This window comes from Dermacentor silvarum, chromosome 3, assembly GCF_013339745.2.
Source record: "Dermacentor silvarum isolate Dsil-2018 chromosome 3, BIME_Dsil_1.4, whole genome shotgun sequence".
Classification (NCBI taxonomy): Eukaryota; Metazoa; Arthropoda; class Arachnida; order Ixodida; family Ixodidae; genus Dermacentor; species Dermacentor silvarum.
This window is the reverse complement of record NC_051156.1, coordinates 31137590-31714305: the sequence shown is the minus strand read 5'-3', so window position 1 is coordinate 31714305 and position 576716 is coordinate 31137590. Positions and strand designations below refer to the sequence as shown.

At 49.2% G+C, this 576716-nt stretch overlaps 2 protein-coding genes, 1 long non-coding RNA gene and 1 other non-coding gene across 5 annotated transcripts; 2 read left to right on the top strand and 2 right to left on the bottom strand.

The window, feature by feature from the left end:
* Nucleotides 1-15540: 15540 nt before the first annotated feature.
* LOC125943750 (uncharacterized) lies at nt 15541-18614 on the bottom strand. 2 transcript variants are annotated; one of them, XM_049663257.1, is made up of 6 exons: nt 18419-18614; nt 17822-18026; nt 17367-17751; nt 17152-17285; nt 16943-17007; nt 15541-16881 (listed from the first exon to the last, which is right to left on the bottom strand). In XM_049663257.1, exons 1-6 carry the CDS (start codon nt 18449-18451, stop codon nt 16486-16488), a joined length of 1218 nt encoding a protein of 405 aa, XP_049519214.1. In that variant the 5' UTR covers nt 18452-18614; the 3' UTR covers nt 15541-16485. The 2 variants fall into 2 exon arrangements, with proteins under 2 accessions (XP_049519214.1, XP_049519213.1); XM_049663256.1 differs by having other exon boundaries at nt 17152-17751.
* Nucleotides 18615-33825: 15211 nt separating this feature from the next.
* Trnas-gga (transfer RNA serine (anticodon GGA)) lies at nt 33826-33900 on the top strand. The gene has a single exon. It is a non-coding gene; the product is annotated as a tRNA-Ser (tRNA).
* A 71822-nt stretch (nt 33901-105722) lies between these two features.
* On the top strand, nt 105723-565302 carry LOC125944206 (uncharacterized). The gene is made up of 4 exons (XM_049664526.1): nt 105723-105886; nt 105987-106194; nt 559410-560282; nt 565147-565302. The coding sequence occupies exons 1-4, from the start codon at nt 105723-105725 to the stop codon at nt 565300-565302; spliced, it is 1401 nt and encodes a 466-aa protein (XP_049520483.1).
* Nucleotides 453967-455277, bottom strand: LOC125943749 (uncharacterized). Its single transcript, XR_007465871.1, has 2 exons — nt 455110-455277; nt 453967-454100 (listed from the first exon to the last, which is right to left on the bottom strand). It is a non-coding gene; the product is annotated as an uncharacterized LOC125943749 (long non-coding RNA).
* Nucleotides 565303-576716: the final 11414 nt, after the last annotated feature.

Sequence of the window (576716 nt, the reverse complement as noted above, 5' to 3'; positions counted from 1 at the left end):
CGTTTCGGATATCGCGCGCTTTCTACGAGCGTCAAAGAATAAATCTTTATCGTGAAAACAATGTTATGTCAGCCCACATGCTTACTCCTGTGAAATTTCACGGGCCCAGTTCGCATCGTATCGAGATTCAAACGCGTTTTGTCTGTGCACATTTCGTGAAGCGGCTCGGGGTGTTAGGGGCTAGTGGGAACTTCGAAATAATTTTGATCACTTCGGGTTCTTTAACGCGCACTGACGTCATACGGCACACGGGCGCCTTGCATTACGCCTTCCTGAAAATGCGACCGTCGTCCTCGAGATCGGTAATCACTCTATGCGTGCCGTAGGACCTGTAAACGGCAGACATTACCTGATAACGTTTCGACGTATTTACAAACCAGTTTTTTTTCTGCGCTTGCAGCAGTAGCACACCCAGGATCTCTGCCAGAGGGGGGGGGGGGGGGGTGACAGTTTGCCTTAGCTTGCCAACACCTTCTAAACAGCGCTAATTTCAATGTCTTCACGGGAAATTGTCCAAAAATGCGCTTTTTGCGCAAGTTTGCGAGTGTGCAGACGATTGCGCGTCTTACATCTTAGTTGCAGTACTCACAGGCGCAAGGAGAGAAAAGGGGTTAAACAAAAGGGGGGGGGGGGTGTGACTTGGCCTCAGGGAGGGGGTTACAACCCCCCCCCCCCCCCCCGTCGGTGCGCCATTGGCTTGCAGACATGTAGCATGCCATTTTTAACGCTCATATAAGCAATTTCCCATGATTGCAGACAGTGAAGCAATAGATCTTGGTATGAAATCATTTATTTACAAGTGAGGCAAAAAAAATTGGGACACTTTACAACACACAAGCTTTCAGTGTTTTCCGTTTCTTCGCACTTCCCTGCTGATTCACACCTTTAAGCAAAAAGTGAATCCTTGTGAGGCAATTAAAACATATAACTGATGCTGTCAGGGCGGCTTAATGGTCTCGGCAACCAATTTTTGGCATATTGTCACGTACGAGTTTGTACCGCTGTGGACAAAATGACGTTGGTTGGGGAAGAAGAGGCTGAAGTGTCTCGGAGCTCGGTAGATGGTGTCACCCTGGCCACAGAGCTACAACCCTCTGTATATATTGTAAATACATATATTTTCTCCCCGTTACATTTTGGTGGAGGTGCGGGGTAATCTCGCCACAAGCCGGCCCTGGATCTTCGCAGCGGGCGTCACATCGGTTCCGCTGTTATGGCTACTGACACTGCCTCCGACGCTGACGCTGCCTCCGCCGCTCAGACACCGGCGGAAGTGGTACTAACCCAGCTACGTCACCCGGGAATCTTCACTGGCACTGGCAAGGTCGACGTCGAAGACTGGCTGACGTCGTATGAGCGCGTCGGTAAGCACAACAAGTGGAATGAAACACATTTGCTGGCCAACCTGATCTTTTACTTGGGAGGAACCGCGAAGGTATGGTTCGAGACGCATGAAACCGAAATTACAAGCTGGGACTCCTGCAAGGAAAAGCTACGCGATCTTTTCGGAAGGCCTGTGGGACGTCAAATGGAGGCCAAGCAAGAGCTAGCGTCTCGTGTCCAGACACCAACCGAATCATACGTCGCGTATATTCAAGACGTTCTGGCTCTTAGTCGTAAAGCGGACGCGGACATGCTAGAGGCCGATAGGGTTGGACACATCTTGAAGGGCATCGCAGACGATGCGTTCAACCTCCTGCTTTGCAGGAACTGCTCAACGGTTGAATCCATCATAAAGGAATGCCGGAATTTTGAGCAAGCGAAGAGCAAACGCATCGTACAACGCTTCGACCGACTTCCCAATACGGCTGCCACTTCCTCCTGCAACGACTCTCCGGCATCACATCCGCCTGCCACGCCAAGCTTGACACAGGTCATCCGCCGCGAACTTGAGGCTATGGCTCCAAGTTCTCACTGTCCCCATACGCACGACAACATGACCATCTCGCTCATTCAAGCTGTTGTCCGCCAAGAAATTGCCAACATGGACATCCAGTCTGCCGTCCGCCCACGTCCCACCCTACCACTCCTGTCATTGCCTCTGCTGCACCTCGCCAGTCGTTCCCGAGTCGATATCGGAACCCATCTGAGTGGGGAACACCGGATGACAGGCCGATTTGCTTTGCTTGCTCCCGGGTCGGCCACATCTCCCGCCACTGCCGTAGTAGCCGCTGGTCCTCCTCGCCTCGACCATACGCTGATCGCCGCTTCAACCGAGACCCTCGGTCTCTGTCGCCCCTTTCTGAACCATACCACGCAGGCCTTCCCTGTCAGGGACACACAACTAGCCGCTCGCCCTCGCCGCAACGCCGTCAGTCCCGCTCGCCTACACCTCGACGCCCCTCGTCCCCGTCCTACGCGGGCCGCTTCTCGGGAAACTAAGCAATGCAGCCCCCGGCGGTGAGGCTGCGTTGACGACTCGGACTGCAAAACCTCTGCTGACGCCTGCTGCTCGACCGAACCTTGTTGAAATTTTTGTTGATGATGTACCCGTTCAAGCCCTCATCGATACTGGCGCTCAGGTGTCGGTTATGCGATCAGATCTTCGTAGCCGTCTCCGTAAAGTCCTGACACCTGCCGAGTCGCCTGCCGTCCGAGTGGCTAATGGCAGTACAACAGCCGTGATGGGAATGTGCGCCGCCCGTGTTACCATTGCCGGTCGTCCTGTGTTAGTCCTGTTCACTGTACTGGCCGAGTGTCCCCACGAAGTGATTCTTGGAATCGACTTCCTGACTGCTCATTCAGCACTTATTGACTGTGCAACCGGCACCCTTCGCCTTGAACTGCCCCATTACTTTGCCGACCCGACCATAGACCACAAGTCCCGACTTCGTTCTGCTGAATTTGTTCGCCTGCAACCTGATGCTGCGACCTACGTCCTCATGTCGCCTTCTCCTCCACTTCGAGATGGTCCTTACGTGGTGTCCCCACTTTGCGACATTCTCCTGGCACGCCAAATCGCACTACCCAGCTCCATTGTCACTTTTTTTAACAATCGAGCGTGGCTTCCCCTTCTGAACTTTGGTTCGTGTCTGCCAGTGCTTCCTGAGGGTGTATCTCTCGCTTTGCTGTCCCCTTTGGAAGAGTGTGGAGTAGCTGCTCTTACGCCCGAACCACGCTTCGAAACTGCTGCAGCTTCCGACCGTCCTACTTCAAGCAACGACAAGTTTACGCGCATGATAGCTACTGACCTACGGCCTGCTTACGCCGACGCCCTTCGCCGTATTCTGATGTCCTATGAAGACATCTTTGATTTTGGAAATCGCCCGCTAGGTCGCACCCGTGTCGTCACCCATCCCATCCTCACTGGTGACGCTCCTCCTATACACCGGAGGCCCTACCGTGTGTCAGCAGCTGAACGCCAGGTGATCCAAACGGAGTTGGACAAAATGCTCTCCAAAGATATTATCGAGCCTTCCTGCAGTCCGTGGGCGTCACCTGTCGTTTTGGTTAAAAAGAAGGACAATACCTGGAGATTTTGTATCGCTTACCGTCACCTGAATAAGATTACGAAAAAGGACGTGTATCCGCTTCCGCGTATTGATGACGCGCTGGACTGCTTACACGGTGCCAGTTATTTTTCATCGATTGATTTGCGCTCCGGCTACTGGCAAATCGCAGTGGATGAACGAGATCGCGAAAAGACCGCCTTCGTCACCCCAGATGGTCTCTACCAATTTAAAGTGATGCCTTTTTGACTGTGTAATGCCCCTGCTACCTTCGAGCGCATGATGGACTCTCTTCTGCGCGGATTCAAATGGACCACATGCCTCTGCTACCTTGATGACGTCATAGTTTTTTCACCGACGTTTGAGAGCCACCTTCACCGACTCTCAGCTATCCTTGATGTTTTTAGACGTGCCGGCCTACAACTCAATTCTGCAAAATGCCATTTCGGCCGCCGCCAAATACGAGTACTTGGTCACTTGGTTGACGCTTCTGGCGTCCAGCCTGATCCTGACAAAGTTCGTGCCGTTGGGGAGTTTCCCCTTCCGCGTTCTGCTACCGATGTCCGCAGTTTTCTAGGGCTGTGTTCCTATTTTCGGCGATTTATCCAGAACTTTGCCGAAATCGCTCGTCCTCTCACAGACCTTCTGAAAAAGGACACCACTTTTCGTTGGGGACCCGACCAGGCTGAAGCATTTTCAACGCTTATTAGTCGCCTTACCAATCCACCCGTGTTGGGTCATTTTGATCCGCATGCTTACACCGAAGTTCGCACTGATGCAAGCGGCCATGGCATTGGCGCTATCTTGTCCCAACGACAGCGGGACACTAATCGCGTGATCGCGTATGCTAGCCGTCTTCTTTCTGCACCAGAGTGAAACTACTCGATAACAGAACGTGAATGCTTGGCCCTTGTTTGGTCCATTGCTAAGTTCCGCCCTTACCTGTTCGGTCGACATTTCACCGTCGTGACAGATCATCATGCCTTATGTTGGCTATCCTCACTCAGAGACCCGACAGGCCGTCTTGGCCGCTGGGCTTTACGCCTGCAAGAGTACACGTTTTCCGTGTCCTACATATCTGGGCGGTTACATAAGGACGCCGACTGCCTCTCCCGCTACCCTGTCGACCCACCGGATGGCATCGAAACCGATACAGATACCTGCGTTTTGTCGATCTCCGACTTCTCACGCATCGCCGACGAGCAGCGTCGTGACCCATATTCGCGATCCATCATCGAACGCATTACCTCGGAGCAACAGGACGCTTCTCTCCGTATGTTTGTTCTCCAGCACGGGACCTTATATCGACGCATTATGATTCCTCATGGTGCTGAATTGCTCCTCGTCGTTCCCCAGCATCTGCGCTCGACAATTCTCTCGCAGTTACACGATGCGCCTACCGCTGGTCATTTGGGTGTCTCCCGTACATATGACCGTGTGCGCAGACGATTTTTATGGCCTGGGCTATATCGCTCTGTTCGAAGCTACGTCGCTGCCTGCGAACTTTGCCAACGCCGCAAGAAGCCTCCATTGTCTCCCGCTGGCCACCTTCAGCCTATAGATATCCCCAGTGAGCCATTTTTCCGCGTCGGCCTGGACCTCCTTGGCCCATTCCCTACCTCATCCTCGGGCAACAAGTGGGTGGCTGTTGCGACGGACTATACCACGCGTTATGCCGTAACGCGGGCCCTCCCTACAAGCTGCGCAACTGATGTGGCTGATTTTCTCCTCCATGAAGTCATCCTGCATCATGGTGCCCCACGTCAGCTACTCACCGATAGAGGCCCCTGTTTTCTTTCTAAGGTTGTCGACGACCTTCTTCGTTCTTGCTCAACGTCCCACCAGTTCACGACGGCTTACCACCCACAGACAAACGGACTTACCGAGCGTCTCAACCGTACACTTACGGACATGCTCTCCATGTACGTGAGTGATGATCACCGGGATTGGGACTGCACCTTACCTTTCGTGACGTTTGCATACAATTCGTCGCGTCACGATATTACTGGTTATTCCCCATTCTATCTACTATATGGCCGTCACCCTCTCCTGCCTCTTGACTCACTGCTCCCTTCTGACGCCACCACTACCACGTTCTATGCTCACGACGCCATTGTTCGCGCGGCCGCAGCACGTCGTATTGCCCGTGACCGTCTTCTGGCATCTCAGACTATCCAGAAGCACCGTTACGACAGTAATCGTCGGGACGCTCATTTCAGCCCTGGGTCCCTTGTTCTGCTTTGGGTACCCTCCCGTCGCGTCGGCCTTTGCGAAAAACTGCTGCCACGATACGTCGGGCCATACCGAGTTCTTCGCCAAGTCACCAGCCTCACATGTGAGATCTCACCTGTGAATTCAAAGTCTTCTCCCACCCCAGGAACTGATATCGTGCACGTTTCGCGACTAAAGCCCTATAACTCGCACGCTGATTCGACACCCTAAGAAGCATCGAGACGATGCTTCTGCCGCCGGGGGGTTCATGTCACGTACGAGTTTGTACCGCTGTGGACAAAATGACGTTGGTTGGGGAAGAAGAGGCTGAAGTGTCTCGGAGCTCGGTAGATGGTGTCACCCTGGCCACAGAGCTACAACCCTCTGTATATATTGTAAATACATATATTTTCTCCCCGTAACAATATCACTAATTGACTGCAAAATCTCGGTCACAGCTTTGTCATGCAAGCGTGTTACACTGAATGCACCAGTGAGCTTGTTTTCAAGGGCATTGACCAGCTTATCGAACGATTCCGAGGGTTATAAAAGACCCGCAAGGTCCCACTTTTTGGATGCCTCTGATGGAAGTTCTCTGGGGATGTTGCCTTTATCGCTAATACATGCTGCTTTGTCGGCCCTTGGGATCGCTCGAGCCCATTTGGCAAACGCTTGTTTGCAGGCAGGGGCACGGAAGAGAGATACTTTTTCTGAGGTTTTCCTGTACCCAGTATCACATCCAGGCACAAAGCACCAACGCTCCCGTCTTCTTTTTCGCTGACGACTGCCTCTCGCCCTCGAATGACGGAATGTTGCGAGGAACACTCCAAAACAGGTGACGAGACCAAACTGACAGCGGAGGCACGGCGTGGCTTTACCGCGTCGTGAGCGGCAGCGCCACATTCCCCCTGGTGGCATCGGTGCGCAAGGGAGTCACCCGCGCCCGAAGGAAAGCGCCGCCGGTATTCACGCCTCCCCTTTAGAGTGTACAACTTTAGAAGACAGCGGCATTTGCCCCTCAAAGGCGGATGGACACGAGCCGGCACCACTAGGCGCGCACTTCAGGTGACGTCATGAGCCGGACGGCCGGTGTCCCCGCCGACGGAGAACATGCCTAACATGGCCGCCCTCGCTTCGAACTGGGCCGAGTCGCGTCAGCTCTGTGCGTCTCCCTTCGTCAGAGTGAATTCGAATTGTTTGTGGTGGTCTGTCATGCCGGAAATATTATTGTGAGCTTACAATGCACAATTTCTGCCGCGTGCGTTTGTTCTGAGCCGTGAGCCGGCGAAGAAAGATTGCAGCGAACATCGGTGGCGCTGCGCTGCGCTTCGTGTGGAAACAAGATCCCGCGGCGACATACCGCTGCAAACAAACATCGTACGTGTTTGTTCCGTGGTGTTTTGTTTTGCTCCTAAGTGAAGTTACGACGAGGAGAGTTCGCCATAGTCTGGTACCTACTGTGAGCGGCGCGTGTGTTTGTGTACTGTGCCCTTGCGTTTCTCGTCGGACGTGGTGAAGTGATGGAACAAAACCATTATCAGGATAAATGAGAAAAGCGTGCGCGGATGAAACCAACCTGCGAGTTTCTCAACAGAAAAGATTTGTGAAAGCAACCTCCAACGCAAAGATTCGTTGCTGCCAGCTCAGCGTGCAAACGACCAATCGTTGGCAGCAGTGTGATAAGATAGCCGAGCGTCTAGCGGCGTCGTTCGAGTGTTGTGTAGCACCGTCGATTGATTGCTTTCCACCAATGCTAACAATCAGTGACTAACACGCGCTGCTTGAGCGAATGTCATTGGATTGTTAACGGTCAGGCGTTTGGAAGCAGTGTTTGTTTCCTTAACGTCAGCCTGAATGCTAATTTAAAATTTCTTGTGTGTTTGTGTATATTTGTTATTTTGCCCTTTTTTGTATTTTATATCTTAGTTTTCGCGCTCGCGTTTGTGTTCATGTGTGTGAATATGTGAGTTCTTCCGTGCGTGTGTGTATTTGTTCCTATTTCTATCCTTTTATTTTTGCGTTTGTTCTTGTAAGCATTCTGCAGCCACGACTTTCGACAATTCCATTAACTCGTCTCATTCAAAGCACCAAGTCCTGTGAATAGCAGGGCTGGTCTCTTCGATGTCATTAAAGCTATTCTCTCTTGTCTACCTTGCCTCCTCAGTCTGCTACCTTGCTTTGTTTTCTCCTACTATTCTGACCTTGCTTCTTGTGCTGTTGCTGCAACGTGATTAACCAACTTGCACCAAAGAAAGTTCTATCAGCTGTGACAACAGAAACATTGACAGATGCAAAATGTTAAAAGCATCACGTGGCTTAATTTGCATAGTTACTTCGTCTCTTTCCCCTGTTAATGTGTTTATGCATCAGTGCATACGGTAGCTTACCAGAAGTGCACATGAAAAGGTGCCATATTGTGAAACAGCACCTTGCTATGTTGTTGCATTCAGTCTTAATAAACAGATGGTTTTGCTGCCCGTCACATCTAGTGGTACACATATATAACATTGTGGAGTGGGGTATCATTTCCTGTCATGACGCTTTCATCATTACAAATGCAGTTTTCTAGTGAATGGAGTCCAGCAAAGCAGTGCTGTGAGAGCTTTTGCAACTTTCACCATTTATTACTTCCCCAATATCACTGTCTGAATCTGTCCGTCCCTTTGCCTACGGCTTGTAATGAACAAAGTGACTCACTAAAACACGTTCAACTTTACTGAGCATTTTTCCGGTACGTAAATATGACAAAAAATGCTGGCAAAGTTAATCACGTTAATAATTGTGCTTGCATTCACATTACTTGCTCGAGTCAGATTAATAAATTGAAAATTGGCTATGACAACACTTCAATTTTCAGTGCAGACTGCTAATATCCGCACGCTTTATGGCTCCATAAAGCGTGCTCCGACTAATTTCACTACGGGGCGCGTCAAACTCGACGGTGGCTGCCTCAATGAGCAGTTTGGGCCTCACTAAGCTAATGATGTGTTATATTTGTTCTCTTTATCGCATTACTTGTGTGAGCCAGATAACAAAATAAAGAATACAACCACATGAATGTGCTTTGGCATTCAAGCTGCTGACAGTGGCTGTCAGTTTCGTGTTGTCTGCTACTATTTCACCACCACTCGCTATGACATGACTGTGATTTGCAGTGCAGACTGCTACCAGAACCATAAAGCGTGCTCTGACTACTGCTATTTCACTATGGGGCGCGTCAAACTCGACGGTGGCTGCCCGAATGAGCATTTTGAGCCCGCCATCGATAATCAGGGTTAAGAATGGTGTTTCAATTCAGATATGCCAGCATTTAAATGTGTTTCTATGCCACTTCTTAAATCGAGCACAATGTGTGCAGGGCGTTGCTTATCAGAATTGAGCTCCTATTATAAGGAATATGCCATAAATGGAACTGCTTATTTATTTGAGAGGTCACGGAATGGATGGTTGGCTGTTGCGAACCCACCAGCAAAATTTTGGTAGCCCTAATAAGGGCTGGTCTTTTGTTAATAAGAAGCGTTTATGCTTCGTCGAGTGGCACAATGCCAGACAGCTCGCAGTCGGAGTCGCTTTCTTCAGTGTCATCTTCACCCAGCTGGATGATGATGGGTTGAATGTGCTCACTCCCAGACGTGTCAAGTCTGAACTCTGCCTCCAAGTTCATCACATGCTGAATACTCTTCCTCCAGTCTTCCGCGGTTACCTGCTTGATTTTCTCCCTCAAGATGACGTCGACCGTGGACAGCTTGAAATCTCTGTTGTCCGCAGCGATGCCATTTTTGACCTTGGCCCACACATGCTCAATGGTATTAAATTCGCAGTGGTACGGCTGGAGCCTGAGTACAATGCAACCGGCCCTTACAGCTGTGTTGTCTACGATATAGCTCAGAAAGCGTGACTTTAGAGATGCCACCAGCTCAAGCAGCTGCTTCTTTATCATCCTTTCACCGTAGGTGATGTTCTTGCTTGTGAGCCACTCCTGTATCTTTTCCTTCTTCCAGGCTGTCGTCGGCAATTTCTCTTCTCGCCGGCTATGGTAAGGTGCATTGTCTAAAACAATGACGCTACCAGCTGGCAACTTCTGCAGAACGTCATTGAACCAGCCTCAAAGCGATTTCCGTCCATTTCCTCGTGGTAGTCGCCTGTCTTTTGGCCTCGGAATATATCCAAGCAGCCGTCGACGAAACCATCCTCGCTGCCGATGTGCGTCACGATCAGGCGCTGACCTTTCCCAGAAGGTTGTTTTAGACCCGTCGTCAGGCCATTTGCTCGAGCGAACAGGCGTCCGCGCTTCTGCACCACGGTGTCTGTCCACACGATCGACCGAGTGTGTCCCGCCGTCACCCATGTCTCGTCCAGGTAGAAGATCTTTCGGCCTTCCGCCCGGTAGCGCTCCACGTCACGGAGGTAGCGATTCCGCCAATCGGTGATGTCATCCCGGTCGATAAGCAGCGAGTTGCGGCTTCTCTTTTCGTGCTTGAAGCCGATCTCGGCAAGCAGGCTACACACAGTACACCGCCTTAGTGATGGTAGTTCCATACGCTCCGAGAACTCGGTAGTTACCTTCTCGACCGTCGGTATCTGGTTGCGGCGAAAGAAATCGTGCACACATGATAGCGCGCACAACGTGAAGCTGTCAAACTTCGCGCTGCGTCTCCTCTTCTCCGCATTGCGTGGGCGCTTTCGCGAGGGCGTCGTCAGTTTGCCACCCGAAAAATGCGAAGCTTTAACTTCCTGCCTCACCCTGAACACAGTCCTTTCGCTTACACCAAGCATGTCGGCGACAAACTTGCTCGTGTCCTCCACGCTGCTTTCAGGCTGCCTGTTACGCCAAAACGTGCAGCAGTGGAAGATCATGTTGCGTGAATTGCTGTTCAGGATGTGGCCGCTCTTGTTCTTGCCGAGGCTCTTTGGTGGTGTGGTCATCGAGGCGACACAAGGCTCGTTCGGTAACAAAGGATCGCGTTCCGGTGTCACCTCGCTGGGCTCCATGGCGGAAAACTGGCACGGAATGCCGCGCGCGATCGTTCGCGAACTCACGAGATCGCAGGTTCGCAACCGCGAAAAAAAAAGAAAAAAATATTAATTAAAAATAAGCCCAACACATTAAAAAATAAGGTTATGGAAACACAGAAAAAGTATATATGAATCTTATGCTATTAAGCCAGCGACTGCTACGCCCGGTGCCGTCGGTCTTGCTCCGTACCAGACGACGCACTGCGTTGTAGAAGGCACGGAGTTATTTTTTGCTCGCGATCCGGCATGTCCTGTAGCATTTCCATCATGATAGTTTTACCAAACCACTGGTCAAGATACATAAATCTTATTTATGCCGACAAATACGCGTTTTAGAAGCAGTCACAATTTTTTGAGCGGGACTATTTCTTGAGTCGCGGAGGAATTGGCTGCTGCGCTTCGGTCAACTGGGCGGGGCCTCCTCCTGTCTTCTAAAGTTGTACCCGACTATAGTAGCGCGTACTAGACAATGGTCGAGTGGGCCGAACGGCGCTCTGCCACTGAGGCGCTGCGTGTGGAAAAATAGTGCGAGGGCGCTGCGAGCGAACTGGATTGGGGCGGAGACGCGCTCCGCGGCATATTCAACGTACTTTCGCTGCGGGCGCCGAGGCCGATTGCGCATAGTACGCTCTTAAAATAGCACTTTATTTCAACTGTAAATTTATGTTTACACCATTTTGCCAAACATATATATATTTGAGGCATAGATTATACAACGCGACGTCTTCAATTTTGCTGTCGTTGTCAAGCGCGTCGTCTGCTAGCGAGCGTGCGTTCGCTACGCGGACGCTGGCGGACGCCCAGTTTTTCTCGCAGAACCTCTGTGCAGTACATTTTTTTAATGGTTTAGTTGCTTCGGCGCGCCCATGACTCTTGACGGCCGGTGCCAAATGTAGTTTTAGCCAGGTGAACTGCTGTTTTTACCACTGTCTTCTAAAAGTAAATGGTATCTCCGCACCATGAAGGTTACGCAAGAAAATTTTATTATTGGTATCGTGTCATTTTACACGCGATTCTTCTTGGTGGATATTGATCAGGGACAATGATCGAAGAAAACAACATTAGAGTGAAATAAACCAGGTTTATAACTGCGTGGCGCCAAGAATGTCCAATGTATTTCTAGGTAATTAAATCAAAAGGTACATAGACATGTATATTACGATATATATATATGTAAGGGGAAAAATTGCACATATTATAAATGCAATAATTTAAAAAGTGAGAACTCCCGACCGGAAGGAGCGCACGTGTTTGCAGTAACAAACACAGTTATTAGTGAATACTGGAAATAAAACTCTCATTCATTCGCAGCAATAATATTCATAGCAGGCAAAACCATCTTTATATATATATATATATATATATATATATATATATATATATATATAGAACTGAACGGCTGCGTTCACTTAGCCGGTGCACTATCATAACGACCATAATGAAACAAAGGATCGGCATGCCTCACATACACGCAGAGATATGTGCAGATCTGTTGCGTTCGTTAAAGAAGTACGTACCACATGGGGCACCCAGTTTTAATGGGCAGCAAACATGGTGAGACTGTCAAAAAAAGTTTCTAGTACATATTCTAGTACACTCTAGTACTAGACAATGGTCTAGTACACTTAGAGTGTACTAGAATAAGGTCGAGTGGGACGAGCGGCTGGGGCGGCGCATGCTCTGCAGTGAGGCGCCCGATGTGGAAATATACTGTGGCGGCGCTGCGATCGAAGTGGATTGGGCCGCATCAAGGTCGCGCCGTTGGAAACTGCTGGCGATACAGCTCGGCAGAGTCATTCGTACTACTTCGCGCGCTGATATTTGCGTTCAGACCGCTCAAATGGTGAAGCTCTCGAGTGAAGCCGACGGGAGCGGACGAGTCGAGTTGAGGTGCCGTTTCAGCGCAGCAGGAGCAGCGTGCCAAAGAGATAAGATTTCTTATTTTATAGTTCCTCTTTGTTTTGTTTTTTTGTAGGAGGGTTAGCCTAACCAAGCAATCTTTATAAATTATTTTCATGCTTTTTCACTTTCTTTGTCTTCTCGCTTAGGTAAAAGTAGGTAACAAATTGTTTTTTTTTTGGTCACATCCACGCCTTGATAGTAAGAGATGATGGTTGGTACTCCGGGAAACCCACGCGTGCGTTGTTCTGAGTGCGAGCGTTCCTACGCGCTGGAAGAAACGCGGTTTAAGTCTGCACGCGAAGCGAATGGTGCCGATTTTATCTGTAGGATGTGTGTGCTAGGGTCGCGGCTAGACCGTCTCGAGCAAGAGAAAGATAAGCTAGCTAAGCGGGTTGGAAAGCTTGAAAAGGAACTTAAAAGTGAACAGAAACAGAGGGAGGAGGTAGAAGAAAAGCTAGTTAACGTAGAGATGCTGCTGAGGGCCACCATTCAGCAAAGCAATGGTGAACCCATCGAGGCGAGCACAGTGAATGGAGCTGGCTCCGATGCGAGTGCAGAGACAGCCGAACCCGGAACCGTCAGTGATAGTCACGAGGGGGATACCACTGACGCAGCCGCGGAAGAGAACAACGGCAAGGGCAAGGATAAGACAGGAGGGGAGGCCATTGTGACCTCGGGGGCAGCTTTCGGCGGTGAGGGGAAAGAAAAGCGTCGAGTAGTCTTTGTTGGGGATTCCAACATGCGTAGAGTAGAACCGGCGATAACAGAGAGGGTAGGTGCAGGCGAACGAGTCCAGGTTAGCGCGCTTCTGGGAAAGCCGATTAGAGAGGTGATAGCGCAGGCCAAGGAAGGCATGTGGGACACAATGGAGGAGAGACACCTAGTGGTGACAATGGGCGGAGTGATTGATGTACTGCACGGACGAGCAGCAGGGATCACAAAGCAAATAGCCAAAGGGGTCACCGACCTGCGGAATGTTTCAAAGGAAGTACAAATCGCGGTGTGCACGGTGCCAGAGGTTGAAAGGCAGGGCTATGAAATTGAAAGGGCAATTCTTGCAGTAAACAGGAAAATTTGGACTCTAGCTAAAGCAATGAATTTTACGGTCATTGATATCAACCGAGAAGTGCACCGAGCAGGCCCCGAAGGCGCTTTTATGGTTGACGGGATACATTTTAGCGAAAGGGTAGCAACACCGGTCGGACGTCGATTCGCAGCGCGAGCTGTAGCTTTTTTAGGCGGGCCCCAGGCAATCAGGAAGCAGGATTAAGTATTGAACGTAGCGAAACACCAGTAAAGGGAGAATTAGACGACCAGGAGTGAGGAAAAGACGCAGAAAGGATAAGAATAGAGAAGGTAAAATTTGCTACATTAACGTGCAGGGTGGTCGCAAGCAGGAAAAATGGCTGGAAATTCAAACGCAGCTGAATGATGAAGCGATTAGCGTGTACGCCTTGACCGAAACGCATCTACGAGATTTGGAGCAGCCGCCTGTTATTGACAATTTTGTATGGGAAGGGTGCAACAGAATGACCGGGTCAAGGAAAGGCGGAGGCGTACTAATTAGGCGAGGTCTGAAGTGGCAAAGGGTAAACGAGACATGTAAAGAGCATTTCTGGATTAGTGGCACATGGCAAGGTAAAAAGACGTGGCTGGGAGTAGCTTACGTTTGGACAGGTAGTGATAGCAGAGAAAAAAATAAGGAATTGGTTGATTGCATTAGAATCGATATTAATGAGTTCAGTAAATCGGGCCAGGTGATATTACTGGAAGATATGAACGCACACATGGACGATTTAGACGGATATAGGCCTCGTGCGCTGCTGTTTCAAATCAGACATGCAGCGCCACTGCGGCGGCGGCTGGCGAAATGTCCCTGTTCCCTCCGCACAGCCGCGCCTGGCCGCAGTAGGTGGACGATGGCAACTCGCAGCGCAAGCGGTTGTACGCGGCGAAAACAGTCGACTTCTATCTACTGTTGCGTGTGCGGATGTCGTAATAGCTACAAGAACACGGCCGGGAAGCTGCCGAAGGTGCAATTTTATCATTTTCCTTGGAAATCGTACGAGGCTGATCGGCGACAACGTTGGATCGCTGCCGTTCGGCGCGACCGGTAGCAAAAGCGTCCCGTCTTCGCATGGTTTCTATCGCTCGCTCTCAAGGTAATATTAACACATTGTTGGTTGCCTTGTTCTCTTTTATTTTTAGCCCGAATGGAGATTTGTGGCAACCAGTGCAACGCACGACTGTCATCTGCAGTGCTCACTTTGTCGGTAACAAAGCTGGAATGGTGTTATTTGTATACTAAGTCAGCACGTGATGTGATGAATGGTAAATAAAAATACATTTTAAAAATATACGACTTTCTGCGGTTCATTTCAAATTTACACACATGTTGGTACCTGCACGTGAGCTCAAAGTGGAAGCTTCTCAAAAGCCATGTCCATCACTGCAAATTAAAAAAGAATGTCGTGCATTCTTCAAGGAACAGTAATTGTACGACAGACGTATCGACACTAAACTGTGAAACTAAACTAAATATCTAGCACAATGTTACTGCTGAAGAGTGTTGATAATCCAGAGCATGAATGAAATGCATGTTTCTGTAGAAGTTTTTATTGTAAAGTATCACAATACCCACATTATTGTGGAGGCACAATGCAGAAACTCGTGTATGGAGATTTAGATGAACATTGAAACACAATACAAATGAAAGTCAGGGCCACCACTCGTACCCAGCTGTCAGACGTTTCTAAATATGTTTAAAGACAAAAATATTGCACCAGAAAAAAACATTTAATGTACTAGCACAGACATCTCCAACACGCAGTCAATTATATACCGGTCTGTTGTAAGCACACAGAAGCATTTGTTTGAAAGTATTGCAGCAAATCACAAGAATATTGCAAATACACTACTGTGTTTTTACTACTAAAGCACGGCTTTTTACTACCATGCACGGCTGGCACTAGCCGTGCATGGTTACACAAGAAAGCTACAAAGGCATACTGACAAAATGTACTATTCCCTAGTGGACTTAGCAAAAGTATAAAGTAAGAGATCAGGATCAGGGGTATGTGTTCTACCAGGACACACAAAAATGCAAACAAATGCTGTGAATCGGTGACTAGACTACTATTTATTTACAGAAGCTCGTGCACGCTGCGATGTCAGTACTGCCAAGAGTCATTGTCGCCTTTCGGCCGGGAGCCCTCAAGCATCAGTGAGGAATACCTTGTTAAATCGAAAAGATGTTGATTCACATCATGCTGGCTGCGGGAATCACTACAGCGTGTCAAAACGCGGCTTAAAAGTATCTTGCTTTCCCTAGACCACTTAATAGGGGAAACATTGTTCACCTCATTTGTCAAATGCAGTATCAGTCTCAATAGGACACCCCATGGGGATTACTTGACAGAGCTGATCGTTATCAGTGGCGGCGACAATGCAACAATGCCGAAGCCGTCAGTACGCAAGGTGAGAAATCCCTGCACCTGGACACGAAAAGGTGCTGAGCATGTCATTCTTGTTAGTCACCTTCTCTGGCTCTCTTCGCACCAGCCATCTGGCCACTTGGCTTAGTCACCAAGTTTATCAACTTTCCCGCGGATTATTCAGAAGGAACCATGCACGGTGTTGCCGGTTTGTCTTCAGCTCCAAACATAATAGGTCCGATCATAGCAGACAATGTTAAAGATCCTGAGCTGGTCGCAATTATCCCGAGCCATCCACTATGGCGTCTCTTATTCTCACAGCCCGAGTCACTTTGGGACGTTAAACACCATAAACCAACAGAGTACCATTTACAGTTACTGGCACACAAAGTTCTGAAACATTTCAAAGCACTAGAGCAATATCACTGGTGCATCACATTGTACATAAAAGAAGCAAAAAAATGAGAATGCTTTCAAGTGTGCTTAACTATCTCACTTAAGAAATGTTTAAAATAAAAGGTCTCAAGTTTGGGCACATATTCTGCGAGGAATGCTTCATCGCGCTGTACACATACAGTGATGCTTTGCTGTGATGAATAAATATAAAGAAACGCTTCTCCGATACCTAAAATGTACAGCATAATCATCATCTGAGAATAATACTGATGCGTCTTCTTCAGACGAAGTTGGCCATTCACATAGTGTATGTATGGCACGAAGCTTTCTTCGTGTTCATGGTCGATAAGTTTCTTATCCTTTAAAGAAAATGGGCACTTTATCTCGACCAGATACATTCTGCCATCTGAATCCAGAATGCCATCTGGGCTGCAGCATAGCCAGGGTTGCTCCGGGTGGATGAAAAGGCCAACCTGCAAATGAAAGAGTAGCATAAGTTTCAAGCTCTCTTTCAAAGTATGCATGCATCTTTACTTCATGGATGACAGCGCCAAGTGCTGTGGACAGCTCTGCTCTGGCTTCAGTTTCCATTTGTTTTCCTGCACAAAGTATCAGTAAAAGGTGACTCCACAATCAGCACTAGTAAATGTTTGTCATGCTATGCGTTAAATATACGTGAACTTCTTTCATACGATTTAGCAAAGTTCCTAGATTATCTAGCCTATTTCTGAATTCTAGCTTACCATAAGAAGTTGCAGCAGATGAGAAGAACTTTGGCCTCACGAGGGAACTTGCCAGAGTTTCATAGTTGTTGAGCCTGGTTTTGATGCGGTGTGCACTGCTGCTTGTTATCCGCAGACGGCGTTCTGTGTGCCATCTGTGATTAGATATGCTCATCAATAAGAGGAAACACAAGAAACACAAGTGGATACAATAATAATATAATATGACAACAAACCTTGTCACTGATGCTTGCCGCCTTGTTGCTAAAGCAATTTCAACAACCTCATCCATGCTTTTGCTTACCACACTCTGATAAAAGCATTTCTTCTTTCCTGAGAGCGTGGACAACATGTCACACTTTGTGAGCCTCAGAGGTAATGTGGTTGAAACTTCAAAGTTATGGTGAAGCTGCCGCACATTATTAAATATGTTTTTTACAAGGTCGCTGTGCGACTCGTCAACTTGCTTGGCAGCAACGGCGACAACAGCATCAGGTGCCTCAATCGCACAACTCTCTTCAAAATTGATGACATGCCTCAACGCGCAGTTCACGTCGGGAAACTGGCTGTGCACCACTGTCGGGCTGAGGGGCCTCAGGATTGGCTTTATGATGGGACGACCTAAACGAAAAACACAGTTGTACATGCTCAGAAAAATGATTTCCCAAAGTGTAAACAGACGCTAACTTACTCGGGAATAGTTCACTGATGGACTTCTTTGTGTCAAGCGTTGGGCGGGTCGATGGCTTCTGCCAAGCACACGGCAGGTCAGTACACGACGTGTGTTGGTGGTTGTTGACATACAGGGCCAGCGCCGCGCCGTGCTTCCACCAGCCTCGACATCCAGCCTTGCAGGTGCAATAAGCTTGCACAATTTTTCTTTCGTGCGCTGATAACTAGTGGAAGAAAAATACACAGCCGGTTTATGCCCGCACAGAAGTAAGTGTTTTCAGAAAATCCACACAACAGAACCAGCCTGCTCGAGTGCGCAAGCCTAGAACTGCGCAGTAGAAAAAAAATCCGAGAATGGTTTCATATAGAACCTAATCGGCCATCGCGTACAAGCTAATGCGCTCATTTAAAGCACTAACGTCGCTAGAAATCCATGAGACGGGCACTTCGTGCGGTCTCTGTCTTTTTATTGCTGCTAATATGTCTATCCTACTTCCCCCACTTTCTAACTATCCCCACTTTCTGCTAATGCGCGCCAGTCATGGGACAAGCGACGCGCCATGCTGGCGATAGCCTAGTAATTTCTGTAGCATGCCAAGAAAAAAAGTTTACTCACCTCTAAACGCACTTCGTACTCCACGCTCTTCATTTGTGCGACGCATTTTCCTAAGATTTCCGACGGACCGACGGCACTGTCGAGTTCTTCTCTCACGCAGTAAACGTGATTAGCGGCGTCCAAGTCGCCACCGCGAAGCAAACTACTTCGTTTGAAGTATTCCTGAACGTTTGATATTCGTCTGTAGCCGCAAAACAGCACGCGAGGCTCGTTTTGCGTTGTCATTTTAACCCACCGACGTTCACCGCACACAACTTCGAGCTACGAGCCGGGGAGGGCGAACCTGGGAACAGGGACAAAATGCGCGATGTGGCCGCATTGGCGCTGCGCACTTGGGGAGCGGTGGCGCCACCAACTGAGCGCACGAGGAGTATACTGATTACAACGGCTCTCTAGTGCTGGATCTGTGTGATGAACAGAACCTTCTAGTAGTTAACAGGGAGAATAAGTGTCATGGACAGGTAACGTGGCAATGCGGAAACAGGCAGTCATGTATCGACTACGCCTTAGTCTCAGAAATGGTCTACGAACAACTAGACCAAATGATAATAGACGAAAATGGAAAAAATAGCCTGGGAAGCGATCATAGACGTTTAGCATTAAATTTTTGGCGAGATACTAGCGCAGAACATGAACCAATAGCCTCAGAATTTTTAAAAATGAATGGCGAGCAAATAACAGAGATCGCAAACAACATAGAGAAGAAAATTGAGGATTTTCCTACAGCAGTCTGGGAATATAAGGAACTGGTGGACGTTATGCAGCATGAAATAAGGCGGACACGGCAAAACAATTGTTGGATTGGAAAGGAGAAACCACGTAAGTGGTGGAACAAGGAAATAAAAAAAGCTATAGAAGGGCGTAAAGAGGCATCTAGGGCTCATCGAGAAGCCAAAAAGTTGGGATTACAAGAAGAAGAGGTGCTCCTTAGATGGAATACATACCGAGAAAAGAAAAGGGTTGCGAGTGAGCTCGTGCAAGAGAAAATTAAATGCGCAAGTGAACGTTGGGTGCATAACATTCACAAAAGAGACAATAGCGCTCCAAAAAGATCCTGGAACCATATAAAAGCACTCGGAGCTCCAACTAAAAACTCGCAAACGGCTATAAGGGATGAAGACGGTAACATCTACGAAGGAGATGATGCGATGCGGTACATCACAGACGTTATTAGGGATAACTTCGGCACGAGAAAAAGCGCAGTTCAGACAACAGATCCAGCAACAGCAGAGAGGCCAGAGAGATCAAAATTTAGCATAGAAAGCTTTTATTGGAAAAAGGCAGCAGAAAATGTCCCTAACAACACGGCAGCAGGACCCGATGAAATCCCAATACAGCTAATCAAAAACCTCGGTCCAAAAAGCAAGGCACTGCTGACTAATGCCATAGAGCAAGTGATTAGAACAAAGAAAATTCCCGTTGGATGGCGTGAAAGCAAGATGAATCTCATCTACAAAGGCAAAGGAGATAAGGATAAGACGAGCTCGTACAGGCCAGTTACAGTAACGTCGGTGATATATAGAATGGCAATGCAAGCCATAAAATTAGAACTGTCGAAGTGGGTGGAGAAAAACAATGTATTGGGGGAACTACAGAATGGGTTCAGGCAAGGCAGACGCTTAGAAGACAATATGTTTGTACTAACTCAGTGCATAGAGATTTCAGTAGCTCAGAAAAGACCTTTATGGATAGCATTTCTAGATATTAAAGGAGCTTATGACAACGTAGACAGGGAATTGTTGTGGGATATTCTTCAATACGAAGGCATAGATGACGATTTCGTGGAGCTGCTGAGGGAGATATATAGAGACAACCAAGTACAAGTGGTATGGGAAGGTAGAAAAGGAAATGAAATGGTGGGAATTCACCAAGGATTGAAGCAAGGATGCCCTCTGTCACCATTGTTGTTCACGCTTTACGTCAAGGGTATAGAAAGACGACTGGAAAACAGCGAATTAGGTTTTGATTTATCCTACATGCGTAATGGACAAATGGTGCAACAGAAGGTCCCCGGACTGATGTACGCAGACGACATTGTGCTACTAGCGGACAATAAAAAAGATTTACAGACACTTGCGAATATCTGTGGGAATGCAGCGACAAATTTAGGCCTTAAGTTTAGCACAGAGAAATCAGGAATTATGATCTTTAATGAACACACGAGTAACTTCGTGGCGTCAATTCAACAGCAAGTAATACCCATAGTGAAGCAATATAAGTACCTCGGCGTCCACATAAACGAAGGAAAGAATTACTCAAACAACCACCAAGATAATCTGAAAATAAAGGGGAAGCGGAATGCAGCAATAATGAAACACAGAGCACTGTGGGGCCACAATAAGTATGAGGTGGTGCGTGGAATCTGGAAAGGAGTAATGGTGCCAGCGCTAACATTCGCAAATGCCATTATATGCTTAAAATCGGATATATTGGCGGGTTTGGAAGTTAACCAAAGATCAGTAGGCCGGTTGGCTTTGGGAGCCCACGGTAATACCTCAAATGAGGCAGTGCAGGGTGACATGGGCTGGGCCTCTTTTGAAGTCAGAGAAGCACAGAGCAAAATTAGTTTTGAAGAAAGGCTCAGGAACATGGATGAAAATAAATGGGCGGCTAAAGTGCACACGTATCTCTACATGAAAAGCGTAGACACAGAATTGAGGAAAAGGTCAAGGAAGTTGGCAACCAAGTACAGGATAATCGAAACTGCAAATAGACAACCAGGAGTCATCAGAAAGAAAGTGAGAGAAATAGAGACCGTGAATTGGATGCAAAGAATGGAAACAAAAAGGACAATGGAGATTTACAAGAATGAGAAGAAAGAAATTAGAAGGGAAAATCTGTACGATAACACAAAGGGCAGTGCCTTGCTATTTGAGGCTCGAGCCGGTTGCCTAAGGACGAAAACATATCGGAACAAATATTCGGAACTAGATGAGACATGTTTATGCTGCAGTAAAGATCCAGAGACCACTCAGCACATCCTGATGGAATGGGACGGGATCCACCCAGCGAGAACCGTAGGTAACGTGCAACTCCCAGAAGCGCTTGGTTTCAAAGTGGAAGGAAACATAAACAGATCAGCCGTAGAGATCAGCAAGAGACGATTGGAGTACTGGTGGAAAAAAAGCAGGGAAAAGATGGATATGACCTGATCTCTTAAAATGATAGGCAGCGGCACAAGTTAAATTAAAAAAAGAAAAATAATAATAAGAGGTATACAAAAATGATAGATAAAGAACATGTATAGTATACCTGATTAAATCAAGCAGGCTAGGTGACTATTTGTCGCCGCCCCGTTTCAAAGGGGATGCCAATAAATCATCATCATCATCATTGGGCCGCATCAAGGTCGCGCCGTTGGAAACTGCTGGTGATACAGCTCGGCAGAGTCATTCGTACTACTTCGCGCGCTGATATTTGCGTTCAGACCGCTCAAATGGTGTTTATAATTGCATATGACATGTATTTATGCATTAAGAATTCCTTGCTTTCTATTCTTTATTTTATTTTTTAATGCCGCTCGGTGATGCGCGTGCATTGCGGCCGCAGTGTCGGCTTTCATTCTACTGTGTTATTGTACGCTTCCCTTTGGAGAACAAGTATTTTTCTCGTTCTTCAAACAGCATGTATCTCTCGTGTGTATTGCTGCGCATATAGTTTTCCATCAGTAGGTCTTGTGAAACGCAGACGGAGAAACACATGCAACGTTCCTGCTTGCCGCTTCAAACAAGTATGCAGCATATCTGCCCCATCCGGCGCGTTTAAGATTTACGGGAAGCATTGTTATACATGAAAAAAGTAAACTGCAGCGCAACAATATTCCATTCAAATTTCCGCCTTCCTCGCGTAACAGAATGCGGAGTAATTGGTACGGGGTCATTTATTGCGGTAGGACCTCGAGCGCCGAAAACAGTTTTAGTTAGTCATTCTATATGCTCATCTTTGGCCGTATAAGCCGTACGTGGAATTTTTTTCTCCTGTCAATACTTCAAAAAAGAAAAAAAAAAGAAGGAAAGAAAAAAAAGCTAGCGCGGTAGCCTAATTAGTGGCTATATAGTGGATACGGCGTCAGGCTGCTAAACTCCATTGAACTCGCGGGTTCAATCCAGGTCGCGGAATTCGACGGGAGCGAAATGGAAAAACACTCGTGTACTTCTATTTAGGTGCGCGTTAAAGAAGACCAGGTGGTGAAAACTAAACCTCATAATCATATCGTGGTTTTGCCACGTAGACCCAAGAATTTATTTAAATTAAAAAAGAGAGAGAAAAGCATGTGGCTGCGCTCTTTGGCTTTTTTCTAGGGGTGTAAACAAAATAGTTGTTAATTATTCTCGAGTGTGATTTCCGAGAAAAACATGTTACGCTTATCCTATATTTCATACATAAATGTAATGCCGTTCCTAAATGTATGACTGCTCAACTCAGCAGCTTGTATATTATAAACGTCTACTTTCAGTTATCCGGTGCACTATATCATAACGACCATAATGAAACAATTAAAGGAACGGCATACCTCACGTACATGTAGAGATATGTGCAGGTCTGTTGCGTTCGTTGAAGTGTGGTACCACATGGGGCACCGAGTTTTAATGGGTTGCAAACATGTTGAGACTGTCAACAAATGTTTTCCTTGCCTGAAACAAGTTAGCAGATTTACAGGCTGCCCCCAAACGTGGGCGTTTATATTGAATGACAGCTAGGAACTTGTTAAGCAGGACTTATTAACACCCGCGCGTTAATTCTCTCAGGAACTGCGCCTCTGCGCAACAGCCACGACTCCCCGCGGCAGCACAATCATTCGGAATAACAGTCCTCACTTGCATTGGTGCACTCACCTTTGAGACTTCAATGGGGCTGTTATGCCTTACATTCGAACGGAAACGACTATTCGGCGTCATACAGTATATCAAGAACACTTGCGTATATATATATATATATATATATATATATATATATATATATATAAAGATGGTTTTGCGTGCTATGGATTTTATTGCTGCGAAAGAGAGTTTCATGTGCAGTATTAATCCCTAATAAGTGTGTTTGCAAACACGTGCGCTTATTCCGGTCGGGAGTTCTCACATTTTCAATTAGTGTATTTAGCATATTTGTTCTTTTTTCCCTTACACATATATCGTGAATATACAAGTCTATGTCTTTGATTTAATTGTCTTTGATTTAATTGCCTAGAAATACATTCGCCATTCTTCGCGCCAAGCAGTTAATAAACCTGGTTTATTTCACTCTAATATTGTTTTCTTCGATCATTGTCCCTGATCAATATCCACCAACAATAAGTGCGCGTAAAGTGACACGATATCAATAATAAGATGTTCTTACGTAGCTTCATGTTGCAGAGATGCCAGTTACTTTTAGAAGACCGTGGTAAAAACAGCAGTTCACTTGGCTAAAACTACATTTTGTACCGGCCGTCAAGAGTCATGGACGCACCAAAGCAACTAAAACATTAAAGTAAATGTACTGCACAGACGTTCTGCGAGAAAAACCGGGCGTCCGCCAGTGCCCGTGTAGTGAACGCGCGCTCGCTAGCAGACGACGCGCTTGACAACGACAGCAAAATTGAAGACGTCGCATTGTATAATCCATGTCTCAAATATATATGTCTGGCAAAATGGTGTAAACATAATTTTGCAGTTGAAATAAAGCACTATTTTAAGAGCGTACTATGCGCAATCGGCCTCGGCGCCCGCAGCGAAAGTACGTTGAATATGCCGCGGAACACGTCTCCGCCTCAATCCAGTTCGCTCGCAGCGCCCTCGCATAATTTTTCCACACGCAGCGCCTCAGCGGGAGAGCGCCGTTTGGCCCATTCGACCATTGTCTAGTACACTCTAGTACACTCTACTCCCCTTCTAGCCACTAGAGTGTACTAGACAATGGTCGAGTGGGCCGAACGGCGCTCTGGCGCTGAGGCGCCGCGTGTGGAAAAATAGTGCGAGGGCGCTGCGAGCGAACTGGATTGGGGCGGAGACGCACTCCGCGGCATATTCAATGTACTTTCGCTGCGGGCGCCGAGGCCGATTGCGCATAGTACGCTCTTAAAATAGTGCTTTATTTCAACTGTAAATGTATGTTTACACCATTTTGCCAAACATATATATTTGAGGCACGGATTATACAACGCGACGTCTTCAATTTTGCTGTCATTGTCAAGCGCGTCGTCTGCTAGCGAGCGCGCGTTCGCTACGCGGACGCTGGCGGACGCCCAGTTTTTCTCGCAGAACCTCTGTGCAGTGCATCTTTAATGGTTTAGTTGCTTCGGTGCGCCCATGACTCTTGACGGCCGGTTCCAAATGTAGTTTTAGCCAGGTGAACTGCTGTTTTTACCACTGTCCTCTAAAGCTAACTGGTATCTCCGCACCATAAAGGCTACGTAAGAAAATTTTATTATTGATATCTTCTCATTTTACACGCGCTTCTTGTTGGTGGATATTGATGAGGGACAATGATTGAAGAAAACGATATTAGAGTGAAATAAACCAGGTTTATTAACTGCGTGGCGCGAAGAAGGATCAATGCATTTCTAGGTAATTAAATCAAAGGGTACATAGACATATATATTTACGATATAGGGGGAAAATAAAAAAAATTATAAATGCAATAATTGAAAAAGTGAGAACTCCCGGCCGGGAATAAGCGGACGTGTTTGCAGTAACAAACACACTTATTAGTGAATACTGGAAGTAAAACTCTCATGGGGGGGGGGGGGGGGGGCGTAGAAATAATATTCATAACAGGCAAAACCATCTTATATATATATATATATATATATGTGTGTGTGTGTGTGTGTGTGTGTGTGTGTGTGTGTGTATGCAAGTGTTATTGGTATACTGTACGACGCCGAATAGTCATTTCCGTTCGAATGTAACGCATGCCCGCACTATAGACATCTCAAAGGTGAGTGACTGCATGCAAGTGAGGACTGTTATTCAGAATGATTTTGCTGCCGGAGAGTCGTGGCTGTTGCGCAGAGGCGCAGTGCCTGAGAGAATTAACGGACGGGAGATCCAGTCTCACCTTGTTTGCAGCCCATTAAAACTGAGTGCCCCATGTGGTACCACACTTATCTTCTTCAACGAACGCAACAGATCTGCACATACTCTACCTGTATGTGAGACATGCCGTTCCTTTGTTTCATTATGGTCGTTATGATAGTGCACCGGATAACGGAACGCAGCCGTTTATAATATACAAGCTGCAGAGTTGAGCGGTCATGCATTTGGTAACGGCATTACATTTACGCATGAAATATAGTTTGAGCGTAACATGTTTTTCTGGGAAATCAGGCTCGAGAATAATTTATGTTGTTTACACCCCCAGAAATAAGCTGAAGAACGCAGCCACCTGCTTTTTCCTTTTTTTTTTCATATCGTGGTTTTACGTGGCGAAACCACGATATGATTATGAGGCACCCGGTTTAGTTTTTGCCACCTGAGGTTCTTCAACGCGCACCTAAATAGTCTTTTCCAGACACGAGTCTTTTTTCCATTTCGTTCCCATTGAATTCCGCGACCTGGATTCAGCCCGCGAGCTCCCGAATTAGCAGCGCAACGCCGTATCCACGATGTAGACACTAATTAGGCTACAGCGCAGGCTGTCTTTCTTTTTTCTTTTTTTAAGTATCGACTGGCAAAAAATTCTACGTACGGCTTACGGCCAAAGATTAGCATATAGAATGGCTAACCAAAACCATTTTCGGCGCGCGAGGTCCGACTGCAATAAATTTATGACCACGTATTACTCCGCATTCTGTTACGCGAGAAAGGCGGAAACTTGATTGGAATGTTGCACTGCAGTTTACTTTTTTTTAAATCTATACCAATGATTCCCGTAAATCTAAGTACAAGGCGCCGGATGGGGCAGATATGCTTTACTTGTTTGAAGCGGCAAGCAGGAAGGTTACTTATGTTGCTTCGTCTGCGTTTCGTCAGATCTACTGATAGAAATCTATAAGCGCAACAATACGCACGGGAGATACATGCTGCTTGAAGAACGAGAAAAATATTTTTTCTCCACAGGGAGCCGTACAATAATATAGTAGAATGAAAGCCGACAATGCGGCCGCAATGCACGTGCAATCACCGAGCCGCATTAGAAAATAATAAAAAATAAATAAAGAAGAGAAAGGAAAGGAATTTATTCTTAAGGCATAAATACATGTCACATTGGTCCCATTTGGTCGGTCTGAACGCAAATACCAGCGCGCAAAGTAGTACGAATGACCCTGCCGAGCAGTATCGCCAGCAGTTTCCAATGGCGCGACCTTGATGCGGCCCAATCCACTTCGACCGCAGCGCCGCCCCAGTATTTTTCCACGTCGGGCGCCTCACCGCAAAGCATGCGCCGCCCCAGCCGCTCGTCCCACTCGACCATATTCTAGTACACTCTACTAGCCACCCTACCGCCACCACAGAACACGGAGGAAAAACAACAGCGCCGCCTGCATACTTGTGAGACTTTGTGGCCTCTGTGATGCCAAAAATATTAACCGGTACACTCACAGGCTAAAACTTTGTGCCCGGTTGCACCTAACTACGTATAGATATTGCGACACAAGATAACATAGAATAATCTACATTTTACGCTATAGTTTAGCGCAGAAAGCAAGTCTATCACGTATTTTTACCTTTGAATTGCTTCCGCCGTCTGCAGCCAGCAAAAGTATGGCCTTGAAGATCAGCTAACGTTATCCTTATCAAGCCGTCATTTTGGCGTGATTTGAACGGTTTGGGCTGTCTCGAAGCCAATCCATGAGGTTTCGCGATGCTGCCTACTTTTCCTATGCCATTACTTCGTTTTAAATAACTTTCTCATGTCGTCAAACATGAATTGCAGCCTCAGGAATTGTTGACACGATATCGGAGGTACACATGTGCTGTGTGCGATGTTTCCGTGCGCGTTGTGACTGTTTCAGTCGGAAAGAATCAAATACACGAGAGTTGATAGCTTGTGTGGCGCAGGTTACACCCGTATCGTCCGCATTTCTTTTCGTGTCGGTGTGTTCAATGTGAGCGGGTTGCGCTCCTGTCGTCCGTGCCTTCTGTGTTTATCGAGCAGCTCGTGAAGATTCCTCCTAAAAAACAAACCTCTGCAGCATGCATGTGTCCTATGTGGTCTGTGGCAGAAACGTGCGGTGGTGTACGATGTGTTTGCAGCCGTATTGGTGGCTTATAGTCATTCGCTCTAGTGCCGTTTCTAGATGTAAGCCATACGTGAACTGAAAAAAAAATCCCTGTTTTTCATATAGACAAGTAGATATGATCTGTGTGCATCCACTGTGCAGTGTGGATGTGTTCGTCATTTTTATGCAGCTGGTATCATGGGGCTTGTGCCTATTCATGATGGCCCTTGCTTAATGTTTCCACTTTTAGGGGCATGTGGCGTGCAAGCAGTCACAAAGTCTTGTGCATTTGGTGTGGAAGAAGGGAATACTTTTATGCGTAACTTTGTCCACTATAGGTGAACCGTTGCAACAATTAGCATTTTTTCCATGTGAATGCTTCTGCCATTTGATATAATTTGTAGCAGATCTTATCTGTGGAGAAGCATAATAAACATAATTTAACATGGTGTTTCTTAGAAGATAATAATTACTGCATAACCACTATACATCTCCATACCTCACTGTATGATAAAGATGAATGTTCAGTTGAAAATGAAAATATCTTATAATTGTATGAACGCACACATGCGAAATGCTACGGCAGCCTGGCATCACATTAATGTCAATATTGGTGACATCCGGCAACCTTCTGGAACGTGCTGTTTTGTAACGTTGCTTCACTGATAGCATTTACACGTTAAATTGATGTTTACATGCAACGTTGACACAACATGGGTGTCGGGATGTTGCTGTGGCATTTATTTGTGACATCACTTGAAGGTACAGCTGGCAATGTACATTCAACGTTGAGGTTGGCTGTTTAACGTTGCCTGACATTTGTTGCAATCAGGCAACGTTTACACAATGTTCTGTGTTACTTGGGGTACATGCCTGTGCCGAGTGGAGCGCAACGGGACCTAGCGTACCAGATGCAAGGATGGAGCGGCTCAATGTGTCTCCATACGTCACACGCCGGAAATCGCTCGCCGCGGGTGGAGCTGTTGCCGATATAGGGAGACTGCGCCTCAACGCGCTAGCGTATGTCTTCAATTTCCCTCGCCCGGGGTGTTCTTTCTGGGCGAGGTTGAGGTACTCCGAGTACACGTCAACTTTCCCTTGTCGTCCACACACCTGAGCCAGCGCCGTCATCTTTAGACCCACCTCTTCGTCACGTCATTGAGATGTAAGTCGCCCAGGCACTACCAGCGCCCCTCCGGCGTTACCTGTCACTACGCCCCTAACTTACGCTGCCGTTCTTGCCAGACCACATGCCCCAACACTTTCTGGCGCCTACCGGGCCGCCGGGTCGTTCTACACGTCGCCGCCACCCTCACGCACGGTGCCGCATCCATTTTCGCCCACCGGACCATCTATTGTGAACCCGTGGTGTACCTTTGATAACCGGCCCATATGCTTCGTATGTGGTCTTGTGGGCCATATAGCCCGCCACTGTCACCGTCGCAGCTTCCGCTCTCAAAACGGTGTGGCTTCACCAACCTATAAATAAGCTCAGCATTCACCACGAGTTTCTTCTCCTGTCGCCGACCCGTTTTCTACACGCCGCCCGTATGACTCACGCCGGTCGTCTTTTCCCCGACGCCGATCAATCTCCCCAATGCTTCGCAGACCTAGCCCACACGAGAGGAAAGCTAACAGCCGCAGTTCCCGAGGCAAGAACTGCGCCGTCATCGAACTCTCCAAGACCTCATTTTTACCCGCCTAACGAAATTGATTTATTCGTATAAGGTATCATCGTACGTGCACTTATCGACACAGGAGCTGTTGTTTCTATAATTAGCGAAAAATTGTGCCGCGATCTGAGAAAAGTGACCAACCCGCTTACCGATGTTTCCCTGCGTACGGCGACCTCACATCACGTCAAGCCTACCGCTCAGTTCACAGCCCGTGTCATTATTCAAAATGTTATGTATGCCGTTAAGTTTGTAGTCCTGCCCCGATCATCCTACGACGTAATCCTAGATTGTGATTTTCTATCTACTCATGAAACCCTCGTGGACTGCACTCGTGCCGAACCCACATTGACGACGCCGTGCCCTGACATCGACGACCACACTCCCCCTAAAGTGTTTGCCGCGGCTGATGCCCACATCGCCCCATTGTCCGTCGTTATGGTGCCTGTGTTTTCGCCTGCCGCCACCAACTCACCTGTTTTGTTTTCGCCAACTGCTGCTCCTGCTCGTCGCCCAAACTTCCTCCTCCTGTGGGCTGTCATCAACATCTGCAATGGTTCTGCGGCTATCTACGTGTGCAATGTATCTGCATGGCCGTCACTTCTACGCGGCGACTGTCTGGGGAGCTTCGAGACTTTTGACTGCCTTTTCGAGGATGCAATGTTTGGAGATCAGGCATCACTACCGATTTGTGTTATCGCTCCTGCCGCTGGCACCGATGATCCTGTTGACATATTCTTAAATGCCGTCGATTCCGCCCTCACACTTTCGCAGCACAAGGAGATCGTGGAACTCCTGCAGCGTTTTCGAGCCTCCTTCGACCACAACCAGTCTTCCTTAGGTCGAACCTCAGCAGTTGTTCATCGCATCGATACCGGTCAACAAGAACCATTGTCCCAGCGCCCATACGGTGTGTCGACTGCAGAACGCCGTGTCATCAATGAACAGGTAGACGATATGCTGAAACGTCGAATAATCCAGCCCTCCAGCAGTCCCTGGGCCTTTCCAGTTGTGCTGGTGAAGAAAAAGGACGGATCCATCAGGTTCTGCGTGGATTACCGACGTCTTAATCGAATAACGCGCAAGGATGTGTACCTTCTACAACGCATCGACGATACGCTGGACAGCCTACATACAGGGAGCAGAATTCCTCTCGTCCTTAGATCTGCGCTTGGGATACTGGCAGGTACCGACGGCGGAGGCCGATCGCGAAAAAACGGCTTTTGTGACGCCCGATGGCCTGTATGAGTTCACAGTCATGCCCTTCGGCCTCTGCAAAGCGCCTGCTACTTTCGAGCGCATGATGGACACGATCCTTCGAGGCCTCAAGTGGCATATTTTCCTTTGTTATTTAGAGAACATTGTGGTCTTTCCCCCCGATTTTGCGTCCCATCTAACTTGCCTCGAACAAGTGCTCACTTGCCTCTCAGCCGCAGGACTACAACTGAACTTGAAGAAATGCCGCTTCGCCGCTCGAAAGCTTACGATTCTATGGCATGTTGTTTCGAAGGAAGGTATTTTCCCCGACCCTGCCAAAGTTACAGCCGTTTCAGAGTTTCCCAAACCACGTACCATGAAAGATCTCCGCAGCTTTATCGGCCTATGTTCTTACTTCCGCCGCTTTATTCACAATTTTGCTATGATCATCAACCCTTTAACCAAGCTCCTCGCTTGCAGTAATGAATGACCTTTCGGTATGGTCTCTTGCTTGCGACGACGCTTTCAACGAATTGCGCCGTCTCCTTACGTCGCCTCCTATACTGCGACACTTCGACCCCTCTGCACCCATTGAGATCCACACGGACGCCAGCGGTGTCGGGTTAGGTGCTATTATTGCTCAACGGAAAGATGGGTTTGAAGAGTACGTCGTTGCCTATGCAAGCCGAACTCTTACCAAAGCCGAAGGCAACTATTCTGTCACTGAAAAAGAATGTCTTGCCATAATTTGGGCCATACAGAAATTTCGTCCTTACGTGTACGGGCGCCCATTTGACGTAGTGACCGACCACCGTGCCCTGTGCTGGTTGTCGTCACTGAAAGATCCAAGTGGTCGCCTCGCTCGATGGGCATTGCGCCTCCAAGAATACGACATCCGCGTCTTGTATCGCTCTGGTCGGAAACATTCGGATGCAGACGCCCTCTCCCGTTCGCCCCTGCCTCCCGATCCTATCAGCTTGACAAATACTACCTGTGATACCACCGCTCTTGCCATCTCTGACATGCCATCTAAGCAGTGCAAGGACCCGTGGGTGGCTTCCATTCTAGAGTTTCAGTCTGGCCGGATTTCTGCTCCCATTTCTCGGACGTTGCGTCTGCGGGCTGAGCACTTCACCACTCGGGAAGACGTGCTGTACCGCCGGAATTACACCCCCGGCTGCCGTAAGTGGCTCCTCGTCATTCCCCGCCATCTGCGCTCCGAAATCTGCTACACTTTCCACGATGACCCACAATGTGGTCACGCAGGTTTCCTGAAGACGTATTTACGTATTAGGCATCGGTACTACTGGCGTGGCATGTACCGTTATGTTCGACAGTATGTTCGATCATGTTCCACGTGACAGCGACGCAAGGCTCCTCCTCAACACGCCGCCGTCACCTTATTACATCTGCCATGCCCCGCCCGACCATTTGACCACGTCGGCATCGACATTTACGGTCCCCTTCCCAGTACACCACACGGTAACCGTTGGATAATCGTTGCCGTAGATCACCTCACACGGTATGCCGAAACTTCACCTCTCCCGTCGTCCACAGCAAAAGACGTTGCCACTTTCATTCTTGACAATCTCGTACTTCGTCATGGAGCTCCTCGAGAGTTGCTGAGTGACCGTGGTCGTGTGTTCCTCTCCGACGTCATCGCAGCATGGCTTCGTGAATGCCGCGTCGTTCACCGCACCACCAGTGCCTATTATCCACAGACAAACGGGATGACAGATCGTTTTAACCGAACCCTGGGCGACATGCTCGCTATGTACGTTTCGTCAGAACAATCCAATTGGGACCGAGTGCTACCTTTTGTTACGTTCGCTTACAACACCGCCGTTCAAAGCACAACTGGATTGTTCCCTTTCTTTCTCCTTCACGGACGCGAACGTTTTTGCACCATGGACACTATTCTTTTATACCGGCCAGAGGCCTCAGAATCCACAACTCTATCTCAAGCAGCTGCATAAGCTGAAGAATGCCGCCAACTTGCACGTTCATTCACATCACAAGACCAGTGGCGCCAGAAGCAACACCACGATGCATCCGCTACGACTACGTGCTATTCTCCGGGCTCGCTAGTCTGGCTGCGTGTCCCGTCCACTACACCTGACCTTTCAACGAAGCTGGTCTCCAAGTACCAGGGTCCATATCGTCTACTTAACCAAACATCTCCGGTGAACTACCTCATCGAGCCGTTAGAACCGTCTTCTGACCATCGTCGTCGCGGCCAAGAAATTGTCCACGTGTCCCGACTCAAGCAGTGCTACGATCCCCCTGTGTTTTCTTGCCCCTAGGTCGCCAAGATGGCTTCTTATTCCGCGGGGGGTAATTGTACTAAAGGCGAATGACCGCGCTTCGATGTCTGCGAAAAGACGACGACGATGAGTAGTGGTTGTTGTTGACGCTCTATCTCGCGCTCGCCAGTAACCAGACCTGCCTTTCGAATAGCCTTCTACAATGCCACGTCCAGGCTTGCTTGAAGACCAACATCCCCATTTTAATATATATATATATATATATATATATATATATATATATATATTGTAAAGGCGTTTATTGCAGGCAAGTGTTAGGGCCGACCATTGGATCAGTACAGTGAACCGCGAGCGCGAGCGGCGTAGTCCGAGCGATGCGCTGGAGAGACTGACCCACTAGACAGCGCTGGTAAGGATGCCCCCTGTATCGTCCCTCGTCATCACTACAATTACCCCGGGGACGAAAAAGGGAGCCGTCCGGCGACCTAATAATTCGTCACTGTTAGTGGATCATAATACGGCTTGAGGCGCTCGATGTTCACAATGTCGCGTCCGGGACGGCGCATGTCCGAAGATGGTTCAACGGGCTCAATCACAATGTCGCGTCCGCGGCGGCGCATGTCCGAAGATGGTTCAACGGGCTCAATCACATAGTTGATGGGTGATGCACGCTCGACGATGCGGTAGGGACCTTCATACTTGGGCATTGACTTGGAAGACACACCAGGTGCAGCGGAAGGAACTGAGAGCCACACAAGCGCTCCCGGAAGAAAGGTGGGCGCGGAGGTGGTGTCACCGCGAGTGTTCTTCTGACGCGCTTGGTCATTGGAGGTAAAGGCCCGGGCGAGGTCGCGGCACTCTTCGGCATGTCTCACCGTGTCAGAAATGGGTGCACATTCAGATGCGTTGGGCCGGTATGGTAGCATTGTGTCGATGGTGTGTGATGGGTGCCGGCCGTACAATAAGAAATATGGCGAAACACCAGTAGTGCTCTGCGTAGCGGTATTGTGCGCGTAGGTGACGAAGGGCAAAAAAAACGTCCTAGCGGATTTACGCTGAACTATTACATCATACACTTGCCTTTGCTTCGAGTTGTCGACAAATTCGACTTCGCCCTGCCATCTGCTAGCCGCCTGGTTAGCTCAGATGGTAGAGCGGCTGCCCCGGAAAGGCGGTGGTCCCGGGTTCGAGTCCCGGACCAGGACAAATTTTTCTTCAACTGCGAGGCTTTCTTTCGAGGAACCCGGTTGGGTTTCCATTGTAGCAATTGCTACATTTGGGTGGAAGTCTCAGTTTCCCTTAATTACTTATCTCCACCTAGCGGATTTCCGCTGAACTATTACATCAAACACTTGCCTTTGCTTCGAGTTGTCGACAAATTCGACTTTGCCCTGCCATCTGCTAGCCGCCTGGTTAGCTGAGATGGTAGAGCTGCTGCCCCGGAAAGGCGGTGGTCCCGGGTTCGAGTCCCGGACCAGGACGACTTTTTCTTCAACTGCGAGGCTTTCTTTCGAAGAACCCGGTTGGGTTTCCATTGTAGCAATGGGTTTCCATTGTAGCAATTGCTACATTTGGGTGGAAGTCTCAGTTTCCTTTAATTATCTCCACCTAGCGGATTTCCAGTGAACTATTACATCAAACACTTGCCTTTGCTTCGAGTTGTCGACAAATTCGACTTCGCCCTGCCATCTGCTAGCCGCCTGGTTAGCTCAGATGGTAGAGCGGCTGCCCCGGAAAGGCGGTGGTCCCGAGTTCTACTCCCGGACCAGGACAAATTTTTCTTCAACTGCGAGGCTTTCTTTCGAGGAACCCGGTTGGGTTTCCATTGTAGCAATTGCTACATTTGGGTGGAAGTCTCAGTTTCCCTTAATTACTTATCTCCACCTAGCGGATTTCCGCTGAACTATTACATAAAACACTTGCCTAAATTTGCTTTGAGTTGTCGACAAATTCGACTTCGCCCTGCCATCTGCTAGCCGCCTGGTTAGCTCAGATGGTAGAGCGGCTGCCCCGGAAAGGCGGTGGTCCTGGGTTCGAGTCCCGGACCAGAACGAATTGTTCTTCAACTGCGAGGCTTTCTTTCGAGGAACCCGGTTGGGTTTCTATTGTAGGAATTGCTACATTTGGGTGGAAGTCTCAGTTTCCCTTAATTACACACTGGAGCGTGTCTTCTACCCGTGCTTTCCTTCTTTCATGTCGGCGACACGATTGCCCGACTCTATTTTGTTGCTCTCCCTTTCTGAGCATAGCCATGTTAGTACAGTGTACTGTGAAAAGCCCATACTCCCAGGCTCATCCCACGCCCGAGGTTTGGGTGTCTAACGATGTGGCCTGGTGTGTGTTAAAGTACACCAAAGATCAAAGCCACTGGCTCGGACAATGGCGCAGAGAGGGAGGGGGCAGGTAGGGGGCATTCCGCGCACGCACACATGCACAACCGCGCTGCCGGCTGAAACATAGCCTTCGAGATTTCTTTCTACTCGATCAGAGCCACCTCTGGAGCGTTGATTAAGGCGCCACTTATAGCCCAAACAAAGCCAAGTCGCAGATTTTCAGTAGCCCAAATATAGCCACGTAGCCAACTCGTCCAAGTCGACGCAAAAATTTTTTTTGTAGCCCAATTTGGCTATATATAGCCAAGCCTGGCAACACTGACACGTGCTCGAACACGGGATTGTGCGGCCTTCCTGAATCCCTCACGCATCTCCTCTGCACATGGTGCCAAAGGCGTCGACTGGAGACTGGTGGCCGTGCGCAGACTACCGTATGCTCAACTGTTACGGACCGTTACCCATTTCCGTGCATTGCAGATTCCTCTGTGCCCCTGCATGGAACAACGATATTATACGAGATCGACCTGGTGAAGGCGCACCATAAAATTCCTGCGGAACCAGCGGATATTTCCAAGACGGCGATCATTACGCCATTTGGATAGGATAGGAATAAACTTTATTTGTCCAACGGTTACTCTTAGAGTACGTGCGCGTGCTCTTCTGCCTCCGCAATGCTGCACAAATTTTTCAACGCTTCATCGACACAGTGACAAGAGGATTGTCTTCCTGTTTCGCATACATCGACGACTTGCCACGACGCAGAACACCACATCCAACATTTGGTCCACCTTTTTCATCTCCTCGCCGAATACAGCCTTATCTACAATAGGGCGAATTCGACGTGCCCGAGTTGGACTTGGGCAGTGTGTGGTGTTTCAGTGCGTGTTGTAGCTGTGTTAGTCGGAAATCTACGAGGGTTCTTCGCTTGTTTGGCGCAGGTTACACCCGTGTTTTCCGTACCTTGCTTTCGTGTCAGTGCGTTTAATGTGCGTGGGTTGCGCTCCTGATGTCCGTGCCTTCTGTGTTTATCGTGCGGCCTACGAAGATTCCTCGAAAAAAAAAAAGACACATCCCTCTGCAGCGTGCATGCCAGAAATGTGAGGCGGTGTACGATGCGTTTGCAGCCAAGTGCTGCAGTGCATTCCAGCGAATAGACGCTGCCGCTTACGTGCAGTTTTCTTTAGTGTTTCCTCATAATATATGCGATTTACCTGTATCTGCGATAGAACCCACAATGCGTTTTCCATGACGTTACATTGCGATTGTGTAACTTTGTGTCTTGTTAGCCTTCTTCATTGAGTGTCCTTTTAAAGATATTCTTGCTTGATAGTGAAAATGTCTGTAATTACATTGAAATAATCCGGCTTTTTATTCCTTGAATATTGGCGTGAGCGGTATTTTTACGAGAACTTAGCAATCCAGCTCTGTACATCGAAAGCAGAATATCTAAACATTTACAGTACCGGAATCTTATTATGGTGTGTCAACATTCCAGCATGTTCTCGGTGCTGAGGGGCTTGCACCATGTTAAAGGAAAATGTAATTGTCTACTCATCTGAAGTGTATATCATTTCTTCATATCATTTGTTCCAAGTACACAATTTTCATAGGTACACTGCTGTCTTTTCGAGTTAAAAAGACTTTGAGATATTATTCAACAGTATGTATTCCAATGTTTCCACATAAATTCAGGAGTATTATATGTTGCGCCATGATAGTTACTGCGTACAAGTATTTATATGAGTACACGCAATCTGATTCCTCCGTCGCCTGTAGTTTGTAACTATTTCAGGCGGCACTGAACGAATATGCTTCCACACAGTCTTGTTAGTTTGGAAATAGGCTTTGCCACCAAATTATTGTGTATGTGGGATGTTTATATGCATTTGTCTGGACAATGGTACAGAACATGACATGAGCAGCAATCTGCTCGCTAGAAAATCAGCTCCTGTGTCACACTACTGCTAAAATGACAGATTTAATGAGCGAACGTGTGTGTGGTTGTCTGAGTTACTCATTTGCCAAGCCCAGTGCTTGTGTTTAGTAAACATAAGCCCTATCTTCCCTTCGCATAGCGGAATTCTTATCTGGTTCTCGCATAATGTTTAGTATAATAGAACGTAAATAAAAGCAAGAATTATGAAGCACAACTGTTAGATGCGAGTACTGGCTTTCAGAACATCACTCGAAATTGATTTTATCGAAGCTAGAAGCAGAATTCGTCATAACCGCTTTGTTTCATCTGTGAAGTGTAGGAATGGTACGCACTCGTTACGCTGATGTATTTTGAAAGTACTTGTTCTACAAGGCTTCATATCAGCCAACCACGTGGAAGCGAGTCGCAGGATAAAACAAGCATGATGTACACCGAGTTGTTTATCTGCCATTATTTAACTATTTTCCTTGCGCCTAGGAAAACATTAACCATCGAAGTTACCGCTCTTGTAAAAGTTGAATTGTAGGGGATTTAAGCAGCAAAACTTAATTGTAAATTGACGCACCCTGGAAATATATACATCTATATGTTTTATTTATTTATTTATTTATTTATTTATTTATTTATTTATTTATTTATTTATTTATTTATTACATACTGCAGGCCCCAGTAAGGGCCCAAGCATAAGGGACTTAGATAGCATACAAAATGATAGATACAAAAATACCACAATGTATCATCATTTCATGAAGCAGCTTTGTCGTGTATCCCGCAGTTTTGCAAGCAAATGCGTAACTTCGTGCTCAACGAAACTTTCGTGTAAATGTAGACAATGTCATAATTCAGCTCATGTTTTCTGTCATAAGTTGAAGGCACAGCTCTCATGCAATGCTTTTCACTGTAATGGTTCCCATCTTTGAAATCTTCAGCTTGGCACTTTCTCTTCCTGTCGCCACGTTGAATCGTCGAAGCTTTTCCATGCTCTGGTTACCTCTTGGCAATTTCCTTTACTCCGCAGCTTCATCACAACTGCTAGACCTATATCCACTTAACACCATTTCACTGAATATGTCTCTTTCTCGTCACCGCACCGAAACATTTAAATAGCGTTTTTTTTTTCAAACTATAGAACTGTGGAATACGTTACCCGGTCACGTTCGCTCTTTGTCACCTGCTGAACTGCTCTTGTACATTTTAACCACTCTTGCATTGCATCTTGTTTTCTTTTTGTTTTCGCTTTTTTCCTTTGCTAAATTTGTGCTCTGTTCTCCCCATTCCTGCAATAGCTCTTTGGGGCTCCAATATGTTGAAATAAATAAAATAAACAAATTTCAATCTGATGGCTGTGCTAATTTAAAATCAGCCAATTTAGCATAAAAAATTCGGTGCCCTTCCACTATGTCAAGATGGAAGACCAGTGACGCTGTTGGTTTTGTTTAATTATATTGAATTTCGTTTAATTCGGTGATTATGGTAAATGGTTCAAAAGACACACACATAACTTCATTGCGCCGCCACGCACCATATGCTTTATGTGCGAGTGACTGATAGGCGCTTTACCGTCCGCCAGATTCTGGTCATTTGTTCGTTAATAATCTGCGAATCAGTATTACTAAGGCAACTGAGCTATGTCCTACTGATAGCATCTGTCTCATCGGAGATTTTAATTACCCTTTAATTAACTAGGCTCAACTATCATCAGCTTGTAATATTTCAACAAAATTCTGTAACTTGACGGTTGATTACAACCTGTCTCATGTCATGATGATGATGATGTGTGGTGTTTTATGGCGCAAGGGCCAGTTATGGCCAAAGAGCGCCATGCCAGTGTTTGTGAGTGTGCAGTGGAGCGATGAATTCTGAGAAGTAGATGAAGTGTGGCTGTAAAGGGGCCTAAAATAATCGCTGTAAAATGCGTAAAATATACATGCACTAAAATCATGGCAATGACTAATGAGGTGTACTATGAAATGAAGAATGCACTGACAAAGAATGACACGATATTTAAAATATTTAAGATGTAGTAGTTGGAAAGAAGCACAACTGCCTAAACAGAGCCCTTGAATCACAAGGGCCTGGAGGCATGTGCTTATACAAAACTACCATCACAGCGGCATCCTCTGGAGAGAGGATGCGCTATGAATTTGTTGGGCTTACAACATGCAGTACCACGTCATTTAAGAAAGCGAGGACTGCTTTAGTGCTAAACAGTGGTTCCTCACCAAGAAACATACTGGGATGCAGAGGGACATGATAGCGGTAAGCTAAAGGGAAATGTTTTTTTCTATCTGCTTCGGCATCCCGACACTCAAGGAGAACGTGGAGGACGGTTAGCCTCTTACCACATCTACCACAGGTTGGTGGTTCATCCCTGGTTAACAAAAAAACTATGGGTGCCAAATGTATGACCTATTCTGAGACGACAGAATAGGACATCAGTTCGTCGTGTTTTCGTTATGGGGGGCCAGAAACCTAACTGTGGCTTAATCAAGTGAAGCTTATTATTTGTTTGTGCATCCCACAGACGTTGCCAATGGCTTCGCAATTTCTTACGGAAGAAATGTTTCAAATCTGTTGCAGAAACAGCAGCTGTAGGATTAGTAGCGTGCGATGTTATTGACGTAGCCATTCGGTCAGCTAGCACATTACCCTCAATTCTTCTATGGCCAGGCACCCAGCATATAATGATATGCTGGTTAGATACATATGCGCTACACAGTACGGAATAGAGCTCAATGAGTGTAGGATTTTTCTGTTTACAGGGTGACTTTAAAGCGTTTACGACACTTAGAGAGTCAGTAAATATGATTGATTTTTGAAGTTTAGATTTCCTTATATGCCTCACAGCTGACAATAAAGCATAGGCCTCAGCCGTAAAGATACTTGCTTCCGGGTGGAGTACACCGGATTCCGAGAAGGATGGGCCGACGGCTGCATACGACACCCCGTCACGTGACTTAGAAGCGTCTGTATAAAACTCTGTGCATGTGTACTTGGACTGGAGTTCAAGGAAATGCATTTTGATATGTGCCTCTGGTGCGTGCTTAGTGACCTCCACGAATGATGTGTCACACTCTATGAGCTGCCACTGCCACGGCGGTAACAGTTTCGCTGGAGCCATAAGACAGTGTTCAAGCAGCGGAACACCCATTTCCTCACTAAGATTCCGCACACGCAAAGAGAACGGTTTTCTCGATGCCGGTCGATTTTGAAAGAGTGTGGCAGTGGTCATGTCGTTTATGGTTGAATAAGAGGGATGTTCAATGTTCGCGTGTACTCTAAGAAAATATGTAAAACTATTGTATGAACGCTGCAGATGAAGTGACCACTGATTCGACTCTACGTAGAGGCTGTGGATCGGACTTGTTCGGAAAGCACCGGTCGCGAGGCGGATGCCCAGATGGTGAACGGGGTCTAGAATTTTTAATGCACTTGGCGTTGCGGAGTTATAAATTATAGCCCCGTAATCAAGGCGTGATCGGACAAGACTGTTGTACAAGTTCAGTAGGCATTTTCGGTCACTACCCCATGTTGCGCGCGACAAAATTTTTAAAAGGTTCATCGTCTTCAGACACCTTGCCTTCAAATATTTAAGGTGGGGGATAAAGGTGAGCTTTGAGTCTAGAATTATTCCCAGGAATTTATGTTCACTGCTCACGGATAGTTCCTCTTGATTAATCGTGAGATTTGGCACTGGTGTCATGCCTCTTTTGTTTGAGAAAAGTATGCACGTACTTTTCTTTGCATTTATTTTAAATCCATTTACATCAGCCCATTTAGACAGTTTGTTTAATCCAAGCTGTACCTGCCGTTCGCAGATAGCAATGTTGCATGATTTGAAACCTATCTGTACATCATCGACATACACAGAATAAAACATGCTGCGTGGAATAACTGCATACAGGGAGTTCATTTTTACAATAAAGAGCGTGCAACTAAGCACACCCCCTTGTGGCACGCCAGCCTCCTGGGTGAATGTTCTAGATAAAACATTGCCCACTCTTACGCGAAACGTCCGGTTAGACAAGTAGCTTTCGACTGTGTTTAACATATTTCCACGGACCCCCATCGCGGAAAGATCTCGCAGAATCCCGAAGCGCCATGTCGTGTCGTACGCTTTCTCTAGATCTAGAAAGACCGAAAGTAAAAACTGTTTATGTATAAACGCATCTCTGATGTTTGCCTCGATGCGAACAAGGTGGTCTATTGTTGACCTACCTTCTCGGAAGCCACACTGGGAGGGGTCTAGTATTTTGTCATTTTCTAGGAAACAGATTAGGCGCCGGTTTATCATTTTTTCATACAACTTGCACAGGCAGCTTGTTAGCGCTATTGGCCTGTAGCTGCTAGCTAAAGACGGGTCCTTGCCTTGTTTAAGAATAGGGATGACTATGGCTTCTTGCCTCAAGGGAGGAATATATCCAGCCGCCCACATGGCATTAAAGAGAGAGAGGAGTGTTGTCAGTGTTTCGGGGTGTAAGTACCTAATCATTTCGTAGATGATACGGTCGCCACCTGGCGCTGAGTTGTTGCAACAAGCGAGAGATGCTTTAAGCTCGGCTAAGCTGAATGGTCGGTTGTAAGCCTCATTTGATGAACCTTTGCGATTAAGGGGCTGCCGCTCTTCGCGTTCTTTGAACTTCAGGAAAGATTGTGTATAGTGCGATTCACTCGATACATATTCGAAGTGTTTGCCTAGAGTATCCGCCTGGTCTTCCAGGCTATCACCTTGGCTATTTACTAAGGGTAGGGGATGTGACTCCCGACCTATTAATTTATTCACCCTATTCCAGACTTTCGTTTCATCTGTATACGAGTTTATGCTGGAGATGTACTTTTCCAAGCTCTCTCTTTTAGCACGTCTGCGCGTTCTCCTGCCCTGCGATTTTGCTTGTTTAAAATTAATCAAGTTTTCGGCTGTTGGGGAGTTGCGAAACAATCCCCAGGCCTTGTTTTGCTTTTTACGTGCTTTTTGGCATTCCTCGTTCCACCAAGGCAGGCGACGCTTATTAGCTAGTCCATTAGTTTGTTGTATGCACCTTTCTGCAGCGTCAGTGATAAAACGTGTTATATACGCCACAGCATCGTCTATGTTAAGAGACGCAATGTCATCCCGGCCTAAATATGTTATTTCTTTAAAAAGTTGCCAGTTAGCAGAGTTAACCTTCCATCGGGGAACATGTGGCGAGCAACCATCTTGTTTTGTTAAGCTTAGTATAATTGGAAAGTGGTCGCTCCCAAAGGGGTTCTTCAGAACGGACCACTGCAGGTACGGAATTAGTGTACTCGACACGATACTCAAATCTATGGAGGAGTATGAATTATGCGCCACGCTGTAGTACGTTGGCTCTTTCTTATTAAGTAAACATGCTCCCGAGGAAAAAAGGAAGTTTTCAATTAGGCGACTTCTTCCATCACAACGCGTGTCTCCCCACAAGGTGTTATGTGCATTGAAATCTCCGAGAACTATGTATGGCTCCGGAAGCTCATTTATGTAGTTTTGAAATTCCGTTTTATTAAGTGGATAGCTGGGAGGGATGTATATGGAACTAATAGTGATTAGCTTGTCAAACAACACCCCTCGGACAGCAACTGCCTCTAGGGGCGTACGAAGTTTTAATTCCCGGCAGGCAATACCTCTATCGACTACAATAGCCACACCACCGGAAGACACGACTGTGTCATCGCGGTCTTTACGAAAAATGGCGTATTGCAGGAGAAAGTTTGATTGTGTAGGTTTAAGGTGTGTCTCTTGAACACACAGCACCTTAGGATTAAACCTGTGTAGGATTTCTTTGACGTCATCGAGGTTGTGTAGGAGTCCTCTGACGTTCCATTGTATTATTTGTGTATTCATGTTGGAAGTGTTTTTTGTGCTGTGTGTTTAAAAAAGAGACTAATTTAACTTACAGAGCCCTTGTCGGGCCCTGTGATGCGGGCTTTTTCTTTTTTGGAGCGGTCGAGAGATTCTCGCCGCTCCTTTGGCGCTGGCTGCGCCGTCTGGCTGGAAGATGTGTCCATTGGCTCTTGCGGAGCGCTGGACACCCGCTCTTGAGAGCGGTTTGTTCGCGGTGAAGGCCTCTTCTCGAGGGACAAGGCCTTGGAGGCCACTAGCCCGGAGGTTGATGGCCCCTTCTGCTGGGGTTGCGGAGCAGCGCTAGCTGCAGCCGCCGAGGGGGCGGATGGCGTCGCTGGCAGCTCACTGTGTGTGAGCCGGACAGCCGCCGGAAGCCGCTGTGGCGCTGCCCCCTGACGCGCCACTTCGGCAAGGCTGGTTTTTGGGAGGTGCAATACCCGTCTGCGTGCCTCCTTGAAAGTTATGTTTTCTTTTACCTTAATTGTCACTATTTCCTTTTCTTTTTTCCAGGATGGGCACGACCGCGAGTATGCGGCGTGCTCCCCATCACAGTTCACACAGTGGAGAGAGTTTTCGCATGATTCAGAGAGATGCTCAGTGGCACTACATTTAGCACATGTCAGTCGGCCTCGGCAGTTCTGAGAGCTGTGGCCGAATCTTTGGCACTTGAAGCATCGGAGTGGGTTTGGCACGTATGGCCTGACACGTAGTTTGACGTATCCGGCCTCAATGGTCTCGGGTAGAACACTTGAACCAAACGTAAGAATTATGTGTTTTGTCTGAATCTCCTTAGCATCGCGCCTCATCTTGATTCGTTTTACAGCCAAAACTTTTTGTTCCTTAAATCCTTCCAGAAGTTCATCTTCAGTGAGCTCCAACATGTCGTCATCAGAAATAACACCGCGGGAGGTGTTCATGGTGCGGTGCGGGGTCACAGTCACAGGAAAATTTCCAAACGTCACTAGATTCTGTAGTTTATCATGTTGTTTCTTATCGCGGAGTTCCAGAAGGAGATCACCGCTGGCCAACTTCGTCGCCTTGTAACCTGGTCCTATAGTCTCTGTCAGAGTCTTTGCAACAATAAAGGGTGAGATCACTCTCACGGACTTGTCAGTTTTCTCACTATGTACCACGTGGTATCGTGGAAAGTTCTCAATTTGTCGGCCAAAAAATTGGAATATTTCTTCGGTGCGCCCCCGTTTCGGGCGGCGATCAGCAAGTGCAGGAAATGAGCTATCCATATATGTGGGATGAGTTTCGGCGGTGGCGCCAGCCACCCACCATGGAGCCCAACAAGGGGACGCTGCAGAGTCTGTAAGGGACAGGTCCTGCAAACGCCAACTGTACGCCACCACTATAACCAAATACATATACCCAAGGCAGGATATAATGCACAAGGTTAACCCTTGCTGCCCGCGAAATCGGAAGTGAAAGGAAAATGAAGAGAGGACAGGAAAGAGTGAAAGTAAGAAAGACGAAGGTTGGAGGGAGAGAGAGACAGGAAAAGGCAACTACCGATTTCCCCCGGGTGGGTCAGTCCGGGGGTGCCGTCTACGTGAAGCCGAGGCCAAAGAGGTGTGTTGCCTCCGCCAGGGGGCCATAAAGGTCCAAACTCCCGGCTTCGGCTCAACCTCCAGGATCCCCTTTTCCCCGGACACGGCTAAGCGGCGCACGGTTAAGCGCGGGAGGGTCCAACCCCCATGTGCTCGGGTCCATGGTGTCGCAACACACCAAACGCCTGCTTACGCAGACGCCCCTGCGGGGGGTGTCTCAAATCTCAAGTCATTAACCAACCCCCCCCCCCCCCCCCGTGAGACCAACATATTAGACATAAGACAACAGCGCCAGAAACAATAAAAGAGGTAACACACTTGGATGGATTTAGTGATCATGATTCATTTCAGCTAAATTTAGACATTCCAGTTCCGTTTATGGGCTATGTGACGAAGAAAGTTTACCATTACAATAAAGCTAATTTCACAGCTATCAACACAGCACTTGAAACCTTTATTTACCATGGTTAACTACCTTCTTTTACCCACCTTCATTTAACAGCCCAGGCATTGAAGGAAACTGGACACTCTTTAGAGATAGGGTTTCATCTTTGGTCAGCCAGTGTGTCCCTCTAATCACAATAACTAATAGGAAGCTTAAGCAACTAAGGAACTAAAAAAAGCAGTTGTACCAGACTGCCAAGCGTGCGGGTACCCGTTCAGCTTGGGATAGATACAATGTCTGTCTAAAATCCTATTGCTCTGCCTTATCCGCCGCGAAAGATCAATATTTTGCACCTGATCTTCCATCACTTATGGAAACTAATCCTAAAAAGCTTTGGAAGCAAATATGCCCTGATCGTGACACTAGTTCCATTTCCCTGTAAAGTAACACACTCCCATCCCAGACAATGAGTGCCCCGCAATATTCAACACCTTCTGCTCATCTGCGTTCACTTCAGAAGTTGACTCTAATCTTCTTCAAGTTCCCGATCTTGATTACCACTACATGAAACCCATTGAAATTACTGAAGAAGGCATCATGTGTCTCAAAAATAACCTTAAAGTATCTGCTTCAGTCGGTATTGATTGCACTAATTCTAAAATGTTAAAAAATACCATTTCAGTGTCTATTAAGTTGTTATTTCACATTTTTCAGCAATACTTAACTACTGGAATACTACTCTCTGACTGGAAGATAGCTAAAGTAAAACCCATATTTAAAACTGGAAACAAAACCTCAGTTGAAAATTACGTCGAATATCTCTCACGTGCGTTTGCTGCAAAATGCTTGAACATATAATCGCATCTAATGTTTTAGTCATCTTCAGCACAATAGCTTTTTTTATGCTAATCAACACGTGTTTAGAAAGAATCAACCCTGCGAAACACAGTTATTCGAACTAACGACTGACTTGCATTTTAATATGAAAGATAACCTGCAAACTGATTATATATTTCTTGACTTCGCCAAAGCCTTTGATCACGTCGCTCACTGCCGCACGATTTCAAAATGATCATCACTCCGTCTAGACTCCTTAACTTTATCATGGCTTCATAACTTCCTTCGCATCGCCAACAGTTCATACTTGTTAATAATCTGTCCTCTAATCTTTCCCCAGTTACCTCCGGTGTGCCGCAGGGCAGCATTGGTCGGTCCATTATTATTTCTTATTTATATTGTTACGTGTGGTAAGACACACACGAAAGAAGCTATTTACAACATATTTACACTGGAACCAAAACCGCCAGGCCGACACCTTGCTCGCGCCAAAAGCCCAGACACACTTCGTCGTCTTTCTCGCGGCGGCTCGTCTCTTTAGCATCTCTAGATGGTATCGTAATACTACCCCCCCCCCCCCCCCCGGCGGCGAAGGCACCGTCACGGTGCTGTTAAATATCCAAGGCGCTTGGAGAGGTGTAGGGTTTGAGTCGGGCGACGTGGACAATATCACTGGTTGTCCCAGCGCAGGACGTAGTGGGCGTGGCTAGAACGATTTCATATGTGATATCGGTCACTTGGCGGAGCACGCGATATGGGCCTGTGTAACAGGAGAGCAGTTTTTCACAAAGGCCCACTTTACGCGATGGTGACCAAAGCAACACGAGGGTGCCGGGCGCAAAACGCACATCACGGTGACGGAGGTCGTAGCGTTGCTTCTGTTTGTCTTGGGACACTTCCAGACGAGCACGCGCAAGTTTACGAGCATGGTCAGCACGGGCGATTGCATCACGGGCATAATCGCTAGTTGAAGCCGTGGTGGACGGAAGCACAGTGTCTAGTGGTAGCATCGGTTCTCGGCCATACAAGAGATAAAACGGGGAAAATCCGGCAGTTTCATGACGGGAAGAGTTGTACGCAAAGGTAACGTAAGGTAGAGCCAGGTCCCAGTCACGGTGGTCGGCTGAAACGTATTTGGATAGCATGTCTGTAAGGGTGCGGTTCAAACGTTTAGTGAGGCCGTTCGTTTGTGGGTGGTAGGAGGTGGTAATTTTGTGCTGTATTGAGCAGGCACGCATGATGTCGTCAATGACTTTGGACAAAAACGTACGGCCACGGTCGGTGAGCATATGACGCGGAGCACCATGCATCAAAATGATATCGTGCAGGAGGAAGTCCGCAACATCAGTAGCGCAACTGGTCGGAAGAGCGCGTGTTATGGCGTAGCGGGTCACGTAGTCCGCAGCGACGGCAACCCATTTGTTTCCTGATGTAGATTCCGGAAATGGGCCGAGAAGGTCTAAGCCGACACGATGGAAGGGTTCGGCAGGGATGTCGAGCGGCTGCAGGTAACCAGCGGGGAGCCGGGAAGGCTTCTTGCGCCGTTGGCAAAGATCACAAGCGGCGACGTAACGCCGTACGGAACGTGCAAGGCCCGGCCAGAAAAAACGGCGACGTACTCGGTCATATAGGTTCGAGATACGCCAAGGTGTCCTGCCATTGGAGCGTCGTGAAGCTCTTCTAGAACGGTTGAGCGGAGGTGTTTCGGTACTACAAGTAGTAACTCAGAGCCGTCCGGATGAAGGTTACGACGGTATAGAGTACCGTCGCGGAACACGAAGAGGCGTAGAGTAGCATCGGCCGGAGCGTGTTCAAAACGGTCGATGAGTGCTCTGATGTAGGCATCACGACGTTGCTCGTTGGCGAAATTACGGAGCTTGGATACTGAGAAAACGCAAGCAGCAGCACTGTTAATATTAGAGCAGTCAGAGTCGTCAACAGGGTAACGCGACAAGTTGTCAGCGTCTTGGTGCAGGCGGCCAGACTTGTACACCACGGAATATGAGAACTCTTGTAGCCTCAAAGCCCATCGACCAAGCCGGCCTGTAGGATCTTTTAGCGATGAGAGCCAGCAGAGGGCATGATGGTCAGTGACTACGCAGAAAGGACGACCGTAAAGGTAAGGCCGGAACTTCGCAACTGCCCAGACTACAGCAAGGCATTCCCTTTCCGTAATGGAATAGTTGCGCTCCGATGGTGATAGGAGGCGGCTTGCGTAAGCAATAACGCGATCCTGGCCACGCTGACGCTGGGCTAAGACGGCACCTACGCCATGACCGCTGGCATCTGTACGCAATTCTGTAGGGGCATCAGGGTCGAAGTGGGCGAGAATGGGTGGTGAGGTGAGAAGAGTGACGAGACGAGAGAAGGCGGTGGCTTCTGAAGTACCCCACGAAAATTGTACGCCTTTCTTCAACAGATTAGTGAGGGGTCTAGCAATTGCCGCAAATTCTTGAACAACATGACGAAAGTACGAGCATAGCCCAACAAAACTGCGAACGTCTGCGGCTGTCTTCGGAACCGGGAAGTCTCGGACAGCAAGAGTTTTGTCGGGATCAGGCTGTACTCCGGAAGCGTCGACGAGATGGCCCAGAACCGTAATTTGGCGGCGGCCAAAACGACATTTGGACGAGTTCAGTTGCAGCTTCGCCTTTCGAAATACATCGAGTATAGTTGTTAGACGCTCAAGGTGAGTGTCGAACGTTGGCGAGAAGACGATGACGTCGTCGAGGTAACAAAGACACGTGGACCATTTAGAACCCTGGAGCAAGGAGTCCATCATACGCTCAAATGTGGCAGGAGCATTGCATAATCCAAACGGCATTACTTTAAATTGGTATAGGCCATCAGGTGTTATGAACGCGGTTTTTTCTCTGTCCATATCGTCAACAGCAATCTGCCAGTATCCAGAGCGAAGATCAATAGAAGAGAAATAGCTGGAACCATGGAGGCAGTCAAGGGCGTGGTCGATACGTGGGAGCGGGTAGACGTCCTTCTTAGTAATTTTGTTCAAATGACGGTAGTCTACACAGAAGCGCCACGTGCCGTCCTTCTTCTTAACCAACACCACAGGTGACGCCCAAGGACTCGAAGAAGGCTCAATGATGTCTTTGTCTAGCATTTTGTTTACTTCATTTTGAATTACTCGGCGTTCCGACGCAGAAACTCGATACGGTCGTCGGTGAATAGGCGTAGCATCGCCAGTAGGAATCCGATGCTTGACCGCGAGTGTCTGGCCTAAAGGGCAATCGTTAAAGTCGAAAATATCTCGGTACGACGATAACACTTGGCAAAGGTATTCAGCCTGCGTAGAGGACATGTCTGCCGCAACCATTTTCTTTATGTTGGGATCGGCGCTCGAGGCTGGCGCGAGGGGCCCGCCATGTTCGGAAGAACCATCGGCTGATAAAGCTGCCACTTGATGGTCGGCGAGACAATCAACGTTGGCAAGGCAAATACCTTGCGGGAGAATTCGCTTTGCCAATCCAAAGTTAAAGATAGGCATGCGAGTGCAGTTATCAGTAATAGTAAGAATACTGTGCGGCACGGTGACGTCATACTGCAGAGGAATGTCGGGCAGAGGAATGACGAGGTACTCGCCATCAGGAACAGGTGGGGAAGACATCAGTTCAATATAGGCTAATGACTTTGGTGGCAGGCGAATAAAGCCGGTGGGGCGTAAGCGGCACTGGGGTACATCAGGAGGTTCTGCGAGAAGCGGCAACTTAAGGCGAAGGGTACTGGCAGAGCAGTCAATAAGAGCAGAATGCGCAGAGAGAAAATCGAGGCCGAGAATCAGGTCGTGGGGGCAATGAGCAAGCACGGTGAAGAGGACAGGAGTGTGGCGGCCGGCGATGCTGACACGTGCCGTACACATGCCGACGATAGGGACAGTACCTCCATCAGCAACGCGGACGACACGTGCCGACGCTGGGGTGAGGAGCTTTCTGAGTCGTCGTCGGAAGGCAGCACTCATAATAGAAATATGGGCTCCTGTATCGATCAGCGCAGTGACAGGATATCCGTCAACGTCACCGTCAAGAAGGTTTTGATTCGTAGGCAACGTGAGCAGAGGATTTGAGGGCAGGGTCGACAACGCAGCTTCACCTCCAGAAGCTGCAGTGGTTAGTTTTCCGGCTGGATCCGGGAGGTGATGGGCGGCGAAGAAAAGCGGCGGGGTTGGGGCGAACGAGACTGATGGCGCCGAGGTGAGGGCGAGCGGCTGTAGCGAAGGTTCGGAGATGGGGCGTCAGCGGCAGCGGGTTCGTGGCGGGTAGCATAGGGAACAGTTGGTCGAAAGGTACGGGAATACGCGTCGGCGTACGTCCGAGTAGGTGGTGGCCATCGGTTGCGGCAGTGACGAGCGACGTGGCCGATGCGACAGCAGTGGAAGCAGATCGGCTTGTCATCAGGGGTACGCCATTCGGACGGGTTGCGGTCTGGAGCAGAAAAGGACGGGCGGGGACGAGGAGGGCCGCTAGAGAACTGATAAACGCTGGGTTGAGCCGTTGAACACACGGAGTTCAAACCCATGTGCTCAAATTCCTGCATGATGACGGCCTGAATCATGGCAATCGTGGTTGCAGGCGGATCGGGAGGCGTCGCGGAGAAGGCTCGCGAACTGGTGGCCTCGAGCTCGCGGCGAACAATACGGGTTACGTCGTCACAGGTGGTCGTCTGACGCAGTCGGCCTTCACATGTCGACGTAGCAGCAGTGTTTGGTAGCCGCGTGATATGGTGTGTGATACGGCGGCTCTTAGCCTGTTCAAGACGACGGCATTCTTTTATAATGGCGTCGATAGTCGACACGTTGCCGAAAACAAGCAAATTGAAAGCGTCGTCGGCGATGCCCTTTAGCACATGTGCCACTTTATCTGCTTCAGACATGGTGTCGTCAGTTTTGCGGCATAGAGACAAAACGTCGAGGATGTATGAAACGTAGGGCTCAGTAGATGTCTGAACACGAGACGCAAGAGCCTTTCTCGCGGCAACCTTGCGCCCAATGGGGTCGCCGAACAGTTCCCGTAGCTTGTCTTTAAAAATGTCCCAACTGGTTAACTCATCTTCATGCGTTTGGTGCCACACGCGTGGGGTGCCGCCGAGGTAAAAGATGGCGTTGGCGAGCATAATCGTTGGGTCCCACCTGTTATTAGCACTGGCGTATTCATATAGTTTGATCCATTCGTCAACGTCCTGTCCCTCCAGGCCAGAAAAAACACCAGGGTCGCGATGTTGGGCAACCGTGACGATTGGAGCAGGCGGACGAGCCAAAGCCGTTGCAGATGCGGTCTCGTCACCGGGAGGCATGGTGACAAGCTCGATGTACCGACCACTTCGGAGTACCGTGGCGAGGACGGGGATCTCAGCACCTCCACCAGAATGTTACGTGTGGAAAGACACACACGAAAGAAGCTATTTACAATATATTTACACTGGAACCAAAACCGCCATGCCGACACCTTGCTCGCGCCAAAAGCCCAGACACACTTCATCGTCTTTCTCACGGCGGCTCGTCTCTTTAGCATCTCTAGATGGTACCGTAATAATATAAATGATTTACATAATAACATTTATTCCTGTATGCGAATTTTCGCTGATTGTATCATCTACCGCCCCATTAAATCTGCTAATGACCACCTGGCACTTCAGTCCGATCTTCATCTTATGAAAGAGGGGTGCAAAACATGGTCGATGACCCTTAACGTATTGAAATGTAAAGTCATCTCATTCAGCCGCAAACATAACAATTCTATCTATACATACCATATTGAAGACGACTTACTGTCTCACGTCTCCCATTACAAATATCTAGGTGCTAACCTTTCAACAGACTTTTGATGGTCATTTCATATCACATTCAAATGCGCCGTCACCTCTAAGTCTTTAGGGTACCTACGCCGTAACCTCAGAAATTCCCCTGCTAATATTCGCAAAACAGCCTACTATTTTATTCAACTAGTGGAATGCCTGTCAGCCAGGCCTTCGATTCTGTAACAATATCATCATCATCATCGGCCTATTTTTGTGTCCACTGCAGGACGAAGGCATCTCCCTGCAATCTCCAATTACCCCTGTCTTGCACTAACTGATTCCAATTTTCACCTGCAAATTTCCTGATTTCATCACCCATCTAGTTTTCTGCCATCCTCGAATGCGCTTCCCTTCTCTTGGCATCCATTCTGTAGCAATAATTGTTCACCGGTTATCTACCCTATGCTTTACATAAATATTCAGTAAAAATATACTCCTGTTTATTGTGACTCGTCGTCATCACTGACTCTGCACGCCACAGATGTATACTTACGTGGTGAAAGATTGTCTATGTTCGTAGTCATGGCACAATCTCCATAGAAATAGAAATGGAGCGCCGCGACTGTCGGTTTGTGGCATCTCTTGAGCTTTCTTGCTTGCTGTCGCTGCTCAACGAGCTCAGAAATTGTGTTGAGGTGTGAGTGCTCTTGTAGCATTGGTAGAGGTGTCAGATGAGGGAGGGTCGTAGTTGCTCTCATGGCACTTCAGTTGCTAACCTCAAGTTTTCCTCACTGTTAAGCAGTCAGTCACAGGAACTGCGCTTTATATATGATGCGAGGATGCAGGACGGAGTGCACGAGCCAACGCGCCACCTCAGTACTGAGCCCCACCACTGTGTGGCGCATTCTGCGAATAAGGTGAACTGCTTCTGCTGATGTTTTGCTTATCTTGATCCACTTCACGCTAGACCCCGACTGGTAAAATTCCAGGCAACGAACCCCAGCCTTCAGGATCAGGATCCGCGAGGAACCAATTTTGAGATGGAAGTCACTATCGGAAATCGACTTTCTGCCCGGTTTGTTGGCAACGTGTACAAAGCAAGATTTCTTTGGAGCCCAGCGTACTGCACGTACACGTGTAAAAACACATCAAGACCTTTCTCCGGTTGTTTACATTGTATCTCAAGGTATCGGTGAGTGGAACACAGTGTGACGTCGTCGGAATAAATAAGAAATTTTGTAGTGTCAACGTCCTGTAGTTTATACGCTAGAGGCATGAATACAATACTGAATAATAGCGGAACCTTGTGGTACCCCACGGTCTGATGTATTAAAAAACCGAATTCCTGGTCGTATACACGTTAGAAGATTTTCGGTGGGTTAAAGACGAGTGTACTAACTTCTTCAGTCGGTGTCTGTAGGTAAGTCAGTCAGTGTCTGTAGATAATGAACTCTCATCGATTTTGCCTATCAGTTGTGGTGTCCCACAAGGGAGCGTATTGGGACCCCTTCTGTTCAGTGCGTACATAATTGATATTGTAAGTATGGATACTTCCATTGATTTTGTAATATACGCCGATAATAGCACTCTAATTCTTTCAGGCCCTAACCTTAACGATTTAATGATGAAATGTAATGACCTACTAATTAATTTGTCTAGTTGGTCAAGGATGAATAAGTTAGAAATAAATCCTACAATGTCCAAGGCTATATTATTTTGCGCAACAAACAAACCGATAATATCGAACTGCAAGTTTCACTTTGAAGATCAAAAAATCGAAATAGTTGAAGTGCACAAAAGTCTTGGAGTATATTTTTCGTGTTATTTAAAATGGGATGCCCACATTGACCTTGTCTGCAAGAAACTTTCTTCCGTCTGCGGGGCTCTGTCGCAATGTTGTGAAATGGAAATTACAAGTTTATTACGCACTTCCTTCCCCCCCCCCCTCATTAACTACTTCAGTTTAGTATGGGCCACAATGACCGAAACAAACATAAATAAGATTCTCGTATTGCAAATAAAAATTGTTGAAATAATCGCTAATGTTCATCATACGAGTACCTCCAAATATGTTTTTGACGCACATAACATTGTCCGCGTCAACCATTTGTATAACTTTGGGTTGTTACAAAAAATTAATTGTACAACTGCATCCATTGCCTACTTTTATACTGCTCTGGCATCTTTGGCCATGCGTCATGTTAACATACAATCAAGAACTATTAATACATTAAATATACCAAATTTTCGCACTAATTAGAAATTCAAATGTATTATAACCTGCCCCATGTTCTAAACACGTATAAACATACAATAGGATATAACAAAGCGGAGCTGCGGAAATATTTTGTTGAAATGTGATTTTATGTCTTCGCTTTTAGATTGCGTATGTTTGCTTGGTTATTACTATTGTAGTGAAGAAGAAGAACAGGGAGCAAGCAGTAGTGGGGCGCTCTCATAGATGTAGGGCGCGAGCGCAGATCTCGAGCTCTTGGCGTTGAGACCGTTGCTCTCTGGCGACTGAACTGGTTTTTTTGCCTGCCGCTTGCCGTCAGTAAATCTCCTTATCAAAGTGGTGGAGGCGCTGGGTACCCCCTTCAAACCTGGAACTCCGAAGCCGGACGTTGCCCACCACTGCTCCGAAAATGCCTGATGACGCCACCCAGCAAGACGCGGCCCAAGCTCCATCGGTCATCGTGTCAAGCGCGCTGCGTCAGCGCGATCCCGCTTTCTTTAGCGGCACCGATGACTATGACGTAGAAGATTGGCTAACGTCGTTTGAAAGGGTGAGCGCGCACAACAAGTGGGACGACGCTACAAAACTGCGCAGCGTCCTGTTCTACCTAACACACGTCGCAAACCTCTGGTTTCGTAACCATGAGTCAGACTTCGCCAATTGGACGGCTTTCAAGACGAGCTTCGCGGAAGTGTTCGGTCGCCCCGCAGTGCGCAAGCTTCGCGCTGAACAGCGTCTACGCGGACGTGCGCAGCAGCAGGGCGAGAACTTCACGAGCTATATTGAAGACGTCATTGACTTGTGCAAGCGCGTGAATCCTTCTATGATTGAGCAAGACAGGATAAAGCACATCATGAAAGGCATAGACGACGACGCCTTTCAGATGTTGCTGGCCAAGGACCCACGCACCGTGTCTGAACTCGTGACCTTGTGCCAGAGCTTCGACGAACTACGTAAGCAGCGCGTCCTAGCTCGGCGGCAGACGTCAACAGACGATTCCCTCGCTGCGTTGACCATCGACGGCGACCACACGGCGCTCCTGTCACAGATTAAGGAGCTTGTGCGTGAGGAAGTTGCTCGACAGCTTTCATTTTTTCCGACCACGCAAGTGCCTACGCCTAGGCTGACTCCAACCATCCGACAAGTGATACAGGAGCAGGTCACCGAGGCTTTGCCGTCTGCCTTTCAGCCGACTGGTGTCACCGCGCCGCTATCATTTGTGGTGCCGTCTGCTGCTCCTCCGGCTCCTGTTGCCGCGCCTCTGACGTACGCGGATGCCGTCATGAAGCCACGTCCTCAACCAGTACTAGCCCCTCAACCACCAATTCGACCACCAGCGACGGTGCTTTTCGGGGCGCAGCCACAGTACGCAAATCCTTGGCGCACTGCAGACAACCGCCCGATCTGCTATGCTTGCGGAATTCCGGGTCATGTTGCGCGATTCTGTCGCCGACGCTTCGCGGCGACCACGAATACGCCGAGATATCCAGACTACTCCTTCCGACCTCCCTATCGCATGCAGCCAGAACGAGAGCCTGAAACATGCGCCCGTGATCACCAGCCCACTTCCGATACCCAACCTTTTGCTGCTCGTCGGTCCCCCTCACCGCGCCGCCGTTCTCTTTCGCCTATGCGTCGTCGGTACAACACTGGTGAGGCGGAAAACTGACTACCGCAGCTTCTGAGGCACGAGCTGCGCCGTCGTCAACCTGTCTAAGTCCTCGCTTGTCCCCCGCCAATGTTATTGAAGTGTTTGTTGACGGTGTACGAACTCTTGCGCTTGTGGACACCGGCGCCGCTATTTCTGTAATGAGCCATACGTTTTGCCGTTCTATCCGTAAAGTGACGACGCCACCTTCAGGATTTTCTCTCCGTACTGCGAGCGCACAATATATTCAACCCGTTGCAGCATGTACGGCCAGGGTGCTCATACAAGACGTGATCTACAGTGTTGAGTTCCTTGTGCTGGCCTCGTGTTCCCATGACCTGATCCTCGGGTGGGATTTTTTGTCCCGTAACCACGCTGTTATCGACTGCGCTCGTGCTCAGGTAGAGTTCGCTGTGTTTCCCGAGACGCCTTCCACCCATGTGGCCGGTCCTGGGGATAGAAAGCTTGTCGTCACCACCGATATTGACCTGCCACCTCAGAGTGCCGTCATTGTTCCCGTTTCCTGTGCCGCCCTTTCCGACGCCACCGTTCTGTTCACGCCATCTGACTTGTTTCGTCGCCGCCACAATACGTCACTGCCTTTTGCCATCCTCGCGCTTCATCAGGAGAATACCGGACTACTTGTTTGCAACCCCAATTCAGGCCCTCTGACTTTGCACCGAAATGAAACGCTTGGCCACGTTCAGCCTGTAGACGCTGCTGTTATTGTACCCCTTGACCCCTCTGTGCCTGAGACTCAGCATCCGCTGAACGCCCTGACCCCTCACCTTGCATCCGACGCCGTGCTCTCGGAATCTTTTCACCGTTCCATCGACAGCGACCTCGATCCGGCTGCACGGACGCAGCTTCTTGCCCTTCTACACGAGTTCCGCACTTCGTTTGACTTACCGCAAGCGTCCCTAGGCCGAACTAATGCGGTTGTTCACACGATTGACACTGGGCCTCACGCTCCTTTGCGACAGCGCCCCTACCGTGTGTCACCTGCGGAACGTCGTGTCATTACGGAGCAGGTTGACGACATGCTTCAGCGCGGAGTCATTACGCCTTCTTGCAGCCCCTGGTCCTCTCCTGTTGTACTGGTCAAAAAGAAAGATGGCTCTATTAGATTCTGTGTGGACTACCGACGCCTCAACAAGATTACTCGCAAAGACGTCTATCCTCTTCCTCGAATAGACGACGCCCTCGATTGCCTTCAAGGTGCCGAATTTTTTTCTTCCCTCGACTTGCGATCGGGATATTGGCAGGTCCCTATGGCGGCGTGTGATCGTCCGAAGACGGCGTTCGTCACACCGGATGGCCTGTATGAATTTACCGTGATGCCTTTCGGACTTTGTAATGCCCCCGCAACATTCGAACGGATGATGGACGGCATTTTACGCGGTCTGAAATGGAAGATATGTCTCTGCTATCTGGATGACGTCGTCGTGTTCTCTCCCGATTTCGCTACACATCTCTCTCGTTTACGCACAATTCTCCGCTGCCTTACAAACGCACGCCTTCAACTCAACCTGAAGAAATGTCACTTTGGGGCTCGCCGGCTAACCATCCTCGGCCACGTCGTCTCCAAAGATGGCATTCTCCCTGACCCGGAAAAACTACGTGCTGTTGCCGAGTTTCCGAAGCCTTCTACCCTCAAAGAACTTCGAAGCTTTGTCGGCTTGGCCTCCTATTTTCGTCGCTTCGTCCGAAATTTCGCCTCCATCATCGCACCGCTTACGAAGCTCCTCGCCGGCCCCAGCGACCTTTCCCACTGGACACCGGCCTGTGACGACGCATTTGCGACACTGCGCCGCCTACTTACTTCGCCCCCCGTGCTACGCCATTATGACCCTGCTGCGCCAACCGAAATACATACTGACGCCAGTGGTATCGGTCTTGGTGCAGTTCTCGCGCAACGCAAGCCCGGCTTCCCTGAGTATGTTGTGGCCTATGCAAGCCGCGCCCTCACCAAGGCGGAAGCGAATTATTCGGTCACCGAAAAAGAGTGCCTCGCGATTGTATGGGCGTTAGGAAAATTCCGCCCCTATTTGTACGGCAGGCCTTTCGACGTTGTAACCGACCATCATGCCCTCTGCTGGCTGGCTTCCCTCAAAGATCCCTCTGGTCGTCTCGGTCGATGGGCTCTTCGTATTCAAGAATTTGACATTCACGTCGTTTACCGATCTGGGCGCAAGCATTCTGACGCGGATGCGCTCTCTCGTTCACCCGTCAAATCCGAAGCAGGGCCTCCTTCAGCGGTAGACTTTTCCCTGGACGCTCTGACCATCACCGACATGCCTTCGGAACAGCGCAAGGACCCATGGATCGCGTCCCTCTTGAAATTTCTCTGCGCCTCTTCACCCGCTAGCCAACCCCGTGCCCTTCGTCGACAAGCCAAGCATTTCGCAATACGCGATTCACTTTTGTACCGCCGCAACTACCTGGAGGACGGACGTAAATGGCTGCTGGTCATACCCAAGCACTTACGAGCCGATGTGTGTGCATACTTCCATGCAGATCCGCAACATGCCCATGCTGGCGGGCTGAAAACGTATCAACGGCTCCGCCAATGCTACTACTGGCGTGGGATGTACACATTTGTCCGTAAATATATACGGTCTTGTTCCGCATGTCAACAACGAAAGACGTTTAACCATACACCCGGTCAGCTGCAGCCTTTACCATGTCCTGCCCGCCCTTTTGAACGCATTGGAATCGACCTTTATGGACCGCTTCCATGCTCTGTTGCTGGCAATCGCTGGATAATTGTCGCGGTGGACCATCTGACGCGATACGCAGAAACCGCTCCACTCCCTGCGGCTGGTGCTCGTGACGTCGCTTCCTTCATATTGCGCCATTTCATACTCCGTCATGGAGCCCCACGGGAACTGCTGAGCGACAAAGGCCGTGTGTTTTTGTCCAACGTGATACAAGAGCTGCTCCGTTCTTGTCGTATTCTTCATCGCACATCAACTGCCTACCATCCTCAGACGAATGGGCTCACGGAACGTTTCAACCGCACGCTCGGTGACATGCTGTCGATGTACATTGATTCTGATCATTCCAATTGGGACGTCGTTCTCCCCTTCGTGACTTATGCGTATAATACCGCGACGCAGTCTACGACGGGCTTTTCACCATTCTTTCTTTTATATGGCCGTGAACCATCCTCCACGCTTGACACAATTTTACCGTACCGCCCGGACGCCTCCGAATTCAGTGCAATTTCTGACGTCGCCCAGCATGCCGAGGAGTGTCGTCAGCTGGCCCGCTCGTTCACGTCCGACAGCCAAGCCCTCCAGAAAGATCGCCGCGACACCGATGAGCATGTGCTGAGTTTTGCCGTTGGATCCCTCGTCTGGCTCCGCATACCTTTCAACTCTCCTGGCCTCACCCCCAAGTTTGCTGCCAAGTACCACGGGCCATACCGCGTCATCGAGCGCAGGTCTCCCGTCACTTATGTCATTGAGCCGGTCAACCCCTCCTCGGACAAGCGCCGTCTCGGTCGCGACACGGTCCACGTCAGCCGCCTCAAGCCGCATCACGACCCTCTCATCCTTGCGTCCCCTTGAGTCGCCAGGATGGCTCCCCTTCGCCGCCGGGGTTATTGTAGTGAAGAAGAAGAACAGGGAGCAAGCAGTAGTGGGGCGCTCTCATAGATGTAGGGCGCGAGCGCAGATCTCGAGCTCTTGGCGTTGAGACCGTTGCTCTCTGGCGACTGAACTGGTTTTTTGCCTGCCGCTTGCCGTCAGTAAATCTCCTTATCACTATTATTATTTCTGAACATATGTGGGACCGTCGAAGATTGCGAAGAGCGTCGTCGAAGATTGTAGTGCCGGCTGTCGGTCCTCTGCTGGTTCTTGATGCGCAGGCGGGCGAGCTGTCGACCTTCTTCGGCACGCTGCAAATAAGTGGCAACGTCGAGATTTTCTTCGTCAGCGACGTCCGGTAGCATGGCGTCAAGCGTCGTTGCCGGGTTCCTTCCGTAGACCAGGTTGAACGGCGCCATGTGCGTCGTTTCTTGCACGGCCGTGTTGTATGCGAAGGTCACGTACGGAAGGATGGCATCCCACGTCTTGTGTTCGACGTCGACGTACATTGCCAGCATGTCGGCGATGGTCTTATTTAGGCGCTCGGTGAGGCCATTCGTCTGCGGGTGGTAGGCGGTGGTGCGGCGATGGCTTGTCTGGCTGTACCGCAGGATGGCTTGAGTTAGTTCTGCCGTAAAGGCCGTGCCTGTGTCGGTGATCAGGACTTCCGGGGCACCGTGACGCAGGAGGATGTTCTCAACGAAGAATCGGGCTACCTCGGCGGCACTGCCTTTGGGCAAGGCTTTTGTTTCGGCGTAGCGGGTGAGGTAGTCCGTAGCGACGACGATCCATTTATTCCCGGACGTCGACGTCGGAAAAGGCCCCAGTAAGTCCATCGCGATCTGCTGGAACGGTCGGCGAGGTGGCTCGATTGGCTGTAGAAGTCCGGCTGGCCTTGTCGGCGGTGTTTTGCGTCGCTGACAGTCTCGGCATGTCCTTACGTAATGGGCGACGTCGGCAGAGAGGCGAGGCTAGTAGTATTTTTCTTGTATCCTCGCGAGAGTGCGGGAGAAAAACCGAAGTGTCCAGCCGTTGGGTCGTCATGGAGAGCTTGCAGGACCTCTGGACGCAATGCTGAGGGTACCACGAGGAGGTAGTTGGCTCGGAGAGGCGAGAAGTTCTTCTTCAGAAGAATGTCGTTGAAGTTCTTCTTCAGAAGAATGTCGTTCTTCAGAAGAAAAACGACGCCAATCCTCGCCTGAACACCTTCGGCACAATGACGGTCTTGCCTTCCAGGTAGTCTACAAGGCTCCTTAGTTCCGGGTCGGCTCGCTGTTGTTCGGCGAATTCATCGGCACTGATGGGTCCCAAGAAAGTGTCGTCATCCTGGTCGTCACGTGGCGGCGGTTCGACGGGGGCGCGAGACAAACAATCGGCGTCAGAGTGCTTTCGCCCGGACTTGTAAACGACGGTGATGTCGAATGCTTGAAGTCTCAGGCTCCATCGTGCGAGGCGACCTCAAGAATCCTTCAAGTTAGCTAGCCAACACAAGGCGTCGTGGTCGCTCACAACTTTAAAGGGCCTGCCATAGAGGTATACGGGCGAAACTTTGATGTAGCCCAGATGATGGCGAGGCACTCCTTTTCTGTTGTGGAATAATTTGCTTCCGCCTTCGATAGCGACCGGCTAGCGTAACTTACAACCCTTTCTAGTCCGTCAGTCCTCTGCACAAGCACGGCGCCAAGTCCTACGCTGCTTGAGTCGGTGTGGACTTCGGTATCAGCGTTCTCGTCGAAATGCGCAAGTATTGGCGGCGATGGCAGGCGTCGCTTCAGTTCTTCGAATGCTTCGACTTGCGGCGTCTCCCACTTGAACTCGACGTCGGCCTTCGTGAGGTACGTCAGTGGCTCAGCGATGCGTGAAAAATTCTTGACGAAGCGCCTGTAATAGGCGCACAGTCCAAGAAATCTACGCACTGCCTTCTTGTCAGCGGGCGGAGGAAAGTTGGAGATGGCCGCAGTTTTCTGAGGGTCGGGGCGCACTCCAGACTTGTTGATGACGTGGCCCGAAAACAAGAGCTCCTCATATGCGAAGCGGTACTTTTGGGGCTTTAACGTGAGTCCGGAGGTTTTGATTGCTTGAAGAACTCTTTCAAGGCGCCGCAGGTGTTCTTCGAAGCTTGAGGCAAACACAAGGACGTCGTCCAAATAGACGAGGCAAGTCTGCCACTTCAAGCCAGCCAGTACTGTATCCATGTCGCGTTGGAAAGTCGCAGGTGCCGAGCAAAGACCAAACGGCATGACCTTGAATTCGAACAGTCTGTCTTGTGTTATAAAGGCAGCCTTCGTCCGGTCCTTCTCGTCGACTTCGATTTGCCAGCAGCGGGTTTTGAGGTCCATCGACGAAACATACTTTGCGTTGTAGAGTCGATCCAAGGCGTCGTCAATACGTGGGAGGGGGTATACGTCCTTCTTCGTGATCTTGTTGAGGCGACGATAATCGACGCAGAAACGTAGGGTTCCATCCTTCTTCTTCACTAACACCACGGGGGACGCCCACGGACTCTTGGACGGCTGGACGATGTCGTCGCGTAGCATTTCGTGGACTTGTTGCCTTATGGCCTCGCGTTCGCGCGCCGAAACTCGGTACGGGCTCAGACGGAGTGGGCGGACATTTTCGTCGGTTATGATGCGGTGCTTTGCGACAGGGGTTTGTGGAACTTTTGACTACGACGAGAAGCAGTCCTTGTATTGCTGGAGCAGAGCTTTTAGCTGTTCTTTCTTATGCCTGGGAAGGTTTTGGTTGACGTCGAAAGTTAGTTCAGATACTATAGTCGTCGTTGCAGGTGCACTGGATTCCGTGAAGGCGAAAGCACTGCTGGTTTGTACTATTTCGTCGATGTAGGCGACCGTGGTGCCTTTGTTAATGTGCTTGTACTCGGGGCTGAAATTCATGAGCATCACCCTTGTTTTCCCTGCACGTAGCTCAGCTATGCCTCTAGCGACGCAAATTTCACGATCGAGCAGTAAGTGATGATCGCCCTCGATGACGCCCTCCATGTCTGCAGGCACTTCGGTACCGACGGATATCATTACGCTGGAGCGAGGCGGAACAGTGACTTGTTCTTCAAGCACATTCAAGGCATGGTAACTTATGCTTTTATCCGGTGGTATCGCGTTGTGCGTTGAAAGCGTTATCGACTTGGACCTTAAGTCGATGCCTGCACCGTGTTGATTTAGAAAGTCCATGCCTAGGATGACATCCCTGGAGCAGTGCTGCAGGATTACGAAGCTCGCCGGGTAAGTGCGGCTGTTTACCGTGACTCGCGCTGTGCAGATTCCAGTCGGCGTTATTAGGTGGCCTCCCGCTGTCCGGATATCGGGTCCTTGCCAGGCTGTTTTCATCTTCTTCAACTTGGCGGCAAGCGGGCCACCGAAGACGGAATAGTCAGCTCCAGTGTCGACGAGAGCGGTGACGTTATGACCATCGATTAGCACGTCTAAGTCGGTAGACCATCGTCTGGCGTTGCGGTTAAGTCGTGGCGTCGGATCACGGCAGTGAGAGAGAGAGAGAGTAAACATTTTATTGCAAAAATAAAAGGTAGTAAGAGTGTGGGAGGGACCCCTAGTCCGGGGTCCCTAGAACGATCTCAGCGACAGCACGGGCCCGTTGAACTAGGGCCCGGCGGACCTCGGGAGGCCCGTCGCGGAGGGCATCCTCCCACAGCTCTTTGATGCGGAAGGGGTGCAAGATGACTGGCAGGGGAGGGAATAATTTTGCGGTGCACTCCACGTTACATGGAACGCCGTGGGGGAGCTTCTACAGCCCGGGCAAGAGTCTGCGTAGCGGTCAGGGTAAAATTTATGTAGGGAGAGGAGATTGGGAAACGTGTTTGTTTGGAGTTGGCGGAGCGCCACCTCTTCCTCTCGCGAGAATGACAGCGGCGGCGGACCCATGGTGTGTCTAGCTCGTGTATAGTATTTTAATACGTCTCTGTATGTGAGTGGGGAGCCCGCCTGATCTGGACTCCGATCCTCGTCATGCCGGGCAGCTCGGAGGGTAATTTCTCGAGCGACCGCGTGTGCGCGGTCATTACCCGGCAGTGAGGCATGGCCAGGAGTCCAGAGCAAGTGGATGCGCTGTGGGGCAGATGTGTCTGTGTTTGGGGACTGGTGTAGGATGTGGAGAGCTGCCTTGGAGATGCCGCGTCCCGTCAAAAAGGCGCGGCATGCCTGCTGGGAATCGGTTAGGATATACACCTCCCCAGGAATCTGGAGAGCGTGTCGCACAGCAAGCGCTACTCCAAGGACTTCTCCGTGTCCAGGTGTAGAATTCCGTAAAGAGGCGGCCGTAATAAACGTTTCAGCGCCATCCAGCACTACCTCGGAATACCCGTTGTGGCACCGAGCAGCATCCGTGTATAGGGTATTTGTCTCAGGGATGTCACCGAGCATGCGCACCAGGTACCGTACACGGGCGCGCCGGCGTCCCGCGTCATGCTCAGGATGCATGTTTCGTGGTAGTGGGTGCACCTTTAAGGCTGTACGGACCCAAGTCGGAATATTGATGGTGTTGTCTTCATCATAATTGTGCAAAACTGGATGTCCCAATCTCGAGAGCAAGTGCCGCCCAGTGGGTGTGAGCAAAAGACGTTGTCTTTGACTGGCCCACTGAGCTTCCAATAACTCACTGAGAGTGTTATGCGTCCCTAGGGCTAGCAGACGTTTCGTGGCGGTGTAGTGTGGGAGGCCGTGGGCGAGCTTGGTCGCCTTTCGCAGCATTGTGTCGACCCGTGTCTGCTCCGACTGCGTAAGTCTGTGGAAGGGAAGGTGGTAAGTAATGCGACTGATCACACAGGCCTCCACCAGGCGCAGTAGGTCCCGTTCCCGTAGACCTGAGCGCCTGTTGGAGACCCGCCGAATCATGGCCAAAGTCTGTTCGGTCTGCCGGGACAAGAGAGATATAGTGTAGTTCGCCTTCCCATTCGCCTGAACGTGTAGTCCAAGAATTCGAGCACGGTCTACCTGGGGGACAGGAACGCCATCCACGTGCACCGTGATTTCGGGTGGAGGGGTAATGCTACGTGCGCGGATGAGAACAAGCTCGGACTTTTGTGGGGCACAGGACAAGCTGCCCTGTCGTGCGTAAGCGGTGACGATGTCGACGGCCTGCTGCAGTCGATCCTGAATGGTCCCGTCTGACCCTCGCGTCGTCCAAATCGTGATGTCGTCTGCGTAAATCGCATGTGCAACATGGGGGATCTGGTCGAGCTGCTGAGGTAGTCTTGCGAGGGCGATGTTAAATAGAGTGGGGGACAGAACTGATCCCTGAGGGGTGCCGCGACCTGTGAGGCGAATCGTATCTGTCCGATGTGGTCCTATTCCAATGGTGGCTGTTCGGTCCCGCAGAAAAGAGCGAATGTAGTTATACATGCGGCTGCCGCAATGTGATTCTGCGAGATTTCGAAGAATCAAATCGTGTGCCACGTTATCAAATGCTCCTTTTAGATCAAGGGCGAGGATGGCCCTCGTCTGGGCACGGGACGGAGGGCCGATAACCTCTTCCTTGAGCTGTAGAAGCACGTCCTGCGTGGAGAGATGTGCCCGGAATCCGAACTGTGAGTGGGAGAAGAATGACTGTCGTTCGAGAAAAGGTTGCAGTCGCCGCAAAAGCACGTGCTCCATTAACTTTCCGATGCATGAAGTAAGGGATATTGGCCGTAAATTTGCTATGTCTACGGGCTTTCCTGGTTTGGGTATTAGCGAAATGTCAGCATGACGCCATGCCTGTGGGAGCGTGCCCTGACGCCAGTGATCATTGAATAGCTTTGTCAGATGATGGAGGTCTGAATCACTGAGGTTACGAAGGGTGGAAAATCTGATACGATCTGCGCCTGGGGCCGTGTTTCGACAGAGATCTTGAAGTACCACGCGAACCTCATCGATTGTAATGTCCGCGTCGAGTTCCTCATTAGATTGTTCTGCGTGCGGGTAATTCAGATACTGTGGAGGTGTGCCGGTAGGGATGAATCGTTTTTCTAGCTCTTTGAGAAGAGCAGCCGGATCGTCTCGGTACTTATGTATTAAGCTGAGTAGGCGATGAAATGTTTGCGTCCTTGCATTGGAGGGATCTATGAGTGCGCGAAGTATCGACCATGTTTTCGCGGTGCCTAGGGTGCCTGAAAGACGCTCGCAAACACCTCGCCAGTTGTTTCGGACGAGTGTCTCAGCATATTCTTGTGCCTCCTGCGAAATTTGGGCGATACGCCGGCGAAGCTTGCGATTGAGGCGTTGGCGTTTCCAACGCCGCGTGAGCCCCCTACGTGCCTCCCACAGATGCAGTAGGTGCGGGTCCACGTCCGGGGTCGCAGTTGTGGTAACCAGTGTGCGCGTACACGCATCTAGGTCAGAAGAAAGGGACTCGATCCATTGCTCGTATCCTAGACCTTCAGGAGGATTCTGTCGGCGCTCCCTGAGCCGCGTCCAATCCGTGATGCGCACTTTCCGCTCGGGACAGTGTGCACTCTGCAGTGGTAGGGTAGTGGCCACGATATAATGGTCACTGCCTAGATGTTCATCGAGAGGACCATGCGCAATCACTGGTCCTGTATTTTTGGAAAAAGTAAGGTCTGGGCACGTGTCACGTGTGACGCTGTTACCCAAACGTGTTGGGTGCCCTGGGTCTGTATGTAAGGTGTATCTCAAGTTACATATGTCATCCCAGAGTCCAGTTCCTTTGGCTTCAGATTTGCGGTACCCCTAAACTGTATGCGGAGCGTTAAAGTCACCGCACACGAGAAGGGTGCGCCCAAGGCGTCCGAATTCTATTAGAAGACGATGAAACGAGTGTGTGCGTGAGCGGGGAGAACTGTACACGTTAAGTATGAAGAGACTGCAACTGTTCTTGCCCTGTGTAATGATTTCAAGAATTTGGTGTGGGATATCGATGTTTATAGTGTGGGAGTTGCACGTTAAGTGTTTTGATACTAGGGCTCCCACGAGTGGAGAGGTACCCGTAAAAGTGGTGAAGCCGGATAGGGAAGGGGAGCAGTTTGGTTCCTGTAGGAGGATAATATCAGGAGGATGTGTGGACATAGCAGCGTACTGTTGCAGGGATGCCCTTTTCCGACGGTATCCTCTGCAGTTCCACTGCCAGACCACGAGCTGCTGCTTGCTAAGGGTCGCCATCATCCTCGAGAGAGGAAGCCGCCGGGCGATCTTCTTGCACCTGTAAGGGGTGGCTGGGGACGCGCGGATTTGGAATCCGCAGGGGTGCGCTTATAGAATCCAAACGGGAGACTAACTCTGCGAATAGGGCGTGTGTCCGCTCTTCTGATGCGTGTATGACGCTTATGATCTCCTGCCGGAGCGCTAGAGACTCCTGCCGCGCGCTCTCTATAGCTGCCTGTATTCTGGCGTTTGTGCGCTCTATTGCAGCTTCCAGCTGCGCATGCATGTGAGCGTGGCGCGCTTCCATGTCACGGCGTAGCCGCGCGATTTCGGGGAAAGGATCACTGTGGGTGTTCGGTAGGGGAGTAGAGGGGGACATGTTGTGGGGTGAAGGTTGGGGGGGAGCGAGCTGTGGGGGATCCCGCGGGCAACTTACCTCCCGAGGTGCCGCCTTGGCATTGGTGTTCTCCGGGGCCTGGGCCTGCTGACGGTCCGGGGTAGCTGCTGAAGTTGCCAGCTTGTTTAGTAGTGCCTTCTTGTAGGGCTGCGGGGATGCCTGAGACGCCGGGGTAGTCTGACGCTTCACCTGGTTGCGGGCAGAGGACGACTGGGAGCGTGATCGGGAACGGGATTTGGAGTTTACCCGATCCTTGGGGCGGGATCTGGACGGCGTCTTCGAACGAGACCGGCCAGCTTTCTTGAATGATGTTCCAGAAGCAGGGGTTGTCGCTGATGGAGGATCCACCTTGGTGGAGGCCTTCAGTTGTCGCTGTTCATCTTCGATGGCTTTTTTCACCCAGGCTCTGTTGAAGGGTTGTCGCTGGCGTTGCGGGCACTTCGGTTCAGTTGTAGGATGGTCCCCTCCACATGATTTGCACCGGGGAGAGCATGGGTGTGATGGGATGGGATTCTCGATGCCGCACTGTTCGCAAATAGTGACGTCTGGTGTGGGGCAGTGGTCGGCTCGGTGTCCCAATTTGAGGCACGTTTTGCAGACTGGCTGGCGGGGACGGTGTGGGTAGCAGCGGAGCTCTGCCCCAAGAAATCGGACGAAGCGTGGCACATGTAGGCCCTCGAAGGTGACCAGTGCAATATTCGTCTGACCCATCATTCGAGCCTGTAGTATCTGGATTCCAGATGCTTGCATCTCTTCTACCAGCATATGTGAGGGGGTGCCTGGTTCCAGTCACGGAACGATACCCTTGCACGAATCATCAGGGGCGGCTAGATATGCAGACACCGGGTAGGTGCGTTGGCAGATCGACAGTTCCTGGATATTCAGCAGGGCGTCTGCGACGTGCGATGATGGGGTGCTTACTATTGTCAGGTTTTGTTCTGGCCGGGTCCTTAGGATGAGGTCTCTCCGGTCATTTGGGCTCACTCCGGCCGCTGTCCAAAGCGCGGTGGCCAACGTTGGTCTGGGCCATTTATCCAATCTCAGGCCTCCGAGAGGCCGGAGGATAACTTTTTCATCTCGGAGGGGAAGAGGAGGCAGGCGCTTTGGCCCGCTCTGCTTGGGCTCGGCGGAAGGGTGTTCAGAGGCGTTCTGACGGAGCGACGCCGTTTCGTGGGCTGCAGCGTTGCGGGCGCGTCGCTTGTTGCGGACCACCTTCCAACAGGCTCCGTTGTAGGCTTCGTCTTCTGTGGTGTCCGTGTCGATGGCTAAAGGTGTGGTATCCTCGTCCATGTCCTCCCCCGGTGGCGAGTCATTCGTTTGTTCTGTGATGGGAACGCTGGCAGCGTCGCGGTCGCTCAATGCTCCGATAGTTGCTGGCTTGTCGTCGGTTGTGAGCGTCTCTTCGGCGTTGCTAAGCATTGTTGGCACCGTTTGCTCGTTAGCGCACTCCGAAACAGTGCATAATAGCGGTAATGATGTTAGACGCTGCCTTGCTGCAGGGCCGTGGTTGGCAATGTCGTCAGTAAGAGCGCGAGGTGGAGCGGTGCCCACCGTGAGCGACATGCATCGATGCAGCCGTGCCTAAGTTGGGCAGACGCCTGTTCCGTTAGGCTTATTGGGGCGTTCCCCGCGTCGAAGTCTTCAAGGCTCGTGAGATGATGGAAAATGGACTCACAGTGACCCCAGAGGTATCGGGTAGCTCCGGTCAACTAGGTGAGTCGTATGGTGTAGATGAATCGGGCACCGGAGTCGATGAAAATCCAAAACACAGATCCGAAAGAGGAGCCCCATGCGAAAACACGTCCGCACACCGTGGCCTCCTAGCGGGAAATCCTCCTAGCGGGAAATCCTCACGGCAGTGTCGGCTTGCTCCGCTGCTGCTACGTCGCGTCGGCAGGTCTTCTTTCGGCAGCGAAGTGTTGTCGTCAAGGCTCTTGTCAGGCGGCGTGCTGATAATTCGTCGTGATGATTCGTGAATCTTCGTCGGCGGCGGAGGATCTTCGGACTTGCGTCGTACAGCAACCGCACCTCCATCGGTTGCTGCCTTTAGTTTCCCGGATAGGGGCTCACGGACCGGCCCCGGGCTGGGCCAGTGTATGGTCGGCGCTGCGGCGACAGGTAACGTCCTGGTGACGGCGAGCGTGAGGGTCGTCGTGGTTGCCACTGGGCTCCGGCGAGGTAGTCAGCGATGTCGCGTGGTCGCTTGCCAAGCTGTGGACGCGGCGCGTTGACGGCGAACCCTCGTACGCTCATCTCGCGGTATGGGCATCGGCGGTATACATGGCCGGCTTCCCCGCAGTGATAGCAGAGCGGGCGGTGGTCGGGGGCGCGCCAAATGTCTGTCTTCCTTTGGTAGCTGCGCTGGGCGACGGGCGGGCGTGCTGGCGGCGGCGGCGGTGGACGGAACTGCGGGGTTACGGGGCACTGGCGCGAGCACGGAGGGGGGCCTTGACGACGGGCGACGGCGACGTAGGTCATCACTTCCGGCTGGGGTTGCGGTGATTCGGGAAGTCCTAGCGATTGCTGGATTTCCTCCCGCACGATATCGGCGATGGAAGCAACTTGAGGATGCGACGACGGCAGCAACTTCTGCTGCTCTTCGCGTACTATCGCCCTTATGGTCTCTCGCAGGTCGTCGGAAGAGAGTCCTTGGACTTCGGCGTACTGTGGCGTCGAACGGCGATTGTATTGCCGGTTGCGCATGTCCAGTGCTTTCTCGATCGTGGTAGCCTCCGAGAGAAAGTCTTGGACTGTCGTTGGTGGATTCCGCACAAGTTCGGCGAATATCTTCTGCTTAACTCCCCGCATGAGCACGCGAACTTTCTTGTCTTCTGGCATAGCGGGGTCGGCGTGCCGGAATAATCGAGTCATTTCTTCAGTGTACATAATGATGCTCTCATTCGGGAGCTGTACACGGTTTTCCAGCAATGATGATGATGTATGGTGTTTAATGGCGCAAGGGCCAGGTATGGCCAAAGAGCGCCAGGCAAGTGTGTTCATGAGTTGACAATGGAGCAATGAATTGCGAAAGGTAGATGTGTCGTGGCTGTAAAAGGGCCTAAAAACAATCGCTGTAAAATGCGTAAAATATATATGTAACAAAATCATGGCAATGGCTAATGAGGTGCACTATGAACACGAAAGAACAAATTGCAAGATAATGAAGATAAACGAAAATTTATCACTGATAAACTTTTCAAATGGCACTACTGCCTTGACAGACCCTTTGAAACGCAAGGGCCTGGAGGCGCGTGCTATGCAAAACTACTACCGCGGCGACATCCTCTGGAGAGAGGATGCGCTACAAAACTATTGGGCAAATAACATGCAATACTACATCGCTCAGAAAATCCAGGACAGCTTTAGTGCTAAAGAGAGGTTTGTCGCCCAGAAACATAGTGGGATGGAGTGGAAGACAGTACCGGTACGCTAGGGGAAAGTGCCTTTTTCTCTCTGTTTCGGCTTCCCTGCACTCCACGAGGACGTGGAGAACGGTAAGCCTCTCTCCACATCTACCACAGGTTGGCGAGTCATTTCCAGTTAAGAAGAAATTGTGGGTGTCGTATGTATGTCCTATTCTCAGACGAGAGAATAGGACATTTGTTCTTCGTATTTTCGTAACGGGATGCCAGGTACCTATTTGTGGCTTAACTAAGTGGAGCTTATTGTTCGTTTCGGCATCCCACAAACGCTGCCAGTGGCTTCGAAGTTTCTTTCTCAAGTAGGGCTTGAGATCGCTGGCAGGGATAGAAGCGGTAGGGTTAAGGGCTCGCGATGTAGTTGATGTGGCCATTTGATCAGCCAGAACATTCCCCTCGATGCCTCTATGGCCAGGCACCCAGCATATAATAATATGCTGGTTAGACATGTATGCCTTGCACAGAGCAGAATACAGTTCAATAAGTACAGGGTTTGTGTGTCTATGTGGAGTCATGATGGCTTTTACGACGCTTAGGGAGTCTGTAAATGTTATTGATCTTTTGAGTTTCGATTTGCCTATACTTTTCACAGCCGATAAAAGTGCATAGGCCTCAGCCGTAAAAATGCTTGTTTCCGGGTGCAGTACATCGGACTCGGAGAACGATGGGCGCAGTGAGCACCATGCGCGGCAACCACCACAACATCTGATCGCCAGAGTGCACTCATGACACATAATCCAAAAAACCATATTAAGCGCTGTACAAGCTTAAGGAAGGCACACTAATGCAATGCGAACCCAGTGACTGTATGAAAAAAGCTTCCGATAATTCTCGGGCGGTGGTATCACGGCTCTTTTTCAAAATCGTAGTGTCATGGAACATAGCTTTGCACCTGCATATTTTGCAATGTTGAGCTAAATGGGAACCTGTGCCTGTCGGTATAGATCGCTCGTGTTCTCTAAGGCGCTCGTTAACACAGCGGCCTGACTGCCCTACGTACACTTTGCCACATGACAACGGAATCTTATATACTACACCGACGTTACAATCTACAATCTTCTCGTGGTTCTTTTCACAAACTGGTTTCTTACTTGTTTTTGAAATACGGCTGCACAACAATGACAATTTCTGAGGAGCAGAAAACACTACTGGGACATTGTGTCTAGTGGCGACATTCTTTAGATTGTGAGCCACTCTATGGCAATACGGCACAACTTCAGGCCTCTTCTTTTGAGTAACACAGTTGCTTTTGTGACGCTTCCCTTTCAGTCTCTGAAGCAATACCTCAGAGACCGAGGTCACCATCACACCTGGGTAGCCCGCCGCCTTCAGCCTATTTAAATGTGCGATGAAACTCTGGTTCGCAGTGTGATGACACGATTTCTTCAACGAAGATTCTAGACACATCAAAGCAATGGCGCGTTTGACAATTTCTCTCGAATTCTCGAATTTTATATAAGTGCAACTTTTATCTGGTTCGAAAATAAGCTATATATTCAAAGAAATGGTGTTTGTATTGGTTCATGTGTGGCACCTGCTCTGTGTAATATTTTTTTATCGTTTGTTGACCGCGCTCTTAAGAGTGCTTTAGACAATGACTTGGTTCAAATTTTTAGATATGTTGACGATTTTCTTGTTGTGATAAAACAGACTAACAACGAATGCTCCGTTACGGTAGCCGATATTTTAACTCTGTTCACTGACAATGGCAAAGGTCTGACTTTCACACATGAGCTATCTAGGGACGGTAAACTTCAGTTTTTAGATTTGCAGCTATCCTTACAAGCAGATCACGCGTGTTGGATGTACTCGCCACGTGCACGTAAGGAACTTTTGCCTTATGCGTCTGCGCACTCAAGATTGTCAAACGCGCCATTGCTTTGATGTGTCTAGAATCTTCGTTGAAGAAATCGTGTCATCACACTGCGAACCAGAGTTTCATCGCACAGTTAAATAGGCTGAAGGCGGCGGGCTACCCAGGTGTGATGGTGACCTCGGTCTCTGAGGTATTGCTTCAGAGACTGAAAGGGAAGCGTCACAAAAGCAACTGTGTTACTCAAAAGAAGAGGCCTGAAGTTGTGCCGTATTGCCATAGAGTGGCTCACAATCTAAAGAATGTCGCCACTAGACACAATGTCCCAGTAGTGTTTTCTGCTCCTCAGAAATTGTCATTGTTGTGCAGCCGTATTTCAAAAACAAGTAAGAAACTAGTTTGTGAAAAGAACCACGAGAAGATTGTAGATTGTAGCGTCGGTGTAGTATATAAGATTCCGTTGTCATGTGGCATAGTGTACGTAGGGCAGTCAGGCCGCTGTGTTAACGAGCGCCTTAGAGAACACGAGCGATCACACGACAGGCACAGGTTCCCATTTAGCTCAACATTGCAAAATATGCAGGTGCAAAGCTATGTTCCATGACACTACGATTTTGAAAAAGAGCCGTGATACCACCGCCCAAGAATTATCGGAAGCTTTTTTCATACAGTCACTGGGTTCGCAGTGCATTAGTGTGCCTTCCTTAAGCTTGTACAGCGCTGAATATGGTTTTTTGGATTATGTGTAATGAGTGCACTCTGGCGATCAGATGTTGTTGTGGTTGCCGCGCATGGTGCTCACTGCGCATGTTCTTCTTGTTTCTGCTCTATATAAAGGAGGGATACAATAAAATGATGTCAGTTGAGAGTAGCGCCTTGTCCTGTCGTCTTTCACGTGTGCGTTGTTTTTGCGCTAAACAAGTAATTATGAGTGCAGGAGGTGTACTTGAACTGGATTTCTAGAAAATGCATCCGTATATGTGCCTCTGGAGCATCTTTTGTGACTTCTACAAACGAAGTATCGCACTCTATGAGTTGCCAATGCCACGGTGGCGCTGGCTTTGCTGGGGCCATCAGTGTATTTTCAAGTAGTGGGATGTCCATTTCTTCACTAATTTTTCTTACACGTAGTGAAAAGGGTTCTCTTGCTCTCGGCCGGTTATTAAAGAGTGTGGAACTGGTCATATCATTTACGGTTGAGAAGAACGGGTGTTCCGAGTTTGAATTTATTTTCAGGAAATAGGTGAGGCTTAAGGATGAACGTTGCATATCAAGCGACCACATGTCCGCCTCTACATACAGGCTTGCCACAGGACTTGTCCTGAAGGCACCAGTGGCTAGGCGTATGCCTAGATGGCGTACAGGATCCAGCATCCTTAGGGCGCTTGGCGTAGCGGAATGGTACGCTATGGCACCGTAATCTAATCTTGTGAGTATGAGGCTCTTGTACAAATTTAAAAGACACTGTGTGTCACTACCCCAAGTGCTGCGTGACAACACTTTTAGAATATTCATTGTTTTCATACACTTTTTTCTTAGATACCGTATGTGTGCCACAAATGTAAGCTTCGTATCTAGAATCATACCTAAAAATTTATGTTCTGTTTTTACGTGCACGCGTTGTCCCTGCAACTCAATGTCAGGATCGGGGTGCAGACCCCTCTTTCTGGAGAACAGGACGAAGGTGGTCTTTTGTGGGTTAAAGCTAAATCCATTCTCGTCTGCCCACTTAGACACCTTGTTCAGACCAAGCTGAATCTGCCGCTCACAGACTGCGAGATTGCACGAGGCGAAACCTATCTGTACATCATCGACGTATGCAGAATAAAACATGTTTCTTGGGATATACAGACGCAAAGAACTCATTTTTACGATAAAGAGAGTGCAACTGAGCACCCAACCCTGTGGCACTCCAGTTTCCTGCACAAAAGGTCTTGATACAGCATTTCCCACACGAACACGGAAAGTGCGATTAGATAAATAACTTTCTATGACATTTAACATGTTACCACGTATACCAACGTGCGAGAGGTCTCTAAGCATTCCAAACCACCACGTGGTATCGTAGGCTTTTTTTATATCAAGGAATACAGAGAGAAAGAACTGTTTATGGACGAAAGCTTCACGAATTTGCGTCTCAATACGTATCAAATGGTCGCCGGTCGATCGACCTTCTCGAAACCCGCATTGGTACGGGTCAAGCAATTTGTTTGATTCGAGAAAATGTATTAGTCGGCGGTTAATCATTTTTTCGAACAGTTTGCAGAGGCAGCTTAATTTGTTAGTGCTATAGGGCGGTAACTCGAAGCAGACGATGGGTCCTTGCCCTGCTTCAGTATAGGAAAGACAATGGCCTCTTTCCAGGCAGAGGGGATCTTGCCGGAGGTCCATATAGCATTGTATAGGGAGAGGAGAGTTTTCTTTGTTTCATGAGGAAGGTGTTTCAGCATTCGATAAGCTATGCGGTCAGAGCCTGGCGCAGACTTATTGCAACAACTAAGTGATGCATACAGCTCAGCAATGCAGAATGGCTGGTTGTATGCCTCGTTTCCCGTACCTTTTCTTTCTAGTTTATGTTTTTCTATTGTCGCCTTGTGCCTTTTAAATGTTTGGGAATAATGAGATGAGCTGGCCACATGTTCAAAATGTGCTCCCAGGCAGTTAGCTTGGTCTTCCAGACTGTGGCCTTGTGCGTTTACCAACGGGAGTGAATGGGTTTGTAGCCCTTTTATCCTTATTAACTTTCTTCCAGACTCTGCCCTCGTCTGTATATGAGTTTATGCCTGATAAAAACTTTTTCCAACTCTCTCTCCTGGCGTGTCGGCGTGTTCTTCTGCCCTCCGATTTAATTTTCTTAAAATTAACAAGATTTTCCGCAGTTGTGGAGTCGCGTAGCAACTCCCACGCTTTGTCCTGTTTCCTACGAGCGTTCCGACATTCCTCCTTCCACCATGGGACACGGCGTTTCCAGGTCGCACCATTCATTTCTGGTATACATTCAGTAGCGGCATTGATTATGAAAGATGCAAGATACTCAACCGCAGCATCAATTCCCAGCAAAGATATGTCAGGCCACGAGATACCACTTGTAAGACTTTTGAATTTCTCCCCAATCTGCCATATCCAACTTCCAGCGGGGTGCCTGTGGTAGAGGTTCGTTTTGTAGTGGTGATCTCAGCAGTATCGGGAAGTGGTCACTCCCGTAAGAATTTTTTATAACTTCCCATTTAAGTTCAGCAAATATAGACGGGGAAGCTACACTGAGATCAATGGAAGAAAAAGTTTTGTTTGCGAGATTGTAGTAGGTGGGTTCCTTCTTATTCAGGAGACACGCACCAGAGGAGAAAAGAAATAGTTCAATTAGGCGTCCTCGCGCATCGATACGTGTGTCGCCCCACAAGCTTCTGTGTGCATTGAAATCGCCAAGAACGAGGTAGGGTTCTGGTAATTCATCTATAAATGACTGAAATTCATGCTTGTGTAAAGAATGGTGTGGGGGTATGTAGAGTGAGCAAATGGTTATGAGCTTACCCAGAAGTACAGCACGAACGGCCACCGCCTCAAGTGCCGTTTTGAGTGGAAGTGGCTGACAGGCTACACTTCTGTCGAGTATGATGGCCACACCACCAGATGATGCGGCAGAATCCTCGCGATCTCTTCGGAAAACGATATTCTGACGTAGGAAGTTTGTGTTTCTGGAGTTTAGGTGCGTTTGTTGAACACACAGCACCTTTGGATTAAATTTATTGATGAGTTCTTGGATGTCGTCTAGGTTGTAGATTAGTCCCCTAACATTCCACTGCATTATTGTGTTAATGTTGGAGAAAAATAAAAGGTGCTGTGTGTCTCAAAAGGGAGGAGAGTGACTACTTTACAGGGCCTTTGTTAGGCCCTGTAATTGGTGTTTTGTCTTTTTTGGAGCGGTAGAGAGAACCTCGCCGCTCCTTCGACGCTACCTGCGCCGTTTGGCTTGGACTGGTGTCCATAGCCTCTTGCGAGGCACTGGACACCCGCTCCAGAGAGCGATGTGTGCGTCGCGTAGACTTCATCTCGAGCGACGAAGTCTTTGTCCCCACTGGGCCGGAGGTCGAAAGGACCCCTGTGGCCTCTGCGGTGCCCTGGCTGCTGCCGGAGCTTGTAGATGCCACTGGTGTGGAGACTTTGAGAGATGGCAGGGCAGCGTAGGCTGCTCCCACCGTAGGGGCAGATGGCGTTGACCTCGGCACGCTAGGCGTGGTCCGGGCTGCCGCCAGAAGCCGTTGTGGTGCCACCGCTCGTTGCACCACTTCGGCGAAGGATGTTTTCAGTGAGAATAATGATGAGATCCGTTGTCGAGCTTCACGGAATGTTATATTCTCCTTAACTTTTACTGTAATTATTTCCTTTTCTTTCTTCCAGGCTGGGCAAGCTCTGGAGTATGCAGGGTGACTGCCGTCGCAGTTCGCACAATGTAGCTCATCATTATTGCAGTCGTCAGCAGAGTGAGCGGGTTGTGCCGCACTTTGCGCAAATAAGCTGCCCTCTGCAGCTCTGGGATGCGTGACCAAATCTCTGACATTTGAAGCAACGTCGCGGGTTTGGAATATAAGCTCGAACATGAAGTTTTACATAGCCGGTTTCAAGAGTCTCAGGTAAAGTAGTTGAGTTGAAAGTGAATATTAAGTGCTTTGTTGGGATTTCGATGTCATTCCGCCTGATTTTGATGCGCTGCACGTGGATTACGCCTTGGTCCTTCCATCCATCCAGGAGTTCTTCTTCATTCAATGTCATTAAGTCTTCCTCTGATACCACGCCTCTCACTGTGTTCATAGTTCGATGTGCGCTCACAGAAACAGGCATGTTACCAAAAGCTACGGGGTGTGCGAGTTTGTTGTGTTGTTCCTTGTCTTTTAGTTCGAGGAGCAAATCACCACTTGACATCTTTGTTACCTTATAACCAGCTCCAATGATCTCTTTTAGGCACTTGGCCACAAGAAATGGGGAAATTGCTCTAGCTTTCGTAGATGACTGCTCACAGTGAAGGACGTGGAATTTGGGGAAAGTTTCTTTGTTTTTGGGTCACCATAGCGAGGTTGCGTCGGTGCGTACCCTTTTCGAGGCACGATCGGTAGAAAAGGGGTTGGAGGATCCCATGGAAATAAGTGATTTATTCGGCAACGGCGTCTGCCACCCACCACGGAGCCCAACAAGGGGACGTGGCAGAACATATAAACAAGTCTGCACAGCGCCAGCAGTATGCCGTTAATATAACCCAATATGGTATACCCAAGGTAGGACAACCACACCAGGTTAACCCTTGCCGCCAGGAAAAGTGGCAGTGAATAGAAAAGATGAGAAGACAGGAAAGATGAAAAGCGGGAGAAAAGACGAAGATTGGAGAGGAAGACAGGAAAAGACGACTGCCGATTTCCCCCGGGTGGGTCAGTCCGGGGATGCCGTCTATGTGAAGCAGAGGCCGAAGAGGTGTGTTGCCTCCGCCGGGGGGCCATAATGGTCCGAACACCCAGCATCGGCTCAGCCTCCAGGATCCCCCTTTCCCCAGACACGGCTAAGCCGCGCGCAGCTACACGCATGAGGGTCCAACCCTCATGTGCTCGGGTCCGTGGTGTCGCAACACACCAAACGCCTGCTTACGCAGACGCCCCTGCGGGGGGTTTTACAGCAAGGCTGCAGCTCTTTCTTTACGGACTACGCTAGTGAAGGTGTCCAGGAATGCGGCTCGGAAGAGGTCCCAGGTTGTTAGTGCACGCTTCCTATTCTCCAACCAGGTTCTGGCGCCGTCTTCAAGCGAGAAGTAAACATGGCGCAGCTTGTCGTTGCGGTCCCACTTTTTGAACGTAGCGACCAGGTCGTATGCCTCCAGCCAGCTTTCGGGGTCTTCACATGGCGAACCGCGGAAAGTCGGCGGCTCCCTGGGTTGTTGCATTACGATTGCAGATGTCGGCGCAGAGGCTGTCATGGTAGCTGCTGCCGAGATCCTGACTTTTGTCCTCTTGGTCTTCTCGGGAAGAAGTCCATACTCCGGGGGTTGGTTTTGTAGCCTGAGGCTAGCTCGATGCTCCGGGATAACGTTGGTACTCTCTTCGGGGTTCGGGCTTGGATCACGGCTTTTCGGGGGCGTCCGCTGCATGGACAGAAAAGCATCTCCACCAGATGTCACGTAGTAGTGACGCTGAAGTAAACAGTCGTAAAACTGTGCATGACGAAACTGATTCTTTATTGGGCAAACCTGTGCCCACAAAAGCAAGCTACACTCAAAGCACAACGAAAGCGGCGAACACAGTCGGCGGTCGTCGAAAGTCTGACCAGCGGCGAAACGTGTCGGCTTATATACCTGAGTCATCGAAGGTTCCAGATTAATCTCTGATGCCCGCGGGTCTTCCACAAAGTTCTAGACAATTCGCGTTGGTCATACAATCAGATAACATAAGGGTCGGTGAAAACAGGCAACGGAAAGAAGCATCGATAAAGTTCTAGAAACTTCCGAGACAGGCGCGTCCTGCGCCGAGCGATACCGTTTAACATTTGTTAGCCGGTAGAAAGCGGCCGCCGGTGAAAGATAAACATGTATACGTGTCAATATATATACCCTTAACCTGAAGCGGTAAGCCTTGCGTAGAACATAGAGCGTCTCGTAGAATGGTATCATGATTTACATTATCGTACGCCGTAGCCAACACAATGCCCACCAAATCACTGTTTAGGTGAGACGTGCAGGACTTGATCTGGCAGTATAGCTAGGCTATCTTCCGTATGCAAGTATGACCTGACTCCGATCTGAGCTGGATGGTATTTATGGTTGCGTTCTAGCCACCAAAAAAGACGAGTAGCCAGCATTTGCTAAAACAATTAGCAGATTGTTCGTGTCAAAGAAATTGGCCGGAAAGCTTCTCAAAGCTTGTTGACGCCTTTCCGTCTTGCGGGTAACATAGGAGATTTTTGTGCTTTGTCATGTGACTCTCGCCAGGCCGCCGTCATCACGCCATGGTCGCCATACATTGGTCGTAGTCAAACTGCTGCCGTTGTGATCACTCATTCCATCGTCCTGCTTCGTCATTTGTCTGCCGTCGTGACGTCTTCCTCCAGTCATCATCGTCACGTTGTCATCGTCTGCGACGTAGTCCCATTGTCCTCATATTGTTGTCATACCATGGTCGACATTGACTCGTAGTTATACAGTCGATGTCATGCATTCGTTGCCTCGTCGTGGTCACGTGGTGGTCGTCATCACTATACCTTCCTCATCCGATTCCCGACGCCGTCGTCGCACTGTCGTCGTCGCACATGCCGCGTGGTTATCAGCGCGTCATTTTACCATCATAACTTGAGAAACATGATCCCATTTTTGTCATGCCATGGTCATCATACGGTCCATCAACGTCATTCTATCGTAATTAGGCTGTCACCATTTAATTGGGATTGTGCAGCCATTCTCATCGTCAGCCTTTCACGCAACCGTTGCCATACTGGCGTCGTTATTCCGTCCTGGTCATGCCATCGTCGTCATACACACGTCGTCATCTCCATTGGCCGTCATCGACAATTCATCTTTGTCGTACCATCGACATCATTTGCTCTTCGTAATTTCATCGTTGGTCATCAGTGTGTCCTCGTCATACAGTCACTGTCGTGGCGTCATGCTCATGGGCAAAGTGGGCTGAAAGCGAAAGCTGTGTGTGTGGCTTAAAGCCGACCACTAGTGATTTTAAATAAACGTCAGCAGTGACTTTAGCAATACGATATGTCGCAACATACCTTGAATGCTAATCGCATTGCCATCGACAGTCATCGTAACACTTCCGTAATTTTGAGTATGAGATGGGCAATGGGGGGCGAAGGCAAGCGACGTGCAAAAATGACAAATTAGTGCTAGGCTTTGCTTTTTTTTGCCAGCGTCATTGACAACGCGAAAGGATTGTAGCAATAATACGATGAGTTTACACTAAGAGGCGAGCGCACAAGGCTAGCAGTCATGGCTTGTGAGAATTTTAGAGTGCAGCTCTTAAGTGCCCGTGCCTGCGTTGAGCGTCGGCGTCTTTCGGCGTTGTCCCTCGGCTTAACCGAGCGAACGAGCAGAGTGAAGGATGAAAGAGCGAACGGCGGAGCGCAACGAGAGAGAGAGAGATTATTGTTGGAAAGGGTGAAAAATTGGGTTAAAGTGCAGCGCGATAACTGTCTCTCAATAGAGGACACCTCAACCGCGCTGCACAGGGGGATAGGGAGTGAAAGGAAAGAGAAGGGAAAGAGGTCGCAGGTGCAGGAGCGGAAGCAGCAGCATCATCTAAGGCGCCGCAGGCGCGTGGGCTTCACGTCGGACACTGTCGGAAATGAGAACAGGTCGTAAGAAAAAAAATAAAATAAAAAATAAAAAAAGTAACAACAACAACAACAATAAAAACAATAACAACAACAACAAACAAACAGAGGAAGGGCGTAGCCGCCAAGAGACACCCGCCAGACCCCAACGCCAACACAGCACCCCGGGCGGCCCCGAAAGAGCCGCCGGGAGCCCACACGGGAGGCCTACAGGCGGTCGACCAAACCCACGTCGTCGGCGAAGTTCAGCAGTGCGCGGAAGAGTTTGCCGTGGCTCGATGTGCAGCCCGAGGGGTGCAAGACGTCCTCCACCGTCAAGTAGGGGAGGTTCTGCGCGCGGTAAACGCGGGCAAGGGTAGCGCGCGTCGTCGACGAAGCACTGCACTCGCACATCAGATGTTGCAGCGTCTCGACAGCACCGCAGTCCTGGCAGAGGGGCGAGGAGGCTCCGCGGAGGCGGTGCTTGCGCTCGGCGGGCCAGACGGAACCGGTCCGGAGTGCGAGGAGGAAGGCTCGCTCTCTCCTCGTGAAGCCGGATTCCGGAAGCAGGCGTGGCGGGCGACCGCGCGCGACGCGGCTGTCAGGGTGGCGCAGCGCGAGCTCCCGTTTGAAATGAAGCCGCGCCACGTCGAACGAGTTGACTCGCGTCGACAGCGGGGATAGGGGATCGTGGGCGCGCCTTGCCAGGTCATTAGCTGCCTCGTTCCCGGCGACACCGACGTGCGACGGTATCCACTAGAGGCACAGGTGTGCAGCCACACAGGCACAGACGTGCGACGGTATGCAGCCTGCAGGCAACGCGCTGTGCCAGTGGCGGCGGACGCTCGTCGAGCAGCAGCTGGCGCAAAGCGGACCTCGAGTCGCAAAGAATCGCCACTCGGTTTAGGAACGGCGACTCTTCGAGGATGTCGGCCGCCAGATGTAGTCCCACAAGCTCCGCTGCGGTGGAGGAAGCTCGGTAGGACAGGCGGCACTGTCTCGCGACATCGAGGTGCGGCACAACGCAGGCGGCGGCCGCGGAACCATCCTGGCGGACAGAACCGTCAGTGTACAGGTGTGCCCTCCCCACCAGGTCGTCGTGTATCCGTGCAGCAGCCTCCTGCACCACAGCGCAACGAGGCGTGCGGTGCTTGGAGCGGACGCCCGGCAGGTCGAGGCACACTCGCAACGGCACACGCTGGTTTGGTGGCGGCCAGGCAGCAGGGGAGGCCGGGGCGTCGACCACCAGGCTGTCGAAGAGCTCGAAGAGCATCCCCACACGCGACTTGGGCAGCTCGCGCAGGTATGACAGCATGGGGCCGGCACCGGGGGCACGGGAGAGGCGCTCCAAGTGACCAAGGGCGCGAAGATCGGCAGTGAGGGAGACGGGCCAGGCGCCGGTTTCCGCGAGCGTCTCCGCGACACGGGAAGCACTGGGCAGGCCGTGGCACATACGAAGCAGTCGTCGGTGGTCGCCGTCGATGCGTCGCCACAGATGCGGTCGCAGGTTGCACAGTGGGAGCGCGTACAGGACCCTGGACAGCGCCACTGCACCGTACATGCCCACCGCGAACGAGGGGGGGGGGGCAGCCGTCACCACGCGCGAGGAGCGCGCACACCGCGCCCTCAACTTGGCGCATGGCCGCGCGAAGCCGCTTCACGGCGGGGAGCCATGTCAGGCGATGGTCGATGGTGAGCCCGAGATAGCGCACCGTCAGCCGCCAGGGAAGAGGAACACCGTCGACGACCACGCAGCCAGTGTGGCGCCGGGCAGCAGCGCGTGGGTGGACCATGATGGCCTCCGACTTTGCCGCCGACAAGCGCAGGCCAATAGCCCGCAGGAAGTCGCCGACCGCATCCGCCACCGCCTGGAGCTGCAGACGCATCTGTGCCATCGTTGCCGGTGGGCCACGGACGAAGAGCGCCACGTCGTCCGCGTAGACCACGGTACGCACAGGGAGGTGCCCACTGCTGCGCACGCACTCGCTGATGGGCGCGAGTGCAAGGTTGAACAGAAAGGAGCTCAACACACTCCCCTGAGGCACACCACAAGTCACTGAACGGGGCGAGCTGGTCGCACGCCCAACCCGAAAAACGGACGACCTGTCTGTTAGGAAGGCCCGCACGTACGCCAGGAGCCGGCCCCCCACACCAAGAGCACGCACAGCCGAGATGATGGTGTCGTGGAGCAGGGAGTCGAACGCGCTCTGGACGTCTAAGAGCAGCAGGAACGCGGCGTGGCCGTCGCGACTTGCCTGCTCCAGCGTGCCCACAACGGCGGCAAGGCAGTCGGCCGTGGAGCGGTGCGTGCGGAACCCACACTGTTCAGGCGAAAAAACACCCCGGATGTCCGCTATCCATTGGAGCCTCGACAGGGCCATCGCCTCCATCGTCTTGCCAGGGACTGACGTTAGAGAGACGGGCCTGTATGAGCTAAGGCTGCGGGGCGGCTTGCCACTCTTCAGTACTGGCACCACGAGCGCGGAGCGCCAGGACTCCGGGAGGCACCCGCTGCGCAGGACACCATTGAATGCGTCGAGCAGGAAGTGTCGCTGATCTTCGTGCAGGTTGCGCAGCATTTGGTGGGTGACTCCGTCCTGCCCGGGCGCACTGCGGCGCCGCCCGCGGCACAGCACGCGCTGCAGCTCGTGAAAGGTGAAGTCTTCCTCGCACAGACTTGTGATTGCCTGCGCGTGGGTTGACTGATCTCCACCCCGCACGAACACAGCCACGTAGAGCGCCCGCAGCGCGACCGCAGGCACACCAAGGAAGGGAGCGGTGGCGGCAGCAGCAAAGGCGTCCGCCAGCTGTTCGGCGAGCACGAGCTCGCTGATGCCCTGCGCCACAGCGATGGCGAGCACAGGGAACCGTGGTGTCCTGGGGTTCAGAAGCGCATTGAGGACGCGCCAGCCGCGGTGTTGGTTGCGGGGTCTCGCGAGCGACGAGCAGAGGCCCGCCCAGCTACGTCGGCGCAGCTGCCTCGCGTGTCGCCTGCACACCGCGTCAAGTCGGTTGTATGTAGTCCAGTCCGCGGCGGCACCGGAGCGGACCGCGCGTCGCTGAGCACGTCGGCGAGCCGCGCGGACGTTCAGCAACTTGATGTCGGGGCAGGGCGTGCCGGCGAGTACGATCACGCGTGTCGTGGCACGGCCCGCGCACTCCGCGATGTGCGCGAAGTAATCACTGCAGTGCGACGGTCTCGCACACATCTCGCGGAAGAGCGGCCACCGCACGACAGCGTACACGCGCGTGGCGCCGCGACTTGGCTTGGTGGGGCGCAGGGTGATCGGGTAGTGATCCGATCCGGCGTTGTCCGGAGCACGCTGCCAGGAGTAAGAGCAGCGCTCCGAGACAAGTGCCAGGTTGATCACTGTGGCGACTCCGTCCCGCCGCACGAACGTCGCTTCCCCACTGTTGAGGACGGTGAGGCCCGCAGCCGCAACGGCAGACGACAAGTCCCCTCCTCGCGCATTGCTCCTAGCACTGCCCCAGTCGCGGTGGTGAGCGTTGAAATCGCCGCACACGACGGTGTCGGGCGAGAGCAGCGCAGTGAGGCGCACAACGAACGAGTAGTCGGCGCGACGGGCACCCGCGCGAACGTAAACACTGGCCACCGAGGTGTTCGTGCCGCGCACGCGCACAGTGACGGCCACGCACTCGATCATCCCGGAGCACAGGTGGTCCGTGGGGACCCGCGCTACCCGCGCATAAGGAAGGGCGGCTCGCACGTAGACGGCAACGCGGGGACGGCCAGGCGGATGCGCGTCAACAGAGCACGGCGCAGCGTCACACTCAGGCATGGCACAGTCCGACGCACTGCTGTAACCGATGTAGCCCGGCAGCGAGACCTCTTCTGCACGCGCGTACGTTTCCTGTAAAGCGAGAATATCGTAGTCGTGCAGAGGAAGGTGCTCTGCGAGCTCAGCGTGTCGGCGGCGCCGGGAGTTGCAGTTCCACTGCAATATGCGCGGCCGAGAACGAGAGATGAAAGGCGGCGAAGAGAGCGCGAGGAGGGAGGAGGGCACAGCCGAACCATGAGGCGGAAAGCGAAGGAGGTGTGGCGAAAGCGTGAGGCTCTGCGGCGACGATTGCTACGAGATGGCGCTAGAGTAGCATTCCCCAATGGGATGCGTTGATTGCGCCTGGAAACAAAACGCTGCGTGAGCGGATGTCTCTTGTGAATCGCGCCTGCGCTGCCCCTTGCAATCCCCCGATTAGCGAGGCAGTCGCGCCACTCCGTTTGCAGCTTGGCGAACAAGACAGATTGTCAGCGCAAGCCAATATATCGCGAAATGAAAACACGTATAGAGCTGCGCTCAAATTTGGCATTACGGAGTATCGTAATCGTCGGTGATATTTTTTTAAGCGAAGCTTTCTTATGCCTTCAACGTTTCCACTTCTGCTGCTGCTGCTGTCGATGTCTTACACGACACGTCGGGAGGCGGTTCATAGCATGCATATATACAAGGCAGGAGCATGGCAGAAAAGAAAGGCGACGCGAGGAACTAGTTCGGACCTTTCCATCGCGTCGCATATGCACAATGGCCGCTGGAGCTCCCTGGCCGTGACCACAATCCCCTCTTGACAGATGTAATTATCCGTCTCCCCCGCAAAAAATGCGGAACGTTGGGCTGGTTGGTTATTCATGAATATAGGTGCAGCGAGAGGTAGACAGGACGCACAGAAGAAGACAAAGATGGCAATGCCGTGTGTGTCTTCTGTGCGTCCTGTCTGCTTTGCGCTGTGCTTGTAACCCGCAAAAGCATCCCAGAAAGTGCAGCGATTACCTTTCTACTACCATCCAGACGGGACATAGAATAGTGGGGAGCAGGTAGGGAGAGAATGGGTAGAGCTGAAGCAGTCAGGAAACGAGTGAATGGCAGCCTTGCCGCTCTTCGCTGTCAGTTCCCTTACACGGGGGAAAGGTAAAAGGCGACGTGAGAAGGCGAAGAAATGCTACTACTAGACACGACAGCGGTTGCGGACAAACTGTATAAATTTAAGCTCAAGGTGCATTTCTGCTATTTTTGAAAAGGAACCACCATGCAAATTTGTCAAGCGGACACCTGACGCAGGGCGTGCAGATGCAAAGCTGCATTAGCTTTGTCATTCTACACTTGATTGTCGAAATAAAGCACCCTAGCTTCAAAGCGACATTACGGAAGTGGTCGCACGTCCAATAAACACTCTGTGCCTGGTGCGGTAGCTTTGCGGCTATGGCATTGCTCGAGGATGCGGATTCGATCCCGAGAGCGGCGGGCGCAGTTCGACCACGTGAATGATGATGAGTGGGCGAAGCACCGGGGGATCAATCGGGTAAACCAGAGCTACGGACGGGAGAGAAAGGGAGCGTGCGTCGGGAACGAACGCTCTTGTGCACCGCAGCCCCCCTAGCTACGGACGAGAGAGAGAGAGAGCGCGTCGGATGGATGGGTGGATAGAAACTTTTATTGAGCGATGGTAAGATTCGCGGTGAGTCTTCGAAGATCGGAGGCTCTTGGTCTCGTGGTGGGGGGGGGGGGGGGGCCCTCAGTCCAGGGCTCCGCTCGCCGTCGCCGCCCTGCGTGCCCTGTCAATCAGGCTAAGCTGATCGTCCAAGGCCTCACTGGCCAACAGCGACTCCCACCGCTCCGCGCTCGGGTGTTGGGGGGTAAGGCAGTAATTGCACGACACGCCCATGTAATGTGGAATAGAGTGGCTTTCTCGGAACACCACGGGCAGCGTGAAGGGTATGCCGTGGGGTGGATTTTGCTGAGGAGGTGGAGGTTGGGGTAGGTACCTGCCTGGATAAGTCTCCAGCTGGTAGCCTCCTCTTTGGTGAGTGAGCGATGGGGGGAGAGTATTTTCTTCGGGTACCCTTATAATAATTTAGAATGGACGAATAGTCACACGGTACTGGAACGGGTGCCTCAGGGGCAGGGTGATCGGGTCCTCGGCTTGTATACCCTCGAGCCCCGCGTGGCCAGGTGTCCATATGATCTTATGCCTGATCGGAGGTGTTCGAATGTGCAGCTGTTCGCCAGCGTCATGTGCCCTTAGGAGGATATTGAGTGCAGGTTGAGAAATGCGTCCTTTCAGGTAATTGCGGCAGGCGGCCTGGGAGTCCGTGAGAACGTGAAATGACCGTCCTAGCTTGTTTCTCTGAGCGATGGCAAGTGCGATGGCAACTTCTTCAGCCTCCGTGATGTTCTGGCAGTGGAGGGAGGCACTGGCTAGCTCCCTGTGGTGGTGGTCGAGGACGACCACTACTGCTCGAGTGCGTCGGGAACGAGAGAAAAAGAGAGCGTGCGTCGGGAATGAACGCCCTTGTGCACCGTAGCGCCCATAGCTACGGACGAGAGAGAGAGCGCCGGGAACGAGAGAAAAAGAGAGCGTGCGTCGGGAATGAACGCCCTTGTGCACCGTAGCGCCCATAGCTACGGACGAGAGAGAGAGAGAGCGCCGGGAACGAGAGAAAAAGAGAGCGTGCGTCGGGAATGAACGCCCTTGTGCACCGTAGCGCCCATAGCTACGGACGAGAGAGAGAGAGAGCGCGCCGGGAACGAGAGAAAAAGAGAGCGTGCGTCGGGAATGAACGCCCTTGTGCACCGTAGCGCCCATAGCTACGGACGAGAGAGAGAGAGAGCGCGCCGGGAACGAGAGAAAAAGAGAGCGTGCGTCGGGAATGAACGCCCTTGTGCACCGTAGCGCCCATAGCTACGGACGAGAGAGAGAGAGAGCGCGCCGGGAACGAGAGAGAAAGAGAGCGTGCGTCGGGAATGAACGCCCTTGTGCACCGTAGCGCCCATAGCTACGGACGAGAGAGAGAGAGAGCGCCGGGAACGAGAGAAAAAGAGAGCGTGCGTCGGGAATGAACGCCCTTGTGCACCGTAGCGCCCATAGCTACGGACGAGAGAGAGAGAGAGCGCGCCGGGAACGAGAGAAAAAGAGAGCGTGCGTCGGGAATGAACGCCCTTGTGCACCGTAGCGCCCATAGCTACGGACGAGAGAGAGAGAGAGAGAGAGCCGGGAACGAGAGAAAAAGAGAGCATGCGTCGGGAATGAACGCCCTTGTGCACCGTAGCACCCATAGCTACGGACGAGAGAGAGAGAGAGAGCGCCGGGAACGAGAGAAAAAGAGAGCGTGCGTCGGGAATGAACGCCCTTGTGCACCGTAGCGCCCATAGCTACGGACGAGAGAGAGAGAGAGAGAGAGAGAGCCGGGAACGAGAGAAAAAGAGAGCATGCGTCGGGAATGAACGCCCTTGTGCACCGTAGCACCCATAGCTACGGACGAGAGAGAGAGAGAGAGCGCCGGGAACGAGAGAAAAAGAGAGCGTGCGTCGGGAATGAACGCCCTTGTGCACCGTAGCACCCATAGCTACGGACGAGAGAGAGAGAGAGAGCGCCGGGAACGAGAGAAAAAGAGAGCGTGCGTCGGGAATGAACGCCCTTGTGCACGGTAGCGCCCATAGCTACGGACGAGAGAGAGAGAGAGAGAGAGAGAGCCGGGAACGAGAGAAAAAGAGAGCATGCGTCGGGAATGAACGCCCTTGTGCACCGTAGCACCCATAGCTACGGACGAGAGAGAGAGAGAGAGAGCGCCGGGAACGAGAGAAAAAGAGAGCGTGCGTCGGGAATGAACGCCCTTGTGCACCGTAGCGCCCATAGCTACGGACGAGAGAGAGAGAGAGAGAGAGAGCCGGGAACGAGAGAAAAAGAGAGCATGCGTCGGGAATGAACGCCCTTGTGCACCGTAGCACCCATAGCTACGGACGAGAGAGAGAGAGAGAGCGCCGGGAACGAGAGAAAAAGAGAGCGTGCGTCGGGAATGAACGCCCTTGTGCACCGTAGCACCCATAGCTACGGACGAGAGAGAGAGAGAGAGCGCCGGGAACGAGAGAAAAAGAGAGCGTGCGTCGGGAATGAACGCCCTTGTGCACGGTGCGCCCATAGCTACGGACGAGAGAGAGAGCGCCGGGAACGAGAGAAAAAGAGCGTGCGTCGGGAATGAACGCCCTTGTGCACCGTAGCGCCCATAGCTACGGACGAGAGAGAGAGAGAGAGAGCGCCGGGAACGAGAGAAAAAGAGAGCGTGCGTCGGGAATGAACGCCCTTGTGCACCGTAGCGCCCATAGCTACGGACGAGAGACAGAGAGAGAGAGCGCCGGGAACGAGAGAAAAAGAGAGCGTGCGTCGGGAATGAACGCTCTTGTGCACCGTAGCGCCCATAGCTACGGACGAGAGACAGAGAGAGAGAGCGCCGGGAACGAGAGAAAAAGAGAGCGTGCGTCGGGAATGAACGCCCTTGTGCACCGTAGCGCCCATAGCTACGGACGAGAGACAGAGAGAGAGAGCGCCGGGAACGAGAGAAAAAGAGAGCGTGCGTCGGGAATGAACGCCCTTGTGCACCGTAGCGCCCATAGCTACGGACGAGAGACAGAGAGAGAGAGCGCCGGGAACGAGAGAAAAAGAGAGCGTGCGTCGGGAATGAACGCTCTTGTGCACCGTTGCGCCCATAGCTACGGACGAGAGACAGAGAGAGAGAGCGCCGGGAACGAGAGAAAAAGAGAGCGTGCGTCGGGAATGAACGCTCTTGTGCACCGTAGCGCCCATAGCTACGGACGAGAGACAGAGAGAGAGAGCGCCGGGAACGAGAGAAAAAGAGAGCGTGCGTCGGGAATGAACGCCCTTGTGCACCGTAGCGCCCATAGCTACGGACGAGAGACAGAGAGAGAGAGCGCCGGGAACGAGAGAAAAAGAGAGCGTGCGTCGGGAATGAACGCTCTTGTGCACCGTAGCGCCCATAGCTACGGACGAGAGACAGAGAGAGAGAGCGCCGGGAACGAGAGAAAAAGAGAGCGTGCGTCGGGAATGAACGCTCTTGTGCACCGTAGCGCCCATAGCTACGGACGAGAGACAGAGAGAGAGAGCGCCGGGAACGAGAGAAAAATGTGGTTGATCCCTCTTATATAGGAATCGGTATAGAACACGAAAGTGAAACGTATTTTTCGAAGAAACACCCCGTATAGTGTAGCGTTATAATGATAACTGTGCATACGATCGTTTGTAAGTGCAACGAAATCATATTCTTTCGATTACGCTTTGCACCTCAACCAACGCTCCGCAGAACGAAACGGGCTGGGACAGCCCATTGGCGTCTGTCGCACACGCGCGCGTTGGCTAGAGACGCCGCTCGGCATAGCACGGTCCGTACGGCTATCGCCGTCTGGTGGCCGCCGGCGGAAGGCATCATTCTCCGTGCCACCGGAAAGCCCGCGGTCGGCACACTAGTAAGTATATTCTAGGCACTATAGTCGTAGCGCTGAGACCACCGAAGCGTTCACTGTCGGTGCGCGTTAGTGTCATAATGCAGTACTTCTCTTTTCTGCTCGTAGGCGGCGGCACCGCCCCGAGCAAGAGCGCGGGTACACGGAGGAGTGTTAGATATATAAGGCGCGTCTGTGTAGCTCTCTGCAAATGCGTTTGTGGCGCAATGGGTTAAACGCTCGGCGATCTATCGTCGCGGACCGAGAGGTCGTGGGTTCGATTTCCAAATTTTGCATGTTTGTGGAACTTTTTCTTCTGGTTTCTTCCTTTGTATTATGTTCTATGACGTATTTCCGTGACGGAAATACGTCAGTGAAGTCTTGGTGGACCCCGGCATAAAACACTTTCGTGTTAAAAGAGAGCGTGCGTCGGGAATGAACGCCCTTGTGCACCGTAGCACCCATAGCTACGGACGAGAGAGAGAGAGAGAGAGCGCCGGGAACGAGAGAAAAAGAGAGCGTGCGTCGGGAATGAACGCCCTTGTGCACCGTAGCGCCCATAGCTACGGACGAGAGACAGAGAGAGAGAGCGCCGGGAACGAGAGAAAAAGAGAGCGTGCGTCGGGAATGAACGCCCTTGTGCACCGTAGCGCCCATAGCTACGGACGAGAGACAGAGAGAGAGAGCGCCGGGAACGAGAGAAAAAGAGAGCGTGCGTCGGGAATGAACGCCCTTGTGCACCGTAGCACCCATAGCTACGGACGAGAGAGAGAGAGAGAGCGCCGGGAACGAGAGAAAAAGAGAGCGTGCGTCGGGAATGAACGCCCTTGTGCACCGTAGCGCCCATAGCTACGGACGAGAGACAGAGAGAGAGAGCGCCGGGAACGAGAGAAAAAGAGAGCGTGCGTCGGGAATGAACGCCCTTGTGCACCGTAGCGCCCATAGCTACGGACGAGAGACAGAGAGAGAGAGCGCCGGGAACGAGAGAAAAAGAGAGCGTGCGTCGGGAATGAACGCTCTTGTGCACCGTAGCACCCATAGCTACGGACGAGAGAGAGAGAGAGAGCGCCGGGAACGAGAGAAAAAGAGAGCGTGCGTCGGGAATGAACGCCCTTGTGCACCGTAGCACCCATAGCTACGGACGAGAGAGAGAGAGAGAGCGCCGGGAACGAGAGAAAAAGAGAGCGTGCGTCGGGAATGAACGCTCTTGTGCACCGTAGCGCCCATAGCTACGGACGAGAGAGAGAGAGAGAGCGCCGGGAACGAGAGAGAAAGAGAGCGTGCGTCGGGAATGAACGCCCTTGTGCACCGTAGCGCCCATAGCTACGGACGAGAGAGAGAGAGAGAGCGCCGGGAACGAGAGAAAAAGAGAGCGTGCGTCGGGAATGAACGCCCTTGTGCACCGTAGCACCCATAGCTACGGACGAGAGAGAGAGAGAGAGCGCCGGGAACGAGAGAAAAAGAGAGCGTGCGTCGGGAATGAACGCCCTTGTGCACCGTAGCGCCCATAGCTACGGACGAGAGAGAGAGAGAGCGCCGGGAACGAGAGAAAAAGAGAGCGTGCGTCGGGAATGAACGCCCTTGTGCACCGTAGCACCCATAGCTACGGACGAGAGAGAGAGAGAGAGCGCCGGGAACGAGAGAAAAAGAGAGCGTGCGTCGGGAATGAACGCCCTTGTGCACCGTAGCGCCCATAGCTACGGACGAGAGACAGAGAGAGAGAGCGCCGGGAACGAGAGAAAAAGAGAGCGTGCGTCGGGAATGAACGCCCTTGTGCACCGTAGCGCCCATAGCTACGGACGAGAGACAGAGAGAGAGAGCGCCGGGAACGAGAGAAAAAGAGAGCGTGCGTCGGGAATGAACGCTCTTGTGCACCGTAGCGCCCATAGCTACGGACGAGAGACAGAGAGAGAGAGCGCCGGGAACGAGAGAAAAAGAGAGCGTGCGTCGGGAATGAACGCCCTTGTGCACCGTAGCGCCCATAGCTACGGACGAGAGACAGAGAGAGAGAGCGCCGGGAACGAGAGAAAAGAGAGCGTGCGTCGGGAATGAACGCCCTTGTGCACCGTAGCGCCCATAGCTACGGACGAGAGACAGAGAGAGAGAGCGCCGGGAACGAGAGAAAAAGAGAGCGTGCGTCGGGAATGAACGCCCTTGTGCACCGTAGCGCCCATAGCTACGGACGAGAGACAGAGAGAGAGAGCGCCGGGAACGAGAGAAAAAGAGAGCGTGCGTCGGGAATGAACGCTCTTGTGCACCGTAGCGCCCATAGCTACGGACGAGACAGAGAGAGAGAGCGCCGGGAACGAGAGAAAAAGAGAGCGTGTGTCGGGAATGAACGCCCTTGTGCACCGTAGCGCCCCTAGCTACGGACGAGAGAGAGAGAGAGAGAGAGCGCGTCAGGAACGAGAGAGAAAGAGAAAGAGAGCACAGCTGCGCCTCTAGCGGGAGCGGCGAGTATTAGCGTGGTTACAACGCCGCGACGGCGGACAAGGCTCTACCCAAAGGAGCTTCGCCCCTAAAACGCTCATGCACCCCAGGGAGTAAATATTAATCTTCAGTCTGCCACTACGGCAGGCCTCATAATCCCATTGTCGGCTTGGCACGTACATAATTCAAATAAATTTGAACAGATCTGCCACGATGCGATGTGAGGCAATGACAATGCTGACCATCTCGAATGTTATGAACAATGTCGAACAACAACGCCTTAAGGAAAGACGCTTCGCAGTGGGTTCTGTGTACTACGCTGACAAACAGCAGGGGTGTACGCAAGGTAACGCCTAATATAAGCCCGCCACTCTCGTATTGGACTAAATGCTTTGGAAATTAAGCATTCGCCGTCAACATCAATAATTATCGTTAATCAATGCAAACGGCACCGAAAGCTTCGCTTACAGGGATTACCACCGTCTGTAGGATCCATATGACTTTTTTAGTGCTGTACTTTTTGAAGTCCTCAGTGGCTTCGAGATACAGAATTGAGTGAGGGGTATCAGAAAAGGTGAAAGTAACTCGTTACATAAAAGTTATCAGTATGAGATCGAATGTTAAACAATTGCCGTAGAAGCCACATTTTACTCATTCACGGTTAGGCCGCAGTAACTAAACTATGTAATGCGCATGAAAAGAGTAGTACTTGTGATAAATACCCAAAACGTTGAACCGTGGCCTGCTCATTGGTATGCAGACACCACGCACTGTACGATGCATGGACAGTAGGCAAACAGCCTTCTTACTTTATCTCTAAAAGTCGCAGGATCAACAAGGGATGAGCAACATTAGTGATAGAATGGTGTGGCAATATAGCCCGCATATATCGCACTTCACATAAAAAGGCATGCGCTATAAATATACGTAAATATATTCGGAGGCCCTGCGTGGTAGGGGACGATTTTCTCGGCCGCGGACGCCGCCGCCGGATTTTCTGCGACACGGGGACCTTAACGCCATTTCGTTAAACATCTTGGTTTATTGCGCAAAAAAATCTAAGACCGCACGTCGATATTTCGAAGTATTGCGTGACGGATATGCTTGATAATGTTGGACTGAAACGTTTGTGCACTCGCTTCGACGTGATTGCTTTTCTTAAGAACGATGTGCGACGTTTTGATTGCATCATTGTGGAAGAATGAAGTGCGATTATAGCTGTGCGCATATAGTCTGCTTTGGATAGACACGCTGTCGCCGCAGTAAAACTTCTTGCTGGGCTACTTGGTTTGTTGTCGTTGAGGCAAGATACCGCGCAACACGTCCGCACAACGACGTCTACACAAAATAACATCGACATCCACATGTTCGTTGCGTAATAAAAAAATAGCAACTAGCAACCATATTATTTGTATGATTTGTGAGCATCAGTCACATTGAACGCGCTCACAGGATAGGGCGATACAGCGCACTAAAGCCACGACGAACTTTAGTTGCTTTTTCGTCCTACAAAACTAAACAGAAGGTTCAAGGCCGGAAGAAACAAGCTACGCTATGAGTGAAGACTACTCCACACAGATTCGCTTAGAAAGAAGGCATCTAATTTCATTCGCCAAAAAGCAAAACGCACCCCTTTAAGCTTCGGTTTAGCCGTTTGAATATTGGAAACAGCACCTACATCCTTGATGACTAGGCAAAAGAGGTGGTACAGTGTAATTCATAGCAAACCCTCGAAGCTGACGGTTCTGCGCATGTCAAACAAGGTTTGCAGCTTATAATTATCAACTGCCGCAGTATAAAAAATAAAGCAGATGAGTTCGCGCTCGTAATTTCACTGCATTGTCCGGACATTATCATTGGTACTGAATCCTGGCTGGATGACACAGTTTCAAATACTGAAGTGTTCCCAATAGGCTACATGGTTTATCGCTCGGACAGGAACAGAAACGGAGGGGGCGTATTCATACTTGTTTCAGGTAACTTGCAAAGCTGGCCGATCGATCTTTGCAACATAGACTGCGAGCTTGTTATGTGTAAGGTTGCTTCACAAACTGGTAGGACATTACAATAGCCTCGTTCTACAGACCCCCAGGAAATGACAGTGCAGCTATATCTAGCCTGTCTGAAGCACTGGCGTCAGTTTCTTATGACGTAGTTCTGCTGGGGGGTGACTGCAACCTACCAGACGTGTCCTGGGGCCGTGGCCGGCCGACCAACTTATCAAACTCATCGTTACATTCTGCCTTGTTGCACCTCACAAGTAGCTTCAACCTTACTCAGTGCGACGAGTCTCCAACCAGAGTCACTGCTCTGTCATCCAACAACCTCGATCTCCTCTTCACAAATGAAGCTTATCTGGTGTCTCCGCCTATCTGTGTTCCCGGTATCAGCGACCAAGCTGTCGTTTTAACCAGCGTTTTTTATCCACACGAAAATAGAGTTCGGCTTACTCCAAAACTGATTTACTTTTACGATCAGGGAAACTACCAGTCAATGAACAGTGAATTAACTAATTTTCTTCCAGCTTTCACAGAGGTTTGCGCAGAAAAAGATGTTAACACTGCTTGGAGCGTACTGAACGATAAAATACTTGCACTAATTTCGGAGCACATACCGTCAACATTTCTAACTGCCAAATGTCGGAAAGATAAACCATGCATCACCCCCGAAATCCGTCAACTCTTTAGAAGAACGCGCCGTCTTTTTCAGAACCTCAGAAAAATCAAAATGCCAGTTCCTTCAGAAAAATTATTTTCTGTCCAGCAAATTTGTAAAGCGAAAATTAGTGAAGCGAACCGTAATTTTTTCAGTACTTTAGATGCAAAGATTCGAAACAATGACAAAATCATATGGAAGCTTGCCAAAAAAAAACAGGAAAGAGAAAATTGGTATACAATGCATGACGTCTGACAATGGCACGATAACAAATGATGAATTGATGGCCACTGCTTTCAACGACTATTTCAGGTCCGCATTTTCTGCTAATTCCGCAATGAACAATATTACGTTACCGGCATGCGGCTCAGTTCTTTAGGAAATGCCCGATATGACTTTATCAATTCATGGTATTATTAAAATCCTTACCAGCCTAGACACAAACAAAGCGACAGGTCCTGACGGCATACCCAATCGCGTGCTGAATGTGCTAACTCTCTTAGTAATCTTCTTTTCACAATGTATATGACGTCACTATCTCAAGGAATCATGCCGGACGAACGAAATTTGCTCATGGGTTCCTGTCCACAAGAAAGGACCAAAAAATAACTTGGAAAAATACCACCCAATTTCCCTCCTATGTGGCGCTTCGAAAATTATGGACCACATCGTATACAGTAACCTGATAAGGTACCTGAATTCGCAAAACTTTTTTATGCAGAACAGCATGGTTTTCGCGCCGGATTTTCTTGTTACACACAGTTACAAGTTGACTGCTTGTTTTCAGATTTAAAAAAAGCATTTGATCGGGTACGACATGATTGTGTAATACACAAACTTCAGCATTTAAAAATTCCCGCTGACCTAATGAACTGGTTAAAAAACTACTTCGTAAATCGCAGACAGATAACAGTGGTAAATGGATGTTGCTCATTAGCTGTTCCAGTCACGTCCGGAGTACCGCAGGGGTCTGCTCTGGGCCCGTTATTATTTCTTATTTTTATTAACGGTATTGCTAAAAACATCCAGTGAAACCTAAGATTGTACGCAGATGACTGCGTTGTTTACTGCTCGATAAACAATCCAAGTGACATCAAAATTCTTCACCAGGACTTTAATAAAATTTCGAACTGGTGTGCTACTTGGTGCATGACCCTAAATGAATCAAAATGCAACAACGTGTGCTTTTCTAGGAAACAAACTGACGTTTCCCATTCTTACAGAGTGAACAATTCAACCATTCCGAGCGTAACAGGGGCCAAGTACCTCGGCGTTCCCTTCTGAAGCGATCTTACTTGGCAGGATCACATTGCTGAGATTGCCGCAAAAGGGAATAACACAATAATGTTCTTGGCTCGAAATTTTCACCCCTGTCCTCTGGCAACTAAGAAGTTATTATACACGACATACGTAAGGCCTATTCTTGAGTATGCGTGCACGATATGGGACCCTTATCAGGACAACCTTAAATACATTCTTGAGTGCGTGCAAAACCGAGCGGCACGCTTTATCACTGGGAACAATCGCAGATGTAGTAGCGTCACAGAAATGAAAATACGCCTAGAGGTTTCGACGCTAGCCGAACGCCGGCGTTGCTTGCGTCTCAAGTTTTTTCATAAGATCTTTTACAACAATACTGACATTAATAAATCAAAATACATGCTTAACCCACATCACCGTGAACACACATTAAAAGTAAGGCCAATGAAGTCAAGAACGAACTAGTTAAAATATTCTTTTTTCCCCAAAACTATCAATGAATGGAACGCTCTGCCTGAGGACACCGTTTCTAAAACATCAAATTCAGCCTTTTACAGTGAACTGCTTGGCATGTCATCAAATCGTGTGTTTTGATGTTATATTTTTTTCTCGCATTTGCTAGCCTACTATATATATATTTATGACAGTGAATATGTGCGTATGTGTGTTTATATATTTATATGTGCACATGTTGTGTATCTGTGTAGTCCTTTTCTTTCTTTTAACACGAAAGTGTTTTATGCCGGGGTCCACCAAGACTTCACTGACGTATTTCCGTCACGGAAATACGTCATAGAACATAATACAAAGGAAGAAACCAGAAGAAAAAGTTCCACAAACATGCAAAATTTGGAAATCGAACCCACGACCTCTCGGTCCGCGACGATAGATCGCCGAGCGTTTAACCCATTGCGCCACAAACGCATTTGCAGAGAGCTACACAGACGCGCCTTATATATCTAACACTCCTCCGTGTACCCGCGCTCTTGCTCGGGGCGGTGCCGCCGCCTACGAGCAGAAAAGAGAAGTACTGCATTATGACACTAACGCGCACCGACAGTGAACGCTTCGGTGGTCTCAGCGCTACGACTATAGTGCCTAGAATATACTTACTAGTGTGCCGACCGCGGGCTTTCCGGTGGCACGGAGAATGATGCCTTCCGCCGGCGGCCACCAGACGGCGATAGCCGTACGGACCGTGCTATGCCGAGCGGCGTCTCTAGCCAACGCGCGCGTGTGCGACAGACGCCAATGGGCTGTCCCAGCCCGTTTCGTTCTGCGGAGCGTTGGTTGAGGTGCAAAGCGTAATCGAAAGAATATGATTTCGTTGCACTTACAAACGATCGTATGCACAGTTATCATTATAACGCTACACTATACGGGGTGTTTCTTCGAAAAATACGTTTCACTTTCGTGTTCTATACCGATTCCTATATAAGAGGGATCAACCACATTTTTTTTTTCTTTTTATTTGTTTTGGAGATAGTTATGCTGCCTTACTGTATTATTCGTCACCGTGTTCTTGTTGTTATGTAACCTTAATTACCACTGTTTTGCATTTGTATTATTCCCCACCCTCACCTGTAATGCTCTCTCAGCGAATGTGGGAATGTATAATAAATAAATAAATAAATAAATAAATAACTACATTCAATATATTGACACTCCAGGCGCATTTCTGCCATCGTAATCGCCGTCGCCGCGCGCCTTATGCTGTATGCGCGAGTGAAAGCGTGCGAGGGTGAGCCTGCGATGACGGCTCACTGTCGCGTACGCAAGGGAGGAAAGTGGGGAGGAAGTGTGCCGTCTTCTGTCGTGCGCAGGGCTCCGGGGGAGGGGAGGGAGGGTGGCGCGTTCTATTCAAGCGTAAGGCGCGACCGACCACCCGGGCCGCCCTATCAGCCACCTGGGACTGGAACGGAATCCGCCGTGCGCTGTGTTTTCGCGGCTTACTTTGCGTTGATGCGAGAGCCAGCACGAAAGCGAATTCGCTCGGTGCCACACTACCTCACTCCAGCATTTTGACAGCGAGTTTCCGCGGTCATCGAGCGAGATGTGTTCATGTTTGCTTGTGCGCGCGTGGTACCATGCTTGCTTATTTAGTTAGTATGCCTATGTTTAAAAGTTTACACGGCGGATGAAACTACTTGCCTTACTTCGTATGCATGTCTACTAATTTGCCATCGGAATCGATGCTTCGCCTTTCGGGTGAAACAGCGACTTTTTTGTGCTAAAAACAAGCAAAGATCGCCGTTCTGCTGCGTGCTACAGGCGAGCGGTTTATTCTGCGTTCTCCTTACCTCGCGTGTCATCTTCACGGGATATATGTCCAGCGTCTCGAAGAGGCTGTAGTTGGTACACTTGGTGTCGTACGGGTGTGGCAGCTTCTTCACACCACGCTGTTGAGGAGGAAAAAAGCAGGCGTTCTTTATTAGAATTTAGGCATCGCAGTCTCGCTGAGGTACAGAGAGGCTTTTATTCCTAGAATTCCACCATAATATGGCCGCCTCTTCTTGGCTCTGTGTAAAATTTTGTGTAAACTCGATAAATGAGAAACACATGTGTCAAATACGAGCCTGTCGCTCAGACATTACAATCTCTCTCACACCGATCCGGAATGCTGGAAATAAAGATACAATATTCAAAATTATTATGTTGTTGTACAAGATACATTCCTATATATGTGCTGGTATAAATGTCTGAAAACAGTTTTTACAGTTAACACAATTTCTCCAGCAGCCTCACTCAAAATCGTGTACAATGGCACTGTGACAGTTTTTTTTCTTTTTATTGCCAGAGCAATTATATGAACACTCGAAGCGCATTTCTGCCGTCTCTACCGTCGTCGGCGTGATGTTCCGTATAAAGTCCAAGCGCGATAACATCGTCGCCGCGCGACATATGCTGTATGTGTGAGTGAAAGCTTGCGAGGGTCAGCCGGTGATCGCGGCTCAATTTCGTGCGCGCGAGAACAGGCGGCGCGTAAGCGCGCCCCCTTCGGTCGCTTGCGAGGCACGAGGGGGCGGTGAAGGAGGGTTGAGGTGAAGGAGGGCAGGGGGGAGTTCTACGCCGGCGGCTGCTGCTCACTGCGCGGCCGCACGGGCGCCGTACACTGCGCGACGTGCACAACGTGCGCGCCCGCTCAGGCCTCATCTTCAAAGCGATCTGCGATGTGGACAAAGTGCCGGTAGCTTCGTATGCGCACTGCTTTCAACGTTTAGTTCGCGTGGAAGCGAGAAACAGAACCAGTGTCAATTCGCTCGATGCTGCTACCGCGCTCCCCGACTGCAGCGTTTTGACAGAGAGCTTCTGCGGTCATCCAGCGAGATGTGTCCATGTTTACCTGTGCGCGCGGGACACCGTGCTTGTTAATTTAGTTAGTAAGGAATGTTTGCAAGTTTATACGACCGATAAAACTAATATCCATACTTTGCGTAGTTGTCCACTAATTTGCTATCACAATCGATGCTTCGCCTTTCGGATAAAACCGCAAATTTTTTAATATTTTTTCTCTCACTTATTCATGTCAATATATGTAATAGACGACGCGGCCGCTATATGGATCCTTAATTGCTTTCTTTAAAAAACGTTACCTTTGAATTGCGAGTAAATCCGAGGGCGTAGTCGGCCTTCATGTCCGATATGAGAGAAGGCTGTACAGGAATTAATGCCTCTTGCGGACATAGCCAATAAAACGGAAGAGAGCCTCGCAACGAATTCATAATGGTAGGCTGTAGAAAGCTTGTGTTTAATAGCACATGATTAAAGTAAGTCGTTGATGACTTCGGCAAGAATGTATCGTGCGCGATCGGTGAGAAGTTGACGAGGTGCGCCGTGGTGTAAAATGACGTCGCGAAGCAAGCAGTCAGCGACGTCGGTAGCGCAACTGGTGGGAATGGCTCTTGTAATGGCATAGCGGGTGGTATAGTTCGTAGCGACGGCAATCCACGTATTTCGGTCATTTGATATAGGGAATGGTCCAAGAAGATCAACGCCAACCCCCAAAAAAGTAGGGATATCTAGATTCTAGAGGCTGCACCAGACTAGTAGGATGTACAGCTGGTCGTTTTGGGCGTTGACACGACTCACAGGCGGCGACATAGCCTCGGGCGAAGCGGTTGAGGCGGGGCCAGAAAAATCATCGCCGAATTCGGTCATAGGTCCGAGAGACGCCAAGGTGTCGGGCGGTGGGAACGTCGTGCAGTTGACGAGGTGCGCCGTGGTGTAAAATGACGTCGCGAAGCAAGAAATCAGCGACGTCGGTAGCGCAACTGGTGGGAAAGGCTCTTGTAATGGCATAGCGGGTGGTATAGTCCGTAGCGACGGCAGTACAGTCTGTTGAAGATGAGACAGAATGACCATTAGCAGCTCGGGTCCGTCTGGGTGCATGTTGTGGCGATACGGGGTGTCATTGTGAAGCACGATCATTTGAAGGGATGGGTTAGACGGGTCAGAGCAGGCGTTCGATAAGCTGCCGTAACGATTCATCGCGTCGTTGTTTAGCCTCAATGTCTTTGAAGGTGGAAAGCGAGAGAACGCAGATCGGTGCGGCATCCACTAAAACGCTCGGTGCATCGACGGGGTGACGAGACAGGCAGTCAGCGTCCTGATGTAAACGACCCGACTTGTAGACCATAGTGTATGTGTATTCCTGAAGGCGTAGGGCCCAACGACCGAGGCAACCGGTACGATGCTTGAGGGAGGAAAGCCAGCAAAGGGCGTGTTGATCGGTTGTAAATGTAAATGGTCAACCATATATGTAGGGTTGGAACTTGACCACAGCCAAAATGAGGGCCAGACACTCCCGCTCGGTAGTTGAGTAATTGCGCTCGGATGGGGGATAGGAGGTGGCTGGCGTAAGCGATAACACGGTGGTGCCCACATTGGCGTTGGGGTAAAATTGCACCGAGGCAGTAGACACTGGCGTCAGTGCGAATTTCTCTCGGAGCGGAGGCGTCAAAATGGGCGAGAACAGGAAGTGTGGTGAGTAGCGTGATGAGGAGCGACAAAGAAGTTGCTTGTTCAGAGCTCCAGCAGAAAGGAACATCTTTCTTGAGGTCAGTCAGGGACGGGCAACATGCGCGAAAGTTTTCACAAACCGGCCGAAGTAAGAGCAAAGACCGATGAAGCTGCGAACATCTTTAGCAGAGGTTGGTACAGGGATATTCTGCACTGCACAAACTTTAGCGTGGTCGGGGCGAATGCCTAAAGAATCAACGAGATGTCTGAGCATGGTTATTTGGCGGTGACCGATGTCGCAATTGGATGAGTTGAGCTGCAGGCCAGCGGTGCGAAAAACAGAAAGAACAGATGAAAGTCGTTCAAGATGGGTCACAAAAGTTGGAGAGAATATGATGACGTCATCCAAACAGCACAAACAGATGGACCATTTGAAGCCACGCAAGAGCATGTCCATCATACGTTCAACGGTCGCTGGGGCATTGCACAAGACGAAAGACATTACCTTAAACTGACAGAGGCCGTCAGGTGTGACGAATGCGTTCTTCTCACGGTCCATTTCATCCACGGCAATTTCCCAATATCCGGAGCGAAGGTCTATTGACGAAAAATAAGTGCCACCTTGTAGACAATCCAGAGCATCGTCAATCCATGGAACTGGGTAGACATATTTCTTGGTGATCTGGTAATGATGACGATAGTCCACGCAGAATCGCCAGCTGTAGTCCTTCTTTTTGACGAAAACAACAGGGGAGGGCCACGGGCTAGAAGAGTGTTCAATAATTCCTTTGGCAAGCATTTTGTCAACGTCGCTCTGGATAACTTGTCACTGAGAGGGCGACACCCGGTATGGGTGTCGGCGAACAGGTGCCACATCGCCGGTATTTATACGATGATTCACAACCGTAGTTTGACTCAGAGTGATGCTTCAGGGCGAAAATGTTGACGTAGGACTCGAGATGGTAACTGAGCTCTGCAGCGGGTTGGGGTGCGAGGCCCGGCACAATCATCTTTGCAATCTCATCGGGCGGGGCAGATGCAGAAGGCGCAGAACGAGCACTGGTCGAAGATGGCGCAACAGATAGAGCAGAAATATGGCACTCGCGGGACGGTGGCAACGTGGCAAGCGACATCTCTCGAGGAAGTACTTGAGGGGACTGGCCGAAATTTAGGATGGGAAGACATGTCTGATTGGTCTGCAATCCATCTGCTCCTCCACCCGCCCTGACTTCGCTTCGTCTGCTGCCTCTGTCCCTGTTCATCGGAACCAGTGCGGTCCTTACCCGAGCTATCGCAACCCGGCAGAATGGCGCACAAATGATGATCAACCCATCTGCTTCTATTGTGGACGTGTGGGCCACATCTCTCGCCATTGCCAAAGTTCCTGGCCAGCCCTCTCTCGACCAAGATTTCCCGCCTACCGCCGCTCCCCACTGAATCCTCGCCCGCCTGCACCTTCCACTGAGTTAGAAGATGCACCTGACAACGCTCGAACCACAACGATCACCACACAGTCGCCGCTCCCGTTCACCCAAGCTGCTTTGGACAGTATGACCACCGGATAGGACAGGCTGGGATAGGATGACCGTCGGTGGCGTCGACGGGGCTTGGATGCAGACTCCCCTTCAAATGACATGGCGGCCAGGTTACGTCCACTGCGGAGTTCCGTCTTACAGAAGTGACTACCCCGCACGTCCACCAATGGTGTTATGGGAAGGAAGAAGCTTACTAGTATTTACAGATGGCTGTGTAGAGAAGCGAAAACCAAAATCTTCGTCGTCTCCCAAGCCACCAACCATGTCCTCTTCTTTCCACATTACAGACTGTGGCAATATACGAGTATACGCTGAGGTATTTATATTGCTTGACTATGGGTATGACTTGCTTCTGAATCAAAACCACGTAATTATCGCCTCTGCATTAAAGATCATAATTTCGGATTTTCTGCGCCACACTTCAGGCCTAGGTTTCTTGCTGCGTTGCCACAGATATTCGCAAGTGTCTGTAAATGTCTGGTATTTTCTGCTGGTAGCACTATGTCGTCAGCATACATCAGTCCAGGGACCTTCTGTTGCACCATTTGTCCATTCCTCATGCAGGATAAATCGAACCGTAATTCGCTGTTTTCCAGTCGTCTTTCTATGCCCCTAACATATAGCGTTAACAACAATGCAGACAGAGGACATCCTTGGTTCAGTCCTTGATGAATTTGCACCACTTCATTACCTTATCGACCTTCCCATACAACTTGTACTCAGTTTTCTCTATACATCTCCCTCAGCAGCTCCATGAAATCATCTTCGCGCTTAAGAATATCCCATAAGAGTTCCTTGTCCACGTTCTCATAGGCTGCATTATTATCTATAAATGCTATTGATAAAGGTCCATTCTGAACAGAAATCTTTATGCACTGAGTTAGTACAAACATATCCTCTAAGCGTCTGTCTGGCCTGAACCTATTTTGCAGTTCCCCCAGTACGTAATTTTTCTCTACCCACTTTTACAGTTTTAATGTTATGGCTTGCATTGCCATTCTATGTATCACCGAGTTTGCGGTAACTGGCCTGTATGATTTGGTTTTATCCTTATCACCTTTGCCTTTGTAGATGAGGTTTATCTTGCTTTCGTTCCATACAACCGGAATTTTCTTCGTTCTTATAACTTGATCTATATGTCATTAGTCGGCAGTGCCTTGTTCTTTGTACCGAGGTTTTTGATTAGCTGTATTGGCATTCCATCGGATCCTGTTGCGGTGTTATTAGGGAGATTTTATTCTGCTTTTTTCCAATAAAAGCTTCCTAACCAAAATTTTGATCTCTCAGGCATCTCAGTTGTTCCTGGATCTGTTGTCTGAACTACGCTTTCTTTCGTGCCGAAGTTATAGATATTAACGTTTGTGATGTACCGCAGCGCGTCGTTTCCTTCGTAGATGTTACCGTCTTCTTCCCTTATTATCCTTTTGTGAACATTTAGTGGGAGCTCCGAGTGCTCTTATATGGTTCCAGAATCTTTCTGGGGTTCCTTTGCCTCTTTTGCGAATGGCATGCACCCAACGTTCACTTGTGCATTTAATTTTTTTTGATCGTTCAAGAGCCATTCTTTTCTTTTATCGGTATTGCTTCCATCTAAGGTGCACCTCTTCGTCCTGCAATCCCAACTTTATGGCTTCCCGATCATTCCTAAACGCTTGCTTACGCTCTTCTATAGCTTTCTTGCTCCATTTCGTTGTTCAGCCACTTACGTGCTTTTCTCTTTTTAATCCAACAATTTTTTGGCGTGTCTGTCTTATTTCCTGCTTCATAACGTCTACCAATTCATTATACTCCCAGACTGCTGTAATGAAAGTATGCATTTTGTTCTCCATGTTTTTTGCGAACTAATATTTGCTCTTCATTCATTTTTAGAAATTCCGATGCTATTGGTTCGTGTTTTGCGCTAACATATCTCCTATACATTAATGTTAAACATCTATAATAGCTACCCGGGCTATTTATTTCAATGTTCGTCTATTATCATTTGGTCTAGTTGCTCGTAGACCCTTTCTCAGACTAAGGCGTAGTCGATGCATGACTTCCTGTTTCCGCATTGCCATGTGACCTGTCCATGACACTTATTCTTCCTGTTAACTATTATAAGGTTCTCTTCATCACACACATCCAGCACTAGATAGCCATTGTAATCAGTATATCTGTCTAAATCCACCATGTGCGCGTTCATATCTCCCACTAATAACACCTTGCCTGATTTCTTGAACTCATTAACATCGCTTCTAATGCAATCAATCAATTCTTTATGTCACAGCGAAGCTGTTAAGGGCCCAGTCTTCGATGGTCGCGTCCGGCAATAGAAAAAGAAATTACACCATCATCCCGTAGGGGAACCCTGAGTAGTATGCGAAGCAGCCATGGGGTCGACTCAAGTTCCCATTAGTTTTCAGATCGGCCTGTCGCCGCTGCCGTTTCGTGGCAGCGGCTCGAGCCCTCTTCTCCGCGGCGCTGTCCACGGCGCTGACACTGGCGTTGACGCTGGCGCTGTCCGTGGCACTCATCGCGGCGTTGCGGGAGGAGAATGAGAGGACGAAGTGAATGATGATGAGTGGGCGAAGCACCTGGGGATCATTCGGGCAAAACGCCGGAAGCGGAACCGGAAGTGGAACCAGAAGTGGAACCGGAACCGGAACCGGAAGTGGACGCCGCTTGGCGGAGGGAGGGAGGGAGTGACATAGCCCTAAGCATAAGATGCTTCGCATCTAAAACTCTCATTGGCCGTATGCTGTATGCGCGAGTGAAAGTGCGCGAGGGCGAGGGATGCGCGCTTTCACGGGGAGCGAACGCGCGGGGAGAGCAAACGCGACTTCCCAGTGAAAGGGGGGCGGTGAGCGAGGAGGGCATCAAGGCACCCTAGGCAGTGCGTGTGCGTGCCCGCTCTCCCACTGCAGCGCATGTGCGCAGCCCTGCCGGCCTCTGCCGCCTGTGCCGCTGACTCTCTCTGGGCTCTCGCCCGCCTCTCCTCTAACACTGTCGACAATGGCGTTTAGCCGTCACGTAACCAGCGTTTTGACAGCGGTTGTGTGCGGTCACACAAACAACGCGCACAACTGTTGTCGATGGTGGCGGCGGCTTGCCCGCGTTCGCACTGAACACGCGCGGCGTTGGTTGGAGAACGCGCCAACCTTTGCCGTACACCCTATGGCGGTGTACCGTAGCGATCATAAGGCCATGATCCCTGTGGTCACTAAATAAATGAAAACCACCGGATCATATATGTTTCTCAATATTTAATGGTTGATATCTTAATAGTCATAATTGGAAATACATAATTCCCACTATAGTATAGCTTTGCTGGTCTTCCATCTCCACCCCAGTGGAAGGGCTGACTTTTTTAGGTGCGAGAGCATCTTATGCTCGGGACAGTGTCCGTTCTGCGGCGTCCGCACCGATACTGCTCATGCGCAACTCTCCCTCATTCTCCTCTCCTACGCAGTTGTGCGCTCTCCTCCTCCCCTCTCCCCCTCTCCGCCACAGGTGCGCCGCAGCAAATCATTGTATATAAGTCTCTCTCTCCATCTCTCTCTAAGGGTACGCCGGTAGGCGGCGCAAGTGTCGCGGCGCAGTATAAAGCGCGCGTTCACTGTGCTTCCGTCATTCTCTCTCTCTCTCTGTGCAGCAATGTGCGAAACGCCATGGACAACGTCATCGTCGGCGCTAGTTGGAGCGGCAGCGCCACCGCCGTGGAGCAGAGGAAGGCTCGGGAAGCCGAACGTAAACGTCAGCGGCGGCAAGCAGACCCCGAACTTCGGGCCAGGGACGCATTCACCATGGCGCTTCTAAATACCCGGTCCCTCAACGCCCACGACAGGGACATCGAACGGTACCCGGTCATAACCAAAGCGGATGTGCTCTGCCCCACGGAAACATGGAGCGCCGCACGGCCGACCATCAACGGCTACTACGTGATCGTGTGTACCGAGGAGGCACAACGGCAAGTCGGTGGTGTCGCCGTATACGTTCAGCGCATGTGCACGATATGAAACGTTTGCTGGGCCTCCCCTGACCACGCTCACCGCTGGAGGCTTCAATAGACGCTTTTCTGCCCTGAACTTCACCGAAGTACCACCGGACTACCTCTGCTGCGGCCTTTTTTCGAGTATTGCCATGGGTCCAACGGCAGCCACATCGTCAACGTCAGCGAATGCTCTGTGTCACGCCCCCATCTTTCTTTTCGTCATTGGGCAAGGTGGCACCGTCAGCATGCGGCCACAGCTAAATCCGCTCCTGTTTGTACTGCAGGTTGGTGAATATCCTTCTTATTCTAAATACAAAACGTGTTATAGGTGCCTGGAGGTGCTGCCTTGCCCAAGTGCTCTTTGTGCGTGCATTGCGGACTGTTTCGATAGCTTATGTATGCTTGTGCTATTACTCAGCGGTGACGTGGAATGGAATCCTGGCCCTGACGATCAACTTCTCAATATGCTCATTAGTGGCCAAAAAGAAATTCTCGAAAAGATAGGCGCAGTATCTGTCAAGCTTGACGACTACATTGCCCGAACAGACTCACTTCTGAATTCCCTTGAAAGCGAACTGAAGCGTCTTTTGTCATATAGTGTGCAATTTGACCACTGTGAAAAGGCGGTTAAGCAAATGTCCCAAGATTTTGCAGCGGTACACTGTAAAATTGACGGCCTGGAAAATCGCAGCCGGCGAAATAATCTAGTTATCTATGGGCAGAAGGAAACAGATGAAGAAACGCCAGCGTCGCTAAGAAAGCAGGTGATCGATGATGTGTCCTCTAGTAAGATGGGCGTGAAGGTAGCTTGCGTAGAAAGAATTCATCGATTTGGCACTAAAAGCAAACCGGTAAACGACCAGTTATCTTACGGCTATATGATTATAATGTAAAAAACGAACTTTTAAAACATGCGCATAAACTAAAAGACACCGGCCTGTCTCTCAATAATGATTATTCTCATGAAGTACGCTTAAAAAGAAAGCATCTATGGGAATACGCCAAAGCGAAAAGGGAACAAGGCGGGCACTCTGTTAAGCTTATTCATTGATGGTGCAACGTTTACATGGAACTCTGAAGCACATGAGATAGTGCGATACAAGCGAAAGTGACGCAATCGCATTGTGAAGCAGCCACGTAATCTTGTCCTTTTGGTAACCAACTGCCGAAGTGTAAAAAATAAGGTCGGTGAACTAGAAGTCTTGATAAACAGCGTAGAGGCTGATATTGTTATTGGCACTGAATCTTGGCTTGAGCCTACAGTAGCTGACCACGACGTCTTTCCCAGCGATTTCACCGCATATCGCAAGGACAGATCCTCGCATGGCTGTGGTGTTTTCGTGCTCGTAAAGGCATCGCTTCACAGTTGCGCGCTTCGCGTTGACCAGAACCCTACAGAGCCCGTTTGGTGTCGAATTACACGAAGCGATGGCATCAATTTTGTTGTAGGGGCCTTCTATCGCCCGCCTGCTTCTGACCCTAACATAATAAACCAGCTGCGTAAAATTGTATGTACATTTTCTCATGAGTGCTATGTACATTTTCTGTATATACATATGTACATTTTCTCATATTAGGTGGTGATTTTAACCTTCCTGGTGTCACGTGGAATAATGGTCATTGTGCGTTGAACTCTAATATTGGAGCCCATGGTCAATTGAAAACATTGTCAGATTCTCTTGGTTTTTATCAGCATGTTTCTCAGCCAACAAGGGGCCCCAATCTTCTTGACTTGTTGTTTTGCAATGTTCCGGATTTTTTGTTAAACGTGAGTGTTATTCCTGGTATAAGTGACCATGACGTTGTTGTTGCTAGGTTGGCTATTGCTTCTCCGCCCCCCCAAATTAGTGAGTCCCGCACAATTAACCTTTACCATAAGGCAAACTACCCTGAAATTTCAAAACAGTTGGACGACCACGATTTATCGTTCGAGTGTTTTACTTGATTCCCTAAATACTAATGAGCTATGGTTGATCTTTAAGAATCGTATACTCTCACTCACCCAAAGTTATGCCCCTAGTGTTCGAAGCAACAAATTAAAGCGAAAGGGAAAGCCATGGATCAATGGCGACCTAATTCGACTGATCCGACGACGCAAGAGAGCGTACTCAGAACATTTCAAAAGAAAAACGTCTTTCTCTCTAAACAAATTAAGGAATCTGAGGGCACTGTATAAAACTAAATTAGCGGAGTGTAAAGACCGTTATTTTGAAAGCTTAGCCACTGATTTCAAAAATAATAATAAGAAGAAGTTTTGGAAGTTCTTTAAGAGGTGCAGTAGGGAGTGTTCGGGCCTTCCAGATTTAAAGCATAATGGTAGGATAATTACCGATGACGTAGAAAAAGCTCCTGTATTGAATGATTTCTTCAAATCTGTATTCACTGCGGAGCCTCCGGCTTCGCTTCAATCATCGTCAGCGAAATACGCAGCAATGGAGCCTATATTGATTTCCATGGAAGGCATAATAAAGCTTCTTGACAACATCGAAGAATGTAAAGCTACAGGACCGGATGGTATATCTCCTAGAATTTTGAAAAACTGCTCTCGAGAGATAGCTAAATACGTTTTTGTAATTTTCAACAAGTCTCTCAGTGAAGGCCATCTACCTGACGACTTAAAGCTAGCGTACGTAGTACCAATTTTTTAAAAAGGTAGCAAAGCAGACGTGTGTAATTACGACCTATATCTCTCACCTCACTGTGTTGTAAGTATTTGGAACACATTATTTATACGGCCTTAATTAAGCACATTACGTCAATAGAATTTCTAAATACTCAACAGCATGGATTTTGAAAAGGTTTTTCTTGCACAACTTAGCTACTCGAATTTTACCGCGATATAGCCTCCAGTCTCGATTGTAGAGGACAGATTGATTGTTTATTTTTAGATTTTCAGAAGGCCTTTGACACTGTCTCGCATCAGTTATTAATACAGAAACTTGTGTACATAAATATTGATAACTCTGTTAAAAATGGATAATGGACTACTTAACATCACGGAAACAGCAAGTTGTTCTGAATGGTAAATGTTCTATGTGTGTTGATGTAACATCTGGGGTTCCACAGGGTTCCCTGCTCGGACCTCTGCTCTTCCTTATTTTTATTGATGATATTTCTAATGAAATCAAGTCAACTGTACGTCTGTTCGCTGATGATTGTGCACTGTACTGTAATCTGGACAGTGGGGCGGACTGCATACAGCTGCAGGAAGATCTCAATCGTATCAAAATGTGGTGCAGTTTAAACAAAATGAATTTAAACATTAATAAATGCGTGCATGTCAGCTTCACAAAAAATCAATAAACTGCGGTATCGCTACTATTTAGGTAATCAAGTTGTTCACCAGGAATCTTCGTATAAGTATCTCGGAGTGACTTTATCTGAGGATGGATCATGGGCCGAGCCCATTGACTGCATTGTACGCAAGGCTGGAGCTTCACTTGGTTTCCTTCGAAGGAATCTCAAGCACGTGGGAAGTCACGTCAAAGAGGCTGCATACAAAGCCTACATAAGGCCATTACTTGAGTACGCCTGCCCTGTGTGGGATCCGTCCCATTCTGTACAAATTAAAGCGTTGGAACGCATACAGTCTAGTGCTGCAAGGTATGTCCTGGGGCGGTACAATCGGTTTGATAGTGCAACGGAATTAAAAAGAAATCTAGGATGGACTCCTCTAAGCGAACGCCGCAAAAATCTTAGCCTCAAGCTTTTTTTACGCTATATATAATAATCAAACTGGAATCAAGGCCTCGTCATATCTGCGTCCTCCATATTACTTGTCCACCCGAAGAGACCATGTGTTCAAGGTTCGGGAGTATGCCCCCAGGACTAACCTTTTTAAGTTTTCTTTCTTTCCGAGGACCATATCGGAGTGGAATTTGTTACCGGCTGAGGTTTTGAGCCAAAACTCTCTCGATTTGTTTTATTCTGTATTATGCCCCTCGCAATAGTGCCAATGGCGCTGCGAGTTTTGTTTGAATAAAGAATAAAGAACGCAGTCACACTGCAAACGCAAAGGACCTAAACCTACCGGTCACCACTCAAAGGCACAACGGAGAGCACTCGTCCGTCCGACTATCCTTCCACGGTGACAACAACATCGTCATCATGACGCTGTATCTCAAACCCAGCATCTCAAGAGAAAGCGTCGAACTTTACCTCGCAAGGAGCATGGTCGAGTACACCAAGACCTACAGACACGCGCCCTTCATACTCGCAGGGGACTTCAACGTAGACATACTGACAACCGATTGGCTGGTGCAGCACATGAAGGACGTATACTCTTTGCGATGCATTTCCCAAGATCACAAGCAACCCACTACCATCAGGGGAACGTGCATAGACATCGTCTTCGCAAATTTCAAACTCGACCCTCTACAGCAAGACCCATTGACGCTACACTTCACCGACCACAAAGCCATCGTCTTCAAGATACCGCGCGCACCGACGCTAGGAATCACGTACGATCTCTAAATAAAGACGCAACAACCCCGTACAAAGGTGTCCTCTCTTCTCAATGCATTCTCTCACTCTAACTTTCATTGGGTTGTGTTGCCAAGTGAAACGAAACGGAAACTCGATATGCACCCCCCGCGATGCCTTCGCCTCTCATCATGGTTGCCCGTAGGGTGAGATGATGTGATTTTTTGATCTCTACTATCACTCCCTGTCCATAGGTAAGTTGCTCCGAGCTACGTATTTTTGCCTTGCCATGTGCCGCTAATCCATAAATGCTCTTTACATGTCTCTTTTACCCTTTGTAACTTCATCATCATTATCAGTCTATATTTTTTATGTCCACTACAGGACGAAGGCCTCTCCCTGCGATCTTCAATTACCCCTGTCTGGCGCTAGTGTTTTCCAACTTGCGCCTGCAAATTTTCGAACTTCATCACCCCATCTGGTTTTCTGCCGGCCTCGACTGCGCTTGCCTTCTCTTGGTATCCATTTGCCACTGCAGACCTCGCCTAATTACTATGCCTACGCCTCCACCTTTCCTTGACCCGACCATTTTGTTGCTCCCTTCCCATACAAAATTGTCAATAACATGCGGCTGCTCCAAATCTCGTAGATGCGTTTCGGTCAAGGCGTACAGGCTAATGGCTTCGTTATTCAGCTGCGTTTGAGTTTCCAGCCATCTTTATGGTTTGCAATCACCCTGAATGTTTATGTAACAAATAATGCGCCAGAAGTAAGCATTGCGTTCACACGAACCGACACGAATTCCCTGCTTGCAGAAATCAGTACGAAATGCAGAAAATCAGTACGAAGATGTGCAATTTAACTGCCTGCACAGCGGCAACAAACATTCTGCACCCAAAACTAAAGAAGGGTATTGCTTCGGTTCAAAGAAAGACGTAAAAGCAGGTAGCTAAAGAGGAAAGAAAATGACAAACGAAAGCCACAGATGATGCAGCAAGTTGAACTACCCAAAATCCTAGTGTGTTTTTGGGGAATCGCCGCGTTGGCCTGGCTTTTATTGAGCAAGGACAGTCAAAATTGGTTATTGATGTCCTCGTAATTTTCGTATTCACGTGATAATTTTGATCATGATGCTAACTGTTACAATAAACGGCGAAAATTTCTGCGGTTTAATGAACAGTCATACGTTTTCCCAATTACGAGCTTATGGACGTGAAGGAGCATATATTTTTACCGGCATTGACTTTTGCTGCTTCGCTATCTAAATGACGAACTTCACTCGGCGGGGAAGTTTAGCGTAGCGGTCAATAACTTCGGACACGTTGATGCCGACATCTCTGTGGGCTTATAGAAGCGCCATGCATTCCTCAGACATTGTAGTGCGCAAGTAGTTGTTTAGTAATCTTCTGTTTGAAAATCTCTCTGAGCTGGCAGTTCTCACTGGAAGGGTGACTAGAATCTGCCGTAGTTTGTACACATTTACATATAACCTGCAGTCGCAATTCCTGTGCTGAAACCTAAAAACAGTTCTTCGATGTCGTTGGCATCCTTGATTAGGTACCTTGCATAAACAGTAAGCTGTTCGATTCCTGCAATATCCGTCGTTTCGTCAGCAAGTACGGAAAAACAGCCTGTAGCGTTTATTTTTTGCATCTAAGCTTTCTTTGATAATTGCACCACAAATTTCTATAATTTGGTTTTGTACATCTTAGCTTAAATGCGAGGCATTATTTACTGGGGCAACTTTCGAAATTGTTCTTCAGATATGTATCTCCACAATCAGCTCGCATGCGGAGAAGCGCATTGAAAATACCAGTATTTTCTGCGGGGCCCTTGCTTAAATCTATAGGACCATTGTCCATATGGACACGGAGAGCCAGACCTTGCCGCCCGCAAAAAAGAACTGTCTTAATAAATGCCGTTAACTTTCTTTTGTTTTCTCTTAATTTACTCTGCCTGCCCGGGTCCAGCTGATCGATCACATTGGGCGTGCTTCCTGAAAATGTTTGGAGAAAATTATCAGCTGCCAGCTGACAGTCACGGTGATATTTAGTATTTTCGTGTGTGTGGAAGATTGCGAGCGCTTGCTTCCATTTCTGGAACGGCTTGGACATGAGGACGCGCATGTTGGCCCAAGTTTATAAGAACATTAAACCCATAAAGTTCCAGAATTGAAAATCTAAAGAACGTCTTTGGAAATGTCAATGCACCTTTCGCGTCAAAAGTTTATGAGAACTTTATACCACTAAAGTTTTGGAATTGAAATCCATGCGCTCCTTAGATTCCGCGGCCGCTGCGAGATGCCGTCACGCACCCGCTTGCTATCGAAAAGCCCTTGAAACTTTGTGCTCGGATGGGGCTCCTTGCGTCACGTGACTCCAGGTGCTTGGGCGTTTCCACGAAATCCAGCCCGAGTTCGCAATGTTCGCTCCGAAATGTCGTTTCGAGCATGAAAAAGAAATGGTAGACCAAATCCAGAATGATTCCCGGCGCCGGTGGGTGTTTCAGTTGACGGTGCATGGCAGCACGAAAAAATTTCTGGAGGGGCTGAAGTCCCAGCAGCCTCCCCCCCCTCCCCCTGGCTATGCCACTGAATATGACTATGTAATTGTCTCCATTGTAAATTAACGTGGAATGCCTATTCCTCATTTATGCGGTGGAGTTTGTCGAATTTGAACGGGAAATTTGAAATGCAAATAAAATAATATTGTGTTTAATGAACATTATTCGCTTCCATTATCAATACTTTCTAATGACTTTCGAGAAAACTTGAAAAAGCACCTTTTTCCCATGAATGTTATGTATGTTTACGTAGTTTTCTGGAGAGACAGATATATAACGACGAAGACAAAGCGATAATAGCGTGCGAACACACCAACTCACTTCAGATTTTAAGTACAGACACTCTAGTTGCTTTGATTACGGTGACGAGGAGGATACCTGCTGAAAGGTGACGGTATAATATCCGCTAGGCTGCAGGTTGAGGGCGTGCTTTTGTCCAGCGCTGCTTGTGTCCACGTGGTGGAGGCCCAGGTTCAACTCGTACGGGTCCATCTCGACCACTGACTCTTGGATCCACGTCACGAGGAGGTTGAGCTCTGAGTGAAAAAAAGGGGTCAATGGAAACAAAAATGCTTAACCTTGCACTCGGCCGCGCAACGCCTGAAACAGCTAAGCTGGGCAATCATAGCCCAGCATTTTCTGGAAGTGCGCGTGAACTTTCTATCTTATTACTCATGATGATGATAATTTCTTTTCGCGCGCCTCGGATTTACCGCCATCACTGCGCGTTGCATAGCGCAGCTTGCAGCACCGACACTGCGTTCCAATGCCGACAACGCGTTCCAGCAGACCCGCTCCGTGAATGCATCTCGAAAATCTCTCGCTCTCATAGCGCGCAAAACCCCTTACCCTCGCAGAGCACGAGCGTGGGAACGCGCCAGCTGTGGACGAAGACGACGACGCTCGAACGCAATCATATGGTTCGCATAAATGCATGTTCTGCAAGCGTAGCTGTATAGCGTAGTGCATTCTGCTTCTGGTCACCGACGCGTGCGGACGCAGGACAGCTGGCTCCTCATGAGCTGCGACAACGGCCGACGCTGGCCGCCGATCTTCGTTCTCCTACGTGCCCAAGGACTACAGGATCATTCTGCCACCCATGCCCACCGGAGAACGACTGAAGACTATGGTTGTTCTACATTGCGACATAGCAGGACGCCCGTACAAAATAGAGGACTTTAGTCAGCCTATGAGGAACGCTGGCATTATTGATCAGGTTGGTGGCCAGATATATCACGTCTGGCTAGTGGATTTCCGCATTGATGAAGCGAAAAAAATTTGTCGCAGGTTCACCCGAAAGGCGAAGCACCAATTGCGATAGCAAATTAGTAGAGAACTATACGGAGTAAGGATAGTAGTTTTATCAGCTGTATAAACTTTGACATGCAGCAGCACAAGCAACGCGGAACTGTTTTCGACGCCGTCGGCGTTTTGCCCGCGTTCGCACCGAACGCGCGCGGCGTTTTTATATAAATACGTATTTTATATAAATACGTATATAAATACGTATTTGGTGCCGCAGATAAACGTCACCTCCCCTCCCTCCCTCCCTCCGGTCCCCCCACAGCCTTTCGCGCGACGAAAGAAGTTGCGCTTGCTCTCTATATATGGAAGGGAGGAAAGAGACGCTTAATTCTGCAGCCCTTCAGGGAGCACGGCGCAGAACGCGCGTTTGCTCCCCGACGTGCGTTCGCTCCCCGTGAAAGCGCGCGTCCCTCGCGCCCTTTCACTCGCACATACAGCGTCGGGAGCGCGGCGACACGATTTCATCGCCGTTGACGTCATACGGAACCTCACGGCGACGACGACGGCGACGCCGACGGCAGAAATCTGCTTTGGAGTGTCCATATAATTGCTATCGCAATAAAAGAAGTTGCTAGAAACCAAGCCTTTTCTTGTCAAAGGTAGGACCTGTGTCGCAATTGACCCACACAGGCAGCAAGTGCGGCTGAAAGTGCATTGGTGCGCGTTCAACGTGAGCAATGACGCAGTGAGATGGGCTTTTGCAGAGTACAAGCACGTGAAGGAGGTCACTGGCGACAAGTAGAAGACAGGCGCCTTCGAGAACACCGACTCAACAACGCGTGTTGTGCGGCTTAATCTCCATTGCGGGGTAAGCCTTGAACGCATCCCACACCAAATGCGCATCAGAAACGGAACAGCACTCGTCTTTTTGCCAGGCCGTGCGGCCATCTGTATGCGCTGTCGTGCTACAGGACACATCCGCCGTGGCTGTAAAGTGCCCAGATGCAACAAGTGCCGTGCTTATGGCCGCGAATGTGCAAGATCCTATACTGGAGCCGCTTTTCGAATAATGGCAGAAAGCAGCGAGTTGATAATGGACGAAGCGGAACAGGCTGCTGCGAACGCGGCCTCATACGCTGAGACAAGAGGAGACGCAGCTAATGTGAGTGGCGCTAAAGAAGGTAGCCAGAGGTAGTCAGCGCCTCTGTCTGCTTCAACCGAGGAGGCACCCGCAATATCAGCAAGTACGGCGACAGACGCGAAGGAGAAAGAAGGTGACCGTGCGCAGACGTGAGCTAGTGTTTCCGCTGCTTCAATGGGAACATCGATGGCAGAAGCTGAAGAGCCGGCCGACGTGTGGAGGTTGACGACGCAGCGTCGATGGATCAGGAGAGCACGCCATCTAAGCGCCGCCACGGCGGCGCAACCAGCGTTCCTCGGGAGCAGCGACTCCGTCAGCCGGAGCTCGTCGTCGCTTCCCCGCGACGACATTGAGAAGTCGTAATCACCACGCGGCATGTTGCCTGTAGGTGAGCACCATACTGTTTCTCTGGCTACAATAACAAAACTAAAAATGGCTACCTTTGAAAAGCACATGCTTGTAGCGACATTAAACATCAGAGAGCTGGCCTTGAGGCAAAATCAGCTTTGCAGGTTAATTACTGAAAAAGATTTGGACGTTGTAGCAGTTCAATAAACTACAATCGCAAGTCAAGGAAAGACGGATAGTATGGTGCGCCTTTTTACTAGTAGGTACGATGTATGTGTGTGTCACGCAGTGGGAAAGTTGGCGGGGTGTGTGCTGATGACACGTAGGATATTGGGTGCAGTTGTAGAGAAAGTGGTGTCATGTAATTTAGGCCATTTCATCGTTTATGACAGTACATTATTTGAACGCAATTGGCGCATAATACGCGTTTATGCATATACAAATGCAGAACAGAGAAAAGAAACGTTTGAAACTCTCAGTAACTACTGTGTTACAGATCGGTTTGTAATTGTCATTGGTGACTTCAATTGCGTATGCATGGTAATCGACAAAACCACTCGACCCCTTATAGGGATGTCAGTGTTGTTTCCTTAAATAATATCATCCGTCAGCATTGCTTGGAAGACGTCGGTGATCGTTGTGGGTTTGGGAATGATATTCCCTTTACCCATTTTTAAGGTCAAAGCCACGCGCGGTTGGACCGCGCCTATTTATCTGCAGAATTACTACCGTTGATCGGAGAATATCGTGTTCAACCGGTATCTTTTAGAGATCACTGCCTCGTAACATTTCGTGTCGGGAAAAGAAAAAATTAAACGTGCAGATTTGTTTGGGAAAATTGGAAACTGAACGATAAGCTTTTAAAAGACGACGTTTTTACAAGCTATGTCACAAACGCAATCGCGAAATTTGACAAAGCGTATTATAAAAAGGTTGGGGAACACTGGGAGCAGTTTAAGCAAGAAGAGAAAATAAAGACCATTGAACGGTCAGGTGCCATAAAGCACTAGCAAGAAAGTGTAGAAAATGTGCTCCGAGCCAACCTAAGCACGTTTATTTCACAAGAGTGCAGACAGCCAGGAACGTTTGAAGACATAAGTACCATAAAGAAAAAATTTGAAATTATAGATAGGGAGAAGTACGAAGGCGCCGTAGTCAGAGCTCGGTACGAGCGCTTGATATGTGGGGAGCTTCCTACCAAGCGCGGACTAGGATTGGAAAAACGTCGCGCGCGCCTAAACGAAATAGCGAAATTAGAGTGGAAAATGCTGTTCTTAGAGATAAGGAAGGCATCCAAAGAGCGTTTTATGAATACTACATTGGATTATATTCTTACATTGAAGTCGACGTAGACACCTTTAAAAATAATTTTCTTACTCTAATGCCGCGAGTAACTGATGAGACAAAAGAAAATTTGAAAATGCCGATCTCACTGGAAGAGGTTAAGAAAGCTATTAATGATCTCAATACTGGGAAGTCCCCAAGCCCAGATGGGCTTACAGCATCGTTGTATAAGGTTCTAACGGGAAAAGTAGGTGCAATCTTAGTGTCACTCTTTAACGAGGCTTTCGATATGTCGGTACTTCCGCCATCATTTCTTACGTAAAACACTGTCCTTCTACCACTTACAAACTACAAAATATTCATGAAAATTCTTGCTAAGAGGCTGCAACCTGTAGTACAAGACTTATTCGGCGAACATCAAACTTGTGGCATAAAAGGTTGGTACGCCAGGGACGCCCTCTGTCGCCATTGCTTTTTTTCCATGCACATTGAATCCTTTTGTTTGAGCATTATCAATAGCACTACCATACGAGGACTTCGTCTCCATGCACCGATAGTACGTCTGCTTGCATATGCAGACGACATAGCACTATTTTGTGCTGATCATGAAAGCATCAATAATGCTCTAAAAGTTGTCAGATTTCTGTGGGGTTAGTCGCAGCGCAATCAACTGGGCAAAGTGCTTGGGATTTTGGAACGGATACTAGCCAACGACCCCAAACATTTTCTGCAATATCAGGCGCGATACGACTCGAGCATCCTATTTGGGAGAGCTGTTAGAAAATTACAGACAGTGAGCCTTTGTGGCGGCACGAAGTTGTCGAAGTGCGCGAAATGGCTGACAACCTAAAGTGTTTTTACTGGTAAATTTTTGCGAGAGCAACGATGTGTAATTTGTTTTTAATAGGCAAACTTCGGCATAGAATGCAAGTAATTCATTGTTCACGCGTGAATGTGCAAAAGTTGCATAGAGTTCTCGCCGTTTTCATTTGGGGATCTACGTGGGAGCGCATACGCCGAACCAAGCTGTGTCGTCGTGTGGGCTACGGCGGATTGAGTTTGTCGCACCTCTACATAAGACAACTAGTTAACCGATTCATGTTTTTTCGCGACCCCTTTTGTGGACTGTTTGTCAAGTTAGACTGGGAAGAGAGAGAGAATGAACTTTAATGAAAAGGATGGCTCAGTGGCCTAAGCAGGGTAAAGGTCAATGGCGGGGTTCACAAGGAAAAAAAAACAAACTACACATTCATAACCTGCCAGTCAAGCGGGCCTCGCGCACAAACTCGCATAAGGAGTTGATAGTTCGTCGGGCATCGGCCTGAGGGGGTGGCGTGGTCCATGCCTCCAGTGAGGTAATGCCGCTTCCCTTGTGTTTGTCTCTTACTGTCGCGAGACCGGGACAGCCCCACAATAGATGCGTGACTGTCGGTCGAGCACCGATGTCGTACGTACTGCACGTCACTGGTGTTGACATCATGTTCGCCTCTTCCTCCTCCTCGTTGTCCAAACGTTGCCTCTGATGATCTTGAAGCGGCGTACGCGCGCCACTTAGCCAGGACGTCTTCAGTGAGTGCTGCGCCTGCCCTGGCCTTATCCACCAGGATGTGCGCGCCCCGAGGAAGCCCCTCGGGCAAAGGGTGCGCATTGTGCGGTACCTTGGCCTTCAGCTCCTGTTTAGGTTGCACTTTAAGTCACACGCGCTCCTCCTCCGTGTCCAGACGCACAGGAATGAGAGGGACTGAACCCAGGGGAGATGAGCGGGAAGATAACAGCTCGCTTGCTGCACTGTGGGCCGCACCATTGCCGATGCTGCCCGAGTGCCCCGGGACCCAGTTCACTCGCACACCCATGCCGTAGTCTCGATGAAGTGATGCGCCTGCGAGCTTAATATCATGCGCCCACGTGCCTACCCTGGGCGTCGCCGTGAGCGCCTTTAGCGCAACTAAAGAGTCGGTGAATATCGAACTCTTTGCCACTGTGATCGTCCGTAATATTTCCCGCCTTTTCCTTCAGCTTCTCTATGGCAGACGTCCTGATTCATCATCTTTCTGCTCAACACTAACGACTATCAGCGCCGCTCTGGATGTAGTAGGATCCCAGGCCACATCTGTGAAAATGGCATATTCTTTCAAGTCAGACCGTTTTGCAAGTTTGGATCGATAAGCGCCGTGGTACTCTTTCGTCTGCCGGCGTGTGACAGGCTTCGTGACTCAAACCTGCACGTCATCCCAAGGAGCAACAGCCGGAAGCACTTCCACCTTGTTTGACAAGCGTTCTCCCTCTAAGAGCTGCTGTCCAGAGCGTGTGTAACGTTGACGGCGGTCATGGCCCTCCTTGCGTTCTATAATAATGTCCCTGAGGGGAGGAAGTCCCGCATACCGGTGCAGGTCTTCCACTCGCGCGTGGCGGGGAAGACCCGTAATCACTCTAAATCACTCCCGGTGCATCCTTTCGAGCTTGTTGTATTGCGCTTTAGTGAGGTCAAAGCATGCCGCACCGTAACAAGCCCTCGACGTAAACACTGCCGACGTCAAAGTCCGAGCGGTATTGGTGCCAGCTCCTCCGCGCTTCTGCGATATGCGTTTCACCAAGTGCAGCAGTTTCTTCCACGTAGGTTCTAGTTATTTGAGCCAGGTAGCCGCCCCTCCATCCTCGTGAATTGGAATGCCGAGTATCTTGACGTGGCGTTGCGGACCTCTCTCAAGCTTCTGGCCAGCTAGGTACAGCCCGACTTTTTCCTTTTCGTGCGCCTTGCCAATGGGGAGGATGTACTTTGTTTTTTTTTTCCGGAGACAGCTGTATGCCTGGTCCTTTCGAGTAATCCCTCAATGTGTCGAGCGTATGCTGCATTGCATTGGTGGCTATTTCTGTTGTCTTGAGAGGGCCGCCAGGTTCCGTCCACAGTGTCACGTCGTCCGCATAAATGCTGAAAAGGACGCCGTGAAACTGTCGTAGACGCACATCCAGTCCTCGTATGGCTAGATTAAACAGCGTAGGCGATAAAATTGCGCCCTGAGGAACACCTACAACACCTACATTGTTCGTGAATGTCCTTGGAAATGTGTTGTTACTACGGATCTCGAATGACCGATGCTCTAGGAACGATTTCACAATGTTTACAATTCGTATTCCAGGGCGCGCTTCTTCGAGCGCCGAGATTACGGCTTCGTGTGTGACACTGTCGAATGCCTTCCCTAGGTCCGCGGCAACCAGGATGCCGGGAACCTTCTGCCTACCCCGCCGCTTCCTGGTGCATTGACGGAGCATAAAGAGGCTGTCTTGAGTGCAAAGACCTGGTCTGAATCCAGTCTGACTTGGTCAAAGTATGGTTCGTTGTGACTTTCCTCGAGATGGTAGGTACTATAGGCATTCGAGAAACTTGCCAAGTATTGATGTCAATGAAACAGGCCGCAAATTGCTGGCATCGTTTGCAGGTTAGCCTGGTTTCGGAATAGGACTCACCACCGAGCGCTTACACTCTGCGGAAATTTCACCTGATAACCAAACTTTGTTTATCTCTTCCTTTAACTGCTCTTTTCCGTGTTCGCTGACGTTCCGCAACAACTGCCAGGTAATACGGTCCTTGCCCTGTGCGCTCTTGGCGTTGACAGAGTCAAGAGCCATGATGAGTTCTTGCATAGTGAAAGCCGATTCGATATCTGCGTCCGACGTGGGAACCATGCGTTGGTAAATTTTAGCATCAGGTGGTAGGTCTGGCTGAGGGAAGAAAGTGTGCGCCGCCTTCGCTTCGAACTGGGAGGGTGAACAGCCAGTAGCCGGCATTACATTCCTGGCGGTATTGCACTTCTTTCTCTTTCCAGACATTGCCCTTGAAAGTGTACCACAGCTTCCGTGTCCCAGTCCGTTCGTCAAACGAGGCGCAGTGGTCACACCATCGTTCTAGGTCAAGTTCCTTAGCAAAACGACGCGCTTGCGCTGTCTTGTTACGAACCTTGAGCAAGTCGACGTGTTGCTTCCCATTCTAGATGTATACCTGATGCAACACGGCTCGCGTGTCCCACAGATGGAGGAGATGCTTGTCAGGTGTTTGAAGATGCTAGTCCACTTCAATATTTCTAGCGGCTTCCCGAGCTGCACTTGAAAGCTTCTCTAGAAACGGTGGGTTCTTGTCGCAGGCCTCAAAACAGGAACGGAACACGTCCCAGTTTACGGCTGACGTCATTCTTTTCTTCTGTCCGGTGGCCTTCGCCTCGACTTCAATCGAGATTAGGTAGTGATCGCTGCCCATTGGGTCAACGCCACACCTCCAGTCATTAACAAGTCCCGGTGTCGTCTAAGTCAAGTCAGGCATGCTGTCACGCTGCCCCGAGTGGAGTGCGTGACGAGTGGGGTAGTCCAGGTCGTTCGCCAAGATAACGCCGGCTGCTTCAACTCCTTCAAGGAGTATACATCCCCCTTTCTGAATTCCTGTCCTATCCCCAGCATTGAAGTCTCCTCCAAACAATAGTCGATACTTAGGGTAAATGTTTCGCAGTTCACGCAACCATGCGAACTTAGCTTTCTTTGCATCACCTTTCTTGTAGCAATTGGTTTCTGGGGGAAGGTACGCGGACACAAGTAATGTTTGACGACCTCTCAATTTACATCGCACCACCACCATCTCTTGGATCTTGCTACAATAGTTAGCTGGGTCGAGATTTGCGTGCGGCACAACCCTGCGCACAGCCACCTGTGCTTCAACTTGCTCTTCTCTCTGTTGGTCGCACTTTTTCTTTCCAGTGTGCGCATGTAATATGTTGGGTTAAAAATGCCCTTCGGAGCCCCGGATGCCAGGAGTGGTGCCCCTCGTGTCTTGCAACAGAAGCACCGCCGGCCTGCCCACATGTTCAAAAAGGGCATTGAGTTTGGCGGCGCATTGGTTGAGCGAGCGGCAATTCCACTGCAAAACATCCTGGGACTGTTTAGGCACTGCACTGCGGCCGCTGCTGTTTGGTGAGCTCTCCATGCTGAGACAGAATGGCCATGATTTGATCCTGCTCTGTCTGCAGGGTTGCATAAACTGTTGCATAATATCCTGCTGTGGCTGTTGCATTTCACGCCATTGCTTTAAAACTTGTTGTGTCAGTAAAACTTGCGCCTGTGCCTGAGCTTGTTGTTGCATTAGCTGGGCTATGGTATCGTTCAGAAATTGCGTGATCCACTCGGGAGCGTGGTATGACTGCGGTACGACTTCCACTGATCCTCCTGTTCCTTCTTTTCACGGCTCTTGGGGTGGGTTCTTGAGCTTTCCCCCGTTCTTTGGGTGCGGCCGTGTATTTTTAGGAGGCGGGGCAGAGCCTCTTCGTGGTGATAGAGATTGTCGTCTCTTCGCTTGGTCAATAAGTATTCTCTCCTCTTTCCACTCTGCTAGGCGATGCTGGAGTACTAGCTTTTGCTCGTTTCGCTCCTTCAGTTGTTGGTGAAATCATGTCCGAGCCGTGTCTAAGGATCGCTGGATTTCCGACAGCTGCTTCTGGAGACGAGACAATGTATTCTCAAAATCGCGGGTGCTGACTTCGGTTTCCATGTCAATCTGCTCCAGATCCTTTGCGATGTCTTCTCCATACCGCGGACTGAAACGAGACGTTTTCTTCGAAGTCTTCTGAGCACCCGAGGTTATCGAAGCGTTGGACATCGGAGAAGACTGCGATGTTGAAAAATGAGCACCAGAATCCGGGGGTTTGCTTGGTGGTCTTGATTTCGAGCATGCCTTTTGTTGCTTACGACTTATACTCCTGCCTTTAATAAGTCCTTTGATTGACTATACGACTTGACATTCTTGCCTGTTTGTATGGAACTGCGGGACTGGTGTCCCTGTGCAGCATTGGCGTGTTTGGCAAAAAGCTTGCGCTGTGGGCACGAAGCGTCTGTAGCCATGTGGCCGTCCTTCTCGCAGTTGCGGCAGTATTTCTTGTCCGTCTGGGCACACGACTCAGGGAGTTCCTCATGCTGGGAACCACATCGAGGGCACACTGCATTCTCCGCAGGGCACACATCTTGCTTATGGCCCAACCCATGGCACCGGAAACACACCACGGATCGAGGCTCGTAGGGGATGACATTCTTGAGAAAATCCCAGTATTTCACGTATCCAGGGGGGCGGGATGATGCGAAGCTTATAATCTACACTGACCCGCTCTTTCCCGTAGGGCGATCCAGGAGCATCTGCACATTCTCACTGTCAAGTGCTTCAGCCAGCGTCTCCGATGTCTCATCAGGCGTTCAGCCATATATAACACCACGTGACATGTCCTCGCTCGGGACCTGGTGCACAGACACTGGGAGAGGTGGAGCCGACGTAATTTCCAGGGTATTCAGCTTTAGTAAATCTTATGCTTGTCTTTCGTCGCATGTCTGGACTGTGAGGGTGTTAGATGTGCCGTTGAACCGCCGCAGTTGATGTTTACCCAACCTCTTGTGGTGCGATGGCGCGCACTGCCAAACTTTGTAGTCGCGTCGGAAAGTATGCCGGGAGGCCTCGGTAGATACCTAAAAGACGTCTACCTGTCATGTATTTTCCTGCAGGCTTGTTTTTCAATGGACTACCTTTGGAGTGTGTCGCGGAAAAAACTATACAAAGATGTTTGTGACATTGTCTTACCAGTTCCTCTGTATAGATCACAATATTGTGCCGGAGCATGGGCAAACGTCCTTAAACGAGTTAAAAGCATGAGTGTACCAGGAGGAGTTAAATTTTTTTCTTCAAATTCTATACAAATACCTTAGATGTGGAGACTTATTTGGAAGAAAAGGGATTTTTTGTACCTTGGGGGACTCACTGTTTCATTTGTCGGAAGCCAGAAACGATCGAGCATGTATTCCTAGATTTTTGGGAAGCATTTTTCTTTTGGGATATCTTACAACGCTCTCTCAATATAGACCTAGCTGTGGACTCTTTCGGTATACGATTTTTGTCAGTTTGAAATGAGGATGATATTCCATTGGACCTCATTATGCTCTTGGGCCTCCACAGCATTTGGCGATCTAGGATGGCATTTCGGAACGCTAACATAGGCGCGAAGTTAATAAGGCTATATTTCAAGGAAAGCATCAATAGAATTATATCTGTGTACCATTTCCAAACCCCAGAGCCTGAATGGCTCCCAAGAGTTGAAGCATTGTTAAATATGCCTGAATATTAACGGGATCGCGCAAAGCCAGTTCCGAGAGACTGTTTCCTCGAATGTATCTTTTTGTGTAATATTCCTGTTCAATGTGGCATAAAGAAAAAAAAAAGGCTGTATAGCGTAGTGATTAAGACGCTCGCCTTGGAATGTTGGGTACGCGGGTTCGAATCCCGCCTTAGCAAAAGAAGTTTATTTTCTTTCATTTCTTCACAGCTTCTTGATATGAACCACAAATTACGGCTGGCTTGAACAGCTTCGCTGTTAAAAATATAAGTAAAAGCTTCGCGGCAGCAGAGCTCGCTCGTTTGCAATAGCTGTCTCTGAAGTGGCATGTTTGGAAAGGGCGCTGAAAACATTCTATTGACTACACCTGGCGTAATCACATAGACGCATTATATTTATCGTGGCGGCATCGGCACAAGTTGACAACGGAATACGCAACGGGTGCTAGCTGATTCTTGTTTTCGCATTGGCTTCCGTAGCACCAAGCTTTTTTCGCATCATAACGAGAAGTTTAAGTATTACGCAGCCCTGCAGTTGAGGTCTTACAGAGAAGCGCCACTTATCGGTGTGTCTTGATTTGACCCGAATTCCTCCTAATTGAGCAATTTTGATTACTTGCAAGCATGCAGCGAAGGACGATATTGTCACCTGTAGTAGTGGGAATAGGGCAAGCGCAGCGGCGCAAGAAGAACGAAGTGCGCGTGCTAACCGCCCCGCTCGATGGTTAGCTCTCGCCGCCATTTTCTCCAGAGCCCAGCTGCTCATAAATAAACGTCGTTAGCCCCCTTTGAAGGCGCGTGGCAAAGTGGTGGAGGTGCTGGGTACTTCTCACTCATGCCGCAGACTCCTCCTGGGACCGGAAGCACCAGCCCTGTGTTAGTCGTTACTCCCGTCCATCGGACCAGCCGCAGGACCTGGGGACTGCCTCCTGAAGATACTGAAGACACCGCAGTGCTTCAGACTACCCCAACCGGTATGGAACGTTCAGTGACGAATCGGTATACGCTTCGAAATCCACTGGTGCCGAAGTCGTTCCATGGCGACGTCTTCGAAGACGTCGAAGACTGGATGGCCGACTTCGAGCGCGTGGCCGAATGCAACGAATGGGATGACGCGACTAAACGTAGGAATGTCTACTTTTGCCTGGAGGACGGCGCGCGTACATGGTTTCAAAACCGTGAGGAGCAACTGACGTCGTGGCGCGACTTCCGTCGTCAGCTACTAGACACCTACGCCAGTCCCGATCGCCGCGAACGAGCCGAACGAGCAATCCAGGCCCGAGTCCAGCTTCCCAACGAAAGCGTTACTGCGTTCGTCGAAGATATGACGCGCCTCTTCAGACGAGCAGACCCTGGAATGACCGAGGACAAGAAGCTGCGTCACCTGATGCGAGGGGTGAAGGAGCAACTCTTCGCTGGGCTGGTGCGCAATCCTCCCAAGACTGTCGCCGAATTTTTAGCCGAGGCTGTAAGTATGGAAAAGATGCTTCAGCATCGCTCGAACTTTTATGATCGGCAAGTGAAGCGCGAGTACTGACATTTTGACGGCCATTGGAAACAATAATGACAACCTTCGCGAACTCATCCGCACCGTTGTGCGCGAAGAACTAATGAAGGTTTATGGCACGCCACAAGCCACGGTGAGCTCCATTGCGAGTGTTGTAAAAGATGAAGTCAACCAAGCACTCCGGTCCAACTTTCCTTTTGCTAACACCGCGCCTGTACCTTCTGTACACCACCGTGCGACCTACGCAGAAGTGTTGAGACAGCCTGCTTCGTCCCCGCCGCTGTTTGTCCAGGCCGCTCATCCGGTTGCACTTCCACCAGCCCCACCGGTGTCGTACATCGAGGAACGACGCACGCCTCCACCGTTTCACCATGCCGCTCCTCCGATTGTGCTTCCGCAGGAGCAACCAGTACATTACGCCGACGATCGACGCATGTCCCCTCGGAAGTCAGATGTTTGGCGCACTCCGGATCGCCGTCCTCTGTGCTTCCACTGTGGTGAGGCAGATCATTTGTACCGCCAGTGCCCATACCGACGCCTTGGGTTGCGGGGCTTTTCCGCCTACTCGCCACCACCCCGACTGGGCCAACGACCTCGGGACATTGAAGATTATCTCGCTCAGCAACGCATGCCACCGCCTACCGGGCGGCAGTCGCGCTCGCCGTCGCCAAGGCGATTTTCACCATCGCCTCAGCGGTATTCGAGCAGACGGTCGCCAAGTCCCCGCCGGGAAAACTAACTCCAGCGACCTTTGGGGGCGAGGCCGCTGGCAGTCGACGCGCTGAAGACCTCCGATCGACGCGAGTAACGAAGGTTACCGGACCGACATCAACTGCAGCTGAACGGAATGACCGGCTTTCGCTCGACATACCTGTGGTGATTGACGGTTATGCGGTTAGCGCTTTAGTGGATACCGGAGCGGACTATTCTATATTAAGCGGGAAGACGGCGACGTTGCTGAAGAAAGTAATTACACCTTGGCATGGTTCGCAGATTCGTACGGCTGGTGGTCACGTCGTTACTCCACTGGGAACCTGCACGGCAAGAGTTCGGATTCGAGGATCGACATTCGTGGCGAGTTGCCTTGTCTTACGAGAATGCTCCCGCGACGTCATTCTCGGAGTTGACTTCCTGCAGGAATACGGCGCTGTTATTGACTTACGGGGAGGTGTAGTCACGTTCTCAGCCGACCAAGCAATCGACACAAACGCCGACAAACGACGTGACGACGCGCTACGTGTTTCCGCCGAAAGTGTTACGCTTCCTCCACGAGCCAGTGTTCTAGTCGAAGTGATGTGCGGTGGATTGCGCGAAGGTGGAGTGGTCGCAGAAAGTAACTTAGCGTATCTACTGACGCAAGGTGTTTGTGCGGCCAGAAGTGTGCTACAGCTTCGTGATGGCCGATCTAAGTTGCTAGTCACCAACTTTAGTAACGAGCATCGCCACCTTTTCCGCGGTACTTCCATAGCGTTTGCCGAAGAAATAGAACACGTTGCTGAATGTTTTGCCCCTGAACCAGTGAGGATGGCTGACAAGGCACTGGGCAACGTCGACATTAATTCAGAGTTGTCTCAAGACAAACAGGCAGCACTGCACGCGCTCTTGCTCGAATTCAGGGCATGCTTCGCAAGCTCGTCTAAGGTGCGCCAGACTTCAGTTACAAGGCACAGGATCATCACATGCGACGACGCACGCCCGATACGCCAGCAGCCCTACCGCGTGTCGGCAAAGGAACGCGAAGCGATTCGTACGCAAGTACAAGAGATGCTTGAAGACGGCGTGATCGAACCTTCCAACAGCTCATGGTCGTCTCCGGTCGTTCTTGTCAAAAAGAAAGACGGAACGCTACGCTTTTGCGTCGACTACCGGAAGCTCAACAACGTAACTAAAAAGGACGTGTACCCACTGCCACGTATCGACGACTCGTTAGATCGACTGCGGCGTGCCCAGTACTTTTCGTCACTCGACTTGAAAAGTGGATACTGGCAGATCGAGGTAGACGAACGAGACCGCGAGAAGGTATATTTGCTTCTGAAACCTCTATGAGACCTGAGGTGACGTAGAGGCATATTGCTGCTCTAAGAAGGACAATGAACCTTTTCAGGAATGCGCAGGCACCTACAGCAGCGGCCGCAGCGTCCGGCTTTCTGACTTCCCACACTGCCTTCCGGCCGCCGCTGACGGTGCCTGCGAATTCCTGGAAAGGTCCATGGCAAGGAAGTGTTTCTTTACTTTTGGAGGACCGTCTTGTGAGGCTGCATATGTATATATGTCTGGGCCGCATATTGTCTAGACTACATACGTACTATCGACCAAAAAAGTTTACAGACCGAGGGATCTGAAAAAAAGCTGAATTTCTCCGCAGCCTCAAAACACAGCCTGGTATTTCCATCCTCTACTGGTATTGCGAACAACATTGTGATGTACAGTTTTACTGGCTACTTTTAAAGGCAGCTCGGATATTTAGCGTTTTATGAGATCCCGTGGTCTGTAAACGGTCGACAGTACTGCCGTCAGCACGCTTAACACGAACGCTCCGCAGCGTGGCCTGGACTGACGCCAGCGCCGCGAAGTGTTGTGCGCTGTTATCTCGGTATGGATGTGGCGGCTGACGATAGCTGGAGCGCAGCTCAATTTGACTGATCAACTTGTCTTTCGCTTCACTAGAAAAAAGAAGTGAACTTGCCCGATGCAGATGTTCGTTCTAGGTTCTGGATGTGTACTCGTAACTGTGGTGCGAATATAACTACGTATCGGCCTTTTTCAAGGACCGTACGGCCACCTTGCAATTCGGCGACATTACCAGCACTGAAATTCAGCTAGCTGCACGCGGCACGCCTCAAGGGGTGGTCCTCTCGCCATTTCTGTTCAATTGCACTATGAGAGAACTCACAGACAAACTCAACCGCGTACCACATATTAGGCATGCGATATATGCCGATGATGTGACCATCTGGACTAGGTCTGGCTCCAGAGTAGATGTCATAAAATCACTCCAAAGAGCTACTGACGTTGTGCAAGCTCGTGACAAATGCAACGGATTAGAATGCTCATCGGTAAAGTCAGAGCTATTTATCGGCGATAAGATACCTCAAGCAGTCAGACACTTTCAAAATTACAGTCCACAATTCTATCGTCCAAGTGGTCTCCACCATAAGTGTGCTCGGGCTGCTGCCACTGGACAACCTAGTGAATCAAGAAATGATTAACGACCATCACTCGTCAGGTGACGGGGCTACTAAGAAGAGTGACTGGAAGAAAATTCGGCCTGAAGGAGGAGGATGCCAACAGACTGGTTCAAGCCTTCTTCATTTGTAGAACATGCCCATTCTTCAGAAAGACCGACCTAAACAAAATCAACCGCATGATAAGGTCAGTCTACATAGCTACTCTCGGGATACCGAGCTGGGCCAGCAATGGCCGCTTATGGCAGCTCGGAGTCCATAACACAGCAGAAGAGATCATCGAACGGCAGAGAGCGTCGCAGCTATGGCGCCTCCCCTGCACTCAGCAAGGAAAACAGGTCCTTAAAGACATGAACCTACAGCCGGTGCAGGGCCTGACCCAGAGACTCAGAATCCCCAATCACATCAGGGGTAAAATAAAAATCCCCCCTACCTAAATATATGGGAAGCCGCAAGAGGAAAAACACGCGCGTCCTCACTACTGAAAGGACTGCATGACAAACCTGCAGCCTACGTTGACGCTACTCACGAGGGAGACCAGACATACGCTATAGCTGTGGCTGACGTCCTCGGCCGACCGCTTCAGTCAATGAATATTCTAGCAAATTCAATCACGGAAGCCGAGGAAGCGACGATTGATTTAGGAAGGACCATCGAGGGAACTACGTTCGTCGTATTGGACTCAATGTCCGCCATTAGAAGTTATATGTGTGGATCTGTCAGCCCAACAGCCCAAAATATTGCTACATGCATATTGCGTGTTTCTTCAGGACGATGCGCGCGGGCGCCTAGACGAAGAAGACGAACTGCTCTGGGCTCTCGAGCTATCGGCTGATCTGGCCAGAGCTGCAGCTATCTTTTTAAAATATACTTGTAAATATTCTCAAGTACTTAATCCTTCGTTCGCGTAACATTTTTGTGGAGCGTCCCGTTCCCCGTCCTGGTCACGAAGCTCCGCAGCGGCTGCACCGTCCAGCTTTCCACCATGGCTCCCGGTGACGACACCTCGTCTGCTGCTACTACTGCAACTCCAACCACAACGTACGTCACGGTTGCCACTCCCCGCGATCCTGGCATATTCTTCGGCCAAGATAATGTCGACGTTGATGACTGGCTAAGCATGTATGGGCTTGTTAGCCGCAACAACCACTGGGACCCTACAATAATGCTAGCGAATGTCCTATTCTACTTGGGCGGAACACCTCGTGTCTGGTTCGGACACACGAGGAGATCTCTAGCTGGGACGCTTTCAAGGAGAAGCTCCGCGACCTCTTTGGAAATCCGACCGGTCGGCAGCAGGCTGCAAGAAAAGAGCTTGCTACCCGAGTACAGTCTTCCACAGAATCGTACGTCTCGTACATACAAGACGTGCTAGCTCTTCGCCGGAAAGTCGACGAGAACATGGTCGAAGTTGACAAGGTTGGCCACGTTCTCAAAAGGATCGCGGACGATGCGTTCAACTTGTTGATCTTCAACAATGTGTCCACCATCGACGTCATTGCCAACAAATGCCGCCGCGTCATTCTAGAAATCTCCCGGCACCTTAACACTGCTGCACGCCGTCCTGCGTCGCCCTTACCGCTTCACCCCCCTCCAATCAGACCTTCCCGCGTATTTTTCGCCGCGAGCTCGAGGCTGCCAGTCCTGCCACGTTCCATCCTCGCTCACTTCACCCCACCATTGACCAACCAGCCCCAGCTATCTCCCTCATTCAGGAGGTTGTGCGGCAAGAATTTGCCAACCTCGGTTTTCCTGCTGCCTGCTCCGTCTCCCGACCTGACGCCCGACTGGTGCCGACAGCTGCGCCTCGCTGCGATCTGTATTCCCCTCCCAGATACCGCAACTCTACAGAGGGGAGAACTCCGGACAACAAGCCCATTTGCTTTCGTTGCCACCGCATTAGCCACGTCGCTCGCCGCTGCCGCACCTCCTGGACATCGCCGTATTCAAGCTACTTCTCCCCGTCTCCTCGCCCATATGCCAACCCTCGCCGCTAATCGCCTCGCCGTATGCCTTCTACCTCTCACGTATCCGTCGATGACAGTCGTCCCACTCGCTCGCCGTCACCTCAGCGCCATTGGTCCCAGTCGCCCCAGCCACGCCGCTATTCGTCGCCGACCAATTATGGACCCTCCCGGAGGGAAAACTAGACCATGCAGCTCCTGGGGGTAGTGCTGCATTATTTTCGGCGTGTCAAAACCCTCCATTGACGCTCCCAACGCACCAGAACTTACTTGATGTCCACGTCGACGGTGTCCCTTTGACGGTGTTAATAGATACTGGAGCCCAGGTGTCCATAATGAGTAATAACCTCCGTCGTCGACTGAATAGGTTCACACGCCTGCTACTAGCCGAGCCGTACGCGTCGCCGATGGCAGCACTGTTGCCGTCACTGGAATGTGTACTTCCCAGATAAGTATCGCCGACCGCCACTTTCCAGTATTTTTACAGAGCTGACCAGTTGTCCCCGTGACCTAATCCTTGGACTAGACTTTCTTACGGCGCTTTCAGATTCGATCGACTGTTCTACCGGTACCCTTTGCCTCGAACTTCCTCTACTCGCGCATATTCGTGCTGAACAGCCGAACAACTTTAGTACGACCGCCTTCGTCCGCCTGCCGCCTAAAACCTTGACTTTCGTCGATTTGCTTTCATCTTTCCCTGTGCCCGATGGTGATTACGTCGCTTCACCTGTTCCTGATGTCCTTTCGATGCGCGATATCACTGTGCCCCACTCCGTCGTAACCGTCGCCGGTAACCGGACATGCCTCCCCGTCGTCAATTTTGGCCCAACAAAGCAAGTTCTACCCCAAGGCATATCGGTTGCAACGCTGCGTGCTGTAGGAGGTGACCACGTCACGGCGTTTTCAGTGGACGGCTGCTCCGATTCTTCATTTCCGCAGGATGCTATTTGCCTTGACGCAACCTTTAGTCCCATGATTGCTGCGAGCCTATTGCCTGAACAAGCAGCAGCTCTGTGTCGCCTTTTGGTTTCTTATCAAGACATCTTCGACCTCAACAATCGACAGCTGGGCTAGACTTCAATTTTTAAGCATGACATAAATACTGGTGATGCCAGTCCTATTCATCGTCGGCCATATCGAGTTTCTGTTTCAGAGCGTAAAGTTATTTAAGATGAAGTGCACAAGATGCTTGCCGAAGGCATTGTTGAACCCTCGTCGAGCCCTTTGGCGTCACCCGTTGTGCTTGTTGAAAAAAAAGATGACACGTGGCGCTTCTGCGTCGATTATCGTCATCTAAACCGAATTACCTAAAAAAGACGTCTACCCCTCGCCTCGCATTGACGACGCCCTCGATCTGGTTATTAGCAAATTTCTGTGGATGAAAGGGACCGAGAGAAGACCGCGTTTGTCACCCCTGATGATCTATATCAATTCAAAGTTATGTCATTCGGTCTATGCAACACCCCAGCCACATTCGAGCGCACGATGGACTCTGCTTCAGGGGTTCAAATGGTCAACATGTCTTTGCTGCCTAGACGACGTTCTCGTTCTCGCCTACGTTTGAGACACACCTTGAGCGCTTATCAGCTGTTCTTCACGTCTTCCGCAAGGCTCGACTCCAACTAAATTCCTCGAAGTGTCACTTCAGTCGTCGGCAGATTACAGTGCTGGGCCACCTCGTCGACGCTTCCGGTATTCAACCAGAGCCGGAGAAAATTCGTGCTGTCACGTTTTTTTCTGTACCTCAGTCTGTCAAAGACGTACAAAATTTTGTAGGACTCTGCTCCTACTTCCGACGGTTCGTTCAAGACTTCGCAGCGATTGCCCGACCACTTCTGAAGAAGGACGTGCCGTTTACGTGGGGTCCCGCTCAAACTACCGCGTTTGCCCACCTGACCAACATTTTCACCACGCCGCCTTTTCTGGCCCACTTTGAACCGTCCTCCCCTACAGAGGTCCGTACGGATGTCAGTGGTCATGGTATCGGAGCCGTCTTAGCCCAACGCCAACAGGGACGCGATCGTGTTATCACCTACGCTAGCCGCCTCCTCACAGCAGCGGAGCGCAACTATTCGATTACAGACCGTGAATGCCTGGCTCTCATCTGGGCGGTTTCTAAATTCCGCCCGTACTTGTATGGCATGCATTTCTCTGTAATCACGGACCACCACGCGCTCTGCTGGCTTTCCTCCCTCAAGGATCCTACCGGCCGGCTTGGTCGCTGGGCTCTGCGGCTACAAGAATATTCCTATGCGGTAGTCTACAAGTATGGCCGCCTACATCAAGATGCAGACTGCTTATCACGCTATCCAGTGGACGAACCACCCGCCGACCCTGACACCGATGCCGACGCTTGCGTTCTCTCGGTTTCTCAGCTGCCTCAAGTGGCCGACGAGCAACGCCGTGATGCCACCTTGCGCGCCATCATTGATCGTTTGGAATCTTCGCCTTCTGATTCGTCCCTTCATTTGTTTGTTCTCCGAGATGGTGTATTATACCGCCACAACGTCCGCTCCAACGGTCCTGCCCTGCTCCTCGTAATTCCTCGGCACCTCCGGTCAGCTATTCTCCATGAACTTCACGACTTACCAACGGCTGGTCACCTCGGCGTCTCCCGCACCTACGACCGGATTCGCCGACGCTTCTTTTGGCCAGGCCTTGCCCGCTCCGTCCGGAAATACGTTGTGACGTGTGATAAATGCCAGCGCCGAAAAACACCATCGACGCTCCCTGCCGGGTGCCTTCAACCGCTAGACATTCCTTTGGAGCCGTTCTTTTGCGTTGGCTTGGACTTACTTGGCTCTTTCCCTTTATCAACGTCTGGCAACAAGTGGGTCGCTGTGGCGACAGATTACGCCACGCGCTACGCCATCACCAGAGTGCTTCCAACAAGCTGCGCCACAGATGTCGCCGATTTTCTTTTACGCGACGTGATTCTGCAGCATGGAGCTCCACGCCACCTGCTCACTGACCATGGTCGGACTTTCCTTTCTAAAGTCATCGCCGACATCCTGCAGTCCTGCTCAACCAGGCACAAGCTGACTACGTCTTACCATCCACAGGCGAATGGTCTCACGGAACGGCTCAATCGAACCCTGACAGACACGCTTGCAAAGCATGCAAGCAAGTCTGACCATACTGATTGGGACATTGTCCTACCGTATGTCACATTTGCATATACCTCTTCGCGCCACAGCACTGCCGGCTATTCCTCGTTCTTTCTATTGTTTGGCCGAGAACCCACATTGCCACTGGACACATCCCTTCCATCCGCCGCAGCAGAGACCAGCGAATATGCACTTGACGTCATCAACAGGGCATCCCAAGCTCGCGAAATTGCCCGCGCTCGCCTCCTGACCTAACAAGAGAACCAACGGCGTTTGTACGATCGACATCACAGAGACGTTCACTTTTCGCCTGGATCCCTGGTACTCCTATGGTCACCGACTAGTCACGTTGGCCTGTCTAAAAAATTCCTGTCTCGGTGCACAGGCCCATATCGAGTGCTGCGTGCCATGACTCCAGTTACGTATGAAATCACCTCATTCAGTACCAGTGCCTCGTCTGCCCCGCCTTCCACTGACGTTGTGCATGTAGCACGCCTAAAACCGTATTACCCTCCTGTTCCCAACGATATTTAGACGCACCGGGACGGTGCTGCTGCCGCCGGGGATTATGCTACATGCCTATTGCGTGTTTCTTCTGGACGATGCTTCTGGACGATTTCTTCTCTAGATATCGGCTGATCTGGCGAGTGCTACAGCTATCTTTTGTAAATATACTTGTATATAGTCTCCAGTACTTAATCCTTCGTTCGCGTAACAATATACTACAACTCATCTGGATGCCTGCCCACCCGGGAAATCCGGGAAACGAAGCGACCCACCTTGCTGCCCGAGCCACAACCAACCGGGTGGTGGGCCAGCCTCATGTACCGGACTCCCAAAGGGCAGCTTTAAGCTACGGTGATCGGCTGAACATCTACAGAGAAGAACGTCGACTATATCTGCCACCACACGACTCTCTTACGCGTGCGCAGGCCACAACTCTCAGGCGGGCGCAAACCCATAGCATTTTTAGCACAGGCGCTTAGCTGCCATCATCAAAGATGATAATGTATCGAAATGCACATATTGTGGCCTGGCAGAGGCGAGCCAGGACCACATTCTATGGGGATGCCCCAGCAATCCGCCCCCTAGAGAGCTCACGAAGCAAGCTCTCTCACCGGAGGTGTGGGAATCGACACTGCGATCGACAGACCTTGTCATTCAAACGGCTGGCAGAGTGGTCGGCTAGAGTGGCGGCTCCCTGGGCCCCCACCTAGTCCCCCTGTCCAGCCTGGACTCCATTTCCCCGCTCTATATACAATAAAGTGTATTTTCCCCCTTCCTACTTGTCTTTCGCTCGTGGCTGCGGTCCCACGCGCGCCCAGAAAACACTTTACGGTTTGCTTATCTCGGCAGAGTGAGCTGTCGCACGCCATTTCGCATTGCCGAGATAAGCAGATCGCAACGTGCTTCCTGGGCGCGCGTGAGACTGCAGCCACTTGCGAAACGTAGCAAAATGGACCTGACAATTGAGCGCACTCTGCCCTCCGGTCAGACACAAGCGAAAGACAAGTCGACCAGTCAAATTTAAAGTTCTTATATAGGAAAAGCACCGCAATCCTTTGATCAACGCCGCTTCTCTCTCTCTCCTGTATCTCCGATTAGACGATGATAGCACGCGCTTTCACTTCTTTATATTTTTTCCCATCTCAGAGCCATGTTGAAAGTCAGTCTGTGCAGCTGCAGTCGCCGGCGGCGGCGCGCGCCCGGCGTGAAAGCTTCAACGTGGACTTTCTAGGGGCGCCACCGGCGACTTGCTTTCGCAAACAAAAAGTAAAGAAAAAAAAACAAGCGCTTTAGGAGAGGCTGCGGCGGGGGAAAGAGTAGATGGCGGTACTTTTTCTGTATAGGGACTGTAGTCAAATACAGTCAAACCGAGCAGCGCTCCAGCTATCGTCAGCCGCCGCAAACATAGCGTGATAACAGCGCACAACACTTCGCAGTGCTGGCGTCAGTTCAAGTCACGGTGTAAGATTTAGGTGTTGGCGCTGCGCGCGCGCGAGCGTCCAGAATATGTTCGGCAGCGCGCGGGCGCACCGAGTAGTTCTGCTGCGAGCCGATAGATGGCGCCGCGGTCAGCGGTCCCAGTTTAGCAGCGCCGCGGTTTGACATTACTCTGCTTCCGCTTAATTTTCGTTCCTAGTGGAGTGAGTAAAGCTGAAATCTCGAAGGAAATCCGTTATTCCTGATTAAAGGATAAGTATACCAGGCTTAATGGTTCGTTAACGTGGAGGTTCCTTGTGCAGGGCGTGAATGACTTGAACACGGATCGATCGGGCAGCACTCAATGCCCACTCAAGTTACCCTCGCGCGCACAATTTGTTTCGTCCGGTCTAGCCGTTCATCCAAACATAAAAAAATAAAAGCGTTAGCCCAGGTGCCACCCCTCGATCAGAAGAAAATAGTGACTGCACCGGAAAATTTTGTATTTCATGCTTACTGCTGCTTCCATTCACACTCAGAAAACCGTTCAATCATCGTTGCGCGAATTCAATGTGGCCGCGATATAAATTAAGAAATGAAACGGCGCAAGCTTGCGATATGCAATGCACTAGAGCAAAGTGGCTGTTCATGCCTAGAACTTAAGATGAGAATGCGCATCAGCTATGTAAAAACTCTTTCAAACGGGAATTTATTAGGCGGGACGAAGGCAGGCGTCTCATCTTGGATTACAGCATGACTATAATACAGTTTACTGATGAAAACCTGAGCAAATGCCTTTTTTATTCCAATTCCACTTAACATAGACCGTGTATATTATTCATTTGGCTTTCATTCATTGAGGACTGAGTGGCTCTTGCAAGATCTAAACAAAGGTGACTTTCTTTTTTTTTCTTAAATTGCATATGAGAATCTGCCAATGTAACCATGTATGACGATGCATGCTATGGGCTGTTTACAAATATACTTACACCCACCACACAACAATCCCATAGACCTTTTATTTTTTTACACAATACGAAAAAAATTGTGCATGAAGCAGCTCGATAATTTTAATAGGGGATAACCATCCCAGAAGCTTGCGGTCTCATACACTCCGCACAATGAAAAAATGTTGAATAAAAACATAAAAGCGTGTAATGTAGGCCGCGGGTGCATTGTAAAAAAAGTTCAATAGCCAGGATGGAACAAACTTGAAGATCAGGCACACATCCGCAGAGAAAACAGAACTATTATGCAGCGTGCACAACGCTTTAAAAATATGCAAATGACACGTAGCTGGACAGAACCATAGTAAAGTTGTTGGCCTCCCTTGGATATACTCAGATTATTTTTTACATTCAGCCTAATTACCTAATTAGTCTTAATTAATCAACTTTTCAAATATTATAATCAGATCAACAGGCGTATATGAGAAAATTGCAGAGCAACATGAAAGACTCCCGGTACAGCTTTCCGTTGCTCAGTGCTACGACAGTGCTACGTGGATGTGTTTTTCCGAGCGTGAAAGAAGCCCACGAATACACGCAAAGTGCCTCGAGCGGCCAGTCGCGCGGCAATTTTGCCTGTATTCGCGGGTTTGTTTCACGCTCGGAAAACACTTTTATGCATCATGTATTGAGCAACAGAAAGCTGTATCAAGAGTTTCCATGTTGCTGTATAATTCTCTCATTCACACTTTTTATCCAATTGTAGCATTAGGAAAGTTCATTCATCAATTATGAAAATAATTATGTAATGAGGCGGAATGCTAAATATATATAATCTGAGTATCTCGAATCGACGGCAGACAACATTACCTTGGTTCTGTCTAGCTACGTGACATTTGCGTATATTAAAATCTTTGCGCATGATAGTTAAGCCACCCAGTAAATATATATATATTGTAATGAAGAGAATGACTCACGGAGGCTCCCGCGCTCGGACTGCGGGCGCGGGCAAAAGAGAGGAAGACGAAGCAGAAGTAAACCAGGCGTTCTGGTGGAAGGCCGATTGTCTGTGCTTCCATTCATTACAATGGCGCAGTCTACAATGAACCTGCCTTAAGGTGTTCCAGCCTTCAGTTTTCCTCGCACGGTGCTTCGGCGTGCCGGGTCCCTCCTTCCCAGGAACGCCGTTCACGCTTTCCCCGGTATGGAGCCCGCCACCCTACCGTCGCAGTTACCCACTGCACCGTCCGGGCACGGCGTCCAAGCCTCCTCGGCGGCTCTCGGACAGGGATGTGCTGATGCCCTCGTCCACGCCATCGCCGAGCTGACACAACAGCTCCAGGCTATGACGACCGCGTTCGCGTCCGTCGGCGGTTGCATCCTGCCGGGGAACGCCGTCCACGCTTCCCTGCCGCCGGCGTTCGTGGAAATACCAACGTTTCGCGGCTTTCCAGACGACGTCACCCTTTGGCTCCGCAACATCAATGCCTTGGGTGATCGTCATGCCTGGCCCGACCACACAAGATGGCTGGTTGCAGCACAACGACTATGCGGTGCCGCCAAGGCATGGGAAAGCTATGAAGGCATCAAGCAGCTTTCCTGGTCTGCATGGAGCGCAGCTCTGATAGCTGCTTTCGGCCCGCTTCCCTATGCCGGCGGTGAGTCCGATCAGCACAGTTCTGCGCACGGCGCTCCGGAGAGCTACCGCTTCGATCTTGCGGCCGGTGTGCCCAGCAACGCCTCAACAGGGAGAGCCGCAGGCTGCCCCGCCGTATGTGCCGGCTCACCGGCTGTGGTCGTCGGCTCTACCGAAGACGGTGGGACAGCGCTTCGGGCCCTCCGTCTTGGACCTGCCCTGCCTGGGAACGCCGTCCACGCTTCCCTTGGCGAAAATAACATGCCCGGCACTTCTTCGACTCCTCAGCCACCAAGGTATGCCGTCGATGCCTCCTTGGTGGTAGAACTGGCTGCCACGACTACCACAACGACCACACTATCCGTGGACACCGGCCCTGGTACCTCGGGCAGCTGGACAAGCAGCCTGGCGGAGATGAGGCAACGCGATTTTCAGCAGCCAGCGGGAATAGCCCGGCAAACCACTGCTCTTGCTGTGACTCACCGCCAGGTGGCCTCCGAGCTTACGCATTCCAGAAGAGTCGTTCAAACCATAACACCTGTTGGCGGAAGCGAAGTTCGAGTTCACGAGCGACGGCCGTCTACGCCTCTGAACATCGCGGGTCCGTCGAGCTGCGATGATGGGGAGCTGCCGGTCCGCAACCGTGATCTGTCTATGGATTGCGCAGACGATAAACTTCTGGACCCGCCGGAGCCACACCTCGGGATTTCGCAGCAACCGTTGGCTGAACGTGCGACCATTCGCTACGCACTGAGTGAGGTCTCACTAAAGGAAGCCCAGGCGGCTGGCATCGCTGAGACCGTAATTATCAAAGACCTCATCGTGCCGCCTAAATGTCCCCATCATACGAACAAGATACCACAGACTAAAGCGCAGAAACAGCTGTTCCCTGGTTCAAGCGCGGAAAATATCGCGGGCTCTGACCAGGCATCGCTTTGGACTCCGACTTCGGACATAGATGACTCAGCAGCAGTCGGCATATTGTGGAGCTGCGCCGATTCAAGTGCATTGGCGAGCCTTGACCCGTCACCGGCAACGTCGCGAAGAGGCACACGATGGTTGAGCACAGCATTTCGCTGTGTGCATGGCGCATCAGTGCGGCCAGCCACTGTGCACTGTGCCGTGCTTTGCCAAGTGCGACCTGAGCGCAACACTCAGTGCCGACCCCCAGAAAAGCTGGTTGCGCACAGGACGGCCCTAACGATGACGACTCCCATTCCCAAGCCATGTCGATTATAGATGTGCATCACCAGCACGCTCTCCCAATCACGTGAGCTATCTGCGGCAGCGTGGCCGAGTGTAATGAAGAGAATGATTCACGGAGGCTCCCGCGCTCGGACTGCGGGCGCGGGCAAAAGAGAGGAAGACGAAGCAAAAGTAAACCAGGCGTTCTGGTGGAAGGCCGATTGTCTGTGCTTCCATTCATTACAATATATATATATATATATATATATATATATGCTGGGTGGCTTGGAAATTATATGGGAATTATGGAAATTTTGCTGCACGTACAATATATACATATTGTACATGCAGCAAAATTTCCATATACTGCTGTGGCACACAGGAGGTTCTCTCTTTCGCAGCGGCTTTCGAGGTTTATTTGACTGTGTGAGGTTCTTTGGACAGCTCGGAAATACGATGGGAACCCTTTTATCGAGATCCGCCTAATATGCCGTCGATATCGTATCCTCTGAAAAATGGTTGACGCAGACATGGTCGGTAGGCATTAGAGTTCGGTCTGCCCTCAGATTTGCACGGCGCCACTGCTCTAGATGACCGCTGTCGGACGGCGCTTTGAACAAAGGTACATGCTCCGCCCAAGTGCGGTATCCAGAATTGCAGTTCGCAACGAAGCACTTTCTAGCCATTTCAAACACCCCTCAGAAGGCCGCTGCCACCTTCGTCGAGGGCCCGTGGCGACAGTACCCAAGCACAAGCTCATGAACCGCACGCGAACAAAAAGCGTGCCTTCGAAGCAGCGCGGCCGCACATGCAAGCAGGAAGACGAAGCAGCGACAGCACGCGCCTTGCCGCCGAGGCTCGGACTGCATTCCGCAGCGCCCTCTACGACGTCGCCGACCGAGCTGTAACCGAGTCGAAGATAATCTGGACGCGAGCGGGCGGCGCTTTCGCGCGCGTTGTGGGGAGAGTGTCAGCACCTCTCTTGCTTATTCTTACACCGTGGTCCAAGTCGGTCCGGGTAACGCTTCGGAGCGTTCGTGTTAAGCACGCTGACGGCGGTACATATGTAGCCCAGACAGCTAGGTCATCTGCATTTTCTTTTGTATCTGTTGTTGGAATCAGGCGCCACTTGAGCCCTCAAAATTGTAGTGGCATGGACGGAGATTCGAACCAAAAATCTGTACTCCAGGACTCTGGCACTCGACTTGTATTAGGAGCGATCAACATGGCGCGGTCTACTGTCAGTGCCCGAGTGACGTGGAAAATTAAATCAAGTGCAGAGCATCAGCTTTGGCGGTGCCGGGCGCTATCTTTTTTCTTTCTGAAGTGCCTTAAGCTGCCATCGTAGGCACGTGCGAACAATCCATGTTGGTCGCCTTAAACATACGGTGGATCCATAACGACAACACTCTTCCGCAACCTCATTCCGCGAATAACCGCACTACCTGAAGGTAGTGACCTTCAGGTAGTGCGAATATAGTGGCTAAAAATAGAGGCAGCTTCACACTAGTGGTGCAAACATTGGGGAAATAGCGAAGCTGGTGACCCCACCTAGCTTTATCTCGATTCGGCCAAGTTTTTGTGAGGTTATGCTTCGAGACTCGGCCACACTTTGCGCAAGATCACCCCGAAATCATCGACAGCCCAAGGAGCAACTAACACTCGGTCATTAAAGTATCTGGACGTTTCTGGACGCTCAAACGCTTTTGCTCGGTTACGCGGGCTCGTAACTCCGGATCTTCTGCGAATCGCCGACGTTTCGCCGCCGCGGTGGTGGCGCGATACTCGGGATCGCACCGAAGTCGTCTAACTCGCTCTCGAGTAGCAGCGCGGCGGCTTTCGCGCCGCGCTTCCTCTTCTTCGGGAGTGACGCTCTTCGGCTGCCCCATCTACGCGGCGATTTGCTCGGCGCGAGACGGCGGGGCTTTTGTGTCGCCACGACGGTGACGCGGAACTATATATCTCATGGGTCGACGCAGTGACGTCACGGCTTAGCTCCGCACCTACGCAGCCGCGGCAACCACTCCGTACGGCGCGGTGACGTCACGGCTGACGCAGCTGTCGCGAGGCTCGGCGCGGTCGGCGCAGCTGGGGCGAAGCGTTGCTAGGCGACGCATGGTTAGCCAGCGCCCGGTTAGCCATCGCCAGGCAGATATTTCGCGGCGCACACTCGACGGACCATCCTCGAGCTTAAACAGCTTCGCTAGTTCACAGGGCTATGTGCCATTGGGTTTGGACCCTTTCTGCACTACCACCATGATCGGGCCACATTTCGGCGTTACACCTGATGGCAAACGGCCAGGTTACACAGCTTCGCTGTTAAAATTTCGGCAGAACTCATGTGACGATAACTGTCAATGGTAATGCGATTAGCGTTCGATCAATGTAGCGACAGACCGTGTTTCCGAAGTCAAGTTTCTGTAATATTATTTGAATTGTCAATCTGAGAATCACGGTGCTTTGGCTACATAATCCAGTATTCTTTCACGTCGCTATGGCACTCGCTTGCCATGGTCGCCCATGGCGGCATGACGCCGACGCACTGACGACTACGGAAAGAATGACGTTGACGGAAAGACAAAAGCGGTATGACGACAATGGCATGACCATTCTTAACTGATGACGATGGTATAACGACGACGCCGACATGAGGGTGACGACGTTTGTATGACGACAGTGCCGAAATCACTATTGAATGATGATAGGATCATTACCATAGAATGACAAGCAAGACATGACGTCGATGGATTGAGGAAGGCAGTATGGCCCTATACGGACCGTTTCCTATGATGGAAACTACAAATTCTGGTACGACTCCTGTCAGCATTGGTTGAGTGTTTATACGGGTAAAAGGATATCGCTCATATCTTACAAACAAAAACCCGCTGGTCAGCTGTATTAAGAACAAGCGACTCAATCCCAAGCTCCCTTCCCTGAACTTACGGAAAAGATTAGTCCTCGATGTTCGTTCGTACTTGGAATTTCAGACAAATGTTGCAAAAATGTATGAAATCGCTGGATATTGGTTGTTGTGCAATACAGCAGTTGGAGGACACACCATATTTTAGCTGCAAAGAAAGCGTTACATATAGTGGCTCGCGAAGATATTGATAAATCCCGCCCTGTCCAGCCTAAATTCTTGTTGGAATCCGTTCTTTGCGCCCAAAAGTGCGTATTTCTCTGTACCTATCTAGCGGCACACCTAGGTATGTGTTGGGTACTGTGCTCCACTGCATGTTCTCAAAATCTGTTGGCAGCTGATGCCATACACCATACCGTAATTCCTAACTTTTGTCCCTGCTCAACAGGCTACCATGTTGGTGACAGAAACACTGGGGGATCTTCAGGGCTTCTGTCACGCTTTTACTGTCAGTGCACGTGATTTCAACATCATCCGCGTAGGCCAGGACTCGTACGTCACAGGACTGCAGCCTAAAGCTTTCTAATCTATCACTCTTAATTATTTTTCTACATAGGGACTCTAAAAATTGGAGGACGCTTAAGCTTCGCCTTCAAGAGTGGATCGCGATAGCGTTATGGGGACCCGTTCGCATCGCATTTTTTAGTCGGTTTCACTGCAACACCGGACGTTGGAAAGCCAGATTACAAAGACCAAGTTTGCACCGATCCCTTAAAGTCGTATTCACTTTTAAACAGAAATGAACTGCTGGGAAGACGTTTTTCAAGGGGCAATATAAGTCGTCATAGATTAAAATGTGAAGGCCCTAGGACTTTTTTGTTATTTTATTTTTGTTTTTGTTTTGTTGTTAAACGCAAAGACTAAATCGCAGACTGCGGAAGAAAGTAGCCGCACTAAACAGGGAAATTGAAGCGCACTTGATCGAGCTTTGCAAGCAACAGTGGAACGAGGTGTGCGCGTCGGTAGACGGACAAATGAGAGCCGGAGGCAAATAGAACCTCCTAAAGAAACTGTTAGACGACAGGCAATCCACAGGCAATCAGATATTGACAATCGATAGAATATTACACAAGCAAAAGGAGCAGGGCAAAACGGAGAGCGAGCTCCTAAAGAAGCTGGCAGAGACGTATCTGCCACTGGGCCCGTCGGGCGACGGCGACTATCGACAATACGCCGGCGCAGAGGTCGAAGAACTCGACGCGCCCTTCACGGAATCGGAAATTTGGGATGCCTTACAAGACCCCAACGGACGCTCGGCGACGGGCCCGGACGGGGTCACGAACAAACTGTTGAGAAACCTAGAAGGAAAGTCGGTCGAGAAGCTCACCGAAGAAATCAACAGAGCTTGGGAAACGGGAAGAGTACCCGAGGTCTGCAAATAGGCCTCGGTCATTCTAATACCAAAACCCGGTAGACACTTGCGCCGGAGAACGTGCGGCCGATATTGCTAACCTCGTGCGTGGGCAAGACGACGGAACATGCCATAATAACCGAGTATCGCGGTACATAGAGAAAGAGGGCTTGTTCCCACACAACATGGTGGGCTTCACACCGGGCCTCTCGACACAGGACGTAATGCAACTACTCGTGAAGCATATAAACGACGGTATGACCAGAGACACCAGTGGCATACTGGCTCTCGACCTAACGAAAGCGTGCGACACGGTCAAACACAGATTTCTACTGGAAACGAGCTCGGTGATGGGGCTCGGCCGAAAATTCCACTCTTACACAAGCTCCTTCCTCAGAGACAGGAAGGTCACGATCGAAATAGGACAGGTCACGTCCGATTGGTACACGCTGGTCACGAAGGGCACCCCCACAAGGGGGGGGGGGTGCTTTCCCCACTATTATTCAATCTAGCAATGAAAGGGCTTCCGGACCAGCTGACGAGAGTGACCAACGTCAATCACGCCCTGTACGCAGACGACATTACGGTGGGGTGCACGGGAGAGTACAACGCAGATGTCGAGAGGGCTCTCCAAGAGGCGCTGGGGACAACGGAAGAATACCTGAAGGAAACGGGACTCCGCCTGTCACCCAGCAAATCGGAGCTGTTGCGGTACAGGCCCTCGAAACAGGGCATGAGGAGTTTGACGCCGATCGATCAAATCCCGATCAAATTACACACCAGTGACGGTCAGCCGATCCCCAGTGTGGACACTATAAGAATCATGGGGCTGCTAACTGAGGCTAAAGGTGGTAACACGCAAGCGGTCATGAAACTCACGTCCAAAACGGAGAACATGCTACGGCTGATCCTCCGGGTGACCAACCGCAGGGGAGGGCTCAGCGAGAGCAATCTCAGAGTTTACCGCGCCTTCCTTATGAGTCAGGTAAATTACGTAGCCTCGGCGCTAAAATGGACCAAGAGAGACGTGGCCAAGATGGAGACACTGATGCGCAAGAGCATCAAAGGGTGCTAGGTCTTCCGGTCACTACAAGAACAGAGCGGCTCGATTGGTTAGGGGTCCATAAATCGCTAGCAGAAATCATCGAAGTACAGACCAAGCCACAGGTCGTGCGGCTGTCGACCACCAGAGCCGGCAGACGCATCCTAGAAGAAGCAGGTATAAATGCAGAGGCAGAGTGCAACGCACGCAAGGTCGCGCTCAGCGCGGCGATCAGGGGCACTTTCACGGTAGAACCGCTTCCGAGGAACGTCCACCCGCAATTCAACGAGGGGCACCGAAAGGCGAGGGCCCGAGCACTGCTTAAATCGACCGCCAACTGCTCAGGACTGGCGACATTTGTAGACGCGGCCCAGTACGGGCGCAGCGACCGGTACGTGGCCGTCTCGATATGCTGGGATGGGACGATCATTACCGCGGCATCGATCACGGGGGTAACGTCCGAAGTGGTCGAACAGGTGGCAATAGCCATGGCAATGAGGGACGCCGAACGTCCTTACGTGTACACAGATTCGCGGTCGGTGGCCAGAGCATTCACCTCGGGTTCGATATCGCGGGAAGCGGCGGCCGTCCTCGGCAACGAGGGAGCCGCGGATCATCCCATCGTCAAATGGTTTGCGGCCCACATGGAGCCGACGCGCGCGAGGACTCACGCACTGCGGCGAGCGAAGTGGCGGGGAGGGAGGTGAGCACCGAGACCCGCTGCTCACCTTCAATGAAATAACAACACACTATCAGCTGTCGAGGAGGGCCTTCCCGCTCGGCCGCGCTAAAGTCAATAGACCACAGTCATCGATATTCAGAATACTTCAGACAGGGTCGTTCCCCTCGAGAGGCAGGCTGAGCCTTTGTTCACCAGAGGTGGAGCCGCAATGTCCGGATTGTGGCAAATGGTACTGCTCGCTAGCGCACATGCTCTGGCAATGCTCCGCGTTAAGCGGCATGGTGCTTAGTAAAGAAGAAGACTGGGAGGACAGCCTGCGAAGCGACGACCACCAGACCCATCTCCGGGCCGTCCAGAAGGCTCATGAAAGAGCGGAAGCTCACGGGCTTCCCGTCCCAACGTGGGTGCGGCCCGCGACCCCTGCCCACCACTAAACCAAGAGTGGGTGGGGAGGGGTTCCTCAGGACTCAATAAAGTTATTTCCTCCTCCTTGCTATTGCCCCGACGCGCGTGCGTGTCCAAAAACTACCCGAACCCGCCGCTGTTCGTAGGGTAGAAAATGCCGGAAAAGAGAATTTAGGTTGTGTTTGAGTTTCCTCGTAACAGAATTATGTTTTCTCGCACAATCCGATACCACCATGTCTGTAGCTTGTGGTTAAGTCGTTCTTTACCATTTTTCTGACGGATTTCACTGTAAGAAATTAAATTTTTGTTCACTAAAACCTTACACCACATGGAGGGCCTGCGTGGTTGGGGTGTTTCGGGATGAGTTTCTCCTTCGCTAACATCTTGCGTAACGCGGAGGGCCTGCGCGGTCGTGGTGGCTGGGGATGATATTTTCCGTTATCGCGTCAAAGCGTTACAGTCAACTAAAAAATATCCGGATTGGAACAGGCGTCTTTGGAGCAGCCGCGTATATCACGGCACCTGACAACACATCCAAAGGTGTTATAAGGGGAATCCCGGACTACGATGCACCAGAAGACATAGAGGAAAGTCTTGTAAATCGAAGAAATCCGACAATTCTCCATGCGAGACGCATGGGCCGAACGGACTCTGTAGTGATAGTGTTCGAAGGCACTTACGTGCCGCACTACGTGTACTATAGAAGCGTGGAATACCGCTGTATGTTGTACCGAAAGAAACACGATGATGATGATGATTAGTGGGGTTTATTGGCGCAAGGGCCAGATGTGGCCAGAGAGCGCCAAGGCGATGATAATGGCGTGTCATTGGTACATGAATAGGTAATTAAGAGGCGTGGATGAGGGTGGCTGTAAAGGGGCCTAAAAATAGTCGCTGTAAAGATCGTAAAATCTACATGTAATAAGGTTATGACAATGATCAATGACGTTTACTATGAAAATAAAGAATGCATTGAAAAAGGGTGATAAGATATTGAAGTGATTTCACATGTAGTAATTGAGAAAAGCACTACTGCCTAAACAGAGCCCTTGAACCACAAGGGCCTAGAGGCAGGTGCTATACTGAACTACTGTCACAGCGGCATCCTCTGGAGAGAGGATGCGCTACGAATTTATTGGGCTTATGACATGTAGGACAACATCGTTCAAGAATGCGAGGACTGCTTTAGTTGTAAAAAGTGGTTCTTTACCGAGAAACATGGAGGGATGGAGCGGGACACAATAGCTGTATGCAAGAGGGAAATGTTTTCTTCTCTCTGTTTCGGCTTCCCGACACTCCAGGAGGACATGAAGGACGGTCAGCCTCTCACCACATCGACCACATGTTGGAGGCTCGTTACCAGTCAACAAAAAATTGTGAGTACCATATGTGTGTCCTATTCTGAGACGGCAGAATAGGACATCAGTTCGTCGTGTTTTAGTTGTACAGGGCCAGAAGCCTAACTGTGGCTAAATCAGGTGGAGTTTATTATTTGTTTCACTCTCCCACATGCGTTGCCAGTGGTTTCGCAGTTCCGATCGCAAAAAAGGCTTGCGATCTGTGGCAGGAATAGCAGCGGGAAGATTAATTGGTTGAGATGTAATTGATGTGGCCACTTTGTCTGCCAGTTCATTACCCTCAATGCCTCTATGGCCAGGAACCCAGAATATTGTCACATGTCTACCAGATGAATAAATATTGCACAGGCATGTGTAGAGCTCGATAAAAACAGGATTTTTGTGTATTCTTACAGACATTGGTGCCTTTACGACACTTAAGGAGTCCGTGAATATTATTGCAGTCTGTTGTTTTAATTTCTTAATGTGTTTAACCGCAGACAGCACTGCATAGGCTTCTGCAGTAAAGATGCTTGTATAAGGGTTCAATACGTCCGATTCAGAGAAAGAGGGGCCAATTGCCGCGTAAGATACGCCAGCGTGCGACTTTGATGCGTCGGTGTAGAATTCAGTACAGGAATACTTGGATTGGAGTTCACGGAAATGCATTTGAATTTCGAGGTCTGCTGCGTACTTTGTAACTTTTACAAAAGATAAATCGCACTGTATCGGCTGCCACTCCCAGGGAGGTGGCAGTTTAGCTGGAGGCATTATGCGATGTTCGAGGAGTGGGACATCCATTTCAACGCTAAGCTCCCTCACACGCATAGAAAAAGGCTGTCTCACAGAGGGTCGATTATGAAAAAGTGTAGCACACGTCAAATCGTTAATGGTCTTAAAACACGGATGTTCGTGATTAGAGTGTACTTTGAGGAAATATGTGAAACTGGTGTATGATCTCTGCAGATGGAGTGACCATTCATTCGATTCTACATATAAGCTTTCTATAGGGCTTGTTCTGAAAGCACCGGTGGCCAGGCGGATACCTAGATGGTGAACGGGATCTAGCATGTTTAGTGCGCTTGGGGAGGCAGAGTGATATACTACAGCCCCATAATCTAGGCGTGAATGAATCAGACTCTTATAAAGGTTCAATATACACTTCCTGTCGCTGCCCCATGTTGTGTGAGATATAATTTTCATTAGGTTCATTGTTTTTAGGCATTTGGTTTTGAGATATTTCATTTGCGGAATGAAAGTTAGCTTAGAGTCAAGTATGATGCCTAAAAACTTGTGGTCTTTGTTCACAGGTATTTGCTGTCCACACAGTTCTACACAAGGATCTGGGATCAGGCCTCTCTTTCTTGTGAAAAGAACACAAGAACTTTTGTGGGGATTAACTTTGAACCCATTTTCGTCTGCCCACTTAGACACTTTGTTCAACCCCTGCTGTACCTGTCTCTCGCACACGGCCAGGTTACAGGACTTGAAGCCCATTTGTATATCGTCCACGTAGACAGAATAAAAAATAGCCGGTGGTAATGAGGCACGAAGTGTGTTCATCTTCACGATAAACAGTGTGCAGCTGAGCACGCCTCCCTGGGGTACACCAGTTTCCTGTATAAATAGACGCGACAGTGCATTATCTATTTTAACCCGGAATGTGCGGTTGTGTAGGTAGCTTTCAATAATAATTAACATATTACCGCGGATGCCCATTGCCGATAGATCGCGTAGGATTCCGTAACGCCAGGTCGTATCGTATGCCTTTTCCATATCGAGAAACACGGATAGGAAGTATTGTTTATGAATGAAGGCATCACGAATGTTTGCCTCCATGCGCACGAGATGGTCGGTTGTAGACCGTCCTTCTCTGAAGCCGCACTGATATGGATCAAGGATTTTGTTTTACTCAGGGAAGTGTAAAAGGCGACGATTTATCATTTTTTCAAAGAGTTTGCAGATACAACTTGTGAGGGCTATTGGGCGGTAACTTGTTACTAATTTGGGGTCTTTACCTTGTTTCAGAATCGGAACGACAAGGGATTCTTTCCATGCAGTAGGTAGGTACCCGGCAGCCCATATAGCATTGAAAAGTGCGAGTAGCGTTATTTGGGTATCACTGTGAATGTGTTTGATCATGTCGTACATGATCCTGTCGGGTCCAGGTGCAGAGCTCCGACATGCAGTCAAGGAGGCTCTAAATTCGGCGATGTTAAAAGGCATGTTATAGAGTTCGTTCTGTCTGCATTTGCGGTCAATAGCCTTGCGTTCTGCGATTTGTTTGTGCTTTAGGAATGCCTCGGAATAATTATTTGAACTAGACACGCGCTCGAAGTCTTCGCCAATAGCGTCAGCTTGGTCTTCCAAGCTGTTCGCTTCGTCGTTCACTAGCGGCAACGGATGGATTTCTTTTCCCTTTAGCCTCATTAGCCTGTCCCATACTTTTGCCTCTTGAGTATACAAGTTGATACCTGAGAGAAACCTTTCCCAACTTGCCCTCTTAGCCTGTCTTCGCGTCCTTCTTCCCTGGGATTTAACATGTTTAAATTCTATGAGGTTTTCAGCTGTAGGACATTCACGTAGTTTGCCCCAAGCTTTATTTTGTCTCCTTCGTGCCTGTCTACAATCGTTATTCCACCAGGGGACCCGTCTTTTAAATGAAGTGCCACATGTTTGCGGGATGAACTTCTCAGCGGCGTCAATGATAAAAGCAGTAAAATATGATATGGCATGATCTATAGTAAAATTATTTATAAAAATCTCGTGATAAGTGCGTGGATTCCCTAAAGCATTCCCAGTCAGCTGAGGCCAGTTTCCAGCGAGGGACATGGGGAAGAGAGTCATGTTCGGTTACTAAGTTTAGGGTTACTGGGAAATGATCAATTCCGAATGGGTTTTTAATTGCATGCCATTCTAAGTCAGGGAAAAGTGAGGCAGAGCCAATTGACAGGTCTATTGATGAATATGAACTATGATGGATATTGTAATAGGTTGGTTCCTTCTTATTGAAGAGGCACGCACCGGAGTTAACAAGGAAGTTGTCAATGAGTCGACCTCTCGCGTCGCATCGTGAATCTCCCCAAAGGGTATGATGAGCATTAAAATCACCAGTGATAATGTATGGTTCTGGGAGCTGGTCGATGAGGCTGTAAAATTCCGTTTTACTGAGCTGATGGTTGGGTGGTATGTAAATGGAGCAGATCGTTATAAGCTTGTTGAATAAAATTGCTCGCACAGATACACAGCCTCGAGAGGCGTGTGAAGGGCAAACTGTTGGCAAGCAACAGACTTATTTACAACTATGGTAACACCTCCGGACAAGGCAGAAGCGTTGTCACGATCTTTACGGAAAATGGCATATTTCTTGAGAAAGTTGGACTGTGTAGGTTTTAAGTGTGTTTCTTGGACACACAGCACCTTCGGATTAAATTTATGTATGAGTTCTGTGATGTCGTCGAGGTTACGAAGTAGTCCTCTGACGTTCCACTGTAGTATCTGTGTGGCCATGTTGCAGACGATGTTTGTGCTGTGTGTCTCGTGTAAAAACACTAACTTAACTTACAGAGCCCTTGTCGGGCCCTGTGATGCGGGCTTTTTCTTTTTTGGAGCGGTCGAGAGATTCTCGCCGCTCCTTTGGCGCTGGCTGCGCCGTCTGGCTGGAAGATGTGTCCATCGGCTCTTGCGGAGCGCTGGACACCCGCTCTTGAGAGCGGTTTGTTCGCAGTGAAGGCCTCGTCTCGAGAGACAAGACCTTGGAGGCCACCAGCCCGGAGGTGGATGGCCCCTTCTGCTGGGGTGGCGGAGCAGCGCTAGCTGCAGTCGCCAAGGGGGCAGATGGCTTCACCGCCGCCTCACTACGCATGGGCCGGACAGCAGCCGGAAGCCGCTGCGACGCTGCCCCCTGACGCGTCACATCGGCAAAGCTGGTTTTAGACAGGTAGGTAACCCGCCTTCGTGCCTCTTTGAAAGTCATGTTTTCTTTTACCTTAATTGTCACTATTGCCTTTTCTTTTTTCCAGGATGGGCACGACCGCGAGTATGCGGCGTGCAACAGTGCAACGCGAGTATGCGGCGTGCCTCCGCATCACAGTTAACACAATGTAGAGAACTTTCGCAAGACTCAGAGGAGTGTTCATGAGCACTGCATTTCGCACAAGTTTGGCAGCCTCAGCAGTTCTGCGAACTATGGCCGAACCGCTGGCATTTGAAACATCGTAGGGGATTTGGCACGTATGGCCTAACACGAAGCTTGATGTACCTGTACCCGGCCTCGATGGACTCGGGCAGGACACTTGAGTTGAAAGTAAGTATTAGATGCTTGGTCAGGAGTTCTTTGCCATCTCGCCTCATTTTAATCCGTTTAACATTGATGACATTCTGATCACTGAAACCCTCAAGGAGTTCAGCCTCACTCAGCTGCAACAGGTCATCATCTCAGACAACGCCACGGCTGGTATTCATAGTACGGTGCGGGGTTACTGTTAATTGGGCATCTCCAAATGACACTAGATTGGGCAGTTTCTCGTATTGTTTGAGATCACGGAGTTCCAAGAGGAGATCCCCGCTTGCCATCCTAGATGCTTTGTAGCCTGGTCCAAAAATATCAGTCAAAGTCTTTGAGACAAGGAAAGGTGAAATTGTACGTACTGATCTGTCTGACTTTTCAGAGTGAATGACATGAAATCTGGGGAAATTCTGTGTTTGGCGTCCAAAAAACTGGAATACATCTTCAGTGCGCCCTCTTTTCAGACGGCGATATGGGAGTAGGGGGAATTGTTCAGCCATAGGTATAGAATTTTTCGGCAACGACGCCAGCTACCCACCATGGAGCCCAACGAGGGGACGCTGCAGGACCTGGAAAAGAGAGGTCCTCCAAAACGCCAGCTGTACGCCTCTACTATAACCAAATACGTATAACCAAGGGTGGTTATAACACACAAGGTTAACCCTCGCCACCAGGAATGTTGGAAGTAAAAGGAAGAGAAAAGAAGACAGGAAAGATTAAAGGTGAGCGAGAAAGACGAAGATTGAAGAGAAGGACAGGAAAAGGCGACTGCCGATTTCCCCCGTGTGGGTCAGTCCGGGGGTGCCGTCTACGTGAAGCAGAGGCCGAAGAGGTGTGTTGCTTCCGCCGGGGGGCCACAAAGGTACGAACACCCGGCATCGGCTCAACCCCCAGGATCCCCTTTTCCACGGCTAAGCCGCGCACGGCTACACGCGGGAGGGTCCAACTTTTGTGTGCTCGAGTCCGTGGTGTCGCAAACCACCAAACGCCTGCTGACGCAGACGCCCCTGCGGGGGAAAGAAACATGAGCTGTGCACTACATGCGGTCGCCTAGGACACCGAGCGGACGTCTGCCCGGCACCCAATACCAAGCACTGTAGAGGCTGCAGAATGCCGAATCCCACCGAGGACCACCAATGTGATCCAAGATGCTCTTTGTGCGGAAAGGGGCACCTTACAGGGGACAAACAGTGCCGCGAGTGGTTCAAAACACCGTACCTACTGAAAAAAAGGTACTGGGAGCTGGGAGCGTCTGCAGCACGAACAACAAGGGACCAAGCAACCGAGGGACGACTCCACACGCACCAAACCGGACCACCAAGGGAACCGCTCAAGCCATGAAACCCTCCGTACAAGATAAGACAACGCGACGCCGACGAGAGAAATTAGAAGGAGAAGCCGTTCCAGCTCCTTCCCAAGACTTCCCCATCCGGAGGGGAACACAAAGGACCTCGCCAGTCACGGTTTCCATCAAGAACCCGGTCCCGGTCCCCATCGAGGACGAGGAGACAGGCGTCACCACAAAAGGCGACCAGCAGCACCAGAGGAACGCCAGCAGACGAAGGTGTAAAGGTGAGCTGGGCAGACACGGTCTCCTCTGCTCCGAGGCACAGGAATAGATCCGCTCTAGAAAAAGAAATCTATGATATTAGGAAAGCACTCGAGGGGGTCATTCGTGAAAACGCGGCACAGAGAGAGGAAATCCGGCGCCTCCGCATAGAAAATAAGGAACTTCGTCAAAACAAAGGGCAAGACGCCAATCCCCCGACAACTTTGGGAGGAGAACCAGCAAAATGCAAAACAGGTGCACCTCCAGCAAAGAGGAAAAATACTGAGGAATCTAGCACAGATGATATAACTGCGAGAATTGAAAAGATCGAGAGCATGATAACCAAACTGGCCGAAACCGTACAAAAACAGTATGTAGGCATACAAGTACCACTAGAAAAAATTCAGCAGATTATTGAAGGAATCGATTCTCGGGTTACAATGCTTGAGAACATGCAAAAAAGTGGACGCTCGACGGGAATAGGACCGATAAAAATCCACAAACCCTACGATAGGCCTGCGGGGACCGACGTCACTAGAGCCGCCGGGGAACTAGTTCCCAGTAAACATGGCGTCACGTAATCATTACAAAATTTGGCAGTGGAACTGCAGGGGGTACCGTCGGAAACGGAGTAACCTTCAGTGGTTCATAAATAACAAGGAGGCGCCAGACATCATTGCTCTGCAGGAAACGGGAGGACCAGCCAAACTGTCCGGATATAAAACGTATGGTACGTCAAGCGAGAAAACGCCCGTCTCAACTCTAGTAAACAGAAAATTAGCGGTATTAACGCACGATACAGGGGTTTTAAACGTGTACCACGTCCTGATCGGTATAATCCCTAAACGACAACATCAGGGAAGTTTATTCGTACTAAATGTTTATAGTATGCAGCCCTAGAAGCAACGAGATGAGGTTTGGAAGGTTAGTTACACAAACACTAACTATAGCTAATCGTCAGGCAGTGGTAATAGTCGGAGACTTTAATGCTCCACACCAGTGCTGGGGGAACAAAAACGACACCGCTAAAGGCAGGAATCTATGGCTTGAGGCGCAAAGAGCCCACCTTACCTTAGTAACGGACCCACAAACACCCACCAGAATAGGCAATAGCGTCAGCATCGATACTACGCCAGATCTAACATTTATCAAAAACATGCCTGATGCCCATTGGACAAACACCCAGGAAAATCTTGGGCGTGACCATTACATTCTTGAGACAGTAATAAAGGCCGGCCCCCCGCAAAGGAAAGGAAAATCCCTCACTATGGTAGAATGGAACCTTTTCCGACAAATACGGGCGGAGGAAACAAACTGGGATGGCGAAACAATTGAGGATTTTGAGGTCTGGACACAGAAACTCCTCGATAGTTAAAGAGAGCCACAAAGAATATGCCAGACGAGGCTGGGCTAGAACAAGCAGATGCAAAATTGCTACACTTATGGGAAGCACGGAACAGCATAGCAACACGATGGAAATGGAAACGGCTCAATAGAAATTTTAGGCGGAAAATGGCCGAACTAGACAGGGAAATCGAGAAACACACAAATAGATTGACGCGGCAAAACTGGGAAGCTACGTGTAACAGAATGCAGAGAGAAGTAAACTCGGCAAAAACATGGAATATCTTACGGCACTTGATTCACCCTGAAAATGGCAAAATTGCACAAAGGCACAACATCAATAAGCTAACCCACCATACTGCAGGTACAGAAACAGAATTACTGCAACAAGTCCAATGACTATACATAGGCGACCTAGCGCAGACTCCCTTACCGCACTATACTGGAGAGGAAAACCTTGAATTGGACATGCCTATTACGGAAGCAGAAGTTAGACAGGCGCTGCAGGACCTGCGCCCGAAATCCGCCCCGGGTCCCGATGATATCAGCAACAAAATGCTATGGAATCTCGATGATCCCTCTATAAAGGCGATGAACGACTGCTGGGAGAAGGGGGCTATGCCTCAACTGTGGAAAACAGTGCATATAGTCATGATCCCTAAACAAGGAAAAATGCTGAAGTTAGAAAATCTAAGACCAATATCATTAACATCGTGTGCGGGAAAATTTATGGAACACGTGATACTCACGCGTCTAGTAAGATACATGGACGACAATAACCTCTTACCGCACACGATGATAGGCTTTCGATGTAAATTTTCCACACAACATATCATGCTTCAAATCCAACACCAAATTATAGACACAGTCTCAAAAACAAGAGACAACAAAGCCATATTAGGCCTAGATCTTGCAAAAGCTTTTGACAACATTACACATGAAGCTATTTTAGGAAACCTCCAAGGATTAGGAGTTGGGAAACGGGCCTACGAATACATTAGAGACTTCCTATTAAACAGAAAGGCCCGAATTATGATCGGAGACATACATTCGAACGATATAAGACTAGGGAGCCGAGGAACACCACAGGGATCGGTTCTCTCGCCACTACTCTTCAACGTGGCCATGATCGGCCTCCCGGAGAAGTTGAACACAGTGGAAGGGCTACATCATAGTTTATACGCTGATGATATCACGCTGTGGGTCACAGGGGGCAGCGACGGATACATCGAGGCTACCCTCCAAGAAGCAATACGCAGCGTAGAGAAATATGGTGGCAGTAGGGGCCTTCAGTGCTCACCACAGAAGTCGCAACTCTTGATTTACCACCCACAAAGAAGCAGCCGTAAAGACAACAGCATATCCCAAATACGACAAAGCGCGGGGGGCCAACAAATACCAGCAGTTGACAGTATTCGGATACTAGGCATGCGGATACAAGCAAACAGGCGAAATAATGAAACGATAAAGGCCTTGGAAAGAGGGACGCAACAAACAATGCGCCTGATCGCAAGAATTGCAAACCGACACAGCGGAATGAAGGAAGCCAACCTAATTAAGTTAGTACAGGCTTTTGCAATTAGCCGAATAGTATATGTGACTCCTTATCTGAACCTCCTCATGGCAGAAAAAGCAAAAATTGAAGCCTTGATAAGGAAAGTAGATAAACAAGCGCTTGGAATACCAGTCAGTACACCTACGGAAAGACTACTTGCCTTAGGTGTACACAATACCCTAGATGAATTAATAGAAGCGCACAAAACAGCCCAATACGAGAGACTAGCTCAGACTGCTACGGGCCGGTTGATTGCCTACATATAGGCTATGCAACGCAACAGGGAATAAAGATGGATATACCGCGAGAAATACACGGAAGGATAAAGGCTGTACCGATTCCCAGAATAGTGCACCCGGAGAACGACGCGGGAAGGCGTGTGGAGAAGGCAAAGGCCCTCAGAAATAAATACGAAAACATCAAGGACGTGGTCTACGTAGATGCCGCGAAATATCCAAATGAGCAAAAAATTACTGATAAAGAAGGCAAGATGACAGCTGGCGGCTCACTACGAACGCACAGCGTAGAAACGGCAGAGGAATCAGCCATCGCATTGGCGATAGCTTCCTCGTCGGCCAGACACATAATTAGTGACTCAAAAGCAGCAGTGCGAAATTTCTTAAGAGGGCAGTATCGCCGGAGGCGATTAAGATTTTAACCAATTTGAAAGACTACAGACACATACAAATTATCTGGACACCTGCGCATGCCTCCCTCCCTGGGAACGAGGCGGCTCACACATTGGCTCGAGAACTCACTAACCGAGCCAGAGAGCAGCCTCACCCAGAGATGAGAGACGAGCGCATGGTTAGTTACAACGAAATCACCAAATATTATAGATTGGCGAGGGTTCGGTATCCCCCCGCCCACCCAACACTCGGTCAGCCGCAGACGGTGGCCTGGCGCCTCCTTCAAACCAACACCTATCCGACTACCGTGGCCTACAGCCGGTATTATCCAGATAAATATGAGGATAAATGTCGGTTATGTGAAGGACGGGCGGATCTGAGACACATCCTGTGGGCTTGCCCTCAGGTGACTCGACAAGGCCGCAAAATAGTTAATGAGGAGCAGTGGGAGGCCGTACTACTCAGTTCTGACCCGGAAGTACAACTCTGGGCCGTCCAGCTGGCTGAAGACGCCGCCAGGGCCCAAGCGCTTCTGGCCGCCGTTTAGGCGGGGGCCTAGTCCCCAAACCGCTGGACCCAATAAAGTTATTTCTCTCTCTCCGTTATCGCGTAAAAAACAAACCAAACAGCAATGGTGACATAGGACATTCCTGCCGACTGAAAGTCAATGAGCTGTATAAGTTCTCCATTCACAACCAGACTTGCACACTTTTGTTGCGCCATTCGAACTCCTCCGCATAATATACAGCCCAAGCCAACACGTTCCAATATTCTAAAAAGAATGTCATGACTCCGCATGTCAAATGCCTTTGAAAAATCTACTTGTATCACCACTGCTTTTTCTAACTGAGCGTCACACATTTCCTGAGTGCTCTTTGGCACGTGAATATTTGTACAGATGTTTCGGCCTTTGATATCGCAAATCTGATGGAGACCTAGTATATATGCAACGACACCTTGCTACCTAGCAGCCAAACCTAAGTCTCTTGTAGTTCACATTTGTTAACGTTATCAGCCTGTTGTCTTTTACTGAGCGAAGCTGAGCTTCGTCAGTAGACACCGGAATCAGAACCGTGGGTGCTCGTGCGAACGAGAGTGGTAATCGCCCTCTTTGGAAAGCTTCAGCAAATACACGCTGCGGGATCAATGCGAATTGCGGCTTAAATGCCGTTAAACCACCAAGACCATGTGATTTTCCGTTATTAAGGTGTCTTAGCCCTCTCCACTTATTTGACGTCGATTTCTTTTTCTAATGAGATGGTGTGTTCGCTGTCTAAATGTGGCGCTTGAATTAATACATCTCTGTGAAAGTTTGGATCCCAAAGGTTTCCATATGCAAACAGATTTATGTAGCAATCTACAAAGAATGCTTAATTGCATCTAGGTCTCGAGCCATGGTGCCTGTATATACTATCTCAGCTATTTCGGTGCCTCGTGCATAAGTTTTCTCGTCTGAGAGGGCACGTTTTGTTGGCGTCTCACCTAAAAAAATTTTCTTAGATCAAGCAGGAACCCCACGAAACACATAACCTCCTAAAAACATCTTGAAACAGCTACAAACGGCTATAGACGTCTTGGTCTATACGACAAGACTGCAAAAACAATTTCTTCTAAACATAGCCTAAGTGCCTGAAATATACTAGTATATGTTCTATCTGCGTTAACAATTAACTACTAGTGTTAGCAGAGTCTATTTTGTTAAACGCAGTCTTAATGTCGAACTCAAGAACTTTTTTAGATGTTTTTTCTAAAAGTGCATAAAATGCAAACGGAATGTTAAGTTTACGGTTACCGTCGGCCTTAACGAACAAAAGACGCCACAGATAAACGAACTTATAAGAAGCAACATTACAAGCTTGCTTCATTGCTGAATAATTCCACACCGGAACTTCAACAATCAAAGGGGTATTATCGTTTTCAACCCAGCGCGTACAAACGCCTGGCAACCATTATTCCATGCTCGCGCAGCATGCAGGGGCTAACAGCAGGAGCGAAACGCCGGTGTCAAAGTGATCGCATCACGGTGGCTGTGATCGCAGCGGTGTCACAGAGCAGCCACGGCGGTGCGATCACTTTGGCGGTAGTCCAGTAGACAGGCTCTGAATTTATCAGCCATCCCATTCCGTGCTGGCCACACTGGGAGACAGGAAGTTTGAAAAAACGGTTGTTAGCGTACGCAATGTTTCGTTCGTGCGTTTGTACATTGTGCTAGTTGTGTGCCGTTCTAAGCTGTTCAATACATTTATTTGATATCAGCTGGACTCATTTGGCTGTGCCGCCACTGTTTGCCATGTTTTTTGCATCAGTGCTTTGTGACATCGGCTGTATTGTGTATTTTCGCCGATGGCTGACTACCACAATGGCGGGATCTGCGTTCGCCGCCTTCTTTCTCGATGCGCCTTTGTACGTCGGACGTTTGGATAGCACTTTTTCCGGGAAGTGAAACACTTTCAACATTGTTTTTCGTCAATAATGTCCGAAATTTTTGTAGGCGTTAACAGCGACAATTATTGATGGTTGGGCTTTTCTGCCTTGCTGGTTTCTGTCAGATTTATTTTTATACGAGGATTCTGCTTGTTTATAATCTTTATGGTTAACGATGCATGAAACAACCGAAGGGAGTGCGTTCAGAGAGGACACGCTGCTCATAATCCTGAGCCAGACTGTACTCGCCCTATCGTGTGTCCTTTTGTTGTTGCATGGGTAGGTAACAGCTTTGCATGCGCGTGCGCGCATGTCTCACTATACAGCTTGTAGCGTTCCCACCGCAATGCTTACTTGTTTTATACAATGTCATATGCAATCAGCTGCTGATGTAAAATTGCACTGGTGTTTCATTATAAATAAGCTACAAAACTTGTAGCCTAGTACGTGCTTCGCTGGGAGTTCAATCACGACTGCTTGTCGTTTATTAATGGATAACTGTGGTCCACCTCATTTGTAATTGCATATCTGTCTTTCAGCTGACCTGATGCTCTCTCATTTTGTTCTTTTCTCTGTATGCTTCTGGACAATGGCTGGACAAGCTGGTATATGGCTGGTAGATGGCTGGACAATGTCTCTTGGTGCTAAATGGATGGCGTGACCTCATCATTATGATCAGTGTAAGCCAATGTACTTAAGCGTCTCTGATCCTCCCAGTGCTTTGTTTGTGGAGAAAGACCAGGGAGCACTTCACGGTAAAATATCTAGCATTTAGAAAACGGGCATTTTTTAAAATTTTTTTGCAGTGTTCCTAATCAGCTGCCACTATCATTCTCAGTATATCAGCACCAGTGTACACAGTTTACTTCTACTACTACTTAGTTTCCCTAAGTCTTCCGAAACTGTAGGTAGTGAATATTATGTAAGAACTCACAAATGAACTCTGCTGTGTCATTATTCACCAGTATTTCATACATGAGTAAAATTTGCTATAACAGTGTACGTTGCCAACGCCTTGCTTCCCCAATCCGCAAATGTGTTCAAGTCATTATGTGATGAGTTCTTTGTTCTAAAAGGCTTACTGTGTGATTTAGTTTCTTTACAGGAACTTACTGTACAGCATCAGCAAGGAGTCTAATTTCACATCTTTGTGTGTGCTGCAGGATATATGCTTTGCTGCCTGGATTGATAAAACATGGGCCGAGTCTTCCATACAAGAACGAACTTCAATTTGGTTCTGCCATCATCAGCATTTGGCTGGTGCCTGCCGAATGAATCATCGCAGGTATAGTTGCGCAGACTATTATTTAACCTTATCCTGAGGGGATCGCCCAGTGATATGTGGTGGCGCATGTGTCTGAGATTGTGTTGCCACTTGTGCGTGTAGAACAGGCATGACGCTGCAGGTTGCAGCAGTGTGCAGAGCTGCTTTTCAAAAATTTGTCATAACTATAATTTTACCTGTGCTGTTTTTTGTCATCTCTTTCAATAATACCAATCAGAGGTGTTATCAGAATTTAGCAACTTATTTTTCTTGACCCTCTGAGTAGCCTGTCACGTTTCACCTTTCGCTAGTGGACCATTACTTGAATACAGTTTTTTTTGTGTGTAGTGGCTTATGAACTACAAGTCAATGCAGACGCTCATGACTACCTGACGCTATAGATGCACTGATTAACTTGCAACCTCTACAAATCACTTTGAACTTTCTGGCGCAACCAGTATGTTAACACTTCTAATACCCCTGTCAAGCGGGCAAGTGCACTTACAGGGAGTGCACTTCGGGACCTTGAGTGACACTTTAGGCTACGCGGTTCTAAACGGGAAAACAGAGTGCACTCGCAGGAAAAAAAATGGCGACAGTCTACGAGCGCGTTTTGTGAAAACGTAGACTAAAAAGAAAAGTACTTCTAAAAAATTATTGTATTACGTTGTATTATTAATTAAAACAAACTTAATCTATGTTTTTTCAACAAAAAACGAAAATATTTTTTTATTTAAGAGTGTGGCGAGTCAATTCCGGCCAAGAAAAATGCCTAGCCAATCCAGAACGACATAGCGGCGTGCGACGAGGCGGCATTTGATCCTGCTCGAACAGAATATGAACGCGTCTTAGGCTATTATTTGTGTGCAAGAGCTGTTCAACCACTAAAACGAACTTCCGTGTCCTTTTTTTATGCATTACATTTCATACCATTGACGCCGCTGGCGACGAGGCTACGCACTCAGCCAGCAAAGTGCGTTCCGTGAACGCACTTCGACCGGAGTACACTCTGCAGCGAGTGACACTCCACTTGCGACGTTTAGATTGGGCAAAGTGCACTTAAACCGAGTGACACTCTCCGTAAGTGCATTTAACTTGCCCGCTTGACAGGGGTATAAGACAGGGGGCAATGTTCTCGTTTGGTCACGTAATGAGATACTTTCAATTTTGTATGAGGCATCATCCAAGGGGAGGCGCATTGGTGTGAGGTATTGCCATAATTAGGGTCTGATAAAAATATATCCACAAAAGTGATTGACCCAACCGCAGAAGCATTGCATTGCGATACTTAATCACCAGTCCTTTGTGTGCTACCTGCTTAACGTGTACTATGGCATGTTTAAGTATTTAAAAAAGGGGACGGCTAGACAGTGCAAAATGCCAAAATTGCTTTTGGTTTAATCAAAAATGTGATTCACCTTTTTAATCAAGATAGCCGATCATTTACCTTCACAATGGTTGAGTGTCTTAAACATTATATTTTGTAGAAAGGCTCTCAGACTTGTTTGACAAGTTTATAAGTGCCTTTTGGCCACGAAACGCAATATGTTAATTTGAAGGCACTTCTCTGTCTGCATCTGCTCTGCATTTCAATAAATATGTGCCAGGAAACATAATAGTAATTTTAAGCATTATCACATATATACCTTAAGAGCCCAGTACTTTAAGACAAAGGAGGGTTTAAATTTATTTTTAAGGTTAGTCGAATTTGTTGCTTGGCACATATTGCTAATTGAAGTTCCAATTTGCGCATTTTCATTTCCTCTTTCGTTTTTTTTCCTCGTCTGTGCAGGTTTTGCTAGCCTGTGTCTACAGAACCTTCACGCATGCCCGGCGACAGAAAGCATTTGTAGGCAGCCAGTGCTCTTCTACAAAGACTGGCCTGCTCTGGCTGCGGCAGCAATCATCTTCAAGATCTATGCATGGCCACCCTGCTGTTTGTCACTCTTGTTAATTACACATTCTGCATCTTGTCTCATTTATAAGGTAATAAAGTTTTAATGGTGTGAAGTAAATATCTTGCAGCATTTTAGCCCGCAATCATGTTCTCTGCACTGAACTGCATGAAAAAGCTCATCGTATACACTGTGTGTAAAAAAGCGTTAAGCTCGCACTCGGCCGCGCAAGGCTTGAAACAGCTAAGCTGGGTGATCGTAGGGGCATATTATGGCTGATGCTAAGTTGTAACTTGGCTGATGCTAGGTAGGCTGTTGCTAGGTTGTAACTTGCATGTTGCTTCGCGAAGCACGGCCTCTTCATCGGGAGTACGAACTATCTCTGGGCGTCCCATGGCTTCTACTGATCGAGCGCCGCCACGCACACGCTTACATAGCTGTTGCCTCAAGGCTGCAGTGCATGCGTAAATCCATTGGCTATCACGGTGCGTGCGCAGATCTCGGCAGGGTGGCGGAAACCGGTTGCGCGCAGTGTCTCCGAGCTGCGGCAGAGCTGCTACAATTTCTTTTTCTCTCTATGTCGCTCTCATTTTCTCTTTCCCTCTCCTGAGCATTGCGCGCGCCACGCGCATGCTCTCCTTTCCTCTCCTTAACCTCCCATGTCAAGGCAACATGGGCACGGCAAAGAGAGGAGGCGAGGAACACGCCGCTCCACGAGGTGGTTGCTAGGCAACGCAGTTACCTCATAGCTCGACGATGTTTTGCGGCAGCAGGCGGTACTTTTAAATGCCAAGCATTTCTCGGCGAACATTTGCTACTTTGACAGTATCTATCTATCTAGCCACCTACGGCTTTGACCTCTCATGGTCGTTTCGTTAACTTCGTATGTACCAAAATTGGCACACCATGGCAAGAGTATATGATGAACATAAATGATATGTCATGACATGATTGTCATGACCTGCGTGTCATGTAGGTCATGAAACAGCCTCCTACGCCTTGGTGCTCTCATGCTCGTTTCGTTAACTTGTTAGGTACCAAAATTGCTATAGTATGACAGGAGTGTATGACTAACATAAATTATATGTAATGACATAAATGTCATGACATATATGTCATGTAGGTCATGACAATGACCCAGCGAAATATATTAACACTCGAAAACGGCTGAAATGGGTTGTGACATGGGCACAAAGTGAAGGAAACACTCAATGATGCTGGTAGAAATCATTGTCATGAGCATGACTCAGCAAAAATGACAATGACTAAGCGAAAAAAGATTAACACTCAAAAGCCACTGAAATGGGTTCTGACGTTGGCTACTAAGTGAAGGAAGCACTACAGGATGCTGATAGAATTCATTGTGATGAGAATGACTCAGCAAAAATGACAACTCAGCGAAAAAAGATTAACACTCAAAAACCAGTGGGATGGGTTCTGACGTGGACACAAAGGGAAGGAAACACTCAATAGTGATGATAGAAATCATAGTCATGAGCATGACTAAGTAAAAATGTCAATGACTCAGCGAAAAGAGATTAACACTGAAAAGCCGCCGAAATGGGTTCTGCGGTGAGTGCTAAATGAAGGAAACCCTAAAGAATGATGACAGAAGTCATAGTCAGGAGCATGACTCAGCAAAAATGACCATGAATGAGCGAAAAACTATAGCGCCCAAAAACCACTGAAATGGGTTCGGACATGGTTACCAAGGGAAGGAAACACTAAAGGATGCTGGTAGAAATCATAGTCATGAGCATGACCCAGCAAAATGACAATGACTTAGCGAAGAAAGATTAACACTCAAAAACCACTGGAGTTAGTTCGGACGTGGGCTCTAAGTGAAGGAAACACTAAGATCATAGTTATGAGCATGACTCAGCAAAAATGACAATGACTATGCGAAAAAAATATTAACACACAAAACCACTGGAATGGGCTCGGATGGGGTACTAGGTGAAGGAAAAGGCTATTGTTGTTGGTCGAAGTAATAGTCATGACCGTGACTGAGGAAAAATGGCTGTCTCAGCAAAAAAATATTAACACTCAAAAGCCGCTGAAATGGGTTCGGACGTCGGTACTAGTGAAGGAAGCACTAAAGGATGCTAGTAGAAATCATAGTCACGAGTAGGACGAAAGTTTTCGCCCTAAGGTCCCTAAGGTGTAGCTAAAGGGACTCCTGAAGATTCATGACATGAATGTCATGACATGCGTGTCACGTAGGTCATGAAAGAGCCGCCTACGTCTTGGTGCTCTCATGGTCGTTTCATTAACTTGGTAGGCCCCCACACACTGCTTCGCATAACATCGATTCCCACAGCGCGTGGATCTGCTGGTATTTTTACGGTTATCTCGAACCGCTTCTCTGTTAAAAATAACAACATATTCTAATTTAGCTTCAGTTCTGGTAACATGCAATATGCAAGAAATTCACTAATGGATGGTATGCTGAAGAACTGGCCATTATTTCAGCGTGATGCTTTGCAAGCATATTGCCACGTGTACTTGGTTATCTTTCACCGGTGACAGCTCTTCACCGGCTAACAAATGTTATCGTTATCGCTCGGCGCAGGACGCGCCTGTATCGGAAGTTTCTATAACGTTATCGATGCTTCTTTCCGTAGCCTCGTTTCACCGACGCTTATGTTATTTGATTGTATGACCGACGCGAATTGTCTAGAACTTTCTGGAAGACCCACGGGCATAAGGGATTAATCTGGAACCTTCGATGACTCAGGTATAAAAGCCGACGCGTTTCGCCGCTGATCAGATTTTCGACGACCGCCGACTGTGTTCGCCGCTTTCGTTGGGCTTTGAGTGTAGCTTGCTTTTGTGGGCACAGGTTCGCCCAATAAAGAATAAGTTTCGTCATACACAGTTTTACGACTGTTTTCTTAAGCGTCACTACGACGTGACATCTGGTGGAGGTGCTTTTGTGTTCATGCAGCGGACGCCCCCGCAAAGCCGCGACCCAAGCCCGAAACCGGAGAACGAGACCAACGTCGCCAAAGACCAGCGAGCTAGCCGTAGGCAGCAAGGTCTTTTGCCAGAATACGGACTTCTTCCTGAGAAGACTACAGCGATCAAGGCCAAGTCAACGACCCCAATGGCAGCCGCAGCGTCCCCCATCCTGCTGCAGCAACCTCGGGAGCCACCGACCTTCCGTGGATCATCAGCTGAAGACCCTGAAACATGGCTGGAGACGTACGAGAGGACCACGACATTCAACAAATGGAGCGACGATGACAAGCTGGTCCATGTCTATTCTTCGTTGGATGACGCTGCTCGGACATGGTTTGAGAACAGAGAGACCACCCAGGTGACTTGAGACCTATTTCGCGAGAACTTTGTGAGGACCTTCACGAGTGTCGTACGAAAATAAAGGGCTGAAGTTCTCCTGGAAAGCAGAGTTCAATTGCCGAACGAGAGCATCGCGATCTTCACGGAGGAGATGACTCGCCTCTTCCGCCACGCCGACCCCGACATGTCTGAAGAAAAAAAAGTCAGGTTGTTGATGCGGGGCGTCAAAGAGCATCTATTCACCGGATTGATGCGCAACCCGCCTAAGACTGTGGCAGAATTTGTTTCGGAGGCGACAACGATCGAGAAGACGCTTGAAATGCGAGCCAGGCAATACAACCGCCGTGCGCTGACAAACTACGCCGAAGCTCAAGCACGAGACGATCAGAGCGGTTGTACGGGAAGAACTACAGAAATTATTCCCAAGGTCGCAGCCTCAGGTGACTTCAATCGCTGACATAGTTAAAGAAGAGGTTCAGCGATCACTGGAAGTGCCAGAAGTTCCGGCATCGCCTCAACCACAGCCGCAAGCGATGACCTACGCCGCCGTCGCCCGTCGTCAAGGCCCCCCTCCGCGCTTGCGCCAGGGCCCCGTAACGCCGTAGTTCCGTCGTCCACCGCCGCCGCCGCCAGCACGCCCGCGCGTCGCCCAGCGCAGCTACCAGCGGAAGACGGACATTTGGCGCGCCCCCGACCACCACCCGCTCTGCTATCACTGCGGTGAAGCCGGCCATGTCTACCGCCGATGCCCATACCGTCAGATGGGCCTACGAGGGTTCGCCGTCAACGCGCCACGTCCACAGCTTGGCGAGCGACCATGCGACATCGCTGACTACCTCGCCGGAGCCCAGTGGCAACCACGACGACCCTCACGCTCGCCGTCACCAGGACGTTACCTGTCGCCGCAGCGCCGACCATACACTCGCCCAGCGCGGTGCCGGTCCGAGAGCCTCTATCGGGAAACGAAGATCCTCCGCCGCCACCGACGACGACGACTCACGCATCATCACAACGAGGCACCAGCACACCGCCTAGCAAGAGCCTTGACGACAAGACTTCGCCGCCGAAAGAAGACCTACCGACGCGACGTAGCAGCAGCGAAGGAAGCCGACGTAGCCGTGATCCGACGCCACGACTTAACCGCAACGCCAGACGACGGTCTACCGACTTAGACGTGGTAATCGATGGTCATAGCGTCACAGCTCTCGTCGACACTGGAGCTGACTATTCTGTCTTCAGTGGCCCGTTCGCCGCCAAGTTGAAGAAGGTGAGGACGGCCTGGTAAGGACCCGATATCCGGACAGCGGCAGTCCACCTGATAACGCCGGCTGGAATCTGCACAGCGCGAGTCACGGTTAACAATCACACTTACCCGGCGAGCTTCGTAATCATGCAGCACTGCTCCAGGGACGTCATCCTAGGCATGGACTTTCTAAAGCAACATGGTGCAGTCATCGATTTAAGGTCCAAGTCGATAACGCTTTCAACGCACAACGCGATACCACCGGATACAGACATCAGTTACCATGCCTTGAATGCGCTAGAAGAACAAGTCACCGTTCCGCCTCGCTCCAGTGTAATGATTTCCGTCGGTGCCGAAATGCCTGCAGATATGGAGGGCGTCATCGAGGGCGATCATCACTAACTGCTCGATCGTGAAATTTGCGTTGCTAGAGGCATAGCTGAGCTACGTGAAGGGAAAGCAAGAGTGATGCTCACGAACTTCAGCGACGAATACAAGCACATTAACAAAGGCACAACGGTCGCTTACATCGACGAAATAGTACAAGCCAGCAGTGCTTTTGCCTTCACGGATTCTAGTGCGCCTGCAACGAAGACTGTAGTACTTGAACCAACTTTCGACGTCAATCAGAACCTTCCATGGCATAAGAAAGAACATCTAAAAGCTCTGCTCCTGCAATACAAGGACTGCTTCTCGTCGTCGTCAAAAGTTCGACAAACCCCTGTCGCCAAGCACCGCATCATAACCGACGAAAATGTCAGCCCACTGCGTCAGAGCCCGTACCGAATTTCGGCGCGCGAACGTGAGGCCATAAGGCAACAAGTCGACTAAATGCTACGCGACGGCATCATCCAGCCGTCCAAAAGTCCGTGGGCGTCCCCCGTGGTGTTAGTGAAGAAGAAGGATGGAACCATACGTTTCTGCGTCGATTATCGTCGCCTCAACAAGTTCACGAAGAAAGACGTATACCCCCTCCCACGGATTGACGACGCCTTGGATCGACTCTACAACGCAAAGTATTTTTCGTCGATGGACCTCAAAACCGGCTACTGGCAAATTGAAGTCGACGAGAGAGACCGGGAGAAGACTGCCTTTATAACACCAGACGGACTGTTCGAGTTCAAGGTCATGCCGTTTGGTCTTTGTTCGGCACCTGCGACTTTCCAACGGGTCATGGATACAGTACTGGCAGGCTTGAAGTGGCAGACTTGCGTCGTCTATTTGGACGACGTGGTTGTGTTTGCCTCAAGCTACGAGGAACACCTCCGGCGCCTTGAAACAGTTCTTCAAGCTATCAAGACCTCTGGACTCACGTTGAAGCCAGAAAAGTGCCGCTTCGCATACGAGGAGCTCTTGTTTTTGGGCCATGTCATCAACAAGTCTGGAGTGTGCCCTGACGCACAGAAAACGGCGGCCATCACTGACTTTCCTCCGCCCGCCGACAAGAAGGCAGTGCGTAGATTTCTTGGCCTGTGCGCCTATTACAGGCGCTTCGTCAATGATTTTTCACGGATCGCCGAGCCACTGACGTACCTCGTGAAGGCCGACGTCGAGTTCAAGTGGGAGACGCCGCAAATTGAAGCATTTGAAGAACTGAAGCGACGCCTGCAATCCCCGCCTTTTCTTGCGCATTTCGACGAAAACGCCGATACCGAAGTCCACACCGACGCAATCAGCGTGGGACTCGGCGCCGTGCTTGTGCAGAGGACTGAAGGACTAGAAAGGGTTGTAAGTTACGCTAGCCGGTCGCTATCGAAGGCGGAATCAAATTATTCCACAACAGAAAAGGAGTGCCTCGCCATCATCTGGGCTACATCAAAGTTTCGGCCCTACCCCTATGGCAGGCCCTTCAAAGTTGTCAGCGACCACCACGCCTTGTGTTGGCTAGCTAACTTGAAAGATCCTTCAGGTCGCCTCGCACGATGGAGTCTGAGACTTCAAGCATTCAACATCAACGTCGTCTACAAGTCCGGCTGAAAGCACTCTGACGCCGACTGCTTGTCTCGCGCCCCCGTCGAACCGCCGCCACAGGGCGACCAGGATGACACTTTCTTGGGACCCATCAGTGCCGACGAATTCGCCGAACAGCAGCGAGCCGACCCGGAACTAAGGAGCCTTGTAGACTACCTGGAAGGCAAGACCGTCACTGTGCCGAAGGTGTTCAGGCGAGGATTGGCGTTGTTTTTCTTGCGAAACGCCATTCTCCTAAAGAAGAACTTTTCGCCTCTCCGAGCCAACTACCTCCTCGTGGTACCCTCAGCATTGCGTCCAGAGGTTCTGCAAGCTCTCCATGATGACGCAACGGCTGGACACCTCGGTTTTTCCTACACACTCGCGAGGATACAAGAGAAATACTACTGGCCTCGCCTCTCTGCCGACGTCGCCCATTACGTAAGGACATGCCGAGACTGTCAGCGACGCAAAACACCGCCGACAAGGCCAGCCGGACTTCTACAGCCGATCGATTCCACCAGATCGGGATGGACTTACTGGGGCCTTTTCCGACGTCGACGTCCGGGAATAAATGGATCGTCGTAGCTACGGACTACCTCACCCGCTACGCCGAAACAAAAGCCTTGGCCAAAGGCAGTGCCGCCGAGCTAGCCCGATTCTTCGTTGAGAACATTCTCCTGCGTCACGGGGCTCCAGAAGTCCTCATCACCGACAGAGGCACGGCCTTTACGGCAGAACTATCTCAAGCCATCCTGCGATACAGCCAGACAAGCCATCGCCGGACCACCGCCTACCACCCGCAGACGAATGGCCTCACCGAGCGCCTAAATAAGACCATCGCCGACATGCTGGCAATGTACGTCGACGTCGAACACAAGACGTGGGATGCCATCCTTCCGTACGTGACCTTCGCATACAACACGGCCGTGCAAGAAACGATGCACATGGCGCCGTTCAACCTGGTCTACGGAAGGAACCCGGCAACGACGCTTGACGCCATGCTACCGGACGTCACCGATGACGAAAATCTAGACGTTGCCACCTATTTGCAGCGTGCCGAACAAGGTCGACAGCTCGCCCGCCTGCGCATCAAGAACCAGCCGAGGACCGACAGCCGACACTACAATCTTCGACGACGCTACGTCGAGTCCGGCGACCATGTTTGGGTCTGGACTCCGATACGCCGCTAGGACTTAGCGAGAAACTGTTACGACGCTGTTTCGGACCCTACAAGATTATCCGACGGATTGGCGCACTGGACTATGAGTTCGTGCCAGACGGCATTTCGCAGTCACAGCGGCGCCGCGAACGACGCAAAGTCTTCCACGTGGTGCGTCTTAAGCCTTTCTACGCCTGCTGACGAACTTAGGTACTTCGTTGCTTTGTTATTTTTATTGTCTTTATTACGCGTGGTTTATGTTTTCAGATTCGTGTTCGTTAGTAGCATCGGGACGATGTTTTTTTAATGGGAGGATATTGCCATGTTTACTTGTTTATCTTTCACCGGTGACAGCTCTTCAACGGCTAACAAATGTTATCGCGCCTGTATCGGAAGTTTCTATAACGTTATCGATGCTTCTTTACGTTGCCTCTTTTCACCGACGCTTATGTTATCTGATTGAATGACCGACGCGAATTGTCTAGAACTTTCTGGAAGACCCGCGGGCATCAGGCATTAATCTGGAACCTTCGATGACTCAGGTATAAAAGCCGACGCGTTTCGCCGCTGATCAGATTTTCGACGACCGCCGACTGCGTTCGCCGCTTTCGTTGGCCTTTGAGTGTAGCTTGCTTTTGTGGGCACAGGTTCGCCCAATAAAGAATCAGTTTCGTCATACACAGTTTTACGACTGTTTTCTTAAGCGTCACTACTACGTGACATCTGGTGGAGGTGCTTTTGTGTCCATGCAGCGGACGCCCCCGCAATGCCGCGACCCAAGCCCGAAACCGGAGGAGGAGACCAACGTCGCCAAGGACCAGCGAGCTAGCCGTAGGCAGCAAGGTCTTTTGCCAGAATACGGACTTCTTCCCGAGAAGGCCACAGCGATCAAGGCCAAGTCAACGACCCCAATGGCAGCCACATCGTCCCCCATCCTGCTGCAGCAACCTCGGGAGCCACCGACCTTCCGTGGATCATCAGCTGAAGACCCTGAAACATGGCTGGAGACGTACGAGAGGACCGCGACATTCAACAAATAGAGCGACGATGACAAGCTGCGCCATGTCTATTTTTCGTTGGATGACGCTGCTGGTTTTTTTACGGTTATCTAGAACCGCTTCTGTTTTAAAAATAACAGCATATTCTAATTTAGCTTCAGTTCTGGTAACATGTAATATGCAAGAAATTCACTAATGGATGGTATGCTGAAGAACTGGCCATTATTTCAGCGTGATGCTGTGCAAGCGTATTGCGATATAACAAAAGGCACGCACAAAGTAAGTTACAATTCACTTTTAAATGAGGCACGCACATCAGAAGAAACTATTATAAGGAACCGTTTATTCCCGCCGAGCTCGAGCTACGACGAAGAAGAACAAGCTGGGCGGCTGATGATGATAAATACAGATGATGAATTTGTACAAGTGATGATGGTGTGTAGAGATGAAGAAGAGTCAGTCATGTTTAGCGCTCACACTAATTCCCTCCCGCGGTGGAAGCGGCCGCCTGGTCGCGCGGCATTATGAAAAAATCCGGCGATAAAATCCGGTTTTCAGCGCGATACATGCACAATTTCAGTACCACGGCAACGGTGGTCGGAAGAAATTCTAAGGGGCGAGACCGGTAATTAACCGGAGATGTCTGGTCAATGACAGTGTAGGGTCCAATAAAACGACTGGCGAATTTTTCGCACAAACCGCGAACGCACACAGGAGTACATAGAAGAACTTCACCAGGGGAAAAAGTGAAAACACGATAAGTCGAGTCGTAGCGATGCTTCCGAACATCCTGAGTGATGTCGCTGTTAATTCGGGAGAGGGGGAAAGGAGGGCACGTTCCACTCCGTGCGCGCCGGCCTGCCGCTGTATATTGAAAGCCTTTTGCAGTGGGGACAAAGTTGTCATAGCGCTGTGTTTATGCGGCTTAGTTCGCGTTGATTCAAGCGGCAGACGAGAGTGAATTCACTCGCTGCTGCGTCGCGCTTACTCACTCCAGCGTTTTTACAGCGAGTTTCCGCGGTCACCGAGTGAGATGCGTTTGCTTGTGCGCGCGTGAACCCATGCCTGCTAATTTAGTTGCCATGCCGTTTATACGGCCAATAAAACTACTATCCTTACTTCGTATTCCACTAATTTGCTATCGCAATCAATGCTTCTCCTTTCGGGCGAAACTGCGACATTTTACAGCGGATCAGTTGATGATCGCTATAATGATCATTCCGCCTCAGCAGCTTCACCGAGCTGGGGAAGAGACAGCTGAAAGGGAGTCAAAGCAGAGTATAAAAATAACATCGCGCAGCATAGCGGATGCGAGGTGGAGAGGAGGAGTGAGGCAGGTGGTAGTGGAACGCGTAGAGCTGCTGCCGACGCTAACCGCGTTTCCCCGCGTTCGTACCGAACGCGCCCGGTGTCGGTGACTGCAGCCGACGGCTCGGCAGGTTTCGCCCAGAGATATGGACACGCGTCACTTCCGAAAGACTGAAGCGAGAGCTAGGGAAGCTGAAACCAAGCGTCACAGAAGAAAATATCCCGAGCTTAGATTGAGGAAAGCCGAGAGTTCTCGTAAACGAAGAAATTACGATCTGCAAGCTCGTGAACGTGGCCGGTTGAATTCATCGCGATACTGTGCAGAACATCTCGGAGAAATCCTGAGCGCCAGGAAACAAAGGAGACTGGAACATCCTTGGTTGCGGGTGCTCAGGAACTTTCGCAACATGCAACGACTTGGGACTAACGGTGCTAATGGGCACTCGCTTCGGCGGTCCTCTTTCTCATAGTCGAAAAAGAAATCACGCGTGGCTCTGCTATCGCAAACACCAGAGACCAGCGGAGATGGGGGAAGCCCAGCGAAAGTTGGACTAAGTGTGTGGTTTGCGACTATTTTACGGGGCTTACGCCGGCTCCGCTGGTTTCTTGTATTTGCGAAGCAGAGGCACGCATAATTTCTTTCCTTCCTTTATGACTTCGCGTCCCGCAACACAGACAGATAAGCAGTCAACGAGTTGATAAGGTTAAGTAGTGATGAGGGGTTATATGGACCTCATCATGCTCTATAATGGTTCGATACTAGATGTTAGCGAGATCTTACGAAACTAGATATTAGCGCACCTTATCGAGACAGCCACGCGGATCGATAAGGTGCAAAAAAACGATAAGGGCTTATAATGGCCGCAGCAATTCTGATAAGGTTGATAAGAACCGATAAGAGTTGAAAAGGTAGGATTAAGTCCAATAAGGTTGAAACGAACCGATAAGGATCGGATGTAGTCTGATAAGGTTGACAACTACCCATAAGGGTTGATAAGTGTTTGTACTGGTCGGATCAAAATTGATAAGATTGGTAAAGACACCGGGCTGCGTGGAGATGAGCGTGTGGCACAATGCTTACCCATACTTAGACAACTCCAGTGGAGTTTCTGTTTTAGGGGCGAAGCACCTTAGGGCTGAGCCTTGTCCCTGCCTCGTCGTCCGTAGCTCTGGTTTGCAAGGAGCGCTAGGGGCGCTGCGGTGCACAAGGGCTATATATGCGCTTGTTCCCGACGCGCACTCTCTTTCTCTCTTCAGCCATGGATGATAATGGTCGCTTCTGATAACGGCGCGTCTGCTATGGATGAAAAGGCGAGAGTGGCGGCTCAACTGCAAGCGGAGTCGAGGGCTCGCAAAGCTGCCGCAGCACGGCGACGCAGACAACAAGCGGACCCAGAGTCTAGGGCGCGGGAAGCTGCAGCAAAACGGCAACGCCGCCAAGCGGACCCGGAGCTGAGGGCTCGCGAAACTCGCGCTTGAACTGAGCATCGGCGCCGCCAACCTCATGTAGAGAACACTTCTGGCGTTTTCCCGCCGCCTCTGGGTCCGCTGGCCGGCGTCGCCGTGCTGCTGCAGTGATCACAACGCAGTCTTAATGAAGGGAAAACGAAGTCCGCACCTCAATACCATATACGACCAATAAAACAACATTGTATACTCTACACATATGTTGTCACTCATTTGCATGTTCGAGTGGGCAAGGTACGGGGGATTGACGGTTACCCGAATGATCCCCCGGTGCTTCGCCCACTCATCAGCATTCACTTCGTGGATATGCGGTGATTTTTCTCGGTTGCTTTTGCCCCTCTTCTTTGTTTTCGCTTGTTTTGCCAGTCCCTTTGACACAGCGAAAATATTTTCGCCACTTAGATGTGATAACGGCAAATGACAGCAAGCAGCGTGTCTCACTGCCGCTCGACAGCCAGAACTAATTCATTGTCAGGTTACACGTATAAGTGTGTTTATTGTGCTGTTTCTACAATAAACTTCCTTTCACTGCTTTTACACATGTTTAGTAGCGCATGCTATGACAGCGCAATAAACTAAAACGCACCTTTTATTCCAATGCGGTCGAATGCATGTGGAAGTCCTGCAGCAGTGAAGACACACTGCTTCCTGTCATCGCACCTTCTCAGATGTAAGTGGCGAGAAGGCTTTCCCGAGAAGGCAGGATATTCACGTATGCTTCCCGTACTCATTGGTTATGCATTGCCTCGATGACTGCTGGTATCACTACTGAAGCCTTTTCAAATGCCTTTTCAAAGTCTCCTTCTCAGTGTGCGAAGACTATTCCGTTCAAACCCACATTGCCAGAAGAAAATTGCTTGAATTTCCGGAGCCAAGGAATGTTCCTTTCAAGAACATCGGTCTACTCCGACGGCTGCTGCGTATGGCGTGACCACGCGCACCCTATCTTGAAAGTGAACTGCGATGTTTTTTCGGCGCTTAGTTTGCGTTGAAGCGAGAAGCAGCACAAAGGTCAATTCGCTAGCTGCTGCTACCACCCTTGATTGATTGATTATTGTGGTTTATTGGCGCAAGGGCCAGATGTGGCCAAAGAGCGCCAAGACGATGGTAATGGCTTGTTAGTGGTAGATGAATAGGGAATTATATGAACATTAGATGTGGCATGGCTGTAAAGGGGCCTAAAATCAGTCGCTGTAAAGTGCGTAAAATCTATAAGTAATAAGATTATGGCAAACAGTGATTATGTGTACTATGGACATGAACAATGCATTGCGAAAGAATGATACGGGTTACAAAAAATTAAAGATACAAGAATTGGCCAGAAGCTCAAGCGCACAAACAGAGCCCTTGAAACACAAGGGCCTGGAGGGATGTGCAATTAAAAAAAACTATCACAGCAACATCCTCTGGAGAGAGGATGCGCTATGAACTTATTGGGCTAATAACATGTAGCACAACATCTTTCAAGAATGCGAGGACTGCATTGGTGTTAAAAAGCGGTTCTTTGCCAGAAACATAGCGTGATGCAGATGGACACAATAGCGATATGCGAGAGGAAAATGTTTCTTTCTTTCTCTTTCGGCTTCCCGACACTCTAAGAGGACGTGGAGGACGGTGAGCCTGTCGCCACATCTACCACATGTTGGAGGATCATTTCCAATCAATAGAAAATTGTGAGTACCATATGCGTGTCCTATTCTGAGACGACAGAATAGGACATCAGTTCGTCGTGTTTTAGTTGTACAGGGCCAGAAACCTAACTGTGGCTTAATCCAGTGGAGCTTATTAGTTGTTTCAGCGTCCCACAGGCGCTGCCAGTGGCCTCGCAGTTTCCTTCGCAAAAAAGGCTTCAGATCTGTGGAGGAAATAGCAGCGGCAGGATTAATAGCTTGCGATGTAGTTGATGTGGCCAACTGGTCTGCTAGCACATTGCCCTCGATGCCTCTATGGCCAGGCACCCAGCATATTATTACATGTCTACGAGATTGGTAAATGTTACACAAGAGTGAGTAAAGCTCGATAACAACAGGATTATTATGCTTTTGAAAGATGTTAGCACTTTTACAAGACTCAACGAGTCTGTGAATATTATTGCCTTTTGTAGTTTCAATTTCTCTATATGCTTCACCGCAGGCAGTACTGCATAGGCTTCTGCGGTGAAAATGCTTGTTAGGGGGTTCAATCCGTCAGATTTAGAAAAAGAGGGGCCAACCGCGGCGTATAATACGCCAGCATGGGACTTGGATGCGTCGGTATAGAATTCCGAGCACGAGTACTTCGATTGAAGTTCGCGGAAATGCATTGCAATTTCGAGCTCGGGAGCGTGCTTTGTGACCTCTACATAGGATAGATTACATTCTATCACATGCCACTCCCAGGGTGGTGACAGCTTAGCTGGAGGCATTAGGCGATGTTCTAGAAGTGGGACATCCATCTCTTCGCTAAGTTCTCTTACACGCAGTGAGAAAGGCCGCCTCATAGAGGGTCGATTATAGAAAAGATTGAACACTTCAAATCATTAAGGGTTGTAGAACAAGGATGTTCCCGATCGGAGTGCACTTTGAGAAAATATGTGAAGCTGATGTATGTTCTCTGGAGGTGGAGTGACCACTCATTCGATTCTACGTATAAACTTTCGATGGAGCTTGTTCTGAATGCGCCAGTGGCCAGGCGGATACCTAGATGGTGGACAGGATCTAGCATTTTTAGCGCGCTAGGGGCGGCAGAGTGATATACTACGGCACCATAGTCCAATTGTGACCGAATGAGGCTCTTGTGAAGATTCATTAAACACTTGCTGTCGGTGCCCCAGGATGTGTGAGATAAAATTTACAGTAAGTTCATTGTTCTTAGGCATTTCGCCTTGAGATGTTTTAAGTGGTTAATGAAAGTAAGCTTACAGTCAAGTATGATGCCTAAAAATTTCTGTTCTTTGTTTATAGGTATTTGTTGTCCATACAGTTCGATAGTGGAATCTGCAACGAGACCTTTCTTCCTGGTGAAAAGAACACAAGAACTTTTGTGGGGGTTTACTTTGAACCCATTTTCGTCTGCCCACTTTGACACTTTGTTCAACCCCTGCTGTACCTGTCTCTCGCACACTGCGAGGTTGCAGGACTTGAAGCCTATTTGTATATCGTCCACATAGATGGAATAAAAAATTGCGGGTGGTAACGAAGCACGAAGCGTGTTCATTTTAACGATAAAGAGTGTGCAGCTGAGCACGCCTCCCTGGGGTACACCAGTTTCCTGCACAAAAGGTCGTTATAGAACATTGCCAACTCAAACATGGAATGTGCGATTCAGCAGATAACTTTCAATCATATTTAACATATTACCACGTATACCAAAGTGGGAGAGGTCTCTCAGTATTCCAAACCGCCATGTGGTGTCATAGGCCTTTTGCATGTCTAGGAATACAGACAGAAAGAACTGTTTCTGAACAAAAGCTTCGCGTATCTGCGCCTCGATACGTATCAAATGGTCAGTGGTGGATCGACCCTCGCGAAAGCCGCACTGGTATGGGTCAAGCAGTTTGTTTGATTCTAGGAAATGTAATAGGCGACGGTCTATCATTTTTTCGATGACTTTGCAGAGACAGCTTGTTAGCGCTATCGACCGATAACTCGATACAGACGATGGATCCTTCCCCTGCTTCAGGATAGGTATCACTATGGCCTCTTTCCAGGCAGAGGGTATCTCGCCGGAAGTCCATATAGAGTTATACAGACAGACAAGGGTTTTCTTCGTTTCAGAGGGCGGGTTCTTCAGCATTTCATATAAAATGCGGTCAGGGCCTGGGGCAGATTGGTTGCAACAGGCAGGTGATGCCTGAAGCTCTGCTAAAGAGAAAGGCAAGTTATAAGGCTCGTTCCCAGTGCTCTTTCGGTCTAGTTTTTGTTTTTCTATTGCTGCTTTGTATTTTGTAAATTCTGGAGAATAGTTCGGTGAACTGGACACATGTTCAAAATGTGCACCCAGGTGGTTCGCTTGGTCTTCCAAGCTGTCGCCCTGTGTGTTTACCAAAGGGAGTGAATATGTTTGTCGTCCTCTCACCTTGTTAACCCTGTTCCGTACTTTGGCCTCATCTGTATACGAGTGTATACCTGATAAAAACTTCTGCCAACTCTCTCTCCTGGGCTGTCGGCGCGTTCTCCTGCCTTGTGACTTTATCTTCTTAACATTGATAAGATTCTCCGCAGTAGGAGAATCGCGTAGCAACCCCCACGCTTTGTTCTGTTTCCTACGAACGTTCCTACATTCGTCGTTCCACCATGGGACACGGCGTTTGCATGCCGCACCACTTATTTCAGATATGCATTTAGAAGCGGCATCAGTTATGAAGGATGTAAATTATTTTACAGCAGCATCAGTTCCTAACGAAGACATGTTGGCCCAGGAGATGCAACTAGTAAGATTTCGAAATTTCTCGAAATCGGCTGTGTCAATCTTCCATCGAGGGGCTTGTGGTGACGGCTCAGTTTTGGTTGTTCGCAGTAGTATTGGGAAGTGATCGCTCCCGTACGAATTTTTTGTAACTTCCCATTTAAGTTCAGATAATAGAGACGGGAAAGCTATGCTAAGATCAATAGAAGAAAAGGTTCTGTTTGCGAGACAGTAAAATGTAGGTTCCTTCTTGTTCAGGAGACACGCGCCAGAGGAGAAAAGAAATTGTTCAACAAGACGACCTCGCGCATCGATACGAGAGTCGCCCCACAGACTGCTGTGCGCATTGAAATCGCCAAGAACAAGATAGGGTTCTGGCAATTTATCTATAAAGGACTGAAATTCATGTTTATGTAAGTGGTAATGGGAGGGTATGCAAAGTGAGCAGATGGTGATGAGTTTGTTTGGAAGAACAAGTCGAACTGCCACTGCTTCAAGGGGCGTTTGTAGCTGCAAACGTTGACATGCTATGCTTTTGTGAATTACAATGGCAACACCGCCTGATGATGCGAGAGCATCATCGCGATCTTTACGAAACGTAACATACTGTCGGAGAAAATTTGTATGTTTCGATTTTAAGTGCGTTTCCTGTACACACAGCACTTTTGGATTGTGTTGGTAAAGAAGTTCTTGGACATCGTCGAGGTTCCGAAGAAGGCCTCTGACGTTCCATTGAATGATTTCTGTATCCACAATGAAAGTAAATTGGTGCTGTGTGTACTAAAAAAGGAAATGTTGCTTTAGATTACAGAGCCCTTTCCAGGCCCCCTAACTCGGGATTTGTCCTTTCTGAAGAGGTCGAGGGAGCCTCGCCGCTCCTTAGGCGCTTGGTGCGCCGTCGGGATGGGTGTAGTGTCCATTGCCTTTTGTGAGGCGCCGGACACGCGCTCTTGCGAGCGACATGTTTCGCGAGAAAGTCTCGCCGCGAAGGAGGAGACATTTGCGCCCACCAGCCCGGAGGTCGATGGGGCTGCCTTTGGGCCTGAGCTGTGCCGGCTGTTGCCAACGCTAGCAGTGGCCGGTGAGGGTGAGGCAGCCTTGACTGCACCCACTGTGTGAGCTGCTGGCGGGCCTGCGGGTTTACTACGCGTAGCGCAGGCTGCCACCGAGGACTGTGGCGGTGCCGGCAACCCTGAGGTAACCGGACCTGTTTGCTGGTTGGGTGGAGTGGACTTAGCTCCTTCCGCCCTGGGGGCAGGAGCCACAAGCGACAGCTCGCTGCGCGCGGGCTGGGCAGGTGGCAGTAGCCACTGCGACGCTGCCCCTTGACGCGCCGCCTCAGCGTATGTGGTCGTGTGGAATGGTGAGCACCTTTTGCGTGCTTCCCTGAACGATATGTTTTCACGGACTTTCAGTGTTAGAATTTCTTTCATTTTTTCTAGCTTGGACAAGACCGGGAGTAGGCTGGATGGTCACCATCGCAATTTACGCAGTGAGGTGTAGCCTCGCAATTGTCTGAGGCTTGGCCTTGTACTCCACACTTGGCACAGGTGAGTCGACCACGGCAGCTCGGTGAGCCATGGCCGAATCTTTGGCATTGGTAGCATCGCCTAGGATTTGGTATGTATGGTCTTACTGCTATCTTTGTGTAGCCTGTTTCGATGCTTTGTGGCAAGACGCTTAATTCAAAGGTAAGTATCAGGTGTTTCGTGCGAATTTCTTTGTTGTCCCGTCTCATAACAATGCGGTGCACATTCCTGACATTCTGCTCCTTCCATCCTTCCAACAACTCGGTTTCAGATAGGTTGATGAGGTCTGCTTCGGATACTACCCCGCGTACTGTGTTCATGGAACGATGCGGTGAAACAGTAACTGGGACATCATCAAAAGTCACAAGCTTGCCGAGTCTGTTGTGTTGCTCCTTATCACGTAGCTCAAGCAGAAGGTCCCCGCTTGGCATTTTGGTGACTTTGTAGCCAGGGCCTAGCGTGTTGGTCAAGGTTTTCGCAACTACAAATGGGGATATGGTTCTCGCTAGTCTTTCAGTTCTCTCACTATGTACTACTTGATATCGGGGGAAGATGTCTTTAGGCCGGGTGAAGAAATTCAAAAACTCATCGGTGCGTCCCCTCTTCTGAGGGAGACGATCAAGAAGTCGAGGAAAAGCGGGCGTTCCCATAACAATGTAGTGTTGTTCGGCAGCAATGGCAGCCACCCACCACGGAGTCCAACAAGGGGACGCTACAGCACTTCACGTGTAAGGCTGCAGGCGCCAGCCATACAATGCAGCTATAACCTTATATAAAAACCCAAGAGAGGGCACCTACACAAGGTTAACCCAAGCCGCCTATGGAAATTAAGGAAGTAACAGAAGAGAATAGATGACAGGACAGTGAAGACAGTAAAATAGAGCAGAGAAAGATCGGAGAGGGGGACAGGAAAAGGCGACTGCCGATTTCCCCCGGGTGGGTCAGTCCGGGGGTGCCGTCTACGTGAAGCGGAGGCCAAAGAGGCGTGTTGCCTCCGCCGAGGGGCCATAAAGGTCCGAACACCCGGCATCGGCTCAACCCCCAGGATCCTCTTTTCCCCGGACACGGCTAAGCCGCGCACGCTACACGCGGGAGGGGCCAACCCCCATGTGCTCGGGTCCGTGGTGTCGCAACACACCAAACGCCTGCTGACGCAGACGCCCCTGCGGGGCTACCACCCTTCCTCACTCCAGGGTTCTGACAGCCAGTTTCTGCGGTCATCGAGTGAGATGTGTTCATATTTGCTTGTGTGCGCGTGACACCATGCTTGTTAGTTTATTTAGCGAGTTTATACGGCCGATAAAATTACTATCCTTACTACTTATAGCTGTCTACTAATTTGCTATCGCAATCGATGCTTCGCCTTCTGGGCGAAAGTGCGACTTTTTATCCTTTTTCCGGGGACCGAATTTCACCCGCTAAAAATTAAAGTTATTACTCAGTGCAAGAAGCGCCTGCATGATTTGGAACTAACTCTAATGTTATCATTGATTCCATCTGTTGTGTATGTTCTCGACGAACCTGGTGTTATCAAATTGTATGCGCAACGCGAACAGTGTGGTACTTTCTGGAACCAACAACGATTACGCTGGATCCTTCGACGAGTCATGTACTATACCCGCCGACCTGTGCTTGCCGCTGTCGTGCTTGAGTGTTAGTTGCTTTGTGGGCACAAGTTCGCCCGATAAAGAGTTAGTTTCGTGACTCGCAGTTGTGCCGCCGTCTCAGTGTCACTAGAACGGTACAATATATTTGTGTCATTAGGACTGCTCAAGCGCATCCTCCAACGCGCGCGTGACACCATGCTTGTTAGTTTAGTTAGTGCGTTTATACAGCCGATAAAACTACAATCCCTACTACTTATAGCTGTCTATTAATGTGCTATCGCAATCGATGCTTCGCCTTTTCGGCGAAACTTTGACTTTTATCCTTTTTCCGGGGACCGAATTTCACCCGCGAAAAAATTAAAGTTAGTACTCAGTGCAAGAAGCGCCTGTATGATTTGGAACTAACTCTAATGTTATCATTGATTCCATCTGTTGTGTATGTTCTCGCCGAACCTGGTGTAATCAAATTGTATGCGCAACGCGAATAGTGTGGTATTTTTTGGAAGCAACAGCGATTACGCTGCATCCTTCGACGAGTCATGTACTATACCCGCCGACCACCGCCTGTGCTTGCCGCTGTCGTGCTTGAGTGTTATACCCGTGTCACACGGGCGTTTCGAAGGCCTTCCAACCGATAGTCAGTTGACTCAAAGGTCAATTTCGAACTGCTTCACGAGCGGTTTCCAAGGCCGTCGAGTCAATAGCCTATCGAGTCAACGGAGCACTCCACAACTCTATCGAAATCTCGATGGCCTTTGAGCTACGGAAGCGGAAACAGCGCGAACATGCCCTCTCGTTCACAGTGTGCTCGTACTCATGGTTAGAAAGAACAAATCGAACCAAAGTGCTCTAAAAACACTATATATGAGTGTTATTAATTATTCAATAAAGTATTTTTACCACTTGACATGTGCAAACTGTACATACTCTCGACAACAGCGACGTGCTTGTGTTCATTCATTTCTCCCTGTTGTCTAGTACACTCTCCCTCTACTCAATGTGCTGCCGGCTGCCGTCATATCGCCGCCATTTCGCCGTATAAACAAACATAAAATAAATTATAATGCTTTTTAAGTGGTTTTAATGTTGTTTAACTTTTGGTGACATGAAAACGAAAATAAAGATCCGCAGCGCCACACAATTTTGCGAGAAACGCCTGAACCACTCAACGGCCTTTCAAATGTGCCGTGTAGCAGCGCGACAACTCCTTTGAGTCGATAGAGTTGTGGCGTTTCGAAGGCCGTTGACTGGAAGGCCTTCCAAATATGCCCGTGTGACACAGGTATTAGTTGTTTTGTGGGCCCAAGTTCGCCAGATAAAGAGTTAGTTTCGTGACTCGCAGTTGTGCCGCCGTCTCAGTGTCACTAGAACGGTACAATATATTTGCGTCATTAGGACTGCTCAAGCGCATCCTCCAACACGCGCGTGACACCATGCTTGTTAGTTTAGTTAGTGAGTTTGATGATGATATGTGATGTTTAGTGGCGCAAGGGCCAGGTCTGGCCAAAGAGCGCCATGCAAATGATTATGAATATTTAATTGAACAGTGAAGTGGAAAGGATTGAACACGGCTGTATATGGGCCTAAAAGCAGAGTCGCTGTACAGTGCGTAAAACATAAATGTATTAAAATTATGGCAATGGCTTTAAAGTGTCCTGTGAGACGTAAAACACGCTTTAAGAGGATGATTTTCTAAAATTTGTAAGTGCCAGTGGCACTGCTGCCTCATCAAGAACCTTGTGTGCAAGGCTTTGGAGGCACGTGCCATACAAATGGTAGTATCGCAGCAGTAGCCTCTGTTGAGAGGTCATGCTACGAATTTATCGGGCGTAGAACTTGTAGTGAATCAACATCATGTAAATAGTTTAAAAGCGATTTGCTGTTGAAAAATGAGTCCACATGAAGGAACATTGCTGGATGAAGAGGAACGTTCGCTTTGTAAGCTAGAGGAAAGTGCTTTTTTCTTTCAGCTTCTGATTCGCGGCACTCTATCAGGACATGTAGGACGGTCAGCGTCTCTCCACATTTAGCGCAGATGGGAGGTTCAGCACCAGACAGCAAGTAAGAGTGGGTCCCGTAGGTATGGCCTATCCTAAGTCGACAAAGAATTACTTCAGTTCGCCGCATTTTTGTTGTTGGTCGCCAATTACCCAACTGAGGTTTAATTAAATGCAGCTTATTCGACGTTTCAGTGTCCCACATTTGCTGCCAGTATGTCCTAATTTTTCTGCGGAGAAAAGGCTTCAAGTCTGTCACAGGTACAGATATGAAAGTGTGGCTAGCTTTCGCTGTAAGAGATGTGGCCATCTGGTCTGCCAGCATGTTCCCTTCGATGCCTCTGTGGCCTGGCACCCAGCAGATCACAATAAGCTGGTTAGATAAGTACGCAGTGCACAGAATTGAGTAAAGCTCGTTGAGTACAGGGTTATTGTGTTTGCGGAGTGACATTAAGGACTTTACTACACTCAAGGAGTCGGTGAATATGATGGCATTGGGTAGATTGGTTTTCCTGATGCATTTAACAGCCGACAGTACTGAGTAAGCCTCCGCGGAAAAGATGCTTGTTTCCGGGTTCCAGATAGTCAGATTCTGAGAAAAACGGACCAACGGCTGCATAAGACACGCCAGCATGGGACTTCGATGCGTCAGTATGAAATTCCGGGTATGAGTACTTTAGCTGCAGTTCGAGGAAGTGCATTCGAATGTGTGCCTCTGGAGCGTGCTTTGTAACATGAAGAAACGACGTATCACATTTAATGAGCTGCCCCTGCCATGGTGGTAAGAGCTTTGCTGAGGCTTTTAGAAGAGGTTCTAAAAGTGGGACACCCATTTCATCACTGAGCTTCCTCACACGCAGTGAGAAGGGCTCCTTTGCTGTAGGTCGGTTACGAAACAGTATGGTGCAAGTCATATCATTTATGGTAGCGTAACACGGATGTTCAGGGTTTGCGTGTACCTTCAGAAAATATGCAAAGCTAGAGTATGACCTCTGCAAGGTAAGTGATCACTCGTTTGATTCTGCGTATAGGCTTTGTATAGGACTTGTCCTGAAAGCACCCGTGGCCAGGCGGATACCTAAATGATGAATCGGATCGAGCATCTTCAACGCGCAGGGTGCGGCAGAATGGTATACAACGGCACCATAGTCTAAGCGTGTACGCACAAGACTTTTGTACAGGTCCAATAGGCACTTCCTGTCGCTATCCCATGTGGTGTGGGACAGAAGCTTAAGGAGGTTCATTGTTTTCATGCATTTCGTCCTGAGGTATTTGATGTGGGGTATAAACGTTAGTTTTGAGTCCAAGATGATTCCTAAGAATTTATGTTCACTGCTGACAGTGAGTTCATCTCCATTAATAAAAATACTAGGGATTGGCGTTGCGCCTCTCTTCTTGGAGAAAAGCATGCAAGTACTTTTCTGCGTGTTCACTTTAAACCCATTTTCATCCGCCCATCTACATAACTTGTTTAAGCCAAGCTGGACCTGGCGTTCGCAGATAGCAAGATTGCAGGATTTAAAACCTATCTGCACATCGTCGACGTATACAGAGTAAAACATGGTGCGTGGAATGACTGTGTGAAGTGAATTCATTTTTACGACAAAGAGCGTGCAACTAAGCACGCCTCCCTGTGGCACACCGGTCTCTTGGGTGAATGTTCTAGACAAACTGTTGTCCACTCTTACACGAAACGTGCGGTCAGAGAGATAGCTTTCGATTGTGTTCAACATGTTGCCACGGACACCCATTGAAGAAAGGTCGCGAAGGATACCAAAACGCCATGTCGTATCGTATGCCTTCTCTAGGTCAAGAAATACTGAAAGAAGGAATTGTTTATGTATAAAGGCATCCCTGATGTTGGCCTCGATGCGAACGAGGTGGTCTGTTGTCGATATACCTTCTCGGAAACCACACTGGAAGGGGTCTAGAATTTTGTTATTTTCCAGGAAACAGATTAGGCGTCGGTTTATCATTTTTTCTAAGAGCTTGCACAGACAGCTTGTTAGAGCTATTGGTCTATAACTGCTGGCTAGAGAGGGATCCTTGCCTTGTTTAAGTATGGGGATAACAATAGCTTCTTTCCAAGCAGATGGAATGTATCCAGCTGCCCACATAGCATTGAAAAGGGATAGAAGTATATTTAGTGTTTCCGAGTGTAAGTGTTTGATCATTTCATAGATGATGCGATCACTACCTGGCGCCGAGTTGTGGCAACAACTCAAAGATGCGTGAAGTTCAGCTAAACTGAATGGGCGATTGTACGCTTCATTTCTTCCACATTTGCGTTCAATGTGTTGTCGCTCTGCGTGTTCTTTGAATCGCAGGAAAGTGTGTGTGTAGTTTGATGCACTCGAGATTTGTTCAAAGTGCTCACCTAGAAAGTCTGCCTGATTTTCCAGGCTGTCTCCTTGGGTATTTACTAGGGGTAGAGGGTGAGACTGTCGGCCTTTTAGTTTATTTACTCGGTTCCAGACGTTTCTCTCATCAGTATACGAAGTAATGCTGGATACATACCTCTCCCAACTATCTCTCTTAGCTCGTCGACGCGTTCTTCTGCCCTGCGACTTTGCTTGTTTAAAATTAATGAGATTTTCGGCTGTTGGGCAGTCACGTAGCAGCCCCCAAGCTTTGTTTTGTTTTTTCCTTTCCTTTTGACATTCGGCATTCCCCCACGGAATGCGGCGTTTACTAGACAGTCCAATCGTTTGTTGAATGCATTTTGTGGCAGCGTGTATTATAAAACTAGTTAAGTAAGCCACATCATTGTCGATATTGGTACGAGAAATGTCCCTGTCTAAACGTGTCAGTTCTTTGAATAGTTCCCAGTTCGCAGAGTCAACCTTCCACCGAGAAACATATGGGGCGCATTCATCCTGTGTTGTATAATTTAGAACTATCGGAAAGTGGTCACTTCCATAAGGGTTCTTAATAATGCGCCATTCGAGGTACGGCCGGAGAGTACTGGATACTATGCTTAAGTCAATTGAGGAGTAGGTGTTGTGTGCAATGCTATAGTACGTCGGCTCCTTCTTATTGAGCAAGCATGCACCAGATGAATACAGGAAGTTTTCGATTAAGCGCCCTCTTCCATCGCAACGGGAGTCTCCCCATAGAGTGTGATGCGCATTTAGATCTCCGGCAACAATGTATGGCTCAGGAAGTTCATCTATGTAATTTTGAAATTCGGTTTTCTGAAGTTGATAGGTAGGTGGTATGTATACAGAGCTGATTGTAATTAGCTTGTTGAACAACACCGCTTGCACAGCAACTGCCTGTAGGGGCGTACGAAGTTTTAGTTCTCGACAGGCAACACCTCTATCAACTATAATAGCCGTACCGCCGGATGACACGACTGCATCATCACGATCTTTGCGAAAAATAGAATATTGTGGAAGAAAATTTGTTTGCGTATGTTTGAGGTGTGTTTCCTGAACACGCAGCACCCTGGGACTGTATTTGTGAATGAGTTCTTTAACGTCATCAAGATTGTGAATAAGGCCCCTGATGTTCCATTGAACTATTTGCGTCCCCATATTGAAAAGGAGATTGGTGCTGTGTGTTTAGGTGTGAGATAACTTAGATTACAGAGCCCTTCTCAGGCCCCGTAATGCGCAGTTTCTCATTTTTGGAGCGGTCGAGAGATCCCCGCCGCTCCATAGGCGCTGGATGCGCCGCTTGGCTGGAGGTTGTGTCCATCGCCTCTCCTGAGGCGCTGGGCATCCGCTCTTGTGAGCGGTGTGTTCGTCTTGAGGGTCTCGCCTCAAGAGGTGGGACCCTAGAGGCCACCAGCCCGGAGGTCGATGGCCCCTTCTGGGATGGCGGAGCAGTGCTAGCTGCAGCCGCCGAGGGGGCAGATGGCTTCACCGCCGGCTCACTACGCGCGGGCCGGACAGCAGCCGGAAGCCGCTGCGACGCTGCCCCCTGACGCGTCACATCGGCAAAGCTGGTTTTTGGCAGGTAGGACACCTGCCTTCGTGCCTCTTTAAATGAAATATTTTGTTTAACTTTAATCGTGGCAATTTCTTTTTCTTTTTTCCAGGATGGGCAGGACCGCGAGTATGCGGCATGCTCTCCTTCACAGTTTACACAATGTGGAGTATTATTGCACGACTCAGATGTGTGTTCAGAAGCACTGCATTTGGCACAAGTAGTTCGACCTCGACAGCTCTGGGAGCTATGGCCAAACCTCTGGCATTTGAAACATCGCAGGGGATTAGGGATATACGGCCTAACTCTGAGCTTTACGTAGCCTGCCTCGATAGTCTCGGGCAGTACACTTGAGCCGAAGGTTAGAATGAGATGCTTGGTCAGAATTTCTTTTCCGTCATGCCTCATCTTGATTCTTCTGACATTGATGACATTTTGGTCACTCCATCTCTCTAATAGTTCTGTCTCACTTAGCTCCATCAAATCACCATCCGAAACAACACCACGACTGGTGTTCGTAGTGCGGTGTGGGGTCACAGCGACAGGAAAGTCTCCAATTGATACGAGAGTCTGCAGTTTCTCATGTTGTTTGATATCTCGGAGTTCAAGAAGAAGGTCGCCGCTAGCCAATTTCGTAGCTTTGTAGCCGGCCCCTATTGTCTTTGTCAGGCATTTTGAAACCAGAAAAGGTGAGATCGTTCTCACCGCCTTTTCGGGTTTTTCACAATGGATTACGTGGAATCGAGGGAAATTTTCACTTTGCCGGCCAAAAAAATTGAATACGTCTTCGGTGCGCCCCCGCTTAAGGGGGCGATCGGGTAATGCGGGGAAAGAAAAAGCTATAAAAAACAATAATTTTTAGGCAGGAACGCCAGCCACCCACCATGGAGCCCAACAAGGGGACGATGTAGGACCTGCAAACACAAGTCCCACAAACGTCAGCTGTACGTACCCGCTATAACCAAATACGTATAACCAAGGGTGGTTATAACACACAAGGTTAACCCTCGCCGCCAGGAAAGCTGGAAGTAAATGGAAAAGAAAAGAAGACAGGATAGATTGAGAGTGAGAGAGAAAGACGAAGATTGAAGAGGAGGACAGGAAAAGGCGACTACCGATTTCCCCCGGATGGGTCAGCCCGGGGGTGCCGTCTACGTGAAGCAGAGGCCAAAGGAGTGTGTTGCCTCTGCCGAGGGGCCATGAAGGTCCAAACACCCGGCTTCGGCTCAACTCCCAGGATCCCCTTTTCCCCGGACACGGCTAAGCCACGCACGGCGACACGCGGGAGGGTCCAACCCCCATGTGCTCGGGTCCGTGGTGTCGCAACACACCAAACGCCTGCTGACGCAGACGCCCCTGCGGGGAGTTAGTGAGTTTATACAGCCGATAAAACTACAATCCTTACTACTTATAGCTGTCTACTAATTAGCTGTCGCAATCGATGCTTCGCCTTTTCGGCGAAACTGCGACTTTTATCCTTTTTCCGGGGACCGAATTTCACCCGCTAAAAAATTAAAGTTATTACTCAGTGCAAGAAGCACCTGCATGATTTAGAACTAACTCTAATGTTATCATTGATTAAATATGTTGTGTATGTTCTCGACGAACCTGGTGTAATCAAATTGTATGCGCAACGCGAATAGTGTGGTACTTTCTGGAACGCTGGATCCTTCGACTAGTCATGTACTATGGGCACCGTTCACTGTTCAGATGGCGCTACGACATTTCATGTTTCGCCCCAGTATTGCCGACGCCAGCCGCTAGAGAGGCGATGAAAATCATACGCCATTCCGAACGACAACGGCTTCCTTATCGTCGCTCGTTTGAGAGGTATGCCCTGCGTTTTGACGATATAAAGCTCACAATTGTTCCCGCCGCTCATATCGATTGAGAACGCGTCATATGCAGAGCATGCGCACTTTGATACTTTCACAACTCGGACAGTCTTCTTTCGTGATAAGCGATCGAAAGTATCACGGCGATTGTGTACAGCGTCTCTCTAGTTTTGCTGGTTTTGACACTGGCCGTCCCAAAGCTTCACTTGTAGTGGCGCAAACTGCAATGTACGGTGCCTATACCCGCCGACCTGTGCTTGCCGCTGTCATGCTTGAGTGTTAGTTGCTTTGTGGGCACAAGTTCACCCGATAAAGAGTTCGTTTCGTGACTCGCAGTTGTGCCGCCGTCTCAGTATCACTAGAACGCTACAATGCGTCATTAGGACTGGTCGAGCGCATCCTCCAACACGCGCGTGACACCATGGTTGTTAGTTTAGTTAGTGAGTTTATACGGCCGATATAGAGTTTATTTATAGGGTTGCTTGCATTTCAATATTCTCGAAAAGTAGAATGCGCATCTGTGGTCTGGTACACGGAATACGCTTACATTATTCATAAGATACCAGGTGTTAATTTTTTTAAGTTTTACGCAATGTGTAGATATCGCGTTCGGCAGGTAGCATAATTCTTATCATTGAGCTTGCTTATTCGATGAGGCGGACATTAGTAGCACGAGAAATCGAAACACGTACATATTCAAGAATTTACCAAAATTTGACTAATAAATATCTTAGTTATTTGCTTTACGACACATAATGTAGTAGCCTGTGAGCTGGTCAGGCGTATCCATTTCGAATGAATTTCCAGAATGACACCACTTTGGAGATATGTTCCATCAAACTCGCCGTATAAATGCACTGTTGTTCCACTCACTTTATTACCAAAATGCTGTTTTATACATTGAAGCACAAAAGTATATGAACGCCCATGTATTTTGTCCCACGCTTTGGGAAATAATATCTCGAAAGTGGTGTCATCCTGGAAATTCACTTCAAGTGGATGCGTCTTGCAAAATTACTGGCTGCAATTTGTACATTGCAATGAGTGTCCAATAGATTGTACAATGTGTGTCACAATGTGTGTCACAATGTGTCACAATGTGTCACAATAGATTGTACAGTTCATCAGTCAATTTTTGGCAATTAGTTGAATGTGTGTTTCGATTTCTCGTGCTACTAATGTCCGTCTCATCGAATAACCCAGCTGAACGATAAGAATGATGCTACCTGCCGCAGGCGATTTTTAAAAATTCCGTAAAACTTAAAACCCTGTAGAATCATCGCAAAACCGTGCTGTACTCTGACACTTTACTAATGTCGGTGCTCTTAGAACAAGCGTCGCAGTACTTTGTAAGATTCGTGTCGCTGCAGTATTGTGTCCTTGTACTCCTTCACAAGAACTCTGCTTGACGATTTCTTCCAGAAACACCGCTTTTCCACTCCGAGATCGCTCTTATAAAACAAAACGCGTAAGCTACTGTGGGAGGCGGTGCGAGGAGGCCACAGTTTATACAGGCCGGCCAGCCATGGTGCAGCTACCACGGCCACTGAGGTCGCATGCATTCACCGCATATACGCATGCATTTTAGCCGTTTTCTTCTTCACCAGCCCTGGAGGCGGTAGTCGCGCCGCTGCAGTAGAAAACATCTCACTTGACCATGTCACATACCATATTAAATTATATGTGACATATCACATTGAATGATATAATAAAACATCGCCACTCAGTCTGAGGTTACACGATTCCAAGCTCTAATAGGCTCGTAGAACGAAGACTAATAAATGTTTTACAGTTCATCTTCAAATTTTACTTGACGTCATGCCAACGCATGTAAACTATTGTGTTCATGTGTACAGTAAGTTCACTGTGATTTAGCACTTATCTGTAATAAATGTTTACATGTACATCAATTGTGTTATATGCCATGTTTCATTGTCTAAGTTTGCTATCTCTATGGCTGACAGTAAGTACTTTTTTTACTCACTAGTGCTGTTTAAGTTAGTCGTTTTACTAATACAGTAACCAATGTGTTTGTCTCTATAATGCGCAAATGTATCTCGGAAGCGTAATTATATTGTTAGTATTTCATTTGCACATTGTTCCTGAAATCTTGTAATTTCTTGCTAATGTTGTCACAAGTAACATTTTTCAGGCTTGATGGTGAGGTTTGCCTTGCGTACTGCGGTAAGGACACTTCGTAGCCGGGCGAGATGTTCATCGAACGTGCTGGAAAACAACACAACGTCGTCTAGGTACACTAGACACGTCTGCCACTTTAGTCAAACGAGTACAGTGTCCATCATTCGTTGAAACGTAGCAGGAGCGGAACAGAGACCGAAAGGCAGGACTTTAAATTCGTATAGCCCGTCGGGAGTCACGAAAGCGGTTTTTTCACGGTCACGCTCGTCCACTTCGATTCGCTAGTACCCTGACTTTAGGTCTAACGAAGTAAAGAACTGAGCATGACGCAGACGGTCCAAAGCGTCATCGATCCGTGGCAAGGGTAAACGTCGCCTTTGGTGACTGACTCGGTTAAGCCGTCTGTAGTCAACGCAAATGCGGAGTGTGTTGTATTTTCTTTTTACTGGTACGACAGGCGATGCCCACGGACTTGTCAACGGCTGGATGACGTCATCAATTAGCATTTCTTGAACCCTTTATTGACGAGTGTTGCCTACCGGCAACATACCAGAAAAAAAAATTTCTTGCGAGTTTCATCGACGACCAACTGATAATACGTGGTTTTTATTGGCGCAAGGGCCAGATAGGCCAAAGAGCGCCATGACAAATGGTGATGGTTTCTCAATGTGGTATATACACACGCTATACCGGCCAACCAGTGTCCCGGAGTACTAAATGAAGTCTTCGCAAAACATTTTTCGTTACCCAGCAATTCCACCCCGCCACACCTACGACCATATGACCATGATATAATGTTCCCTCTCATTATCAGCTATGAAGGTGTCGCAAGCATCATTAGGTCCCTAAAACCGTCCTCTGCGCCGGTTTGTGATCAGATTAATGTGAAGTTCCTACAAAGAACAGTTTGCTACACATCAATCATCCTAACTAATATTTTCCAGCAACCTTCCCGACCCTCCGAGTGGAAGGTCGGGAAGGTAATTCCAATCCATAAATCAGGCAATAAACATTTTCCACTAACTTACAGACCAATTTCGCTCACAAGTATACCTTGCAAGATACTAGAGCATATCTTGGCTTCTCACCTAGCTACGTTCTTGAATCACATTCATTTTTCGCACCATCGCAGCATGGATTTCGCAAATCATACTCGTGTGAAACTCAATTAATACTTTTTGTACACAAACTAAGCACCATTCTTGACAATAGGTCCTTGGCTGACTGCATTTTTCTTGACTTTTCGAAAGCCTTTGACAAAGTGTGTCACAAACTGCTCATTTATAAATTACGACTGCTTAACCTCGATCCCTGCATTTTAATCTGGATTGAAAGTTTTCTTGCTAACTGTTCCCAGTTTGTTTCAGCTAACGGCGCGAATTCTGAAGAATGCACAGTCCATTATGGTGTACCGTAGGGCTCAGTCCTCGGCCCTCTTCTTTTCCTCATTTATATTAACTATTTACCATCTTGCATTTCCTCATCCGTTATTTGTTTGCCGATGACTGCGTAATTTCCCGAGAAATAACAGGTCCAAATGAAGCCGCTCTTCTACAAGCTGACATTAACGCCGTCTTTGAGTGGTGTAACACCTGGCTTATGGAACTAAACACTAAAAAATGCAAATTCATGAGAGTGTCTAGAAAGATTACTAGTTTACCTATTTATCACCTAAATAATGTACTACTCGACAGCGTATCTTCATATAAGTACCTCGGAGTTCACATCAGTAGCAATCTAACATGGGATACTCACATCTCTCATGTCTGCAACGCTAATCGCATGCTCGGATATCTTCGTCGTAACTTTGCAAAGTCGCCTTCGTCTCTCAAATTATTGCTATATAAAACACTCATTCGTCCTAAGTTAGAATATGCCGCTTCGGTTTGGGATCCGCATCATAATAATTTGGTACATTCGCTAGAAATGGTGCAAAATAATTCGGTCCGTTTTATACTCTCTAATTACAATCAAATCTCGAGCATCACGGTAATGAAAGCTAACCTTAAACTACCTACGCTTGCTTCTCGGCGTGCGATGCTTCGCTTAAGCCTTTTTCACGCACTGTATCATCATCCTTACCTGCGCGATTTACTAATACTTCCTCCCCATTAAGTTTCGCACCGTCTGGGTCATGCTCTTAAAGTTGGCATTCCGTTGTGTAAAACAGAATCATTCCTACAGTCATACATACCACGCACATCAAATGATTGGAATTTCCTTCCCAAATTGGTAGTAACAATCTCAGATCATGAAAAATTTGTGACTTCATTAACGAATGCATTGTAACATTTTGTTGTATTTGCCTCTTTATAAAAATTATTGTATAATTAGAAACACTGGACTGCTTCTTTCTATTTATTGTATTTATAGTATTTTTGTAACATGTATTCTGCCTCTTCATAACTATTATCGTATAACAAGAAACATTTTGCTGCTTCTTGTAGTTAAAATTTTGTTGTTCTGTATTTTATACCACTCCCCTCTGTCTGTTGACCCTGAAAGTATCATAAATAAATAAATAAATAAATGAGTTATAAATGGTTGATGTAACGTGACTGTAAAAAGGCCTAAAAGCAAGTCGCTGTAAATTGCGTAAAATATATTGGTAATGAAATGACAAGGACTAACGATTAGAGTTATGACTATAAAAATTCCGTTAGGAATTACTGATATAATAAAACGTATACAATAGCACTAGTACCTCAATAGCTTCCTTGAAATCAAGGGCTGAGAGGCACGTGCTGTACAAACTTTTGCACTGCAGCTGCAGCCTGCAAGACGAAGATGCGCTACAGATATCCTGGCCAGATGATTTGTAAAGTGGTTACATCTGCTAAAAACTTCAAGACTGTATTAAAATCAAAAAGCGGCTCATGGTTAAGAAATAATGCTGGGCGAAGAGGGATGTGCTCACGATATGCGGGAAAAAAGTAGTTTTTACGCTGGGCTTCTATTTCAGGGCAATGGACAAGAACATGGAGGACTGTAAGAATGTCGCCACACCTATCACATTTTGGAGGATCACTTCCAGAAAGGAGGTACGAGTGTGTGCCATAGGTATGACCTATTCTTAACCGGCAAAGAAGCACTTCCTTGTGTCGTTTTTTCGGACATCCATTTCCCTATTCTTGGTTTGATCATATGTAGCTTTTTTGACACTTCGTTGTCCCACTGCCTTTGTCAACCTCTCCGCAACTGATGGCGCAAGAAAGGATTTAGGTCTGTGGGAGGGACAGCTATGTTTGTGTCTGTATATTAAAAACTAATGACGTGGCACTTATCGATGACCAACTGTGGGCTACCCAGCAGGCCTACGAAGCGGCGAAAAGGCAAGACCTCGACGTCCCATCGTGGGAGGCCTAGGCCCCGCTAACTAAACTGCTGGTTTTCAATAAAGTTCACTCTCTCTCTCTCTTGCGAGTTGAGTACGAAGTTTCCGGCTAAATGTTTTTGGCCAACTCTGAATGACAGGCAGCAAGCGTCACTTGTTGGTTTAGAGCAGAAACATGAACGAGGAAGAAGTTTCGCACGTGATTTACTGTCTATTGAAAGCAAGGTCAGTGGAGACAGGCCGATGCAAGATATCCAGCTACAGTGGTGTCACACATGTGATGTAAAGCAAATGAAATGTATATATATGGTTCACAAAAATGAGAGCTGTCTATACAAATTAAAAGCGAAGCCTTAGGTGTCTTGGGGTGACGTCCACTTCCAGTTTCCTTCCTGGGGTTTCTTCCCTACTGCTGAAAACAATTCCGCAAAATATTCGTTCTTTTTGTTGATTATGCTTATTCTTGATGTGCTTTGCAGATTTAGATAGAAAATAAATATTTTTTCTGGGTTTTTATGTCTCGTCATTAAGGAGTCTTTATAGTCATTAAGGGTTTTTATATGTCTCGTCATTATGGAGAGGGTGACGAGACATTTTATATGTCTGGTCACCCTCTCCATAGATGACACGCGGTACGGGTGCTGACGAACAGGCCACGCTGACTCCTCTGTAACTATCCAGTGCTGCGTAGCGGAGGTGCGCTGGACTTTAGATTTCGTGGGAAAACGGCCAGATAATTCTGTCACTAGGCCCAGCAGCTGATCCTTCTGTACATCTGCTAAGTCAGCAATAATGTGGACGCGGGTACTCAGGCTGGCATCAGTTGTTGCATCCGGTGAAGTCACTTGTCACGTGCCGACGTCGGAGAAGTCAGCAATGTCGTTCAGGAACGCTAGAGCTGGAACTTGAGGGACGTGCTGATACTCATGGTTGAAGTTTGTCAACAAAATTTCCGAGCACTTATGTATTCAAACAAGGCCACGGGCGATGCAGATGTGTCTTTCGAGCAGCAGCGGGATATTTGCCTCGAAAAAACCCTCTTAGTCGTTGAATGCGTCGCAGGTTACGAGGGTGAATACGCTACACATTGGCGGCACCGTGATGTTCTCGTCAAAAATCCTCAAGGCGTTGACATATTTGTCGTCAGTGCTGCTCCCTGCTAAGGACTGCGCCGTCGAGAACGTTACCCGCGACTTTTGTAAGTTAATCACGGCTCCATTAGCCTGCACAAAATCCATTCCCAGAATTAGGTCCCTCGAACAGCTTGGGTGGATAACGAAATCTCCGAGGTACGTAAACCCACGAATGCTCACTCGCGCTGTGCATCTTCCTAGCGGGGTTATCAGATAGCCTCATGCAGTGCGAATCTGCGACCCAGTCCACTCGGTAGAAACTTTCTTCAGCTTGCAGGCAAGGTCCATGCTCATAACTGGGGTGCCCGCTCCAGTGTCGATTAAAGCCATTATTTCCTCGCCGTCTACTGTGACGGGAATGTTCGACGTTACTACCTCTCGTACGGTGTTTGACTGCGTTTGTACGTCTGCGTCGTTCTGTTTTAGTTGTTGTCGTCGTAGTGAAGGATCTTGCTTACAGTCGACGTCAGTGGCCTCACCTCCGGAGGTCGCTGAACTCAGTTTTCCCCACCGGCCGGGCTAGGCGAGCGGCGTCTGAGAGCGCCGCGAGAGAAGGCTTGGCTTGGTGATGGTGACCTGTAACGAGCAGGATACAACGAACGGGGCTAGTGCCATCGCTGATCAACATTGCGACGATTCGCGACGAAACTTTCCGGCAGCCGCTCACCAGGCCGTAGACGAGGTGCACTCAGCGGGAATCCACGGAGCCCCGCTTGACGGTAAGGACACATTATGTAGATGTGCGCCCGGCTTCGTCACAATGAAAACAAAGGGGCTTGTAGTCTGTGGTCCGCCAGACGTCCCTCTACCTAGTCCTTGCTTCGGTGATGTGCGGTGGGCTGCGAGGCCTCAAGCTTACGTCCATTTGTTGAGCGGGGTGTACCATGCTGTACGCACGTGAGAGTAGTGGATGGCCTACTGTTTCAGCGTCGCTCATTTCAGCACGCGGTTCCTGCTGTGGTGCCTCGTATTGTCCAGCAACAAGGACGGCCTGTCGGACCTCGGCGCGCACCATTTCCGCAGTGGGAAGTTGTCCCACAGGGGCAGCGGTCGTCTGCATCTCCTGCAGTGCCTCCTTGATGACAGTCGTGAGGTGTTCTCGCAAGGCGCCGATGTCGTTACCTTGGGTAACGGCAGAGAGCTCCCTTGAAATCCCGGCATCGCGGTTGTATTGTCTGGCCCGCTATTGAAGCGCCTTTTCCGTGGTTGTGGCTTCGTCATGGACTTTGCAAGTGTCGTCGGCGGATTTCGAATGAGGCCAGCAAATTTTTCCTCTTTGACGCCGCGCATCAGGTGGCACACCTTCTTTGTTTCTGTCATAGAAGGGTCCGCACGTCTGGAGAGCCGATACATGTCTTCTATGTACGCCGTCACTCGCTCATTCGGGCCTTGAATTCTCGCCTCTATTGCTAACTCCGCCCTCTCCTTCCTACCCGCCCTGGCGAAGGAATTGAGGAACTGTCGACAAAATTCTTCCCATGATGTCAGTGTCGCCTCGTGGTTCTCAAACCATATTTTTTGCGGAATCTACAAGATCGAAGTACACGTAGCGTAGCTTACGCTCGTAGGTCCAGTAGTTGAGGTTGGCGAGCCGGTCAAAATGGTCTAGCCAGTCATCGGCGACATCTGAAGCACTTCCGTGAAACGGATTGGGCATCCGGGTGTGATTGACAACCACGTTCGATGCTGCAGTAGCGGCAGGAGGTGGTTGGTTCGTCATTCTAGTTCGTTCGGGTAGCAGACCGTGCTGTGGCTGGAGTCCCTGAAGACATCAGCAGGTACGTACGTGCACAGGGTAAGGTCGGCCGAACTACTCACAGGGCTTAGGTCTGGGGTACGCTCTGGCGATCTCAACATCGACCGTACCCAGCACCTCCACCATAAATGGCACCCAGCTAGTAGAGCTAAAACAGTTGACCAGCGACAGAGTGACAAAGAAAATCACCACATATCCACAAAGTAAATGATGATGAGCGGGCGAAGCATCGGGGGATCATTCTGGTAACCGTGAATCCCCCGTATATATATATATATATATATATTGTACATGTGTACAGTATATCGAGCGCTTATGCACCGCTTCCTTGTGCACCGAAGCGCCTCTAGCGGTCTCCATGCAAACCAGAGCTACGGACAACGGACGACGAGAGACCAGGCTTGGCCCTAAGGTGCTTCGCCCCTACAAAACGTCTGCCTTTTGCAATGGCTGTTCCTCGGAGAGCGCGGGAGACGTGGGTGCGGCGCGGGTCGGAGCAGACGCATACTCCGCACGCCCCTTCTTCCGAGAATCGCTGTGTGCGCCAGTTTTGGACTACGACCATGGACGACCAACGTGTGCCCCGCGCCAGTGCCGGAGAACGAACGGTGCCCAGGCAGCACATAACATGGGGCCAACTAGGGCCGATGATGGTTTTCAGCCGGCACTGGCTGGGCCGCGAAGGCCCGCCGTTGCCTCCGTAATGCCAGTGCTGGCAAAGCCACTGTAACAGACATCCAGCGCTGGCCCTGCTTTGCCGGTGAATGCCCGTTAATGGCTAGGCCGGGCGTCGCAACTGGCTATCCCGGGCCTGCTTTGCCGTGAGAGTGCCGTCATTGGCTGTACATCTTTAAACATTGGTTAACAACGTCCGTTCAAAGCTATAGGCATAGCCACATTGTTTAGCAGTTCTGATAGACCTGTAAATATTGGCCTGTCAAACAGAACGGCATTTCAATATTACTTTTCACTCAGCATTCGCTGGCCAATCCCGATATAATAAAGGTTATAAAGCCCGCAATATTTATTTGAATTTTTCACCGCTCACGCGAACTGCAACGAGATCACTCTGGTATTTTTTTTTGTTTCTTACTAAATTTCTGCATATTTTTTTCGTTTTATTACAAAGGCTGTTAACTTTCGTGTAATTGTATTTATTGTGTTGAATCATTCGATCGGACATTGTTAACAAGTGGCACAAGGGCACTCCATTAGAATGCGTCAATGCGCGCTTGCCGTGTGCATCCTCGATAGGCGTAATAACAAATTCAAGGGGATATATAATTAAAAAGCATGTGCGCTTACATCTACGTCGTTTAAGTAGTGTTGCGGGTAGTGAATTTCAAAATACTGCATAACTTTATGGTGCAATCATCTGTACCACTTTCCAGTAATGCCGTCGCTAGCTCAACTTCTGTAGCGGCTGTAAATTTTATTGCCAGTAGAATACAAGGCATTTTGGATGACTGCTCCCTATATTATTTTTCTGCATCGAACTGTGCAGTAGTGTCTCCTGTGGCCAGCTTCATTACAATATTAGGTGCCTTTCCCGGAAAACTCTGTCGTGCGTGTTTTTTTTTTTTTTTGATGCCAGATGATTTTTTCAGACCAACTGGCACAGTAGGCGTAAATTCCTCCCCGCAGAAAGAACCGAGGACAAAAAAAAATGACGCCATATTGAAGAAAAGGTTTCTACTGGGCTATTGGTACATATTTCTAAAACAAAAAACAGCCAATAGAAAAGACAAGAATGTGAGACAAGCCCAACGCTAACTTACAATGAAATGCTTATTTTGCATGACGCCAAATATATCTACACTGAAGAGAAAGGGGAAGGCGGAGAACAGAGACAATCGCCACAATAGATATATGGGGGTGGGAGGGGGGGGAGTGAAAAGAAAGGTTTGGTCAGACGGACCAAGACGTCTATACAAGGCGCTCTCCGTTGGAAGGGAACAGAAAATAAAGAAAAATAAAAAAAAGAACCGGAATGTTCGTGACCCGCCGCGCCATTCCGAACCGTGACGGATGGCTGAAAGAGTTAAAGTTACCGACCTAGGACTGAGAATGAAGAACGAGGCTAAGATTAAGGAGAATACAGGAAAATAGAATGGGAAAAAAAAGAAAATGAACGCTACAGGATAAAAATTACGCGTAAGCAATAAAAGACAACCTTTCTTATACACGTATAAAATTAATACTGGCACCGTCGCAGAAGCCACAGAGTACAAATATTTGGGATTGACGATCTCCAACAAACTCACATGGTCCTCCCACATCGAAAACATCTGTACAGCAGCTACTCGCAAACTTGGCCTACTTAGGCACAGACTGAAAAACGCGCCCCCCGATGCAAAGCTTCTCGCCTACAAAACTTACGTTTTGCCTAAAGTTGAATACGCGAGCGTAATTTGGGATCCCCACTACAAAAAAGATAAGCAAAGGCTTGAGATGGTACAGAGGCGAGCAGTACGCTTCATATTTAACAAATATAAGAGAACAGATTCACCATCATCTTTAATGCTGGCAAATAAGATTCCAACCTTAGAGCAGCGCAGGAAAATATCAAGACTTAAATTTTTATTCTTGCTTTATCACAACAGACTTAATGTGAATGCGCGTGCATTTATTCAGCCATTTTTGTCACGTACATCGAGAAATCGACATTCACATAATCTACTTTCTTATCAAACGCGCACTAATCTTTTTAAGTACTCTTTTTTTCCACGAACCATTTCTGATTGGAATTCGCTGCCTGAAAATATTGTTTCTTTAGAATCTGCAAGTGCATTTGAAAGTGCGCTACTTACTGATTTAGAAATGCAGTAAACCACTGAATGTTCATGTGACTTTTTTTTTTTTTCGCTTTCACTTTTGCATTTCGTCGTTTTTCTCACTACGTGCTTTATTGATGCAGTCCTACTTCATAATTTGCAAATACTGTATTTACGCACCCGACGTATTCCGGGAAGAGTTCTTTTTTTGTTTACTTTTATTCTTATAGTATGCGTCACTTACTATGAACTGTGTTATTTTGTTATCTTGACAGGCTGCGCTGTTCTACTTCTAGATATGCGTAAGATTGCTTTGTTTCCCTTTTCTGTGAGCTTGAGTGCCTTACGGCTCCATCTGTGCTTGTGAATTTGAAACTGTATATTTTCCCACCTGCATGGTCCTTCGTGACCGCAGTATACTGTAAATAAATAAAATGTAAGCTACTGAATAAAATGAATTTCTGATTAAAAAGTGGAACAAGCATAAAGAAAAGAAAATACTACAATATGTATACGTTTTTTCAAGTAGGTGAACTCTTTTTGTAAGAGCAACACAGATTTGAATAATTTTTTTGCTGACGTTTGCATCTTATATCAGCTAATCAATAAACCTATCGTTGTTTTGACTTTGCAAGGAGGCATACATAAGCTTCCTTATTCCTTATTAAATTCAGGCTCCCACTTACACCCTCAACGATCACACCTCTGGTAGCTTCTTCCTCTTGTAGATAAATATTTCGGTATACACATCACACACATTTTTGGAATATGCATGTTGAGTTTTCAATATACCAATGCCAACCGCATGTTTGGTTTCTTGCTACAAAAATTTCTTCATGCATGGGAAGCTTTTATTTTATAAATCTATGGTGGGGTCAATCTTCGAGTACACCAGTTCTGTCTCGCAAGCTCTCGAAAGTGTCCAAAACCTTGCCGTCCTTGTTTTGTTACATACAATTACTCACGTGTAGCCAGTGCGTCTTCTACAAAATCATCGCTTGGTTTACCTTGTCGCCGTATGAGATCTCGCTTGTGTTTGTTTATTACGATTTATTTTACTACTCCCGCTGCAGGACATATTTTTCTACCTCCCACCTACGTTTCTTCTCGCAGCGGCCACGTTTGAAGCTTTCTTGTTTATGAAAAGAAAAAAAAACTGCCCGCTTTTTTTATGTAAAGCCTTCGGGCTTTGACACTATACTAACATAATTAAGTAAATTAGTATGGCGAACTTGAACGAGATCCTTGTACTCGCTTTTTGGGCTTCGCTTATATGTTTTGCGCCGCGTAAGGTATTGTCGCGAGGTTTCTTAGACACGGCTGCCGCTCCTATGTGTCTATTCATTTTTTTCCGAAGGGGGAGGTTGTATTATTTAACTAGAAGCAAGAAATCCATCGGGGCATGTTAGCAAGTGATGCTGTGCGCCGGACTACCCCTTTGCGCACACGTTGTCTTGCTCTACCGTTCTTCTGGGATAATGAGCACAAAAAGGAAATAACGATGAAAACATTCATTGATCACTTTGAGTTGTTCTACAGATTCATTTGTCATGTTTTACATTTAAGCTATAATATATAATAAAATCAGCTCAAGTGCTACTGCTCCTTCAGCCGCAGCAGCTTTTGGAAAAAGAAAAAAAAAGAAATAAATAAAAGAATAAAAAAACGTGCGCGTGTCGTTCTTCACTACTATCAGGCGAAGTGACGTCAAAACACCAAGAATGCGTTTCACTCTCACCACGTTTTCCCTGCGTTCCCTCACTTTGCAGTGTCGAAGGTATGCACGGTCTATAATGCGCACAGCCGAGCCTGCGTTGCTAATCAGAACCGGATGGGCGCACAAAGAAGCGTGAATAATGCCCTGTCAAATTTGTTGCTCCCTGCGCGGACCTCGCCCGCTTCCAAAAAAACGTGGTGACTCTCGGTGTCTCGGAAGACGAGGGACCCGTACACATTCTGCTTCTGCCTGTGAGCTGTCGTAGCCCACATTTCGTGCACCATGTTTTGCTTGCGAAGCATGCATCAACTTGTCCAGCAACGTGTTCAGTACCAGCGGCTTGACCTTCGCCACTACAAGCTTGGTATGAACAACTAGCCAAACGTTGGAAAACTGCATTTACTGCGAGATAAACTCAATTATCGCAAGGTAAGTACAATTGTCTTATTTTTATTTTCAAGTATAGTGTTTCAACTAAGTGCATTGCCTAATACGTGTATTTTCTTTTTTTTTACAGAGATAATGTACCGCCACTTTTTACTACGTACATAGACGGTGCTGCACTGCTTCAGCATCAGCTGAAACGCACTGTCTGTTTGAAAACACGCAGCACGGCACATTTGGGCTGGTACACTCAAGACCAAAGTTGGATTGTCGTAATTCCTTACTCAGGAAGTACATTCTGCGAGCTGACTGGTGTTCAGAACTTCCTGCAAAATTATAGTCTGTTGTATTGTAGCTTGCTTAGGTGTTTATCACGAAACAATGCACCCTTTCTTTGCTACCTCTGTTCTAAAAGCTTACGCATTGCCAAAGGCTAAGTACAGCTACCCACAAGCACTTACGAGAAGTCTTGTGAGGAAGGCATAATTCATCATAATTGGCTATATAGAACACAAGTCGCATATTTTGATGCAGCGGTATTTCCTACCTAATTTTTGCGTATTTATGCTTCTTTTTTCAGCTTCAACAACTTGTTTGAACGGAGGAATCATGTCTGTGGGAGGTTGCCTTCAATATAATGAACGCCATCATGGGCTATGCAGTTCCAACTGTCGTACAGCCTGCATGGGAAGCAAGAGACTGTTTAACATGCGGCTATGCAGAGTGGGAACAGGTGATACGCATTTAATTTCTCAGTTTTGTGCCTCTTGCTTATATTATGCACTGAAGGCAGTGTTGGGATAATATAGGTATATGTATTCTTTGCAGATGGTGCCCGAGAGACGCAGAGATCGACATCAATCAAGCGCAAGACTTCATAAGAATGTGGCTGCCAGGCGCCGTCGACTGTGCTAATAGCAGAAGGCGGCATTACGCCGAAGCGGCTCAACCCCCCGTAGCGTCATAAACAAAGCTTTCGTAGGTGGCCCACAGGATTGGGGATACGAGCGACAATCTGTATCAACCTATTTTAAGACCAATAAAGAAATTGTGTATATTATTTGGTGATTTTATAGTAGATCATGGCATGTTGCATCGAGCTACCGTGCAATATTTGCGTAACTTAAAATCGTAGGAAATAAGGGCATCGCCCCCATACATCACAATCTGCCAGTATGGCCATGCCAGTGGGTAATGCGGGACTATAAATTGACTAAAAGCGGCAGAGCCGGCTATTGACCAATACCGGCGCTGCCAGTAGGCAAGGTGGGACACTAGAATGGCAATGAACGGCAGAGCCGGCTATCTGCCTGTATTGGCGCTGTCACGCAATGGCCGAAATAGGCCCTTTAGTGGCATGGCCACGCTGGGCCATTCTTGACGCGGGTAGCGCTGCCGGTTTCGGGCCTATATTTGTGCCGGTGTTTGCCGTGATATTGCCGTGCTGGGGCCAGCCTGGGTGTGCGCTATGCGGCAAAACTGGAGTGGACGCGTCGCAACCACACGAGTGCCACCCGAGATGTGCTCTGTGGTGGCCTGCACGTAGGCGGCTCTCGCGACTGCCCGCGTAGATATCGCCAACCAGCCCCCTCCAAGCCCGCAAGCCTACCGGCCGGCAGAACACGCGGACACAGCCGGACACCGCCTCGCAACCACAACGGACAGAGAGGCATCGACAGCGTGGTCGGCAAAGAAAGCCGCGACAGATGGACTTCCCGTTCCCGACCCGGGAATCGGGTGGGCTCCCCATCCAGATCACGGTCACGGTCCAGGGGGCGCCAGTCACGGTCACGGTCCAAGGGGCGCCGGCCAGCTGAGCAGCTCAGCCGGCAGGACCAAGACGACATCCGCGCAACCGGCCCTCAAGTTAACGGGACCTCAGGTGAGCTGGGCCACAGGCAGCACATTACATGGGGCCAACTAGGGCCGATGGTGGTTTTCAGCTGGCACTGGCTGGGCCGCGAAGGCCCGCCGTTGCCTCCGTAATGCCAATGCTGGCAAAGCCACTTTAGCAGACATGCAGCGCTGGCCCTGCCTTGCCGGTGAATGCCCGTTAATGGCTAGGCCTGGCGACGCAACTGGCTATCCCGGGACTGCTTTGCCGTTAGAGTGCCGTCATTGGTTGTACATCTCTAAACATTGGTTAATAACGTCCGTTCAAAGATATAGGCACAGCCACATTGTTTAGCAGTTTTGATAGACCCGTAAATATTGGCCCCTCAAACAGAACACCATTTAAATATTATTTTTCACGCAGCCTTCGCTGGCCATTCCCGATTATATATGTTTACAGCACGCAATATTTATTTGAATTTTTCACCGCTCACGCCAACTGCAACAAGATAATTCTGGTATTAATTTTTTTGTTTCTTACTAAATTATTTTGTATGTTCTGAATATTTTTTTCGTTTTATTACAAAGGCTGTTAACTTTCGCGTAATTGTATTTATTTTGTTCAATAATTCGATAGGAGATTGTTTACAAGTGGCACTCCATTATAACGCAGCAATGCGCGCTTGCAGTGTGCATCCTCGATAGGCATGTGCGCTTACAAAAGGCATGTGCGCTTACATGTGCGTCGTTTATGTAGCAGGTAGTGAATTCCAAAATAATGCATAAATTTATGGTGCAATCATCTGTACCACTTGCCAGTAATGCCGTTGCTAGCTTAACTTCTATAGCGGCTGTAAATTTTATTGCTAGTACAATACAAGTCTTTTTGGATGACTGCTCCCTAGATTATTTTAACACGAAAGTGTTTTATGCCGGGGTCCACCAAGACTTCACCGACGTATTTCCGTCACGGAAATACGTCATAGAACATAATACAAAGAAAGAAACCAGAAGAAAAAGTTCCACAAACATGCAGAATTTCGAAATCGAACCCACGACCTCTCGGTCCGCGACGATAGATCGCCGAGCGTTTAACCCATCGCGCCACAAACGCATTTGCAGAGAGCTACACAGACGCGCCTTATATATCTAACACTCCTCCGTGTACCCGCGCTCTTGCTCGGGGCGGTGCCGCCGCCTACGAGCAGAAAAGAGAAGTACTGCATTATGACACTAACGCGCACCGACAGTGAACGCTTCGGTTGTCTCAGCACTACGACGCCTCGATGCCAGCATTCGAAGGGACGCTGGCATCAAGAAGCACTACCAACGCCACCTAGGTGGCGTTGGTAGTGGCGTTCACCGTACTCAGCACAGCGGAGCGTGGCCTCCGCAATTAGCTCTGAAAATGTTTCTGAAGTTGATCGCGGAGGCTGCAATTACGACGCGCTGTACGCGCTGATTTGACTCGGTGACGATTCAGTTACGTGCTTTGTCTTGCGCGTTGTATTAGTGTGTCAGTTACGTGCTTCGTCTTTCGCGTTGTGCTAGCGTGTGCAGCGTAGTGCAGCTTCCATATGCACGACGGTTGCTCATGGTCATCGACGTTGGTAGTCGTGATGGAGGAGACGTGCCACCAGGCGTCAGCGTGGGTGCATCAACGCCTAAGCGCGCTTTAGCCACAAAACACCAATAGACATTATATATCAATGTGCAATAAACATTACACTACTTCTGTGAAGACACGTTTCAATTTCGTGTTCTATACCGATTCCTATATAAGAGGGATCAACCACATTTTTTCTACATAAAGAGCATATCGAACCGTGTAGTAGTGTCTCCTGCGGTCCGCTTCATTATAATCTTAGGTGCCTTTCCCGGAAAGCTCTGTCGTGCGTGTTTTCTTTTTTAGGGGTGAAGCTCCTTATGGCGGCACCCGTTCCGTCCCCGTCGTAGTAGTAGTAGTAGTGTGTAACCAGTCTGAGAAAAATGAGAAAAAAATTCCGAAGTTGTGTCCGGAGCGCGGAATCGAACCAGGGACCCCTCGCTTCCGAGCGCGCGGCGTTAGCCCACTACGCCACAAAGCTTTTTTTTCTTTATTGCCGAAATAACACGTTACAGGGAAAAAACGTGGCAGCCAGACTTTGGTTACCGCGGCATTAAAATCTTTTCATACAAGCCAACACATCAAATACAGGGATCCAGTCTGGTGGATCGGCTAGAGCACGATACACATCTCGCACACGCACAACACTTTCGATAAAATGTTCGCGAACAGGGCGTACATTTTCATCAGCATGCTGATATTCCATTCTCGTTTTCCACAAGGCGTGGAGTCCTAGGACCATGATCAAATCGTACGGAATATCCTCGGATACGTCTACCGGCAAGAAACGAATGCCATATGGGTCAAGGGGTAATTGTTTCTTTAATGTGCGCTGAAGCACATCCCAGTGAAAGATTGGGTCCCAACAATCTAGAAATGCGTGCTCGATCGTTTCTGGTTTCCTGCATAAGGAGCAGTCAGTAGTCCAGGGTACAAAGATGCCTTTATCTTTAAGCAAGGTTTTAACAGCTAGTGTGTTCGTGTGCAACTGAAAGAAGAAGGTTTTAACTGATGGTTGTATAGGCATTTTCTTTACTCGTTTGAGCACATCCTGTCCTGGGGCTCCGCTATGTGGGATACGGTACAAGGGCTCTGGGAGCATGTTTTCCACTAGGTCCTTATATAGTTTTTCCTTCCTAACATTAAATAAATACTCTAAAGAAAATCGTGCGTTCAGCAACCTGAACTAGAGAACCACTTCGCGTAGGTACCCGGTTACAGAACCGTTAATCATTTCACGCGACGACACTATAAGTTCCGGGAGTAGTCGCCGCAGCCTCATTTGCATGACAGTACGGAGGAACTGGTGATTTTGATCCCGTAAATACACAAATCGTGAGACAACCTGTCTCAAAAACAAATGAACAAGACCAAGCCCTCCTTTCTTAACAGGGCGAAACAAATTCGTTCGGCTAGTCCGCTCCCAGGTGGATGCCCAAATAAAAACAGCAAAAACACGGTGGCGTTTTTGTATGCTAATTCGGGATGCACATAACACATTCATCACATACCAGATTTTCGAAATGAGAAAAATGTTGCAGACAGTAGCCCGTGAAAAAATAGACAATTGCCTGCCTTGCCACGCAGTAGACTTTTCTTTCGCGCATTGCGCCTGGTCAGATCAGTACGCTTCTGGCTCACGATAAGATTCAAGTGGCACGCCTAGGTAACGCGTTGGAGTTGTCGACCAACGTAAGCGAGAGAAGTGCTCTGGCGTGACATTCCAGTCGCCATGCCAAAACCCGTAACTCTTATCCCAGTTTATTTGGGCACCGGTGCAGTCACAAAATTCACAAACGATATTAGTGGCTTGTTTGATGCTCTCACTGTCCGAGCAGAATACGGCAACATCATCTGCGTAAGCCAACATCTTGACGTGTGCTGTCTGCAGCCTGAAGCCCGTAATAGCTTCACTGTGGTCAATGGCCAAACAGAGCGGTTCGAGATAAAGTGCGAACAGCAAAGGTGACAAAGGGCATCCTTGCCTCACTGAGGAGCGAACGTTCACGCTCTCCGTAAGGTCACCGTTGACTATAATACGCGTGGTGCAGTCCGTGTACGCCATTCTTACGCCTTCTAGTATTACATGGCGAACATTTGAGTGTTCTAGAATGCCGAATAAAACCTTGTGCGAGACACGGTCAAAAGCTTTTGCCAGGTCGAGCTGCATCATTGCCACGCGTTCGCCTAAAACATCACAACATTCAAGCACACTTCGTGCTACGTGTATGTTTGTCGCTATGCTGCGGCCTTTAATACCACAAGCCTGATGTGGCCCTACCAGTTTTGTAATAACCCCCTGGAGTCTTCTGGCTAATACCTTCATAAATATTTTATAGTCAACGTTAGTGAGGCTGATCGGACGATAAGAACCCACAGAGAGACGTTTTTCCGGGTCATCACTTTTGGGTATCAGCACAACGTGTGATCTTCTGAAAGACAGCGGAACTCGCTTGCTGTCATAAGCTTCAGCGAAAACATTAAGCAACAAGGGAGCGACCCTACCTTTAAAGGCTTTGTAGAAGGCGGCCCCAAGGCCATCGGGCCCGGGCGCTTTTCCCGGCGTCAAGTCGCAGATTGCATCCTCGACTTCCCGTAGAGTAATCTGCTCTTCCAAACGTGCTTTAACGTCATCGTCCAGCTTCGGCATAAACAGTAAAAATCTCTCCCGGAATCCTTCCATAATGTTCCTTTGTTGTCCAAGCAGCGCAGTAAAATGATCAGCTATCACGCGCATGATCACCTTCCTATCCGACGTCATATCGTTGCCACTAGCTATTTGACTGATTTCTTTCTGGCACGCATATCTCCACTACGCCACGAAGCGGACATGGACAAACGCACCACAATGGCTATAAATACCCAACATTAACGAAAGGCCGCGTTTCTAGCGCGTTTCTAACGCGTTTGTGCTAGCGCGTTACGGCCCGTGTAAGAAGCTGGTGTAAGACGCTGTGGCCTCTCCACCTTACCTTCAACGCGTTTCGAACGCGCTGCCCAAAGCGGTGGCAAGTCAAGTTCAAGTCGAGGAGCGTTAATGAATACGGGGGGTATACTCTCTCAGCAGTCTTGTGATGGCGTCGGCAAACGCGGTGCACGTTCCGGCATGTGTAAATGGCTGCGTAAGACGCTGTGGCCGCTCCCCCTTACTAGAGAGTACTGCACGTTTCTAACGCGTTTGTGCTAGCGGGAGATCCGATGATTCCCTCCGGAGCTTCGCCCACTCATCATCATTCACCTCGTGGATCTGCTGTCATTTTTTTTTATGCCAGATGATTTTTTCTCACTAATGGGCACAGTAGGCATAAATTCCTCCCCGCAGAAAGAATCGGGGAAAAAAAGAAGTGGTGGCATGTTGAAGAAGAGGTTAATGCTGGGCTATTGTTGCATATTTCTAAAACAAAAAAAAAACAGCAAATAGAAGGGACAAGAATGTGAGACAAGGCCAACGCTAACTTACAATGAAATGCTTATGTTCCACAACGCCAAATATATCTGCACTGAAGAGAAGGGGTAAGGTGGAGAACAGAGACAACGCCACAACAGATAGAAGGGGTGGGAGGGGGAGGGGAGTGAAGAGGAAAGGTTTGGTCAGACTACTAAGACGACTATACACAAGGCGCTCTCCGTTGGAAGGGAACAGAAAATGAAGAAAAATAAAAAAGAACAGGAATGTTCGTGGCCCGCCGCACCATTCCGAACCTTGACGGATGGCTGAAAGAGTTGAAGTTACCGACCTACTAATGAGAACGAAGAGCGAGGCTAAGGTTAAGGAGAATACAGGAAAATAGAATGGGAAAACAAAGAAAATGAACGCTACTGGATAAAATGTAAGCTACTGAATAAAATTAATTCTTGATTAAAAAGTGAAACAAGCATAAAGAATGAATAATTAAATGAACTTTTAATTCCCTTTTTTAAGAAAGGGGCGGGGCCGGAGGCGAGAGAGGGAGGCCTGTGTGCCCCAGTCTCAGCACCTTCTGCTGCCAGACGTCCGCCTACCAGTCGTGGTAGGCCTCTGCTACTTCCTCAGCCCACCTCAGGACTCGGTCCTGCAGGGTGAGATAGGAGCTGCGCAGGGCAGTCTCCAACAGCTCCTCGCTACTAATTAATGGTTTGAGGTTGCGGGGGGGATATTTGATTGGGCATTTCCACATGATATGGGAGATATCTGCTGTCTGGACAGGGCAGAAGCGACACCGGGGTGTCGGGTATGTGTCGGGAAAGAATAAGTGCAAAGTGCGTGGGGTAAGAAAAGTGCGAGTTTGTAGTTGGCGCCACAATATTTCTCTCTGCCATGTGCTCGACACAGAGAAAGGTGGATACGTTAGGCGTTGGTGTTTGTAATACGTGCAAATTTCATGGAATCTGATGAGTGCGTCTTTATTGGTATGTTGTTGGGAGTCATTGGGTTCTAAGGTAAGGCCCACATTTTCGTCCACTCGGTCCGTGAATCCTCGAGCAGCGGCATAAGCCATTTCGTTGCCTGGTAGTCCTTGATGTGCTGGAGTCCAGATGAGAGCAATGTAATTTTTCGGCGGTTGAGCGGCTAGTAGAGAGTGCGCGAGGTTTGTAATGTAGCCGCTACTGAAGTTGCGGATAGCAGTCTTTGAGTCAATGATGACATCGCAATCAGGTAGCCCCGATGCGAGTGCAATGGCGGCCTCTTCTGCGTCGCCTGCTGAGTTGGTCTTGACTGATGCTGAACGAACAGTGTTGCCCTGCTTGTCTACGACAGCTAGAACATAACGATGTTTAGTGTTATAGGCTGCGGTGTCCACATAGTAGACTCCTTCCGCCTGTCCATAGCTGCGTTGTAGTGCCTTGGCTCGAAGTTTCCGGCGTTCAATGTGAAATTCGGGGTGCATGTTTCTGGGTAGGGGTTGGATGTGGTATTTACCGTGTATGTTCCGAGGAAGTTGATGTCGCTTGTCCTCGTTGAGTGGTGGAGCGTAGTGAAGTTCTCTCAGGATGTCACGCCCAGCTTCAGTGGTGGAGAGTCTGTGATATTGCGATGATAGATGTGCTTTGATTAATTCTTCAAGGTTATTAATTGTGGCTGTGGCCATCACCCTTTGTGTGGATGCTCTAATCGGTACACCAAGAGCGACTTTGTGTATCTTGCGGATCAAGCAGCTTACAGTATCCGCTTCCTTCCTAGAGAGTGAGAGATATGGTAATGCGAAGGTGATTTTGCTTAGCACAAAAGCTTGGATGAGCTGAATCAGTTCCTTCTCTCAAAGCCCACCGTGTTTATTGGAGATCCTTCCTATGAGGCGTAGCGTGTTATCTACTGTTGTTTGTAATGCTTGCAGGGTACGCTGATTTGCTCGGTTGCCTTGAAGGTGAAGTCCTAGCACCCTTATCCTGTCTATCTGGGGTATGGAGTGCCCTTCAACCGTGAGTTCGATATTCAGGGGCGATGTCCTGAAGCGTCTCGTGGGGGGCAGAAGGAGAAGCTCTGATTTGGTGGGGGAGCACCTAAGATTCAAGTCGTGACCTACTCCTTCGATCTGGTCAATGGCTGCTTGGAGGGTGTCTTGGATGTGCCCGTGCGAACCTCCGGTCATCCACAGCGTAATATCGTCCGCGTACACTGTGAATCTGAGGTCGGGAATCTTCTTGAGAGCGAAAGCTAATGATCGCATAGCCAAATTGTAGAGGAGAGGGGAGAGTACTGCCCCTTGGGGCGTACCAGTGCTTCCTAAACGTATTTGACTTGATTGTTCGCTGCCTAATTGGAGCGTTGCAGTGCGCTTCGTGAGGAAGCTGCATATATAGGGGTAGATTCACTCTCCACAGTTTATACGGTTAAGTTCGCGTAGAATGGCCAAGTGGGACACATTATTGAAGGCTCCCTTGAGGTCGAGGCCGAGCAACGCTTTTGTGTCACGTGCGTCGCTCGGTTCAACAATGTCTTGTTTGAGCCTTAGCATGACATCCTGGTAAGAAAGAGACTTGCGAAATCCAGTCATTTCAGATGGGAACAAGCGATTATCTTCGATGTATTTGGAGAGGCGTAGGTGGATTACGTGATCCAAGATCTTCCCTATGCATGAGGTGAGAGCGATGGGACAGAAGTTATCAATCTGAATTGACTTATGCGGCTTGGGAATGATGATCACCTTGGCTGCTTTCCATTGCTGGGGTATCTCGCCCTCTTCGAGACACTGGTTGCAATACTCGGTGAGTTTGCGTATGGATTGGTCATCGAGGTTGCGAAGCGTCTTATTTGTCACAGAGTCTGGACCTGGTGCCGTGGTGGTTCGCACATGGTTGAGGGCATGTCGAACCTCCGCTTCTGTGATGGGGCTCCAAAGTTCCTCATTGGGTTCACCAGTATAGTCGGGCATGGGGATTTGCGTAGGAGGGGGAATATGTTTGGAAGCCAAGTTACTGAACATTGTCGGCAGGTGCGCTGCATGTTCATGTAGCAGTTCATTGATCTGGTGGCTATTATGCGTCCTAGACGTGGTGGGGTCGAGCAGGTGCCGGAGCAATTGCCAGGTCTCTTTAGTGCTAAGATGACCATGCGCTCCTTCGCAAACCTGAGTCCATTGCTGTGCCGCCAATTTGATAGCGTATTGTTCAATCTGAGAGTCCAATTTGGCGATTCTGATTCGGAGTTTGTGATTGTAACGGGCTGTTAGCCATTTCCTGAGTAAGGCTTGCTTCGCTTCCCACATGTGTAGGAGCTTCGAATCAATTGTTGCCAAGGGTGTATCTAACGGGAGAGTGGTGGCATGGGCCTGTACATCTGCTTGTAAAGTGTTCGCCCATTGCTCTATGACGGTAATGTCTTCTTCATTGGTGTTAGAGCGAGATTTTCTGAATTCCGTCGAATTGGTAAGCCTGAGTGGTTTCATGACCAGTGGTCGGTGCTTGAAATTTACGCGGAGTTCTAGGATGTAATGGTTACTTCCCAAGTTGTTTTGGAGGTTTTGCCACGTCGCCTGAGTGATGCGGTGAGTTAGGGTGAAGTCGGGGGATGTATTCCTACTGACGCTATTTCCTAGCCGGGTAGAAAGAGCGAAGTCATTGTGGATGGTGAAACCTTCATTCTGTATGTGCTGCCACAGAGTTCTTCCCTTAGGGGTAGATGCAGAGTGGCCCCACATTTGAAGGGGGACATTGAAGTCGCCCATTACGACTAGCGGCTGTTTATTGGCGTTAGCTTTGGCCTGAGCAAGCATATGCTCAAAGCGGTGTTGTCGAGCATTGGGAGGACTGTAAACATTCAACACGTATAGGGTGGGTTGTTTGAGGCGTTGAGGTAGAATTTCTATGAAATCGTGGGGGATTTCAGTACTGCTGAATTTCTCCCATTTAACCGAAAGGTGCCGTCTTACGAGTATGGCAGTGTTGGGCTTGACTATGTGAGGGTCTTAAAACGTATTGTATCCTGGTAGAGTTACATTCCCGTGTGTTTCCTGCAAGGCTCATATCAGGTAGCTCATTAAGATTCTGCAGAAATAGTGTTAGACTGGCGCGCTTGTTGCGGAACCCCTGCAGTTCCACTGCCAGATCACCAGGCTACGTGCTGGCTTCATTATTATTGTCGCTCTTGTGAAGGATGGGAGCTTGTGACGTCGTGGAGGGTCTTCCCCAGCTTTCGATTAGCTCTTGGAATCTGCAGAACTGTGCAGATGCCTCACAAATAAAGGTATCAAGCTTGCTTTGTAGCCGATTTTCAAGGGCAAGAACTTTGTTTTCCAGGGTGGTCATGCGCTCACTGAGAACAAATATGGCGTTTTCAACGGAGTTGTCGGTGTCTGTTATTTCGGAATTCTTCCTTTTTGCCGGTGGGGGCTGCATGTGTGGTGAAGGTGGCCTTGGAGTTGCTGCTTCAGTATTAGCAGTGGGTGCAACAGTGTCCGTTTGTTCTGTCGGAGGGTTTATGGGTGTGGGTGCAACTATATCCATGTGTCCTCTCGGAGGGCGTGTCAGTGTGGGCGCAAGCTTTTGTGGCAGTGGGTTGGAGGTAGCGGCAGGAGTTTCATTGATTTCGATGGGGGGGAGGGGGGGGGGCGGAGCATTGCCTTGAGTTGTTTGATTTCGGCTTTGAGCATTTCGTTTGATTAAGCAAGTATTTGATGAGAGAGCTATCAGCATCTAGTGAGTAGCTGCTATTGTGGGAGACTACCCCTGCCCAGCTCACCTTTGTATGGTTGATGGGCGGTCTCTCCTCGTTGCATGGAGTCAGCGGAGGCCAAGGTTGCTTCGATGATAGGACCAGGGGCGCTGTTGCAGAGTTCTTGCGGCCAGAGCTGCTCTGCAGCTTCTCTTGTCCCGGGTGTTGGTTGGAGGCCTGTATATTGTTCCTGGCCAGAAGTGTCAGTTTAGTGTCTGGTGGTGCGGGGGGCGGTGTCCGTGGTTTGTAACGATGTCTGCACTCTGATGAACCAGTCTCATGTGTTCCGTTCCAGATGATGCAAATAGGGGTGCAGCTGTGGTCCTCAGGAGGATCTGGCCTGCCGCATTTTGGGCAGAGACGTATTGTCACATTAGGGCAGACACCTTGACAATGGCCAAACTGCCGGCACTTAGCACACGCCTCAACTTTTTGCCGATATGGTCGGCAGCGGAGGTCTGTGCGGAGGTAATCAATGTAGAAGGGGACCTTTGAGCCTTCGAAAGTGACCAGGATGGAGTCCGTGGAGCCTATTCTTCGAGCAGCTAGGATCTTCATTGTTGGATTGGAGTCTCGAAGTTTAACCAACACGTTCCCCTCTACCAGGGAGGCCGGCAGCTTGATGACGCCCCTACACGAATTTTCGGGGTCTGCCACGTGCGTGGAGACCTCGTAGCTCTTTCCATGATGGTGAGGGTGGCGATCATAAGTAGCGATCAGCTTTGTCCATGCAAGGGGTGCTTATGATGATTGTGTTGTTAATCTCGTTGGCCCGGAGCCGATCTAGCGATGTTGCCGCCGCGGAGAGGCCTGTGGACTTGATGACGATGTCACGGAGAGAGACTGGATGTATATTAGCGCAGTTGACACCACCATGTACACGCAGAATGATTTTGTATTCAGCGGCAGGGAGTGGAGGAGGACGAGGCTAAACGTGGCTTACTGGCGGTCGAGTTTTGAGGGTGCTTGGCGAAGTGGGTGAAGGCCTCTTGGTGTCGGAGTAAACAAATTTCTCACGCCAATCGAGGATCTCTTCTGGAGTCATGTCGACAGCATCGATGGCGTCGTCTTGGCTGATGTCTGTTGCAGCTGCTACCGCCGACGCACACTGCAGGCTCTGCGCGGCAGGGGCGCGGGGGTGCGGATGTCGCGAAGAATCGGCGATTAATTTTAGAAGCTAAAGAAAAAACTAAGCATAAAGCAAAAACACAAAAAACTACTAAAGTATATGTACATTTTTCAAGTAGGTGAACTCTTTTTGTGAGAGCAACACAGACATGAAAAAATTGTTCGCGGACGTTTGCATCTTATATCAGCTAATCAATAAACATATCGTTGTATTGACTTTGCAAAGAGGCATACATAAGCTACCTTATTCCTTAATAAATTCACATTCCCACTTACACCCTCAACGACACACCTCTGGTACTTCTTCCTCTTGTAGATATCTCGGGATACACATCACACGCAACATTTTTGGAATATGTATGTTGAGTTTTCAATTTACCAATGCCAACCACATGTTTGATTTTTTGCTCCGACATTTTCTTCATGGGAAGCTTTTATTTTATAAATCCATGGTGGGGTCAATCTTCGAGTGCACCAATTCTGTCTGGAATCCAGCAACTCCTATACCTTATCGCAAGCTCTCGAAAGTGTCCAAAACCTTGCTGTCCGTGTTTTGATACATACAATTACTCACGTGTAGCCAGTGCGTCTTCTATAAAATCATCGATTGGTTTACCTTGTCGCCGTAGGCGATCTCGCTTGAGTTTGTTTATTAGGATTTATTTTATTACTCCCGCTTTTTTTCTACCTCACACCTACGTTTCTTCTCGCAGCGGCCACGTTTGAAGCTTTCTTGCTTATGAAAAAAGAAAAAAACTGCCCGCTTTTTTTATGTAATGCCTTCGGGCTTTGAAAGTATACTAACATAATTAAGGAAATTAATATGACGAACTTGAACTTATATTTTATGCGCCGCGTAAGGTATTGTCGCGAGGTTTTTTAGATACGGCTGTCACTGCTTTGTGTCTTTTTTTTCCGAAGAGGGAGGTTGTATTATTTGACTAGAAGCAAGAAATGCATGGGGCATGTTATCAAGTGATGTTGTTTGCCAGACTACCCCCTTCCGCACGCGTTGTTTTGCTCCATCGTTCTCCTGGGATAAGCAGCGCAAGTAAAATAATAAAAAAAACTTTAATTCATCATTTTGAGTTGTTCTACAGCGCATTTGTCATGTTTTACATTTCAGCTATAATATATAATAAAATCAGCACAAGTGCTACTGCTCGTTCAGCCACAGCAGCTTCTGCAAAAATAAATAAAAGAATAAAAAAACGTGCGCGTCTCGTTCTTCACTTCACTTCACTTCACTTTATTTCCTTAAAGACCCCTCTAGGGGGTATTACATAAGGGGTGGGTTTACAATATAGCCACATGACGTCACTTACAAATAAAGTCAGTTACATCATTCAAAAACGTTGATGGACAAGCGATTGCTGCTATTTGGTGGGAAAGGCCGTTCCATTCTGATGCTGCGCGCGGAAAAAATGAAGATGAAAATGCAACGGTGCGGGCACGTGGGCGTGACACTTGAAGTTCATGGACGACACGAAGAGATATGCGGGCAGGGGGTGCGATGTAAGGTGGATGGCCTAGAGAACTGTAGAAGAATTTGTGGAACAAAGACAGCGTGGCAGAAGCAGCACTATCAGGCGAAGTGACGTCAAAACACCAAGAATGCGTTTCACTCTCACCACGTTTTCCTTGCGTCCCCTCACTTTGCAGTGTCGAAGGTATGCACGGTCTATTATGCGCACAGCCGAGCCTGCGCTACTACTTAGAACCGGATGGGTGCACAAAGAAGCGTGAATGATGCCCTGTTAAATTTGTTGCTCCCTGCGTGGACCTTGCCCGCTGCCAAAAAAACGTGGGGACTCTCGGTCTCTCGGAGGACGAGGGACCCGTACACATTCTGCTTCCGCCTGTGAGCTGCCGTTGCCCGCATTGCTTGTACCATGTTTTGCTTGCGAAGCATGCATCAACTTGACCAGCAGCGTGTTCAGTACCAGTGGCTTCACTTTCGCCACTACAAACTTGGTTCCACACTACTATCGGGTGAAACATAAACATCTAGCCAAACGTCGGAAAACTGCATTTACTGCGAAATAAACTCGTTTATCGCAAGTTAAGTACAACTGTCTTATTTTTATTTTCAAGTATAGTGTTTCAACTAAGTGCATTGCCTAATACGTGTATTTTCTTTTTTTTTACAGAGATAATGTACGGCCACTTTTTACTATGTACGTAGACGGTGCTGCACCGCTTCAGCGTCAGCTGAAACGCACTGTCTGAAAACGCAACACGGCACATTTCGGCTGGTACACTCAAGAAGAACAAAGTTGGATTGTAGAAGACCAAAGTTGGAAGACCAAAGTTGGAATGTACCTCCTTACTCAGGAAGTACATCCTGCCAGATGACTGGTGTTCAGAACTTCCTGCAAAACTATAATCTGTTGTGTTGTAGCTTGCTTAGGTGTTCATCATGAAATAATCCACCCTTTCTTTGCTACCTCTGTTCTAAAAGCTTACGCATTGCCAAAGGCTAAGTACAGCTACCCACAAGCACTTACGAGAAGTCTTGTGATGAAGGCATAATTCATCATAATTGGCTAGTTAGAACAAAAATCGCATATTTTGATGCAGCGGAATGTCCTACCTAATTTCTGCGTATTTCTGCTTCTTGTTTTTTTTCAGCTTCAACAACTTGTTTGAATGGAGGAATCATGTCTGTGGGAGGTTGTCTTCAATATAATAATGAACGCCATCATGCGCCATGCAGTTCAACTGCCGTACAGCCTGCATGGGAAGGAAATTAAGAGACTGTTTAACATGCGGCTATGCAGAGTGGGAACAGGTGATACGCATTTCATTTCTCAGTTTTGTGCCTCTTGCTTATATTATGCTTTGCTGGCAGTGTTGGGATAATATAGGTATATGCATTGTATGCAGATGGGGCCTGAGAGACGCAGGGATCGACATCAATCAAGCGCAAGACTTCATAAGAATGTGACTGCCAGGCGCCGTCGACTGTGCTAATAGCAGAAGGCGGCGTTACGCCGAAGCGGCTCAACCTGTGCAGCATCTTCCAAGTGCCCCTTTTGCGAGCCCAGCCCCCGTAGCGTCATAAACAAAGCTTTCGTGTGTGGCCCGCAGGATTGGGGATACGAGCGACAATCTGTATCAACCTATATTAAGACCAATAAAGAAATTATGTATCATTATTTGGTGATTTTATAGTAGATCACGGCATGTTGCATCGAGCTACCGTGCAACATTTGTGCCATTTAAAATCGTAGGAAATAACGGCATCGCCCACATACATCACAATATGGCCATGCCAGTGGGTAATGCAGGGCAATAAATTTACTAAAAGTGGCAGAGCCGGCTATTGACCAATACCGGCGCTGCCAGTAGGCAAGGTGGGACACTAGAATGGCAATGAACGGCAGAGCCGGCTATCTGCCTGTATTGGCGCTGCCACACGATGGCCGATATAGGCCCTTTAATGCCATGGCCACACTGGGCCATTCCTGACGCGGGTAGCGCTGCTGGTTTCGGGCGTATATTTGTGCCGGTGTCTGCCGTGATATTGCCGTGCTGGGGCCAGCCTGGTTGTGCTGCCTGGGGCATCAGTGGTCGCCTCCCCTCGTACTCAAACTAGCTCTCGCAATACCGAATCGCCGATATCGCACAGCTTCAAAACACTATTGAGCAGCAAAATCGAACGCTAGCCCAATTGCACCAGCTAGTCTCACAACAGCAGCAGAAAATTTCCTGCCTTCGACAGGCATCAATACAAGGAAATAAGCGTCCCCAGACAACCCATACAGCAGCTACTTCAGCAGACTGCGAGATGTCCCAGGCATCTTCGGAGACTCCAGGAGCGCACTCATATCACCCAACGCCGTAACTTCCTGACCACGCCGACACAGGCCTCAATAGTCGACATCGTGGACAAGGCCTTGGAGCAGAAATTGAGCGCCTTTACGGCAACCATAACCCAAACGATGGAGCAATCCATCATCAAGCACTTCAGCGCGCTCGAAGAACGCAACGCAAAAAAAACTGTAAACACTGCCAATGCCATATATCATTCAGATGCAATCAATCATAGCCAAACACAATAGGCAAGTAACTACTCTACGAAGGCAAGCATTGCAAGGGTGTCAAGCTCCTCTCGGGACGACGTGACATGCCAGATGCAGCTCTATCCATGAATCCAGACAGCGAAGACGCCTCCATCACGTCACGTGATGGCTAGTCGCGATCCGTAATTTACAGTAATTCAGTGGAGCTGTGGCAGTTTTTGCCGTAAAGCAGCATCACTGCATCAGTATATTCAAACGCTAGAATCGATACCAGAAGCTAGAGCTCTACAAGATGTCGGGCAACAGGCCGCAAACTATCCTCGTACACGGCTTACGCTAGTGCCGATAGTGTATCGGCAGTCACGTTTGTCAATAATAAATATGCAGCTCTACAGCATGACCTCGACCTCAGGCCCGCTGCCTTACAATATGTATTCGTGCAATTTCTGCCTCTCAAAAAAATGCCATCAATCAATATACGTCCTAAATATATACTACCGGCCTGCGGACCGACACCATACGTTTACGGAGGTCATCCGCAAGGTCAAATCCATGGCAGCACGAGCTTCTTTGATAGTAGTAGGCGACTTACACGCCAAACATGCGGATTGAAGACGTTAAAGGGCGCAAATTACGTACCCTAATGACGCTCGAAGAGCTCACACTACTCACTGACGCGGACCATCCCACGCGGCTTGACAACAGCGTATCGCGAGACACATGCCCGGATCTCACCATGACTCTAAATGCTCCGCAACAAAAACGGCTAAACTCCGAGGAAGCGCTGGGCAGCGATCATTACATCACCCATACCACCGTAACATATGGTCGGCATAAAGTCCGCAATAAATCAACACAGCTGGTTGACTGGCAAGCCTTTCGCAAAACGGAAAACTTACGTTTCACCAGCCGCCCAATTCCTATGACGAATTGGCACGAACCCTTATAAAACTCAAGCAGGAAGTGACCATGACAATCTCAACTAACCCGGAAACACCAGCAGTTGATCAGCATCTGCTCCATCTCTGGGACGCAAGACATCAACTGACCAGACGATGGAAGCCGCCAGAAGCTCAACCGCAAGCTCAGACTGCGCATCGCGGAGGTCACGGCACAAGCGGAGGAATATGCCACGAAACTCGCAAAAGAAAATTGGTTCGCCAAGTATAACGCACTTACGGGCGCATAACACACTAAATGAGCCTGGCACCTACTCAGGTATCTAATAGACCCGGAACAATCACGAGGAGCCGCCCGTCGAAATCTTCAGCGAGCAATCCATGCTAATGCAGGGGACACGGCTCAACTCTTTCGAGATCTGGAGGACAACTACATCAATACCTCCGTGAGCGCTGACCACATTTTTGCATACAACGGAACCGCAAACCCGGAAATGGTCTGTGACTTCACGACTGCAGAGATCAGAGTAGCAATTGACAGGATGCGTTGAAGAACAGCTCCAGGTCCAGACCAAATTACTACCACTCTTACAGCCAACTTAAGTGACGACATGCTCGAGCTCTTTACGGGCCAAATTAATAAGTATTGGCAAGAAGGTATGCTCCCGCAGCAATGGAAATCTGCTGAAATTGTCTTTATTCCCAAACCCGGAAAGTTCATCAATGTTGACAACCTTCGTCCCATCTCACTCACCTCCTGTGCAGGCAAGGTCATGGAAAACCACTTCAAATCAGGATCACTGAATACATGGAAGCTAACGACCTCTTCCCACATACAATGTTTAGCTTTGGAGCGCATTTATCGGCACAAGACGTTCTATTCCAACTCAACTACGACATAATCGATCGCCCCAGCAGAGCCACGCCACAGGAGCGCGCTATTCTGGCGATTGACTTTGAGGGAGCCTTTGCCCAGCACTGAGCCATCCAGACCAACTTGGCTAGAATCGGAATCGGACAGCGTACATACGACTACGTGTGCGACTTCCTGCACAACCGTCACCTGACCATACGAGCTAGCGACTCCAAATCTGCCCCCATCATAATGGGGCACTCTGGAACATCGCAAGGGGCAGTAATCTCGTCACTGCTGTTTAATATAGCACTGCTGGACCTGCCTAGAGCACTGAATGAGATACCCAGAATCAAGCCCGCTCTATACGCAGATGATATTACTATATCAACCAACACCGGCAGCATGGGACAGATGGAAGATGCACTCCAACGGGCAGCGGATACCGTAGAGCGCGTCGGCCGCGCTTGCGGACTTCAATGCTCCCCTACGAAATCAGAACTACTGGTATTTAGAAAGCATGGCAACCAAATTCCGTTGAATACGCGCTCCATCAATCCCCGGTAAAGGAAGTGGACACTATCTGCGTCCTGGGAGCATACATTAGTAATAAGGGCAACAACAACGCAGCAATACAAAAGGTCCACACTACTTGCACCAATATCTCCCGAATGATATCCAGAATTGCCAATCGACGCCGTGACGATAAAGAAGCGGACATACTGCGTCTCGTACAGGCCTTTGTGATCAGTCGTGTCACTTACAGCTTCCTGTACCTGCGCATTCTCAAAAAGGACGAACTCAAACTTGACCGCCTACTGTGCCTCACATTTCGGAAAGCCCTCACTCTACCACCATGGGCCATGAATGACAGGCTCCTTGAAATGGCATCTATAATACAGCATCAGAGCTCTTCCAAGCTCATTACATGAACCAAGTCATTCGGCTCGCGCCCACCAAAGCAGGTCGCGCCACTATAGAAGTCATCATCATCATCATCAGCAGCCTATATATTTTATGTCCACTGCAGGACGAAGGCCTCTCCCTGCGATCTCCAATTACCCCTGTCTTGCGCTAGCGCAATCCTACTTGCGCCGGCAAATTTCCTAACTTCATCATCCCATCTGGTTTTCTGCCGACCTCGACTGCGCTTCCCTTCTCTTGGTATCCATTCTGTAACCCTAATGGTCCACGGGTTATCCATCCTAGGCATTACATGGCCTGCCCAGCTCCATTTCTTCCGCTTAATGTCAACTAGAATATCGGCAATCCCCGTTTGTTCTCTGATCCACACCGCTCTCTTCCTGTCTCGTAACGTTAGTCCTAAGATTTTTCATTCCATCGCTCTTTGTGTGGTCCTTAACTTGTTCTCGAGCTTCTTTGTTAACCTCCAAGTTGCTGCCCCATATGTTAGCACAGGTAGAATGCAATAATTGTACACTTTTCTTTTCAACGACAGTGGTAAGCTCCAAGCGAGGATTTGGTAATGCCTGCCGTATGCACTCCAACCCAATTTTATTCTTCTGTAAATTTCTTTCTCGTGATCAGAGTCCCCTATGAGTAATTGACCTAGATAAACGTACTCCTTTACAGACTCTACAGGCTGACTGGCGATCCTGAATTCTTGTTCCCTTGCCAGGCTATTGAACATTATCTTTGTCTTCTGCATATTCATCTTAAACCCAATTCTTACACTTTCTCGATTAAGGTCCTCAATCATTTGTTGTAATTCGTCTCCATTATTGCTGAATAGGACAATGTCATCTGCAAACCAAAGGTTGCTGAGATATTCACCGTTGATCCTCACTCCTAAGCCTTCCCAGTCTAAGAGCTTGAATACTTCTTCTAAGCATGCAGTGAGTAGCATTGGAGAGATTGTGTCTCCTTGCCTGAACCCTTTCTTGATGGGTAACTTTCTACTTCTCTTGTGGAGAACCAAGGTAGCTGTGGAATCCTTGTAGATGTTTGCTAAGATATTCACGTATGCCTCCTGTACTCCTTGATTCCGCAATGCCTCTATGACTGCTGGTATCTCTACTGAATCAAATGCCTTTTCATAATCTATGAAAGCCATGTAGAGAGGTTGATTGTACTCCGAAGATTTCTCGATTACCTGATTTATGACATGGATATGATCCATCGTAGAATATCCCTTCCTGAAGCCAGCCTGTTCTCTTGGTTGGCTGAAGTGAAGTGTTGCCCTGATTCTATTTGAAATTATCTTGGTGAATATTTTATACAATACTGAAAGCAAACTAATGGGTCTATAATTCTTCAGTTCTTTAATGTATCCCTTCTTATGGATTAGAATAATGTTGGCGTTCTTCCAGCTCTCTGGTACACATGAAGTTGTGAGGCATTGCGTATAAAGGGCCGCAAGCTTTTCAAGCATGATATCTCCTCCATCTTTGATTAAATCTACTGTTATTCCATCTTCTCCAGCAGCTTTTCCCCTGGTCATGTCTTTCAAGGCCCTTCTAACTTCAGCGTTAGTTATAGAAGGAGCCTCTGTATCCGGTTCATCACTATTTTGAATGAAAGTAGCTTGGCTGTTTTGGGTACTGTACAGATCAGTATAGAATTCTTCCGCTGCTTTTACTATGTAATCGAAATTGCTGATGATATAGAAGTACTGGGCATCAATCCACCCACGAAGGCCGCCAGCAAGCGATCACTACCACCAGAATGGCCGAAGGATATTACTCGCCCATTGCCACGTAATATGCGCCCCGTCCACCACGAAAACAGGAGAGCTGCCAGAGCCAAAGCCTACGACAAGTATTCGGATCAAACAGGCGCCTTCTTTGTAGATGCTGCCGGACCCCTGCACAACCACTCCACGGCAACCGTTGTACACAGGGGACAGGTGGTAGACTGCATCTCGGCCGCCGGAATAGACATCATAGCCATGGAAGAGGCCGGTATAGGAAGAGGCAGGTATGCGTAATCCAAGAGCCACCTTTGTCTTCACGGATTCCCAGGCGGCGTATCGCAACTTCGCAAGAGGTGAAGTCGGCCCCCTCGCACACTCAATACTGCAACAGGCTGCGGCCAATCATCAAAAGAGTCATTGGAAATACCTGCTGTGGGTACCAGGGCACGCGGGAGTTGGAGGCAATGAGATTGCTCATGCCTCCAGCCGAGAAGTTTTACGCCGGGACTCCACCGATTCCTCTACAGTACAACTTCTCGCTGACCAGGACGATCCCCAGCCCCTCCTTTCATATTCTGAGATCCTACAGCACCTCCGGCTGAGTAGACGCACTTTACCCCAGCCTGACCCTAAATTAGATAAGGCAACACAGATAGCATGGAGACGCTTACAAACATTGTCCTTTCCAAATCCTTATGTATTATCGAAGATACATCCTACGACGCACAATCCGCAATGCAAACTCTGTACCCAGACGGCCACTGTATAGTATCCGCACGTGTGCGCGCGCTTCTGCATGCGCGCAAGTTATTATTGATGAAAGCCAAACCAACACCCATGTCTTTATCAACGAACGCACCCTCTTTTCCCTCTCCCTGCAGTAGTATATCAACCGCATTCAATAAACAACGTTGTTCACTCTTCCATTGCTGTCCCGGCGTTTCACCTCGGCACGTAGATGCCGATACATGGTGTCAGGAGTGGCGACCGTTAGGCTACGAGCGGCGAAGTGCGTCAGCGATGGACCGCATCAAGCCCCCAGAGCCGCTACGCTTGGCCGGAGATAGTGGAAGAAACTGGAAGTCTTTCAAACCATGGTTCGAGTTATTTCTAAAAGCAACAAGCCCTGAGAAGCCAAGATCTGAAGGAGTAAAGACCGCAATCCTGCTGAGCGTCGCTGGCGAAGAAGCAATAGAGGTATACAACAACTTCTCGTTTGCTGAAGAAGCGGAAATGCATGACTACAAGACAGTAGTCGCGAAGTTGTTGTTGTTGTTGTTGCCTCAAAACATGGCTCGTAGTTGGAGGAGTATTGCATCGAGAAAGAGAACGAAGTGCACGAGAGTTATGTCTTCAGAACGCGTCTCCAAGGTGAGGCTGAGCCATTCGAGCAATTCCTCCGAGAAGTCAAGAAACAGGCTGCGCATTGCAACTTCGGCCTCTTTAAGGACGACATGGTTCATGATGAAATCGTATTTGGGACGAATTCGTCGCGGCTGCGGGAGAAAATGTTGAGGGAAAAAGGGCTCAACCTGGAAAAAGCCATTAGTATGTGCAAGGCTGCAGAGACAGCAGCTCCTCAGAACGACGTATGGAAGAAAACGAAGGGAGAGCACGAAGTAGACGCAGTAACGTCGAGAATCAGTACTACATCGACGCGGGAAGCCGAGACCACGGCTCGTCAGAACGAAGCATGCAACAAGATAAGGAAGAACCAGAAGTAAGCGCGGTAACAAGACCCGCCTCCACAATTCTGATGCAACCCGCGAAGTGTTACCGATGTGGCTGATCTCATGCTCCAAGACGTTGTGCGGCGTATGACAAAACTTGCCACCACTGCAATAGGCCTAATCACTTTGCCTCATGTTGCAGTAAGAGAGCTGACACTAGGAGGATACACCAAGTGGATGATGAATTTGAGGTCCTAGACGTCATGGTAAACAGTGTCGGCCACGATCGCGATTGGCTGGTGATTGCCAGCGTAGGAGGCCAGGATGTGTCATTCAAGGTTGACACCGGGGCCCAAGCAAATCTGATACCATTGTCTCTGTATCGCAAACTAAGCGTTGGGGCTCATGAACCCAGTGGAGCAGTCATGCGTTCCTACGGTAGAATCATCATCAAGCAATGTGGAACCGTTTCAGCCCCGGTGGCGATAAATGGAAGCAAGGACACGGTTCGATTCTTCGTGGTCAGGAAGGATCACCAGGCCATCCTCCGCTTAGAAGCCATTGAGTGCTTTGGCCTAATTCAACGCAACATCACAAGCGTAACCGCAAGCCCTTCTAGAGACGTTACCCATCAGTTCCATCAGCTGTTTTGCGGAATTGGTAGCCTCCAGCGGAAATACAGAATCGTGTTTCGTCATAGTGCCCTACCGGTCGTTCAACCGGCGCGAAGAGTGCCCTTCTCCCTTTAGCAGCCGCTACGCGCCGAGTTGACAAGGATGGAACAAGAAGGCATCATCAAGAAAGTCAGCTGCCCCACAGACTGGGTGAGTCCCTTAGTTATTGTTAGAAAGAAAAATGGGAGGTTAAGAATTTGTCTTGATCCAAGAAAAATCAGTGAGAACATAAAAAGAGAGCACTGTCAGATGCAACGACGCGAGGACATCGAAGCAGAACTGGCAGGTGCAAAATTCTTTTCTCGCCTAGACGCTAACGCCGGATTCTATCAAATTCCTCTGGACGAGGAATCGTCAATGTTATGCACATTTTCCACACCGTTTGGTCGATACTGTTTCCTTCGGCTACCCTTCGGCATAGCATGCGCCAGTGAGGTATTCCAGAAAGCGCTGAACGAAATATTTGATGATCTCCCAGGTGTCCGCGTGTATGTTGACGATGTGCTTGTATGGGGAGCAACAAAAGAAGAGCATGACCAGCGCCTGCGAGACACACTGAAAGCAGCCGAGTTTGCGGGACTAACATTCAACCCTGCGAAGTGCATGTTCGCCGTACAAGAGATTAAGTTTCTAGGCGACATAATCAGCAGTAAGGGCATCAAGCCCGATCCGTCACAACTTGCCAACGTATTCGACTTACCAGCACCACAAAACAAGCAAGCTGTACAGAGGATGCTCGGTGTTCTTAACTATTTTTCCAAGTATGTCCCCAGCCTGACGCAGCGAACTGCGCTTTCGCGCTCGCTTTTGAAACACGATGTGCACTTTGAATGGACGCCCGCACACGAAAATGAATGGCGTGACGTATGCAAGTCATTGAGCACAGCCCCCTTGTTGGAAATCTTTGACCGAAACAGAGCCACGAAGGTTAGAGCGGATGCATTGCAAGACGGCATGGGTTCAGCTTTATTGCAGCTACATGATGGTTGGAGGCCAGTAGCCTATGCTTCAAAAGCCTTGACAGCGTCCGAGCAGCGGTACTCTCAAATACCGCTGCTCGGACGTGTGCTCGTGTGCTTCGCTCGCATTAGTGTTCGGCTGCGAAAGATTTCACCATTTCGTTTATGGTCGTTCAATGACACTCGAAAGCGATCATCGTCCTTTTATCGAAATAGCAAAAAAAGGCGATATCAGAAATGCCCCCACGTGTGCAGCGATTCTTCCTTAGGCTGGTACGTTACGACTACGTACTCACTTTTGTTCCTGGTCAACAGTTGAACCTGGCGGACATGCTGTCGAGATACCCTGGTCCTGGAGACGGCACTCCAGTGGACACTACCGACGTCGACCTTCATGCTGTCAGCATGGTCATCATCACTCGTTTCTGAGAGGATGTCTGGACGCCTGGCACGTGAGACGGCGTCTGATCCATATCTAAAATTAGTGTTGCAAAAGATTACGCAAGGAGAAACTGTGGAAGGGTCATTAGCTTCAATGAAGTCGGAGTTGTCAGTGGTCAACAGCATACTTCTCAAGGGAATGAAGGTGGTAATTCCCGCAAAAATGCGAGCAGAAATGCTAAAAAGAATTCATGAAGGGCATCTTGGCGTGGGAAAATGTAAGGCAAGAGCGAGATAGTTGGTCTACTGGCCTAGCATCAACTCCGATATTGAATCTCTTGTACAAAAGTGCACTGTCTGTCAGCGACGTGCCTACAGTCAACCAGCCGAGCCACTCATGCTGAGGAAGACGCCTGCAAAAGTGTGGTACCGCGTTGGAGCTCATATAATTGAGTATGGCGGGAAGCTCTACCTGTGTGTTTGTGACGCCACGTCTAATTTTCCAGATGTGGACAAGCTTCGTGACCGATGCACTCCGTGCCACGTTTGCAAGATATGGCATCCCGTTGCAATTATGCGCCGATAACGGGCCGCAGTTTGCCAGTCATGAGTTTGCCCAGTTTGCCGCACGTTACGACTTCGAGCATGTGACTTCAAGTCCGCGATATCCGTGCTCAAACGGATTAGCGGAGAAAGGTCTACATGTTGCGAAAAGGATCCTTAAAAAGACCACAGAAGGCAACGAGGATTTCTGGCTAGGTCTGTTAAATTATAGAGCAAGCCCTTTGGAAGACGGACGATCTCCAGGCGAGTTGCTCCCGGGAAGACATTTACGCACCCTGCTCCCCGACTTCACGCATCATCCGGCCATTCAAGTGAAGAAACACAGCCAGACTATTCGAAACCATCGACCACTGCCGCCCCTCGAACGTGACGATGTCGTGCGTGTGAGTGGAAAAGCACGGTCCTCGAAAGCCACCGTAATTGCGCCGGCAGGTCCACGGTCCTTCTTCGTTCGAACAGAGAACAAGACAATACGGCGAAATAGACGCCATCTTCTCGCAACAAAGAAAAACCCGAGTCGAGAGGTCTCGTTCAGCGACACTGACGACGAATCAGACGACAAGAAAGTTTCCTCGACGACGTCATCAGAAGCCGGTCGCACAGACGGAGCAACAGAACAAAGCCCGCCTCCCGTGGCACTTAGGTCCCAGCGACAGCCAAGACCACCCCAGCGGCTAGCGTATGACGCATGGCTTCAGAACGGCGCAACAAGACGAAACATCACACGAACACAAGCACCGCGTGGTGTCGCACGCACCAACTCGCCCAATTGTCAGTGGGAATGACGCTAACTTCAAACAAATAAGCACGCGGTGAACCAGCTTCTATCAACATTCTTTGAGGAAGGAAGATGTATCGTATCCGCACGTGTGTGCGCGCTTCTGCATGCGTGCAAGTTATCATTGATGAAACTTGAAACCCATGTCTTTATCAACGAACACACCCTCTTTTCCCTCTCCCTGCAGTAGTATATTAACCACATTCAATAAACAACGTTGTTCACTCTTCTATTGCTGTCCCGGCGTTTCACTTCGGCACGTAGATGCCTATACAGCCACGTTATACCACATGGTCTGGGCGTGCCAACAGAATCCGAAAATATCGGCCAAGCATAATCCGACGATAGTCGAGTGGGAGGCGACCCTGTCCAGCTCGGACCCAGATCAGCAACAAGCCCTGGTCAATCGAGCCCGGACGGCGGCAAAAGCCATGGTCTTCCGGACTAGGAGGTCCGACCACAAAACGACTATTAATTTTTCACTAATAAATGTTTTCTTCTCTCTTTCTCTCGGAGAGCGCGCGCGCAACCACGAACTTCGTCGTTCGCGCCTCAAGGGGCCAGTGTCATCACGTGCCAACATATTTCGCATCAATAAATGTTTTCTGTTCACGCTATTCTTGCAATCTAATGCTACTGATTCTGTATCTGTGCATCTCAGTGATAAGTTTTACCAGGTCTCCCCCCTCCTCTATTTTATACGCCGATTTGATGAAAGGAAGGAAGGAAAATAAGAGGTGAAAGGCAGATAGGTTAACCAGGTTAAGTGTTCGGTTGGCTACTCTGCACAGGGAAATGGGGTAAGGGCAGAAAATAATGGAAAACAAGAGAAGATTAAGAGGAGTGCCGTATAGAATATATACGGCAATTTTCGTTCACGGGACGCCAACGCCGGCTACAGCGCCAACGCCGACAGCGGGTTCTCTGCGACACAGGGCCATTAACGCTGTCGCGGTAAAATGGGGTGGAGTGCATACGGCAGGCATTACCAAATCCTCGCTTGGAGCTTACCACTGTCGTTGAAAAGAAAAGTGTACAATCATTACATTCATCCAGTGCTAACATATGGAGCAGAAACTTAGAGGTTAACAAAGAAGCTCGAGAACAAGTGAAAGACCGCACAAAAAGCGATGGAGCGAAAAATGTTGGGTTTAACGAAAGGGACAGAAAGAGAGTGCTGTGGATCATAGAACAAACGGGGTTAGCCGATATTCTAGTTAACATTAACAGAAATAAAAAAGAACTGGGCAGGTCATTTAATGCGTAGGATAGATAACTGGTGGAGCATTAGGATAACATAATGGGTGCCAAGTGAAGGGAATAGCAGTCGAAGACGGCAGAAAATTAGGTGGGTAGATTAAATTAGGAAATTTGCAGGTGGAAGTTGGAAGTCAGCTCGCGCAAGACAGGTAATTGGCGATCGCAGAGAGAGGCCGTCGTATTGCAATGGATATAAGAATAGTCTGACGATGATGATGGTCACGAAGTAAATGATAATCAGAATAAGGCTTATTAGACTAAATTGACACGTGGCACGTGTCTTTCACCGGTGACCACTTTTCACCGGTTAACAAATGATAAAGTTATCCCTCAGCGCAGGACGCGCCTGCATGTATCGGAAGTCACTAAAACGATGCTTCTATTCGTTGTCTGTTGTCAACGACGCTTATGTAATCTGATTGTATGAGTGACGCGAATACTTTCTGGAATACATGGGGGTACCAGGGATTACTCTGCAATCTTCTATGACTCATGCATAAAAGCCGACGTGTTTCGCCACTGATCAGATTCCGACGATCACCGAATGTGTTCGCCACAGTGGCGCACCGATGGGGGGGGGGGGATTTGGGGGTTGGAACCCCCCCCCCCCCCTTTGAAGCCACTTAACCCCCGTTTTTGTTTAACCCCTTTTCTTTCCTTACGTATTTGAGTACTGCAATTAAGATGTAAGACGCGCAATCGTCTGCACACTCGCAAAAGCGCATTTTTTGACTATTTCCAATGAAGAAATCCAAATTAGTGCAGTTTAGAAGGTATTGGCAAACTGTCAACCCCCCCTGGCAGAGATCCTGGGTGCGCTACTGATTCGCCACTATCGTTCTGCTTCGAGTGCAACTTGCTTTTGTGGGCACAGGTTCGCCCAATAAAAAGTCCGTTGCGTCATTCACCGTCACTATTACGTGACATCTGGTGGAGGTGCTAGTGCGTTCATGCACTAAACGCCCCCGAAAAACAGCGATCCAATCCCGAAACGAGAGAACAACATCAGCGTCGCCAAGGGCCAGCGAGCTGGCCGTAGGCAGCAAGGACTTCTTCCCGAGAAGACCACGGCGATCAAGGCCAAGTGAACGACCCAATCGCAGTCCCAGCGTCCCCCATTGTGATGCAACAACCCAGGGAGCCGCTGACTTTCCGTGGTTCGCCATGTGAAGACCCCGAAAGTTGGCTGCAGGAATATTACCGGGTCGCTACGTTCAACAGGTGGGACTGCGAGGAAAAACTGCGTCATGCCTATACTTCTCTCTTGAAGACGGCACCAGAACCTGGTTTAAGAACACAGAGCCTACATTAACAACATGGGGCCTCTTCCGAGCCGTATTCCTGGACACCTTCACGAGCGTAGTCCGTAAAGAAAGAGCTGTAGCCTTGCTGGAGAACCGTGTACAGCTCCTGAATGAGAGTATCGGTATGTACAGCTCGGTCTACTCTTAGAGGGAACACGCGAGCGCATGGTCAGCGGTCCGCGGAGCGCTAACTGATGGCGAGATTTCCAAACACGGAGCATGCGCATAGATTCATTCGGGCGGTGCGTGCCCTGCGTCGTCTGCTACTTCTCCGCCCCAGCGCTAGCAAGCGCTGGCCCATCATGCTTTCTTTCTTTTTTTTTCGTACTGTGAAGCACTGATACCAACCCTGCCTCACGCTTGTTGACTAGGCGGACACTACATGGTTGGATGGGCAAACTTGGTATGCTCGCTGCATCGGGCTTCAATTGTTTTGTCTCTTATGAAAAGTGGCCAGTTGCTGCGAACAGTACGTGAAAAGCATACGACTAGCTTATCGGTTAGCATTGACTGAAGGTTGCGCAAGTGACAGGCTTCGTTATCACTTTTGCAGAATTCCACAGTTAGGTGTTGCTGCACAACCATTATACGGGTAAATTTTCTCAACTGTGAGCAGCGCTTGGCCCTATTTCCCTTGCACACGCGTGCCTTTTTATGCGTTTTACAGAACACGTACTTGTGCCAACACACGACCAGCTTTGCATCCTTTTGAAGTCGGGTGACTAGTTTTGTCCCCATACACCCTATGTCGCAAAAATATGAATACATTGTCTCCTCCACATTTACTTTCATGTGTTGTTCGAAGCACACCTTACGTCATTGCGCACACGTGTGGGTGTAACAGAATAATTTTCATAAAACTGCATGTCCAACCGATATCACAAATATCCTAACTATGGAGGTTCTGTGGACGTTGCTTCAACGAACAAGAACCGAGTCGAGTTAAAACTCGCGAGAGACTGCAGCGACAAACAAAACTTTCTTTTTTTTTCTGCTTGCTGATTACCCTATGAGCAGCAGGCAGAGTGGCGGCTAGATAAATCCCACCGCGGAAAAGACGGATGCTTCTCCGCCCCTGCGCTTGTCGAGCGCAGGGGCGAAGAAGTAGCAGACGAAGCGGGGCACGGGCCGGCCTTACGACTCTATGCGCATGCGCCGCGTTTACAAATCTTGCCGCCAGCTAGCACCGCGCGGGCCGCCGGCCATACGCCGGCCAAGCGCTCGCGTGTTCCCTCTAAGAGTGGACCGAATTGTACACCGAGGAAATTACTCGATTGTTCCGGCACACCGACGCCGCTATGCCCGAAGACAAGAAATTTCGCTTGTTCATGCAGGGAGTTAAGCAGGAGTTATTCGGCGGACGGATACGAAATCCACCAACGACAGTCCTCGGAGCTACGACGATCGAGAAAACACTGGACATGCGCAACTGGCAATACAATCGTCGTTCGACGGCACACTACGCTGAAGTCCAAGGACTCTCTTCCGACGACCTGCGAGAGACCATAAGGGCGATCGTGCGTGAAGACCTGCAACACCTACTATACCATCGTCGCAGCTTCAAGTTGCTTCCACTGCCGATATTGAGCGGGAGGAAATCCAGCAATCGCTGGAATCCCGAACCACTACAGCCTCAGCCGGAAGCAATTAGCTACGCCGCTGCTGCACGCCAAGCTATCGCCCCTCTACGCCAGCGCCAGACCCATACGCCGCTGCGATTCCTTCGCCAGCCACCACCGCGGCCGCCGAGGCCATCGCGCCCACCAGTCGGACAGCACTTCGGCCCAAGAAATACCACGTTCGGCGCACCCCCCATCACCACCCACTCTGCCACCACTGTGGAGAAGTCGGCCACACCTACCGCCAAAACCAGTATCGCACGATGGGACTACGGGGATTCGCCGTCAACGCGCCGCATCCAGTGCAAGGTGAACGCGACCGCGCGACATCGCCGACTACCTCTCCGGAGCACAGTGCCAATCACGACGACCCTCAGGCTGGCCGTCACAAGGCCGTTACATCTCGCCGCATCGCCGTCAGTACACCGGTCCGACCCCGGGGCAGATCTCAAAGCCCTTCACCGGAAACTAAAAGCAGAAACCGATGGAGGTGCGGTAGCTGTACGACACAATGCCGAAGATCCTCCGCCGCCGACGACGACAACAACGATTCGCGAATTATCATGACGAGATATCAGCACGCCGCCTGGCAACAGCCTCGACAACATTTCGCCGCCGAAAGAAGACCTTCCGACGCGACGTAGCAGCAGCGGAGCAAGCCGCCACAGCCGTGATCCGACGCCACGACTTAATCGCAACGCTAGACGACGGTCTACCAACCTAGACGTGCTATTCGATGGCCATAACGTCACTGCTCTCGTCGACTCTGGAGCCGACTATTCCGTCTTCAGTGGCGCGTTCGCTGCCAAGTTGAAGAAGGTGAAGGCGGCCTGGCAAGGACCCGATATCAGGAAAGCGGGAGGCCACCTAATAACGCCGGCTGGAATCTGCACCGCGCGAGTCACGGTTAACAACCGCACTTACCAGGCGAGCTTCATAATCCTGCAGCACTGCTCCAGGGATGTCATCCTAGGCATGAACTTTCTAAACCAAGAAGGTGCAGTCATCGACTTAAAGTCCAAGTCGATAACGCTTTCAACGCACAAAGTGATACCACTGGATACAAACATCAGTTACCATGCCTTGAATTTGCTTGAAGAACAACTCCCCGTACCACCTCGCTCCAGCGTAATGATTTCCGTCGGTACCGAATTGCCTGCAGACATGGAGGGCATCATCGAGGGCCATCATCACTTACTGCTCGATCGTGAAGTTTGCGTTGCTAGAGGCATAGCTGAGCTACGTGAAGGGAAAGCAAGAGTGATGCTGACAAAATTCAGCCACGAATGCAAGCACATTAACAAAGGCACCACGGTCGCCTACATCAATGAAACAAGCCAGCAGTGCATTCGCCTTCACGGATTCTAGCGCAGCTGCAACAACGACTGTATTACCTGAACCAGCTTTCGACGTCAATCAGAACCTTCCCAGGCATAATAAAGAACAGCTAAAAGCCCTGCTCCTGCAATACAAGGAGTGCTTTTCTTCATCGTCAAAAAGTCAACAAACCCCCGCCGCCAGCAACGCATCATAACCGACGAATAAGTCCGCCCACTCTATCAGAGCCCACACCGAGTTTCGGCACGCCTCCGCGAGGCCATAAGGCAACAATTTGTCGAAATGGTACGCGACAACATCATCCAGCCGTCCAAGAGTCCGTGGTCGACCCCCGTGGTGTTGGTGAAGAAGGATGGAACCCTACGTTTCTGCTTCGATTATCGTCGCCTCAACAAAATCACGAAGGACATATACCTTCTCCCACGGATAGACGACGCCTTGGATAGTCTACAACGCAAAGTATTTTTTGTCGATGGACCTCAAAACCGGCGACTGGCAAATCGAAGTTGACGAGACTGCCTTTATAAAACACCAGACAGACTGTTCGAGTTCAAGGTCATGCCGTTTGGTCTTTGCTCAGCACCGGCGACTTTCCAACGCGTCATGGATACAGTAGTGGCAGGCTTGAAGTTTCAGACTTGCCTCGTCTACTTTAACGACGTCGTTGTGTTTGCCTCAAGCTTCGAAGAACACCTCCGGCGCCTTGAAACAGTTCTTCAAGCAATCAAGACCTCCGGACTCACGTTGAAGCCAGAACAGTGCGGCTTCGCGTACGAGGAGCTCTTGCTTGTGGGCCACGTCATCAACAAGTCCTGAGGGTGCCCTGACCCACAGACAACAGTGGCCATCGCTGATTTTCCTACGCCCGCCGACAAGAAGGCAGTGCGTAGATTTCTTGGAATGTGCACCTAATACAGGTGCTTCGCCAAGGACTTTTCATGGATCGCCGAGCCACTGACGTAGCTCACGAAGGCCGACGTCGAGTTCAAGCGGGAGACGCCGCAAGTCGAAGCATTTGAAGAACTGGGCGACGCCTGCAATCGCCGCCAATACTTGCGCATACTTGCAAGCAGCGCAGGACTCGGCGCCGTGCTTGTGCAGAGGACTGATGGACTAGAAAGGGCTGCAAGTTACGCTAGCCGGTCGCTGTCGAAGGCGGTAGCAAATTATTCCACAACAAAAAAGGAGTGCCTCGCCATCATCTGGGTTATATCAAAGTTTCGCCCCTGCCTTTGTGGCAGGCCCTTCAAAGTTGTCAGCGACCACCACGCCGTGTGTTGGCTAGCTAACATGAAGGATCCTTCAGGTCACCTTGCACGATGGAGTCTGAGACTTCAGGCATTCGACATCACTGTCGTTTACAAGTCCGGGCGAAAGCACTCTGAGGCCGACTGCTTGTCTCGCGCCCCCGTCGAATAGGACGACCAGGATGACGACACTTTCCTGGGACCCATCAGTGCCGACGAATTCGCCGAACAACAACGAGCCGACCCGGAACAAAGGAGCGTTGTACACTACCTGGAAGGCAAGACCGTCGTTGTGCTGAAGGTTATTAAGAGAAAATTATTAAGTTCTGTTCTGAAAAGTTACAGCTTACACTAACAGGTACACAGTTTGAACGGGTTCACAGGTTGGGTAGACATGATAAAGAAAAGTGTCGACCGATCATTGCCAAACTGACCCTTTTTAAAGATAAGGAGCAAATCTTGTCACGTGCACGTAACCTGAAGGGAACAGCGTTTTCAATACGCGAGGATTTTTCATTAGCAACGCGACAGATTCGCAGGAAGCTAATAGAATTCGCAAAAACTCAAAATGAGCCATTTAAGCTTCTAGTAGACAAGCTGCGCATCGAAAACGTAAGCTACGTCTACGATGCCATCACTAAGACCGTTGTACGTTCACGCAGATAGCTAGAAGTAAACACACGAACATCTAGCCAGCAAAAGCTGCATCAGCCTTGCACTCCTCTATCACTAACAGTATCATTCACTAATATTAGAAGTATCCTTTCCAAACGTGACATGGTCTCATCTTACATCGATGATAGCCTTTCTGATATTCTTGTCTTCACCGAGACGTGGCTGAACGCTGACATCAATGACAGCGAAATTTTTTCTTGTGCCAACAGCTACAACATCTATCGATGTGATCGTATAGACAGAAGGGGTGGTGGTGTTCTTCTGGCCATTAAAAGATCCATCACGTCATACGCCATCACTTTAAATTCTAAGATTGAAATTGTCTGGGTAGGTTGCACAATTCATTCCCGAAAAGTGTTGCTCGGCAGCTGTTATCGGGCTCCTGATTGTCATCATTCCTTCTTAGATGAGTTGCGCAGCAGCATTAGTGCTGCCATTGAAGTCTGCCAGGCTCGCACTGTGTATCTCTTCGGCGATTTTAATCTACCCTTTATTGACTGGGAGGAGCTGTCGTCTTCTTGTAAACACTCAGCTGACTTCATTAACTTAACTTTAGACTTTAATTTTGCTCAGGTTATTACTCACCCAACACGCGGTTCGAATACGCTAGACCTCATTCTGACAACTGCACCTGAAACAATTAACCACATAGACTATTTGAATGGATTTAGTGACCACAAATTGCTACAAGTAGCTCTTGCTATCCAGCCGCCATTTGCAGGAACTGAATCTAAGAAAATTAGGGATTATAATAAAGCCAACTACCATGCCATTAACACGGAACTTACTTCCTTTTCTGACAACGTGTTACTACCTTCTTTTTACAGTCGCTCAGTAGAAGAAAACTGGGTTCTTTTCAAAAATAAGATTTCGGCACTAATAGGAAAACACGTGCCTTTGATAACGATTACTAACGATAAAACGAATCCATGGTTCAACAAGTCTCTGCGCAGACTGAGAAACAGAAAGAAGCGGCTCTATAGGTCAGCGAAAAATTCAGGTTCACAGTCTTCTTGGGAAACGTATGAGGAATGCCTAAAAACATATTGCCACGAAATTGCAACTGCCAAAAATAAATACTATTCCCAGGACTTACCATCACTCCTTAAATCTAATCCGAAGAAGTTCTGGAAAGTAATAAGCCCTGATTACGACGATAACTTCATTTCCTTGCATGATGAAAATAACACTCCTTTTGCCGACACTGATTGTCCATATGTCTTTAACTCATTCTTTTCATCTGTCTTTACTAGTGAAAACGACCATCTTCCCGAAATTCTCGAACGAGATTACTCATACATGGCACCCATCGATATCACAATTGAAGGCATTTCTAAAATCATACAAAATCTGAAAATGTCTTCGTCTTCTGGTATTGACGATATAAATTCTAAAATTTTAAAGAACACTATATCTGCCTCTAGTAAAATCCTATTCCACATTTTTCGGCAGTCACTAAATACGGGATTGTTGCCTACTGACTGGAAGATAGCGAAAGTAGTGCCAGTCCATAAAAGTGGGAATAAAAGTTCACCTGGGAATTATCGCCCCATTTCCTTAACATGCATCTCTTGTAAGATGCTTGAGCATATCTTAGCTTCTAACATTTACACTCATTTAGAATCTAACAAATTCTTCTTTTCTAACCAGCATGGGTTTCGAAAGGGTCTTTCTTGTCAGACTCAACTTTTCGAATTTACTACCGACTTGCATTCTAACATGAATAGTAATCTACAGACAGACTGCATATTCCTTGACTTTGCAAAGGCCTTCGATCGTGTTGCTCACTGCCGCTTGATTTTAAAACTATCATCGCTAAAACTAGATTCGCTTACGCTAACATGGCTCCGTAACTTCCTAACGAACCGGCAGCAATTTACTATCGCAAACAATTACTCTTCATCACTTTGTTATGTTTCCTCTGGTGTTCCGCAAGGAAGTGTTCTCGGCCCCTTACTTTTCCTCATCTACATTAATGACCTGCCGGACAATTTATCATCTTGTATGCGCATATTCGCTGATGACAGCATTATTTACCGTCCCATCCGCAGCAGTACTGATCATCTTGCCCTTCAACAAGACCTAGAGCGTATTGGTGAGTGGTGCAATACCTGGCAGATGACATTAAACGTTTCCAAGTGCAAACTAATCACTTTTAGTCGAAAACATCATAACTTTAGTGGCCTATACAAAATTGGTAACAGCATTGTGGAACGCGCTCAGCATTATAAGTACCTAGGCATAAACCTAACTCCTAATCTTTCCTGGTCCACACATATCACTTCTATCTGTGCTAACGCATCAAAATCATTAGGTTTTCTACGCCGTAATTTATACAATTCTCCTTCCGATGTACGTAAACTCGCGTATCTTGCTTTAATCCGTCCGCAACTCGAGTTCGCCCCCTCCATTTGGTCACCGCACCAAAAATACCTAATTAACAAGTTAGAATCTATCCAGAACAGAGCCAGTCGATTCATTACGCGTAATTACAGCTGCCCATCTAGCATAACACAGATTAAACAAGGCCTTGCACTCGAGCCACTAAAAATTCGCCGTGACATTTCCCTTTTATCACTTTTCCACAAACTCATCCACACCAGCATGATGCCATCTGTTCACCTTAATCTAGCTCATCGAACTTCACGCCGACTAAATAACAACTTTAGCTTATCACGCATGTACGGTGAAACCGACGCTTTCAACCTTTCGGCCCTTCCACGAGCGATTCGTTTGTGGAATGACCTACCAGATGATCTCGCATCAGAGCGGGATCACGCAAAGTTCTTAAGCAACCTAAAAAAATATTTATGCACCGAAATTTGATGTATGGCGTTTTCGCGTTCACCCGTGCCTACAATGCTGTTACCGGTATGCTTTTTTTTTTTGCTTTTATAGTTTTGACGATGCTTTTTTCACCTGTTTTTATTTTATCGTCTGTGTACAGTTATTTGCGTAATACTTTTTCGGCAGTTATCATATCTTGTTAAACTGTTGGTGTTTAAATAGTTGCTTTATATTATCTTTTGTGTAACGCCTTCAGACACTACACTTTGCTGTTTTAGTATATTTTGCGTTTCTCTGTTCGTGTGTTCACTTACATTTGTAATAATCAATATTTCTCCTATGTGTATTTCTCTATTATGTACATGCTGTATTGCCCCCCTTACACAATGTCCCACGAGGGCGCTGTAAGGTACTCATAAATAAATAAAAAATAAAAAGGTGTTCAGGCGAGGATTGACGTCGTTTTTCCTGCAAAACGACATTCTCCTAAAGAACTTCTCACTACTCCGAGCCAACTACCTCCTCGTGGTACCCTCAGCATTGCATCCAGACGTTTTGCAAGCTATCCATGACAACCGAACGGCTGGGCACCTCGGTTTTTACCGCACGCTGCGAGCATACAAGAAAAATACTACTGGCCTCGCCTCACTGCCGACGTCGCCCATTACGTAAAGACATGCTGAGACTGTCAGCGACGCAACACACCGCCGACAAGGCCAGCCGGACTTCTACAGCCGATCGAACCACGTCGCCGACCGTTCCTGCGGATCGGGATGGACTTACTGGGGCCTTTTCCGACGTCGACGTCCGGGAATAAATGGATCGTCGTAGCTACGCAGTACCGCACCCGCTACGCCGAAACAAAAGCTTTGCCCAAAGGCCGTGCCGTCGAGGTAGCCAGATTCTTCGTTGAGAACATCCTCCGTCTCGCTTCCCCAGAAGTCCTCATCACCAGGTACGGCCTTTACGGCTGATCTAACTCAAGCCATCCTGCGATACAGCCAGACAAGCCATCGCCAGACCACCGCCTACCACCCGCAGACGAAAGGGCTCACCGAGTGCCTAAATAAGACCATCGCCGACCTCGAAGTCGAGCACAAGACGTACGATACCATCCTTCAGTACGTGATCTTCGGATACAACACGGCCGTGCAAGAAACGACGTACATGGCGCCGTTCAACCTGGTCTACGGAAGGAACCCGGCAACGACGCTTGACGCCATACTACCTGGCGTCACCGACGAAGAAAATCTCGACGTTGGCACCTACTTGCAACGCGCGTAAGGTCGACAGCTCGGCCACCTGCCCATCAGGAACCAGCAGAGGACCGATAGCCGACAGTGCAATCTTTGACGACGCTACGTCGAGTACCAGCCCGGCGACCTTGTTTGGGTCTGGACTCCGATAGGCCGACGAGGACTTAGCGAGAAACTGTTACGACGCCATTTCGGACCCTATAAGATCATCCGACGTATCGGTGCACGGGACAATAAGGTCGTGCCAGACGGCATTTCGCAATCACAGCGGCGCCGGGCACGACCTGAAGTCATCCACGTGGTGCGTCTCAAGCCTTTCTACGCCCGCTGACGAAGTTAGGCACTTTGTTGCTTTGTTGTTGCTTTTTCATTATTACGCGTGGTTTTGTTTTCGCTTTCGTGTTTGTTTGTATAGCATCGGGACGATGCTGCTTAGGGAAGGGTATTGACACGTGTACTTGTTTATCTTTCACCCGTGACCGCTTTTCACCGGTTAACAAATGTTAAACGTCATCGCTCGGCGCAGGACGCACCTGCATCTATCGGAAGTTTCTCGAACGTTATCGGTGCTCCTATCCGTTGTCTGTTGCCACAGTCGCTTATGTAAACTGATCGTATGAGCGACGCAAATTGTCTAGTACTTTCTGGAATACACGCGGGCACCAGGGACCACGAACCTTCGATGTCTCACGTATAAAAGACGACGCGTTTCGCCACTAATCAGATTTCGACGATCGCCGTCTACGTTCGCCGCTATAGTTCTGCTTCGAGTGCAACTTGCTTTTGTGGGAACAGGTTTGCCCAATGAAAAGTCCGTTTCCGTGCGGAGTTTCCGTGCGATTGAATGCAAAATGCTTCCCAAATCTCGCGTGCTCTTTGATCTTTATAGTACCTATTGTGCAATCTTCAAAGAGAGGTTTGCAGCCGCATTCTTTGCAGTGCTGGGCTAAATAGCTTGGTACAGACCCTTTCATTGCGTGCGCATGCTCCCTCAGCCGGTCATTTAAACATCGACCTGTTTGGCCAATGTAGCAGCGTTTGCACTTGAGCGAGATCTTATACACAACTTCACATGCACACTCAGCATGAGGTTACCTGTGTTATTTCTCACAGATTGCTATTTTGGGGCCTTCCTTGTTTACCTTGCGGCATAGCGCCGACAACTTGTCCCTTGCACTGAACGAGGGCGCGCTCTTGTACGCGTTCCAAAATGGAACGGTGGCGGTCCGTTCCATCTAGCCGCACACGATAGGTCAATTTGAACCATGACGAACGCCATGGTGTCACTTGTGACGTAGGCCGTGACGTCTTGCTGCTGTCAATCATTCCGTGTCGTCTGCTAACGGACGAACGCAACGGAACGGTTGCCGAGTCCGTCCGTTTCGATAGAACAGATTAGAACGGCTACCAACCGGCTTGGATTGAATTGAAACGTAAGCGCTTGGGGCAGTTAGCCTCTTTCGTATCCGGTTCAATTCAAATCGGGAATCCCAACAGTTGGAGAAAATGGCGTTTCCTTTGTCTGCGGTGTCTTTTCGTGTCGTCTGTGCGGCTACTGCAGTCGCGCAGAGACGACGACCCGAAGTAGATTATGTATTTGAAGAGTTGACGGAGTAAGAGTTCCGGCAGTATTTTCGTCTGTCCAAACGAACAGTGCGTAGCTTGCGCGAAGAGCTTGACCCCCTCATTGGATGCCAGCGAGCCAGTGGCCTTTCCACAGAAAGGAAGGTGTGTGCGCTGCGACCCTTCGGCACCGGAAGCTTCCAGAGGAGCGTTGGTCAAGAGGAGCAAATAGGCATGGCGCAGTCGGCCGTGAGCCACACCATCCACGAGGTGACGGAGGCTATCATTTCCGTGTCTGCCCTGAGAAAGTTGGTGGACTTTTCATTGACACCGGCTGCCAAGTATGAGGCAAAGGCGGCGTTTGCGCGACGCGGTGCCATTCCAGGCGTGCTAACGTACGTCGACGGCACTTTGATCGCCATTATGAAGCCAGAGGGACTCAGCCCGGCCGACACGGCGAGCTTCATGTCGAGGAAGGGTTATTACGCCCTCAACGTCATGGTCGTAAGTAGCTTGGAATGTTTTACTTCAAACTGTAGTCGCCATTTTTACTCGCGCATAGTAGCAATTGTTCAGTTTAATTCCCACGCTGGCATAACTAGTAATGTAACGATTAAAAGAGGACATACGGGGAACTGTATACGAGCTCGTTGAAGTCTGACATGTCAGCGGTAATGATGAGTGCCATGTGTTTCTGTGGATGAGCCATTTGCCGTACCAAAATTGTGTTTTCGTTCTGGCGTGCATACACAATGGAGTTGTGCATTTTGGAGGTATTAAGGAACATGGGCAGCAGTCGTAGCAAAAATCGATACAGTATAGGGAAGATACGATGGAAGCATTTTGATCAAGGAAGTACTTACAACCATTGCATGGGCTGGATTTGGCGTATATGGGTGGTGTTGCGCAATATCGTGCCCCCAGTTTTCATTTAGCGATCACTTAGTGCAAACCATATATAGGCGTGCGCACAAAGGGGGAGGGGGGGCGCATTGCCCCCCCCCCCCCCAAATGCAAAACGATGTGCACGCCTATGACTGAAACAGTGCAGCTGCTTGTGCCAGCGTAAACGTATGTTTTGTTTTCTGCATACGAATGGCAAAAAGGGATTTTGAGAATATCTGCAGCGCTATCTTGTATTGCTCCTCATTGCAGGGGTGCAACACTGAACTTTGCATCCTTGTTGTGGACCCCCGGCTCCCTGGTTCGGGCCACGACTCTTGGGTGTGGCAGCATAATCCACTGTGTGCGCGCCTAGCCGCACAACTGCAGCCTGGCGAGTCTCTACTTGGTAAGTATTCGTAATGTGTACCGCTAACTAGGGCAGAGCACTTTGGTTGGTAACAACTTTATTGATAGTCACAGGAATATTGATGTCGCAGGAATGGCGAGTTTTCATAACACATACATAATTTATTTATACAAATTGCTGTGCCCCTACGCTATCACAGGGCTGGGTTTGTACAGTGGAAAATACATTAAAGAATTTGTATACCCATCAAGTACCCCTTCATACGGATGGTCAATGTTTCCAAATCGAAACATCCATCAGATTATGATAACTTAAACGCAAACGAAGTATAGTTATAGAAAGAATTCTTTTAAAAGAATGCCACAGCCGCGTACTCAAAAACAATAGTACCCTCTTCACTGTGCAAGAGTATCCGAGGCTGCCACTTATTTACAGTAGTACTCGTGAAGCAGTCTTAAGGCAATGCGTGATGCCCCTTTATCTGTGAAGAACTGTATTTGCTGCTGCGCCCAAGCTAGCATTGTTCTCTGCAATATGCACATCACAAAATGCTTCTTTCCTCGTGAAACATTAGAAATACGATGCTACAACAGATTGTATGTGTTGTGTGCATCCTATGATATGCCTCTTGTTGTGCATGCAGATGCAGCAGTTGTTACTTTCTACTCAGGTCAATAGACCGAACATAGTTTGTTTTGCCATAGTTTATGGTGACAGTAATGAGGAATTTGCACAAAGTACTTCTTTCTTAGTGCAACATGAAACATGGTAGCAACGTGAAAGTGCAAACTTTTCTTTAAATATCAATTGAAATATGAAATGGAAACATCCCTTGACCAATCATAGTTATGACAGACTTGATGGAAGCAGTACATATGATTGGCACTCTGTGCTCACCATCAGGAAAAGGTTTGCATAATTTTCATAAAACACACCAGAATGATCGCAGCCGCCGCATCCTGTGCATTCAGGCACTCGGTGTACATTGGTAAGAACGAGGCAATATGCTTGCTAGCCACCTCTTGTGCTAGGTGTATGAAAACTTCCATCCAAGCATGAATACGCAGACGACGCAAGCAAGTAAAGCGTAATGAATGTGGATTCAAACACACAAGAAAAGAAATGTAATGCTGAGTGTTGTGACAATACACTCGTCACATCATATCCAAATGGGTAGATGTAAATTAACGTAAAAGCACAAAAATGCAAAGGTCAACTTTATCACACACTATGATGACAAGTACATCACGAACCTTGTACATACAGCACGCTACACGTAGCAAAGCAAGTGAGAACATTGCCACATCAGCATCAAACAATCCGTTTTCACAACGGCACATAAAACTTGCAGTTACATTTAAGTGACCTTGCAGGAAAGTATGACCTTGACAGGTACGTCCGTTCCCTTCTCAGTGTTATGAGTCACTGACTGAAAGCATTCATTTCTCGACAGCAATTGTTGTGCGATGCTAAAAAGCAGGTGAATCATAATTGTAGAAAGGTGAGTGCACTTTCCAGCTGTGATTGATGAAAGATAAATTACATACAACATGAATGGCTCTTCAATCTCACAGCACCCAGAACGTGTCACACTTTAAACTTATTCTCGCAATGACTCACTTGGAACGAAAACTATAGGAAACCAATCACCGGCGTGGTGCAATAATGATGGCCATTTTCATTTGTGAAACTATGCAACTTGAGCAGTGACTAGTTTGGTGCTCTGAAAGAAGACCACATTGTAGTTGTTGCACCTTAGAATCACTGTGCCGAAATGAAAATTTCACAGTGCAAACACTATGCGGTAATGTTTCATAATGAGTGCAGTTAGCTACAAAACATAGTGAAGCAATATAGTTATCACAGTACAAAACCCATACACAGAAATCGACAACCACTTGTAATGATCCCAGTGTTAATGACTAGGCGTCTTCTAAATGTGTAAATAAAAGAAAGCACGCTGGCGTTGCAGCTGGATTAGCATAAACAGAAAGAGGAAAATACTACAATACAAAAATGGGTGCTCGCATTACGCCTTTCGTCCAAAAAATCCTCCTGTATTACTCATAAAAGGCAACAATAAAACTTAAGCACTAAAATTTAAAGTGAAGCCACAATAAGTGCATAAAATGAAAGTGAAGTTATAAAACTCAAAGGACAATAAATGAATAAGATAAACTGAGCTCATAAAACACAAAACACAATAAATGAATAAAATCAAATTGAAAAGGTGAAAATAACATAATTCCTCCTTTCTTGTTGCAGGTGCGCAGTTACGACTAGTGCCAGGGGACGCAATTTCTCCAGGAGAAGGCATCCGTCCGGCAGAGAGGCGGGTCTTGGATTGTTCGATCCTCCACAGCACCTGAAATGAATAATCGTGGTGGAACTGTTCGCATGAGTTGCTGATTACTCGCAACCAGCTCATGGCTGGAGGCTGCGGTTGTCAAGGATTGCAACGTGCACAATTCCCGACCTCCCTCGCTGTAGCCACTGTGGTGTCTATCCTCCCAACACATCACATATCCTATGGCAATGCCATCCAAAACTACCCCCCTTACCGAAACCTTCATCCCTCCCATCTACTCCTTCCTCCTAGTGACTGACCGCCGCAACCACCCTTCACGACCAACGATTCCTTGCAGACTTCATCGGCCTAGCGCTGAAGCACGCCGCAAGCGACGCCCTGAACTGAGGGCATTGATGCATTGTTTAAAATCACAGAATAAAAAAAGTGATTTCTCTCTCTCTCTCTGTGTTGAAGAGCCACTGGCCTGATGGCATCCTTTGGCCGTGTCAAGCGTCAATAACTTACCAGGTGCAGCGGCCAACCTTTCCGTGCCTGAGGCGCCGCGCGGTGGATCTTCTGCTGCTGTAGAGTAAACACATTACAAGTTTACGAACTGCACACACATTTGGCGATAATTAAAACAATCATTCCTATGATGCTTACGTGTCGCTGTGCTCATCACGCCTGCAGCCTCGACGACGACCTCCATGGCGCCATTGGGAACGTCAGCCTGCTGGAAAGTGTCATAAGCGTGTCCCTTCGCTACGTGGCTATTCGTTACACTGGCTATGTTACAAGCTTTCGTACTACACATCTGCGGAAATATTCTGCAATTATTGAGCGCTTAATGATCACATGTATTACCATCCTCGTGCACTTGCCCGAAGGGATTTTATGTCTGTGATGATCAATTAATCCCCCTTTTCCCGAAAGCGCAGCCAACTTTTCGACAGATGGCATACTGTGAATCATCGAAAAAAAAAAACAAATTAAGTAGTTCTTCTGGTGTGGACCAAATCAACTCAAAGATTCTAAAGAATACTAAGCATATATCTGTGGCATGTTTCAGTCTATAATTCTCGCAGTCATTGTCTACAGGTGCCTTACCATGTGATTGGAAAGTGGGGAAGGTCGTTCCAGTCTTCAAAGCAGGTAACAAAGACTCTCCCTTAAACTACAGTCCCATTTCATTAACTAGTGTCCCTTGCAAAATATGGAACATGTCATATACTCGCATATCATAAACTTTTTAGACGCAGTAAACTTATTTCATCCTTGTCAACACGGTTTTCGTAAGGGGCTTTCATGCGAAACACAACTAGCTATCTTCCTTCATGATCTGCACGTTAACCTTGATAACAACGTTCAAACCGATGTGATCTTTCTGGACTACTCTAAAACGTTTGACACAGTGCCTCATAACCGCTTACTAATAAAATTATCCCGATTGAACTTAGATCCTCACGTAGTACATTGGATAAAACAATTCCTAACAAATCGTTCCCAGTTCGTCCTTGTTAATAACTGCTCCTCCAAAACCCTCCCTGTCACTTCAGGCGTCCCTCAAGGTTCAGTCTTGGGACCGCTTCTTTTCCTAATATACATTAACGATCTTCCGCTGCATGTATCTTGTTCTATTCGTATGTTCGCTGACGACTGTGTGATTTATCGAACTGTGACTAACATCTCTGACCAAGCATCTCTGCAGAATGAATGACCTTAATAACGTGCAAAATTGGTGCAACCATTGGTAAATGTCATTGAACCCTAACAAATGCAAACTTATGTCAATTTCCCGCCGTCGTAATCCCTATCTTTCTACTTACACAATCGCAAACGTCCCAGTGGAATCAGTTCTAGCGTATAAATACTTAGGTATAACCCTGTCCCACAATCTTTCCTGGAATGCGCATGCGACTAACGTAATATCGTCAGCTAACAGGACACTGGCGTTCATGAGACGTCACCTTCGTCAAGCTCCGCAGCACGTCTACTCGCATACAAATCATTTGTCAGACCACAACTGGAATATGCCGCTGCCATCTGGAACCCTCACCAAACATATATCATCAATGCACTCGAATCAGTTCGGAATCGTGCGGCTAGATTCATCCATTCTTCATATTCATATAACATCAGCATTTAACGCTTAAAGACAGAATCTCGTTTGACATCTCTTGCTTTTCGTCGTCGTAACGCCACGCTCTCTCTTTATCACAAATTCTTTTACAGCTCGCTAAGCCGCCCACCTTACATCACGCCATCATCCTCACGCATGTCACAGCGCACCAGCCATCGACTGCAAGTGGCTCGTCCTCGCACACGAACTGTCACATTTCAGACTTCACTTTTTCCTCGGGCTGCCAGAGACTGGAACGACCTACCCATCAATGCCACTGCCATGACATGCCATTCAGAATTCTTGGAAACTATTCAAACTTGTATTTCACCGTAACTCCTGCATTTTCTTGTGTAAACATATTAACCACCCCTTATGTAATACCCCGAACGGGGTCTTTAAGGTAATAAAATGAAAATGAAATGAAAACTGAGATTCTAGTTGATTAACCTACCTGTTTTTCTATTCTCTCCTCGCTATTTTCCTGTTCACCAACAGTATCACGTTCCGCTAAAAGTACCACTTACAGATAATGGCAAACTCTAAGTCGGTACCATTCAGGAACCCATGATATTACGCCCGCAGTGTGCTTACCTCTTGGTAGGGGAGGTCGGTGACGCCACGGAAGCGGACCGTGCCCGTCAGCTGGAGCACTCGGCCCCGGAATCCGGGTGCGCGACCCCCTTCAGTGCTTCTGAAAATGCACACCAATGTCGAAGGACAAATCGCGCATACCATTCGACAGTCACTCACCTTTGCTCTTGGGCGATAGCGGTAGCGTCGCGGCGGGCCTCGTAGACCTCTGCTTCCTCCACCACTCCTGCCAATGGTCGACCGTTTTCACAACGGGCTCTTCCGTGTTCAGCGCGTCGGCCATCTGCTGCCATAGCCGTCGCCGGTCAACAAGGGTGAAGCCCTGCCCCACTCGCTAGATCTTAAAGCCACTGTGGAGATGCTGCTCCATAAAAGCGAGCACTGTCTCCTACTGGCCCTCGGGAACGCGTGGTCCCTTAACGGGTGAAGAAGCTGACACGTTTTCCGCCATGGCTCGCCGCACGCTACGGCTCGACTGAACCAACCGCTACAAAAGTCGCGCCGTTTCAATTTCAATAGTAGTGGTGGAGACATGCATAAAAGCATTGCATGAAACGGGGTAGTGGCTAGCGCCACCACTAAACGTTTCGCAAAACTGCGACACTATCTAGCGTCATTTCAAGACATTAACCGCAATAATATGTTTCAGTCGTTCCTCATTCCAAACTGAATCTTTGAAAAGCAACACTAACACATTTTGCTACTCAGTCATAATAGTCAAATATTTCTAAAGATGTTAGAAACGCTTCTAAATATGTTATACGGTCCCCAAGCAGACGTCAAAAGCGTGACGCAGGCTTCCACTTCGCTCATTGGCTCTTTGCTTCCTCTCGTCCTCGCGAACATGACGGACCGCCTATTTCGTGACGTAAAGAACGGACCGCCTCCGTTCGATTTTGGAACGCGTACAAGATCCCGCCCCAAAACGCGTGTGCCTATTTTTCCAGCGACCTTTTTCACACTATGCGAAACCCCATGAACGTAGGGTATGACGGTGATGCCCACATGAAATCCCTTGTTCAGGATGTCACGTCCTGCCCTACCTCTGGTGAGGATCACCAAAAGCTTTTCCGAAACACTCGTCAGCAGAGCCATGGGGTCTGGATGAGCACTTGGCGCATGAAGCTGCTAGCCACCCGGTGGTGGCATGAACGGGTCACAGCTGCTCCGAGGCAATGCTTCTTTTAAATATTTTTCAGTTCGCAAAAGGGGAGCGGGGGTTGTAAGCCCAACAAACGTGTTCCCTTTCAAGCGATATCTCTAGCTAGGAGGCCATCTCTGTCTTTGCTAAAAAGCTTTCAACTGTATTATTTTATAGCTTTTCCGTAAATGAGAGGAGACTTAGAAGGAAATGTTTTCCTTAAAGTTGTTAAGTTGCTACGGCTGCGTCCTTCTTCACTGTAGACTGTAAGGTTGTTGAAAAAAAGCTGCAACAACCGATCTTATTAAAAGGCATTCGTTCACTGGTGTATACTTTAATCTCTTACGGCATACAGGCAACGCTGTTCACCATGGCCAGTTTTTAGGCCGTCAGTGAATAAAACTGTCGTTTAATAACGCGTCATGCGTGTGAAGCAGTTTCAAGTAGGGGCTGCGGCAATTTACCCGGCGCCGCAAGTACTTTCTTATTCTGTAGACAGGCATTCATTGTATCAGCAAGAGTAGTTCGCGAACACCCAGCTAACACGCACCTTTCTAATTTATTGTCATGTCTCGGGAGCTGTTTAATGGAGGAGCCAACCTGGCATTGTTTATTGTTATCCACGTTCCCCAATACGCCTGCAGTATTCACGAAAATATACCGCTGCCGTAAACCGTATTTCTTAGCTCTTACGCAAAACCGTCCCCGCGGCTGTTTTACAGGCCGGAGTCACAGAATGTCGACACGCTGTTCGGAACTATCTAAGAATCAGGTGAACAAAATCGTGGGTACTTTCAGTAATACACCCTCATCGTGATTTGGATAGACGAGATGTAAGACGGACTACAGAATGTTCTATTCGCTCGCAAGAATTTCTATTTGCATATGGATCCTGGAGTATATGTAAACGATGGTGCTCACCAAAGTATAGTGGGTTCTGGTGCACGTACTCCATGCCCTTATGTTTTCGCCAGCTGAGCGTGTAGCACATGAACTTGGGCAGCTGGGAGTATGACTGCTCGATGGACCTGCAAGAGCGGAGATCATTTGGGTGACTGCATTCTGCGCAATGTAAGGACGGCATGGTGCCACACCGACGCTGTGGCTGCTCCTTGACGAGCCACGCACTATACGCAGTGCAGGTATGACAAAGCAGCCCCACAAGCCTCACCGTAAATATAGGACAGCAATACCGAGAACAGAAATGTTCTTGTCCTAGTGCAGTGTGTGCTTTCCCCAGTACAGGTAATACTAGTAAAATTCGTAAAAGTACTCGTCCTACAAACTGCAGCCTTTCCGCTATATTGAAGCCACTAAGCTCTACGCCTCTTCTTAAATATCGCTTACGTTGACCCGTTATTAATAGCACGCTCGCAAGCGACTGTTAAGCTGTTTATCGAAACGTTCTAGCGCCATATAGTGAACCTGCACTAGAATCCGCCTTTTTCACGGCCCGACGGCGCATGCGCCCTGCCCTGGCGGATTACTCGCTAAACGTTTTGGAAGGGTCGCGCGCACGGCCCCATTCAGGGGAATGTCCTCCGAAAAAAAAAAAAGAGCGCTCGGACGCGCGCTACTGCAAACACTCGTGCTGTGTACCGCGCGTTGAAACTCCACTGGTAGCTCGACGTCGGTGCGGTACTGAGAACTTACGTAGCTCCACTTTAAAACAGAAGCCACTTTAAAAACAGAACTCAACTTTAAAGCAGAAAGCGGCGAGGGCTTCTTCCGGACTGCACAGGGAACCACGTTGCCGCCTTGCATTGATGGCTATAATAGTAAATTTATCGATAAACGCCTGCGTTACACTTGGACGACACTTAAAAGCATCACGTTGCTGACGAAGACTTCTTGCAGCGTCGGTCCTCGCATGCTGGCAGTGGCAGCGTGTGCCTGACTTCACGTACTCGTGAAGTCAGGCGCGGTAACACTGGGTCGATATACGAGACCGACAAGACGCTCATGCTAACGATTGGCCGACTATTCAGCACAGTGTGCTGCTGAGACCATTTTATCTTACCAGGCCTACAAGACACAACCGACGAGCGCGAGTTGTCGCACTGCGACGGGCTTTCTTGTCGCCGGCACCGATAACATCAGCGAGCCGGCCATCGTTCGACCGAACCCCACGCGATCGGCCGTCGAACCGATAAGGCGATAGCCGCAAAGCCTTCGTGTGTACATATTATTAATCGCGCTGACAGTGAGTAATAACATGCCTATGAAGTTGAAATGCACAACCCTCGCAAGCCATGCGCATCAAGTGTGAGTCAATGTTGATCCTGTTCAGCGAAGGTTAGGCGTGGTCGAGTTCGTTCAGCGAAGGTCGAGTTCGTGCACCCGCTGCCAGCGGACCTGAACTGAGAAGTAAGGAGCTAGGACGAGGGAAACTGCTTTTATAGTTCAGTTCTGGCCTTAGCGATTTGAAATGAACTGCTCGACGCTTCGCACGGCGTGTTCACAATAAGCTGCAAGCGGGAACAGAGCGCTCCGCCCAACGGCTGTGCCAACATCTGTATATACAGGGTGTTTCATTTTAGCTGCACCAAAATTTTAAAAATTGCGTGTGGCAGATAGCACAATTGTAATCCTTGATCTAAACTAATCGATGAGGCGGCCATTACTTCCACGAGAAATAAAAACGCCGAATTGAGTAATTAACATAATTACGCTAATTACCTTTTTAAATATTTGTTTTACGGCAAATCCTTCAATCTACGCTGAGTTCGCAAGGCGTATCCACTTGGAACGAATTCTCAGGACTGCACCAGTTTCGAGATATTAATTTGCAAGGTGTCCGACGAAATACATGGGGGTTCCAGTTAACTTTGTGCTTCAATGCATAAAACAACGTTTTCCTCAAAAAGTTAACTGGAACGCCCATACATTTCGTCGGACACTTTAAAAATTATTATCTCGAAACTGGTTCAGTCCTGAGAATTCGTTCCAAGTGTATACGCCTTGCGAACTCAGCGGCTCTAATTCGTAGATTAAAAGATGCGCCGTAAAATCATTAATTAAGCGTAATTATGTTAATTACTCAATTAGGCGTTTTGATTTCTCGTGGAAGTAATGGCCGCCTCATCGATTAGTTTAGATCAAGGATTATAAGTGTGCTATCTGCCACAGGCAATGTTTAAAAATTTGGTGCAGCTAAAATGAAACACCCTGTATAGTACGTCACCGTTCCCGTAGGCTGCCAGTCGCATTCGCAACCTAAATGGGTGGGTCTGTTGTCATGCTGACACATTTCTTAATTCCTGAAATGTACTGTTTTTCTATGCGTCAAACGCGAAACAAGATACGGTGCATTCGGTACAGCAGGATAAACACCGCCTCGCTCAGTTATATACCAACGGTGCCAGCGATGGCATCCACGTTTTCGCGGGAGAACAACACGGCCTTTAAATAATAATGCTTTCTCTAATAACGCTTTATGACACGCGCAAACTGTAAGCATGATGAAGTTAAAGAAAAGCGAGGATCAGTAACAAATTAACAGCCCGATATATAGAACTGGATCACAGTCGCCGTTATTTAAGTGGCTCAACCGCTCATAATGATTCGTTTCACGGTAGAACAACGCGGTTCATATGCGCAGATATGTGTGTTTTATTCTGCGTTTTGACGTTTTCATATCAGCGATGCACATTTTTCTCAAATATGTGACTCTAACAACGATCTGTGGCTGTAGATGTCGATGAAAACAAGTGCACCACTTTGCTAAATCCGACGCAGAAGGCTGCGCGCTCGAAGACTTCTTATTTGCGCGAAATGTCTAAAGAATGTGTCAAATAAATTAGAAAGGTGAGGTGCAAGTGCAGAAGTTAGCGACAACAAACTCCAAAGCAGCCGCAACGGCAGACGGAACCTTTGTCGGCCGCACTGTTAACACAACAGCGCACTCAGGCCTGCTCACCCTATATATACATAGTCGGGGAGTGCTACATGACTTCCAGGAACGACATGCGGCCCCGGAGAAGCCATTAATAATTATTCGCGATCCACGAAACGCACCCCCCGATGTGCACTCAACATGGGCGTAGGTACACAACTCAACCGGCGAAAGCCCCGGCACCATTGCAAAACCTTTCCAGCGGCGTGCGGCAGAGGGCAGCACAGGAAAATGAAAAAGGCGGATTACTACTGTCATATGGTGATATAGCGGAATCGTGAGACACCAAAAACCAAATAGCCACCAAGAAAAAATATGTCTGTTCACATACTGAACTGTGCGCGAAAAGACGGAGAGAAGGAGGAGGCACACAGGGCGGCTACGCCGTGTGCCACGATCGTATCTCTCCTTCACTCGTGCTACGTATTACGCGCTGCTGTTCAACAAGGTTAACTTTTACCACTTAGGCCTATTTAGTGTTTGCATTAGGCGTGGGCGAATATTCGGGCCCTTTAAATAACGAATCGAGTAATGTTCCCATTCGGTTTGGTTTTCGAATCGGATAGCCAGTATTTGTACATACGAATATTTGCCGAATTGTTCTGAAACATTTTAAAACATCTACTGTGCGACGACGATAACTTTCATCCGCGCGGCCATAGTACAGTCATAAAATGTGAAAACTTACGCATTGGACTCAGGCAACCAATACTTAGCTTAGGGAACGAGACGTGACCGCCTTTGCAGCTATCATTCGCACTCTCCGGAGAGTCCTCTGTTAAGAAATGCTTCATTGCTCCTAATGCTACATTGGTGCTTCTACTGCGATTTTATTTACACGGACACTCCAAGCCCATTTATGCGGTCATCGCCGTTGCCGTGAGGTTCGGTATAAACTACAAGGGCGATAGTATCGTCGCCGTATGCTGTATGTGCGAGTGAAAGTGATGCGAGGGTGAACCGGAGATCGCGGCTCAATCTCGCGCACGCAAGGGAGGAAAGCGGGAAGGAAGCGCACTAACTTCTGTTGCGCGCGTCGCTCCGGGGTGAGGGTAGGTGCGTTCGACTGCAGGCCGCAAGGTTCCGGGGGAGGGTAGGGCGGCATTCTACTGCGCGCGCGCCCGTCTGGGCCGCTATATCTTCACAGCACGGTGTAAGATATATACTGACACGTATACATGTTTATCTTTCACCAGTGGCCGCTTCCACCGGCTAACAAATGTAAAACGTTATCGCTCGGCGCAGGACGCGCCTGTATCGGAAGTTTCTAGAACGTTATCGATGCTTCTTTCCGTTGCCTGTTTTCACCGACGCTTATGTTATCTGATTGTATGACCGACGCGAATTGTCTAGAACTTTCTGGAAGACCCGCGGGCATCAGGGAATAATAGGAACCTTCGATGACTCAGGTATAAAAGCCGACGCGTTTCGCCGCTGATCAGATTTTCGATGACCGCCGACTGTGTTCGCCGCTTTCGTTGTGCTTTGAGTGTAGCTTGTTTTGTGGGCACAGGTTCGCCCAATAAAGAATCAGTTACGTCATACACAGTTTTACGACTGTTTACTTCAGCGTCACTGCTACGTGACATCTGGTGGAGGTGCTAGCGCGTTCATGCAGCGAACGCCCCCGCAAAGCCGTGATCCAAGCCCGAAACCGGAGGACAGCGCCAACGTCGCCAAGGACCAGCGAGCTAGCCGTAGGCAGCAAGGACTTCTGCCGGAGTACGGACTTCTTCCCGAGAAGACCACAGCGACCAAGAGGACAAAAGTCACCACCTCGGCAGCAGCTACCATGACAGCCCCTGCGCCAACATCTGCAATCGTGATGCAACAACCCAGGGAGCCGCCGACTTTCCGCGGATCGCCATGTGAAGACCCCGAAAGCTGGCTGGAGGCATACGACCGGGTCGCTACGTTCAACAAGTGGGACTGCGACGACAAGCTGCGCCATGTTTACTTCTCGCTTAAAGACGGCGCCAGAACCTGGTTCGAGAATAGGGAGCGTGCACTAACTACCTGGGACCTGTTCCGAGCCGCATTCCTGGACACCTTCACGAGCGCCGTCCGTAAAGAAAGAGCTGCAGCCTTGTTGGAAAACCGTGTGCAGCTCCCGAATGAGAGCATCGGTATGTACACTGAAGAAATCACTCGATTACTTCGGCACGCCGACCCCGCTATGCCAGAAGACAAGAAAGTTCGCATGCTCATGCGGGGAGTTAAGCAGGAGCTATTCGCCGGACATGTGCGGAATCCACCAACGACAGTCAAAGACTTTCTCTCGGAGGCTACGACGATCGAGAAAGCACTGGACATGCGCAACCGGCAATACAATCGCCGTTCGACGCCACAGTACGCCGAAGTCCAAGGACTCTCCCACGACCTACGAGACACCAACAGGGCGATAGTACGCGAAGAGCTGCAGAAGTTGCTACCGTCGTCGCAGCCTCAAGTTGCTTCCATCGCCGATATCGTGCGGGAGGAAATCCAGCAATCGCTAGGACTTCCCGAATCTCCGCAACCCCAGCCGGAAGCGATGACCTACGCCGCCGTCGCCCGTCGTCAAGGCCCCCCTCCGCGCTCGCGCCAGGGCCCCGTAACGCCGCAGTTCCGTCGTCCACCGCCGCCGCCGCCAGCACGCCCGCCCGTCGCCCAGCGCAGCTACCATAGGAAGACGGACATTTGGCGCGCCCCCGACCACCGCCCGCTCTGCTATCACTGCGGGGAAGCCGGCCATGTCTACCGCCGATGCCCATACCGCGAGATGGGCCTACGAGGGTTTGCCGTCAACGCGCCGCGTCCACAGCTTGGCCAGCGACCACGTGACATCGCCGACTACCTCGCCGGAGCCCAGTGGCAACCACGACGACCCTCACGCTCGCCGTCACCGGGCCGCTACATCTCGCCGCATCGCCGTCAGTACATCGGTTCCACCCGGGGCCGATCTCCGAGCCCTTACCCGGGAAACTAAAGGCAGCAACCGATGGAGGTGCGGTTGCTGTACGACGCAATGCCGAAGATCCTCCGCCGCCATCGAAGAATATTCGCGAATCATCACGACGAGATATCAGCACGCCGCCTGGCAAGAGCCTTGACGACAACACTTCGCCGCCGAAAGAAGACCTGCCGACGCGACGTAGCAGCAGCAGAGCAAGCCGACGCAGCCGTGATCCGACGCCACGAATTAACTGCAACGCCAGACGCCGGTCTACCGATCTAGACGTGCTCATCGATGGTCATAACGTCACCGCTCTCGTCGACACTGGCGCCGACTATTCCGTCTTCAGTGGCGCGTTCGCCGCCAAGTTGAAGAAGGTGAAAACAGCCTGGCAAGGACCCGATATCCGGACAGCGGGAGGCCACCTAATAACGCCGACTGGAATCTGCACAGCGCGAGTCACGGTAAACAACCGCACTTACCCGGTGAACTTCGTAATCCTGCAGCACTGCTCCAGGTATGTCATCCTAGGCATGGACTTTCTAAATCAACACGATGCAGTCATCGACTTAAGGTCCAAGTCGATAACGCTTTCAACGCACAAGGCGATACCACCGGATACAAGCATAAGTTACCATGCCTTGGATGTGCTTGAAGAACAAGTCACCGTTCCGCCTCGCTCCAGCGTAATGATTTCCGTCGGTACCGAAGTGCTTGCAGACATGGAGGGCGTCATCGAGGGCGATCATCACTTACTGCTCGACCGTGAAATTTGCGTCGCTAGAGGCATAGCAGAGCTACGTGCAGGGAAAGCAAGGGTGATGCTCACGAACTTCAGCCCCGAACACAAGCACATTAACAAAGGCACCACGGTCGCCTACATCGACGAAATAGTACAAGCCAGCAGTGCTTTCGCCTTCACGGATTCCAGTGCACCTGCAACGACGACTATAGTATCTGAACCAACTTTCGACGTCAACCAGAACCTTCGCAGGCATAATTAAGAACAGCTAAAAGCTCTGCTCCTGCAATACAAGGACTGCTTCTCGTCGTCGTCAAAAGTTCGACAAACCCCTGTCGCCAAGCACCGCATTATAACCGACGAATATGTCTGCCCAATCCGTCAGAGCCCGTACCGAGTTTCGGTGCGCGAACGCGAGGCCATAAGGTAACAAGTCGACGAAATGTTACGCGACGACATCATCCAGCCGTCCAAGAGTCCGTGGGCGTCCCCCGTGGTGTTAGAGAAGAAGAAGGATGGAACCCTACGTTTATGCGTCGAATATCATCGCCTCAACATGATCACAAAGAAGGAGGTATACCCCATCCCAGGGATTGACGACGCCTTGGATCGACTCTACAACGCAAAGTATTTTTCGTCGATGGACCTCAAAACCGGCTACTGGCAAATCGAAGTCGACGAGAGGGACCGGGAGAAGACTGCCTTTATAACACCAGACGGACTGTTTGAGTTCAAGGTCATGCCGTTTGGTCTTTGCTCGGCACCTGCGACTTTCCAACGCGTCATGGATACAGTACTGGCAGGCTTGAAGTGGCAGACTTGCCTCGTCTATTTCGACGACGTCGTCGTGTTTGCCTCAAGCTTCGAAGAACACCTGCGGCGCCTTGAAACAGTTATTCAAGCATTCAAAACCTCCGGACTCACGTTAAAGCCACAAAAGTGCCGCTTCGCATATGGGGAGCTCTTGTTTTTGGGCCACGTCATCAACATGTCTGGAGTGCGCCCCGACCCTCAGAAAACTGCAGCCATCTCCAACTTTCCTCCGCCGGCCGACAAGAAAGCATTGCGTAGATTTCTTGGACTGTGCGCCTATTACAGGCGCTTCGTCAAGGATTTTTCACGAATCGCTGAGCCACTGACGTATCTCACGAAGGCCGACGTCGAGTTCAAGTCGGAGACGCCGCAAGTCGAAGCATTTGAAGAACTGAGGCGACGCCTGCAATCGCCGCCAATACTTGCGCATTTCGACGAAAACGCCGATACCGAAGTCCACACCGACGCAAGCAGCGTAGGACTCGGCGCCGTGCTTGTGCAGAGGACTGACGGACTAGAAAGGGTTGTAAGTTACGCTAGCCGGTCGCTATCGAAGACGGAAGCAAATTATTTCACAACAGAAAAGGAGTGCCTGGCCATCATCTGGGCTACATCAGAGTTTCGCCCCTACCTCTATGGCAGGCCCTTTAAGGTTGTGAGCGACCACCACGCTTTGTGTTGGCTAGCTAACTTGAAGGATCCTTCAGGTCGCCTCGCACGATGGAGTCTGAGACTTCAAGCATTCGACATCACCGTCGTTTACAAGTCCGGGCGAAAGCACTCTGACGCCGATTGTTTGTCTCGCTCCCCCATCGAACCGCCGCCACGAGACGACCAGGATGACGACACTTTCTTGGGACCCATCAGTGCCGATGAATTCGCCGAACAACAGCGAGCCGACCCGGAACTAAGGAGCCTTGTAGACTACCTGGAAGGCAAGACCGTCATTGTGCCGAAGGTGTTCAGGCGAGGATTGGCGTCGTTTTTCTTGCAAAACGACATTCTTCTGAAGAAGAACTTCTCGCCTCTCCGAGCCAACTACCTCCTCGTGGTACCCTCAGCATTGCGTCCAGAGGTTCTGCAAGCTCTCCATGACGACCCAACGGCTGGACACTTCGGTTTTTCTCCCGCACTCTCGCGAGGATACAAGAAAAATACTACTGGCCTCGCCTCTCTGCCGACGTCTCCCATTACGTAAGGACATGCCGAGACTGTCAGCGACGCAAAACACCGCCGACAAGGCCAGCCGGACTTCTACAGCCAATCGAGCCACCTCGCCGACCGTTCCAGCACAATCGGGATGGACTTACTGGGGCCTTTTCCGACGTCGACGTACGGGAATAAATGGATCGTCGTCGCTACGGACTACCTCACCCGCTACGCCGAAACAAAAGCCTTGCCCAAAGGCAGTGCTGCCGAGGTAGCCCGATTCTTCGTTGAGAACATCCTCCTGCGTCACGGTGCCCCAGAAGTCCTCATCACCGACAGAGGTATGGCCTTCACGGCTGAACTAACTCAAGCCATCCTGCGCTACAGCCAGAGAAGCCATCGCCGGACCACCGCCTACCACCCGCAGACGAATGGCCTCACCGAGCGCCTGAATAAAACCATCCCCGACATGTTGGCAATGTACGTCGACGTCGAACACAAGACGTGGGATGCCATCCTTCCGTACGTGACCTTCGCATACAACACGGCCATGCAAGAACAACTGGTCTACGGAAGGAAACCGGCAACGACGCTTGACGCCATGCTACCAGATATCTCCGACGAAGAAAATCTTGACGCTGCCACTTATTTGCAGCGTGCCGAAGAAGGTCGACAGCTCGCCCGCCTGCGCATCAAGAACCAGCAGAGGACCGACCGCCGACACTACAATCTTCGACGACGCTACGTCGAGTACCAGCCCGGCGACCGTGTTTGGGTCTGGACTCCGATACGCCGTCGAGGACTTAGCGAGAAACTGTTGCGTCGCTATTGCGGACCATATAAGATAATCCGACGTATTGGCGCACTGGACTATGAATGAGGTCGTGCCAGACGGCATTTCGCAATCACAGCGGCGCCGCGCACGACCTGAAGTCATCCGCGTGGTGCGTCTTAAGCCTTTCTACGCCCGCTGACGAACTGAGGTCCTTTGTTGCTTTGTTATTTTTGTCCCTTTCTGTACGCGTGGTTTTGTTTTCGCTTTCGTGTTTGCAGCATCGGGATGATGCTTTTTAAGGGGAGGGTATTGACACGTATACATGTTTATCTTTCACCAGTGGCCGCTTCCACCGGCTAACAAATGTAAAACGTTGTCGCTCGGCGCAGGACGCGCCTGTATCGCAAGTTTCTAGAACGTTATCGATGCTTCTTTCCGTTGCCTGTTTTCACTGACGCTTATGTTATCTGATTGTATGACCGACGCGAATTGTCTAGAACTTTCGGGAAGACCCGCGGGCATCAGGGATTAATCTGGAACCTTCGATGACTCAGGTATAAAAGCCGACGCGTTTCGCCGCTGATCAGATTTTCGACAACCGCCGACTGTGTTCGCCGCTTTCGTTGTGCTTTGAGTGCAGCTTGCTTTTGTGGGCACAGGTTCGCCCAATAAAGAATCAGTTACGTCATACACAGTTTTACGACTGTTTACTTCAGCGTCACTACTACGTGACAATACGGTTTAGGTGGGGACACTGCCGAGGCGCGATCGACCAGATAAAGTAGCAACAGCGCGCGTCAATCGGCCCGGTGCCAGCAGCGGATACCTATCGGCGGTACAAGGCAACTTCAACACAGAAAAGGTTTTATTTACCGTTGGTATAGCAACCAGGCGATTCGCGGGAAATCCGAAATGGTTGTGCAACGCGCGAAAGTAGGTCACCGTGGTGAGGGGCGCGAGGGAAGAGGGCATCGCCTCGGGAGCAGCAGATAGCGCGGCGCGATGTCTGGTTGCTTGTGTTATCCGCGCGCTCCTTGTCCGCGCAATCTTTTGCCTGCGCTCTAAATGCGCCTCGGTAAGGCCTACCGTGACGAGGCCAAATCAAAACGCGCCAAGCAGCGTTCAAACTCGTAAGACACGATTCACAGCACGGGACAGATCGCCGGTTTAGTCTTCGGGCTAGCGTGACATGGCTCAGTGCAGCCGAATCACGTCGCACAAACGGAAGCCGCTGACGAAATCCTTGCGGCATGATTTGTTGAAGCTCAGCCATGTCTCTGATTAAGTTGCCCAACCCATCGTGTGAATCCGGCTTAAGGTGGCCTTCCCACTCCGGCGGCACGAGCGCCCCGTTTTCAGTACTTTTGGAGAAACCGTGGCGGCTCTTCTACTTAGGATATAGAATTGTCGTAAATACCATAGAAAGCTTAATTCTTGTAGATTCCAACTATTTATAATATAGAGAAATTAATTATTGTGATTTAGAAATAAATGTTCAAGAACAAGCATGAGATACACGGGTTTTGTGAACTGTGTCTCACTTGTGAGCATATTTGAAAGAAGCTACCGCACGTACTGCATTGCGGCTTGCTCTGTAGCTTTAGAACATATTTATCTAGTTAGTAGACGCAGCAAAATATTTCCGAGTTTTTACTTTTTGGATAATTTTCTTTTAAAATTGCCAAATATTGCAAACTTCTGTTGTAAATATATATATATATATATATATATATCATAATCGTCATCATTTTGTCGGGTTGGTATTCGTGGGCTGTCTCGCGCTGTGTCACAATACAAGAGCTCTGCCTTCGTTTCAGGCGTCGTCTCACAATATATATATATATATATATATATATATATATATATATATATATATATATATATATATATATATATACCCTCTGTTAACAATTTTCTATTTCTAGCTTTATGGCGAAAGCAATTAAATCGACTGTTCAGGCAAATTGTCGTGGTTGTCGTCGCCATGATGTTGCGCATTAAATCCAAAAGCCGCATGAGCGGCCCGTACCTTGTGGATGCGGGAAAAAGCACGTAACAGTGAGCCGAAAAGGTTGGCGGCTTGATGGGCATTATTTACCACGCGCTCAATATTCGGGTTATTTGTAGGTCACGTAATCAAACGCGAATGGGAAGGAGAGCACGCGTCTTCTCCTCTAGCCCTGCCGTAGCTGTGAATGACTGTGCGCGGCTGACGCTTATGGGGCCCGCGTGCCATATCTAATAGTCGGTAATCATTGGTGGGTGCAATGATTAAGGGCGAGCAAGGATGGCTGCTAACTTCATGCGCGCTGTCTTCCTTGCCAGGCTGTCTTTCTGCGCCCCTAGTGTTGCAGAGTTAAGAGACACAGTTCATCGCAGGTCACTCACAGAGGCCGTCAGTAGTGCACATAAAAATAGGCAGATTATGATGATGAATCTAATTTTCAGAGTTGCGGTGAATCGCGCAGCTGTACGAACCGTTCGCCTCCGTTGCCGGCGTTCGTCACAATGCTTGCGTTGTGAAAACGAGTGCTCGAGGTGGTCCAGTGAGGTATTTACAGGTTTACATGGTCCGTGCTTACTATGTCCACTATGCTTACTATTTTACTTTTAGGTGAATGTTTACGACAATTTATATGGCCACTATAACTCGCATAGGGGCCACACTTTAGTGTCGCGATTTTGACGAGCCTTTGATGGGACAGGGCTATTTGACCTCATTTTTCCAACTACGAGTATGAAATCCGCCGTAAACCTCCGCGATCGACTCCTCTCGACATCCAGTAGCGACGCGCGAAAGTACGCTGCGCTCGACAATTCGCTGTTGAGCCCGATCAGAATCAGCGCACGGAACGCGATTGCTTCTCGGTTGGATGTCTTTATTTTTTTTAATATTGGCTGTCAAGTTATGGGTGCGGTCCTTACACGGATGCGATCCTTACACGGAGTTACACGGTAAGAAACTTCCTTCGTGTAATTGTCTTCTACTTCGCTGTCACTAATACTGATTCGCCTTCCCGGCCAAACTGAACTCTTTTTTATTTTTTTTTATATTTTGAGTCCCAGTGTAAGCGCTGCTGCGCGTGACTTCTAGACTTCTATTTATTCTGATTTTGAGTGAATCCGGCTTGGCATCATTTCGGACACAGAGTGAATTCTATATACAAGGTGTTTCAGCGAACAGTTTCCAAAATTTTTAAAGGTGGCCTGTGGCAGATTGTACAATTCTAGTTCATGAGTTCGTCTACTCGAAGATGGGGGCATTACTTGCACAAAAAATTGAAATGCATAATCGACAAATTAACAAAATTTACCAATTAAGTTTTTAGCTAATTACCTTATGGCCCGTGTTGCAATTTAGAAATTCTAGCCGTGGAGTGCGGATCCACTTTGAACTAAACCTCAGGCTGACACCAGTGTCGAGATATTAATTCTCTAACTTTGCGGAGAAATACATTGGCGTGCCAGTCACTTTCTCAACAAAACATCGTTTTATGCATCAAAGCACAAAAGTATGAAAAGAACAAATTATGGGATTTTACGTGCCAAAACCACGATCTGATTATGAGGCACGCCGTAGTGGAGGGCTCTGGAATAATTTAGACCACCTGGGATTCTTTAACGTGCACATAAATCTAAGTATACGGGTGCTCTAGCAAATGCAGCCGCCATGGCCGGGATTTGATCCCGCGACCTCATGCTTAGCAGTCCAACACCATAGCTACTAAACAACCATGGCGGGTAAGCGCAACAGTAACTGGAACGCCAATGCATTTCTCCGCAATGTTCGGGAATTAATATCTGGAAACTGGCGCCATCCTGAAAATTAGTTCCTAGTGCATCCTCCTTGCGAATTCCACGGCTAGAGTTTGTAAATTGCAACACGAGCCATAAGTTATTATGTAAAAAACCTAATTGGTGAATTTTTTAATTAGTCGATTATGCATTTAAATTTTTTGTGCAAGCGATGTCCACCTCTTCGAGTAGACCAGCTCATGAACTAGAATTGTGCTATCTGCCACAGGCAACCTTTAAACGTTTTTTTAATGTGTTTGCTGAAACACCCCGTATTTATGGCCTCTGCATGCAAGAGGCGATGTTTCCATCCCTAATGCGTAAATGTTGTAAATAATTAGAAGACCTTTTTTTCTTTTATTTTATCGCCGGTCGTTAGCATTGCCTACTGGAAAGAGAATCAATATTGAGACACATATCACTCACGTGCTTTTCACACGCCGTTGATAGAAGACTCGGCCGAATGGGTCACTGAAGTCTGCAGGTTTTTTTTTTTTCAGGGTCAAAAAAGCACGCAAAGTAATTTGAAGTGGGGTAGTGAGGTGAACATACATCAACATATTCATTTTCTAGGTATAGGCTATCTATTTAGTTGGCTACCTTGTTCTCTTTTAAAAAAATTAATAAGCTTTGTCCTTTGTATATATTTAAATATATTCTGTCTTCCTCAGTGGAAATTTTTTTTAATGTTAAAGTGAGGAAACACGGATGAGGTAGCCGCCGCTGGTGCTTCTAATGCGCTTGTCCTCCTATTGTCAGGATTTGCCGAAATAAAGCGAAAGTATAAATTAGAAGCCGTGCACGTCCGTGCGAACAATGGTGCCGTAAGCTTTTAGCCACAACAAAAGTGAAATGTGGAGGCGCCGCAAAAGAATCCTCACATTATGTGGGTAACAGAACTCCGGTACTGACATTTTAGGGGCGGAGGGGGTGGGGTGTTGGCTACTGATCTCCGGGGGGGGGGGGGGGGGGCGGAGGGGCTCAGCGCCCCCGGGAAAATTCCGGAGGGGGCTCGAGCCCCAGAGCCCCCCCCCCCCCCCCTGTAGTCGGCGCCTATGCAAGGACGCTAAATTTTGGACAAGTTAGAGTTCCAGGAATTTCCATCTAGGACGCCAAATTTCATTTCTGTAGCTTTATTAGTTTTAAACCGCAGCTTCGTAGCTTTAGTACCTTCCCGCAAAAATGGGCAAGAGTAAAACCAGAATTCTAAATATTGCTTAATTTCGGCCGCATTATTAGGCAAACTAATAAAGGTACATGAATGCAATTTCGCGTCCTAGATGGGAATTCCTTGAGCTCTAACTTATGCAAAATTTAGCTTTGTTGAGTGTGTAGTTGCCGGGATGTTTACAACAGAAGTTTGCGATATTTGGCACTTTTCAAAAGCAAATTATTCAAAAAGTAAAAATTCTAAATTATTTTGCTAGGCCTAGGAACTAGATAAATATGTCCTAAAGCTACAGAGCAAGCCGCAATGCAGTACGTGCGGTAGTTTCTTTCAAATATGGTCACAAGTGAGACACAGTTCGCAAAACCCGTGTATCTCATGCTTGTTCTTGAACGTTTATTTCTAAATCACAATAATCAATTTCTTTATATTATATATAGTTGGAATCTACAAGAATTAAGCTTTTTATGGTTTATACGACAACTTCATATCCTAAGTAAAAAAGCCGCCACGGTTGCGCCAAAAATAAGGAAAACGGGGGGCTCGTGCCGCCGGAGTGGGACCGCCACCTTAAGAAACGCTTTGAGGCCCTCGGATTGTGTGCTGTTGAAATCTTTGTAGCTGTTCTTCGCTCGCCTTCCGTCACATTGTGAGTTGCTTGCGTGCTGATCCGCGTTCGCTGACCAGAAAATCAACATATTTTGAACACTTACGTCTGCAAAATGAACATTAAGTGGTGTGCAGAATCTGACGAAACAACAGGACTACACAGCAAGCGACGATGGGCATGAAATGCATTGTTACAGGTTGCAAGTCAGGTAGCCAGACCTACAAAGAAAAATCCATTTTGTTCGATGTTCCTTCTGATCCAGAACGCCTCAAAGCCTGGGCTTTGAGGAGGGACCGTACGCTCAGGGCAAAGGATGTAGTTTGCAGCAAACATTTCACAGACGATATGATTTTGAAGAAAAGATACTTCTCAGAGCTAGGAGGAGAGCTTCTGCTTGACGTGCCAAAAGAAGCGTTTCTTCGGAAGATGCAATTCCTTGCGTTTTTCCCTCTTCTCCCGCACATCCTTTGCCGGACCACCATGCACAGCACGTTGTTCGCCCCACTGTTCTCCCCACAGTGTCGAACTTTCCGCCATGTATTAACCATTCAAACCACAAAAATGTAATTCGGGACAACACGAAACGGTACCTAATTTATGTACGCACATAAATTGGTCCCGGTACCGTAAGTGGTTGCTTCGCAACAGAGGAGCAATGCTTCTCGTTCACGAACAGTGACGCACTCTCGTTCAAAGTCCTTCTTTGCTGCCAGTCAAAAGCAGCCGCGTCCCCCCTCTCTGTTAGTGCGCTCGGAGACGCCGATGCGAGAGCACCGAGTACCGTCAGCGAGCGCGCGTAAACCAAACTCCTTAAGAAATAGAGCCGCAAAACAGGAAATTTTGAAAAAGCTTCGGATCAAGAACGTGTCTGTTACACGCGAACAAATAGTAAGTTGGCAGGAAGCGCGAGAACCAGCTTCTAATGCCAGCATGTTTCCCATAAAGAGAAGAGAGACCGCGCCGGCCGCATGCCTCAGAGCTATGCATGCCACATAGAGACGAGTAATCCGTAGCAGTAAGAGCGCCCGTCATTGAATTGAAATTTCCCGCGAAGCGCCCGTTGCTATAGCAACATTAGATAAAATCTTTTTCTGTCTTGAAGTTGCATCGTACCGCCGATAGGTATGCGCTGCCGGCACCGGGCCGATCGGCGCGCGCCTTTGCTAATTTATCTGGTCGATCTCGCCTCGCAAGCAAGCCGAGAAGTGTCCCCACCTAAAGAGTAAATATCTTACACCGTGATCTTGACAGTAATCTGCGTCGCGGACACAGTCTGCCGTGCGGTGTGTTTTCGCGGTTTAGTTGGCGTTCATGCGAGACGCAGCACGAAGGTCAATTCCCTCGCTGCGGCTGCCGCACTTCCTCATTCCAGCGTTTTGACAGCGAGTTTCCGCGGTCATCGAGTGAGATGTGTTCATGTTTGCTTGTGCATGCACGACAACATTCTTGTTCATTTAGTTAGTATGTCTATGTTTGCAAGTTTTTACGGCCGATAAAACTACTATCCTTACTTCGTATTGCTGTCCACTAATTTGCTATCGCAATCGATGCTCCGCCTTTTGAGCCAAACTGAGAAATAAAAAATACTTCACAGCGTGTAATGTAATGACCTAAACTTGCTAAAAATATAAGAATACCAGGATGTTAACATCCTGGTAGTAGTACCTAATTAGCACCTTTGTTTCTTTTAACGACGTGCTATATGTGCAGCGCGCGGGTGTTTGCATTGGGCCATGTGTAGCTCCTGTCCTATGTAACATATTTCTCTCATGTATTGACCAAGTACTTGCTAGCAATCTTGACTCAGACTTATGTCCTAGGTTATTTAGATATGTGGATGATTTTCTTGTACTTCTAAAGACATCTAATCCGTTGACTGTTTGTGACGACGTGAATCACGTATTATCTGTTTGCGGACATCATGGAAAAGGCTTAAGGTTCACGCATGAGCTTCCACTTGACAATCGGTTGCAGTTTTTAGACATTAACCTGCTACTAAACACTACTCATACGTGTTGGAGGCCCCCGCGCCCGTAAGGACCTTCTGCCTTATGATTCCGCGCACTCAGAGACTGTGAAAAGAGCTATCGTGACACTGTCTTAGGTCTGCCTTGATGAAGTCTTGCGAGCACACAAGGGACGACAGTTTTCAGCTACAGGTTTTGAGGTTGGTTTCAGCCGAGTTTCCTTCGGTGGTCATAACGAGTGTGGCTGAATCTTTGCTCCAGAAAGAGAAAGGGTGCAGCAGACAGCCTGAGGCCACGCAGAAGAAGAGACCACTGGTTTTGCCTTACATGCACAAAATCGCCCACAATTTGAAAAAAAGTTGCTAACAGGCGTGACGTTCCGGTGGTTTTCTCGGCCCCTAAAGCTTTGCGCCCGCATTTCTTCTCAAAAGGCCAAGCTTTCGTGCGGAAAGAAGCACGCCAGTAAGCGGTACTGCGTTGCATGGTGGGCGTCGTATACGAAATTCCGTTGAGCTGTGGCAAGTCGTATATAGGCCAAACAGGCCGCTGTGTTAAAGACCGCCTAAGGGAGCATGTTTTATCGATTAAAAATGGTGTGGGTTCACACCATTGTGCCTTGCATGGCTGTGCACCACGGTTTGATGACACACGCGTGATAGGGAGAAGCAGAGAAATGTTAGCCCGTCGAGGAGTATCACATAAGGAGGAAGGGTTGTGTCAGCGTGCCTTCTGTTTCCCTCTACAAAAGCGAATGTTCGCTGTTAGATGGCGCAGTGAGGTAGCCTGTGACACGTGCTGCGCCTTGTCTTTGTGCGCATTTCTTGGAAATATATATATTTGGGTGATGTGCTGAAAATAAAACTAGTTGAAAGTTCGGCGCCCTATCTTGTCTCCCCTTGGTTTTCCTTCTTTTCCTCGCGCCACAATTCATTTGTTTGGCTATGGTGATGCCGTGAGCCCACGTGCATAAGTGTGTGGAGGTGTTTTAGTTCACAGAACACTCCCGAGCGACCACGGTTTCCTCTGCATCATGTATGACAACGGTGAATTCACCCTGAGAGGGAAGAGATCGTGAAGGGGGAGAGATAAAATGGCGATCCGGGAGTACACCTCTCTACGGCACAATCAAACAACTCACAAACTGAAGGGATCCTAGGCATATATTTGAATAAACGTTCAATAACGTGTCAATGTCGTCAGCTGCAGTCTGTCAATGACCAGAGCGCTGGTCTATCGAAGAGAAATGTTTTTCACAGTTCCCACCGCGCGGGCCAGGTTGATACGCCATTGTGCGGCTGAGCTCGAGGTCGCGTATTCGATCCCATCCTTGGCGGGCACATTTAGAGGGGGACGAAATGCAAAAACTCTGATAGACCCAGTGGCATATGCTCACAGGAACAGCCAGGCTGCACTATCTTCGGGATTGGCAACGTAGAGAAACGTGAACTCAATGCCACACGCAATGGTCATTCTACAGGCGCAATGGACGCCTCAAGCGTTCTGGGAGTAACCCTAGCAGAGCGGGAACGCACTCGAGCTCCCGACAGTTCGGTGTGCTTTATTATTTCATTCATATAACTGAATCGCCTGTTTTACATGGGTATATAACAATGAAATGTTGGTAGAATTCGCAGAAAGGAGTAGGCACCGAATAATGAATATGTTGGAACGCGCTGCTAGGCTGAGCCAAGCGAGTATAAGCAACACGCATCCCAAACAACAACTGAACCTTTTTTCACTCCGAACCTCATGAAGCAAAGTCACTCGCGTGGTTCCTCGTGCATGCGCTCTTGGCATTGCGCACGGAAGCACCGTTTCGCGGCGCCACAATACTCCCCCCCCCCCCCCCCCCCTATTGAATAGCTCAACAATGAGCTGCGGTTCATGAGTTCATTCGCAACGGAGGTCTGGTTGGGTAGGTTCAGTGTGTTCCGCTGGTAGTCCTTTTGGCTGTGGAACTCGAGATGATGCACTGTTGCTGCCCACGTGCGCTGGTTTTACGCGGTCAAGCGAAACCACGTCATGACGGCCACCTCGGTCGATCGTGATGTGTTTTTCTCCTCGTTTCACCACTTTGAACGGCCCATCACACGGGGGCTGGAGTGGACGCTGTACGGCGTCGTGACTTACAAACACGTGAGAGCAAGAGGAGAGATCATTGTGGACGTGGGAAAGCCGTGGTGCTGGCAGACGCGGATGGACAGCGCGTAGCTTGCTCTTAATGTCCCGCAGTTGCAGGGCGTAATCGTTGTTGACCTGGGCGTTTGCGTTTTTACTGTCAGCGACAAACTCCCCCGGAAGGTGAAGTGTTGTGTCGTATACGAGATACGAGTTCAGCCGAGCAGCAGCCAATGTCCGCTTTCAGAGCCGTACTAATTCCCAATAAAACCAGGGGTAGCGCCTATACCCAACTATGACTTGAAGTTGTCGTCAGGCTAGTCTTCAGCTGGCGATGGAACCTTTCCACCTTACCGTTGCTGATGGGATGGTAGGCCGTTGTTGTGATGCGCATGATTCCTAGGAGCCGCGTGATGTTCCCGAATATGGCAGACTCGAATTGCGTTCCGCGATCCGTTGTCATTGCTGATGGAACTCTGAATCGCGCTGCCCAGTGGTAGATGAAAGCGCGGGTCACAGTATCGGCAGTTATATCTGGGATGGGGACGGCCACCAGCCACCGCGTGAAGCGATCGACGGAAGTCAGTAAGTAGTTTTGCCCTTGGCAATAAGGCAATGGTCCCACAAGGTCAAAATGCACATGGGAAAATCGAGTGTCCGGCTCGGGGAAGGATCTTAAGAGGGTCACCGTATGGCGCTGCACTTTGTAGCGCTGCCATGATAGGCACTCCCGTGTCCAACGTCGTACATCCCCGTTTATTCCGGGACACACGAACCTAGCTGTGCACAGCCGTTGAGTGGCTCAGATCCCCGGATGCGAGAGGCCGTAGAGCAATTCATAAATGTTGCGGTGAAGATACGGGAGCACGCACGATCTGGCTCTACCTGTAGACATGTCACAGCCAGGGGGGGGGGGGGGAGGGGGGGGCTAATGTGGCTTCAGCCCCGCCCCCTCGAAATTTTTTCGTGCTGGCATGCACCGCCGACGAAAACAACCACCGGCACCGGGAATCATACTGCATTTTGTCTACAATTTCTTTTTCACGCTCGACAAGACATTTTCGCACGCATAATGCCAACTCGGGCTGGATTTCGTGGCAACGCCCAAGCACCTGGAGTCACATAACGCAAGGAGCCCCATCCGATCACACACTTTCGAAGGCTTTTCGATAGCGAGCGGGCGTGTCGCGGCATCTCGCAGCGGCCCCGGAATCCACGGAGCGCATGGATTTCAATTCCAAACTTCATGGGTATAGAGTTCTCATAAATTTTTGACGCAGAAGGTGCACTGACATTTCCAAAGACGTGCTTTAGATTTTCAATTCTGGAACTTATAGGTTTAATGTTCTTATAAACTTGGGCCAACATGCGCGCACTGGCGCCCTCGTGTCCAAGCCGGTCCAGAAATGGAAGCACGCGCTCGCAATCTTCCACCCACACGAAAATACTAAATATCACCGTGACTGTCAGCTGGCAGCTGATAATTTTCTCTAAACATTTTCAGGAAGCGCGCCCTATGTGATCGATCAGCTGGACCAGGGCAGGCAAAGTAAAATCTGAGAAAACGGAAGAAGTTAACACCCTATTATTGAGGCAGTTCTTTTTTGCAGGCGACAAGGTCTGGCTCTCCATGGCAATAGGGACAGTGGTCCTATGGATTTAAACAAAGCCTCCGCTTAAAATACTAGTATTTTCAGAGCGCTTATTCGCAGGTGAGCTGATTGCGGAGATATCTGAAGAACCATTTGGAAAGTTGCCACACTGCACGGGCTGACTTTTTCAGCCAGGGCCCGGCCCGGGCCCGTTTTTACGTTGGGCTGCCCGCCCGAGCCCGACCAAGTTTTATGGCGATGATGATGATGATATATGTTGTTTTGTGGCGCAAGGGCCAGCTATGGCCAAAGAGCGCCAAGACGTATTGTACTGAGTGAGCAATGGTATGATCAATGACAGTGGGTAGGTGTAGGGTGGCTGTAAAGGGGCCTAAAATCCTGCGCACTAAAGGTGCGTAAAACAGACAAAATTAATAAAATCATGACAATGACGTGATAGGGGCACAATGAATATAGTATAAAAAGGTGTAAGCGATACAAGGCACTACTGCCTCACAGAGACCCTTAGGAGCAAGGGCCTGGAGGAGAGTGCATTTCAAATATGCGGTCGCAGCAGCGTTCTCTGAAAGAGGACTCCGCTACGAATCTCTCGGGCGAAGAACTTGCAAAATGTCGATTTCGTTTAAAAAGGCTAAAACTGAATCGTTCTGAAATATCGGGTCGTTATGAAGGGGTATATTCTCTTTATAGGCTTGAACAAAGTGCTTTTTTCTTTGAGGTTCTATTATTGGACACTGTACTAGGATGTGAAGTACAGTGAGTGCTTCCCCACATCTAGTACAGGTCGGGGGTTCGCCTCCAGACAACAGGTAATTATGTGTGCCGTAAGTGTGTCCTATTCTGAGCCTACAGAATAGGACATCATTTCTTCTAGATTTCGTGGTCGATGGCCAGTTCCCTAGACGGGGCTTAATTAAATGAAGCTTGTTATGAGTCTGGCCGTCCCACAAACGTTGCCAGTGGACTCGAAGTCTCTTGCGTATATATGGCTTCATATCGAGAACAGGGACGAGCATAGATGTGTTGCCAGCTTTTTCCTTGATGGATGTGGCAAGCTGGTCTGCCAGTACATTTCTCTCGATGTCTCGGTGTCCGGGCACCCAGCACAACACAACATGCTGCCCAGACGCATAAATACTACATATGAATGAATAAAGCGATACTATTACAGGATTTTTGTGCCTCTTAAGAGATTTTAAGGCTTTTACTACGCTCAGCGAGTCTGTGTAGATGATTGCTTTTGGTATTTTCGATTCTTTGATGTATTTAAGAGCCGACAGTATTGCATAAGCCTCTGCTGTGAAAATGCTCGTTAGGGGGTGCAGGGCGTCGGCATCTGAAAATGATGGACCAACCGCTGCATAAGAGACGCCAGCATGAGACTATGATGCATCGGTGTAGAATTCCGGACAGGAGTATTTATGCTGCAGTTCAAGGAAGTGCATTCGAATGTGTGTAACCGGGGCGTGCTTCGTAACATGCAAAAAAGACAAATCACAGTCTACAATCTGCCACTGCCACGGTGAGACCTCTATAGTGGCTGTCATTAGACGATGTTCAAAGAGTGGGACATCCATTTCCTCAGCCAGACTTCTCACACGCAACGAGAAGGGCTCTCTTACTGCAGGTCGGTTATGAAAGAGGTGGGAGCTGGACAAATCATTTACGGTGGAATATGAGGGATGTTCACTGTTTGCATTCACTCTAAGGAAATACATAAAAGCTGTGTAGGTCCTCTGCAAGTGGAGTGACCACTCATTGGATTCCACGTAAACGCTTTCTACAGGGCTTGTCCTAAAGGCACCTGTAGACAAGCGAATACCTAGATGGTGGACGGGGTCCAGCATCTTCAACGCGGTTGGGGTGGCTGACTGATAAATTATGGCCCCGTAGTCTAGGCGTGTTCGTATGAGGCTTTTATACAAGTTTAACAGACACTTTGTGTCACTACCCCATGTAGTGCGTGACAACACTTTTAAATTATTCATTGTTTTCATGCATTTGTTTTTTAGATGTTTTAGGTGTGGTATGAATGTTAGCTTTGTGTCAAGAATTATGCCTAAGAATTTGTGTTCCGTTTTTACAGGTAGACTCTGTCCTTGCAGGTCAATGTCGGGGTAAGGGTACAGTCCTCTCTTTCTAGAAAAAAGGACGCAGGTGCTCTTTTGTGGATTTAGGCAGAACCCATTCTCGTCTGCCCATTTAGCCACCCTGTTCAGACCAAGCTGAACCTGCCGCTCACAGATTGCAAGGTTGCATGATTTAAATCCAATCTGTACATCATCGACATACGTTGAATAAAACATGTTGCGTGGGATGTATAGACGCAAGGAATTCATTTTTATAATGAAGAGAGTGCAACTGAGCACCCCACCCTGTGGCACTCCGGTTTCCTGCACAAAAGGTCGTGATAATGCATTGCCAACTCGAACACGGAATGTGCGATTCAGCAGATAACTTTCAATGACATTGGACATATTACCACGTAGACCAAAGTGGGAGAGGTCTCTCAGTATTCCAAACCGCCGTGTGGTGTCGTAGGCCTTTTCCATGTCTAGGAATACAGATAAAAAGAATTGTTTGTGAACAAAAGCTTCAGGTATCTGTGCCTCTATACGTATCAAATGGTCAATGGTGGATCGACCCTCGCGAAAACCACACTGGTATGGGTCAAGCAGCTTGTTGGATTCTAGGAAATGTATCAGACGACGGTTTATCATTTTCTCGAAAGCTTTGCAGAGGCAGCTTGTTAGAGCTATGGGCCGGTAACTCGATACGGACGATGGATCCTTGCCCTGCTTCAGGATAGGGATCACTATGGCCTCTTTCCAGGCAGAGGGGATCTCGCCGGAGGTCCATATAGAGTTATAGAGACAGAGAAGGGTTTTCTTAGTTTCAGAGGGTAGGTTTTTCAACATGTCATATAGTATACGGTCAGGGCCTGGGGCAGATTGGTTGCAACAGGTGAGTGATGCATGCAGCTCTGCTAGGGAGAAAGGTAGGTTATATGGCTCGTTTCCGGTGCTCTTTCGGTCCAGTTTTTGTTTTTCTATTACTGATTTGTATCTTTTAAACGCTGGAGAATAGTGTGATGAACTGGACACATGTTCAAAATGTGCACCCAGATGGTTAGCCTGGTCCTCCAGGCTGTCTCCCTGCGTGTGTACCAGGGGAGGCGGATGTGTTTGTCGTCCTCTTACTCTATTCACCCTGTTCCAAACCTTGGCCTCATCCGTGTACGAGTTGATACTTGATAAAAATGCTTGCCAGCTGTCTCTCCTGGCTTGTCTGCGTGTTCTCCTACCTTGGGACTTGATTTTCCTGAAACTGACAAGGTTTTCAGCAGTAGGATAATCGCGAAGCTGCCTCCATGCTTTGTTCTGCTGCCTACGTGCGTTCCGGCATTGTTCATTCCACCAAGGAACACGGCCTTTGCTAGAAAGTCCACTTGTTTGGGGAAAACACTTAGAAGCTGCGTCAATTATGAAATTATCACATACTCGATGGCACCGTCAATTCCGAGCGATGAAATGTCAGCCCACGAGAGCTTACTGGTAAGTGCTTGGAATTTATCTCAGTCCGCTGCATTGACCTTCCACCGAGGAGCATGTGGTGGAGATTCGTATTGTCTTGGTGCTCTCAGCTGTATTGGGAAATGGTCGCTCCCATAAGGGTTTTTTTATAACTTCCCATTCAAGTTCAGGCAATATGGATGGAGAAGCTATGCTGAGGTCTATAGAGGAAAATGTTTTGTTTGCAAGACAATAATATGTAGGTTCTTTTTTGTTAAGCAGACAAGCACCGGATGAGAAAAGAAAATCTTGAATTAGACGGCCTCGCGCATCGATGCGAGCGTCGCCCCACAGATTGCTGTGTGCATTGAGATCGCCCAGAACAAGATAGGGCTCTGGCAATTCGTCTATGAAGCACTGAAATTCGTGTTTGTGTAAGCGGTAATGTGGGGGTATGTATACCGAGCAAATGGTGATGAGTTTGTTAAGGAGAACCAGTCGAACTGCCACTGCTTCAAGGGGCGTTTGCAGCTGCAAACGTTGACATGCTATGCTTTCGTGAATCACAATGGCAACACCGCCTGATGATGCGAGACCATCATCGCGATCTTTACGAAACGTAACATACTGTCGAAGAAAGTTTGTATGTGTCGATTTTAAATGAGTTTCCTGTACACACAGCACTTTTGGATTGTGTTTGTGGAGAAGTTCTTGCACATCATCGAGGTTCCTAAGAAGGCCTCTGATGTTCCATTGTACAATTTGTGTGGCCATACTGAAAGTAAATGGGTGCTGTATGTACTAAAAACAAAAAGGAAGTGTTGCATTAGATTACAGAGCCCTTTCCAGGCCCTGTAACGCGGGATTTGTCTTTTCTGAAGCGGTCGAGGGAACCTCGCCGCTCCTTAGGCGCTTGGTGCGCCGTCGGGGTGGGTGTGGTGTCCATTGCCTCTTGTGAAGCGCCGGACACGCGCTCTTGCGAGCGAGAAGTTTCACGAGAAAGTCTCGCCTCGAAGGACGAGACATTTGCGCCCACCAGCCCGGATGTCGATGGGGCTGCCTTTGGGCCTGAGCTGCGCCGGCTGTTGCCAGCACCAGCAGGGGCCGGTGAGGGTGAGGCAGCCTTGACTGCACCCACCGTGGGAGCTGCTGGCGGGCCTGCGGGTTCGCTACGCGAAGCGCAGGCTGCCACCGAGGACTGTTGTGGTGCCGGCAACCCTAGGGTAACCGGGCCTGTTCGCTGGTTGGGTGGAGTAGACTTCGCTACTTCCACCCTGGGGGCAGGAGCCACAAGCGACGGCTCGCTGCGCGCGGGCTGGGCAGGTGGCAGTAGCCGCTGCGACGCTGCCCCTTGACGCGCCGCATCAGCATAAGTGGTAGTGTGGAATGGTGAGCACCTTTTGCGTGCTTCCCTGAACGATATGTTTTCGCGGACTTTCAGTGTTAGAATTTCTTTTTCTTTTTTCCAGCTTGGACAGGACCGGGAGTATGCTGGATGGTCACCATCGCAATTAACGCAGTGAGGTGTGGCCTCACAATTGTCTGAGGCATGACCTTGTATTCCACACTTAGCACAGGTGAGTCGACCACGGCAGCTCTGCGAGCCATGGCCGAATCTTTGACATTGGTAGCATCGCCTAGGATTGGGTATATATGGTCTTACTGCTATCTTTGTGTAGCCTGTTTCAATGCTTTGTGGTAAAGTGCTCAATTCGAAGGTGAGTATGAGGTGTTTCGTGGGAATGTCTTTGTTGTCCCGCCTCATAACAATGCGCTGCACATTCGTGACGTTCTGCTCCTTCCATCCTTCTAACAATTCGGTTTCAGGTAGTTCGATGAGGTCTGCTTCAGATACTACCCCCCGTACAGTGTTCATGGAACGATGCGGTGAAACAGTAACTGGGACATCACCAAAAGTGACAAGCTTGCCGAGTCTGTTGTATTGGTCTTTATCACGTAGCTCAAGCAGAATGTCTCCGCTTGGCATTTTGGTGACCTTGTAGCCAGGACCTAGTGTGTTGGTTAAGCTTTTCGCAACTACAAATGGGGATATTGTTCTTGCCAGTTTTTCTGTTGTTTCGCTATGCACTACTTGAAAGCGTGGGAAAATGTCTTTTGGTCGGGTGAACAAGTTCAAAAACTCATCGGTGCGTCCCCTCTTCTGAGGGAGACGATCAAGAAGTCGTGGAAAAGCGGGTGTTCCCATAGGAGTATTTTGTACTTCGGCAGCAATGGCAGCCACCCACCACGGAGTCCAACAAGGGGACGCTGCAGCACTTAACGTGTAAGGCTACAGGCGCCAGCCGTACATTGCCGCTATAACCTTATATATAAACCCAAGAGAGGGCACCTACACAAGGTTAACCCGAGCCGCCTATGAAAACGTAGAAGTAACAGAAGAGAAGAGGAGACAGGACAGTAAAGAAAAGAGATAGGAAAGAAAAAAGGGCAGAGAGGGGGATAGGAAAAGGCGACCCCGATTTCCCCCGGGTGGGTCAGTCCGGGGGTGCCGTCTACGTGAAGCGGAGGCCAAAGAGGTGTGTTGCCTCCGCCGAGGGGCATGAAGGTCCAAACACCCGGCTTTGGCTCAACCACCAGGATCCCCTTTTCCCCGGACACGGCTAAGCCACGCACGGTTAAGCGTGGGAGGGTCCGACCCCCATGTTCTCGGGTCCGTGGTGTCGCAACCCACCAAACGCCTGCTTACGCAGGCGCCCCTGCGGGGAAGTTTTATGGCGAGACCCGGGCCCGGCCCAGTCCCGGAAATAATCTACGTTACCCGCCCGGCCCGGCCCACCACCCCTTTACCTTAGGCCAGAGCCTGGCCCGAGCCCGGCCCAAGCCCAGCCCGAGCTCGGCCCGACACCGAAAAAAATCCCCGAGCGACATTAAAAAATAAACTAAAGAGGAGAATGAAATGAATTTATTCTTAAGGCATAAATACATGTCATATGCAATTATGAGCACCACTTGAGCGGTCTGAACACAAACACCAGCGCGCGAAGTAGTACGAATTACCCTGTCAAGCAGTATCGCCAGCAGTTTCCAGCGGCGCGACCTCGATGCGGCCCAATCAACTTCTATCACAGCGCCGCCACAGTATTTTTCCACGTCGGGCCCCTCACTGCAAAGTATGCGCCGTATTCTAGTACATTATAGCCGAAGCGCAGCCACGACCGGACGTCAGCGCAGCGCGTGGATGGAGTAAATGGAGAAAGCTCGTTCATCCATGATGCAGCGTAATGCGCTGCTCTAGGCGGCCATTTGAGAAAATGTCTGCAATCATGGATGGACGCAGTGCCATATTTCAGCCGTGTGACAAATTATCTTACCGTACCAGTCATCGTTTTACCAATTCGCCTTTGCAGAATGAGCAAGTCGCGAGCGGGCTTGCAGTGCGCTAAAAGCATTAATTACATTAAGTAAGGAATACAATGGCATCCTTTTGTTTGAGGCCGACTTCGGTCTTTCTGCTCTTTTACATTCTCAGCGCAAAATACGACGGAAGAAGAAAAGGGAAGTACACAGGAGTCGCACTGACAGCTTCCAGCTGCACCGGGGCAACAGGTTTTTCATAGTCGAGACGCGCGAGGATAACTCGCTGCACGCTACATGCACACCACCAGAAAGTCCGAGCCCGGCCAGGGTCAAAAAGCACATGCCGTGCCCGAGCCCGGCCCGAGCCCGTGAAAAAACTGCCCTACCCGGCCCGGCCCGCGGGCTGGGCCCCGCCCGGGCAAGCCCGAGCCCGTGCGGTGCTCTAGCCCCATTAATGCCTCGTATTTAAGCCCAGATGTACAAAACTAAAATTATTGAAATTTGTGAAGAGGAAGGAAGCAAGAGAAAGGCAGAAGGCAGGGAGGTTAACCGGAATAACATCCGGTTGGCTACCCTACACCGGGGGAATGGGAAGACGGAACACAAAGATGACAGGGAGAGAGAGGAGGGAAGGAAAGAAGGGAAATGAGCGGTTAGTTCGCTGACGCGCGTGTTAGTGCACTAATAGTCACAGACGTTGACACAAGCCCGTCCTCTTTAAGAAGCACAAAAGTGCCTTCACCGCTTTATGGGCCGACGAGCGATGGGGGCGGTGTTCCAGCAGCACCTGCAGGGAAAGCGTCCGATTGTCCAGTTTTTTTAGCGCGTTAGCAAGTTCTTGTCTTTCTTGGGCATATCGTGGACAGTGGCACAGCAGGTGGTCAATAGTTTCGTCGGTGCCGCAGACCTCGCATGCTGCACTGTCGGTCACTCCAATTAATGTACAGTATGCCTTTGTGAAGGCAACTCCTAACCAAAGGCGACAGAGAAGCGAAGCTTCACGTCGAGGAAGTCCGAATGGAGGTCGGAGTTGCAGTGACGGGTTTAATTGATGAAGTCGTGTCAGTCGTAAGTCTGGCGAGTTCCACTCGGTCAGTGAAAGACTGCGTGCCAGGTGTCGAAGCGGCCTTGCGGCGTCTGTCCTGGAAAGTGGAATTGGAACGCTGAGCTCTTCTTGGTGTGATGTGCGAGCAGCGTTATCTGCGGAATCATTGCCACTGATCCCACAATGACCCAGTGTTCCCAGGTCCGACGAGGCGGCGTAGCCAAAAGCTAGAGAAGCTGTAGCCCAAATGTAGCCAAACAGAAAAAAAGTGCAAAATATTTCGTATTCAAATATAGCCATTGTTATTTGCAATTTTATTTGTGTATACATTTTCACATTCGACACCACCAATCCTTTTTTGCACAACCAATCGTAACAAAATATCAGTGCCGCCGTGACGGTCGGCTCTTTACATCAACAACAGCGACACCATGCTTGCACAGAACACTTTTTGGTTGGCCTCGGTAGCTCGTAAGTTCCAGTGAATCGCTGCAAAGGGCGAAATGAGTGCTTTTATTTTGTGACACTGCAGATAGTACTAAGTTATTATTTTTATTTATTTACAGTAATATTAACTACAAACTCTACTTTTTAGCTGTCGTAAACACAAAATAATGTTGAGCGTCATCGATCTCTCACGTTATCTCTGCCTATACGGCATAGAAGTTCAGCTGTCCAGCGATCTGCGACGGCGACGTGCTCACGGCTTCTTTTTTGATGAGCTAAAATAAGTCATTCGCGCTATCATATCTCGCGTTATTTGTCTCATCGTCCTATATTGTTTGCCCGTTTTGTTTTTCAACTAGCTTGGCCCAGGTTAGCTGGTACACGCTCTATATACTGTCCATTAACATAAACTTTTCCGCCATCTCCGGCGTCTAGCACGGCAAGAACATGCGTTAAAATAAAGTGTCAGACAACAGATACCATTCGCTGTCTGAATCGGTGTAAGCGAAGCTTTAAAAGATTGCTGCGCAAACCGGCACACTAGTGTAAGAAGCGCGCAGTCGTTTTCGGCGACGAGTACGTCCCGAACTCGCTCGAAATGGTAAAAGCTGCGACATCGTACAAAGAGCAATGGTAAACAACAAATTACCCGCCGGGGTGGCTCAGTCAGCTAAGGCGTTGCGCTGCTGAGCACGAGGTCGCAGGATCGAATCCCGGCCGCGGCGGCCGCATTTCGATGGAGGCGAAATGGAAAAACGCCCGTGTGCTTGCGTTGTAGTGCACGTTAAAGAACCCCAGGTGGTCAAAATTAATCCGGAGCCCTCCACTACGGCATGCCTCATAATCAGAACTGGTTTTGGCACGTAAAACCCAAGACAGAAGAAGAACAACAACAAATTGATAACAGTGCTAATGCTGTGAAAACCGGTTACTATGAAAAAATGTCACAGTTTCGCCCTAAGGGCGAAGCAATGAATGCGATAGCAACACAGCAATGCCATACGAAGTAAGGTGAGCGGCTTTGGTAGCAATATGAATTGTAGTAAACATGAGCTGACTTAGTAAGCAGGTGTGCTGCGCCGTAAGTAGACCGACATGAAGAGAGACTCGATGACCACGAGAAGGCGCCTGTGAAACGGTGGTGTTCATGAGAAGCGCTTCCCGTGGGCAGCGCGTGCGAAGGGACACACCTGTAGCGCTGCACTGCCGATCCGGGCAGCATTGCATGTGTAGCGTGCGTTGGAAAATGTGGCCTGACTATTACTAACTGAATGAACAAGCGTGGTGTGAGCGCGCACAAACAAACATAAATAGATCACACTGAATGACTGCAGACAACGACTGACAAAACGCTGGCAGCAAGCAGTGGGCGAAGGTACGTGCGGTCTATCGCTTGAACGGAAACTGAGCGGCGAATGCACGGCGCATAAAGGTCAGAGCCGTGTGGAGATAAGCGACGGTGCGAGCGAGCGACGAGCGCGGTTGCTGGCAGAGTAGAAGTGCGCTTCCCCCCCCCCCCCCCCCCAGCTCCCTCCGGCGCTGGCTTCCCGCTTCCTTGCTTGCGCGTGGGAGATCGAGTGCGTTCGCTCTCCGTGATAGCGCGCGTCCCCGCACGCTTCCGCTCGGGCATACGGCGCGCAGCGAAGATTTTATCTATAGGGAACCTGACGGCGACGGCAACGACGACGCCGACGGCAGAAATCCGGTTGAAGTGTCCATATAATTGCTATCGCAATAAAAGCAAACCATGTTGATGGCTAATAAAGATTTAGAATAGGGGCCCCAAAAGTTTGGGGCCCCAAAGAGCATTGCCGGTGTTAGCGTTGGGGCATGCAGGAATGAAGAGCTTTGGAATAGGCGTTTTGCGTTTGCGGATAACGTCTTCCGTTTGCAGCGCCTCTACGGCGTCAAAGAAAAGCTGTTATATATATTAAAATAAAATGTACCATTTTATGAAATGAAAAGTAATTTAGAATTTCGTGTTCTCGCCTTTAATTACAATTTACAACTTATTCTATTAGCAGCATGCAACTTGTTGCGCTTAGTTTTGAGCAACCAACTTTACGCACCTTCACCTAGCCAAGTCAATCCGTGATAGGCCTACGAGCCATGAAATCGACAATTGAATTCGGAATCAGCGGAGTATAATGAATCAATCTTCATTACACATGTTAGTTGAGAGAAAGCGATAACCGCAATCACTTCTTCTAGCTTACGAACTTCACGCATCACCACGAATCGAGCCCAGTGTTGTGCTAAATTAGAGCCGTTGCTTCGATGGCCGCCGCCATGTCTGCTGACGAAAGCTTTTGGGGCAGCTTTTGGGGCTCCCGTGAACACAAAATAATGTTGAATGGTGAAATCGATGAAATAGCGTGCTCGACGTAAAACCCAAACAGCTTCCACCTTGCGCATGCGCAGTGGCTTCGACGCTATTTCTTTGGGGCCCCAAAATGTTTGAGGCCGCTATACTAAAACTCTCTAATAATTGCTAGGGTTTTACGTGCCAAAACCACGATATGATTGGGAGGCATGATGCAGCGGGGGACTCCGGATTAATTTTGGCCACCTCAAGTTCTTTTAACGTGCACCTAAGTACACGGGTGTTCCTGCATTTCGCCTTGATCTAAATGCGGCCGCCGTGGCCGGGAATCAAACCCGCGTCCTCGAGCCAGCAGCACGACACCTCACAAGTTAAGCTAACACGGTGGGTGAAGTTCATGTCTCGTGGTGCACTGATATCATCGTAGCAAACATGTTTCGATATTAGCAGAATGAGTTTATTTATTTATTTCATCATTCATCATTAGTACAGAAGGAGGTCCCGGAGTTACAAGAACTGTCAGGGGGACCTCCTATTAGTAATTTAACAATGCAATAATTAATACATTATGGCAACATAACAGCAACAGACATAAGAATACACAAAGTTAGTGAAGCAAATAATCAAATACAAGAAAGGTGCTTACAATAATTGAAGTTCAAAATATAGGCAAATTAAATACATACAGCGTATGAATAGATAAATAAATTGACACGTTATGAAAACATAGGAATGACACATATCAAAGAACACGAGGTTAATTTAACAGATAATTAGAAACAAATATATGCTCACAATACGCAAAGTACAAGTGTTATATAGACTATGTGACAAAAAAATATAAAACAACTAAAGAGAAGGAGAAAAAAAAAGAAGGCAAAGGAAGATACAGAATAAAAATAAATAAAAGCAATCAATACATTAGATAAATACAAAAACATTGAAAACTGGAAAATAATTCTGTATACAATATAGACTCATAGTAATGAGTCTGTGGCCAGTAGTGTCGTTAGTAAATATTTCTTCGTATCTCTCTTGAATGTTAATGTTGTGCGGCAGGCTTTAATATGGGGGGGTAGTTTGTTCCAGTATTTAATGGCCGTAAAAAGAGCAGTAAACATTCCATAATTAGTGTTTATTCGAGAGAGTAAAAATTGTTGTTAGCGGAAAATCTCGTATTGTTAGTGTTGGTAAGAGCAGGCCTATTAAATGTATCTAAAATGATTTCATGATTTAGTGTGCGGTATATTAGTAAAACCAATTTGAGCTGGAGCAAGTAACGTAATGGTAGTATTTTTAGGGTACTGAAAATTAGTACTGCATGTGACATGTAACTGGAGAAATTGATGATCCTCAAGGCTTGATTTTGTAAATGTTGCAGATGTATTACGTGCGAGCAATATGTGTTTCCCCAAACTGAGATGCAGTATTGCAAGTGACAATGAATAAATGCGTAATAAAGTGAAGTTCTTACGTTTTGTGGAAAATATGAACGTGTTAGAGTTAGTACTCTTATTCCAAAGGCAATTTTTTTTGACACCATGTCAGCATGCAAGTTAAACTAAAGTTGGGGGTCCAGTTTGACGCCAAGGAAGACAACTTCATGTGCAGGTGAGAGAACATGAGTTTGTAAGACGAGTGGTGGCGCGGGCGCGATGACGCGTTTATGTGTATGAAAAAGCATAAACTGAGTTTTCGAAGGGTTGATGTGAAGTTTGTTAGTTGTGCACCACGCATACAAGTTGCTTAGGTCGGAATTTGGTCGGTCTATTACGGTATTTATGCATTTGTTATTAGTAAATATAGTGGTGTCGTCAGCATACAGTATAGATGAAGTACTGGTTAAACAGTGAGGAAGATCGTTAATGTACACCAGGAATAGTAAAGGGCCTAAAAGCGAGCCTTGTGGGACACCCTTAGTGACTGATTTAGTACGTGATAGTGAACCTCCGAAATTTACAACTTGTGTTCTGTTAGTCAAATAACTGCGGATGAGCGTAAGAGCTGGGCCACGAATGCCCAGAGCTTCTAACTTGTAAGAAAGAATGTTATGACAGATGGTATCAAATGCTTTACTGAAGTCAACGAAAACTGAACCAACAATATGGCCGTTGTCAAGGGCATGTTTTATTTTGTCAGTGAATGATGTTATAGCTATTTCAGTTGAATGCCCTTTACGAAACCCGTGTTGCTCAGGCGAGAGAAGATTAAATTTGTGAAAGTAGTTTGTTAAGCGCTGTACAAGTAGTTTCTCAATAACTTTGCTAAAAAAAGATAGCATGCGGATAGGGCGATAGTTTGATATTAATTCTTTGTCACCTTTTATTAATATAGGAGTTATTTTACCGTGTTTTAATTCGTCGGGGAAAACGCCTGTTATGAACATGCAGTTAATAACGCGCGCGAGTACATCGGCGATATGAGATGATACTAATTTGATTTTAGATGGTTGTAAATCATCAAGGCCGGGACCTGTAGTTCGTAAACTAGCGATTGAATCTGATACTTCTTTGGGTATCAGCATCCATGACGTTACGGGCAAACCATCTAGAAGTAAAAGTACCAGAGCCCACCTTTGGCTCGGGGTCTTGCTCTCATTCTTTTTTATCCGTTCTCGCATACTTGGCCCACTTCCCCATGTATGGATTCTTCTCTCTGAGGAGGATCCGATCTAACGTCCAACCTATCAAAATGAATCTCGAATCTAAGCACGAAGAAAAATTCCTCTAGCTGGAAAAGGAAAATGGCACTAAAGCTTCGCGCCAGAAACGTGGAGTAGGTCGAAAACTGTGCCCGGCGCGATACTTCATCCGGAAGACATGGCCATGAACACACTGGAGCGTGTCATCCACCCGTGCTTCCCTTCTTTCATGTCGGCGCCACAATCGCCCGATGGCACCGACCCTATGTTATTGCTCTCCCTTCCTGAACATAGCCATGCTAGTACAGTATACTGTGAAAAACCCACTACTCCCAGGTTCATCCCGATGCCCGGGGATCGGGCGCCGAACAGTCAAGCAGGGTGTAAGTTTAAGTGCATCGAAGATCCAAGCCACTGGCTCAGACAACGGTGCAGAGAGGGAAGGATCAGAGCCACCTCTGGAGCGGGGATTAGGGCGCCACTTATAGCCCAAACACAGCCAAGTCGCAGATTTTCAGTAGCCCAAATATAGCCACATAGCCAACTCGTCCAAGTTGACGCCGACAAAATTTTCCCGTAGCCCAATTTGGCTATATATAGCCAAACCTGGCGACACTGCAATGACCAGGTACCCATTGAAATACAACCTCGTGGCCTTTTTGTTGGACGTGATGGTGAAGTTTCACTGTTTCGTATGTCAACTGTTCATGACAGCCGCGTCGGAGAACTGACTGCATGCACTGTAATGCCGGTTTTCAGTCTGAAAACACTGCCCATTATGTAGGTCTTTCAGAATCAATGAATTTTAGTGCACGACTCAGAGCCGTTAGTTCTGCCGCCGTTGAGGTCGTGACATGCGATGTCTTGAACCGCAGTGTTATTCCTCGCGCTGGTATAACCACCGCACCACCAGAACTGGACGACATAGTCGATCCATCCGTATAGATGTGCACGTGGTTGCTGTACTTTTCATGCAAGAGGAGTAAGCTGAGTTGTTTTAGAGCAGGGGCCGGTACATCTGACTTGTTCTGTAGTCCTGGAATCGTTATATGTACTTGTGGACGGGTCAAACACCACGGAGGAAGCACTGGCTTGGCCGCCGGTGCGTACCCTGAAGTAAACGATGCACGATGTGCACTGACAGTAGCGCTAAATGTCGAGCAGGTGCTTTCAGCAGTGAGGTTCGCCAGGTGGTGGGAAAGGGTCCTAGCATAGTGTCTGAGATGCGTACGCATTGTCGCAACGGTAATGTGCGTCGTGATTGGGTAATACTTGGCAATGGCAATGGTTTCAGCCGTTGACGCACTGCGTGGTATGCCAAGACATATCTCAAGGGCTTGGGCTTGAATGCTCTGAATCGTACGGAGGTTAGTCTTGCAGGTGTTGGATATTGCAGGCAGGCTGTACCGCAGGAATCCAACGAACAACACCATGTACAGCTGTAACATACCGTTTATGGATACTCCCCAACTTTTTCCTGCAAGAAACCTGAACAGGTGACAGATAACAGGCAGCCGCTTTTTTGTGAAGAAATTATCAAAGAAAGCCTAGATGCAAAAATAAACGCTGCAGGCTGCTTCTCCATACTTGCTGACGAAACGATGGATATTGCTGGAATCGAACAGCTTACTGTTTGTGCAAGGTACCTAAACAATGATGCCATCGACATCGATGGAGTGTTTTTAGTATCACCGGAATAGATGCCCACTCTCACTGCGATGGCAGGTTCTGTGTAAATGTGTACAAACTGCTGCAGATTCTAGTCACTCTTCCAGTGACCACTGCCAACGCAGAGAGAATGATTTTTAACATGAGTTTACCAAGAAACTACTTGCGCGCTACAATGTCTGAGGAACGCATGGTTAGGCTGGCGCTTCTATACGACCACAGAGACGTCGGCATCAACTTGTCCGAAGGCATTGACCGCTTCGCTAAACTTCCCCGCCGAGTGAAGTTTGTCCTTTAGATAGCGAAGCAGCAAAAATCAATGCAAGCAAAAAGGTCTGTTGCTTCAGGTTCGTAAACTCGTAATTATGAAAACGTATGGCTGTTCATTAGCTTTGAAAACCGCATAAATGTTCGCCGTTTATTCTAACAGTGAGCATCATGATCAAAATTACGGGGACATCAATAACCAATTTTGACCGACCTTGCTCATTGAAAGCCGGGCCCACGCGGCGTTTCCCAACAAACACACTCGGATATTGGGTAGCTCAACTTGCCGCTTGATCTGTGGCTTTCGTTTGGCCTTTTCTTTCCTTTATAGCTACCTGCTTTTACTTCTTTTTTGAACCAAAGCCATACCCTCCTTTAATTTTGGGTGCAGAATATTTGTTCCCGCTCCGCAGGCAGTTAAATTACACATTTTCGTACTGATTTCTGCATTATTCCTCTATTATTTTACCCACATCGCGACCGCCGCATGGCCCAAGTACATATAACGATTTCTGCGATCGTAGTTTTGTTCTTGCTTGGATCGTCTGTCTTTCTATGCTTAAAGTGTACTATCTGTGACTGCGCAACATGTTTATTTGTCTTGTTTGACGCATTACACATGTATACAGTGACGTTTGCTTAAATACGTAGATTTATTGGGGATTTATACGTATATTTAAATATCTTGTGAAGTTTTGGTTATATATAAAAGCAGTGAACATTGTTTCCAGCGGCACTTTTTTGCCCTTTATCAAGTTTTATCTTCGCATTTGTATATTCCATTCTATCTTCGCATTTCTAATGTATATATTGCAGAACTCCTACTTTTTATTTGTACTCACTGTTGCGACTCTCAGTGTAATTACAATACACGACCGGCAACAGCTGCTCCTGCGCAATGTATTGCAACGAAGGACAGTTTATTTCCCTCGCCGTTGCACGTGTACAAAAATGTAAACAAGGTTCTTGAATGACAAAGATTCATCAAAATAATTGTCCTCAACTTGTTCTTTTCATGGCCTTTACGTTTTTCATATTAGCTGCATGCACTGCTCTGCTGGTTTTGAAGTGATATAGTTCTAAAGTTCGTGTGATATTTCCTTTACTTATTAAATAGACAAAACAAAAACGCGGATGCACTGATATCAGTTATTTCTGCCACAATTTTTGGGACATACGAATATATTCTGTTATGGAAAAATACATATTGTACTTGACAGTGCATAGCGCTTAATAATTCGTTTGTAGCATCTAATATACAATGGCATTGGCAATGACAAAGCAGTTATTATTCATGTATTTGATCCCTCGACAAATTCTATAAAGTGGAGGCCGCGCTGCAAGGTCCGCTTTGCGTGAATACGGGGTGATTCAATATCATCTGCACGTTTCCCTCGAGGTTAGTGGTCCTGTTTGCGAGCCCGAGAACTGTTGCGTGAAGGGTCTCAATGGTGGTTTGCATGGTGCATAGCATTCTCTTGATGTCAGTAATTTCCGCTCGTACCTGGCTCTCGAAACCTGCCTCGTGCGATTGTTGTACCACCCGTTTTTTCGGAGCCGGTGCGTCCAACGTTTACAGAAAAAGTATCTATAATCGTTGGGTGTATCCGCGTCAGGAACGCTCGCCGGCACCGGGAGTTGTGCGCTCTGTTTATTTTGATCCGCAGCGGCGCGCTCGCGTATAAGTTCTCGCATCTCTTGCATTAGATTTTGGACTAGTTCGCGCATTACCGCGTTCTCTTCTTTCCTTAGCGCCTCTAAGACGCCGTTATCGGCTTTTTGATTGTGCTCTGGGACTTCAGGTGCTTTGCCGACACCCTCCCGCGCGGTGCCCCGGACAGTGTCCGTCCAGCTCACCTTGTCTACAGGAGTTGGTGTCCTGGACCTGGATCTCGTCGGAGCGCGGCTGTGTGTTTGACTGCTGCGAGACCGGTCAGGCGATCGCGACCTGCGTCTGGTCGACTGCGTGGGCGGGAAGTCTTCCTGCGTCAGTTGGTTATTTGCGTTTTGGCGCTCCCATCATCGTCTGCGAATCACGTACGGAGTCTTGTACCTTGCTTTGCAGGCTTTGTCGGTGGTCATGTGCGCACCGCCGCACAGGTTACACTTGGGCGAGCATTGATGTCCTTGGTCGGGGTTGCGGAGGCCGCAGCCCCGGCAAATGCGGTTGGCGGGATTTGGGCAAACGTTCATGCGGTGGCAGAGGGGACCGCATTGATAACTGATGTCAATCTGCTTGCGATAGAACTTGCAAGGGATTAGTGTTGCGCCGTGCCTGACAAAGTTGGGTACCTCGAGTCCGTCGAACGCGATGACTACCGTGGTCGTAGTGCCGATGTGTTTGACCGCTAGTGCCAGTGGGTTTTACTGGTTTACGATGTTCTTGTCCAGCACTTGGGGTCCGTCCTCAATGGGGATCCCTCGAATCACTCCTTTCGCTGTATTATCGGGTGCTGTTTCGTACGCGGTGACTTCGTGCCGTTTCCCTTGGATGTGAGTTTGCCGCATTTTGGCGTAGCGGTTCGCTTTCGATCGTTTTGGAGTGCTGACAACGACGATGTTCTGATGTGAATTTGAACAGACGGTGTCTTCCCCGCTTTCTTCTCCACTTATACCGGCAGCCGCGAAGATGGCGGCGGTGACTGTCGCGGCGCCGACCTTAACGATGTCGAGGCCGCCCTGCAGTCAAACCACCATCTTGATTCCATCCTTCGGTAGTCTGGGCATGCGTCCCGCCTTGATGACCTTTCCTTAGATTAACTTGGGTTTACTACCTTGATTGCCGGTGCCGAGTGTGTCCGTTCGTGCGTCGATGTCGTACGTCAGGTTCTCCCCGCGGTTTCGCGGTCTCGAACGCCGCGCTCCGGTGGTCTTCAATCCGGCTTCTTCGGTAATTTTGTCGGGGGAAATGTCGTCCCCCATCAATTGCACGCTCATTATTGAGTAACGTTCGTTGGCATGTGCCACTTCGTTGGGAAAAGTCCGTATACGTGGCACCCCGTCCGTAGGCGGCGCGCAGCTGTTGCGCCGGCTAGGCCTAGCGTTCGGCGTAGGCGCCTAGGCCTAGCGTGGCTGCGGCGTGACCGGAGCACAGAAAGTTCAATATCTCCGCGAATAATGGTGGCCAACCTAAAAATATGGTATCCGTCGATGCCTCTCGACTTCACAGATCCGCTGGTGAAAGATTATCGGTAGAATACAGTTGAAACCGCTGCGAAATCATTCGTAGAAGACGGAGCCGATGTGAACGCGTCCGCTCACCTCGATGACCGCAGCGCCCCACTGTTGTGTAATTTTAAGACATAGTTATCTAGTTCCTAGACGCGGCAAAATAATTTTGAATTTTTTAATTTTTGCATAATTTGCTTTTGAAGATTACCAAATATCGCAAACTTATCTTGTAAACAACCCGGCAACTACACGCTCAAGGAAGCTAAATTATGGAAACGTTAGAGTTCAAGGAATTTCCATCTAGTACGCAAAATTTCCTTTACCTTTATCAGTTTTCCTAATAATGCGGCCGAAATTAAGCAATATTTAGAATTCTGGTTTTACTTTTGCCCATTTTTGCGGGAAGGTACTAAAGCTACGAAGCTGTGGTTTAAAACTAATGGCTCAATGGGTTTTAGTAAACCCGCCGGCTTCACAGCTGGCGACTTCCGGCGCTGGCACACACGACAGGCTTGGACGTACCGTTGACCGCAAGTGGCGAGTTTTGGCCTTGCGCACTCTAGCAAGGGTTCTGGTGTAGCCTAGGTGGCCAGACGGAGGTTCGTCGTGGCAGGCAAACAGAATTTCGTCACGAAGCTCTGCTGGCACGACCAAAAGGTAGGTTTTGTTGCTGGCAGCGGAGTTCTTCTTATACAGTACGCCCTGTCGTAAAGAAAAGAACGACAATCCGCAAGCTATTTGTCGGGGCAGAGTGGTGTTGCGACCTTCCAGATGTTCGATAATAGCCCGTAATTCCTCATCTGCGCACTGCAGTTGGGAGAAATCTGTCACGCTTACAGCCCCAAGGAAAGCGCTGTCATCCTCAAAGTTTTTATCAAGAGATTCGACAGGCGCGCGCGACAACGTGTCGGCGTCTTCGTGTGTGCGCCCGTACTTGTATGCGATGGTCACATCGTATTCCTGCAGGCGTAGGCTCCGCCGTGCCATTCGTCCGGAAGGATCCCTCAAGTTTACCAGTCAGCACAACGAGTGGTGATCTGTCACGACCTTGAATGGGCGACCGTAAAGGTAAAGGCGAAATTTTGCAAGAGCCCATGCGACTGCAAGGCACTCTTTCTCCGTAGTGGAGAAATAGGGTGCGATATAGTGCGACTTGCGAAAGCGATAAGTCTTTCAACGCCCTCCTGCCATTGTACGAGTACCGCACCCAGGCCAATGTTGCTGGCGTCTGTATGAATTTAAGTCTCGGCCTGGTCGTGAAAGTGCCCAAGAAAGGGCGGTGAAACCAAGCGGTGTCGGAGCTGGGTGATTGCGGCTCCTTGGTCAGCGCTCTAAATGAACGGCATATCGTGTCTTGTGAGACGCTTAAGTGGTTCAGCAATCTTTGAAAATTACTGATAAAGCGCCGATAGTACGCACACAGACCCAGGAAGGGTCGGACACTTCTTATCGGTAGGGGTTGGAAAAGCGGCCACAGCAGCAGTTTTGTCGGGATCGGCACGGACACCTTCCGCGCTGACGACATGACCGAGAAACTTCAGCTCTTTGTAGCCGAAGTGGCATTTCTGAGGCTTTAGCGTAAGGTTAGCCGATCGTATTGCCTCGAGTACCTGACGTAGTCGGATAAGATGCTCAGAAAAACTGGCTGAAAAAACGACCACATCATCTACAAAGACAAGGCAGCTTTGCCACTTCAGGTCGGCCAGCACAGTGTCCATCATCCGTTAGAAAGTTGCTGGAGCAGAGCAAAGATCGAATGGAAGCACCCGGAACTCGTAAAGACCGTCCGGAGTGACAAAGGCAGTTTTTTCACGGTCCCGCTCGTCGACCTCAATCTGCCAATAGCCGCTTTTTAAATCAAGAGAAGTACTTAGCTCGCCGTGGCTGGTCCGGATAACCATGTATGCGCGGCAACGGGTATACGTCCTTTTTTGTAACCTTGTTGAGCTTTCGGTAGTCAACACAAAAGCGAAGCGTGCCATCCTTCTTCTTGACGAGTACGACCGGTGAAGACCACGGACTGCTTGAAGGCTGGATGACGCCATTGTCAATCATTTCCTTTATTTGTGCTTTGATTGCCTCGCGTTTTTTTTTTTGCGAGACACGATACGGCTGCTGGTGGATAGGACGCGCATCGTCGTAGGTGATTATTCTGTGTTGTGCGATTGGCGTTTGACTAACGTTTGACGAAGACGCAAAGCATGCCTTGAATTCCGATAATAGTTGCCGCAGTGCCTGTATTTTCTCCTGCAGCAGCTCGTTATCAGCCTTATCGGTGTCGGTTTCTTCAGAAGCGAAACACTCAATGACGTCCTCCAAGGCTTCAGCGTAGGCAATGGCAGTGCCGCGAAAAAGGTGTCGATGCTCATTGGTAAAATTTGTGAGCAATATTTCAGCCCGGCCATCTCGAAGGTCAACGATGCCTCGTGCCGCGCAGATTCCTAGGTTCAGCAAAAGGGAAATGTTGCCTTCTGCTAGGACTTCACCGTTGCGCGCCCCTTCAGATATCACCTGAACCATAACGCTGGAACGGGGCGGTATAGTCAAGCTGTCGTCGGAAACGCGAAGTCCGGTTCTATGGCGGCAGGCATCATCATGTGTCGTAGCGTTCCTCGCAGAGAAAGTGATGTAACGCTTCCTGAGGTCGATGATGGCACCATATTCCCGGAGAAAATCCATTCCAAGAATTAAATCACGGGGATCATTCACGCAGGACAATGCTGCTAGCGAGAAACGTGCAATTTCGGATTTGTATCCTAGCGGTGCTCACGCCAAGCGGTGCGATAACGTGTCCGCCAGCTGTACGAAATTGCGTCCCAGTCCAAGGCATAATAACTTTCTTGAGAAGGCTTGCCAATTTTCCGCTAATAATTGAGTAATCAGCACCAGTGTCGACTAGCGCACTGACATTTCTCTCGTCGACGAGCACATGTATGTTCATCGCGAACTTGTCTGCAGGCTTAGGTACAGGCGTCGTTGAATCTCCGTCAGGTAGAGGTCGCGTCGGGTAGAGGTCGCGTCGCTTGGAGGTCTTCAGCATGTCGCGCATCAGTGGCCTCGCCTCGAAAGGTCGCTGACGTTAGTTTTCCAGGCGAGGGCTCGGAGACCACCCCTGCGTCATCCTCGCTGGAAATCGCTCGCAGCAGGTGGGGATGTTGCCGTTGTAGGGAGACTGCGCCTCAACGCGTCAGCGTATGTCGTGCGCCGAAATTCCCTCGCCTGGGGTGTTCATTAGGAAATAGTTTGAAGCGCAAATACACAGACACAAAAGAGCACATGAGACACAGACGAGCGCAACTTTGCGCTCCTCTGTGTCTCATGTGCTCTTTTGTGTCTGTGTATTTGCGCTTCAATCTATTTCCGATGTACAACCAACAGGCCCAAATCGCTACAATTCTGTGTTCTTTCGGGGCGACGTTGAGGTACCTTCGCGACTAGGATAGGATCGCCGCGATGATGGCGATCGTGACTATCGTCTTGGTGACTGAGGCGTGCGCTGCTGGGCGATGAACGCTTCAATTTCCGGTGGCCTCTGTCCGAACCAGGGTCGAGGTGAATTGGCATCGTAACCCTGCAGTCCAAGTTGGCGGTAGTGGCACTGTCGGTATATGTGACCCGTCTCACCACAATGATAACAAAGCGGTCGTCGGTCGGGCGTGCGCCAAATGTCCGATTTACGTGTGACAGAGCGGTTGTCGGGAAAGTAAGGTACCGCCTGTGCCGAGGGGAGCGCAACGGGACCTATCGGACCAGACTCAGGGATGGAGCGGCTCAATGTGTCTCCATACGTTACACGCTGGAAATCGCTCGCCGCGGTTGCGGATGTTGCCGATGTAGGGAGACTGCGCCTCAACGCGTCAGCGTATGTCGTGCGCCGAAATTCACTCGCCTGGGGTGTTCTTTCAGGGCGAGGTTGAGGTACCCCGAGTGCATGCTGCACTTCGTCACGCACGATGTCGGCGATAGAGTCGACCATAGGCTCTTGCGCCCGGTGCAGCTGTTGCAGCTCGTGGCGGACTACCGATCGTATTAGCTCGCGGGGCACTTCAATGTCAGTCGCGAAAGCTTCCAGACCAACGGTTGTCGAAGCAACATTTACTTACCGGTCATACTGGTTCGACCACTGCTGCAGCGCCTTTTCCATAGCAACAGCTTCTGTACTCGATAACCATCCTCGGCGGGTTACGAACAAGCACACCAAAGAGCTGTTCTTTGACACCCCGCATCAAATGACGGAGCTTCTTGTCTTCCGGCATGCTAGGGTCGGCTTGCCTGAGGAGACGTGTCATGTCTTCAACGTGCATCAGAACACTTTCATTGGGCTTCTGAGAGCGCGATTGGACGGCCCGTTATACTCGCTCTCGGCGATCGGGGCTCGAGTAGGTGTCCAAGAGCGGCCGACGTAACTCCCGCCATGATGTCAGGGCATCTTCGCGGTTCTGGAACCAGGTGCGAGCGCAGTCCTCGAGGCTGAAATACGCATTCTTTAATTTCGCTCGGTCGTCCCACTCGTTGCAATCTGCTACTGTCTCAAAGTCGTCCAGCCAGTCTTCCACGTCTTAATAAAGGTCGCCGTGGAAGGAACGTGTCACTCGCGGGTTCTGCAGCAGTAAATGAGTTGGTACTGTCGCCGTATCTTCAACCATAGCCATTGTGCTCCCGGATGACGGTACAATCTCAGGGGCCAGCCCCCGAATTCTCCGGATGGCACGGTGCACTGGTGTAAGCTCCGGTATGGCGCTGATGTTCTTGCTGCCAGGAGGGGTCTGTTGCATAGGTCGAGGCTACCCAGCACCTCCACCAGAAATGTCACGTTCTAGGCCGAGGGGAAGGTTTGGTGACGGCCGACTGAACGCCGTCGCATATATATATATATATATATATATATATATATATATATATATTGCCACGTTCTAGGAAAAGAGGCGATCTGAAGCGCGCAGTTCGAGTCTGTGACCGCCAGCTGATCAAACGCAAAACACTCAAGCACCCACGCGTGGATCGGAGGATCTTCGTCTGCTTCTTCGCTGGCGCCCGTCAAAGCAGGTGCCGGCGCATAGCTCGTGGACTAGCGCGCGTGTTCGGCTTTCTAATTATGTAGCACATGTTGCAGGGGGGTGTGGCAATATGCTCTCACGAGATCTATTTTTGAGTAGATGTTAGCGCGGTCCGGTAGTCACACGGTTTAGTGCTCTATAATCCCCACAAGGCCACAAATCGCCGCCTGTTGATTTGGGGACCATGTAAAGAGGCGACGCATATGGGCTGGATGAAGGGCGTACTATGCCGAGTTCCATCATATGCGAAAACACCTGTCGGGCTAGCGGTAGCTTCTCGGGTGAAAGACGCCGTGGTCGCGCGTAGACCGGTGGTCCTGTGATTTCTATGTGATGCTGAACATCGTGTTTCACTTCGGCGAATGCCTGTTGCTGTCGCGTCAGCTCTGGTATCTCTTCTATGATGGTCAAGCGCGATTCTCCGGACGGACGGAGTAATGTCGGGCTGAGAGGAGGACGCCAGAACGGCTTGCCTTGTACCACTGCACGACATACAGGATCCCGAAGCCGTTTGTTCCGAACATCAACCAACAGACCGAACGAAGTATTGCAGAAAGTCAGCGCCCAATATGGCGAACTTGACATCAGCGGCTGTGAACACCCATTTCAACGTTCTGTTGAAAGCGAAGTTCCGCGTGGGTAAACGATGTCCGTATGTTCGTATCACCGTGTTATTGGCGGCTCGGAGTGGCAATGTACTAGGATTCTTCCTTTTGGTTTGTGACGCGGGTATCACGCTCACCTCGGCGCCGGTGTCTCTGTTGAGAGCGAAGTTCAGCGTGGGTAAACGATGTCCGTATGTTCCTATCACCGTGTTATTGGCGGCTCGGAGTGGCAATGTACTAGGATTCTTTCTTCCTTTCGGTTTGTGACGAGGCTATCACGCTCACCTCGGCGCCTGTGCCGACTAAGAAACGAGCCCCGTTGTTGCGGTCTGTAACAAAAAATACCGAGGGACGACTTGAAGGCAACGTAGAAGCACTGGTTGCCCTCAGTGCTTGCGGCAGTAGCTTCCCAAGCGCGCGCAGGGTGGAACGCAGTTACGCGCAGCATTTCCGAACCACCGATGATACCAGCATATATTCTCCCGCTGACGTTTTGATAGCGACATGTTTGGCTCGCTTAAGTTTTGTGCATTCCTGCTTGTGCGCAAAGCTGATAACGTCTCGCTGAGTCGAGAAATATATTCAGGCATTTGCTGAAGTTCGTCCATAGAGAAAGGAATTCAACAAGAGCGGACACTCCCATATAGCCCAGCGCACGGTGTTAGAAGTATATTAGGTGTACGAACGGCGCCTCCGGGAAGGGAGAACTTCGGTCCGCGTTTTGTGCAGAGGGCCCGAGATGGCGCCACAGTACCCGTGGCCGAGGCGAGGTATCATGCATGGTAGCTACGGGGCCGCGAACGCCGCTCGAAATCAATAAAAAAGTCCACCTTCACGCTATAACGAGCGCAAAAACATAAAATGGCGAACAAATACGACATTTTGACGATACCGTCGTAGATATCTGTTGAATATGTTCAGTTAGCCACCTAGAAGGTTTGCGATAGGAGGATGCCTTCGCATTCGGACATGTGAAATGGTGTACCTCCACCAGATGTCAGATAGTAGTTACGCTGAAGTAAACAGTCGTAAAACTGTATGACGAAACTGATTCTTTATTGGGCGAACCTATGCCCACAAAAGCAAGCTACACTCGAAGCACAACGAAAGCGGCGAACAGAGTCTGCGATCGTCGAAAATCTGATCAGCGGCGAAACGCGTCGGCTTTCATACATAAGTCTTCGAAGGTTCCACATTAATCCCTGGTACCCGCGTGTCTTCTAGAAAGTTCTAGCCAATTCGCGTCGCTCATACAATTAGATTACATGAGCGTCGGTGACAAGAGACAACGGATAGAAGCATCGATAACGTTCGAGAAACTTCCGATACATGCAGGCGCGTCCTGTGCCTAGCGATAACGTTTAACAGCCGGTGAAAAGCGGTCACCGGTGAAAGGACAAACATGAATACGAGTCAATATTAATATATGATGTGCACTTTACGCCTCTGACAGTCACGGCACGTTCGCACATAACGCTGAACCGACGAAAATAGGTGTGGCCAATAGTATTTCTGCCGTATGCGCGCTACTGTCCTCGCGAAGCCTAAGTGGCCGGCACAGGGATCGTCATGACACGCCTGTAAAACTTCCTCGCGCAGCGCCGTCGGAACGACGAGAAGAAACGTTTCTTGGCTGTTCTCGAAATTTTTCTTGTACAGGACATTGTTCCGCAGGCAGTACGATGTCAATCCTCGTGAAAGTGGGCGTGGGACAACAACGTCGGCTCCCTCGAGATGCCGGAGGACTGGAAGCAGTTCAGAGTCTGCACGTTGGTAGTCAGCCATGCGCACCACGTCGACGACACCAAGAAACGGCATATCTAGCTCCAAGTCGGAGGGTGTCAAGGGAATAGGAGAACGTGACAAGCAGTCAGCGTCGCTATGCTTACGGCCCGATCTGTAGACAACAGTCATGTCGTATTCCTGGAGGCGGAGGCTCCAACGAGCGAGGCGACCAGACGGGTCTCGTAGATTGGCAAGCCAGCAGAGCGAATGGTGGTCACTGATCGCTCGAAATGGCCGGCCGTATAAGTAAGGTCGGAACTTGCTGATGGCCCACACGACTGCTAAACATTCTTTTTCGGTGGTTGAATAATTAGCTTCTGCTTTTGTGAGACTACGGCTCGCGTACGCAATTACACGTTCTGCTCCGTCTTGCCATTGAACCAGAGTAGCCCCGAGTCCGACGTTGCTTGCGTCTGTGTGAATTTCAGTTGCCGCGGTGTCATCAAAATGCGCCAGCACTGGAGCGGATTGAAGGCGTTTGCGCAATTCGGTGAAGGCCTGCTCTTGGTCTTCCGTCCAGGCAAAGGGCACATCTTGTCGCGTCAGTCTCGTGAGAGGTTCAGCAATCCTCGAGAAGCCTTCAACGAAACGGCGGTAGTAAGCGCAGAGGCCCAGGAACCGCTGAACAGCCTTCTTGTCTTTAGGGTGAGGAAACTCGGCAACGGCAGCTAGCTTTTCTGGGTCTGGTCGTACTCCTAGGGAGCTGACCACGTGGCCTAAAAACTTGAGTTCCCGGAAGCCAAAGTAACATTTTTCAGGCTTGATGGTGAGGTTTGCCTTGCGTATTGCGGTAAGGACACTTCGTAGTCGGGTGAGATGTTCATCGAACGTGCTGGAAAACACAACAACGTCGTCTAGGTACACTAAACACGTCTGCCACTTTAGTCCGACGAGTACATTGTCCATCATTCGTTGAAACGTAGCAGGAGCGGAACAGAGACCGAAAGGCAGGACTTTAAATTCGTATAGCCCGTCGGGTGTCACGAAGGCCGTTTTTTCACGGTCACGCTCGTCCACTTCGATTTGCCAGTACCCTGACTTTAGGTCTAACGAAGTAAAGAACTCAGCATGACGCAGACGGTCCAAAGCGTCATCGATCCGTGGCAGGGGGTAAACGTCGCGTTTGGTGACTCGGTTAAGCCGTCTGTAGTCAACGCAGAAGCGGAGCGTGTTGTCTTTCTTTTTTACGAGTACGACAGGCGACGCCCACGGACTTGTCGACGGCTGGATGACGTCATCATTGAGCATTTCTTCAACTTGACGCTTAATCGCCTCCCGCTCCATAGGTGACACGCGGTACGGGTGCTGACGAACAGGCTGCGCCGACTCCTCTGTAACTATCCGGTGTTGCGTAATGGAGGTGCGCTGGACTTTAGATTCCGTGGAAAAACAGCCAGAGAATTCTGTCACTAGGTCCAGTAGCTGATCCTTCTGTGCATCTGCTAAGTCAGCATTGATGTGGACGCGGGTACTCAGGCTGGCGTGAGTTGTTGCATCCGGTGAAGTCGCCTGTAACGTGCCCACATCGGAGAAGTCAGCAATGTCGTTCAGAAAGGCCACAACTGTACCTTGAGGGACGTGCTGATACTCATGGCTGAAGTTTGTCAACAAAACTTGCGAGCACTTATTCTGTATTCGAACAAGGCCCCGGGCGATGCAGATGTGTCTTTCGAGCAACAGCGGGGTTTTTGCCTCGGCAATACCCTCATAGTCGTCGAATGCGCCGCAGGTTACGAGGGTCAATACGCTGCTCCTTGGCGGCACCGTGATGTTCTCGTCGACAATCCTCAAGGCGTTGACATACGTGTCGTCAGTGCTGCTCCCTGCTAAGGCCTGCGCCGTTGAAAACGTTACCAGCGACTTTTGTAAGTTTATGACGGCTCCATTAGCCTGTAGAAAGTCCATTCCCAGAATTAGGTCCCTCGAACAGCTTGGGAGGATAACGAAATCTCCGAGGTACATAAATCCACGAATGCTCACTCGCGCTGTGCATCTTCCTACCGGGGTTAGCAGATGGCCTCCTGCAGTGCGAATCTGCGACCCAGTCCACTCGGTAGAAACTTTCTTCAGCTTGCAGGCAAGGTCCATGCTCATAACTGAGGTGTCCGCTCCAGTGTCGATTAACGCTGTTATTTCTTCGTCGTCTACGGTGACGGGAATGTTCGACGTTATTACCTCTCGTACGGTGTTTGACTGCGTCTGTACGTCTGCGTCGTTCTGTTTTCGTCGTTGTCGTCGTAGTGGAGGATCTTGCGCAGAGTCGTCGTCAGCGGCCTCACCTCCGGAGGTCGCTGAACTCAGTTTTCCCGAGCCGCCGGGCTAGGCGAGCGGCGTCTGAGAGCGCCGCGAGAGAAGGCTTGGCTTGGTGATGGTGACCTGTAACGAGCAGGAGACGACGAACGGGGCTCGTGCCATCGTTGATCACCATTGCGACGATTCGCGACGAAACTCTCTATTTCCGGCGGCCGCTCACCAGGTCGTGGACGAGGTGCATTTGGGGCGAATCCTCGGAGCCCCACATGACGATACGGACACATTCTGTAGATGTGCCCGGCTTCGCCACAATGGTAACAAAGGGGCTTGTAGTCAGCGGTGCGCCAGACGTCGCTCTTCCTAGTTCTTGCTTCGGCCATGTGCGGTGTGCTGCGAGGCCTGAAGCTAACGTCCAATTGCTGAGCGGGGTGCACCATGCTATACGCACTTGAGGGTGGTGGACGGCGTACTGCTTCTGCGTAACTCAGTTCAGGGCGCGTTCTCTGCTGTGGTGCCTCGTACTGTTCAGGCACATGGACGGCCTGTCGGACCTCGGCGCGCACCATTTCCGCAATGGAAAGTTGTCCCACAGAGGCAGCGGTCGTCTGCATCTTCTGCAGTTCCTCCTTGATGACAGCCCTGATGAGTTCTCGCAAGGCGCCGACGTCGTTGCCTAGGGTAACGGCAGAGAGCTCCCTTGAAATCACGGCGTCGCGGTTGTATTGCCTGGCCCGCTGTTGAAGGGCCTTTTCCATGGTGGTGGCTTCGTCGTGGAACTCTGCCACTGTCGTCGGCGGATTTCGAATGAGGCCAGCAAAGATGTCCTCTTTTACGCCGCGCATTAGGTGGCGCACCTTCTTTGCTTCAGTCATAGAGGGGTCCGCACGTCTGAAGAGGCGATTCATGTCTTCTACGTACGCCGTCACTCGCTCATTCGGGCCTTGAATTCTCGACTCCATTGCTAACTCCGCCCTCTCCTTCCTGTCCGCCCTGGCGAAGGCATTGAGGAACTGCCGACGAAATTCTTCCCATGACGTCAGTGTCGCCTCGTGGTTCTCAAACCATATTTTAGCGGAATCTTCAAGAGCGAAGTACACGTAGCGAAGCTTACGCTCGTGTGTCCAGTCGTTGACGTTGGCGACCCGGTCAAAATGGTCAAGCCAGTCGTCGGCGTCCTCTGAAGCACTCCCGTGGAAATGATTCGGCGCCCGGATCTGATTGACGACCACGTGCGATGCTGCAGTAGCGGCAAGAGGTGGTTGGTTCGTCATTCTACTCCGTTCGGGTAGCAAACCGTGCTGCGGCTGGAGTCCTTGGAGACGTCGGCTGGTACGTACGTGCACAGGGGTAAGCTCGGCCGAACTACTCGCCGGGCTTAGGTCTGGGGTGCGCTCCGGAGATCTTAACATCGACCGTACCCAGCACCTCCACCAGAAATGTCACCCAGCTAGTACAGCTAGAATGGTTGACCAGCAACAGATAGGCAAAAAACACGTCAGCCTTTAATAATGGCTGGACCTCGGAGAGCGCGCGCGCAACCACGAACTTCGTCGTTCTCGCCTCAAGGGCCAGTGTCACCACGCGCCAACTTATTTCGCGTCAATATGACAGAAGTTAGTTCTGTTCGTCGAAGTAATGCTTACCTAGTTAGACAAATATAAACCCAAAACATTCTCATTGTTACAAGCGTAGCTCTCGCACGGGGAGAAAAATTTCCAGTCTGACACGGCTGCGTTTGGTGGCAGGAGGGTACGAACGGTCCGCAGGCGCCTTTCTTTTATTGCGATAGCAATTATATGAACACTTCAACTGGATTTCTGCCGTCGGCGTCGCCGTCGCCGTGAGGTTCCGTATAGATTCCAAGGGCGATAAAATCGTCGCCGCGCGCCGTATGCGCGAGCGAAAGCGCGCGGGGACGCGCGCTATCACGGAGGGCGAACGTACGGCGGAAAGCAAACGCGACCGTCCCTCGAAAGGCCGTTGGGGTATGGGAGGGAGGGAGGCGGGGCGGCGCTGTGCTCCGGCGCCAAAGGCGTATCTCACCACTCAATCTCCCACGCGAAAGCAAGAAACGGGAAGAGGGAGGGAGGGGGGGGGCAGCTTTTCCTCTGCCAACAACTTCTCTGCCCGGCGGTCGACCGCACCGTCTCTTATCTCCACACGGCTCTGACCTATGGGCTGTGCATTTGCCGCTCAGTTTCTGTTGAAGCGATAGACCGCGCGAACTTGCGCTTGCTGCCAGCGTTTTGACAGTCGTTGGCTGCGGTCATTCAGCGTGATCTACTCATGTTTGCTTGTGCGCGCTGACACCACGATTGTTAATTCAGTTAGTAAGCCAATGTGTCCAAGTTTATGCAGCCGATAAAACTACTATCCCTGCTGCGAATAGCGCTCTACTAATTTGCTATCGCAATCGATGCTTCGCCTTTCGGGCGAAACTGCGACATTTTTTTTCTGTCTTTGTCAAATGAGCAGGGCAGTCGGGAAACTTCGTCGGCACGGCGTCTTTTGCCAGAGCCGCCTTTCTCGGTGCACTCACAAGAATGTGTCCTTTGTAAACTGCTTCCCACATCTTCGTCACGTACCCCGGCTCGAAGTGCTTCTCGCACACGTAGTCAGTCGACTGCAGCACGCGGTGCTTGCGTAGAATCGCATGGCGCCATATCTTCAGACGGTCCGTTTATCGGGGTGCAGCAAAAAGCGACACTTTTTCAGTGCAGGTCTCGCAGCCAGATTTGCACCGTGGAAAAAAAAGAAACACTTTTTCCCCATTTCACGGCTTGCTCACACGAAGAGCACAGCTTGTCATCGCACACAAAGAATGAAAACAAGGGCGCAACCTGGCGACAACTGCTTCGATTAGACGGCGACCGCTCGTCCACAAATACACAATAGGGGCCGGCTCGACCGAATGTCGGCCACGCGACCGCTCCTGCCATCTCGCGGCGTGATGGAGCAAAGTTCGACGCAGCGAGTGAACGGCGGCGGCGCTCCGTCGTTTCACCTGTACTTTCATTCATTCATTCATTCATTCATTCATTCATTCATTCATTCATTCATTCATTCATTCCATTGTATTTTCCTTCGTCAAAAAGGAGGGGACGGGACTTAAAGTCGCAGCAGCGACTTGACAGAGGTCCCGACTCCCTATTACATGGCAGTACAGCTGTCGCAGAGAACGAACATCGTTCATAGATAAATACTTTGAACACTGATCATAGGCAATATGCATACAAGAACATGGTTTTACATTGCATAGAAAAATAGAAAAAAAACCTTCATTCAAATAATGCCGTAAGAAAACACAGCTATTCTAGGACAGTTTGTCCCGACAAAAACACTTAATGGCTGTAGTAGAGGCGCACCGAGGATCAAAATCCTCCTTGAATAGTTTATTTATTAGTACAGGCACCGTGTAACGCAATGATTGTGTATAACCGTATACTCTGGGGGTGGGCACAGCCCATGGATCTTTAAACCTAGTATTCCTCGTACATGGATTTTTTGTCAATTTCGCTAACGAGAGAATACTTTTCGTTATAACGGAGGAAGCATTTGTATATCATCGTTATTCTGTAGTCAAATAAACAAAACACTGGTAAAATATCATATTTAAGAAAAAGTTTAGATGTAGGGTTCTAGTACACTTCTAACTAGAGTGTACTTCTAACACCACCGCCTAGCGGCCGAATTGACAGCAGCGCGCCAAGCGGTCGGCATAGATCACTTCCGTTTTCGGTTTTGGGCGCGCGCATTTTGAACGCTAGCTAGCACGCCGGGTGCGCTTTTTTTTCTTTGCCCGACCGCGTACCGTCTTCGAGCGGAATTGGTTTATCATATAGTAAAAATTATTGCGAACGATCTTTTCAAGTTCCATCGAATCTGTGCCACGTGCAATTTCAGATAGTAGACGCAATACTCCTTGTGAAATTAGGAAATATTTATTTTACTCTATATAAAAGCTCGTTCCGCGCTTTTTGTGGTTCATCCAACGTTGTAACCCCAGGTAATGAGTAGTTCCCGTATGAAGCTCCACCGGACGACTTCAGGTGAAAGAAAGTAAATTGCAAGCACATTACATTTACAAGCATTTGAAGCTAAACATTTCGACAGAATTACCTGTCTGGTTGGGAAAATTGATTAAGACTTAGAGATTGACTCCAACCAAATAAGGAAATTTACTAGCCCGACGTTTCGGAACCAATTCGGCTCCTTCTTCAGGGGGTATTTTTCGGAGGTGGCGTGTGCCACTTTTAAAAGGTCCGTCGTAACAAAGGAGAGGAATGGGGAAAGAGCGTAAGGTGGAGACACTTGGCAGGGCACCTGGTCTAGACAGACAAATAGCTGGTGGGGGTGGGGTAGGGGGGGGGGGGGGGGCTTCGGCGTCGCTGGTCGGCTGGGTTGACCGATGCTGGGCGCCCTTTAGTCGGGGGAATGCGTTGACGAGAGACAAGGGGGGGACGAGTTGTTTTGGTGTTGCTGACCTAGAGCGGGGGGTCCTTTCATCCCTTCGTCGCGTCTGCAAGGCCATGAACATACAAAGAAGGAAGAATGCCCTTCACGCGGTTTATATTACCCGCCGTGTTCTGAATGTGCCAAGACTCGAGTAGTAGCCTTTTTGGCCAGTTTGTCTCTGTTTGAAGGATTTGGGTTTCTTGGAAAGAAATCTTGTGGTCGGCGTCTTCGGAATGTTCGGCGACGGCGCTGCGTATTCGGTTGAATGTTCTGACGTCGTTTTCATGTTGTCTGATACTTTCTTTTAGATTTTATTGCGATAGCAATTATATGGACACTTCAACCGGATTTCTTCGGTTGCCGTCACCGTGAGGTTCCCTATAGATAAAAGCTTCGCCGCGTGCCGTATGCCCGAGCGGAAGCGTGCGGGGACGCGCGCTTTCACGGAGAGCGAACGCACGCAATCACCCACGCGCAAGCAAGGAAGCGGGAAGCCAGCGCCGGAGGGAGCGAGGGGGGGGGGGGCGGCGCACTTCTACTCTGCCAACAACCGCGCTCGTCTCTCGCTCACCCGCACCGTCTCTTATCTCCACACGGCTCTGACCTTTATGCGCCGTGCATTCGCCGCTCAGTTTCCGTTGAAGCGATAGACCGCACGTACCTTCGCCCGCGGCGGCGTATGCGCTCGCTGCCAGCGTTTTGACAGTCGTTGTCTGCAGTCATTCAGTGTGATCTATTCATGTTTGTTTGTGCGCGCTCACACCACGCTTGTTCATTCAGTTAGTAATAGTCTGACCACATTTTCCTACGCACGCTACACATGCAATGCTGCCCGGATCGGCAGTGCAACACTACAGGTGTGTCCCTTCGCACGCGCTGCCCACGGGAAGCGCTTCTCATCAACACCACCGTTTCACACGCGCCTTCTCGTGGTCATCGAGTCTCTCTTCATGTCGGTCTACTTACGCCGCAGCACACCTGCTTACTTAATCAGCTCATGTTCACTACAATTCATATTGCTACCAAAGCCGCTCACCTTACTTCGTATGACATTGCTGTGTTGCTGTCGCATTCATTGCTTCACCCTTAGGGCGAAACAGTGACAATTTTTTTTTGGTTTCCCCGATGTACGACGCCGGACAGTCGGCACAGCTGATTTTATAGACGACGCCTTGAGCTTTTTTTTTTTGGTGGACGGTCTTTTGGTTTAGGAATGAGGATATTCAAAGTGTTCATCGGTTTATGCGCGACTTTGAGGCCTTCTTTTTCAATATTTGGCTGAGAGCTTCGCTGGTACCTTTGACGTATGGGATGGACACTCGTTTCTGTGGTCGAGGGGGAGTTAACGGTTGGAGGTCTCGTAGTTTGTTTTTTCTTTTTTGTTGTCGGGTTGTTTTTCGAATGAATTCCGTTGTATAGCCGTTCCTTTTGAGTTCGTTGAGAACCGTTCTCCTTTCTTTCTTTTGATCTGATTCCAATGTGCAATGAGTTTCGACTCTTGTCAATAAAGAATTTACGACCGATGCCTTGTGGTTTGCCGGATGGTTGGATGCGAAGTGTAGGTAGCGGCCTGTGTGGGTTGGTTTTCGGTAGACTGAGAATTTTAGATTGCCGTTGGTTCGTGTAAATTGTACATCTACGAATGGTAACGATCCGTTTTGTTTGCGCTCCGACGTGAACTGTATATCCGGGTCTATGGAATTTAAATGGCTCTGCAGGTTTTCGACTTGCGACTCCTTCACGATACAGAAGCAATCATCCATGTACCTGAGGAAACCTTTTGGCTTCGGGGAAAAGTACTCATAGCTCTGTCTTCGATATTTTCCATAGTTAGGTTAGCCATGGTGACGGAAATTGAGGCCCCCATGGAAGTTCCTTTCACCTGCTTGTAGTAGCGGCCTCGGAAGGTGAAGTAGGTATTTGATAGGCATAGCTCGAGAAGGCGGCAGATCTCGTCTACACTCAAGGGGGTTCTCTCGTCGAGTGTGTCGTCGCGTTCCAGGGCATCCCTTGTTGCGGATATAGCTAACTGAATGGGTACTCTGGTGAACAAAGTCATCACATCAAAAGAGACCAGGCATTCATCATCTTCGAGGCGTACATTTGATATGAGCTTGATGAAGTTTTCGGGGTTGCGCACGTGGGATGCTGTCCTTCCGGTGAGTGGTGATATAATCTGGTGCAAGTATGTGGATAGTGATCGAAGTGGGGAGCATGAAAAGTCTACGATTGGCCGTAAGGGGATTCCGGGTTTATGGAGTTTTGGCAAGCCGTAAAATGCGGGTGCGGACCCGTTCCTGCACATTAATTTTAGATAAAGATTTCGCGAATTTGGGTGGTTTCGGAAAATTTCGATCAGCGTACTGAATCAGTACGTACCGATCAGTTCTGAATAAGACGCTGGTCGCTATGAGTACTTTTTCCCCGAAGCCAAAAGGTTTCCTCAGGTACATGGATGATTGCTTCTGTATCGTGAAGGAGTCGCAAGTCGAAAACCTGCAGAGCCATTTAAATTCCATAGACCCGGATATACAGTTCACGTCGGAGCGCGAACAAAACGGATCGTTACCATTCCTAGATGTACAAGTTACACGAACCAACGGGAATCTAAAATTCTCAGTCTACCGAAAACCAACCCACACAGGCCGCTACCTACACTTCGCATCCAACCATCCGGCAAACCACAAGGCATCGGTCGTAAACTCTTTATTGAAAAGAGTCGAAACTCATGGCACATTGGAATCAGATCAAAAGAAAGAAAGGAGAACGGTTCTCAACGAACTCAAAAGGAACGGCTATACAACGGAATTCATTCGAAAAACAACCCGACAACAAAAAAGAAAAAACAAACTACGAGACCTCCAACCGTTAACTCCCCCTCGACCACAGAAACGAGTGTCCATCCCATATGTCAAAGGTACCAGCGAAGCTCTCAGCCGAATATTGAAAAAAGAAGGCCTCAAAGTCGCGCATAATCCGATGAACACTTTGAATGTCCTCATTCCTAAACCAAAAGACCGTCCACGAAAAGAAAAAGCTCCAGGCGTCGTCTATAAAATCAGCTGTGCCGACTGTCCGGCGTCGTACATCGGGGAAACCAAAAATCTAAAAGAAAGAATCAGACAACATGAAAACGACATCAGAACATTCAACCGAATACGCAGCGCCGTCGCCGAACATTCCGAAGACGCCGACCACAATATTTCTTTCCAAGAAACCCAAATCCTTCAAACAGAGACAAACTGGCGAAAAAGGCTACTACTCTAGTCTTGGCACATTCAGAACACGGCGGGTAATATAAACCGCGTGAAGGGCATTCTTCCTTCTTTGTATGTTCATGGCCTTGCAGACGCGACGAAGGGAAGAAAGGACTCGCCGCTCTAGGTCAGCAACACCAAAACAACTCGTCCCCCCCTTGTCTCTCGTCAACGCATTCCCCCGACTAAAGGGCGCCCAGCATCGGTCAACCCAGCCGACCAGCGACGCCGAAGCCCCCCCCCCCCCCACCCCACCCCCACCACCTATTTGTCTGTCTAGAGCAGGTGCCCTGCCAAGTGCCTCCACCTTACGCTCTCCCCCCCTTCCTCTGCTTTCTTATGATGGACCTTTTAAAAGCGGCACACCGCCACCTCCGAAGAATACCCCCTGAAGAAGGAGCCGAATTGGTTCCGAAACGTCGGGCTAGTAAATTTCCGTATTTGGTTGGAGTCAATCTCTAAGTCTTAATTTACAAGCATGTAACAGCATGTTACAAGCATGTGTCATTTGGTATTTAGATATAGGAATACTACGTGTAGAGGCGAAAGGTGCGAAGGTGGTGAATGGGCGGCATTACAAACAAAAGCAATTAGCTTTTACACACATGGCATAGAAAATACCCGACTCATCCCAAACAATACCATAAAATATGAAAACGTCTGATTTCCAAGCATTCCCCCATTTCCGGGCATTATTTCCTGTACATTAGCAGCACAAATACACGGGCGACTTCGCGTTTCCAAAAATTGGCCTCGGGCGGCGCGACGGTACGCTACATACACAGAGACGGACGCAATACAGGCTCCCAGCCGGGCCATGCTAGACGTTCGCAGAATGCCTTCTACTCTAACTCAAGACAAGGGTGTGAGTGCCAAGCCTGTTTTCAGTCCTTTAGAAGACGAAATTTTCGAATTACAAGTTTCTGATATCTTCCTCGGCGTTATCTTTCGCGCGTTCTGCCGGCGCCATCAGCACACTCACATATGTTAGCACTCTTGACAATCGCACATCGCGTTTTCGACAGGCGTGAGTACCGAAAGAAGGTATATGTTGTTACGTGGCCACAACAAACGTCACAGACTTGTCCCTCTAAGATTCATTACACGCCAAACTAACTGTGACCACGGCCGAGCTGCTTATCGCTAACTGCCCCACAGCGCGCTGTGCGGCCAGCGTGCCTCAAAAGCTAGTACACTAAAAAGTAACGAAATTATTTTTCAGCAATGTCTGGCCCCAGAGAAAGCGGCACAAACTTTTCCTAGCAAGATGCTCTAGATTACGCACCACGGCCGAGTTGGTTCTCGCTAACTGCGTCACAGCACCCTGTGCGGCCAGTGTGCCTCAACAGAACCGAAGTAAGTTACAATAGTCCTACAGGAAGCGTCGCAAACATGTCCCAGCACGATCCATTAACTTAAAATAACTGCGCCAGGGCGACCGAGCTGTTTTTCGCTAACTGCGTATTGTCAAGTCTCCCTCCCGTGCCGTAAGCGTAACTGCGTCGTAGACTGTGAAACAAAATTCTCACCTTGCTGTAGTCAAATAGTGCAGTGTTGTCTTGTCCCAGTGCAGAAGGAACGCAAGAACACGTCGGGAGCGCAAGAAACCAGGCTACATTAAAAATATATATATATATATATATACAGAGACAGACAGGTCGCCGCGAGCGCTCAAACGCGCGCGCAGCCGCCCTCGCTCGCCTCGGTGGAGTGTTTGGCGGATGACGCATGCATTTGGCGCGTCATTGGCCTGTCGCTAGGTAAGGCAAGAAAAATGAGTCGCAAAGTTTAAGTTCATTTATACGCAAAACATCATAGTTTTCCCGGCAAAGAATTTAAAAAATAAATCGATGTCTGTTAACTTAATTTCACTTTCTTTTTTTTTTTTCGATGCTCGCGGCAGCTAACGTTCGGCATCAATACTATAGCGTGACGTATGGTGACGTGTTTACTGTTGCCAGTTTTTGCCGAGTATCCGCTCTTGTCGAATTTCTATCTGTATGGTTCATCCTGAGCCTGTTGTGCTCGCACGGCAGCCAGTGATGTGGGCGTGGTGATCGCCATGAGCCGATCAGCAAGCTCGGCGACCGCAGGTAGGTCTTTCTGCTCTGACGCAGCGACCACCAAGCGGACACTTGACGGCAGCTTTTGCAAAAAGAGTTCTTGGAATAATGCTCCGTCTACAGTGTTTGTTGTTTCGCCGCGCAATAGTTGCATGTGCGGCAACAGCTTACTGTGGGTACGGTCGCCGAGGTCCGTGTAGCGAAGCAATTGCTGAAGTCGCTGCGATTCGGGGGGTGTGACAAGGCGGATGAGGGTTTTTTAGATGCGAAGCAGCTATGATCGGGGCTATGTCACTCCCTCCCTCCATCCATTCATCCGCCGTGTGGCGTACACACCCCTACTGCGCATGCGCATCCTCCTCTCCTCTCCATTTCCCATCTCCTCTTCTCTCGGCATTCCTCCTCTCCTCTCCGACGCTCCTCTCCTCTCCGGATTGCGCAACGAATGGCAACACCTGCGGCTCCGCGCACGATAATGCGAAGCAGCTTAGGTTAGAGGCGCGACGGTAGGCGCTGCATACTCCGCTGGGGGGCGCCACTGTAGCTCGCGGTATAATGACGAGCGCGCTCCGCTCCTCTCATTCTCTTCCTGCACCGCACGGTAAATATAACGGTAGCTACGTACCTCAACCCTAACGGAAACGACGTACTGAAAACTAATGGGAACTTGAGTCGACCCCATGGCGGCTTCGCATACTAATCACGGTTCCCCTGCGGGAAGATGGTGTAATTTTTTTAGCGTTGCATATGTTTTTTTCAGCAGGCGGGTCGAGTAAAAGATCCCGTATTTCACAGGCAATGGGCGGCGGGAGACTGCTTACGACGTAGTGGTATTTCGTAAGGTCTGCTGTGATGCGTCGTGCTGCGAACTGCGCTTCCACTTGAATAAACCAGAGTGCAGAGTCCGCGGTACAAAAGGGAGGCTACCGTCGACTGAAGAGACTCCGTCGTGGACATGGAAGTCATAGCGACGTTGATGCTCAAGCCCCGTGGCTGCACTACAATTCCGAGTCACCAATGTTGGAACGCGCTGCTAGGTTGAGCCAAGCGAGTATAAGCAACACGCATCCCAAACAGCAACTCAACTTTTATTCACTTCGAAGCTCACGAAGAAAAGTCACGTGGTTCCTCGTGCATGCGCTCTTGGCATTGCGCACGGAAGCGCCGTTTCACGGCGCTACAAATACCTTCTTCAGGAACCGTAGCAACAGAAAGTGGGCCTGGAAAAGCCCTAAAGGAGAAACAAGAAATGAAATAGATATCGTACTCTCTGCCGATCCCAGCATAGTGCAGGATGTAGAAGTGTTAGGTAGGGTAAATTGTAATGACCGTAGGTTAGTGAGGTCTAGGATTTCTCTCAATTTCAAAGAGAAAGAATAAAATTAGTCAAGAAGAAACAGGCCAACCTAGACGCAGTAAGGGTAAAAGCAGACCAATTCAGGCTGGTGCTCGCAAACAAATAGGCAGCTTTAGAACAGAAAGATGAAGATAACATAGAGGTAATGAACGAAACAGTAACTAGGCTGATCTCAGAAGCAGCAGTTGAAGTGTGAGATAAGGCACCAAGGCAACCGGTAGGTAAGCTCTTCAAGGAACAAAGGACCTAATAAATAAACGACAATGCATGAAACTTTCAAACTCAAAAGATGAGATAGAATTCGCTGTCACAAATGATTCCCCTCGTCGACTTCGATTTGCTAGTTGCCCGTCTTGAGGTCCATCGGCGAAAAATACTTTGAATTGCAGAGTCGGTCCAACGCGTAGTCTATCCTTGGTAGGGGGTCCTCTTTCGTGTTTTTGTTCAGGCGACGGTAGTCGACACAGAAACGCAGAGTTGCACCTTTTTTCCTCGTGAAACTGCACCACGGGCTTTCCGACGGCTGCCGTCGCGCAGCATTTCGTCGAATGGTAACTCTGTAAGGGCTCTGGTCGTTCAGTTATTATGCGATTAGAAGCAGTCCTTGCATTTCTTGAGGAGACCTTTCAGCTGCGCCTGCCTATAGACCTTTTCACAAACCGACGTTTGAGTAGCGCCATTGCCCGACACGGGCGACGTCTAGCGTCAGAACATGTTATGCCGCCACTTTGGACTGTGAGCCTTGTGAGAGCAGGCGGGCCGCACTTTGGTTGTGTGATATTCGCCGAGCATTATTTCGATTGTTTTCTTTCGCTTCGCTTGTTTTGTGCCGTTTGACTTGTTACATGTTTCAGGTGCTCGCATGAGCGCTCAGTGTGGTGTGCAATGGCAACAGCAAGCCCAGCCAGTGGATGTGGCGTTTCGTCGTCGGTAGCGGCCGGCGGCAGCCGCGTCTGCTTCGTCGAGACCTGGCGTGCTAATCAGCGGTATTTTTCATAGTTATTGCTGGGCACGTGTGACTGTAGTCGTCGATTGAATCTCATCACCATTACGTTTCGCGGTTGAGGGTTACCTCATTTAGCGAAAGCAGGCGCATACGTTAGCTGTCGGGCAACGCTTAGAACCAGGTGCCGGCGGCCCGCCGGCGCGTGTCAGCGGTTGGTAGATATGCGGTGGGTACTCCATTAAATTCCGACGCAACTCAACAGCTCAATCATGCAAAATTTATTGGATCTGGTGCAGAGCAGGGGCCTTATACCCAAATGTCAAAGCAGAAGTATGGCGCTCGAGCAGCGTGCTACCCGCAGCGAACCGACGCGCGACAGTGATCACAGATGCCAGCGCAACTGATACAGCCCAGGTGCCAGATTTTGTAACTACCTTTATGGGCAGGGCCGCGCAGGGTGCGTGTGAACGCAGAGACAATGTTTTGGTCTACACAGGGCCTGCATACATATTTCATAGGACACGATTTTTCCAGATCGTTGCGAAGTGTATTTACCGACTAGTCCTTTTGCAGAATGATTCAATTTGTCTCATAGCGGTGTCACACGGCCACTTGTGATAGCGATCGAGCGCGATCTGAATCGGAATGTTCGACCGCGATTGGCGCCCTTCCGCAGATTGAGCAAAGAAGCCAATCGCGACAAAGAAATGCGATCCAGATCGGGCTCGATCACGATCAAAAGTGCGCCGTGTATTAGGCACTGGAATGAAGTCATGTTTTAAAGAATAACAAATGTAGCCTTTGCCACTACATACGAGAAAATATTGCATCGAAGAGCTGACAATTCTCGCAACCTATTGGGAAATGTGCCGAAAAGAGTTTATCAAAATGCGCGTTATTTTGCTGATGTGTGCATTGGTTCACATTAGACCGAAATGCCAAGTCCTCAGGTGATTCAGGAAACCGGTGAAGCGTGAACATACCACATCTCGCGGAGTGCTGCGTTGTGGACACACTTAGTCCCCAAAATTGTTATTTTCCGCTGGTTGTTTGTGCACCCATAAACTGCACAGTGCTGGCCTGTAGCCTTTTCATGAGTATGTGCCATTATTTACGAGCGTAAGTCATTCGTGACAAAAATAAACGGAAACATCGAAGGAAAGCTACCACTCCGCAATGCAAGCGCAAGGCAAGCTCACAGTCCAGACCAAACAGGCAACTCTGACACATACTCTCGACGCCAGACCGTCGGAAGTGCCCTCGTGAAAACGTCTGTACCTGGGAAGACACGGATTAATTTCGAAGGTCGGTTCAGTAAGACGGACCGTCGTTTTAGTTTGAGCTGAATCCAAGAGGACCAGCTTATCGGTGACTTCCATGCAGGCAATATTTGTGCCCTTGTTCCGGTCTTTAAATTCTTGACTGAAGTTTGTCAGCATTACGTTCGCTTTTACTCCGTGCAGTCTAGCGATTCCTCTGGTGACGGAAATTTCGCGGTCCAGCAGTAGATTTTGGTCGCCGGCGACGACGCCTTCTACGTATGCGCTTGTTTCGGTGCCGACTCAAATAATGATACTGGAGAGAGGCAGGACGTCGACTTGATCTTCGAGCACACTGGTTCTGGACAGCAGGTTCTGGACTTGGACTTCAGGTCGATGATTGCGCCGTGTTGGGTCAGAAACCCATGCACAGAATTATGCCTCGCGAGCACTGTTGGAGGATAACGAAGGTCGCAGGATAGGTCCGGTGATCAACGGTTATTCTTGCCATGCACATTCCACTCTGTGTTATTAGGTGTCCTCGAGCGGTCTGAATTTGAGGGCCTTCCCATGCAGTCTTAACTTTCTTTAATTTACGGTGATGGGTCCACTCGTGGCGGAGTAGTCCGCTCTTGTGGCCACTAAGGCGGTGACTGCGAAGCCGTTGAGGTCGGTGGTTCTTTCTTTGTCTTGCGTTGCAGTTAGGGCGTGGCGTGCGGTCACGGCGGCATCGCGTTGTCCTAATGATGTTACGTCGGATCGCCAGGTCTTCGTTGGGCAGCTTATTCTTGTCTTCGAGGCTCCGTTCGGGTGGCGTAGTGACGTCGCTATGCCGTCGAGAAGGTATTTTCGGCGTCTTGTTCATCGGTGGAGGATGTTCGGCATTTCGACGAACAGAAACCGCACCTCTATCGGTGCGTAGTCTTCTGGATACCAGCCAGTAGTCTTCTGTATATGGGCTTACGGACCCGCCACGGGCTGGTCCTGTACGGTCGGCGCTGTGGCGACAGTTAGCGGCCTGGTGACGGCGAACACGGTGGTTTTCGAGGGCTCAACTGTGTTGCAGTGAGGTAGTCGGCGATATCACAAGGCAATTCACCCTGCTGCGGGCGCGGCGCATTCACGTCAAACCCTCGTAGTGCCAAGTCGAGTATGGGCATCGGTGGTAGACTTGACCGACTTGTCCGCAGTGACAGCAGAGCAGGCGGTGGTCAGGAGCGCGGCACACGTCCCTTTTCCTCGGGGCACTGCGCGGGCTGACAGGCGGATGGGCTGGCGGTGGCGGCGGTGGCTTGCGACGGAACTACGCCGTTACGGTGCCCTGTCGCAGGCTCCGGGGCGGCAGTTGACAGCGGGCGATGGCTGCGTAGCTGACTGCTTGATGCTGAGGCTGCGGCGATTCTTCGTCTCCTAGCGACTGCTCAATTTCTTCTTGGACGATATCTCCAGTCGGTGCAACATGGCAATGTGACGCTGGAAACATCCTTCGCGGTTCTTTGCGAACTGCTCGGTGGAGCACAGCGCTTGAACTTGGGCGTAGTGTGTCGTGAGCGTGCTGCGTCTGTATTGCCTGTGCTGCTTTTTCGAGTGTTTTGTCAATTGTGGTCGTCACTATGAAAAAATTCTGCTACGGTCTTGGACGGGTTTGGATCAGTCCTGAAAAGAGCTCTTGCTTTAGATGTAGATGTAGATGCCTTAGAGTTAGTGGCACATACCCACTCTGCGGGATTGGCCAAGAAGCGGGTAGTTCGAATTAACAATGAGAAAGGAGATTTATAAAAAATGCAAACATAAATTTGGGAATATAAGCTCCTGCTTTACGCCCCGCATCATGAAGCGGACTTTCTCTTCCTCGGTCATTACCGGGTCGGTGTGCCGGTAAAGACGGATCATCTCTTCCTTGAATATGGCGATGGTCTAACTGGGCTTTTGCACTCGGGCTTCCAGTAGATGCTCGCCGCTGTGTTTTTAAACTACGTTCGTAAACACCTTCAGGAAGTTGCTTCTAAACAGGTCCTACGTTGTTAGAGTGATCTCGTGGCTCTTAAACCAAGCCTAGGCAACCTCGAAGGAGGACACATGGCGCAGCTTGTCCTCCGAGTTCCAGGTGTTAAAGTTTAAAATGTGTCGAGCCAGCTTTCTGTGTCTTCGGGTGAACCTCCATGGAAGATAGGTGGTTATCTGCGTTTTTGCCGTACGATGGGTGCAGTTGATGCTCGGTCCGCCATGGTAGGAGTTGAAGTGGCTACGCTCTTCCTGCTAGTCCCGGGCCCGTGCTCTGGGGGCAAATTGTGTTCCCTGTGGCTAGTGCGATGGTCCGGACCGACGTTAGCGTCCTCTTCGCGCTTTGGACTAGGCCCTTGGTTCGACGGGTGGGGGTTCGGTACATTGACAGAAAAGCACCTCCACGAGGGGCGCAATCGAAGGTCTTTATTCGTTCCGCGTTCTGTTCGGTTGCTGCAACGTCACAAAGTGGCAGTAGGCAAAATTTGTGACAACGGGAGGGAGATAGCAGCCAATCGGCCAGTGGTGAACTCCCCAGACGTTGCGTTGCCTCGTTTGTCGTTTGCTTGGGGACAATATACCCAAAACGATATGTTTCTCGCCGTTTAATAAATAGAAGGTTTATATGAAAAAATCTTTTTTCATTTTCAAACTTAAACACGTTCTCAAACAGTAATGCGGATGACTACAACAATTTATTAGTATTAATTTCTTTGTGGGTCGTTAGGTGGTCTCGCGCACAGGAAAAAAAGAACGACGGGAACAGTGGCGCGCTTTTCAAGAGGCAACAGCAACATTCCACTGGCCCGCTGGCACCAGGTGATGGGGTCGAGTTCACCGCACAACCAACGCATTGTAGGTTTCAAGAAGCGAAATCGACGCCGGAATTCGCTTTCTCCCTTCTCTTAAAACGCATTGCGCACCTCCAACCGCTTTGCTTCCTCCTCGAGCAACGCCAACGCAACAACCGAAGCTCCCATTGCAAGCGGCATTTTCTAGAATTCGACTATAGATTTCATCCGCACGTGCCATTCCGTAGCCGCAACCGCCATTTGGATCCAACGCAATCCAACAGACATGCCATACGAAGCCGGCCTCGTAGTGAGCGGATGACCTCTCGACCTTCACGCCTCTCGTCGCGTTCTGCTCCTAGAAGACGATTTGCTCGTAATCAAAATGATTAACAGGAGCATGTCGTCATTTTGATGTCACCAAAAATGTGGGCGCTCCCCGCGGACGACAACGTCGGCGCGTCCTAGGCCAACACCTCCCATCGCTCCCCAGATGCCACGTTTTTGCGACGGAGATGAACACAGTAACAAAACTATGAATCACGAAAGTAACTTTTTATTGGGCGAACCTGTGCCCACAAAAGCAAGTGGCGCTCGAATTACAGCGAGAGCCGCAAGCACAATCGGCGATCGCCGAAATCTGATCAGTGGGTGAAGCGCGTCGGCCATGACTCGTCGAAGGTTCAACGTAATCGCAGGTGCCCGTGTGCTTTGCACGATGTACTGCACAATTCTCGACGCGCATACAAGTATATTACACAAGACAACGGGTAGCAGACAATGGATAACACCATCGATAACATTCATGAATCTTCCGATACATGCAGGCGCGTCCTGCGCCGAGCGATAATGCTTAACATTTGTTAGGCGGTGAAAAGTTGTCACCGGAGAAAGTTAAACATGTACAGTCAACCACAAAAGTTTGCGGACCACGCGAGCGCGTGCCAGACTGCCTATCCGCGCCACCTAGCGGTACGCCACCTAGCGGCGACAGGGGCGCTCTCCCGGATATGAGCCCTCTTGGTACTCGCCTGCCTGTTAATTTTTTATTCCCGTGCATGACATTGTTAGTTCGTTGTGTTGACGCAGAGCGCTGTCTGCGATAAGACCGCCACATATCTGGCTTGATAGCAGTATCGGAGCAATCACTGCAACCTTTGTCGACTGGTGTGCCAGTGGGTAGATAAGTTTCACGAAGCGCTGCGACGATTTTTTTACGCGACGTTTACTGGCGCACTTTGGTTGGCAGCATCTTGGTCCAATGAGTGTTGCTGCTTCTGCGTCTTGAGAGAAAGGGTAGGGAGGTGTTTCACTGTCATCAAAAATAAAGAAAAAGCGGATGCATAGAAAATTTTCTTTCACACATAGGCGCATCTTCGCATCAGTCGCTGAAAACGTAGTAGACTTGCTTCAGGCCACGTGGTGATTGCCTATTTGGAAAGATGCCGCTGCGTGTTCCACTTGACGAAAGAATGCACATTGTGCGTTTATTTATAGAGGGAATACCTCAGCGCGAAATCTGCCACCGAACCAACAGGAGCCGGACTGCCGTGAATAGGATTATTCAAGCTTTCCGCGACGATGGCAGATTCACAGATATGGAGCGCAGTGGGCCTCCAAGGGCCACGACTGAGGAAGAGGACCGCCTGATTACGGCCGCCATCGTGGCTGATCCTTTTCAAAGTGCAGAGGATATCCGAGAAGCGCTCTCGCTCACGGTATCGTCTGAGACTGTAAGAAGAAGGCTGAGTGAGCTTGGCCTGCAGTCTTTCGTAGCAGCACAGAAGCCCTGCCTCGCAGACAGCCAGCTACAAGAACGACTCATGTTCGCTACAGCAATGAAAGATTGGACAACAGAGAAATGGGGCGATGTCATCTTTAGCGACGAGTCAACTTTTTCCACGCGCTGGGACCAACGGAAGCGGGTTTGGCGTCCACTAAACTGTGTTTACAGTGTATTTACAGGTGTGTTTACAGTGTATTGGCAGTTAATTCACGAAGCTAATTCTGCATCACAACATGTTTCACGTAAAATGAGCTTTTGGACATTACGAGATTTTTCTGTAGTGGTATTATGTTGAAAACAATAACGATTCTTTCATAGTACTACTTACTCTGAAGCTAATTAAAAGCTGCCAGTGGGTCTTTCAGCACTATCTAATGATGTTTGCACGTTTTCTATTGCAACTCTATAACAGCATTATAAAGTTCATACGCAAGAGGAATCACAACATTTTTAGACGCGCCGCTGGAACCCAATTGTATGCTATTTCTTGCAGATATCTGCCTAATTACACACAGAGTGTTCTATCCAGTGGACGGTGTTCCGTGAGCGTGTGGGGAGCAATCAGCAAAGATGGCCTTGGTCACCTTGTGCGTCTGGAAGGGCCCTTCACTGCGTTACAGTACTGCGACGTCATCACTAGACACCTCGTTCCGTATGCGCTGGACGGTCCCTTCAGCGACGGCTGCTATTTTTTTCAACACGACCGCAGCCCGATCCATACAGCACGTATCGTCCAGTCATTGCTAGAAGAACATGCTGTTTGCCAGCTTGAGTGGCCTCCATGTGGCGCCGACTTGAATCCCATAGAAAATGTCTGGGGCATGTTGAAGAAACGGCTGTCCACACGAGCCAACCGCGGCCGCACGGCCGATACGCTGTGGCAAGCGATCGCACAAGAATGGGAAAGCCTGCGCGGTCGACCGGAGATTACCGAATCTTTGTACGAGTCGATGCCCACACGCATCAATAAGGTGCTAGAAAACGGCGGACATTTCACTTCCTACTAGATAATTGAGAGACCTATGTTTCATGACACTTCTGTAAATGTCTTGTGAATAAATTCATCCCCTTCAGACACGAATTATGATGCACTGTCTGCAAATGCGTCAAATGCGCATGGCATCATTTCAAGACGCTCACTATTACATTCCAAGAAAGAAGACGAAGCAATGTGCTGTTTTGTGCGAGTTTCAGTAAAAAAAATTAATTAGCGTATAACTCATTATCTAATTATTCTGAAATCCGTCAGCTTCAATGCTTGCATAAAAAGAATCAACTATTAGGCCCGAAACGCATGCACACTTGCTTTTTCGGTTGTATTCGTGTCGACCGGAGAAAAAAAAATACTCTTGACGTTGGTCTTGGAACGCGGCACGTCGAACGATTGTCTATTATGGTAGTGTCTCCAGCAAAGTGATCATCTGCAGCAATACGCAGGACAATGAAGTTAACTGACCGCTAGTTGTCCCATCAGGAAGCGGACACGAATGTGCACACTGAGTTTTAGGTCATTTGAAGAAACACGTGGCGTGGGACGCGCCTCCGAAGTTCGAGTCCCCAAACAAGGACGCCGTGTCGCAAAGGGTTATAAAAAGAGTCATCGCACCCAATTATTTCTTATTTTTCTAAATGTAACCACTATAGCAGCGCGGTGGTTCGGGCTTTGCGCAGCAAAAACTGGGCGCAGGCGATCAAATCCCGGCCGCTACTGTCACTTAGCGATGGGGGAGGAACGGAAAAATTCTGCCTACTGACTAAGCATCTGTGTCCCATGGCTGCCTCACCGCTCACTCACGCACTCACGAAAAAAAAAAAAAAACAGCGTGGCTACGCGAAAATAGTACTGATAACAGCCGAAGAACACGCTGTCTGATTACTTGTACTGATATTCTGCTCTCAAAATATAAGCAAGTAGCCCTGGCTAACAAAGAGCGCGTCACGTTGAAAGAGATAGGTAGAAAATATTTGCGTACAGTGCGAAAATAGACAGGCCATAGATTTAAGGAGGGATGCGTCTTCAACGTAGCGCTGCTGTCGATCGCTGGTGACGTAGCGGAAGTGTCACGAAGAGGCTCTTGGCCACGCGCTCGCGTGGTCCGCAAACTTTTGTGGTTGACTGTACGTACACCCGTCAATGTAGCAAGACTTGGGAGGGCAGTCTACTCACTCCCTGACCGTGCGCACAATAAAAGAACACCGAAGCACGGCACCCCTAGAAGGAAATTTTCTTAGTTTTCATGAGTGATCCCTTCATTGAGATATCTTAAAGGGTAGCTGCATATGGTTAGGCGAAACGGAAAAGCGTCTGTCCGTCGCCTGTGTGCGCAGAAAAGTATCATCATCAACATTGGCTCGAGCGTCGTCGTCTTCTTCCGCAGCTGGCTCGTTGGCGCCCCTCGGGTTGCGCTCGTGCTCGGCACGCGCTCGTGCCACTGCTCCCGCGTTCATCGTCATCGTGTTCTTCCAGAGCTAGCTCCGTTGCCGCTCATCATTTCAGCGTAGCATTTCACTTCTCTTTGGTGGTGGTGGTGAAAAGCTTTATTGAATGATTTATTTATTTTATTTATTTGATACCCACAGCGCCATAAGGCATTACAGTGGGGGGAATACTACATGATTACAAGACAGAACACAAGCTCAATTTGCAGTAAGTACAGTACAGCCTAACCAGCTAGTAGGAAGTACACTCAATACACAACGTAACGAAGATTGACAAAAATGTACGAAAAATTCCAGCGGGTAACATACAGTAAGACGAAAACAAATACAATATGTATACCGCACAAAAAACACCCGTCATCAACTGAACAACTCACTTGACTCTAACAAAGGAAAAAATGAATCACTACCAACAGCGACAACGATCGCTCAAGGCAATCGATTCCACTGGGAAACCGTTTTAGGGAAAAAATAATTACTGAATGCTGCTGTCTTACATCGGTACTCCCGCACTTTGTACATGTGATCGACTCGTCCAGACACGTAATGAGGTGGAAAAATGTAACTGTCACGAGGAATACAAGTTCGAGATAAGTATACATCATGGAAAAGCTTCAAACGCTGCTTAGCCCGGCGTGTGACCAACTGTTCCCATCCTAAAGTTTGCTTGCAGCGCGTCATGCTGAAGTTGTGGCTCTTAACAATGTTTCCCAGGACATAACGGGCGCCCATGTTTTGCACTTTTTCCAATTTATCTTTATCGAGGGCAGTGGGCGGGTCCCATACGCTACTCGCGTAATCAAGTATCGACCGCACGTATGATTTATACAGTAATTCCCGCGTGGACTGGGGAAACTCACGCGTGCTTCGCCGCAGGAACCACAGGGATCTACAAGCCTTAGCTATCGCATAATCAACATGACGGTGCCAACACAGAGTTGGCGTGAAAAATACGCCCAAATACCTGTACTCAGAAACTATTTTTAAAACCTTCTTGTTTACAGTATACGAAGGCGAAGCTTCATCCTTCTTTCTAGAAAACGTCATACACATTGTCTTCTCCAAATTAAGTTGCATTTGCCATTTTTTACACCATGTATTTATCTTGTCCAAATCGTCTTGAAGTGCGCCGCGATCACTTTCGCAGTTTATTGCTCTATAAACGATGCAGTCATCTGCAAACATTCTCATCGACGATTGTACGCCCAGGGTGATGTCAATAATATACATTAAAAACAATAATGGGCCCAGTACTGACCCCTGAGGGACGCCGGACGTCACATTGGTAGTGGATGACTGTTCACCGTTCACGAAGACGTACTGCTGCCTGGAAATTAAGTATTCTGCGATCCAGTTAATAACTTGCGGGTTAATTTTGTATTGGGTCATTTTCTGCAATAATAAATTATGGGGGACCAAATCGAACGCTTTTCTGAAATCCAAAAAAATGCAGTCAATACTGGTTCGGTTGTCCAGCGCGCATGCTACCTCATGAGTAAATTCAATTAACTGGGTCACACAGGAATGGTCCTTGCGAAAGCCATGTTGGCGTTCATTTAACAAGGAATTGGCTTCTAAGTGCTTCATTATTGATGAGTATAAGACATGAGTGAGTGAGTGACATAACTTTATTTTAAATCCGGCGATTTGGAGGCCCGGGCCTGGGGCCGCCTAGATGGCCACTGGGAGCTGTTGCTCCCGCACGGCATCCATGGCTCGCTGGACGGCCCAAAGTTGGTCTTGGAGTTCTGAGCTGAGCAGCATGGCCGACCACCGCGCCCGTAGATTTTCCGGGGAGACTGCCATTTTTTCTTGATATATTGTGCATCCCCACAACATGTGTTGAAGGGTGGCTCTAGCAGACTTGCATAGCTTGCATATATCGCTGGCGTATATCTCGGGGTAGAAAGTCTTTAACTGCACGGGACTCACATAGGTTTCTGTTTGTAATCGCCTCCAAGCAACGGACTCAGTTCTGTTCAGTTTAGTGTGAGGCGGTGGTAATATTCGCCTCTGATTTTGATAGAATTTTGTAATATCGCTAAATCTTGTTAATCTGTCTTTTTCTCTCCAGATCTCCTCCTCCGCGTTTCCCTGACCAATGGAAGTCACTCCTTGCGCAGCTCGGCGAGTAAGACCTCGAGCTTCGCGGTGTGCTACCTCGTTGGGGTTGATTGCCTGAATTGCTGGAGTCGTATGCGTTGGGAACCAGAGCAATTGCCTGCCGTTCTTCTCTGCGTTAGAGAATTTTGCTTTGTTGACTATGATGATGTGCCACGCCTCAGGAGAGATCCTACCCTTAGCATAGTTTCTAATGGCTGCCTGAGAATCACTAATTATGTATTGAGCATTTGTGGAGACCAATGCTAGTGCAATGGCTACCTCCTCTGCTGTCTCGGAATGTTTGGTATTAACTGACACGCTTGTAAGGGGTTTTTGGGTGTGATCTACGACTACTGCCACATAGCTATTTCTGTGTGTGTATTCAGCCGCGTCTACGAAGGCTGCTCTGTCGTCTGAGCCATAGCTTCGGATCATTTTCTCTGCTCTACTCGTGCGTCTGCCCTTGTTGTAAACTGGATGCATGTTCTTGGGTATATTTGTTACTAGGAGTTTGTCGCGAATTTCTCTCGTTATCGTCGTCTTTTCCCCGTATTGATTGTGGTAATTCGTTCCTAGCTTGCGTAGTATATGCCGTCCTGTTTTGGTTTTGATTGGTCGTTCCACCTGGGATGTTTGTTGTGCTTCTATGAGTTCGTCCAGTGTGTTGTGGAGTCCCAACTTAAGGAATAGATCTGTGCTTGTACTGATTGGAATCCCTAGTGCTAGTTTGTATGCCTTTTTTATGAGGATGTTAATTTTGGTCTTTTCAGCTGCAAACCAATTGTGGAAGGCTGCTATGTATGTGATCTGACTGATTATGAATGATTGTATGAGCCGTATGATACTTTCTTCCTTCATACCCTGGTGCTTGTTAGTAATTCGTTTGATTAATCTCATGGTGTTCGTTACCTTTGTGTCTAACTTCCTTATGGTTTCCCCGTTTGTACCTTTGTTCTCGATTATTAGACCCAGTACCTTGAGCTGATTTACTGCTCTAAAAATTTTGCTGCAAACGGCTGTTAACGATATAGGACGATAATTTGAAGCAATTTCTCGTGGTCCCGATTTGTGAATAGGTACAACAGCAGCCAATTTCCAGACACTAGGTAAGGCACAATCGCGTAAAGATTTTTCGAAGATTATTACTAAGTACCGAGACACTATGTGCGCACAGGATTTCAAGAGAGCGTTAGGCAGTCCGTCAGGTCCAGAAGCTTTTGAAACATCTAGGCGCTTTAGCAGGGTTTCAACTCCTTGGCTATAAAATACAATATCGTCCATCTGAGTCTCGCCCGGAGAAGGTACAGATAAGCGGTACGCGTTTGTTTGCGTACCTGGGACGGAAAAAACAGAGGTAAAATATGAATTAAAGCTCTCAGCTTTTTCAGCAGCACTTTCAATGACGACACCATTCTGTTCCAGAGCAGGGATTGAAACAGAGTCCTTTTTCTTTCCTTTCCCATATTTCCATAGTTCCTTTTTATTTTGCTGAAGTCGTGATTGAAATGACTGAAAATATGCAGTTTTCGCAGCTGTCGTAGCACCTTTTAATTGAGACGCAATTTTCTTAAGCTTACGAATATTTTGAATAGACGGATTGCGCAAATGGTGGTGATAGGCCCTTTTCCGTTTCTGTGCTAAAGCATGTAACTGTTTTGTAAACCATGGCTTGCTTCTTTGACATGATGACAGGAGAGAGTTAATTGCCGGCCCCACACAAAATCTAGGAGGGGTCCCTAGTACGGGATCCCTGTGGCTTCTGCTGCAGCACGCGCACGGTCCACTAGGGGGCGTTGATCCTCCAGGATCGAGCAGCCAAGCAGGGCAGCTTCCCAGCTCTCTCGGGTAGGGAGGAATGGGAAGGTGTGTGGCGGGACCACCGAGCTTGAGGGGCAGGCCCGCACCATGTGGAAGAAGTGCGCGAACAGATGGTCACAGTGTGGGCACGCCCCCGAGAATGCCGGGTTAAAGTGTTTGAGTATTGCCGGGCACAATACCGTGTTGCTCTAGAGACGGAGGAGCCAGCGCTCATCCATCTTGTTTAGGACGGATGCCGGGGGTGGGAATCTGAGCCTGTGCAATTTGTAAAGGGCCGTGATTTCTTTGAAGGATGTAGGCGATGGTGGGCGAGGCGGATCCCGGTAATTTATTGCGCGGATTGAGGCATCGGCAGCCTCGTTTCCATCTAGCCTTGTATGGCCAGGCGTCCAGATGATTGTACGCGGGTTCGGGCGATCTAGATAGTAGCATCTTCTTGGAGGCACAGCTTGCGGACGAGGATCCGGGCAGCTAACTGGCTATCCAGGACCAAGCCCAGTGAGGATCGTAACAGCGCAAACAAGACACGGACAAAAGGAAGGAAAATCGTAACACGGCGCTGACTCTCAACTGATATTTTATTGAAGGATCGTCTGACATATATACCAAATTAGAACCATGACATGCGCAAGACACAGTGATACATCGAGGACGTGGTGACAAACTAGGCATAATCAAGAGTTGCAGAAGTAATGAAATTCCTTGTCATGAAGAGCGATTGGCGGTTCGCTGATACATGCCTTGCCCCTAATCGTTATATTGTATGCCTCAGCGATTTCTCTTGTCAATTGGTTGGTGTGTTTAAAGATGATAGAAGCCTTGTCAAAAAGGGGGCGACACCCGCAGGACTTGCAATGCTCCGGAAGATGAAGTGGCGCAACCCCTTGAAGAGACAGCTCATGCTCCCTAAGTCGAACGTTTACACAATAAAATATCAGTTGAGAGTCAGCGCCGTGTTGCCGATTTTGCTTCCTTTTGTCCGTGTCTTGTTTGCGCTGTTACGATCCTATGATGAATTCCAACCAACTGGCCCAACTTGCCGTCTTGTTGCAAGCCCAGTGAGCCACTGGCGCCAGTGGAGCGCTGGCCTAGGGGCCTCAACCACGGGACCTCAACTTTTGTTTTATTCAATAAAGTTTATTTCTCTCTCTCCCTTTGTCGTCATATTGGGGAGACCACGTTTACGGGGGTATGTGCCATTGTTTAAGGGGGTATGAGTCATGCATTGTCTTACGTAACGGACAGGTTTAATTTTGAAGCGATTTAATTTCGAAGAATCGCAAGCGGCAATAGCGGGCCAATGCTGCTAACCACGCCGCCGAGCAAACTCGAGACATCGAACGCAAGTGGCAATGGAGACGACGCGGACACAGCACTATCTTCCAACAATTTTTATTCTACGAAGCACTTCACACATATATAGTCAACAGATAGCAGCGCACGCAAGCGCATAAGTACTGGTTTTGAACACATGACGGCAACGTGACATGTGTAATGGAAAAGATGAGATCGAAAATGAAAAGGTAAAAAAAAGTGAAAAAAAAATTTTTTTGTTGTAGCGACAGATTGGGATCCTATCTTCATCACGCCACCCTCTGTACCTTGTTTAAAAAATCTAATTACTTTTTTGAAAGATCAATTGAAGGCGCGTTGACAAAAGCCAACTAGCGATCTTCGCCGCTTCAATGATCTCACGTGTTGCTTGCATTGGGCTTCTTCCTATCGCTGTGCACTGCTTATAAATGGGACTGCACCCACGCTTTCTACAGTGGAAAGCCAGATGCAGTGCATCTGGCTTTGGTTGTTTCTACCTTCCTGTGAGTTTGGCTACTGATGTTTGCGTTTACATTATGTTGTGCTAAGCTTCCTGCCGCAATTATTGCATGCAAAATGAGTGTCTTTATTCTGAATCTTATCCCATTTATTTATGAATACGAAACGTTCAGGGTCCCAACAAACGCAGACGCATTCAAGTAGAGCATGCCAATAAGTAAAATAGAGTTGCTCCTTTAGATTACTAGAGAATTGCGAAAAATCATTCACAAGAAACCCAAACCCGTGCTGGCTTATTGGAGAAGTAATTAACGTGAGTGGTCCATATTAGAAAAGAAGTGACGTATACCTTCAAATATTTATGCTCCACTGACCTAGCCAAACAAACACTGTCAATTCTGTACGTGTTATGGTAATAAGAACGCTTTCTAGTGAATGTAACGTGTACGCGTGTCAGGACTTGTTGCTGGGCTAGTTGGTTCATCTTATTCCGTAGTGTTTAGACGGAACCAAGGACGGAAAAAAAAGGATCAGGACAGGAAAGAGCGTGTGTAGATGATTAGGTTCATATCAAAACGGACAAACCATGATTCTGTTATGAAAAAGATTATGGGGTTTTACGTGCCAAAAACACGATCTGATTATGAGGCACGCCGTAGTGGGGGATTTCGGAAATTTTGACCACCTGGGGTTCTTGAACGTGCACCTAAATCTAAGTATACGGGTGTTTTCGCATTTCGCCCCCATCGAAATGCGGCCGCCGTGTCAGGGATTCGGTCCTGCGACCTCGTGCTCAGCAGCATAGCCACTGAGCAACCACGGCGGGTAATGATTATGTTATGTCTAAGTTATTGCGAATGCTTCAGAAACCAGTTTCGCTTCTGTAGCGCTGTAAAGAACCCAATCACATGAGAACGTTCTAAAAGACCATGTCAAACTGGCGGAAATATGATCGATATATGACACGAACAACAGGGCACCCAAGACCGAGCTCTGTGGAACACCGGATCGTGATGCGTGATCATTCAGAATCACAGGCTGTTGTCTGTGCAAGAGATACTCAGTTATCCAAGAAATTAAATTTTAATTTATATTTTGTGCCCTCAATTTCAAAATTAAGGCCACTACGCGATACCACTTGTAATAGAACCATGCGATATAACATCAAAAGCATTGTTCTTTTAATCCAAGAATACAGAATCATTGCTGAGGCAATCGCGTGTGTAAACTCAACCAGTTCAATTGAGCAAGCCTTGACGAAATCCATGTTGACATGAATTTAGTAGATAACATTACACCAAAGAAGTGGTGGCGTGGAGCAGAGGTACAATATACCAGGCCTCTAATCTGAAGGTCGTAAGTTCGAATCCTGCTCCAGACTACTACATTTTCAGGCATGAAGTGGCGCCTCACACCAGCAAAGAAAAAAATATTGCCGAGAGCTAGTGGGGCTATGCTAGTCCAGGTGCAACTTTACCAACACGCGCGTTCAGCCACCCTTGCCAAACTAGGAAGGCCCACTAAGCTTCAACAAAGTCACTCCCTCACCAGAGCACTACCTCCCTTATGACTCCTATAATTAACCCATGGTCCTCAGTCTCTAGCGGCTGCGGAGCACCTGACCAAGGCGGCGGTCAGACCTGCGAAGCGGCAGAGGGTGCTAAGAACCTCTGGGTGTGGACAGGCCGCCACTGAAAACTGAAGCTGGCAACGTTCAACACGCACACCCTATCGAGTGAGGCTAGCTTATCAGGGCTATTTAGGGAATTACCACGCACTGCGTGGGATATTATTGGCCTTGGTGAGGTTAGGAGAACTGGTGAGGCTTATACAGTGCTGACTAACGGCCACTTCTTCTGCTACAGCAGTCTTCCAGATGAGAGAGAATTCGGGGTGGGATATATAATCCATAAGGACATAGCGGGCAACATTGAGAAATTATACAGCATTATTGAGATGGTAGGAGTCGTAGTAATCAAGCTGTATAGGAGGTACAGAATGAAGGTAGTAGTTGAATTAGCAATGAGAAAGATGCACAAAGATGCACACTCGGTATACTGTAGTCAGGGGAGACCTCAATGCAAAAGTAGGGAAAAAGCAGGCTGGTGAGCAAGCAATTGGCAACTACGCCATCGATTCTAGGAACGCTAGAAGAGGGATGTTAGTAGAATTCGCGGAAGAAATAGGCTCCGAACAATGAATACTTCCTTCAGGAAGCGTAGCAGCAGGTAAGCCTGGAAACCCCTAATGAAGAAACAAGGAATGAAATATATTTCATACTCTCTGCCGATCCCAGCATAGTACAGGATGTAAAAGTGTTAGGTAGGATAAAGTGTCCATACGTTAGTAAAGCTTGTCCTAGTAAAGTCTAGGATTTCTCTCAATTTGAAGAGAGAAATAATGAAATCAGTCAAGAAGAAACAGGCTAATCTAGACGCAGTAAGGATAAAGTCATACCAATTCAGGCTTGTGCTCGCAAACAAATATGCAGCTTTAGAACAGGAAGATGAATACAACATAGAGGTAATGAATGAAACCGTAATTGGGCTGATTTGAGAAGCAGCACTTGAAGTGGGAGGTAACGCACCAAGGCAGCCAGTAGGTAAGCTCTCTCAAGTAGCAAAGGACCTAATAAAGAAACGACAAAACATGAAAGTGTCAAACTCGAGAGATCAGATAGAATTCGCTGAACTGTCAAAAATGATCAATAAGAAGAAAGTAAGGGACATTCGAAATTATAACGTGGAAAAGATTGAGGAAGCAGTAAAGTATGGACGCAGCCTGAAATCAATGAGAAGAAAACTTGGCATAGCTAGGACAAGGCACTGAAAGATAAGCATGGTAATATCAGCAATTTCGATGACATAGTAAAAGCAGCGGAAGCATCCTATACTGACCTGTACAGTACCCAGAGCAGCCAAGCTGCTTTCATTCGATGTAGTGATGAGCAGGATACAGAGGCTCCTTCTATAACTAGCGATGAAATTAGAACGGCCTTGCAAGACATTACCAGGGGAAAAGCTGCTGGAGAAGATGGAATAACAGTAGAGATATTCAAATATGGAGGAAATATAATGCTTGAAAAGCTTGCGGCGAAAGGCATTGCGTATAAACGCAATGCCTCACGACTTCAAGTGTACCAGAAAACTGGAAGAACGGCAACGTTATAATAATCCATAAGAACGGAGACGTTAAAGGATTGAAGAATTATAGATCCATTAGCTTGCCTTCAGTATTGTACAAGATATTCACCAAGATAATTTCTAATAGAATCAGGGCAACACTTGACTTCAGTGAAGCAAGAGAACAGGCTGGCTTCGGGAAGGGATATTCTATGATGGATCATATTCATGTCATCAACCAGGTAATTGAGAAATGTACGGAGTACACTCAACCTCTCTATATGGCTTTCATATATCATGAAAAGACATTTGATTCAGTTGAAATACAAGCAGTCATAGAGACATTGCGTAATCAAGGAGCACAGGAGGCATACGTGAATATCGTGGCAAATATCTACAAAAATTCCAAAGCTGCCTTTGTTCTCCACAAGAAAAGTAGAAAGTTATATCGAGAAAGGGGTCAGGCAAGGAGGCGCAATCTCTCCAATGCTATTCACTGCATGCTTAGAACAAGTATTCAAGCTCTTAGACTGGGAAGGCTTAGGAGTGAGGATCAACGACGAATATCTCAGGAACCTTCGGTTTGCAGATCACATTTTTCTATTCAGCAAAAATGGGGACGAATTACAACAAAAGATTGAGGACCTTAACCAAAAAAGTGTAAGAGTGGGGTTGAATATTAATATGCAGAAGACAAAGGTAATGTTCAATGGCCTGGCAAGGAAGCAAGAATTCAGGATCGCCAGTCAGCCTCTAGAGTCTGTAAAGGAGTACGTTTATCTAGGTCAATTACTCACAGGGGACCCTGATCATGAGAATAAAATTTACAGAAGAATAAAATTGGCTTAGAGTGCATACGGCAGGCATTACCAAATCCTGACTGGGAGCTTACCACTGTCGTTGAAAAGGAAAGTGTACAATGATTGCATTCTACCGGTGATAACATATGGGGCAGAAACTTGGAGGTTAGCAAAGAATTTCGAGAACACGTTAAGGACGGCACAAAGAGTGCCGCAACGAAAAATGTTAGGCCTAACGTTAAGAGACAGGAAGAGAGCGGTGTGGATCAGAGAGCAAACTGGGCTAGCCGATATTCTAGTTGGAGCTGGGCAGGCCATGTAAAGTGTAGGATGGATAACCGGTGGACCATTAGAGTTATAGAATGGATACCAAGAGAATGGAAGCACAGTCGAGGACGGCAGAGAACTAGGCGGGGTGATGAAGTTAGGAAATTTCCAGGCGCAAGTCGGAATCAGCTAGCGCAAGGCAGGGGTTATAGGAGATCACAGCATTGTCCTGCTGTGGACATAAATACAGGCTGATGATGATGCTATATATACAGTGAACAGGCACATATCTGTTAATAAATCACACACGGTGAACAATGGGGGCCCGAAAAATGATTATTTGCAGTTGGATTTATTTCTTGCAGCTATATAAAATCTCAAGATGATACAGGGACAAAAGGCAGTGAGTGCCCAGAGGTCGTTGATCCCGCCCAGTAGCAGCAGTGCAGCACACATAAAAAGGCATATTTGTTAGACAATTGCATTAATTAAACAAAGAACCGTATTTGGTATTTAAGTCTAGAGCAGGAATATATGTCTGGTTAAGGTAATAGTATTGTTGAGGTTATACACAAGGAAGTACAATCAACATAAATGACTTGCAATATTTACAAGAAAAAAAGACAGCAAATGTTGGCAACCTTGGATAATTACAACCAAATTTTCAACGAAGCTATTTCTTTCGAACCGTTTCAATAAAGTTTCAGTTTCCTGTAGTTATATCGCATAGTTAAAAAAATTAGTGTATTCACTGGAGGCGCAACGCAAAAAGACAGCGGAGCTGATGGACACCTAGCTAGTCCTGGCTTTTGGGCTAGGCTAAGCGCTACCAAGTCATCCCCAGCATTTTACGGAATTTATTGAGTATTGATCGATTATCGATTAGCTATTGATTGGCTATCGATGCGTTATCGCAAGGCATTGGCCACGTATTTGGGCTATGCTTAGCACTACCAAGTCATTTCCAGCATTTTTCGGAATTTATTGATTATTGATCGATGATCGATTAGTTATTGATTGGCTATCGCAAGGTGATGATGTGTGGTGTTTCATGGCGCTAGGGCCAGGTATGGCCAAAGAGCGCCATGACAAGTGGTAATGTAATCAATGAGCTGTTATGACGCGGGCAATGAGTTTCTCATGGTAGATGTGACGTTGCTGTAAAGGGGCCTAAAAACTGTCGCTGTAATCCGCCTTTTGCATTGCGCTGTGGCGCCACCTTAGCGGTCTCTGCGAGAAAGAATATGTACGGCGTCGGGGCCCCGCGGGACGCAGAGGCACGCTGCAAGAAGCGAGCTGAAATGGGTTTGTGCGTTTGTCAGTCGTTGTAATTTTAGCTTTGTGTGAGTGGCCGCTTGTTGGACAGGATGCCTAGGCCGGCAATGACTCTGGTGTGACTTACAACCGCGAGTCGTCGAAATATGATGACGGGATTTCGTGCAGCTACGCCGACAAAACCAGTCACCGTGCGATGTGCCTCTGACCGAATACATCGCATCGTAACGCGATTGACACAGCGCTTACGCTTGTATTCCTGTTATTCATATTTATTCGTACCGAATATGAGTCCACACATGCTTCGGAAGTTGAAATGCACGAATGTGAGCACTCGCCAGCCGCCTACAAGTTTAAGCTGGAGTCGATTCCGCTCAGCGGAGGTTAGCCGTATCGTATGTAACAGCCGAGTTCATGCATTTGCCACTGTTAGACCAGCACTGAACGTACGCTAATAGGATGATAAAAACTGCTTTTATAACTGAGTCTTGACCACAGTGGCCATAGCTCTTTGAAGGGGCGACACTGCGCCCAGAGTACTTATGCAACGCAAGAACGGCGCATTTGTTTACATCGGCATGCGTACGGCCACCGCTCGCTGTTCGCTTCAAGTACAGTAGAAACCGTGCATCGCTCGCATGAAATAATGAGGAAATGTTCAAAGTATATATGAACACTGATCATGCACATATCAGAAGCGATCACACTGAGACGAGAAGGCATAAACATCCCGGGCACATCGAAAACGGCGACAACGACCACCTAGCCGCACTTGCACGTGAAAATGCCGGTGCCTGCCGTACTCGCGTGGAAACTAGCGGTGTTGTTGCTTACGATGCAGTGTCGAAAGGGCCTGTTGCCCTTTCGACACTGCATCGACACTGACTTGTTGCCTGTTTAGCATAAGAGGCAAACTGTGTTCTCGGTAACTACTAAATCTGGCAGCATAAAAATACACTCTCCGTAGTTGCACTCCGTTCATGGCAGCGCCGGCGACTGCGACCGACAGCCTTCGTTCAAGAACGGTGCCTGTACCGCGGTATTAGCACTGCGCCGTGTCACCGCTTCCCACCCGTGTGTGCATCGTACTATGCTAAGAGTGGTTCACTTCAAATCGGTAAGGTCTGTACCGAACTATATAAGCAGTTTCCCTCGTCGTACTTGCTTATCCCATATTTCAGGTCCGCCGGTAGCGGACGAACTCGTAGGCTAGGTTAGCCCTAATGAAGCTGCCTGAACGAGATCGACACCACCTCAAACAGGCGCGGATCCAGGGGGGGATGTCCGGATGTCCTGACCCCCCCCCCCCTCACATTTCTGTATCGCCCCCTCGCTGATAGGGGGATGGCCCTGTCACAAAAAAATATGGCCACCAGCACTCTTCAAAATTATTTTTCGTGAGTACCAGTGGTAATAGCCATGTAGAAGTAAAGTTAGCTCGCTCACAAGCTTAGTTGTACTCCGTAGGGGTGTGGTGTCGCGAAGTTGCCGTAGTTAATTTTTCTCATGAACACCTTGGACCTCCTGGCGCCGGCCGTGCCTTACTCGTCCCGTCGGTGGCGTCGAATGAACGAGGGGACGTCCCTTTTGCTAAGCACGCCGATGTCCGCGCGAACGCCTTCGCGCCTGATCAACTTAGTTCCGCATTGGGATGTCATCGGTTGCCTCATTTGCTGTCATCGGTCCTGCGACCAACCTGCTTAAAGAAAGAGATCTCTCGCTGAAGTGTTCATATATAAATAATAACAACTAACAGGTAAACTAAGAACTACGCATAGGCAACTTTATTTTAAACTGTAGCACTCATTGTGATCACAGTTACACGTTGACAATATCCAGTACGAGCACAATACCGTTCGTACGCTACAAGTTTTTTATTGTAACTTCGCAATTTTATTGTCGTACATTAAGCATAGGAAGCTCAAAGCCGCCGGATCCGTTTATCTGAGTGGGCGTTCTCGCGGAGCGGGGCGAAGCCTCGAGCAGCGGCTGGATGTGGGGGAGCGTGACGTCAACGGCCAACGCCAGCGCACGGGCCTAGGATGGCGTCGCGTGGTTAGGGAAACGGGAGCAGATACGCGCCTTGTGTAAAAGGATGACGTCGCGTGGGAAACAAAACATGAAGACGCTGGCTAGTGCTCTCGGCTACTACGCCACATCGTTCTTATTGTAGGTGGCGTCGTGAGTTTTTATTCGCATATCGTAAACAACCAGCGTAGTGGTTGCCGCGTTGGAGCGGAGCGTTACGCCCGTATTCAAGAACGTTCCTCTAGTAACACAACACCTCGACTCAAGAGGAGAGATAGCACCGCCATGCCTCCAAAGAAGTGGTCACTGAGCTTCAGGATCATTCATGGGAATTCTTGGGAATTGTCCCGTCTTTATCACTCGAGAGGCGGCGCTGTGCTCAACAAGGTGGAGTGGAGGAAGAGCTTCGGGTCGGAGGGCTGTTTGAGAATTAGGAACTTAGTCCTCCAAAGCAAAGGAAGGTGTCTCAGCCGAACACAAAGAATCTTCTTAAGGAAATCAAGGTGTCCCAACAGAACTCCAAAGACGGACCCGGGGTTACGCATTTATAACGAACCTGCGACATATCATCCCAAATTTTATTTTAAGAAACAAAACAGGCTAGATATACCGGGTGTTCAAAATTAAGCTTTATGGATTTCTTAAAATTAGGCACTGGGAGGCACGTGTAGACCACCTGCGCAAATAAGTTGTGTGGCCAGGGGGACACAAAGTGAGATAATTATCGCTGTCAGCAGCCGAATGAACTAAAATTGAATAATTAACTTTTTATTGACTGCAGTAAGTGTGTATGTTTGTATTCAAAAGTTAGAGGCAGTCGTGTTTCTACACAGTTTCACTTGGAAGAGTTCTTCTAGCATGTCTATGCTCCGAGATATACAACTACAAATTTTAATTGTCGTTCGCATGATTACGCATGCAAGAGAGTGAGGATCGGCGCAAAGCTCCTCCCTGATGTGACGCGGCGGTTGGGTGCGGCGTTTAGTCTGACAACGCGGCGGAGGCATTGGCAAAAATAATAACTGCCCCCCTTCCCCTCACGGCTGGCGAAATAAAGAAAATCGAAGAACCCGTAACCGCTGTCGTATCACGCGACCGCGCAGCCTGTAAAGATGGCGGCAGCTGCCACGCCGAGATAATGGCGCGAGCGGAGAAGCCGGAGGGCAGTGCGCGTGCGTAAGGGTGAGTAGACGACCGGGCATGGTTGGGCTACGCAAATAAAGTGACTGCTGATTTCCAAGTATTGTAAGTTTTATTGAAATCAAAAGCAACAACGGTACCATGAACAGCAGAAACCTATTTAGCTATGCTAACGAATATTTCATACTGCCGCTTTAACTTTGGTGTTGTCGTGCACAAATGTCATGACAACACTTCACCCATCAAGATGTGAATGCCCTAATAATGTTCAAAATGCCTCCCTTCCGCAGCAACACAAAGCATAAACTGCTCTCGCGTCGAGTCGATAACTGTGCGCAGTACGACAATTGAAATTTGGAGTCAGATATCTCGGAGCACGAACACGCGAGAATAATTCTTCCGACTGATACTGATACACGACTGCCTCTAAGTTTTCAATACAAACATACCTACTTACTGCAGTCGACAAAAATAATTGTTCAATTTTAGTTAATTGGGCTGCTCACAGCGTAATTATCACCTCACTTTGTGCCCCCCTAGCCACATAACTTATTTGCACAGGTGGTCTTCGCGTGCCTCCCAGTGCCTAATTTTAAGAAAACCATAAAGCTTAGTTTTGAACAACCTGTATTATCAGGCACAGCCGCCAAGCACATGGCTGTATTGGGTAACGTCCTTTTCCTATAAGCTTGGAGAAACCGATACCTGGCTTCGCTATAGGGCTTCTTCCTCTTTCTGGGGTTTTACGTGCCAAAACCAGTTCTGATTATGAGGCACGCCGTAGTGGAAGACTCCGGATGAATTTTGACCACCTGGGATTCTTTAACGTGCACTACAACGCAAGCACACGGGCGTTTTTGCTTTTCGCCTCCATCGAAATGCGGCCGCCGCGGCAGGGATTCGGTCGCGCGATCTCGTGATCAGCAGCGCAACGCCTGAGCTGACTGAGCCACCACGGCGGGCTACAGTGGTTGCTCTAGCCGTATAAAACGCGGGTTTATCGTGAGCAGAAACGAGGAATTTCGGTAAATGATAAAGGCTACTATAATCATCATCATCATCATCATCATCATCATCATTGACAGAAGCTGACCCCCCCCTCAGAAAAAACCTGGATCCGCCCCTGACCTCAAACTGGATGTGTTGGGCTGTAAAGGGCTGGAAATCGTGCATATCAGCGTCGGAAGTACGTTTCGACTCAATTTGAGCGTCAATAAATACATACATAAGCGCATTTGCGGCGATATTCACGTTGTCGGTGCGACGTTCTCACTCGGCGGCCGCTCGCACAGCGATCAGCACATTAGTTTTGTCGGCGTCGTCGGCACGAAAGCTTATCACACTACGATCACTCGCTGTCGTCGGTCGCGTCGTCGGTCCCTTCTTCGTCATATACTTGTACGACAATATAGATGTCCCACTGGCACAGTATCACAACTACAGCCGGCCGAGCGTTGGCGCCGGCGTGAGGTCGACTTCTGACCGACATCGGTGTCGTGTCGGCAATATTGTGATGTACCGGAGGTTAACCGAACATCACTGTGAACAGCTGAAGTTTCTACCGAAATACAGCGTAAATACGGCGTCGTCGACCGGCACAGCGCCGACAATAAAGAGTTCGCGTGCTCGACGGCTATACGCTGCATACGCGTGCGTCGCAGCTGCACGAACACCGACGCCGTACAAAACGTCTTCGGCGCTCGCCGCTAGGGTACAGCGCATGCGTACTCGGGACATGCAAAAGGCGGATTGGCGTTAAACAACATCATCATCATCATCATCATCATCATCATCATCATCAGCCTATATTTTATGTCCACTGCAGGACGAACATATAGGTTGTCATGAGCCAATAAAGGAAGGAAGAAAGAAAGAAGAAAAAGCAGAAGATAAAAACAGAACAAGAAGACACGAGGACTCAGTGGTAGAAATAAAGAAGAAAGAAGGTATAAAATAAGAGCTTCCGAATAAAAAGAATACATTATATGAAAGCAGAAGAAGAAGCGCAAAAGTGCGCGTGCAGCTACGTGGCCAACGAGAGAAGCGACACGTAGCCGAGGAGAGCAGCCCAGCTACGCTCTGGGACGCAGGCAGGCAGAAGGAGCTGGAGGCCGGAAAGGACGGTTGGATCACGGAGACGGCGGCAACCCGATGGAAGCTGTTCTTCAGCTGCCGCGGCCACGACCCGCGAGCTGAGTGGACGTCCCACCGGAAGCCGCAGCTACAGGCTGACGGCACCGCTTCCCGGATTCCCTGCGGCTACGATCCGCAGGCTAGCGGAGTTGATCGGGCGATCCAGGCGCCTCGGTCACCCCACCGTCCTGACCCCCGAACCAGGCCAACCGTGGACCGAACGTCGGACACAGCGACTTCGAGTCTACGACGCATCGACGGGCCCAACGACGTGTCGCCGGAAGCCGCGACGACGAGGTGACGTGGCCTCTTCGATGGACTTAATGTAAATATTTTGGACTTAGGAATTATATTATCTGATGACTTTGGGGATTTTCTAGATTTAACTCGTGTTGTAAATGGTTTGTTTTGTGCTGTTTTCTTTGTCGCTTGTTTTTTCAATTATAAATGTTTGTCCTAAACGTACGACTTGTCCCTGTCTGTCTTTAGTCCACCGAAATCCGTGACAATTTGGCGAGCTTGCCAGGATATTCCACCATCTCCGGCCCTGTCACAGATTTTTGGTGGTCTAGAGATGGATTGGGACAGCATATTAGCAACTGTTCGCGAGAAGAAGCTCAGCAAGGAGCAGGGCCTTAAACTAATTGAGGATGTAATGAACCGTGTCCATGCCGCTCGATCTTTAGAACTTGAGACACTTCGGCAAGCATGTGAGAAGAAAAAACAGTTCGAAGAGAAAAAGACAGAGATGCGAGAAGCAGTCAACCTAATACATAGCAGTCATAGCATACCTGAAGAGAAGTCTCGCACAAGTGAACTGTTGCGACATAATAGTCACCACTATAAGGCTATCGATGACCGCGTCGCCGAGTCCTATTCTACTGGAGAGCAAGGGGCACAACACCCGAATGATGAGTGTGCTTTCGGTAGTGTAGTGTACGCGCCGGAGGGTCGTGCTCATGAGGGCGAACGGTCCGCAGAAACGACGATCCAGGGGGACACTGACGAGAGAGGGAGTAGCGCATCGCTGCACACAATGTGTGTTGAGAGCAGAGCAATGGAAGATATCATGCAGGAAGGGAGAGTACTCGACCGCGGCAAGGCTTTTGAAGAGATTGTGAGTTTCGACTGCAGAAACCCCTGTGAACACAAGCTAGTGTCCAGCAAGCAAGACGTTTCTGGTCTAGACGAACACAGGTGCACAAGTTTTAAGAGTGACGAGAAAGAAGGGCGCATTGAGGAAGCGATGACAGCAGACAGAGGGATAGAGCCAGCAGAGAAAATAGAGAAAGAGAAAAGAAAGAAGCAAAAGAGAAAGAACAGATCGAAAAATTGCTTCGAGGAAAAGAAAAAGAAGAAATCACCACCCAAGAAGAAGACAGGAAGAAAGAACCGATGGGCGGTGCTTTATGGTATTGCTCATTGCAAAGCAACCATGAAAGCGGCCCTTAACTGTAGGGTGAACAGTCGTAGAACATCTGAATGTGACGACTACAAAGAACGTCACAAAGGTCCAGAGCAAGAGCGACGAGTACTTAAATGCAGATCGCGAGTATGTCCTCATGACAAGAAAAAGGTGTTGAGTCACTTATTCAAGTTCGAGTTGAAGGACAAAACCAGCAGCCACACTAACCGCTCGAGAAGGCGTGCGTCCCGAAAGTACAGACGGAAGATGAGGAGACTGCTGAGAGCGAGATGGCGCGCGAACAAGCATGCGTTCAGGAAGCTTTCTCCATCAATTAAAAGGGAGGCGAAACTTGAACTCCACAGGCGACTTTCAAAGCCAGGCAGGAACCATGCACGTGCAGGAAAGAGAAGAATTAAGAAGGGAAGTAGGCACCGTGGGAAGTCTCGACAGCGACGCAAGAGAAAGTCATTTCGACAACATTGAGGGTATCAAACGGAATTCCAATAGGGAGAGGACGCGGATTCTTTTGCGGTTCGGATAGATAATTAAGCTGATTGGGAATACCACTGCTGTTTAGGACGTAAAATAGGTTAGTCGGAAAGAGTCAGAGGGAACCCTGCATTTAGGTTCGGATGTATGTTACCAAGATATTTGTTGGGTGAAATGAAAGAAATGGCTGCATTGGGAGTTGAGATTGTTACGACGGCATGCATAAATATGGATAGACGAACAGTGCTCCTAAAGGGACTCATATGATGACAGCATTGTGAAAGATGAAATCACAAGAGCATACTTCAGATAATGGTGTGTACAAATGCAGAATTTTTCTACAAGGGACTTACGTGGCGAAAACCACGGAGAGTATTTTGCGCTGTTGCAGATTATATAGTGGCGGAGTGGATGAGTGTAGTCATGTGAAGGTTCATTAGTAACTGTGAGCAGTGTTATAGGAGCGGTGTTTAGTGATGTAGTAAGTTTAGTAATGTTGGTTAAGTGGTGTAAGTGTTGGTGTGAAGCAGTGGACCACTGGGTGCTACAGAGACAAGTGGTACAGCGGGGATTTGATAAAGTAGTGTTCGACAATGACTTTTTTTGTGTTCAATAGTGAACTCGACGATGTGTACAGTGCAGTGAATAAGTGAAGTGAAGTGAAGTGAAGTGATGTGTGGGGAAGATAACCAGTGGTGCAAATGACAAAAATGGTGGAAGAGAACAAGAGTTAGTGCTGGAACAACATATGAAGACGACGATACAAGGAGGAAGAAGCAGTTTTTCAAATGGAAAAACTCTTGAAGGTGGGCTTATGTCATGAGCCAATAAAGGAAGGAAGAAAGAAAGAAGAAAAAGCAGAAGATAAAAACAGAACAAGAAGACACGAGGACTCAGTGGTAGAAATAAAGAAGAAAGAAGGTATAAAATAAGAGCTTCCGAATAAAAAGAATACATTATATGAAAGCAGAAGAAGAAGCGCAAAAGTGCGCGTGCAGCTACGTGGCCAACGAGAGAAGCGACACGTAGCCGAGGAGAGCAGCCCAGCTACGCTCTGGGACGCAGGCAGGCAGAAGGAGCTGGAGGCCGGAAAGGACGGTTGGATCACGGAGACGGCGGCAACCCGATGGAAGCTGTTCTTCAGCTGCCGCGGCCACGACCCGCGAGCTGAGTGGACGTCCCACCGGAAGCCGCAGCTACAGGCTGACGGCACCGCTTCCCGGATTCCCTGCGGCTACGATCCGCAGGCTAGCGGAGTTGATCGGGCGATCCAGGCGCCTCGGTCACCCCACCGTCCTTACCCCCGAACCAGGCCAACCGTGGACCGAACGTCGGACACAGCGACTTCGAGTCTACGACGCTTCGACGGGCCCAACGACGTGTCGCCGGAAGCCGCGACGACGAGGTGACGTGGCCTCTTCGATGGACTTAATGTAAATATTTTGGACTTAGGAATTATATTATCTGATGACTTTGGGGATTTTCTAGATTTAACTCGTGTTGTAAATGGTTTGTTTTGTGCTGTTTTCTTTGTCGCTTGTTTTTTCAATTATAAATGTTTGTCCTAAACGTACGACTTGTCCCTGTCTGTCTTTAGTCCACCGAAATCCGTGACATAGGTAATAAAATAATGATAGTGACTGAAGTGGTGTATGCTATGAGTTGAAAGTGGAAGAAGGTTTTGATAACTTAACATGTATTTAAAAATGAAAAAGTGATGGTTGACAGCGAGTAGCACAACAGCCTCACCACGTACCTTGAGTACAAGGGGCCCGAGGCATGTGCTATAAACGAAGGTTGACATCGCAACAGCGGCCTCTCGCAGGAGGCCATGCTACGAATTTCTTGGGCAGAATACAGTGAGCGTATGGACTTCATTTAAGAATGCTAAAACGGATTTCATGTCGAATAGCGGTTCTCTGCCTAGAAACAGTACCAATTGAAGTGGTATACACTGCCTATATGCTAAAGGGAAGTGTCTCTTTCTCTCGGCTTGTGCTTCGCGACATTCCAGGAAGACATGCTGAACACTGAGGGTGTCCCCACATCTACTACACATTGGAGGTTCACCGCCAGTCAGCAAAAACTGTGTGTACCATAAGTGTGCCCTATTGTGAGACGACAGAATAGGACATCACTTCGTCTTGAGTTGGTCAGTGATGGCCAGTACCCTAAATGTGGCTTAACCACGTGAAGCTTATTAAGGATTTCAGCGTCCCACTCATGTTGCCAGTAGGTTCTGAGTTTGTTCCGCAAATATGGCTTCAGGTCTATAACTGAAGCAGCTATGGACGTGTTGCAAAATTTTGTAGCTAAGGAAGTTGCCATTCGGTCTGCTAGCACGTTACCTTCAATACCTCTGTGTCCAAGCACCCAGCATACCGTTACATGTTGGCCAGAGGCATAAATAGTACACAGGAGAGAGAAAAAGTTCTGCAATTACTGGATTTTTGTGTTTGCAGCATGACATCAATGTTTTAACGACGCTTAATGAGTCTGTGTGTATGACCGCCTTATGTAGTTTTAACTGCTTGATGTGTTTCGCAGCGGACCATAGTGCATACGCCTCTGCTGTAAAGATGCTTGTGTGAGGGTGGAGAACATCGGACTCGGAATAGGTTGGGCCAACGGCCGCATATGATACGCCGGCATGTGCTTTAGATGCATCTGTGTAATATTCTGGGCACGAGTAGTTAAATTGTAACTCTAGAAAATGCATACGAATGTGGGCCTCTGGAGCGTGCTTCGTTACCTCCACAAATGACGTGTCGCAGTCAATGGTACGCCACAACCACGGCGGTAACGGCTTAGCAGGAGCCGTTAGGCCATTTTCAAAAAGCGGAACGTCCATTTCTTCACTCAGCCTCCTCACACAGAGCGAGAACGGCTCTCTCGCTGCAGGCTTGTTATGAAAAAGTGTTGCAGAGGTCATATCGTTGATGATAGAATAACAAGGATGGTCTTTCTCTGTATGTACTTTCAGAAAGTAATTAAAAGTAGAATATGACCGTTGTAGGTTAAGGGACCATTCGTTCGATTCGACATAGAGGCTTTGAACAGGGCTTGTCCTGAAGGCACCGGTGGCAAGGCGGATACCAAGATGATGCACAGGGTCCAGCTTCTTGAGTGCACGGGGGGCAGCAGAGTGATACACTACAGCGCCGTAGTCTAAACGCGATCGTACAAGGCTCCTGTAGAGGTTCATGAGGCATTTCCTGTCTGTACCCCATGTTGTGTGTGACAGTATTTTCAGGATGTTCATTGTTTTCAGGCACTTAGTTTTGATATACTTGATGTGATGAATGAATGTCAGTTTTTAGTCGCGTATAACGCCTAAGAATTTATGTTCAGTGTTGATTGGTATCTGCTGTCCGTGGAGCATAATATCAGGATCTTGTATTAAGCCTGTCTTTCTAGAGAAAAGTACACAGGAGCTTTTGAGGAGGTTTAGCTTAAAACCATTTTCATTTGCCCATTTTGAAACTTTCTTCAGTCCGAGCTGAACCTGACGCTCGCATATTGCAAAGTTACAAGACTTAAATCTTATCTGCACATCAATGACATATACTGAGTAAAACATAGAGGATGGTATGGCTTTGTGAAGGGTATTCATTTTCACAATGAAGAGGGTGCAACTAAGCACGCCCCCTTGTGGCACACCAGTCTCTTGAGTGAAACTTCTGGACAGGGCATTGCCCACTCTAACGCGGAATGTGCGGTTAGAGAAGTAACTTTCTATCATGTTTAACTTGTTGCCGCGTACACCCATTGCAGATAGGTCTCGAAGGATTCCGAATCGCCATGTTGCGTCATAGGCTTTCTCCAAGTCGAGAAATACAGATAAAAAGAATTGTTTGTGTATATAAGCGTCTCTAATGCTTCCCTCAATGCGAACGAGTGATCTATTGTTGACCTACCTTCTCTGAAGCCACATTGGAAGGGGTCGAGTAGACGGTTGCTTTCCAGATAATAGATTAGACGCCGGTTCACCATTTTTTCATATAACTTGCACATACAGCTTGTTAGTGCTATTGGCCTATAGCTCCTGGATAATGCAGGGTCCTTGCCTTGTTTATAAATTGGGATCATAATGGCTTGTTTCCATGACGGTGGAATATATCCAGATGACCACACAATATTGTAAAGACACAGAAGCGTGTTTAATGTTTCTGAGTGCAGGTTCTTGATCATTTCGTATATTATACGGTCACCACCTGGTGCTTAGTTGCTGCAAGAACTGAGAGTTCTGCAGCAACTCAGCACCTTGAGTTCTGCGAGACTAAATGGACGGTTGTAAGGCACTTCTGTTGCGCACTTTCGTTTGAGGCGCTCCCGCTCTGCGTGTTCCTTGAACTTTAAGAAAGTTGTCTCATAGTGGGATGTACTAGAAATGCTTTCGAAATGCTCGCCCAGGAAATCGGCGTGATCTTTCATACTGTCACCTTGAGTGTTTACTAAGGGAAGTGGTTGTGTTTCCCTTACTCTCATCCTTGTAAGAATTGATGCTACTTATGTACCTTTCCCAACTAGCCCGCTTAGCACGTCGACGTATTCTCCTGCCCTGTGATTTTGCCTGCTTGAAATTAGTGAGATTCTCCGCAGTTGGAGAGTCGCGGAGCAGGTTCCAAGCTTTATTTTGCTTTTTCCGTGCTTCTTTACATTCCTCGTTCCACCAAGGTATGCGGCGCTTATTAGCAAGTCCGTTTGTTTTATGCATTTTTCAGCGGCGTCAATGATAAAACCTGTCAAATATTCCACAGCTTCATCTATATTAAAGGAAACCAAATCATCCCATTGCAAGTACGTTATCTTTTGAAACAGTTCCCAGTTCGACGAGTCGGTTTTCCATCGGGGAACCTGTGGAGGGCAGCCAGCTTGTTTTGTTAGGTTTAACACAATAGGGATTTGGTCACTTCCATAAGGGTTTTTATGATCTTCCAGTCAAAGTATGTCATCAGAGTTGGAGAAGCTATGGTTAAATCTATTGAAGAGTATGTCTTATGTGTGGCGCTGTAGAAAGTGAGTTCTTTTTTATTCAGAAGAACCGCACCAGACCATAAAAGGAAGTCTTCTACAATACGCCCTCTTGCGTCGCAGCGCAAGTCGCCCCACATCATGTTATGGGCGTTCAGATCTCCTGCTAAAATGAATGGTTCAGGGAGCTTATTAACAAGTGTTTCAATTTCTCTAAGTTGCAAACGATGTTCAGGTGGTACGTACAATGAACAGACTGTCACCAACCTGTCAAACAGTGTTGCCCTAACTGCTACTGCCTCTAGATTTGTTTGAAGATGGAGGTGTTGGCAAGCAACTGACCTCTGCGCTATAATGGCCACGCCGCCAGACGCGGTGTGACCATCATCGCGATCTTTAAGGAATAATGTATAGTGTATTAGGAAATTTGTATTTGGTGTTTTTAAGTGTGTTTCCTGAACACAGAACAGCCTAGGATTAAATTCTTGTATTATTTCCTTGATGTCGTCTAAGTTGTTTAGAATGCCACGGGTATTCCAATGAATAATTTGTACCGCCATCTTATTCAAGACAGGAGTGTACTGTGTTCAGGTGTGTAGTGTCTTAGGTAACAGGACCGTCGTCCGGCCCTGTTATGGGTTTTTTGTTTATTTTGGCGTGCTCGAGAGAGCCACGCCGGTTCTTCGGCACCAAAGGTACCGGTGTTGTTTCCATGGCCTCCTGGGAGGCACTGGAAGCCCGCACGTGCGGGCTGCTTGTTCGTTTTTCAGACCTCGCCTGGTGAGTCTTGGTCTTGAGACCCGACGTACTTGGGGTAGCGGGTCTCTGTGGCTGGGTGGGTGGGGCAGATTGTACTGCTGCCACCACCGGGGCGGGGGGCGCCACAGCCGACCGCTCGCTGTGCGCGGGCTGGACAAGTGGCGGAGGCCGGTGCGACGCTGCCCCCTGACGCGTCGCATCGGCATACGTTGTGCTGTGGAATGGTGAGCACCTTTTACGCGCTAATTTGAAAAAGATGTTCTCTTGCACTTTGAGAGTGATAATTTCTTTTTGTTTTTTCCAGTTAGGAAAGCATCTGGAGTAAGCTGGATGTTCACCATCACAGTTTACACAGTGAGGTGTCGCTTCGCAGTTATCTGAGGCGTGACCTTGGACTCCACATTTCGCACATGTGAGTCTACCACGGCAGCTCTGCGAGCCGTGGCCAAATCTTTGACATTGGGAACATCGTCTTGGATTAGGTATGTATTGTTGACAGCTATCTTTGTGTATCCGGTTTCTATTGTTTGTGGCAGATCGCAAGTGGCAAAGGTCAGGATCAGGTGTTTTGTAGGAATTTCTTTATTGTCTCGTCTGATAATGATACGCAGTACGTTGGTTACATTTTGCGCTTTCCAGCCCTCCAATAGTTCGGTTTCGGACAAGTCAATGAGATCTGCATCAGACACTACTCCGCGTGCTGTATTCATAGAACGGTGAGGTGAAACGGTAATAGGAATGTCTCGAAATGCCACAAGCTAGTTGAGTTTATTGTGCTGCTCTTTATCACGGATCTCAAGCAGGTGCTCCCCGCTCGCCATTTTGGTGACTTTATAACCTGGGCCAAGGGCGTCAGTCAAGCCTTTTGCGACTAGAAAAGGGGATAAGGTTCTTGCTGGTTTTTCGGTTTTTTCACTGTGAACAACTTCGTAACGGGGAAAAATTTCTCTCGGTTTGAATAAGCTTAATAGTTCTTCGGTGCGTCCTCTCTTGTGAGGGTGACGATCAAGTAAACGGGGAAATGCAGGCGTTCCCATAATGGTTTGGTTTATTTCGGCGGCAATGGCCGCCACGCACCACGGAGCCCAACTAGGGGACGCTGCAGCACTTAACGTGTAAGGCTGCAGACGCCAGCCGTGCATTGCTGCTATAACTCAATATAAGATACCCAAGAGAGGGCACATACATAAGGTTAACCCAAGCCGCCTGTGAAAATTAGGATGTGACGGAAGAGAAGAGATCAAGGAGAGTAAAAAAAATGAGATAGGAAAGCAAAAGGTTGAAGAGGGGGACAGGAAAAGGCGACCACCGATTTCCCCCGGGTGGGTCAGTCCGGGGGTGCCGTCTACGTGATGTCTACGTGCCGTCTACCAAAGAGGTGTGTTGCCTCCGCCGAGGGGCCGTAAACGTCTAAACACCCGGCATCGGCTAAACCCCCAGGATCCCCTTTTCCCCGGACAAGGTTAAGCTGCGCACGTCTACACATGGGAGGGTCCAACCCTCATGTGCTCGGGTACGTGGTCTCGCAACGCACCAAATGCCTCCTTACGCAGACGCCCCTGCGGGGGGGCTATCGCAAGGTATTGGCCACGTATTGAGGCTAGGCTAAGCACTACCAAGTGATCCCCAGCATTTTCCTAAATTAATTCATTATTGATCGATTACTGATTAGCTATTGATTGGCTACCGCTTGGCTGCCGATGACTCACTAAGCTTAAGTAGTCCCAACCATGCTTAGCTAGACCTAGCCAGGCTCAGCTTCGCTAGTTCACGGCGGCATGACCGGCCGCGGTGGCTGTCAGCTAAGGCGTTGCGCTGCTGATCACGACATTGCGGGATCGAATCTCAGCTGATGCAGCCGCATTTTGATGGAGGGTAAATGCGAAAACGGCCATGTGCTTGCGTTGTAGTGCGCGTTAAAGAACCCCAGGTGGTTAAAGTTAATTCGAATCCGTCCACGACGGCGTGCCTCAAAATCACAACTGGTTTTCGCGCGTAAAACCCCAGAAAGACGAAGAAGAACGGGGGTATGTGCCATTGCGCTTGGACCCTTTCTGCACAACCGCCAGGATCGGCCCACATTTTCTGCTAACGCGTCACGGACTTACGGTAGGCTTAAGGAGCTCCGCTTTTAAAAGTTGGCCGTATATGTCTGTTCCGTTTGAAACCTTGACTGCATGTAATGCTTGGAGCACTTCTTGTTGGAACTTCAAAAAAAAATTTGCGTAGCTTGCACTAGTGGCGCAAGGGTAAAGAAACAGCGGAGCTGATCGGCTCCTAGATGGTCCTGGCCTTACGGGTAACGCTCGGGTAAGTCGGGTTAAGTCGGGCGCGCACTTCGGGATCGGCCTCCCGGCGCTGCAGCCAACGCTAACGCGAACTGCGGTTCCCTCCAAAACTTAACGAAAGCGCCAGTGCGACTCGGACCTTCGAGACGCACTTTCGTAAACACTGCGTTTGTATGTGTGTGCGACGTGTATGAAAGACTGCAGCACATGAAAGACTTGATGCCGGTAAGTAGTGCCATGCGTGAAGCGCTGAGTTTATCGGCGGCGCCTGAGTTGGGTGAAACCGTGGCGCGGGTTTGTACAACGTGCAAGAACTTTTACCAATGGGTATCGTTACCCGCCCATGCCACCAGGTCTACCGGTTCTGAACGATGTGGCCGACTTAGCTCACGCTACGTATATCCTGGCGTAGCCGAGCCAAGCCACTGCTAACTTTTTTTTTGCACTACCGCCACGATCAGCCCAGACGCGAGGTTTTTTCGGACGACGAGAACGGTTTTTCGGATAGCTTAAATAGCTTCGCTGTTGAAAAAAAAGGCCGGTAATTGAATAACTGCGCTGCCACGAAAAGTGGCCGTCGCCGCAAAGAAATGCTTGGATTGACGTCCCATTTCTGAAGGAGGTTCCTGTAAACAAAGTAAATTAGCGGCCTCGAAAAGAAAATTGGGTACATTTTGGTCAGGGTAGTAACCGAAGCCGGGGAGCGAGACGAGCACGCTTCCCGGGAGCCGAGGCTACTCCACGGCTTAGTCAAGGTGTGCCTAATGCGTGCGTGATTGCACATGTCATGTCGCAGTCGTCTCGCTGACTAAAGGTGTGGCGTGCTGCTGCAGTTTAGGTACTACGTTCATATGTGGCGTTCAGGAGGTCGCCTTAGTGCCACACGTGTACTTCCCATTGCAGCTCGTTATCAAGTCAAGCCCCGATCGTATACATTAATGCACTACAAATATGTCTTACGGACAAGTCTAATCCAGATTGTATAACTCCATGCATTACCAAACGTGCAGCAGGCTTTCGTCTTCTTGTATTACAAGAGTGTAATACCTTTTATGTTCAACACGTGGCCAACCGACTTCTCTCCCGGCTTTTGATGACTCGGGCACAATGCTTACTTCTTGCTGCGGCCTGGTGCTTCCAATATTTGCTGGCGACAGGCTGCTGGTACTTTCATAGATAAAGTAACGATACACTGTTGCAGTCCTTTTGCGCGACAAAGAACACCGATTGGAAAACCGAGCTTGAATAAGCGGCAGCAAATATTTTATTAATCGCACGCACTACTCATTGCAACCGTCCTCATTGACGGTCATCCTGCCGAATGACCGTGAACCGTCACAGGTTTCCCTACCCCAGTGAAATCGCCAGTCCGCTGGGCTAATAACAACGGCGCAACTTGCTGACTTGCACAAGGTAAGAGTTCTTCGTACCGGTAACACGCATCGGTCAATCTCATAATTCCCTGCGGACACTTTCCTGATTATTTTGTCAGGTCTGTCCATCACTAAACAGAGTTTTGCTTCGTTTGCATGCCACGGTGCATCGTAAAACACTAAGTCGCCAACGAGAATTTTACTTGGTAGGAACCTTTTGTCGTGTGTGAGTTTGTTCTTTTCGCGGTTTGCGAGGGAATTACGAACGGCAGCCTATCTTGCCTTTCCAGGTTTTCGAGATCGCTGTTTAGCAGTGGTGGATAAGAAGGTATTGCATACATCAGAAAGGAAGGTGGCTATCTTGTAACTTCGTATGGAGACCTCCAAAAGATGCAAACCATAAATTACGTGGCTTGCGAGGCTCTTAATTGATGTTGCATTTGAGCCGAGTCACTATAGTCTGATTGTAACATGCCGTTGCATCTTACGTTGCATGTTGTAACATGCCGTTGCATGTTACATTCAAGAGTTTCTAGCCGATCGAAAGGTATTGTCATCACACCAGCACGGCTTCAGAAAAGCTATGTCCGCAGTCACTCAGCTGGTTTCAACTGTGCATGAGATCTTGGGTGTACTTGATAAGTCTGGACAGGTTGATGCTCTTTTCCTGGATTTTTCGAAGGCCTTCGACAAAGTGCCGCATGGTAAGCTATTGTATAAGTTAAAATGCCTCGGCATGCCTTCCTTCATTGTCCGATGGATTAGTGCATATCTTTCTAATAGAAGCCAATTTGTAGAAATAAAGAATTGCACATCTTCTGTGCTTACAGTTACCTCGGGAGTACCACAGGGCAGTGTTTTAGGACCATTGTTGTTTCTTATTTATGTAAGCGATCTGGCTGATGTGGTTCCCGGTACTGTATCTATTAGGTTGTTTGCCGATGATTGTGTCGTATTCAAACATATATCATCTGTTAATGACCACATCTTGCTACAAAACAGTATATGTGCAATTGGAGATTGGTGCAATCGTTGGGGAATGCTTTTAAACTCAGAAAAAACAGTATTGCTCCGTGTTTCTAGGAAAAAGATAGTACATTCTTATATTCCATTCAAAACAGTCCCATTTCAGAAGTTGACAAGCTTAAATACCTCGGCTTTACTATAGCTAACAAGTTCACGTGGTCAGCACATATATCGGATATCTGTGTAGCAGGCCTGAGAAAACTGTGATTCCTCAAAAGAAAACTTAAAAATGCACCAATTAGTACAAAACTTCTAGCTTACAATGCTTGCATAAGGTCAAAAGTCGAGTATGCTTCCGTCGTATGGGATCCGCATTATAAAAAGGATATTATGCAACTTGAACAAATTCAAAGGAAATCAGTTAGATTTATATTCGCAAAGTACAAACGCCTAGATTCTCCTTCAGACTTAATGAAACTCAATAATATACCGACGTTGGAAGCCCGACGAAAAGTTAGTCGCCTTTCATTCCTTCATAACTGCCTTTCTGGTAAAATTAACTTAGCTCTACCAAAATCTGTTAGCCGCCTTAGTACGAGGACAACGCGACACAGTCATGAACATTCTTTAGCACCAATCTTCGCTCGCACAAACGCATTTCGATATAGTTTCTTCCCACGTACAGTCGCGGAGTGGAATTCTTTGCCAGCCAGCATATTTACCTCTGGTGATTTTGTTAATGAAATGTAGCGTCATGTTTTGAATTTCTAACCTCTCTACTTATTTATGCTTCTAGTTATTTTGTTAGCATTTCTACATGTGTATTGTGTTTTTCCCTTTTTTATGACCACATTTGTTGAACAATTTTCATGACACAGATTTTTTTTTCTATTACGATACGTACTATTTCTTGTGTTCATCACTTGCGTTGTTTGATACTATACTTTTTGTATTTTGCATGAAGCCCCTCCTGCTCGAGCCAAATCATTGGCGTGCAGTATTTCAAATAAATTCGAGTGTTCCTTCATGCTGGTGAGATGCTGAGAGGATGTGAAGGCCTGATGATTGCTGTGTTTCAAGAACTGCTTGAATTTGCCGGGGGTGGTTCCTGTTCCACGGTCAGAAAGAAATTTCGTCGGCTTTCCCACAGCGAAGATATTTTTCAGGCAAGATATGTAGGAATCACACGTCTCACTTTTGTGAGCAAAGGCCCACACATAACGTGTGGCGTGATCTATCACCAACTGAATTAAATTGTTTGATGAGCCGTATCCAGCAATATAAATATAGCCTAGTGATGGTGATGATGATAATAATGATCCTGCTGTCCAACCAATAGTGTTCATGGCGAGCTCGAAAGCTTGTGTTGCAGGTGGAAGAAATTTCAATGACCCAAATCGCTTACTTTTCGGTTAGTTCCATCTCTGGCATGTATCGCAATGACTAACGTATGTCGAAACGTCACCGATAATTTCTGGCCACTAATACTGAATTGAAAGTATTTGCAAAAATTTTTTCGCTTCAACATGCCAAAATGGCGGTGAGCTTTCTCTAGAAGTCCTAGTCGGAGAGCATGAGGGTCGTATACTTTCTAAAATGCCTTTCTGCTGGCCATGGTGAGGCCATTTTCGATCCTGTGTTTGCAATGTGGATGGTCACCTCGATGGCCTTGAAGTTCTGGTATGAAAAGAAGTTGCATGACAGGACTCCTAAAAAACGAGTCTGCTTCAATGATATACCTACCTTTTCGGCTTCAGATGCTCAGAGGTTTCAGAGGCTTTTTTGTTTCATTACCGGCGGAGCGAGCGGACGCATCTCACATCGCGCTCCGCTGCGCATGCCAAATTTGACCGGTCAGCGGCCTCGAATCTTCCTGAGCTGCACGGATTCTCATCCGCGAAGTTCACCTGAACATTTCGACACCCGGTTCACTAAGGCGGGCTCGTTTTTCATCATTTTAGAGGCCTTTTCGCTGCACCGGCGAGCTAAGCCTGGGTGAGGTTAGGCCTAGCCTTCCCGCCTACGGCGCTCGCACGGCAGCTGCGAGAGGCCGCAGAAGATTGCCATGGAAGGGGACGACGTCACCCCTGAGGAATTACAAGGAACCGGATGGTTCTCCGTTCTGAAAAGACGACAAGACTCGCGAGAGAAATCACAAGCAGCCCGCCAGCCGAGAACGTAACTAGGCGCGAAAGCGAAGCCTAACGCTACTCTTCGGCACGTCGCAGCTGCGAGCCAGCTGCCGGCGATGCCACGCAGTCACAATCGAGACATCGTACGTCCGGGCAGCGGCCTCAACGTGCAAGCCTGCAGCCCGCACAGGATTCCCGCCGCAATAACCATGGCAGCTCAGCTAGTGCCGTCGGTAACAGAGAAGGACATTATTTGCACCAACTCGATGCAGAATGTTTTTGTCGTCAGTACGCCCAGCGCTATTAATGCAGCAGCGTACAGTCGAGTAACCGAGATCCTCCTCACCGACCAGAGACACCTGGTCATGGCCTACCTCTCACCTGCAGGTATCACGAGCCGAGGCGAGATTCGCGGCGTCGACACTGACTTCGACGACGCCGCACTAAACCGCATGCTAATCGAACCGCGCAACCCAAGCCTACTGGGAGCGCGCCGCATCAAGAACACTGCAACGGTGATTCTGAACTTCAATGGGCTCAAAGTGCCCAGCTACGTCTACTGCGGCCAGGTCATCTACCGCTGCACGTTGTACAAGCGTCAAATAGACACCTGCCGCAACTGCAGCCAAGTGGGCCACCGCCAGGACGTGTGCCCCACTCCTTCAACAAGGTATGCGACCAAATGCGGACACTTACCGACGGACAACCCACACGTGTGCAACCAACAAGTGTGCGCCTTATGCGGCGAAGCACACCTCATGGGCGACCGCCAATGCCGACATCGCTACTAGCTGCCTTAACTGGTGCGCCGCCGTCGTTAGCGCCGTCGCCAACGAAAGCAAGACCAGCAACAAACACCCACCCCAGGACCCAGCCCGGTTTCTGCAGAGACTACCGAACCCCAAGGACCTCTCCCAGACCCACGAACTCCTACCCACACTAACAAGCCTACCTGAGCCGACAAGCTGGCAGGCAAAGGTGAGACCCGCACAGCGCAGTGTCAGGGACACTTGCCACAGCAACCTGACCCAGAACTAGCTCAGCTAAAACGCATGTATGTAGAGCAGGCTAAAGAAATACAATCGATTAAAGAAGAGCTAACAAAGCAACAGGCCCCCTCATCGCGCGAGGCTAGCGTCAGCAGCGGCCCCGTCTCGATACGCGGCGCTAAGAAACGAGCAGGCCTGACGCCTCAGGCCGAAGAGCAATCCGAGTTTGAACGGTTTACAGCTAACATATACGCGATACTAGAAAAGTACCGCGCGGAGACCATGGCCGAGTATGGCGTTTTCAGCGCTAAACTCTAGAGCATGCAGAAACAACGAGCTGGCTACATGGCCAGCACGAATGCGAGGACTAAGGTGTTGGAGGAGGACCTGGCACGCGGAAAGCGCGCTGGGCTAATACCTAGGCCTTAAAATGGCGTCGTAACAATCATTCTAAATTTGGCAATGGAACACTTGTACCCTGCGTACGCGGAGAGAAACGTTACAACTCTATAACCCAACGACCGGCCGTCATTCTCCTGCAGGAAACGGGTATTGACCGATTTGCTCTTCATGAATACGGAGTCGAGGCCGTCTGTTGGAACAAAGCTCGAGGCATAGCAACCTATGTGGCTAAGGCTTACGCTTACACGACACATGCAATACGCCCAGACCTCAAAATTGCCCGCAGGGGCGTCTGCGTCAGCAGGCGTTCGGTGTGTTGCGACACCACGGACCCGAGCACATGAGGGTTGGCCCCTCCCGCGTTTAACCGTACGTGGCTTAGCCGTGTCAGGGGAAAGGGGGATCCTGGGGCTTGAGCTGATGCCGGGTGCTTGGACCTTTACGGCCCCCCGGCGGCGCCAACATACCTCTTTGGCCTCTGCTTCACGTAGACGGCACCCCCGGACTGACCCACCCTGGGGAAATCGGTAGTTGCCTTTTCCTGTCTTTCTCTCTCTGCAATCTTCGTCTTTCCCTCTCACCTCAATCTTTCCTGTCACCTCCTCACTTCTTTTACTTCCGGTATTCTTGGCAGCGAGGGTTAACCTTGTGTGGTACAACCAACCTTGGCTGTACATATTTGGTTATAGCGGCAACGTACAGTTGGCGACCGCTGTTTTTTTTTTCTTATAAGACCTGCGGCGTCCCCTTGTTGGGCTCCACGGTGGGTGACTGGCGTTGCTGCCGAAAACTGACTACTTTCTATGGAGAATTGTTTCCCCAAACTCCCTGATCACCCTCATAAGCGAGGGCGCACCGTATTCCAGTTTTATGGCCTTCAACGTGAAAACTTTCCAAAGTATCATGTGATACATTCTGAAAAACCAGAAAAGAACGTCAGAGTCATCTCACCTTTCCTTGTAGCGAAATGTCTGTGCGATTCTATAGGCCCCGGCTACAAAGCCACGAAGCTAGCTAGTGGTGACCTCCTTTTGGAAGTGCATGATAAGAAGCAATATGAAAAGCTACAGAACCTTGTCTCTTTTGGGAACATTCCAGTGACCATGACCCCACACCGAACTATGAACACTATCCGCGGCGTCATTTCAGGTGAAGACATGATGGAGCTAACCGAGGCCGAACTTTTAGAAGGATGGAAAGAGCAAAATGTGATCAATGTGAAACGGATTACGATAAGACGCGATAGGAAAGAAATTCAAACAAGCACTTTATTGTCACCTTCGGCTCAAGCGTCCTCCCCAAGACAATCGAGGCAGGATATGTCAAGCTCCGGGTCAAACCGTACATACCGAACCCTCTGCGATGCTTTAAGTGCCAGCGATTCGGGCACAGTTCACAGAACTGCCGAGGTCGGAAAAATTGTGCAAAATGCAGTGCTACAGAACACCTCGCTGAGTCGCGTGAAAACGCCCTTCACTGTGTGAACTGTGATGGAGAGCACGCCGCGTACTCGCGGTCGTGCCCATCATGGAAAAAAGAAAAAGAAATCGTAACCATGAAGGTGAAAGAGAATATTTCATTTAAAGAAGCACGCAGGCGGGTATCCTACCTGCCAAAGAACAGCTTTGCCGAAGTGGCGCGTCAGGGGGCAGCGCCACAACGGCTCCCGGTGGCCGTCCGGCCCACGCAGAGTGAGCCGGCGGTGACGCCACCTGCCCCCTTGGCGGCTGCAGCCAGCGCTGCTCCGCCGCCTCAGAAGAAGGGGCCATCGACCTCTGGGCTGATGGCCTCGAGGGTATCGTCTCTTGAGACGAAGCCCTCTCGTCAAACACAGCGCTCGCAAGAGCGTACGTCCAGCGGCTCGCAAGAGGCGATGGACGTAACACCGACCGTGACGGCGCATCCAGCGCCTAAGGAGCGGCGCCATTCTATCGACCGCTCCAAAAAAGACAAACTTCGTGTCATGGCGCCTGGGAAAGGCCCCATGAGCTAATTTTCGTTTCTCCAACGCACAGCACAATTAACACGTTTTTTATTATGCAAACACAAATACTCCAATGGAACGTTAGAGGACTTCTCCATAACCTAGACGATATCAAAGAACTCCTCCATAGATACAATCCAAAGGTGCTGTGTGTTCAAGAGACTCACTTGAAGTCCACACATACAAATGTTCTCCGACAATACAACATTTTTCGGAAAGATCGTGACGATGCTAATGCCTCGTCCGGTGGTGTAGCCATCATAGTTGATAAGTGTGTAGCATGTCGCTCATTTGCACTTCGGACGCCTCTTGAGGCAGTCGCCGCACAAGCACTCTTATTTGACAAATTAGCTACAATCTGCTCGTTATACTTGCCGCCCAATCAACACCTCAATAAAACAGATTTTTATTGCCTAGGGGACCAGCTTCCTGATCCCTACATGATCGTAGGTGATTTCAATGCCCACAACAGTCTGTGGGGAGATTCCAGATGTGACGCTAGAGGGCGACTCGTCAAAAATTTTCTTATAAGCTCTAGTGCACGCCTTTTTAATAAAAAAGAACCCACATATTTGAACTTCACGCATAACTCATACTCATCCATTGATCTAGCCATTGGCTCTGCTTCACTAATTCCTGACCTGAAATGGGAGGTAATCAAAAATACACTAGGAAGTGACCATTTCCCTATAATACTTAAATAGTAGAGCAACATGACCGTCCACCACATACGCCTCGATGGAAGCTTGCAATGGCTGATTGGAAGCAGTTTAATGAATCAACTCATTTAACACAAGATTTTATCAACGATTTTAGCGTTGACGATGCAGTATGGTATTTTACAGCGTTTATTATCAATGCAGCAGAAAAGTGCATACCTCAAACAAATGGCCGTTCATGTAAACGACGCGTTCCATGGTGGAATGAGCAGTGCAGACAGGCGCGAAAAAAGCAAAATGAGGCATGGAACACACTCCGTCGATCACCGACTGCAGAAAATCTAGAAGAATTTAAACGCATCAAATCGCAGGGAAGGCGGACAAGGCGACAGGCAAGGAGAACGAGCTGGGAGAGATTCCTCTCAGGCATAAATTCCTACACACAGGAGGCGAAAGTTTGGAATAGGCTTTGGAGACTTAACGGGCAACAGACCCAGTCATTACCCTTGGTCGATGATCAAGGGAATAACTTGGAAGACCAGGCAGACGCCCTTGGGGAGAACTTCGAGGCCGTCTCTAGCTCAAGTATTTATTCTAGATCATTCCTTAGATATAAAGAAATAGCGGAATGTAAAACACTAGATCGGAAATGCCGACCGAATGAACCTTATAACTGTCCTTTCAGCGTTGCTGAGCTGAAAGCCTCATTAAACGCATGTCAGAGCTGCGCACCCGGAGCTGACAGTATTGCATATGACATGTTAAAAAACTTGCACCAAGACACACAAATAACACTTCTTGCACTTTTTAACACCATTTGGGCTTCTGGACACGTGCCTTCAACTTGGAGAGAGGCTATTGTAATTCCGATATTGAAACAAGGTAAAGATCCATTTTCAGTTAAAAGTTACCGTCCGATAGCGCTTACAAGTTGTCTTTGAAAGCTATTTGAGAAGATGATAAATCGGCGTTTGTTACATTTCCTCGAGTCTAACAAATGTGGTTTCAGAGAAGGTCGCTCTACAACCGACCATCTAGTACGAATAGAGTCGCACATACGTGATGCCTTCATTCATAAGCAGTACTTCTTGTCCATATTTCTCGACATGGAAAAGGCGTATGACACGACGTGGCGCTACGGGATATTGCGAGATTTGTCAGAAATGGGTATTCGCGGAAACATGCTCAACGTTATAGCAAGTTATTTGTCAAACCGCATATTCCGTGTCAAAATTGGAAATGCTTTCTCCAGGCCATTTGTCCAGGAAACTGGGGTGCCACAAGGTGGTGTACTGAGCTGTACTCTTTTTATAGTAAAAATGAATTCTTTGCGCTCATCAATTCCGCCTACCATGTTTTATTCAGTTTACGTTGATGATGTGCAAATAGGTTACAAATCGTGTAATCTCGCAATTTGCGAGCGACAGGTTCAGCTTGGCTTGAACAAGGTATCAAAATGGGCTAATGAAAACGGGTTTAAGCTAAATCCCCAGAAAAGCTTCTGCATCCTTTTTACAAGGAGGAGAGGCCTGGTCCCAGATGTTGATATTGAACTTGATGGACACCGCATACCTCTGCACACAGAGCACAAATTTTTGGGTGTCATACTTGACTCCAAGCTATCCTTCATAGCCCACATTAAATATATCAAGAATAAATGCTTAAAAACAATGAATATTCTTAAAGTTTTGTCACATACAACATGGGGTAGTGATAGGAAGTGTCTAATAAACCTGTATAAGAGCCTCATACTACCCCGTTTGGATTATGGCGCTCTAGTCTATCACTCTGCCACACCCAGCGCATTAAAGATACTGGATGCCGTACACCACTCAGGCCTCCGCCTGGCCACAGGTGCCTTCAGGACAAGTCCTGTACCAAGTCTGTACGTGGAATCTAATGAGTGGTCACTTAACCTGCAAAGGTCATACACTAGTTTCACGTACTTCCTCAAAGTTCTTTCAAACCCAGAACATCCTTGTTACGCAACTGTAAATGACGTGACGTGTGCTACACTGTTTCATAATCGCCCAACGTTCAGAGAACCCTTCTCGCTGCGGGTTAGAAGGCTTAGTGAAGAAATGGGTGTCTCGCTTCTAGAACACACTCTAAAGACCCCAGCAAAGTTCTTACCGCCGTGGCACTGGGAAATCATAGAATGTGACACGTCATTTGTGCAATTCTCAAAGCACGCTCCACAAGAACACATTCGTATGCACTTTCTAGAACTGCAAGCGAAATACTCCTGCATGGAATTTTACACGGATGCATCAAAGTCGCATGCGGGCGTGTCCTATGCAGCAGTTGGATCATCATTTTCGGAATCAGATGCTCTGCACCCACTAACGAGCATCTTTACGGCCGAGGCTTATGCATTATTGTCGGCTGCATGTGATGCATATAAATTTAGAGAAGGCAATTATATTCACAGATTCATTAAGCGTAGTTAGGGCTTTAATGTCGCTACAAAAGCACAGAAATCCTGTAGTAAATGAACTCTATTCGCTTCTGTGCACTAGTTATGCTGCTGAACAACGCATCATAATATGCTGGGTTCCTGGCCAAGGCATTCAGGGGAATGTGCATGTTGATGAACTCGCTACATCTACAGCAACGAAACTTCGCAATGCTCCCATGGCTGTCACAGATATAGATTTGCGGAGAAAAATAAGAAGCTATTGGCAACGCCTTTGGGATGCTGAAACGTCTAATAAGCTTCACCTAATTAAACCTCAACTAGGGTTTTGGCCATCAACAACAAAATCACGGGCAGTCGATGTCATCTTAACTAGGTTGAGAATCGGACATACGTAAGGCACATACAACCACTTGTTGACCGGTGATGAACCTCCAATCTGTGGGAAATGTAGTGAGAGGTTGACCGTCATTCTTGTACTATACTAGAGTGTCGGGAAGCAGACGCTGAAAGGAAAAAAAAACACTTTCCTTTTGCGTACAGACAATCTATTCCTCTTCATCCAGCAATGTTTTTGGTAATGAACCGCTATTTAACTTTAAATCAGTACTAGACTTTTTCAATGAAGTCCACCTATTGTATGTTATCAGCCCCAAAAATTCGTAACGCGGCATCTCTTGAGAAGTCGCTGTTGCGACGGTAGTGTTTTGTATAGCGCATGCCTCCAGACCCTTAATCTCGAAGGGCACTGATGAGGCAGTAGTGCTTCTGACAGTCACGTATTTTAGTATATCACTTCTTCGTAGCACACCTTTTATTTTCGCCGAACATGTCACTGTACGTTATAAGTATCACTGTCATAATTTTATTTAGGTATAAATTTTACGCACTCTACAGCGAAAGATTTTAGGCCTCTATACAGCCGTGTCGCATATACCACCTGAAATTAACCACAATATCGACTATATCATACCACTGTCTGGCGCTCTTTGGCCTTCCGTGGCCCTTGCGCCATAAAACCCCATAATTAATCATCATCCCGACCTCAAAATTGAGCATCAGATGATAGAAATCATCGCCAACGCTCACATTAAACAATCTATATTTATCCTTAACGTGTACAGTTAACCTTCACACAGTACAGAAACATTCACCACACTAGTAACTAAAGCGACGCAGATAGCAGGCAACCATCCCCTCATCATCGCGGGGAAGTTCAACGTCGACTGGGGATACAATCGCACAACACAGAAAGGACGGCACTTACAAACGCACTTCACTCAACACAATCTAGTGGTATTACTTAACGATCCCTCTACCCCCCGACACATAGGTAACTCAGTGTCACGGGACTCATCCCATGACATGATCCTAGTACGCAACATATCGAATCCCACATAGGTTAACCTGCAAGCTAACCTAGGTAGTGATCACTTTACCTGTAGCACTACGTTCAATATAAGCAGCCCCGAGCCCAGACACATTAAAATAGTAGACTGGGACTTCTTTAGGCAAATTCGCAAACAAGACACCAACTCTTCCCTCGCTGAACACTTTACAAGACTACAGCGGGACGTAAAACAAGCTACCAAAAACAGCTCTACAACACGCAACATCAACCACATGGACTGCCGCCTCGCAGATCTCCTGGAGGCTCACAAAAGTCTTCAAGAAAGATGGAGAACGCAAAAGCACAATCGTAGGTTACGAAAAAGAATTGCATTGCTCAACCGACAAATCGAAGAGTACAGCCAGAAACTAGCACGCCAATAGTGGAATGAGAATACGGTGGCTAGATGGGTAGGTGTGCCGACCGGCGCGTCTGGAGCGTAGTTCACCACTTCTCCGCGTCATGACGCAAAATTGGCGCTGCGGTCAGTAGAACGGTTCCGCAGCGCGCGTCGTCTGCTACAGTGGGCTGACGGCGAGCAAAAAAATAAAGCCCGTATTTTAATAGTTGTATGTCGTCTGTTCGTGTCACTTTCAAAGGTAAAGTGCTCCGCGTCTCTCGTACTGTTTGCAAGTTCCTAAGCGATGTGGAATGTTCCAGGTTGAAAAAATTAGCGGCGGCATTGCTCCACCAAAGAAGACCACCAAGGAGACTTACTGCTTCGCTCCGAACTGCAAGTCGGGCTCTAAATTTGTGAGAAAGACAGCGGAAATGTTCGCCCCGGGCTGCTCAGTAGCTTGCTCAGTATCGGCGACGTTAATGAGCAAGCCGTACACCGAAAGGCGTCCGTCTATGAGCTCCTCGACATTGGGAATTTGCAAGCCGCACATGAAGTGCTCAGCGCCTGCGACATCGAGCACCGCTGCGCTGCTACAGGGAAAAGAAAAGTGACTCTAGGCTTATATTCTATATAGCAGGCTATGTAGCAAGGAAGTTCCAGCAAAGAACCAAGTGCTTCGATTGCTCAGGGACATTACTAAATTCAACAGAATGAGTAGGTCAGGGCTGTTGCTCCCTTCTGAAGAAGTAAAAAAACTGATAGCATCGCTCGAAGACGCCTTCAAGCTGTGCTTCAGTTTAAATGAGTTACGAAGGAACAGTATCGCCGACTTTGCATCTTTCTGCAGCTGAATCCTCCGAATTTGATCGGCTGTGAGCGGCACAAGAAAGAGCTCACAAACGATGTTGTGAAGTTCCATTCAATGACACGCCCTTACTTTCTTGTCAAGGGCAAGAACATGGCACGCGAAAGCAACAGGGAGAAGAGGAATCACCTGAAGCGGAGGCGTGTGCTGTGAATAGTGTTATGATGTGGTGGATCAACGTTGCGACCTTGCTGGCGCTCTGCTATTTATGTTGGTGCGTCAAGTTATGAGAGCGTTTCTTGTATTTTAAATATATTCATGAATCTAGCCCAAGACGTATTGCTTTATTTTATTGCAATCAAACAGTGAACCATATACACTTATCAACACAATTCGTCTAGTAACAATTTAAATACCGCAACTCAGGCAGCAATAAAAACAATAGCTGGATTTCTCGAAATTGAAACAATAGAACTCACTAAATATCACGTAAACACGTTTACATATACCATATAAAACCATTGCAGTTTTGTTTTATGCATGGAAAAATGCATCTACGTATTTAATGCAATGAGCTGGAGCGCCGCATTTGTACCAATAAATATATGTGATCAATAGCCAAGCTAGAAAATTTACTTCAGCATATCGTGTCTTCTGAGCAGACGACAGTAACAAATTCATCATTCTGCCTTTGCTTACTCTGCTTGAAACGCCATTGTATAACGCGTACTTCAAAGCTAGAGCAGAGGCAGCGATACTATCAAACACGCTGCTCGTCTACACAGCACAGCCGACGTTGCGCGCAGCTCAGCCATTCTACTGTTCGCAGCGCCACTTCTGCGTCATGATGCGGAGAAGTGGTGAACTACGCTCGGTCGGCACACCTACTCATCTAGCCACCGTAATGAGGTGTGCAATTCGCTCGACTCACGCATGAGAAAAGGCCTAAAATGGGACCTTCTCAAGCACCTGCTCGGCGACAAGCCCACCAAGTCGGAGCAATGACTAATCCTAGATGGACTGTTACACAAAGCGCGAGGGCAGCAACTTACAGATGCGCAGATTTTAGAAGCTACAGCAGCCCGGTATCTATGCACAGAACCTAGCTCGCATGAAGACTACCCACCTTACGTGGGGGCCACTCACGACCCATTTGAGGAGGCTATAACCAGCGCTGAAATACGCGTGGTAATAGTTGAGCTTAACACTAAGTCAGCCCCGGGTCCTGACGGAGTCACCAACAAGCTACGCCGTAACCTGGCTGACAATGACATTGAATCAGTAGCCACCCACATGAATGAGATTTGGGAGCAAGGGAGCGTCCCGCCAGAATGGCGACCGTCAGAATGGCGACCGTCATTGTTATTCACAAACCGAACAAAACCCTGGAGCTTGCTCTCTACTATTTCCCTCATATCCTGTGTGGGTAAGGTCATGGAGCACGTCATTCTCCGCCGAGTCACAAAACATGCAGAGCAAAAGCACCTCTTCCCATGCAATCAAGTCGGGTTCAGGCCGGCTATGGCCACGCAGGGCGTACTCCTGATGCTGCAGGAGACGTTACTTAGAGTAAGGAGCAAAGACCTCAAACTAACTCTAGCTCTCGACTTAGAGAAAGCTTTCGATACCCTAAGCCACGCTCATATACTACGCGAGATTCAGGAGGCAGGCCTAGGCCCCCGCTTCTGCTGAGCGAATACGCCTGCTCTTTCCTAAGATCCAGAACAGCTTCACTTAAAGTTGGAGATCTCAACTCGCACACCTATAACCTAGGCCCGCGCGGCAGCCCGCAAGGGTCGATGCTCTCACCGTTTCTTTTCAATTTAGCCCTCAGACAACTTTCGCAAAAGCTGAAACACATCGAAGGCGTAGAGCACGCGTTCTACGCCGACGATATTACTATGTGGCGCAATGGAGGCAGCGACTGACGAATCGAAGTAAGCCTTGAGGAAGCAATCAATACAGTTCAAAACTTTTTAAAGCCCACGGGCCTCAGAATCTCGGCAGCTAAGTCTGAGTTGCTGCTTCTGCCACCGCAACACGGCGAACCAACTATACACCTCTCCACAACGGACGGCTCGGATATCCCGATAGTGTCGTCGGTTCGAATTCTGGGTGTTACCCTGCAGGAGAATGGCAAAAACGACTTCACAATCACACATCTCGTCAAAAAAGTTGAGGCAGTCATTCACCTCACCCGACGCGTCGCTAACAGACACGCGCGACTCACAGAAGAGAGCTTACTACGCATCTTTCACGCGTTCTTAATGTGCCACGTTCACTACGTTGTCTGCGCTCACCCGTGGAGCCAAGGCGATGAAATTAAAGTGGACAACCTCATCCGGAAATGCACGAAACGAATACTTGGTCTACCCATGACGGCAAGCACGCTGCGCCTACTAGGCCTTAGGGTACATAATACGTTCACAGAAAACACAGAAGCACAAAGAATGTCCCAGCTCATACGCCTGTCCTCGACAGCTGCGGGCCAGGAACTCCTCTCACACATAAGTTTTCCTATCCCAACTCAAGTCAACGATCCAACACCATTACCACACCACCTTCGCGCTAAAATCACAGTACTATATACCTTCCCCAGGATCATGCACCCGGTGCATAATCAGACCCGAAGAAGGGCACGCGCTCAAGCCTTACTAAAAGCGGCCAACCTACACGCGACAGACGTGGCTTTCGTAGATGCCTCTAAATACGTAGACAAACCCTGCTTTGCGGATGCGGCGGTCGCCCCTGACGGGAAAGCCCTCAATGCTCTTACCATACAAAGAAAGCCTGCGAGGCCGAACAAGTGGCCATTGCCCTTGCTCTAGCCCTCCCTCAGCGCGACACAATATTTACCGACTCCAAACACGCTGCACTGGCATACCGCCGCGGTCCACTATGCCAGGCGGCCTCAAGCATTCTAGCATCCGCTCAAATAAACGTCGACAAGCACATCCACTGGTTCCCGGGGCATGAAGGCCTCAACGTTCAACCAGGGGTCCCCAACGGTAATGAGCTGACCCATAACCTCGCGCGAGATCTAAAGTGCCGCGCGGGGACTCGGGCCAGCTCACCGGCTAGGAAGCCCAACACGCACCGGAAGTCACTCCTCTCCTATCACGAGATTTGCTCGCACTATAAGTTATCTAGAAAGGAATTCCCCTCCCCTTACCCAACACTAAATAAAGCACAACAATTAACTCTTAGACTGCTGCAAACGCACAGTTACCCCAACCCCTATATATGCAGCAAGTACCTCCCAGATATAAGGCCAGAATGTCCTAAATGCCAAAATCCAAAGTGCAACTTAAATCGCATGCTGTGGCAGTGTCCCGCGCTAAACGTTAGCTTCGCATCTCCGGCCACCGAGGACGACTAGATCAACCACCTCTGGAGCCCCAGCAGGGCCCTTCAACACCAGGCCGTCCAGAAGGCCCGGCAGGTGGCTGGCGAGCTCCGACTCCCACTCCCCACATGGGCGGAGCCACCGGGCCGGCCACCGTAAGGGGTGTCCAAGCCCCTTCAAGACCTTTAATGAAGTTAATTATCTCTCTCTCTCTGGTATGAAAAGAAGTTGCATGACAGAACTCCTAGAAAACGAGTCTGCTTCAATGATATACCTGCCTTTTTGGTTTCAGATGTTGATATAGCACGTAGATAGCTTTAAGGGCCACTAAATAGGCGCCGCTGCGGATTTCTTATGTTCTTGAGCCACTGTAAGGCAGCATATGGTCGGCTATGACAGTAAAAGGCTTTCTATACTTCCATACAGGTATAAGAATGCCACTTGTCAATAGCGTAAATTATGGCCAAGCGTTCTAGCTCTGTTATTGCGTAATCCTGTTCGTGGTAATAAGCCACAGGGTCTTCATTTCCTTCCTCATCTCATTGTTTCAGCGCCGCATCGCAGGCATCGCAGTACTGACTAACCCAACTAACCTGACAGGTCTTACTAACATGCTCGAAATGGTACAAAACAAAGCCGCGCGGTTTGTCACGTCATCCTACTCACGTTTCATAAGCGTTTCATCACTAAAAGCTGAACTTAATCTAGCTACGCTTGTCATGCGCAGGTGACGTGCTCGACTATCGTTTTTTTACTCACTTTACCACAGCAACACAAAGTTCGCCCAATCGCACATTTTTCCAGCCCCTCATACTTCAACCCGTCTCGACCATGCACACAAAGTATCACCCATTTTCGCCTGGATGAAGAAGTACCAAATTTCGCCTTTAGTATTGTCACGTAGTAGTGACGGTAAAGAAAACAGTCGCAAAACTGTGTATGACGAAACTGGTTGTTTATTGGGCGAACCTGTGCCCACAAAAGCAAGCTACACTCAAAGCACAACGATAGCGGCGAACACAGTTGTCGAAAATCTGATCAGCGGCGAAACGCGTCGGCTTTTATATCTGAGTCATCGAAGGTTCCAGATTAATCCCTGGTGCCCGCGTGTCTTCCAGAAAGTTCTAGACAATTCGCGTCGGCCATACAATCAGATAACATAAGCGTCGGTGAAAAAAGGCAACGGAAAGAAGCATCGATAACGTTCTAGAAACTTCCGATACAGGCGCGTCCTGCGCCGAGCGATAACGTTTAACATTTGTAAGCCGGTGGAAAGCGGCCACCAGTGAAAGATAAAAAAGTACACGTGGCAATACCCTCCCCTTAAAAAAAAACATCGTCCCGATGTTACTAACGAACACGAATCCGAAAACATAAACCACGCGTAATAAACGCAATAAAAATAACAAAGCCACGAAGTACCTAAGTTCGTCAGCGGGCGTAGAAAGGCTTAAGACGCACCACGTGGATGACTTCGGGTCGTGCGCGGCGCTGCTGTGACTACGAAATGCCGTCTGGCACGACCTCATAGTTCAGTGCGCCAATCCGTCGGATAATCTTGTAGGGTCCGAAATAGCGTCGTAACAGTTTCTCGCTAAGTCCTCGCCGGCGTATCGGAGTCCAGACCCAAACACGGTCGCCGGGATGGTACTCGACGTAGCGTCGTCGAAGATTGTAGTGTCGGCTGTCGGTCCTCTGCTGGTTCTTGATGCGCAGGCGGGCGAGCTGTCGACCTTCTTCGGCACGCTGCGAATAGGTGGCAACGTCGAGATTTTCTTCGTCGGAGATATCTGGTAGCATGGCGTCAAGCGTCGTTGCCGGTTTGCTTCCGTAGACCAGTTGTTCTTGCATGGCCGTGTTGTATGCGAAGGTCACGTACGGAAGGATGGCATCCCACGTCTTGTGTTCGACGTCGACGTACATTGCCAGCATGTCGGGGATGGCCTTATTCAGGCGCTCGGTGAGGCCATTCAAATTCAAATTCAAATTCTTTATTTCCAAAACAAATTTGGTGGTTGACAGGGCTAAAAGCTGCGGCCTGCAGCTTGACAGAGGCCCGGACACCATATTCAAGGCAGGGCTTGACCTCGACGTGCATGTCGAGCCGGTAAACAAAAACATACAAAACAGAAAATACTAGTTCATCAGAATAAGAATACACTATAGGAGTAAGAATACACAATACTAGATATATTACTATAAAAATGATTTATATACGAAGAAAGATATATAAAAGGTCGAATATAATGAAAGTGGAAAATAACACATACATATATATATATATACACACACACACACACATATATATGCACATATACGTGTGATTTCACATATGCGTACACACATACACATATAATACATCAGGAAAAGATAGTGCAATCTAAAACACCACAGCACCAAATACAAGCAGACACAGGATGATTTAGCTTCTGTTAAAAAAAAAGAATTACTAATGTATGTAGCTTCAGGACAACAGTGGTAGGTATGATCTAAGAAAACAGCTGATGTAGTATTGCTAGTGTGGGTTTCGCTATATGTTCGTATTTATTGAGGATTACCGGAAGATTATATTTCAAAGACTGAAGCTTGTAAAAAGTACGGAAACGTGGTATATGCCAAAAGTCAGGAGAACGTGTACGAACATTGGTATATTGCTGAAGCAGTGCTATTGTGGTAATAAAATTTTTAAAAGTCGGTGAAGACAGATAGAATGAACGCAGAACACGAAATTCATACATATGTTGTATTTTCATAATGTTGTACAACTTAAAATAATATTCTGTGGAAGCTAAATAATCGATAATTGCGATATTGCGAACAACTTTCTTTTGTAATAAATAAATCCTTGTAATATTTCTTTGTGTAGTGGTCAACCATACGAGACTACAGTAGTTAATATGAGAAGCGAACAGCGCATAATAAATGAGTTTTTTTTTGCTTCCACTGGGAGAATTGCACGGCAACGAGATAGAGCTCCTGTGGTCATGGAAAGTTTTTTGCATAAGTTGTCAACATGCGAATCCCATGAGAGATTTGAGCTAAATGTTACTCCGAGAATTTTATATTCATTAACGATTTCTATCCTGTGCCCGTCGCAGTATACATTCTGTTCTAAATTAATTACTTTATTTTTTGCACGGAAGAAAAGTACCTTGGTTTTAGCTGGGTTAATTTTGAGGCAGTTCGAATGTGACCAAAATACGAGTTTCTCAAGAACGTGATTACATCTTGACGCTAGGTGGGCTTCATCAGTTCCGGAGAGTAGAATAGTGCTATCATCGGCATATATGATAAATATTGAGCTTGCGTGAATACCTACAATATCGTTTATATATACATTAAACAAAAGAGGACCTAAAATACTGCCTTGGGGCACACCACATTTTATATGGAGGGGAGATGAATGGTAATTGCCAATGTACACACACTGAATCCTGTTGGCCAAGTACGAACGGAATAGTTCGAGCTGCTTACCACGAACCCCGTAGTCCGAGAGTTTTAGTATCAGTATGTTATGGTTAAGTGAATCGAATGCTTTACTGTAATCAACGAAAAGACCAAGAGTTATATGTTTATTTTCGATGTTTTGTAGCACACTTTCTTAAAGAGTTAATAAAGCTGTTTCAGTAGAGCGTCCTTTCCTAAAGCCAAACTGCGCGTCGGAAAGAAGATTTATTTTGTCAAAGAAGTTAGTCGAGAAAACAATATCTTTTCTAAGCCTTTAGAAAAAATTGGTACAACAGATATTGGCCTATAATTTGTTGTCTCATTTTTATTGCCCCCTTTGTAAATGACTGTTACCTTGGATCGTTTCAGTCCATTAGGAATTTGACCTGATTGGATAGCGAGATTGAATATGTGAGTGAGCGCAGGCGCAATGCATTCGATAACATATTTTATGGGCTTTATTTGTAGGTTATATATATCTAAAGCCTTGCTGTTCCGTAGACCTAGAAATGTTCGATAAACTTCAGCTTCACTTATATCATGCAGAGCAAAGCTCTCAGCAGGGCAATTGTTGGACGGTCTGGTAACCTGTAGGTTACTATCTGGAAGAGCGTGTTTTAGAAACGATTGGTTAAAATGATCAACAAGCGCCTGACCAACTATTTCACGGTTATTGTGCGTTAACTTCGAGGGCGTTTCCGTTTTACTTTCGCGACCGAGAACCCTATTTAGCACTTTCCATGCGGCGTCAGGTCTGTTTCTTTATATCAGAAAACAACCACTGATAATATCCCAACTTTGCCGACCTAAGCTCGGCGTTCAGTTTATTTCTGAAAGTTTTAAAGTCTTTCAAGTCAGATGGTGCTCTTGTACGTAAAAAGGTGTGAAATAATCGATTTTTCTTATTAATAGCTTTCCTGTGGGCAGGAGTGACCCAAGGTTTTCTTATTCGTTTTGATGGTTTGAAAGTTGTAAAAGGAAAATGTATAGCGTATATTCGCTGAAAATTTGAATGAACTTAGAATATGCTTCATTCACGTTTTTTATTCCGAATATAAAAGACCAATCCTGAACACTGATGTCACGCTTAAATAAAAGTAAAGCATCGTCTGATACATACTGAACTGTAATTGCGTTCCTTAGACTATTTGTATGAACTTTGGGGGGAAGAAAATCATGAAGATTGCGCAGTGGTCACTTATGTCAGAGGCTAACGTTCCCGCATCAGTGACTCTAGTTTCCGCGTTGGTAATAAACAAATCAAGTATTGACGAAGTTAGTACAGTGATGCGTGTCGGAGTAGTGATTATATTCTTAAATCCTATCTGCACATCATGATTATATTCTTAAATTATAGACTTAAATCCTATCTGCACATCATCTACATATATTGAATAAAACATAGAGGGTGGAATGACTTTGTGAAGGGAATTCATTTGTGAAGGGACCGCCTTATGTAGTTTTAACTGCTTGATGTGTTTTGCAGCGGACCATAGTGCATACGCCTCTGCTGTAAAGATGCTTGTGTGAGGGTCGAGAACATAGGACTCCGAATAGGTTGGGCCGACGGCTGCATAATATACGCCGGCATGCGATTTAGACGCATCTGTGTAGTATTCTGGACACGAGTACTTAAATTGTAACTCTAGAAAATGCATACGAATGTGGGCCTCTGCAGCGTGCCTCGTTACTTCCACAAATGACGTGTCGAAGTCAATGATGTGCCACAACCACGGCGGTAACGGCTTAGCAGGAGCCATTAGGTGATTTTCAAGAAAGGGAACGTCCATATCTTCGCTCTCCTCTTCACACGGAGCGAGAATGGCTCTCTTGCTGCAGGCTTGTTATGAAAAAGTGTTGCAGAGGTCATATTGTTGATGGTATTATAACAAGGATGGTCTTTATCAGTGTGTACTTTCAGAAAGTAATTAAAAGTAGAATATGATCGTTGTAGATCAAGGGATCATTCGTTCGATTCTACATAGAGGCTTTGAATAGGGCTTGTCCTGAAGGCACCGGTGGCGAGGCGGATACCAAGATCATGCACAGGGTCCAGCATCCTGAGAGCACTGGGGGTAGCAGAGTTATACACTACTGCGCCGTAGTCTAACCGCGATCGTACAAGGCTCCTAACGGTCGTAACGTGTAAAGGTCGTAACGTGTCAAGTGGTCGACGGCTGTCACTGTCCATCGATTGCCGGTGAGAGTCGTGGGAAGGGGACCATACAGGTCAATGCCAACGACTTCGAATGGTGCCGACGGACACGGGAGTGGGTGGAGCTCTCCGCTTTGACCTGATGTGGGTAGCTTTCGAAGCTGGCAAATGGCGCAGGAAGCGACGTACCGCGCTACACTTGTGGATAAGCCAGGCCAGTAGAAGCGACCTTTGATGCGGTCGTACGTTTTCTGGAAACCAACGTGACCAGCAGTCATGTCGTCGTGATAGGCCTTAAGGACATGCGCGCGAAGAGAGCGAGGTAGAACAGGCACCCAGCATTGACCGTCAGGGTGATAGATATGGCGGTACAGGGCGCAGTTGTCGAGCTTGAATTGCGTCAGCTGTCGACGAAGGCGGGCGTTGGGCGGGCGCGAAGTTCCCTGAAGGCGGTCTATGATGCGTCGACAGTAGGAGTCAGCGAGTTGGTGAGATATGAGGGATCCATGATCATCAGAAGGAGTCTGGTCAATAGCGGTTAAAGACAACACACACGGAGAAGGACGGTCCGAAAGCTTGTCGCGGAAGGTAGGAGCAGAACCATGGCATGGCGTCGTAGGAAGGGGGCAGCGAGAAAGCGCATCTGCGTCCTGATGCTTTTTACCACACTTGTAGATAATAGTGAAGTCGTATTCTTCAAGACGGACAATCCAGCGACCAAGGCGTCCAGACAAGTTCGTGAGCGTGGAAAGCCAACATAAGGCATGGTGGTCCGTAACAATGGTAAAATGGCGGCCGTGAAGATAAGGTCGAAACTTCTGTGCCGACCAAACGACAGCGAGGCACTCCTTCCCTGTTATGGTATAATTCTTCTCGGTGTGCGTCAGTACGCGGCTTGCTTAGGCGACGACCCGCTCACGCAAAAGACTCATCTCGCTGTAGGATAATACCACCGATGCCATGACCACTAGCGTCCGTACGTAGGAGTGTGGGTGCGATTTCATCGAAATGGCGAAGTACTGGTTCAGATGTGAGGGAGTTTTTCAGATAGGTAAACGCTGATTCGCATTCGGGAGACCACTCAAAGGGAACACCCGACCCGAGTAATTTGTGCAACGGGGCAGCTATTGAGGCGAAGTCACGTATGAAGCGTCGAAAATAAGAAGCAAGGCCAAGGAAACTGCGCAAATCTTTGGTCCGTTCGGGGCGAGGGAAGTGAAGCACCGCTGAAACCTTATCGGGATCAGGACGAATGCCGTCCTTGCTCACAATGTGACCCAAGACCTTAATTGTCTTTCTGGCAAAACGGCACTTGTTCGTATTTTGCTGTAGGCCAGCGTTGGCAAGGCACGTGAGAGCTTCGTCCAGTTGTTGCAGGTGTTGAGAGAAGGTGGAAGAGAAAACAACAATATCGTCGAGATAACACAAGCAAGTCTTCCACTTTAGGCCACGCAGAACGTTGTCAATCATGCGCTCGAATGTTGCGGGTGCATTGCAGAAGCCGAATGGCATTACGTTGAACTCGTAGAGCCCATCTGGTGTTGAAAACGCAGTTTTTTCTTTATCGTCCTCATGCATAGGTATCTGCCAGTAGCCTGAACGCAAATCAAGACTCGAGAAGTACTCGGAATTCTGCAGTGAATCCAAGGCATCGTCTATGCGCGGCAAAGGGTACACATCCTTGCGCGTGATCTTGTTGAGTGCCCGGTAATCAACGCAAAACCGGACAGAGCCGTCTTTTTTTTCGAACTAGAACGACGGGGGATGACCAAGGACTAGCGGAGGGACCTATTATCCCCCGTTGCAGCATGTCGTCGACGTTTTCTTCAATGACTTTCCGCTCGGCGAGAGAGACACGATATGGTCGACGGCGACCAATGGACCCGCCATCTGTTTCTATCCGATGCGTGATGACGGAAGTCTGTCCGAATGAAGTGGCATGTGCGTCAAACGAAGTTTCGTACTTTTTCAGCAAAGCAAGCAAGTGCTGTGACTGTGAGGAGGTAAGGTCGGAACTGATGGCAGCCTCAAGGGCAGAGAGAGGCGCGGAACGTCCAACAGAAGCCACTTCAACAGAAACAACAGAGATATGCTCGAATTTAGTGACGCAAGCCAACGTAGTGCCCTTAGCGATCAGAAGTTTTTCGGAAGTCGGGTTGGTAGCGCAGACGAATGCGGAGCCATTCTCAAGCCGGACCAGCCCTGATGCAAAGACTATCCCTCTGCTGAGACAGTGCGCAGATGGTTGTCGGACACGTCACCATGGTCAATGACATCCGACGCGATTGCAACAATTCGCTCATGGCAAGGAAGTAGCTCGGTGTCTTCTGCAGCAAGCAAACGAAGTGGTGCGTCATCTGTATGTAGCGAATAGGCGGTGTCGGTCATGTGGAGAACACGTTTCCGACAGCAGATAGAAGCGGACGCCGTATAAAGAAAATCCCATCCTAATATCAGCTGCTGGGTACACGAACTGAGCACTGCGAATTGTACATAATGCAGAATTCCATCAATAGAGACACGAACAGTGCAGACACCAGTGTCTACAGACACCAGTGTCTACTAAAGCTTCCACGTGTACTCCTTCTACGAAAACAGATAGCATGTTATGCGGACGCGCTGGAGGAATTTCTGTCCTGTCGAGCAATGCAGCTTTTCCTCCAAAAGCTGCATAATTTAGTTTTCCGGGCGACGGTCGGCGAATGGAGAGGCTGGTCGAAGTGGCGAGGTAGAGCGACGAAGGGGTGACGGCGAGCGGCGTCTGTCCGGACGGTAGCTAGAAGGCGTCGCGGAGGTTGCAGGTGGTGACGGCGAGCGGTCGGTACGCGGCGCATAAGGACGGCGTTGAAAAGAGGCCCCAGCACAAAAGTCGTCCCGTTCGTAGGTGTCAAATCCGCGCCGTTCGTCTTGATGCCGCTTGTGACAGAAACGTGCGATGTGGCCACGATATCCACAGTAGTAACAAATAGGTCGGGTTGGACGCCATGGCGGAAAGTAAGCTTGGTTTGGTGTGCTGGTAGACATCGAAGCCAAGTGTGACTGCGTTGGTTTCGGAGGCATCGATGGCACGAAGGCTGGGGCAGCTGCGGCTACCTGCGCGTACGTTGGTGGGGGCCTAGGGACTAGACGGTCCGTATACGCAGTACCTGCCATAGACGCCAACTCCTCCTTGACAACGTCACGCATTGTGGTACTGGGGGTGTGGGCAGGAATGGGACCTACCGAGAAGCCAAGAGACTGCAGCTCTTCTCGTATGATTGCGCGGACCATTGCGCGCAACGAGGAATCGGTGATAGGGTTGTTGTCAGGGGTGTCCGGGGGCGGCAATCGGACAGATTCGAGTTCGTCGAGGCGCTGGCACGTAGCTACAATATCAGCGACGGTAGCCGGGTCCTTGATTGCCAACGCATTGAAGGCAAGAGGCCCAATGCCTTTTAGTATGTGGCGTACTCTGTCTGATTCGGCCATGGAAGCGTTGACGCGTCGACACAGAACGAGGACATCCTCTATATACGAGGTATATGACTCGCCGAGTTGTTGTTTGCGAGTGTCGAGTGTCTTCTTCGCGATGGCGGAACGAACAGCCGGAGTACCAAAAACTTGCCGGAGCAGCTGTTTGAAACTACTCCAGTCGATGAGGTCGATCTCGTGGTTGAAAAACCAAGTCTTCGCTACGCCCGTGAGGTAGAAGGAGACGTGGCGTAGCTTCATCACCTCGTTCCAGTGGTTAGCAGAACTCACCCGGTCGTAGTTGTCAAGCCAATCCTCCACATCTTCACCACGGAAGCCAGCGAACAGATGGGGGTCGCGCTGGGGCCCACTGACGATCCAAGATGGAGAGGCTGCGGCAGGTGGAGCCAATATTGTAGACGTAGAAGTGCCCGATGGCTCGTCCTGCGGCATGTTGGCGGACAGCTGGCACAAACGGCGACCTGAGCGAAGCTCCAGGAGGTAGAGCGGGCGAGCAGAGGACGGGGGACCGAGGATCAACCTCCACCACTTGCGACGTAGCGTTTACACGACCTTTAATACGCCCCGAAGACGCGGCGGACCGATCACACTCGAGGCACAGATCAGTCTCAAGATGAGTCCCCACAAGCGATGAAGGCGACGAAGCCGATGAGATGATGAACATGTGCAGCCAACGAAGAAGTCACTAAGAAATGCCCACAATACTTTGAAAATGTTCGCCCGGGAAATCGGCTTGATCTTTCATGCTGTCGCCTTGAGTGTTTACTAAGGGAAGTGGTTGTGTTTGCCGGCCATTTAATTTGTTCACCCTGTTCCAAACCTTATTCTCATCCTTGTAAGAGTTGATGCTACATATGTATTTTTCCCAACTGTCTCGCTTAGCACGTCGACGTGTTCTCCTGCCCTGTGATTTTGCCTGCTTGAAATTAACGAGATTCTCCGCAGTTAGAGAGTCACCAAGCAGGCGCCAAGCCTTATTTTTTTTATTGCCTCTCTACATTCGTCGTTCCACCAAGGTATACGACGCTGATTAGCAAGTCGGTTAGTTTGTTTTATGCATTTTCAGCGGCGTCAATTGTAAAACCTGTCAAATATGCCACAGCATCGTCTATATTAAAAGAAACTAAAGCATCCCACTGCAAGTACGTAATCTTTTTAAACAGTTCCCAGTTAGACGAGTCGGTTTTCCATCGAGGAACCTGTGGAGGCCAGCTAGCTTGTTTTGTTATATTTAAAACAATAGGGAAGTGGTCACTTCCGTAAGGGGTTTTTATGACCTTCCTGTCAAGGTAAGGCATCAGAGTTGGAGAGGCTATGGTTAAGTCTATTGATGAGTATGACTTATGTGTGGCGCTATAGAAGGTGGGTTCTTTTTTATTCAGCAGAACCGCACCAGAACATAAAAGGAAGTCTTGTACAGTACGCCCTCTTGCATCGCAGCGCGAGTCGCCCCATAGCATATTATGGGCGTTCAGGTCACCTGTTAAAATGAATGGCTCAGGGATCTGATTGACAAGTGTTTGAAGTTCCGTAAGCTGTAAACGATGTTCAGGTGGTATGTAAAGTGAACAGACTGTCACCAACCTGTCAAACAGTATTGCCCTAACAGCTACTGCCTCTAGATTTGTTTGAAGGTGGAGGTGTTGGCAAGGAACTCACCTCTGAGCTACAATGGCCACGCCGCCAGACGCGGTGTGTCCATCATCGCGATCTTTGCGAAATAATGTATAGTGTGTTAGGAGATTTGTATTAGATGTTTTAAGTGTGTTTCCTGAACACAGAACAGCCTAGGATTAAATTCTTGTCTTAGTTCTTTCATGTCGCTCAAGTTGTTTAGCATGCCACGGGCATTCCAGTGAATAATTTGTACCGCCATCTTGTTGAAGAGAGGAGTGGTCTGTGTTAAGTTGTGCAGTGTCTTAAGTAACAGGACCGTCGTTTGGCCCCGTTATGGGTTTTTTGTTGGTTTTAGTGCGCTCGAGAGAGCCACGCCGGTTTTTGGGCACCAGTGGTGCCGGTGTTGTGTCCATTGCCTCCTGGGAGGCACTGGATGCCCGCACGTGCGGCCTGCTAGTTCGTCTTTCAGACCTCGCCTGGTGGGGCGTGGTCTTGAGACCCGACGTCCCTGAGGTAGCCGGTCTCTCTGTCTGGGTGGGTGGAGCAGACTTGACTGCAGCCACCGCTGGGGCGGAGGGCGCCACAGCCAACGACTCGCTATGCGCGAGCCGGGCAGGTGGCGGAGGCCGGTTCGACGCTGCCCCCTGATGCGTCGCCTCGGCATAGGTTGTGCTGTGGAATGGTGAGCACCTTTGATGTGCTTCCTTGAAAGAGATATTCTCACGCACTTTTAGAGTGATAATTTCCTTCTCTTTTTTCCAGTTAGGACAAGATCGGGAGTCAGCTGGATGCTCACCGTCACAGTTCGCACAGTGAGGTGTCGCTTCACAGTTATCTGAGGAATGACCTTGGGTTCCACATTTCGCACATGTGAGTTTACCACGGCAGCTTTGCGAGCCGTGGCCAAATCGTTGACATTGGAAACATCTTCTGGGATTAGGTATGTATGGCCTGACAGCTCTCTTTGTGTATCCAGTTTCTATGGTTTGTGGCAGATCGCAAGTGGCAAAGATCAGAATAAGGTGTTTTGTAGGAATTTCTTTATTGTCTCGTCTGATAGTGATACGCTGTACATTGGTTACGTTTTGCTCTTTCCAGCCTTCCAATAGTTCGGTTTTGGACAAGTCGATGAGATCTGCATCAGACACTACACCGCGTGCTGTATTCATAGAACGATGAGGTGAAACGGTGACAGGAATGTCTCCGAATGCCACAAGCTTGTTGAGTTTATTGTGCTGCTCTTTATTGCGGATCTCAAGCAGAAGGTCCCCGCTCGCCATTTTGGTGACTTTATAACCTGTGCCAAGGGCGTCAGTCAAGCCTTTCACAACAAGAAAAGGGGATACAGTTCCAACTGGCTTTCCAGTTTTTTCACTGTGCACTACTTAGAATCGGGGGAAGATTTCTTTTGGTTTGAAGAGGTTAAGTAGTTCATCGGTGCGTCCCCTCTTGTGAGAGTGACGATCAAGTAAACGGGGAAATGCAGGTGTTCCCATAATTGTTTGGTGTATTTCGGCGGAAATGGCAGCCACCCTCCACAGAGCCCAACTAGGGGACGCTGCAGCACTTAACGTGTAAGGCTGCAGGCGCCAGCCGCGCATTGCTGCTATAACCCAATATACGATACCCAAGAGAGGACACATACACAAGGTTAACCCAGGCCACCTACGAAAATGTAGAAGTAACAGAAGAGAAAAGGAGACAGGACAGTAAAGAGAGAGATAGGAGGGAAAAAGGTCAGAGAGGGGGATAGGAAAAGGTGACCAGCCGATTTCCCCTGGGTGGGTCAGCCCAGGGGTGCCGTCTACGTGAAGCGGAGGCCAAAGAGGTGTGTTGCCTCAGCCGAGGGGCCATAAAGGTTTGAGCACCCGGCATCGGCTCAACCCCCGGGGTCCTCTTTTCCCCGGACACGGCTAAGCCGCGCCGTCTACACGCGGGAGGGTCCAACCCTCGTGTGTTCGGGTACGTGGTGGCGCAACTCACCAAACGCCTGCTGATGCAGACGCCCCTGCTGGATGTGGAATAATTTGCTTCCGCCTTCGATAGCGACCGGCTAGCGTAACTTACAGCCCTTTCTAGTACGTCAGTCCTCTGCACAAGCACGGCGCCCAGTCCTACGCTGCTTGCGTCGGTGTGGACTTCGGTATCGGCGTTTTCGTCGAAATGCGTAAGAATGGGCAGCGATTGCAGGCGTCGCTTCAGTTCTTCAAATGCTTCGAGTTGCGGCGTCTCCCACTTGAACTCGACGCCTGCCTTCTTGAGATACGTCAGTGGCTCAGCGATCCGTGAAAAATCATTGACGAAGCGCCTGTAATAGGCGCACAGTCCAAGAAATCTACGCACTGCCTTCTTGTCAGCGGGCAGAGGAAAGTTGGAGATGGCCGCAGTTTTCTGTGGGTCGGGGCGCACTCCAGACTTGTTGATGACGTGGCCCAAAAACAAGAGCTCCTCATATGCGAAGCGGCACTTTTCTGGCTTTAACTTGAGTCCGGAGGTTTTGATTGCTTGAAGAACTGTTTCAAAGCGCCGCAGGTGTTCTTCGAAGCTTGAGGCAAACACAACGACGTCGTCCAAGTAGACGAGGCAAGTCTGCCACTTCAGGCATTACGGGGCCCTGGCGCGAGCGTGAAGGGGGGCCTTGACGACGGGCAACGACGGCGTAGGTCAGTGCTTCCGGCTGCGGTTGCGGCGATTGCGGCTGCACATCGGGATCTCCAAGTGAGCGCTGAACTTCTTCTTTGACGACGTCGGCGATAGATGCCACTTGAGGCTGCGACCCGGGAAAGAGCTTCTGCAGCTCCTCGCGAACGACTGCTCTGATGGTCTCGCACAGGTCGTCGGCGCCTAGTGCTTGAGCATCGGCGTAGTTGGTAAGGGCACGGCGGTTGTATTGCCTGGCGCGCATTTCAAGCGTCTTCTCGATCGTTGTGGCCTCGGAAAGAAATTCGGCGACACTTTTGGGCGGGTTGCGCATCAATCCGGCGAATATTTGCTCTTTGACACCCCGAATCACGTACCGAACTTTCTTCCCTTCAGACATGTCGGGGTCGGCGTGGCGGAAGAGGTGAGTCATCTCCTCCGTGAAGATCGCGATGCTCTCATTCGGCAATTGCACTCTGGTTTCTAAGAGAACCTCGGCCCTTTCCTTTCGTACGACACTCGTGAAGGTCCTCACGAAGTTCTCACGAAAAAGGTCCCACCTTACCAGGGTGGTGTCTCTGTTCTCAAACCAGGTGCGAGCAGCGTCATCCAACGAAAAATAGTCATGGCGCAGCTTGTTGTCGTCACACCATTTGTTGAACGTCGCGGTCCTCTCATATGTCTCCAGCCAGGTTTCAGGGTCTTCAGCCGATGATCCACGAAAGGTCGGTGGCTCCCGAGGTTTTTGCAGCAGGATGGGGGGCGCTGGCACTGCCATTGGGGTCGTTGACTTGGCCTTGATCACTGTGGTCTTCTCGGGAAGAAGTCCGTACTCCGGGAGAAGTCCTTGCTGCATACGGCTTGCTCGATGGTCCTTGGCGACGTTGGTGTTGTCCTCCGGTTTGGGGCTTGGATCTCGTCTTTGCGGGGGCGTTCGCTGCATGAATGCACTAGCACCTCCACCATATGTCACGTAGTAGTGACGGTAAAGAAAACAGTCGCAAAACTGTATGACGAAACTAATTCTTTATTGGGCGAACCTGTGCCCACAAAAGCAAGCTACACTCAAAGCACAACGATAGTGGCGAACACAGTCGGCGATCGTCGAAAATCTGATCAGCGGCGAAACGCGTCGGCTTTTATATCTGAGTCATCGAAGGTTCCAGACTAATCCCTTGTGCCCGCGTGTCTTCAAGGAAGTTCTAGACAATTCGCGTCGGTCATAGAATCAGATAACAAAAGCGTCGGTGAAAACAGGTAACGTAAAGAAGCATCGATAACGTTCTAGAAACTTCCGACAGAGGCGCGTCCTGCGCCGAGCGATAACGTTTAACATTTGTTAGCCGGTGGAAAGCGGCCACCAGTGAAAGATAAACATGTATACGTGTCAATACCAAATTCAAACAACCACGACAAGCGCAAGACACAGTAATACATCGAGGCCATGGTGACAAACTAGGCATAATCAAGAGTTGTAGAAGTAATGAAATTCCTTGTCATGAAGAGCTATTGACGGTTGGCTGATACATGCCTTGCCCCTAATCGTTATATTGTATACCTCAGCGATTTCTTTTGTCAATTGGTTAGTGTGTTTGAATTGGTTAGAAGCCTTGTCAAAAAGGGGGCGACACCCGCAGCACTTCCAATGCTCCGGAAGATGAAGTGGCGCAACCCCTTGAAGAGACAGCTCATGCTCCCTAAGTCGAACGTTTACACAGTGTTTCCTTTGGACCACGTACTCAGTACCACAAGATAACGGTATGGCATACACAACGTGCTTAACACATGTGATGTAGCCGTTCACATGCTTGACAGTGCATTTCCCTTTTGCCGGCTTATCCTTGAGAATATTGTCAATAATCGGACATATGCGGCCTATGGACCACGTATACCTCACTTTTGTTTCGCGGTATCAGCGAACCATCAATCGCTCTTCATGACAATGAATTTCATTACTTGTGCCACTCTTGATTATGCCTAGTTTGTCACCACGGCCTCGATGTATTTCTGTGTCTTGCGCTTGTCATGGTTCTTTGAATTTGGTATATATGTTAGACGATCCTTCAATAAAATATCAGTTGAGAGTCAGCGCAGTGTTGGCAATTTTCCTTCCTTTTGTCCGTGTCTTGTTTGCGCTGTTACGATCCTTACCATATATGTGATACTGAAAATCACTTTCGCTCTGTGCATTTCCCTATGGACTTTGCGGATAGCAATTATTCGTGAACGAAATTACGCAAACGCAGATAACGCCTCGTTATGCAGTAGTTTGTACCCAAGCGATGACTGCCAGTTGTCGCAGTGTTGTGCAGTCAACACGAAACCCAGCAGCCATTTCAGACGCGTTCGAACGGACCTCAGGAAGCCTGCCGCTGATTGATATTATCCCACCGACAACAAAGCTGAGGCGATTCGTGCGCTTACACCTTCTATAATGTACTAAAAATGATAGTTAAAAGAATGTGATGCTCAAATACAAACATTTTCGCATTCATCAGGTACTCGCGCCGAGATCGTTCACTTCCACCACGTGACTTCCACCGAGGGTTAGGTTGACGCAAATTATGAATCTGTAACTACGAATCGGCGTTTATAGAAAGAATGAAGAAAAAAATGTTTCTCAAGAATTTTTTGCGAGGCAGAACCTCGCCAGCGCGAGGTTTTGCCTCGCGCTGGCGTTTGGCTGGAACTCCTCGAGTGCTCTTTGCGCTGGACCTAACGGGATTAAACGCCAATAAAGCCCGTATCATAATGATAAATTCCGGGGTCTTTCATCCAGAAATCAGAATATGGCTGAGACGCCGTATTGGAGGGCTCGGGTAATTTCCACCGCCTGGGGTTCTTTAACGTGAACTTATAATAACTATGTACACGGGTGTTTTACGCATTTCGCCTCCATCGAAATGTAAGCCACCGTGGCCGGGAATCGAACCTGCGTCCTCGTCATAGCTTAGCAGTCCAACCTACCAAAGCCACTAAGCTACCACGGCGTGTAGGTAAAGGGTACGCGAGAAATACACGCGGCAAAAAAACAAGACAAACCAAAATAAATGAAACGCTAACAGTGCAACATTGTATACGTATGCCTCATTTCATAATTACGAGGAAGCGTCAGAAAACGAACATGATGGATTACGAATGTGCAACTCGTCTTTCGCCTGCTTGCGCTGCAAGAGCGCAAACACTAAGCGAATTTTAACATTAAAGTAACTTTGGGAATATTTATTGCGCATGCTCGCTGGTTCGTACACAGCAAATATACTTACTGATCAATAACTACGTGCTTGTAGTTACGTAATGAAAGAGGCAACAAATCACCAGAACGTAAACTTTTCATTTTTTGCTGTTATTAAAGGTAACTATTTTAGGGATATGTAGAATGAATAGCGATATTTGTAGTGTATCAAAGAGAGCAATTTTCAAGACGATTTTCCACTCAATATAATGCAAGCACAAACATCGTCACGCGCCATGAATGCTTGTTAGTTTACGTAAAAAATCACACGTTACGCAATAACTATGATATAATAAGAAGTTACATGTTGGTAATTTCAGAGAGGATTCACGGATTATTAAAACAAGGCTATTGCAGTAATAACTTTTACATACCAAATTAGTAAATGGCTAGGGCAGTAGTAGCTATCTATTCATTTCAATCTAGAAATAAATATATATTTGTTTAGCCATATTGGCTGGATCGAATGGCTTTTCTTTCGAATGTCTGAATTCGAAAAAAAGCTTCGCTCATGGTGAACCTTAACGTACATCATGCGCGAAGTTTGTATTGAAGAGATAGCGTACAACAAGAATTGTTCGTGTACGCAATCTCTGAAGCGAAATAAGCCAACAATATTGCGGCGTTAGGGCCGTCTTTGCTCTTTCTCTTGCTACCCTTACACCTTCTCACTCTGCTCTGTTCATAATAAAATATTGTTGTGGCTAAAACATATTCGAATAAATACATATGCATATTGCTGTAAACCACTACTGACCGTGACCGTAAACCACTACTACTGACCGTAATTGTGAGCATGGTGCTATTGCCCGCGTACCCATGCGAATAACTTTTATTTTTTTTTACGTTCCTTCCTTGCGCGGGCTCAGTTAGCGCGTTTCTACACACGCACAGTTACCGCATTACCGTTCCCGAACTCTAGCACCGGAGCTAGGCCGCGCTGATGAGTTTGACACGTTAGTTTTTGCATTCTCTTGCTGCCCAAGCACGAAGACAACGCTCAAAGATGGGTAAGATCCATGCAGCACCACACTGTTGAAGTTAAATAGACTAAGTGCTTTGCGTGGAAACTGAACGCAAAAAACTACAGCGCGAAGCAGACGACCCTAGCTACCCGCGCGCTTCGAGCGCGAAAAGCCCACGGGTCCGGAACAGCAGCGGCGCGGTGCGGCAGTTCACACAAAAAGGCCCTCGCCGGAGCCGGCGCTTTGGACACTCTGCCATATTCTAGGTCACTCTGGTCGGGGTATAGTGACTGGAATATGGTAAGTATATTCCAGGCACTTTAGTTGGGGCCATGGAGAAAGGAAAAAACTAGGAGGGAGCGTCACGTGACAATCTTGAAGCCTAGTCATAAAAAATTTAGAGGAATGGGATGATGGTAAATAGGCCCTCACGTGACTGGCAAGCGGTAGATTTTACTCGGTTCGCTTCGGTGGCTTCGGTTTCGTCTGCTGCGGGGGTTTCGGAATATGCGCACATACTCGGCGTGGCAAATGCACGCCGAGGTTAGTGAAGGAATTCGAGTGTGTGAAGCAGTTGAGTATCGCCGCTTAATTAGCAGACAGGCGCCAAGGCTGTTGCGAACGAAGGCGTCGGTTAACCGGCATTGCGCCCAACAACCCAGGAGGACCACCTCAAGGACGACTGGTTGCGTTTCGGTGTGGTTTCAGGAAAACGAGGGAACCTTTCGCCCTGCAAACGTGTGAAGGCAACCAAGCCGCCCTTCCGACGACGATTCTTTGCGTTTGACGACGTCTTCTGGAAAACAATGATGCCTTTCGCCCCCGCAAAATGTGCAGGCGATTAAGCGAGCATACAGGTCCGAAGCGACTGTTTCCCTACGGGAAAAACATTCGTCCCGTCTTTTGCCCAAGGATGGACTGGCGAGCCGGAGACTCCGAACATATTTAGGGCCGTGCCGGCCCGTACCTAAGGTAGCGCAGTCGACACTGTTGCTCGGGATCTGCTCAAAGTCTTCGGCTTCTTAGCAGACCGGCGAGAACTCCCGTCAGCAGTAGGCGCACCTGCGTGATGAAGTGTTGTGTGCCAGGATGCCCTAATCGAACAGAAAATCTGCGCGATGGTCTGTCCTTCCATAGGTAAGCACAATGAACGTTTCTTTTATTTATTAAAATGGAACTGCAATATTCGCGATCGTTAGTGACTACGTGCTCGTGTGAATTATAACTGACGAAATAGTGGTGCAATACTGTTCAAGCCATTTTTTTCCAACTTTGTCATAATTAAGCGTTAAACGTTCATTTCTCTTTAAAGTACTTTTATCAGCTAGCGTACACTCCCAAAAAGCCCACGATGTGAAACTATTTATGGTCGGGGAATTGCATTTCCTGCTATAAAAATTATTATTTACTGAATTTTGTATGCATTTCTTGCGGCTGAAAACAATAAAAATTGCAATGAAACTAATTATTTGAAGAAACCATGAAAGATTAGTTTTCACATAACATACCAAGTTTTGCAATAGTCGCCAAGAACAATAATTTTGTAGAGAATATTCTGCTCGTAGTAACTCGGCTTGTGATGCAAACTTCAAACATCATGTTGCAAAGTTCAATCACTCCCCATATGTTGAGGGTAAATATAATTTCCTTTTTTTCAGAAGATATGATGTTGGTTGACATATTTTAAACAGGTAAATGACAGTTGCGATGAAATAACGCAGTTTTACTTTAAATTACAGGAGTGAACATCATTTTCATTCATTTATTAGTAGTACCCTGAAGGCCTGGAGGCATTACAGAGGGGCATTACATTACCTTATGTATGTGTTACAGCTGTATCTATGATATTTTTATGTGAAACATGCACTGCAAAGTTACCACAGCTCCATTTTCCCCGAGATTCAATTAGCTGTATGTGTATTTTACAAGCACACTTAGATCAAAGATAGTTTTCTACACAAGGGGATGCGGTGTGAAGGGAAAGCATGCACAGATCATGCGAGGTCTTTTGCATGACTCTGCAAAGGTTGTGTAAATGCATTCCACAGCAAATGTTATTGTTGGACCTTAAAAATATCTGGTGGGTTATTCTTTAACTGCAGACGCTCGCAAAGGACGATGCCACAGCAATGAGTCAACCTTAAATTGAAGCAGCTACATCCACAGGAACATAACAGCATCAAGTTGAGCCAGTAAGTTTATGCACAGCTGTATGCATCCATAATGCATGTTTCCAGTTTGATCATACCTTTTTCATGACTGTGGTAGATGTCCCCCACCATTCCTGAAGTGAAATATGCTTTTCTTATAATAATTTAGGCTGGTCTTTCTCAAGCCACAATGGATATGGACATCTCTGAGGGCTTGTCTGATTGATGTGCTAGCAGAGGGTACTGCTACATCTGCTAGCCCGTCCTTGACTGATTCAGACATCGCCGATGAGCCTTCCGAGATCCAACATATCCTGGCATGCTTGATTGTCGTAATGATCACAGAGCTTGCTTAAGACATTTTCTCACACGTTTGCCTTGGTTCATTCATGTTCTCATCTGCTTTGCAAAAATCTGGTGTTTCCCTGTAATATATATTTTGGATTTCACCTTTAAAGTAATTATTTAAGTTTAAAAAATGCATATGAGACTGTCATACAGCTTTTTGTAAGATGTTTTCGACAGATTTAAAAGATCTATAAGTAATAGTCAGAATGAAGAGAAAGATAGAACTGTTCATTGAACCAACCTATCATTGGCTACATTACAGCCCTTTTTGACAAAGTGACAAGCATACTGCGTTCCAATTTCATTGTTAACACTGACAAAAGCATGTGCTAATGAATGAAAGCCATATATGCTACATCATAATCTCATTTTAGTCAATCTATGATAAGTACAAAATAAGGAAAATAAAACAAACTGCAGCAAAGCAGTGTTATATAAGATGAAAAAACACTTTTTTCAGTAAAGTTGGAATACGGAAAACACACTGCCTCTCTGAATTATACTTCAGCCATGTCCTCTCATTACACACATAATTAACACCCTTGCTAGGCTCCAACATTTACAACAGTAATAAAATTTATAACATGCCAACTGTGCTGGTAAGCTTTATCGACATTTTTGGGGACAGTAGATAAAAAATGCAGTATATAACCACAGCCACTGATCTCCCTAACAATGTTCTGCTTGCTGGTCATTATTGTACTTAAATTTTAAATGAAGCCAATGGTGTCGCTATTAGTCATGGGTTTTAGCTTCAACTGTGCATCTGGTGTTTCGTTTGCACGGTCAGCAATTTCAAGTTAGGTTGCAGTAAGCAGTCCCTCCTCATTGGACTTGGTGTATTTTGTCCAGTCTCCCAGTCCAAGGCCCTCCAGTACGCTCAAGAGTGAAGCTTCTGCAGCACTGTCTACACACAACCCAGCGACACCTCGAACAGCAAGGCATACTATGGTGAGGATAATACTCGACCACTACAATTTTTACATACTTGTTTCCTTAGGTAACTGCAAGTGAAGTAGCATAATGACCCTTTTCGCGGCGATCCCGTGGGCAGTGCCATGTTTGATCACGTGGTGACGCGTCCATTGCTTGCCTCAACTGCCTCCGTTGCCTCCTTGTTTACAATGGAAGTGTATGACGCCGGTGCCGCTTCCAACGATATCTCCCAAAAACCTCTGTTTTGGGAGATATCGTAATCGGTGACTGGGTGAACGACACGAAGCTTTGATCACAGCTTCAGAGGACATGCAAAAGCGCTTTCGGAGCTGATTAACCTATGTCCAAACGGCGCAAGCAGCGTATATTGTGCTTGTTCTAAAAGCGGGGCTTAATATGTATTTCAAGCTATCCAAACATTCCGCTTATGAATTGAATCAGGGTTAGTGTGTTTTACTCTTTGTACTTTATTTGGCAAATATTTTGAAGCAGCGGCTTGCCAGTTTCTGACACAGTTAAGTCCCTCGGTGCGGCCACTATTTGATTATTTTCTGCCTAATCGCTCGCGGGTGTGCTCAGTTCTTATAGATTTGTTTTTGCTGCGCTCAAGGCTTGAAACGTAGCAGTTCTGCACTTTGCAATACCTTGTAGCAAATGCGTATTATAGCGAGAAAGTTGCTTACCCTTGTGGACCATCACGGAACATTCAGCTTCGACCATTCGTGCGCTATTGATGTAGTACTGTCTTATTGTGCGTATATCATCATCATCATCATCACCATCATCATCAGCCTATATTTATGTCCACTGCAGGACGAAGGCCTCTCCCTGCGATCTCCAATTGCCCCTGTCTTGTGCTAGCGTTTTCCAACTTGCGCCTGCGAATTTCCTAACTTCATCATCCCATCTGGTTTTCTGCCGTCCTCGACTGCGCTTCCCTTCTCTTGGTATCCATTCTGTAGCCCTAATGGTCCACCGGATATCCATCCTACGCATTACATGGCCTACCCAGCTCCATTTCTTCCGCTTAATTTCAACTAGAATATCGTCTATCCCCGTTTGTTCACTGGTCCACACCGCTCTCTTCCTGTCTCTTAACGTTACTCCTAAGTTGTTTCGTTCCATCGCTCTTTGTGCGGTCCAAGGTGTGAGGCCAAGTCGAAATTGCAATTTTTTTTCAAAATGTCAATTTTTTATTTTTCGTTCTGTTTGATGAGGGATTTATTCTCCATCATTTTGCTGCAAAAAGTATCTTCCTACGCAGTTTCTTTCAAAAGATATACAAAAAATTGTAAACCCACCCGGCGTCTACGAAACCGAAACTGAAAGGACCAGTTTTCTGTGGAACAGAAAAAAATGTCCTGGTTTGCAGTTCTTTGATGGTTATTTAAGAATCATATCACGTAAAAAGTGTAGCAATGCCATAATAGCATCTTCAACGTTTTATTTATAAATTTAAAAAATTAAACGCCTCACCAGGTGGACGTGCAATGTTTTGCACGTGTTGTTTACGTTCTGGAGGCTGCACGCGCGTTAAAGGAGCAGCGGATCGTTTGATGGATGTGTTTACTCTCTGTCGCTTACTTTTTCTTACTGGCAGCCACAGAATGGGGAAGTTTAGAGCGCAAAGACGCACAATATTTAAGTTTGTCGGCAATCAGTACAAGTTGATGGACCTGGAGACGTACGGAAAATGCCTGTAATACTGTAAAGCAAGCTAGAAAAAAAAGTAAGCCGAGGTGCCACACGAGCAAAATCAGACAAGAGCAAGACCCAGGACAGAACTGGCTACAAATATAAGGGATTTTAGCTCTCCTCATCATCTTATGCAAGCGCTATGCTTTGAAATGTCTTTGTTGATTTTCTCAGAACCCATCTTTTTGCGATTTCATCCAACGCAAACATTCATAACGTTTTCCCTAATAAAGATTTTTTTGTGAAAATTGGCACAATTTTTTTCTCACTTTATTGGGTGTGCGAACCTCAACAAGTAAAATCGTGCCACAAGTTTTGATATGGATGCCTTTTACACCAAGGCATACCTAATGGAAGCACACATGTTTTTGGGTATTTCATCACTATGCTTCGATAATACATCTGATCTCAGTAATTTTGGTTTATTGCACAGACCGAAGCCTCTCCCATATCACTGCCAAAAATTGTGTTTTTTTATCGAGTTAACTTAGAGTTATGACTGTTGGCGCGAGACACACATTTAATTAAATTTTTCAAATAATAAAAATATTACAAAAATAATGCGAACTTTAAAAGGTTCACATGGGCCTAAAAAAGTGTGATTTGTGCTGTACACCAATTATTTGTACTGTTTATCCTTTTTTAAACTTTTTTCCCAGAACTTGGCCTTAACTTGTTCTCGAGCTTCTTTGTTAACCTCCAAGTTTCTGCCCCATATGTTAGCACCGGTAGAATGCAATGCTTCTATACTTTTCTTTTCAATGACAGTGGTAAGCTTCCGGTCAGGAATTGGCAATGCCTGCCGTATGCATTCCAACCCACGTTTATTCTTCTGTAAATTTCTTTCTCATAATCAGAGTCCCCCGTGAGTAATTGACCTAGATAAACGTATTCCTTTACATACTCTAGATGCTGACTGACGATCCTGTATTCTTGTTCCCTTGCCAGGCTATTGAACATTATCTTTGTCTTCTGCATATTCATCTTCAACCCAATTCTTACACTTTCTTGATTAGGGTCCTCAATCATTTGTTGTAATTCGTCTCCATTGTTGCTGAATGTCATCTGCAAACCGAAGGTTGCTAAGATATTCGCCATCGATCCTCACTCCTAAGCCTTCCCAGTCTAAGAGCTTGAATACTTCTTCTAAGCATGCAGTGAATAGCATTGGAGAGATTGTGTCTCCTCGCCTGACCCCTTTCTTGATAGGTAACTTTCTACTTTTCTTGTGGAGAACCAATGTAGCTGTGGAATCCTTGTAGATATTTGCTAAGATATTCACGTACGCCGCCTGTACTCCTTGATTGCGCAATGCCTCTATGATTGCTGGTATCTCTACTGAATCAAATGCCTTTTCATAATCTATGAAAGCCATATAGAGAGGTTGATTGTACTCCCCAGATTTCTCGATTACCTGATTGATGACATGGATATGATCCATCGTAGAATATCCCTTCCTGAAGCCAGCTTGTTCTCTGGGTTGGCTGAAGTCAAGTGTTGCCCTTATTCTATTGGAAATTATTTTCGTGAATATTTTATACAATACTGAAAGCAACCTATTGGGCCTGTAATTCTTCAATTCTTTAACGTCTCCCTTCTTATGCATAAGTATAATGTTGTCGTTCTTCCAGCTCTCTGGTACACTTGAAGTTGTGAGGCATTGTGTATAAAGGGCCGCAAGCTTTTCAAGCATAATATCTCCTCCATCTTTGATTAAATCTAATGTTATTCCATCTTCTCCAGCCGCTTTTCCCCTGGTCATGTCTTTCAAGGCCCTTCTAACTTCACCGCTAGCTACAGAAGGAGCTTCTGTATCCGGTTCATCACTATTTCGAATTAAAGTAGCTTGGCTTTTTTGGGAACTGTACAGGTCAGTATAGAATTCTTCCGCTGTTTTTACTATGTCATCCAAATTGCTGATTATATTACCATGCTTATCTTTCAGTGCATACATCTTGCCTTGTCCTATGCCAAGCTTTCTCCTTACTGATTTCATGCTGCGTCCATATTTTACGGCTTCCTCAATCTTTCCCACGTTATAATTTCGTATATCCCTTACTTTCTTCTTGTTGATCAGTTTTGACAGTTCAGCGAATTCTATCTGATCTCTTGAGTTCGAAACTTTCATGTTTTGTCGCTTCTTTATTAGGTCCTTTGTTTCTTGGGAGAGCTTCCCTACTGGTTGCCTTGGTGCCTTACCTCCCACTTCAATTGCTGCTACTGAGATCAGCCTAGTTAAGGTTTCGTTGATTACCTCTATGTTATCTTCATCTTCTTGTTCTAAAGCTGCATATTTGTTTGTGAGCACCAGCCTGAATTCGTCTGCTTTCACCCTTACTGCGTCTAGGTTGGCCTGTTTCCTCTTGACTAATTTCACTCTTTCTCTCTTCAAATTCAAAGAAATCCTAGACCTCACTAACCTATGGTCACTGCACTTTACCTTACCTGACACTTCTACATTCTGCACTATGCTCGGATCGGCAGAGAGTATTAAATCTATTTCATTCATTGTTTCTCCATTAGGGCTTTTCCAGGTCCACTTCCTGTTGCTGCGCTTCCTGAAGAATGTATTCATTATTCGGAGCCTATTCCTTTCCGCGAATTCTACCAACATCTCTCCTCTTGCATTCCTAGAATCGATGCCGTAGTTGCCAATTGCTTGCTCGCCAACGTGCTTTTTCCCCACTTTTGCATTGAAGTCGCCCATGACTATCGTATACTGAGTTTGCACCTTTCTCATTGCAAATTCGACATCTTCATAAAACTGTTCTATTTCTTCATCATCGTGACTGGAAGTTGGGGCGTAGGCTTGTACTACCTTCATTTTGTACCTCCTATTCAGCTTTATTACGACGACTGCTACCCTCTCACTAATGCTGTAGAATTCATCAATGTTGCCCGCTATGTTGTTATGAACTAGAAATCCTACCCCGGATTCTCTCTTATCTGGAAGACCTCTATAGCAGAGGATGTGGCCGTTAGTCAGCACTGTGTAAGCCTCACCAGTTCTTCTAACCTCACTAAGGCCAATAATATCCCAGGCAATGCCTGATAATTCCTCAAATAGTCCTGCTAAGCTAGCCTCACTCGAGAGGGTACACGTGTTGAATGTTGTCAAGTTCTGTTTCCGTTGGCGGCCTGTCCGGACCCAGAGAATCTTAGCACCCTCTTCCACGTCGCAGGTCTGACCACCGCCTTGGTCAGGTGCTCCGCAGCCACTGGGGACTGAGGAACATGGGTTAATTGTCGGAGTCATGAGGGAGGTAGTGGCCAATACTGCACCAGGGAGGCCAATTTCTGTTGCGGTGAGGGAGTGACTTTGATGAAGCTTAGTGGGCATGCCTAGTTTGGTTGCACCTGAACTAGTATAGCCCCACTAGCTCTCGGCATTTTTTTTGCCGGTCTCAGACACCACTCCATGCCTGAAAATGTAGTGGACTGGAGCAGGATTCGAACTTACGACCTTCAGATTTGAAGTCGGATGTTCTACCTATATTCATGTGTACCTATATTCATATATTCAAGTGTGCGCCCATTCACTTATTCTTGACACGTTGGCGAAAGAGTGGGTGTAAGTTTCGTGCTGGTTGGGATAGATGTGCGTAAATACTGTGCGTGAAACCTACTATGACAGGAGGCGGCGCTACTCCGGTTATCATTGTTTAATGAGCAGTACTGACTCTTGCCGACGTACCGGGGCTGAAACCCTTTCTTTGAAGGTTAGCGATACAACGCAGGCGGATGAGCAAATTTGTGTATCCTCGAGGAGAGCCGTACATCAGATCTCGAAGTGCCGGAAACACTTACGGACAATTGCAGCAGCAGTCAGCAAACTTGGCCCCACATATTCATTACATTCCTTAATATGCCAGTCACTATTTTGCAGCCTACTGCACACGTCTTCAGTCCACATGATTCGAACCAGAGTGAATGGAGCACAGTGCGTTAGCGATAACTCGTTAGCATTTCCGACAGCTGATCGCACAGAAGCAAGGTAGAAGCGGAAATGGTTTCGTATTCGTGCGCGGTCGCTGAGGAGATGTATGGCGCGCCGCCGTAAGCGCCATCTCGTTTCTCTAAAACAAACTGCTCCGCGAAAAGGGTTAATATTTTCGTGGCAACTGTTTAATAGCTGAAGCATATTAAATGTCACTCAGTGAACTGCACTTGGACGCTAACATTTATGATCATGGCAACCATCTAATTAAATACTGAAACATTCATATTCATCCGCAGCGGTATGAGTTTCCTCATGGTTTGCATTAAACAGCAATTAGCGGCCAATAATCCCTTTTCAATTTCTCTTTTCCATTCAAATTACACAATAACTGGAAGACTAACAGGTTTTACACAATTTTCTATTTTCTTTATTCGTTCGATCGGTCACAATGAGCCGTGATATATGAGCTCAGTATATTTTGCCCACTCAAACTAAAAGGCTTCTGTGAAACATCTCTCCTTGAACTATGCTACATTGGCCTCTTCTGTGCTAGTTATTTTGTACTTCTACCTTTCCTGCCTGGGCCCAGGTGGGCCTGCAGTATTTAGCAAATAAATAAACAAAATTAAGTGGCACTAGCAAGCTCGTGTGGATGGCAGTTTTATGGCCCCAGTTTTTAAGTTCACAAAAGTGTAAACGGAAACCGTCGTGAGCAAGGTAATGATTTAAAATTAAGCATTGTATTCTTCATAGCTTGCAGAAGAGTGTATGCCACAACAATTAAGTACTTTGTTCTGCGTACGTGCTTTGTGTCATGTTGGTCGCTCATGAACCTGTTACAGCGCGTGATATTTTGCAGCCACAGCCAGCAGAAAACGCACCTGAAAAGGCCTTTCCGAGGCATCAAGTATGGCGTACACAATTTCATTTCATTTCATTTATTATACCTCAAAGGCCCCAGTTGGGGTATTACATGAGGGATGGGTTTTAATTGCATTGAAAGAATGATTCCAGTGTTGCCCTGAATTGATGTGGATCGGAGTGGTGCACGGCAGTTGTAGGTAGATGGTTCCAGTCCCGTGCTGTCTTCACAAAAAATGAGTGAAGATGCGTGGTAGAATGCGCCGGGGGAGGATAAACCACTCTGGGATGGTTTGTGCGGCTGGATAAGCGATGGGCTGGTAAGATAGCTGGAACTTCGAAGGGAGCATTATAGAATTTGTGGTAAAGGCATAGTCTAGATATGTGACGTCGCAATTCAAGGTTGGTGAGGTGACCACGAGCCTTAAGCTCGGAAACGCTGGAATGGTAAGAGTATACAGAGTAAATAAAACGAGCTGCACGATTTTGTACTGATTCTAGAATATTAGATAGGTTAGATTGATGAGGGTCCCAAACAGAGCATGCGTATTCTAACTTAGGGCGAACAAATGTGAGGTAAGCTATTAGTTTCACTGATGGTGGAGCGAGTCTTAAGTTCCTACGAAGAAAACCCAAAGTGCGATTAGCGGAGTTAGCTATGTTAGCTACGTGGGTAGACCAGGAGAGATTGCTTGAAAATGTTACGCCAAGATATTTATACGATTCAGTGGATGATATTACGGAGTCAAAAATGATGTATTGTGCTGGATGGTAATGTGACCTGCGGTGGAAAGATATTAGTGAAGTTTTCTTTATATTTAAGGACATTAACCATGTGTTACACCAGGACTCGATAAGGTTTAGGTCGTTTTGAAGGGTAATATTATCTGCGTTATTTCTAATGGAACGGTATACGACGCAGTAATCTGCAAATAGACGAATGGTAGAAGAAACATTAGCTGGGAGGTCGTTAATATAAATAAGAAAAAGTAGGGGTACAAGTACAGTGCCTTGCGGCACACCAGAGATTACGGGGGATCGGTTAGATGAGTGGTTATTAGCATAGACAAACTGTTGTCGATTGGTGAGAAAACTGCGAATCCAATTCAATACAGGTGTAATAATGTTTAGTCGAGAAAGTTTTAGGAGTAGCCGTTGATGCGGAACTTTGTCGAATGCTTTTTCGAAGTCTAAGAACAGAGCATCAACGGGTATGTTTAAGTCAAGGCTGGAACTAATATCGTTATAAAATAAAGCTAGTTGGGTGTCACATGAGAGGCCTGCGCGAAAGCCGTGTTGACTGGGGTGAAAGAAGTTATTGCAGTCTCAGAACCTAACAATGTTTGAGTAGATCACATGTTCCATTAGTTTAGAACATATAGTAGTAAGTGAAATAGGGCGATAACTGCTACACAAAGATGGAGAGCCTTTTTTGGGTACTTGAACAATCTTACCCACTTTCCAGTCCACCGGCACCACTCCTGTTGATAGTGACTGCTGGAAAATATGGCAGAGTATAACACTAGTAGTCGATTTCGTGTTTTTCAGCATTTTCGCGTTGATACCGTCCACGCCGCATGAGGATGAGAGTTTTAACGAGTTGATTAGTTTTGCAATGCCGTTCGGGCAAAATGTGATGTCGGGTATCACGGTATGCTCGTGGTAAGAAAGGGGAGGTAAATTGTCGACAGGTTCGGCAGTAAACATAGAAGAAAAGAAGTTGTTAAGCTGTTCGGCGGCCTCATGATCAGGAATTGGATGGTTTTGTCCGTCGCACAATGCTAAAGGTTGGGAGTGATTAGGGTTAATGATGTTCCAGAATTTTTTGGGGTTATTTTGTAACATAGCGGGCAATTTCTGTGAAAAAAAAAGAAAGTTTTTCTTTGTTTGCGAGCCTTTCGAACTCTTTTTCTATGGCATAGTAGCTACTCCACGCGCATGCGTCATTGGAGCGTTTTGCGGAACGAAATAGCCTTTTCTTTTTATTGTTCAGTCGCTTCAGCGTGACATTGAACCATGGGGATGACTTCTTTTCGGTTACGATAATGTTGGGCACATGCTTAGGGAACAGGTCTAGTAATTTGTTTTTGAATAGTAACCAGTTGGTCTCGACTGAACGCTTTGAAAAGTCAGTTAGAAAAGAAGTAGAAAATTCTTCAAGCTCAGAGTTTATAGCAGAATAATTCCCCTTATCGTACAATGCTATTGTTTTAGTTATCTTTGTGGGATGCGCGAGTTTACAGGAGTAAGAAGCATGAATTATTGAATGATCACTGAGCCCTGGTAAAAACGTCATTTTTGATAGCCTGTCAGGATAAGTGGTAAGAATAAGATCTAGAATATTAGAAGAATTGTCGCTGTAGCGTGTGGGTTCATTGATGAGTTGCGTTAGTCCAAAAGTTAGGCATGAGTTGATGAAATCGCTCTCGATACCGTTTTTGGAGGCTACCCATGCTAGGTTAGTCCAGGATATTGCCGGAAAATTAAAGTCGCCGAACAGCAGTATCGGAAGATGACGATAAGATTCGGCTAGAGAGCGAAGGGCCTCGTGGAATTCGGGGACAAAAAGGGGGTCACTACCAGGAGAGCGATAACAAACTCCAATTATCGTAGGGGGATAGGAAGCATTGCAGAGAACGAACATAATTTCCAAGCACGAGGCTGTCTTTATTTCGGTGCACTGAAGACTTTTATGACTGCCTATTAATACGCCACCACCACGTTTGTTAGTGCGGTCACGTCGGAAAATATTGAAATCCGGGAAAAAATGTAGTATCTCAGAGTCGGTTATAGTAGGGTTAAGCCATGTTTCCGTGATTGCGAACAGATCTGATTCTGTTGTGTTAACTAGATTTTGAAGAGCATCTACTTTAGGGAGAACGCTGTGGGTTCGATTCTCACCGCCGCCGGGCACCCACTGGTTCAAAAGGGTACAAGCGTACCCCGGCCTGGCGTTCGGCTTCGTTCAGGGGTGATACGCTTGGGAAAGGAGCTTGCGCCCTGAATTCCCGTCGAAACCAACGTGAGCACGGAAATCAATTACAAACTGAAGATGACTCTACGGCAATCCCATCAACAGCTTTTTCAAAAGGTTGCTCATCTCGAAGATGTCATAGAAGATTTATCTGACAATCGCATTCTATGAAATGAGGATGTCGCCATATTGCAGAGTCTTGGTGGGGCAAAAAAAAATTTGCTCATGAGTCAGCTGCCACATAAGTCTGGTGCCAGCAATGTCACCCGCTTACTCGCCAGAGCTCAATACCATTTGCACTGACTTTGCATTTTTATTCCCCTAGAGCATACAGATATGTACCAGCTGTTTTCAACACATGCCTCCCACATCCAAAGACACTGTGTAAATGACATCAATCCATTGATAGGGCTGCTGGCTTTTCAAAAGAGGCAATGACTGCATTGGCTATCAAGGTAAAGCACGGCTCTCCACATTATGCACTCTGGTTGTGGATGACATGGCCATTCAGAGAAGTGGTGTGGGTTGGGAAAAGCTTCCATGGATATGTTGACATGGGCATTGATTTCAATTATGACAGCTTTCCAGTTGCCAAAGATGCATTTGTTTTAATGCTTGTTGCAATCAATGGCAGATGGAAGCTGCCGATTGGCTACTTTCTAGTGCATGGCCTTGGTAGGGAGCAGAGGCGCAATTTGGTGCTGCAAGCTGCTAGCTTCACTCACGAAAACGGTGCACACATTGTGAGTTTGACGGGCGATGGAGCTGAAGCGAATTTGTCAATGCCGCACAGCCTCCGCTGAAAGATGGACCTGACTGAGCTGTATGCTTCTTTTCCGCATACAGTGACAAAAAAAGCTTTTATTTGCCATGTTGGATCCCTGTCACATGTTAAAGCTACTGCGGCACACCCTGTTCGATAAAAAGCCTATTGTGATACGAACAAACAGTTCATATTGTTGAAACACATTGATGAGCTGCATGAAATCCAGTACACAGAGGGCCTACATTTGGCAAACAAACTTAGACAAGCACATATTACCTGGAAAAACCAGCCCATGAAAGTCTCATTGTTGGCTCAAACATTTAGTCAATCAGTAGCAGATGCTCTTTGAGAATGCAGAGCTCAAAAAATGCAAAATTTTCGAATTCCTTGCCAACAGAAGAGTTTATCAGACATGTCAACAACGCATTTGACATTTTAAATTCAAGACATCCAAGGCAAAAAGAATACAAAGGACCACTGTGTCCTGAAAATGTGACTCCTGTCACTGCGTATGTCAAAGAAAGTTTGCTCGCTTAGGGAGTCTGCAGCTGGTAAACTAATGACAGGGACCAACCAAAAGACAGGCTTCATTCGCTTTGTGGTGTGCTTAGACAACCGTCTATACAACCACTTGCTTACGGAAAATGGCCTATTGGCATACCTTCCAACTTCCAAGCTCAGTCAGGATCACCTTGAGTTGCTTTTTGCTGCAATGAAATCATTTGAGGGCTGCAATGACAACCCAACAGCAAAGCAGTTTGCAGCAGCATTGAAGCGTCTGTAAGTTCGCAATGAGGTCAAGGACATTGATGGCGGCAATTGCTTTCTATTGCAACACATCGAAATTCTCTTTGTACGCTCCTTTGAAAAAACCACACTCCATTGATGTAATTAACCTCACTGCCCCTCAGAGAAGCCCTGCAGCCAGTGAACCACTCACAGAAGCAATTTTACAGGATCATGGTTACTCTGCTGACCCAGGCAGGGTGTCTGAGCTTGGGAGCCTGCGGCTCGCAGTACTGGAAGAATTGCTACACAAGTTTTCTCGTGGGTGAATTATGTTCATGATGGCCCACACAATTAATTACTTTATCCATCAACTTCAGCTGTCCCACCAGGTTTTATGTTAAGGCATTTGTTTTTTGAGTTACTTGGTAAAGTGCATATATTGTTTAAGAGCGTTGTATGCAGATGTCAAACTTTTATAGAGGGAAAATGTAATACCTTATTGTAAATTCTGCAAGTACATGTTTGTTGTCTTGCTGAATGTTGTAGCTTGAATCACCTGTATGCAAATTATGCTTAAACAATTGTTCTGTTCAGCCCAAGCTAAACAGTGTGGACAATGACGGTAGGTTAGCTGGCCTACCTTTCACTAGAGCAAACAGTGTGTGTGTGTGTGTGTGTGTGTGTGTGTGTGTGTGTGTGTGTGTGTGTGTGTGTGTGTGTGTGTGTGTGTGTGTGTGTGTTTGTGTGTGTGTGTGTGATGACGACATCGACATGCTGTGAATGCTCTCAATGGATTATGTGTGAGCTAAGTATACGCTTGAGGATGACAATGTTTTCTTTAATGTTTATCCTGTATGTCTTTTACCTGACCTTTGTAGAAATTTGCCACTGTCACCTGGAATACCGTTGGTCTTACTATTTTTAAAATAATTTAATGTGCTCACTCTGTTCATTTGCTTTACTGCTTTACAACAGCCTTTTATTATGCCAGATTCACTGTAACCACAAACATTTGGTGTATACCACTCAATGAGTGTTTTAAATACCGTGAAATATTCATTCATTTGAGGTTCACAACGTAATAGAGGCGTCGCCTCCTAATTTTGCGTTGTGTTGGCTCAGCTTCGACGGTGCTAATTTTTTGTAGGTATGTGATACAACATAATCTTTGTTGTACATTTTACTTGCAGCAAAATGCATTGTATTTTAATCTTGACATACTTAGTTTGTGGGTCTGACCTCAGATCAATTCTTTCAACTTTGACTTTGTGAACTACCACTTTTTTTATTTCTGCATATGTGTTGCTTACTTTTCTGACAAGCACAATCACCGAAGCCTTTCAATATTTGTGAGGACAGCGCAGATATAAATATTATACAATTATAGCCCTGTATTGAAGGCGTTGCACACAAGGCATTGTAAGCAAAACTGCAGCTACATTCAAGGACAGCTGATCCCATTGACCAGTTTTATTAAAGGTATCAATACTACGTGTGATATAGTATACTTTGTATAACATTATTATACAAATGCCCTGTGGCAAACAAGTATGCTAATACTGATACCGAAGAGGAGTGGCACAATACGTTTTCCTACTTGCTGTTTAAAATTTTCTTTTGTGTATTATCTTTGCAATGTACTTCATTTAAATTATAAATGTGGCTTATTAGTATTTGTGGGAAATCTTCTGGCTTCTATAGGTGCAATAAACATTGAATAAAGAATGAAACAATTACTGTTGTCATAAAAATAGGCTTTCCATAGTACAAGTACACCATCAACACAATGAATCCACAAGTGCAAATGAATGCTGCCATTTTTCCCTTGCCGCTATGTATTCAGTTTTCATGCCGTTTCACACTAGCAGAGGAAGAAGGGTCCCCTGGAAGTGTTTGATTCTAAGACATAATTATGCTGTGGGGCTATACTCGCATTCGAAAACAGCTGAATAAACTCTAGATACTGCACAAATTCCGTCCATTTGCTTTATTGTATAACGAAAATTGATCCCCGAGGCGCGTCTCACCAGCGTCGTCGCACCATACAATCTTGCAAAATAGTACACGTAAATCTGAATAAACAGCGACCACTCCGGCGTTCAGAATGCAGGCTAATGCTATTTATTTATCTCAAAATAAAACACGCACACCAAAGCCTTTTATTAATCGAAAATGCGACAAAAAAGTGTCCTTCAAAACATTTCGTTTCTTCCTAGGTGCAAGACAGCGTGACAAAAATTATTTCTCTCAAAATAAAACACGCACAGCAGCCTTTTATTAAGCGAAAATTCGACAAAAAATAAGTGTCACTCAAGGCATCTCGTTTCTTTCTAGGTTCATGAGTCAGATGCCCCAGTCTTGCTCCACGTTTCAAGGCATCGCATTTGAAGCGAAGAACGACGCGCGCAGTAGCAGAAAACCACCACCCGCATACGGGCCTCTAAGCCTGTGACGGTATGCGCCACTAAAAGTTACCATGTACCAAACAATCACGAATGTTTCGGCAACCTTGTGGGCCTATTCCTACCCAAAAGGCACCGCGCACGGGGCCCCTGAGAGAGGGAAGGGTGGCTTCAGAGGAGGTTGGCTTGCCGAGGCTAGCGGAATCACGTGACGCTCCCTCGTAGTATTTTTTACATCCATGGTCGGGGCTATGTGACTCCCTCCCTCCATCCATCCGCCGTGCGTCCACATCCGTACTGCGCATGCGCATCCTCCTCCTCTCCTTGTCTCATCTCCTCTCTTCTCGGCATTCCTCCTCTCCTCTCCGACGCTCCTCTCCTCTCTGGATTGCGCAACGAATGGCAACACCTGCGGCTCCGCGCGCGATAATGCGAAGCAGCTTGGGATAGAGGCGCGACGGTAGGCGCTGCATACTCCGCTCGGGGGCGCCACAACGCGCAGAACTGTTGTCGACGCCGTCGGCGTTTTATCCGCGTTCGCACCGAACGCGCGTGGCGTTGGTGACTGGTGCCGGTGCCTCTGGGGGCGGCTCGGAGGTTTTCTACAAGATCAGCCATTACTCGTCGAGCAGCGTCGGAAATCTTACCTACGCAACGCCGCGATGAGTGCCAGGGACAGCGCCAGCGTCAACGCCAGTGTCAGCGCCGTGGTCGACCCCATTGTTGCTTCGCATACTACTCAAGATGGTGTAATTTTTTTCACCTTTCGCCACAGCCTCGCATACCACCCAAGGTTAGCCTGTTTTATGCAAATAAAGGTTATCATTATATTATTATTAATGGTGTGAAGAGGTTTATTGGGCGAGTCCAACAAACAGGCGGTAGCTCGGAACAGTACGCAGGGAGAACAAGATGGTTGTGTTCGAACACCGATCTCGTGCCTTTTCCTCGTGATGATGATCGCTCAGCCCGGGATGTCATTCTCTTCATTATAATTGCCCCCGTCGAGAAAGGTGGAGCCATCCTGGCGATCTAAGAGGTGGTGACAAGAGGGTCGAAGAACGGCTTGAGGCGGTCTACATGAACAACATCACGTCCACGTGGACGACGGTCGCCGGGCGGCGTAAGAGGTTCAATGACGTAGCTTACGGGAGAGGTACGCTCGACGACGCGGTAGAGACCATGATAATTGGAAAGCAGTTTGGATGACAAGCCAGGAGCGCAGGGCGGTACATGAAGCCAGACAAGTGCTCCGGAGCAAATGTTGCGACACGAGGGTGGTCGTCATCGCGGGCGTTTTTCTGGCGTTATTGGTCGGCCGTAGTAAAGCACTTGGCTAGTTGGCGGCAATCTTCAGCGCAACGGGTGGCTTCCGACACGGGCGTGCACTCTGAGGCATCTGGTGCGTATGGCAGCAGTCTGTCGATAGTGTGCTACGGCTGGCCACCGTACAGAAGGAAGAAAGGGGAAAATCTGGTTGTGACTTGCGTAGCGGTGTTATACGCGTATGTCGCAAATGGAAGAACCAGGTCCCAGTTTGTTTGATCAGATGCAACATGTGTCACAAGCATGTCGCCCAGTGTCCGATTAAACCGCTCAGTCAGACCATTCGTCTGAGGGTGGTAGGCAGTACACGTCCGATGTACAATATTGCACTGGTGGAGAAGTGCTTGAATTACATCGGAAAGAAATACGCGGCCACGGTCACTGAGGAGTTCATGAGGAGGACCGTGTCGCAGCACGAAACGATTGAGGATGAAAGAGGCGACGTCCTGTGCTGTCGCCGTGGGAAGAGCACCGGTTTCGGCGTATCGTGTAAGGTGGTCGACAGCAACGATAGCCCATCGGTTTCCCGCTGTGGTCAAAGGTCCATATAGGTCAATTCCAACGCGGTCGAATGGGCCGTCTGGGCATGGAAGGGGCTGTAATGAGCCTGCGGCAGGATGCGGTGATTTTGTTCGTCGCTGACACTCGTGGCAGCCGCGAATAAACTTGCGGACAAAGCGAAACATTCCGCGCCAGTAGTACGTTTGCGTAAGCGTTCATAGGTCTTGAAAACAGCACCGTGAGCGCACTGAGGGTCGGAGTGAAAGGATGCGCAGATTGTAGAGCGCAGCGTTCGGGGGATCACTAGGAGCCACTTCCTACCATCTGGCGAGTAGTTCCGCCGGTACAAGAGGCCATCACGAATGCTGAAGTGCGAAGCTTGGCGTCGCAGTGTTCGAGTGGGCGAAAGGGTGGGTTCCTCGGATAAAACGTCAAGAAGTGAAGCGATCCATGGATTGTGGCGCTGTGCAGAGGACACGGTGGCGACGTCAAGAGCTGACAGTGGGTGGCACTGGCGCACCGACGGGGGGGGGAGGTTTCGGGGGTTGTAACCCCCCCCCCCCTGAGGCCGACTTAACCCCCCTCTTTTGTTTAACCCCTTTTCTTTCCTTGCGCATTTGAGTACTGCAACTAAGATGTAAGACGCGCAATCGTCTGCACACTCACAAAAAGCGCATTTTTTGACAATTTCCCGTGAAGAAATTGAAATTAGTGCTATTTAGATGGTATTGGCAAACTGTCAACCCCCCCTGGCAGAGATCTTGGGTACGCTTCTGGTGGGTGGTCTATAGTGGATATGGACGCAGTTTCGGTGGATAGTGGTGACCGCGACAGTGCATCAGCATCGGCATGCTCGCGTCCGGAATGATATATAACGCGGATATCAAACTCTTGAAGTCGAAGAGCCCAGCGGGCAAGGCGACCTGACGGATCCTTCAGCGAAGACAACCAACATAATGCATGATGATCCGTAACTACATCAAACGTGCGACCATATAAGTATGGGCGGAACTTGACAAGCGCCCAGACTATTGCCAAGCATTCTTTCTCGGTGACGCTATAGTTTGACTCAGCCTTGGTGCGCGTTCTACTGGCGTATGCGACGACATACTCTGCGAACCCAGGCTTTCGTTGTGCGAGAACAGCACCCAGGCCGACACCGCTGGCGTCTGTGTGAACCTCAGTTGCGGCCTTAGGATCGTAGTGGCGCAGTATAGGTGGTGACGTCAGGAGACGGCGGAGTGTGGAGAAGGCTTGGTGACCCTCAGAAGACCACGACGAGAGACTGGTGGCGCTGCTTAAAAGTTGGGTCAAAGGCGCAATTATAGAAGCGAAGTTGCGCACAAACCGGCGAAAGTAGGAGCATAACCCTACGAAGCTTCTTAACTGCTTTAGAGTCGTCGGTTTGGGAAAGTCGGTGACGGCACGTAGTTTAGCCGGGTCCGGAAGTACACCGTCCTTTGATACGACGTGACCGAGAATTGTAAGTTTCCGCGCAGCAAAACGGCACTTCGTGAGACTGAGTTGGAGCTGAGCGTTCTTCAGACAAGTCAGGACATGGTTGAGGCGTTCGAGATGGGTTGCGAAATCTGGCGCAAAGACAACAATGTCGTCGAGGTAGCGGAGACATATGTGTCAGTTCAAACCCCGCAGAACCCACTCCATCATGCGCTCGAAGGTGGCAGGCGCATTGCAAAGGCCAAAGGGCATGACATTAAATTCATATAGACTGTCAGGCGTGATGAAGGCTGTCTTTGAACGGTCGGCATCTGCTAAAGACACCTGCCAATACCCGTAACGCAAATCTAACGATGAAAAGAACTCGGCACCTTGTAAGCAATCAAGGGCATCGTCAATTCTGGGTAAAGGGTACACGTCTTTCCGAGTGACCTTGTTTAGGCGCCGGTAATCCACGCAGAAGCGAATCGAGCCATCTTTTTTTTTAACGCGAACCACAGGGGATGTCCACGGGCGAATAACGTCGCCTTTAAGCATATCGTCAACCTGGTAGGTAATAACTTGACATTCCGCGGTGGAGACACGCTACGGACGTTGTCGCACTGGCGAGTTGGAGCCGGTGTCGATGTAGTGAACAATGTTAGAAGTTCGGCCAAGGGCACGTTGGGCAACATCGAAAGACTCGCGGAACTGGTAGAGAAGCTGGAGAAGAGCAGAGCGTTCAAATGGTGACAGTCCGTCTGCGATCGACGAATTGAATAGGCAGGCAGCTGGTACATCTGAAGGGTTAAGAGCACTGACGGAGTCGAGGTCGCGTCGAGTGGAATCTTGCTGCACGGGAAAAATTTGGCCGATATGAATGGGTTGCACGCATCCAAGGGATTCACCTTTAAGCAGTTGGATGGGATAACGAAGAGGATTTGTGAGGCAGAGAGCGCTTGTTCCATTCGAAATAGACAGGGTCGAATAAGGCAGAAGAAGTGGCTTCCGACTTAGAAGGAGGCGTGATGGTTCAAAGAATGCAGCTTCGTCACATATGCTGTTGCAGAACACTGGGAGCCAAACAGCTGATGTCCGCGGAATTTCTGTGTGCTCTGTTATGACAAGCTTGTGGGCGGCTTGATGAGTGTGGTTGTAGGGCGGGTCACGCAACGGGAAGAGCTCAAGTTCAGATCTGGCACAATCAATAACGGCATGATTACACGATAGAAAGTCCCAGCCAAGTATGATGTCGTGCGAGCAGGATGAAAGGACGATAAACTCAACAACATAGAGTTCTTTAGCCATTATAAGTCGAGCAGTGCAGGCGGCTATAGGTCGAACAGGGTCTTCATTCGCTGTACGTAAGGGCATCATCTCAAGAGGCGTAGTAACTTTTCGAAGCTTGCGGCAAAATTTAGCATCTATAACAGAAACGGCAGCACCGGTATCGACAAGAGCATACGCATGGGTGCCTTCAGCAAAAACTTCTACAATATTCGACGGCAAAGTTCGAGTACTTGAGCATTTCGACAGCGCAGTTCTTGCCTCTTGAACTGCGGGGCTAGCTTCCCTAATTTTCAGGGCCTGGTCGACGACGCATGGGCGACAAGGAGCGGCGACGGAGTGAAGGTGAGCGACGAGACGTGGGTTGCGGATAGTCACGTGAAGACGTGCTTGTTTGGGGATCCGGATTTTCATAACGTGAGTGGGGACGATCGATGTAGTTCGGTGAACGGGCGTCTTAGTATCCTGAGGCGCGACGACGGCACTGTCGGGCAATATGACCAGGGCCGCTGCATGCAAAACAGATCGGCCGGTTGTCGCGCGTTCGCCAGGGATTTGCAGTGATGGTTGCAGCCCATGTCACGGACGGCTGAGTCGGGGCTGCAGCATACGACACACCATGGAACGGCGAGCGCTGTTGTAGCTGCTGCCACTTTACTACCTCAGCGTAACTAAGAGGCGCGGCAACAGGGTGCTGCTGAATGCGCACCGGCCTGGCCTCGGAAATCTGTTCCTTAATGACGTGTCGAAGCACGGGAGCCAACGGGATTGGTTGCTGCAGTTGCTGCTGCTGTGGGAGCTCCTGACACTGAGCAAACGGCAGGAAAGACAACTGAGGGGCCACCTCCTCACGCACAAAGTCTTTCATTTGTGCGAGAAGGTGTGACTGGTCAGGCACGACGTCCAGTGCAGCGAGTGGTTGGTTGTACGTCTGAGATGAACGTCGAGTGAGAGCTCGCTGCCTTCTCAATTCGTCATAGCCCTGGCACAGGGTTGCCACTTCAGACACAGTGCCAGGAGACTTCGCGAGAAGCATTTGAAAGACATCGTCGTCGGCACACTTCCTAATATGCTGTATTTTGGCACTTTCGCTCATTGAGGCATCGACGTGCCTGCAGAAATCAAATATGTCCTCAATGTAGGCGGTAAAAGTTTCATTAGGTTCCTTTGCCCGTGTGCGCAGCCGTTGTTCGGCGCGTAACTTCCGCACGGCAGGGCGACCGAAAACGGCAGATATTGCTTCCCTAAAAGCGGACCAGTTCTCAAATTCAGATTCGTGGTTCCTATACCACAGCTTCGCCACGCCAACCAGGTAAAGTTCGCGGTACTCAACTTAGCAGCGTCATCCCACTTGTTGGTTCCGCTAACGTTTTCGTAGGACGACAGCCAGTCCTCGACATCCTGGTCTTCTTTACCCGAAAATACCAGGGGGTCTCGCTGGCGAACCAGGCTGGGGCAAACGGCGGCCGGAAGAGGTGGCGGCGGTTGGGTAGCGTCAGCTGGCATGGTCGAGTGCAACATGCGGGATCGGAGTTCCAGGGTACCGGCTATGTGCGTACCCAGCACGATCCACTAAATGTAAAGAGGTTTATTGGGCGAGTCCTACAAAGAGGCGGTAGCTCGGAACAGTACGCAGGGAGAACAAGATGATCTCGTGCCTTTTCCTCGTGATGATGATCGCTCAGGCTGGGATGTCATTCTCTTCATTATAATGCTATTAAATGTTCTAGTTCGTTCACTGTAACTAATAGCAATCATCCATATTTATTAAGCCAGTCATGTGTTTAACCGGTATTACATCAACATTGATACGCCATGCTAATGGGAGTCATTTCGCACTAGATTACTCAGTCAAAGTAAGAACTCGTGAACCATGAGGAAACGGTTAAAGTCTCAAAGGCCAGAGGTCTCCGGAAAACATTTCCGGCGCGCCTTGAAGCCTTGCGTAGATGCTCTTTATGCGGGATGGGTATTCGGGCTGAGCACACATATTGACACCCAAGTACCTATACTATGTCACCTTCTGTATGCCCTGGCCCCCTAGAAGCGTCAGAGCGCTCATGTATTCCATGGAACTGAAGAAGCATAGCACCGCAGACTTCTTGGCACTGAATGCAAGCCCAAGCTCCACCGTCTTGATTACGCAAAGGTTTATTAGTGTCTGCAATTGCATTCCGCTGTCGGCATAGTGCGATATCATCAACGAAAACTAGCCCGGGTAAACTCCATTGTTGCCTGCATCCGGCACTGACATATTCGAGGGTAAAGCCCCACCCTGACTCAAGCAGATCACGCTCCATCTGTGCTGCATAGAGCATATACAACAAAGGGGACAACGGACATCCTTGTTTTAGCCCTCTGTTCACGTCCAGCACATCAAGAACAGCAGTACATGTACGTGGCATATTATCATCCCGTAGGCAGTGCAGTAGCTCTCGTTGAGGAACGTTATCGTATGCTTTCGCCACGTCTAGGAAGCAGCACAAGAGAGGGCGCGACTCTTTTCTTGCGATCTCTATACACTGGCTCAGGGAAAACAGGTTATCTTCCAGCCACCGGTCCAGGCGAAATCTGTTCTGGAGTTCGGTAAAGCGGTTGTTCGCCTCAGCCCAGGCTCCAATCCAGGCTTTCAGTGTCTGCGCGACAACCCTGTACAGCACAGATGTAACCGCAGCCAGCCTAAATTTTGGAGCAATCCATGGTCACCTCTCTCTTGTGGATTAGGGTGACCTTGCTCTGGAGCCATTCTGACGGTATGTCATCACCGGCCAGAATTTCAGTGAAACTTCTCGCCAGCTGTTCTCTTGAATCTGGTCCCAGATACTTGACGACTCCGGCCGGTGTTGATGCGACCAATCGCCCTCTCTACAGCCATTCGGAATACTTGCCAATCAGCATCTCCTTTTGCAACCGTAGGCGAAGATATACCAGTGCTATCCTCTCTCGCTGGCTGTGGCGTTCCGTATAGCAGACGCAGGTGAGCAGTCAGCGCCAGCTGGAGATTTTTCGTCCTCTCCCTCCCCTTTCTCGTCGCGAATCATGGGCTCCGTCATTCGGCTGTCGAGGGATGCCACATATGCCCAGAATTCCCATCCCGCCATCCCGCCATCGAGCCAAATGTGGACGAAGAAGACGACGGAAGCGCGAGAGTGGCGCGAGGGACGCGCGAGCTGGCGCTGGGCGCTATCGTGCGCGGCCGGCCGAGACTGGAGCCTGCTGGGGTGGACTGCGGAAACGAACCGTTTCGCACAGGATCGTGGCGTTTCCCACATTCGCACCCGTAACGTGGGGCCCTGGCTGCGTTTCGGGATGGACCATTGTCGTGGAGAAAGCTAACGGCGCCCGTTCCACGGCCAGTAATAGCGACTCTTGCCCCGCCCTGGTACGTGACCATTTCAGCGGTGCGAACTGCACCTCTGGTGTTCGGTGACGAGCGCTTCCGCCGGTTCCTCCGTCGCCGTCATCGAGCGTAGCGTGGGACCTGGTGGCGGCGTGGTCGCCTACGCGCTGCTGCCGCTTCCGGCGCCATAGTTCGAGAAAAGCATTGCCGGCGCAGGTGACGTCATGAGCGCGATGGCGCCGCCACTACGTCAAGAGCGGCTTGGTCCCCCGGTGCTGCAGTGCGTGGTTCTAAGCAGACGGCTCGAGAGGACGTGGTGAGCGTGTCCACTGTTCCGGTGAGATTTCGAGAGCTCGAGGCCAGTTGCCAACGGCAGAGGCGGCGGCACCGTTAGAGCGACGATCGGGATCATTGGCGATATCCCGTCCTGTGACCTGTGTGCTGCGTTACGGTGTGGTCTCTGTGGTGGCAAGGTATTGAGCGGGCGGCGGCTCCTTCCGGCGGTCTGCTGCGTGCACTCATCAGTATGAGGTCGTAGAGGAAAACCAGACTAGGTGTGCGTCAGGGGACGGTTTAGGGCCTTTAGGTTCCTGCAAGACCTAACTCCGAGGCTGCACCACCTGGTCTGCCCAATCTTTGCGAGGAGCCCGTCCTGGAAGCCAGCCAGGTTTAGGGCCTGCGGGTTGGTGGAAGACCTTGATGATCCGGACAATGCCGGCTTCGCCGATCCTCGTGTGGTGCATTCGCAGTAGTCTACAAGGTTCGTACACTGGTAGGACTGTCATGCCGTCGCTGTCAGCCACCGTGGGCCAGTGCCGTCAACGCCTTCGCGGAGGGAGGGGCAGTGTGGAAACGCCGACGTCATTAGGGGCATCAGAGCCAACTGTGGACGAAGAAGACGACGGACGCGCGAGAGTGGCGCGAGCAACGCACAAGCTGCTGCTGGGCGCCCTTGTGCGCGGCCGGCCGAGACTGGAGCCTATTAGCGTGGACTGCAGGATCGAGCCGTTTCCCACACCTTATTAATGTCAATGAGCATCTTGTGGTCGGCCTCGGATACATTGCGTTGCGTAATGGCCTGCCTGTGTTGTTTTCGACGAATATATTCGTACCAAGCCGCCTAAACAGCGTCTGTGTCACCTGCCTTAACTGCATGACAGTGTTTGCATTGGCGGCCTGCCGAGCCTGCAACGTTGCCCGAATCTCGCCATCCCACCAGTTTCTTCTGGCACGTCCACCTTGCGATTGCACTCGGTCGTATCTCCGCATGATGCACTTTAGCCCCTAAACGTTTTCCGCGGACGTGACGGCTGCTTCCCGTCGGTGACTGGTTTCAAATTCTTCCGCCACTGCTTCGAACCCCGAGACTGGGAGGACTTTCCGATAGCGTACTCCTTTCGCTCGAACTGGTCTGTTCCAAGAAGAGGTGGCAAAATCCAGTCTTGGGTGGTTGTGGTCGCTGCCAATGCTGTATGTTCCCTCATTATCAACATTGAAGCTCCGCAGCCTGGCGTTCGACCTTCGCACAGCAGCGAATGGTCACCCGCGATTGCTTGCACCAGTTCTCCGTTGAAGACCGTATAATCGTCCAGCAGTTGGATATGGCCGTTGAAGTCCCCAAGAAGTAGAATTTTATGCTGTAGACCCCAACGCAGAATATCCTCTTTGATGCACTGTTCTGCCTGCAGGTTCGCATCTCGTTGTTTCACACTCTCATATACGCCACACAGACAATTACTGGCACCTAGTGGACGTGCCCACTCGTCCACATGTTGGGCATGCACTTACCGGCTAGTCACTCCACTGATCGTCGATGCGCCACAGGAAGCCGACCCCGCCGTCCTTTCGGGCCGAACCTTCTCGGTTGCAGCCTGCCCAGTTTTACTTAGGGTGAATCGGAGGCCGCTCCAGGTCACGTGTGTCTGCTATACTGAACGCACATTGGTCTATAAGCCGTCTTCAAGACGTCTTGACAAAATAAGCAAGACGTCTTGAACGCCATTTTAAACGTTTACAAGACGCCTCGGAGACGTTTTGGCAAGATATTAAACACTTCAAGACATCTTACCAAGATTTTGTCGGACGTCTTAAAACTTCTTGTAGCCGTCTCTAAGACCGTCTAATGCACCACCATATTTCGGATATCAGACGTTTTAGAGGACGTCTTGTAGATGTCTTAAAGACGGCTAGAATACGTCTTGCAAGGGGAAGGTCACGTAAGGTAGCGCCAGGTCCCAGTCACGGTGGTCAGATGAAACATCCATTGAGAGCTGACCATGAGGGTGAGATTTAGTCGCTCGGTGAGGCCATTTGTTTGGGGATGGTAGGCCGGATGGATGGTAGGATGGTAGGTGGTCCACTTGTGTTGCGTTGAGGAGGAGCGCGAAAGATCGTCGATTACTCGGGATAAAAATGCGCGGCCTGGATCTGTGAGCAATTGGCTAGGGGCGCCATGGTGAAGCATAACATCGTGGAGCAAACGGCGACCCACTTGTTGCTGGATTTTGACTCAGGAAAGGGACCGAGAAGGTCTAAACCAACACGGAAGAATGGTTCGGTCGGAATGAAGATTGGCTGAAGCAGTCCAGCCGAGGGTGCAGCAGGACGTTTCCGACGTTGGCATTTGTCGCAGGAGGTCACGTAACGTCGAACAGACCGGGCGAGACCACGCCAAAAGAAGCGGCGCCGGACATGGTCGTACGTGCGGGATACGCCAAGGTCACCAGCAGTTGGTTCGTTGTGAAGCTCATGCTGGACCGTTGAACGCAGATTTTTAGGCACCACGAGAAGCAGCTCGAGGCCATCGGACTGGACGTTACGACGGCCATTTTATAAATGACCTTCTTAGCAATATTAGGTCCAAAGTCCGTCTCTATGCCGACGACTGGGTGCTATACCAGGTAATAACTTTTTCTAATGATCACACTTTACTTCAGGATTCTTTCAGGCAGGGTTTCAGGCTCATGGTGCTCGGATTGGCAGATGCGCATAAACTTTCAAAAAACAGTAGTATTGTCATTTACAAACAGCCATTCTCCCTCACAGCATGTTTACGTTTTCAACAACATAACCGTTCCCCGGGCGCAGACGTACAAATACCTTGGGGTTATGTTCACACACAACTTGCAGTGGTCACATCATATAGATTATGTTACCTCTAAAGCACTAAAGAAATTAGGTTATTTAAGACAAATGTTTCTAAATCTCTAAAATCCACTAAATTACTAATGTACAGAACACTCATTCTCCCTATATTAGAGTACGCTTCATGCGTGTGACATCCATATAAAGTGTGCGACATGAATATAATTGAATCTGTCCAAAGGAAGGCTGTTCGTTTCGTTCACCATCGCTATGACCGTGATTTTTCACCCTCATCTGCAATGACCTCTTTGAAGTTGCCTCACTTGTGTACCAGACGTGATATTGATTCCTTGAAACTGTTACATTCATTTGTTCACTCATCTTGCCGGCTACCTAATGATAACTACATCGTGCATGCTAGTGCTCTTCCGACTAGACGTGGCCACAACCTTAACCTAAAGCCGTTTTTTGCGCGCACTAACGTATTCAAACACAGTTTTTTCCTGGTTGATTTATCTGGTTGTGTTCGTGAAATGGCGACATCTGATTTTGTAGAAGCATTGGTGTGATGTTACTGTTCTACTTCTTTCATTTATGTGTTCTATGTAACCCACTCCTGCAATAGCCCTGCATAGGGCTGCAGTATTCGAAAATAAATAAATAAAATAAATAAAGTGTGCCATTCACGAAGACGAATGTAAAAGATAATTACGAAAGGGACATTCGTCACACTCGTTTGTCGTGCCGCGCTATGAGTAAAAAGGACGCAAGAAAAGCCAGTCTTACTCGGGATGGAAAATGCAAACGACATTTATAACCAAAGCCAAACTACACCGGGTCAGGACGTTACGACACAAGACACACATAGCAGGCTAAAAGAGCTAAAGCTGGTGGGAGTCCAAAAAAAAACACACATTGCGAAAGATGTAGCAGCTCACAGTACGTGGACAGGTTGCGGGAGTGAGAGGCGATGACGTGACGACGTCGTGACGTCATCGCCCCTCACTCCCGCAACCTGTCCACATACTGTGAGCTGTTACATCTTTCGAACTGTTTGGACTCCCACCAGCTTTAGCTCTTTTAGCGTGTTATGTGTGTAATGTGCGTAACGTTCTGTCCGGGTGTACTTTGCCTTTTGTCATAAATGTAGTTTGCATTTTTCACCCCGAGTCAGACTGGCTTTTCCTGCGTCCTTTTTCCTCATCGCGCGGCACGGCAAACGAGTGTGACGAACGTCCCCTTCGTAAATTTATCTTTTACATTTCTGGCGTCCGCGAGACAGGACTAAGCTCTTTATCACCATTAAGAGTTTCACCTTGTTTGTGTGCCGTGGCTGAGGAATGGACCCGGAAAAGTTAGTTTCACTTAGCGAGGAGCTTAGCATGCCTCTTGAGGAATTTCTGAACTGGTTTGGAAAACAGCTAAACTATGACAAAGCTGAACTAGCTGAAGATATAGAAGCGTTACGAGAGTCGCGTTCATTTGAGCATGCTAAAGATGTAGCGCGAGAGCTGCAGGCCCGTGAAGAAAGGTTAAATAAAACGGAGGTTTCAGTGCGTGAGCTCCGGCTGCGATTGGTGCAGCAGCGTTTGGGTATACTCGCTTCAGAAGAGCTAGGCAAGGCCGGAGTAGTGGAGGCGAACGAGGAGGACGCGGTGCTCGGAAAACTGCCGACAGTTGGGCTGGTCAATTGCGGTATCAGCAGCTGTGACGTCGTCAACCAAGCGGGACTTGACAATGTAAAATCTGATCTAGACAGGTGTAGTGACGTGGATGGCTACTGGGGAAATTTTGAGAATGTGCAATATAAGGATAGAGAGTTCGCGTCGGTGACTGTGTACAACACCTGCCGTGAAAACATTATCAAGGCAAACGGTCTTTATAAAGTTAGTCTCGATGAAGACTTAAGGAAGGCATCTACTGCGAAAATCGTTAGTAAGATGACAGTCAAAGCGGATTGTCATCAAGCTCTCTACCACGAATGGGAGCGTAGTAAATGCTGCGCTAATAGCCTTAATGGCGATTGTTCTGGTTGGTGCTGGTTCGAGCATCATACAGAACAAAAGGATGTCTTAGAGCCAAGAATCGCGCCTCTGAACTTAAGGTATGTGGCACAAGGTAACACCTCAGAAGGAGTGGTTACAAAAAAGTTTCTGAGCTTGTGTGTAGACTCTGGCAAATGTCTACAGCCATACAGAAATGAGGCCAGCGAGTCCGGGAAAAGCTTGCTTACAGGTGGGGCGCCGGATGCTATAGGATTGTGTCCCGAACGCGAGGATGTCAAATCAGATCATTGTTTTTATCAGGGTTATGGCCAAACAGAGTTTGTACAAAAACAAATTGGGAGCATCAACGGGCTTCGGAAAGAAATGTCGGAATCGCCCCAAGCCTGTTTTCAATGTAGAAGGGAGATCTGTGATCAGCAGCGTAGTGAGAAAGTAAGGGCAGTAGAAACCACTCAGAGTAGGAACGCAGAACGCGCTCGGCGCAAGAAGCGGTTCGCGGGAAAAGGTTGTTCCATGTCTGAAAATTTGGCACGCCTGCTTGTGCTACCAAGCACTATAAGAAGCTTGGTCTCAGGTGAATTTCTTGCACTGCGTCTAAGAAAGCATATCCTGTTTAAAAATGTTATATGTAGAGAGAGTGCCGGTAGAAACTGGCACCGCAGCCGCTGTAGAAAAAAAAAGGGTTCTTGTATTTCTACAGTGTGTTCCACTGTTTCATCGATGGTGTTCAGTGTTAGAGGAGGTAGCGATGAGTGATCCTCTGTTATTGGTACTAAGTTCGGTTACATATTTTTTTTAGTGTCTGGCTGTGTGCAGGATAGCCTATATTGTGTGTGTGCAACCTGTTCGTAGACTGATGTATTGTGTTCAGGGCTTCGGAAAGAAATGTCGGAATCGCCGCAAGCCTGTTTGCACAAAATACAGCCCTTGTAAATTGCGGCTTAGACATTCGTAACGCCAATGATAATGAGCCTAGCGAGCGTGAAAGGCGTTGTGACATTTGGCGTGCTTCATTTTAGAGTTTTTTTTTTTTTCATTTTGTTTCCATGCTTAGGTTTGTACTGTTGCGACAGTGTTTAGCTGTTAGAATGTTAGTTTGGGAACAATTAACCACGTTGTGTACTTGTGTGGTTAGGACTCAGTCTTCTTTCACATGAGTGATTGGGTGTATCGGACGTATATTGTCATTTTTCATTACTGTGTTGCGGTGTTTAGAAAAAAGTTGTTTTTACTGAAACAACTTTCTTGTGTGGGGGGTGATTGTGATGAATGAAAGAAAACGACGCCGACGACGACGAAGTGTGCACGCGCTCTTTCGCGAGTGGACCACGCATGTGAGTGATCTCGCCAAATCAGTGATGGCCCAGTGGTATTCTGAAGATGCGTCGTGCCACGATTGGGCCACGTATGGCGAGCACGTGACGAAATGCTTCGTGGCGAGACACGCGCCTAGTCAGCGGGAGACGCAAGACAGCAGGCCGACGTGTCGGACGCCGACAATCAAGGCTCCAAGGAACGCGGCCGTCCCTGGAGCTGCCGCCCGACCGTTGCCCTTGGCCAAGGCGTTCGCCAGCACGAGTAATGCAGCTCGGAGCGTGGCGTGGCCTGTTGTGATACCACTTGCCGCGAGCATTGCGGATCGCGGGCAAGGCGTCTCCTTCGCCAGCTGTTCGGCGGAGCATCGTTGGTGGTCTGGCTAATGGCCACACTTGCGCCGAGCACTGCGGCTCGAGCGCAAGCTGTCCGCTGGGCAGGCTGCCCGTTCCTGCAGCGTGCATTGCGGCTCGGATGCAGGCTGGCTGCTGAGCGGTCGTCTCCAGTTCGTCAAGAGCCATCTTCTCCTCACCGTCCTACAGCGACGCGTGTCCGACGTCGTGACGTCATCGCCCCTCACTCCCGCAACCTGTCCACATACTGTGAGCTGTTACATCTTTCGAACTGTTTGGACTCCCACCAGCTTTAGCTCTTTTAGCGTGTTATGTGTGTAATGTGCGTAACGTTCTGTCCGGGTGTACTTTGCCTTTTGTCATAAATGTAGTTTGCATTTTGCACCCCGAGTCAGACTGGCTTTTCCTGCATCCTTTTTCCTCATCGCGCGGCACGGCAAACGAGTGTGACGAACGTCCCCTTCGTAAATTTATCTTTTACAACGAACATGCGCAGTGAGGCGTCGTTAGGTACGGATTCCAGCCGGTTAATGAGCGATCGCAAAGAGGCATTACGACCTTGTTCGTCACCAATCTGGAGAAACTGAGAATTGGACATAACGAAGGGGCTAGGTTCGATTTCCGATCCGTCTGGTTGGTCAACAGGTTAGCGGGACAAGCAGTCCGCGTCCAGATGGAGGCGGCCAGACTTGTAGGTAACTGAGTAAGAGTACTCCTGAAGGCACAGCGCCCACTGGCCAAGTCGTCATGTAGGGTCCCTTAGTGAGGAAAGTCAACAGAGAGCGTGATGATCAGTGACAACACGGAAAGACCGGCCATACGAGTAAGGACGGAATTTCGAAACCGTCCAGACAAGGGCAAGACATTCCTGTTCCATAATCGAGTGATATCTCGAAAGGCGACGACTTGCGTACGCAATTACACGATCAATGCCTCGTTGGTTTTGGGTTAAAACTGCACCGATGCCGTGACCACTAGCGTCTGTGCGCACTTCTGTGGGAGCAGCTTGGTCAAAATGGGCAAGAATATGTGGAGTTGTTAGGGTGGCGATGAGCTCAGACAAGGCGTCAGCTTGTAGAGGACCCCATCAAAACGGGACGTCTTGCTTGAGAAGGTCAGTGAGTGGACGTGCGAGCGCCTCAACGTTTTTCACGAAACGGCGAAAGTAGGAACACAGCCCCATGAAACTACGAACGTCATGGACAGACCGTGGAACGGGGAAGTTCGTGACAGCGCGTACCTTTGCTGGGTCTGGTCGGACACCGGAAGCGTCAACGAAGTGGCCCAGCACTGTAATTTGACGAAGAGCGAAGTGGCACCTCGAGGAATTTAGCTGGAGGCCAGCTCGTCGGAAAATTGCTAGAATGCTCGAAAGCCACTCAAGGTGTGTTGTGAAAGTGGAAGCGAAAATTACCACGTCGTCCAGGTAACATAAACACGTCGACCATTTAAATCTTTGAAGCAGTGTGTCCATCATTATCTCAAAGGTGGCTGGTGCGTTGCAGAGTCAAAAAGGCATGACCTTGAATTGGTAAAGGCCGTAAAGGCCGTCAGGGGTCATGAAGGCGTTCTTATCGCGATCCAAGTCGTCTACAGCGATTTGCCAGCAGCCAGATGGAAGGTCTAAGGATGAAAAGAAGGTGGCACCATAGAGGCAGTCGAGGCCGTAGTCAATACCAGGAAGAGGGTACAAGTCCTTCTTGGTGATTTTGTTGAGGTACCGGTAATCAATGCAGAAATGCCAGGAGCCGTCTTTCTTCTTTACTAATACGACGGGGGAGGCCCAAGGACTATATTATGGTTCGATGATGTCCTTCGCAAGCATTTTAGGCACTTCTGTTTGAATCACTTCGCGCTCTGATGCGGACACAGGGTAACGTCGACGGTGAATGGGCAAAGAGTCGGCAGTCATGATTCGGTGGTCGACAATCTTAGTCTGGCCCAGGGGTCGATCACGAATGTCGAAAATGTCGCTGTAATAGGCCAAAACCCGGCAGAGAGCGTCGGCCTGACCAGGCGAAAGGTCTGATCCAATCATGTTGCGAAAAATTCAGTCGTCAGAACTTGGTGACGGGGAAACTTCAGCCTCTTCAGGAGCAGTTATGGTGACAACCTTGACGTCATGGTCTGTTATAGCGGTGAGGTGGGCAAGCGACATCTTGTGGGGCAACACTTGGGGGGTCAGACCAAAGTTTAGTAGCGGGAGGAATACACAGTTATCAGCTAATGTGGCGATGGTATGCGGCGCAGTAACATTGCGCGTCAGGCGTACGTCTGTAATCGGAGTGACGATATAGTCGCCGTCAGGAACGGGTAGGGTCGATGACAAACACACGTACGTGACGGCTCAAGGCGGTAGGCCGACCAAAGCGATGGGGCTTAGGGGGCTGACGGGCGTTTCACAGGCATCTGATACAAGAGGAAGATCAAGGCAGAGTGTTTCAGAAAAACAATCAATTAAGGCCGAGTGTGCGAAAGAAAGTCAAAGCCAAGGGTAAGGTCATTGGGGCTGTGAGCAAGGACGGCAAAAAGGACAACAGTGTGACGACCGGCAATGCTGACATGGTTGGTGCACATTCCGATCACTTGAACAGCACCACCATCGGCAACACGTATTGTCTGGGTCGTAGACGGCGTCATAATCTTCTGCAGGCGGCGGCGTAAAGGGTCGCTCATAATACACAAGTGTGCACCAGTGTCGATGAGGCGGTCACTGGAACATTGTCGACTTTGACTTCTAGGAGGCTGTGGTGAGTGGGGAGCGTCAGCAGAGGATTTTCAGGGGACGATGACATTGCAGCTTCACCTCCACAAGCTGCACTATCTAGTTTTCCGGCGGCGAGCGCCCAGAGAAGGATGACGAGGAAAAGCGGCGAGGCTGCGGAGAGCGGGATTGGCGGCGTTGCGGTGACGGGGAGCGAGAGAAGCGGCGAACAGGAGCATGGCGTCAGAGGGAAGAGGCTCGTGGGAGGACGACGAGTAGTAAGTGGGGGAACCAACGGCTGAACGTCTAGAAGGAGTAGGGTGCATGGAGGTCTCGCGAGAGGCGTAGGTCCAACGGCGACGGCAATAACGAGCAATGTGCCCGGCCTGATGACAGGAAAAGCAGATGGGCTGATCGTCGGGCGTTCGCCATTCCGCAGGATTGCGGAAGGAGACAGGAGAGGTGTAGGATCGTCGAGCGGGCCCAGGGCCGAGCGTCAAGACGAGTAATTGGGCACGCTGATGGAAGGCCGAGATTGGCAAACTCCTGCCTGACTACAGCTTGACTGAGGGACACTGATGGCTGCGATGGGTCACTGGCGTGGGATGTAAACACGGGTGGTTGAATAGGTGCCGGACAGGTAGCTTCAATCTCGCGACGAAGAATGCACGTGAGATGAAGAAGACGTACAACATGCCCTGCAGATGATGCACACCACCAACAGTAGCAGCATCGTGATCGCTCCGCAAAAGACGACGCCGAAGTTACGGCTTAGAGCGCTGCCCGACGTAACTGCTTAGACGCCCGCTCTGTGCCAGTATATCCGAAGGAACTACATCTAGGCCTGTATCAATAAACCTCATTTCAATTGGTGGAGGTGCGGGGTAGGACCTGCCAAGCTTCCATCCTGGAACTCCGCACCCGTACGCTTCGTCCCGCTATGCCCGAAGACGCAACCACGCCCCCACCGTCCACGGCCCGGCCATCTACGGCCCTGCCATCTACTGCCCCGCCGTCCACGGCGCCTCCGTCCACGCCCCCTCCACCCATCATCTGTTCCGGGGTGCCTTACCTGAGGGATCCCACGGTGGTCTTCAGCGGCACCGACGACAGTGATGTGGAGGACTGGCTATCGACTTACGATAGGGTAAGCGTCCCCAACCGATGGGATGACAACGCTAAACTGAACAATTTTCTCTTCTACCTTTCAAATGTGGCTCATCTGTGGTTTAAAAACCACGAAAAAAGATTTTCCCACCTGGTCTGCATTCAAGGCCGCTCTCGTAAATGTGTTCGGACGCCCTGCCGTGCGCCAGTTGCGCACTGAACAGCGTTTGCGCCAGCGCGCTCAGCAGCCCGGCGAGTCGTTCACAAGCTACATTGAGGACGTTCTCGGCCTCTCGAAGCGCGTCAATGCCTCGATGCCCGAATCTGACAGAATCTCCGGGCGTTCATACGCGAGGAAGTAGCTCGGCAGCTCTCACTGCTGCAGTTTGCTCAGCAACAGCCCCAGCCACGTCCTACTCCTTACCTGTCACCCGCTATTCGGCAGGCGATCGAAGCAGAAATTGCCGACGCTGTGCCAGTGTCCCCTCAGTCGCATCCGGTAACTGCTCCTCTCACGTACGCCGACGTGGTCGCACTGCCTCAAACGCACCCTGCTTTCACACCGCGTCCACCACTGCACGCGCAGACTCCACCTCGCGCCCCTTGCACTGGCCCCATGGGCGCAAACCCTTGGCGTACTCCTGACCACAAACCAATTTGTTTGCCTGTGGCCGCCCCGGACATAGCGCTCGCTACTGTCGCCGCCGCATGCCGTTGGCCGTCTCATATGGCTATGAACCAACGACTAGCTATGCCGACCAGCCACCGCTCCGCTACACTCCATGATCACCTCCAAGAGCTCCTGATCGTCAAGCGTCCTTCGACCGACGATCTCCGTCACCACGTCGGCGCTCTCTCTCCCCAATGCGTCGTCGTCCCGTGCCTTCAGAAGAGGAAAAATAAACGCCGCAGTTCATGAGGCAAGAACTGTGTCGCCGTCACAGCGTCCAAGTCCTCACAATTCTCCGTCGAATGTACTTGCTGTTTCGGTTGAGGGAGCACCATTGCCCTTGTGGACACTGGTGCCACCGTTTGTGTTATAAATGAAAGACTCTGTCGCTCCATCCGGAAAGTGACGACGCCAGTTGCTGGTGTAGCCCTCCGTACCACCACAGCGCAGCATGTTCAGCCGTTAGCAGCTTGTACGGCCCGAGTTGTAATTGGGGACATGATGTACATTATTGAGTTCATTGTGCTGCCATCCTGCTCTCACGACGTCATTCTTCGATGGGATTTCCTCTCACGACACAAAGCCATCATCGACTGCGAGCGGGCCGAAGTCGAACTTTCTCCTTTGTGCAATCTCCATTCCGACGATTCTCCCGAACATCCCCCTAAATTAGTCGTCGCTGAGGAGACCGACATTCCTCCGCACGCCGCTGTTGTTTTATCTGTGTCCTGTGGAAGCATCTCTGACGCCGCTGTATTGTTCGCCTCTTGTGAGACATTCATCGCAAAAAATACTGTACTGCTTGCCTTCGCGACCCTCGACTTTTCGGCTGGTTTCAGCCATATTTTCGTGTGCAACCTTTTGTCCGCTCCGCTCACATTGCTCCGTGGTCAGTGTCTCGGCCATATCCAAGCCATTGAGTCCCTACACATCGTCGACGTGCTCGATGCTACTGCTCGCGACGACCTTACTGACATCTGCACTCTTTCTGCTACCGACAAGTTTTGCACCGACATCTTTAGCCCATCCATCGCTGACGGCCTTACACCAGAACAGCGTTCGGAGCTTATCGCCGTCCTGTACCGTTTTCGTTCTTCTTTCGACGCTATTCGGCCTTCCCTTGGACGCACGTCAACTGTCACGCACCACATCGACACCGGCTCCCATTCACCACTGCGGCAACGATCATACCGTGTGTCTCCTACGGAGCGCCGTGTGATTAGTGAGCATGTCGACGACATGCTTCGCCGCAACATTGTTCAGCCCTCTCACAGGCCGTGGGCCTCGCCGGTTGTTCTCGTTAAGAAAAAGGATGACTCTATCCGCTTCCCTGTTGACTTTCGCCACATAAATAAGATCACCTGCAAAGACGTGTACCCTCTACCGAGAATAGATGATGCCCTTGACTGTTTACAGAGGGTCTGAATTCTTTTCTGGGTATTCGCAGGTTCCCATGGCCGCCGCTGACAAGCCGAAAACTGCATTTGTTACCCCTGATGGACTTAATGAGTTCAACGTGATGCCCTTCGGCCTCTGTAATGCCCCCGCAACGTTCGAGCGAATAATGGACACTGTTTTGCGTGGCTTGAAATGGCAAACGTGTCTGTGTTACCTCGACGATATTGTCGTCCTCGCTCCGGATTTTACGACACATCTTCACCGCCTCAGGTGCGTTCTGACGTGTCTTACCAACGCTGGACTCCAACTTAATCTCAAAAAATGCCACTTTGCCACTCGAAAGTTAACCATTCTTGGCCACGTCGTGTCTAAGCATGGGGTTCAACCTGATCCCGCGAAATTGCGTGCCGTTAATGACTTTTTCAGACCGACCAATCTCAAAGAACCTCGCAGTTTCGTCGGCTTATGTTCGTACTTTCGACGTTTCATTCGCAACTTCGCGTCTATAATACGCCCTCTGACACAGCTTGTGGATAGCTCCGGCGACCTGTCATGGTCTCCAGCCTGCGACGAGGCGTTCACTACTTTACGACGTCTTCTTGTTTCACCTCCTATTCTGCGTCACTTCGATCCTGTAGCTTCGACGGAGGTACACACAGACGCCAGCGGAATAGGTCTCGGTGCCGTGCTAGCACAACGAAAACTAGGTCATCCTGAATACGTTGTTGCTTATGCCAGCCGTACCCTCACCAAAGCAGAGACCAATTATACCGTGACTGAAAAAGAATGCTTAGCCATCGTATGGGCTCTTAGCAAGTTCCACCCTTACTTGCATGGCCGCCCGTTTGACGTCGTCACAGATCATCACGCCCGTTGTTGGCTATCAAATTTGAAAGACCAATGTGGCCACCTTGCCGGATGGGCTCTTCGACTTCAAGAGTTCGACATGAACGTCGTCTACAGCTCTGGCCGCAAGAACTCGGATGCTGATGCTCTGTCACGGTCTCCTCTGCTTACCGACCTTAGTTGCCTGTCAACCCTAACACCCATCGTCTCGCCTCTCACGATCGACAGAATTACTTCAGAGCAGCGCCACGACCCCTGGATAGCGGCCCTCCTCGACCTACTTTCCGACACGCCCACGCTGCCAGCCTCTCGCGCACTCCGCCGTGAGCTGTTCACTTCACCATTAGCGACGACCTTCTGCACCGACGCAACTACGCATCTGACGGCCGCAAATGGCTACTCGTCATACCGCGCAGCCTGCGCTCCACTATCTGCGCATACTTTCACGTTGACCCGCAGTGCGCCCACGCTGGAGTCTGAAAACATATGAACGACTTCGTCAGCGCTACTAGTGGCGAGGAATGTTTACATACGTCTGCAAATTCATTCGCTCATGTACGGACTGCCAACGCTGGAAAGCTGCGCCTTGCCGTTCAGCTGGTGCTTTGCAGCCTCTTCCCTGTACCGCCCGACCATTTGATAGAGTGGGCATTAATCTCTATGGTCCGCTTCCTATGACACCCGCCGGTAACCGCTAGATCATCGTCGCCGTCGACCACCTTAGGGTACGGCCACGCTAGCGACAAAAACGCGCGTTTTTGCCGCTAGCGTGGCCGTACCCTTATGCGATATGCTGAAACTGCGGCACTACCTGCCGCACGGCGCGCGACATCGCCTCCTTCCTTCTATGCTGTTTCATCCTCCGTCACGGCCCACCTCGTAAACGTCTCAGCGACAGAGGGCGCGTCTTTTTGTCTCAGGCTGTCGAAGCTCCTCTGTCTCAGTGCCACGCTATTCATAGGACAACCACCGCCTCCACCCCCAGACGAATGGACTCATGGAACGTTTCAACCGGACCCTGGGTGACATGCTGGGCATATACGTCGCATCTGACCACACAGATTGGGACCTTATCCTATCATTTGTTACTTTCGCCTACAACACTGCAACCCAGACTACCACTGGCTTTTCTCCCTACTTTTTGCTCTACGGCCGTCACCTATCCCACACCGTGGACACCCTGCTACCCTACCAGCCCGATGCTTCTGTGTGTGTGCCCGTTTCGACTGCAGCACGTCAGCCGAGGAGCGTCGCAAGTTAGCGCGCCATTTCACCACCGCAGCGCCAGAAAAGGCTCCATGACGCTCACTGTGAGCAACCTGTCTTCTCTTCCGGCGACCTCATCTGGCTGTCAGTACTTGCGCATGCTCCTGGCCTCTCCTCAAAACTTCTTCGCTTCGATGGACCTTATCGCATTCTCCAGTGTGTAAAGGCGTTTATTAGGCACCAGCCTTTTGGACCGACCGTTAGTTCAAGGCCCGAGATCTCACCACGAGCGGCGTTTCTCGAGGAGAGCGCAGGAGGGATCGACCCACTAGAAAGGGCTGGAGAGCATGACCCACTATGGCGTTCGTATCCTTCGCTACAATCACCCCCGGGAGCGAAAAGGGAGCCATCGGGTGACCTAACAGCTGGTCACTATGAGTGGGTCATAGTAGGTCTTGAGGCGCTCGACGTTGACAATGTCACGTCCACGACGGCGCATGTCCGTAGAAGGTTCAACTGGTTCGATCACGTAGTTGACGGGAGATGCGCGTTCGACGATACGGTAGGGGCCTTCATACTTGGGCACTAGTTTGGATGAGAGACCAGGTGTAGCGGAAGGAACCGAGAGCCACACAAGCGCTCCAGGAAGGAAGGTGGGTGCAGAAGTGGGTCACCGCGTGTGCTCTTCTGGCGCTCTTGGTCACTGGATGTAAAGACACGTGCGAGATCGCGGCACTCTTCGGCATGTCTTGCCGTGTCAGAAATGGGCGCACATTCGGATGCATCCGGCCGGTAGGGTAGAATGGGTCGATGGTGTGCGATGGGTGCCGACCGTACAGTAGGAAAAAAGGTGAAAAACCAGTGGTGCTCTGAGTAGCGGTGTTATTGGCGTAAATGACGAAGGGCAGAATGGCGTCCCAATTAGTATGGCCGGAGGCGACGTACATAGCAAGCATGTCCCCGAGGGTACGGTTGAAGCGTTCGGTAAGGCCATTGGTTGGGGGGTGGTACGCCGCAGTTGTGCGATGAACAACGTGGCACTCCTTGAGAATGGCTTCAATGACTTCGGATAGGAAGACACGTCCGCGATCACTAAGCAGTTCCTGGGGTGGCCCATGTCGCAGGATGAATCGTCGAAGCAAGAAGGAGGCAACATCGCGCGCTGTAGCTGCCGGTAGGGCGGCAGTTTCGGCGTATCGCGTCAGGTGGTCGACTGCCACAATGGCCCAGCGATTTCCAGCCGACGTCAGTGGAAGGGGCCCATACAAATCGATGCCGACGCGTCCAAACGGCCGGGTAGGGCAAGGCAAAGGTTGCAGAACGGCTGGCGAGAGGCGGGGCGAAGATTTCCGGCGCTGGCAATCGGGACAAGAGCGAAGAAACTTGAGAACGTAGCTGTACATCCCGCGCCAGTAATACCACTGTTGAAGACGCTGGTAAGTCTGGAAAACGCCGCAGTGCGCACACTGTGGATCAGCGTGGAAAGCTGCGCATACTTCGGAACGCAGACTGCGGGGTACCACTAACAACCACTGGCGTCCGTCAGAGTTATAATTGCGTCGGTGAAGCAGGTTTTCGCTAATGGCAAAGTGACGTGCTTGGCGACGCAACGTGCGAGTGCTTGGTTGGGCCGACGAACCAGAAAACAAGTCTAGAAGGGAGGCAATCCAATGGTCCTTGCGCTGCTCAGAAGCAATGGTGTTAAGGTCGAGCGAAGAAACAATAATCTCGGATAGGGAAGAGCAGGTATTGTCAGGCAACGGAGAGCGCGAGAGGGCGTCGGCTTCAGAATGCTGGCGGCCGTTGCGGTACAGCACGTGGATATACTAGTCCTACAAGCGAAGTGCCCATGGAGCAAGACGGCTAGACGGGTCCTTCAAGGACGACAGCCAACATAGTGCATGGTGGTCCGTGACGACGTCAAATGGACGGCCATATAAATAAGGTCGGAACTTAGTTAGAGCCCAGATTATGGCTAAGCATTCTTTTTCTGTCACACTGTAATTTGTCTCAGCTTTCGTAAGCGTGCGACTTGCATAGGCGACGACATATTCAGGAAACCCTTGTTTGCGTTGGGCAAGAACAGCGCCGAGGCCAACCCCGCTGGCATCTGTATGCACCTCAGTAGGAGCTGTCGGATCGTAGTGGCGCGAAATTGGTGGGGAGGTAAGCAGATGACGCAGCTTTGTGAAGGCCTCGTCGCACTGGGACGACCACGAAGTGAGGGGCCCGTTGCGTGTAAGCAGTTTCGTCAGGGGTGAGATGATGGCGGCTAAATTGCGAATAAAGCGTCTGAAGTAAGAACACAGACCTATGAAACTGCGCAATTCTTTTACGGATGTTGGCTTAGGGAATTCAGCGACGGCCCGAAGCTTCGCTGGATCGGGGAGTATCCCATCCTTGGATACGACGTAACCGAGGATCGTCAGCTGCCGAGCTGCAAATCGGCACTTGAGGTTTAGTTGTAGGCCTGCGTTTGTTAAGCACGTCAATACACACCGTAGGCGTTGAAGGTGCGTTGTGAATTCCGGCGCAAAAACAACAACGTCATCAAGGTAGCACAAGCATGTGTGCCACTTCAAGCCACGCAGAACGGTTTCCATCATGCGCTCAAATGTTGCGGGCGCATTACAAAGCCCAAAAGGCATTACGTTAAATTCGTATAAGCCGTCGGGTGTTACAAAAGCTGTCTTGGGCCGATCGGCGTCAGCCATGTGTACTTGCCAATACCCTGAGCGCAGATATAAAGATGTAAATAATTCTGCGCCTTGTAGACTGTCAATGGCGTCGTCTATGCGCGGGAAAGGGTAGACGTCCTTGTGTGTGATCTTGTTTAGGCGCCGGTAGTCGACACAGAACCGCACAGAACCATCTTTCTTCGTAACGAGGACCACAGGGGATGCCCATGGACTGTTGGAAGGTCGTATCACCTCGCGGCGAAGCATGTCGTAGACTTGTTCGTTGATTACACGACGCTCTGTTGGAGATACACGATACGGCGTTGCCGCAATGGCGGTTGCCAGCCAGTGTCGATGCGGTGAGTAACAGTTGATGTCCGGCCTAGGGAAGATTGCCCGACATCGAAAGAAGAACGAAATTCTTCCAAGAGGCACACAAGTTGAGATCGCTGGATCGGCGTAAGGTCATCGGCAATGGATGAATCAGACACATCACTGGATGGTCCCTCACAGGCAGAAATAGCGGTGAGCGCATTAGAACTAGCGCAGTAATTTTCATCGGGCACGTCCATAACTTGCACGTCTTCAATCGCTTCGACATTGCCTAGACATTCCCCTTGGAGCAGCATGACAGGGTATGGGAATGGGTTGCAAACGAAAATGGTGCTGTAGCCCTGCTTGATGTCCACTGTCGCAAAAGGTAGCAGCAGGCCTGTCCAAGTAAGGAAGCGGTCAGATGGAGACAGCAGCGCAACAGCGTCTGAGATTTCGCTGCAATACATGCGCACGACTGTTGACGCGCGGGGAGGAACGTGGGTGTCGTCGTGGACAATTAGCTTGCTCGACAGGGAAGTATTGTCGGTGATCGGCAAGTCTAACAGTGGCGAGAGTTCCATCTCGGCCCGTGCGCAATTGATAACGGCATTGTGGCGCGAGAGGAAATCCCAGCCGAGGATAACGTCGTGAGAACAGGAGGTGAGGATTATGAATTCTATGGCGTACAAAACGTCGTCTATAACAACACGAGCAGTGCAAGCCGCTAAGGCGTGGATATATGCTGAGCACTGGCCGTGTGGAGGGACAGTCCAGAAAGGGGCGTCGTGACTTTCCGAAGTAGGCGGCAAAGCTTAGCGTCCATAACACATACGGCGGCTCCAGTGTCCACGAGTGCAGATGCGCGAACACCGTCAACAAACACTTTGATGACATTTGAAGGACTGCGTTGAGGACTTACGCGTTTCGACGGCGCCGCAGCCCTTGCCTCTTGGACTGCGACGATTAGTTTTCCTCGTCCCGAGTTACGGGACGGGGTGGCATCGGCGACACTGAGCGACGGCGTGGAGAGGGTGAACGGCGGGTAGTTGGCGTCGGGCGCGAAGTCGGTGACATAGCCGAATGGGATTCGTAATATGGACGGTTGAACTGGCATGTCACGGATGATGCGGCGCTAGGCGGCTGAGCGCGATAACAATAACGAGCGACGTGACCGGCATAGCCGCACGCAAAGCATATCGGCCGGTTGTCGGAAGTACGCCATCGGTTCGCTGGGGCAGGTCCCATCCATGTAAGAGGTCGCGTTGTACTGGGCGGATGCTGGTATGACGGCATGGCGGGCAGCGGTCGGGGCCTAGCCGCATGGTCGCCATAACAGAGAGGCACACTCGGAGAGAGTGGTTGAGACCTCCCGACGACTTCAACGTAGCTGAGTGGTGCAGCCGTCGGAACATGTTGGGGCGTTGCGACGACATCGGCGTAGCTTAGTGGAGCAGCCTCAGGATGATGGTGATGCTGGTCTGGCAAGACCTCGGCGATTTCCTGCTCGATCGCACGACGGAGCGTGGGCATAAAATTCGTTGCGGGCTGTTGCACATGCGGTGGCTGAGCGAAGGTTAACAAGGATAGCTGGCGTGCAACTTCCTCCCAAACGAACGCTTTCACTTTTGTCAGCAGTGCTGTCTGGTCGGAGATGGTGGCCAAACCAGCAATGTGTCCGTCACGCGATGAAGAGCGACGTGTCAAGGAGCGCTGCCTTCGTAGCTCGTCGTAGCTTTGGCACAGGGTGACGATGTCGGTCACGGACTGAGGATTCTTCGCAAGCAGCATGTTGAACGCATCGTCTTCAATCCCTTTCATGACATTTCTTATTTTCTCGGATTCCGACATCGCTGCGTTGACTCGTCTGCACAAGTCCAGAACATCTTCGATGTAGCTGGTAAATGAATCACCCGGCTGCTGTGCACGTTCTCGCAAACGCGATTCCGCTAGGAGCTTGCGCACCGCAGGGTGACCAAACACCGCCACCAAAGAAGTCTTGAACGAGGACCACGTCGGAAAATCGGTCTCATGGTTGCTGTACCAGAGACTGGCGACACCCGCGAGATAGAAGATAACATTGCTTAGCTTTGCGGGGTCGTCCCATTTGTTGTGACGGCTGACCCTCTCATACGTTGTCAGCGTCGGTTTCATCCGCGCCGCTGAAGAAGCCAGGGTCCCTGTGGCGAGGCACACCAGAGCACATGAAAGACTGAGGAGGCGCTTGCTGGGATGGGGTAGGTGGCACTTGCTGGGACGCGTCTTCTGGCATGGTTGAGCGGAGGGTACGGGATCGAAGCTCCAGAACCACTTGTAAAGGCGTTTATTAGGCACCAGCCTTTTGGAGCAACCGTTAGTTCAAGGCCCGAGATCTCAGCACGAGCGGCGTTTCTCGAGGAGAGCGCAGGAGGGATGGACCCACTAGACAGGGCTGGAGAGCATGACCCACTATGGCGTTCGTATCCTTCGCTACAAGTGCATGTCTGCGGTGAATTACCTAATCGGACCGCTGACACCCCTCTCTGACCTCCTTTGTCGTGAACGTGACATTGTTCACGTCGCTCGCCTTAAGCTTTACCGTGAGCCGCTCGTGACCACTACTGTTTGAGCCACCAGGATGGCTGCTTTTTCTCCCGCGGGTGATTGTGATGAAGAAGACATACAAGATTCTCTGCAGATGATGCACACGACCAACAGTAGCAGCATCGTGATCGCTCCGCAAAAGACGACGCCGAATTTACGGCTAAGAGTGCTGCCCGACGTAACTGTTCAGCCGCCCGTTTTGTGCCAGTATATCCGAAGGATCTACATCTACGCCTGTATCAGTAAACCTTATTTAACATGCAACGTGGTCACAGGTGGGCGGCAAGTAAACGGCATCACACGATGAAGTTGCAGCCGTATTGAGCAGCCGGGTGAATCTCTGGGTTATACGGCGGCTCTTGACGTGTTCAAACCGGCGGCACTTTTTGATGATTGTGTCGACGGTATCAACGTTGGTATACACGAGCAGGTTAGAGGCATCGTCGGTGATACCTTTGAGCACATGAGAAACCCTTTCGGACTCAGGCATGTGCTCGTCAACCTGGCGGCGAAGAGCGATAACGTCCTGAATCTAAGAGACGTATGACTCGGAGGATGTCTGTGAACGAGTCGCAAGTTTCGTGCAGCAAACTGCCGGCCAGGGCTGTCACCAAAAAGGTCGCGGATCTTCTCTTTGAAAGAGTCCCAGCTTGTAATTTCCGCCTCGTGCGTCTCGAACCACACCCGCGGTGGGCCATCAAGGTAAAAAAGCACGTTGGCTAGCGTAAGGGTCGGGTCCCACCCGACCCTTACGCTAGCCAACGCTGATCCGCTCGTAAAGGTTGAGCCATTTGTCGACGTCAAACCCATCCTGGCCGGAAAAGACGCCAGGATCACGAACAGGAGGCAGAGCGATGTAGGCGGGAGTCACGGGAGCGGCAGGGGGTGAAGACGATGTGCCTACCCCGACTGACATGGTCAGAAGCGTAATGAGGCGACCATTGCAGAGCTCCGTGATGGAAACAGGGAACTACCCAGCACTTCCACCGCAAAGATGTTACGTAAAACGACACAAGGCGGGACTATTTACACTGCGTATACACTACACAGACACAGTAGGCAATATGGCAGTCAGCCACCAGCACCCGACAGAGCCGTCTTCTTTGTCGTCTGCCACGGACAGAATATATCTCTCGTAGCAGTATGCTGCTCCCCCCCCCCCCCAATGTGCACATCATTAGTTATAGCGCCAATTTTAGCTATAGCTTTTGAGCGTATATAGATATTTAATTTGAAATAGCGATGAAATGAACGATTGAGTCTCACAACTTAGGCATACACGACGGTGAAAAGCGTTATAAGGAATTGATGAACTTGCGATATTATAGTTTTTTACTACTTGATTGAACAGCTGACAGCGGAATTGTGATGCAGCTTAATGTGCAGATTTCGGTAGGAGCGAAAAACTGCCAAATAATGCGCTGGCGTGGAGGTTTACTAGCACTTTGGGAAAAACATCGATTGTGACACCCTGCAGAAAACCACACAGGTAGAAACCCGAGTGATCTTCTGCCACAAAAATATATCATTGGACTCACCTATTCATACTAAATTCATCATACGCTCATACTAAATTTGCGCAGCTGCTCAGCGTAGGCACACGTTTTTCTGTTACCCGTAGCGTAGTGGCTATAGCATCGCTCTGCTGAGCTCGACATCGCGGGTACGATAGGAGCGAAACGCAACAACGATCGTGTACTTCGATTGATGTGTATCTTGAAGATCCCAGGTGGTCAAAATTAATCCGGAGTCTCCACCTACGGTCTGCTTCATAGTTTAGGCAACAACCCTTGTGTTTATTTTTGGCTTTTTCTTTTATCTGAATAATTGTGGCTAAAGGCCTGAGGTCTTGTATGTATGCTGACTTCAATCTAGCACATTTTTTTACGTTTGCTTCATGTTTTTTTTTTCTTCGTGAAATACCTATAGACGCCACGACATGACATACAGCACGACACATCTAATAAAAATGTACTACAGGATGGTAAAATGACAGACCAAAGGAAAGGCAGTGTGTGTACATGTTTTTTAAGTACAGGCTGTGTGACCAGTATGGGTGCTAGATATCTAACAACCGTATAAAGCAGCGGAAATAACCGAAATGCATATTTTATACATATATATGGATAAGGATCCGCACAAATATCTTCGAAACGTTTTTACAAAACGTTTTCTAGCCGTCCTAGCAAGATGATAGACTAACCCAGCTTAACAAGACGCATTCTAGGCATCTTTCGCTGGACGTCCTCAAGACAAACATAAAAAGACGTTTTGTAGCCGTCTTGTTTAGTTGTAGACGTGCTAGTTCATTTTGGCTGGTCCAAGATGTCTACAAAACGTCCTTTGTTCAGTGGGTTGTCCTTCATCGAGAACTCTGCAAAGCTCTTCCCATTTTACTTGCCTCCTGCCGCGTTTATGTTGAGGAAGCCCATGACCGCCGCATTCCCCGCATGTGACTTGCCCATGGTATTGGACGCCACCTTTCCGTGTAGACGGCGACGATGACGTCCACGTCCCTTTCCTAGCTGCGACTTGGGGCGCCTTAGAGAGCGCCAGTTTCGCTTGTGTGACAGCGCGCGGCAAAGCAATGCCACCTAGAGGAAAGTCCAGGTGGTGTTGAGTGAAGCAGGGAAGGAGAAAAGACGCGAAGGGTCGCAGAGGGGGAGGGTAGGCGAAGTCGCGCTCGGTTGACCTCCTCTACCAGTGGTACGGGTGCTGTGGACGGTATGGACGCCGTCACCGTGCGCCGTATGCTGTGTGTGCGAGCGAACGCGTGCGACGGTGACCCGACGATGGTCAATCAGGGCACGCAAGAGGTAAGCGGAGAGCAAGCAGACCGTCTTCCATTGGCAAGGGGGAGGGAGTCGTTTTACTCCGGCTGCTGCTGTGTATGGCGCGGCCGCGTGAGCCTATCATGAAAGCGATCTCCGATGCGGGTAGTCTAGGCGTCTAGCACACCAACGGCCGATACCTTTGTGGGCGCTATAGCACTCATACGCTTGCGCTTCACCCGCGTTAGAGAATTGAAACGTCCCTGTAACTTTTTCATCGCGAAACGACGTCGTCGCGTTTGTCCAGGGGCTTGCTTCCTGTGTTCGCATTCTACATCAACATAATCCAGCGTTAAAGCAGCAGAACACTGTCAAGGCCCAAGTCGCTTAGTTCGAGTTTTCCAGAAAAGTGCCAGTGAGCTCCGCAGATCCTGTCAGCCAGGGGCGTAGCCAGGGGGGGGGGGACAACCCCCCCCTCCACTTACCCACTTTTTGTTCTCGTCGCTTCGCGCTGACATAATGCAAAAAACCAGTGCTACTATCACTATTTCATTCCTGGGCGCTTCCGTTTGGGTTGGTAATTTACACCGACTCATGTATGCATATGGAAAAAACTGTCACGGTGTTTGTCAAGGCTTTGACACTCTGTGAGGTTTTGGGCGAGAAGGGGACGGCCGCTTTGCGGCGGCCGCATTCTGAAGCAAGAAATGCGCAACAAATGAATCAACAAATGCGGCAGCCGCATTTTAGATGAAGGCGAAAATGCTCGAGGCCTTTTTACTTAGATTTAGGTGCACGTTAAACACCCCAGATGGTCGAAATTTCCGGTATACATTTGCGCCGCTTCCCTTCAGGTGCCGGTTAGGCCGCGCTCTCTCGCGCGAGAAACGTCTCTTGTTTGCGATTGCGCCCCTACGGAAGGTTGGTAGTTACTGTTGTGTTGTTGAATCCCAAACCAGCAATTACGGAAGGCTGGTAGTTGCTGTTGTGTTGTGGAATCCCAAACCAGCAATGTACACACGAAGGGGTTGATGCCAGCATGAAATTCCACCGACTCGCAACAGAATGCACGAAACAGACAGCCGACAAGCATGGATTACTGTTGAGCGCAGTACAGCGTAAGTAAACTCTTGTTGCAGGCGCTTACAGTTCTCGTCGGAGTTCACGCGTCCTGAGAAATCGATTATGTGCACTATGCACTGAACAAGACCGGAGTTCATTCCTGCATCACTAGTACACCAATCAGTCGAAATTCTGTGAGGTACAAGGCCGCTTCCTGTTTGCACCGGCGTAGGTGAAGCAGAAATGAGTTGCACGTACTACTTAAAACTGCGTACACATGTCATATCTATGCTGTGCGGTGAAATATTCTGCACAATTCTGAATATGTTGACGTAAAAGCAAATGACGGCTGCACGCTCGCACACAGCGGAAGACACAACGGCCCACGCACTTGCCCCAGAAAATGCAACCCTCTCGTAAGAAAGAGCAGGGCGACGAAAGCTTCGGGGAAAAAAAGCCTTACGCGTTCTTGCGCGTATTTAAGTTTTGTAGCGCAAAGACGCAGCGAACAAGCTATTGCTATGGGAGTAGGTATAGCCTGGTCACACGTGCATTTTCACGTGTATAGCCGTCCTTGACTTCTGAAACGCACTTCGCCCCGACGAGGACGACGCCATATACGCTTAACGGAGCAATTAATGATGTCTTCTCTGATCGGGTGGGTCGTCTCAATGACGCGTTTTCGAAGACTGGTCCATTCTGTGGCGCAATGAGAGACCGTTGCTCAAACGCCCACTTTACCTGTCATACTTACTGTATTTTACTGAGCTTACTTTACTTTTTCCTTTATTTCATCACATGCACACGCACACGCGAAGGGGGGGGGGGTGTCGGGGGGGGGGGGTCCCATGTCTTGGGTATACATGTATAGAGTTTGTGCAAACTACCGATATTTATTATCGATCACGTCATGTAGAGAAAAGCAGGCGCTTGCCCCCCCCCCCCCCCCCCCCGAAAAAAATTTCTGGCTACGCCCCTGCTGTCCGCGCCTCCGTTGCCAGCCAGCACTCTGTCACGGTTTCTAGTCCCTTGAGCAGCAGAAAATGCCGATCCCACTGCCTTTTTACAGCGTATGCTGTTATGGGCTCATTCGAATAGCCGTTTCGGGTGGCGATGATGCCGCCGCCGCCTCCGCCGGTAACCGTAACTGCTATCGCCGGAAATGAGAAAAAAAGTACCCGTGCCCACCGGGATCGAACCGAGGCCCACTGCGCAGGTGTCGGATACTTTACCACTGAGCCCCACAAGCGCTTGGTATCAGGCAGCGGAAAAATGTCCTATAAACGCGCCCTAGGCAGGCGTACAGGCGCAGACGACGAGATGCGATTCACACGAGGCGCGCAGTCAACGCGATCCCGAGCCTGCGCCAGTATGGTGGCGCCATCTAGTTAAGGTGCCTGCAAAGGTAGCGTGCCCAACATGTCAGTTGCATATAGCAATAGCCTGCTGCATGTAACTGGACCTGCTTAGCTCAAGCAGGCTATGTAACTATTTGTCACCAGCCCGTTTTGAAGATTGCAAAAACAATCATGATCATCATCAGCAACTACAACAACAACGTACCGTGCCACGGGTCAAGGGATGTGAGATCTCAGGCATGGTTGCACTAACAGGAAAACAAAGACTTAGAAACAAAAGTAGGAAACGATAGGTCGGGCGCTGTGAGATGTGCGCCACGTATTCTGGATACCTCTTCGGTACACGTTATGGCCTCTCCTCGCAAGGTACGAACCGCTGCTGAAAAAGCGAATCGTAGAGCTACGTGCGCGGCTACAACCAGGCATAATCGGGCTCAGCAGACTGCTGTGCAGAGAGCATTACAAGCCGCAGCTCGCCGACGAGTCGCCGTCGACGCCGGGCGGAATGTTCATGTCGTTCTCGTCAAAACGATGCGAAGATACTCTGCCGCGAAGACCCTGTTGTACGTGGTGCCGAAATTGTAGCTACTCTTGAGCCGCTCCACCAGCTTACGCTGTGACTGTGCTGCATGTTCCGCGCAGGCCTGCGACGTTTTCTTTGGACCCACGTATCCAACCGCCCAACACCGCCGCGGCATGACAAATCGGCTGTGTGAACGCGCACAAAGCATACAAAAAAAGACATAACACCCGCAATACATCGCCTCCCTATCGGAGGGCTGACACCCTCCGATAGGGAGGCCACGAAAATGGTGCGAGATATCGTAAGATAACTGACACGCACCTGTGCATGCCACGACTCTGTGCATGCAGCCAAGCTCTGGCCATACCCATGCGCGTAGAAGCGCATGCACTTTTACATTCTAGCACTCCGGTTATCAGTCAGCCCAGAATTTCAACGCATTTACCTAGAGATGAGCGGTGAAATTGATGCGAAATCGCAGCATGTGCTACTGAACGCTGTTTCCACCACTTACTGGCACGCGAAATTTCAGGGCTGGTTGCCCATTGAATCGTGAAATCTTCTGACTACCTGCTCACTTGACGTGGGAACAGAAGCTTAAGCTCTCGTGTATGGCCAAATGAATGTGATCCAGAAATATCTAAGCGCTAATCAGCCACCGACATCATTCTAACGCATTTCAAGTGTTGTAGAATTGAAATCACTAAGGTATGGCACGTTAGCCTTCTGTATGACTATGAGGCCGATGGCATGGCTCAACACAGTGATCACTCGGGTGGGTAAACCAGCATAACACATATAAGTGTTTGGCTTCAGCATTGCCTTTTTGCCCTGTAAAGCATCAATATCCTAAGGGGCTCGCATAGAAAGAATGCGACGGCTATTTGTGAGGACAATTTCCGCAGAACGAGTGAGTGCATCGAATAGTATAGAACGAATACGGCCAAAAAAAAAAGATATGGTTGATCCCTCTGTCATAGGAATCGGCAGAACACAAATGTAAAACGTGTCTTCACGGAAACTGTTGCATGTCTGTTTCATGAACTCGCGGTCCGCTGCAGCGAAAGGCGCACGATTGGCGACCGGTTTACTTGGCGCGCGGCGTCGTGCCGCCGAGTCGCTTCGGCGATGGTACGAGCATTTTGGTCCGTAGCGTCTTGGGCAGCCAGCTGAGTTGCGACGTACTCAGCTTCAGGAATGCGAGTGGCAGAGCTCGCAGCGTGCGCCGCGAAGGCGTTCTGCTTCGTGCTGGCGTGTCTCTCGCCACACCAAAGCGAGAATCACCCGTCAACATCGCTGCCTTTCTGCACCGTTTAGCACAGCAGTTTTAAGCATGAAATGATTTTAGCTCTCGTTGTCGGCGACCTTCAAGTGACTTTGAGCCAAAAGCCAGAGCCGTCATCCGGGCATCGTTGGGAGAACAAAACGAGATCATCCGGGCTACTAGTCAAAAGTTAAGAAAATGCGGTCGCCGGTCCCCAACCCTTTGTACAGGACTGCAGTACATACGCTAGTTATTGCCCAAACAAGTTACAAAAATATTGCTTCCGAGTTCATTATAATGTTCACAATATCACTCAAGCTGTAACTTCCAGTAAGCACAAGTTTTATTTGTCATTTCCAACAGCGACGTTCAAAAGGCAGATACAGGGCACCATACACTTGATTCTCATCTTTTGACGCCGAGACAGGGTAGCCTGTGCTCTTTTTAAAGCCAGCGGCACGTGAGTTACGCGGCGCGGGTTTTGCGTCGCATCGTGGCGCCTCCTTCCGCGCTTTTCTTCTGCTAGCTAGGCAATGCGGTCTGTCTGCCTGGCGTCTTTCGCTGCCTGTCGTGCTTCCCTCAGCCGGTTTTCTTCTAGCTGGGCAGCGTCCATATGGACCAGTGCACATTATGGCGTGCTGTGGTGTGGTGGGGTGGGCCGTTGCGAAAATGCACAACCACCATTTTAAGATTATGGCTCGTATCATCTCCAACCAATCTGGTTTGCCGGTAGCCATTTCATGCTTACATCTCTCGATTACGGGATAGCAGTGGCGCACCGACGGGGGGGTGGGGGGTTCGGGGGTTTTACCCCCCCCCCCCTCTGAGGCCGACTTAAACCCCCGTTTTGTTTAACCCATTTTCTTTCCTTGTGCATTTGAGTACTGCAACTAAGCTCGCAATCGTCTGCACACTCGCAAAAAGCGCATTTTTTTGACAATTGGCCGTGAAGAAATTGAAATTAGTGCTGTTTAGATGGTATTGGCAAACTTTCAAACCCCCCTGGCAGAGATCCTGGGTGCGCTACTGCGGATTAGCCAGCAATTTTTCGTATTTGGCGCCATCCCAAGCGAAGCTGTTGGCGGCGTGCAAGCACTGCTGATGCATGTTGAAGCTGCACTCCGTAGGCGACGAGGCATCACAGGCTTATCGGACGCGAAAGACAAACCATCTGTGGAAACTGTGTTGTAACCTCAGCAGAGACCTACACTGTCTACACCAGGCTACGCCGCGTTGGAGCCTCCGCTGCGCTGAGACGACCGAAGCACTCACTGTCGGCGCTCGTTCGTGTCATGATTCAGTACATCGCTTCACCACTCCTAGACAGCGGCGCCCTTCCTGCCAAGAGAGAGCCTATTTCACGCGTTCACTCCGACGTCACATCCTTTACAGGAAGTAGATGGTGGACCCCGGCATAAAACATTTTCGTGTTATAAAAACATTGACGGTTTTTATTCCCTTGCGGCTTTAAAGTCTGAATCACGTGTCTATAGAGTGGCCAATCGGTCCATTTGGTAACTATTTTGCACGGATGTCACAGACCCCGTGAACGATGCGCAGACGCCGGACCAAATTCCAAAGCCGATTTATCAACTTCCGAAAATAATCCCACGAAAGCAAGGACAATTAAGAATGGGCCCTCTGGTGCGCCAGCGAACGCCGGTTGCTGTCCAAAGACCGAGTCAGAGCCCAGAGTTGTCAAAACACAACAAAATATATTCTTCACACACACACGTGCCCACTTAGGCTACACACAACACAATACAATTCAGATGGGTATTAACAAAAACAAGAAAATAATTCACGACAAGCACTAAGAGTCCAACACGTAAATTACAAAATGAATACACCCGCCGTGGTTGCTCAGTGGCTATGGTGTTGGGCTGCTGAGCATGAGGTCACGGGATCGAATCCCGGCCACGGCGGCCGCATTTCGATGGGGGCGAAATGCGAGAATACTCCTGTACTTAGATTTAGGCGCTCGTTTAAGAACCCCAGGTGGTCCAAATTTCCGGAGTCCCCCACTACGGCGTGCCTCATAATCAGAACTGGTTTTGGCACGTAAAACCCCATAATTTAATTTTAGCGAAATGAATACGGACACTAAGTGTCCAATCATATTCACCAGTGTTGGTCTTCTCAGACGATCTCGGCGTAGCTCGGGGAAAATCGCGAAGAAGGAACTTCTTCCGGAAATGCAGACGCTCGATGAACTCGTCGACTAGCTTGCCGGGGAATCCCCTTCTTCCGCAGACGCTCGGTCTTCACGTTACATCACTTACCGGTGCGGACTGAACTCTTGAACTGATTCTCGCACGGCGGTTATATGGACCCTTTTCGCGGAGCAGTTTGTTTTAGAGAAACGAGATGGCGCTAAAGGCGGCGCGCCATACCTCTCCTCAGCGACCGCGCACGAATACGAAACCATTACCGCTGCTACCTTGCTTCTGTGCGATCAGCTGTCGGAAATACAACTGAGATTTCGCGAACACACTGTGCTGTAATAATGCTAGATTGAATCATGTGGATTGAAGACGTGTGCAGTAGTTGGCTGCAAAAATATTGACCGGCATGTTAAGGAATAGAATGAATCTTTGTGGCCAAGTTCGCGGACCGCTGCTGCAACTGTCCGAACGTGTTACCGGCACTTCGTGATGTACGTCTTTCCTCGAGGATACAGAAATTTGCTCATCCGCCAGGCTTGTATCGCTAACCTTCAAAGAAAGGGCTTCATCCCCAGAACGTCGGCAAGAGTGAGCATACCACTCGTTAAACAATGACAAAGGGAGTAGCGCTGCTTCCTGTCATAGTAAGTTTCGCGCACGCTATCTATACACATCTGTCCCAAATGGACAGATGTGTATAAATGACGGACTACTCCTATGGCGCACGAATGGTCGAAGCTGAATGTTTCGCGACGGTCCACAAGAGTTGGCGAATTACTAGCTGTAATAAATATTTGCTACAAGGTATTAAAACGTACAGGGTCGACCACATCTAAGGTGAACACCTCGGTAGTATTGAAGACATCATAGAAGCTGATGTTCAGTTCATAATTCGAAAAATCATTATTGTGCTTATCGACACCATGATTACACATCGTATAACGAACATTTCACTTGTGAAGTAGAATAAACGCTGTAGTTTTAGCGGCTTGAATACCAGTAAGGTGTTCACCTTAGATGTGGTCGACTCTGTACAAAACAGCTACGTTTCAAGCCTTCTGCGCAGCAAGAACTATCGGAACTGAGCACACCCACGAGCGATTAGGCAGGAAATAATCAGATAGTGGCTGCACCGAGGAACTTCATTGAGTCAGAAACTGACAAGCCACTGCTTCAAAATATTTGCGGAATAAAGAACAAAGAGCAAAATACACTAATCCTGACTGAATTTATAATTGGAAAGCTTGGAATACATAATTAGTCCCGCTTTTAGAACAAGCACCATATGCGCTGCTTGCGCCGTTTAGGCATAGCTGAATCAGCTCCAAAAGCGCGTTTGCATGTTCTCTGAAGCTGTGATCAAAGCTTCGTGTCGTCCACCAAGTCACCGTCTATACGATATCTGAGAAAAACAGGTTTTCTAAGCCGCGCCCGCATCGTACACTTCCATTGTAAACAAGGAGCCAACGGAGACAGTTGAGGCAAGCAATGGACGCGTCACCACGTGATCAAACATGGAAGCGCCCACGGGATCACCGCGAAAAGGGTCAATAACTTCCACAGTTGTTCTCGAACTTTCCTATCGGAGTCGTGATCTCGTAGCATGGCCAAAGCCTGGGAAGCTTGTATTCTTTTCTCGTACTTTCGACCGCCACTGTCGCAGTGTTGTCGAGGGGGGGGGGGGGTGATGACTCATGCTGTTTGCGCACGCTCACGCTGTAGTTATCTGTCTCGACTCGCCGGATGAGAAAGTGTCTCGGCGCGCACGTGTGCTCTCTCCTCTGTCTCTTTAGTTACCGTCACTTCGTCGATGCTCTTCTAGACGTCAAGGCGCCGTTTGTCGCGTCGGCTGTTTGAGGCATATGCGCTCTCCCCCTCGGTTGAAGTTGCCGTGGGGCCGGCGTGACGAGCGGCGCGCGCTTTGGTTAAGCGCTCTTTTGTGACACTGCCCCCCACTTTAAGAATATTATGCAATAATATTCAAGGAAACACAAAAGAAGCGCGCACAATAGTCCACTACGCATGAATCCGTAAGTCAATAAATCAGTCCAACAGAATTCACACATCACTCGCGACACATCAAATACAAACACAAGTCACACAGGTACACTTGGATTACACAATAACATATCCCTCGCGTAACAATTACACTTGTACTATACAAAAGACATATCTCGCGTAACAATGCAAACATATGAAATATAACATGTGCAAACAGTATACAAAACTAAAACTATGACAGGGTAATTTACCGAACACAAACACTATGTCCATGATGCATAAATAAACACTCGGCGAACTCAATCAAAACGCTTTGCACCACAGATAATCGTCAACGGTTCTTAAATTTAAATTTCCTGTCCATGGTTTTTCGATGGTCGTGTTTCGCGTGGTTATGAGTCACGGTCGGCTTGTTTTCAGAATCGGGCGTGGAAGGGGGTTGGAAAGGCCTTGTCTGTGCCGTCGGAGATCGGAAGACAGCTGCCGCGTTTTTCTCGTCAGCAGTTGATGGTTTTTCGCGAGCTTCCTCGATCGTCGATGATTCGATCTTCGGTGATTCGTTCAAAAGTTTCGGGTCGTCTGGGGCTCGAACTCCCTCGATATTCCCTAGGATTACGTCATACAGTGGGTTGTGCATACAAAGAGCAGTGACATTCCCACTGTAGTAGGGGGTCTCGGTCTCAATCCTGGCTTCGGGAAGCTTCCTAGCAGTACCATCGACCACGTAAACTAAACAGGTTTCGCCCGTGTGTTCCGTGTCTTTGACTAAGTCAAAGTCAAATCACTGTGCTGGTGCCGGTATTTCGTAACACCGTAATTTGTTTTCCTTCCATTTTTCCGGCAACTACATGCATTCCTTTTACAGGAAATTCTAGGCGTTGTGTCATCACCTCATTAACGACTGGAATTCTTTTTCCGTCTCGGAGTTCTACAAATCCGGCGTTTATGTCTTCTTCTTGATGTTTTGGCGGGGCATACACACACGATGCTTGGGGAGCTTCTTTTACTCCGTTGCGACATGTATCGGCTTTGTGCCCAGTTCGCCCAGAGAGAGAGAGAGAGAGAATAAAACTTTCATCGAAAGAGCACGCCAGCGTAGGTAGCTCCTCCGCTCTGCAATGGGTGGTCCCCTCAGTCCAGGAGTCCAGCGGCCTTAGCTGCCCTTCTCGCCCGGTTGACCAAGTTGAGCTGGTCCGTCGAGTCGGAGCTGGACAGCGCTGCCTCCCATTGCCGTGTGGTGGGGTTTGTTATGGGTGTGAGCTGTGGTGTGTTTGCGCAAGCCCATACCATGTGGTAAAGCGTTACACATTGATCGCAGTGTGGACATTTATAGGAATACAGCGCAGGGTGTATGGCGTGGTAAAGACTCAAATGTGGATATGTGTTTGTTTGGAGTTTTCGCCATATTACAGCATCCTCTCGCGTCAGAGCATTATGCGGTGGGGGTAGTGTTCGTGAAAAGCGATAGTGTTGTAGGATGTGCGTGCAGGTTAATGGTATGGGCTCTGGTTGGAACTGCTCGGTGCAGTCATCTCGCGGCTCCCGGGGTGCATGCGCTCGGGCGTAGGCGTGTGCCTGCTGATTGCCGCGTAAGGACTCATGCCCCGGAGTCCACACGATTTGTATGTATGGTGGCAGCTCGTGCTGTCCATTCAGAATGCGTTGTGCGGCCCTGGAAATCTTGGCCCTGGAATATCCCAAATCTTGCGAAAATGGTCCCAATCGACGAAGGTGAATTCCCTGACCCTACTCCGAGCCACCTTGAAGTGGGTCTCGAGAATGTAGTGATCGCTGCCAAACTCCATAGCGGTGTTCTCCCAGCCCACGTCCTCGACGTTCTGCATGCCGTCTGAGAGTCCGTCAGAACTATGACGCAATTCCAGTGGGGTTTCGTGGTGATGGCTAACGCTATCGCTAGTTCCTCTGCCTCCGCAGCGCTCACTCTGGAAACCTACGACGCATTTTTTTCGGTCACGTGATTATCGACTACGCTGGTGACGAATGTGGTGCTTCTTGCGGTGCTGGCCGCGTCTACGTACAAGACATTGGTGTGGTTTCCATACTTTCTCGCGAGCGCCTGCGCTCGGGCTTGTTTCCGTCCGATGTGGAAGTTTGGGTCATGTTCCTGGGGATCGGTGAGACGTGCATAGTTTCCTGTATTCGCGTTGGGATTTTGGTCAGTGCGCTGGTCTTCCGTACGGAATATCCAAGACGCTCCAAGACGCAGCGTCCCGATCTTGTGCGTAGTAGTCTTTCCTTCTGGCTTACCAGGTGGGCCTCTATGATTTCCCGTGCATTGTTGTACACCCCTGTCTCCTCGAGGCGAAAAGTAGCCGTTCCGGGTGGGAGTCCTTGCGCTTGCTTATACGCCTTGCCAGCCGGTCGAGTGCCTCCACTTCCGCATTACTAAAATTTAAATATGGTGCCGAGTACCCAATGCGGCTCACAATCACAGCCTGCACTAGTCGTATAAGGTCCTGTTCCTTGAGTCCCCTCTTCCTGCTAGTAATTCGTTGAATCATGCGCAAGATCGGCGTGGTCGTGTGTTGTAGCTTCTGTATGGCATATCCTCCACCCCCGTCCTTTTGTAAGTGTAAGCCGATGATCCGAAGTCTGTCTACCTTGGTAATTTCTCTAAGACCTATTCGCAGGTGGATGGTTGGTGCCGGGGCTGTTGATCGTCCTCGTGAGCGCTTCTCGATTATGAGGAGCTCCGACTTCTCCGGCGCGCATTGCAGTCCGCATGTCTCCGCGTAGCTTGCTACGACGTCTACTGCTTCCTGTAATGCCTCTTGTTCTTCTCCTATGGACCCTCCGACCGTCCATATTGTGATATCATCTGCGTACAAGGCATGTCTGATCCCCGGTATTTTCTGGAGTAGGACTGGGAGCTTCATCATGGCCACATTGAAAAGTGTCGGCGACAGCACTGCTCCTTGTGGCGTTCCTCTATTAGGTGTGTCTATTCGCTGTGGCCTCACATTTCCCAGCCCTATTGTGGCTGTGCGATCTGTGAGAAAAGCCCTCACGTAGGTGTACGTTCGTCGGCCGCAATTCGTGTCACTGAGATTGGTTAGTATGGCTTCGTTCCCCACGTTGTCAAAAGCTCCCTTTAGGTCTGGTGCGAGGATTGCTTTTGGGCAGCACGGCGTTGCTGCAGTCAATACTTCCTTTTTCAGCTGCAGAAGCATGTCTTGCGTTGACAAGTTGGGCCAAAAACCAAACATCGTGTTCGTCATCAGTTGACGTCCTTCGAGATGCGTCTGTAGCCTGTCTAAGATAACACGTTCCATCAATTTACCGAGGCAAGACGTAAGCGAAATGGGTCTTAGGTTCTCCAGGCAGGGCGTTTTTCCTGGATTTGGTATCAGCGTAATCTCCGAATGCTTGAATTCCGGGGGTAAGGTCCCTCTGCTCCAGTACGCAGTTCCAGTATTGCCTGCACGGTTGAATCATCCAGGTACGTAGCAACTTGTTGGTGATTCCGTCCTTTCCAGGAGTGGTGTTTCGAGTGAGTCTTGGGATCGCTCGTGTCAGCTCGGAACGCGTTATGTCCCGGTCGAGCTCCCTGTTTTCCAGTCCGGCGTAGTCAGCCGCTGGCTTTGCACCAAGTATCGGCTGGCCAATATATCTACTTTGTAAGGCACACAATAGCTGACCGTCTGTGCCTCCGAAGTTGTGTAGTACTCGGCTCATCGTGTGCTTGCTTTCTCTCTTGCTCTGGGTCGGATCTAGGAGATGTCTGAGTATGGTCCACGTCTTCGCAGTGCCCAGCGTTCCTTGGAGAGAGTTACAGAACTGGTCCCAGTTCTGTAATGCAAGTTGGTCTGCATAGCGCTCTGCCTCGTCCGTTAGTTTCGCGATGCGTATTTTTAGCTTGCGGTTGTGCCGCTGCCTTCGCCATCTTCTAAGCAGACTGCGGCGCGCTTCCCACATGTGTAAGAGGCACGGATCCACTTCCGGATTGTCCGGGGTGAGGGCAACCTCCTTGGAGTGTTTGGCTACCGATTCCTGCAATTCTCTAACCCAGGCCTCAAGATCGGTTATCGCTTGGGCTTCTTGAGTTTCTCTTTCGCTCCGGCTCTTTGCCCAGTCCGTGATTTTGGTGGAGCGTATCTTTCTTCTTGGGAAGTTTCCCAGGTGTACCGAGATGTCGAGTATGAAGTGGTCGCTCTCTAGCGTCGCGTTAGTCTTTTCCCACTCGACGTTCCGAAGTCTGGACGGAACGTCAACTGTTTTCCCTGTTTCCTGTAAGGCTATTACATCCGGTGGTGTGTCTTGTTTGGCAATGTACTGCAGCAGCGTCGCCCTCTTGCGAGTGAAGCCACGACAATTCCACTGCCAAACGGTGATGCCTCCATTCTGATCATTCGGTTTTCTGGCCATTTTGATCCTCTTGTAGCATTTGCTGGAGGGCTGCCTCTCTGTGTGAATAAACTCGCGGCTTCTTGTGGCGTTGATCGTTTAGCAGAGGGGTGAAAGCCTCGTGCAGATGCGTTATCATCTGTCGGATCTCGACGAAGCCCTTCTCCCTTTGCATATGTGGCTCTTGGATGGCTTGCCGGTTTTCATGAATACCTTTTTCGCAGGCTGTTACTCGCGCATCGATCGGTTGGGCTGTCGGGTTCGGCTCGGGCGGCGAATCGGTGGTCATTTCCTCGACGGTCTCCTGCACTACCGAGGCAGCGGACGCGCGCTGCGGTGACTGTGGCGGTGTTCGGGGTTCGGGCGAACTTTCTTACGCTGATGGTTTGTTTCGGCTTCGTTCCTCCTTTAGATGTGCGCGCAATTCGGCTATCTCTACGCGCAGTTCCTGCACTACGGTCGTAAGCGCCTGCACAGTTCGCCCACATTTAAAACATTTGACCTCGATGGGGCGCGTAAAATTGGTCCGACAATTGCTAGCCTGGTGGCCCAGTCGGTTACAAAGATAACATCTCGGGACAGGTTTCTGAGGGTTTCTCCTTTCATCGGATGCAGGTTTCTTTGCGTCATCTGGCTCCTCTTCTTTGATGTTAGAGAGATTGGTGCCTCCCTGTGCTTCCAGAAATTGGTGTGCCAGTTCCAACATATCTTGAAGAGATTTAGCTTTCCTTTCTTTCAGATAGTCACAGGCTCGGGTGGCAACTGATGAGGAATTGCTCATTGATCACAAGCTCTCTAAGCGCACCGTACTCCTGTGCAGTCTCTGAAAGTTCGTTCCACCTATCAAAATAGTGGCTGAGCCGCGCGGCAAATGGCATGGCAGTCTCGCCATCGGCGGGCTTTCCAGTCCTAAACTTATCTCGGAAGCCTTCTACGGTGAACCTAAATCTCTTTAGTAGAGCAGCTTTCACCCTTCCGTAATTAGAAGCATCGGTTGGCGTCAGCCTACTGAACAGACTAAGTGCTTCTCCACTCAAACCCGTGCTCAACGCAGTGGCCCATTGATCCTCTGGCCAATTCTGGCTTTTAGCAACTGTCTCAAATCTGTGCAAATAAGCATCCTGATCATCTTTTCTTTCATCTAATGCCACAAGCAGCTTGCTTGGGTTCAGATGGAAGCTAGTTTCTTCCCTTTCAGTGCTGTTGCGTCTCGAATCGGCCGGGCGCATTCTTTGATTGTTTGCCATCGAGTCAAGCCCTTTCATCAGCGTCGCCCAGACGGCGACAGTCCCCGACACCGACGAGACGGGCAAACAAGCGCCCCAACTCGGCAGTGCGCATTCTTTGGGTGCTTACCCCGAGTCCACCCCATTCATCAGCGGCCCCTACCTGGCGACGTGGCCCGACACCGGCAGTGACGCGATGACAAAGAAGCTTACTTACAAGCGACCGACAACAACCGCCACCCTTCGTTAGAAGCGGGGATTAGTGTGAAAGCAATTCTCCCAACCCTGGCAAAGTGATCTCCCATGGAGTGGGCTTCCATATTTGGAGCCACTGTAAATATGTAGAATAAACCTTTTGTTATTGCTCCTACTCCCGGACGTACTCATCCCTCTGGCTGAAGGATCACCGGCCTAAACGCTAACCCATTCCCAACAAACTGGATGGCAGCGGTGAGATGAATCCTAACCCCGAGCCGCGAGCAACTGGATGGCCGCGGTGAGATCGACCCTTCAGCCAACGTCAGTCGCCGGCATCTCGTTCGCGAACAACTGAATCGCCGTGGTGAGATGGACCCTGCCGCCAACGCCAGTCACCAACAACTGATTGGCGAGCGACTGGATGACCGCGGCAAGATGGAACCTGCAGTCAACGCCAATCGCCAACTGGTTCGCGAGCGGCTGGGTGAACGCAGCGCATCATGACTGCACGGTACAGGGTGAGTGCCTGGCTTAGCACTTGAGTCATCGGATCTTTTAGCCTAGACTTTCTAAAAACCGATAGAGGGTGTACAACTGCCCATTTTGATACTGTGGTTGTTGCGCATCTCAGCAGAAAGCAGCTTTCAGCATTGATCTGAACCAGCTACTAAAGCCAGGCCTCATACTTTTGTGGAAGTAATTGGGACGTAGAGTCCTACCGGAATCGTAATCAGTTAAGGGCGGCCCAGGATTAACATCTTCTTGTAAATGATTCGATGCGGTGGAGGAGAACTTGGGGACTTGGTGCTACTTCTTTCTATAGGTGTTTGGTTTCTGCTATATTTTCCAGGCTTCAAACTCTCTTGGGAAAACAGAATTGAACAGCTGGTAGTTTTTTTAACACGAAAGTGTTTTATTCCGGGGTCCACCAAGACTTCACTGACGTATTTCCGTCACGGAAATACGTCATAGAACATAATACAAAGAAAGAAACCAGAAGAAAAAGTTCCACAAACATGCAAAATTTGGGAATCGAACCCACGACCTCTCGGTCCGCGACGATAGATCGCCGAGCGTTTAACCCATTGCGCCACAAACGCATTCGCAGAGAGCTACACAGACGCGCCTTATATATCTAACACTCCTCCGTGTACCCGCGCTCTTGCTCGGGGCGGTGCCGCCGCCTATGAGCAGAAAAGAGAAGTACTGCATTATGACACTAAAGCCCGGGATACATGGAGCGAACTTTCTCGACGAACTTCACGCGTCAAGTAACGACGCGGCGACACGACGCAGGATGTTTGCTGTGTTGCAATACATGCGGCGAACGCCGCCGCGCGTTGGCCGCCGTGTTGGCGGCGGTCCCGGCCGCCCGCTTCGAACTGAATTTGGCGTTGTCCTTGTAGAATTCACTTAGTTGGAAGCAAATGACTGCGTAAACGGCTTTCGCTTAGTCTCAGGCCGCTTCGACGACAGAGTATTATGGATAACCTTGAGTAGTTTTCGAGATCGCTTCTCGTTTCGAACGCGTCTAAGCCTAGCGAAAGAAATATCCGATGCCAACGCCATCTATCGGGGAAGTCGGGAGATAGGCATGACGACAGCATGTGGCCTCTGAGATCAGAAGATTTCTGTTGAAGGTTGTTGTAGAGAGCTTGCACTGCTTGTCTGTTTCCTCGCAGATCAGCGGATATGGGATGTACAAATACAACGCGATTCCTGAGAGATCATACTAGGAACTACTCAATCGGTGCAGAGACATGCAGACACGGCAACACCAACGCGATTGCAGACGACGCGAAAAGGCGCGCGCGCGCGAAACACCAGCATGCATTGCGACCGGAACTAGTGCCTCCTGATTGGCTGTCGTCCACCGCTGCGCGCTAGACGCTTCCGGCGGCGGCGTTCGCCCGACGAAAATGTTTGGACAGGCAGATCGGCTGCGGACGGCAAATTTCTTGACGCCGGCCGTCGGACGTTCGCCGCCCGACGAAGTTCTTCGCTCGGACGCCGGTTATTCGCTCCATGTATTCCGGCCTTAACGCGCACCGACAGTGAACGCTTCGGTGGTCTCAGTACTACGACGCCTCGATGCCAGCATTCGAAGGGACGCTGGCATCAAGAAGCACTACCAACGCCACCTAGGTGGCGTTCACCGTACTCAGCACAGCGGAGCGTGGCCTCCGCAATTAGCTCTGAAAATGTTTCTGAAGTTGATCGCGGAGGCTGCAATTACGACGCGCTGTACGCGCTGATTTGACTCGGTGACGATTCAGTTACGTGCTTTGTCTTGCGCGTTGTATTAGTGTGTCAGTTACGTGCTTCGTCTTTCGCGTTGTGCTAGCGTGTGCAGCGTAGTGCAGCTTCCATATGCACGACGGTTGCTCATGGTCATCGACGTTGGTAGTCGTGATGGAGGAGACGTGCCACCAGGCGTCAGCGTGGGTGCATCAACGCCTAAGGGCGCTTTAGCCACAAAACACCAATAGACATTATATATCAATGTGCAATAAACATTACACTACTTCTGTGAAGACACGTTTCACTTTCGTGTTCTATACCGATTCCTATATAAGAGGGATCAACCACATTTTTTGTATTTCTTGCCAAGAGGTTCGAGCTGTTTTTATTTTACTTGTATTGTGATTTGTGCGGGTTTCGCAGCAAGTATATATTGCGGAATAGCTGAGCCAAAGCCTAAAGTAGTGACCATGGACCTCATGAGTTTGACGAGAGCTAGCTTGTTGCGGTTGTGTGAAGACCTCGACGTAGACATACAGGATAAATCAAAAGCCGAAATTAGAGCCATTTAGAAAGCAACAGTGATCAGGAATACGTTGAATATTTCGGCAACTTAATTCTAAAAGAACAGGAACAGGAAGCAATTGAACATGAGCAGGAGTTGAAAAGACAGGACTGGATTAGGCAGCAATACGAAGTGATAGAAGCTCTCAATCAAGAGGTTGAAAGATTGGAACGGAGTCTTGAAGTGGAGCAGCAGGTATTTCAGGCACCCGCATAAATATCGCACAGAAAGTGTGAAGAAGTCGCGCGCATGGTTCTACCGATGGTAGAAAGAGAGGCTGATCCCAATGAGCCTAAATGTACGTTCCTAGGTGATGTCAGATCTGTAGACCATGACGTAGTTGTTGAGAAGCCCGTTAATGGGGACCGAATTGAGCGCGACGAGTTACTGTGCCAATGAAATACTAGAGAAGCAGCTAGGCCAGCTGTGGACGATTTGGCACAGTTATCCGGGGAGTACATCACGAAGGTGTCCAAAGTGACACAGTTTCGTGAAACAAGAGCACCACTGCAGAGATCAATCGGTCAGAAAAGTGCTCTAATGCACAATGTAGTCAGGGAAGTGCAGTTGTGGACAGCTCCCATGTATACGAGCTACCTTTAGCAAATGAAAATTGCTGCATTGTCCCTGAGTGTTTGAAGCTCTCCGCCCGTCGAGATAGCATTGAAAGGAATGATTTACCTGAAAATCATTCAGACTGTGCGGTCGAGATGGAAATCGTAACAGACGATATACGTGCCAGTCAGCAGGAGATTCGAGCGGAAGGCTTGAAAATGAGCACTAGTAAACGTGCTAGGAGGAAGCGGCATCGCAAAGTTAGGAATGCGGCAGACAGGGCAACGCGGCCGAATGAAGGCGCTAAGCCCAGTGGGGAGCGCAGTCAAAAAGTTCGAACGGCGTGTTTGTTCCTTGGAATGTTTCCAGACAGGGCGCGTCCGAACCACCGGACGAGAAAGAAAAGAAAGGGCCGATCGGCGTGAAGGCGGACAAAAGCGAAGGTGGCGCGAAGGGGGCAATTATGTTCCCCCTCGTTCGGTTCTTTTCGAGGTGTATTAGGCATGACTCGGTTGAGCGAGCCGGTAAGGCGACGCGAATTGGCCATGCGTGGCAGTGAAATCGCAGTGCGATGCCTAAAAGGCATGCTGCCTGTTTGTAAAATGTTGGAGGTGGGCAGCGAGGAGATTAATCTACGTGCCCTTTGTATTTCCTCGTTAACAAGACAAGTTTTCAGACCGCGCCCGCTTTGAGTTCGGCTTAAAGATATGTCGCAACCGGTGGGCTACTCGGAATGAAAAGAGGCAATTCTGGTTTTGGGGAAACAACAATTTGTTTGTTTGTTTATTTTTACTGTTTGGTCAAATATTTCGAGATCTCTGGGACTAGAGATCGTTTAGATAATCATATTTCCAGCTTATTTTTTCTTCGTTTATTTTAGAAGCTCAGCAATATACCGAAGTAGATGGTTTGCGCGCGCATAAATGTTTGTGAAGCATTTTTCAACGTGTCATTCCTTTTTAAGGAGATAGACTTCTTTTTTGTAGGAGATACGCTTGCAGTGTCAGGTCCAGATTATCGGTTTAAAGCCTGTAGTGGCGCGCTTGATTATCACTTCACTTTTTAGAAATGTTCGCGAGTCTTGTAGTGTTAGCGTGTAATTTACGCCGGATTCTTTTTTCTTTAGTGTGTGTCCTATATGGACCAGAGAAAGAAATTGTTAGTGCGTGATTCGCACGTATTACATGTGAGTATGTTCCGCAAAGTTAAAGCGACTCTGACAGTACATCCATGATGCTAATGTGGCTCTGAGGGGCACTAGTACGTGCGATACTAGCGGATGCAAGACTGTTCATTGCGTTTGTGCTGCGTATGAGATTTAATTTATCATTTATTTAGAGCACTTTCAAGTATTGTAACTTTGCTCTCTGCAGCATGACGATCTGCTTTTGGTGAACTCAGAGGTTCATGAGAGCTCGCTTTCGCGGCACAAAATTTTGGGTCCAAATTATTGGGTCAAGCGAAGCCTGGTGGATGGAAGAGGTTTCGGGCGCTTGAGCGCTATGTGGTGCTTTGTCACTAGGAATGAAATGCTCTTCTCTATTGGAGGTGTCTAGAAAGTTGTGAATCCTGGTCTAATCTCAAAATTGTGGGCTTCAGCAAAGGTTTAATGATTTGATGGCTGCTTTGGTGCTATTATTAGATAAGGGCAGGTGCGTTGGTTTCTTTGCTAGACCCGATGGCTCTCGGTGCGAGCAAGGCGCTTTCCTGTGCCCTGTGGTTCGTGTGTGTGCTTGCGCATTCCCAGAAAGAAGGCCCCAACGAGGTTAATGCTGGGACGTGATGCTCGAGTGCGTCATCGGCAATCATTTCAAGAAGAAACCCCGAGTTCACGACTGACCGCCCACGCTTCGGGCAACCTGACAGCTGGTCACCCTCACGTCGGATCTTCTGGCGGGGGAGGAGTCTGTTGCGTCTCGAATCGGCCGGGCGCATTATTTGATTGTTTCCCATCGAGGCAGGCGATTTCATCAGCGTCGCCCAGATGGCGACAGTCCCCGACACCGACGAGACGGGCAAACAAGCGCCCCAACTCGGCAGTGCACATTCTTTGGGTGCTTACCCCGATTCTACCCCATTCATCAGCGGCCTCCTACCTGGCGATGTGGCCTGACACCGGCAGTGACACGATGACAAAGAAGCTCACTTAGAAGCGACCTACCACAACCGCCACCCTTAGTTAGAAGCGGGAATTAGCGTGAAGTCCATTCTCCCAACCCTGGCAAGATAACCGTCGGAGGGCAAGAAACTAACTCACCGCCTTTCGTGGAAGGAGTGTCAACCCCCTTTTTCCGGATTGCCTCGTCCTTGCTTCGAACGTGCAACATTAGAGGCGGAGTTCAGTGAACAATACGACCCCTCTGATTGGCCGCATCAAGGTCATCTGATTCCCTAGTCGGGTCAACTAGGGAAGACGAATGTTTTATAAGGAGACACATTGAGTGCAGTGGGGTGTGCTGACGTGTTCTGATATGTGCTCAGACATGTAGTGAGCTGAGACTTTCAAAGTGCTCTCCCATGGAGTGGGCTTCCATATTTAGAGCCACTGCAAATATGTAGAAGAGACCCTTTTTTTTCTATCGCTCTTACTCCCAGACGTACTCATCCCTCTGGCTGAAGGATCACCGGCCTAAACTCTAACCCGCTCCCAACAGTGCTATCAACTCTTGCCTGTTGTTTTTTCTAAACATCAAATAGAACTTGACAAGCAGCATTTTCTTCCGTCTTATGCAAATATCTTTTTATTACGAGAAGTGGAGAAGCGGCAGCAATAAAATGAAAAGTGCCTTCGTCATCGCGCAAGTACTTGAATGTCCCTCGTGAGTCGCAAATCCTGTCCTGCATTTGCCTCAATTTCTTGATCACTAAAACTTAGGTCGCATTAATATTGACGCCTTAGGCGTCCTCGAGCATTAATCTATCACTTTAGCTTGACTGTGACGCAGCAGTTATAATGACGTTTAATACGCGTCGGAGATGCGGCGATCCGACCACGCCGAAAACACAGGTCACATTCAAGAGAAAAGGCCCCACAAGCGATGGTGAAGAGCCCCATATGATGATCATCATGTACAGATGAGAAATAATTAATACTACTAATAAATGCCCACATGAATTATTATTATGCGACGTAGTGTTAGCACGACCTTTAATACGCCGCGAAGACGCGGCGGACCGATCACACTCAAGGCACAGATCAGTCTCAAGATGAGTCCCCACAAGCGATGAAGACGAAGAAGCCGATATGATGATGAACATCTGCAGCCAACGAAGAAGTGACTGAGAAATTCCAACACTAATTTCCCCCGCGTGCGAGCGGCCAGCCTGGCCGCAACTTAAAGGGACGGCGAACGCCTTGTGAAAGGCTTCATGCGAGAGACGTGGACAATCTCGGCAGCGCGACGGCGGCGGTCAGTTGGAACCACAATAGGTTGGACGAGATAATTAACAGGATAAGTCTGCTCTAAGACTCTGTATGGGCCTATGAACCGAAACTGAAACTTTTCGCATAAGCCAGGAGTGCGAACTGGTGTCCGGAGTAGCACTTCATCGCCCGGGCGGAAAAACACTGCGCGGTGGGATGCGTCATAGAGGTTCTTGCGGTCATGTTGCCTTGCTTCAGTGTTGATGCAAACGAGCTGGCGACAATGGAGGAGGCGTGATATATATTGTTAACTAGATGATGCAGCTAGAGTGACCGGGGCGGAGAAGAAAGATACGTCAAGAAAAGAAGAGGGCGAACGGCCATATACGAGGTAGAATGGCGAGTAACCAGTTGTGCGTTGTACGGCGGTATTGTACGCAAAAGTCACGAATGGCAAAATTGCGTCCCAGTTTGTGTGGTCTGGTTGAATATACATGGCTATCATGTCGGAGAGCGTGCGATGAAAGCGCTCAGTTAGTCCGTTGGTTTGAGGGTGGTAAGTCGAGGTTGTCTTGTGGGTGGTGCCGGAGGCTCGGAGCAATTCGGCTACGATTTGGGAAAGGAATGCCTTTCCACGGTCGCTCAGGATGACACGAGGGGCACCGTGACGCAGGATTAATGCTTGAAGTATAAGTGCAGCCACTTTAGAAGCCGACGCCGAAGTCACGCAAGCTGTTTCGGCGTAACGTGTCAAGTTGTCGACGGCTGTCACTATCCATCGATTGCCGGTGAGAGTCGTGGGAAGGGGACCATACAGATCAATACCAACGACTTCGAATGGTGCCGACGGACACGGGACTGGTTGGAGCTCTCCGCTTTGACCTGACGTTGGTAGTTTTCGAAGCTGGCAAATGGCGCAGCAAGCGACGTACCGCGCTAAACTAGTGGATAAGCCAGGCCAGTAGAAGCGACCTTTGATGCGGTCGCATGTTTTCTGAAAACCAAGATGACCAGCATTCATGTTGTCTTGATAGGCCTTAAGAACATTAGCGCGAAGAGAGCGAGGCAGAACAGGCACCCAGCGTTGACCATCAGGGTGATAGATATGGCGGTACACGGCGCAGTTGTCGAGCTTGAATTGCGTGAGCTGTCGACGAAGGCGAGCGTTGGGTGGGCGCGAAGCTCCCTGAATGCGGTCTATGATGCGTCGACAGTAGGGGTCAGCGAGTTGGTGAGATATGAGCGATCCATGGTCATCAGAAGGAATCTGGTCAATAGCGGTTAAGGACAACACATGCGGGGAAGGACGGTCCGAAAGCTTGTCGCGGAAGGCCGGAGCGGAACCATGGCATGGCGTCGTAGGAAGCGGGCAACGAGAAAGCGCGTCTGCGTCCTCATGCTTTTTACCACACTTGTAGATAATAGTGAAGTCGTATTCTTGCACACGGATAATCCAGCGACCAAGGCGTCCGGTCAAGTTCTTGAGCGTGGAAAGCCAACATAAGGCATGGTGGTCCGTAACGATGGTAAAATGGCGGCCGTGAAGATACGGTCGAAATTTCTGTACCGACCAAACGACAGCTAGGCACTCCTGCTCAGTGATGGTATAATTCTTCTCGGTGTTCGTCAGTACGCGGCTTGCGTAAGCGACGACCCTCTCATGTGAAGACTCATCTCGCTGTAGGAGAATACCACCGATGCCATGACCGCTAGCGTCCGTATGCAGGAGTGTGGGTGCGGTTTCATCGAAATGGCGAAGTACGTACTGGTTCAGATGTGAGGGCGTTTTTCAGATGGGTAAACGCTGATTCGCATTCAGGAGACCACTCAAAGGCAACGCCAGAACCGAGTAACTTGTGCAACGGTGCAGCTATTGAGGCGAAGTCACGTATAAAGCGGCGAAAATAAGAAGCGAGGCCAAGGAAAATGCGCAAATCTTTGGCCCTTTCGGGGCGATGGAAGTGAAGAACCGCAGAAACCTTACCGGGGTCTGGACGAATGTCGTACTTGCTCACAATGTGACCCAAGACCTTAATTGTCTTGCTGGCAAAACGGCACTTTTTCGTGTTCTGCTGTATAGACCAGCGTTGGCAAGGCACGTGAGAACTTCGGCCAGGCATTGCAGGTGTTGAGAGAAGGTGGAAGAGAAAACAACAATGTCGTCCAGATAGCACAGGCAAGTCTTCCACTTCATGCCTCGCAGAATAGTGTCAATCATGCGTTCGAATGTTGCGGGTGCATTGCAGAGGCCGAATGGCATTACATTGAACTCGTATAGCCCATCTGGTGTTGAAATTTTTCTTTATCGTCCTCATGCATAGGTATTTGCCAGTAGCCCGAGCAAATCAAGACTCGAGAAGTACTCGGCATTCTGCAGTGAACCCAAGGCATCGTCTATGCGAGGCATAGGATATACATCCTTACGCGTGATCTTATTGAGTGCCCGGTAATCCACGGAAAACCGCACAGAGCCGTCCTTTTTCCGAACTAGAACGACGGGGGATGACCAAGGACTACCGGAGGGGCGTATTATCTTCCGTTGCAGCATGTCGTCGACGTTTTCTTCAATGACTTTCCGCTCGGCAAGAGACGCAATATTGCCACGTAGTAGTGACGCTGAAGTAAGCAGTCGTAAAACTGTGTATGAAGAAACTGATTCTTTATTGGGCGAACCTGTGCCCACAAAAGCAAGCTACACTCAAAGCACAACGAAAGCGGCGAACACAGTCGGCGGTCGTCGAAAATCTGATCAGCGGCGAAGCGCGTCGGCTTTTATGCCTGAGTCATCGAAGGTTCCAGCCATAGCCTCCTCTATACTTTTCGTGCCCGCGCGTTGGCGCGGAATACACAGGCGCCGTCCGTCCGTCATAGTTCCGGTGCTTGCCGCTAGAAGCCGCTCCGATCCCACAATAACACACGAGTAACACACGAACACACGAGTAACTTCGTGGTGTCAATTCAACAGCAAGTAATACCCATAGTGAAGCAAAATAAGTACCTCGGCGTACACATAAACGAAGGAAAGAATTACTCAAGCAACCACCAAGATAATCTGAAAATAAAGGGGAAGCGGAATGCATCATTAATGAAACACAGAGCACTGTGGGGTCACAATAAGTATGAGGTGGTGCGTGGAATCTGGAAAGGAGTAATGGTGCCAGCGCTAACATTCGAAAATGCCATTATATGCTTAAAATCGGATACATTCGCGGGTTTGGAAGTTAACCAAAGATCAGTAGGCCGGTTGGCTTTGGGAGCACACGGTAATACGACAAATGAGGCAGTGCATGGAGACATGGGTTGGGCCTCTTTTGAAGTCAGAGAAGCACAAAGCAAAATTAGTTTTGAAGAAAGGCTCAGGAACATGGATGAAAATAAATGGGCGGCTAAAATGCACAAGTATCTCTACATGAAAAGCGTGGACACAGAATGGAGGAAGAGGTCAAGTAAGTTGGCAACCAAGTACAGGATAATCGAAACTGTAAATAGACAACCAGGGGTCATCAGAAAGAAAGTGAGAGAAATAGAGACCGTGAATTGGATGCAAAGAATGGAAACGAAAAGGACAATGGAGATTTACAAGAATGAGAAGAAAGAAATTAGAAGGGAAAATCTCTACGATAACACAAAGGGCAGTGCCTTGCTATTTGAGGCTCGAGCCGGTTGCCTAAGGACGAAAACATATCGGAACAAATATTCGGAACTAGATGAGACATGTGTATGCTGCAGTAAAGATCCAGAGACCACTCAGCACATCCTAATGGAATGCGATGGGATCTACCCAGCGAGAACCGTAGGTAACGTGCAACTCCCAGAAGCGCTTGGGTTTAAAGTGGAAGGAAACCTAAACAGATCAGCCGTAGATATCAGCAAGAGACGATTAGAGTACTGGTGGAAAAAAAGCAGGGAAAAGATGGATACAACCTGATCTCTTAAAATCGTAGGCAGCGGTACAAGCTAAATTTTTGAAAAAGGTATACAAAAATGCTAGATAAAGAACATGTGTAGTATACCTGATTAAATCAAGCAGGCTAGGTGACTACTTGTCGCCACCCCGTTTCAAAGGGGATGCCAATAAATCATCATCATCATCATCAACAGCAGACGACGTGGGCTATGTGCACGCTTGCATTGGTGATCGTCTAGAAACGTCTTCATGGCATTAGACTATGCGTATACGCTAAATAGGGTGCACACATAAAATTTTCAACACAAACACTGTATGCGGAATGCAATGCGAACTTTTATATTTGATTTCGCGCTCATAGCTTCAGCACTTTTCGAGACAACGGTTTGGCGTGGAAATCTTTCGCAAAGTCGTGTTTGTCAGTCGCGCTCGTCGCGAAGTTCACAAAAAGTGGACGGAGAAACTTCATAAACACAACGTCCAAGAGTTTTTCATGATGGCCTGGGGCTGACCACTTGAGTTGTTCACGTTTAATTCTGAAGTACTTTCGCGGCGTTGTCAACGGCAGCCTTTAGTGGCTGCTTCATCTTTCTCGCTTTTGCGAGGAAAACTTCCAGGTACTTCTTTAGCGAATACAGAACCATTACAAGCTCAGCAGACGGATAGAGGAGTCCACCTCTGTCCTGGTGCCTAATTAAGGCATCCGATGGCGTAGAAGTGTTTGGTTTCGTTACTAGAGTTAAGTATTCATCACAGGAAATGGTTTCGTGGATTTTTCGTGCGATATATCCACCAACCATTGCTAGTGCAGCAACATCTGTTGTTGGGAGCAACGTCTTCCCCCTGTCGAGATGCTCCTCGAGGGTCGTGGTACGCTTCCTGAGGGCTGCATCGCTTCTTTCTGTTTGCTTTCGAGGCTGCAAATATGATGGATACTCTTGGAAGACGCTGGGCACAACGCCTTTCTTCAGTCTTCGTGTCGTGCACCCTTCTTTAAAGTCGGACGGGACGAATTAAGTGTCGGCTACAAACAGTGGAATAACAAGATGTGCTATTTGGGGTCCAGTTGTCTCTCGAGATTACCTTAAGCCACTTTTCGCGAAGTTCTTGGTCACTGGGAATTTCGTGGAATGATACTCCGGTTTCTTTCCGGCCGCTCCATGATTTGCAGTGCGGTACGCAGCAGTATACGGCATTGTGCAGCATTCGGGGCGCAACCAAACTTCTGAGCTTGGACAGCCGCCTTTTCTCTTTATCGGTAGGGCTGCACACAACAAAAATACCACTTTTAGGCATGTTGCCTTGAAACAAGCGAATTTTCTTTACGATGTAACACATTTAACAGAGAACTTACCCGAGTCGACCAAAAGCTGGAAGAAAGCGCACACAGGCACGGCTGTCTCAGTGAGTGCTGCAGTTAGCAAAGCACTTTGGGGACACGCACCACACTAGAAAGAACATCAACTGGCAAGCAGAGTTTTAGAACAAGCACGGTAAACTAATTTTGCACGCGGCGGGAAAACCGCAGCGTAGCGGTGTGCACCTGCTGTTGCAGCGAACGCCGAGTGAGCTATTATGGGACGCGAGCGCCCCTAGGGGAACGCCGAGGCGTTCAGGGGACGGCGGTGAGGGACCGACCGCGCAGGCACAAAAGTTATAGAGGAGGCTATGTTCCAGCATAGAGAAAGGAATTCAACAAGAGGGGACACTCCCATAGGGCCCAGCGGCCGAATTGACTGCAGCGTGCCAAGCGGTCGGTGTCGATCACTTGCATCACTTCCGGTTTCGGTTTTGGGCGCGCGTATTTTGAACGCAAGCTAGCACGCCGGCTGCGCCCCCCCCCTTTCCTTTTTTTTCTTTTTTTTTTTTTGCTCTTCGTGCAGAATCGGTTTATTATTGAGTAAAAATGATTGCGAACGATCTCGTAAAGTCCCATCGAATCTGTGCCATGTGCAATTTCACAAAGTAGACGCAAGACCTTTTGTGCAATGAGGAAATATTTATTTTGCTCTATATAAAAGCTCGTTCCGCGCTTTTTGTGCGTTCATACAACGTTGTGACACCAGCAGGTAAGGCAGTAGTTCCTGTATGAAGCTACACCGGACGGTACCAGCTGAAAAAAAAGTAAATTACAAGCATGTTACATTTGCAAGCACGTAACAGCATGTTACAAGCATGAGTCATTTTGGTATTTAGACATAGGAATACTGCGAGGCGAAACGTGCGAAAGCGGTGAATGGGCGGCATTACAAACAAAAGCGATTCGCTTTTACATACATGGCGTAGAAAATACCCGACTCATCCCAAACATATATGAAAACATCTGATTTCCAAGCGTTCCCCAATTTCCGGGCATTATTTCCTGCACTTAGGCAGCACAAATACACGAGCGACTTCGCGTTTGCAAAACTTGGCCTCGGGCGACGCGACGGTACGCGACATACACAGAGACGGACGCAACAGGCACTCAAGACAAATGCGTGGGTGCAATGCCTTTTTTCAGTCCTTTAGAAGACGTAATTTTCTAATTACAAGTTTCTGATATGTTCGTCGTTCGCGCGTTCTGCCGGCGCCAGCAGCACACCCCATGTTATCACTCTTGGCAATCGCCCATCGCGCTTTCAACAGGCGTGAGTACCGAAAGAAAGTATATGTTGTTGCGGAGCCACAAAAAACGTCACAGACTTGTCCCTCTAACATTCATTACACGCCAAACTAACTTTATCACCACGGCCGAGCTGCTTATCGCTAACTGCGTCACGGCGCGCTGTGCGGCCAGCGTGCCTCAAAAGTACCCCAGAAAGTAACGAAATTACTTTTCAGTAGTGTCTGGCGTCAGAGAAAGCGGCACAAACTTCTCCTAGCAAGATGCACTAGACTACACACCACGGCTGAGTTCTCGCTAATTGCGACACGGCGCCCTGTGCGGCCAGTGTGGCTCAAAAACCGAAATAAGTTACAATAGTCCCCTAGGAAGCGTCGGAAACATGTCTCAGCACGATTCATTTACTCAAATTAACTGCGCCAGGATGGCCGAGCTGTTTTTCGCTAACTGCGTCTTAAGTCTCGGTCCCGTGCCGTAAGCCTAATTGCGTCGTAGACTGTGAAACAAGATTTCTCACCTTTCCGTAGTCCAATAGTGCAGTGGTGTCTTGTCCCAGTGCAGAATGAACGCAAGAATACGCCGAGAGCCCAATAAACCAGGTTACATTTAAAAAAGAAAAAAAGAATGAGACAGACGCGTCGCCGCGCGCGAGCGCTCAAACGCGCGCGCAGCCATCCTCGCTGGCTTCGGGGGAGTGTCTGGCGGATGACGCATGTAACTGGCGCGTCATCGACCTGAGGCTAGGTAAGGCAAGGAAAATAAGTCGCAAAGCTTAAGTTCATTTATACGCAAAACGTTTTAGATTTCGCGGTAAAGAATTTTAAAAATAAATCAATGCCTGTTAACTCAAGTTCATTTTCTTTTTTTTCGATGCTCGCGGCAGTTAACGTTCGGTGTCAAAAGTATAGCGTGACGTATGGCGACGTGTTTCCTGTTGCCAGTTTTTGCCGAGTGTCCCCTCTTGTTGAATTTCTTTCTCTATGGTTCCATATTAATCCCTGATGCCCGCGTATCTTCCAGAAAGTTCTAGACAATTCGCGTCGGTCATACAATCAGATAACATAAGCGTCGGTGAAAACAGGCAACGGAAAGAAGCATCGATAACGTTCTAGAAACTTCCGATACAGGCGCGTCCTGCGCCGAGCGATAACGTTTAACATTTGTTAGCCGGTGGAAAGCGGCCACCGGTGAAAGATAAACATGTATACGTGTCAATACCCTCCCCTTAAAAGGCATTGTCCCGATCCTACAAACACGAAAGCGAAAACAAAACCATGCGTAATAAACAAAAAAAAAACAATAACAAAGTAACAAAGTACCTAATGTCGTCAGCGGGCGTAGAAAGGTTTAAGACGCACCACATGGATGACTTCAGGTCATGCCCGGCGCCGCTGTGATTGTGAAATGCCGTCGGGCACGACCTCATAATCCAGTGCGCCAATACGTCGGATTATCTTATATGGTCTGAAATAGCGACGCAACAGTTTCTCGCTAAGTCCTCGTCAGCGTATCGGAGTCCAGACCCAAACACGGTCGCCGGGCTGGTACTCGACGTAGCGTCGTCGTAGATTGTAGTGTCGGCTGTCGGTCCTCTGCTGGTTCTTGATGCGCAGGCGGGCGAGCTGTTGACCTTCTTCGGCACGCGGCAAATAAGTGGCAACGTCGAGATTTTCTTCGTCAGCGACGTCTGGTAGCATGGCGTCAAGCGTCGTTGCCGGGTTCCTTCCGTAGACCAGGTTGAACGGCGCCATGTGTGTCGTTTCTTGCACGGCCGTGTTGTATGCGAAGGTCACGTACGGAAGGATGAAATCCCACGTCTTGTGTTCGACGTCGACGTACATTGCCAGCATGTCGGCGATGGTCTTTATTAGGCGCTCGGTGAGGCCATTCGTCTGCGGGTGGTAGGCGGTGGTGTGGCGATGGCTTGTCTGGCTGTACCGCAGGATGGCTTGAGTTAGTTCTGCCGCAAAGGCCGTGCCTCTGTCGGTGATGAGGACTTCTGGGGCACCGTGAAGCAGGAGGATGTTCTCAACGAAGAATCGGGCTACCTCGGCGGCACTGCCTTTGGGCAAGGCTTTTGTTTCGGCGTAGCGGGTGAGGTAGTACGTAGCGACGACGATCCATTTGTTCCCGGACGTCGACGTCGGAAAAGGCCCCAGTAAGTCCATCCCGATCTGCTGGAACGGTCGGCGAGGTGGCTCAATTGGCTGTAGAAGTCCGGCTGGCCTTGTCGGCGGTGTTTTGCGTCGCTGACAGTCTCGGCATGTCTTTACGTAATAGGCGACGTCGGCAGAGAGGCGAGGCCAGTAGTATTTTTCTTGTATCCTCGCGACAGTGCCTGAAAAACCTAGATGTCCAGCCGTTGGGTCGTCATGGAGAGCTTGCAGAACCTCTGGACGCAATGCTGAGGGTACCACGAGGAGGTAGTTGGCTCGGAGAGGCGAGAAGTTCTTCTTTAGGAGGATGTCGTTTTGCAAGAAAAACGGCGCCAATCCTCGCCTGAACACCTTCGGCGCAATGACGGTCTTGCCTTCTTGTCAGCGGGCGGAGGAAAGTTGGAGATGGCCGCAGTTTTCTGAGGGTCGGGGCGCACTCCAGACTTGTTGATGATGTGGCCCAAAAACAAGAGCTCCTCATATGCGAAGCGGCACTTTTCGGGATTTAACGTGAGTCCGGAGGTTTTGATTGCTTGAAGAACTGTTTCAAGGCGCCGCAGGTGTTCTTCGAAGCTTGAAGCAAAGACAACGACGTCGTCCGAATAGACGAGGCAAGTCTGCCACTTCAAGCCTGCCAGTACTGTATCCATGACGCGTTGGAAAGCCCCAGGTGCCGAGCAAAGACCAAACGGCATGACCTTGAACTCGAACAGTCCCTCTGGTGTTATAAAGGCAGTCTTCTCCCGGTCCCTCTCGTCGACTTCGATTTGCCAGTAGCCGGTTTTGAGGTCCATCGACGAAAAATACTTTGCGTTGTAGAGTCGATCCAAGGCGTCGTCAATCCGTGGGAGGGGGTATACGTCCTTCTTCGTGATCTTGTTGAGGCGACGATAATCGACGCAGAAACGTAGGGTTCCATCCTTCTTCTTCACTAACACCACGGGGGACGCCCACATACTCTTGGACGGCTGGATGATGTCGTCGCGTAGCATTTCGTCGACTTGTTGCCTTATGGCCTCGCGTTCGCGCGCCGAAACTCGGTACGGGCTCTGACGGAGTGGGCGGACATATTCGTCGGTTATAATGCGGTGCTTGGCGGCAGGGGTTTGTCAAACTTTTGACGACGACGAGAAGCAATCCTTGTATTGCAGGAGCAGAGCTTTTAGCTGTTCTTTCTTATGATTGGGAAGGTTCTGATTGACGTCGAAAGTTCGTTCAGATACTACAGTCGTCGTTGAAGGTGCACTAGAATCCGTGAAGGCGAAAGCACTGCTGGATTGTACTATTTTGTCGATGTAGGCGACCGTGGTGCCTTTGTTAATGTGCTTATATTCGTGGCTGAAGTTCGTGAGCATCACTCTTGCTTTCCCTTCGCGTAGTTCACCTATGCCTCTAGCGACGCAAATGTCACGGTCGAGCAGTAAGTGATGATCGCCCTCGATGACGCCCTCCATGTCTGCAGACACTTCGGTACCGACGGAAATCATTACGCTTGAGCGAGGCGGAACGGTGACTTGTTCTTTAAGCACACTCAAGGTATGGTAACTGATGCTTGTATCCGGCGGTATCGCTTTGTGTGTTGAAAGCGTTATCGACTTGGACCTTAAGTCGATGACTGCACCATGTTGGTTTAGAAAGTCCATGCCTAGAATGACGTCCCTGGAGCAGTGCTCCAGGATTACGAAGCTCGCCGGGTAAGTGCGGTTGTTTACCGTGACTGTGCAGATTCCAGCCGGCGTTATTTGGTGGCCTCCCGCTGTCCGTATATCGGGTCCTTGCCAGGCCGTCTTCACCTTCTTAAACTTGGCGGCGAACGCGCCACTGAAAACTGAATAGTCGGCGCCACTGTCGACGAGAGCGGTGACGTTATGACCATCGATGAGCACGTCTAGATCGGTAGACAGGCGTCTGGCGTTGCGGTTAATTCGTGGCGTCGGATCACGGCTGCGTCAACTTGCTCTGCTGCTGCTACGTCGCCTCGGAAGGTCTTCGTTCGGCGGCGATGTGTTGTCAAGGCTGTTGCTAGGCGGCGTGCTGATATCTCGTCGTGATGATTCGCGAATCGTCGTCGTCGTCGGAGGATCTTCGGCATTGCGTTGTACAGCAACCGCACCTCCATCGGTTGCTGCTTTTAGTTTCCCGGGTAAGAGCTGGGAGATCGGCCCCGGGTTGGGCCGGCATACAGGCGGCGATGTGGCGAGATGTAGCGGCCTGGTGACGGCGAGCGTGAGGTTCGTCGTGGTTGCCACTGGGCTCCGGCAAGGTAGCCGGCGATGTCACGTGGTCGCTCACCAAGCTGTGGACGTGGCGCGTTGACGGCGAACCCTCGTAGGCCCATCTCGCGGTATGGGCATCGGCGGTAGACATGGCCGGCTTCCCCGCAGTGATAGCAGAGCGGGCGGTGGTCGGGGGCGCGCCAAATGTCCGTCTTCCGCTGGTAGCTGCGCTGGGCGACGGGCGGGCGTGCTGGCGGCGGCGGCGGTGGACGACGGAACTGCGGCGTTACGGGGCCCTCGCCCGAGCGCGGAGGGGGGCCTTGACGACGGGCGACGGCGGCGTAGGTCATCGCGTGCGGCTGTGGTTGAGGCGATGCCGCAACTTCTGGCACTTCCAGTGATCGCTGAACCTCTTCTTTAACTATGTCAGCGATTGAAGTCACCTGAGGCTGCGATCTTGGGAATAATTTCTGTAGTTCTTCCCGTACAACTGTTCTGATCGTCTCGTGCAGGTCGTCGGCGCCTAGAGCTTGAGCTTCGGCGTAGTTTGTCAGCGCACGGCGGTTGTATTGCCTGGCTCGCGTTTCAAGCGTCTTCTCGATCGTTGTCGCCTCCGAAACAAATTCTGCCACAGTCTTGGGCGGGTTGCGCATCAGTCCGGTGAATAGATGCTCTTTGACGCCCCGCATCAAGAACCTAACTTTCTTTTCTTCAGACATGTCGGGGTCGGCGTGGCGGAAGAGGCGAGACATCTCCTCCGTGAAGATCGCGATGCTTTCGTTCGGCAATTGAACTCTGGTTTCCAGGAGAACTTCAGCCCTTTCTTTTCATACGACACTCGTGAAGGTCCTCACGAACTTCTCGCGAAATAGGTCCCAAGTCACCAGGATGGTCTCTCTGTTCTCAAACCATGTCCGTCATCCAACGAAAAATAGACATGGCGCAGCTTGTCATCGTCGCTCCATTTGTTGAATGTACGTCTCCAGCCATGTTTCAGGGTCTTCAGCTGATGATCCACGGAAGGTCGGTGGCTCCCGAGGTTGCTGCAGCAGGATGGGGGACGCTGGGGCTGCCATTGGGGTTGTTGACTTGGCCTTGATCACTGTGGTCTTCTCGGGAAGAAGTCCGTATTCTGGCAAAAGTCCTTGCTGCCTACGGCTAGCTCGCTGGTCCTTGGCGACGTTGGTCTCGTCCTCCGGTTTCGAGCTTGGGTCGCGGCTTTGTGGGGGCGTCCACTGCATGGACACAAAAGCACCTCCACCAGATGTCACGTAGTAGTGACGCTGAAGTAAGGAGTCGTAAAACAGTGTATGAAGAAACTGATTCTTTATTGGGCGAACCTGCGCCCACAAAAGTAAGCTACACTCAAAGCACAACGAAAGCGGCGAACACAGTCTGCGGTCGTCGAAATCTGATCAGTGGCGAAACGCGTCGGCTTTTATACCTGAGTCATCGAAGGTTCCAGATTAATCCCTGATGCCCGCGGGTCTTCCAGAAAGTTGTAGAGAATTCGCGTCGGTCATACAATCAAATAACATAAGCGTTGGTGAAAACAGGCAACGGAAAGAAGCATCGATAACGTTCTTGAAACTTCCGATACAGGCGCGTCCTGCGCCGAGCGATAACGTTTAACATTTGTTAGCCGGTGGAAAGCGGCCACCGGTGAAAGATAAACATGTATACGTGTCAATACCCTCCCCTTAAAAGGCATTGTCCCGATCCTACAAACACGAAAGCGAAAACAAAACCATGCGTAATAAACAAAAAAAAACAATAACAAAGTAACAAAGTACCTAATGTCGTCAGCGGGCGTAGAAAGGTTTAAGACGCACCACATGGATGACTTCAGGTCATGCCCGGCGCCGCTGTGATTGTGAAATGCCGTCGGGCACGACCTCATAATCCAGTGCGCCAATACGTCGGATTATCTTATATGGTCTGAAATAGCGACGCAACAGTTTCTCGCTAAGTCCTCGTCAGCGTATCGGAGTCCAGACCCAAACACGGTCGCCGGGCTGGTACTCGACGTAGCGTCGTCGTAGATTGTAGTGTCGGCTGTCGGTCCTCTGCTGGTTCTTGATGCGCAGGCGGGCGAGCTGTTGACCTTCTTCGGCACGCGGCAAATAAGTGGCAACGTCGAGATTTTCTTCGTCAGCGACGTCTGGTAGCATGGCGTCAAGCGTCGTTGCCGGGTTCCTTCCGTAGACCAGGTTGAACGGCGCCATGTGTGTCGTTTCTTGCACGGCCGTGTTGTATGCGAAGGTCACGTACGGAAGGATGAAATCCCACGTCTTGTGTTCGACGTCGACGTACATTGCCAGCATGTCGGCGATGGTCTTTATTAGGCGCTCGGTGAGGCCATTCGTCTGCGGGTGGTAGGCGGTGGTGTGGCGATGGCTTGTCTGGCTGTACCGCAGGATGGCTTGAGTTAGTTCTGCCGCAAAGGCCGTGCCTCTGTCGGTGATGAGGACTTCTGGGGCACCGTGAAGCAGGAGGATGTTCTCAACGAAGAATCGGGCTACCTCGGCGGCACTGCCTTTGGGCAAGGCTTTTGTTTCGGCGTAGCGGGTGAGGTAGTACGTAGCGACGACGATCCATTTGTTCCCGGACGTCGACGTCGGAAAAGGCCCCAGTAAGTCCATCCCGATCTGCTGGAACGGTCGGCGAGGTGGCTCAATTGGCTGTAGAAGTCCGGCTGGCCTTGTCGGCGGTGTTTTGCGTCGCTGACAGTCTCGGCATGTCTTTACGTAATAGGCGACGTCGGCAGAGAGGCGAGGCCAGTAGTATTTTTCTTGTATCCTCGCGACAGTGCCTGAAAAACCTAGATGTCCAGCCGTTGGGTCGTCATGGAGAGCTTGCAGAACCTCTGGACGCAATGCTGAGGGTACCACGAGGAGGTAGTTGGCTCGGAGAGGCGAGAAGTTCTTCTTTAGGAGGATGTCGTTTTGCAAGAAAAACGGCGCCAATCCTCGCCTGAACACCTTCGGCGCAATGACGGTCTTGCCTTCTTGTCAGCGGGCGGAGGAAAGTTGGAGATGGCCGCAGTTTTCTGAGGGTCGGGGCGCACTCCAGACTTGTTGATGATGTGGCCCAAAAACAAGAGCTCCTCATATGCGAAGCGGCACTTTTCGGGATTTAACGTGAGTCCGGAGGTTTTGATTGCTTGAAGAACTGTTTCAAGGCGCCGCAGGTGTTCTTCGAAGCTTGAAGCAAAGACAACGACGTCGTCCGAATAGACGAGGCAAGTCTGCCACTTCAAGCCTGCCAGTACTGTATCCATGACGCGTTGGAAAGCCCCAGGTGCCGAGCAAAGACCAAACGGCATGACCTTGAACTCGAACAGTCCCTCTGGTGTTATAAAGGCAGTCTTCTCCCGGTCCCTCTCGTCGACTTCGATTTGCCAGTAGCCGGTTTTGAGGTCCATCGACGAAAAATACTTTGCGTTGTAGAGTCGATCCAAGGCGTCGTCAATCCGTGGGAGGGGGTATACGTCCTTCTTCGTGATCTTGTTGAGGCGACGATAATCGACGCAGAAACGTAGGGTTCCATCCTTCTTCTTCACTAACACCACGGGGGACGCCCACATACTCTTGGACGGCTGGATGATGTCGTCGCGTAGCATTTCGTCGACTTGTTGCCTTATGGCCTCGCGTTCGCGCGCCGAAACTCGGTACGGGCTCTGACGGAGTGGGCGGACATATTCGTCGGTTATAATGCGGTGCTTGGCGGCAGGGGTTTGTCAAACTTTTGACGACGACGAGAAGCAATCCTTGTATTGCAGGAGCAGAGCTTTTAGCTGTTCTTTCTTATGATTGGGAAGGTTCTGATTGACGTCGAAAGTTCGTTCAGATACTACAGTCGTCGTTGAAGGTGCACTAGAATCCGTGAAGGCGAAAGCACTGCTGGATTGTACTATTTTGTCGATGTAGGCGACCGTGGTGCCTTTGTTAATGTGCTTATATTCGTGGCTGAAGTTCGTGAGCATCACTCTTGCTTTCCCTTCGCGTAGTTCACCTATGCCTCTAGCGACGCAAATGTCACGGTCGAGCAGTAAGTGATGATCGCCCTCGATGACGCCCTCCATGTCTGCAGACACTTCGGTACCGACGGAAATCATTACGCTTGAGCGAGGCGGAACGGTGACTTGTTCTTTAAGCACACTCAAGGTATGGTAACTGATGCTTGTATCCGGCGGTATCGCTTTGTGTGTTGAAAGCGTTATCGACTTGGACCTTAAGTCGATGACTGCACCATGTTGGTTTAGAAAGTCCATGCCTAGAATGACGTCCCTGGAGCAGTGCTCCAGGATTACGAAGCTCGCCGGGTAAGTGCGGTTGTTTACCGTGACTGTGCAGATTCCAGCCGGCGTTATTTGGTGGCCTCCCGCTGTCCGTATATCGGGTCCTTGCCAGGCCGTCTTCACCTTCTTAAACTTGGCGGCGAACGCGCCACTGAAAACTGAATAGTCGGCGCCACTGTCGACGAGAGCGGTGACGTTATGACCATCGATGAGCACGTCTAGATCGGTAGACAGGCGTCTGGCGTTGCGGTTAATTCGTGGCGTCGGATCACGGCTGCGTCAACTTGCTCTGCTGCTGCTACGTCGCCTCGGAAGGTCTTCGTTCGGCGGCGATGTGTTGTCAAGGCTGTTGCTAGGCGGCGTGCTGATATCTCGTCGTGATGATTCGCGAATCGTCGTCGTCGTCGGAGGATCTTCGGCATTGCGTTGTACAGCAACCGCACCTCCATCGGTTGCTGCTTTTAGTTTCCCGGGTAAGAGCTGGGAGATCGGCCCCGGGTTGGGCCGGCATACAGGCGGCGATGTGGCGAGATGTAGCGGCCTGGTGACGGCGAGCGTGAGGTTCGTCGTGGTTGCCACTGGGCTCCGGCAAGGTAGCCGGCGATGTCACGTGGTCGCTCACCAAGCTGTGGACGTGGCGCGTTGACGGCGAACCCTCGTAGGCCCATCTCGCGGTATGGGCATCGGCGGTAGACATGGCCGGCTTCCCCGCAGTGATAGCAGAGCGGGCGGTGGTCGGGGGCGCGCCAAATGTCCGTCTTCCGCTGGTAGCTGCGCTGGGCGACGGGCGGGCGTGCTGGCGGCGGCGGCGGTGGACGACGGAACTGCGGCGTTACGGGGCCCTCGCCCGAGCGCGGAGGGGGGCCTTGACGACGGGCGACGGCGGCGTAGGTCATCGCGTGCGGCTGTGGTTGAGGCGATGCCGCAACTTCTGGCACTTCCAGTGATCGCTGAACCTCTTCTTTAACTATGTCAGCGATTGAAGTCACCTGAGGCTGCGATCTTGGGAATAATTTCTGTAGTTCTTCCCGTACAACTGTTCTGATCGTCTCGTGCAGGTCGTCGGCGCCTAGAGCTTGAGCTTCGGCGTAGTTTGTCAGCGCACGGCGGTTGTATTGCCTGGCTCGCGTTTCAAGCGTCTTCTCGATCGTTGTCGCCTCCGAAACAAATTCTGCCACAGTCTTGGGCGGGTTGCGCATCAGTCCGGTGAATAGATGCTCTTTGACGCCCCGCATCAAGAACCTAACTTTCTTTTCTTCAGACATGTCGGGGTCGGCGTGGCGGAAGAGGCGAGACATCTCCTCCGTGAAGATCGCGATGCTTTCGTTCGGCAATTGAACTCTGGTTTCCAGGAGAACTTCAGCCCTTTCTTTTCATACGACACTCGTGAAGGTCCTCACGAACTTCTCGCGAAATAGGTCCCAAGTCACCAGGATGGTCTCTCTGTTCTCAAACCATGTCCGTCATCCAACGAAAAATAGACATGGCGCAGCTTGTCATCGTCGCTCCATTTGTTGAATGTACGTCTCCAGCCATGTTTCAGGGTCTTCAGCTGATGATCCACGGAAGGTCGGTGGCTCCCGAGGTTGCTGCAGCAGGATGGGGGACGCTGGGGCTGCCATTGGGGTTGTTGACTTGGCCTTGATCACTGTGGTCTTCTCGGGAAGAAGTCCGTATTCTGGCAAAAGTCCTTGCTGCCTACGGCTAGCTCGCTGGTCCTTGGCGACGTTGGTCTCGTCCTCCGGTTTCGAGCTTGGGTCGCGGCTTTGTGGGGGCGTCCACTGCATGGACACAAAAGCACCTCCACCAGATGTCACGTAGTAGTGACGCTGAAGTAAGGAGTCGTAAAACAGTGTATGAAGAAACTGATTCTTTATTGGGCGAACCTGCGCCCACAAAAGTAAGCTACACTCAAAGCACAACGAAAGCGGCGAACACAGTCTGCGGTCGTCGAAATCTGATCAGTGGCGAAACGCGTCGGCTTTTATACCTGAGTCATCGAAGGTTCCAGATTAATCCCTGATGCCCGCGGGTCTTCCAGAAAGTTGTAGAGAATTCGCGTCGGTCATACAATCAAATAACATAAGCGTTGGTGAAAACAGGCAACGGAAAGAAGCATCGATAACGTTCTTGAAACTTCCGATACAGGCGCGTCCTGCGCCGAGCGATAACGTTTAACATTTGTTAGCCGGTGGAAAGCGGCCACCGGTGAAAGATAAACATGTATACGTGTCAATATGGTCGACGGCGAACAATGGCCCGCCATCTGTTTCTATCCGATGCGTGATGACGGAAGTCTGTCCCAATGAAGAGGCTTGCGCGTCAAACGAAGCTTCATACTTTGTCAGCAAAGCAAGCAACTGTTGTGACTGTGAAGGGGTCAGGTCGGAACTGATGGCAGCTTCAAGGGCAGAGAAAGATGCGGAACGCCCAACAGAAGAAGCTTCAGAGGAAGCCGCTTCAACAGAAACAACAGAGAGATGCTCGGATTTAGTGACGCAAGCCATCGTAGTGCCCTTAGGAATCAGAAGTTTTTGGGATGTCGGGTTGGCAGCGCAGACGAATTCGGAGCCATCAAACCAGACCAGCCCTGACGCAAAGACTATCCCTGTTATGAGACAGTGCGCAGATGGTTGTATGAACACGTCACCATAGTCAATGACATCCGACGCGATTGAAACAATTCTCTGACGGCAAGGGAGTAGCTCGGTGTCTTCTGCAGCAAGCAAGAGAAGCGGTGAGTCATCTGTATGAAGTGATTGGGCGCTGTTGGACATGTGGCGAACACGTTTCCGACAGCAGATGGAAGCGGACGCCGTAGAAAGAAAATCCCATCCTAATATCAGCTGCTGCGTACACGAACTTAGCACTGTGAATTGTATATAATGCAGAATTCCATCAATGTAGACACGAACAGTGCACATGGCGGCAGGTCGAATGGCGTTCCCTTGAGCAGCGAGTAGCGTAGGTCCATCATAAGGAGTGGTGACTTTCCTGAGGCGCGAACACAAATCACGGTGAATAATTGACAAACTAGCACCAGTGTCTATTAAAGCTTCCACGTGCACTCCTTCAACGAAAACAGATAGCATATTATGCGGACGCGGTAGAGGAATTTCTGTCCTGTCGAGCAATGCAGCTTTTCCTCCAAAAGCTGCATAATTCAGTTTTCCGGGCGACGATCAGCGAATGGAGAAGCTGGTCGCAGTGGCGACGTAGAGCGACGAAGGGGTGACGGCGAGCGGCGTCTGTCCGGACGGTAGCTAGGAGCCCTCGCGGAGGTTGTAGGTGGCGATGGAGAGCGGTCGGAACGCGGAGCATAAGGACGGCGTTCGAGAGAGGCCCCAGCAGAAAAATTGTCCCGTTCGTAGGTGTCAAATCCGCGACGCTCGTCTTGTTGCCGCTTGTGACAGAAACGTGCGATGTGGCCACGATATCCACAGCAGTAACATATAGGTCGGGTTGGGCGCCATGGTGGAAAGTAAGGTTGGTGAGGTGCGCTGGTAGACATCGAAGCCAAGTGCGTCTGCGTTGGTTTAGGAGGCATCGATGGCACGAGGGCTGGGGTAACTGCGGCTACCTGCGTGTACGTTGGTGGGGGCCTAGTGACTAGAGGGTCCGTATACGCAGTACCCGCCATAGACGCCAACTCCTAATTGACAACGTCACGCAAATAGGTATTGGGGGCGTGGGCAGGAATGGGACCTGCCGAGAAGCCAAGAGACTGCAGCTCTTCTCGTATGATTGCGCGGACCATTGCGCGCAAGGAGGGATCGGCGGTAGGGTTGTTGTCCGGGGTGTCTGGGGCTGGCAATCGGGCAGATTCGAGTTCGTCGAGGCGCTGGCACGTAGCTACAATGTCAGCGACGGTAGCCGGGTCCTTGATGGTCAACGCATTGAAGGCGAGAGGCCCAATGCCTTTGAGTATGTGGCGTACTCTGTCTAATTCGGCCATGGAAGCGTTGACGCGTTGACAGAGAGCGAGTACATCCTCTATATACGAGGTATATGACTCGCCGAGTTGTTGTTTGCGAGTGTCGAGTGCCTTCTTCGCGATGGCGGAACGAACAGCCGGAGTACCAAAAACTTGCCGGAGCAGCTGTTTGAAACTACTCCAGTCGATGAGGTCGATCTCGTGGTTGCAAAACCAAGTCTTCGCTAGGCCCGTGAGATAGAAGGAGACATGGCGTAGCTTCGTCACCTCGTCCCAGTGGTTAGCAGAACTCACCCAGTCGTAGTTGTCAAGCCAATCCTCCACATCTTCACCACGGAAGCCAGCGAACAGATGGGGGTCGCGCTGGGGCCCACTGACGATCGAAGATGGAGAGGATGCGGCAGGCGGAGCCGAGATTGTAGACGTAGAAGTGCCAGAGTACTCCTCCTGCGGTATGTTGGCGGACAGCTGGCACAAACGGCGACCTGAGCGAAGCTCCAGGAGGTAGAGCGGGCGAGCAGAGGACGGGGGACCGAGGAGCAACCTCCACCACTTGCGACATAGCGTTAACACGACCTTTAATACGCCACAAAGACGCGGCGGACCGATCACACTCAAGGTACAGATCAGTCTCAAGATGAGTCCCCACAAGCGATGAAGACGAAGAAGCCGATATGATGATGAACATGTGCAGCCAACGAAGAAGTGACTGAGAAATGCCCACAATTAGTCTTTAGTGTCGCTTTAAGCCTTTTTAGTCAGTGCCGGATTAAGAAATTTCAGGGCCCCCGGCCAACTGCATACTTGGGGCCCTACTGACGACGATGATCATGATGACGACTGGTTTAAGAAGTTGAATTTTTCGATGCCCAGATGTTACGTTCGCTGATTAGGGATAAAATATACGTGATCTTCATGGGTTCGGGAAACTAATTTTCAGCGTGATTTCTAGTATTAATTAACGGTTAATATCTGACGTACACGTCAGTATTTTAAAAGCGTCAGTCCATCACAAATTCACAATTAGTTGAAGTGCCGCATCGGCACACAGCACGGACAAAAAAGCAGAAGCGCATATTCTTCAAAGCAAGAAACATTTTATTAAGAATTCAATGAAGTTATAAACGCGTAACATTCAACAAAACGTATGTACTATTGCAGCATTTGAACGTTGAAATAACCATACGAATCATGTACGATGATTTCACTTTTAAATCAATGTTTACATTCAATACGACAAGGCAAAACAATCAAGTCGAACTCACACTTCATCATTCGTGACAAAGTGGGAACAAAGAACAACTTCCTTCAGGGTGTTAATTCACCAAAAGCAAGCAAGTGAGAAAAAACGAACGCGACGGCTGTCAAGCAGTTGCCCAGGCCGTCGGTTTTCGGTGATAACGTGAGCAGCAAGCACGCTCAGCTACTTTTTTTTTTTCATATGGTCAAGCGGGCCCCCATAGCCCCCACCTTAATCCAGCACTGTTTTTAGTCGGTCTGACAGAAGAGTTTCCCGTGTAGAAGACACCACATCTTACTAAACAGAGTACCCTGCGCGCGAAAACAACCATCAGCAACTGCCACCGAGGGTGTCTGGCATGCAACACAGAGCGCTCCCCCAAGCCGGCATACGAATTCCTCACAGATGACGCCACTGCCTACGCAGTATGGTGGCGCCCATGAAAAAAAGGTCAATAAGACGATCCCACTAGAAGCCGCTATAGTTGCTGCTGTGCACCGGGTGCGTCATGTGATGCATTTTACGCGACATGATTTTTTTTTCTTTTATCTCTGAGGGCGCTTCCACTGAGGCCTCCCTCTGAGCCCTACTGGGTGAGACAGAACTTCAACGACACGGAATAGTCGGGAAAGAAAACTTCGCTTTAAAGATGTCGTGTGTCACGTACTCTTTTTTGTTGTTGTTGTTGCCAATTATATGAACATTCCAGGCACATTTCTGGCGTCGCCCTCGCCGTCGCCGTGAGGTTCCGTATTGCCACCAACAGTAGTGGGTACAGTGCTAAGAGGCAGGCAGGGACAACAAGAAAGTAGTGCGCGCCTTCTCCGCCCGCTCGATAGCCAGCTCCCAGCGCCATGCGTATTATCGCCGTTTCATTGAAAACTTCTCGAAGATAGCAGAACCCCTGACTCGCCTTAAAGGGATGACACGGCATTTACCTGGCGGCTTTCGCTGAACGCCGACAGCGCATGCAGTCAGCACCCGTCCTGGCAAATTTTTACGACGCGGCTGACACCGAGGTGCATACTGACGCCAGTAACATCGCTCTTGGCGCAGGACTCGTCCAACGTCAAGACGGCTATGAAAGAGTGATAGCTTATGCTAGCCGCTCACTGTCCCGTGCCGAGGCAAACTACTCTACTACAGAAAAAAGTTGTCGCAGGTTCACCTGAAAGGCGAAGCATCAATTGCGATAGCAAAGTTCTAGAGAGCTATACGGAGTATTGATATTAGCTTTATCAGCTGTATAAACTTGGACATGCAGCAGCACCGGCAACACGCAGAACTGTTGTCGACGCCGTCGGCATTTTGCCCGCGTTCGCTCAAAATGCGTGCGGCGTTGGTGACTGTGATGATGATGATAAGTGGTTCTTGAGGGAAAGGGAAAGGTTGGCGCTATCTTCTGCAGCCCTTGAGGGAGCACGGCTCAGCGCCAATCGGAGCCTCTGATATAAATAGGCACTTGGTGCCGCAGCTAAACGTCGCCTCACTTCCCTCCCCTCCCCCCCTCCCCCACGGCCTCTCGCGCGTCGGAAGAAGGCGCGTTTGCTCTACATATATGGTGATTGTAAAGGAGGAAAGAGACGCCTACTTCTGCAGCCCTTAAGGGAGCACGGCGCAGAACGCGCGTTTGTTCTTCACCGTGCGTTCACTCCCCGTGAAAGCGCGCGCCCTTCGCGCCCTTTCACTCGCACATACAGCGTTCGGCGCGGCGAAGATTTCATCTCCATTGACGTCATACGGAACCTCACGGCAACGCCGACGGCGACGCCGACGGCAGAAATCTTCTTTTGAGTGTCCCTATAATTGCTATCGCAATAAAAGAGTGTTTCGTGGTGGTGTGGGTGATCACGAAGTTTCGCGCTTATCTCTACGGCCGTCCCTTCAAAGTGGTGACAGACCACCATGCTCTATGTTGATTGGCGAACATACGCGATCCTTCAGGACGAGTGGCACGGTGCAGCTTGCGCCTACAGGAATTTGATGTCACTATCGTTTACAAGTCTCGGCGCAAGCACGAAGACGCTGACACACTGTCGCGTGCACCCGCCGAATCCATCCGTCGAGAGTCAGAGGACGATGATGGCTTCCTGGGTGCCATGACTGCATCAGACTTAATCAGACGGCAGCGTGACGACCCTGAAATTCGACCTATCATCGATCACTTGGAGGGCCGCCCAACTAAAATCCCTATATAAGAAAAGTACCGCCATCCTTTGATCAACGCCGCATCGCTCTTTTCTGTATCTCCGATTGGACGATGATATCGCGCGATTTGACATCTTTATATTTTGTTGTTTTTTCCGCCTCAGAGCCATGTTGAAAGTCACTAGCTCTGCGCAGCCGCAGTCTCCGGCGGCGGCTGCGGCGCGCGCCCGTCCTGAAAGCTTCAACGTGGACTTTCTAGGGCCGCCATGCACCGTCGACTTGCTTTCGCAAGCAAAAAAATAAAGAAAAAGACAAGCGCTTTAGGAGAGGAGACGGCAGAGAAAAGGGTAGATGGCGGTAGTTTTACTATATAAGGACTTTACGCCCAACAACCATACCACGCCATCTACGTCGCGTATTGACGTCCTTCTGTCTACGAGATAACGTCAAGGTCGATTCACATAGGTCGCGAAGCTTCTGGCGAAAAGCGGTTCAGAACCAATTGTCACCGACATCAGCAAGGGTGGTTATGGGAGCAGCGATTGAAGCGCGACTATGTTTGGAGGGAATAAACACTGGGAAAGAAAAAAGCATTTTTTTAATTAAAGCGAGATGCACTTATATTCATTCAACGAAAATAAAATTCCTAATCCATTTTATGTACGCATGGTGAGAAAAGAATATACAATCTATTTTACTTGATCATTATCAATAAATACCTTTTTTGCAGCGCCCACCGTGAGAGTGCCCATCGAAAGCGGAGGGCGTTGACGCCGCTATCACTTGCAATGCAATGCAGCTCTTGGAGTGCGTGGAAAGGCGTGCTTTTAACGTTCACCTGTTACAATACGCCCCCCTCACATGTTGTGTTGTTTTGCATGTCGACGTTTGTCTAAATTAGGTGACGTGGGTAGTTTTATTGTTTCTTAACCTGCGCAGTCAAAAGTAGTGAGTGGCGACCGTCAGATACTTGTTTAGTTGTTTTCGTGCGACAGCGCTGGCCGACGGGCTTGGCGTCCGACGAAAGGACGAGCACTCTACGCAATCTACGCCCAAAGCGTTCGTCGGCCTCCAAAGAAAGTATGTTCTGTGCAGCGATGCGATTTCGACACCTGTACGGCTGACCTTTTCCTGCATCGCTTTCCGCGCTGAAAGCTCGGAACGCCCATCCAGTCGAATGGCGGGGAATTTGAATATGCAGCTTTAATGGCAGGCCTCCGAAAACAAATTTCGCGCCTATGAGAACAAATTGACGTCACTTCTGTTTTTAGCGGATATGTTGTCAAATTATTTTTTCTTCCGCCGGAAGTGTTCCCTCCTCACACAGATTGCGCTAAGCCCCATGAATCGCCGATAAGCCGCCATGTTTTGAACGTATGGGCTTCTATGGAAGCTTCGCTACCAGGTATATTTACCTTGATAACGTGCTTTACAAGAAAAAAAATGTGGTTGATCCCTCTTATATAGGAATCGGTATAGAACACGAAAGTGAAACGTGTCTTCACAGAAGTAGTGTAATGTTTATTGCACATTGATATATAATGTCTATTGGTGTTTTGTGGCTAAAGCGCCCTTAGGCGTTGATGCACCCACGCGGACGCCTGGTGGCACGTCTCCTCCATCACGACTACCAACGTCGATGACCATGAGCAACCGTCGTGCATATGGAAGCTGCACTACGCTGCACACGCTAGCACAACGCGAAAGACGAAGCACGTAACTGACACACTAATACAACGCGCAAGACAAAGCACGTAACTGAATCGTCACCGAGTCAAATCAGCGCGTACAGCGCGTCGTAATTGCAGCCTCCGCGATCAACTTCAGAAACATTTTCAGAGCTAATTGCGGAGGCCACGCTCCGCTGTGCTGAGTACGGTGAACGCCACCTAGGTGGCGTTGGTAGTGCTTCTTGATGCCAGCGTCCCTTCGAATGCTGGCATCGAGGCGTCGTAGTGCTGAGACCACCGAAGCGTTCACTGTCGGTGCGCGTTAGTGTCATAATGCAGTACTTCTCTTTTCTGCTCGTAGGCGGCGGCACCGCCCCGAGCAAGAGCGCGGGTACACGGAGGAGTGTTAAGCCCAGACCACACGTACGCTTGCGGACGCGCGTAAGCTCGCGTCTACGCGCCTTGCGATTGCCGCGCTTAGCGAGGAATGGCGGTTTGCATCCACAAATACGCGCGACAGCGCGCGCTCACTGGCCTCACTTTTTTACACTTTGGCAGACGCCACTTCGTATTTCGTTGTTGGCAGAGCTTTAAAATTAATTGTTAATTTTTTTACGTTTAATAAACGTAATTGTTATCTTTTTGAAGCTGTTAGATTAGCACAAAAAGTGAAGAAGAAGCACTTTCTTGCATGGTATAATTCTGCTTAACTGAGAGTTGAATGTATCGCGCCGTCGCTGCGTAGCCAGGCGCGCTGACGCGAGGCAGCCCAGGCGCGCGATAACTGAGAGGAGCTGATCACCGAGATCGCGCCGCGCTTCGACGCGTACGAGCCGTGCCGCACCGTCTGCGCATGCGTGGGCGCGCGGACGCGAGCTTGCGCGCGTTTGCAAGCGTACGTGTGGTCTGGGCTTTAGATATATAAGGCGCGTCTGTGAAGCTCTCTGCAAATGCGTTTGTGGCGCAATGGGTTAAACGCTCGGCGATCTATCGTCGCGGACCGAGAGGTCGTGGGTTCGATTTCCAAATTTTGCATGTTTGTGGAACTTTTTCTTCTGGTTTCTTTCTCTGTATTATGTTCGTGTACATTGTAAGCTGACGTATTTCCGTGACGGAAATACGTCAGTGAAGTCTTGGTGGACCCCGGCATAAAACACTTTCGTGTTAAAATGGCCGTTCGAACGACCGAGCCTACCTCCTGGTAGTTCCTCAAGATTTGCGGGAGGATATTCTTTTCGCTTGCCATGACAAGCCCACATCTGGCCACTTAGGCTCCTCACGAGCTCTTGTCAGAGTGCGTGAGATGTATTACTGGCCCGGGCTTGCGGCAAGGGTCACTCAGTACGTTAAAGGCTGCCGTGAATGCCAACGACGAAATTCACCGCCCATGAAGCCCGCCGGGTTATTGCAACCCATTGAAGCACCTCATCGGCCATTCGACCAAGTCGACTTGGACATTCTTGGGCCTTTTCCTCTGTCAACCGACGGCAACAAGTGGGTGATTGTTGCAACTGAATATTTAACCCACTATGCCGAGACAGAGACGCTCCCACGAGCCACGGCTTCTGAGGTAGCGCAGTTATTTATGTGTCACATTGTATTGCGTCATGGTGCCCTATCCACTGTCATCACAGACAGAGGGACGGCGTTCACGGCACAGCTCATGGAGGAAATTTTTCAATTGAGCAACACCAGGCATCGAAAGACAACTGCTTACCATCCGCAGTCCAATGGACTTACGGAGCGATTAAACAAGACCATCACAGACATGATCTCTATGTACATCGAAGTACAGCACAAAAGATGGGATCGCATCTTGCCTTACGTGACCTTCGCGTATAATACTGCCATACAAGAGACGACGCGGTTCACACCATTTCGCCTCCTTTACTGCCGCGAAGTTCAGACGATGCTGGACGCTATGCTTCCGTGTCCAGACGCGGCGCATCTAACAACTGACGCCGCAGAATTTGCTTAGCGCGCTGAGGAAGCCCGCCAGTTCATGCGGCTGCACATCGGTCAGCAGCAGTGCGCAGATGCACGGTGTTATAACATCCGCCACAGACACGTGTGCTATAATCCCAGAGACCAAGTGTGGGTCGCCCCACACGTCGCGTCACCCGTTCTCTCACAAGGCACGTGATAGTATAAAGACCAACCGCGATAAAATAGTCGCCGCGCGCCGCATTCTATATGTGCGAATGAAACAGTGCGAAGGTGAGCCGCGATCGTGGCGGAATCTCGTGTACGCAAGGGCGGGAAGCGGGAAGGAAGCGCGTCGTCTTCCGTCTTGCGCAGCGCTTCGGGGGGAGGTTAGGGAATTGGTGGAGGGGGTGCTACGCCAGGCGACCGCGAGAACACAGCGCACTGCGGGCTGTGTCCCCAACGCAGATGGATTTCAAGATACAGTGGCCCACCCGGGTGCGCGGCCGCCGGAGACGCCTCGAGTAAAACGCCCCCCCCCCACCCTATCTTCCCCCCGGAGCCTCGCCGCCAGGGCGGGCACCCGCGCGGCACTTTTTACCTTAAAGGCCCAACCGCATGCACGCGATTTTCGAGCGACAGCGACAAGCGACGGCGACGAGCGACAGGTTTTGCCGTCGCGGAGGGCTATCCGTCGCTGTCGCTGGTCGTGTCGCCGGTTTCTGGCCAGCCAGAAAATATCGCTTGTCGCCCGGAAGTCAGCGCGACGACATCCGCTGGGGACAGCGATTGCACAACAACATGGCAGCAATCAGTCTGCCCGCTTCGATCTGAATTCGCTCTTGCAACTTGCTCTCTGCTGTGACAGCAAAAAATAAATAGCACAATCAGTCATCGCTTCACCTCATCGCTAGCTGAAGACTGAGTATCGGCGCTCTCTTGTCGTTATTATCGAGATCGGTTGTTTTGTTTTGACGCTGTTAGGCCTGAGACGCCACCGAGAGCCGAGAAAGTGTTTTAAGTTTTACTCAACAGATGGCGCCACGGCACCTTACGCTGGCGGCATGGGACGGATTTTCACTGGGGATGATAGCATATTTTAGCTAGGTCTAGATAAAACATTGACCTTTGATAAAATTGAGATTTATTTACACGCGCAAGATAACATTTATTCGCACAACAATGTAAATCCGTCGCTACTCTTTTTCGCGATGTCGCGTTCATGTGGTTGCTCCACGCCGCGACACGACAGCGCGACAAGGTGTGCCTGTCGCGTCGCTTGTCGCTGTCGCTTGAATATCGCGTGCATGCGGTTGGGCCTTAAAAGCCGGCTGCGTCACGGACAAAGTACGCCGTGCGGTGTGTTTTCGCGGCTTAGTTGGCGTTGATGCGTTGATGCCCGAAGGTCAATTCGTTCGCCACCGCGCTTCCTCACTCGAGCGTTTTGACAGCGAGCTTCCGCGGTCATCGTGTGATATCTGTGCATGTTTGCTTGTGCGCGCATGACACCATGCTTGTTCATTGAGTTAGTATGCGGTATACCTATGTTTAGAAGTTTATACGGCCGATAATCTGCTATGCTTATGTCGTATAGCTGTCCACTAATTTGTAATTGCAGTCAATGCTTCGCTTTTCGGGCGTAACTGCGACTTTTTGTTAACTAGGCGCAAGGAACGTAAGCATTCGCACCTGTTCTCGAGGTAGAAGTCAATGAAATAGTTTGGAGAATTCACGACGCCAGCTTGCGTCATGGAGTTGCCGTCACTTGCGATCTCGGTTAGGTAGCCATCCACTTCGAGGATATCGCGTAGTTCAGGGATCTGAAAAGACAAGTGGTAAAAGCTTTAAAAACAATTATAGCTTGAATGGTGTTAAATCTAGCGAGTTATCAAGAATGCAGCGAGCTACCTGTAGCAAGCTATGAAGAATGCAGGCCAGGTTAGTAAGTTGATAAAAAGAACAACCATGAGGCATATGCACCTCCATGGCATGTGCGTGCGTATAGTAATTTTTGCGACGAAATTTGAAGTCCGTTGCCTGGACATCGAAAATGCAGCATCAAAAACAAATAAGGACTTTATAGTGGTGGAAGTTCTTCCTTACCAAACACATCTTGCAAGCCGAAGCTGTGCCACCAACGTCACCAGCGAGCTATAGACCCAGGCTGCAAATATTGCTACCGACGGGAGGAGACCAGGGATATAATAGCATAGTCTACAGCCACGACGATGTCCCCTTCGCCAATTCTAGAGCAACTTGGTTCGAGAATCGCTGGACTTGTTCCACAGCGATTTTCTAGCTAACTCAGAAGCACCGTGCGAAGCGAGACAGCAGCCGGGTGAAAGCGGCACGAATTCCTCGGAAGAACTTTCTCTGTCAACACGCAGACATGCGAAGTGGTGGTGATGATTTAATGGCGTCCCCTTCGAAAGGAGGCGGTGACAAATACCTAGCCTGCTTGAATCACCTAGCCTGCTTGATTTAGTCAGGTATGCTGTATATGTTTTTTTACAGCGAAGCTGTTAAGGGCTCAGTCTTGGATGGTCGCGTCCGAATATAGAAAAAAAACTCTCATTGGCCGTATGCTGTGTGTGCCAGTGAAAGCGCGCGAGGGCGAGGGACGCGCGCTTTCAAGGGGAGCGAACGCACGGTGGAGAGCAAACGCGACTTCCCAGTGAAAGGGGAGCGGTGGGCGAGGAGGGCATCGAGGCACCCTAGACTGTGCGTGTACGTGCCCGCTCTCCCACTGCGGCGCATACGCGCAGCCCTGCCGGCCTCTGCCGCCTGTGCCCAGGACTCTTTCTGGGCTCTCGCCCGCCTCTCCTCAAACCGTGTCGAAAACGGCGTTTAGCCTTTCGGTCACGTAGATATCGCGCTATCGCTCTTATCAGTTGCCCTTACCAACGGCCGCGTGCCGTTCGTTCGGGGGGACAACGCAACGAGTGACGGGGAACTGGCGACTCAGTCTCCCACGCGAAAGGAGGACAGTGGGAAGGCAGTGTGGGTGGGAGGCGTTCCGGCTTCTGCTCTGCGAGCAACTTGTACTTCGCGCGGCGTCGGGAGGACGCGCGCACCGTATCTTCAAAGCGATCTGCAACACGACTCCTACCTTTGTATGCGCTGTGCTTTCGCCGCTCAGTTTCCGTTGAAGCGACAGATCGCATGAACCGCGAAAACACAGCGCACGGCGGACTGTGTCCCCGACGCTTTCAATATACTGCGGAAGGCCGGGCCACCTGGGCCACTGTACCTTCAAAGCGTCGGGGACAGAGTCCTTCCTCCCTGCGCTATGTTTTCGCGGCTTCGCTTGCGTTGATGCGAGACGCAGCACGAAGGTCAATTCGCTTGCTGCAGCTGCAGCGCTCCTCACTCCAGAGTTTTGACAGCGAGTTTCCACAGTCATTGAGTGAGATGTGTTCATGGTCTGCGTGTGTGCGCATGACACTATGCTTGTTGATTTAATCAGCATGCCTATGTTAACACATTTATACGGCCGATAAAGCTACTATCCGTAGTTCGTATAACTGTCCACTATCGCAAGCGATGCTTCGCCTTTCGGGCGAATCAGCGACTTTTTTATGACTTTGTCGCTGCTTAGTGTGCAAGTTTTCCGCTTGATGGCATACTACGAAATGCAGGTCGTTTAGTTACGTTTCTTGTTTTGTTTCTTTCTACCTGCACCAACTTTTCCGTACAAAAATTTGCTGGCTGGTTGCGTGAACATGCGAACGTGCTTCCTAACTTCTTTTGCACTTTAGGTAGAATGTATTTTAAGCAATAAACCCAGATAACGTGTTTTTAAAGTTCATTTCTTTCTATAGGCGAAGATTTATCAAGATATTAGTAATAAATATGTTTGCCTGTGCAGTGAGGCTATGGGAAAGGCATGTTTGTGCGACTCTTGTGTTGCTTGAAACGTACTAGAAATAAAATTTGCGCCCACTGTGTGCAGTTTAAAGACACAAATAAAGAAAAATGGCCAGTAGCTGCATACGTAGTATTCGTACAAAGGCATGTAGTTTAAACCATTTGACGGAGTCAACGGCGTTATATCAAAGCAGGATTTTGTGTCCCTGGTCTTGGCTACAAATGAAGGCTGTCCGAATTATTACACAAATTGGTTTGCTTCGTACAAACCGGTACCTCAAAAAATAAAAATTCTGTCCTCAGTATGCAGCGCACGTGTCGAATTGAAAAGAACGAGAATGCGCTACTGAAAGTCTGTGGAGGAATTTGAGGCAGCGCCGTGTGTCATTGTAGGTTCCTCTTTTCGTGGAAGGGGCCTGGACGGGGGTATGTGCTCCGCTGGAGGTCAGTACACTATCGTATCTGACAGAGAGAATAAAAGTAGCGGCAGAAAAATGGTGCTCATGAGAAAAAAAATGTCACAGTTTCGCCCTAAGGGCGAAGCAATGAATGCGATAGCAACACAGCAATGTCATACGAAGTAAGGTGAGCGGCTTTGGAAGCAATATGAATTGTAGTAAACATGAGCTGATTAAGTAAGCAGGTGTGCTGCGGCGTAAGTAGACCGACATGAAGAGAGACTAGATGACCACGAGAAGGCGCGTGTGAAACGGTGGTGTTGATGAGAAGCGCTTCCCGTGGGCAGCGCGTGCGAAGGGACACACCTGTAGCGCTGCACTGCCGATCCGGGCAGCATTGCATGTGTAGCGTGCGTTGGAAAATGTGGCCCGACTATTACTAACTGAATGAACAAGCGTGGTTTGAGCGCGCACAAACATGAATAGATCACACTGAATGACTGCAGACAACGACCTTGACGTCAAAACTCTGGCAGCAAGCGGATACGCGGCAGCGGCGAAGGTACGTGCGGTCTATCGCTTCAACGGAAACTAAGCGGCGAATGCACGGCGCATAAAGGTGAGAGCCGTGTGGAGATAAGAGACGGTGCGAGCGAGCGACGAGCGCGGTTGTTGGCAGAGTGGAAGTGCGCCCCCCCCCCCGCTCCCTCCGGCGCTGGCTTCCCGCTTCCTTGCTTGCGCGTGGGAGATTGAGTGCGTTCGCTCTCCGTGATAGCGCGCGTCCCCGCACGCTTCCGCTCGGGCAAACGGCACGCGGCGAAGATTTTATCTATAGGGAACCTGACGGCGACGGCGACGACGACGGCGACGCCGACGGCAGAAATCCGGTTTAAGTGTCCATATAATTGCTATCGCATTAAAACGGGGGGGGGGCAAATATATAAATAACAGAACGAAAGGACTGAGTGAAAGCAATGGGAGGTTGTCATATTATTCACAATCGAAAAACGAAAAAAAAGGCTCAGCAACGCAATCAAAAACACCTAAGTGATGTTGCCTATGCTTCGAGGCTTAGGATAGCGAATAGATTCTAACGTTCCCTTTGAAACGTTCATGCATATTGGTTTCAATGTCTTGAACTTACGGATGAGGTACGATTCTCTACATTTTCTGTCTCGCGCAGAACGGGAATTTGATTGTAGTATGTAGAGTTTAGGTTCATCAAAGTTATGACCTGGTTAGTTGAAAGGCTCGGCGATGGCTTTGCGAAGCTTTCTAGCTGTGTCCGCGCGATGTCAGTTTAACCTGACGTTCATTGATTGTCCCGTTTCGGCGATATATTACTTCTTACAGAAGGTATACACTCAAGCATATAAATTTCATCGGAGCTAGTGCAAGTAAAGCTAGTTTTCACTTCGTGTGTGTCGCTATTTGTGGTGCTTTTAATTTTAAGGTCACTTTGAAGGTGCCTGCAGGTTTTGCACCTGGGGCGAGAACATGCTTTTATTACGGGGGAATGATGTTGGCTGACTTTTGCAAGCACTAACATGGCTTTAATGTTTCTTTTGCGGCGATAGGTAACCCTTGGTACATCCGGGAACGCTTTTCTCAGACGCTCGTTACTTGATAATATTGGGCGGTATTTTCGTAGGATGTTGTTTATGTTTGGGAGGGCATTAGAATATTTTGTTATAAAGGCTGGTGGTCTATAAGATTCTGGTGTAGGTTGTTTCTTAGCTAATGCCGACTGCCTCTCTAATCTTGACGCGATGTCATAAGCCTGGTCGAGAGTAATTTGTGGATGGTTTCATTTGGCTAGCTGGTCCGAGAAAAATTTCTCGCTTGCAGTGTCGCGGGCGATGACTGGTGTAGTCTAAATACTGCTGGCCATCCGTAGGCTTCCGGTAAAGTGTTGTTCTCAGTTTTCCATTTTTAATGTAAACCGTCGTGTCGAGAAAGTTGATCTGACTAGGAGAGTGGTGAGCAGTAAACTTAATACTCAGCAGAGCTGAGTAGTTGTGCTTAATACACCATGTTTGCGATAGCTGTCTTGAAACTTCGTCAGGTGTAAGCACTGCATAACGTTGGCTGGAAGGCCATTCATTAAAAAAATTGTGTTCAGAATAAGTAAAATACATGTGCTCAATGGCATAGTCGCCTTCAAAAGTTTACGTGGACGAGTTCTGCGAATAAGTTCATTTTCAATGCAACTAGACCCGCCTCCAGTAAACCTAGGCAAAACTGTTGTTTACTTTATACCAGTACATATTGTAAATCCGAATACCACGCTGCGTGCCTAGAGTGTAAAAATATGAACAGTTTTTTTTTCAGATTCCGCGTTCCATAAGCTTCTGACGCTGACTATACGTTCTGAAGGCGAGGCTGCTTTTTGGCTTATACATGATGATAAGCGCCGAGCTCTTGAGGATTCAATATTGGAGCGTAGAATGGTAGAGCTTATGCAAGGTCAGATGACTTCAGGACGCAAGTCTAGCGTTAGAAGCTCAGCATGCTTTTTGTTTAGTAACACTGATGACGAACGAGTAGTCAGAGTAAATGAATCTTACCATACGATTCTGGGCAGACTCCAGTGTACTGTATAGGTTCTATGTCACTGAAGTTTCCACACTAATTTCACACGCACATTCCCATTCGAATTTTGGCCTGTCTTACGCCTGCTCAGTCTTTAGCAATGAGAAGTGGTAAGCAGTTACTTCTTGGAATGTAGCTAAATCATGGTAGATGTGATTAGTAATGCTGTATATGTGAGTAGGCTGACTGGGATTATTACATGAAGTACGCTAAGGTACCTACGTTAAGTCGCGGTGTAGATTACAGATCCTCCTCTTGTATATATTAAAGCCACCTGAGAGTGTATCTGATAGAAAGTTACAAGTTTAATAATATTAAGACTTATTAGCCTTCTGTTAAGCTATTGGGAAAAACATTGTGTACGAAGTTCTGTTGTGCGTTCAATTACAGGGTTATCGTGGCTTTCAAAAGAAAGTGACTGTATATGTCCACCTTTCTCTGGCATAGTTTATATCGCCTGGGTACAACCGTCTGACTTATTGCGTTTATATTTTTGAATCTGCCCTGATGACGTAAGTTATGTCGCGGAACAAAAAGAAATACTGTTTCTAAAGAATGAACCATCACAGCTTCTCGACAAAGCCATTGGCGCAAGTCGTCACCAGTGATAATGATAAGAGCGGCAGCCCGTCTTTCAAAAAATGACTTGTAGCTCCACGGTTTTTTTATCACGGACACGACTAAGCCGCACCATGATAATCCGAACCTTGATACGATGCTTATAACCTGTCAGGTATCAGACGACCGCGTTGTGTGTATACTTCTGGCGCGTGGCATCGAAAGGCTTAAACCTTTATAGAGAGAGAGGTTGTGAAGAGGAAGCAGCGCAACCTCTCTCTCTCTCTCTCTCTATATATATATATATATATATATATATATATATATTATAAGGATGTTTATTGGATGGCACTTGAAGCAGCGCAAGGGCAACTGTCCAAAAAGCGCAGCACGGACTCTCAGCATGGGCGGCGCTCGAGAGCCGAAGGAAACGACCCACTAGAAAGTACTGGAGAAGGAGACCCACTTCAAGGCGCTGGAGCGGACGACCCACTTCAGAGTTCCAACGCTTCACTACAATTACCCCGGGTGTGAAAAGGGAGCCGCCCGGCGACTTAACAGGTTGTCACCATGAGTGGGTCATAGTATATCTTGAGGCGCTCCACATTGACGATGTCGTGCCCTCGACGGCGCATGTCCGAAGATGGTTCAACGGGTTCGATGAGGTAATTTACTGCGGACGTGCGTTCGACGACACGGTAGGGGCCTTCGTATTTGGGCAGTAGTTTCGAAGAGAGTCCAATTGCGGTGGTAGGGACTGAGAGCCAGACCAGCACCCCAGGGAAAAACGTGGGTGCATAAGTGGTAGTGTCACCGCGAATGCTCTTCTGCCGCTCATGTTCATTTGTAGTAAAGGTCCGGGCAAGGTCGCGACACTCTTCAGCATGTCTCGCTGTGGCAGATATAGGTGTATACTCAGACGTGTCTGGCTTGTATGGAAGGATCGTGTCGATCGTGTGCGACGGGTGGCGGCCGTACAATAAGAAGAAAGGTGAGAAGCCAGTTGTACTATGAGGGGCAGTATTGTGGGCGTAGGTGACGAAGGGCAGAATGGCATCCTAATTGGTGTGGTCGGCGGCGATGTACATTGAGAGCATGTCGCCAAGCGTGCGGTTAAATCGCTCTGTGAGACCGTTTGTCTGTGGGTGGTAAGCAGTAGTTTTGCGGTGAACGACATGACACTATTTGAGAATGGCTTCAACGACTTCCTACAAGAACACACGGCCTCGATTGCTGAGTAGCTCCTGGGGCGGACCGTGACGCAGTATGAATCGGGGGAGCAAAAAGGAGGCAACATCTCGTGCCGTAGCCGCTGGAAGGGCTGCAGTTTCGGCGTATCGCATGAGATGGTCAACAGCGACGATGGCCCAGCGGTTACCAGCCGACGTCAGAGGAAGAGGTCCGTATAAATCGATGCCAACGCGCCCAAACGGCCGGTTAGGACAAGGTAAAGGTTGTAGACCTGCTGGCGAGAGGTTCGGCGAAGATTTCCGGCGCTGACAATCGAGGCAGGAGCGAACAAATTTCTGCACGTACCGGTACATTCCCCGCCAAAAGTACCGTTGTCGAATTCGGTGGTAAGTTTTGTATGCCCCAGAGTGTGCACACTGCGGATCAGAGTGGAACGATTCGCATATTTTAGAACGGAGACTGCGGGTTACTACCAGTAACCACTGGCGGCCGTCGGCGCTGTAATAGCGTCGGTGAAATAGCTCGTCGCGAATGGCAAAATGGTGGGCTTGACGACGCAATGCCCGAGTGGTTGGTGTTGCCGACGGATCAGTGAGCAAGTCTATCAGCGAGACAATCCATTGGTCCTTGCGCTGTTCTGTAGCGATGGTGTGAAGGTCGATGGAAGAAACGGCCAACTGAGTTCCTGAGCAGCGGGCGTTGTCGTCGGGTAAGGATGAGCGCGAGAGGGCGTCGGCGTCGGCATGTTGGCGTCCGTTGCGGAAGAGCACGCGGATGTCGTAGTCCTGCAGCCGAAGTGCCCAACGAGCGAGACGGCCTGATGGATCCTTCAATGACGACAGCCAGCATAGTGCATGGTGGTCAGTAACGACATCGAACGGGCGACCATACAAATAAGGGCGAAACTTCGTAAGGGCCCAGATAATCGCCAGGCATTCTTTTTCGGAGACGGTGTAGTTGGCCTCGGCTTTAGTAAGCGTACGACTTGCATACGCCACGACATAATCAGGGAACCCTGGCTTGCGCTGCGCAAGGACCGCGCCAAGGCCAACACCGCTGGCGTCGGTGTGTACCTCTGTAGGGGCCGTAGGGTCTTAGTGGCGTAGTATGGGCGGAGACGTCAACAAACGACGGAGCTTTGCGAACGCGTCCTCGCGCACTGACGACCGCGAGTCGAGGGGCCCCTTACTGCCAAGGAGCTTCGTCAGTGGCGATATAATAGTGGCGAAGTTTCGAATTAAACATCGAAAGTAGGAACACAGTCCTACGAAACTGCGCAGTTCTTTGACGGACGTAGGTCTGGGGAACTCGGCTACGGCCCGAAGCTTGGCAGGATCTGGCAGAATTCCATCCTTGGACACGACGTAGCCAAGTATTGTCAGCTGCCGTGCTGAAAATCGGCACTTCTTTCAGTTCAGCTCTAGGCCGGCGTTGCTCAAACGCGTCCAAACATGCTGGAGGCGTTGAAGATGCGTGGAGAAGTCCGGAGCGAAAACGATGACGTCGTCGAGGTAGCACAAGCACGTGTGCCATTTCAGGTTGCGCAAGACGGTATCCATCATGCGCTCGAAGGTCGCGGGCGCATTACACAGTCCGAACGGCATGACGTTGAATTCGTACAAGCCGTCGGGCGTGTCGAAGGCTGTCTTCGGTCGAGCGTCCTCAGCGATAGGGACTTGGCAGTACCCTGAGCGCAAATCGAGCGATGAAAAGAATCCTTGGAGGCTGTCAATCGCGTCATCTATTCATGACAGCGGATAGACGTCCTTGCGGGTTATCTTGTTGAGCCGTCGGTAGCCCACACAGAACCGTACGGAACCGTTCTTCTTCGCAACAAGAACGACCAGAGACGCCCAGGGACTGTTTGATGGTCGAATAACATCCCGTCGAAGCATGTCCTTGACTTGCTCGTTAATTACACGACGCTCTGCAGAAGATACGCGATACAGCATTTCCGCAGTGGCGGTTGGGAGCCAGTGTCCATGCTGTGCGTGACAGTGGATGTGCGGCCCAGGAAAGTCTGCGCGAAGTCGAAAGATGGGCGAAATTCTTCCAACAGCCACAGAAGCTGTGAACGCTGAACCGGCGTAAGGTTTTCATCGATGGAGGAGCCAAATGCATCTTCGGGCGACGAATCAGACTTCGAAACAGCACTGAGCGTATAGGAGCTGGGCCAGTGCGCGTCATCGGGTGCGTCCACAACTTGTGCGTCTTCGAGGAGTTCCACTCTGCCGAGACATTCCCCTCGCAACAATGTGACAGTATATGGGGATGTATTGCTAACATCTTCGAGGAGTTCCACTCTGCCGAGACATTCCCCTCGCAACGATGTGACAGTATATGGGGATGTATTGCTAACAAAAATAGCACTGTAACCGTGAGTGATTTGCACTGTGGCAAAGGGCACCAACAATCATTTCTTAGTGCGAACGCGGTCAGATGGCGAAAGGAGTGCAATGGTGTCGCAGAGACCGTCGCAGTACACTGACACAGCCGCTGACGCGTTCGGAGGCACTTGAGTATCGTCTGTGACGAGTATTTTCTCCGAAAGCGATGGTCTATCTGCCGGCGTCATCTCTGAGAACGGCGAGAGTTCTATTTCGGCGGGTGTGCAATGAATGACGGCGTTGTGGCGGGAGAGAAAATCCCATCCCAGGACGATGTCGTGCGAGCATGCAGGAATGATGATGAATTCTACGGCATACATGGCGTCCCGAATGACAACGCGAGCTGCGCATACTGCTGTTGGGTGAATACTTTTGGCGCTAGCCGAACGAAGAGATACCCCCGAAAGTTGCGTCGTCACTTTTCGTAGGAAACTGCTAAGTTTGGCGTCCATAACGGATACGGCGGCTCCAGTGTCTATAAGGGCAGATGCGCGAACACCCTCTACAAACACGTCTATTATGTTCGATGGCCTCTGCTGAGGGCTTTCACAGTTCGATAGCGTCGCAGCCCTTGCCTCGTGGACAGCGACGACAAGTTTTCCCGATCTCGTGCGACCGGACGTGGCCGCATCGGCGACAATGAGCGACGTCGTGGAGACGGTGAACGACGGGTAGCTGGAGCTGGGGGAACGTCGGTGACACAGGTGGCGGTGGTTCGTAATTAGGGCGGCTGGACTGGCTCATGACGGGTGATGCTACTCGAGGCGGCTGCACGCGATTGCAAAAAAATTACACAATCTTCCCGAGGGGAACAATGGGCTGATGCGGAGCATCGCGGTCGTTATAACGGGGTTCACGCGTCGCGTGCAGCATCGGGAGCAGCCTCTTGTTGTTCGGTTGTTGACGTTTACACACGGCTTCCTGTTCTCGAACTTCGGGTTCCGCCGCTCGCTTCGTACGTTTACGTTGAGCTTCACGGTCCCGAACCTCAGGTTCTGCTGCTCGACGTTCACGAACCAACGCGGCTTCCCGTTCTCGAAGCTCAGGATCCGCTGCTCGACGTTGACGTTTCGAAGCGACTTCGCGTTGGCGAACTGAATCTGGATCCGCTGCGCGTCGCCGACGTTTACGTTCTGCGTCGCGAGCTCTTCTCTGCGCAGCCTTGTCTTCAGAGGTGCTCGCGGTTGTGTTAATGAACTGGCTGCTGCTGTTTGAAGATGTGCCAGACAGTTCGTTGACAGATTCGTTGGCGTCCATTCAGCGCATCGGACGGCGCAGCGTGACTAAACCGAAGCCGCAACTGAGGCAGCGGCGCATGCACCGGGTTTATACTGCCACGTAGTAGTGACGCTGAAGTAAACAGTCGTAAAACTGTGTATGACGAAACTAATTCTTTATTGGGCGAACCTGTGCCCACAAAAGCAAGCTACACTCGAAGCATAACGAAAGCGGCGAACACAGTCGGCGGTCGTCGAAATCTGATCAGCGGCGAAACGCGTCGGCTTTTATACCTGAGTCATCGAAGGTTCCAGATTAATCCCTGATGCCCGCGGGTCTTCCAGAAAGTTCTAGACAATTCGCGTCGGTCAAACAATCAGATAACATAAGCGTCGGTGAAAACAGGCAACGGAAAGAAGCATCGATAACGTTCTAGAAACTTCCGATACAGGCGCGTCCTGCGCGGAGAGATAACGTTTAACATTTGTTAGCCGGTGGAAAGCGGCCCCCAGTGAAAGATAAACATGTATACGTGTCAATACCCTCCCCTTAAAAAGCATCGTCCCGATGCTGCAAACACGAAAGCGAAAACAAAACCACGCGTACAGAAAGGGACAAAAATAACAAAGCAACAAAGGACCTCAGTTCGTCAGGGGGCGTAGAAAGGCTTAAGACGCAGCACGCGGATGACTTCAGGTCGTGCGCGGCGCCGCTGTGATTGCGAAATACCGTCTGGCACGACCTCATAGTCTAGTGCGCCAATACGTCGAATGATCTTATATGGTCATAAATAGCGACGTAAGAGTTTCTCGCTAAGTCCTCGTCGGAGTATCGGAGTCCAGACCCAAACACGGTCTCCGGGCTGGTACTCGACGTAGCGTCGTCGAAGATTGTAGTGTCGGCTGTCGGTTCTCTGCTAGTTCTTGATGCGCAGGCGGGCGAGCTGTCGACCTTCTTCTGCACGCTGCAAATAGGTGGCAACGTCGAGATTTTCTTCGTCGGAGAAATCCGGTAGCATGGCGTCAAGCGTCGTTGCCGGTTTCCTTTCGTAGACCAGTTGAACGGCGCCATGTGCGTCGTTTCTTGCACGGCCGTGTTGTATGCGAAGGTCACGTACGGAAGGATGGCATCCCACGTCTTGTGTTCGACGTCGACGTACATTGCCAACATGTCGGCGATGGTCTTATTCAGGCGCTCGGTGAGGCCATTCGTCTGCGGGTGGTAGGCGGTGGTCCGGCGATGGCTTGTCTAGCTGTAGCGCAGGATGGCTTGAGTTAGTTCAGCCGTGAAGGCCGTACCTCTGTCGGTGATGAGGACTTCTGGGGCACCGTGACGCAAGAGGATGTTCTCAACGAAGAATCGGGCTACCTCGGAAGCACTGCCTTTGGGCAAGGCTTTCATTTCGGCGTAGCGGGTGAGGTAGTTCGTAGCTATGACGATTCCCGGACGTCGACGTCGGAAAAGGCCCCAGTAAGTCCATCCCGATCTGCTGGAACGGTCAGCGAGGTGGTTCAATCGGCTGTAGAAGTCCGGCTGGCCTTGTCGGCGGTGTTTTGCGTCGCTGACAGTCTCGGCATGTCCTTACGTAATGGGCGACGTCGGCAGAGAGGCGAGGCCAGTAGTATTTTTCTTGTATCCTCGCGAGCGTGCAGGAAAAACCGAGGTGTCCAGCCGTTCGGTCATCATGGAGAGCTTGCAGAACCTCTGGACGCAATGCTAAGGGTACCACGAGGAGGTAGTTGGCTCGGAGAGGCGAGAAGTTCTTCTTTAGGAGAATGTTGTGTTGCAAGAAAAACGACGCCAATCCTCGCCTGAACACCTTCGGCACAATGACGGTCTTGCCTTCCAGGTAGTCTACAAGGCTCCTTAGTTCCGGGTCGGCTCGCTGTTGTTCGGCGAATTCGTCAGCACTGATCGGTCCCAAGAAAGTGTCGTCATCCTGGTCGTCCTGTGGCGGCGGTTCGAAGAGGGCGCGAGACAAGCAGTCGGCGTCAGAGTGCTTTCGCCCGGACTTGTAAACGACGGTGATGTCGAATGCTTGAAGTCACAGACTACATCGTGCGAGGCGACCTGAAGGATCCTTCAAGTTAGCTAGCCAACACAAGGCGTGGTGGTCGCTCACAACTTTAAAGGGCCTGCCATAGAGGTAGGGTCGAAACTTTGATGTAGCCCAGACGATGGCGAGGCACTCCTTTTCTGTTGTGGAATAATTTGCTTCTGCCTTCGATAGCGACCGGCTAGCGTAACTTACAACCCTTTCTAGACCGTCAGTCCTCTGCACAAGCACGGCGCCGAGTCCTATGCTGCTTGCGTCGGTGTGGACTTCGGTATCGGCGTTTTCGTCGAAATGCGCAACTATTGGCGGCGATTGCAGGCATCGCTTCAGTTCTTCAACTGCTTCGACTTGCGGCGTCTCCCCCTTGAACTCGACATCGGCCTTCATGAGATACGTTAGTGGCTCAGCGATCCGTGAAAAATTCTTGACGAAGCGCCTGTAACAGGCGCACAGTCCAAGAAATCTACGCACTGCCTTCTCAGCGAGCGGAGGAAAGTTGGAGATGGCCGCAGTTATCTGAGGGTCGGGGCGCACTCCAGACTTGTTGATGACGTGGTCGAAAAACAAGAGCCTCTCATATGCGAAGCGGCACTTTTCTGTTTTTAACGTGAGTCCGGAGGTTTTGATTGCTTGAAGAACTGTTTCAAGGCACCGCAGGTGTTCTTCGAAGCTTGAGGCAAACACAACGACGTCGTCCAATTAGACGAGGCAAGTCTGCCACTTCAAGCCCGCCAGTACTGTATCCATGACGCGTTGGAAAGTCGCAGGTGCCGAGCAAAGACCAAACGGCATGACCTTGAACTCGAACAGTACGTCTGGTGTTATAAAGGCAGTCTTCTCCCGGTCCATCTCGTCGACTTCGATTTGCCAGTAGCTGGTTTTGAGGTCCATCGACGAAAAATACTTTGCGTTGTAGAGTCGATCCAAGGCGTCGTCAATCCGTGGGAGGGGGTATACGTCTTTCTTCGTGAACTTGTTGAGGCGACGATAATCGACGCAGAAACGTATGGTTCCATCCTTCTTCTTCACTAACACCACGGGGGACGCCCACGGACTCTTGGACGGCTGGATGATGTCGTCGCGTAGCATTTAGTCGACTTGTTGCCTTATGGCCTCGCGTTCGCGCGCCGAAATTCGGTACGGGCTCTGACGCAGTGGGCTGACATTTTCGTCGGTTATGATGCGGTGCTTGGCGACAGGGGTTTGTCGAACTTTTGACGACGACGAGAAGTAGTCCTTGTATTGCAGGAGCAGAGCTTTTAGTTGTTCTTTCTTATGTCTGGGAAGTTTCTGATTGACGTCGAAAGTTGGTTCAGGTATTATAGTCGTCGTTGCAGGTGCACTCGAATCCGTGAAGGCGAAAGCACTGCTGCCTTGTACTATTTCGTCGATATAGGCGACCGTGGTGCCTTTGTTAATGTGCTTGTATTCGAGGCTGAAGTTCGAGAGCATGGGTGCTATGCAGGATGCGCCAAGTTTCTCGTTCGCACGAGTTTCAGCCGAGTTTGCTCGATGGCAGTCAGTGAGCGGAGATAGCAAGGAACGTGCAAGAACAGCAGGCAAAAAGAAATGTCGAGATAAAGCCGCGTATGACAACAGGAGCGCACCCTGCGCGTCACAGTGATTCCGTGCTTCAAGCACACAAGACTGCGCAGCAAAACGCGCCAGCGCAGCGTATTGTTATCAACGTATTATCACCATTTAGCAATACCATGACTGTACCGCTGTCTATCTGCACACTTGCCGTGAGCTATTTGCCACGCCTTTCTAGGGCGCGTAAAGGGCGTGCCTCCTCTTTCGAGCATTATCTTTCTATCCTCCGTCGAATGCGAACAGGGCACATGCGGTGCATTGTTGCGCCTACACTTTCCCTCAATCGATTACGTTAAAATACGACAAATAAAATAAGAAACGCTTTATTTCTTGAAGTATCTGTTTTTCGTTTGGAATGCTATAAATGTTTGATGACAAACAGAGATCGAGCGAATTATTAAATTTTGCCCTTTTTTGCCGCGAGTGGCGTTTATACCACGAGGGAGTGTATCACGTTTTGCCACGAGGGAGTTCATACGGTGAGCAGTCGCCAGGGGCGCTGCAGTGCTATCTTTCTTAGGGTGCCTTGATGCACGCGCGCATCGAGGCACTCTAATACCTGATAAAGTCAGTCATGACAATGATCTTTCCATTCCCTGACTATTAGGGGAATGGCAACGCAGCGCTACGGCATGGTTGTTCACCGCAGGTGATTCACTGAGGCGGCTATTAAGGCCGCCGCTTTACCAAGTGAAACGACGGGAGCAACGGTTGTCACTGCAAAATGGCTGTGCGGTACTCTAGGGTCCGTAGTGACGCAGCACAGTGAAAATGCGCCTGTTTATCTGCGTGCGGGAATCCTCCGCGATGCATTGCAAAAGAGAGCGCGCTGCCCAGTGACACAATTCATCGCTTGTCATCGCTTGCCCAGTGAAGGTGCCTCCATTCGCATGTATACGCAGAGTTTGAGTGTGTTGTTCTCTCCGATGTGCTTGCCGATTGCCTCTGCTGCTGAGCTAACAGCGATCGCAGATGGATACAGTAACGACAGCGCAGCAATCGCATTTTGGCGGGTGATGGCTCCTGTGTGCAGTTAGGAAATTAAACTTCGAACGCAGGAAGGGGTTGCAACTATTTAGTGTGCCGTGCTTGGGTTGAAGAAATGCCATCGCACTGGGATAAAAAAAGCGAGCGTTTTTCGGCGCTGACCGTGTTTGCGACACTGCGTATCCGATACATCACCGATGACAGAGCAGCCATCTCAAACAACAGCTGCGATGACGTTGGAAAACTACTCTCTGTTCAGCATCGTCATCCACCACGGCTCATCGACGCCTTGCAAGCAGCTACAGTGACATGCCGATAATTATTTGCTGTGCGCTACGTCGTTACATTGCAGACAATGAACCATGTTGTGGGGCCATCACAGCCTAAGAAGATAGATGCATAAGCCAGCGAAAGTCGCCGTTTTGTTTTTGATAGTGGTTCTCAGTACATCACCGATGACAGTGTGCTGTGCGTATTTTCTGTCGGCGGTCAAGATTGTTGATGCCTCTCAGTTCCGCACCACGTCGCTGTTGCCGCAAAATAAGTTGGGCGTGGCCCAACCGTGGCGGGCGCACGCACGAGAGTTACATGCCTCGCGCGGGGCGTGACGTATGGTTTTGAATGACACGCGAACTCGGGCCAAACTCGTACATCGCGAAACCCCTTCGAGTTGAACTCGGGAACATGGTGGCGGCAGCAGGAGCCTGTGTAATCGCATCCAGCGGCAGCAAGCGTCAATATGACCGTCTGGACCCGTTCACCTACATGTCCGACGTAGAGTTTCAGCGTCAATTTTTGCCTTTCCAAAACGAGAGTGCGCTGGCTGTGTGACGAGTTAGGCGAAGGCCGTCGGCTGCGGAGATAGGGTGGCGGGCAAATGATGCTTTCCCAGCGCAGACTGGTGTGACTAGGCTGTGGAGGAATAGTTCGTGCGATCGCTTCTGCTCTCTCCTGTTTCAAGCAAGCTTGTTCACCGCGCCCCTGCCCCGGCCAGGTCCGGCGTCGTGATCGGAGTACTCGAGCACCTGCGAGCACCTGGGGTTCAACCCGGACCAACCAACCTGCGCAGGTCAAGTAGTCACATTATATTGGAAGATTCAGAATGGACGCCGGCGGGCTGCCTTCCGGTGCAACAGGTGCCGAAATCAGATTTCGCAGGTACACGGTACCGCTGCACTGCACGGGCAGAGAGGCGAAGGAAGTTACTGCGCCAACACGTACCACCTCGGCCGTCCGAACGACCACCTCTCCAGGCGGCAAATGATTTGGCTCACGTACTGCGTGAGCAAAAGCCTAGATATATGGATGTTGAAAGAGACCGTAGACTTGCTTCCTCTATCGGAGCACGCGATCGCCGACTGGAGGAGCTACCCCCGTATGGTCGCGAGGGACGAGCTGCTGGCGCGAGCTCCACTCGGTGGCCCCGGGGAGAAAGCGCAAATTGACGAGTGCCTTCTTCGCGGCGAGCAAAATTGCAATCGAGGCCGCCTAATGACGGGCGACAACGTTCCGCCAAGCCGCCAAAATTACGGCGGTGTTAAATATGGTGGCCCATGGGTCTTCGGCATGGTCTGCGCGACTTGAGGGGTGCTGCTAGTTTTCAAGTTCAACCGATGAAAGGCGGCGACGCTGGGCGCCATTATTGCAGCCAATGTTCAACGGGGGACCAATATCCATAATGACGAATTGGCCGCATACAACTGTATCCCAAATTTAGTGGATGCTAACGGGGCTATGCCTCAATCTGCATTGGGAGACAGTTAACCACAGCGTGCACTTTGTGGAAAGAAATGCGATCCCAAATTTAGTGGATGCTAACGGGGCTATGCCTCAATCTGCATTGGGACACAGTTAACCACAGCGTGCACTTTGTGGAAAGAAACACGGGCGTTCACACGCAAAAAATAGAAAGTTATTGTCAAAAAGTGAAGCGCCACCTCGTCAGCAGTGGGTACAGAGCAACTGCACTGATGCTGGAGTCCCACCTGGGATGAATGTGGTGGCACTCAACGGCCACGTGCGCTGCAAAGACCCTTTCTTGCGTTTGTTAGAAGCCACAGATCGCTCGGGCTACCCAGTATAAAGACTCTTTCCTGCGGTTGTTAGAAGCCATCGCTCGGCGCTAGCCAGTATGAAGGTGCGTCACAATGTAAAAGAAAATAAAGCGTAGTTTTTTATCCTTGCATGAGTGTTTTCCGACATTCCTGAGTGCTTACACGGTAAGCGCGCGGCAAACCACTCCTGCGCTAGCCGACGCTCCCTTCGTCTCGCAGACTTACTTTAGCGCGAGCAACGAGCGATCTGTTGAAAGCTCAGTGCAAAAATCAGGCGCGCCCCAATCTGTGCTCGGAAATGGGAGCGCAAGCACGTAGCGAGCCGCACCAATTCAATCCAGAGGAAAGAGAAAGAGCAACGAGCGATCTGTTCAAAGCGCAGTGCGAAAATCAAGCGCACACCAATCTGTGCTCGGAAATGCTAGCGCAAGCACGTAGCGAGCCGCGCCAATCCAATCCAGAGGAAGAAAGAGGAGGGCTAGCGTGCCCTCGTGGTATAACGCGAAACGATTAAACTACACATTAGTCTAATACACATTCAGTGTACAACTTGTAAACTTTAAAACACCTGTACCCTACGGTAATGTGACTAATATCATTGTACTAAATGCATTTGTTTGATAACTTGCGTGTGCCTCTAATGAACTCGGTGGAACGACAAACAAATGAAAGAATGCGCGACCATGCACCGACCGTATGATCACGTGAGCCCGAGTTTGTCGACTGCCCATATGGCAACGCCCAAGTGATGATGGCCACCCAGAGTGAATCTAGATAAACCAATGAAACTGGAGGTGTGCCGACGGACAAACTTTGTCTTGTTACCATTAGTTCTTTCATCTTGGGGCGTCGCCAGAGCTCGTGAAGATCCCGAGTTTCGCCAAACTCGGAGCATCCTGCATAGCACCCCATCACCGTTGCTTTCCCTGCACGTAGCTCAGCTATGCCTCTAGCGACGCAAATTTCACGGTCGAGCAGTAAGTGATGATCGCCCTCGATGACGCCCTCCATGTCTGCAGGCACTTCGGTACTGACGGAAATCATTACGCTGGAGCGAGGCGGAATGGTGACTTGTTCTTCAAGCACATTCAAGGCATGGTAACTTATGCTTGTAGCCGGTGGTATCGCGTTGTGCGTTGAAAGCGTTATCGACTTGGACCTTAAGTCCATGACTGCACCGTGTTGATTTAGAAAGTCCATGCCTAGGATGACATCCCTGGAGCAGTGCTGCAGGATTACGAAGTTCGCCGGGTAAGTGCGGTTGTTTACCGTGACTCGCGCTGTGCAGATTCCAGTCGGCGTTATTAGGTGGCCTCCCGCTGTCCGGATATCGGGTCCTTGCCAGGCTGTTTTCACCTTCTTCAACTTGGCGGCGAACGCGCCAATGAAGACGGAATAGTCGGCGCCAGTGTCGACGAGAGCGGTGACGTTATGACCATCGATGAGCACGTCTAGATCGGTAGACCGGCGTCTGGCGTTGCGGTTAATTCGTGGCGTCGGATCACGGCTGCGTCGGCTTGCTCTGCTGCTGCTACGTCGCGTCGGAAGGTCTTCTTTCTGCGGCGAAGCGCTGTCAAGGCTGTTGCTAGGCGGCATGCTGATATCTCGTCGTAATGATTCGCGAATCGTCGTTGTCGTCGGCGGCGGAGGATCTTCGGCATTGCGTCGTGCAGCAACCGCACCTCCATTGGTTGCTGCCTTTAGTTTCCCGATAGGGGCTCACGGACCGGCACCGCGCTGGGCGAGTGTATGGTCGGCGCTGCGGCGACAGGTAACGTCCTGGTGACGGCGAGCGTGAGGGTAGTCGTGGTTGCCACTGGGCTCCGGCGAGGTAGTCGGCGATGTCACGTGGTCGCTCGCCAAGCTGTGGACGCGGCGCGTTGACGGCGAACCCTCGTAGGCCCATCTCGCGGTATGGGCATCGGTGGTAGACATGGCCGGCTTCCCCGCAGTGATAGCAGAGCGCGCGGTGATCGGGGGCGCGCCAAATGTCTGTCTTGCTTTGGTAGCGGCGCTGGGCCATGGGCGGGCGTGCTGGCGGTGGCGGCGGTGGACGACGGAACTGCGGCGTTACGGGGCCCTGGCGCGAGCGCGGAGGGGGGCCTTGACGACGGGCAACGGCGGCGTAGGTCAGCGCTTCCGGCTGGGGTTGCTGCGATTGCGGCTCCACATCGGGGACTCCAAGTGAGCGCTGAACATCTACTTTGACGACGTCGGCGATAGATGCCACTTGAGGCTGCGACCTGGGAAAGAGCTTCTTCAGCTCCTCGCGAACGACTGCTCTGATGGTCTCGCGCAGGTCGTGGGCGCCTAGCGCCTGAGCTTCGGCGTAGTTGGTCAGGGCACGGCGGTTGCATTGCCTGGCGCGCATTTCAAGCGTCTTCACGATCGTTGTGGCCTCAGAAAGAAATTCGGCGACAGTCTTGGGCGGGTTGCACATCAATCCGGTGAATAGTTGCTCTTTGACACCCCGCATCAAGAACCGAACTTTCTTTTCTTCAGACATGTTGGGGTCGGCGTGGCGGAAGAGGCGAGACATCTCCTCCGTGAAGATCTCGATGCTCTCGTTCGGCAATTGCACTCTGGTTGCTAAGAGAACATCTGCCCTTTCCTTTCGTACGACACTCGTGAAGGTCCTCACGAAGTTCTCACGAAAAAGATCCCACGTCACCAGGGTGGTCTCTCTGTTCTCAAACCAGGTCCGAGCAGCGTCATCCAACGAAAAATAGACATGGCGCAGCTTGTCGTCGTCGTTCCATTTCTTGAACGTCGCGGTCCACTCGTATGTCTCCAGCCAGGTTTCAGGGTCTTCAGCCGATGATCCACGGAAGGTCGGTGGCTCCCGAGGTTGTTGCAGCAGGATGGGGGACGCTGGGGCTGCCATTGGAGTCGTTGACTTGGCCTTGATCTCTGTGGTCTTCTCGGGAAGAAGTCCGTACTCCGGCGGAAGTCCTTGCTGCCTCCGGCTAGCTCGCTGCTCCTTGGCGACGTTGGCGTTGTCCTCCGGTTTCGGGCTTGGATCGCGGCTTTGCGGGGGCGTTCGCTGCATGAACGCACTAGCACCTCCACCAGATGTCACGTAGTAGTGACGCTGAAGTAAACAGTCGTAAAACTGTGTATGACGAAACTAATTCTTTATTGGGCGAACCTGTGCCCACAAAAGCAAGCTACACTCAAAGCACAACGAAAGCGGCGAACACAGTCGGCGGTCGTCGATAATCTGATCAGCGGCGAAACGCGTCGGCTTTTATACCTGAGTCATCGAAGGTTCCAGATTAATCTCTGATGCCCGCGGGTCTTCCAGACAGTTCTAGACAATTCGCGTCGGTCATACAATCAGATAACATAAGGGTCAGTGAAAACAGGCAACGGAAAGAAGCATGGATAACGTTCTAGAAACTTCCGATACAGGCGCGTCCTGCGCCGAGCGATAACGTTTTACATTTGTTAGCCGGTGGAAGCGGCCACTGGTGAAAGATAAACATGTATACGTGTCAATACCCTCCCCTTAAAAAGCATCATCCCGATGCTGCAAACACGAAAGCGAAAACAAAACCACGCGTACAAAAAGGGACGCGTGGAGCGAAATTGTGCTACGGGAAAATTTTTTTGGCGTCGACTTGGACGAGTTGGCTATGTGGCTATATTTGGGCTACTGAAAATCAGCGACTTGGCTGTGTTTGGGCTATAAGTGGCGCCCTAATCCACGCTCCACAGGTGACTCTGATCGGGTAGAAGCAAATGTCGAAGGCTGTGTTTTAGCTGGCTGATCCGGCCGCGTGGCTGGGCGTGTGTGCGTGCGCGAAATGACCTCCTCCCCCCACCTTTCCTTCCATCTCTGCGCCGTTGTCTGAGCCGGTGGCTTTGATCTTTGATGCACTTAAACTTACACCCTGCTTGAACGTTAGGCACCCGATCCCCGGACACCTGGATGAACCTGGGAGTAGTGGGTTTTTCACAGTACACTGTACTAACATGGCTATGCTCAGGAAAAGAGAGCAATAACATAGGGTCGGGGCCGTGGGGCGATCGTGGCACCGACATGAAAGAAGAGAAGCACGGGTGCATGACACGCTCCAGTGTGTTCATGGCCATGTCTTCCGGATGAAGTATCACGCCGGGCACAGTTTTCGACCTACTCCACGTTTCTGGCGCGAAGCTTTACTACCATTTTCCTTCCCCTGCTAGATGAACTTTTGTTCGTGCTTACATTCGAGATTCATTTGGATAGTTTGAACATAAGATCGGATCCTCCTCAGAGAGGAGAATCCAAACATGGGGAAGGGGGCCAAGTATGCGAGAACGTGTAAAACAGAATGGTAGCAAGACCCCGAGCCAAAGGTGGGCTCTAGTGCTTTGACCTCTAGATGGTTTGCCTGTAACGTCGCAGATGCAGATACTAATTCTGCCAATATCGAAAGATGTTTGCCACGATGACATCAGTGCACCACTTCACATGAACTTCACCCACCGTGTTAGCTTAGCTTGTGAGGCGTCGTGCTGCAGGCTCGATGATGCGGGTTTGATTTCCGGCCACGGCGGCCGCATTGCGATCAAGGTGAAATGCAGGAAACACCCGTGTAGTGAGATTTAGGTGTATGTTAAAGAACCCGAGGGGGCCAAAATTAATCCGGAGGCCCCCACTGCCTCATGCTTCCAATCATATCGTGGCTTCGGCACGTAAAACCCCAGCAATTATTAGAGTTTTAGAACAGGGGCCTCAAACGTATTGGAGTCCCAAAGAAATAGCGTCGAAGTCACTGCGCATGCGCACGACGGAAACTGTGTTTGGGTTTTGCGTCGGGCACACTATTTCATCGATTTAGCGGGAGCCCCAAAGCTACCCCAAAAGCTTTCGTCAACAAACATGGCGGCGCACATCGAAGCGACGGCTCCAACCTAGCAAAACTGTGCTCGATTCGTGATAACGCGTGAAGTTCGTAAGCTAGAAGAAGTGATTGCAGTTATTGCTTTCTCTCAACTAACATGTGTAATGATCGAAGATTGATTCATTATATGCCGATGATTCCGAATTCAATTGTCGATTTCATGGCTCGTAGGCCTATCACGGATTGACTTGGCTGGGTGAAGGTGCGTAAAGTTGGTTACTCAAAACTAAGCGCAATAAGTTGCATGCTGCTAATAGAATAAGTTCTAAATTGCAATTAAAGGCGAGAACACGAAAGTATAGATTACTTTTCTTGTGATAAAATGGTATATTTTATTTTAATATTTATAACAGCTTTTCTTTGACGACGTAGTGACGCTGCAAACGCAACACGCTATCCGCAAACGCAAAACGCCTATCCCAAAACTCTTCATTCCTGCATGCCCCAACGCTAACACCTGCAAAGCTCCTTGGCACCCCAAGCTTTAGGAGCCCCTATTCTAAAACGTTATTTGACATCAACATGGTTTGCTTTTTCACAGTAACCGGTTTTCACAGCATTACCACTCTTTTAAATTATAAGCCGTCGCGGCTTTTACCATTTCGAGCGAGTTAGTTCGGGACGTGCTCGTCGCCGAAAACGACTGCGCGCTTCTTACACTAGTGTGCCGGTTTGCGCAGTAATCTTTGAAAGCTCCGCTTACAACGATTCAGACAGTGAGCGGCATCTGTTGCCTGTCCCTTTTCTTAACGCATGTTCTTGGCGTGCTAGAGACCTAAGATGTGTCCCAGCTAATCCGGATCAAGCTAATTGAAAAACAAAAATAACAGAAAACAAGATAGGACGATGAGACAAATAACACGAGATATCATAGCGCGAAAGACTTGTTATAGCTCATCAAAAAAGAAGCCGTCAACACGTCGCCGTCGCAGATCGCTGGACAGCTCAACTTCTACGCCGTAGGCAGAGATAACGTGAGAGATCGATGACGCTGAACATTATTTTGTGTTCACGACAGCTAAAAAGGAGAGTTCGTAGTTAATATTACTGTAAACAACTAAAAATAATAACTTAGTACTATCTGTCATAAAATAAAAGCACCGATTCGCTCTCTGCAGCGATTCGCTGGAACTTAAGAGCTTCCGGGGCCAACCAAAAAGTGTTCTGTGCAAGGATGATGTCGCTGTTGTTGATGTAAAGAGCCGACCGTTACGGCGGCAGGGACATTTTGTTACAACTGGTTGTGCAATAAAGGATTGGCGTAGTGGAATGTGAAAATGTATACACAATTAAAATTGCTAATAAAAATGGCTATATTTGGCTACGAAATATTTTGCACTTTTTTTTCTGTTTGGCTACATTTGGGCTACAACTTCTCTAGCTTTTGGCTACGCCGCCTCGTCGGACCTGGCAACACAGCGGCGATAGCGGCTCAATCTCGCGCGCGCGAGGGAGAAAGCCGGGCGGAGGCGCGCCGCCTTTTTTCACGCGCGAGGCTCGGAGGGGGGGGGGGGGGGCGTTCTACTCCGGCGGCGGCTGCTGCTTGGGCACCGCATCTTGACAGCGAGCTTCGTCTTCAAAGTAATCTGCGATGTGGACAAAGTACGCCTAGTGCCGGTATCTTTGTATGTGGTGTACTTTCGACGTTTAGTTGCGTTAAAGGCGGCAGACCGCACGTAAGTCAATTCACTCGCTGCTGCTACTCCAGCATATTGACAGCGAGTTTTCGCGGTCATCGAGCGAGATGTGTTCATGGTTACCTTTACGCGCGGGACACCGTGCTTGTTAATTTAGTTAGTAAGCGAATATTTGCAAGTTTATACTTCCGATAAAACTAATATCCTAATTACTTCGTATAGATGTCTTTAATTTGCTTCGCCATCGATGCTTCGCCTTTCGGGTGAAAGTGCGACATTTTTTTTGCAATAATCTTCGTGGCTGCACAGAAAGTGCGGGCAATCAGTTCGCTTTCAGCACACATGCAATGAACCAAGACATATATTTACAAGGGCTCCTATATCACCCATGGCGAGAAACTGATCCACAAATTACACCTCATTATCCAGATGTGTTGATGAGCCGCACTCTGCTGCCTGTGTTCCGTATAATGACAAAAAATATAGTTTGTGCATTGTCAGTAGCGCATACGTTGTGGGAACGCTGAGGTGAACAGTGGCAGAATAAGCAACTGTGCACGAGGAAGATGACGGACGTGCGAGCAGTAGTGCGACGAACGCGCGAGCTGCGGCTGGGCGCCCTTGGGCGCGACTGGCCGAGACTGGAGCTACTGCCGTGGACCGCGGCACCGAGGCGTTTTACCACATAGGCCCGTAACGTGGGGCCGCGGCTGCGTTCCGGGATGGACCATGGTCGTGGGGAAGGCTGGAGGTACCCGTTCCATGCTAGTAGCGAATTCTACCTGGCCAAGCCGCATGACCATTTCCGTGGTGCGAGCTGCACTTCTGGTGCTCGATGACGCACGATTCCGCCGGTTCCTTCTCCATTGCCGTCATCGTGCCTGGCGTGGGTCTTCGTGGTGGCGTGGTCCTCTACGCGCTACTGCAGCTCCCGGCACCGCCGCTCCAGAAGGGCATCGCCAGCGCAGATGACATCATGCGCGCGATCGCGCCAACACCACCTCAAGAGCGGCTCCGTCTCTCGGCGCGTGGTTTTCTGGTTCTCTGCTGCGGTGCCAGAGGGTGGCAATGCATTGAGCGGGCGGCGGCTCTTTGCGGCGACCTGCTGTGTGCACTCGTCAGAACGAGGTCGGAGAAGAAAATTAGACCAGGTGTGCGCCAGGGGATGGTTTAAGGTCTTTGGTTCCTGCAAGACCTCAACATGATTTAGGTCATTTGGTTCCTGCAAGACCTCAACTCCGAAGCTGCACCACCTGGTCTGCTCAATCTTCGCGAGGAGTCCGTCATGGAAGCCAGTCAGGGGCCTGCGGATTCCTGGAAGACCTCGGTGACTCGGCCATGACGGCTCCACCGATCCTCGTTCGGTGCATTATCAGTCTCCAAGGTTCGCCCGCCGGTAGGAGTGTCATTTCGTCGCTGCCAGCCACCGTGAGCCAGTGCCTTCGACGCCTTCGCAGCGCAGCTGCGGGAAAAAGCGCTGGCCATGGAGGAGGGAAGGGCGCTAGCTAATGCTTGCACCCGTTGTGCCGACGACCAACTACACCACCCGCCGCCGATCTCGTCGCGACTCCTCGTTTTATGCCTGGCTCGCTGTGACGACGTGACGGAGTGAGCGAGTGATTTTGGAACGTGTCTTTTGTTGTTGTGTGTCTTTCGCTGTGATCGTGGCCGTGCTCAGCGAGCGCGTAGCGTCGTCGCCCATGGCGACTCGGCATCTCTCGTCGTCCGTGCTGCCACGGTAGACCACCGTGTTGCCAGCCAATGCCGTCAACGCCTTCGCAGAGGGAGGAGCAGGGTTGGAACGCTGACGTGAATAGTGGCATAAGAACCAATTGTGGACGAGGAAGTTGACGGACGCGCGAGCCTGTGGTGCGAGGAACACGCGAGCTGCGGCTGGGCGCCCTTGGGCGCGGCTGGCCGAACTGGATTAGCTGCCGTGGACCGCGGGACCGAGGCGTTTTCCCACAACGTAAACCAGTAAATGCAAGTCAGAGTCACATCAACGGTCATATATCATAAATTGCAAGTGTAGTGGGGATGAAGCAACGGACGCAGCAGGGGGACTCTGTCTTGGCTGGAGGTGCGAGCGTAGATCGCGAGCTGCTGCCGCCGGCTGAGACTGTCTTTGTGCCCGTCATGCAATACTTCCGCCTGCCGTCCGACGTTAATACACCCCCTTCCAAAGTGGTGGAGGTTTTGGGGCTGCAAACCGTATTTTCTCCTTCCAGCCACGTGCGCAGCTTCTTACCCTTCTCAACGAGCTTAGAAGTTCTTTTGACTTCCCTCAAGCATCCTTAGGTCGTCCTAAAAGTTTCGTCCATACTTATACGGCGACACTTTCGACGAGGTGACTGACAATCACGTTCTCTGTTGGTTGGCTTCCCTGGTCGCCTTGGACGTTGAGCTCTTCGCCTGCAAGAATTTGACATTCGCGTGGTGTGCCGATCGGGCCGAAAGCACTCTGACGCTTATGAGCTCTCCCGATCTCCCGTGAAATCGGCTGACGAGCCGCATTCAACTGGTGCATTTCCCTTGGCTGCTCTGACCGCCAAAGACATGCCATCTGAACAGCGAAAAGACCCCTGGATGGACTCTCTCTCCTGAATGTTCTTTCCGCGCCGCCAACGTCTCCACAACCACGTGCACTTCGCCGCCCAGCCACGCTTTTCGCGATACTGGACGAACTATTATATCGTCGCAACTATCAACCAGATAGCCGTAAATGGCTGCTTGTCATTCCTAGCGACATGCGGTCCGATGTCTGCACATACTTTCATGCTGACCCCCAACATATGCTCACGCTGGTGCGCTGAAAACGTATGAGCGGCTCCGCCAACGTTATTATTGGCGTGGACTCTACACCTATGTCCGAAAATACATTCGGTCTTGTCAATTGTGTCAACAATGGAAACCATTTCCCAATTCGCCTGGACCGTGTCCTGCACGCCCCTTCGACCGTGTCGGAATCGATCTCTATGACCCACTTCCGTCCTCTGTCGCTGGTAACAGATGGGTCATCGTCGCAGTGGACCACCTAACTACGTATGCGCAAGCAGCCGCGCTTCCTTCGCCTGGTGCTCGTGATGTTGCGAACTTCATCTTATGTCATTTCGTCCTCCGCCATGGCGCACCACGCGAGCTACTGAGCGACAGAGGGCGTGTGTTTTCATCCGATGTCCTTCAGGAGCTCCTTCGTTCATGCCGTACAGCTTACCGCACGTCTACAGCCTACCACCCTCAGACCAACGGACTAACAGAGCGCTTCAACCGAACACTGGGAGACATGCTCTCCATGTACATTGCTTCTGACCACTCTAACTAGGATGTCGTTCTTTCGTTCGTCACCTACGCGTATAATACCGTGACACAGTCAACCACCGGCTTTTCCTCATTCTTTCTTTTATATGGCTGCGAACCATGCACCCCACTCGAGACCATTTTGCCGTATCGTCCGGACGTCTCTGAATTCAGCCCAGTTTCTGAAATGGCTCAATATGCTGAAGAGTGTCGTCAGGTGGCCCGTTCATTTACTTCGGACAAGCAAGCCCTCTAGAAAGATCGTCGTGACCGCAATCTGACTGAACAAGCTTTTGCCCTCGGCTCCCTCGTATGGCTCCACATACCGTTTCATTCCCCTGGCCTGACTCCTAAGTTTGCCCCCAAGTACCAAGGCCCTTATCACGTCATCGAGTTCCTATCTTCCGTCACCTATGTTATAGAGCCGCTCAACCCAACCTCCGACAAGCGTCGTCTTGGGCGCCAGGTGGTCCACGTGAGCCGCCTAAAGCCATATCATGACCCCCTTGTTCTCACGTCCCCTTGCGTATCCAGGATGGCTTCCCTTCGCCGCCGGGGTACTGTAGTAGGGATGAAGCAACGGACGCAGCAGTGGGACTCTGTCTTGGCTGGAGGTGCGAGCGTAGATCGCGAGCTGCTGACGCCGGCTGAGACTGTCTTTGCGCCCGTCGTGAAATACTTCCGCCTGCCGTCCGACGTTAATAAACCCCCTTCCACAAGAAAGAAAACTGAAACTGTACTTCATAATACTCGCAAGGCAAACTTCGATGCATCCGATTCAGATGCTGTTCAGATGTTAAGCATACTTTAATTCTGCAATTATTCCTAAGAATTATCTTCTCCAACATGTGTTTCTAGTGTTCATGCACATTTTTCTCCATCAAATATATGTTAGAAACATAACTAATTCGCATTGTGAATATTTTCAAAGTTAAACTGGCTTCTACACATGTAGGGGAAAAGCGGTACGCGCTTGAGAATCGTTTGTTTGCATAAACTTCCTGGCTATAGACATGAAATGAAAATCTCAAATGTATTGCACGGCATTGTCTTTTCGCCACACATTTCATCCACAGCATTTTTAAAACAATGTACTTTTTTTAACGCGTGAGTCCAAAAATACATAAGCAATTCATTGTCAGTCAGATATAATTTCGCAATCGCGATATCTTTCAAGAGCTCGTTGATTAGAGATGGACAAAAGGGGGAAGGAAAGGTAAGGAGGTTAACCAGACTTTGTCCAGTTTGCTACCCTACACGTGGGGAGTGCGATGGTGGAGTGAGAGAAAGAGAGAAGACATGAATCTTGATCACACTTTCACATGTACTAAGGCCCAGGTGCAGCATACCTAAAGTCGGGTACTCAAGTCTGTCGCCTTCGGATACAGTAGAAGAGCTCCAATGGCTTTCTGGGCTGATGAGCCTTGAGGTCAGGCTCCAAAGACCTTTACTTCTGTAAATGGCCTAGCGTCCACTCTATTAAACGTACACTGGCGTTGTTTATGTAAGTGAGAACAGTGGCACAGAAGATGTTCGATGGTCTCTTCACACTTGCACACAGCGCACATAAGCGATTCCGCCATTCCAATACGATAGTTATTCGAGTCAGTGAAGGCTACCCACAGCCGGCACCACAGTGTTGCGTCACGTCGTGCAAGGTTTGTTTGTAATTGCAGTTTCAGTGATGGGTGGAGGCTGTATAATCGACGGTTAGAGTTCTGCGGAGTATGCCAGTAACTCAACGTGATGTGCGGCGCGTTGAGTTACTGCGTAGAGCCTGCGCAGCCCATGCAGTAGAGTCACAACTTACGCTGTGACTGTGCTGCGTGTGCTATGCAGGCCTGTGACTTTTCCTTGCTCGTACACTTAGAAAGCGTTTGTATCTCCCCAGGACAAACCTTGCCTCGACAGATTGGATTTTATAACGCGATAGCTTAAGGGCCCCATGTCGCAGAAAATCCGGTGTCGGCGTCCGGCGCCGTAGCGGGTGTTGGCGTCCTATGAGCGAAAAATAATTCTATACGGTACTAAATACGTCTTCTACTACCAAAGTTGCTCACACTTTCTCTTACATTATTTACAAAGTTACACCGACACCGCATGCCTTTTATGTTAAATCTTCTGAGGTTGAAATACGAAAAGTGCGAAACAATAACAGAAGATCGGGCCACGCAAGAGCCCCTATTTCTCCCAGAAAGCTCACCTTCGTGCATAGCATTCGCCGCCAGCGTTTCTTCGTAAACATTACGGTTACATAAGCTGCAGTTGCCGGGAAGCGTGAGAAGCGGTCAGGAATCTTATAATGCTATTGAGTTCCACTCTTAAAGGCGAAGCTCAAGGGTTCTTCAAATTATTATTTTCTTGTGCATTATTATGCACATCAGAAAATTCAGAGCCCTTCCCCTGTCGAGAAAATGGCGGTAAGCGAAGATTGTGGCAAGACGACACTGTCGCAGGCGTTCCTCTTCGTTTGCCCGAAAATCAGGGTCTGCGGCTCTTCGCTGACGTTTGCCCTCAACATCGCGCTCACGCAACTCGGGGTCCGCGGCTCTTCGCTGACGTTTCGCCTGGGCTTCGGAAGCCGTCACGCTAGAATCGGACGACAAGCTTCGCTTACCCCAATTTTCTAGACAGGGGAACCGGTCCCATCGTGGGCGGAGCCACCGACTTATTCTGGGGGAGCATTCGCCTCGCCTAGAACTCAGTTCCTCAGGACTCAAAGTTCTTGTCATGTCATGTCAGTGGAAGGGCTGGTGATATTGTCTCTTTGGGTCCCACGAGTGACAAGGGTAGTTTAAGGGCGCGTTGCAGGTCCCCGTGCCCACAGGAATATGTCACATGTGCCATTGAGCTTGGACCCTCTCTGCACTATCACCAGGATCGGCCTGCATGACAGGGGTATGTGCCATTGAGCTTGGACCCTTTCTGCACATCACCAGGATCGACCCACTTTTCAGCGTGACATCACCATCACCGCCGATACTTGTGAGCCTATAAAGCTTCGCTTAAAAACAGATCCCACATAGGCAAAGCCTACTCCAAAATTGGTAAAATGTGTTTTATGCGCAGCTTCTCTTATGTTCATGCTCACGTGTTCTAAACTTTGTTGCAAGAAGGCAAAGATATGCTCTGCACTTCTAACTACTGTATTAACATGTTATAACAGAGAGCCATCCTCTGAGAGCAAACACTTAAATATTTGACTAACGAATTTTAAGTGCGACGCACTTTAGGAGCCAGGGCTGTCGACGTGCAATGTGATATGTCGCCGTGGTCACGCGCAAAAACAGGGTCAAAACAAGTGCAGAATTGATTAATACTGTTTCAACAGAAACTAACTTGATTCAGAATAATTTAAAAGATAGGAATAATCAAGCATTAAGCTCATCATTTAGCAGAAACTCGTGCAAATCGTTTCACAAACGCCAGTCTAGTACCAGGGCAGCGCAAGAGAGGGCGCCACCTCCCCACATTCCTCCTTACTCCAGCACTACTCCAGCACCCGATCAGCGCGCGCCGTGTGTCGAGAAAGAAGGAACAGGGCTTTATAAGCAGTTGGCGCGCTCCGGAACTTATTTTGTGTCATGCGCGCCGAATCTGCAGGCGCGCATCGAGCGACAGTGCTGGCGCGTCACTGCCTCGCACTTCCACAGGTTTCACGTTAGTGGAGCCGCATTAGCGCTGGATTTGAAATATTTCGAACGCAGGGTTGAAGAAATGTCTCCATGTGCGTCTTGTGCAAAGCAAATGAAAAAAAAACCGTAAAGCAGCCCACTCTTTTTTAATTCTTGGAAACTTAACAAATACTCATATCTGATTTTGTTATATTGTTCTAGTAAAGCTAACGCGTACAAATTTATTTATGTGGAGGAACATGCTAATAGTGACACACAATTTTTCTACGTGCTCCAGGTCGGCCACCAATAGAAAAAAAAGCCGGCAAATCCCACGTCTTGTGGGAATCGATGTTATGCGAAGCACTGTGCGGGGAACCTACCAACTTAACGAAACGACCATGAGAGCCCCAAGACGTAGGCGGCTCTTTCATGACCTACATGACACGCATATCATGACATTCATGTCATGAGTCCTCAGGAGTCCCTTTAGCTACACCTAAGAGACCTTAAGGCGAAAGCCTTAGTCATGCTCATCACTATTACTTCAACCATCAACCTTTAGCCTTTTCCTTCAATTGGTACCACATCAGAATCCATTCTGTTGGTTTTTGAGTGTTAATATTTTTTCTCTGAGTCATTCTCATATCTGATAGATATTATATCAGATAGGTAGATAAATAGATAGATAGATAGATAGATATAGATAGATAGATAGATAGATAGATAGATAGATAGATAGATAGTGTCAAAGTCAAGGTCTTGAATATGAGTTCTACCACAATCCTTTACTGTTTCCTTCACTTAGTACCCACGTCAGAACCGATTTCAGTGGCTTTTGAGTGTTAATCTTTTTTCTCTGAGTCATTGGCGTTTTCGCGGAGTCATACTCATGAATATAATTTCTACCATCATCCTTTAGTGTTTCCTTCACTTAGTGCCCACGTCCAAACCCGTTCCGGTGGTCTTTGAGCGTTAATGTTCTTTCGCGGAGTCACTGTCATTTTTGCTGAGTCATGCTCATCACTATGACTTTTACCAGCATCCTTCAGTGTTTCCTTTACTTAATACCACATTCGTACCCATTCCATTGGTTTTTGAGTGTTAATCTTTTTTCTTCGAGTCATTCTCACTTTTGCTGAGTCATAGTCATGACCATGGCTTCTACCACCGTCCTTTAGTGTTTCCTTCACTTAGTACCCACGTCCGAACCCATTTCAGTGGTTTTTGAGTATTCATCTTTTTCACTGAGTCATGCTCATAACTATGATTTCTACCAGCATCCTTTTATTTAGTATTTCTTACACTTAGTACTCACGTTCGAACCCATGTCAGTGGTTTTGGAGTGTTAATATTTCTCGCTAGGCCATTGTCATGACCTGTCACTTATGTTCGTTATACACTCGTGGCATACTATGCCAATTTAGGTACGTACCAAGTTAACGAAATGACCATCAGAGCACTAAGACGTAGGCAGCTGTTTCATGACCTACACGACACGCATGTCATGACATTCATGTTATGAAATATCATTAATGTTCGTCATGTACTCTTGTACATGACGAACAATATTCTACTGTATGCCAATTTTGGTACATACCAAGTTAACGAAACGACCATGAGAGCACAAAGACGTAGGCGGACAGATAGATAGATAGATAGATAGATAGATAGATAGAAAGGTACTGTCAAAGTAGCAAATGTTTGCCACGAAATGCTTCGCATTTAACAGTCTCATTTGATGCCCTTACACACAATAGACAATCATGCGGAAAACGTTTATCTCGGTTTCTATAACAACACAAATATGATTAATTTAGAGCATTCATAAAAGTAGTTACGCGTTTATATTGATATTACCACTCATCTCACCTGGGCAACCTATATCGACATGAGGTTATTTGCTCCGCTACTTTTATAATGCCCCGATACTCTCACAAGTTACTACAATAGAGAACACAAGTACGAACAAAATTAGAGTATGCTTCAACCGCGTGAAATGCCATCGAATGTATTGCCTTACTAGAACTTCTCAAAACTAGTACAATCGTTTTATATTGTTACGGGGAGATTCTATATACAATGGATATATTTACAAGGCAAGGCGCACAACGCTACAGCAATGGTAAGGCGTGCACACCAGATACCCCACACCGTCCTCATCGTCATCGTCCAAGCACCGACTACAAGGTCGCCGCTCGTAACAATATTATCAAGGAATTTCAAAGATATTATGCAACGCTGTTTAACTCAACTCACATGCCAAATCCTGATGCTCTGACACATTTCGTCTCCCTAATTAACCCTCTTTCAGAGGATGATGGTTTTGTTATTAGTGGACCATTACGCAACAAGAAATAGAACTTGCCATTGATCAGTTGCCGCTTTCCAAAGCACCAGGTAGTGATGGAATCTCCGGAGAATTTTATAAAGCCTTTAAACTTATGTTAAGCCCTGTTTTACTTTACATATCTACTGCCAGTTTTGATGAAGATTGCCTACCACAATCATTTACCAAGTTCACATTGTATTAATCTCTAAAAGTAGTGACAAAGAAAAATTGCGGTCTGTATAGCATGCTATTGTCACGTAGTAGTGACGTTGAAGAGAACACTCGCTAAACTGGGAATGACGAAACGGACTTTTTATTGGGCGAACCTGTGCCCACAAAAGGGTTATGATCGGCAAGGAATTCGACAGCTCAACTGTGTGGGATACATCGCCACGCGCTTTCCCATGATGGGAGGCGGTTATCATCTTCTTGGAAAACTCGGATCCGTCAAGTGTGGGGAACCTCGCCGCGCGCTTTCCCATGACGGGAGGCGGTTATCATCTTCTTGGAAAAGTCGGATCCGTCAAGTGCGGGAAACATCGCCGCGTTCTCTCGTCTTCCTGGAAACTGTACACCTCAAATGTGGGAGACAGGCCCGAGCGCTTTTCCCGTGACGAGATAATCCCCTTCATCCCGAGAAAGCGTAACACCTCTACGACCTGAGCAGACGAAAAAGGCGAGCTACCAAAGGAGAGGACCCGAGGGGGAGGAGGTCGTCAACTTGACCACACGACAGAGGACTGACACTTCCACAAGTTCCCCGAAGGAGACATCGGCCACCACAAGACCACGAGGGGTTATTTAAGGCCGTCCTGGCCCCCATGTTAGGTAGAACCGCTCGAGACTCGGATAGAGTCAAAACCATGTACCAATGAAGTGAATACAATATTTTCTCATTTTTTTTCATCATCACGATGCCCGCCTTCATCACCGTCTGCTGATTCCTGCGGTGACGACCCACCTCACCCGGTCGAGATTATATCAGCTGGGTGGCAGCAATGGGATAGTCCACCCTTCGTCCTGGCTTCAGCAAAATGGTGAGCGCTTGACTTTCTGTGAGAATTTGCCAGGTTTTAGCTTGTGTGTTTTCTAAAACGGTGAATTAGTTTCTGTACGTGCAGGCTCCTGTTGAAAGCTTCCTCACGTCACAGCAGAGTAAAAAAGTCCTCGTTCGGGATTGACCATGGATTTGAGCAAACGGAGAAAGCCAGAGTTGTTATTACTTTGTGAAGAGCTTTGGGAATTGAGGACGCTGCAGAAGAGAGAGAAAGGCAGAGAGCTGATCAAAAGGAAGCTGCAGAAAGAAAGGAACGAGAGAAACAGAGAGCTCACGAACTAAAGCTAAAAGAACTAGACACTGCAGTGGGATCTGGCCAGGCAATCAGCAAATAACCTCTCAATAGATGAAAGACGTTCAGGGGAAGTAGGAGTGAAGAGATCTCATGCCGTCATACAAGGTGAACGATGACATGGGTTTGTTTCTAGTTACTTTTGAACGAACCTGCGAGAGAAACGGGTTGGCACTAGAGAGTTGGCCGCAACAGATTCTGACCGTTCTTCCTGGCGAAGCAACCGAAATAATTGCAAGGCTAACGAACGACGAGTCAGAGGACTATCAGAAAGTAAAAGCTGTGCTGCTAAGAAAATATCGGCTCTCAGCGGAGGCTTTCCGTCGCCGTTTTCGGGAGGCAGTTAGGACACCGGGCGAGTCTTTTCAAGATTTCAGTTATAAGCTGAAAGCCAATTTAATTGAGTGGCTAAAAGGGGAACATGCGTTCGGTTGTCACAACAAGGTTGTGGAGCTAATCTGCAAGGAGCAGTTCTATGGGTCCTTGAGCGAAGAGATGCGCCTAAGGATTCAAGATAGGTCGGGCGAAAAGGACTTAGAACGTGCTGCAGTTCTAGCAGATGAATTCGCGCACGTCGCGAATCCGAGAAAACGCGCGTCAGGCCGTTGAATAAATTCAGCAAAGAGGAAAACAGGCGCCCCTTTCACAACAAGAAAGTTGGAAGGGCCGATAGTTTAGGCCAGAATAACAGCGCCGCGAAAGACGAAAAAAAAAGACAAGAGCATTGGAGGCAACAAAACCGGTCGTCTGTTTCCGTTGCCAGGAGCCTGGGCACCTTGCGATCGGCTGTCGGAAGCCTAGAATATTTTTCTCTTTTGTGAATGGTGGCGACGACAACTTGGCGCTCTTAAAACCCTACCTTCGCGACCTAGTAGTGAATAGAATGCCACGTAAGCTTACGTACTTAGGGACTCAGCTGCGACAATGGACATTGTCCACTCCGCGTATGTGAAACCTGAGGATTTCACCGGGGAATGTGCATGGATCCTGCAGGTAGTTGAGGAAAATAGTGTCTGCTTGCCCATAGCCAACGTGAATATTGAGGGGCCGTTCGGACTATTGATGACTCAAGCCGCAGTGTCACAAAATCTGTCCAAACATTATCCTTTTCAAATTGTTCAGCGATGCTGTTGAAGAAGAAGAGTCTGAGTTTTGGTGACCATGCGGTCCAAGCTCTTACGCGTTCCAAACCTCGGGAGTTCGCGGCAAAGATGAAACACAGCAGCGAAGCCAGAAATATGCCTCATGACATAGACACTCAGGAAGCACATCCCCTAGCTAGGGAAAGCAGTGAAAAAGGCGCTAGCGAGGTGGTATCCGGCTCAGTGGAAATATCGCAGCAAGGGCTAGCTGAAGAATTAGAGACTAATTTCGTACTGCCCCATTTGGAAGGCTTTTTAGACCTGCTGAGAGTTGATAAATAGGGACTCGCGGCAGAACACGAGATTGATGTATCCCTCGACAAACTGAGAGAACTAGAGAAAGAGGGGATAGCCAGAAGAAACATCACTTTTCAGCGCCGCGCTGGTCTTTTGTACCGACAGTACAAAGACACGAAGGGAGTACAGTATGATCAGCTCGTTGTTCCCTCAAGATACAGAGTTCCAATCCTCAACCTGTGCCATGGCAACGGCTGGGCGTGTCATTTGGGCATAAAGATGACTAAAGACAGGTTGCTGCGAGAATTTTATTGACCGGGATGCTTCAAAGATATAGAGAATTATGTCCAAACATGCTGGGCTTGTCAGAAAGTGTGAAAGCCACACGAAAAAAGGAAAGCACCTATGAAGTTAGTTCCCGTAATCACTGAACCCTTCAAACGCATAGTGGTTGATATTGTTGGACCCCTTCCCGTGACGAGTTCAGGGTACAAATACCTTTTGACATTGATTTGCCCCGCAACCAAGTTTCCGAAGGCCGTTCCCCTAAAAGAAATAAATTCAGTCGAGGTAGTTGAAGCCTTAATTTCTCGCGGTGTTCTCCCGATTAGGTTTCCAATCTGAGTTGCAGAGTGATCAAGGCAGCGTATTCACCAGCGCCCTTACATTATCACCTTCCTAGAAAGGTGCGGAATTCGCATCATCCGCAGAGCAACAGTGTAGAAGCATGGCACTCCGTTCTGAAAAGGGTACTGCGGGCATTGTGTTACGAGCAGAGAAAGGACTGGGAGGCATGCTTAGCGGCCACTATGTTTGCCTTGAGGTCGGTGCCGCATGAAGCCACAGGATTCAGCCCAGCTGAGCTGGTTTATCGCTTCGATCTCCGCTTCAAATGGTGCGCGAGGCATGGGAAAGGTGCGGAGATGACCCGACAGTTCTTGAGTATGCATATTGGAGCTCGTAGAGCGGTTGCAATCTTGCCAAGAGCTGATGAAGGCAAACATGAAATCCGCCCAGATGAAAGCTATAGTATACTATGATAGGAACGCTCGGAAGCGGACTTTCACTGTAGGAGATAAGGTTCTTTTGCTAACGGCGTCCAGAAAAAAACAAGCTAGAAGTTCTTTGGGAAGGACCTGCGGAAGTCATGGAGAAGCTGTCAGACACGAACTATGCCATCAAATTACCGGGTAGACGTAAAGAGCTGAGGATCTGCCACACGAACCTAATGAAACCATATCGAGAGCGTGAAGCCATAGTTCATCTCGCACTAAATACGCCCGAAGAAGTGGAAACAGAATTTGCTTATCCGATGCCGCCAACGGAACTTCCACTTTCTAAAGTTTACCCGGACATAGGCGCAGACCCAAATTTAGATCCACGCCAGCGAAGCGAACTGCGAGAGCTCGTGGGTGACTTTGAAGACTGCTTTTTAGATCGGCCAGGTAGAACTAGCTTGATGGAGCATGATATTACGCTGGTATCGGACGTGCCCATTCAGTGCAGACCCTACCGGGTTTCACCTAGGCAGACGCAAATTTTGGAAACCGAGATCCAGAGGATGTTAGAGCTGGGGTTAATTGTTCCCTCTTAGAGTGAGTACGCGTCCCGCTAATTCTGGTTAAGGCTCCGGGGAAAAGCCCCAGGCCTTGTATCGATTACCGAAGGCTAAACGCCATAACCAAGGATCAGAATTACCCCATTCCTAATCTGGAAGAGCGAGTGGAGACCATCAGCAGAGCTGAATATGTATCTACGCTAGACTTGACCAGAGGTTACTGCCAGGTACCACTGACAGAGCAAGCATGCCATTATGCCGCCTTTACATCCCCTCCTGGTACCTTTCGGCCTCTTGTCCTCACTTTCGGATTGAAAAACGCTCCGTTGTTTCTCACGATTTATGGACCGGGTTCTGAAAGGAATGCAAGAATACGCGCTTCCCTACTTGGATGACATCGTGGTCTTCTCTCCTACTTGGGAGGATCATTTGCATCACCTTAAGAATGTGCTGGAGAGTTTGCGTGCGGTCGGTTTGACCCTGAAGGGCGAAAAATGTCAACTAGGAAAAGCCGAAGTTAGCTACTTAGGCCACAAGGTCGGACGTGGCTACAGACGCCCCCTTGCGATAAAAGTAGCCGCCATATCCGACTACCCTAGACAAGTGACGAAAACATATGTCCGTTCCTTTTTGGTACTAACTGGCTATTATCAACATTACATCCGTAACTTTTCAGAAATCGCAAGTCCCCTCACAGACAGTTTACGGAAGAATGAACCAGTGAAAATTTTGTGGAATGAACAAAAAGACAAATCTTTTCTCAAGTTAAAGGCCGCTTCAGCCGATAAACCGATCTTGAGAGCTCCTGTTTATGATCTTCCTTTCATTCTGCAGTGCCATGCTAGTGATCGAGGTATGGGCGCAGTGCTCAGCCAGAAAAGTGAAAACGGGGAGGAACACCCGGTAGTGTTCGTAAGTCCGAAGCTGACTGTCCGCGAACAGGCCTATAGTACTTCAGAAAATGAGTGCGCTTGCTTGGTATGGGCAATACACAAGATTCAATGTTATCTAGCAGGATCACGGTTCCTAGTGGAAACTGACCATTGTCCTTTGACGTGGCTTAGGAATATGTCCCCAGAGGAACGGCAGACTGCTACGCTGGATCGAGCCTTAGTCTGCAAGAGCATAGCTTTGATGTCAGGTACAGGAAAGGACGCGACAATGCCAATGCGGATGGCCTCAGCCGTCGCTTCCCTGTGTGAAGCAAAATGTTGTAAAGGGCCCCTTTCATTCGTTTCTTTTTTTTCTTGGATGCGTTTTGTTCTTCAGTTTCCAACTCATGATTAACCCCATTATTGCTGTGTTTCAGTGCGTTTTCAGTCGCTCCATAACCGTGGCTTTCTAAAAAAATTATACGTTTAGCATTAGGCTGGTTAAAATACGCGCTCAAGTCTAGTTTTCTCCTTTTAATTCTCGGGAATCTCGAACGAGGGCTGCAGGTATGATTCTGATAAGGTTTTATGTAAAGAACGCGTGAACCTGGCGGTTCTCATGGTTAGTTGGGTGTTCTCTGTTTGTTGTGTCTTGGGCTTGTCGTGGTCTATTTCCAGAAGGTGTCACCTCGCTTGCCGTGGGACGAACGGCGAAACGAAGCAGAGGCACGGGGTCTACCGGTCTCTTCGAGCTGCTTGGATGCTGCAACCCCTTCGAGACCTCCTGTGGCAGCGGACGGGCTGTTATGATCGGCAAGGAATTCGACAGCTCAAATGTGTGGGATACATCACCACGCGCTTTCAAATAACGGGAGGTGGTTATCATCTTCTTAGAAAACTCGGATCCGTCAAGTGTGGGGAAACTCGCCGTGCACTTTCCCATGACGGGAGGCGGTTATCCTCTTCTTGGAAAACTCGGACCCGTCTAGTGCGGGAGACATCGCCCCGCGCTCTCGTCTTCCTGGAAACTGTACACCTCAAATGTGGGAGACAGGCCCGAGCGCTTTTCTCGTTACAAGATAATCCCCTTCATCCCCGAGAAAGCGTCACACCTCTACGACCTGAGCAGACGAAAAAGGCGAGCTACCAAGGGAGAGGACCCGAGGGGGAGGAGGTCGTCAACTTGGCCACCCGACAGAGGACTGACACTTCTACAAGTTCCCCGAAGGAGACATCGGCCACCACAAAACCACGAGGGGTTATTTAAGGCCATCCTGGCCCCCATGTTAGGTAGAACCGCTCGAGACTCGGATAGAGTCAAAACCATGTACCAATGAAGTGAATACAATATTTTCTAATTTTTTTTTCATCATCACGATGCCCTCCTTCATCGCCGTCTGCTGATTCTTGCGGTGACGACCCACCTCACCCGGTGGAGATTATATCAAAAGCAAGTTGCACTCGAAGCACAACGATAGCGGCAAACACAGTCGGCAATCGTCGAAATCTGATCAGCGACGAAACGCGTCGGCTTTTATACAAGAGTCATTGAAGGTTCCAGATCAATCCCTGGTGCCCGCGTGTCTTCCAGAAAGTACTAGGCAATTCGCGTCGTTCATACCATCAGATTACATAAGCATCGGTGACAACAGACAACGGATAGAAGCATCAATAACGTTCGAGAAACTTCCTATACATGCAGGCGCGTCTTGTGCCTAGCGATAACGTTTAACATTTGTCAGCCGGTGAAAAGCGGTCACCGGTGAAAGATAAACATGTACACGTGTCAATACCCTCCCCTTAAAAAGCATCGTCCCGATGCTACAAAAAAAAACGAAAGCGAAAACAAAACCACGCGTCATAAAGAAAAGAAAAAGAAAGAAAACAATAACAAAGTACCTCAGTTCGTCAGCGGGCGTAGAAACGCTTAAGACGCACCAAGTGGATGACTTCAGGTCGTGCGCGGCGCCGCGGCGATTGCGAAATGCCGTCTGGCATGACCTCATAGTCCAGTGCGTCGATACGTCGGATGATCTTATAGGGTCCGAAATAGCGACGTAACAGTTTCTCGCTAAGTCCTCGTTGGCGTATCGGAGACCAGACCCAAAGACGGTCGCCGGACTGGTACTCGACATAGCGTCGTCGAGAGAGAGAGAGAGAGAGAGAGACAAAACTTTATTTTGATGAGGCACGGAGAAGCGTCGATTTCCGTGGTGGGTGGAGCCTTCAGTCCAGGGCCCCAGCGGCGGTGGCAGCACATTCGGCTCTGGCGATAAGCTTTCGCTGATCCTCCAATGCCGAGCTGGTCAGCACCATCTCCCACTGCTCGTGCGTTGCGTTTCGATTTGGGGAGTTATTGGCGATATTTTGGCATGCCCATGTGGTGTGGTAGAGGGTAGCTCGCTCTGTACAGAAAGGACAAAGGGGCTGATAAAGGGTGGGGTACATCGCGTGAAGGAGCGTCAGATGAGGATAGGTGTTGGTCTGGAGTTGCCTCCAGGTCGTGGCTTCAGCTCTGGTTAGGGATGGGTGGGGTGGCGGCATCGTTCTTCGTCATCGAAGATTGTAGTGTCGGCAATCGGTCCTCTGCTGGTTCTTGTTGCGCAGGCGGGTGAGCTGTCGACCTTTTCGTCGGGGGTCGACCTTTTTGTCGACCTTTTCGTAGGGGCACGACACCGCTACCAGTATGGGAAATTCACCGCTGCTGTACTTACAGGTTGCTGCCATATGTGCCGCCTGTCCTTCGTATGCGCAAGGATCGCTCCCCGTAGTACGTGATACGCCCATTCTTCTGCCGGTGGCTCATCTAAGCCTGCTGCGTTTAGACACGACTCACGAGAACGGCTGGCAACCCGGATCATCGACGTCACCTATCAACGCCTCCATCACAGAATATAAGCAGCAAGCTACGGCCACCCACTTTGGGCACGACACCACTATCAGTATGGGAAATTCACCGCTGCTGTACTTACAGGTTGCTGCCATATGTGCCGCCTGTCCTTCGTATGCGCAAGGATCGCTCCCCGTAGTACGTGATACGCCCATTCTTCTGCCGGTGGCTCATCTAAGCCTGCTGCGTTTAGACACGACTCACGAGAACGGCTGGCAACCCGGATCATCGACGTCACCTATCAACGCCTCCATCACAGAATATAAGCAGCAAGCTACGGCCACCCACTTTGGGCACGACACCGCTATCAGTATGGGAAATTCACCGCTGCTGTACTTACAGGTTGCTGCCATATGTGCCGCCTGTCCTTCGTATGCGCAAGGATCGCTCCCCGTAGTACGTGATACGCCCATTCTTCTGCCGGTGGCTCATCTAAGCCTGCTGCGTTTAGACACGACTCACGAGAACGGCTGGCAACCCGGATCATCGACGTCACCTATCAACGCCTCCATCACAGAATATAAGCAGCAAGCTACGGCCACCCACTTTGGGCACGACACCGCTATCAGTAAGGGAAATTCACCGCTGCTGTACTTACAGGTTGCTGCCATATGTGCCGCCTGTCCTTCGTATGCGCAAGGATCGCTCCCCGTAGTACGTGATACGCCCATTCTTCTGCCGGTGGCTCATCTAAGCCTGCTGCGTTTAGACACGACTCACGAGAACGGCTGGCAACCCGGATCATCGACGTCACCTATCAACGCCTCCATCACAGAATATAAGCAGCAAGCTACGGCCACCCACTTTGGGCACGACACCGCTATCAGTATGGGAAATTCACCGCTGCTGTACTTACAGGTTGCTGCCATATGTGCCGCCTGTCCTTCGTATGCGCAAGGATCGCTCCCCGTAGTACGTGATACGCCCATTCTTCTGCCGGTGGCTCATCTAAGCCTGCTGCGTTTAGACACGACTCACGAGAACGGCTGGCAACCCGGATCATCGACGTCACCTATCAACGCCTCCATCACAGAATATAAGCAGCAAGCTACGGCCACCCACTTTGGGCACGACACCGCTATCAGTATGGGAAATTCACCGCTGCTGTACTTACAGGTTGCTGCCATATGTGCCGCCTGTCCTTCGTATGCGCAAGGATCGCTCCCCGTAGTACGTGATACGCCCATTCTTCTGCCGGTGGCTCATCTAAGCCTGCTGCGTTTAGACACGACTCACGAGAACGGCTGGCAACCCGGATCATCGACGTCACCTATCAACGCCTCCATCACAGAATATAAGCAGCAAGCTACGGCCACCCACTTTGGGCACGACACCGCTACCAGTATGGGAAATTCACCGCTGCTGTACTTACAGGTTAGTTACCTGCAGGGTGCTTCTTGTTTAAAAACTAACAACTATTATCTGGTTGCGGTGTCGTGCCCACACGATCTCTGTGAAAAACTGAGGTGTTTGTCTAGTGCCTGCCGCTCTTTAATACGCCTGTCTCTACTTCTTTCCGGTGATGTGGAAGAAAATCCCGGGCCCGAACATGACACGATTACGTCTACACTTGAGTCTGTTTTAGAAACAATGCGCAGACTTGAAGTTGGACAGGCCGCCATACTTAACGAACTTAAGTGTGTTAAAGAAAAACAAGAGGCAACGGAAAGCAAGCTTAGTCTACTTTCTGGAAGAGTCGAAACGCTTGAGGCAACTGTCGCTTCCATCAATCCCGTCAGATGTGCTGCGCCCAGCACTCAGTTGCGTGAAATATGTGACCGCCTGCGCTCAGTTACGCTTAGATGCGACGATACGGAAAACCGTCTCCGAAGGAACAACTTGCTCTTTTTTGGCATAAGCGATAGCCCAGGTGAAGATTGGGCCGCATCGGAGCAGAAAGTAATTAATTTCTGTTCTGAGCATCTCGGCGTGACGGCAGTGAGCTCTCAGTTTGAACGCGTACACAGATTGGGCCGATTTCACAGCGAAAAATGCCGACCACTTATTGCAAAGTACAGTTCATTCAAAGACAAGCAAGGTATTCTGTCCGCTGCACACAAACTGAAGGGAACCACGTTCTCGATACGGGAAGACTTCTCACCCGCCACGCGGCAGGCTAGGCGAAAACTAATTGAATTTGCTAGGACTAACAAAAAACCTTTCAAGTTATCACTGGATAAAATGCGCATGGATAGTAAAACCTACATGTTTGACAATGTCACTGATGGCGTTGTGCTATCAACCACATAGCTACAGAAAAGAATCCCGCATGTAACAGCGAAAACACGACCAGCGTGCTCTGCGCCATCGTTATCTGTATCGTACACTAACATTCGAAGTTTGTTGCCGAAACGTGATTACTTGTGCGCGTACCTAGATGATAGTAGACCTGACATTTTGATAATAACGGAAACATGGCTTTATTCAGATATCGCAAACGCAGAACTACTCTCAGATAACTGTGGTTACAATATTTACCGGTGTGACCGAGTAGGGAAAAGAGGGGGCGGTGTCCTATTAGCGGTCAAAAGTGCGTTACCTTCCTTTTCAATCAATGCTTGCGCTGACATTGAGATTGTTTGGGTCACATGTGTTGTTTCCTCCGTTCGATTGCTGTTAGGAGCATGCTATCGGCCACCTGATGCCTCTTCCTCATTTGATCAAGACCTGCATGTTAATATAGCTTGTGCTATTGAACTTTCAAAGGCAGATATTGTTTACCTTCTGGGTGATTTCAATTATCCGTTAGTTGATTGGTCGGCTTTATCGTCTTCCTGCCGTGTTTCCACCGACTTTGTAAACTTAACACTGGACTATCATTTATCGCAAGTCGTTGACCAGCCTACCCGTGGAACTAATCTCCTCGACTTAGTACTAACAAATGCACCTGAGACTACAGGACCGGTAACGTGTATTGATGGTTTTAGTGATCACAGGCTACTGCAATTCAAAATTGCTGTTCCCTCACCTTTTAGCTGTAACACTATTAAAACCATTCGCGACTATAATAAAGCTGACTACAGCAGCATAAATAAGGAACTTGAGAATTTCTTTAATCTTATATTTCGACCCTCGTTTAATTCACGGACTGTAGACGATAACTGGGCTCTTTTCAAACGTAAAATTTTAGAACTCGTCGCGAATTTCGTTCCTTTAGTTGTCATAAAAAACGACAGCAGAAACCCATGGTTCAGTAAGCAGCTCCGAACACTAAGAAACAAAAAGAAGCGTTTGTACAATAAGGCTAAGTGCAATAAAGATGCCCTGTCTTGGAATGCGTACACGGATTGCTTGCGCACCTACTGTAAAGCCTTATGCACTGCAAAGAATAAATATTTTTCTCAGGATTTGCCCTCTCTTATCAAAAATAACCCGAAAAAGTTCTGGTCAGCCATTGCACCTGGTAACTCTACCAGTAACATCACTTTACACGAAGGAGACACTCCCGTTCCCGAAGAACAATGCCCAACCGTATTCAATGAGTTTTTTTCCTCTGTGTTTACCACTGAGGATTCTTCTAATGTACCTCTTGTACCTGACCAAATCTCTGCATTCATGACACCAATCGAGATCACTCAGAAGGGCATTGCCAATTTAATTGATCGACTTAAGATTTCTACTTCATCAGGCATTGACTGTATTAATTCAAAGATATTAAAAAATACCTCTGCTATTTCCAGTCAAATTCTATGTGACATTTTCAGGCAATCATTATCATCTGGACAGTTGCCTAATGACTGGAAGGTGGCTAAGGTTGTGCCGATATTCAAAACTGGCGACAAGCACACACCTGGAAACTATAGACCAATATCACTAACCTGTATTTGCTGCAAGCTGCTTGAGCATATTATAGCGTCACATATTTATGAACACCTTGAGTCTAACCACTTTTTTTTCTCTAAGCAACACGGTTTTAGGAAGGGTTACTCATGCGACTCACAGTTATTCGAACTCACAACGGATCTTCATTTTAACATGAACTGTAACAAACAGACTGATTGCGTTTTCTTAGACTTTTCCAAAGCTTTCGACAAGGTTGCTCATTGTCGCCTATTTTCGAAATTGTCCGCACTACGTTTAGACTGTTTAACAATGTCGTGGCTGCGTAAATTTCTATCTTTTCGTCAGCAGTTTACCGTAGTAAATAACTTTTCTTCAAACATTTGCGACGTAACATCCGGTGTACCACAGGGAAGTGTTCTCGGACCTTTATTGTCTTTAATATACATAAATGACTTACCCTGCGGTTAATCTTCATCTGTTATGCTATTCGCTGATGACTGCATCATTTACCTGTAGTATTAACAATTTTGATGATCACCTTTGCCTTCAAAATGACCTTGAACTAATTTGCAACTGGTGCGACACCTGGCAGATGTCTATGAACTCGTCTAAATGCAAGGTGCTCACCTTTAGTCGTAAGCGCATTAACTCCGACTTTTCTTACTCCATAAATAGTAGCGTGGTTACCAAAGCTTCATTATATAAATACCTCGGTGTTCATCTAACACCGGATCTCTCATGGAGCACGCATATATCTGCTATCTGTTCTAAAGCATCCAAAACACTAGGATACCTTCGTAGGAATCTACGCAACTCGCCTCCCAATGTGCGCAAATTAGCTTACCTTTCGTTTGTTCGTCCGCAACTAGAATTTGCTTCGTCTGTATGGTCTCCTCATCAAGGTTATCTAATTAGTATGTTGGAAGGTATTCAGAACAGGGCTGCACGGTTTATTTCTCGTAATTATGCCCGTCATACCAGCGTAACCCAATTAAAGCTAGATATCTCACTCCAAGAACTGGATATACGCCGAACTATCTCCTTGTTATGTCTGTTCCATCGGTACGTTCACAATGATACGTCACACTTTCTGCCACTTCACACACCTGAACGCACGTCAAGCCGCCTTCATAACAAATTTAGCTTCAAGCGCGTTTTTGGCAAAACTAAAGCGTTTAATTCATCTGCTTTTCCACGTGCCATCACCCTGTGGAATAGCCTTCCCGATGATATCGCTATGTTATCTAACCGGGATGCTTTTCGTGAAAAATTACACGCTCTGTATGACTAATTACTGTATAATGATGTGTCACTGTTGCACTGTTAGTGTTTCTGTTATTCTCGCACTGCGGGACCTCTTTATAAGTGTCTTGGCAGGATTTTATTTTAGTTCTACTTGTATTCGTTTGTTCATTGCTTTCACACCTGATATGTACTTATGTTATTCGTTTTACGGCTTTTTCTATTCATTGTATTTTCTGATGGTAACCCCCCTTACTCAATGTCCTTTAATGGACCTGTAAGGTACGATAAATAAATAAATAAATAAATAAATAAATAAATAAATAAATAAGTCGCTGCATTGCCCAATCTGGTAGTTTCATCCCAATATTCTGAACGACCTTGTTTGTGGGATTTTATGTATGAAGTATATTTCGGTGTGCAGTGCCTCTTGGTTCTATTTTCTACTGAGTACCTCTACACAGTGTCCAGCAAACAACTGTATAAAGATTTGATGTCAATGATTTTCCCACCTCCCCTTTACCGTTCTACATTCTCCAGTTTGCCAGGGAATGACGTACTTAAACGAGTCTGCAAGATGCCGTTATCCCCATGTGAAAAAAAAATTCAAAGCCCTGCCACTACTGTGAAGATGGAAGCCAACGAAGCTGTGACTATGGTGGGTCTGCTGTAGTAAATATTGCACCCACGATGAGAAGGAGCGCAGCGTAGTTGGGCATCACCCAACCGAACATGTCTATCATGAACTTTCCGGTTGAGAAACTCGCGTTGAAACCTGTCCGTCGCACAGGGGAAGTTGGCGCTAGCATTGCCGATGCGTGCACCATAGGCGCCGACTACGGGGGGGCTCCGGGGCTCGAGCCCCTCCGGAGTTTTCTGGGGGTGGGGGGGGGGCTGCCCCCCCTACCCCGGCGAAGCCGAAGCCCCCCCTCCCCGCTACTCAAAAACGTCAGTACCAGAGTCCTGTTACCCAAGCCGTTTATGGTTTCTTTTGAGGTGCCTCTACATTTTCCCTTAAAATGTTATTGGGGCTAAAAGCTAACTGCGTCATTGTTGATGCGGACGTGCACGGCTTTTATTCATAATTTCGCTTTAGTTTTGAACATCCTGGCAATAGGAAAACAAGCGCATTAGGAGGGCCAACGGCGGCTCCCTCATCCCTATTTTTTCACTTCAACGTGTTATTTTAATTTCCAGTGTGAACACCATGCACAGACACATTATATTTCAATGTGTACAGAGGACAAAATTTATTATACTTTGAAAGAGAAAGAGGTAGCCAACTAACAATTATTTCTAATGATATGGATAGTCTATGTCTAGAGAATGAATATGTTGCTGTATGTCCAACTCGCTACAAATTGCTTTGCGCACTTTTTGACACTGAAAAGGACCTGCAGACTTCAGTTAGCCCTTCGGCAGAGTCTTTTATCAACGGTGTGTGAAATGCACGTGAATGATATGAGTCTCAGAATTGCTTCTCTTTCCAGCAGGTCATGCTAGCGACTCATGAAAAAAAAAAAAACTTATAATTTACAACATTTGTTGGGGATGGAAACATCGCAACGTGCATGCACAGGTCATAAATATATATGATTAACTTAGAAACCGAAGTGAGGTCAAGCCGGATTCACTCGAAATCAAAATCAATAGCAGTCATGCGCAGCAGAGCTTCTACTAGGACTCAGAAAAAGAAAAAGAGGCTGCAGTTTTGCCGGACAGGCGAAGCAGTATTAATGATAGCGAAGCTTAAGACAATTACACGAAAAAGATTCTCCCCGTGTAAATCCGTGTAAGAAGCGCACCCCCAACGTGAAGGCAAATATTTTTTTGTTATCGCAGCCGAGAAGCAATCGCATTCAACGCGATTCCGATCGCGCTCTATTGCGAATTTTCCCGCGCAGCGTACTTTCGCGTGTCGCAACTATTAAAAAAAAATCGGTTATAACTTAAGAAGACAGGAGAGGTGGCCCGCTCTGATCACTGAAGCGCAGCAGCCTAATGCCACCGTGGCTAAAGAAATAGTCCCGCTGACGCGACTCGGCCCAGCTCGAAGCGCGGGCTGCCATGTCCTCCGTCGGCGGGGTCACCGGCCGTCCGGCTCATGACGTCAGTCTAGAGTACACGCCGATTGGTGAATGCTCCTGTGCAGCCGCCTTTGAGGGGCAAATGCCGCTGCCTTCTAAAGTTGTACACTACTATAGAGGGCGAGAGAAGGCGATCGCGGAGGTTTAAGGCGGAATTCATACTATTAGTTGGAAAAATTAAATAAAATGGCCCGGTCCTTTGTAAGGCTCGTCAAAATTGCGGCAAAAAAGTGAGGCCCCCACACGAGTATGTACGTTGGTTATATCGCCTATATGAATTGTAGTAACATTTACTCATTAATTAAAATAACAAAAATCGTGCAATGCAAGGACCATGTAAACCTGTAAATATCCTGCTGGATGACCACGAGCGCTATCACAACGCTGGCATTACGATGAACGCAGGCAGCGGGGGCGAACGGTTCGTACAGGCGTGCGATTCACTGCGACTCCGAAAATTAGATTGATCATCATCATCTGCATATTTTTCTGTCCACTACAGGACGGCTTCTGTCAGCGACCTCGCATTACACCTGTCTTTTAACTTAGGCTATGCGATTTGCAACACTTGGGGCGCGGAAAAACAGCTAAAGAAGGAAGGCAGCGCGCGTGAAGTTAGCAGCCATCCCTGCTCGCGCTTGATCATTGCACCCCCAATGATTACCAACAATTGCATACGGCACGCGGGTCGCATAAGTGCCAACCACACACAGTAATTTGCAGCTGTGGCAGGGGCTATATGAGAAGACGCGTGCTCTCCCGCCCATGCGCGCATTTGATCACGTGACCTCCAACTAACCCGAATATTGAGCGCCTGGGAAGATAATGTCCAACGAGTGTTGCGGCTCAGCGTTACGGGCTTTTTCTCGCAACTGTAGTGCATGGATCGCTCAGTCATATGACTTTTGGACTTTATACAGAATATCACGGCGACGAAGACAGCGAAAATTTGCCAGGAGTGTCGATACAATTTCTGTCGCAACAAAAGGAGAAATGGAAAACAGGCGTCGTGCTCGCTTCCATACCGCAGCTGCGGACGTTGCAATGTGCACCGGCTACAAACACAGCATGATCACCAACGACAAAACCAATACTGGGCACCTCGCTTATCGGTACTTCGCCATAACCCGTCTGACGCTGAAAAAGAAGCGTATTTTCTACCGTATAAGCACCAGCGGCAACATAACACTATAGCGCGAAAGGACCAGCCATCTCGGATGGCCCAAACTTGGACTCGGCGCTGATTAACTCCTAAATGAAGCGCGCGACCCACATATGTATGGCAGAGGCAGGAAAAGTAGAAGTTGAGGATCCGTGGGACCCGTAGCTAGCGGCTAGGCGAAAGAGGACTCCACGCCGCTATCGAGAAGGTTCCTCAGGTCACGTGTTTCCATCAGTGAGTGACATGTACCACCAGAGGTTCTATGAAGTACTTGACACAGTGCTGTCTTCGTTAAACAGCAGGTATCCACCTGATATGTGGCAGCGTAAGTCCCACATTGAGCAGCTTGCCGTAGGGAAGGAAGACGAAGCATATATAACATAGTTCTACGGTGACGACCTTGAACCTGGACGCCTGATTTAGCACAGAGATATGCTGATTGACATTTTAAGGAAGCAAAGGTCGGCATCATTGCACACATTTGGGGACATGTTTTCGGGGGGCAAGGGCGAACACCTGCGAAACCTGTTGCCGGAAATGGCCAAGCTTAAAAATTCTATTGGCCATACCGGTCTCGTCGACCACATCCGAGAGGTCCTTTTCTTGCCTTCGGCGACTGAAAATGTACTTGCGGTCGACGACTGGACAAGCCCGTTTGAACCATCTGGCAATTTTTTCACGCCCACAAAGAACTTTCCCGCAAAATCAATTTGATTAAGATGGCTGACGACTTCATTTGCAGATTAAGTGCCCGAACGAACACTTTTTCAATGATGGTGAAATCATCGCATCAGACAACGAACTGATGTCTTTAATAGGAGAGAGAAAGGCACCAACTTACAAGTCAAAGAAAACCACCTGGCTCAGAAAACAACGCAAAAGGTTATACAAAGGAACGAAAAGGGGCCCATAACAACGCAAGTAGAGTGAAGGCATTTGGGTAAGAAAAGACGCGCGGCTGCGCTATTTGTAAAACTCTCGAGTCTATTTGTGCATTTTCCTCATTAATTTTTATTCGTCATTAGCTGCATTTGCCTGTCAATAACACTATCCACGTTGTTCCTATATTTGCTATCGAGTCCTTTCGCGCTTTTGAGATATCGCTGTATTATTTATTTGTTTTTAATATGTTTATTTATTTGGCAACCTGATAATTTTTACTCTATAATCCTTTGTTCTGCCTCCGGAAAATAAAGGAAACCAGCGGCATAAGGCATGCTTTGACATGTAATGAAACTATGGCGTTGCGGAATGACATTATACTTATGCTAATAATTCTTGTGATGAGTTGTGTTCAGAAATGGTTATATATCGTTTAATTTTTATATATGTTATGTCTTCTCAATAACTGACCTTTCGCCAGGAAAATATTTCTTGATTGTATCTTTTGTATTAAATCTTTTACAAGACGTTACATTGCTTTTTCATAGATGTCTATTTGTGCGATGTAATGCGCACAAAACACATGTATCTCCCTAACGTGTTTAACTGAATCCGCTTGTCACACGACTCAACCAAGAGACGCCAGTCTCTTGGCGGTGCGAGGGGACTCAGGCTGTAAAACTCAATTGTCTCCGACTTTGAGGTCTTGGAAACACTCATATAAGCTCCTCACATCAGTGAACAATCTTTCGAGGTCACACGAAGTTTCCAGTGTAACTGTTATTAAAGGCTATATATATATATATATATATATATATATATATATATATATATATATATATATGCATACATGGGTGGGGTTCGGAAAGCTGGTCAGGCCCCAGCCCCTCCTCCCCCCCCCCGGTAAAATGAAAGCTATCCGCCTATGGCGTGCACCACCGTTGTCAGGTTCCTGGAGGGCGAGACGACGCTCATGTTTGTCCTCAACATTTATTATTATTTATTTATTTATTTATTATTTATTTATTTATTTATTTATTGCAATACCCTCAGAGCCCAAGTGGCATTACAGAGGGGGTGGGTACATTCTGATTATAAAAGCGCAATAATGAAAACAACAACAAAGCTATGTATGCAAAAACCAAAACAGAACAAGAAAAGAACAATGATTAACAGAGCAGGTTAACGGGTCAATACCAAAGGCATTGAATGACAATAGCGTTAGCAAAATTATTGTACATGTAAAATACAAAACTTATTGAATTAAAAAATAGCTTCGCAGGTTATTCTGTGAAGTGGTCAACAACTGCGGCCTTGAATGACTGTACATCTTCAATGCTGACGATGGCACTGGGAAGGTGGTTCTAGTCTGAGTTGGTCTTTGGCATAAATGAGTCTACCCAACATAAATGAGCTACCCAACCCCTAGCTTATTTCTTTTCAAACGACGAAGGAAACCACAGAACTATCGAACTACCGAAACAATCACCGTGCAAGAGCGGGAACCGCACGTACGCGCGGCATCTGCGTCAGCGCGCGTCTGATTGTGGAAAAAGTGACTTATACCCCTGACACACGGGCAAAAGTAAAGGCCTTCGCAGGAAAACCCTTTTGTTACTGCGAAGGACCCTTTGCAGAAAGGAGTTGCGCCCATGACACACGGCATCGAACTAACTTCTTTAGGTGGTTCCTCAGATCAACACGAAAAAAAATAAAGCGTTGTTTGTTAAAGCATCACGAGAGAAAACATTTACAAAAAGCTGCGCTTGTAGATTACATTTAGTGATTGTAGAACCTAAAAACATTTTTTTTCCTTTCTATGATAATGCGCATATTCGGAATTGAACATGGCGGCGTTAACGACGTGGTGCGAGCGTTTGAGAGTATGGATATAAAAATCTTCACTGTTCGACAAATCGCATTACCGCAAAAAATTTAAACATTTTCTGAGGTAAAACAAATATTTACAGGGCACCGTAGTTGTGTAACAGGTTCTCCTCTATTGATGAGTTGTGCACGATGTATGCACGAGTACATCTTTCCGCTCGAAAAGTAGATGCCCGCTCTTATTTCCCACAAAAGAACTTTGCCGGGAGGGAGATACTCCTTTGTCGTGTGTCACTGCGCTTGAACGCCTTTCCGGTGGATGTCCCCTTACCTAAAGGATTTTAGGTGCCCGTGTGCCAGGGGTACTATTTATAGACAAGAACTTCTACAACTGAACTGCGTCACACAAAAGTTTCTCTCTCTCCTGTCGGCACTTCCATCAAGGCGAGAAGTACGTACGAGTCGTTGCCAGATCAGCACATTGCAGATATCGGCGAACGAGCCTGGGTGGCAGCTATAGGAGGACGCGAGGGCAAGTTGCGTATGCACGTAAAGAACGCTTCCACAGCCACCTGTGAGCAAACATCGGCACCCAGGAAATTTCCGGAATGTTACTTTATTCGCAATTGCTCCTGAACACCATACAAGGTACATCCACATAGGTCGCGAAGCTTCGGGCGAAAAGCGGTTCAGAACGAATTGTCACCGACATCAGCAAGGGTGGTTATGGGAGCAGCGATTGAAGCGCGACTATGTTTGGAGGGAACAAGCATTTGGAAAGAAAGAAAGAAGCGTTTTATAATTACCGAGAGACACAGTTAGATTCATTCAACGAAAATAAAATTCATAATAAATTCTATATACGCATGGCGACAAGAGAAGGGACATTTACTTGATTACTATTTTACTTGATCATTATCTGTAAGTACCTTTTTCAGCGCCCACCGTAAGAGCGCCCATCGATAGCGGCGGGCGTTGAAGCCGCTATCACTTGCAATGCAATGCCGCTCTTGAAGTGTGCAGAAAAGCGTGCTCGTAAAGTTCACCTGTTACTCCATGCCCCCCTCACATGTTGTGTTTTGCTTGCAGACGTTTGTCTAGGGTAGCTTCATTGTTTCTTAACCTGCTCAGTCAAAAACAGTAAGTTGCGACCGCCAGATAATTGTTTAATTTCTTTGTTTTCGTGCGACAGCGCTCGCCGACGGGCTTGGCGTCCGACGAAACGACAAGCACTCTACGGCCAAAGCGTTCGTCGGCCTCCAAAGAAAGTATGTTCGGTGCAGGGATGCGATTTCGACACCCATACGGCTGACATTTTCCTGCATCGCTTTCCACGCTGAAAGCTCGGAACGCCCATCAAGTCGTATGGCGGGGCATTTGAATATACAGCTGTAATGGCAGGCCTCCCAAAACAAACCTCGCGCCTTTGAGAACAAAATGACCTTTTGTTTTTAACGTATACGACGCCACATTATTTTTTCTTCCGCCGAAAGTGTTCCCTCCTCACACAGATGGCGCTAAGCCCTATGAACCGCCGATGAACCGCCATTTTTTGAACGTATGGGCTTCTAAAGAAGCTTCGCTACCAGGTATATCTACCTCGCACCATAGCCTAACCTTCGGACTGGCTAGTATGCACTCATCATCATGAGTGCGTACTGTCCACAGGAAGCGAAATGTCTCGAGGAAATTGAGGGCGCTATCCGTTGCTATTCTGAACACTGGACCTCTACTTTCATTCTCGTCGTAATTTACTTATCCCTATCATTCTTCCCTTTTGGCGGCACCCTGCTTCCAGCAGTTCTTCAGGTTTCAGCGATGCCCATCGCTTTTTTTAACACGAAAGTGTTTTATTCCGGGGTCCACCAAGACTTCAGTGACGTATTTCCGTCACGGAAATACGTCAGCTTACAATGTACACGAACATAATACAAAGAAAGAAACCAGAAGAAAAAGTTCCACAAACATGCAAAATTTGGAAATCGAACCCACGACCTCTCGGTCCGCGACGATAGATCGCCGAGCGTTTAACCCATTGCGCCACAAACGCAATTGCAGAGAGCTACACAGACGCGCCTTATATATCTAACACTCCTCCGTGTACCCGCGCTCTTGCTCGGGGCGGTGCCGCCGCCTACGAGCAGAAAAGAGAAGTACTGCATTATGACACTAACGCGCACCGACAGTGAACGCTTCGGTGGTCTCAGCAGTGCGACTATAGTGCCTAGAATATACTTACTAGTGTGCCGACCGCCGGGCGTTTCTAATGGGAGACGCTGGCACCGCCGGTGATGCCTTCCGCCGGAGGCCACCAGACGGCGACACTGTTTGGGACCGTGCTAACCGAGCGGCGCATCGCGCGTCGCTTGCGCTTCGGATGCACTTTGGATGCGCGTTCGTAAGCGCAGTCGGTTGCGGCGCGTTGTAGCTTTCGAGCAAGTAGCATGTGGTGCCTCCGCATGTCATTGAAGACACGTTTCACTTTCGTGTTCTATACCGATTCCTATATAAGAGGGATCACAGCTTACTTTTTTCTTTCTTTCTTTCCCTCTTCTTACGGCAACCACAATTGAGTGGGCTCCAGTAGGACTACGTTGAAAGCGTAATTGCGGACACGTGTTCTTGAACGAATGTCGCGTAGGCACGGCGATAGACTGAGGTAATCGCTCAAATCTGCAGAAAGAATTCATCCACGTTTTGCACACTTTGTAATGTGTAGAGGCGCCACATTTGACAAATGCCGGAAATGTCTTCAAACATCTTGATATTTTTTTGTTAGAGTTGCGATCTTGTTAGATGGCGCCATTGCGAAAAAACGGCTGAGGTTTATTATCCATTCGAAAGTCTTTGTTTCAAGCACTGATAGTAAATGTTGTTAATGAGTGACAGTAATAACAGGACACTGTATACATGGCTCCACGAATGAGCAACACGTGTAATGAGTCAGCATGAACATGGAAGAGAATGTCAATTTGCACAGGCCTTGTAAGCAGAAGCATTTACTGATTTCACTGCTCTCTTGTAGCTTTCCTAAAAAAGATAAGACAATTTTCTGACCATTCAATTGAAGTGATAGGCTTGCTGCTTGATTATTGAAAATTTCAGACTTTCAGCTTAAATAGTTTTGTCCCTACGTCCAGAATGCATGACCAAGTATCTCCCTAAATTGCCAGTTCGAAGTAATAATACCTCAAGAACCAATTATCAGAACACAACAAGGCTTCGCACACATAAGTAGAATGTTGCCTAGAATATCACTAAACATGGTTGTTATGTACTGAAAAGGAAGAAAGATTTTAATTTTAAGCACTTATTGTTGTGCCCATTTTTATTTTTGGCCATAAAAATGTCTAATTGCTTTACACGCCATATCTATCTATAGAAATGTTGTATGACATTTTATTTAAATGCACAACAAACCATCTTGCTATGTTGAAGAGATTTGCCGTAAACTCAGTACACCGGAGGCTAATACTGCAATAACGCCGTTTTCTTCTAATGGTGGCTGGAAACGCTTCAAGCTAGGCAATCCTATTAGGCGTCATTCAAAAGCGCAACAAGTAAGCTTTTCAATGCTCACATCTACCGACAGTCTTCCAGAAATCGGAGCACGTGTCTTCAGAATGGGACCGGCTGAACAGCTGCGACCACGGGGCGATGTGACCAGTGTGCATAAAGAGCGCAGACATAAAACGATGCTAAGGTAGAAAGAAATCTCATGGGGCACTTACCATAGTTTCTGAAAAATTGCAGAACTGCGGGTACCGGTAGCAAAGCTTCTCCTTGTTTATCCTGAAAGACACACATATATCACCCTAATGACACTTTCACCACGCCCCTCAAATTATTTGTGGAGGAGTCAAAGGAGAAAACTTTCAAATCTCATTCGGCAACTCATTCTCTGACTTACGTAGATATTTAACCCAGCTGTCTACAACTTTCTCACTCCAATGCGACGTTATTCAAAACACTCTTGTGCTCCCAAAATGTAACCCTGACAAACAATGACGTGGGAAGTCCTACCGCTGCTAAGGCTATAGTGACATATATCGTAAGCAATAATGGTTTTGTTTTAATAAAGAAGTACACAAGTAAATACCTGTCAACATTTTTATAAAAGGCAGCAGTGCTTCCGTCAGCTTTGAACTCTTACATTGTGACAGCAGCATTCTCACACACAGAAGGCCATTATCTCACACAGTGAAATCAAGGCGTGAATCCATCTGGTGTAAAATATCCCTTGGAAATGAGCATTACACATTTGGTCACTTTATCGTCCGCCAAATGATAATAGTTCTTCAGCATTTCACGCACTTTCTGACCTTTTATTGAAGATATTAAGTTATTATTTCATAATAGGTGGTGACTAATTTACCTGCTGTGGTAAATTATTTATTATTATTTGACTAATTTACCTTATGGTCAAATAAGTTACCTGTGCATTCCTCGCAGACATCACTGTGCAATGCAATTTTTCATCTCATTGCTACTCACGGTCTTTTTCAGTTTGTTGATTCACGTAGGTGAATCAACAAACAAACAAACAAACAAACAAAGCAGTGTTTCCGTGTCAACGAGTAGTCGTTGACACGGAAACACTGCTTCCACGCTTTATCTTTTGTTCACAAACTCCCTTAGTCTCCTTCACTCCGTTCATACCGTACCCGGTATAAGTGACGCGAATGCGTCGGCGCATCATTGTCAAGTCCTAGACCGTATGTAGCAGTTACAAAGCCTACAAAGATTTACTTTCTTGAAAAGGGGGATTACTTGCGAAATAAGTTATGAACTTGAACGGCATTTCGACCATTTCTCGATGCTTAGCCTTATGGCCACTGTATCTGAGCTATGGACGATATTGAAGGAGAAGGTCTTAACGCTTACTGACTTACACGTTCCATCCAAGGTGCTTTCCCGTAAACAAAGGCAAAATAAACCGTGGTTCACCACTGAAATTAAAACATTTATAAGAAGAAAGCGCTTATACCAGCGTCTCAAACACCGTCCAGAACTACTGATCCTTGACAATTTTAAATGGTTGGGGAGCCTAATCAGCTCGAAAATTGCAGTGGCGAAGACAGTTTCTTTGAAACCTTAGAGTGACGTATCAAAGAGAACCCCCAAAAATTATGGAAACTGGTAAAACCAACCAGCAAAGATGAAGTTGGGATTCCGCCCTTAACGCTTGACAACGTAAATATTTCCACGGGAAACGGTATAAATGAAAATATATTTAGAAACTATATACAGCGAGCTGTAGCACTGCCAAGATGGCGGAAAGACAATCTTTTCAATCGTCGTCTTCTTCACCCCAATGGTCAACGTCATCTTTGTCCCATTGCACGCAGTCTCGTAACATTCACCTCCGGCCGGCAAAGTGCCGACCCGGCGCCTAAGACGCGAGGTATGGCTTGAGGCGGGCGACCTGTACGACGTCTGAGGAAGGAGAAGACGTGGTAGGATCGAGTGGGTCTATTTCGTAAGTGACATCTGTCAATTGTCGCAGGACGCGATAAGGCTCAGAGTATCTCCAAAGTAGTTTTCAGAAAGGCCAACGTGCCGAGACGGGGACCAGACAAGGACAAGACCACCCGCACTGAAGCGGGCGTCCCGGTTGTGGGCGTAGTACAACAACTTCTGCCGTGACTGCGACGCAGAGAGGCGAAGACGGGCAATGTGAGGTGCCTTTGCTTCTGTAGCAATGGCGTCGCGCGCGTATTCAGTAAGCAGTGCGACCGGGTCGAAATAAGTGTGTGAAAAGGGAGCGTTGGTTATCGTCCGTATAGAAGATAGAAGGGAGAGTAGCCGGCGGTGTCATGGCGTGAGGAGTTATACGCAAAGGTGACAAAAGGTAGCGCAGTGTCCCTGTCATGGTGATCAGACGAAACATACATAGAGAGCATATCAATGATAGTGTGATTCAGACGTTCCGTAATACCATTCGTTTGGGGGTGGTACGCAGTCGTAAGTTACTGTTTGGTGGCCCAAGACAGAGAGAGAGCAAGGAGAGGAAAGGCAGGGAGGTCAACAAGAAGAGCGTCTGGTTTGCTACCCTGCACTAGGGGTGAAGGAAAGGGGGAGTAGAAAGAATAAAATAGGGAGAGAATGAGTACTGAGTACACGTGGGACGATGTACAGGGACACTATAGGCGGTCTCTTAAACCCGTGCACTTTAAATACTGCACTAATGCACGCATCGCTTTTTGTGCCAGTGACGGGTGTAGCCACGGTCCGAGTATCTTTGACTCAGAGAAGGGTCTCGAGTCCAGTCGGTTTAAAGTGGTCCTGAGAGAGAGGCGTTGCACGTCGTAGCGAGGACAGGTACACAATAGGTGCTCGATGGTTTCCTTGCACATACAGGAGTCGCACATCGGGCTCTCGGCCATTCGCATACGGAAGGAGTAAGCGTTCGTGAACGCCACTCCCAGCCACAAGCGGCACAGCAAGGTTGTTTCGCCGCGGGAAAGGCTAGATGGCAATTGTAGACGCAGCAAGGGGTCCAACTTGTACAATCGGCAATTGAAACCACTTGAACTCCATAAAGCTTGTGACTTTTTGCGTGCAAGCAGACGAAGTTCCCTGGCAGTGTCCGTCCTCGCCAAAGGTATTGTACGCGTCTGGGTGTCTTCGTGAGCAGATCGGGCAGCCCTGTCAGCAATGTCGTTGCCGATGATGCCACAGTGAGCAGGAATCCACTGGAACACTATGATGTGTCCTGTTTCCAGAGCATGGTTATGTACTTCCATGATGTCGGATATCATCTGCTCGTAAGTTCTGTGATGTAAGGCTGACTTGATACTGTGAAGGGCTGCCTTAGAGTCACAGAATATGACCCATTTCTGTGCCGGCTCTTCTTTGACGTAGGTCACAGCTGCATGGAGGGCTGCAAGTTCTGCCGACGTAGATGTAATCATATGTGATAATTTGAATTTAACTGCAACTTGCTTGGCTGGAATGACGAATGCGGCAGTTGAGCTGGAAGGTGAGGTCGAACCGTCGGTATATATGTGTATGTAATCTTGATATATCTGGTGCATTAATAGGAGCGTCAGTTGCTTCAGAGCCAGCGATGGATGATTGGCCTTTTTGTGATTCCGGGAATAGTAAAATTCACTTGAGGCTGTCGCAGGCACCACAGGGGAGATGAAGGCTTCGCCGCCGGTGTAAAAGATGACGGTATCCACTCTTGGTGGCCGCTAATCACTTTTGAAAAGGTCGCTTGAGGTCTCGCCGCTGGTAGGAAAGCTAAGTGATGTTCGGGGATCCTTGACAGATGACGAATGTGCGCTCTGAGGGAGTCGGCAGCTACGTGTGTCTGGATCGTATGGTCTCTCGCGATGGCTATTGTTGCTGTTGTTGAGGTGCACCGAGGCAGCCCTAAACACGTGCGTAGGGCTTGACCTTGTATGCTCTCCAGAGCGCGAATGTTCGTCTTGCATGTATTTGATAAAACTGGCAGACTGTAACGAAGGAGTCCCAGGAACAGTACCCTGTACAGCTGCAGCATAGAATGGACTGGTGCACCCCAGTTTTTCCCGCAGAGAAATTTAAATACCTGAGCAATACCAATTAACTTCTTCTTCAGGTAGACACAGTGAGGAGTCCACGAGAGGTTGCAGTCGATGATGACACCCAGAAAGCGATGCGTCTTAACATAGGACACAGCTTGACCGTTGATTGAAACAGGATAGAGGGACATTTGTTTGCGCGTAAAGCCAACCAATGCGCACTTTTCTGTAGACACACTGAGGCCTTGTTCTTGTAGATAAGACGCCGTCATGGTTGCCACCCGCTGAAGCCTGGCCCGCATCTGAGGCCGAGTCACTGCAGAGGCCCAGATGCAAATGTCGTCGGCGTATATAGAGACATGAACTGTCCGCGGTAAATACTGCACAAGTCCCACTAAGACGAGGTTGAACAATATAGGGCTCAACACTCCACCCTGTGGCACACCACGGCAGATATAATGTTCCGAAGTTGGGCCGTCTTCAGTCTGTAAGAAAAAGCACCTCTCGGTCAAATAGTCCTGAATCCATTGATACATCCGGCCACCAACTCCCACAGCCTCAAGTGAGTTCAGTATGGCTTCATGGGCGACGTTGTCGTATGCTCCTTTGACATCGAGAAAAAGTGCAACTGGTAGGCGCTTGAGGATTTTCTGTTCTTGGACCCAGGTAACGAGGTCAATAACATTGTCGATGGACGAGCGACCTCGACGAAAGCCAGCCATGGCATCCAGATAGATGTTGAATCGCTTGAGGTACCATTCTAAGCGAGCAAGGATCATTCTTTCCATCACTTTGCCGACGCAGCTCGAAAGCGCAATCGGACGATATGATGATAAATCAAGCGGAGACTTTCCATCTTAAGTATCGTAACAGCGCAAACAATACAAGGACAAAAGGAAGGAAAAACGGAAAAGGCGTCGTGTTGTCGTTTTTCGTTGTCGCAATACAGGGACAAAAGGAAAACCTTTTGTCCTTGTATTGTTTGCGCTGTTACGATACTTAAGATGAATCCCAACCAACTCGCCCAACTTGCCGTCTTGTTGGAGACTTTCCAGGTTTCAGAATGGGGATCAAGCGACTCCATTTCCAATGTTTAGGAACAACGCCGTTTCGCCAAGACTCATTTTAGTAGTGGAGCAGCTCACTACGTGCTTCATGTCCAAGGTGGCATAGGGCAGCGTACGTGATGCCATCTGGTCCTGGTGACGAAGAACGCCTGCAGGTCGCTAACGCAGCGTCGAGCTCTTCAGGTGAAAATGACACGTTCATTTCTGATACACGTGCCTCAGGGACACCATTCAGTGCCGCGTCAGTAGGGATGATCACGGATGCAGCAACCCGCACACAGAACTCTTCAGCCACTTCAAACTGCGAGCGGTGTTGGTATAGGGCCAGAGCAGCAAAGGGCTTCCTTTGATGCGGACATGAGCGAAGACCCCTAACCGTTCTCCATATATGTGAGAGCGATCTTCAGGGATCAAGCATCTGACAGAAAGTTTTCCATCGCTTTTCTTCCAATTTATCTATACGACGCTGAACTTTCTTTTGTATGCGTCGTGAAGCCCTCAGGTCTAGAACGGATTTCGTGCGCCGATACCTTCTTTCCGCCTGTCGGCGTTCCGCACGCAGCCTCTCCAGTTCTGTGTCGAAGTGTGTTCGCCTTGCTGACCTTGTGAGCGAGCACATGAATGCTTTCATTGCGTCCGCGATTTCGTCTGCTATATTGTGTGAAAGACCTTGCCGACATGCGTCATCCATATGTTCCTTAAACCTTGGCCACTCAACTGTACGCAAGACTGTAGAGGAGCTTTGCTCAACTCCACTAATCTTGATGTATGTTGGAATATGGTCGCTTCCGTGTGTCTCTATGTCAGTAAACCATTGGACGCTCGAGGCGAAACGCCGTGACACCAAACTCAAGTCTAAGCAGCTACTATAGGTCGTGCCTCGCAGAAAAGTAGGGCTACCATCATTCACACAGCACATATCATGGTCGGCAGCAAAGGAGGCAGGACTCCTGCCTCTGGGATCAATTTTAGTGCTTCCCCATAGCTGGTGATGCGCGTTAGAGTCACCTGTGATAACCCAGGGGCCATTGGTCATTTGTAATATTTTCTTGAGCCTTTTGCCATCAAAATGACCCGCTGGGGATATGTAGGCTCCAATAAGTGTAAATGACCCAGTCTTCTTTTTTTACATGCAGGCAGACATATTGGTTGTCGTCATGTGGCTCTACCGCGTGAGCGACATACGTAAGATCCGTGCGGATGTAGACTATTAGTTTGCTGCATGCTCCGCATGTGGACGAGGCGAAAGGTTCGTAACTAGACAGTCTGGGTGGAGTCGGTGTATTTGGTTCGCATATGACCAGTATGGGGGAAACGATTTCTAAAAACGAATTGGCGAAGTCTGCTATGCGGGTCCTGAGACCTCTGGCATTCCACTGGAAGATCGACGCACCTTTAACTTCAGTGCGGAAGGCGACTATTGGTCGAGCCATGGTGCTTAGACGATGCTAGCAAGCACTGGATTTAGTGCATCAGGTATTTGCACAGCACTTCGAGCTGCAGGTGTTTGTAGCTTGTTCAGGATTATGCGCATTGTATTAATCAGCGACTGCAGCATTACAGTCACTTGCCTGTCCTGATCGGACAAATCACCGACAGTAGACGCCGAGGGTTGTCCATCAGAAGTTTGCCGCGATCCTGTTGGTGTTTGCTGTCGGCTTTGGTAGGGCCGGCCAAGATTCGGCAGATGTCTTCTCAGTGGCCTTGTCCTTCGTGGTCCTTTCCGCATTGTCTGGTCTGGGCGGCAGAGGAGGAGGTGATGTCATAGAAACTGGTAAGCGCGTCGTAGAGGCTACAGCCTCCTTGAAGAACGTCGGCGACGGGAACGTCGCCTCCTAATCTTAGCGGCGGCTTCTCGGTGAGTTGAATGATCTCTCACCATTTCTTTCAAGATGGCCATTTCCTTTTTAATATGTGGGCAATTCTTCGGTGAAGCCTCATGTGACCCGCTGCAGGTAGAACACTTCATTACAGTGGCGCCACATTTATCTGCATCGTGGGGCTCGGCGCAGCGGGGGCATGTTGCCTGGTTTTCACAGACACTGCTCACGTGCCCCAGTTTCATGCATTTGCGGCATTGAAGAGGCTTCGGTTTGAAAGGCCGCACAGCATGTCTGAAGTGTCCCACCTTAACATGCGAGGGTAGATGGTTACCCTTGAATGCAATCTTCGCGCAGCGTGAACTGCCTATCCGAGTAACATCCACAATGACCTCGTCATTAGCTGGCTTGACAAGAATTGGCAAGTCGTGGTTAAGGATGGCCACGTCGACGTCGTAGATAACGCCAATGACTATATCAGATACCAGAGGGATATAGGAGCGCACCTGAATGCCATCAAGGTCGGTTACGCTGCGTAGAGTGGTCAAAGCACCCGCGTGCTGGACATCGACCGCCAGTAGATTTTTTGGGGTGTTCACTCGAATGTCCGATATTTCATTGGGCACCAAGGCTTCCAGTAACATCGACGCAGATTGTCTGTTGAGTAGCTTCATGTTAACGGTAGGAAGCACGGGCACAAATATGATGGTATTGGCGTCCGGCCTTTGCGTGTATCTTACTGTTTCCCTACTTGACGATGAAGACGTCCTGGTGTTCTTTCTCTTCGCTTTGCGGCTCTGGACAAGTTGGAAGTCGTCATCGGAAGGGTCGTCACTGCTGAGAGAGTAGACTTGGGTGTCCTCGCTGTCGCTGTCGCTCTGTTGGCCGACCCGCTTCCTGGAGGCGGCCGCCGCTGACGCCGCCGTCGCAGGCAGACGTGCAGGGTCGTCCACGTCCATCACGACCGAGCAAGGAGCGAAGGCCAGCGGATGCACTTAGAATTGCACGGAAATAAACCGGAGCTAGAAAGAACAGCACTGTGTCAAAGGACACTTCGTCTTCCTTCGTGCATTCCGGTGGCCCAAGAACGAAGTAAGTCTTGAATGACTTTAAGATGCAGAATAAGAAGTAGCGACCCCGGTCGGTGAGAAGCTGACGAGGAACGCCGTGATGTAAAATTACGTCTTGCATCAAGAAGTCAGCGACGTCTGTAGCGCAACTGGTCGGGAGAGGTCTTGTGCTAGCGTAACGGGTCGCATAATCCGTAGCGACGGCAATCCATCTATTGCCAGCGGTGGAGAGAGGGACGGGGCCGAGAAGGTCGAAGCCAACACGAAAAAATGGCTCGGCGGGTATGTCAATAGGCCCAGCTGGAGGAAGACATTGCCTTTTCTGGCGTTGGCACGACGCGCAGGCAGCGACATAACGTTGAACAGAACGGTAGAGACCGGGCCAGAAAAAGCGCCGCCGTACACGGTCATATATCCTGGAACCACCAAGGTGGCCGGCTGTTGGTACATCATGCAGTTGCTCGAGTACGGTCGCCCGAAGATGTGCGGGAACGACGAGTAGTAGTTCCTGTCCCTCGGGGTGCATGTTACGGCGATATAATGTGCCATTTACAATGACAAACATGCGTAGTGACCGGTCCGGCAAACCAGACTGCAGGCCGTTGATGAGATCGTTTAGAGACGTGTCGCGCCGTTGCTCGTCACCAATGTGGCTGAAAGCAGAGAGCGAGAAAATGTCGGGCGGTGTAACCTCCGTGGTAGCTTCGGGGGCATCAACGGGGTGCCGATACAAGCAGTCAGCGTCCTGGTGTAGTCGGCCAGACACCACAGTGTACTTGAATTCCTGGAGGCGTAGAGCCCAGCGACCTAGACGCCCAGTGGGGTTCTTGAGGCTCGAATGCCAGACAGAGCGTGGTGGTCAGTGGTAACATTAAAAGGCCGCCCCTACAAGTAGGGGCGAAATTTGCTAACTGGCCAAACAAGAGCGAGGCACTCGCGCTCGGTAATGGAATAATTGCACTCGGCAGGGGAAAGAAGCCGGCTGGCGTACGCAATAACTCGATGAGATCCACGTTGGAATTGGGCTATAACAGCACCAATGCCTCGCCACTCGCGTCTGTGCGTACATGTTGGAGCATTGGGATCAAAGTGGGCGAGAATCGGCGGGTAGTGAGTAGCGTGATAAGGTGTGAAAAGGCTTTGGCTTGAGCCAAACCCCACACAAACTGAGCGTCTTTCCTGAGAAGATCTGTTAGTGGACGGACTATGTCTGCAAAAATTCTGACAAATCGGCGGAAATACGAGCACAAGCCCACAAAGCTCCGAACATCCTTGGCACAAGTTGGAACAAGGAACTCGATGACAGCATGAACCTTGGCGGGGTCGGGACGGACGCCAGTTAAATCGACGAGATGCCCGTGGATGGTAATTTGGCGGCGACCGAAGTGGCATTTCGAATAATTAACTTGTAACCCAGCCGTACGAAACACCGACAGGATGGATGAAAGACGTGTGAGGTGTGTGGCAAATGTCGGGGAGAACACGATCACGCCGCCCAGGTAGCACAGGCAGATAGACCATTTAAAGCTGTGCAACATTGTGTCCATCATTCCCTCGAATGTGGCCGGCGCATTGGACAAGCCAAATGGCATAACTTTGAACTGATAGAGGCCGTCAGCTGTAATAAATGCTGTTTTTTCACGGTTCCTGTCGTCCACGGCGATCTGCCAGTAACCAGAGCGCAGGTCAATGAATGAAAAATAGGTCGCGCCGTGAAGGCAATCCAGAGCGTCATCAATTCGTAGAATAGGATATACATCCTTCTTGGTGATCTTATTGAGATGCCGATAATCAACTCAAAATCGCCAACTGTTGTCTTTCTTTTTAACTAAGACAACAGGGAAAGCCCATGAACTCGCGGACGGATCAATAATGCCTTTTGAAAGCATCTTGCCAACCTCTTGTTGAATAACTTGGCGCTCGGATGGTGACAAGCAATGTATGGATGCGATGTTTGACGACAGAGGTTTGACCTAAGGGACGGCCGTCAAAGTCGAAGATGTTGGAGTATGTGACGAGCAAATGACGGAGGTCGTCTACTTGGGAGGGCAGAAGGTCGGGGCAATCATCTTTGTGATAGCGCTCTGTACCGACGGAGAAGTGGGCGCGTCGTCGGACAAAATTGCTGACGTAGGATCAGGTGACAGTGATGAAATCTGGCACTCGTCTGATGGTGACACGGTGGCCAAAACTATGCCTTGGGGAATAACTTGAGGACAGAGCCCGAAGTTCAAGAACGGGCAGGCAAGTCTGATTGGTCGCAACAGTCCCAACAGTGTGTGGAAAGGAAATGTTGTGCGACAAAAGGACACTAGTAGATAGAGTAACCACATAGTCACCATCCGGTACACTGGGACAGGGTACAGCGACAATACAGGTGAGTGCTAGGGGCGGCAAACGAACAAACTCGGCATAAGAGAGCTGGCTCTCGACTACGTCAGGGGCGTCTAGCAGTGGCGTAGCCAAGGGGGGGGGGGGGTTGGGGGGGTTCAAACCCCCCCCGAAATTTTTTGCACCCCCCCCCCCCCACTAACCCACCCTTTGCTCTCGTCGCTTCGCGCTGACATATTTCAAGAAACCGGTGCTACTTTCACACTTTCATTCCTGGGCGCTTCCGTTTGGGTTGGTAATTTACAGGGAATCATGTCTGCATATGGAAAAAAACTGTCACGGTGTTTGTCAAGGCCTTGACACTCTGTGAGGTTTTGGGCGCGAATGTGGCGGCCGCATTCTGAAACAACAAATGCGCAACAAATGAAGCAACAAATGCGGCAGCCGCATTTTAGATGAAGGCGAAAATGCTCGAGGCCCGTTTACTTAGATTTAGGTGCACGTTAAAGTCCCCAGGTGGTAGAAATTTCCGGTATACATTTCCGCCGCTTCCCTTCAGGTGCCGGTTAGGCCGCGTTCGCGTAGGAACTTGGTCTCGAAGCTGGCGGAAGCGGCAAAATCTTGCAAAAATCCGCCCGCCTAGGCGGCAAAACAGGCAGAAAAACAGGCGGCGAGCCCAATTGGTCTCGGACCGATTTTTTCGCCATGGCGAAGCGGAAACGTGGCGGAAAGTCGTTCTGCTCGACCGGAAGCTACACTAGCATGTAAACTTCCGGTCGTAACATTGAACATGGCACCAAAAGTGTAGGCTGCAATGCTGATCGACGCGATCAAGAACCACCCCTTGCTCTACGACAAGAGAAGCACTAAAACGTACTGTCAGCAATACTCGCGATAGTATTCAACTTCGCGCGACCGGAGGTGCGGCAACGAAGCCAACGGAGTCGCGTGACCCAACTTCTCGCGCTTTTGCAAAGCCAGGCGAACCCACCACCGCCATTTCCGAGGTTTTCTTGTCTTCCGTTTATTCATTGTCCATTTCTAGAAAACAAGTAGGTAGAAGTATAAAAGCCATTTCTTCTTCCACTTCCATGACAGACAATAGTTAGGCAGATTCATCGTTGGCGCTCCATAATTCTCCTCGCACGTGTACGGTATGTTGCAGAAGTCGCGGGGTGCTTTTCTCGTCGCGACGATAGATTGGGAGCGTAGGTCTCACGTATAGGACGCGCAGGCTTCGGCGAGCCTCAACACAAAGGGCCAGCCCGGGTTTTAGCTTTGGTGTTCCCGTTGCCACTTTCGTGTCCTGGAGGCGCCGAAAATAATACGAAATGATGAAATGTTATTACAACTTGTAAATAAAAGCTATTAAAGAAATATAATCACGCCTAGGCAGCAACCTGTGACACAGCGCTACCGCGCCCGTGTGAGGAGAATTACAGAACGCCAACGAGGAATTCACCGAAGGTCGCAGATGACACGCGAAATTGCGCAAGATGATCACTTTTGATGACGGGTGGGTCAGTGAATGAACATACCGCTCCAAATAATGCGATAATGAGCGCCACCACGCCGACAAACGTACGCAGACTAGATGGATGTGGACGAAAGCGGCAGCGGCGGCCGCGGTGGTAGCAAAACAAATGTGAACTTGGACATGCGCGGAAAAGATTTTCCGGCCGCTTTGGCCTTTCCGGCCGCTTTGGCCTCTCCACCCGCTTGCCGCTTCCCAAGTGTGAACGTAGCCATAGTCTGCAGCGCAAAACGTCTCTCGTTTGCGATTGCGCCCCTACGGAAGGCTGGTAGTTACTGTTGTGTTGCTGAATCTCAAACCAGCAATTACGAAAGGCTGGTAGTTGCTGTTGTGTTGTGGAATCCCAAACCAGCAATGTACACACCAAAGGGTTGATGCCAGCAGTGAAATTCCACCGACTCGCAACAGAATGCACGAAACAGACAGCCGACAAGCATGGATTACATGTGCGCAGTACAGCGTAAGTAAAGTCTTGTTGCAGGCGCTGACAGTTCTCGTCGGAGTTCACGCGTCCTGAGAAATTGATTATGTGCACTATGCACTGAACAAGACCGGAGTTCATTCCTGCATCACTAGTACACCAATCAGTCGAGATTCTGTGAGGTACAAGGCCGCTTCCTGTTCGCACCGGCCTAAGTGAAGCAGAAATGACTCGCACGCACTACTTAAAATGCGTACACATGCCATAACTATGCAGTGCGGTGAAATATTCAAAATATTCTGTACAATTCTGAATCTGTTGACGTAAATGCAAATGACGGCTGCACGCTCGCACACAGCGGAAGACACAGCGGCCCATGCACTTGCCGCAGGAAATGCAAGGCGACGAAAGCTTCGTAAAAAAAGCATTACTAGTTTTTGCGCGTATTTCAGTTTTCTAGCGCAAAGACGCAGCAAACAAGCTATTGCTATGGGAGTAGGTATATACCCTGCATGGTCACACGTGCATTTTCACGTGTATAGCCGTCCTTGACTTGTGAAACGCACTTCGCCCCGACGAGGACGACACCATCTACGCTTAACGGAGATTAACAATTAATGATGTCTTCTCCGATCGGGCGGGTCGTCTCAATGATGCGTTTTCGAAGACTGGTCCATTCAGTGGCGCGATGAGAGACGGTTGCTCCAAACGCCCACTGTACCTGTCGTACTTACAGTATTTTACTGAGCTTACATTACTTTTTACTTAATTTCTTCACAAGCACACAGTGCTAGAGCACCCATTATTACGTTGGGTGGCCCGCCCGAGCCCGATCAAAACTTTTATGGCGAGACCCGGGCCCGGCCCGGGCCCGGAAATAATCTACGTTACCCGCCCGGCCCGGCCCGCCACCCCTTTATCTTGGGCCCGAGGCCGGCCCGAGCCCGACTCTAAACCGGCCCGAACCCAGCCCGAGACCGAAAAATAATGTTTTTCAGAGTTGAGTCGCCCGAGAATAACTCACTGCACGTTACATGCACACGACCAGAAAGCCCGAGCCCGGCCCGGGCCCGGGTCAAAAAGCACACGCCGTGCCCGAGCCCAGCCCGAGCCCGTGAAAAAACAGTTCTACCCGGCCCGGCCCGGCCCACGGGCCCGGGCTTTCGGATAAGCCCGAGCCCGTGCAGTGCTCTAGCACACACACACGCGAGGGGGGAGGGGGGGGGTCCCATGTCTTTGATATACATACATAGAGGGTGCTTAAACTACGGATATTTATTATCGATCACGTCACGTAGAGGAAAGCAGACGCTTGCCCCCTCCCCCCCCCCCGGTCGGGCCGATGAACCCCCCCCGAAAAAAATTTCTGGCTACGCCCCTGGCGTCTAGTAAAGGGGAAAAGTCAAGTTGAACGACACCGGCCTAGCAGTCAATTACAGCGGAGTGGTCAGTGAAGAAATCGAGTCCAAGGATTACGTCATGAGGGCAATGGCGAAGAACATGAACCAACACGTAAGTGTGGCGGCCAGCGACGCTCACGCGTGCGGTGCACATTACAAGCGCGACCGGAGTTCCGCCGTCAGCGACACGCACAATGCAGGGGCGGTATTCTGTAAGAGTCTACCTAGTGGACTGTCCATTTCGAGGACCGTTGCTTCGCTTCTGCTTGACGTGCAGGAAGGAGACTGGCTGGCACCTTCCTGCACGTCAAGTTGCAGCGAATCAACGGTCGCAGAAATGGCGAAATGGACAGTCCGCTAGGTAGACTCTTAAAGAATACCGCCCCAGGACTCTGCGGGTGTTAGCACTTTGTGTAAGCGTTCACGGAAATCAGAGCTCATGATACAAATATGTGCACCGATGTCGATAAGGGCAGTAACGGGTAGACCATCCACTTCTGCGGCAAGTTGGTTCTCGTGCGTGGGCCAGGTTAAAAGAGGCTTTGCAGGTCGTGGGTCCAATGCAGCGTCACCTCCGGGAGCTGCATTCCTCAGTTTTCCTGGGAAGAGCGGCCAGAGGGGTGTGGCGATGAATTGCGGTGGGGCAGAGGGGACCGGGAACGACGATCGTGCGGAGAAGATGAACGGCTGGAGCTGCGGGTTAGTACAGGAGCGTCTCGGAGCGGTGAGTTGTTACGAGCGGGAAACTGCAGGGGCCGATTGTGGTCGCGACGAATGTCAAAAAATGAGCGAGGGGAGGAAGGTTGGCGATACCGGCAGTAACGGGAAATATGTTCAACGCCGCGACAATGAAAACATATGGGCTTACAGTCCTGGGTTCTCCACTGGGCTGGATCACGATAGCAGCGCATCATTGCTGTATTTCTGTAAGGCGGAATAACAGAACTGACCCGAGGGTGAGGTAGGGAGGCAATAGGCTGGAGTCCTGCGTGAGCCAGCTCTTCCCTCACGATGGCTTGGATTACAGAGGCTGTCGGTCGGGAATCGTCGGAAGGGCGTGCAAAGTAGGAAGGTGGCAACGCCGCCTGAATTTCACGACGAACGATGCGGACAAGGCTATCGGTGGTCGGTTGCTGATTGGGCGGCTGAACGTCCGCGCAGGACGCTGTAGAGGCCGTTTTTGGAAGCCGCATGAATTGTTAGGCGATGCGGCGACTCCTCAGTGCTTCAAAACGCCGGCATTCCTTGATAACGTCTTCAACGATCGAGCAGTCCTTTGAGACCACCAAGTTGAAACCACCAAAATGCTATATAGACTACCCAGTGCCCAAAGTTGGCCGACAGTTGGTTTCGAACTGGGTTCACTCAGTACAGAAGCGCAATGCTTTACTATATGAACTACCCAATGACCAAAGCTGGGACGACGGTAGTTTGTAACCGGGTTCCCTCGGCCCAGCAGCGCAATGTTCCCTTTATATGGACTACCCAGTTCCCCAAGTTGGCCGACAGTTGGTTTCGAACAGGGTTCACTCAGTACAGAAGCCCAATGTTTTACAATGTGGACTACCCAATGACCAAAGCTTGGACGACGGTGGTTTGTAACCGTGCTCCCTCGGCCCAGCAGCACAATGTTCTCTTTATAGGGACTACCCAGTGCCCCAAGTTGGCCGACAGTTGGTTTCGAACAGGGTTCACTCAGTACAGAAGCGCAATGCTTTACAATATGGACTACCCAATGACCAAAGCTGGGACGACGGTGGTTTGTAATCGGGTACCCTCGGCCCAGCAGCCTAATGTTTTCTTTATAGGGACTACCCAGTGCCCCAAGTTGGCCGACAGTTGGTTTAGAACCGAGTTCACTCAGTACAGAAGCGCAATGCTTTACTATATGAACTACCCAATGACCAAAGCTGGGACGACGGTGGTTTGTAACCGTGCTCCCTCGGCCCAGCAGCACAATGTTCTCTTTATAGGGACTACCCAGTGCCCCAAGTTGGCCGACAGTTGGTTTCGAACAGGCTTCACTCAGTACAGAAGCGCAATGCTTTACAATATGGACTGCCCAATGACCAAAGCTGGGACGACGGTGGTTTGTAATCGGGTACCCTCGGCCCAGCAGCACAATGCGTTCTTTATAGGAACTACCCAGTGCCCCAATTTGGCCAACAGTTGGTTTCGAACCGGGTTCACTCAGTACAGAAGCCCAATGTTTTACAATGTGGGCTACCCAATGACCAAAGCTTGGACGACGGTGGTTTGTAATCGTGTTCCCTCGGCCCAGCAGCGCAATGCGTTCGTGGGCACGATGCCGGATCGGCAATGGAGCGCTTACCTTTCGTACTGTTCCAGGCTGCCCTGTTCCTTAGCTCATCGCTACCTTCGTGTCTCCACCTGCCCTGTCTAAAACGCGGACCAACCAGTGGATTGGACGCAACAGCCCCACCTACAGGACCATCCGGATGATAACCAGTTCTTCGGCTGGCAACCACGGTCATTCGCCACCAGCGATACAACTAGCAGCGCTGACCATACGGAATATAAGCCGCTGCCCGTGAACGCCCCTCTGGGGCACGACGCCACATCGGCAATCAGTGGCGTAGCCAGAAATTTTATTCGGGGGGGGGGGGTAATCTATTCCGGTGCTAAAACCTAAAACACTCCCTCGATGTCGTTGGCATACTTGTTTATGTACCTTGCACAAACAGTAGGCTGTTCGATTCCAGCGATGTCCGTCGTCTCGTTAGGAAGTATGGAGAAGCAGCCTGCTTTTGCATTTGGGCTTTCTTTGATAATTTCACCACAAATTTCTATAATTTGGTTTTGCGCATCTGGGCTTAAATACGAGGCATTACTGGGGCAACTATGTATCTCCACAATCAGCTCGCATGCGAAGAAGCGCTCTGAAAATACCTGTATTTTCAGCGGGGGCTATGCTTAAATCCATAGGGCCACTGTCCCTGTGGCCACGGAGAGCCAGACCTTGTCGCCCGCAAAAACAAAAAAAAATCCTCAATAATAGGCCGTTTACTTCCTTCTGTGTTCTCATAGTTTACTTTGCCTGCCCTTGTCCAGCTGATCGATCACATTGGGCACGCTTCCTGAAAATATTTGGAGAAAATTATCAGCTGCTAGCTGACAGTCACGGTGATATTTAGTATTTTCGTGTGTGTGGAAGATTGCGAGCGCGTGCTTCCATTTCTGGAACGACTTGGACACGAGGACTCCAGTGCGCGCATGTTGGCCCAAGTTAATAAAGACATTAACACCATAAAGTTCCAAAATGAAAAATCTCTTAAAGCACGTCTTTGGAAATGTCATTGCACCTTTCGCGTGAATAGTTTGAGAACTTTATACCCATAAAGTTTCGTAATTGAAATTCATGCGCTCCGTAGATTCCGCGGCCGCTGCGAGATGCCGCAACGCGCCCGCTCGCTATCGAAAAGCCCTTGAAAGTTTGTGCTCGGTTGGGGCTCCTTGCGTTACGTGACTCCAAGCGCAAGGGCGCTGCCATGAAATCCAGCCCGAATACGCAATGTTCGTGCTGAAATGTCATTTTGATCGTGAAAGAGACATTGTAGACAAAATTCAGAATGATTCTCTGCATCAGAGGTAGTTTTGGTCGGCGGTGCATGCCAGCACAAAAAAATTTCGGGGGGGAGGGGCTGAAGCCCCACAGCCTCCCCCCCCCCTGGCTACACCCCTGTCGGCAAGGGAGCGCTTACCTTGCGTACTGTTCCAGGCTGCCCTGTTCCTTGGTTCATCGCTACCTTCGTCGGCACCGGACGCGGTCTCCACCTGCCCTCTACAAAACGTGGACCAACCGGTGGATTGGACGCAACAGGCCCACCTACAGGACCATCCGGATGATAAGCAGTTCTTCGGCTGGCAACCACTGCCATTCACCACCCGCGATACTACTATCAGCGCTGGCCATACGGAATATAAGCTGCTGCACGACGCCGCATCGGCAATGGAGCGCTTACCTTTCGTACTGTTCCAGGTCCGTTACCTTGATTATTGCAGTTGCTAAAAAGCAATCGCTGCCTGTTCTTGGTGTCGTGCCTCAGAGAGGGGTTATTTGGCGTAGAAATATGTGAAGGTATTGTACAACGTTGTTTAAGAGGCCTACTGCTAATTCTTTCCGGAGACGTGGAAAGTAACCCCGGACCCAATCCTAATGACGTACTGACTACGGTGCTGGAACTGTACAAGAGATCGAATCCGCTCAAGATGGAATTCGAAGGGATCTGAGAGAGTTGAAGCTGTGGCAAGCGTCAGTAGATATTGAGCTGAAACAATTGTCTTCTAGGCTCCGCACCGTTGAAGTCGACGTTTCAGACTTAAAAAAGAACCCCGCTACGTCGTCAGCTGTTTCTCCTGGTGCGGCTTCCAGCGCCATACCTCATCAACTGAAAACAATAGAATCGCGTTGCAATGACGCATAAAACCGGCTTAGACGCAGTAACTTGCTATTTTTCGGCATTCCTGATGATATTTCTGAGACGTGGTCAAGTGCGGAAACAAAAGACCTGTCCAAGGATAATTTCAGCATAACGATTGATTCATCCAAAATAGAGCGGGCACACCGCATTGGTAAATACGACTCAGGAAAATGCAGGCCAGTCATGGTGAAAGTGACGTTCTTTAAAGATAAGCAACAGATAATTGGAAACAGTCCCAAGCTCAAAGGAACCAACTTTGGGGTGCGCGAAGATTTTTTATTCCAGACACGACTGGCTAGGAAGAAGTTGCTGGAATTCGCTAAACCAAGGAAGGTTCCGTTCAAGCTTAATCTTGATAAGCTAAGAATAAATGACCGCGTTTAGGTATACGACGCCGCTAACGACGCCGTAGCACTAGTATTCAGCATAGGAAAGGTGCAGCTCGGCGACACGTGTCATCAAAAACAAATGTTTGCTTTATCGTAATAACACTGAACACTGCCAGCTATCTTAATGCTTCACTAACATACGCAGCATCCTTCCTAAACGCATCGAAATTTGTTCATATCTGGACAACTGTGAATGTGGCATTTTAGTACTAACCGAGACGTGGCTGCATCAAGAGATTAGGAACGACGAAGTCCTGCCCGATTTCAATAACTGCACTATCTACCGAAATGACAAGAACGACAAAAGGGGAGGTGGGGTGTTGATTGCAGTAAAACAGCATATAACGTCATTTCCCGTTATTGTTCCCAGTCAATTAGAGATTTTGTGGGTTTGCATCACATCGTCATCTACTAAACGTCTTCTAGGAGTCTGTTACAGACCCCCAGACAGTCCCTAATCCTTTGTCTCCGATTTGCATAACCTCGCTGAAATAAAAGCTAAATTTCCAAAATCAAGTATTTGCCTACTTGGCGACTTCAACTATCCCGAACCTGACTGGCCTAGCTTAAGTTCTGGAAAGCGTGACGGCACTATATTCATTCAATTAACTCTGGATTTCTCATTGGTCCAATTAGTTAATCAGCCTACCCGAGGCTACAACACGCTCGACCTCGTCCTCGCGTCATTCCCTGACAGTTTTAGCGCTCTTTCTTGTTCTGAGGGATTTAGTGATCATGTGCTGCTGAATTTCATGATTTCCATTTCTTCATGCACACGTGCACTAACACTTAAACGTATTTTTGATTATAACCGTGCTGGCTACAATGCTATTAATCTCGGCTTGCAAAATTTTTGTGACGCATACCTTCCGACGTTTTTTCAGCATTCGGTCAATGACAACTGGCTTTGATTCAAGCAGTTTACTGGAATTAACCCACTCTCATATACGATTACGCTCCTTTCGCATGAACGCGTCTAAACCATGGTTTAATCGAATATTGCGTGCACTAAAAAACAAGAAAAAGCGACTGTTCAAAGCAGCTTAGCGCCTAGGCACACAGGCTTCATGGCAGAAACATAGAATCGCCGATACAGACTATTGCAGTGCTATCCGTAAAGCCAAGTTTAAATATTATTCCCACGACCTTCAATAGCTTATGACGCACAACCCCAAAAATTCTGGAAAACGATGTCGCCCGCTAACACTCCGGCTCTTATTTCCTTGGTAAATGACACTGGTGCTCCAATTAATCAAGAAGAATGTCCTACTGTATTCAATAACTATTTTCCTTCAGTGTTCAGGCAGGAAGACCATTCCACTATGCCACCATTAAAAGATGTACACAACCAATACATGAGCCCCATAGAAACTAGTGTCACCGGCATTGCATCATTGATAAATAATCTCAAGATATCAACTTCCGCCGCTGTTGATGATATTAATCAAAAATACTCAAAAACACTCTCATACATTCAAGCAATAATCTCTGTTATATCTTCTCCTAACAACAGGAGAAATTGCAAACGACTGGAAAATTGGCAAGATTATCCCGATCTTCAAATCAGGTGATAAAACAAACGCACGCACGTAATTATCGCCCCATTTCATTGACATCAGTTTCATGCAAGATCCTCGAACACATCATCGTATCAGGCGTTGCGCAGCATCTCGACAGTAATATTTCTTTTTTACAAACCAGCATAGGTTCAGGAAAGGCTTCTCGTGTGAAACTCAACTGCTAGAATTTACTAACGAACTGCTACACAATGTGGACGAGAACTTTCAAAGAGACTGCATATTCTTAGACTTCTCAAAAGCATTTGACCGTGTCGCGCATTCACGTTTAATAGCTAAAATGACTTCCCTTAACCTAGACTCATCAACAACCTCATGGATAAAGAATTTCCTGTCATCTCGCGAACAATTCACAGCTGTTAACGATCACTGATCTCCATTTATCGATGTACTATCTGGTGTACCTCAAGGTAGCGTCCAGGGCCCGTTGCTCTTCCTCATTTACATTAATGACTTGCCATCTAACATTACATCAACCATTCGTTTGTTCGCAGATGACTGCATCATTTATCGCAAAATTCTTTTATGTTCAGATCATCTAGCACTCCAAAGTCACCTCGATCACATAACCGCTTGGTGCACATCATGGCAAATGTCACTTAACACCGAAAAATGCAAGCTCATGATATTCAGCCGGAAAACAGAATAATAATTTAGTGTCCCGCACACTTTCATATGAATACCTAGGCGTTCATTTCACGAGTAACCTCAGCTGGTCCACCCACATGCAGAAAGTAACTGCCAAAGCATCGCGCACATTAGGATATCGGAAACGTATTCTCCATGGAACTCCTGCCACTGCGCGACAGCTCGCCTATCAAACATTTGTTCGTCCGCAACTCGAGTACGCATCACCCATTTGGTGACCTCATCAGGCTTATTTAATTAATTCCCTCGAATTGGTTCAAAATCGTGCCGCACGTTTTATTTCCAGGAACTACAACCGTCACTCAAGCGTATCAAACATTAAATCATCGCTCTCCCTTTCAACATTACAATCAAGGAGAATAATCGTCCTAATCTGTCTATTCCACAAGATAGTCTATAGCGTCAATCATTCAACGCTGCCTCTTGCACAGCCTTACCGCACCTCCCGTTGTTTAAACAGCCCTTTAAGCTTCCAACGCATTTCTGGTAGAACCGTTGCATTTAATTCATTGGCTTTGCCGCGGGCTATCATTCACTGGAATGGTCTTCCTGAGCACATCGTGAATATCCGTGATCCAGCTAGTTTTAGGGCCGAAGTAATGGCCATTTTTTTCTAAATACTAATGCGTTATTAGATGCGAAGCAGTTTATGGTCGGGGCTATGTCTCTCCCTCCATCCACCGTGCGGCGTCCACACCCCTACTCCGCATGCGCATCCTCCTCCCCATCCTCTCCTCTACATCTCTCATATCCTCTCCTCTCGGCATTTCTCCTCTCCTCTCCGACGCTCCTCTCCTCTCCGGATTGCGCAACGAATGGCAACACCTGCGGCTCCACGCGCGATACTGCGAAGCAGCTTAGGTTAGAGGCGCGACGGTAGGCGCTGCATACTCTGCCGGGGGGGGGGGGGGGCACTGTAGCTCGCGGTACAATGACGCGCGCGCGCTCCGCTCTTTTCGTTCTCCTCTCGCAACGCACGGTAAATATAACGGTAGCTACGTACCGCAACATAACGGCAACGACGAACTGAAAGCTAATGGGAACTTGAGTCCACCCCACGGCTGCTTCGCATACTACTCAGGGTTCCCCTACGGGAAGATGGTGTAATTTTTAACTATTGTATAATATTGTGTTTACTTTTCAGTGATGGGTACTGACAGTCAATAAGGATTGTTTTGCATGGTCATGTTACTTATGCTCCTGACCTTACCCCTATCTATGTTTCCCCCCCTCACATAATGTTCCAATGCTGGAGCCTGTGAGGGAACGTGAATAAATAAATATATGGGCTACCCATTGCCCCCATTTGGCCGACAGTTGCTTTCGAACCAGGTTCACTCAGTACAGAAGCGCGATGCTTTACAATATGGACTACCCAATGACCAAAGCTGGGACGACGGTAGTTTGTAACCGGGTTCCCTCGACCCAGTAGCACAATGCTTTCTTTATAGGACTACCCAGTGCCCCAAGTTGGCCGACAGTTGGTTTCCAACTGGGTTGACTCTGTACAGAAGCGCAATGCTTTACAGTATGGACTACCCAATGACCAAAGCTGGGACAACGGTGGTTTGTAACCGGGTTGCCACGGCCTAGCAGCACAATGCTTTTTTATATGGACTCCCCAGTGCCCCAAGTTGGCCGACAGTTGGTTTCAACTGGGTTCACTCAGTACAGAAGCGCAATGCTTTACAGTACGGACTACCCAATGACCAAATCTGGGACAACGGTGGTTTGTAACCGGGTTGCCACGGCCTAACAGCACAATGCTTTTTTATATGGACTACCCAGTGCCCCAAGTTGGCCGACAGTTGGTTTCGTACCGGGTTCACTCAGTACAGAAGCGCAATGCTTTACAATATGGACTACCCAAAGACGAAAGCTGGGACGACGGTAGTTCGTAACCGTGCTCCCTCAGCACAGCAGCACAATGCTTTACTATATGAGCTGCCCAATGACGAAAGCTGGGACGACGGTGGTTCGTAACCGGGTTCCCTCAGCCCAGCAGCACAATGCTTTATTTATATGGACTAGGGAGTGACCCAAGTTGAGGTGACAGTTGGTTTTAAACCGGGTTCCCCAGCACAGCAGCACAATATTTTACTATATGATACCCAATGACCAAAGCTGGGATGAGGGTGGGTTTTCACTGGGTTCCCTTGGCCCGGCAGCACAATGTTCTCTTTATATGGACTACCCAGTGTCCCAAGTTGGCCGACAGTTGGTTTCAAACCGGGTTCACTCAGCACAGCAGCGCAATGCTTTACTATATCAACTACCCAATTACCAAAGCTGGGATGACGGAGGGTTTTCACTGGGTTCCCTTGGCCCAGCAGCACAATGTTCTCTTTATATGGACTACGCAGTGCCCTAAGTTGGTCGACAGTTGGTTTCGAACCGGGTTCGCTCAGTACATTAGCGCAATGCTTTACAATATGGACTACCCAATGACCAAAGCTGGGACGACGGTGGTTTGTAACCGGGTTCCCTCAGCCCAGCAGCACAATGCTTTATTTATATGGACTAGGGAGTGACCCAAGTTGAGGTGACAGTTGGTTTTAAACCGGGTTCCCCAGCACAGCAGCACAATATTTTACTATATGATACCCAATGACCAAAGCTGGGATGAGGGTGGGTTTTCACTGGGTTCCCTTGGCCCGGCAGCACAATGTTCTCTTTATATGGACTACCCAGTGTCCCAAGTTGGCCGACAGTTGGTTTCAAACCGGGTTCACTCAGCACAGCAGCGCAATGCTTTACTATATCAACTACCCAATTACCAAAGCTGGGATGACGGAGGGTTTTCACTGGGTTCCCTTGGCCCAGCAGCACAATGTTCTCTTTATATGGACTACGCAGTGCCCTAAGTTGGCCGACAGTTGGTTTCGAACCGGGTTCACTCAGTACAGAAGTGCAATGCTTTACTATATGAACTACCCTATGACCAAAGCTGGGACGACGGTGGTTTGTAAGCGGGTTCCCTCTGCCCAGCAGCACAATGCTTTCTTTAAATGAACTACCAAGTGCCCCAGGTTGTACGGCAGTTGGTTTCGAACCGGGTTCACTCAGTACAAAAGTGCAATGCTTTACAATATTGACTACCCGAAGACCAAAGCTGGGACGACGGTGGTTTGTAACCGGGTTCCCTTGGCTCAGCAGCACAATGCTTTATTTATATGGACTAGCCAGTGACCCAAGTTGAGGCGACAGTTGGTTTCGAACCGGGTTCCCTCAGCACAGCAGCACAATGCTTTGGTATATGGGCTACCAAATGACGAAAGCTGGGACGACGGTGGTTTGTAATCGGGTTCCCTCTGCCCAGCAGCACAATCCTTTCTTTATATGAACTACCCAGTGCCCCAAGTTGGCCGGCAGTTGGTTTCGAACCGGGTTCACTCAGTACAGAAGTTCAATGCTTTACAATATGGACTACCCAATGACCAAAGCTGGGATGACGGTGGTTTGTAACCTGGTTCCCTCGACAGAGCAGCACAATGCTTTATTTATATGGACTACCCAGTGCCCCAAGTTGGCCGCCAGTTGGTTTCGAACCGGGTTCACTCAGTACAGAAGTGCAATGCTTTACTATATGAACTACCCTATGACCAAAGCTGGGACGACGGTGGTTTGTAAGCGGGTTCCCTCTGCCCAGCAGCACAATGCTTTCTTTATATGAACTACCAAGTGCCCCAGGTTGTACGGCAGTTGGTTTCGAACCGGGTTCACTCAGTACAAAAGCGCAATGCTTAACAATACGGACTGCCCAATGACCAAAGCTGGGACGATGGTGGTTTATAACCGGGTTCCCTCGGCCCAGCAGCACAATTCTTTATTTATATGGACTAGCCAAGGACCCAAGTTGAGGCGGATATGGACTAGCATATGGGCCCAAGTTGAGGCGACATTTGGTTTCGAACCGGGTTCCCTCCACACAGCAGCACATCGTCCCAGCTTTGGTCATTGGTCATATAAAGAGAACATTGTGCTGCTTGGCCGAGGAAGCACGGTTACAAACTACCGTCGTCCCAGCTTCGGTCATTGGGTAGTTCATATAGTAAAGCATTGCACTTGTGTACTGAGTGAACCCGGTTCGAAACCAACTGCCGGACAACTTGGGGCACTGGGTAGTCCATATAAAAAAAGCACAATGCTTTACTATATGAACTACCCTATTACCAAAGCTGGGACGACGGTGGGTTCTCAGTGAGTTCCCTTGGCCCAGCACCACAATGATCTCATTATATGGGCTACCCAGTGCCCTAAGTTGGCCGACAGTTGGTTTTGAACCGGGTTGACTCAGTACAGAAGCGCAATGCATTACTATATGAACTACCCAATGACCAAAGCTGGGACGACGGTGGTTTGTAACCGGGTTCCTTCGGCCCAGCAGCACAATGCTTTCTTTATATGGACTACCCAGTACCCCAACATGACCGCCGGTTTGTTTCGAACCGGGTTGCCTTAGTATAGAAGCGCAATGCTTTACAATATGGACTACCCAATGACCAAAGCTGGGACGACGGTGGTTTGTAACCGGGTTCCCTCAGCCCAGACGCACAATGCTTTAATAATAAGGACTAGCCAGTGACCCAAGTTGAGGTGACAGTTGGTTTCAAACCGGGTTCCCTCAGCACAGCAGCACAATGCTTTACTATATGAGCTGCCCAATGATGAAAGCTGGGACGACGGTGGTTTGTAACCGGGTTCCCTCTGCCCTGCAGCACAATGCTTTCTTTATATGAAGTACCCAGTGCCCCAAGTTGTCCGGCAGCTGGTTTCGAACCGGGTTAACTCAGTACAGAAGCGCAATGCTTTACAATATGGACTACCCGAAGACCAAAGCTGGGACGACGGTGGTTTGTAACCGGGTTCCCTTGGCTCAGCAGCACAATGCTTTATTTATATGGACTAGCCAGTGACCCAAGTTGAGGCAACAGTTGGTTTCGAACCGGGTTCCCTCAGCACAGCAGCACAATGCTTTCGTATATGAGCTACCAAATGACGAAAGCTGGGACGACGGTGGTTTGTAATCGGGTTCCCTCTGCCCAGCAGCACAATCCTTTCTTTATATGAACTACCCAGTGCCCCAAGTTGGCCGGCAGTTGGTTTCGAACCGGGTTCACTCAGTACAGAAATTCAATGCTTTACAATATGGACTACCCAATGACCAAAGCTGGGATGACGGTGGTTTGTAACCTGGTTCCCTCGACACAGCAGCACAATGCTTTATTTATATGGACTACCCAGTGCCCCAAGTTGGCCGGCAGTTGGTTTCGAACCGGGCTCACTCAGTACAGAAGCGCAATGCTTTACAATATGGACTACCCAAAGACGAAAGCTGGGAGGACGGTAGTTTGTTACCGTGCTCCCTCGGCCCAGCAGCACAATCATTTCTTTATATGAACTACCCAGTACCCCAAGTTGGCCGGCAGTTGGTTTCGAACCGGGTTCACTCAGTACAGAAGCGCAATGCTTTACAGTATGGACTACCCAATGACCAAAGCTGGGACAACGGTGGATTGGAACCTGGTTCCCTCGACCCAGCAGCACAATGCTTTATTTATATGGACTACCCAGTGCCCCAAGTTGAGGCGACAGTTGGTTTCGAACCGGGTTCCCTCAGCACAGCAGCACAATGCTTTACTATATGAGCTACCAAATGAGGAAAGCTGGGATGACGGTGGTTTGTAACCGGGTTCCCTCTGCCCAGCAGCACAATGCTTTCTTTATATGAACTACCCAGTGCCCCAAGTTCGCCGGCAGTTGGTTTCGAACCGGGTTCACTCAGTACAGAAGCTCAATGCTTTACAATACGGACTACCCATTGACCAAAGCTGGGACGATGGTGGTTTGTAACCGGGTTCCCTCGGCCCAGCAGCACAACGCTTTCTTTATTTGGACTACCCAGTGCCCCAAGTTGGCCGACAGTTGGTTTCGAACCGGGTTCACTCAGTAGAGAAGCGCAATGCTTTACTATATGAACTACCCAATGACCAAAGCTGGGACGACGGTGATTTGTAAGCGGGTTCCCTCGGCCCAGCAGCACAATACTTTCTTTATAGGACTACCCAGTGCCCCAAGTTGTCCGACAGTTGGTTTCGAACCGGGTTCGCTCAGTACATTTGCGCAATGCTTTACAATATGGACTACCCAATGACCAAAGCTGGGACGACGGTGGTTTGTAACCGGGTTCCCTCAGCCCAGCAGCACAATGCTTTATTTATATGGACTAGCCAGTGACCGAAGTTGAGGTGACAGTTGGTTTCGAAGCGGGTTCTCTCAGCACAGCAGCACAATATTTTACTATATGAGCTACCCAATGACCAAAGCTGCGATGAGGGTGGGTTTTCACTGGGTTCCCTTGGCCCAGCAGCACAATGTTCTATTTATATGGACTACCCAGTGTCCCAAGTTGGCCGATAGTTGGTTTCGAACCGGGTTCACTCAGTAAAGAAGCGCAATGCTTTACTATATGAACTACCCAATGACCAAACCTGGAAACGACGGTGGTTTGTAAGCGGGTTCCCTCTGCCCAGCAGCTCAATGCTTTCTTTATATGAACTACCAAGTGCCCCAAGTTGTACGGCAGTTGGTTTCGACGGGAATTCAACGGCCGTGCTCACGTTGGTTTTGACGGGAATTCAGGGCGCAGGCTCCTTTTCCAAGCGTATCACCCCTGAAGGAAGCAAGGTGGCACCGTCTGCAGGCGGCCACAGCTAAATCCGCTCCTGTTTGTACTGCAGGTCCTATCATTCAGCGCATGTGCACAAGATGCAACAGTTGCTGGGCCTCCCCTGACCACGCTCACCGCTGCAGGCTTCAATAGAGGCTTTTATGCCCTGACCTTAACCGAAGTACCACCGTACTATCCCTGCTGCGGCCTTTTTTCGAGTATTGCCATGGGTCCAACGGCAGCCACATCGTCAACGTCAGCGAATGCTCTGTGTCACGCCCCCATCTTTCCTTTCGTCATTGGGCAAGGTGGCACCGTCAGCATGCGGCCAGAGATAAATCCGCTCCTGTTTGTACTGCAGGTCCTATCGTTCAGCGCATGTGCACGAGATGAAACAGTTGCTGGGCCTCCCGGGACCACGCTCATCGCTGCAGGCTTCAATAGAGGCTTTTCTGCCCTGAACTTCACCGAAGTAGCACCGTACTATCCCTGCTTCGGCCTTTTTTCGAGTATTGCCATGGGTCCAACGGCAGCCACATCGTCAACGTCAGCGAATGCTCTGTGTCACGCCCCCATCTTTCCTTTCGTCATTGGGCAAGGTGGCACCGTCAGCATGCGGCCAGAGATAAATCCGCTCCTGTTTGTACTGCAGGTCCTATCGTTCAGCGCATGTGCACGAGATGAAACAGTTGCTGGGCCTCCCCTGACCACGCTCACCGCTGCAGGCTTCAATAGAGGCTTTTCTGCCCTGAACTTCACCGAAGTACCACCGTACTATCCCTGCTGCGGCCTTTTTTCGAGTATTGCCATGGGTCCAACGGCAGCCACATCGTCAACGTCAGCGAATGCTCTGTGTCACGCCCCCAACTTTCCTTTCGTCATTGGGCAAGGTGGCACCGTCAGCATGCGGCCAGAGATAAATCCGCTCCTGTTTGTACTGCAGGTCCTATCGTTCAGCGCATGTGCACGAGATGAAACAGTTGCTGGGCCTCCCCTGACCACGCTCACCGCTGCAGGCTTCAATAGAGGCTTTTCTGCCCTGAACTTCACCGAAGTACCACCGTACTATCCCTGCTGCGGCCTTTTTTCGAGTATTGCCATGGGTCCAACGGCAGCCACATCGTCAACGTCAGCGAATGCTCTGTGTCACGCCCCCATCTTTCCTTTCGTCATTGGGCAAGGTGGCACCGTCAGCATGCGGCCAGAGCTAAATCCGCTCCTGTTTGTACTGCAGGTCCTATCGTTCAGCGCATGTGCACGAGATGAAACAGTTCCTGGGCCTCCCCTGACCACGCTCACCGCTGCAGGCTTCAACAGAGGCTTTTCTGCCCTGAACTTCACCGAAGTACCACCGTACTATCCCTGCTGCGGCCTTTTTTCGAGTATTGCCATGGGTCCAACGGCAGCCACATCGTCAACGTCAGCGAATGCTCTGTGTCACGCCCCCAACTTTCCTTTCGTCATTGGGCAAGGTGGCACCGTCAGCATGCGGCCACAGCTGAATCCGCTCCTGTTTGTACTGCAGGTTGGTGCATATCCTTCTTTTTCTAAATACAAAACGAGGTATAGGTGCCTGGTGGTGCTGCCTTGCCCAAGTGCTCTTTGTGTGTGCATTGCCGACTGTTTCGATAGCTTATGTATGCTTGTGCTATTACTCAGCGGTGATGTGGATTTGAATCCTGGTCCAGACGATCAACTTCTCAATATGCTCATTAGTGGCCAAAAAGAAATTCTCGAAAAGATAGGCGTAGTCTCTGTAAAACTTGACGACTACATTGCCCGAACAGACTCGCGTCTGAATTCCCTTGAAAGCGAACTGAAGCGCATTTCGTCATATAGTGCGCAATTTGACCACTGTGAAAAGGCGGTTAAGCAAATGTCCCAAGATTTTGCAGCATTACACTCTAAAATTGACGACCTGGAAAATCGCAGCCGGCGAAATAATCTAGTTATCTATGGGCTGAAGGAAACGGATGAAGAAACGCCAGCGTCGCTATGAGAGCAGGTGATCGACGATGTGTTCTCTAGTAAGATGGGCGTGAAGGTAGCTTGCGTAGAAAGAATTCGTCGAGTCGGTGCTAAAAAGCAAACCGGTAAACGACCAGTTATCTTACGGCTCTGTGATTATAATGTAAAAAACGAACTTTTCGAACATGCGCATAAACTAAAAGACACCGGCCTGTCTCTCAATAATGATTATTCTCATGAAGTACGTTTAAAAAGAAAGCATCTATGGGAATACGCCAAAGCAAAAAGAGAACAAGGCGGGCACTCTGTTAAGCTTATTCATGACAGGCTGATTATTGATGGTGCAACGTTTACATGGAACTCTGAAGCACATGAGATAGTGCGATACAGCAGGCGAAAGTGACGCACTCGCATTGTGAAGGAGCCACGTAATCTTCTCCGGTTGGTAACCAACTGCCGAAGTGTAAAAAATAAGGTCGGTGAACTAGAAGGGTTGATAAACAGCGTAGGTGCTGATATTGTTATTGGCACTGAATCTTGGCTTGATCCTACGGTAGCTGACCACGAGGTCTTTCCCAGCTATTTCACCGCATATCGCAAGGACAGATCTTCGCATGGCGGTGGTGTTTTTGTGCTCGTAAAGGCATCGCTTCAAGGATGCGCGCTTCGCGTTGACCAGAACCCTACAGAGTCCGTTTGGTGTCGAATTACACAAAACGATGGCATAAAGTTTGTTGTAGGAGCCTTCTATCGCCCGCCTGCTTCTGACCCTAACATATTAAACCAGCTGCTTAAAATTGCACGAACATTTTCTAAAGAGTGCATTATACTAGGTGGTGATTTTAACCTTCCTGGTGTCACGTGGAATAAAGGTCATTGTTTGTTGAACTCTAATACCGGAGCCCATGGTCAATTGAAAACATTGTCAGTTTCTCTTGGTTTTTATCAGCATGTTTCTCAGCCAACAAGAGGCCCCAATCTTCTTGACTTGTTGTTTTGCAATGTCCCGGATTTTTTGTCAAACGTGAGTGTTATTCCTGGTATAAGTGACCATGACGTTGTTGTTGCTAGATTGGCTATTGCTTCTCCGCCCCCCAAAATTAGGGAGTCCCGTACAATTTACCTTTACCACAAAGCAAACTACACTGAAATTTCAAAACAGTTGAACGACCACTATTTATCGTTCGAGTGTTTAGCTGATTCCCTAAATACTAATGAGCTATGGTTGATCTTTAAGAATCGTATACTCTCACTCACCCAAAGTTACGTCCCTTGTGTTCGAAGTAACAAAGTAAAGCGAAAAGGAAAGCCATGGATCAATGGCGACCTAATTCGACTGGTCCGACGATGCAAGAGAGCGTATTCAGAACATTTCAAAAGGAAAACGTTATCCTCTCTAAACAAATTACGGAATCTGACGGCACTGTATAAAACTAAATTAGCGGAGTGTAAAGACCGTTATTTTCAAAGCTTAGCCACTGATTTCAATAATAATAATAATAATAATAATAAGTTTTGGAAGTTCTTTAAGAGGTGCAGTGCGGAGTGTTCTGGGCTTCCAGATTTAAAACATATTGGTAGGGTAATTACCGATGACGTAGAAAAAGCTGCCGTATTTAATGATTTCTTCAAATCTGTATTCACTGCGGAGCCTCCGATTTCGCTTCGACCATCGTCAGAGAAATACGCAGCAATGGAGCCTATATTAATTTCCATGGAAGGTATAACAAAGCTTCTTGATATCATAGAAGAATGTAAAGCTACAGGACCGGATGGTATATCTCCTAGAATTTTGAAAAACTGCTCTCGAGGGTAGCTAAAAACCTTTTTGTAATATTCAACAAGTCTCTCAGTGAAGGCCAGTTACCTGACGACTGGAAGCTAGCGCACGTAGTACCAATTTTTAAAAAAGGTAGCAAAGCAGACGTGTGTTTTTATAGACCTATATCTCTCAGCCCACAGTGTTGTAAGACTTTCGAGCACATTATTTATACGGCCTTAATTAAGCTTATTACGTCAATAGGATTTCTAAATACTCAACAGCACGGATTTCGAAAAGGTTTTTCTTGCACAACTCAGCTACTCGAATTTTACCACGATATAGCCTCCAGTCTCGATTGTAGAGGATAGATTGATTGTTTATTTTTAGATTTTCAGAAGGTCTTTGACACTGTCTCGCATCAGCTATTATTACAGAAACTTGTTTACATTATTATTGATAACTCTGTTAAAGAATGGATAATGGACTATTTAACATCGCGGAAACAGCAAGTTGTTCTGAATGGTAAATGTTCTCCGTGTGTTGCTGTAACGTCTGGGGTTCCACAGGGTTCCGTACTCGGACCTCTGCTCTTCCTTATTTTTATTAATGATATTTCTAATGAAATCAAGTCCACTGTACGTCTGTTCGCTGATGATTGTGCACTGTACTGTAATGTGGAAAGTTGGGCGGATTGCATACAGCTGCTGGAAGATCTACATCGTATCAAAATGTGGTGCAGTTTAAACAGAATGAATTTGAACATTAATAAATGCGTGCATGTCAGCTTCACAAAAAAGTTAATAAACTGCGGTATCGCTACTATCTAGATAATCAAGTTGTTCGCCAGGAATCATCGTATAAGTATCTCGGAGTGACTTTATCTGAGGATGGATCATGGTCCGAGCACATTGACTGCATTGTGCGCAAGGCCGGAGCTTCACTTGGTTAACTTCGAAGGAATCTCAAGCACGTGGGAAGTCACCTCAAAGAGGCTGCAACAAAGCCTACGTAAGGCCATTACTTGAGGACGCCTGCCCTATGTGGGATCCGTCCCATTCCGTACGAATAAAAGCGCTGGAACGCATTCAGTCAAGCGCTGCAAGGTATGTCCTGGGGCGGTACAATCGGTTTGATAGTGCAACGGAATTAAAGAGAAATCTAGGATGGACTCCTCTAAGCGAACGCCGCAAGAATCTTCGTCTCAAGCTTTTTTACACTATATATCATAATCAAACTGGAATCAAGGCCTCATCATATCTGCGTCCTCCATATTATTTATCCACCCGAAGAGACCATGTGTTCAAATGTCGGGAATATGCCACCAGGACTAACCTTTTTAAGTTTTCTTTCTTTCCGAGGACCATATCGGAGTGAAATTTGTTACCGGATGAGGTTGTGAGCCAAAACTCTGTTAATTTGTTTTTCTCTGTATTATGCCCCTCGCAATAATGCCAATGGCGCTGCGAGTTTTGTTTGAATAAAGAATAAAGAATAAACCGGGTTCACTCAGTACAATAGCGCAATGCTTTACAATATGGACTACCCAATGACCAAAGCTGGGACGATGGTGGTTTGGAACCGGGTTCCCTCGGCCCAGCAGCACAATGCTTTATTTATATGGACTAGCCAGTGACCCAAGTTGAGGCGACAGTTGGTTTCGAACCGGGTTCCCTCCACACAGCAGCACATCGTCCCAGCTTTGGTCATTGGTCATATAAAGAGAACATTGTGCAGCTGGGCCGAGGGAGCACGGTTACAAACTCCCGTCGTCCCAGCTTCGGTCATTGGGTAGTTCATATAGTAAAGCATTGCGCTTCTATACTGAGCCCGGTTCGAAACCGACTGTCGGCCAACTCAGGGCACTGGGTAGTCCATATAAAAAAAGCGCAATGCTTTACTATATGAACTACCCAATTACCAAAGCTGGGACGACGGTGGGTTTTCAGTGGGTTCCCTTGGCCCAGCACCACAATGATATCTTTATATGGGCTACCCAGTGACCTGAGTTGGCCGACAGTCGGTTTCGTAACGGGCTGACTGAGTACAAAAGCGCAATGCATTACTATATGAACTACCCAATGACCAAAGCTGGGACGACGGTGGTTTGTAACCGGGTTCCTTCGGCCCAGACGCACAATGCTTTAATTATATGGACTAGCCAGTGACCCAAGTTGAGGTGACAGTTGGTTTCGAACCGGGTTCCCTCAGCACAGCAGCACAATGCTTTACTATATGAGCTGCCCAATGACGAAAGCTGGGACGACGGTGGTTTGTAACCGGGTTCCCTCTGCCCAGCAGCACAATGTTGTCTTTATATGAACTACCCAGTGCCCCAAGTTGTCCGGCAGTTGGTTTCGAACCGGGTTCACTCAGTACAAAAGCGCAATGCTTTACAATATGGACTACCCGAAGTACAAAGCTGGGACGACGGTGGTTTGTAACCGGGTTCCCTCGGCTCAGCAGCACAATGCTTTATTTATATGGACTAGCCAGTGACCCAAGTTGAGGCGACAGTTGGTTTCGAACCGGGTTCCCTCACCACAGCAGCACAATGCTTTAGTATATGAGCTACCAAATGACGAAAGCTGGGACGACGGTGGTTTGTAACCGGGTTCCCTCTGCCCTGCAGCACAATCCTTTCTTTATATGAACTACCCAGTGCCCCAAGTTGGCCGGCAGTTGGTTTCGAACCGAGTTCAGTCAGTACAGAAGTTCAATGCTTTACAATGTGGACAACCCAATGACCAAAGCTGGGATGACGGTGGTTTGTAACCGGGTTCCCTCTGCCCAGCAGCACAATGCTGTCTTTATATGAACTACCCAGTGCCCCAAGTTGTCCGGCAGTTGGTTTCGAACCGGGTTCACTCAGTACAGAAGCGCAATGCTTTACAATATGGACTACCCGAAGACCAAAGCTGGGACGACGGTGGTTTGTAACCGGGTTCTCTCAGCCCAGACGCACAATGCTTTAATTATATGGACTAGCCAGCAACCCAAGTTAAGGTGACAGTTGGTTTCGAACCGGGTTCCCTCAGCACAGCAGCACAATGCTTTACTATATGAGCTGCCCAATGACGAAAGCTGGGACGACGGTGGTTTGTAACCGGGTTCCCTCTGCCCAGCAGCACAATGCTGTCTTTATATGAACTACCCAGTGCCCCAAGTTGTCCGCCAGTTGGTTTCGAACCGGGTTCACTCAGTACAGAAGCGCAATGCTTTACAATATGGACTACCCGAAGACCAAAGCTGGGACGACGGTGGTTTGTAACCGCGTTCCCTCAGCCCAGACGCACAATGCTTTAATTATATGGACTAGCCAGTAACCCAAGTTAAGGTGACAGTTGGATTCGAACCGGGTTCCCTCAGCACAGCAGCACAATGCTTTACTATATGAGCTGCCCATTGACGAAAGCTGGGCCGACGGTGGTTTGTAACCGGGTTCCCTCTGCCCAGACGCACAATGCTTTAATTATATGGACTAGCCAGTGACCCAAGTTGAGGTGACAGTTGGTTTCGAACCGGGTTCCCTCAGCACAGCAGCACAATGCTTTACTATATGAGCTGCCCAATGACGAAAGCTGGGACGACGGTGGTTTGTAACCGGGTTCCCTCTGCCCAGCAGCACAATGTTGTCTTTATATGAACTACCCAGTGCCCCAAGTTGTCCGGCAGTTGGTTTCGAACCTGGTTCACTCAGTACAGAAGCGCAATGCTTTACAATATGGACTACCCGAAGACCAAAGCTGGGACGACGGTGGTTTATAACCGGGTTCCCTCGGCTCAGCAGCACAATGCTTTATTTATATGGACTAGCCACTGACCCAAGTTGAGGCGACAGTTGGTTTCGAACCGGGTTCCCTCACGACAGCAGCACAATGCTTTAGTATATGAGCTACCAAATGACGAAAGCTGGGACGACGGTGGTTTGTAACCGGGTTCCCTCTGCCCTGCAGCACAATCCTTTCTTTATATGAACTACCCAGTGCCCCAAGTTGGCCGGCAGTTGGTTTCGAACCGAGTTCAGTCAGTACAGAAGTTCAATGCTTTACAATATGGACAACCCAATGACCAAAGCTGGGATGACGGTGGTTTGTAACCGGGTTCCCTCTGCCCAGCAGCACAATGCTGTCTTTATATGAACTACCCAGTGCCCCAAGTTGTCCGGCAGTTGGTTTCGAACCGGGTTCACTCAGTACAGAAGCGCAATGCTTTACAATATGGACTACCCGAAGACCAAAGCTGGGACGACGGTGGTTTGTAACCGGGTTCTCTCAGCCCAGACGCACAATGCTTTAATTATATGGACTAGCCAGCAACCCAAGTTAAGGTGACAGTTGGTTTCGAACCGGGTTCCCTCAGCACAGCAGCACAATGCTTTACTATATGAGCTGCCCATTGACGAAAGCTGGGATGACGGTGGTTTGTAACCGGGTTCCCTCTGCCCAGCAGCACAGTGATTTCTTTATATGAACTACCCGGTGCCCCAAGTTGTCCGGCAGTTGGTTTCGCACCGGGTTCACTCAGTACAGAAGCGCAATGCTTTACAATATGAACTACCCGAAGACCAAAGCTGGGACGACGGTGGTTTGTAACCGGGTTCCCTCGGCTCAGCAGCACAATGCTTTAATTATATGGACTAGCCAGTAACCCAAGTAAAGGTGACAGTTGGTTTCGAACCGGGTTCCCTCAGCACAGCAGCACAATGCTTTAGTATATGAGCTACCAAATCACGAAAGCTGGGACGACGCTGGTTTGTAACCGGGTTCCCTCTGCCCAGCAGCACAATGCTTTCTTTATATGAACTACCCAGTGCCCCAAGTTGGCCAGCAGTTGGTTTCGAACCGGGCTCAATCAGTACAGAAGTGCAATGCTTTACAATATGGACTACCCAATGACCTAAGCTGGGACAACGGTGGATTGGAACCTGGTTCCCTCCACCCAGCAGCACAATGCTCTATTTATATGAACTACCCAGTGCCCCAAGTTGGCCAGCAGTTGGTTGCGAACCGGGTACACTCAGTACAGAAGCTCAATGCTTTACAATATGGACTACCCAATGACCAAAGCTGGGACGACGGTGGTTTGTAACGGGTTCCCTCAGCCCAGACGCACAATGCTTTAATTATTTGGACTAGCCAGTAACCCAAGTTAAGGTGACAGTTGGTTTCGAACCGGGTTCCCTCAGCACAGCAGCACAATGCTTTACTATATGAGCTGCCCATTGACGAAAGCTGGGACGACGGTGGTTTGTAACCGGGTTCCCTCTGCCCAGACGCACAATGCTTTAATTATATGGACTAGCCAGTGGCCCAAGTTGAGGTGACAGTTGGTTTCGAACCGGGTTCCCTCAGCAAAGCAGCACAATGCTTTACTATATGAGCTACCAAATGACGAAAGCTGGGACGACGGTGGTTTGTAACCGGGTTCCCTCTGCCCGGCAGCACAATGTTCTCTTCATATGGACTACCCCAACTGTCGGCCCTAAGTTGGCCGACAGTTGGTTTCGAACCGGGTTCACTCAGTACAGAAGCGCAATGCTTTAGAATATGAACTACCCAATGACCAAACCTGGGAACGACGGTGGTTTGTAAGCGGGTTTCCTCTGCCCAGCAGCTCAATGCTTTCTTTATATGAACTACCAAGTGCCCCAAGTTGTACGGCAGTTGGTTTCGAACCGGGCTCACTCAGTACAGAAGCGCAATGCTTTACAATATGAACTACCCAATGACCAAACCTGGGAACGACGGTGGTTTGTAAGCGGGTTCCCTCTACCCAGCAGCTCAATGCTTTCTTTATATGAACTACCCTTTGCCCCAAGTTGTCCGGCAGTTGGTTTCGAACGGGGTTCGCTCAGTACATTAGCGCAATGCTTTACAATATGGACTACCCAATGACCAAAGCTGGGACGATGGTGGTTTGTAGCCGGGTTCCCTCATCCCAGCAGCACAATGCTTTATTTATATGGACTAGCCAGTGACCCAAGTTGAGGTGACAGTTGGTTTCGAACCGGGTTCCCTCAGCACAGCAGCACAATGTTTTACTATATGAGCTACCCAATGACCAAAGCTGGGATGAGGGTGGGTTTTCACTGGGTTCCCTTGGCCCAGCAGCACAATGTTCTCTTTATATGGACTACCCAGTGTCCCATGTTGGCCGACAGTTGGTTTCGAACGGGGTTCACTCAGTAAAGAAGCGCAATGCTTTACTATATGAACTACCCAATTACCATAGCTGGGACGACGGTGGGTTTTCACTGGGTTCCCTTGGCCCAGCAGCACAATGTTCTCTTTATATGGACTACCCAGTGCCCTAAGTTGGCCGACAGTTGGTTTCGAACCGGGTTCACTCAGTACAGAAGCGCAATGCTTTACAATATGAACTACCCAATGACCAAACCTGGGAACGACGGTGGTTTGTAAGCGGGTTCCCTCTGCCCAGCAGCTCAATGCTTTCTTTATATGAACTACCCATTGCCCCAAGTTGTCCGCCAGTTGGTTTCTAACCGGGTTCGCTCAGTACATTAGCGCAATGCTTTACAATATGGACTACCCAATGACCAAAGCTGGGACGATGGTGGTTTGTAACCGGGTTCCCTCAGCCCAGCAGCACAATGCTTTATTTATATGGACTAGCCAGTGACCCAAGTTGAGGTGACAGTTGGTTTCGAACCGGGTTCCCTCAGCACAGCAGCACAATGTTTTACTATATGAGCTACCCAATGATCAAAGCTGGGATGAGGGTGGGTTTTCACTGGGTTCCCTTGGCCCAGCAGCACAATGTTCTCTTTATATGGACTACCCAGTGTCCCAAGTTGGCCGACAGTTGGTTTCGAACGGGGTTCACTCAGTAAAGAAGCGCAATGCTTTACTATATGAACTACCCAATTACTATAGCTGGGACGACGGTGGGTTTTCACTGGGTTTCCTTGGCCCAGCAGCACAATGTTCTCTTTATATGGACTACCCAGTGCCCTAAGTTGGCCGACAGTTGGTTTCGAACCGGGTTCACTCAGTACAGAAGCGCAATGCTTTACAATATCAACTACCCAATGACCAAACCTGGGAACGACGGTGGTTTGTAAGCGGGTTCCCTCTGCCCAGCAGCTCAATGCTTTCTTTATATGAACTACCAAGTGCCCCAAGTTGTACGGCAGTTGGATTCGAACCGGGCTCACTCAGTACAGAAGCGCAATGCTTTACAATATGGACTACCCAAAGACGAAAGCTGGCATGACGGTGGTTTGTAAGCGGGTTCCCTCGGCACAACAGCACAATGCTTTCTTTATATGGACTACCCAGTGCTCCAAGTTGGCCGACAGTTGGTTTCGAACTGGGTTGCCTCAGTATAGAAGCGCAATGCTTTACTATATGAACTACCCAATGACCAAAGCTGGGACGATGGTGGTTTGTAAGCGGGTTCCCTCGTCCCTGCAGCACAATGCTTTATTTATATGGACTACGCAGTGCCCCAAGTTGTCCGGCAGTTTGTTTCGAACCAGGTTCACTCAGTACAGAAGTGCAATGCTTTACTATATGAACTACCCAATGACCAAAGTTGGGACGACGGTGGTTTGTAAGCGGGTTCCCTCGGCCCAGCAGCACAATGCTTTCTTTATATGGACTACCCAGTGCCCCAAGTTGGCCGACAGTTGGTTTCGAACTGGGTTGCCTCAGTATAGAAGCGCAATGCTTTACTATATGAACTACCTAATGACCAAAGCTGGGACGACGGTGGTTTGTAAGCGGGTTCCCTCGGCCTTGCAGCACAATGCTTTCTTTATATGGACTACCCAGTGCCCCAAGTTGTCCGGCAGTTTGTTTCGAACCAGGTTCACTCAGTACAGAAGCTCAATGCTTTACAATATGGACTACCCAATGACCAAAGCTGGGACGACGGTGGTGTGTAACCGAGTTCCCTCGGCCCAGCAGCACAATGCTTTCTTTATATGGACTACCCAGTGCCCCAAGTTGGCCGACAGTTGGTTTCGAACCGGATTGCCTCAGTATAGAAGCCCAATGCTTTACTATATGAACTACCGAATGACCAAAGCTGGGATGAGGCTGGGTTTTCACTGGGTTCCATTGGCCCAGCAGCACAATGTTCTCTTTATATGGGCTACCCAGTGTCCCAAGTTGGCCGACAGTTGGTTTCGAACCGGGTTCACTCAGTAAAGAAGCGCAATGCTTTACTATATGAACTACCCAATTACCATAGCTGGGACCACGGTGGGTTTTCACTGGGTTCCCCTGGCCCAGCAGCACAATGTTCTCTTTATATGGACTACCCAGTGCCCTAAGTTAGCCGACAGTTGGTTTCGAACCGGGTTCACTCAGTACAGAAGCGCAGTGCTTTACTATATGAACTACCCAATGACCAAACCTGGGAACGACGGTGGTTTGTAAGCGGGTTCCCTCTGCGCAGCAGCTCAATGCTTTCTTTATATGAACTACCAAGTGCCCCAAGTTGTAAGGCAGTTGGTTTCGAACCGGGTTCACTCAGTACAAAAGCGCAATGCTTTACAATATGGACTACCCAATGACCAAAGCTGGGACGATGGTGGTTTGTAACCGGGTTTCCTCGGCCCAGCAGCACAATGCTTTATATATATGGACTAGCCAGTGACCCAAGTTGAGGCGACAGTTGGTTTCGAACCGGGTTCCCTCCACACAGCAGCACATCGTCCCAGCTTTGGTCATTGGTCATATAAAGAGAACATTGTGCTGCTGGGCCGAGGGAGCACGGTTACAAACTACCGTCGTCCCAGCTTCGGTCATTGGGTAGTTCATATAGTAAAGGATTGCACTTGTGTACTGAGTGAACCCGGTTCGAAACTAACTGCCGGACAACTTGGGGCACTGGGTAGTCCATATAAAGAAAGCGCAATGCTTTACTATATGAACTACCCAATTACCAAAGCTGGGACGACGGTGGGTTTTCACTGGGTTCCCTTGACCCAGCAGCACAATGTTCTCTTTATATGGACTACCCAGTGCCCCAAGTTGGCCGCTAGTTGGTTTCGAACCGGGTTCCCTCAGCACAGCAGCACAATGCTTTAGTATATGAGCTACCAAATGACGAAAGCTGGGACGACGGTGGTTTGTAACCGGATTCCCTCTGCCCGGCAACACAATGTTCTCTTTATATGGACTACCCCAACTGTCGGCCCTAAGTTGGCCGACAGTTGGTTTCGAACCGGGTTCACTCAGTACAGAAGCGCAATGCTTTACAATATGAACTACCCAATGACCGAACCTGGGAACGACGGTGGTTTGTAAGCGGGTTCCCTCTGCCCAGCAGCTCAATGCTTTCTTTATATGAACTACCAAGTGCCCCAAGTTGTACGGCAGTTGGTTTCGAACGGGGTTCGCTCAGTACATTAGCGCAATGCTTTACAATATGGACTACCCAATGACCAAAGCTGGGACGATGGTGGTTTGTAACCGGGTTCCCTCAGCCCAGCAGCACAATGCTTTATTTATATGGACTAGCCAGTGACCCAAGTTGAGGTGACAGTTGGTTTCGAACCGGGTTCCCTCAGCACGGCAGCACAATGTTTTACTATATGAGCTACCCAATGACCAATGCTGGGATGAGGGTGGGTTTTCACTGGGTTCCCTTGGCCCAGCAGCACAATGTTCTCTTTATATGGACTACCCAGTGTCCCAAGTTGGACGACAGTTGGTTTCGAACGGGGTTCACTCAGTAAAGAAGCGCAATGCTTTACTATATGAACTACCCAATTACCATAGCTGGGACAACGGTGGGTTTTCACTGGGTTCCCTTGGCCCAGCAGCACAATGTTCTCTTTATATGGACTACCCAGTGCCCTAAGTTGGCCGACAGTTGGTTTCGAACCGGGTTCACTCAGTACAGAAGCGCAATGCTTTACAATATCAACTACCCAACGACCAAACCTGGGAACGACGGTGGTTTGTAAGCGGGTTCCCTCTGCCCAGCAGCTCAATGCTTTCTTTATATGAACTACCAAGTGCCCCAAGTTGTACGGCAGTTGGATTCGAACCGGGCTCACTCAGTACAGAAGCGCAATGCTTTACAATATGGACTACCCAAAGACGAAAGCTGGGATGACGGTGGTTTGTAAGCGGGTTCCCTCGGCACAACAGCACAATGCTTTCTTTATATGGACTACCCAGTGCTCCAAGTTGGCCGACAGTTGGTTTCGAACCGGGTTGCCTCGGTATAGAAGCGCAATGCTTTACTATATGAACTACCCAATGACCAAAGCTGGGACGATGGTGGTTTGTAAGCGGGTTCCCTCATCCCTGCAGCACAATGCTTTATTTATATGGACTACGCAGTGCCCCACGTTGTCCGGCAGTTTGTTTCGAACCAGGTTCACTCAGTACAGAAGTGCAATGCTTTACTATATGAACTACCCAATGACCAAAGTTGGGACGACGGTGGTTTGTAAGCGGGTTCCCTCGGCCCAGCAGCACAATGCTTTCTTTATATGGACTACCCAGTGCCCCAAGTTGGCCGACAGTTGGTTTCGAACCGGGTTGCCTCAGTATAGAAGCGCAATGCTTTACTATATGAACTACCTAATGACCAAAGCTGGGACGACGGTGGTTTGTAAGCGGGTTCCCTCGGCCTTGCAGCACAATGCTTTCTTTATATGGACTACCCAGTGCCCCAAGTTGTCCGGCAGTTTGTTTCGAACCAGGTTCACTCAGTACAGAAGCTCAATGCTTTACAATATGGACTACCCAATGACCAAAGCTGGGACGACGGTGGTGTGTAACCGAGTTCCCTCGGCCCAGCAGAACAATGCTTTCTTTATATGGACTACCCAGTGCCCCAAGTTGGCCGACAGTTGGTTTCGAACCGGGTTGCCTCAGTATAGAAGCCCAATGCTTTACTATATGAACTACCGAATGACCAAAGCTGGGATGAGGCTGGGTTTTCATTGGGTTCCATTGGCCCAGCAGCACAATGTTCTCTTTATATGGGCTACCCAGTGTCCCAAGTTGGCCGACAGTTGGTTTCGAACCGGGTTCACTCAGTAAAGAAGCGCAATGCTTTACTATATGAACCAGCCAATTACCATAGCTGGGACCACGGTGCGTTTTCACTGGGTTCCCTTGGCCCAGCAGCACAATGTTCTCTTTATATGGACTACCCAGTGCCCTATGTTAGCCGACAGTTGGTTTCGAACCGGGTTCACTCAGTACAGAAGCGCAATGCTTTACTATATGAACTACCCAATGACCAAACCTGGGAACGACGGTGGTTTGTAAGCGGGTTCCTTCTGCCCAGCAGCTCAATGCTTTCTTTATATGAACTACCAAGTGCCCCAAGTTGTAAAGCAGTTGGTTTCGAACCGGGTTCACTCAGTACAAAAGCGCAATGCTTTACAATATGGACTACGCAATGACCAAAGCTGGGACGATGGTGGTTTGTAACCGGGTTTCCTCGGCCCAGCAGCACAATACTTTATATATATGGACTAGCCAGTGACCCAAGTTGAGGCGACAGTTGGTTTCGAACCGGGTTCCCTCCACACAGCAGCACATCGTCCCAGCTTTGGTCATTGGTCATATAAAGAGAACATTGTGCTGCTGGGCCGAGGGAGCACGGTTACAAACTACCGTCGTCCCAGCTTCGGTCATTGGGTAGTTCATATAGTAAAGGATTGCACTTGTGTACTGAGTGAACCCGGTTCGAAACTAACTGCCGGACAACTTGGGGCACTGGGTAGTCCATATAAAGAAAGCGCAATGCTTTACTACATGAACTACCCAATTACCAAAGCTGGGACGACGGTGGGTTTTCACTGGGTTCCCTTGGCCCAGCAGCACAATGTTCTCTTTATATGGACTACCCAGTGCCCAAAGGCGCCGACAGTTGGTTTCCAACCGGGTTGCCCCAGTATAGAAGCGCAATGCTTTACTATATGAGCTACCAAATGACGAAAGCTGGGACGACGGTGGTTTGTAACCGGGTTACCTCTGCCCAGCAGCACAATGCTTTCTTAATATGAACTACCCAGTGCCCCAAGTTGGCCGCCAGTTGGTTTCGAACCGGGTTCCCTCAGCACAGCAGCACAATGCTTTAGTATATGAGCTACCAAATGACGAAAGCTGGGACGACGGTGGTTTGTAACCGGGTTCCCTCTGCCCGGCAGCACAATGTTCTCTTTATATGGACTACCCCAACTGTCGGCCCTAAGTTGGCCGACAGTTGGTTTCGAACCGGGTTCACTCAGTACAGAAGCGCAATGCTTTACAATATGAACTACCCAATGACCAAACCTGGGAACGACGGTGGTTTGTAAGCGGGTTCTCTCTGCCCAGCAGCTCAATGCTTTCTTTATATGAACTACCCATTGCCCCAAGTTGTCCGGCAGTTGGTTTCGAACGGGGTTCGCTCAGTACATTAGCGCAGTGCTTTACAATATGGACTACCCAATGACCAAAGCTGGGACGATGGTGGTTTGTAACCGGGTTCCCTCAGCCCAGCAGCACAATGCTTTATTTATATGGACTAGCCAGTGACCCAAGTTGAGGTGACAGTTGGTTTCGAACCGGGTTCCCTCAGCACAAGAGCACAATGTTTTACTATATGAGCTACCCAATGACCAAAGCTGGGATGAGGGTGGGTTTTCACTGGGTTCCCTTGGCCCAGCAGCACAATGTTCTCTTTATATGGACTACCCAGTGCCCTAAGTTGGCCGACAGTTGGTTTCGAACCGGGTTCACTGAGTACAGAAGCGCAATGCTTTACAATATGAACTACCCAATGACCAAACCTGGGAACGACGGTGGTTTGTAAGCGGGTTCCCTCTGCCCAGCAGCTCAATGCTTTCTTTATATGAACTACCAAGTGCCCCAAGTTGTACGGCAGTTGGTTTCGAACCGGGTTCACTCAGTACAGAAGCGCAATGCTTTACAATATGAACTACCCAATGACCAAACCTGGGATGACGGTGGTTTGTAAGCGGGTTCCCTCGGCACAACAGCACAATGCTTTCTTTATATGGACTACCCAGTGCTCCAAGTTGGCCGACAGTTGGTTTCGAACCGGGTTGCCTCGGTATAGAAGCGCAATGCTTTACTATATGAACTACCCAATGACCAAAGCTGGGACGATGGTGGTTTGTAAGCGGGTTCCCTCGTCCCTGCAGCACAATGCTTTATTTATATGGACTACGCAGTGCCCCAAGTTGTCCGGCAGTTTGTTTCGAACCAGGTTCACTCAGTACAGAAGTGCAATGCTTTACTCTATGAACTACCCAATGACCAAAGTTGGGACGACGGTGGTTTGTAAGCGGGTTCCCTCGGCCCAGCAGCACAATGCTTTCTTTATATGGACTACCCAGTGCCCCAAGTTGGCCGACAGTTGGTTTCGAACCGGGTTGCCTCAGTATAGAAGCGCAATGCTTTACTATATGAACTACCTAATGACCAAAGCTGGGACGACGGTGGTTTGTAAGCGGGTTCCCTCGGCCTTGCAGCACAATGCTTTCTTTATATGGACTACCCAGTGCCCCAAGTTGTCCGGCAGTTTGTTTCGAACCAGGTTCACTCAGTACAGAAGCTCAATGCTTTACAATATGGACTACCCAATGACCAAAGCTGGGACGACGGTGGTGTGTAACCGAGTTCCCTCGGCCCAGCAGCACAATGCTTTCTTTATATGGACTACCCAGTGCCCCAAGTTGGCCGACAGTTGGTTTCGAACCGGGTTGCCTCAGTATAGAAGCCCAATGCTTTACTATATGAACTACCGAATGACCAAAGCTGGGATGAGGCTGGGTTTTCACTGGGTTCCATTGGCCCAGCAGCACAATGTTCTCTTTATATGGGCTACCCAGTGTCCCAAGTTGGCCGACAGTTGGTTTCGAACCGGGTTCACTCAGTAAAGAAGCGCAATGCTTTACTATATGAACTACCCAATTACCATAGCTGGGACCACGGTGGGTTTTCACTGGGTTCCCTTGGCCCATCAGCACAACGTTCTCTCTATATGGACTACCCAGTGCCCTAAGTTAGCCGACAGTTGGTTTCGAACCGGGTTCACTCAGTACAGAAGCGCAATGCTTTACTATATGAACTACCCTATCACCAAACCTGGGAACGACGGTGGTTTGTAAGCGGGTTCCCTCTGCCCAGCAGCTCAATGCTTTCTTTATATGAACTACCAAGTGCCCCAAGTTGTAAGGCAGTTGGTTTCGAACCGGGTTCACTCAGTACAGAAGCGCAATGCTTT

Coding starts and splice junctions, on each gene's coding strand:
- LOC125944206 (XM_049664526.1), top strand. CDS start 105,723: ATGGCGCTTCTAAATACCCGGTCCCTCAACGCCCACGACAGGGACATC. Junction 105,887..105,986: donor TGTACCGAGGAGGCACAACG/GCAAGTCGGTGG, acceptor AGGCTTCAATAG/ACGCTTTTCTGCCCTGAACT. Junction 560,283..565,146: donor CGCTCCTGTTTGTACTGCAG/GTTGGTGCATAT, acceptor TGAACTACCCAG/TGCCCCAAGTTGGCCGGCAG.
- LOC125943750 (XM_049663256.1), bottom strand. CDS start 18,451: ATGAAGAGCGTGGAGTACGAAGTGCGTTTAGAG. Junction 17,008..17,151: donor ATCTGCTGCAACTTCTTATG/GTAAGCTAGAAT, acceptor TACTTTGTGCAG/GAAAACAAATGGAAACTGAA. Junction 16,882..16,942: donor TTGGCGCTGTCATCCATGAA/GTAAAGATGCAT, acceptor TTTCATTTGCAG/GTTGGCCTTTTCATCCACCC.